This window comes from Desmodus rotundus, chromosome 4 (genome assembly GCF_022682495.2).
Source record: "Desmodus rotundus isolate HL8 chromosome 4, HLdesRot8A.1, whole genome shotgun sequence".
NCBI classification, from domain to species: domain Eukaryota; kingdom Metazoa; phylum Chordata; class Mammalia; order Chiroptera; family Phyllostomidae; genus Desmodus; species Desmodus rotundus.
In genome coordinates this window covers 80391965-80910586 of record NC_071390.1, presented here as the reverse complement: position 1 = coordinate 80910586, position 518622 = coordinate 80391965, and the positions used below count along the sequence as shown (strand labels likewise).

Below are 518622 nucleotides of genomic sequence, written 5' to 3'. Positions count from 1 at the left end.
GTGGGACCAAATCATACCCCCACTCCTCCCTCTTCACTGGCCTGGTCGCTGTGCATGTGAGGACCCTGTGAGCATGAGGTCTCTGTGCGTGTGGTCCTTGCACAGCGGCTGAGATCCTCTTTTGAGAAAAGTCCCCTTGGGTATGGCCTGCTGTTCCTAACAAGCATTTGGCTTTCCACACAGACTAAGTCTCTGACAAGCCCAGAGTCTATCTGGGTCATGGCCAGTCATGGCCCATCTCTTCTCCCAGCTCCAAGTGTCACCCGGCTCCCCAATTTTTCTGGTACTGTCCCAGCTGGTGACCACCACCCCAGCTGGTGACTGCCGTCCCAGCCCAGGTATGCTGCCAGCTGTGTGTCTCTTACTGCCTCTTTATCCCTCCAATGACTTTAAGCATCCAGGCCTCTCCTGGCATGGGTCTATGACTTCCCTGTTCTGGGAGGGGTGGGAGCCACTAAGTAGCAATCACTGACCTGGCTGTCCTCCAATGTACCTATGGCAGCTGTGGTCCCTGGCACAAGGCCCAGGGACCTTCCTGCCAGGTCAGCCTACAAAATCTCCTTACTGTCCATTTTTAAGCATCCTCTGCAACCTTTCGCTTCCAAACCTCATATCAGCTGGGATACTGTTGGCTGTTCACTCTGTTCTTTGGAAGGTCAGCTGACTATCCCAGTTAGGTACATGAGCAAGTGGGTTCAGCTCCCACCTACCTTGCCACCATCTTCTAATTTTAACCTTTGGCATTTTAATTGATTGTCTTGGGTGGACCTCTTTGGGTTCATTTAGTTGGAACTCTCTGCACATTGTGGATTTGTATGTCTATTTCCTTCAGTAAGTTAGGGAAGTTTCTGTCATTGTTTTCAAATAGGTTTCCAATTTCTTGCTCTCTCTTCTCCTTCTGGCACTCACATGATATGAATGTTGGTATGCTTGAAGTTGTCCCAGAAGCTCCTTACACTATCTTTTTTTTGGATTCTTTTCTTTTTTTTCTGTTCTGATTGGTTTTTTTTTCCTTCCTTATACTGAAAATCACTGACTTGATTTTCAGCTTCATCTACTCTACTGTTGATATCCTGTAAGTGGTTGTTTTGATGCTGTTGAAATTCTTACTAAGTTAACTGACCATCTTTATAACTAGTGTTTTGAACTCTGCATCTAGTAGCTTGCTTGTCTCCATTTTGTTTAGTTCTTTTTCTGCAGTTTTGCTTTGTTCTTTCATTTGGGCCATATTTCTTTGTCTCCTCACTTTGGCAGCCTCCCTGTGTTTGTTTCTATCTTTTAGGTAGAGCTGCTACATCTCTGAGACTTGGTAGAGTGTCCTAATATAGTAGGTGTCCTGTAGGGTCCAGTGGCACAGCCTCCACTATCAACCAAATGGGTACTCCAGGAATACCCACTGTGTGGGCTGTGTACACCCTGTTTTTGTAGTTGAGACTGTGTTTGTTTAGTTGATCACTGTTGGCACATCCAAGGTCAGCTACCATCTGTGCTCTGTCTGTGGGGTTACACAGCATAACCTACAAAGTGATCTACAGATGGCTGTTACTTGTACTGGGCTTAGAAGTGCCCAGGTGAAGCCAAGCTATGAACCAAGGCTAGCTGCTGGTAGTGCTGGGCATGGGGCAACTTAACGAGAGGTATGGGGCTCCCTGAAGCTAGATGCAGCTTGTTTGAGATAATTTAGGAAAATCTGAAGCATGGGCCAAGACAAGTCATTCATATGGAAAAGCCACTGGATACAGCTTGGGTGGGCCTAACAGTTGGATGGGGCAGGGTCTCAGAGAATCACCAGGGTGGGGCAAACAATGTGAGCCAGGTTGATGGAGTCTCAGATATGGTACCTTCCTGCCAGCTCTGTGGCTCTTTGGGAGAGGGCTCAGAAAAGGAACAGTGGCCCCTGGTAGCACTCTGTCTGGGAGAAAGCTCCCCTACCTCTTGCCATGATTCAATTCAGTTTTTCCTCAATGTCTCTGATGCCTTTCAATATGCTGTACTCACATTGTATAGCAAAGGGAGTGAGTCTGAGTAAGTCTGTACACAGGCCCTTTAAGAGGATTTGCTGGGGAGTCCAGCAGTTTCTGTTTTCACAGTCTCAATTTCTGCTGGTTTATACAGCCAATAGTTGTGGAGACTTACCTTCCTGTCACTGGAACCCTGGGCTGGGATACTTGGTGTGGGGCTCGGCCCCTTTGCTCCTGAGGTATCCCTCCTAACTTTTACCCACCACATGTGGGTGTGGAACCAGCCCATTCTACATCTCCACCGTTCCTACCAGTCTTGATGTAGTTTCTTCTTTAATTTGGTAGTTGTAGGACTTCCATTCAGCTCAATTTTTGATGGTTCTGAATGATGGTTGTTTTATAGTTTAGTTGTCATTTTGATGTCTTTGTGCGAGAAGGCAAGCCATGTTTACCTATGCCTCTATCTTGATCAGAATGCATTTAAAAATTTTAAATAGATCCATTGCAATCTTAACCAGCTTAACCACACATAAAATTTCTTTCCCAAGATTCCTTTTCTACAAACCTTCTACAATTTTTTGTATCCATTCAGATTTTGATCTATTTTCTTTTTCCTTATTCAGGTACAGTCAGTCATTTTACTCTCCCTATTTACTTTTCAAATACAGTTGTTTCCTTTGATTCGTTATTTCTAAGTAGGTTTAATTACATATATTGATTACAATTCTTAACCTTAGAATCCTTTATTTCTAGTGAAAACTAAGTAGTAAGCAATCATGGATTTTCTGTTAAACTACCACTCTGTCAATTGGCAAATTTATAAATACATTTTATGATTTCTAGAAGTATATTCTTCACAGTAAATTTTTCAATGTGGCAAAATGCATGTTTATTGATAGACACAAATATCTTTAGTTACTTTGTAATAAGAAACTAAAAGTAGAAAAACTTGTGTTTAATAATTAATGTTTCAGTATTTTGTCTTGTGTGAAAATGATCTCGATATTCAATGAGTATACATCATTTAAGTCATCTAGGTGTAAGTTTAAGGTTTCAAGGTACAAAAGTGATTTGGGAAACTATTTTTAAGTACACATACCATAAATCACAATTATTATCAAAAAGTACATAGATAAACTTATATCTTACACCTATTTAATTCATTTATTCTTAATAATTATATTTAGATTAGTCATGAAAATTTCATGAGACATTAAACAGCTAATCATCATCTTATCTTTCATGGTGACAAATTCTGTAATAAAAATAATGTGAGTTAATTTGACATTTATTAAGTGTAGGAATAATAAAATTATTATATTTAATTCTGAAAACTTTAAAGGCATGCTGGTTTAAATTAAATTAGCAAATTTAAACTAGCTTTTATTTACCAAAGGTTATCCTAGATCATGTAAACTTGAAAAATATTTGGATTAGTTTCTATATTTTTTAAAGTATACTTGATTTATATAAATACTTGTTTGTCTTTAAGGCAATTAAAAATAACTCTTCACACATTAATTTTGCTGATACCATGTAGAAGTAGGAGAAACTACATATTCATAGCACCTATAAACAGATACCCATAAACATACAGACAGACAGATGCAAATAGCGATCTTACAGCTTTTGTTTTAAAAGTTTAGCAATGAAACTGGTGCAATAAGGCAAAACTCACTAGTTTATAAAAGAATAGTTGGATCTAAATTGTATTTTTTTTTCTTTTTCTGTTCTGCTTATTTGTTTATTTATTTATTTAGATTTCTCATATAGTGAAATCATAAGGCATTTGTCTTCCTTTGTCTGACTTATTTCACTCAGCACAGTACACTCTAGGTCCATCCAAGTTGCTGCAGATGGCAAGATTTCATTATTTTTATGCACTACTTCTTCTATATCCATTTACTGATAGACACTTAGGTTCTGCCATATCTATGCTATTGTAAATAATGCTGCAATAAATATACGGATGTATATTCTTTTTGATTTAGTGTTATGGGTTCCTTCAGATAAATACCCAAAGTGGAATAGCCGTGTCCTTCTTTGTCTCTTGTTATAGCCTTTGTTTTAAAGTCTATTTGTCTAGGATAAGTATTGCTACCCCAGCTTTTTTTGTTCAAATGCTCCCATTTTTGTGAAATATACTTTTCCATCCCTTTACTTTTAGTCTGTGTGTATCTTTTAATCTGAAGTGAGTCTCCTGTAGACAGCGTATGTAAGGGTCTTGTTTTGTTATCTATTCAGTCACTGTACATCTTTTGATTGGAGTATTTAATCTATTTCCATTTAAAGTAATTATTGTGAGATATGTATTTATTGCTATTTTGGTTTTCAATTACTTGCTGTCTCTCTCTTCTCTTGGTACCACCATGATGTGAATGTTGGCACACATGAAGTAGCCCAAAAGACTCCTTATTCTATGCTCATTTTGGGGGATTCTTTTTCCTTTTTGCTGTTATGATTGGGTGTTTTCTGCTTCCTTATCTTCCAGATTCATGATTTGACATTCTGCTTCATCTAGTCTACATTGATTCCCTATAATGTGTTCTTCATTTAAGTTAGTGTATTCTTAATTTGACTGGTTCTTTTTTATGTTTTCCATCTCCATTTTCATTTGTCCTATCTCTTTGTTGAAGTTCTCACTAGGTTCATCTACTCTTACCTTAAGTTCACTGATCATTCTATAGCCAGTATTTTGAACTCTGCATCTAGTAGATTTCTTGTCTCCATTTTGTTTAGTTCTTTTTTTTTTAGTTTTGTCATGTTTTTTCATTTGGGACATATCTCTTTTCTCTTCATTTTGGCAGCCTCCTTGTGTTTGTTTCTATGTATTAAGTAGAGCTTCTACATCTCCTGGTCTTAGTGGAGAGGCCTTATCTAGTAGATGTCTTATATGGTTCAGAGGACAGCCTCCTCATTCATTTGAGCTGGGCCATTTAGGTGTACCTTCTGTATAGGCTGTGTATACCATCTTGTTGTAGTTGAGCCTTGATTGCTGTTGGTACCTCAATGGGTGGGATTTTTTTTTCAGGCTGATTGGTTGTGAGAACTGGCTATGACCACCATGGAGAGTCAGCTGTGCCAGGGCCAACCCCACTGAGCAAGACTTACTTCAGTGAGTCTTTGGTGCCTGCTGAGTCTGCCCCATGAGTGTCTCTTGTGACTGTTGTAGTGGTTCTTGTATGCTGTCTGAAGCTGTCCACCTGGTGTGTTGACTCTGTGGCCTCCTAGGAGGTACAGGCCAAAGTCAGCCACAACTTGTGCTCTACCCCAGGCTCCTCAGCATGAGCTACAAAGTGATCTGCAGATGGATGCTACTTGTTACTTATGCTGGGCTTGGAGGTGTCCAGGAGAGGCCAAGCTGTGATCCAAGGCTGGCTGCCACTAGTGCTGAGCCACTTAATTGGAGGTATGCAACATGCCGAGGCCAAATGGTGCTTGTCTGAGGGGTTTTAGGAAAATTCAATGAGCCACGGTGGGTCATTTGTACAGAAAAGCCACTGGAAACAGCTTGAGTGGGCCTGCAAGTTGGGTGAGGTGGGGTCTTGGGGAATCACAGAGCATGATGAACGGTATTAGCTATGTTTATGGAGACTCAGATATGGTGCTCACCTGCCAGTTCTGTGTGGGGAGGGCCCAGAAAAAGAATAATGGCCTTTGCCAGCACTTCTATCTGGAAAAAAACTGCCCCTTGAGCTCTCACCTTGATGCCAGAGAATTCAGTTCCTTCCCATATGTCCCTGGTGTCCCACCACTGGAAGTCAGAGAGAGTGAGTTAAGGTGAGTCCACGTGTGGGCCCTTTAAGAGGAATGCCTGGGATGGTTACCTGCCCTCCATCTCACTCAGCCACATTCCAAGCTGGCTTTTTTATAGCCAAAAGTTATGGTGACTTCTCTTCCTGGTACTGGAACCCTGGGCTGGGAGGCCTGGTGTGGGGCCTGGCCCTCCCTTGTGCCTCAGGGTATACCTCCACAGCTGAAATATTCATCCAGGTTTTTATCTATCACACTTGGATATGGAATTCTCTATGTTTTTATCTATCAAACTTGGATGTGGGACCGATCTATTCCTTGTCTTCACCACTCCTACCAGCCTCAATGTGGCTTCTTCTTTTTATCCTTAGTTGTAGGACTTCTGTTCAGCTAGATTTCAGGAGTTTCTGAATGATATTTGTTCTGTAGTTTAGTTGTAATTTTAATGTGGTTGTGGGTGGATGCAAGTACCACATTTACCTACACTGCCATTTTGACCAGAACTCCCCCAAACTATATTTTGTACAAATGAAATTAGGTAAGGTAACCTGCTCAGAGGGCTAAAGTTTTTTTATTAATATTTGTAAAAAATACTTTTAAGAATTTTATAGGCATAGTTTTCAGAATCACCTTTCCTTTTTTTTTCTACTTTTGATAAGTGCTGGAAGCAGCCTAGGGGTCCATCAGTAAATGAGTGGATCAAAAATTTGGTATATTTGCACAGTGAAATACTACAAAGCAGAAAGAAAGAAGGAGATCCTACCCTTTTCAACAGCATGGATGGATCTGGAGAGCATTCTGCTAAGTGAAATAAGCCAGGTGGTGAAAGACAAATGCCATATGATCTCACCGATAAGTGGAACCTAATCAACAAAACAAGCAAGGAAAATATAACCACAGACATTGAAATAAAGAACAAAACTGGCAGTAACCAGAGGGGAAGGAGGAGGTGGATAGTGGGAGTAAGAAGGACAAGGGTCATCAAGGAACATGTATAATGGACAAATGGACAAAGCCAAAGAGGGGTAAGGTAGAAAGTCAGAGGTGGAGATGAGTGGGGTGGAGGGAGAGGTGGGAGGAAAATGGAGACAACTGTACTTGAACAAAAATAGTTTTAAAAAAGGGTAACTCCAGGCCAAGATGGAGGCATAGGTAGATACACTTTGCTTCTTCGCACAACCAAAAGAAGAACAACAACAAATTTAAAAACAAAAAACCAGAACTGCTAGAAAATCAAACTGAATGGAGTTAAAGAAGAAACATTCATCCAGATAGGTAGGAGTTGTGGAGGCAGGCAGCTGGTATGGAGAGGACTAGCAGCAAGGAGGCAGCTGGAGGACCTAGGTGGGCAAGGCAGTGGCTGGTGGAGCAGGTGGTCCTACATTTGCATGCAGATAAACCAGGAGGAACAACTGGGAGTGAGACAGACCATACTACTCAGAGTTCCAGCAGGGGGGGATATAAAGCCACAAAACCTTTGAATGAAAAAACCTGTGGGGGTTGAGAGAGGAGGAGAAACTCCCAGCCTCACAAGAGAGTTCATTGGAGAGACCCACAGGGTTCTAGGACAGGGTCCTAGAATGTACACAAGAAAACCCACCTGGGATTCAGTACCAGAAGGGCCCAATTTGCTTGTGGGTAGCAGAGCAAGTGAATGAAAGCCGCCCAAGAGCTGAGCAAGTGGCATTGTTCTTCTGGGACCCGTCCCCCACAAACAGCACCAAAACGCAGTGACCTGGGTTGGGCTGCCCTAGCAAATACCTAAGGCTCTGCCCCTTACAACGTAACAGGTGCACCGAGACAAAAAATACAGCCCAAATAAGAGAACAGATCAAAACTCCAGAAAAAATACAACTAATTGATGAAGAGTTAGCCAACCTATCAGATGCACAGGTAAATATACCAGTAATTAAGATGCTCACAGAAATGGCAGAGTATGGTCACAAAATAGAGGAAAAACTGAAGGGTATGAAAATTGAATTAAAGGTAAATCGATCAACAGTGAAGGGAAGAAAACTGGTACTCATATCAACAGTTTGGACCAGAAGGAAGAAGTAAACATTCAACCAGAACAGAATGAAGAAACAAGAATTCAGAAAAATAAGGAGAGGCTTAGGAACCTCTGGGCCAATTTTAAACACTCCTACATCCAAAAAATTGGGGTGCTAGAAGGAGAAGAGGAACAACAAGAAATTGAAACTTATTTGAAAACATAATGGAGAACTTCCCTAATCTAGCAAAGGAAACAGAATTTCAGGAAGTCCAGGAAGCTCAGAGAGTTCCAAAGAATTTGGACCCAAAGAAGCACACACCAAAGCACATAATAATTATATCACCCAAGACTAAAGAGAAGGAGAGAATCTTAAAAAGCAGCAAGAGAAAAGGAGACAGTTACCTACAAAGGAGTTCCCATAAGACTGTCAGCTGATTTCTCAAAAGAAACCTTGCAGGCAAGAAGGGACTGGAAAGAAGTATCTGAAGTCATGAAAGGCAAGGACCTACATCCAAGATTACTCTATCCAGCAAAGCTATCATTTAGAATGAAAGGGCAGGTAAAGTGCTTCCTAGATAAGGTCAAGTTCAAGGACTTCATCATCACCAAGCCCTTATCATATGAAATGTTAAAGGGACTCATCTAAGAAAAAATATGAAAAATATGAACAGTAAAACGACAACAAACTCACAACTATCAACATCTGAACCTAAAGAAAAACAAAAACAAAAATTAACTAAGCAAACACCTAGAACAGGAACAGATTCACAGAAATAAAGAGCACATGAAGGAAGGGTTATCAGCAGGGTGGGGGTAGAGGAAGAATGGGGGAAAAGGTACAGGGAATAAGAACTATAAATGGTAGGTACAAAATAGACAGAGGGAGGTTAAGAACAGTATGGGAAATGGAGAAGCCAAAGAACTTATATGTATGACCCATGGATATGAACTAAGGTTGGGGAATGATGGTGGGAGGGTGGGTACAGGGCAGAGGGGAATAAAGGGGAGAAAAAAGTAGGACATCTGTAGTAGCATAATCAAAAAATATGTATTTAAAAAAGAAGGAAGAAAAAAATAACAGCAATAAATAAATACATAAACAAACACATGCATACATACATACATAAAATCCCAAAGGTTAAAGACAAAGAAAAAACCTTAAAAGCTGCAAGGGAAATGCAATTAGTAACCTACAAGGGAACCCCCCTAAGACTTCATCTGATTTCTCAAAAGAAACTTTGCAGGCTAGAAGGGATTAGCAATAAGTATTCAATGTGATGGAAAGCAAGGACCTACAACCAAGATGACTCTCCTCACCAAAACCATCATTTAAAATTAAAGGGCATTTAAATAGCTTCCCAGATAAGAAAAATCTAAAGGAGTTCATCACCATCAAACCAGTATTATATGAAATATTAAAGGGTCTTTTTTAAGAAGATAAAAATATGAAAAATTAAATAGTAATAAATACATATCTTTCAACAGTTGAATATAATAAACAAAATAAACAAGCAGAACAGAAACAGAATCATAGATACAGAGAACATTTTGATGGTGGCCAGATGTGAGAGGTGTTGAGGGGATGGGCAAAAAAGGTGAAGGGATTAAGAAGTACAAATAGGTAGTTACAGAATAATCATGGAGATGTAAAATACAGTATAGGAAATGGAGTAGCCAAAGAACTTATATGCATGACCAATGGACATGAACAGTGGTGTGGGGCTTGCCTGAGGGACTGGAGTAAGGGCTGGGTATAGAGAGACAAAGGGGGAAATTGGGACAACTGTAATAGCATAATCAATAAAATATAATTTTTAAAAATTTAAATGAGTTTTATCAAAAGCATACATCAAAATTAGAATTTGGTTTTCTCGCTCTTAATAGGAGAAAGATTTTGTTTTGTTTTGGTTTGGTTTTTGGACTATTAGTCTTCTCTTGGTAAGAGATTGCAAAAGGGGCTTTTTTCAGTTTTGGGTAATCTACCTGTAAAGCAAAGATTTTGTGTTTTACCAAAATAAATTACCATGCTTCATGTTGTCTCTGTCAGGTCTTTTACTACTTAACAACACTCAATCTTCACTTCATTAAAAGAAGTAAGTTTTGTTCACAACTATGTAACCTTCTGTATTTGCCTTTAAAACTTTTATTGCATTTTGCTTAAATATATAAGTTAGTATTATTTTAAAATAACCTATGATTCTATTTAGTCAAATGTTCAAACCTTTTGACATTTTGACAACTTCCCAAAACCTTACTTAGAGTCTTTTTGACCTCAAAGTAACTTAGTGATTCCCTAGAGCATCCCTGGAAAATTTCAAAGGACTTGTCTCCCACCTCACAGAAGAGAGATGTTACACTAATTAGGTTTTTTTGGTATGTTAAATTACATGGAAAGCACTATCAAGTAAGTGATTATAAACCTTCACAGGTTATATTGTAACATTTCTAAAAATTTGATATGCCCTGGTATAATGTTATCAGTTATAATTTCAGTTATTATCCAAAAATGTTTAAGTCACAGATGTAACCAAATTTCCTTACTGATTACATGATAAAGTCCCATCAGATCTTTAAACATGGGCATTTTAAGTCTTTTTTTCATTCATAACAGTTATTGTTTTACTCAGATGCTTTTGCAAAAGAAAGATTCATGGAAAGGACCTTACCGAGTACTCTTGACAACTGACACCACTGACAAATTACAAGGTGTCAAAACTTGGATACATATTTTACAACTAAAAAGGATTCCACCTGTTGCCTGGTCCTGTGCAAACACTGGGGAGCTCAAAATCAAATTGACTATGAAGACAGTTAGCCAAGTGTGAGGTAGACTACTTCCTCCCAAAGGAAGGAAGGCTAGAGCAAGCCTTCCTTCCTTTATATATTTTTTATTCTTTTTTTAAAAGATTTTATGTATTTATTTAGAGAGGAAGGGAAGGAGAAAGAGAGGGATAGAAACATCAATGTGTGGTTGTCTCTCACATGCTCCCTATTGGGGACCTGGCCAGCAACCCAGGCATGTGTCCTGACTGGGGATCTAAGGGGTGACCCTCTGGTTCACAGGCCCGTGTGCAATCCACTGAGCTACACTAGCCAGAGCAAATCCTACTTTTAGTGGAAAATTGAAACAAAAACATTCAGTTGCATAAATTCATAAACGGATTATTTCTTCTAAGAATCTGTGACTGTGCTTGAGCACTGGGGATGAGAGGTGACTGCCCCAGGCAAGGGAGAGCTACCAATGATGGAGGAGGACATCACTCACTCACAGATGCTGGGTGGGGGGTGACCTCGGCAAGCCAGGCCCGGTGGGGGTCAGAGCTCCCTGGAGGAAGGCCCTGCGGGCTGGTAGTCCAGCGCTGCCACCCCCCCAACTCACCCCGCCCTGCCTCATACCCTCCTGTCTGTCCTGTATTTGCTCAGACTGTACACGCTGTACTACCTGGGCCAGCTGGTTCCGGCCCTGCAGAAGCTGTCCCTTCATGAGCTCACGGTCCTGCTCCTGCAGCTGGGGGCTCTGATTTCGACCTGTGGTGGACAGCGAGAGCCTCAAAGACCTCTACCACCTCCATTTGGTGCACCTTCCTTATTTTCAGGGAAAATAAATTCCTCAGAGGGCTTGTGTGGCTTTTCTGCCAGCTTCAAATCCTTCCAAATTGCACAGCAGCCCTGCATGGTGACAGGCGGTTGGTTTTGTCACCATCAGATTATAAAACATTTCTTTCCATTTCTCTTTCCCTCCCTGACCATCCTTTTCCTAATTCTTACACCATGACGGTCTTTAATTTTTCTTTTGTTCACCTTGTTCCTTGCTCTAGCCTAGACAGATAATGCCACTGTTCACGTACCTCAGGAAATTGCAAGGGAGTGTAATCCAGCTTCCAGAGGACTGTTCGGTTTACCATGCTGCTGCTGATCCTGTAGTTCTGCCTGTCACAAACTTCTCCATGATTTCCAAAGCCTCAGTTCTTCTGGAGCACATTCATTCCCCTCTCTATCATTTACCTCTCACTGATCCACAACTCCAAACCCAGCTTATGTCCAGACTCTGTACAAAGGAAATGACACAAGGCAAGGGTAATCAGAATAAAACCAGCTGTGAAGTCTACGGACCCTGACATTTTACTGGCCTCCCTGGCTGTCACCTTTCCAAGTGCTGAGCCACAGATTCAAATGGGAATTACCAGGAGTCATTCATAATTTAAAATTCACCTCCTTTGGTAGATCCCTGTTCCTCTGACTTGGAGTAAGTACAAATGAAGCTATGATCAGGAACCTCTTTTTAACTCTTGAAGATACTGCGGAATCTGCTGCTAAAGCAGTAGCTGCCCAACAAAAATCCCCAGACTCTAGCAGAAGTTGTTCTTGATAATAGGACAGCCTTTGATTATCTTTTAGCTAAATAAAGAGGTATTCGTGTTGCGGCCAACACCACCTGTTGCATGCACTTGGATGAACACTTCCGGCAAAGTTGGGACTCAGCTGTATAAGATCACTGAACAAGCCAGATGACTTAAGAAAGTGACTCCTTCACCAGCCTTTCTCTGACGTCTTTGACTGTGATTAGTTTGGGTCTTCAGGACCATGACTGCAAGGTGCAGTCCACACATTGGGAATGATCCTGATTGTAGTAATCAGCAATCCCTGGTGCGCTATGTTTTTCTCAAAATCTTTAAATACCTGTTTGTAACCACTAAGCACCAAGCAAATGATCTAGCTAAAACTAGAATGTCAGAAAAGCACAGAAGAAAATGATCAACTTAAAGAAAGTGAACTAATGTCACGACCTGTGACTACCGTGCAGAGTTTGGCAAAAACTGCTAGAACTCCAGAGCAGGAGCTGGGAATAGAGCTAATGCTTTAAATTTTGATCAAGTCTCTCAGGCTGAGAGTCTGATCAATGAAAAGAATTGTTTAAAACAAAAAAAGACAACAGAAGGCCCAAAACAGCCCATGTCACAAAACTGCAACTTAATTACAGTTTCAGCTCTCCCAGGAACGGAATCCTAAACCAGTCACTCAAGAATCTCCAGATTAGCACTAGGCAATCTGCCTAATAAAGTCCTATCATTTCCTAAAGGAAAATAACCTTTCAGGAACCAACCCACTTTTTTGCCCCATACAGCTTTTTTGTTCTGCTCCCTTTTGCCTATAAGTCATTCTGCACAGCTCCTCTGAGCTTCTATCAGCTAGGTTGGATGCTGCCCAATTGGAATGGATTTTTGCTCAAATAAACTCTTAAAATTTGTAATATGCCTTGTTATTCTTTTAACGACCTACATACACATGTCTCCCCACCACCAGCAGCCTGGAGCTTAAGTTTGTAATGATTGCATTCTTCTTTTCATGTCCACAACTCCTTGTCATAGGCAAAGGTGGTAATAATTTCCCTCTGTGCACAGTCCCAGGAGGGTTCCCTAAATTGATCCTCCACTTAGCCTACTGCATATACCTTCTCTTTCTTGCTCAGTTATTAACCCACAGAACTTCTATGACAATGCACTGTATCTATGAGAGGAGAATGAAACTGAGCTGAGCTAGTTCTCCTACTAAACCCTAATCCCCATCCACTCGTGGGCATGGCTTTGTTTCTTGACTAGCCAGTAATAAGGAAAGAACTCAAATTTCTGACTCCAAGAGGCATGGAATAGGAATGTTTTGATGAATGTACAAAATCAGTTTGCTGAGTGCCCACAGTGGTGAACACGGAGCAACTGGGGACAGCAGGAAGAGCAGCAGCTGGGAGGAGGGACTTTCCGATAGAGAATGGGGAAAGTATCAATCCCTCTCACACAAGAGACCAGAGAAAGGAACTGACCCCCCACTTTTCACAATTGCCTGGGGCTTACTCTGCTTACCCCTTAATATCCTCTAATTTTTTACCTCAAAATCCAGTGAATTCAATTAATAAAAACTATTGCTCTTTTTTGAATCTATTCTTTCTCTAATTTTTCTGAAACGTAGAGCTTAGTGTTTGTTTTCTGTTTTTGTAATATGTATTTCATAAGATCCAAACAAAATTCATATTCTGTCTAGTGAGAGATCCCAAGATTAATATGCTCACATACAAAAATAAGCTAGGATATAGGTGTGAATCAGCTATTATATTTCTTATCTGGTATCACAATTTCCTTTCAACTTGCAACTCATGCCACCTAGTGATGTTATCTGGTCTTACAAATTGACAATTCCAAAAAGTATACTGACTTCACCTCTGAAAATAACAACTTGTAATTCTTGGTTTCCTACTTAAATTAAAGATTCTAAAAAATTTCTCATATTATGCCATCATGTGCTAAAAGCATTCCACAGAATGATACTGAATAAAGGCCTACATTTTAGAATTAAAGCTAATTAAAATAAATATTAAAACAAAAACATTTCGCCTTATGATTCTCTTTACCTCCTTTCTTCCCTTAATGTTAAGGCCAAGAGTCATTTAAGTAAATTTAAAGCAAACATGTTTGAAAATCAGCATTATAACTGTCTTTGACCTATCTCTATCACAGTTTTAAAAATTGTTAAGAAATAGCCAGGGTTCCAGCCAAACTGTTATCATCCCACTTTATGTTATTTACTGCAAAACAATTTGTAATATATTTTAATTCAGAGACAGAGAGTTAAAGCAATAGCCATGCCACTTTTTACTTTTTCTTATACAACATTCTTTCAAATTCAACATTTATTTTGTGTAAGGTGCTGTTCTAGATTAATAGATTAATGCAGGGCAAGCAGACAAAATCTCAGCTTTCACTTAAGTTATAAATTATATTCTTGAATACTCTTAAGAATTATAGAATTATATAGTTGGGAAGATATCTTAGAGATTAGTTAACTCAACCTAATTGTCTGATTTGTAATACAAAGAGGAAAATACAAATGCACAAAGCAGACATGCACAAGTGTATCTTTGAGCATTCACAATACTTTGGGTTTATAACAAAGTTGTTTTCCAACAGACCTGGTACTTATATGAGAATAAGCCTTGGATGTAGACTCCACGCCTTTGCTTTTCCAAGTCCCATCCCACCCTGTACTGGCCCCATCCATATTGGATTCCTCCTGCTTGTGACTATCCTGTGCTCTTCCCGGTGAGCACATATACTTTTCTTGTCTGTCCCCAGCACTAGGGGCTTATCCTGAAAACCAACCTGCTTGAGTAAAGCCCTGATGCCTCATCTGGTTCCTGCCACTCCTCCCTCAACTACAGGGTAAGATCCTTCCTGCTTCTTTTTGCCTTAGATGGGCTTCCTGATGAAACTAGAAAGAAGTCCTGCAAGTCCACCTGAATTTGAGAAATACCTATATACTTAGCTATTGAATTCATTTTCCAGATCCTGGAAGTGACACTTTATAAACCATACATGAGTGTGGCATTCTCTTTGGACATTATGTCTTGAGTTTTCTTCATCAGGACCAGCGATTGCATTTCAACTGCTCTATGACATCCCAACTGTAAGAGTATTATTTTATGAAGGTTACACTCATTTGTTGATTCTAATTTGTTTTATATATTATATTTTTACTGTTTCCTAAAATTTGATCATGACACCAAAGACAAACTCTGGCAGAGCTTCCCAGTGGTTTCAAGTATTGAAATGTCCTGTGTTCCCAGCAAACTGATAGCATCACAAAAATTAAAGCACTAATTCTGTTACATTTGACCCTTACTGACCCTAGTCCATCAATGTCAATCTTCATCATAATGCTTTACAGAGGCCAGAACATTCAAAGAAAACAATAAACTCTTCCCTGCCCAGGTGCCCCATGGAAAATAAGTGACAGTGTTATGACTGTCAGCTGCTTTCTCAACAGAACTTTTCAGGCCAGAAGGGATTGGCAAGAAATATTCAAAGTGATGAAAAGAAAGAACCTACAACCAAGATTACTCTGCCTGGCAAAACTATGATTTAGAATCAAAAGACAAATAAGTAGCTTCCCAGGCAAAAAAAAAAAAAAACCAAAAAGCTAAAAGAGTTCATTACCACCAAATAAGTATTACAAGAAATGTTAAAAGATCTTCTTTAAGAAGAATGAAAAGATTAAAAATACGAATAATAAAATGGCAATACATACATACATGTCTATTAACAATTACCTTAAGTGCAAATAAATTAAATGCTTTCATCAAAAGACATGTTGTGGCTGAATGGAGAACAAAACAAGACCCTCGTATATGCTGCCTATAAGAAACTCACTTCAGATCAAATGACACACACAGACTTAAAGGAATAGGAAAAGATATTTCATAAAAATAGAAACAAAACAAAAGCTGTGGTAGCAATACTTATATCAGACAAAATAGACTTTAAAACAAAGGCTGTAAACAAGAGTCAAGAAGAGCCCAGCAATTTCACTTCTGGGTATTTATTTGAAGAAATCCAAAACACTAAATCAAAAAGATGTATGCATCCATATATTCACTGCAGCATTATTTAGAATAGCCAAAATGTGATAGCAACCGAAGTGTCCATCAACACATAAATGGATACAGAAGAAGTGGTACATTCATACAATGGAATATGACTCAGTTAAAAAAATGAAATCTTGCCATCTGCAGCAACATGGATGGACCTAGAGGGTATCATTCTGAGTGAAATAAGTCAGACAGAGAAAGACCAGATGATTTCACTTATATGTGGATACAAAAAAAATTTTTTAATTTCCCTGGCTGGTGTGGCTCAGTGGATTGAGCACCAGCCTGCAAACCAAAGGGCCGCTGGTTCAATTCCCCATCAGGGCACATGCCTGGGTTGCAGGCCAGGTCCCCTGGGGTGCACGAGAGGCAACCACACATTGATGTTCCTCTCCCTCTCTATCTCCATCCCTTCCCCTCTCTAAAAATAAATAAATAAAATGTTTTAAAATAAATTTTAAAAAATAAAAATAAAAAGCATAAATTTGTATTGGGGTGGTGAACATACAATATACAGATGATGTATTATAGAATCGTGCCCCTGAAATGTATATAATTTTATTAACCAATATCACCCCAATATATTACATTTAAAAATAAAACTAAATATTAAAAATGCACAAATTGGTAGTTACAGAATGTCATGGGGATGTAAAGTACAGCACAGGGAATATAGTCAATAATATTGCGATGACAACTATGTACAGTGTCAGATGAGAACTAGATCTACCAAGGTGACCAATCAGAAAGTTCTATAACTGTCTAATCACTGGGTTGCACATATGAAATTAATATAATATTGTATATCAACTGTAGTTGAAAATTTAGAAAAGGATCTTATGCATACTGCCACTATTTGGTGCAACTGCCTTGATTCACTGAGAGATGCCACACACCACTAGTTCACTCATCACTGCTTGTAACATCAGTGTAAATGCCAATGAAATGAAAAAGACATGTGTTATTTTAGAGTTATTATAAAAATAGTTTGGATCTTACAGATTTCAAAAAAGATTTTGGGAATGCCCAGGAGTGTGTGGATCACACTTTCAGAACTACTGCTCTAGTCTTCCTATATGTTACAATTAGATTTTCCTAAATGATTGCTTTCCTCCTGGTTGACTGTTCTCCCTCATCTATATAGCATAGAACTCAAACTTCTGAACTAGGTTTCAGAAAGATGTATCATACTCTAGCATCAATCTGTATTTTCAGTGTTGCCTCTCAGAATCCCTCTACAGTCACCAATAATACAGTCACCTACCTTATAAGTGAGTCTGTTCTATTCCTTAGATTTATACTTTTTCCTCATTTTAATATCGCTTACACTATTTGCTTGCATAGGACACCTCACCCCTACCTCCCTGGCCATGAAATCACAACCAGCTGAAGTCCACCTTCCCCCATAATGCTCCCCTTGATTGCTCCTACCCAAAATAATTTGTGCATCCAAACATTCAGCATTTATTGTCTAAATTGTTCTTTCAGCCCTTCTTACACTGTCTTTGTTGAAGATATCCTTTGTGGTTCTTTGCCACAAATTAGTCACACTTTTATGTGCTGATGCCTTCTCTCCTCAGTTTTCTAAGGGCTGAGAGCATGTGGTACAAATCTTTGTATACAGTCCAATGGGGGATAAATAGACTACAAAATAGTTCTTGAATGAAAAGTTGTGGTTGCCTCAGATCATCTGCTAAAAGCCTACTCTCCTCAATCTTTAAGAAACAATTTGCTGTGTAATCATTTATGAACATCTTTTCTGCGATATTAAATAGAAAGAAAAAAAGAGCCATAAATTTTTGCCACAATTATTTATATTACTCTAATATGTTAGGACTACACTATTTGAGATACATATTTCTTAAGAACTATAAGCTTGACAAAGAATACATACATGTCAATAAACTATCTAATGGTCATTTCTCTTCATGACAATTCTGTTATCCCACTGCAAGGAAAAGAGAAAACTAATTAGTTTTGTGCTCTTTTCTAGATACATTTTTACTAACTAGATGTTTAAAGAGTATGCTGCTTCTGGGGATATTTGACAGCTTCTACTCTCTCTCTGAAGGTTTGTCATAGAAGAAACAAACAAAAGGATGCTTCAGCCATTGTAAGTGATGAGAATATTTTGTTTCTACTTCTCTAAGCAATAACATTGCACTGTGTATTCAGCAAACTCTGGCAAGAGGCCTTGAATTTCATAATACTTTAAGGCATTGTGTTCTCTTCAAGGCTATCACTGCATGCTGGAAGTTTATTTTTAAGTCATCAAAAATGTTTTTATAAGCCTAGTTTTTAAATGAGCAATTTTGGGAAAAATAAACATGCTCCAACAAGATTTTAGTTTCTCGGAAATTAGCATTGGGGGATCCAAGATGGTAGAGGAGTAAGTAGAAGCTACACTAACTTCCTCCCAGGATGAATTCAGAATTACAACTATATTACAGAGAAATCATCCAGAATAAACAACTGAACACTAGTGGGAGAGAACCCTTATAACCATGAACAGACAGAGCAAGCAGCTTCACCACAGCATGACTGGTAGGGAGTTCAGAGGAGTCATGAGAGGGCTGGCTGGGCTCCCATGGGTGGCTGCTGAAGTGCCACAGGAATATTTCAGAGCTGAGGTGTTCCCCCTGATAAGTGTGGGATCTAAACCCCAAGCGGGGCTCCCCAGTCTGCAGCACCAGAACCCAAAAAGAACCCAGATAACATCCAGCTGTGAAAAGCGGCATGGTTTCTTTCTACCAGGGTCAGACAGCTGGAGACACAGAGAGCTTTTTAAAGGGCCAACACATAAAATTTCATTTGTAGCCACTTACCTTGGTCTCTGGAAAAGGGGGCGGGGGAGGCGGTGTGCGTGGACTAGAGACACTTGAGGAAAGACTGGGAATGGTGGCTTTGGGGAGAGAACTGAAAGAGGAGCACCAGGATTCTGGTGCTGAGTCATCCCTCATATTGCATGAGCCATCTCTCTCAGACAGACCACCCCCCTCCTAGTGGCATCAGCCTGAAGAGAAGCAATAGCTCCGCCCACAGGAATTACTCTGCCTCACACTGTGTTGCTTAAGCCTGACTTCTATTACAGATTGACTAGACACTATACATGAAGGAGTCAGCCATAGACTGTAGATCCCTGGTAGTCTTGAACGGGTGGCTTATGGACAGACAGGGACACCATCTGACATAATCAGACGTGGATTGAGAAAGAAAAAGCAGTGGTAAATACTAGATGCTACTGAGAGGAATTCCACCATGGTCTTCTTCATGATTTGTGATATTATCTGTCCTGCAAAACTTTTAAATATTCATTTCTTATTGAAATCAAAGGCATTTTTGTACACCAACAATCAAATATCAGAAAAAAAAATTCTGAATAAAATCCCATTTACTATAGCAACAAGAAAAGTAAAGTACCCAGGAATAAACTTAACCAAAGAGTTAAAAGACCCCTACTCAGAAAATTATACAACATTGAAGAAAGAAATTAAAGAAGATGCCAATGGAAGCATGTACCATGTTCATGGATAGGAAGAATCAACATCATTAAAATGTCCATACTACCCAAAGCAATCTATAGATACAACACAATCCCTATTAAAATGCCCATGGCACATTTCACAGATTTAGAACAAATATTTCAAAAATTTATGTGGAACCAAAAACGACCCTGAATAGCCTCAACCATCTTGAGAAAGTAGGACAAAGAAGGAGGGATGACAATACCTGATATCAAACTGTATTACAAGGCCACTATAATCAAAACAGTCTAGTACTGGCAAAAGAACAGACACATAGATCAATGGAACAGAATAGAGAGCCCAGAAATAAACCCATGTCTCTATGATCAATTAATATTTGGCAAAGAGGACAGAAGCATAAAATAGAGTAAAAATAACCTCTTCAATAAATGGTGTTGGGAGATCTGGACAGCTATATGCAAAAAAAAAAAAAAAGAAAGAAACTTGACCAGCAACTTACACCATATACAAAAATAAACTCAAGATGGATAAAAGACTTAAATATAAACCACAACACCATAAAAGTCCTAGAGGTAAACATAGGCAGTAAAACTTCAGATATCCCACGCAGCAATACTTTTGCCAATACATCCTCTAGGGCAAGGGAAATAAAGGAAAGAATAAACAAATGGGACTACATCAAAATAAAAAGCTTCTACACAGCTAAAGAAAACATCATCAAAATGAAAAGAGAACCAACAACCATATGGGAAAACATATTTGCCAATGATACCTCAGCCATGGGTTTGATCTCCAAAATATATAAAGAACTCACATGACTCAGTGCCAGGAGACAAACAATCCAATTAAAAAATGGGCAAAGGACCTAAACAGACACTTCCCCAGAGAGGACATACAGAGGACCCAGATGCATATGAAAGGATGCTCAACTTCATAGCCATCAGAGAGATGCAAATTAAAACCACAAAATACCACCTCATGCTGATCAGAATGGCCATCATTAACTAATCAACAAACAATAAGTGCTGAGGGGAATGTGGAGTAAAGGGAACACTAGTACACTGTTGGTGGGAGTGCAGACTGGTGCATTCACTGTGGAAAACTATGGAATTTCCTCAAAAACTAAAAATGGAACTGCCTTTGCACCCAGTGATTCCACTGCTGTGATTATACCCTGAGAATTCTGAAACACCAATTCAAAAGAACCTAGGTACCCCTATGTTCATAGCAGTATTAATTATAATAGCCAAGTGCTTCAAATAGCATAAGTGTCCATCAGTAAATGTGTGGGTCAAAAAACTGTAGTACATTTACACAATGGAATACTATGCAGCAGAAAGAAAGAAGGAACTTCTACCTTTTGCAACAGCATGGATAGAACCAGAGAGCATTATGCTAAGTGAAATAAGTTAGGCTGTGAAAGACAAATACCATATGATCTCACCTATAAGTAGAACCTAATGAACAAAACAAACAAATGAGCAAAATGGAAACAGAGGCATGGAAACAAGGAACAAATTGACAGTGACCAAAGGGGAGGGCAGCAGGTGGTAAGGGAAGAAAGAAGGACAAGGGTCTAGTTAAAGAACAAGTACAAATGACCCATGGACATGGACAACAGGGTAGGGATTGACTGTGGGAGCAGGGCGATGGGCAGGTTAGGGGAGAGCAATGAGGAAAATTGGGACGAATGTAATAGAACAACAATAACAATAAAAATATAAATATATATATAAAATAAAATAATTTAAATAAAGTCTTAATGAAAATTTGTTTAAAGATAGAAGGAAAATAAATTAGTGTTAGAAGTTTACCATTACAATAATTTGTAATCTCTATCTCAGGTTGCTCCTGAAAAATCAAGTCTGTGAGCAGGAGCCTGGAAGGAATATGGAGGAAGTGGTGGGGAAGGTATTGAGATGAAATTGGAGGTGAAATTTTACATTTGCCTGAATACAATTTAACTTTTTTGATAAAGTATATTACACACCCAGATCCTCTTCTGCATAGCTACTATGAAAAAGATAGGGGTTGGAGGTGTTAGCAACACTTTATCTGCAATTTCAGTCCCCTGTGTCAGAAGTATCTTACGTAGAATTAGATCTGGCCCAATTCTTACTGTCAGAATCATTTATTAATGATAGATTTTTCAATTAAATAAAATATGCCATTTAGATATATGATTTACCTGTTTTTAACAACAGAAGGACATAAAAAGAATAATTGCCTAAAGAAATTACATTAATCTGCAAATAAGCCTTAAAAAGCCCTGCAGATTATTTACTCCAAGCCCTGTGATTTCAAGGAGGAAAAAACTTAAGTTCAAAGAGGTTGCAATTTTTTAGAGTCATAGAGGTGATTTAAGTAGAGCTAGGACTACATCTCAGGCTCCTGATTTGGTCTGGTACTCTTCCCTTCAGTATACTGCCTCTTTTATATCACATTTGCATAATCAAGTATGCCCAGGAGTGATGGTTATTATAAATGCCAATATTGATTAACCACATTCTCAGGATTTCCTAAGTGAATACAAATTTCACCAATACGATTACTACAAAGTGAGGAAACTAGCTTTCCTCTTTAGCATAGTGATACCTAGGCTAAATTGTAAGAAATAATTGTCTGTATTAATAAAACTCTAAATTACAAAGTATTTTGTTTGGACATATCTCAACTCATCCCACAGAGTACCTGCAGCTATTTATAGAAGTGCAATTGTTAAATATCAATAAAAAATTATAATTGGAACCACAGAAAAATGTAAGTTGGAAGAGAAAATTACGGATTTGGGTGGCATGAGGGAAGGGTTGTATGGAAGAATTCAAATATCTATGATGATAAAATTTATAATTGTTGCCCAGTTATCAGATTCATGCAAAGCTGCCTGAATGCCAAAATGAAAAAGGAAGCATGGTCAGTTACACATTGGACATCATCCACCAAGATAAAATATTCTAGTTCTCCAGGGAAAGTAAACATTCCCCACATCTCAGGCTAAAATTAACTTCTCACGAGGTTCATATATGTCATCTACTCCAATGAACACCTAAGGTTTTCTATACATTTGCAATTTTAGTGGTAATTAGATTAAGTTTATAATGTTAGTAAATGCCAAATATATAAAATCCAAAGACAAGTACTTCTCAAAATATGGAGGAGGTACTACCATTATCAAAACCACTTGTTGTTTGTTTAAAATTCAGATTCCTATGCACCTCCCTAAATCTAAAGAATCTGAATTTTTCAAAGTGGGGTCAGGAATCTGTACTTGGTAAATCCCATAGGCATTCTAAAGTTTAAGAACCACTGACCTAACCTGTCTAGAGTTTCGATCAGCATGGAGATCTATGTAGTCTCCCCAGCATGACCACGTGGCTGTGATCTAATTCTGAATGCAACTTTTATGTCATTAAAACTACAGGAAACTGAAATCAACCAATGGTCAGAGTTTTCCCATGGGAAAACTGGTGATCATCACTGTAGTTCAAGTAATCCTGTCAAATAGGGTTTTGGAAAGTGTTGGACAGTACACTGCTATCGGCTATAGAACATAAGCTCATAAAAACAGCAACTTTGTTTGCTTTACTGCTACATCCTCCGGGTCTGGAACTGGGTTGATCCCAGAGAAGACACTCAGTAAACATTCATTCATTCATTCATTCATTCTTTGTCAAGGACCCAGGAAATAAATATTCAATGTTGTTGAATGTATATTTTAGCAATCAATTTTTTTAGAACATTTTCACTTTTCTTTTAGGAATTTCTACCACCATCATTTGGAAATACAATAAAATCCTTTAACCTGACCTTTTTTTTTCCGTTTAGAGAAAAATGTAGAGTAAAGCTATGGTTTAATGAGCATTGAATAATGATTAATAATGATTTGTAATTACCATTTTAAAGTCATCAGCTTAACAAGGAGATTGTTCTCATTTTGTCATTATAATGTCTTCATTAAAGTTGATTCTAAAATAATGTATTGCCTTAGGTAAATATCTCATTATGATCTTGTTTTACTCTAACATTTTATGGCTACTACAAAAGTCAAATTACAAGAGATCTTAGGGGCAAATAGTAAAACAGATATATTGCATATGAATTATTGAGTTTTATTCTCATAGTTTCTCTTTTATGTCACAACAAATCCTAAATTAGATGCCTATGTGCAGTTTGTCACTACACTCCTTTTACAAAACTAATGATGAGTGTTGATACTAATGTTACTATCATTTTGTTGGAAAACATTTTGTTTTCCTGTGGAGATAATATTAAAACCTCTCGGTTAAAGCAGTGAAATTAAAGCAATACATAAGCCATAATACTATTTTACTGCATTATAGAGTTTCAAGCAAATTCTAAAAGGGATTGTTACCAGGTAATAATGACATCATGTCTTTTGCAACATCTAAACATCACAACTAAAATTCTCTGTATATCACATAAGGCATATTTTTTTTAAAAAAAGAATTATTCTTATAGTGTTAAGTGTAAACCTAGGTAATTACAAACTCTATATATTGGTCAGTGGACATAGTACAGTTTACATCCTAGAATGCACTAGCAATGGCCTCATTTTCAGTAACACAGCAGTTTCATGAGACTAACAGATTGGTATACAGCAGCAATCAAGGACAAAGAACTAAAATCACCACTAGAAAGAAAACATCAGCTGTTCACAAAACCTAGTGAGAACCCATGTAATGTAGAAAGCTCTATTATAGTAACTATGGAATTAATTATTATTATGGTAAGATTACCAATCAGAAATTAGTCTAGATGTATAAAGATAAACTACATAATTCTCTAAGAAATTAGGACTATTTTGAAAATAGCTGTTAGAAGATGTACTGCTATAAGAACTGACAGATGAATCTTGGCTAATACACTAAGAGTTCTAGGATTTAATAGAATAAATATTAAAAGCATTGTTCTAGTTCCACTGCATAGCATAACTCTAACAAACAAAAAAGAATAATCTCTAAACTAGGTGTGGAATTGAGGATTTATTATCTTAAAGGAAATAGTCAAAGGTCTTAGACATTTGCATTTTTCATCCAGAGATTTTTATCCCAATGAAATTATTGAAATGTGTCAAGGTATTAAGAATTAAAATAACCTACACTTACCTTATTAAGGATTTTTATAAGGTATTGTTATTACTACTCTTCTATAGAACTCTTCAAATCACTTTTGCATACACTATTCAATTTATCCTTCAAAGATCCCCATAGGGACTAGATTGGAAATATGTTATTTCTACTTCTTACAAAAGAAGGCTAAAAAGAAGGAATTTTGCATAAGTTTAAATTCAGTTTGCTTCAGAATGATAAATACAATTCAACCTAAAGATCCAAATCTTCTAATTTCCAGTTTTTCTACTTATGTTTATATAATTTAAGAAATTTGGAAGATTACTGTAAATTATGAATAATTCAAGCCATAACTAATCATTATAAAATAAGCAAAACAAGATTCAGTTAGAAGGTTTGTTCACTTGCAAAAACAATTCCTGGATGGTTCCTGTAAATAGCATTTTAAGAGGGAAAGAAAAGTACCTAAGTCAACTATGTATCAGGTAGGTTGTCAGGAACTTTCATGTTTTTCTTAAATTTATTTCTTATTAGTCCAGAGAGGTATGTATTATTATACCATTTTATATAAACTAGTTCAGTAAGCTTCAAAAATTAAGAAGTCCAGGGCTTTCTCCGTTGACCTGCTGCTTCTCAAACTTAATCCCCCAAATTACCTGTCATGGCAGAAGAAGAAGAACACAGACCCAGAGGTCCAGAGTCTCAACCTAACATTCCAGCCTTATCTCTTATAAAGATATTAGTAGTGACATCACTAACATCCTTGTCACACCCACACACAGCCTCAGTCACATCCTACAAGGACACACCAGGTCAACACATATTCAGGTCATTTCACAACTCAGAGTTTCTGACTTCCTTCTTCTTCCTAGTGTATTATTTGCTTACCTTAGTACTTCAACATCTCTTACTCCTCCCCTCAAAACCCTACCGAAATGTCACCTCCTGGAAGAATCCTTAAGCATTTTTGACTCATTGACCCAGTTTGTTCTACATGTTATAATGTTTATATAAGAACTTAACTACTTCTATTGTGCTTTATTTACTTCCTATCTACCATGCCACTAGAATTTGAGTTGTCTGGAGGCACAGATATCTCTGATTCATTCTGATATCTTTAGTGCCAACCACAGTTCCTGAAATAAGATAGATTTTCCACACATATTTGTTGAATGAAGTGTCACTCCTTAGTAGGTAAAGCAGAAAGCCTTGTAGCCACCGGTTGTTTGAATGTAGATATGCTCCCAAATTATTTTTAGGTAGAGGATGAGGAATAGTTAAAAAAACAGTCTATTCTCGTTACTCTTTGAAACATTCTTTCTACAATCTTGTTTTCTCAACCTACTTACTCTACTATTGATTTTAGATCTACTAAAAAAAATTTATCCAGCCTTAACTATGAAAAATTGCTAATTAATATCATCCAAATTTATGAAGTTTAGGTGTTTTTTAAAGGAAAAAGAGTTACCAAAACTACATAAGTAGTTGTTTTCTTTTAATAATCAGAATAATCAGGTTTAACTAACCTATTCATTATTTTTTATCCTGTTGCTATGGAACTATATTTGAACAGTCGTTCTCAAACAAAAACATTTTGCATTTTGGTGCTGTATGTAGGAGAGGGGTCCGAGAGGGAAAAATACTGATTACTCAGATTTCTTCCAGCTTTCAGCCACTTCCTCCACTACCCACAAGCAAATTGGGCCCTTCTGGCACTGATTCTCAGGTGGGTTTTCTTGTGTACGTTCTAGGACCCTGTCCTAGAGCCCTGTGGATCTCTCCAATGAACTCCTGTGAGGCTGGGAGTTTCTCCTGCTGCCGCCTCAACCCCCACAGGTTTTTTCATTCAAATGTTTTGAGGCTTTATATCCCCCCCTGCTGGAACTCTGGGTAGCATGGTCTGTCTCACTCCCAGTTGTTCCTCCTGGTTTATCTACATGCAAATGTAGGACCACCTGCTCTGCCACCGCCGCCCACCCTAGTCCACCAGCCATGCCCTTGTTGTGATTCTTGTCAGCCAGCTGCCCATCTCTGCCCCTCCTACCAGTGTGGATGAATGTTTCTTCTTTAACTACTTGGTTGTTGGGCTTCCATACAGTCTGATTTTCTGTCAGTTCTGGTTGTTTTTTGTTTTTAAATTTGTTGTTGCCCTTCTTTTGGGTGTGCGAGGAGGCACAGTGTATCTACCTATTATAGGGAACCATCCCATGTGGCAGTGAAAAATGTAGCCCAGCCCCTGACTCAGAAAACCGGTGGGGAGCAAGTCATTACACAGAAACCGAGCCGATGGATTGGTTTTCCTGTGGGGATTCGGGCCTGCATTGTACCTAGGCTGCTATGAGGCTTGCTTTTGCTAAAATTCCCTCACCCTAAATTGAGGCAGCAAATGTTTACTGCATATCTTTAAAGTAACTTCCTAAAATCTGTGCTAAACCTCCCAAGTATGGAGTGTAACCAGTTCAACCACTTTTCCCCTTGTATTTGCAAATATTCTTTTTCTTTGATGCAATTAGCAACATCCTCTCCTTTGTTTTCTATAAAAGATAACCATCTAAAGGAAAACTGTGCATAGTAAATGAGGACTATCCTCGATGTAAGGTACCCAGAAAAACAATAAAAGCCTGTCCAGGCAGGGGTCAGGGCCCTCTCTCTCACTTAGAGAGCAGCCATGCCATCCCTTTTCTCCACAGGACTTCTCTAGTCTGTGTGAATTTGTTTATCGCAGCCACAACACATGGACCCTGAGGGCTGGAGCCAATGTCAACCTATGCCTCCATCTCGGCCAGAAGTCTATATCACTGTCCTCTTGTTACTCATTCATCTCTGCCAGCCTTAGAGAAATATACATTTTCATGGAAATTACACACATTTTTAAAAACTACAAAGCAATGACAAGACAACAAGATTGAAAAGCTTCTCAAATAAAATCAAAAGGAAATTGTTTTCCTAGACTTCCATAATTTCATCTAAGATTATTGTTCCAATATTTCAATAATCACAATATTAATAATATGCTAAAAAGAGGTACTATCTTTATGGAGATTTGTTTTATTATAGGGTTCCTCTACCCCAAACCAGTAAACGATCCCCTGACCACCCCTAAAACCATCACAGAATATGAACCAAGCACCGTAATGGGGTGCACAGTGAAGAAGTCCCCCCAAAATAGCAAAGATATTCCCCACAGCCCATGGTTAATGGATGGCAGTTAAGATACTTTTCATAACAAAGGCAAGTTAACAGCAGTGCTACAGCCCCGGGCAAAAGGCATACATGACTTTCAGAATGTATAGTGACTTGTGACATAGCCAGGGGAAATTACACTGTGCCTATATAAGAGGCAGGGAGGTGGAGGTTTCCATGTCATGGGGTATTCTTTCCCTGAATAAAGATGACAGCTGAAGGAAGGAAAAAAGATATGGGGCAACTGGCAAAAGTAGTACATTGTAGGAGGGACTGGATATGAGCTCATACAGGAAGCACCGGGTCAGCATTTAAAATAAGCGTAGGTGCCCTGGCTGGTATGGCTCAGTGGATTGAGTGCCCACCTTCAAATCAAAGGGTTGCTGGTTAGATTCCCAGTCAAGGCACATGCCTGGGTTGTGGGCCAGGTCCCCAGTAGGGGGCATGCAAGAGACAACCACACATTGATGTTTCTCTCACTCTCTTTCTCCCTCCCTTTCCCTCTCTCTAAAAATAAATAAAATCTTAAATTTTTTTTTAAATATCCACATGCATATTGGGGGTCAGACACTGAGCCGAAAGGATGAGCCACCATTTGGGGTAGGTCATGTGAATGCTCCATCATGGAGGATGAGTCATGTGAGCATACCGCCATCTTGGATCTGGGCAAGGTGGTGGGCTGGGCATGCTCTTCAGGTTATGTGCTGAATGGGCATTGCACCAATTGGGTTCTATGTGCAACTGGTTTCTGATAGGGATGGCTCTGGTCCTGAAGGCCATGAACTGGTGTCCAATGGGGAGAGTTCTGGTTCTGTAGAAAGTTGTAAAGGCTCTAAGAGGTTGTGAAAGCCTTAAACCTGGAGGAAAGAAAACCACAGCTCTTGGGTGTGTTTTTTCTTTAATTGCTTGTTTTCTGATCTTATGGGGATGTGGTTTGAACTTTGCTGTTTTGGATATATCAGGAATCCACTCTCTGCTCTTTAGCCAGTGAGACCTAGGAGAGGTCACCTGTAAACTGGTTGGGGAGAATGCCTTTGCCATTTGGAACCTAAAAAGTGTCATTTGGTGCTGGTGGAACCTGCACTGGGGCAAGAAAGCATGTCTCTGCCAAGAGACCTGGGTGACAGGGCACATCTCTGCCAGAAGACCAATGAACGTACTGGTGGGTGAGAGAGTGCCTCTATCAACCAATCTTCAAGCCAGGTAGGACCTAGGAAATCTTGCCTGTGTAACTGGTTAGTGGGACTAGTGGGAAACGAGACAAGATTCTATAGATAGTTCTAGCCCTCCTTCTTCTTTTGGAACTCTGACTTTGCTTTGAATTTTGCTCTGAATTTTGCTCTGTATCTTTTCTGGAAGGAAATTCAGGTTTCCCAGGAAAAGTTAAAATTTCTCACTATGTGGGAAAATAAATAAGAGAAAGTATAGGGCATGGAAATGCAACTTTAGTGGACAAAAACTGAAAGTGAATTAGGCTTCTTAATAGGTAAGAAGGTTTGTAAAAGATGTATAGGAGGTTATAGAAGTCAGTGAAAGTATTGGGGAAAGATTGTATAGTTTTAGTAATAGAAGGTATAATGCACAGAGATGCAATTTTGAAGGGCAAAGATTTTCCTTCATACTTTACACATTTCTCCTTACTCGATCCCTCCAGAATTTAGCATTCTGAAGGAGTAAGTAACAACATAAGGTTTTTTTGCATAAAACCAATAAGACCAGTTGCCAATGGTGGTTTTGTCGACCAAGACTTTAACTGGAATATCATACCTGACGAAGACAGGCCTGGACCTGGGTTGTTACCAGAAAGCCTTGATGAACTAGGATTGCCTTTCAAAGGTAGTAGAAGCCCACTGGAAAAAGCTCAGTATCTTGTTCAGTTGTGTGGTTTGTGGCAGTCATCCAGGGAAGAAACAAGTTTACTCTCCTGAAAGATGGAAAGGAGGAACCTTAAGGCACAATGGAGACATCAAGACTTGAGAGAATCAGGTGCCATGGGAGAGGCTAGATGGCAGGTGTGTGGCTCAGCTTCTGTGCTCTGAAGGGCCAACTAAAGAGTCAATCTAAAGGTTCTTTGTGTAAGAAACCTTTGCTGGATCTTTAAGTTCCGGCAAAGCAGACTTAAAGATCATATGTGATCAATTGCTGCTCTTGTATTTATGCAAATGAATGGGCTAAACTAAAGCTGGACTTAAAGCAGTCCCTTTAATAACAGTGAAGGTAATCTTAAGGAGAAAAATTGTGATTCAAGGAAAATCACAATGCTCAGTGGTGGACATTAGACTAGTGCAGCTGTCTTTAAAGTTTGTTTTCATTTGGAAGTTGAAACTGGGTTTGTGATATCATCAGAAATGCTTGATGTACAGGCAAGAAGGATCTGTCAAATTGACAGTGTTAAATGTCAGGCCAGCAAAGGCCTTGCAGCTGCAGGTCTTCCCAAGAGACAGCCTTGCAGACTCAGAGACTGGTGTGTGGGTTGTGTAAGGAGATGCCACACAGTTTTGGATTAAGAGCTAGAGTAAGAAAGAGGAGGCCCACTGGGAAACCTGCCTGGAGAACACAGCAGCAGAGCTGATGGAGCTGGGAATTGCAGGGACCTGCCTAGTGCTGAACTGTGACTGGGAATGCTGAGCCATGGCCTTCTGCTTTTCTGAAAGGTAATATCCCCGACTGGCATATTACGAAACTGGCTCCTAGATTGGCAAAAGGGAGCAGGACTATGTATTCTGGGGTGTTTTAGAGGAAGTGGGACTTAATGGCAGAAATCCGCCATTATTCTGAATCTGTATAACCTGTAAATAAACAACCCTTTTCATTTTTCACCAAACTCTTGCATGGGGTGTCACACTTCTTGGCGGTGAGCAACCAAACCTCACAGCTGTTCCAGAACAGCATAGGCAAGGTTCTGTAACAGTACCCCAGAGGACTTGAGTAGACTTGGCACCCTCATTTAGTCCTCAGAGCCACTTTTATGAGAGTAGATGTCCAATTATGAAGAACCACCAGAACAACGACCAGAAGCACCAAGCCACAGGAAAAGGTGCAAACTAGTTGGAGAATACTTACTGATTTCTAAGTGTGTGTGGCTGAAAGCTGCAACCACCAGCCCTGGCAGAAGGGCTTCTTTGAGGGCAGAGTGAATGGTGAACATTTTTGGCATTCACTAGCAAAATACAAAGGAGGAGAGAAAAGTAAAAAGCAACCTCCTGGGGTTGATTATAATAAAAATATCATCCAGTCTCCAGCTCATGAAAATGTTCTTGGGAACCCACCTGCTGCTTCCTCTTCCTTCTCTTTTCAGAGGATGTAAAAGCAGCCAATCAGAAGCAGGTACAGGTGCCACCCACCTTGCCACTCTTCCCTCATAGGCTGGCTAGAGAAAGTGAAAAAGGAGATAAACTCCACCCCCTCCTACATTTGCAGACAGGGTTAATACTGATAATTATTTGGTCACTAGTGAGTCTGCCACAGTAATTGCTACCTCCTCCTTCCTTCTCATATTTGCATTTCAATAGCCTTCATCCTAATACTGAAATGGCTCAAAGCTTTATTTTACCTACTTTGTGTAGATAGCATGTACTTCCTCATAATCAGTCACTAGCTACCATCTGAGTCTTTCTTGAAGAATGGCTGGATAATGCCCTCTTCTCCCAGCAGATGTTCTAAAAATAAGCAGGCTATTTTTTATAAGCATGAGTGCTTATAATATATGCATGTAAAATATATACATAGGTACATATGTACTTATATGTATGCAATCTGATTATATGTGCATTTTCTTGCAAGCTGTTTGGTGATCACTCAGCTTTAAATGTTTTTATAAACAGCATATTTTCATTTTGATTGAAGATGAGAATTTAATTCTATCTCTAAAGTAACTCTTAAATTATAGTATATTTATATGGTAAAGCTTGATAACTGGGAAAGTCAAAGTGTGAGCTTCACTAACAAATATGGTTTGCCAAGTACTTTCACAATATTTGAGACTAAATTAGACACTTGCTGCAGCCAGAAAAAAATAGCAGTCTTTCCCCTTGTTGGGTTTATATTCTAACAGATATAGCCATCTGCTACTTATCTCCTTATTTTGAACAGGATATCACAGAGACAAAATAAGTTTAAGTGAATTTGCAAACTTCCATAGTTAACTTATTCCATCCAGGGAACAAGGAAGTTAGGTTTTTTTCTTTTTAATTTGCTTTTATTGGAAGACATTCTTTCACTTACACTGGGATAAGAGCACATCCTCTAAAAGCAGACCATCTGAGAGTAAATTTCACCTAGTGCTACCATTTGATGATTGTGGTAGCATCCTACTTCGCTCTCAGTTTCCTCATCCACCAAGTGAAAATAATAGTTTAACTACTTTCCTGAGTTGTGGTTAATGGTTAAATGGGTGGATATGTGTACAGACTCAGGTTCACAGTAAATACCATGTCATAATTAATCATTACCCATCAGCTGGGAAGCCACATAAAACCTATGTCTTGAAATTCCAATGTCCAAGTCTACATATTCACCATTTCTTTATATTTATATCATCTTCAATTATAAACACAAACCTAATTTAAATGTGATTACAGCAACATTTCCTGAGAGCCCACTGTATGTGTCTTTACCTGCTCCAACACTATTAGTTGTATCCAATAACCAATCCCACTTTTTCCATACCAACATAATCCTTTTTATTCAGGAAATAGCAATATACAAAAACATTTTTCAGACTCCTATTCAGATGGAAGATTCTTGTGACACAGTCAGGCCAATGAGATAATAAGTGGAATATTTTGATTGAGATTTCTGAGAAATCTCCTTAAAAGGAGAAAAATCACTGTCATGTAGTTTTTTACTCATCTTCTTTTATTCTGCCTGGAAAGCAGATTAAATAGCTGGAGCTACAGCAGCCACCAAGTGATCATAATAAAGAGCATAGTCCAAGGCTGGCTCAAAGAAAGGGTGGAAAGAGTCTGGGCCATGATTGCATATTAGACCTGCCAAACAGCCTCTTCCAACTGATTTCTTTATATTAAATAGTAAAACGTAATCCCTTATCCTATTTGATAAGGGATTTGAACTACTCTATTTGGGTTTTCTACATGCAGCAAAACTTGCATCCCTAATATATCCATTGATATAAGTGAGGACCATAGTCCCCATTCACAGAGAAGATTAAGATACATCCTATGATGACACAGCTTGGAGATGACAGCCTGGATTTGGAACTGAAGAAGTTTGGGTCTTAATTATACACTGTATGTCTCTAAAAAGTACCAATGGATTAGATTTGGAAAACTGAAATTAACTTTTTCTCTTATCTGTAACATTTCTTACCTTGACCCACCATTCATTCCTTTGGACAACCAACAACCATCTAATGTATTAAGTGCCAAACATGATGTCCTGGTCACTGAAGATATTACACTGAACAAGCAGACAATATCCCTGCCCTCATACAGCCTACATCTGTGGGTGGATATAGATAAAAACATAGACAATTGCAATATTGTAAGCACAGGTATGTGAGAAATACAAGGTACCATGTTTTCTCTCCCTCCCCCAAATTACTTAGTAATTGTCCTGATATGCAGCAAAACTTCAGCAATAGTGAACTATTTTACTTGAATAGTTTTTTAGATGATTTTCTCCCCAAGGGGAGGAGAACTGGCCTGGGCAACTTTCCCTTGTACCATCTTGATTAGACATGGGATTCCCAAGGCTTTTTCCACATTTACTATGTATTTACCCTTTCTCCTATTTATAATTGTTCTTACTCTTGACATTCAAAGGTGAGGAAAGTTTTCCTATTCTCCCACACATGGTATTGAAAGGGCTGTTACTCTCTTAGGTTAGTCCTGCTTGTGTCTGTGCACAAGCTGGGTTGCTATCAGTGCCTAGAGGCCATCCCTTCAGTATGTTTTGTTTAGAGCTCTCACCTTGCCTTGCCTCTGTTCACTCCTATCACTTCTGGATGGAGTTGCAATTGCAATAACAATGAGGACTTTCCTTGTAAATCTTCAGTATTGAACCTGAGTAAAATAATTCCCTTCTCTGGATCAGAAAGCCTGAGCTTCTCTTCTGACCCCACCTCAGGCTTCCTCTGTGATTCACATACCTAATATGTAAAGCCTTCCTTTAGTTAATCCCCTCATCGGGAAATCAAGTAGAAATGACTGGACTCTTTTGTTCTCACCCTCAATACCCTTCTCTCAATAGAAGAAGATAGCTCATAAGATTCTAAGAAGTAAAGACAGAATGAGATTGTGAAATTCTGCTGTATTTTGATCTTATTTTATCTGGTTAATTATCCATTCACCTTTTACCCACTGAATGTGAAACATGGAAACATGACACATCCTGAGAATATTATGCTCTACTTTGAAGGTTTCTACCAATGAGAAGAGTCACCACAGAGCCACTTGACAAACCTAAAGGAAGAATAGTATTCGAGCAATAGAGACTGCACAAATAACAACAGCAATAAAAAGGAAGGATATATCTTTGTTTTACTTGTCCTTAGTAGCTTAAAAGCATGGCACAGACTACATTTGTTACATGAATAATGGCTCCTTTTATCTTCCAGCTTTGTGCATCAATGGACTTCCGTGCATGTCCACTTCTTAACACATTATCTCTGGTCATGCCATTTGTCACTATAATTATGTGACTCAAAGGGCAATAATCTGGTGAAACAAGGACTGTTGAGTTCTCATCCTGACTAAGCCAATAGCTTCTCTTATGACCTTGTAGAGTTATCCAAGCTCCACATTATCATCTTTAGAATGGAAGTGACAGTAATCTACCTCATAGGTTTCCATAAAAACAAGATTTTTAAAATTATGATAAAACACTTCATAAACAAAGGGCTTTGAAGTTGCATTATCATTCTCAGACTTGTGCTCCATTTCCAATTATAGAATGAGTCAGTTCCTGATTAATTATTACTGGAGCAGTAGTCTCTTCCCATGACTACAGCCACAGGGCAGAAGAGTGCCAAGATGATACATGCACTGAAATATTGCACTCACAACTTTGGATACCAAAAGCTGTGGTCATATCTTCTCATTGTCATGGGAAGAACATGGGCTCTTTGCATCCAAACTGAATGTGGGGAAGCTTTTTAGGTGGGAGTCAAGGATGAGAACATTGATTTATCTTTCCCATGTTGAGGGAGAATCAGCAATGAGCATGAAACGGAGGCTGCTATCTCCCAGTCTTCTCACCTGTGCTCAGTGTCTGACTGTAGGCAAGGTTTAGCACGTGGACTGAAAATTCAGATACAGGTGGCAATGGCAAAATTATGCTTGTCACAAGACCCTGGTTTGCTAACCCTTTTCATTTTTCCCTCTTTCTTGGTTCATTTGTGTGTTTCTGGGTAAATTTTTGTACACTCTAGTTCTTGCTCTGCTCCAAGATGCTGGGCTCTCTCCTTATTCCCAAAATTTCAAGGGTAAATTTTTATTTACAAAGGCTTTATATATGGTGAATATTTACAGTTATTAGAGGCAAAGGTGGTAGCAGCCATTAAACTTAACCCACTGGAATCATCTCCAAATTTTTCTATGGTTTCTGCCTCGATATTTCCCACTTCTCCTGGGCCTGAACATTTCTGATTGCTCCATTTCCTTCTCTCTTGATCTATAACCCCTTCAGATTCTCAAGTGAAAGCTTGGAGTAGGATGGAAAAATTAGGAGCATAGAAAATAATTGCCAAGCTTGCATGTTCTTGCTTGGATGCTTGCCCACCTGGCCCTTTTATGCTTTTCTCCACAAAGCCACTAGGGGGAGATATATTAGAGTCTATCCACAGGATTACTGGGAGGCTTAAATCACATATAATATGTAAAGCACTTAGAAAAATGCCTGACATTTACTAAGGACTCAGTAAATATTAGCTATTCACAGTAGCTGAAATCCTGAAAGTTTCCTATAAACAATAGTCACTGCTATTACTGGGACAATAGTCATCTCTATTCCTTTTTGGGGGGGTCTCAATTCTTTTTTATTTAATGTCTTGGGATGACATTGATTATTAACATTATATAGTTTTCAAGTGTACATGCCTATGATACATGATCTGTATATTGCATTGTGTGCCCACCACCCAAAGTCAAATCATCTTCCATCACCATATATTTGACCCCCTTTACCCTTTACTGCTCCCCATCTCCCTTCACTCTGGTAACCACCTTACTGTTTGTGTCTGAAGGGGATCCTGTGTCGCAGTGTCCCCCAGCATCCTGGATGAAATAAGACTACCAAGACATGATCTGCTTGGGGAGAAAAAGTTGACTTATCTCTCAGAAGAGAAGAGCCTCAAGCACCTCTTTCCCTGGGTTTTTATTTGGTTTAGTTTGCATAGGAATACAGGGTATATATGTAAAGCTCATCAGTCATTGTCAGGCAGTAATGATCAAGGAGAAAACATTCAAAGAACTAGAAGGGTTTATTCTGAGTCAGGGTCTGATAGAGTGATGCCAAAGGGCCATAAAACTTTGGGAAACAAACTCATTTTATGCTTGAACTTTAAACAGCTAACACAGATTAACCTAAGGGTATTCTTAGCAAAGCAGGACTCGCAGGATTTCATGCATTCTTTTTCAGGCCTGATTGCCCACAGGAACTGCTTGTAATAGTATAAGGGCTGAGCCCCCCTTATCTGGCATTTTTTTCAGGCTTGAATCAGGCCAGGGAAACAAAGTAGCCAAGACAGTAGGAGACTTCCTATAGTGGAATGAGGACTCAGGCTATAATAAAGCTTAGGGGTGAAGGTCCATCACTCCTTTTCTATAGTCCCCTAAGTCCTTCCCTGATGGTCCCCTTCGCAACTGTGCCTCCCTTAGGTTGTTCCTCCCTTGAGGAATCTTACCCATTATTGGCTAACCAGTCATCCGCCCAGGCCAACCAGGGGGATATGAAAGAGGGGATAAGTTTTTGTCTCTTTTGTGGCTTATGTCCCTAAGGCCTTTTTACTAAGCCTTAGCCATGGGGGACTTACAATCTCTGAAACCACGCAGGGTAGTTCCCAGCATGTGTCTGAGTTTTTGTTTGTTTGGGGGGGGTTTGTTTGTTTATTTGTTGCTTTCAGTTTTATATTCCACATATGAGTGAAGTCACAAGGTTCTTAACCTTTTCTGTCTGACTTATTTTACTAGCATCATATTCTTTCTCAAGGTCCATCCATGTTGTCAAAAATGGCTTCAAAAAATTAAGAATAGAGTTACCGACTTCTCTTCTGAGTATCTACCTGAAAAACTTGAAAACATTTATTTGCAAAAGTACATGCACCCCTACATTCATTGCAGCATTATTCTCAGTGGCCAAGACATAGAAACAAAGTGTGCTCGATAGATGATTGGATGAAGAAGATGTGGTACATATATACAATGAAATAATACTTCATCTCTATTCTTAATCTCTCTCTATCATAGTGCCCAAGTTTTGTGTCACTGATATTTTTATTGCATTGCCAGAAAGCTTCTTCAGGATTGTATACAATATATCTCATTTCAGCTAAGTGAACTCATAAAAGTATAAAATACATATATACACATTATTTTAGAGTAAAATAATTTCCTTGATACATTTTGCAAATCTTTTATCTGGGAAGTAGAAGTTATAAAGGAGGAGGCTTATTAAGGGGAAAGCTCTCATATCTGAGCTATATATGCAGGCTGGGGAAGATAGGGAGCATGGGGATCAGGATGTTGGATGTAGGTCTTCTTGAGAGGAGATGTTTTAGCAAAAAGTTAAAGAATCCAGCTGGAAGAAAACTACTCTAGAGCAAGAGAACAGTTGAAAAAAGCCCCTTACATGGAAAGATTCCTGGTGTGTCAGAAGGACATCAGGAAGGCCCACAGGGGCTTTCCTTGTGGCTTTCAGTGTAGAGTGAAAGGGGAAAGCAGTAGAAAAGGGGTCAGAGGGATAATAGAGGGTCAACGTGTCTAAGGCCTCAGAGACTATTATAAGTACATTGGATTCTGGATATATTTGAGAGCAGAGCCAAAAGATTTCTTAATGGACTGTATACGAGCTACTAGAGGCAAAATGAAGTCAAAGATAATTTCAAGAATTTTGACCTGAGTAAGTAAGCTTGTTGATAGAGTTGTCATCAACCGAAATGGGAAAGGCAGTGGGTAGAGGACAGGATGCAAGTAGTTTAGTCTTTAACATGCTGATATTTATGCCTAGTAGGAAGCTGTATATGTGAATCTAGAGTTCAGGAGGAAAGTCTGGACTTAGAAACCAGGGGCCTGATACAAAATGACAGAATTAATATAGGTAGAAAAAAAGAAGAAAATCAAGGAATGCAAAGTGCTCAGTCCTAGAGCACCCTCACATGGCAAGTTTAGAAAGGAAAGGAGTAGGGGACAGACAGAGGAGTTAACAATGAGGTCTGAGGAAAACCAAAAGAGGGTGGTGTAATGGAAACCAAGTAAAGAAATTGAATCAAGGAAATGATATAATAACCATGCCAAGTGTGCTGATAGATAAAACAAGAAGAGTACTAAGAATTGGCTGCCAGATTTAATAATTAGTAAGATGGAAATCATTGGTTACCATGACAAGAAATTCTTTGGAGTTTCTGGGGAAGACATCCTGATTGGAATGAGTTGAAGAAGAAATAAGAGAAGAGAAACTGAAGATAGTCAATGTAGACAACTCTTCTCAGAAGTTTTACAGCAATGAGGATGAAAGAAAAGGGGGTAACTATTAAAAGAATGAGAACAAGAGAAGATATTATTTTAGATGAAGATGGTCTGGGAGATGGGATGCTCTGGTAGAGGGAAAAGAAAATAGGTAGAAGACAAAATTGTTAACTGTCTGTGGAGCAAGTGGGAGAGGGATCAAGTGCACAAGAGGATGGAATGACTTTAGATAGAGCATGGCTAAGCAAAAGAGCAAGAGGCAGAGTATAAAGATTTAGATACTGGCAAATATGATGGTGGACATTCCATGGGAGCTCTCTTTTTATGGCTTTTATTGCCTCAGTGAGGAAGTTGTGAGTGACAACAGAGAAGAAGAGGTTATAGGCTTGAGGGTGGAAGAGAAATGTGAAGAAGTTGTATAGGAGAATGGATGAGCTGCTACAATTGTCTAGCAGCATGAAGGGCCCACTAGATTTTCTCCAGCAATCCTCAGCTGCATGGTTGTAGGTTCAGAGTAAGAAAGATTTACCCCAACTGTAGTTTCATGAAGTAGTACAATGAAGAGAGAGCAGGGGCAAGGGAGTCAAGAGTAAATGTGAGGGAGGTTATTATGATCACCCATGAGTTACATTGGGTAAGAAGGGTAATGAAGATGTCCCAAGGAACAGTTTAAAGATGGTGGAACAATGAACAGTACGTCCCAGTGGAAATCAAAGGATGGCTAATGTGAACTGAGAGGAGGAGGTACAGATTAAAGTGAGGTATAAAAAACTGAGATTATGGAGGGTTTGCATTTATTTCTAATCACAAGGTCTAGAACATAACCATGACAGTGAGAGGCTGTGCTAGGCTGGAGACAAGCTGTAGAGCATGCAATGAGGTGTAAATTCGAATGTGAGAGACAATAAGTTGAAAACTGCCACATGGTAATCACGATTTTTTTTATACACCAGTATGGACAATTTTAAGCTTTTAAACATGTGTATGTTTTGTTTTGATTAAAATTTTAAGTCGAATATTATTTTCTAAAATCCTGTATCCGTACTGCAATTCCCTGATTTTCAGGCCTACCTATTAAGTATTTTCTCTTAGATATCCCATATGTACCTTAAATTCATAACTGAGTCATTCTTTTCCACTACTGCCCTACAGGAATCCTGTTCCTGCTTCTGCTCCTATCTTTTTGTTATTGTTGTTGTTCAGTTACAGTTGTCCCCATTTTCCCGCCATTGCTCTCCCCTGCCCCATCCAACCCCCATTTCCCAAAGACAATCCCTACCCCATTGTCCTTGTCTGTGGGTCCTTTGTAAGTGTTCCTTGACTTGATCCTTCCCCAACTGGAATTTCCTCAAAAAACTAAAAATGATCCTTTTGATCCAACAATTCCACTGCTGGGGTTATACCGTAAGAATCCTGAAACACCAATTCAAAAGAACCTATGCACCCCTATGTTCATAGCAGCATTATTTACAATAGCTAAATGCTGGAAATAAGTGCCCATCTGCAAAAGACTGGATCAAAAAACTGTGGTGCATTTATATAATGGAATACTATGCAGCCGAAAGAAAGAATGAACTCATACCCTTCACAACAGCATGGATGGGACTGGAGAATATTACGCTAAGTGAAATGAGCCAGGCAGTGACAGACAGATACTATATGTATTGTCTCACCTATAAGTGGAAACTAATCAACAAAACTAACAAATGAGCAAAAAAGAACCAGAGACATGGAAATAAAGAACAAACTGACAGTGCAGCCCTAAATCAGAAGGATAAGAGATCATTTAGACACCCCCTACACAATCAGACACATTGATACAAACACTGCCACACACACTAATAGCACACACACATACCTACATCTAGTTTACACTAAGTAAAATTATTCAATGTTCTAATCCCTTTAAATTATTTCCTCCTTTGCGTTCCTTCTGCCTTACTTTAGACTCACATTATCCTAACGGCCTCTTAATGGTCTTGTCACCACCCTCTAACATATCAGTCTGTACTTCATACTGCTGCCAGGGATACTTTTTGAAATTCAAAGCATATGCTACAAAACTACAATCTTCTCCAAAACTCATCAGCCAATCACCCTCTATTGCTTTCAGAATAAAATCCAAGTCCTTAGCATGGTACACAGAGGCCTCCAGGGTTCTGGCTATTTGTCTGGCCTTACTCTCATAAATGACCCAGGTGTATCTTATGCTAGAGTCACACCAAACTTTAGGCATTTCTCCAACAGAAAAAAAAATAAGCTTTTATAATGGGAAGCAGATATATATAATGCAATCAATTAATTATGAAACCTACTTTGCTTTTGTAAACTACTATTGATTATAAGTCAATCTCTTTTGGGAATTAACAGCTCACGTGTTCAGAGGCGGAGGGCTCTTATGGACAAAGCAGGGAAACACGTGCCTGCTTTGAGTGCATAGCCAGATGCTCTACCAACATCTTTCTTTGGACTTCTGTTCTCAGGCTTTTTTCTTTCTTTCTTTCCTTTTTTTTTTAATCTCTGGCAGCTGTGATAAATGCGGTAAGCATAATTGTGAAGTCAGGGCTCAGCAAGAGAAGGAACTTAGGCTCTGTGGACCAAAGAGGAAATAAGAAAATGTTTAGTCTTGATGTTGCCCATTTTAATTTTGATTTTGTATTGTTGCTTATTATAAACATACCCTTATAACAATAGAGATAGCTTCATTATTAAAAATTTCTGCAGGAGGGAAAAACTTTCTATTACAATCTTGAAGATCTCTAGCTATCTTTTTCTACCTATATTTTTTCACTGAAGCAGTTACAATGTGACTTTTAATAATGGGAGATTTCTTAAGCATGTAGCCAGACTCTACTTTCTCTGTCTGACTCATTTCTGCTGGTCCTCCTTGACTTAACAAAAATACCTTTGGAAAGCCTTTTGTGATTCCTTCAGCCTAAATCCAGTGTTCTTTATTCCTGCTGCCAAATCTTGATACGCTTCTCTCATTGAACTTCACACTCTATGTTACAATTCTTTACTTAACACCCTCTCTCTCCTGCCTGTTTAAAATGGGAACTCTAGAGCAGAAGCCTTCCTCCATCTGCATATCACTATGGCCGTAAGTGGTGCTTCGTATATAGTACATTCACAGTACATGTTTGCTAAAATGAAATGATAGATTGTAAAATAGCTATTGGTTGATTGTACAATTGTTATTATTTATTTTGAAAATTTAAATTGGATCAGGAGCCCCTTCCTGAAAATTTTCTTGAAGGTTCCCAATGTCTACACTACAATAATTTGCTCTCAGTATTTATTACAGTAATTCACATGCGAATTAGGATACCACACTATGGAAAGCCATTCTATTCACTTCACATTCAGGGAGCTGTGCCACACTTAAACCATTATCCATCCTACCTGATAAAAAGGATGAGCTGGCATTGTCCTCTAAGATCTGATTCTCTTGCCAAACTGGGAAGACATTTAGAAATCAATAACTCATAAAACATGCTAATAGCTTCAAATGAGCTTTTTCAGAATTGTACCATTAATGAAATTCCCTGGATAATAGGTACTCTATGTACCTTCTCCCACACACATCAAACTAAATTACCAACTGTGTGCACTTATTTATTCATTTATTTACTTAAGATTTATACTCTATCTTCCTAAAATAATTTTCTAGGAGTGACTAGCTAGGATTATCATTGGAATCTATATTTCGTGAACTTATAACTCATGGGTATGTGGCAGTAGCTAATAGTAGCTTGTTCCTAATCGGTAGCTTAGTTTAGTATCTGCTTTCTCTGGCTTTTGTATCTGCAATTTTTTAAGAATAGTTTACGGATCAAGAATATTGTGGTATCACATAGCTTGTGCTCAGAAAGTGACCCTGTGAGTCAGTGTGTGTAGAAAACAAAGAAAACTTATTTAATGCTTTCTTATATAACAAAATGCTTGGTAAGGTTTTTTTTTTTTAAGTTCAATAACTACAGTTGAGAATTCAAGAGAAAAAATTACAGAGTAATTTACTTTTTGAAAATTAATGGCTATGACAAACTGCACACTTGAAATGGTTGCGTTACCTTGTATGTAAATTATGCCTCATTAATTTGAAAAAATCAATTTACAGTGACAGAGAGTAGATTAGTGGATTCATAGTGCTGAAAAGGTAGGGATAATATAAAGGGGCATGAAGGGACTTTGGGGGTTATTGAAATGTTCTATAGCTTGATTGTGTCTAGTGATTATTTGGGTGAATATATTTGTCAAAATTTATCAAACATAATAAGGGTTTACTTACTTTTATGTAAGCTATACCTCAATAGAGTTGAACAAAAAAATAATGGCTAAGCAAAGAAAAATTATTATTTTATTCAAGTGTCATTAAATTACTATTTTAAAGATTTATAATAAGTTAATGCTGAGTACTGTACTTTTATGGTGGTGACTTTTCTTAGCCAGATATCTCACAGACAAAAATAATGCATGTAGATCTCATTAAATGACTAACATCATAAAATTTCTTTATGAAAAAATTGTTAATGTTCCATAATGCAAAGTTACTGAGTTGATCATGTATATTAAAATGAGTATAACATTCCATACATACACCAACTCACCATTCAGTTCTGAGGCCTATTTAAAAGAAATGCAAATAGCTGGCAAATTTGTGAATTCACAAATATAGTTCATACTGTGTTATATTTAGATGGAGAATTGTCACTTCAAAATGGAGAAACTATAATGGTAACATTTATCAACTAGATGATATCTGAATAAGAGCAAAGTGCTGTAAGTATGGATGGCACATTACAGTGGAGACCTCTCGGGTGAGGCCTCCCATCATCTTTTCAGTATTTTTACATTTCATGAGTTTCTCCATTGTGAGTTTTGCCTTCCCATTATACAATCCAGAAAAACCAAATCCTTTTTCCCACCATCCTGTTCATCTAAGATCTTCAAGCAAAAGACCTCAGTACCAACAATCAGATGCACCCACATGGGGTTTCAATTTATGAGAGGAAACAGAAAACGTGTTAGGCATCTATTTTCCTGGTGAAAGTGACAGCTGAGTAGCTTGCTGTAAGGGGTAGCAGTAGAAGGTAATTTGAACTTGAGCACCTGGCATGGAGCAATCTTAGAGAAGTTGCATTCCTTGCGTCACATCTTGGTTGTGGCAGCAATGATGGTGGCGGTTTCCACATGAGGCAAGTTTTGGAGTTAGAAGCAGCCATGGTTTGTTCACCCAGCCAATGTGTGATTGGTTCTGGACATGGTTCCTGCCAATTTAGTCTGATGTCTACTTCAGACATGTCAAGGATTCTGTGAGCTACTTGATTTTCTCTACTAAATTTTTTGTTAGCTTAAACAGGGTGGATTGAATTATGTTTGCCCCTTTGATCAGCATGCACATTTTATATAAGGCTTTGAGCATCAAGGAGTAATCTCAGGGTTAGACACTTTCTAGGAAGTTAAGACCATGTGGAAAACACTCTATTCTAGCTTATTTCTGAGAAATTCTATTTTATTCTAGTGCCACAGTGAGGAAACCATCTCACAAGCTCTTCCAGGGAGTTAACTGCCGTACTGCTAAATGGGCTGTCTTAGTGTTTACTTAACTACTTAGGTTCTTTTTATTGGTAGTTTACCCCAGTAATCTGGGGCACACACTAAACCCCAGTGCTATGTGTGATGATTATAAATGTTATCTTTAAGGACTTGTCTACTTCTACCATCTCTTTCTCTCTGAGTGATCCCATCAAGTCCCAAGGTTTTAGATACTACCTGCACACAATTACATCCACATTTCTATCCAATTTGATCTCTCCTCCAAAATCCAGACTCATGTGCAACTCCCTACTTGCTACACCCATTTGTCTAGTAGGTAACTAAAATTTAACCTGCACATTTCTTAGATATGCCACAAAGGCAAAAATGACAAAAGAAAAAAAGTAGATAAATTAGAATATGTTAAAATTTAAAACACTGGGCTGCAAGTAATACCATCATGGAAGTAAAAATAAAACCTAAAGAATAGGAGAAATTATTTTGCAAATTATATATCTCACAAGGGGCTTATATCTAAAATATGTAAAGAAGTCATACCACTCAACAATAAAAAATAGAAGAAACACTTATAAAGTGGGCTAAGGATTTGAATAGACATTTCTCCAAAGAAGACACACAAATGAAAGAATCCAGCCATAAAAGGCAACACTTTATATCATCCCTTAATAGAAAATGCCAAATTGGAGAAATCTATACAGAGAGAAAGTAGGTTAGTGGTTGCCTAGAGGCAAGGTAATAGGTATAGGCTTCTTTTAGAAGTGATAAAATGTTCTAAACTTAGATTGTGGTGATGACTGCACAGCTCTGTGGATATACTAAAAACTCCTTGAATTGTGTGCTCTAAATGTTGTATGAATTTTATGGTATGTGAATTATATCTCAATACAGATATTAAAAAACAAAAACACCTTAATGATGCTAAAAGTGAATACTTAACTTCTTGTTCCCTAAAACCCAAATCTGTTTCTCTTATAATTTCCCCTTAGTTGTCCAGGACAATAGCATAAAAGTCATTCTTGACTCTTCTTTATATATCCCCCACATCTATTCCATCTATAAATCCAGTTGTTGTTACCTCAAACTATACCCCAGTTCTGACAACCTTACTCCTTCCAAGCTCTAGCCTAAGTCACCATCATCTGTATTCCTGTATAAATGCCTTCTAACTGGTATTTCAGCTTCTATATTTATCTTTATGAATGTTTCCTCATGATAGCTAGCTGACATTTTGAAAACTGTAGATCAGACCATATCATCCCTGTTTCAAATTCTCTAATAAATTTCTGTTGCATTTAAATAAAATCCAATCTCTTTTCTGTAGCCCACCAGTCCCTAGTGTCTACCTTCCTCAGAATTCACTATGTGCCTAAGTGTACAGTACAGGTTAATTACAAGCACATTGTTGTATAACAGTTCTCTAGAACATTTTGATCTTGCAAAACTGAAATCCTATACTCATTGAATAACAACTTCCTTTTTCCTCCTCTCCCCAGTCCCCGGAAACCACCATTCTACTTTCTGTTTCTATGAATTTGACTACTATAGGACCTCATAAATGGGAAATCATGTAGCATTGGTCTTTGTGAGTGACTTATTTCACTTACTATAATGTACTCCAGGTTCATCCATGTTGTCCCTTGTTAAGGCTGAACAATATTTCATTTATGTATATATTGCATTTTATTTCTTTGTTGATCTGATTATTATCTGTTCCCCCACTGGACTATAAGCACCATGAGAGCAGAGACATTGTCTGCCTTGTTCATTGTCATATCTTCTCCACATAGAACAGTTAAAGAAAGTTCCATAGGACTTCCAGTCAAGAAGGAGGCATGCTTTGCCTCCTTGAGCAACCACAAAAAGAATTACAACTAAATCTCAAAACAATACCCAGAACTGTCAGAAAATTGAACTGTATGTAAGTCTGACAACAAAATATTTTAAAAAGTCACATTCATCCAGACAGGTAGGAAGGGCAGAGATGGAGAGATGGACAGAGAGGTGAGGTGTGGTGTACAGAGGCAGCGGAACTGGCAGAAAGGGCATGGGTGGTCCCACATTCACGTGTGATGGATAAAAATCAAGAGGGATACCTTGGGAGTGAGCCATACCAGCCCCAGGCCAGACCACACAGCCCAGGGTTCCAATGCTGGGAAGATAAGTCCCCATAACTTCTGTCTATAAAAACCAGTGGGGGTTGGAGCAACAGAAAAAACTGCCGGATTTTCAGGAAACTCCACTTAAAGGGCCCACACTGTCTTCAACCATAAGCAAACCTACCTACTCTGGAATTCAACACCAGGGCAAAAGCTGGAAGGGTGCCAGTCACATGTGGGGAGTGGGTGAGGTGACTGGAAAAGGGGCAAGTCCTGGGCAAACCTTCAAAAGCCAGGCAGCAGCATTTTCCCCTCTCCAAGACCTCTCTACACACAGAGTCACAGAGTGGTAAAGCCGGTTGCCCTACCTTGGCAATTTCCTAAGGCTCTGCCCCACACAATTTACATGTGCCTTTTCTACATAGGCCACACTCCTAGACAGGGGGTCAAAACAGCTCTACCTAATGCACAGAAACAATACACAGGGAGGCTGCCAAAATGAAGAGATGGAGAAATATAGCCCAAATTAAAGAACAGAACAAAAGCCCAGCAAAAGAATTCAACAAAATGGAGACAGCCAACCTATCAGATGCAGAGTTCAAAAAACTGGTGATGTGGATGCTCAGAGAACTCACTGAGTACAGCAACAACATAAATGAAGAAATGAAGGTTACACTAAGTAAAATTAAGAAAAATCCATAGGGAGCCAACAGTGAGGGGAAGGAAGCCAGGATTCAAATCAATGATTTGGAACATAAGGAAGATATAAACATTCAACCAGAACAGAATGAAGAAACAAGAATTCAAAAATATGAGGATAGTACAAGAAACTCTGGGACATCTCCAAATGTGCCAACATCTGAATCATAGGGGTGCCAGAAGGAGAAGAGGAGGAACAAGAAATTAAAAACTTATTTGAAAACTTAATGAAGGAGAACTTCCCCAATTTGGCAAAGGAAATAGACATACTAGTCCAGGAAGCACAAAGAGTCCCAAACAATTTGGACCCAAAGAGGACCACACCTAGACATATCATAATTAAAATGCCAAAGGTTAAGAAGGTTAAAGATAAAGAGAATCTTAAAAGCAGCAAGAGAAAAGCAGAATTACCTACAAAGGAGTACCTGTAAGGCTATCAGCTGATTTCTCAAAAGAAACTTTGCAGGCAAGAAGGGACTGGCAAAGAGTGTTCATAGTGATGAAAAACAAAGACCTACAACCTAGATTACTCTACCAAGCAGAGCTATCATTTAGAATGGAATGACAGATAAAATGCTTCCCAGACAAGGTAAAGCTAAAGTAGTTCATCATCATCAAGCCATTATTACATGAAATGTTAAAGGGACTTATTTAAGAAAAAGAAGACCAAAACTATGAACATTAAAAAGGCAACAAATACACAACTACCAGTGACTGAATCTAAAAAAGTAATTAAGCAAACAACTAGAGCAGGAATAGAATCATAGATATGGAGATCATTTGGAGGGTTATCAGATGGAAGAGGGAAGGGAGAGAATGGGGGGAAAAGGTACAGGGATTAAAAAGCATGATGGGTAGGTACAAAATAGGGAGGTATAAAGAATAGTATAGGAAATGGAGAGGCCAAAGAACTTCTATGCACGACCCATGGACATGAACTAAGGGGCAGGATTGCTGGAGGGAAAGGAGGTACTAGGAAGAGGGGAGCAAAGGGGGAAAAACTGGGACAACTGCAATAACATAATCAATAAAATAAATCAAAACAAGAAAGTTCCATAGAGGTGGCAAGATTGGACTTGAAGATTAGGACATATGATCAAATACAGGAAGTGGTATTCCCCAAGAACAAAGAGCAGGAATGTTGGCAGTGATATTGGAATGAATGTGGTTTATTTGTGGCATAAAGAGATTTGTGTAATTAAATAATAATTGGAAATTAGTGGAAATAATTTGATATAGATATTTAGAACAAAACTCTCATGATATTGAATATTAGTCTGAATTTCCAGACTTTATCCTGGAAGCAATTAAACAATGAAAAGTTTTTAACATGAAAACATATTAGTAAAGATCATTTACTGACTTCAAGAGTTCCAGCCAACATGGATACTTAGGTAGAAACCATTTGCTTCCTTGCACAACCAAAAGGAGGATACCAACCAACCTAAAATCCATATACAACCAGAAATGCCAGAAAATCAAACTGTGTGGAACTCTAACAACCAAGGAATTAAAGAAACAGTCAACCAGAACAACCAGACCGGTAAGGTGGCAGATGGAGAGAACTAGCAGCAAGGCGGTGGACCATACAGGCAGGGCTGCCTGAACAGGAAAGTGAGACTCAGAGCTGACTGTGGACTACAGGGGTTGCCACGGTGGAAGAAACTCTCAGTCTCACATGAGAGTTCATTGGAAAGTGGGCTAGGGACAAGCATGCGAGCTGCATTGTTCCCTCTCTGGCCACTCCCCCACAGGCAGTGCCACAGCACAGCAAGGAGGGTTGCCCTGCCCTAGTGAATACCTAAGGCCTCGCCCGCTTACAACTTAACAGGGGCCCCAAACAAAGAAATAGGGCCCAATTAAGGAACAGAGCAAAACTTCAGAAAGAGAACTAAGCAATGAGGAGATAGCCAATCTATCTGATGGAGAATTTAAAGCCCTGGTAATCAAAATGCTCACAGAACTGATTAAGCTTGGTTGAAAAGTGAAAGAACAAATGAAAGATACCCAAAATGAAATAAAGCAAAATATTCAGGGAACCAACAGTGCCAGGAAGGAAACCAGGACTCAAAGCAGTGGTTTGGAACAAAAGGGAAAAATAAACATCCAGCCAGAACGGAATGAAGAAACAAGAATACAAAAAAGTAAAGCAAGACTTAGGAATCTCCGGGACAACCTGAAAGGTTCCAATATCCAAATCATAGGGGTGCCAGAAGGAGAAAAACAACAGCAAGAAATTGTAAACATATTTGAACAAATAATGAAGGATAACTTCCCCAATCTGGCAAAGGAAATAGACTTCCAAGAAGTCCAGGAAGCCCAGAGAGTGCCAAAGAAGTTGGACCCAAGGAGGAACACACCAAGGCACATCGTCATTAAGCTACCCAAGATTAAAGTTAAAGAGGGAATCTTAAAAGTAGCAAGAGAAAAGGAGACAGTTACCTACAAAGGAGTTCCCATAAGACTGTCAGCTAATTTCTCAAAAGATATCTTGCAGGCAAGAAGGGGCTGGAAAGAAATATTCAAAGTCATGAAAGGCAGAGACCTACATCCAAGATTACTCTACCCAGCAAAGCTATCATTTAGAATGGAAGAGCAGATAAAGTGCTTCCCAGATAGCACTTCAAGCTAAAGGAGTTCATCATTACCAAGCAATTATTTTATGAAATGTTAAAGGGACTTATCTAAGGAAAAGAAATATGAAAAATTATCAAAAATTTTTCAAAAATATGAATTGTAAAATGACAACAAATTCACAACTAGCAACAAATGAACCTTAAAAAATGAAAAACAAAGAAAACAAAAACTAAGCAAACAACTAGAACAGGAACAGAATCAGAGAAATGGACATCACATGGAGGGATTTCAGTGAGGAGGGGGAGGGGAGAAATAGGGGGGAAGGTATAGGGAAGTAGAAGTATAATTGGTAGACATAAAATAGACAGGGAGAAGTCAAAAACGGCATAGGAAACAGAGAACTCAAAGAACTTATATGTACAACACATGGACATGCACTAAGGGGTGTGATGCCGGAGAGTCAAGGGGTGCAGGGCGGAATGGAGATATAGAGGGAAAAATTGGGAAAACTGTAATAGCATAATCAATAAAATATACCTTAAGAAAAGATCATTTACTAAGCATCTTGTATATGCTACATATTCTGGCACATGTTATCTCATTTAAAACTTATAACAACCTTATTATTATCTTAATTTTCCTAGAAAATATTTTGAATAAACAATTAATTAGTAAAGGCAGTTCAGATTACAGAATGAGTGAGTATTTATTTATTTATTTATCCTCACCCAAGGATATGTTTATTGATTTTAGAGGGAGAGGAAGGGAGGCAGGAGAGAGAGAGAGAGAGAAACATGGACCAGTGGCCTCCAATGTGAACTGCAACCAGGGATCCAACCCACAAACCTAGACATGTGTGCCCTGACTGGGAACTAACCCCTCAAACTTTTGCTGTATGGGATGATGCACCAACCAACTAGCGAACTGGCTAGGGTAAAAATATTTAAGTATTTTATTTTAATATTTAAGTATTTAATTGTTCAAAAGAAAAATAATAATATAAGGTAACAGATTGTGAACAGAGGGGAAAAAAAAAGGAAAAACTACTCCAAAATTTGTAACCAGGGTGTCAGTTGATTGGGAGAGTACAAACTTTGGTTTGTAATAGAGGGCAAAGTTCCAGTGGAACACCTAAATAGAGAAGTCCTGTAAATATACCCCAAAAATTAGGCACTGAAGTATTCACAAAAGGTCTAAGATGGAGATGAGCATTTGAGTATTTTTTCTCCACAGAATGATTAGTTTTTTAAATGAATTCATAGCTTAGAAAAATTTAAAGGTTGCCTCCTTTTCCTTTGATTATTGTAACAAAAGCAAACTCTAGCTTACTCCCAATGACTCTATGAAGTTCTACCCATGTAAGCTTTAACTTTAGGCTCAGCCTCTAGTGTCAATTGGCTGGAGACACACACAGGGGGAGGAAGTAACACAGAGTGAGATCAGGTAAACAAGGAAGAGAGCAGAAGAATGGTGTGGTTTAAAGTAATAGTTTTACAAGGCCACACTCACTCTTTTGCCCCAAGTTTACTTTTAAATTTTCCAAAAGCAAACAAATAAAGCAGATGTGTGCAGGTGACCGCAAACCAGTCTGTCATGGAAACCTTCCATACTATTTCAAATAGTAGAACCTGAAGTCTGAAAAGTGTAATCTTTTTGTTTTTCTGATCATCATTATTTCTCTTCATGCTTTTCCATATCTGCTACCCCTGGGACTTTGTTTCATACTTGTGTTCACGTCCAGTTAAATGCTAATTATTCTTCAATACCATCTTTTGGGTCTTCATCCCTAAATTATTATAGTATTGCATTGGGGAACTTGAGGTTTCAAGGAAATTGTCAAAAGGCTTAACAGTGGAGATAAAAATAAAGAATAAGCTTTGTCAGATCCAGCTTCCCATTTGGTTTTACCAAAATTAAATTTTGAGTTTTATGTGAATATATCTGAATACATAAAACTTTTTTTTACCTACTTATCACTTCCCAGTGTGATGAAAGTTTGAATGCACACATGCACACAACACAATGCACACTTCATTCAGCCGATACCTTTTCAGCCACTCACTCCCTGTGCTCTAGGCACTACACCAAGTGTTATTCCCAAAACAGTCTTGTTCTTCCTTATATTAATAGGTACTTAATCATTCTTAAATAGTACTTATACTTTCTTCCCAAAACCAGTTTCGCTACTAAAAATAAGACTAACATCATTAATCCAGCTATGATTCTTAATAATGTTCTATTAATAAAACTTTGTTGTCTTGCCCGAGTTGGTTTCCCTTCAAAGTTTAATACTCACCTACCATGTGCTAGGTACTGGCCTCGTACAGGCTAATTTCAAAGTCTGAGGTATTCAGCATTTTTCCAACAAGACTTGCACATGGGCCACATTACAAACTAGTTCTAATCTACCTTTTCAACCACCTTTTACTTCCCTACATACTCATGGGCTGTCTATTCCAGCCATAAATAACTATTTCCCAAATTTTTGTGCAATTAAGTCAGAAAAGCCAAGAAGCTATACCAATACTTTATATTGATCAGAGAGATTAAATTTTACTGACTTAATTATTTAAGTTATCAGAGCAACACCTCTTGGAGAATCTGTCACTTGAGGATCTCAAGGCACTTTATAAACCTTTAGTGAGAAATATCTCCTCTCCACTTTAAATAGTGAGAAACAGAGGCATACTTCATTTTAATAAAAATTTTCCAATAGAAAAATATAGACATTTGCTCTGACTTTAACACATTAGAATGCAATTAAATTGCCCACAGTATTTCAAATTAGTATTAAATAAAACCTTGCAAATAACAAAAAAGCTTCCTTTGTAAGTTATGAACAAAATATCATTCCCCCTTAATAGTAAACCTCAGAGGAGAGCAGAAAGAAAACTTGCCCCCAAAATTTTGTGAAGCTTTGAGGCGGTTCGTGCAAGGGCTATGAGCCAGGCAGATCTGGATTTAATTCACAGGACCAGCTCTTACTAACTGTGCAATTTAGGCAAGTTATTAACTTTTATAAGTCTCATTTGCCTCCTCTATACAATGAAGGCAATAGCAGTAGTTCCCTCACAGGGCCATTGTGGAAATTAGAGTGTAAACTGAGTTGTACCATGTCTGGCACATGGTAAGCCCTCAATTTAGTGTACTTATCATCATCGTCATCATCTCCAAGCACCTGTGAAGGTTAATTTTATGTGTCCAATTGAAGGGCCATTTTGAATGAGATTAACTTTTAAATTAGTGAACTTTGAGTAAACAGATTTGCCCTCCAATTAGGCCTCATTCAATCAGTTAAAGGCCTAAATAAAACAAAAAGACCTGTCTCCCTAAACAAGAGGAATTTTCCAGCAGTTTGCCTTCAGACTTCATCTGTACTCTTAGCTCTCCAGAGTCTCTAGCCTACTGGCCTTTGGACTACAACCAGAACATCAGCTCTCCTGGGTCTCTGTCTGCTGGCACCCCCCTGCAGATTTGGGCTTGCCAGCCTCCACATAATCATGTAAGCCAGTTCCTTATAACAAATCTCTTTCTTTATGTATACATCCTATTGGTTCTGCTTCACTGGAGAACCTTGACCAATATAGTACCATATACAAGCTTGAGAACCTATAATAATAGAATAATATTCTATCTAATATTCTATTCTATCTATAAATAATAGAATAGATTTAATGTCATAAAATGGCACTATTATCACTTAGAATACAAGGTCCCTGAGGGCAAAGATCATCCTTTAAGTATTGACTATGCAATGAAAATTCAGTAAATACTTAAAGAGGAATTTAATCAATCCGTATTTTTATCATAATCATGCAAATATTGTACTCTTTTTAAAAAGTGTATGTAAACTAATATTGTGCATTAGACATAGCCTTAGGATTATAATATTAAAAAGTTATAGACGACGAAGTGCTCAAGTCACTAGCTCTGCCACATGGCTGAGAGAGTATATGAGCTGCCCCAAATGTCATCCTAGGAAACGGAATGTCCCAAAGGAAATAGAAAGCTAGGGAATGGATGAATCACATTTGCTGTTGTCATGGATACTGTTCATCTTATCTGAGTGAACTTGAAACCTGAAAGCACTGTCGGATAGAGTGGCTAGCTCTCTAATTGAGGCCTCATCTGTTGCTAAAGGACCTGGTTCCACAGAGGCATCCTTAATGTCTAATGTGCACTCAAAGTGTAGCTGGCCTTGTGCAGAATGTGCAGTTTGTACAAACAGAGTTTTTATTCTCCTGCCCAATTGTTCTCTACCCTGGGTGCTCATTAGACTCATCTGGAGAACTTTAAAAAATAATTTTGACAGAATCCCATCCTCAGGTAGTCTGATGTGGTACAACGGGTTAAGACCTCATGAGTATTTTATTTATTTTAATATCTTATTCATTGATTTTTAGAGAGCTGGGAAGAGAGGGAGAAAGAAAGGAAAGAAACATTGACGTAAGATAGAAACATTGATCAGTTGCCTCTCACATACCACAACCGAGGATAGAACCCACAACCTAGGATGTGCCCTGATCAGTAATCAAACCTGCAATCTTTCACTTTGTGGGACAATGCTCAACCAACTGAACAACACCGGTCAGGATGGTCAGTGAAACCTGATGGATATTTTAAAAGATCCTCAGGAGATGCTAATGTTATGCAACCAGGATTAAGAACTGTTACTCTGGGCTCCTACAGTCTAAGTAATACCCAGGAACACATATACCATGCACACACATTAAACCCTTTCACATATTAACACTTTCATAATCTGTCTCATATTCAACTCAAATCTTCATAGAATAATTACTTATGACAATTTTCTGTCTTATAACTTGAGATCTTCTCTATCTTCTACTTATGTCAATGTCCCTCATTTCCCCTTTCAGAGAGTCTATCAAAGTTGGGATATAGTAAATGGAATTTACTATTGATGAGAGACTGGATAGAATAGGGCACAGGTGGCAAATGCAAGGCCTGCAGGCCAAATCCGGCCCTCCACTTTGTTTTATTCAGCCTGGCAACTTACCCAGTGGCAGCGCTGAGCTCCTTGCCCCTAGTTACGGAGCAGTTACATTTATACAGTCCTAAAATTACATTCAGCCCTTTGAAGGCAACCATGAGGCTGATGTGGCCCCAGTGAAAATGAGTTTTTGACACCCTTGGAATAGGAGCTTAAAGCAAGTATTTAAAAATCAATGGATCTATTAACCTGTGAAACTTAAGAAAAGTCACATAATCACATAAAAATCAAAAGACTCAGAAGTCAGAGACAAAATAAAGTGTGTTTTTAAAAAGTGATCATGACCTGAAAATAAACTAATTTGTGAACATGTATTTACAATAATATTACAAAGCTCTGGAACATCTGCACTTGTAGGAATTCACTGAATTTTCAATGATTTTTTTAAAAATTGTCTTATTTTGACCACACATGCTGCCGAGGAACTTTAATTTGTGGAACATGTGATCATAATATCCAGTAAAAATATTTGTCAAATATTTTATTTAGAAAATTTATACTTGTGTATTTAGTTATTTGTTTGATATGTGTCCTATGCTAAAGGAATTGCTTCTTTTGACAATATTTATACTTTGGCAGTATAGTATAGTTTGGTACACCCATAACAAATAGACTAGTACTCCTTAGTTTAATTGATTTTCACTTTTCAGTAACAAATGGCAGTGAGAAATTCCACTGTTGAGTATCCAAAATAATTGAAAGCAGGAGCTCAAGCAGATGTTTGTACATCCACATTCAGAGCAGCATTATTCACAATAACCAAAGGTGGAAGCAATCGAAGTGTCTATCAACCAATAAATGAATAAACAAAATATGGTGTATACGTGCAATGAAATATTATTCGGCCATAAAAAGGAAGGAAATTTTGACACATACTACAACATGGGTAAACTCTGAGGGCATTGTACTAAGTAAAATAAGCCAATCACAAAAACATGAATACTATATGATTCCACTCATATGAGGTACCTAGAATAGTCAAATTCATAGAAACATAAAGTAGCGTGGTGGTTGCCAGGGGGAGGTGGGAGGGAGGCATGGGGAGTCATTATTCAGCACATAGGGAATTTCAGTTTTGCAAGATGAAAAGAGTTCTGAAGATGAATGGTGATTATGGTTATACAACACTTAAAAATGGTTAAGATAAATGTTATGTTATGTGTTTTACCACAATTAAAAATAAATAAAATATCAACAACAGTCATTTCCTTTGCTCATAAACCCACAGTTTGGGCAGTACTACATGGGGGTGGCTCTGCCCTGTTGCGTGGGGTGTCAGTTGTAGCAGCAACTACACCTGGAAGATCCACCTCTATGACAGCTTACTCACATGCTTGGCAAATGGGTGCTGCCACTGGCTGAGAGCTCATCCCAGACTCTCAAGGGGTCTGGGGCCTAAGGTCAGGGGCCTTAGCTGTCCACATGGGCCTTTCCATGAGCCTTCCTGGTGCCATAGTATGTTGTTTGTTTCCTAGAGCAAGTATTTGAAGAGACTAGAATTGGATGCTAACAATCTCTTGAGGCTCCAAAATGGCATTGGGTCACTTCCATTGTATTTTATTGGTCAAGTGGTCAAAAACAAAAAGTCCACCAGATGAAGAAGGAGAAGATATAGGCTTTACCTATAGATAAGACAGTGTCCAAGAATTTGCAGTCATCTTTAATCTTCTACACCAAATAACCTAGTTTTCTCTGTCTGTATTCTAGAACTTTCCTTCACCTGATAGCTCCTACTTATAATTCAGATCGTCCTGCCCCTTCTTAAATCTAAACCTAATCCCTCATCCATGGCTCCAAATATATCTCAAGGGCTTCTGTCTATGCATCTTTGGCTTCAAGCCCACTATTAACTGCCTGATTTTCTCTTTTCTCAATTCATGTAAATTGTACCAAGTGTGTAATTGTCCCAAATCAACATTTTTCAACCAGTGTGCTACAAGAATTTTTAAAACATGCAATACCTGACTATTTAGTCAGGGACTCTGACCTATTTATCCTTAGATTGTCAAATAAAAAAATGGTGACAGTCAACACAATAGCCGTCCAGTGTGAATGAATCAAAATTATACCTGTTTTTTGTCAGGTGGGCAAAACACTGTATTTTTGGTGTGCTGCAGAATTTTAGTCATTAGTTTATGTGTGCCATGAGATGAAAAAGGTTGGAAATCACCGGCTCAGATCATCGTTTCATGATGTTATGCATGTCATAGGTCACAGACAGGACTATGCATTGGCTGCCATTAGATCAAGTGTTCCTAATCCCATACCTGTGGCCAAAGGGGTAGGGTCATATAATATAAAATATGGCTGTTCTGTCTCATTGTTTCCATATATGCTGAGGCATGAAGATGAGGGACATGGAGAGTTGTGCAAGGGTCATGAATGCAGCAGGCACCATAATTCATTCTTCTAGAATAAAGTGAAGCCCTTAGTGGTTCTGTTAATACTTATCTATTCCTTCCCAGGTCATTAAGGTATTGAAGGTTTAGCTGGTGTATTGCTTCTTATGCCTCCTTCAAAAAATGCATGTGGCTTTTCTATAACATTCTCTTTTTCCCTTAGGACTGCCCTTAACATCCTCTTAATAGTATTGCCTCTGAATAAAAATCATAGTGTGATTTTTTTCCTGGACCCTGCAGTCTACACAAGAGTAATCCTTCTTATTCATGTTAGTAGTACAAAGGTAGCAATATATGTGTGATTATTTCTTCCTAGCTGACAAAGACTCTATTTGAACACCCTGGCCTGCTCTCAGAAATACTCTTGTCAAGTTGGTTTAGCCAGAATCCTCCTTTATGCCTGATATTTCCTCTTAGTAATTTACCATACTGACCCCCACTCTGCTCCTTGGCTCTAAATCCCAACTTGTCCTTATTGTACTCAGAACTGCCCAGTGTTAGACTGACATCTTTTTTCCTTATTGTAAAAGTGCCTGAATAAATGTTTGCCAGTTTAATAAAATCTATTTTTACAATGAAGCTCTAGTTTTTCTTTAATATGGTTCATGGTTATTTATACATTACTTTTTTTCATTTCCACCTTTATCTGTTCTCATTTAGAGGATTTAATCTACACAACAGACTTTGACAGGAGGTTTAAAGAAAGAGAAATCCTTCACAAGGGAGATGTTTTCTGATTTAGATGAGATACAGGGAAATAAGAAACCTCTAAAGGATTCGGCAGACAAGAGACTAGAAAAATGAGTGAAGGCATCAAAAAGAGTCACATTAATATGAGTTCTAGACATTCATCAAATCCAATTTGTGTGGGTTTATGAATGTGTATTTAGCAAAAGCCAATATGGTCCAAAGTAGCAACAACTACTGGCAGCATCAGCATTTCCAGATTTTCCAGTATGTAAAGAGGTGTGGTGACCCTCCTTTTTGCCTATGCTACTGTCTGTTTTCCCCTGCTGATGCAGAAAAATGAATCCTCTCACTATTCCCCTTTCCATGTTCTGTACTGAAGCCAGAGTGATCTTTCAGAATTCATCAGATTCTCTTTCTCCTCTACTTAAAACCCCCCAGTGGCTTTCAATTACAATTAGAAGAAAAGACACAACAGCATGCATGATCTGGCTCTTGCTTACCTCTCCAAAGTGATTTTGCATGACACATGCTTTTAATCTAGCCATATCGCTATTATTTGGGATTTTGCACCCCTTGTTTTCTTTATTTTTTAATCTCAGCTCTAATGCCATTTTCTCAAGAAGCTTTCCCTGGCAGTCCATCGAAGTTGTCCCAGTCACTCTATGTACCATTTCCTAGTGTTTTTACAGGACCTATTTCTGTCAGAATGACCTTATATTTGTATGTTCCTTCATTGACTTCACCTATTAGCTCCATGATAACCAAGACTCCTTGTATTATCAGTTCCTAGATCATTACCTAGCATATCATATGAGGCAGGATACTAAGAAGCTAGGAAAGTTCCTTGGCAAGTGGAATGGGGACACTAAGACAGATGATAGAATGTCGCCAGGGCAGAAAGCCCGGATACCTAGCAGGCAAGGTGTGGACCCTCCCCTGACCTTTCCTCCCTAGAGATAACATCTAGGCCTCAGTTGTATTTTTAACTCCAGGCCAAGAAAAGCAGCAAAACCAGGCCTTCAAGGCCAAGGCCAGCTGTAATGATGAATGCCCCACTCCCCTGGTGCCAACCAATCAGTGAAGAGCACAACCCCGAAAGAGCACACCTGGGAAAGCTGATGAATATTCTGTTGAGTTCTCCTCTGAGACCTCCCCTAAAATCCTTACCTTTGGAAAGCAGACAAAACCCCTCTAGAGAAAGAAGCCAGTGCATGCCCTTGTTGGAGCATGCCCATTCAAATCTCCTTTTCAAGTCAATTTTTTTTTCTCCTAAATTCTAAAGGTCCACACAAGACTTGCAACCAGGGAACAATGGGCAGTGGCAGCTTGTCCCTGAGCTAACTCCCAGAACCTGTCTCCAAGGTCCCCTTTTCTCTCACTTCCCAGTGAGCTGACAGTAGCCCCACCTGAGCTCACTTCTTTCCCAAGGCTGTTTTTCCCAAGATGTTTCTGTAGAGACAAAGCAGCCCCACCTAGTCTCTCTCTTATTGCTTCTTCTATCCTAAGCCCTTCTGGTTTCTCTGTCCCCAGCTTTAATAAACATACTCTAAAAATCACCTTGACTCATGTTGTAAAATCTTTCCTGCATGAAGTGAAGAACACATACACTACAGGCTGGCCCAAGGCAGACTCACTCTGGGCCTGGTCCCCTTCCAGTAACAGTAAGATTTTAATAAATATTTGTTGAACACATGAGTGATAAATGCCATCTTTTACAAATACCAAGCTTCTGACTGTAAAGCCCCTTCCCTCAGATATATAAACTTCTAATGACACAGTATTGTAATGCTAATAAGGATTTCCTGTCCCCCACTGTGTTTTTAAATTACAATGCAAAGACAGACACAAAAACTCAGCTTTAGAACGACTAAGCCTTGTTAATACTGATGTTTAGGTTCAATTTGAACATCGCTATAAATCAAACCATAACTCAATTGAATTCAGAGATGCCCCTTTTCTTATCTGTTATTGTGCCCAGATTTGTTAACATTCATTGTAAGGGCTAAAATGCAAATTTGCCTTTTTTAATTGGCCCACCCAGATGGAAAATAATGAAAATTCAAACAAGTGTATTGCCAAGTAATCTAATTCAAAAAGGTAGTCATTTTGAGAGAAGCAATAGGGAATGCACTAAGCATCATACTGATATATTATTATAAAAGAGCTGGAACACCAAAATGATGTGTTTCATATTAATCAAGTTCTCAGAGAACTTAGAAACTTAGATTAACAGTTTTCATTTAGAAAGATCCAGGGACCTACAGCATAAGAACAAAAATCATTAGGAAGATGACAAGTAAAGGGGAAATTATGAGAATAACATATAGTTCCTAAGCAACATCTTTAAAATTCCTAATTTACAAGATAGACCAACTAAGTCATAAGCCAAGGAAATAGACAATACATGATCTACATATCTTTACAATATTTAAAATATGGTTGACACAAATGGTAGAATTTTAATATACTCTAAAACTTCATAAGTACAACATCAAATTATGCAAGCCTGTACCTTGCACTTGCGTTTGTCATGTTTATGATAGAGCAACTTATTGTATTTCAGGCCCAGAAAGAAGACTTGCATGTTCTTCATAACAACCTAATCTTATCTACAGGAGATAAAAGAAATAAAAATCAGCATGCAGCATCTGTTCTCAACATTTGGTTTGTAGCAGTGCTCAGCTGATTACAGCTGAGATACTATATAGTGTGTGAACATTCCTCTTTCCACTGTGGTAAACTCCAAATCCAAAATTCCATGGTTGGTAGGAAAGTGGTAAAAACAACATGGGCAGGTACAAGCCTAAATGATAAATGTAACTTCAATATTAGTAATAATCCTACTTTGTGAGAGAAAGTAGCAATTATAACTGAGATTCTACAGTGTGTGAATTTCTGGCTTTACTCTGATGAATTTCAAAACCAGAATTTGATAATTAGGGGAAAATGGTAAAATCAACATGTGCAAGTATAAATAAAATTCCAATGCCAGTATTCTTGAGAGAAATTAATAGCTGGTACAATTTCACTTCTATAGTCATGAGGCCAAGAAAAATTCTTCTTCAATTTTTAATATATTTTATGATCTCTTAGCAAATCACAACAAGCTAGCTCCTGAGATGCAGCACACCAAAGTAAGGAGACATCTAGATTACCTAAATTACCCAGGCTATTTACAGTTATTAGATGTGAACAAGAGTTTTTCTAGGCTACAGGAAGTAATCACATTAACATGAATTTAAGGAGACTATCTAAAATGACTTTATCCTATAGGTCTCAAGTTGCACAAATACTAGCCCCACTTGCATCCACCTTTCTAGTTCATTTTGATCCTGTTTCACTCTTTCTCTTTTATCTTCACTATCTTCATGGAGCTTACATTCCAGTATGGAGAAACAAACAATAAACAAATAAATACAAGATTTATTACATATACGTGCAAATGAGAAGAAATAATCTGATCAGAGAGATGGAAGAACAGTAATAGGAGATAAAACAGAAATGTAAAATACAGTGGTTGTAAACAGCATCACAGGGAAAGTGACATTTGAGAATACAAACATGATAAGGAATCAGTTGAGTGGATGGGAGAAGCTTGTTCCAGCAGGAGGTAGAAGCATGCCTAGACTGTTCTAGAAATAGCAAGAAGACCAGTGTGGTCAGATTGAAGAGAAAGATGGTATCATGAGATGAGGTCAGAGAAACTATAAAGACCAGATCGTGTAGGCCCCTGTAGATGAACGCTAAACTGTATTGGGCAATTGAAGGACTTGGGCAGAAGGCTGAGACCAAAAGTGTTTACAATTGCAACTCACACCATCTCATATACCCCAGACATCTTTACCCTGCACAATTTTATTGAACCATATATATCATCTTCTTACATATTGTACTTTAATGTATATATTATGTTTATTACTTAATTGCCTGTCTCCCCCAGCTACAACTTAAGTTCCACAAAGGCAGGACATTTTTCCTCTTTTTTCTTTCTTGTTTATTAACGTGTTCCAGGCACCTAGCACATAGTAGGCTTTCAGTAAGTAAGTATTTGTAGAATGAATGACCTGATTTTTATGCTGCTACTCTGAGGCAAAGTTGAAGTAGGGCGGAACCAGACCACATAAACATAAGTGAGACTCTCCAGGGGCCAAGCTATAAAATGCCTAAGAATAGGATGAGATAGCAGATTCTATATACCACAGAGTAGACAAAGGTCATAGTTTTTGTATCTAGGCAAGATAAGTTGTCCACAAAAACAAAACTAACAGTCCTTTGAACAAAACAGAATACAGAAACCAGAAAGCTCCTAGAATAAAACAGACCTTAAAAACTCAAACATTTCTCTTAGCAATATTTTTTCTGATATATCTCTTCAGGCAAAGGAAACAAAAATAAACAAGCAAATTAAACTACATAAACCCAAAAAGGTTTTGTACAACATGGGAAACCATCAACAAAATCAACAAAATGAAGATAATCTATTGAATGGAAGATGTTCAACAATGATACTTCCAAAAAGGGGTTAATATCCAAAATTTATAAAGCACTCAGATAATTAAACACCAAAAAAACCAAACAGCCCAATTAAAAAGTGGACAGAGGTCCTGAACAGATACTTCTCCAAAGAGGACATACAGCTGGTACAATTTCAGATGGCCAATAGACATATGAAAAGATGCTCAACATCACTATTCTTCAGAGAAATTTCTATTAAAACAAATTCCTATTAAAACAACTTCCTATGAAACAAATTAAAAGAAATCCCTATTAAAATTAAGACAGAATATTTTGCTTATCTACTTGAGAGAAGTTTTTTGTTTGTTTGTTTTGCATAATTCACAGTGAGGGCAAGATTATGGGGACTTATAAACCTATACACACTGCTATTAAAAAAAAATAATACAGCTTTTATGGAAACTATCTAGTGTGACTGGGTTTTCATTTTTTAAAGTTACTCTAATGTCAGTGCAGTTGTAAAATATCCGAAAATACAACTTTGGAGGCATTTCAGTTGTTGAAGTAAGGTGATGTTTACTTGATCTCACTAGGGTGGTAGCAGTGGAAATGAGAGACCTGGATGGGCTGGGGAGTGACTTGGATCATGGGGATAATAAAATTAATGATCGATAAAGAAGTGAAGGGTAACAAAAAGGAGGAATCAGGAAGAGCTTCCAGGTTTCTGGCTTGAGTTTCTGAGTGGATAGTGATACACTTTACTGAATATAGGACCCTAGAAAAGGAGAGGGTTCATAAGGGAAAATGATGCCTTTGCTTTTAAGAAAAATGGAATTTTAAATGCTTAAGAGAAAAGGTGACAAGTGTGTTGAAGGGGGAGGTTAGTTTAGTTTTGCTGTTTTTGCCTACCTGACACCAATTTTGCCTTTTTTTTTTTTTATAACACCCAGGCTTTTCCCTTCAAGGACACGTCCTCATCATTAAACAAAATCCACTAAGACTATCATCAGAATCCTGCCCCCCTGGTTAGGGAAGAGACATGTGACCCTAGTGAGGACATTTGGATGCTTTCTTACCAGAACGTGAATTTAGAACACAGAGACTTAAATATAAGTAGAGTTCTTGCTATAAGTTAATTTTAGTGGTTTCTCTTCTGAATCCTTGCCTGGTTCCTACCATTTTACTTTGACCAAATTCCATGACACCTAATATTCTGCCAACAATGTTTCCTTTGATTAAGTTAGCCATATTTAGTATCTGTTGCTTACAATCAAGCAACTTAAATAACACAATATTCATAGTTGGATATGAACATTCCTAGTTCAGGAAGGTATTTGCCCAAAGTAATGAATTTAGCAAATGAGATGATAATTGAAGTCATGGACGAGACCATATACTGAGAGTATAAAAAATGAGCAGAAAAGCACACCCAGGTATGAGAGTTTACGAATGTGAACAGTGTCAGGTAGGTGAAGAGAGGCCAGCATAATAAAGGTAAAAGGAGCAATCAGAGAGGGAACAGGAAAATCAAGAGAATATGGTAGCAAGAAAGCCCAAGAAACCTATAGCAATACTAATAAACATAAGTAAACACTTTGTAAAAGATGTTCACTTTATTATTGTCTCTAATATGAAAACATTAGAAACAATCTAAATGTCCAACTTAAATAATTTATAGAATAACCTAATTATGGAATTCAGTGCCATTACTAAAAATGACATGAACATATTTAAGAGCATGCTGACTCAGTAAACACGATATTAAGTGTTACTGTTATTTTGAAAAATTGAAAATTCTCTATTGGTCTCAAGCATACAAGAAAAGTTTACTTGCTTTTCACTTGGGAAATAGTTTTCCAATAAAATAAATACAGGTAATGATTTTACTAAAAACTAAGATACATATTTATTTCTGCAAGTGCTACCTTTAACAGACTCAATAGACAAGAGTTTGTAAAGTACTATGTTTTACCATTGTGCCAGGATCTCTGAGAAATACCAAAAAATACAGAATAAAGTATTTTCAATTACAAGGAAATGGCAAAAGTACTTGTAGTTTCTGAACTGAAGTTGTATCTTGAAAAGATGAAGAATTTGCCAAATTTTGAGCATCCTCTTCAGACTTTGGCTATGATAAGCCTGCAGGAAATGTGACCTTTTTATGTGAACACAAGAGTGGATCCATACGGGCAGCATCTGGGGCCATCAGTCAATTGTGCTTCCTGCAGTAGGAATCCTGAGTGCTGCATTTTTACAACCACAAATAAGGACTCGCTACAAAGGACACCACAAAGTAGGTAAGCAAGGGTTAAATGTAAAATGCCTTATATTCAAGTGCTACAGTTTAGAATTTATACTTTAGGTCTTATAGTATAAGAAAGGGGTTGAAAAATAAACTGGACAGAATGGCAAATTAGACTTGATGAGAAGAAAGAGGCTTGGCTCCTTAAATTCCTATCTTGGGAATATACTGTAGATGTTGTATGAGGTTAACTTTTTGGGGGTGAGATGACCTGGAATTTATCATTTACTATCAGGAGGAAAATTGCACACAGGCTTAAAGCAGTGGTATTGTATTTAACTCAATCAAGCATTATTAAATAACTTCATAAATAATATATCATCTCTGCCTTCCAGGGGCTTGTTCCCCTAGCACAGTAATTATAGCACGGTATTAATAACAGTAACACACTACTGTTTAAAGATAAACTGAGGTACATTAAGATTTTTCAGAGTTCATTTGAGCATACATCAATTTAAATCAGGCAGCATCAAAATGAAAGTGGCTAGGGGTGCTCCACCAATAGGAGGTAGACAAAAGGCTTCTACACAGCTGAAGCAGAAACAAACTAGGGAAATTATTTGATTGGCTATAGCTTAAGCAGGTGCCGTATTTGGGAAAGCTTAGTTGGTTGGTTGTTATTGGTTGTCCTTGAGTTGCAATTTCTAAACCTTGAAGGGTTCATAGGAATTGACTCTGGCTTAGGGTTTGGTGTGTTCACATAGGCTGCCAAGGCATTAGAGCCACCTTGGCCTCATGGCCGCCTAAAGCTTCACTTTAGGAAATAATTGGAGTAATTGTAAGAAGAAGAATCTAAATTTTTCATGTTGGGAATAGACTTGTTTTTATGTTTTTGTTGTTATTGTTTTTATTATTTATGCTATTAGTTGTCCCAGTTTTCCCCTTTACCCTCTTCCACCCAGCCCTCCCACTCCTCAGGCAATCCCCACGCCATTGTCCCCGTCCATGTGTCATGCATGTATGATCTTTGGCTAATCACTTCACTTTCATTCAACCAGGAATAAATGGGTTTTTAGAAGAAAACTAAGAATAGATAAGGTGTGTTTGCATAGGTAAATTCAAGAAGAAATCAACCTCACTGTTGGTAGAGAGCCCAAAGCAAAGTCCAAGCATCCACCAACCCAACTGCTGCTCCAGAAAACAGAACCCCTCCTGTGCCTGCAGGCCAAGAGACTGCAACAGGGAGTGAAGCGCTTGCCCACTGAAACCTGTGACAGGAGAGCTGATTGGAGGCATGAATGGCTCTGGGGCCAGGACTCCCTTAAGATTCTTCTGTCACACAGAGAGGGTTGTATTCTCCCCAGGCAGGCATGAGGACAAGAGAAAAGGGAGTAGTCAATAGAGGGACGGCAGGAAGAAGACAGTGAGAGGAGATAAAATTGGGAATGAAGATGAGAATGGGTCTTAAAATAAGGCTTCATCACTTTTCTGTGGAACATAGGAACAGATTCAATTAATTAATGTAAAAACTCCCACCTCCCAATTTTATATTTCTTTAGGATATCTATCTGAATACTTCAATTAAGAAAATGAAACAACAAACAAACAAAAAAATAACCATCTTACCAAATGTTGGTTCACAACCTTGAAAATTCCCCCAGTGAAATTTGAAATTGGACCCAGTAAAGGCAAGGAGAGACTGAAAAAAGAGGCCAATTCTCCTTGCTGGCTTGCCAGTTATTGGTTCGTACTCTCAGGAGCTTCCCAGGTGAAATAGGAAATTGGTCCAGATACACAGACGGCAATCAAAGAGGAAACAGGCAGGACACTTGGTAGGTGGCATGTTTAATAAGCAAAAGAACTTACCATAAGAGGCTTGTCTTGTGCATTCACAAAGCAAAGAGATCTATTTCCAGAGCCAACCACTGGAATCTTGAGTTTATATAGAGACCTTATCCGGGTACAGGACAGATTTTGTCAATAACACATTACGCTCTCAAGTCTGTGCTTAAACTGGACCACACTAGAATAGGAAGAGTTGGCAAAACTTACATTCTACCAACATAGAAGGCGGTAAGGAGCCTCCAATTGCCTGTGTTCAGCTCGTAGGTCAACCAGTGGTCACATCCTCTGGATGACTTTCTCCAACACAATACAATGGTGAGGGGTAAAGTAACATACAAGAAGAGGGCAGCATAACTTCCCACTTACCTGCTGTCCCATCTTCATCAGCCTTGCTCTTTGACATTAGTAGGTTTATAAAGTTTGCCTTCTGCAGAAGGTATTGAGAAATAATCTCTATATTTCTCCTGCTATGTGATATGAGAGAATATCTGTCAATTTTGAGTATTAAACTGCAATGATTGTTGTAGATGCTCATTCAAAATAACTAAAGAGACAAAAGTTAGTGTTTCCCAAAGCTTTTTTGAAATATAGCTTTGATTTAATTCAAAAAGTTAATAAACTTTTAACTTTTTAGTCAACTGTCATACCTTTTGTCTTAAAATATAATAAATAATTTGTGATGTTTTTTCTGGAGAGTAACGAAGAAGAACATGCCTTTTTATTATGACAAGAATAAGTTCTCAACATTTATGCTAAAATTACAAATATAATAAACTAGAAAATTTTTGATGGATAATTTCTAAGTGTAATAATCAGCTTATTCCTAAAAGCATTAGTTACTTACATTTTAGCAGTTGTTCTGTATCCACATTACAAACCCCTTGAGGGAAGAAATTCAATTTTATTTTTGTATCCCTTCCATTTCCTAGCCAGTGCCTTGCAAATTGTAAAGACTTAATGCTGGAACAAATCAGAGATGATGCTATGTTAAACCTAAAAGGTAGAAACAAGGAAAATGAACTTGATGAAAGGAAATATTAAGGTAAGATGATTTTAGACAAGTTGGGCCATTCATAATTGAAAATCTGGAAACAAAGTATTATTCCCTAAAACAATATGTTATACCTTCATAAAGTCTTCTATTAAACAATACTGTTGATTTGTTCTGGTGATTCTCTAAGGCTGCTCTTACAGAACAACACAGTCGTGAGAGCTGAACCAAAGTAATACGTCTCTAATGCAAAATAATAGTGTGGCTATTTTTATATATTCTAAACTTGTGATGATCATAATGGATTTATTGTGGAGGCTGAAAGTCTAATTCATGATTTATATTGCACAGGAGGCAGAATGGCTATTGAAATTGCAGTGTTACGGTTATGTTAAAAAAATTTTTCCTATAAATTATTCTTATTCTAATTTTATTTTTTCTTGCTCTATTTTTGCCAAAAACATAACATGTCCTTTCAACGGAGAGGCTCAAATTATTACCTTTGCTGGAGGGTTCATGCAGATTATGCAAAACAATGGCTGAGTGTTGTGGATATGGTATTCAGGTTTGACACATTCTCATTACGAGTCTCACTCTTTGAGAAATTTTCCCTCTGTGTATTGGACAAATCCAAGTGCAAATGCTGCATTGATATCTGATTTCCATACCAATCACACCTCCATGAAAATCTCCTTATCCCTCAAATGCCACCTTGAGGTTTACAAAAAATTACATTAAAATTTATAGATATTCCTATATTATTTTCAATAAATTCATAAAATACAGAGTCTATAATTTCCCTATGGTAATTTTTAAACTGCTCTGTTCTAAGTTCTGCCTGAACTTCTCTCATGGGAGTGACACCCCAAAACAGGGGCAGAGTAATGTGCCCATGGACAGTGAAGTTACCAAATATCAATATTTAGAATATTCTGTCAAATTAATATAAAATTATAATAATTATCTTATATAAATATTTAAATAATAGATGAAATCCGTTTAAATAATCCACTATTTGGGGCATTGTTTTATGTTTTGTTTTTTTTTATTTCATTAGATTTTAGTGTTGATTCCAATTTTTGCAATTATACACAGAGCTGGGATACTTGCAAGTAAATCTTTGAGAATACTTATAATTTAAAAAATTTAAATTCTTACAAGGAAAATTGCTGAGCCAAAAGTAGGGCAGAGATTAGTAGGTATCCATAAAAATCTGTTTTCTCCTCCTTCTTGCACTTGGCTGCCCAGCAAATCTCCTTGCCCAGCCTTCCCTGCAGATTGCTGTGGCCATGTAACTATGTTTTTTGCCAATGGAATAAGTGGAAGAGATATGTGTCACTTCCAAGTCAGGTCCTGACAACATCGGTCATGCCTCTTCAGTGCTCCTTTTCCCCTTGCTGCCAGCCAGCAGCTGGATGTAGTGGTGACAGCTTTGACCACGCACACGACAGCAGTGCCTTGTATTGCAGCAGAGGCTCCCTGCTAATCTGTCTTATTTAAGTCATTGCATTGCAGAGTATCTCTTTTACTGCAGAAAAAATATTTTTAAGGTTTCTATTGTGATTTGTTAAATTACTATCAGAAAGCTTATATCGATTTGTATTCCCTTTGGCATTATATGGAAGTACCATTTTCCTATAACCTATTCCACAATGGGGCCATCAGTTTTTTTGACCTTTACTTATAATTTGAAAATGAATTATTGTGAAATTTGAACACCTTTCCAAGTTTACTAATCCCTTGTGTTTCCACATTTATGGAGTTCTATTTCCTGTCCTTGCCCATTTTTGTTTCATATATTTTCAAGAGCTTTTAATAGAAAGTGTAGAAACTAGATAAAACAAGATAAACAAACATTGATATCTGTTAAAACTGGATGTTGGCACATGAGGGATTTATTATGCTATTCTCCATCTTTTCTGTATATTTGAAATTTTCTATAATAAGAGGTTATCTCTGTCTACTGAAAATGTCTAAAAACAATGGCCACAGCTAGTGTCAGAATGTGAGTTCTAAATAACATTCACCAATAAAAGAAACTAGGGCTCCTTAGAGAAATGGCCAGATTCTGGTGCAGGTAGGGAAATTTATAAGACGAGCTTTAGACATTGTGCAGAGACCAAAGACAAAGACACACCATCAAACTGTAATTGGGTTATACCAAAAAGATGTAAGAGCCAGCTTAGCCAAAGATGGAATACTTTGAGTACACAAACAATAACTCCTCACAATGGAATACTACTCAGTCATAAAAAAGGAAGGGAATCATACCTTTTGCGGCAGCATGGTGGGCCTGGTGAGTATTATGCTCAGTAAAATAAGCCACTCAGAGAAAGACAAATACCATATGGTTTCAGTTATATGTGGAATCTAATGAACAAATTAAACAAATAAACAAAATACAAACAGACACAGAAATACTGAGAATAGATTGACAGCTGTCAGAGGGGAGGGGAGTGGGGCTAGGTGAAGAAGGTGAAAGGATTAAGAAAAAAAAAACCATAGACACAGACAATAGTCTGGTGATTACCAGAGGAAAAGGTGATGAGGGAGGTAGAAGAGGGTAAAGGGTATATAAATGGTAACAGAAGAAGAGTTGACGTTGGGTAGTGAACACACAATACAATATATAGATGATGTATTATAGACTTATACACTTGGAACATATATAACTGTATTAACCATCACCCCAATAATTTAATTAAATTTTTTTAAAGAACAATAACTTCAGTTCATTGAAAATATTTTTATAAAAATTGTGAGTCATAATATATTCCAAAAGAGAGAAAGAGAGAGCCAAAAACAAAATATTAAGAAGAATCCATCAAAAATCACTGGAGGTTAGAACACTGACATTACTTTGAAAATGACAATTAAATAGAAAGAAGTAAGATTTTATCCTATTGGTCCTGTGTAGAATAGTCCTAGCTAATAAATGAAAGTTATTTAGAGAAAAATTCCAGAAAGTAAATGTAAAAGAAATGAGAGGCCCTGACTAGTGTGACTCAGTTGGTTGGGCATTGTTCTGCAAAGCATAAGGCCACTAGTTTGATTCCCAGTCAAGGCACATGCCTGGGTTGCAGATTCAGTCCCTGGATAGGGCATGTCTGAGAGGCAACCATTTGATGCTTTGCTCTCACAATGATGTTTCTCTCCCTCTTTTTTTCCCTCCCTTCCCCTCTCTAAAAATAAATAAATAAAATATTTTTTAAGAAAAAGAAACGGAATGAGAAAAATTCATTTGGAGAAAAATTAATAGGAAAACAATGGAAGGCAGTCTAGAGGTACATGGTAGGTAGTTATAATAACAGTTGTCATTGATTATATTTGTGCATATCATTTATAAATAACACATAGAGGTACCTTAAATATAAATTTCTTTCATGTACATGAAAAACGCCGGTCACACCACTTTTAGAATAGTGATGCCTGTATCCCGTAGAAACATTAATACATGAATTCTTTTCACTCCTTCCCCTGCCTTTGATTTCAGTCTGCCAAATACAAGCTGTAGGTGGGGCCACAGCTGATCTTTGTTTAACTCCACACAGCTTATTTTTTTGTTGTGTTCAGGGAAAGTAAACAAAATGAAACAAAATTTAGCAGGAAACCTTCACCATAGAAGGTTCAATTTGCCATCACCAAAAACCAGTCATCCAACATGAGCAACACTCAAAGTTGGACAACAACATGTACTGTGTGTTTAGGTATGATGCAATATGGAGTACGCAGCACAAGCAGTCCCGCAAAAAATAATAATAATGGTCTGGATCTAATTAAAGCTTTAAAACCAACTTCTAGTTTAAGAAAATGTAAAGGATAGAAGACAAATTAAACAATGGCACAAGGAAATAATCAGACAAATGCAGAAAGTTAATAGTCAGAGGGGAGGTAGGAGGGGACAGTGGGGAGAAGGGTTTTCAGGAACTACTATAAAGGACACATGGACAAAACCAAGGGGGAGGGTGGAAGCAAGGGAGGGAGGTGGGTTTGGCTGGGGTGGGGAGGAGTGGTGGGGAGTAAATGCAGACAACTGTAATTGAACCACAGTAAAGTAATTTATTTTAAGAAAAAGACCTGGAGAGCATTATGCTAAGTAAAATAAGCCAGGCAGTAAGGGACAAATACCATATGATCTCACCTTTAACTGAAACATAATCAACAAAAGAAAAAAGCAAACAAAATATAACCAGAGACATTGAAGTTAAGAACAATGTAACAATAGCCAGAGGGGAGTGGGGAGGGGATAGAGGGGAGAGGTATCTACAGGAGCTACTATAAAGGACACAAGGATAAAATCAAGGGGGAGGATAGAGGGGAGGGAGGGAGGTGGGACTGGCTGGGGTGGGGTGGAGGGATGAGGAGAAAATGCAGACAATTGTAACTGAAAAAAAATAAAAATTAAAAATTAAAAATAAATAAATAAATAAAATAAAACTTTTTTTTTAAAGACCTAGGACAAATGACCCAGTTTCTCCAATAAATCAATGGATTGATGACTATCAGGTGATATCTCAAAAGAAACCTTGCAGGCAAGAAGGGGCTGGCAAGAAGTATTCAAAGTTATGAAAGGCAAGGACCTACATCCAAGATTACTGTATCCAGCAAAGCTAACATTTAGAATGGAAGGGCAGATAAAGTGCTTCTCAGATAAGGTCAAGTTAAAGGATTTCATCATCACCAAGCCCTTATTATATGAAATCTTAAAGGGATTTATCTAAGAAAAAGAAGATCAAAAACTGTTAATATTAAAATGACAAAAAACTCACAATTATGAACAACTGAACCTAAAAAAAAGAAACAAAGACAAAACCAAACTAAGCAAACAACTAGAACAGGAACAGAATCACAGAAATGGAGATCACATGGAGGGTTATCAGTGGGGAGGGGGTGAAGGGAGAATGGGGGAAAAAGGTATAGGGAATAAGAAGCTTAAATGGTAGGTACAAAATAGATGGGGCAGGTCATGAATAGTATAGGAAATGGAGAAACCAAAGAACTTATAAGTACGACCCGTGGATATGAACTAAAGTGGGGGAATGCTGGAGACTGGGGAGGTATAGGGCAGAGGGAGATAAAGGGGGAAAATGGGACAACTGTAATACCACAATCAATAAAATTTACTTAAAAAATGAAAAAAGTGAGACTGTTCTAGATTAAAATAAAGCAAATAATATGTATGTCAAATCAACCATAAAAAGAGATATTTGATGCAATTAGAGAAATTTAAATGTGGACTGTATATTAAATAATATTTAAAAACATGATAATTAAAATTAATATGATGACCCTGACTGATGTGGCTCAGTTGGTGGGGCAAAGTGAAACGTTACCTGTCCGATTCCCCGTCAGGACATGTGCCTGGGTTGCAGGTTTGGCCCCAGTTGGGGCGTATTGCACAGGCAACTGGTCAACATTTCTCTCTCACATTGGTATTTCTCTCTCTTTCTCCCCGCCTTTCTCTTCTCTCTAAAAATAAATAAAATCTTTTAAAAAGTAATCTCTGTATGTCATTGGCATATTTTGTGAGGATGAGTTTACTTAAAAATGGGTCTTCCAATCCTCTCAACTAGGTACATGCAAGCTGCTCTGTGCCGTGATCCACTAAGAGGAGAAACCAGAGAGGGCCCCTGTGAAGTTGTCTACATGTGCAGCTCCCACACCTCCCTTCAGAAACCTCCTGTATGCGGGCAGGGAGCATGGCCACCTGACCTACAGACTGTTCGGCATGCAAGGGTCAGTCTATGTATTAAGTGTCAGTAAAATTTAATTTCATCTTACCTTTAGGTTTAAAATATAGAAGGGATTGTTGTTTCTCACATTTAGTGGATTTTTTGTGCACCCCTTGATTCCATTGGGAAGAGACCAGTGGAGAGCTTATGAATCTTTGGAGTGAAAATAAAGAAACAACAACAACAAAAACCTTAGAAATGTTACTTAACCTCTTAGCTCTATTTTAGTCATCTTTAAGATGGTAATAATAATACTAATAATAATCCCATGCAGACTTACTGACATCAAACTAAACATTATGTAAAAGTATATTATAAAACATTATAAATTTTAGTTAATACTAATAAACATTTCAGTGAGAGTTAAAAGCCTTTCAGGTTATTAAAGCAGAAGGTGAGTAAGAGTATTGTATGAGATGATCTGTACAATGTTATTTGTGTAAAAGTTAAACTGTTTCTAAGACTTTTTAAAAATGACATTAAGATATCCTATTATTGTTAATAGAACTCAGGATGGGATTGGGGAAAGATGTTTTGATATATCATGGAATGCCAAAACATGGCAAATGATGAATTGCCTCAAAGAAGGTGATGTTATATTCATATAACACATGTATAGGAGTAGAATCAAATAATAAATAAAAACACTATCCATGTCTAAGATTCAAAACCTATCCCACCTTGAAAACCATGATGGAAGAATGGAGTGCCTTTACTCATCCTTAGTTCCATAAATATACCTCGCATCTATTTAATACATTTATTTAAAGAGGTTACAACAAAATTGACTTGATTGGTAATGTGGGAAATAATTGTAAACATTAATTTGATAATCTTACTTCCCCCTCTACATTGTCCACAAATGATGAAATTTAACATAGATAATCCCAAAGTATAATTTTTATTGCTACTGTTCTTCTCCCAGTATCTCTGTTAGAGATTTCTTCCATTCTCTAAAAACCATCCATTTTATACAGATTACTAGCAAATGTTCATTTTTGATTAGGTTTAGTTCCTCATCTTAAACTGTGTGCATGATATTTACGTTTATATAATTCACAATCTCCTTAAAATTAAATTTTCTAAAATTTATTTCTAATGCCTTCCCCTCCAAACCTGATACAGGTTCCTCTGTCACTGCCAATGGAATGAACAGTGTTTTTGTAATCCTGACTCTGAATGGGAAAGTCATCTTTCAAACATTTCTCCTGTGCTCTCCAAGCCCAGATATAACAAAAGTCCTGATCATTTTTCCTTCAAAACATTTCTCCCATCATCCCTACCTTGCTATTCTGGTACTATCACTCAGGTCCAGAACTTATTTTCCTTTATATCTCACATTTCAACCTCCATTCCCTCTCTAACACAGACCTTGCATTCTACTGATAGATTAATCTTCCTAAAGCATTGCTTTCCCATGTCATTCTTTTGTTACAAATAGTTCTAACTTCCTACTACCTGTATAATAAAGACCCAAACTCCTAAATCTAGCATTCAATATGGGATTCAAATTTGACCACATTCAACCTTTCCTATTATACGTATTACAACTGACAACCAAGCTGGAAAAATGCTTTATGGTAAGTATGCTTTTCTTTTTCTTTTTTTTCCCCCCTTTTGCTTTTTGCCTCTCTGTTTTGTCACATCACAAACATCACAAACCAATGGAAATGCCTTTCTCAGCCTCTGTCCTGGCTGTTCCAGCCTTAGCCACTGATTTGTTCATTAATCAAATATACTCTGAGCATCACCAGTGTTCCAGACTCTACATAGAGGTGAGCAAACCATGGACCCTGACTTTTTAATCTGGTGCATTAAAAATACAGGAAAGCAGCTAATATAATAACCCTATAAGGAGGCATTAATAAATGGAATAATGCTCACATAAAATTAGCTATTCAGTTCATTTTATTCTATTTCTATATTTGAAAAGAATGCCTCACACTTTTGATTTGGGAGTCCACATTGTCAACCATGAGGCCAAAGTAAGGATAGGGAACATAATTTAGGGAGGGAATGAGTGAAGCCAGTAAACCATAGTTAAGAAAAACCAAATTGTTCAAAATGAATAAAAAATTCAGGAGGACTTCCAGGCAAGTTAGAGGTGTAGGTAACATGCCTCACCTCCTCACACAATCACATAAAAATTACAAGTCAGAAATTGAGTTGAATGGAAGTCCAACTTCAACCATGGAATTAAAAAAAAAAAAAAAAAAGACATCCATCCAGATGGGTAGGAGGGACATGGTTGCGGAGATGCAGAGTGGGCTGGTCCCACATCCACATGCAGTAGATAAAAATTCAGGAGGGATATCTTGGGAGCCAGGAGTCCCAACCCCATACCAGACCCTCCAGCCCAGGGTTCCAGTGCCAGGAAGATAGGTCCCCAAAACTTCTGGCTGCAAAAACTGGTGGGGATTCAGTTAGTGGAAGAAACTTCTCGAATTCCGAGTAGTTCCTCTTAAAGAATCCACACACAGACTTTTTCAGACTCAATCCCTCTGAGCTCTAGCATTGGGATAGCTGCTTAAAAGGCACCAGAGGCATATGGGGAGGAACTGAAGTGTCTGGCATCAAGCCAAGAACTAGGGGACAGCTCTCTCCCAGACACAAAGGTGGATAGACGCTACTCTCCCTTTTCTAAGCTCTCCCTTCACGGAGCCACAGAGCCAGCAGGCTGCTGCCATATCTGAGATGCCATCAACCTAGCTAACACTGTTTTCCCTACCTGGGGATCCACTGAGAATCTGCATCCCTTCCAATTTATGGGACTACCGAAACTGTTAACAGTGACTTTTCCATATGAATGACTGGTCTTGGCTCATGCTTCACAACTTCCTCAATCCTATCAAACAAACATTTGGTCTTAGTGAGCCCTCATCCCCGTACCTCTTGATAAGTGGCCCCACATCCAGCAACAGCAGCAGCCAGCCTAGATTCACAGCTTGGCTTCCCCTGGGAACCTGCAAGCCCAGAACAAGTAGCAGCCATCTCATATTGCTTTACAGCTCAGGCAGGGTTGCCCTGGGCAGAACAGAGGAGGAAGCTGATCTTGGCCTGCACCACCCAGGAAACTCTAGAGCCTGTACACTCAGTGGACGGCTACAGACCACATTGGAGCACAACCACCCTGGCCCGGCACAGCTGATCCTCCACAGAGAGAGGAGGTTGGGGGTCAGCAGTCACAGCCAGTCCTTGCAGTTGAACTGGCCTGGCTAAATCCCTCCCATTGACTGGCCAACAGGAATCAAGCCTCAACTACACCAGGAGGGTATACCCAGCCTACATAAAAAGTGCACCTCGAGTGCCCAGCTTGGTTGATAGGGGAGGCTGTGCCACTGAACCCTGCAGGGCACCCTATTACATTAGACCACACTACCAAGACAGGGAGTCATAGTGATAGGGAACTCAAAAGTTGGAAAATTTTAGTTTAAGTAATAGCTAATAAGCTTAGTAGTCAGTGCATGTAAAATCTATTGTTCCAGGTGACTTCTGGCCAAGATGGAGGCATAGATAGACACACTGTGCCTCCTTGCACAACCAAAAGAAGGACAACAACAATTTAAAAATGAAAAACAACCAGAACTGACAGAAAATCAAACTGTATGGAAGTCTGACAACCAAGGAGTTCAAGAAGACACATTCATCCAGACCTGTAGCAGGGGCAGAGATGCACAGCTGGGCAGAGAGGACTCGAGGCAAGGCAGTGGCTGACAGACCCAGCAAGGGGGCAGATTGTGGAGCAGGACGGACAAGGCTACAGCTGGCCAGCAAGGAGCAGCTGACAGATCCCTCAAAGTGGTGGTTGGAGGACCCAGCAGTCCCACATTCTCGCACAGATGAACTGGGAGGAACAAAGGGGGAGCTAAACAGACCTGGCAACACCAGGACTCCCACACGGGGAAATAAAACCTCAAACCACTGATTGAAAACCCCTTGGGGGTTGAGGCGGCAGTACGGGAAACTCCCAGCCTCACAGGAGAGTTCATTGGAGAGACCCACAGGGTCCCAGAATGTACACAAACCCACCCACATCAGAATCAGCACCAGAAGGGCCCACTTTGCTTGTGGGTCATGGGGGAAGTGACTGAAAGACAGCAGAGAGTGGAACAAGTGCTATTGTTCCCTCACGGACCCCTCCCCCACATACAGCATCACAGCGCAGCAACATAGGTTGCCCCGCCCAGCTGAATACTTAAGGCTCCACCCCTTTACAGAACAGGTTGGCCAAGACAAAAAGAAATGGCCCAAATGAAGAACAGATCAAAGCTCCAGAAAAAATACAACTAAGCAACAAAGGGCCAACCTATCAGATGCAAAGTTTAAAACACTGGTAATCAGGATGCTCACAGAATTGGTTGAATTTCATCACAAATTAGATGAAAAAATGAAGGCTATGCTAAGAGAAACAAAGGAAAATGTACAGGGAACCAATAGTGATGGGAAGGAAACTTGGACTCAAATCAACAGTGTGGACCAGAAGGAAGAAATAAACATTCAACCAGAAAAGAATGAAGAAACAAGAATTCAAAAAAATGAGGAGAGGCTTACGAACTTCCAGGATATCTTTAAAGGTTCAAACATCCAAATTATAGGGGTACCAGACGGAGAAAAGGAAGAGCAAGAAATTGAAATTTTATTTGAAAAAATAATGAAGGAGAACTTCCCTAATCTGGCAAAGGAAATAGACTTCCAGGAAGTTCAGGAAGCTCAGAGAGTCCCAAAGAAGTTGGACCTAAGGAAGCACACACCAAAATACATCAAAATTACACTACCCAAGATTAAAGATAAGGAGAGAATCTTATAAGCTGCAAGAGAAAAAGAGACTACCTACAAAGGAGTTCCCATAAGACTGTCAGCTGATTTCTCAAAAGAGACCTGACAGGCAAGAAGAGACTGGAAAGAAGTATTCAAAGCCATGAAAGGCAAGGACCTACATCCAAGATTGCTCTATCCAGCAAAGCTTTCATTTAGAATGGAAGGGCAGATAAAGTGCTTCTCAGATAAGGTCAAGTTAAAGGAGTTCATCATCACCAAGCCCTTATTATATGAAATCTTAAAGGGATTTATCTAAGAAAAAGAAGATAAAAAATAGGAACAGTAAAAATGATAGCAAACTCACAGTTATTAACAACCACACCTAAAACAAAAACAAAACCAAACTAAGCAAACAAGTAGAACAGGAACAGAACCACAGAAATGAAGATCACATGGAGGGTTATCAACAGAGGAGTGGGAGGGAGGAATGGGGGAAAAGGTACAGAGAATAAGTAGCATAAATAGTAGGTAGAAAATAGACAGGGAGAGGGTAAGAATAGTATAGGAAATGTACTTATATGTCTGAACTTATATGTATGACCCATGGACATGAACTAAAGGGGGGGAATGTGAGCAGGAGGGGGTGTGCAGGGCAGAGGGGAGTGAAGGAGGGGAAATGGGGCAACTGTAATAGCATAACCAATAAAATATATTTTAAAAAATAAACAAAAATAAATAAAATCTTTAAAAAAATAGCTATTGTTCCAGGAGCTGAAGGTATGACCCACCCTGACTCCAAAAGACCATAAGCAGTTCCACCTTTGTGCCTCAGGAGGACTGCAGGCAGCTCAAGATGGTATCTGAGACATTGTCCTCCAGAGTGAGATGACCACCGCCCAGGACACAGCTAAAGACCACCGCCCAGGGTAAGAATGCTGCCATTTTTTAGTCCAATTAACTTTTCCCTGAATTTCAAACCCCTTATATACACTTTGTTCTCCTTATTAAAAAAGGGCCATTTAAAAATGGAATTTAAGACAGTCTGTTAGGATACAAACAGACTCTCCTCAGATTGCTGGCCATGTGAATAAAGCACCCATAAAGATTCAATCCCTGTCTCTGCTTATTGGATCTGGCAGTGACAGGTAGCACGAACATAGGCTTTTCCACTTACAACAGCAGCTCTACCTACTAAATAGAAACAAACACACGGAGGCTGCCAAATTGAGGAGACAAAGAAATATGGCCCAAGTGAAGGAACAGATCAAAAATCCAGAAGAAGAACTAAACAAAATGGAGATAAGCAACCTATCAGATACAGAGTTTAAAACACTGGTTATAAGGATGCTCAAGGAACTTAGTGAGGACATCAACAACATTAAAAAGATCCAGTCAGAAATGAAGGCTACACTAACTGAAATAAAGAACAATTTACAGGGAAACAACAGTAGAGTAGATGAAGCTGGGAATCACATCAGTGATTTGGAACATAAAGAAACAAAAAATCAATCAGAACAAAAAGAATTAAAAAGAATCCAAGAAATCAAGGATAGTATAAGGAGCCTCTGGGACAACTTCAAACATTCCAAAATTTGCATCATACGGGTGCCAGAAGGAGAAGTGAAAGAGCAAGAAATTGGAAACTTATTTGAAAAAATAATGAAAGAAAACTTCCCTAGTTTAGTGAAGGAAATAGGCATGCAAGTCCAGGAAGCACAGAGAGATCCAAACAAGATGGATGCAAACACGCCCACTCCAGGACACATCATAATTAAAATGTGAAAGGTTAAAGATAAAGAAAGAATCTTAAAAGCAGCAAGAGAAATGCAGTTAATTATCTACAGGGTAGTTCCCGTAAGACTGTCAGGTGATTTCTCAAGAGAATCCTTGAAGGCTGGAAGGGATTGGCAAGAAATATTCAAAGTCATGAAAAGCAGGGACTTCCAGCCAAGGTTACTCTGCCCAGCAAAGCTATCATTTAGAATCAAAGGGTAGATAAAGAGCTTCCCAGGCAAGAAAAAACTAAAGATGTTCATCATCACCAAACCATTATCATATGAAATGTTAAAGGGTCTTATTTAAGACAAAGATCAAAACTATGAACAATAAAATAGCAATAAATACATATCAACAATTGAATCTAAAAAGCAAACAAGAAGAACAGAGACAGAATCATGCATACAGAGAGCATGAGCATTTTGATGGTTGCCAGATGGGAGCAGTGTTTGGAAGACTGGGTAAAGAGGTGAAAGGGTTAACAAAATATGGAGATTATTTGGAGAGTTATCAGCTGGAAGGGGGCAGGGGGAGAATAGGAGAAAAGGTACAGGGATTAAGAAGCATAATTGGGGGGGGAGATGGTGGCGAGATAGGTGGGAGCGCGGTCCACTTTCCCTTGGCACCAGTGAAATGCCTAGCTGATCTGAGGAACGGAGAGAACAGCCAACGGTATTCCAGCATATATGAAGATCAGAGACCAAAGATAGAGGACATTGAAAGATCTGACGGTAAGAAGAGTGCTTAAGATCAATAAGGTCCCTGGGACCAGCGCGGGGACCAGGGCGGCTGAAGACCCCAGCTGGCCAGGGCACAGGGTCTGCTGCAGGATTGTTGGGAGAGAGCCAGGCTGGGCTGTGTGAGAGGCCAGGTGCTTGTTTGGACCAGGGGGGCTTGAATAGGAAGAATTTTGCAAAAAGAAAAAGAGAAAATAGAGGCACTCAGCGTCTAGTTAGAGAACTCTCTGCAGCAGCAGTAGCCTCTTACGCCCCTCCCCACTCAGCCCCTGGATTGTGAACACGGGATAAGCAGCCCAGCACACACCTGAAGCCCAGCTGGCGCGCACCCAGATCAGCGGACTGAGCGCCCACACCTGAAACCCTGGGTGGGCGACCACACCTGAAACCTCAAGTGGGTGTGCACCCAGATCAGCTGCTGGCTGTCCCGGAGCATAGGCCTAAAGCCGGGGATTGGCCACGCAACCCTACTCACTCTCCAGGAGGAAGGCAGAATGACCAGCAAAGGGGAGCTGCAGGGCTAGGGGAGACTGCAGTCCCCAGAAAGACTTGACCCAGTAGGGGGCTAAACTATACCAAAGGAGCACCAAGAGCCCCTAGCATCTCAGACAGCAAAGAGCATGAAGGTGGAGTGTGAGTTGTCCCTAACTGGTGCACCTCAAGGACAGTAAAACTGGTGCTGGGGCCTAGGGGGAGCAGAAGGACCCTGAGGAACTGGACTGGAGGCTGAACAACAGCAAAGAGTGTGGCTCAGGAAGGGAGAAAAGTGAAACCAATCCCTCCAACCACCCCCTCCCATTTAACAGACAGAAAGACCAGCAGAATTAACCAGACCAGTTTAAAGCCAGCAGAAGACTTTTTTTTCTTTTCTCTTTTTTTTCTCCTTTCCCCCTAAATTCTTTCTTCCTTTCTGTCCTTCTTTCTTTTTTTATCCCTTCTTCCTTCCATCCTTTACTTTTTTATTCCTTCTTCCTGCCTTCTTTTATTTATTTATTTTAATTTTTGTTAAAATTCCTTCTTCTTATCTTTCCTCTGATCTTTTTTATTCTTCCCTTCTTCTTTCCTTCCTTCCATTCCTTTTCTATTCCCTTTTTCCTTCCTTCCCTTCTCCTTTTTTTTTTTCTTCTTTCTCCTTTTCCCACAGGTGAGACAATAAAACCTGGAGTGCTGAAAAGACCAGAGTTAGACCGTGCTAGACCTATAAACATCAGCTCAAGACCAGTGAGCACAGGAGATTAAGGAGATGGCACCACGGAATCCCACTGGCATTCTACCATAGAAGTTCATACCATAAACCCAGGGAGTCAGAACAGATCAATTTAAGAAGCAGAGGCTAACAAGAAGAGTCTCACAAACAATGGGAAGACAAAGAAACAATCCCCAAATGAAAGGAAAGGAGGAAGCCTCAGAAAAAATGCTAAATGAAATAGAGGCAAGTAAATTATCAGATTTTGAGCTCAAAGCAATGGTTATCAGGAAGCTTACAGAGCTCACAGAGAACTACCAGAAACTACAGGGAAACTACAATGAACTCACTGGTAACTATATCAGCATGAAAAAGGAAATAGAAACTATCAACAGGGGACAAGAAGAAATGAAGAATACAATTTCTGAATTGAAGAACACAGTAGAAGGAAGGAATCAAAAGCAGACTTGATGAAGCAGAGGATCGGATCAGCGAGCTGGAGGACAAAGTAGAAAAAACACCCAGAAAGAGCAAGAAAAGGAAAAGAGGCTCAGAAAGAATGAAGAGGGATTAAGGAAAATGCAGGACAACATGAAACGTAATAATATCCGTATAATAGGGATACCAGAAGGAGAAGAGGAAGAGCAAGGGATAGAAAACCTGTTTGAAAAAGTAATGATGGAAAATTTCCCTAATCTGATGAGAGAAAAAGTCACACAAATCCAGGAAACACAGAAAGTCCCAAGCAAAAGGAACCCAAAGAGGCCTACTTCAAGACACATCATAAGTAAAATGCCAAAATTCCAAGACAAAGAGAGGATCTTACAGGCAGCAAGGGAGAAACAGGAAGTAACATACAAGGGAGCCCCAATAAGGTTAGCAACTGACTTCTCAATGGAAACGCTCCAAGCCAGAAGAGAATGGCAAAAAATATTCCAAGTAATGAGAACCAGAGGCCTGCAACCAAGACTACTTTACCCAGCAAGGCTCTCAATCAAGATAGAAGGCCAAATAAAGAGTTTCCCAGACAAAAGAAGTATAAAAGAATACAGCTCCACCAAACCACCTCTGCAAGAGATGCTAATGGGACTGCTTTAAGGAAAGGAAGGAAAAGAGAAAGAAAGAGGAACACAGATATGAAAAAATGGCAATGAATAAGTACCTATTGATAATAATCTTAAACGTAAAATGATTAAAAGCTCCAATCAAAAGACATAGAATAGCTGAATGGATAAGAAAACATGACCCACACATATGCTGCCTACACGAGACCCATCTCAGGACAAAAGACCAACACAGACTGAAAGTGAAGGGCTGAAAACAAATTTTCCAAGCAAATGGACAGGAAAAAAAGCAGGGGTAGCAAGATTCATATCAGACAAAATAGACTTCCAAAGAAGGGCCATAAAGAGAGACCCAGAAGGTCACTTCATAATACTCAAAGGAAGAATCCACCAAGAAGACATAAACATTGTAAATATATATGCTTCCAACATAGGAGCACCCAAATATTTTTGGAGCATCTCCAAGAAAATCTTGGAGGACTTCAAGAAAGATATTGACAAAAAGAGTATGGAGAGAACCAAGATGGCGGCGTAGGTAGACACACTGCGCCTCCTCGCACAACCAGAACTGACAGAAAATCCACTGGCAAGGAGGTCTGACACCAAGGAAGTGAAAAATAAACATTCATCCAGACCGGTAGGAGGGGTGGAGAGGGGCAGCCAGGGCGGAGAGGACCAAGACTGGTGGAGTGTGGGGCGAACGGGGCAGGCAGTCCGAGCACTAGCAGACCCTGCGGCCCCACATTCGCGCACAGATAAACTGAGAGGGCCGGACTCAGAGTGGTGGAGAACGGGGCAGGCAGAGCGGCGGGTAGCACCCCGAGGCCCCACATTCGCACACAGATAAACAAGACAAATGGCAGGGAGTGAAGCAGACTGCCCAACACAGGGCTCCAGCGCGGGGAAATAAAGCCTCAGACCTCTGATTGAAAGCGCCCGTGGGGGTTGGGGCGGCAGCAGGAGAGACTCCCAGCCTCACAGGAGAGGTTGTTGGAGAGACCCACAGGGGCCTAGAGTGTGCACAAGCCCACCTAGTCGGGAACCAGCACCAGAGGGGCCCAGTTTGATTGTGGGTAGCAGAGTGAAGGATTGAAATCCGGAGGAGAGTGAAGCTGGCGCCATTGCTCCCTCTCGGCCCCTCCCCCATGTACAGTGTCACAGCACAGCAACCAGCATTACCCCGCCCCGGTGAACACCTACGGCTATGTCCCTTTAGGTAACAGATATGCCAAGACAAAAAAAAAGGCTCAAATGACAGAACACTTCAAAGCTCCAGAAATAATTCAACTAAGCAGTGAACAGATAGCCAACCTATCAGATGCGCAGTTCAAAACACTGGTAATTAGGATGCTCACAGAATTGGTTGAATTTGGTCAAAAACTAGATGAAAAAATGAAGGCTATGCTAAGAGAGACAAAGGAAAATGTACAGGGAACCAATAGTGCGGCGAAGGAAACTGGGACTCAAATCAACAGTGTGGACCAGAAGGAAGAAATAAACATCCAACCAGAAAAGAATGAAAAAACAAGAATTCAGAAAAATGAGGAGAGGCTTAGGAACCTCCAGGACATCTTGAAATGTTCCAACATCCAAATTATAGGGGTGCCAGAAGGAGAAGAGGAAGAACAAAAAATTGAAAACTTATTTGAACAAATAATGGAGAACTTCCCTAATCTGGCAAAGGAAATAGACTTCCAGGAAGTCCAGGAAGCTCAGAGAGTCCCAAAGAAGCTGGACCCAAGGAGGAACACACCAAGGCACATCATAATTACATTACCCAAGATTAAACGCAAGGACCTACATCCAAGATTACTCTATCCAGCAAAGCGATCATTTAGAATGGAAGGGAAGATAAAGTGCTTCTCAGATAAGGTCAAGTTAAAGAAGTTCATCATCACCAAGCCCTTATTATATGAAATGTTAAAGGGACTTACCTAAGAAAAAGAAGATAAAAAATAGGAACAGTAAAAATGACAGCAAACTCACAGTTATTAACAGCCACACCTAAAACAAAAACAAGAACAAACTAAGCAAACAACTAGAACAGGAACAGAACCATAGAGATGGAGATCACATGGAGGGTTGTCAATAGGGGAGTGGGAGGGGGAGAGGGGGGGAAAGGTACAGAGAATAAGTAGCATAGATGATAGGTGGAAAATAGACAGGGGGAGGGTAAGAATAGTGTAGGAAATGTAGAAGCCAAAGAACTTACAAGTATGACCCATGGACATGAACTATAGGAGGGGAATTTGGGAGGGAGGGGGTATGCAGGGCAGAGGGTAGTGAAGGGGGGAAATGGGACAACTGTAATAGCATAATCAATAAATATATTTTTTTAAAAAAAGAAAAGAGTATCATAGTCATAGATATCCAAAACTAGGTCTTGTTAAATTTTATGAATTTACAATCACCAATGAGAGTCACCCATTCTATCCGGGTTTAATGTTAAGCATTCCCTAGTGTTATTGAAATTATTTATAACATTAAAATTTATGAATGCTAAACAAAAAAAAAGAAAGATATTGACAGCAACACAATTATAGTAGGAGACTTTAACACCCCACTGTCAAAAATGGACAGATCTTCCAGCCAAAATATCAAGAAGGACACTGTGTCACTTAACAATACCCTAGATGAAATGGACTTAACTGATATATAGAGAGCTTTCATCCCAAAGAAGCAAAATACACATTCTTTTCAAGTGTACATGGAACATTTTCAAAGACCATATGATAGGACACAAGCAAGCCTCAATAAATTTAAGAAAATTGAAATCATATCAAGCAGTTTCTCTGACCACAAGGGACTGGAACTAGAAACCAACCCCAAAGGAAAAAACACTCAAAATCATGGAGACTAAATACCATGCTATTAAACAATGAATGGGTCAAGAATGAGATAAGGGAATAAAGCAAAAACTTTCTGGAAACAAATGGAAACAAACTCACAACAACCCAAACCCTATGGGATACAGCAAAGGCAGTCCAGAGAGGGAAGTTCATAGCAATACAGGCCTACTTTAAAAAGGTAGAAACATTTCAAACAAACAACCTAACCCTACACCTACAAGAACTCGAGGAACAACAACAAAGACAGCCCAGAGCAAGTAGAAGGAAGGAAATAACCAAGATCAGAGCAGAGTTAAATGACACAGAGAATAAAAGCACAATTGTAAGGACCAATGAATCCAGGAGCTGGTTCTTTGAAAAGATAAACAAATTCAATAAGACTTTAAGTAGGCTCATCAAGAAAAAAAGAGAGAGGATCCAAATAAACAGAATTAGAAATGAAAGAGGAGAGATTACAACTGATACCACAGAAATACAAAGGATTGTAAGAAATTACTATGAAGAACTGTATGCCAAGAAATTTGAAAACCTAGGTGAAATGGACACATTTCTAGAAAAATATAATCTTCCAAAACTGAATGAAGAACAAGCAGAAAACCTGAACAGACCAATAACAGCAGACGACATTGAAGCAATAATCAAAAAACTCCCAACACACAAAAGCCCTGGACCAGATGGTTTCACAGTAGAATTCTACAGAGCATTTAAGGAAGAGCTAACCCCTATCCTTCACAGACTATTCAAAAAAATCCAAAATAATGGAACACTCCCAAACTCTTTTTATGAAGCCAGCATCATCCTAATCCCAAAACCAGATAAAGACACAATGAAGAAAGAAAACTTCAGGCCAATATCACTGATGAACATAGACGCTAAAATTCTCAACAAAATATTGGCAAACCGCATCCAGCAATACATCAAAAAGATCATATACCATGACCAAGTGGGATTCATCCCAGGGATGCAAGGATGGTACAATATTCGCAAATCAATAAACATAATACATCACATAAATAACAGCAAAGACAAAAATCACATGATCATATCAATAGATGCAGAAAAAGCACTTGATAATGTGCAGCACCCATTTCTGATAAAAAAAAACACTCAGCAAAGTGGGAATAAAGGGAGCATTCCTCAACACAATAAAGGCCATATATGAGAGACCTACAGCCAACATCACACTCAATGGACAAAAACTTAGAGCTTTCCCACTAAGAGCAGGAACAAGACAAGGATGCCCTCTCTCACCACTCCTATTCAACATAGTATTGGAAGTCCTAGCCACAGCAATCAGACAAGAAAAGGAAATTAAAGGCATCCAAACTGGAAAGGAGGAAATGAAACTGTCACTGTTTGTAGATGACATGATAATGTACATGGAAAATCCTATAGACTCCACCAAAAAACTACTTGACCTAATCAATGAATTTGGCAAAACAGCTGGATACAAAGTCAATACTCAGAAATCAAAGGCATTCCTGTACACCAACAATGAAACTGCAGAAACAGAAATCAGGAAAAAAAATCCCATTTGATATAGCAACAAGAAAAATAAAGTACCTAGGAATAAACCTAACCAAGGAGGTAAAAGACATGTACTCGGAAAACTACACAACACTGAAGAAAGAAATTAAGGAAGACACAAACAAATGGAAGCATGTACCATGCTCATGGATTGGAAGAATTAACATCGTCAAAATGGCCATACTACCCAAAGCGATTAATAGATTCAATGCGATCCCTATTAGAGTACCCATGACATATTTCACAGATATAGAACGAACATTTCAGAAATTTATATGGAACCATAAATGACCCTGAATAGCTGCAGCAATTTTGAGAAAGAAGAACAAAGCAGGAGGGATCACAATACCTGATATCAAACTGTATTACAAGGCCACTGTAATGAAAACAGCCTGGTACTGGCATAAAAACAGGCACATAGACCAATGGAACAGAACAGAGAGCCCAGGAATAAATTCAAGTCTTTACGGTCAATTAATATTTGACAAAGGAGGCAGGAGCATAAAATGGACCAAAAACAGCCTCTTCAACAGATGGTGTTGGGAGATCTGGACAGCTACATGCAAAAAAATGAAACTCGATCACCAACTTACGCCATACACAAAAATAAACTCAAGATGGATAAAAGACTTAAATATAAGTTGTAACACCATAGAAGTCCTGGAGGAAAACATTGGCAGGAAAATCTCAGACATTCCACGCAGCAACATCCTCACAGACACATCCCCTAAAGCAAGGGACATAAAGGAAAGAATAAACAAATGGGACCTCATCAAAATAAAAAGCTTCTGCAAGGCTGAAGAAAATAGCACCAAATTACAAAGAGAACCAACAGTATGGGAAAACATATTTGCCAATGATACCTCAGACAAGGGCCTGATCTCCAAAATATATAAAGAACTCACACGACTGCACTCCAGGAAGACAAACAACCCAATTAAAAAATGGGCAAAGGACTTGAACAGACACTTCTCCAAGTTAGACATACAGAGGGCCCATAGACATATGAAAAGATGCTCAGTATGGCTAGCCATCAGAGAGATGCAAATTAAAACCACAATGAGGTACCATCTCACACCAGTCAGAGTGGCCAACATAAACAAATCCACAAACAAATGTTGGAGAGGATTCGGAGAAAAGGGAACCCTAGTGCACTGTTGGTGGGAATGCAGACTGGTAAGGCCACCGTGGAAAACAGTATGGAATTTCCTCAGAAAACTAAAAATGGAACTGCCCTTTGACCCAGCAATTCCACTGCTGGTATTATACCCTAAGAATCCTGAAACACCAATCCAAAAGAACCTATGCACCCCAAAGTTCATAGCAGCACAATTTACAATAGCCAAGTACTGGAAGCAACCTAATTGCCCATCAGCAAATGAGTGGATCCCAAAACTATGGTGTATTTACACAATGGAATTCTACGCAGCAGAGAGAAAGAAAGAGCTTACACCCTTTTCAATGGCATGGATGGAACTGGAGAGCATTATGCTAAGTGAAATAAGCCAGGCGGTGAGGGACAAATACCATATGATCTCACCTTTAACTGGAACATAATCAACAAAAGAAAAAAGAAAAAAGAAATCAAACAAAATATAACCAGAGACATTGAAGTTAAGAACAATCTAACAATAGCCAGTGGGGAGTGGGAAGGAGACAGTGAGGAGAGGGGTTTACAGGAGCTACTATAAAGGACACATAGACAAAATCAAGGGGTAGGGTGGAGGTGTGTGAGGGAGGAGGTTCAGCTGGGGTGGGGTGGAGGGATGGGGTGAAAAGGCATACAACAGTAACTGAATAACAATAAAAAAATTTTTAAAGAAGCATAATTTGTAGGTAAAAAATAGACAGGGGGATGTTAGGAACAGTATAGGAAATGGAAAATCCAAGGATATTTCTATGGACATGAACTAAGGGGGGGCATGGGATTGATGGAGCAAAGAGGGATACTGGGTGGAGGAAGTCAAATGGGGAAAAACTGGGACAACTATAATAGCATAATTAATAAAATATACTTAAAAAAAGAAAAAAAGAGGTGAGGGGATTAAGAAGTACAAATAGATAGTTATAGAATAACTATGGGGATGTAAAGTACAGCATAGGAAATGGAGTAGCCAAACAACTCATATGCAGGACCCATGGACTTGAACAATGGTGTGGGGATTGCCTGAGGAAATAGAAGGTACTGGGTGGAGGAAGACAAAGTGGGGAAAATTATGATAACTGTAACAGCATAATCAATAAATATAATTTTAAAAATTATACGGTATTTCAAATATTTTGAGCCCATGGTCTATCTGCTAATGGAATGGTGAGTGGGACACAAGGCAGAGTGGCTGCATCATGACTGCTGTTCTTTTCGCTGGGCTTCAGCCTTTAAGCCCTCCCTGATGCAGCCCCACACTAACCAACCTGTTTTGGGGGTGGGGGAAGAATAAGACAAGAGTTTTACCTTTTTATTGAATTTTTTAGGGTGACACTGATTAATAAATTATCAAATTATATAGGTTTCAGGTGTACAATTCTATAACACATCATCTGTACATTTACCACCCCAGGTCAAGCCTTCTTCCATCATCATTTATCCCTCCAAACCCTCCTTTACCTCCCCCATTAACCAACATTTAATGTATTTGCAACCACTGTTAGGAGTTGGGATCAAGTTAAAAGAACAAATTATTGATCCAGTGGACAATTTTTCATGCTCCCTTTTTATCAAGACAATCATTTAAAAGACAACAACAAAATAAAATGGTTGCAGATATAATAATGTTTGTTATGAACTTAAGCAGTGTTTGTAATTTAGTTGATGGTGGTGCTCTATCACTTGCTTCACTTGCATCTCTGTAGAAAGAATCTAATGACACAAAGTGTTTATTTTCTCAATGTGTCATGTTGGAGTTGACTGTCTCTTCTCATCCTTGCAGAAAGTTACAATTCTCTTTACTTTTTAAGTAGAGTCAGTAACCCTTTTGGATTTTGCAGAACCAACCAATCAATCAACAAATATTCAGAGAGTAAATGCAATATGTTGGGAATAATAATGAAGAAGGAAATTTGGAGATTGTGAAGAGATAAGAGAGGTGAAGCAAATGCAGTGTAAAAACAGATGTTTTTGCAGTGCCCTCTGGAGTGGGGTACAAGAAGCTGAGGCAAAGTGGAGAGACCTTGAAAAAGTAAGCTCTGTTTGGATTCAAGAGCTAGACACTGAGATCTGAGTAAATGAGAGGTTAATGCAGTTGGATCAGAGACTTGGTAGGCATCAGAAGAAGGAAGAATACAGGGCCTCCTGAAATGGGGCTGGGAGAAGTGGAAGATGAGGACAGTGGCCAACAAATTCTGAAAATCGGTAAGGAGTATTTTTCTGTCAGTACCCATGAACGGAGAAGTAAAGTTACTTTATATTCCAATCTAAACCAGCTAAGCAATTCTGCCTCTAGAACTGTTGGTGGAGCTCCCAGTAACCACAGAGGATTCAGAAAGAACTATAAATATTTAGTCTTTGAGCTCCAAGGAATCCACACCCAAATAGAAAATCTGTTCATGTTTACCTAAGAAAACAACAAAAAATCATTCAATACGGCACAGTTATTCCTCCCGAGTGTTAAGTCTATTTTGTGAACATTTCATGATTTTTCTTCTGTATAATTTTTAGCAACAATTTTATCTCCATTTTAGATTGATTGAGTATACCTTGACAAGGAAAATTAAAAGAATCCAGGGACTGGGTAGAGAAAATAGAGTAAAGTAGATGACAGAAGAGTTTATAATTTTTGCAGCCAAATCTTGAAAGAGACAAAGTCAAAGGAAAGTATATTGGGGGCTAAACTCTGTGAAGGAAGCATTCACTGAACTTAAATCAATAAATCTCACTGTTCACACAGAACAAGAGCTTTCTTTATGTAGACTGAGGTACTCCAAATTGTTTTATCAGCTGAATACGTTAAAGAATATACAGTTCTATTTAAATCAACATTACCTCAGGAGTACAGTTTTTTAACTCATATTGTTTCTAAACCTATAACATCTCACTGTTTTATTACACAAACTTTGTTCATTGCCTACCAAACATGTATATATTACGTTTTCTCTCCTTTATAACTTTACCTGTTGTATTGCCTGCATGAAATGTCCTCACTCCACATATGCTGAATTTATCTTTTAAATCATATTACCACTTTTTATAAATCCCTCCCATATTACTCTACAGTAGTGATCTGACATACTCTACAGTAAAGTGATCTGGAGCATAGTTATATAATGTACTTGAAAATAAGGTAGTACCTTCAAATAGTGCTTACACATATCATGAATTAGATATAGCTGACTCTCCAACCAGATTTTAAGATCCTTGAGGTTTGTGACACTACTTTACCACACCCCTCACATAGTAGCTTGCCCATTACTTACTTACTGAATATAAACATTTACGCAGAAATATAAGCAAGTCACAAATATGTAACTTGCATTCCAGGAATACAACTTTGTTATGGTCTATTTTTTAAAAAATAAGCTGTTAAGATAGATACACTAGCCCTGACTGGTGTGGTTCAGTTGGTTTGGCATTTTTCTGCAAAGCAAAGGTCTCTGGTTCGATTCCTGGTCAGGGCAGATTCCTGGGTTAAGGGTTCAGTCCCTATGAGAGGCAACCAATTGATGTTTCTCTCTCACGTTGATGTTTCTCTCCCTCTCTTTCTCCCTCCCTTCCCCTCTCTCTAAGAATAAACAAATAAATAAAAATATTTTTTAAAAAAGATAGTACACTTAAACTAATATTTTATTTTTATTTTTTGCCTGTTATCTGTATTCATGATTATAGTAAATTGATAAACATGAAACTTGCCATTTTTCATCTTTATTTTCTAGAACAGTATCAGGGCTGTCCAACCTTTTGGAATCTCTGGACCAAACTGGAAGAAGAAGAGTTGTCTTGGGCCACGTATGAAATACACAAACACTAACGAAAACTGATGGGCAGAAAAAAAAGGTTTTAAGTAAATTTATGATTTTGTGTTGGGCCACATTCATAGCCATCCTGGGCTGCATGCAGCCTGTGGGCCATGGATTGGACACCCCTGGAACTTTAAACAGTGTTGATGTTTGCTATTAGTCCACAAGTTCAGTGAATATTTTTCATCCTTCAATTTCATATTGTAGTAGAAGCAGAGAAACAAAGGCATCTTAAAAGTTCTTAGTTTTGAAGGTAAGAGTATAAGCCTAGGTTTCAGAAAGAAGTATTTTGACAGGGCATGTAAATAAGCACAATAATCTCCCACTACTACATTCCTGACTCTAAGTTTCTAAGGTCTCCTGTCAGGACAGGGCCTTGCCCTGTCCTCTATCAAGATGGAGAGGAAGCAAGGTGGGGACCCTGGTACAATTTCCAAGACAAAGCCAAGTACACCCCTGCGCTTTCATGGGGGTCCCCATTCTGATCCTTCAGCTTTTAAATGAGAGAGAGGGTGGTGATGATCTCCCAGGAAATATTGGGGATCTAAGCCTAGAAGAGATCTGTGCTCGACTTTAGGTCTGGTTGCACCTGTTAGACACAGAGCTCAAGAGAGTTCCTCAACCCTGAACAGTATGAGATAGCTGTATGAGTAAGATCTCTGCCCAATGTCTAGGAGGTCTGGATTGAGACAGTCTCACAAACAGCCACTTTGTATCCTAAGAAGGAATGAGAGATCAGCCAAATGTTTTTCTTTCTGGTATTTGAACATTATGAAGACTGGAGCGGTCTCACAGGTAAGAGAGGGAACGGGGCAGAAGACAATAATGGAATCACATGACAGGAAACCAGATAAGCCAACCAGGACTCAGTAGATGATACCAAGGAAAGGTGGCTGTAAACTGGGACACACCACCATGCTGTGACTATACTTAAGCCCTTGGGAGGTAAATGCTGTCCCAAGGAGAAAACAATGAAGGGAATTATGTCTACTTGAAAATGATTTTTTTTTGTTATAATGAAGGCCCTCAAATAATGTAGAGATTTCCAGTGTGGTTAATAAAACTATAGAAAAATATTTTGATATCTTCACTGTACCTGATAATGTAGTTCAGAAATTTTATAAATAGCACAATGGTATAGAAATTATCTGTTGCCTCAGGATTTTATAGTAGTGGCAGAGAAGACCAGCTGGGTCTTATATTTTAGGGAAGATGGCTATTTTCCACTATGGTTATTGACACACTCAGGTTTCCAAATTCATTTTGTGTTAGTTTTGGACTATCATATTTTCCTAGAAATATCCGTATCATTAATAATTATGAACTTACCACAAGGTACCACTGGCACCATCACATAACATCCGTCATCTCCTATGACTTAGGGTAGAACCCCTAATTCCTAAAGGCTTTGTTCAGGGGGTTTTTCATCATTGATTTTACAGAAGTTTAAAATTGTTATTGGTCTTTTAAAAAACGAAGGTAAAATGTTGAGTGTGGCAGTTAGGAGTGCAAGACCTAAAGTTCAGAAATTAGCTGTATTTGAACCCAACTCAGTCCTTCACCGTGAGACTTAGGGTAAGTTACTTGATCTTTATATGCATTTTCCTTGCCTGTAAACTAGAGGTTAATAATTGTACCAAACTTGTAGGTATATTATGTAGATTTACTCAGTTAAACATGTGAAATGCTTAAAACAGAGCCTCGCATTACTGCTCAGGAAGAATTAGCTATTGTGGTAGATTCGGGTAACTAGAGCTCAGCATCCATTCCAGCCGACTTCTGAAGTCATTTTCTGTACTCTAGCATCTGACAACCTAAAAACCACATTTTCCAGGTCTGTTTGATACAGGGTACTGGATAGGAAATAGGTCCCATCTAATTCAGCTGGGGCTGCTGTCTGTCCCTGTCTTAGAGACTGAGTTTTTTTGCAAGATGAAAGCCCAGTCATGAGTAGCAAAGAGGATATTGCAACCATAGCAGTGGTAGTTTTTGATCTAAGATTCCTATTCCTGTATAATATTTCTGATAATGTGTTCTTGAATTCAACCACTTCAGTTGTAGCCCCCTAAATCTCCATCTTCTTGCTGTGGCAAGGTTGAAACTAGCAGTGCGTCCAGCAGTCTGCTTCAGCAATCCCTGAAGGCCCAGCCGAAGCCTGACTCTCCAGCCCTTCAACTGTGTTGTAAGTACCAAATGTACTGTACTAAAATCTATTTCTACTGAAAATAGTAGATTAGTTTCTGTTTCCTAAGCTAATTATTGCTAGTAGTCCTACTATTTTATTAGTCCTACTAATTTATTTAGAAAATTCCTGATTTATCTTTATTCATTCTATATCCCCATATAGTTACCTATTGTTATTTTTCTTGTTTCTTAGATATAATAAGTATTTCATTCTCTTCCTTCCTGCTTCTTTCTTTCTTTCTTTCTTTCTTTCTTTCTTTCTTTCTTTCTTTCTTTCTTTCTTTTCTTCCTTACTTTCTTTTCTTGTTTAAAAGTAAATACTACTTTTTTTCTCAAGTGTAGTTATTTCTTATATTTCTTTTTGCTTGTATTTGCCTAAAATGAAGCAAAAGGAACTGGTGGACTTGAAGTAAATATTTCTTTAATACAAATAATAAATTTTTAAAATTTTTCTCTAAAGTCAAGAATACTACTAGGTAAAGACATGACTTTCTAAACTACATGTTGCAACTTTCCATGGCATCCATGGCCTTTTTGTTTGGAAGACAGGGAGGTTTCTGCACTTATAGTTTCTTCCATAAGATGAGTATTTACTCTCTTACTTATTTTATAATGTCAAATTTGATAACATTTACATTTTACTCTGCAATCAAAATTCTTAACACTTTTAGTGGTGGCTTTATACTTAAAGGAAGTCAGTGTTCATTATCAGTTCTTTTACTTCAGCTTCTTTTTTCTTGAGTCCTGTGTTTCTATACGCCTCTTAGTTGGCTAAATTAGATTAACATACATTTTTTTTTTAAGAAGGCCTACGGCCAACACATTCCCCTGAGTTTCTGTACCCTTGAGAAAATGTGTCTCTTCTTTATTGTTGAAGGATAACTTGGCTAGGGAAAAATTCTAGAGTCATACTTTTTTCCCTGAGAAATTTATGTAGACATTCTTCCTCTGTTTCTAGTATTCAAGTATTACTACAGGGCAATAAAAACAAGGTCTGACTTTTTTAAACTTTGAATGCTACTTGCCTTTCTTTAGATAATTTCCATAAAATTTTGTCTTTATTCTTAAAATTCAACAATTTAGGTATTTTTGGTGCCAGGATGCTTTTTGGTATATGTCGTTCTGCATCAGTTATTCTCTTGGACAGAGTTTGCTTGCTCTTTCCATATTTAAATTCTGGTCTTCACTTCCAGAAAGTACCATCTAAGTTTTTCTTATTACTTATTTAACTCCATTTGGTCTATTTTCTTCCTCAATTTCTAGTTCTTCCTCAAATTTCATCTCCAAATCTATTTTCTTCCTTATGCCTATATAGTAGTATATTTTTAAAATATCAAATCTATTTATTACTCTATTGATGCTTTTTTCATTGCATTGTGTGATTTCTTTTTTATTTTTTTTAAAGATTTTATTTATTTTTAGAGAGAAGGAGAAAGAAAGGGAGAGAAACATCAATGATTGCATCTCACATGCCCCCCCACCAGGGACCTGGCGCACAACCCAAGCATGTGCCCTGACTGGGAATCGAACCAGTGACTCTTTGGTTCACAGGTTGGCTCTCAATCCACTGAGCCACACCAGCCAGGGCACATTGTGGGATTCCTTTAAACTGCATATTCAGTCAATATTTTTTTCTTTACTGTATTTTTCCAATGCAGGTTTTAATCTGTTTCATTTATTTTCTGAGGTTTTCCATCTCAACATTCCCATCCTTTAATGCCTTAAATTATTATTATAAACTCTTGACTCTCTTCTTTAAGCTTTTCTGTAGGGAACATTGTATTAGTTATCTATTTTGATGTTACCACAAATCTAGTGGCTTAAAACAACACATACTTGTTATCTCCCAATTTCAGTGGGTCAGGTGTCTGAGCACAGCTTCCTCAGTTCCCCTGCTTCCAGGTCTCCCTGGCTGCAGTCAAGCTGTCAGTCAGGGCTATTATTTTATCCGATGTTTGACTGGGGGAGGATCTGCTTTCCAACTCAACAAAGTTGCTTGCAAAACTTCATTTCTTGCAGGGCGCTTGACTGAGGATCTCATTTTCTTGTTGACCATTGCACCCTCACCTCCTTGCTTTGTGTCTCTCTCCATATGACATGGAGCTCACAAAATGGTAAGTTGTTTCTTCAAAGCCAGCAAGAGGGAGTCTCTGAAAGAGATGGGTTATAATCTTATGTAACGTAATGCATATACATAATCATATACATCCTATCCCATTTACTGAATTCAATTGGTTAGAAGTAATTCACAGGTCCTGCCTACACTCAAGGAGAGAAGATAACGCAAGGACATAAACATCAAGAGGCAGAATCATCCTGGCCACTAGGATGTGGTAGGGTGTGCCCACCAACCACATTCATGTTACCTATAATTCCTTGGAGATGGCATTAGTTTCCCAGGACTGCCATGACAAAGTACCACAAACTGAGTGGCTTGAAATAACAGAAATTTACTGACTCATAGTTCTGGATGCTAGAAGTCTGAGAGCAAATTGTTAGCAGAACTATGCTCCCTCTGAAGGATCTAGAGAAGAATCTTTTCTTGCCCCTTCCCAGCTTCTGATGGCTTCCTGAAATTCTTGGCATTCCTTGGCTTCTACATAGATACTGCAGTCTCTGCCTCCACTGTCATATGGCCTTCTTTCCCATGTGTTTTTCTATGTGTCCTCTTCTCTTCTTATTAGGATATTAGTCATTGGATTTGATCTTGTCTTAACTAACTGCACCTGCAAAGACTTCTTTCATAATAGAGTCATATTCTGAGGTTTTGAGTAGACATAAATTTGGGGACACTATTGAAACCACTATAGAGACTATGAGGAAATATATTCTTTCACTCTTGGTCTATTAGGTAATTTATCGTGCACTCTGTGTTCTCCTTATGAAGTTCACTTACCTCCTTTTCCTTTTCTTTTTAATTGTTTTATTGCTAAACTCCATCCTGATTTTTTTTTTTTTTGTAGTGGCAGAAATTGCAGATTCACTCACCTTTATCCCTTGCCTGTCTCTACCACAAAAGCTGGAATGGCTATTTGTTTTCTCTGCCTTCTTTTCAGCTAGTTGTTACCATGACACACAGTACTTGTCAATGAGTTACTGGCAAAAAGTTGTTTCGGGATGGGGTATGATGTGAGCTCCCTGGCTCCTCTCTTCATTGCCTCACTCTGCTTTAGCTCTAGCAATCTCCTTGGCTCAGAGAATGGCTGTAGGCTGTAAAGATGGCATGCCTGCCTGGTGTCCTCTTCAGTCTACCACCCCTTCAAACTAGATATTCCACTTTTTCTGAGGCTCCTCCAAGCCCAAATCTTACCATTCAAATCACAATCTTTCAGGATGGTGCCTCTTCCTTTGAGAGAAATCTGTTACTGCTCAAGGTTAGAGAAGGTCAGGCTTTGGTTCTCAGCACTCAGCCTCTTCCCTCATTTCACTTCATTGTTTGGTAAACCTGCTTCCTATTTTGCAAATTAGGGTTGTATCATTTCCTTGTTTCATTGAAGATGGGATTTTTCTCTCTCTACATTGTTTTTTTAATTTACTATTAGTAAGTTTCAAGGAGGGAAATAAAATTAAATATCATTATATTGCCATCTTGAACTAACAGGCTTTACTAAACTCTTTTTAAAATTTTTAATATAATTATCTAATTGCTACTTCTATAGTAATCAAAGTTGAGAGTAAAATGATATAATTGTTAGTTCTCTATTTGATACAATTAAATTAGTAAAACTTTTCCCTTTTCCAACTTATTAGTCTTTGCTAAAATACTATGGAATTTAGATCTAAGGTGTTACTATATTAATAGTGTATATCTCTTTTCTTGCAGAAATTATTTATGAAGATTGCATTCAGTTATAAGCAGATTCTCAATCATTTTTTCAGATATCACCCTTTTACAAAGTTTCAGTATTTGCAGACAGCCCTTTCAAACCCTCTTTTTCCCATTAGCCCTAAATTTTGCTTCCTAGTTCACTTTTTAGAGAAATATTTAAGGGATTTATTTTTATAAATTGTATAAAAATTGTCTGATAGGACTGAGAACACCTTTCTGTTGCCTTACACATTATTAATTACATAGATGGATATCAAATTCTTCAGTTAAGACTTCTCCAGTCCCAGATTAGTCAGTATAGACTAGGATATGTTGTGTTTAACAAATGACTCTCATACTTCAATGGTGATAATCTTAAAGCTTTATTTTTAGTCATGCTACTATTTTTTGGCAGGTTGCCTTTATCTTCATGCCAGCACCAAGTTGATGGAGCATCTAGAATATCGCTGGTTATCCTGGCATAGGGCAAAAAGAACATGAAGCTATGTTCTGGTTCTCAAGCATCTGATGGGAAGTAACAAAGTCATGCTTGCATTTCATTGGCCAGAACAAGTCACATGGTTGAACGTGGTGTCAATACAGCAAGGAAGTTCCTACTGTTCCCCAGGGATGGACAACAAATATTTGTAAACAATAATGCAATTTACTACACTCTCCATATGTCACAGGCATTGCTTCATTATGCTAGTGTTTTCTTTCATGAAGAAGGTTGAATGAAGACTACTGCAACTGAGACATAAAAAATAAGAGTAGGAATAGGTTTAGGGGAAGATGATACTTTTAAACAGTTGAGTTTAAAACTATCTAGTGGGAAATTGGATATGAGGCTGAGTTCATGGGGCAAGGTCTAGTTTGGGAATATAAAATTATTTAATCAATGTATACAATTGAATTCGTAAGAATTACTGAAAGGAATGATGGAATGACAGTCTCACCTTGGAGAGCAATGACTATAAGAATCAGCCAGAAGAAACAGATTTGGTAAAGGAAAATGAAAGAATGGGTAGAGAATTTGAGAGGGACAGAAATAAGCAATATCATACATAGTAAGGAAGTAGAGAGTATCAGGGAGAGAAAGTGTCAGCATTTCCAAAATAAGGATAGAGAACCTCTAGTAAAAAATGGAAATTATTTGATGTTAGGAGATAATCGGTGCCTTTAATAAGAGCAATTTCAACAGAGTGGAAAAGTAACAATCACTTGAATGACTATTAGGGATTTGAGTGGAGAAATTGAATATAAATGGAGTACAAATAGACCACATCTTTAAAAAGTTTGGAGGGAAAAAAAGAAAAGGTTCGAAGATTCCCCCTGGCCCCACTTAAATAGTGTAGATATTTGAAATTTTTTAAAGGACCAAGGACTGTGTGTGTGTGTGTTCATTCTTATTTTATGAATGGATGAATACACAAGATAAAGTTGGGTGGAATTTAAAACTAAAGCAATCAACATAACAATGTTTAAATAGTATACAATTCATGTACCTATAGTCAGTCTTGTCATTTTATGTGTATTAGTCTGGGTTCTCCAGAGAAACAGAACCAATAAGGTATATAGAGCATCACTACATAGATATCCTACAGAGCTTCATTATAAAGAATTGATTCTCACAGTTATGGAGGCTGGAAGGTCTCAAAATCTGCAGTAAGCAAGCTGGAGACCCAGGAGAGTGAATGGTGTAAGTTCCAGTCCAAGTCCAAGTGCAGAGGTGGGAGACCAATGTCCTAGTGTGAAGATAGTTCCACAGAGAGCAAATTCTCCTTTACTCTGCCTTTTTGTTCTGTTCAGGCCATCAACATGCTGGGTGAGGCTCACCCACATTGGGAAAAGCAATCTGCTTAACTTGGTCTACTAATTCAAATGCTAATCTCACCCAGAAACACTCACAACTGACACGCCTGTAATAATGTTTAACCAACTGTCTGGGTACCCTGTGGTCTAGATAGGGCTGACACATCGAATTAACACATCGAATTAACCATCAGAGTATGTCATTAAATTAAATCTGAATTTATGTTTTTAATGAATTTTTGGTATTGTATGTATAATGTAATTAATTGTATATAACCTCTGTTTGAATCCAGAATGATTTAACTTCTTGACAAGACAAGGAAATAGTCACTATTTTTAGTCCTATCTGGAAACCCTATTGAAGCTATTGAAAAAAATTTTTAAATAAACAAAGAAAGTGTCGGCTGTGTTTTTGGTTGTTTTGTTTGTTATTGTGTCCCTCTACTCCCATTCCAACGACTGAAAGTGTCTAAACTACATTAAAACATGAAATTGATTTTTAAAGGCACATAATGATGGCAGAAATGTCTGGAGATATGGAAGAACAAAAAAGAAAGCACAAAGATTTCAGTGATGGAGAAGATCTAGAAAAAATTACCTCCACATTTAGCTTTATTTGTAGTTTCTCTACAATATAATACTGTTCTGAGGATAATGCGCCCCCAGACTAGCAAGCGTTCTGATTGAGATAACTAGATGCAGTAGGTAGTCTTAGAGAAAACAAATATGTGCTGTGATCTTATTGTGACATATAGGAAAGGAGCAAATAAAAATGATAAATTAAATTAGTGTTCCAATAAGAGAAAATAGTGTGCATTTGGAATCATCAATAATTCAGCTAATTTATTCATCCCTATTATCAGTATACTTCATTAAGTTATGATAGTTCTTAATTGCTTGATTCAAAACTTTTCTGTATGAATTGGAAAATTTCTGTAAAGCAAACAGCATTGCCAAAATTGAAACAATAAGTAGTCAGTCACTATCCTCATTAAAATTATACAAATAAGTTGTATAATACCATAAAATCATAAAATTGCATCTGTGATGAGTGCTATGAATAAAGGTTGACTGGTTCTATGAAGCTTTTCATGGTGGAATTTTATGACTTACGTGTAGTTCAGTGAAGACTTGCCCAAGATAAGTGAACAATGAAGGGACAGGGCAAAGACCCCGTGGCAGAGGGAGCTGAAGGTACGGCAGGTTGACAGCAGCAGAGAAAGTGCAAGAAATCATGGTGTGAGCTAACCTAGAGAGGTGTGTGGTAGACCAACTGTGCCCGGTCCCGAGAGCCACTGAAAATTTGTAAGTTGGAACAATGGATTGGAAGGGGTCCAAGTGAATGTGGGTAAACCAGATAACAGATTTTTGCAGTTGTGAAAGTGAGACTAGGGTAGTGCCAGAGAAAATGGATCTGTTAATATTTGAGACCTATTCAGGGATTAAAATGAACAGTACTAGGTAATAGATTTTATGCTGGGGCTGAGAGAAATGGAAGCATTATAGATTTTACCTTTTGAGGTTTCTAAGTAAAGCAATAGAACAAAAACCCCCATAAGGAAGGAAGTTGTAAAACGTAGTTCTTATGTAAGTCCAAGGATTTCTTACAGCAATTGCGAGTAGGAGCAAATGCTTCTTAGGCTTTAATTTATATGAAGTGTTGATAATGATGTGTGTGCCCCACTAGAGCAGAATGAAGTACTCTAGCACCATTCTGTATTTGCTATTACAGTTCTTAAGACATTTTAGTTTATGGTTTACATCTGTCTCCTTCACTGGGAACCACACAAAGATAGACATTAGGTTTTATTTAAATCTCCTGCAGACAATCAAGTTTCTGGCATAGCAGCCACTCAAATATTTGCAAAGGGAAATAATGATGCCAAGAATCAAGCTTTAAAATTCTCTATTTTCCAAGTTATTTTTAGTATGGTTGTATACTAATGAAAAATCTTTATATAAAATTCACCAAATCCAAAATACCAAGTTAATAACTTCATTTACTCATTTAAATTCTAGCCATAAAATGAAATATGGTTTTAGCCAAATATGACTACATTACTGATAAATGAGATTTAACTGTTGGCCAGCTTTCAAATAATGGTAACAGCAACTACATGCTAGTATAGACTATAACACCAAGTTTTAGTACAAGAGATTGATTAATTTTACATTACGCAGCACAGTACATTTGTAGCATGATTAAAAGACATGGAATGGATTAGTAGCAGTTGAACTTTTTTACACAGGTGTATCAGACCAACTACTTTTTACATTCTAGTCAGCAGATGGCACTGTTTTACTTTACTTAGTTAATAGAGGCTTCTCTTGGGCCCTTGGACTTTTGAGAATTCAGTCTCAGTCTATTAAATAATACACTATTTTTGAGAGTTAACTTTATACTTTTTGACTTAAAAATATTATAGAATAGGGACTTGTCTAGATTTTAAAATATGAACTTTCTTAATTAATTTTTTTTTCATATTGCTTCTCACTTGGTTTATTGCAAACAATTGTTCTCATTTTTGTAAACAACAGGAAAGCTCAGTTTATTTTACTTTGTTTTATAGCTTTATTTCTAAGCAAGGTCAATGCTGAACAATAGTGGAAATAATATTAAAAGTATATTTAAACTAATGTAGCACAAAGTTTTATTGGGCTCCAGTTTCCAAACTATAAGAGTAACCCTTTCAACTCTGAAGTTTTTGAACTTGCAAGTGAGTTAGGAGATCTGGGTTTTACCCTGAGTGCCACAAAATGTTCACTAAGTGACCATAAGCCATTTGAATTGATTTTTTGCCCAAATTCTTTAATGGGTGAAATAAATCTAGTCTATATTTACTACTATATTTAACTTGTAAAAACATTGTCAAGATACTGGTTTTAAAGGTCTGGACTCTTCAAAAAGAAATATAAAGAAATTGAAAATCAAGAAGTCCTTCAGGCATTAACTAGAAATACAATTTATTAAGAATGAAGTGTTCAAAAACACTAAAAATCAGTATTATGATGAGCAAAAGCAGAAATTGTTGCTATTGAGTTTCCTCATGTCTTCATGTTACTCTTCAAAATTTAAAGAACCTTTAAAATCCTGTACTATTTACTTAAGTAAAAGCACAAAAACAATAACCAAGCTACAACCTCCTTCCTACCCCCCCCCAAAAAAAACCCCAAACCAAACCAAACAAAAAAGCATTCCTTCCTACCTCCCTTGAATGTATTTATAAGAAGAACAAAAAAACATCTGTAATTGGAACTTTCTAAAAGCATTTCTTCCCAATTAGAGTGCAGTAATGACTCTAAATGGCACTGTCTCGAGGACAGCTCATCAGTTAATTATATGGAGTTCTCTAAATTGAGGAGTGAAAAATGATACTAAATTTCAACCAGTGCAGATAAATATGGCTTGTCATTATTCACTTGATATTTTGGACAGTCCATCTAAAAAGAAACATGTGGAGCAGAAATATTAACCATCTTTAAAAAAACCAACAGAGAAAATGAGATTAAAACTGAACGTTTATCCAAGACTATATTCTTGTCTGGAACAGGGTTTTTATAGTCATTTGATTCCTGTGATCCCCAGAGACTTTCATTTGCTTGTCCAGTTTATTTTCCATCTGGCTCTTTCAAACAAGGAAAAACAATATGGCATTTCTATTGTTGTACCTAATAGCCGGGGAAAATTGATATACAGTATACTTTGAATAAAGTAATTTAAAATGTTAACTGAAACTTTAATTTCTTTTCATTTTTGTGTTCCAGCATAATTTAGCAATCTCTATTCTGATAATAAACATCTTAAAATTCTATAATTTACTTACACTTATCTCTGGGATTATTTTATCTGCCCAAGTTTAAATTACTTCTTACTTAAAGAAAATATTTGTTTAAATAACAAATTTTCAATATATATTATTAATCCTAACAATTTTCCAATACTGCTCTTTTCTATTATTTTTAAATTTTCTTCCTTTTGTTTTTTGATATTTTTCACAATCCTTTTATCTCCATCTTCCTTCAAACTGATACTTTGCTTATGCATGTTCATATAATTTTCAATCATGTGAAAAACCAGTATGGATTTTGTTTATTATCACAGACATCCTCTTGTTCTCCACAATCATCTTTTTCATGAAGTGTAAGTTAGGGGCCAGGCTCTGCCTAGCAATAGCCATTCACGTTTGCTCCTCTGTTCCTAGGGGAGTTTCCTGCACATGCCTCCATCCCTTTCCATCTGGCCTCTGCACAAAGGCTTTATCCCATGTTAACACAACCCTTTGTTTTATGGAAGACCTTGAGATTATCTGAGAGTGAATACATGTGAAACAATAATCTTGTTGTGGGAGAACCTGGTCTGACCTTTTTTTGTACCTGGACCCTAACATGACAAAGAAACTACACTTAGGCAGCAGCAAAGACTAGAAAAAGGTAAAGGCTGACAGATTTGAAATAGAGCTACCAAAAATAAATGTAAAGGGTCTGATTTCTCTGGAAACTATCCCATATTACATGCTTATGTTTATATAGCTTCAGTAAAAAAGCTTGCTACATTTTTGTGTATATCACTGAAAAACCTTTGTAAAATTTTCAGTTTGTACTGCTGCATTTGTATATTAATCTATCCGTGAACTTTATTGCAATAGATTTTTCAAGACAAATATTTACAAAGTGTTAATTAATTTTAAAATATAGAACTTGTATTTCTTCGGTGTGAATAAAATCACAATGATAAAATTACTGAAACCTTATATTTAACTGAAAACCCCCCTTTCAAAATGCATGCTGGTCTCAAGTGTTTCAAAGATGTCAACTGATTTTTCTCACTAACTCTCTATTCATGTTATCCAGTATTTTATATTTTTCTGCACATGTAGTTTTATAAGGCAATGCTTACAAGTTAAGAATTTTGTGTTAATTTTGACTGCAGAAGCACAAAGTCTAATTAAGAATCGATACTAAAAGACCGAAAACACACATTCTGAAACACACACGCCACACACTATATAGGTGCTTTGTTTTTTTATAATTTATTCCAAAACGTTTTATACAAAGCTGTCTCAAAGGCTTTATTTGGATTTAAAAGGTTTAGATATTAATGCAGGTTGTCGATTTCAAATAGAATATTTACTAGTATTGCAAGATAGCAACTGAGATCTGGAACCTAACTGAGTACAGGGTACTTTGCATCAAAGAAAAAGATTAGAACCCCACATCCCTGCCCCCCAACGTATATTAATATATTTCATTAAAATACATTTTAGGTTTGTTTTGAGGTGTTTTAGGTACTTTGAAACACATTTTTATGACTGAATTTTAGATTTAAACCTAAAAAATGACTGTTTGAAGTAGCATCTAAAACTACATTTTAAAACATTTCTTCTCATATTTGGCTTGTTGAAAATGACCTGTGAACACACCTACCGGTAGTCAGTCATCTTACCCTGAAAGGGCAAGGTGTTTTTTGATAGCCACTGACCCGAAGAAGCCGAAACTGTGACCCCGCCTCCCCCCACACCCAGTTACTTCACGAAGTGCTCACATATATCCCCTGTATTTGTCAGCAGTGCTGAACCTTGCAGTAATTGGTGACTGAATTCTTTCAAATGGGTCCAATTTGCCAGCGTCTAAAGAGAAAGAAGTCCAGCTTGCTTCATCCTTATTAGAGGAAATTCACGAGCTTCTGTAGATTGCAGTGTTAGGAAAAACAAGTTTGTCATTTGAACGGTATGACCACTTCCCCACTCTAAGCCTGTTTAAGGGAGTCCACTCAGTAATTGCTGACTCAGTTTGCCTGCATTGCCAGAATTGAAGCCTGTCCGTAATTGCCCACTGGATTGAGTAGGAACAAACAATAGAGGGACAAACTGATGATGACTTATTGGTCCCAGGTTTACCAAAGCATGCTAATTTGCTCTAAAAACTGTGTGTGTTGGGCTTGCAAAGGTTTACAGGGAGGACAGAAAAACCTGCAAATCTGAAGGCGACCGGCTCAAGGTCACCGAGGGAACGCTACCTCTGCAACTGTGCTCTTCAGCTCCTGGGTCCGATAATGAAAGGACCGAAGCCGAACGCCACAGCAGCCCGGACGGAGTTTCAAAACTGCGTAGTAAAATAGCTAGCCGGGGTAGTGCTTTTGTACTCGAGCTGGAGTGCAATGAACGCAGTCTGCCGTTCTTCCATCGCTGTCTGACAGCATCCAGCAAAGGCGTGCAGGGTTAAGGACAGCAGAACCCAGTTGTCCTTTCTCAGCTGTTAGGAGAAACTGGAATCGAGGGGGGCGAGGACCGCGGAGGCGGCACGCGGTTGGGAGACAGAACCCGCGGCAGCCGAGCCCAGGGCGAGGGGCAGGAAGCGGGTGTGTGCTAAGGCAGGGAAGGGGTGGGAGCGACGAGGGGAAAACCCGGGGCCAAACTCCAGCTCGGAGCATCTAGCGCCCGCCGCCTGCAAAAGGGGGCGAAACCGGCCTGAGAGAGGGGGAAGCGGGAAGCAGGGGGAAGGGAAGGAAGTGAAGAAAGAGGAAGGAAAGACAGGAAAAGAGGAAGAGGGCAGCAATTTCTGCGGCTGTCTCAGGAGGAGGAGCAAAAGGGGAAAGAGGAGGATCCAGAGTTAGTCAGTCAAGCAGCCAGCGGGAGGTAGGGAAACAGGAGCAGGAGGAGGAGGATTAAAGATGGCCACCAACAGCTGCGGGGAACGGCAACAACCCCTCACTTTCCGGGATGGTTTCTGCGGGTCGGCCCGGCCTTGATGGAGAAGAGAAGCCGGAGGAGCGCCGAGGCTGAGGCGGCGGCGGGGACCCAGAGAGGAGGAGGACGCAGCGGACCAGGGTCCCGGAGAGGAGAAGGGAAAGGCGGTAGCGTCGCTGCCCCGACCGCCTAGCGCCGCTGCCGGCCCCGGCTGACCGCTGCCGGCCCCGGCTGACCGGTTCCCGCACTTGCGCCTGCAGAATCAAGCCCGGCCCGCAGCCCCGTCGCCTGCAGCGGAGGTCCGGCGCCCAGCCGCGGGCGCGACGCGGCGTTCGCCGCCCCCTCCCCGTCGCCAGCGCGCCCTCGGTGAGAAGCTCCCGCCCGCTTCGGTCCCCGCTGCCAGCCGGGCCTGCCGGCCCTCGGTGAGTGCCCCCCGCCTGCCTCCCTGCCGTCCCCCCACCCCCACCCCGCGCCCGGCGCGCCGCGGCCGCTTTGTTCGTGCGGGTCTGAGGCGCTGCCCACTCCCGGCCCTACGCCCGCTGCCCCTGGGGACAGGCCGCGGCCCAGCTGCTGTCCTCCCTCGGGACCGCGCAGTCCCCAGTCGCCACCACCGCTGCCATCTGAGCTGGTGGCCTGGCCTGTGGCCTCCACTGCGGCCTGGAGAGGGCGCCATCACGGTGGGGTCAGGGTCTGGGTCACGCGACGCTGGTGGTGGGGAGCGCTGCTGGGGTGTTTTGAGGGTGGGGGAGGAGAGGACTGGACATTGCCGCCCGTAAGCAGTGGGGGCGTAACCTGGCGGCCTAGGACTGGTGGTGGGGGTGCGGTTCTGTCCTGCGCCCCTCCGTCAGACCCCGCAGGGTCCCGGCTCTTGGAGCCCCCAGCGTCCGGGCGCAGCTCTGCGAGGCCTCCATCCCTCGGGCGCTGTCTCTAGGGCCGCGGGCCTCTCTTGACTTATTCTCCAGCCCTGTTCTCCCCCCACACCCTGTGCTGGAAACCTTTGGTTTATGAAAGGAACCAAAGATACTCCTGTGTTCTGCCCTTTTATTCTCTTGTACAGGGGATGCAGTGGCATCGCAAATATTCCCGGTTACCATGGGGTTTTAAAAGCAGAAGTGACCTTTCAAACCAAAAAGCATTTGGCCCACCCAGCTAATGTTTGATTGTCGGGTGCAGCGTTGCACAGATTTTTACCCTTGAATTCTGAGATCTCCAGTATTAGGGCTCCCTTTCACTGAAATAATATGATAAAACCTGATTGAAAGGATGTTTACTGTATATGTGAACCCTTGCCTCGACTTCCAGTTCTTTAAAAATTGTTTCCTGCGGGGAAATGGTGCTAATGCATAGGGAAAACTATTTCTTGTTCAGTAATGGCATGAGTTGGTTAGTGCCAACTGGGTATTGTAGTCTGAACACCAAACTATTAAAGAAAAACAAAACCTTTTGTTTTGAGATAGCAGCATATCTATAGCAGCATTATCTAAATAATTCCAGGTTGGAATTATTTGATAGGAGGTTGAGACCAATTAGCTTCCACTATCAGGCATTATAAGAAATAAACACAACATAAAACAGAACCAAAATATATTGGTTAATAAAAAAACTAGATGTAATACTAGTGCATAGGTCTAGGAAAAAATAAATCCAGCTGAAAAAAAATGAAACTTTTTCATGGGACCCTATTCTTACAGGAATTAGCTTGGTATGTTTTTTATATTTAAAAAATATATAATGCATTAGACTGAGTTGAAAACTCTACCTATAATCTTTGAGCATCAGTACTGCATGTTACACTTTGAACCATTCATTCTCAAGCAGCTAGAAATACGCGTTTCTTCTTAGTTTTTCTGAGTTGAAATTGATTCATGTACAAAATTTATATTTCTAATTTAAAATTGCTGCAAAAAATGAGATGAATTAGAAAACATGTTTCTTTCTGCTCTTGTAATATCTGTTTAAAAGAGTAAATGACATATTTCAATATTAGTTGGATTCTCTATTTTGAAGATTCTTAAATTACACTGCTCAACTTTGCAAGTTTAAGAGTTTACATCAGGCGTTTTTAATTTTATACAAGTATTTCAGAAGGTCATTGAATCCTCAGTTTATGTGCAGAATGTAGCATATACAGGCATACCTTGGAGATATGGTGGGTTTGGTTCCACACCACCATAAGAAAGCTTATCACAATCTTTTTCCTGGTGGAAAATCTTGCTTTTAATTTGTTTAACAGCAACAACAAAAAACCAACATCTATGAAGCACAATAAAGTGACGTGCAAAAAAATGAGCAATACCTGTGTATGCTTTTTTGGGGGGTAAAGAATCCTTGGAGCCATCATATTGTCAAAAAGATCTGTCTCTACAAAAGATTATGAACTACTGGATGTATAATTAAAGAATAGATCTCTTATATTTGTAATGCTAAGATTCTTAGGATTATATCTGAGAATTTGTATCTTTTAAGTTATTTTCTAAGAAATGTTTGTTATTGACAGTTTGGTACAGAGAAATCGTTTTTCATGCATTCTTATGGAAACTTTAGGAAAGTGTTACTCCCATTTTACAGATGAGGAATCTTTAGAGATGCTTGTTCAAAGTCATACAGAGACTGGTAGGGCCAACATTTAAACCCAGACTTTGTAAAGTCAAAGCCAGCAGTCCTAGCAACAAGGAAGGCTGCACAATATCATGGAATTTTAGAACCACTGACTCCAAGTAAGAAGAAACCTTAGTGATTAAGCATCTCTTGATGATGCTAGTCTGAAATTGTACCCAAAGTACGGCCATTTCTACAGCATTCTTGGGAGGATCATCCAGGCCCCGATATTCGTACTGCCTGTGATTACAAGGTCACTTTTTTCAACATTTTTCATCTTTTTCTATTTATGTGAGTTAAAATCTGACTTCCTGATATTTCTACTGATAAGTTCCAGTCCTCCCAGTGTATGTATGATGTGTTCATCTTCCAGAAAATAAATAAGAGATAAATGACTCCTCTAATTTTTTTGTAGTCAGGTTTATTGAAGTGTAATTTACATGCAGTAAAATTTCTGACAAATGTATATAGTTGGATAATCATCACCACATCCATATGTAAAACTTTTCCATCATACCAAAAAGTTCTCATGGTGCTTTGTAGTCAGTCCTCTCCCTGAATCCCCATCCCCCAGCAACCATTAACCAATTAATGTCTCTGTAGTGGTGTTTTCTAGAGCATCATGTAAATGAAATTATACAATATGTTGTCTTTTGTGTCTTCTTTCACTTAACATAATGCTTTTGATGCACATTAAGGTGTTCCATCTATCAGTATCTTGTTTAGTGGTATGCTGATAAATATTGTTAACAACTTGGTCTCCAAAGGGAAAGAAAAAATCCCTGATTTGTAGCATTTGGTAATCATTGCACTGTAAATACTCTAATCATGGCCTATATTAAGCTACCTAAACCAGCTGGCAAAATTCCTATAAATTTTATCAGTGGGCTCTCACCAGCTGGTACCAGCCCACTCGAGCACGCCACTGAGTTTGTTCCTTTCTATTGTTGAGTAGCATTCTATTCTGTTGCAGTGCCACGGTTTGTTCATCTGTTCATGAATTGGACATTTGAGTCCCGGTTTTGGTCAACAATGACTAAAGCTACTGTGAACAGTTATGTACTAGTTGGTGTGTGTGGGGGCAGATTTTTTTTTTTTTTTTTTTGAGATGTACCTAGGAGTGGGATTACTGGGTCCTATAAGTGTATATTTATCGATATGAGTGACTTTATGTTGTTCTGCCAAACTGTTCTCCAACATGACTATATCATTTTGCATTCCTACCAGTAGCAATACAAGAATTTCAGTTGTTCTGCATGCTTGTCAGCACTTAGTATTTTCAGTGATTAAAATTATAGCCCAGTGATTTTCAACCATTTTCATCTCATGGCACACATAAACTAATTACTAAAATTCTGCAGCACACAAAAAAATGTATTTTTTTGCCAATTTGACAAAAAACAGGTATAATTTTGATTCATTCACAATGGACAGCTATTGTTGTGTTGGCCGTTGTCTTTTTTTTTTTTTTTTTAATGTGACAATCTAAGGGAAAAAGAGGTCAGTGCCCCTGAGTAAAATAGTCAGGTATTGCGTGTTTTAAAAGTGCTTATGGCACACTTGTTGAAAATTGCTGTTATAGCCACATAACACATATGTTATATGTGCAATGGTCTCCTTTAATGTTTTTTACTTAATTTTTACTTTCAGTATTTGAACCAACATAGGAAGTTTATGATGGATATAACTAAATAATTCTTTTTTGGCTTGGTCATCAATCATGATCTCACTCACTACGGCACTTAAAGAATGTTTTTTGAGTTTCTTATTGTGCAGTTGTCTTTCATATTATTAGAATTGCTTTTTAAAAAGGAATCACTATAAAGGAATTCTAATACTTACCTGTTAACATTTTTTAAAATGTGGCTTTTATTTTATTTTCTTAAAGATTTTATTTATTTATTTTTTTAAAAGAGGGGAAGGGAGGGAGAGAGGGAGAGAGGCATCACTAGTGCAGCCCGTACTGGGGACCTGGCCTGCAACCCAGGCATGTGACCTGACTGGGAATTGAGCCGGTGACACTTTGGTTTGCAGGCCCACACTCAATCCACTGAGCTACACCAGCCAGGGCCTAAATGTGGCTTTGTAAAAGCTATGTAAATCTTGTTTTGTTTTGTTTTTAAGAAAAGTTCAGAATTAAAATTCTCAAATTATAAAGCAGTCTTTCAACTTTTACTACTTAGCTCTAAATTCACATATCCAACTGCTGATTTAGACATAGACCCTGAGATGTTCCCATAGTCCTGTCAACCTCAGCATGACCAAAGCTTAACTCATAGTCTTTCTCCCCAAATGTCGTCTCTCCTCCTCTCTTCTCAATTTGAGTAACTATCATCTACTCTGTCACAAGACAGAAGCCAGGCAATCATCTTCTACTCCTTAGTCTTCCTCGGTTTCCACATACAGTTAAGCATCGGATCAGGTCCATTTGCTTTTATCTGGTAAATATTTCTCTTATTCCATCGCTTCCTCCTCAAAAGCCTTTTATTAAGTCCTGTATTCCGCTGATGAATTATTATAGTGGTCTTCTAAATGCTTCTTTAAATTTATCCTCACCCCTTCTCATCAATTCCCCTTGCACCCTTTCCAAAATGAACTATTTTTTTCTTTTTTAATTTTGAAAAATATAAAATTGTGATATTTCCAATATGCATTTTTTCTCTTGCTTAAAATCTTTTAATAGATCCTAAGTTGTTATCAAAGAGCCATTAAAGCACTGGGTCTTGGTCTGTGCAGACCTCTATATGGCCTGGCTTCAACTTCTCCAGTCTCATCCCTGATGACAGCCATTCTTTTGTCCATTCTTTAAAAAAGGATTTGTGTGAGTCTGCTATCTGTTCTACACAGTGCTAGATGATGGCGTTGTATCCAGGAGCTTAAATTCTCCTTGGGGGACGGATAACAGATATCTGTATTTTCAGTTGCTAGTAAGTGCCTTGGAGGAGAACCAAGGCTGGGTGAGGGAGTTACGGGAGTACTAGGGTCCTGAGGTGTGAGTGGGGTTGCCATTTAGAAGGGTCTGTGAGAAGACCTCTTTGTTAAGGTAACATTTGAGCAGAGACTTGAAGCATTTGAGGGGGTGGGTGAGAGTTTTACCTCTGAGAGAAGAGGAGGTGCTGAGGCCCTGAAGCAGGAGGGAGAACAGCCAAGGGTTGGCTGTAGAGAGGTGAGAACTGAGGTCAGGGTGGTGGAGGCACTGACAGATGGTGGAGTCCAGTGTAAGGACTTTGACTTCTTAACTTAGTGAATTTGAGCTTAGAGTGTGTCTGCCCTGGGCATGGACAGAGACGCATTCCCGTCTCCTACCTGAAGTTTCTGAATATGCTACCCTATTGTGTCCCTGAGCCTTTCCTGCTACCCAGCATAGTGCTGTGTTCTCTTAGCACCCTTTGTTGTACCACTGCTTATTAGCTGCTTTATTTTTTGTCTCCCCTCCCTAGACTAAACTTCACAAGATTTGAGTTTTAACCTCTGAATTCCACTTGCATTGAATTAATATCTGTTGAATTATGGGGTTGCTGAAAATGAGATTAATCATTGAATACTGGGTAGGAGATCCCGGCAGTATTGTGTGATGACTGCTAGCTCATATGGATGTGGATTCTGTCTGTTTGCTGACTAGTGTACATTTAATGCTGGGGCAATGAACCATGCATAATAGGTGCTCAGTAAGTGCCCAGTCAAAGATTGAGTGCACATCTGTGTGCCCACCTCTGCTTTTTCTTCTCCTTCCCTTAAACACATGGGCAGGCTTCCCCCAAATCCCTTAACACAGGTGGCAAACACAGGGCCTGTGGGCCGAATCCGGCCCTCCACCTTGTTTTATCTGGCCGGGCACCTTGTTTCTACCTGGTGGCAGCGCTGAGCTCCTTGCCCCTAGTTAAGGAGTAGTTACATTTATACAGTCCTAAAATTACATTCGGCCCTTTGAAGGCAACCGCAAGGCTGATGTGGCCCCCAGTGAAAATGAGTTTGACACCCCTGCCTTAACATGTTTCCCTAATGGCCTTATCCTTCCTCTGATTTCATGCTCAAGAAATGCCAAATACTTAGGAAATAAATTCATTCATTCATTCTTTATAAACAAATGTAATAATAAATGCAGATAACTTCTCTCCAAGCTAAATAGATAGGGTTTATTTACATTTATGTTTTCCTTTCATTGGTGGGTATTTTTTGAGGTTACTTTATTAGCCTCATAATCACTAATAAACAAGACACTGGATAGGTCTAGACTGTCATTTCTGTATACAACTCAATAGGAGCCTTGTGTAGCATGAAAAGTCTGGTTCTGGAGATAAAGTTGGCAATATTTCTTAGTGTGTTTCATTTGGTTGAGCAAACAGTTGTAGTTGGTTTACTTACCTGACTGCTGGTGCAAACCTTTAGGGGTGTTTTGGTCCTCACCACCAAGACTGCAGAAGGGTCAGACTTCAGCACACACCCTTGAACGTCAGAACTCTAGGTATCCACTTAAGCATAGAACTGTTACCTGTAACTCCGAGTCCCTCGGTCCATACATCTCAGGCTTCCATGACCTGTCTGACCCCTACAGGGGAAGGACATTGGGAGATCCTTAAGTACTGTATTTGCAGAAGCTGTAAGACTTGAGGCAAGACATTTAAGGTAATGTCTGTTAGTGATATGAGCCATTTTCCTCCATTTTTGGTTAACCAGAAATCATTATGAGCATTAGATTGTCTTATGTATAATATGTCATACATATTAGATTATTGATCTTCATAGTGTTGTAATCCATTGTGACAAGCCTAGTGATGATATTTTTACTATATGAAATACTTTGTATATCCTAGCCCACTTAATGTCTGTGCTATTTGATTTTGACCAATTACAGTGTAATTTCACTAAGTGCTGAGTTTTTGCTTTGTTTTTGGTTTAGGTTTTTTTGTTTTTTAATAGTTACATGTGAGTAGGTCCTTGGTTTTATTTCCTTAATAGAGTGGTCTTACTGTTAAGTTTGCACATAGCTTTTTTTAAGTCAAGGGAAATTATTAATGACTTGGGTTGAGTTTGCTCCCATAAAGTTTTAAAACTTTCTGTCACTTTCTATTTGTATATAGTATATTAATTATTATATGACTTGGCACAATGCTAGTACATCTAGTTATTTTAAGCTTAATATGATTGTTTTGTGATATTCCACAAAAGAGCATGATGGTGATCAAGCTTGAGACTTGAGAATGTACTGTGTGAACTCTATCAGTATACTGACCCATCAGCAGATACTTCTAAGCCTTGAGAGGACTGAATCCCTATGTCGAGAGGTACTGTAATCATGCATTTTGGTGAGGTTGTAAGCTTAGATCACTAATTTTAAATCAACGAGATATATGTGAAGCCTCAGTGAATTTAAAGTACTGTGATTGTATTTTGGGGTTTAGAAGACTACTGAATGAGAAATAATAAACTACAGTTGTTTGATTCTTCTGTGCATGGCCTAATTTCTTTAAGGTATTCATTCACACTACTTATAAAAGATAAGTGGCTGTTTACAATGACACTTTCAGAGACCCAATTTGAATTCTGCTATGTCTGCTGCTAGAGAGCTGTGTTACTTCAAGCAGGTCACCCATCCTGTCTGGCCTCTGGCTCTTCATCTGTTGGCAGTCCTTTCCATACCAGGTTCCTTAGAAAATAGTGATTACTGTATTTTGACACTAATTCTTTTAGCTTTTCTCTGTTTCTTAAGCCCTTGGTACTTAGGTTGTGAGTGGGATCATGTTACAGGGTGGTTTTTGACATGTGTAATGGTTATGTCTTCAACACTTGATGAATCTGCTACATTTTAAAATATCAGGCCTAGCTTCCTCTTTCTATATAATGTTTCTTCTTGTTTCCCTCTGTTCTCCAGCCAGTATGGATTTAAAAGAGGTCAATTAATTTGCTATTAGCCTAGGAAGAATAGGAATTTGTTACATAGCCATTATCTAATATTAAAAGTCATGCCAAAGTTATTTTGTATAATCTGCTATTTTCTTTAGTGAAGGGCAACTAATTTGTTTTATCTGCAGAGAACCCTGCGGGTTTATTGCCTTGCTCTAAGTATAGCATCCACATGCGTAACTTTTGTTTTATAAATTGTATAACTTAGGAGGTGATTAATTATTGTATATAGGATCAAAACTGTAAAAAGAATCCCACAAGTATTTTCTCAAGATATCCAAATCTCATAGTACATTTTTGAGTGTTTGTGTTTAGAAAAGCAGCATGTTTTAATTTATTTAACATTTATTTAAACTGCATTACTTTACTGATACATTTTTAAATTTTGAAATAATTAAAAACTCAGGAAGTTGCAGAAATTACCAGTAGAGTACTATGTAACCCTGAATGATCACCCTTTACCCAGTAGTAACATCTTACATAACTGTAGTATAGTACTGACTTGTATTTCATTGCTAAAGCCATAATGATCTTGCTCCTTTTAAAAAATGTTGACAAATACAAGAATGTTGTTATTTTTATTTTCAGAGGGTGAAGACGTTAGCATGTACAAATTCAGATTCCATGCCTTGTTTCCGTGGGCAGCTCACCAATCTATGTTTCTTCCCTGTATTTTCTATGAAAAAGGTGACAGGTAACCAGGCAAAATGGCTGATTATTTTCCAGCATTTAGTTCATTTACAGCCTTAGGTATAATCATGTGAAATTTCAGTTACATGGCATTTTCTTAATTCCTCTTTGTTGGACTTCTTTATTTAATTATTGCTTGCTGGGAACTTTTATTCTTGCATGTAACAGAATATAAAGAAAAAATACTGGGCAGTTAGTCAAGAAATAATTATTAAGTACCTGCTATTACTGTGTTGACTATAGAGGACACACTGGAAAAGTAGGAGTGTTTATAGTGTAGTTGAATAAACAACTGTAGAACATCACCACATATTATATAATATATTTCAACAATTTTTATTCTCTAACACATAGAAATAGGCATTTAATTGGCCTGCAATAAACGTTGAGTGAATGAATGTAAGTAATAAGCATGTTGTCAGAAAATTCTGTAAGTCAAGAAAATAAATGTTTACTGTCCCTCCTAGGAATTCTAAAACTATTTATCGAGTCAAAGAATGATAATACATGTTTTATTATGTTTCTTTATTCTCTTCACCCTAGAAAACCCTCAGTTAATTAATAATCAGATTTCCTTGTTTAAAGCCTGGGTCTTTCTGATTCTGAAGCCCAAGAGCTTTCTCTATGGCACACTGCTCGTGAAAACACAATGTTTTCACGGTGACTTAGATGATAGTGCCGTAGGTAAGTAAGCAAGTATGAAATTAAACTCTTGTCAGTGGTTTTTGGAAAAATTGTGTATTGATTGTCTAGTAATTTTATTTCACTTCATTTATTTATGTAATAACTAGTGACTAAATTAGATCAAGTATAAGGGATTAAACTCGCTCTTGGAACCTATTTCTTTTCACCCAAACAGTGATACACTGTAAATAGACACTAAAATGATGCTATAATGTGTATTAATCATTCTAAAAAAATTTTCCTAAATATTTATGAAATATTTTATTGTGTACTGTACTGGGTACTATGGGAGCTACATGGATAGTTCTGCTCTCAATAACTTTATGATATAGTAGAGATAAGATAGATGTATAAATAATTGAACATTATGTGATTAGTCTATCTGAAACATACCGAAGTTCTGTGGACACTTAGTGAATAGAAAAATAGTTTTAGTTGAAGTGATTACAGAACGGCTAAGGTGTTTGATCTGCATATCAGGGTGATTGATAGAATTTTTTTGGTGAAAACTGAAATTTATCGGAGTTATAGAAAATTATGAAATCAATAGATTTCACCATCAGTGAATCAGATGGAAAAAAATGTTTGTCTGAATTTATTGTTTAAGTAATAAAGGTAAGGATTAGGGCCCTGGCCGGGTAGCTGGTTAGGATGTCCTCCCAATAGGTCAAGGTTGCAGGTTCTGTTCCCTGTTGGGGCACATACAAGTGTCAACCAATGAATGCATCAATAAGTGGACCGACAAATTAATTTCTCTTTCTCCCCCCTCACTCTCCTTCTCCCTCTTTCTTACTTCCTCTCTCACTTTGAAATCAGTAATTAGAAATTAAAAAAAGATAAGGGTCAGAAATAAAGTAAAACTCTTAGAGAAGACCATACTTTTTTAAATTTTTATTCAGTTACAATTGTCTGCATTTTCTCCCCATCCCTCCACCCCACCCCAGCCAGTCCCACCTCCCTCCCCCACCTCTACCCTCCCCCTTGCTTTTGCCCTTGTGTCCTTTATAGTAGCTCCTATGGACCCCTCTCCCCGCTATCCCCTCCCCACTCCCCTCTAGCTATTGTTACATTGTTCTTAATTTCAATGTCTCTGGTTATTTTTTGTTTGCTTTTTTCTTTTGTTGATTATGTTTCAGTTAAAGGTGAGATCATATGGTATTTGTCCCTCACCGCCTGGCTTATTTCACTTAGCATAATGCTCTCCAGTTCCATCCATGCCATTGCAAAGGGTATAAGCTCCTTCTTTCTCTCTGCTGCCTTGAATTCCATTGTGTAAATACACCATAGTTTTTGGATCCACTCATTTGCTGATGGGCACTTAGGTTGCTTCCAGTCCTTGGCTATTGTAAATTGTGCTGCTGTGAACATTAGGGTGCATAGGTTCTTTTGGATTGGTGTTTCAGGGTTCTTAGGGTATAATCCCAGCAGTGGAATTGCTGGGTCAAAGGGCAGTTCCATTTTTAGTTTTCTGAGGAAATTCCATACTGTTTTCCACAGTGGCCTCACCAGTCTGCATTCCCACCAACAGTGCATTAGGGTTCCCTTTTCTCCACATCCTCTCCAACATTTGTTTGTTGATTTGTTTATGTTGGCCATTCTGACTGGTGTAAGATGGCACCTCATTGTGGTTTTAATTTGCATCTCTCCGATGGCTAGTGATGCTGAGCATCTTTTCATATGTCTATGGGCCCTCTGTATGTCTTCCTTGGAGAAGTGTCTGTTCAAGTCCTTTGCCCATTTTTTAATTGGGTTTTTTGTCTTCCTGGAGTGGAGTCGTGTGAGTTCTTTATATATTTTGGAGATCAGGCCTTTGTTGGAGGTATCCTTGGCAAATATGTTTTCCCATACTGTTGGTTCTGTTTTCATTTTAATGCTCTTCTCTTTGGCCATGCAGAAATTTTTAATTTGATGAGGTCCCATTTGTTTATTCTTTCCTTTATGTCCCTTGCTTTAGGGGATGTGAGAAGACCATACTTTTAACACGAGAAACTTACTTTTGCATCTGAGGCATTTTACACTAGGTCACCATGAAAATTGAACTAAATATGACTTCTCTAGCATGTATTCTTTTTAAAGATAATTCGATCTGTTGGATCAATGACAGATGTGATTTATAGATTGCATTTTATTTGCTAAGTAAATTTGATGAGTTATCTCTGTGGTCAAGATGAAAATTGATTTATTTCTGTTTCATTATTTCAGAAGTTCTGATATTTAAAGTATTTCTATTACCGCTAAGGGAAATATCCTTGAAAAAGTTATCTTGGCTTTGTGAAGTTCAGCATTGTTAAGAGGTGGCTGTTGGAGGCAGCTTAAGAAGAGACTGGAGAAGAAGGGAAAGGACACTATGGTGGAACATGATGGGGCAGGGGAGAAAGGGAAAAGAAATGTGAGTTCTCTGTAGAAGGGGTTGCTCTGCTGTGGGTCCTTCAGTCTCAGCAGAGGCTGACCTGTGCCTGGTAAAACCTGAGGCACTTTCGAAAGCTAGTTTCTTCATCAGACCTATGTAAAGAGCAGACAGTCTCGATGTTACTTAGTTATACAATGAATATTAATGAAAAATGGTGTCATGACATGTGTTTGTGCTCTCCACCTCCTTTCCACGGAGACCTAGAGTTAAATCTGAGTCACTAGAGTAAACAGGTTCAGTGATTCCCAGCCTGTGGTAGGTTGCGTAACCACCACAAGGGTTGGCCTAGGTGTTGATACATTCAGGAGGGGATAGGGAAGCTGGAAAAGACATGGCAGCTGCTGAAAAGTCATTAAGGCCCCCATTAATGCTGACGATGCACTTGTGCGGCTGGGGCAGGGCAGGGGAAATATGCAGAATAGCCTTGCTAGGATGACAGTACTAGTGATCTCTATTCATAACCTGGAGAAGAGCATTGTATTTTTTTAGAAAGTATATTATCTTTTCCTCTTTATGGATTTTTATGCATTTTGAATTTCCTCAGCCTAATACTTTCATAAAAAAAAATGATTCACTTTTGACTGCTGAGTGCCAATGTTGAAAGCTCTTCAAAAAGATCCTCATATTCTAGCTTTTTTTCTTTCTACACTGCTTGTTGACATCTACTGTAATGCAGAGTTGAAGAGCTATTTTGCATATCATAATGTCATCTGACAGAGCATCATTCCAGTCCAGTGCAGTTGTGTTCAGCAAGCACTATTTAATGGAAGATTGGTTGCATTCCTCTACCTACTTGTGACTTGGGTGTTGTTAAGCTTATAGATACCAGCCACACCTATGTGTGCTTTCTTCAGTTTCGTTAATGTTTAAAAATGCTCTTACATACATGTTGGTTGCATTGATTTCAGTATTTTTAAAATTTTTGTCTTATCTAAATAGCAGTGGTAAGTATTATACATAGGTTTTGAGTTAGACTTTGTATTTGATCATGTTATCATTAAGAGATCAATAAAAAAAAGTGCTGTTTTTATTTTTTTTTAAAAAACAACCAACTTTAAAGATGGTGAAGTGACTAGTTTAGTAAAGAGTTGCTGTGGCTTATTGGAGTTTTCCCATCCAGTCTGTTTTCTTCATGAGCATTCAAGTCACTATAACATCTCCACGAACAGCAATTTAGAAGCTAAATGCATTGGCTAGTGACTCATTCCTAGATGCCTGAAATAGAAAAGTCATACCAAAGTAAACAAGTAGTGAAGTGGATTTTTTAAAATTAAATATTGGACATAGTGTTAGATTAAGGAAAGACCTATAGTAATGTGAAATTAGAATAGAGGAGAAGAGAATAATTGCCTTGTGGAAGGGTAAGAGCAAATGAAATTAATCCATGATATGAGATGCATTTTGCATTGTGCTTAGTATTCAGTAGGGAGTTATCTTTGGGAAAAGGGACTTAGAACTCACATTACACTTGGTTTTCTTTGAGTGAGGTCCTCCCTTGCAGTTGTCATTCCGTGGTGGCTGTATTGCAGTGTGAGCTGAATACAGTTGCTACTCCTTTACTAACCATCTGAATCCCTGGTTTTTTTCTTTTTCTCATTCAACAAGATTTTTATTAACTGTCTGTTTTGTGTGTTGAAATATTAAGATGATAAGATACTAATCCTCTTTTCAAAGAGCTAGTTTAACTTATGAACAGATAGTTAAGTAATGTGGTAATGGCGTTGTTTGAGGGTTTTTTTGCTTCCCTCCCTAGCCACAGTATTTGGAATTCCTTATCCATTGTACTTGTTCTTAGTGTAGATCTTTGATTTATAAGGTAAATACACATACCTTTTCCCTATAATCTCGGACTACTTTTCAGTTTTTCCTTAAACTCATGAAGATCCCATTCGTGGCTTGATCTTTAGGAATCAAGGTAGACAAGTCCAGGAAAGGGACAACATTTATAAGGGGGTAGTATTAATAATTAAGCTAGATTTTGGAGAAGGTGGTAGGAATCCCATTTTTGTCACTAAGTAGAATTAGAAATTTAAGTTTTATAAAGAATTCAGCCTTGATGAAAAGGGATACTAATTTATATGACTAGATATAGGTGCTGTTTTATTGCTCTAAGGTACCTTATTTGTCTTGTGTCAAGAAATTACAGCTAGAACTCTTGGGAATTACATGGTTATTTCTATATGCTATAATAGAATATATTTACATAATAAAATGTAGGCATTTTCTTTTTTCCTACTTTTAACAATATAACCTGGTGATTTAAAAAATAGGCACATGTATATCTAGGAATATTATGTTATTTTAATATTACTGTTTTACAAAGTTTTTGACTCATACCATTCAGAAATATTTTTCTTTTGTTTATCTGTTTAACTCCTTTGTTTTTAAATTCTGTGAGTTTGCTTACTTTTTACCACATCTCAGTAATTGATAAGGTTTTGTTGGCATTTGTGATATGACAGAGTATGGTCCAGTTTAAGAGTAGGGCAGAGGTTACTGTTGTACAGGATAGACTAGAATGAGTTCACACTTTGAAATAGTGCTGCATGTTAGAGCCAATCTGACCTACTCTGCAGGTGTTAAGGAAAGGTTCTCTTTGGTAGGCCATGTCAAGAGTAGAATAGCCATTGAGCCATTCACACAACCTATTGTAAATGGGGATTCAAGGTAGAGAAGTACATGGAATCTTGAGAGAAGGGGAGAGAATCAGAATGAATGAGTACATACATGTATACATATATTTATTTGAATGGCCTCCAGAAGATTTTGTCTGTGTGAAGTTGGTTACTGGGGTCTAAATAATGGCCGGATACCAGTCCTTGGGGTTGGAACTGGTAATCAAAAAGAGGCATCCCAGTCCTAGGACAAGACAAAGCAGGAACCAGACTAGGAACCTCTGAAAGTGTCAAAAACAGAAGCCTAGTTATAATTACTTAGGTATAAACAGGGCTAGAACAGCAGAAAGGGTAGGAGTAGAATAGAGTAGGTATGAGAATAAGCTGGGAATCCTAGTCATCTAACCTGGCCATAAAGCCTGGGTGAATATATGTTAATGATAACTTGATCTGGAATCAAAGACTGGGGCTGAAACTGCTTTAGTATCTCGTCACAAATCTATATTGGTGATGCAGGATTTAAGTGATAGAAGAAGCAAGGCACATGGAGAGCAGAAACAGGCTGGGCTTGACATTCTTTATATACTTATTAAGTATCTTTTAAGGAAGAAATTCATTTCCATGGTTAATCAGTAATCATTTAGTTTGCTTTACTGACACTGGTGTGGCATCACGAGATATAGAGAATTGCTGATGCTTCATAGTAATGTCTTAACAGGAAGCTGCTGCTGAACTGCTGCTAAAATGAACAAACTGAAGCTTCGGAGTAAATATGCTTTCTTGCAGAATAGGAGGATGTAAAAAAGCGTGTTAGGCATGAGGGTTCTAATGTCACAATTCTGAAGGCAAAAGCACACTATGTTAAGAGTTTAGTTTTTGAGTGGGGTGAGAGGAAGCACCAAAAATGTATGAACATGATAATTTGACGTTAAAATGAGAACCTTCTCACACCTTTTTTTACTTCCTAGAAGAAATTGCATTAGCATTTTTGGGGTTATAGTTAGCTGATGCTCACTAGCATAAGGGGTGACAAAAGGCATTTATGGAACCATATACTGGAAGTTGAATGATAAATTGAACAAGTGGGGCTTGCACAGAAGAAACCAGAGCTCTAGGAATCTCAGCAGGAGTTTTTATACCTTCTTTCTAGACCCCTGCCATAAATGTGACTGTGCTCTAAAGATTTAGTCTCTGCTTTGCCTTTTCAATTTTTATATTCCAACAAGAAAGGATGAGATTAGTCCTGTTCAGATCAGGTATCTGTCTCCCGGATCCAGGGGACCCAGGGTCTTGATGTGTAGTTATAGCACTAGGCATCTACCCAGTGTGCTGGGGGCCATCCCCAAAGAAGAGGAAATCAGACTTGATCCCTCCTAGGAGGTGTCTAGATGATCCCATCCTTTGTAATTTAACCATCTATTTTGCCTCCTCTTTTTCCTCCAGTTTTCTCCCTTCTTATATAAAGGTAGAGATAACCCTGCTACTCCATATGTGCACTTTTTCCAGTGGGAGAAAAATCTAAATACAAGCTAAGGTACCAGTCAAGAGGCATTGCCATAGGGCTACTGATTCTGGGTGATATGCTACCCTTCATTCCACTGTGATTCTTTCTTGATATTTTACAACCTAAATTTAATTCCTGCTGACTTGCCATCCACACGATTAGGGAAAAGGAAAGGGAAATAAAATATTTAAAGAGAAAGATGAGGGTATTTATTACACACCAGTGACTAGTAAGGAAATAAATGGTGACTACAATCTATAGTTTTGCATGAATGTACAGAATCTAATCTATTTCACTTCAAATTTTGTATTTCTGTTACCTTCTGCTCATCAAGTATCTTGGCTTACCAGGTTCTCTTCTGAACAAGCTGAGCCAGTGCTTCCTTCATGAAAGGGTCTGCTCTGGTAGTTTCAACTGTGTTGTGATGGTCACATTATGATGGTCTGCCACTAACCTTAACACTGTGTACTTGTACTGTACCACCAGAAAGTACTCTGTGGGAATCCCCTGCATTCTTCTCATAGTCTTTCCACCTCCTCCCCCAAAGGTATAGTACCAACCTCTCTTTTCCTTGATAATCAGGGACAGTTACCCCCACCCAATTCTCTAGTCCTTATTTTTGTTTATTTTTCTACTGTCATGAGGAAATCAAGCTGAACACTGTAAGCTCAGCTTTCAATGTAATGAAACACTTATTTTGTCTCCTGGTATAAGTATTTTTTTCCTTGGGAATTAAAACTGCTAGATCAGATTCCAGAATTCTCGAGGCAAGAATTCTTGAGACAAGAAGCAAAATGCTATCATTGTTTGGTTCCCATATCCAGTGTATCCTGGAGATGGGAGACATTGATTATTGGTTAGTGGTTCAGAACCTATTTATATCCTACAGGACAGCACACCAACTTAGTTTTGTATAGTGATGCTGGCAGAGGCAAATTCAGAATTGGTGTATCTTAAGTGAGCACCAGTCATCACCATTTCTATAACGCAAAAGAGCTTGTAATTCACCAAGAGGTAGTGTTTGGGGCGGGGGGGACTCAGGCAATTGGGTTCTCACAATAGTATCATTGAGGTCAGTCCTAGTAAGTCCATGCAATTGATACCTTGCGTAACTGCTTCTCCTGCCACCTGGTTGTTTTCATGAACCTACTGAGCAAGGACCAGGTTGGATGGAGAAGTCTGACTTGATTTGTCACGTGGGTCATCTTATCCACCTGATCATTAGGAAGCTTTATATTTTTGTTCCTTTGCTTTGGCAGTGACAGGATTCTGGTGAACACGTAAGAGAGGAATTTTTTAGGTCATCGCCAGTTTGTGAGAGATTCATTCAAATAGTCATCCCATAAATCTCCCCATCATTTATCCTCTCATCTTTCACAGTAACAAAAACAGGGAGGACTGTAGGCTCTATACCACTCCAAGAAGTGTCTCCTGCAAATTACTATTACATTCTATAAATTCCCCAAACTTAAGCATGTTTTCAAGCCGCATTTAACAACTATATTTTAATTTTTAACATTTTTTCTTATTTAACTCAGCTCTTTTCCTTTTTTTGATTTCATGTTCTATAGTTCCTCAACGTTAAAGGCCCATTTAAATATTTTCAACATTTTGGTTTAAAGAGTTCTAAAATGCTATATATGCTCTGCTTGTGAAAGTGTGTGTATATTTACGTGCACATACGTATATACTTAGCATAGAAAATATCTGAAAGGGTATATACCACACTGTAAACAATGATTATCTTTGGAGCGTGAGTTAAGGGAAAATAAGAATTGGTATTGTGACGGAGACCAACTTTTATTGTTTGACGTCCAAAAATGTGTTCTGCTTGATATTTTATATGCTACCAAGTATATACTTTTCATTAATATGAAAAAGACTAGCATTTGGACCAGGATGGGCAAGGCGGCCACTGGTAGACTGGGCAGTCCCACATTTGTGAACAGAAACACCAGAAGGAACAACTGGGGAGCAAGGCAGACCATGCAACCCAGGGTTCCAGTATGGGGAAAAAAGCCTCAAAACCTTTGGCTGTAACAACCTGTAGGAGTTGCAGTGGTGGGAGAAGCTCCCAGCCTCATGGGACAGTTTGTTGGAGAGACCCACGGGGTCCTAGAACATACACAAACCTACCCACCTTGGAATCAGCACCAGAAGGGCCCAATTTGCTTGTGGGTAGCAGGAAAGTGACTGAAAGCTGGTGTGGTATTGTTCCCTCTCTGACCCCTCCCCCGCACACAGTGCCACAACACCACTACGTGGTTACCACGCCCTGGATCCTAAGGCTCCTCTCCTTACAACCTAACAGGCGCCCAGACAAAATACATGGCCCAAATGAAAGAACACATCAAAATTCCAACAATATAACTATGTGATGATGAGATAGCCAACCTATCAGAAGCAGAGTTCAAAACACTGCTAATCAGGATGCTTACAGAAATAACTGAGTATGCTTAAATGATTGCTCAAGTGATTGAGCAAAAGAGAGGAAAAAGTGAAGGCTATACAAAGTGAAATAAACAAAAATATTCAGGGAACCAACAGTGAAAGGAAGGGAAACCGGGACTCAAGTCACTGGTTTGGAGCAGAAGGAACAAATAACATTCAGCCAGAACAGAATGAAGAAACAGGAATTCAAAAAAAAGAGGAGAGGCATAGGAACCTCCAGGACTACTTTAAACATTCCAGCATCTGAAACATAGAGTTGCCAGAAGGAGAAGAGGAAGAGCAAGAAATTGAAAACTTATTTGAACAAATAATGAAGGAGAACTTCCCTCATCTGCCAAAGGAAATAGATTTCCAGAAAGTCCAGGAAGCTCAGAGAGTCCCAAAGAAGTTGGACCCAAGGAAGGACACACCCCAAGACACATCATAATTATATTACCCAAGACTCAAGATAGAGAATCTTAAAAGCAGCAAAAGGAAAGGAGACAAGTTACCTACGAAGGAGTTCCCATTAGACTATGAACTGATTTATCAAAAGAAACCTTGCAGGCAAGAAGGGACTGGAAAGAAATATTCAGTCATGAAAGGCAAGGACCTACATCCAAGATTGCTCTATCCAGCAAAACTATCATTTAGAATGGAAGGGCAGATCAAGTGCTTCCCAAATAAGGTCAGAAGTTAAAGGAGTTCATCACCACCAAGCCCTTATTATATGAAATGTTAAAGAGACATATATAAGAAAAAGATGATCAAAACTATGAATGATAAAAATGACAACAAACTCACAACTGTCAACAACTGCTGAACCTAAGAAAAAGAAAAAAAGAAAAAAACTAAGCAAACAACTAGAACAGGCATTGAATCACAGAAATGGAGATCACATGGAGGGTTATCAGTGGGGAGATGGAAGGGAGAAAATGAGAGGAAAAGGTACAGGGAATAAGAAGCATAAATGGTAGGTACAAAGTAGACGGGGGGGGGGGTTAAGAATAGTATAGGAAATGGAGAAGCCAAAGAATTTATATGTACGACCCATGGTCATGAACTAAGAGGGGGGAATGCTGGTGGGAAAGGGGTACAGGGCAGAGGGGAGTAAAGGGGAGAAAAAAATGCAACAAATGTAATAACATAACCAATAAAATATACTTAAAAAAAGCCAGCATATGATTTTTGCTTCTTATAAAGTTAAATCATAAGGACTAATTAGCAATACTTATATGTTGGGTTGGCCAAAAAGTTTGTTTAGTTTTATCTGTACAATAACTCTAGGGTTGCTTAGTTGTCTTTAACTTAATTCAAAACAATTTTGTTAGATTGTATGTTGACAGGTAACATATCAGCATGTTTTTAAAAAATAAAATAGGTGAATTTTTGTACAGCCCTTTTAGATTGAATATGTAAGAAGATATGTAACATTTTTTATGCTTTATTATTTCAAGAAAGCTAAAAACCTCAACTGAAACATAAAAAAAGATTTGTGCAGCATATGGAGAAAATGCTGTGACTGATGGAACGTGTCAAGAGTGGTTTGCGAAGTTTCTTGGTACTATTGACATTGTGTCCAAATAATTCTTTGCTGTGGAGCTGTCTAATGCATTGGAAGATGTTTAGCAGTAACCCTGGCCTCTACCCCCTCGAAGCCAATAGTGAGAGATAGTTGACATATTCAAAATATCCAAATCAATAAAGTTATTGGTGAAAATGAAAAAGGTATCTTTTATTTTACTGAAAAAAACTAAATGGTCTTTTTTGGCCAATCTAATATATAATGGTATTCTGTGCTGTCAACAAAAGCAAACATGCAGTGGTTTTTATTTTTATGTTTTAGCATATGCATTTGATAGATGCTTATTGAAAGTATTGCAGGTGTTGGTTTTTCATGTAATTACATTTAGGTTGAATATCTTTTTTTATCAACCTAAAAATTTTCATTTAAAACTTGCTCTGTAATTACCAAAAAGTATAATATATCTTAATCTGAAATGTCTGTAATTTAGAGGTCACACTGCAATACAGAATTGCAGGAGGGAGGCCTTTAACATATTATTCTCTCCCTTGCTAATTTTAGGTTTCATGTCTAGGCATCAGATAGGGACCCAATGCTATGACAAGCTTATAACTAGGAGTATAAAGACATATTTTCCAGTTTTTAGTGTGTGCAGACCTGATCTCATCTTCAGGCTGTTTACTAGTTCATAAAGATTTTGTCACCTTCCAAAGAGCAGTCTATTATCTTTTTAAAATAATCCTATTCTTTCAAATACATATACATAAAGAAAAGTGAACAAATTGTAAGTGTACAGCTTAGTGAATTTTCTCAGAATGAACATGCTGCACCATTTTTTAAAAAATGAAAAAACTAGCCATAGATTAGGAAAAATCCTTGCAAAACATATATCTGGCAAAGGATTGAAGCCAGAACATCTGAAGAACTCTCAAAATTCAGTAAGGAGACAACTGACGCTGTCAGAAAATGAACAAAAAATTTGCACAGACATTTCACCAAGGTCAGTAGAATGGTCAGGAGACTAACACAGAAAGATACAAATACATAGAAAGATGTTCAACATCACTAGACATCAGGGAAAATGAAAATTAAAAGCATAGAATGATACCACTACACACCCACTAGAATGTCTTAAAATAAAGCCTAACAATGTTAAATTTGGTGAGGATATGGAACAACTAGAAGTTTGCTCTCATATATTGCTTGTGAAAAGGTACAGCCTCATTAGCAAACTATCATTGGTTTTTTATAAAGTTAAAATTATCCCTCATGAACTATGAATTTCATTCCTGGGGATATGTACCCAAGAGAAGTGAAAGTGCTTACCCATGAAAAGGCTAATGTTCATAGCAGCATTATTCAACATAGTTTTAATTTGCTTTTCATGAATAATTAACTGTACTGAACATCTTTTTATGTGCTTCATTTGTTACCTATATCTTTTTTTAAATGTTGACATCTGTTGCTCTTTTTAAAATTAGATTGCTAGTTTTATTACTATTGAGTTATAAGAGTTCATCATATATGTTGGATATACCAGTCTTATTTCTGGTATGTGTTTTATGTATACTTTGCCCCAGTATGTGGCTTTTTTCCATTTTCAAAACAGTGTCTCGAAGAGCATAAGTTAATTTTGATGAAATAGTTTGTCAGTTTTTTCTTTTATGGTTTGTACTATATATCCTATCAGAGAATTCTTTGGCTAACCCAAAGTCACAATGATTTCACACGTTTCCTTCTAGAATTTTCATAGTTTTAGGTTTTACATTTAAATCTGTGATCCATGTTGAGTTAAATTTTGTATGTGATGGTGATGTATGGGTTGTTCGAGGTCCTTTTGTTTGCATGTGGATATCTAATTGTTCTAGCACCATTTGGTGAAAACGTTTTCCTTTCTCCATTGAGTTGCTTGATATTTTGTCAAAAATCAATTCACCATGTACGTGTGCATCCGTTTCTGGAATCTCTGATCTTTTCCATTGGTACAGGCGTCTATCTTTTCACCAGCACTACACTGTCTTGGTTACTATAGTTTTATTTTTTATTTTAATTTTTTTAAAGGATTTTAAAATTATTTTGTTGTTTTAAAGATTTTATTTATTTATTTTTACAGAGAGGGGAGGGGAAGGAGAAAGAAAGGGAGAGAAATATCAATGTGTGGTTGCCTCTTGCATGCCCCATGCTGGGGACCTGGCCCACAACCCAGGCACATGCCCTGACTGGGAATTGAACCAGTGACCCTTTGGTTCACAGTCTGGCGCTCAATCCACTGAGCAACACCAGCCAGGGTTTACTGTGATTTTATAAAAAGTCTGAAAATCAGATAAAATGAGCCTTCCGGCTTTGTTCTGTTTCAAAATTGTTTTGGCTTTTCCATGTAACTTTTAGAATCATCTTTAAGTTTCCAAAATAAAAAGTCTACTAGAGTTTTGACTGACATTACATTGAATTTGCAGATAAATTTGGAGACACGTGACATACATCTTTGTTATACCGAGTCTTCCAGTTTGTGAATATGGTATATCTCTCCATTTACTAAAGTCATCTTTGATTTTATCTCATTGATGTTTTTGGAGTTTTCAAAATACAAATCGTGCACATAGTTTGTTAATTTTATCCCAAAGCATTTCATGTTTCTCGAAGTTCTGTTATGAATGGCATTTGTATCCATAAAATTTCCAGTTTCATTGTTGACCTGTAGAAACATGATTGATTTTTATGTATTCAACTTTGTATACTACAGCCTTGCTAAATTACCTTATAAAATCGAGTAGGTGTTTTTGTAGATGCTGTGGGGTTTTCTGTATAGATCATCATGTTTCTGCAATAAAGACTTTTTTTATTGTAATGTATGGTTTTTGGCTTTTTTTCATACCTTTGCACTGGCTAGGACTTCCAGTAATGTTAAAGACAGAGAGCGTTTGTTTTTTTGCCATTAAATACAATGTTAACTGTATTTATTTGAAAGATGCCATTTATCTGTTTAGGTTTCATTATATTCCTAGTTTACTAAGTGTTTTTAAAATCATGATTAGCTGTTGAATTTGTCAAGTGTTTTTTTTAATATCTGTTGAGATTATCATATGGTTTTTCTTTTTTAGTCTATTAAATGGTGAATTATATTAATCAGTTTTTTAAAATATTGAGCCAGTCTTGTATTTTCAGGATAAACTCCACTTAGTTATAATGTAATCTCTCTTTTAAACATTGCAAATTTGGCTAGCTAATTTTTCATTAAAATTTTTGTATGTGTGTTCACAAAGGATATTGGATGTTTTGTCTTTTCTCTTAATGTCGTTGTCTGGTTCAGGTATAAGGTAATGCTGATCTCATAAAATGCTTTGGAAAGAGCTTCCTCCAGTCTGGATTGAGCTGGTTTATGTAAATATGCATATACTGTGTGCTATCTTTTGTGTAAAAAAGGAGGGGAGGAATAAAACATACATGTATCTGCTTAACTTTACCAAATGAAGAGATGGTGGGAGGTAATGGAACCAAAGGTTTATGGGAGGGAATAATACTTCTCAAAGTATACCTTTTCATATAGTTTTGACTTTTCAAAGCATGTTATGTTTCATATTCAAAATCAGGATGGGGATGGGAAAGATCCTAATCAACCGAAACAAACGAACCAGATTGTATGTAAATTGTACCTATGTTGAAGGGCAAGAGTGAATCCAAATAACTTATTGACACAATTTGTTTACCCTCATCTTGTGTAGAGAGAGGTAAGAGGGAGGGATTGCAAACAAATCTGAACCCTTTCTTCTTTCTTTTTTTTTTTTTTGAACTCTTTCTACTAGAGATTATTTTTTTGTTGTGATGTGGACAAAGCAACTCTAGGTCATTTAAGTATTGAGTAAATATTTTGAGGTTGTTAGAGCCAGGACTTGAGGACGTACAAATATGGAATGGAGGAAAGCAGAAATGAATCCTATGGGAATGGATTGAAATTGAAGGTATTAGTGTAAATATGTTATTTTTGAAATCGCTTTTTATATATGTGTGTATATGTATATACACATGTATGAACATATATGTATACATAAGTTTATGAATATATATGTGCATTCATTTCCTAATAGCTCTGTTCAACAGGAAGGCTAAGAAGCAAAGAGCAGTGGATACATCTAATTCCAAAGTCTTGGCTTCTAATACTGTTCCCAACACAAAGGAACCAGAGTTCTACAGAGAAATAAATGGCTGATTCCAGGCCCAGTCAGGGTACAGATGACATGAACTTCTTATTTTACACTAGAAAATAAGAATTTTTAAAAAAAATGGAGGCATGTCACAATCCAACAACATATGGGCAGATGGATATGATGTTAACTCCAGATATGATACCCTTAGGTGACACATTATCATCTATGTAGTATTCTTGCCAAGATGTAGAACCTGAATCTAAACAGGAAGAAACTTCAGAATGTTCTAAAATGAGGAACATTCTACTTAAAGGATTTGGGGGGGGGGCTGTGTTTTTCAAAAATCAGTATAATAAGTGGCAAAAGAATGCTATGGGAGTTTAATTAAAGGAAGTTTAAGAGAGAACCACTGGCTGTAGTATCTGATCTTAGGCTGGATCACATACCAAGTGGGGGGAAATACTACAATCAATTCAGGAAAAAAATTGAATATAGATCATAAGTTAATACATTTATTCAGTGTTCACATTCCTGAAGATACCTGTACTGTGGTTACAGAAGAGGCTATCTCTGTCCTTAGGAAATGTACAGTAAAGCAAAGGAGCAAAGGGCCATGCTATAGATAATTTATCCTCAGCTAGTTTAGGGGGAAAAAAACATATGTCTGTGTGAATGGAAGGAAAGTGCAAGAGCACATGAACACAAATAGTAAAATAAAATGGTAACTTTGGGTGTAAGGGTGATTTTTGTATTCTTATATTTGTAACTTTCTGTAAGTTTGAAATGATTTCCAAACAAAGTATTTAAAGCTTTAAAAAAATACCTGCCCTTTACTTTTAGATTTCATTTATTTATGAAGAGCTTGGTTCTTTCTCGGGAACCAGTCTGGAAAGAACACTTAGAATATTTTCGTTTGTGTTGGTGTTGTGGCTCTGTAAACCTATCATTGTTGAATGTGACAGTAGTTAGTGGAAAATAACTGAGTCAACGCTGTGGATGGCCAAAGTTGAAACATATTTTGGGGAGTGCGGGAGCTATTTATTATAGTGATTTATTTAAGTGTGTAGAAGTATTAGCTACAATGTCTACTGAAATCTTCAGAGTTACTGTTTCCACTTATCTGTCCAAGAAATAGTAGAATGATTATTTTACCTGAAGAATCTAGCTGTTGTCCCATGATTACTTAGTTATTTTGTTTTGTTAACTCAGATTGTATTTTTTTTTAGAGATTTTTATTTATTTATTTTTAGAGAGAGGTGAAGGGAGGAAGAAAGAGACGGACAAAGAGAGGGAGAGAAACAGCGATGTGAAACGTGTGTGTGCGGTTGCCTCTCGCATGCCCCTACTGGGGGGGGACCTGGCCCACAACCCAGACATGTGCCTGACCTGGGTATTGAACCAGTGACCTTCCAGCTCACAGGCTGGCACTCAGTCCACTGAGCCACACCAGCCAGGACCTATATTTGTCATTTTTAACCCCAAGAGAGTAATTATTCATTTGTTTATTCAAAAAATGTTTATTGCAGGATTACTATGTGCCAGACCCCTTTCTAGATGTTGAAGATGTAGCACCAAATCAAGCAAAGCTCTTGCTCTCATGGTTTTATGTTCTTGTTGGAAGAAATGGATGAACAGGAATAGAAGTCAAATAGCTGAATGTTAGTAACACTGGAGAAAAATTAATCAGAGGAGTGGGTTAGGGATTCTGGGAGGGGAATTGTTACAGCTTTAAAGAGATTGGATAGGGAAGACTTAGCTTGTCTCCTTAGCCTAGGAGACATTTGAACAAAGATTTAAAGACAGCAAGGGAGTGAGACACGCAGAGATAGAATTGACTCTTGGAAAACAAGGCAGAGAGAATAAGTATAAAGGCTGTGAGGCAGGAGTATGCCTGTCTCGGATAAGGAATAGAGCAAAGGAGGTCAGTGGGGAATGAGGTGAGATATAATGAGGAGCAAATTATGTAGGTTCTTCCATTCTGTTTTAAAGATTTTAGCATTTACTCTGAGATGAGCCACTCGGAGATTTGGGGCACAGATGTTACCTTATATGACTTATGTAAGATTTTCAGGACCACTGGTTACTTTGATGAGAAAGGACTGAAATTGGGCAGGGTAGAAGTTGGGATGCCAGTTACTAAATTATGGAAGAAATCCAGTTGAGAGATGACCAAATTACTACTCTGATCAAAGTCTTGATGTAGGTGATGAGAAGGGGTCGGATTCTGGATATATTTTGTAGATAGAGCCAATATATTTGCTGATGGCTGAAAGGGTAAATGCTTGAACTTCAGTGACCAGTGAGAAGAGGAGAAATAGCAAAGGAAGCTGAGAAGGAGTGGCCGGTGAAATGGGATGAAACCAGGAAAGTCTTTGTTTTTTGGAAGTCAGGTAAACAAAGTGTATCAGGGCTTGGTGTCAAATGTTGCAGATAGGTCAAGAAAGATAAGAACTGACTGGTCTTTTGATTTAACATTATGCAGGTAATTGGTGACCTTAGTAGAAGGTAAGTGGGTGAGTGTGGATCTGGAAGTTCTTTTCTGATTGCTTATATAGGAATCAAAGCCAGAATATAAGGTGATTCAGATTTTGTGTGGGTTTTTACTTTTTTATTTTAAAAATTTTTTATTTTTTATTTTAGAAAGTGGGGAAGGGAGGGAGAGAAACATGGATATGAGAGGGAAACATCAGTTGGGTGCCTTCTTTACAATCCCCAAGTGGGGACTGAGCCTTCAACCCAGGCATGTGTCTTAACTGTGAATTGAACTGGCGACCTTTCAGTTTGTGAAAGGTCAACCAACTGAGCCACACCGGCTGGGGCTTATGTGGCTTTTGATATTTCTCCTGTATGATGCTCTTCATCAGGTGATCTGCTAGGAGTCCTGAGAAGCCATAGGAGGGCTATAGCCTTGCTTGTTAATTTTTTCCCAGACATTTAGCTTTCTGTTACTGTTTCATCTGTCTAGCTTGTGTAATGCTCAGAAAGAGATTCCTAAAATTCTTTTGGGGCTATCTGGAAGAAACGTTTTTCCTCATTGATTGTCAAGCCAAAAATTGTGACTCATAGGTCCTTAGAATTTACCTGGCACAATTTCCATGTAAGGTGTAAGAAAACCAACTTAAAGACATGGTTAGTCCAAGGAGATAGAACAGATTGTCTAGGCAAGTCTGGAATCCATGTGTCCGTGGTGTTCTGGTTTTACCTAATTTACTTTTGAAATTTATTTTTCATGCCTATGTTCATATACATTCATACTCACCCTTTGACAGTAAAACTGACATTCTAAATTGGATGCAACTAATTTAGAAATAAAAAAATATAAAATGTCAGGGTCAAAATGAGAACTGTCTGAATTGTGATTTGTTTAAAACCGATACCTAGAATTATACTATATTGCAGTTACAGTGCACTGATATCAAAGCATTTACCCTTGGCTGAAATTATATTAAAGTATTCTAGCAGGATCGATTCCATGGTATTTTAGATTTCTGATACTTTCAGACATCTGTGGTGCATTAATTTACAAAAATGGGCTGAGAGAAACCTTGGTACTGTAGCTTGCTCTTTCCAGTTCTGTCTGGCCTGCTATTTCTGCATCTGCTTCTCTCTCTCATCGCTTGCCTGGACCTGGTAATGCATAGCTTGTAAAACCAAATAATCAGCATCCAGAACACAAAATTTCTATGAAAAAAATAAGTAAAGGGTGAACAACTGAGGAGGATTGGGGCAAAAGAGATGAATAGGCATTTCATAAAAGAGGAATACAAGTCAGCCAATAAACTTGAAGAAATGCTCAGTATCATTAGTTAACAGGAAAACACAAATTGATACCACAATTAGATGCCATTTTACACCCCAAAATAAAAAATACTGACATGACTAGATGTTGGAGAGGATGTGGATCAGTATGAACTACCTGTTGGGTGGGATGATGAATTGCTAAAAATACTTTTGAGAAAATAAAAATTACCATCTTCATGAAAAGTCAAACAGGCATATTTCTCAGCTTCTAGGCACATACTTAAGAGAAACTTTGGTATCTGTAGAACAAGAGATGTGTATGGAGTTTTCATAACATTGTTCCTGATAGCAAAGAAAAAAAGAACAAACCCAGGGGAAAACAAGATGCCGTTGTAAAGGGAATGAAATATTCAACTACAGTATGATCACACAATACAGAGTTTTTCTGTAGTGAAAATGAATGAACTAGCAGTGCGTGCAACAACATGGATGGTATCTTGAAAACATGATACTGAATGGAAAAGACATATCCTAGAGGAGAGAAGCTACTTAATACCATTTTTACAGAAACAAAACCAAACAAAATGAAAGCACTGTGTTGTTGTGGGACAGGGACATACATGATATACTTTTTAAAAAGCAAAGGAATGGTAAACACAAAATACAGGATAGCAGTTACAGGGGACAGGGGACAGAAGAAGTGGGGCATGGGGTAGGAACAAATCAGTAGAACATTACCAATAGCCTATATTTAGGTTCCTAAATTGGGTAACAGGTACCTGGATGTTCATTCTGTTATTTTGCTTTGAGTTTAAAACATGTTATAAATAACTGTTGTATGTAGAAATTAGTATATTCAAAATAGAGAAGGCATATTCTGAGGTTACAATTTAGGAGACATTTCATGGTTTCTGTCTACTCCGTCACTGCCACTTGAATTCCTAGTGTCACTCAGTGGTTTACTAGGGGAATCTTGTTTTAAAGTCTATTGTCTGATTAAGGCTGTGTCTGCCTTGTGAAAAGTCCCTCAGTGACAACTTGTTGGATGGGTGACCAATTTGGGAAAATGATTCAGGATGTTTCTCCGAAACTACCTAAGAGGTAGATTTTTAAAAACACTTTTCCTTCCACTTCCAGCTGGGTTCTTATTTTTTAAAAAAGTGAGATAGGCAGCAAAACTAGGTTATTGTTGCATAGGCTTTTGAGTGATAATTAACTATATTTGAAGGCAGTATTACTGATTATATTTAAACTATTGCAGTAACATTGTCAAAGGGATTAACATGTATAACAAAAATCGATCAGAAAAGCATAATGTTACTAAAAGATGAAAATATCATATGATTTCACTCATATGTGGAATCTAATGAACAAACTGAACTAACAAGCAACGTAGAGACAGACTCATGGTGAGCAGGCTGACAGCTCCTGGGGCACAGTTTGCGGGGTGGAGAAGTAGAACAAAAAAAGAAAAAAGGACTCATGGACATCGACAACAGGGTGGTGACTGTGGAAGGGCATATAAGGGGAATAAATGGTAATGGAAAAAATAAAATAAAAAATAAAATCTTACATTTTTACCTTAAAAAAAAAAAAAGAAGAAACTATTCTTAGGCAAAACATCGCAGACTTAGAAGGCCCATGGGAATTAGTCCAAGCTCCTCATTTTAGAATAAAGGAACTTGGGACCAAAAAAATAATTAAAATCATAGAACTTTTTAAAAAATAGTATTTATTTTTAGAGAGAGGGGAAAGGAAGGAGAAAGAGAGGGCAAGAAATATCAATGTGTGGTTGCCTCTTGCACATCCCCTACTGGGGACCTGGCCCTCAACCCAGGCATGTGCCCTGACTGGGAATTGAACTGGCAACCCTTTGTTTTGCAGCCTGTGCTCAATCCACTGAGCTACACCAGCCAGGGCAAGATCATAGAACTTGATGAGAGCAGAGATAAGGACCAGAACCTAGATTTCATGATTCAAATACTAGTGTTTTCGTATTAAAATATTGAATGGTAAATAAACATTTAAATATCCTACATAAGGCATGGTAAATAACTCAAGGTTGGTTTATAACCATTGAGTAAGGGATCAGTGTTTTCTGATTTTAATTTACAGCAAATTAGTTCAACTCTATACCACATCTACAAATACATCTAGAGAAATAACATAATTTTTTTTTTCTTTTTTGCTCGAATTTGCATTTCCAAAAAGAGACAGAGTGATCTGTGATGTAAAAGTGAATTCTGAACTGGAAGTGGGAAGATTTCTGTTCTGAACCTGGCTCTGCCACTAAATAACTGTTTTCATTGATTCTTTGCATAACTATTTCAGGTCTCAGTTTCCTCACCCTTAAAAATAAAGAAGTTGAACTAGATGGTCTATAGACTCCATTGTTAAAAGACTCTATAATCTTTATGGATTTTGAGTAGCAAATTTTATCTACCTTAAATAAATTGTCATGTGTTCCATTATGAAACCATTGGTGACACATAAAGAGATAGAGACTCAGTAGAAAATGAATGACTCATGATGATAAAAAATATTCTGAAAATAAAATGTTGCTTTTTTCTTTCATCTTAGATACAATACTTTTCCACATCTGCTTCTGGAGGAAGGTGCCTGCTGCTCCTGTTGTTTCTGCGCAGGTTCATGCCAGCCCAGAACACAGAATCAGGTTAGTTTTAGGATTGTTTTGTCAGTTGAACCACGAGCAGGAACAGAATCGTGATGGTCTTTGCTGCACCGCTGCACTGTAGCACTCTCTCACCTGCGACTCAGAAGTGTGGGGTTTCAGTCATTCTTCAGCACCGATGGCTGGGTAAACTCGGGTAACCTCCTTTCCAGGATGGCTTTTAGTTTTCTGCACCAGAAGAGGATATGTTAGAATAAATCACCTCTGTTTCAATTCTGGCTTTAAAGCATTATTACTTTTATTGTCTTACTTATGTAGAATAAATCCATGTTTTTAATGCATTATTTCATTTATTATCTTCCTGGAAAAATCTTGTAAGCACAGGCTTTGGAACGCTATTGTATTTTACTTTGAGTGGCTAGTTTGAATGATAAACTATGTCATGAGGCACTTTAAAGTACTATTGATACCTAGTGGCCTTAGTTTCAGTGTTTTACTTTGTTTGATTTTTACTGAAAAACTTACTTTTTACATGAGGTTATTAGTACTTCAGTAATGTTCAGTAATGCTTTGGAGTGGGTACTTTTTGACCATGTTAGTTCTCTATTGATTGCATGTGAGTCAATTCAAATTAACTTAGGCAAAAGGGCACATTATCAGTCTTTTCGGTATGTCAGAAGGTGTGCCAAAGGTTCCAGGGACAGAAGTGCAGAAGCTGTCTGAAGAGAACCCAGGGACCAAATGCAGTCAGGTTTCCCTCCAATTCCCAGGGGAGAGCTGCTCTTTGGAAACTGGCTTCCTTCACGTTTCTCCTCTTTGTCAGGGAAAGCATGGTTGCTGCCACCACCCACCTCCCAAGCTTTATACTTGTAGTTCAGACTCCAAAAAAAAGGCTATCCCCTGAGCTCCCAATCCTTGTGGACAAGTTGTGATTTAGGGCAGGGCCATTTTAAAACTTTGCCGTGGTTGTCTTGTCATCTGTGTTTCAAAGCCTGTTCTCTGACTTATTTCTATCAAAATGCAGATGACTAATAATGTAGTATTACTCTGTCCAGGTGCATTTGTATTTTAATTGAGAGGAAATGTTAAGCTTAAACTATATTTTGCAGACTGTGTAGAAGTGAAATCTTATGTTCCAGTCTAAAAAAGTGATTAACATAGATGCAAGAAAAGTTCCAGGAATTGAAAACAGCGCTTTAGGGTTCAGGGAGTGGAAGATAATGGGTAATATCCATATGTATGTGAGGAGGGGAGGAGGGCAGATAATCAAATACATGTATATATTTTTAAGGTAGAAATACAAAGATCGAATATAACAACTAAAAGAAAAGCTTTTGTATTTAACTTTTTAAGAAAAAGATTTGAAAGTAGAAGAAAGTACTGTTAGGTTTAGTCTCAGCTCAACTACTAAATATGATTTTGGATAGTTATAAATTACTAATTCTCTGTGTACCTCAGTTTACTAAATCCTGGCCACTTATTAGCTGTTTGACCTTAACTTCTGGACATCAGTTCTTCATCTTAAAAATAGAATTGATGATGGTGGTACTTCATACAGTTCTTATGAGGAATTAATAATTAATGTATGGTCAGTGTTTAAAGCAGCTCTTGGCAGCAATTTCTTTTATCCTCACCCAAGGAAATTTTTTCATTGCTTTTAGACAGAGAGGAAGGGAGGGAGAGAAAAGTTAAGGCAAGAGAGAAGAATGATCAGTTGCTTCCTGCACGTGCCAATACCAGAGATTGAACCCGCAACCTAGGTGTGTGCCCTGACCAGAATTGAGCCCTCAACCTTTTGATTATGGGATGATGCTCCAACCAACTGAGCCACACTGGCCAGGGCAGCAGCAATTTTTGAAATGAGTAGATTAGATTATATGATTGCAGGAGTCCTACCTAACTAAGGGGAAAAAAATATGTGCTCTAGGATTTTCTGATCTGGACTAATGTCTTTTTTCCAGAATAAAGACTTGGAAGCTTTTGTTATCTACTTGAGTCCTGCATTGAGGCTAATTTTGGTACTTCCAGTAAAAGTTATTTTGAATGAAGTATATGTATTAGTTCTCTATTGCTACATGTATTAATTTGTTAGAGTTGCCATAACGGTTACCACAAACTATGTGGCTTAAACAATAGAAATTTATTGCCCCACAGCCTGGAGGCTAGAAGTCTGAATGCAAGTGGTAAGCAGGAATCATTCACTTCTGAGGTCTCTGAGAGGTAGATCTGTTTCAGGCCTTTTTCCTTGACCTGTAGCTGGCCATCTTTCCTCAGTGTACCTTCACATAGTCTTTCCTCCATGTGTGTCTGTCTCTTCGTCCCACTTGCCCCTTTTTATAGAGATACCAGTCATGTTGGGTTAGGGCCCAGACCAATGACCTCAGGTTTTGTATGCTTCTGTAAAATTCTCGATTAATTTTTAAAAACCTCTATCTCCAAGTAAGGCTACATTCTAAGGTGGAGTACCATTTAACCCACGGCACTACGTAAGAAATAACCCCCAAACTTAGTAAGTTAAAACAACAAATGTTATCTGTTGCTGATCAAGAATCTGGGTGCAGCTTTGCTGGGTCCTCTGGCTTCACTGAGCATGTCTGCCAGGGCTTCATTCTCATCTAAAGATCCTGGAGGAGGATCTGCCTCCACTTCACTCATGTGGCATTTAGTTCCTCTTTGGTTGTTGGGCCAGAGGTCCCAGTTCTCTGTCTCTCTCTCTTTTTTTTTTTTTTTTTTTTTTTTTTAAATTTTATTATGTACTGTTTTCAGGTGTACAACTTAGTGGTTAGACAATCATATACTTTATATAGTATTCCTCTTGATGTTTCCAGTACACCAACTGGCACCATACATAGTTTTTACAATATTATTAACTATATTTCCTATGCTTTACTTACTTCCCATGACTACTTTGTAACTACCAATTTGTGCTTCTTGGTCCCTTCACCACTATTTCCCAGTGCCCCAACCACCCCTCCCCTCTGGCAACAACTAGTTCACTCTCTGTGTCTAGGAGTCTATTTCAGTTTTGTTTGTTTGTTTATTTTGTTCTGTGGGTTCCACATATAAGTAAAATGATATGGTATTTGTCTTTCTTTGACTGACTGATTTCACTGAGCACAATACCCGCTAGGTCCATCCATGCTGTCACAAATGGTAAGTCATGTTCCATTTTATGGCCAAGTCATGTTCCATTGTGTGTATAGCTTTTTTACTCACTCATCGCCTGACAGGCACTTGGATTGCTTCCATAGCTTGGCTGTTGTAAATAACACTGCAGTGAGCATACGGCTGCATATTTGAGATCTGTACAGAAGGTATCCCGTCATGTACTATGAAAAATAGAGACACTTACTGAAGAAGGTAAAAGATACAGGAAATATTGAACATAGGGCAGTTACACTTCTGTCCCCTTCAAAGTAGGCACCTTGGGACCTCACACAGTTCTCCCAGTCACCATCAGCTGCCCTGACATATTTTCCTGAATCTCATCAATGGTCTGAAATCTCTTTCCCTTCAAAGGTGATTTTAGTTTTGGGAAGAGCCAGAAGTCTCAGGGTGCCAAACCTAGGCTAAAGGGGGCCTGGGTTACCTGGGTGACTTGCTGTTTTGCCAAAAAACTTTTCAGGTGATGCATTAGCAGGTGCATTGTTGTGATAAAGCTGCCAATCAATAGTTGCCCATAGCTCTGGCCTTCTGAACATCCAAATAGTTTCCGCAGAGGAATGTTCAAGCTTATCACAAAATTTGATGCAGATTTGTTGCTCTGCTCGCTTAGTCATTTTGAATGTGATGGCCACACAGTACACAAGCTCACTCAACAGCATGTACCGCCCCAACTGACTAGTACAGTGAGGTCACCATTGTTCACACATGTGCATTCCAGTCCACTCTCCTTGGCTGCCAGGTTACATCAATGTAGCACAAACAAGTTCTCATTACATTAACAATGGCTGGACTTTTTCTGGACAGACTTTGTATTCTTCATATTAGTGTTTTGGGGTTCTTTGAATAAATCCTCAGAAGTAGAATCACTGGGTCATAAGGCAGATCCATTTTTAATTTTTTGAGGAAACTCCATACTGCTTTCCACAGTAGCTACACCGATCCTCATTCTCACCAACAGTACATGAGGATTCCCTTTTCTCTACATCCTTGCCAACTCTTGTCATTTCTTGATTTATTGATGATAACCATTCTGACAGGTTTAAGATGATAATCTCACTTTGGTTTTAATTTGCATTTCTCTGACAATTAGTGACATTGAACATCTTTTCATATGTCTATTGGACCTCTGTATGTCCTCTTTATTTTTTAAAGATTTTATTTATTTATTTTCAAAGAGGGGGAAGGGAGAGAGACAAAGAGGGAGAGAATCATCAGTGTGTGGTTGCCTCCATGTGCCTCCTACTGGGGACCTGACCCACAACCTAGGCATGTGCCCTGATTGAGAATCGAACCAGCCACCCTTTGGTTTGCAGGCCAGCACTCAGTCTACTGAGCAACACCAGCCAGGGCAGGTATGTCTTCTTTAAAGAAGTATGTATTCAGATCCTCTGCTCACTTTTTATTTTGCTTGTTTGTTTCTTTACAAGTTAATCTAAGGTAGATGGAGGTGTGTGTGTGTATGGCATATAGAGTAACATTTCTTTAGTAAGTTTAGTCTAAAAAAATTTCAAATTTATTGAGAAAAGATTGTTTTAAACAATTTGGGGCTACTTATATACTTTTATATTTTTCAATAAATACACAATCAGCCCTCTGCATCCTCTGTTTTGCAGGTTTCACATTTGTGGATTAAACTAACCGCCTATCAAAAAAACAATATTTGGGGTCAGTTGTATCGACTGCTGTATATATTGTTCTGTGCCATTGTACATGGAGAACTTGAGCATTCTTGGGTTTTGTTACCTGCAGGGTGTCTTGGAACAGATCCCCTTCAAATACCAAGGAATGACTGAAGTTCTGGGGAAGACAAAAGTTGTATGTGGACTTTGACCTGCATTGGGGGATCAGTGCCCCAGTGCCAGCATTACTAAAGGGCTGACTATAATTATTTGTGAATTACTATAGACATATCATACATTTTGAGACTTATTAACTCTCACTAGGTTTGGAAGTTTAAGTCATTTCATACTGTATAGACATTCAATGAGTATTAATTCAATAGAATTTTTGTGTGACATTCCTTGTTAGCAAGATGTAGTTTAACAGAAACCACACAGAATTTTAAATTTAAGACTTTCTTTTGGTACAGACAGAATAGGTTGGGAAATCCATTCTTATATTTGAATAAATGGCATTTTTTTTTCCCCTTTAGAGAAAAGACTGTTGCATTGATTATGGCAAAGAGGAAGTTTAAACTTAGGCTCTTCGGATTCTGCATTGCTAGAATATTGACCTGAGAGGTTTTTGGGTTTTTTTGTTTTTTAATAATTTGCCTTCTTTTTTTAATGAAAACTTCTAGGAATAGATAGAATTATGACCAAATTTTGGGCTTTACACTCTGTGAGGAAAATAGTGTTATATGTTTTGATGGTTTAGAAAAATGTTACCAGAAATGAAAATGTACTTAGTAGAATGTATTATTTCTAGAACCATATATTGAGAAAGTTTAAAAAGTTCAAGGGAAGGAACTCAATACAATATAAAAAGTGCAAATGTACTTAATGTGAAGCTTAAGAAGTTTCTATAATCAGCAAAAAGTATGTTGAAAAGTAAAATACCATTACTAATTAGAGTATTCAGATTTTCAAATTTAACTAAATTGTTCTTTATTTCAATGAATGAAACTTAAAGTTCGGGACTTTCATTTTAATCACACTATCCCTCGTTGTGAAACTCTTTTCCTTAGATTTTTGGTTTACTGACTAGAGCCTGTGGTTCCTATGCCTACATGATTCAGTTGATTTTTGGGTTTGATATCCCTTATTTGGCTGTTGTTTTGAGGACAAATTATGCATCACTTTTTATTGACAGTATGTTTAAAACATTGTATAAAGTATTAAAAGCAGATATAAAAGTAAGAAACCACAGTATATATGTATTTAGTTATATTTTAGTCATATTTCCTGATTCAAATTGTGGCATCATTGCTTATAACTCTTTGTCCTAGGACATATTTCTTAACTTCTCTGTAATTTCCTCATCTATAAAATGAGCTTACTAATGATATTTAATAGAAGTATCATGAGAGGTAAATGAGATAGTGCATGTAAAGTTCTTAACACTGTACCTGGCACATAGTAATTAAAAGCCACATTTATGTTAGCTGCCATTTGTTGTTGCTTGCATTGGCCATAAGTTGTTTTCACTTGTGAATTTGTTAATATTAGAATATAACTAAACTGATGTCCTGCTAATGATAACATATAATTCTTGGTGCTTAGTTGATTGATTACACAATTGATTAACATACAGATTTTATTTTTGAAAAGTAGAATTGAGTTTGCATAAAAGAATATGAGTTTGGAGCCATTGCTTAAATTGTTGACTAAGAAAGGATAGGAAAAAAGGGAACAGAGGAACTAAATGTGCTATTTCTGCTGAAGGTCTGAAAAGATATTTTTGTAGTCACTAAATAATTTTTTTTGAAATTGGTAACACTAGGATGTCAACTTTCCATTTTTGTTTTCTTTTTAAACTTTAGCCACTAGCCACTCTTTGTGTTTTGTTTTGATCTCAGGGAAAGGAGTGGGAGAAGGGAATCCTGTTCCTTTCTTTGTCTTGTAAAGGACAAGTCACTTTGGTTATTCCTTGTAGGATTGCTCCTTATGCCTCGGTTTTATAAAGACCTCTACTAAAAGGCATCTTTAAGTGTGTTAATCTAATTGTGAAGTGACTATGGCCACATAGCTCCCTCAGAAAGCTAACCTCCTTTTAGAAAAAGGATCTATGTGTAAGTTGAGGGAAATACGGAATGTAGGAGGAAGTCTCCTGCTCATGTACCTTTTACTCCTAATTTGGTCAGGCATCTGCTTTTCCTTTCTTTGCCTGAGCAAATTTGTGTGTGTGTGTGCTTTTAAGTAAATGAAAATGAAGAAGGCTGCTGCTCTCCTAAGAGTTTATAATTTTGAAAGTGTTAATACAACATAAAGGGTACAGAAGGAGAGGAAGTGGGGGGCATCAGAAATACAAGCTCTCAAGCTGTTTTATTGTCTTCCATGTGTACAGTAAGTGAGGAACCTCAAAAAGCCTAGAGAATCACACTTTAAAAGTAAAGAGTATTTTTTTGATTGAATGAAGGATTGTTGTGAATGTCTATATGCTGAAGTAGAATGTGAGTTACGGAGTTGATTTCAAAATGTATAGGGAAGGAAGTACAGGCCCTTTAAAATTTTTGTTTGCTTTTTATTGTTAATCATTTTGGGACTTCTTATAAAAATTAGGACATTTTGGTTCTTCTCCCCTCCAAATAGCTGACATTATTTATAATAGTGTGACCTTCTTCCCTTAACTTCCTTCCTTTCTTGTTTCTTACCACATAATTTTTGACTTTTAGTTTGGTTCTTTTATATTTGGTCTTACTTCATATTTTGTAAGTTATGTATCATGTGTTCATGATACAAGAGTTGTTTTTCTCCTTACAATAGCTTGAATTCTTCCTTAACTACATAATTGCCTATTCCAGAATGTGTTTAAAAAAGTCCCATGGCAATGAATTTTTGTAGTTACCTCTGAACCAGTCGTGGTTCAAAATTTAAACTTTCTGAGATCAGAGTTAAGATTTGCCCTATTTTTTGCCAAATCTTTTAAAGATGTTTTACTTCCCTCTAACATCAATAGATTATCTTGAGGCTTTTCTGTATCTGTATAGTTATTCAGGAATAAGGATTTTGGGGGTGGGGGGGGTTGTTTGTTTGTTTGTTTTAGTCAGAGATTGTTGAAGAAACACTTTTACAAAATGTTACCAGAAAGCAAGCTATCCGTCATGAAAGAAGACCTCTTACTTTATTGTTGTGAGGCCCCATGATAGATATTATCGTTTCTCTTTTTTCTTTTTAAAATTTAATTTTATTTTCAGAGGGAGAAAGAGAGGGAGAGAAACATCAGTGTGTGAGAAATACATCAACTGGTTGCCTCTCCTGCTCCCCAACTGGGGACCTGGCCCACAACCCAGGCGTGTGTCCTGACTGGGAATTGAACGGTGGCATTTTGGTACAAAAGCCAGTGCTGAATCCACTGAGCCACACCAGCTGGGGCAGATATTATGGTTTTTCTTAATGTGAGTTTACCTTTACCTCCTGGGTTTGTTTGTTTTTTTATCATTAATACATCTTTATGTTTTTCATTTTCTGCACATGCTGAAGAATGACCCTGTTCAAGGAATTTAGTTTTATGATGTCACAGATTATGAAATCTACCCTCTTCCCCCGAGTGATAGCTAACAATAATAAAAATAATATTAATAATGAACATTGACTGTTTCCTAGGTTTTTGCATATATTACATCATTTATTTTCCACAACAACCCTATAAGATTGATTCTGTTACCATACTAATTTTGTGCTTCCAGTAACAGGCAGGGGAGCTTACTTGCCCAAGGTCACAGGATGAGGAAATGGCAGAACTAGGATTCAAACCTAGGAGTCTGTCTCCAGGACTCAGGAATTTAACTGTCCTTCTATCCTGCCTCTCCTACACATGAAGAAGGACATTACTTTTTTTTTCTCTAAAAGAATTAGGATGCATTTAAATATATTTGAACATATATTTGATTATATTCATTATATTAAACATGGACTTCAAATGTTTTATCCTATTTCTGAGAAAAGCAAGCAAATACTTACTAATAAAGCAAGTTTGGAGCAGAATGACTTGTTCTGTCTTCTCAGGTAACCCTGTGTAAGGTTGACATCCTATTTTGGGGAAGAATCTATTGATTCATAATTGAATCCTTGGCTTTGCTATGTCCTTATCATTTTTTGGTATTTATGATGCTAATTTAACTCATTTGTTTCCATTGAAAGTTCTTCACCTAAGTAGATGTCCCTATTTCCTTTTTCTTAAGGAAATTCTTTGAGAGTAATTATCCTGGTACCAAAAACTGTAGAACTCAAGTGTAGGAAGTACAGCCAGGCTTCTGTGGAACTGAATGTTTTTAGGTACTTACTCTCCATTTTTTTTTCTGGTGTTGCTTGTACTCTTGTGTTTTTTTAAAAAATATTTTGTTGTTTGTACTGTTACAGTTGTCTCAGTTTTCCTCCTTTTACTCTTGTTTTTGTTTCTCTGCCAAATAGTTTTCTCAGCATTCTTAGCAGTGTACAGTGGTCACTTGGGGGTGTTAAGATTAGCCTTCTCCCCCATAACTAGTTAGATTGACCATCATTACCCTAAATTATAACTTGCTGGAAGAGAGAATTCATTTGTCTCATGTTAGGAAGGATGTCCAGCACTGTTCAGTCGCTGTCATTGGAAGGTCCCTTCACAAAAGTTGCCTATTCAGCAAGTGGGAAGAGGGTCACTTCTGTGTGTAGGAAGAAAATATCTTTAGTATAGTAACTAAAGCAAACAACTATCTATGAAAAAAGGTTTTGGACTAAGTTTTGATACATTTTCAAGTGAATTTCACTTAACTTTGTTTTTTCTTACCTTTGTGGGTATTTTGTGGCAAATATTTTTCAATAGTTCATAAGAGTCTGGAATGGTAATACATTTTAAGTCTAATTTAATAGTGGAAAATGGTCTGAGAACTATGTGAGTGAGGTTTCAATCATATATTATAATTGTGTCTTGAAGAAGTATGGGTTCCTAAAACATTTAAACAGTGTTCTCCCTGTCATGTATTCCAGCAAAAACTGTGTGGTGACCTTAGCTATCATTTTTACTTTTTTATAAAGTTCATCATACTCCTCCTTTCTGCATGATTTGCCTGAGAGCTGGGTCTGTGGGAGTGGTTTGGCCTTTTAAGAGTTAAAAAAAAAAAATACAAAAGTATTTGACACAGAATTAACAGAGAAGAGAAAAAAATCTATGAAAGTGTATAGGCATATGCAAAAACTTAAAAAAATTTATGAAAGTGTAATTTGCTCCTCCTTTACCTTTTTTCTACCTTTGTGTAAGACATTCTAATGGAGACTAAACCCTATAGTTTAAGGAAATATTTGTGTAGTACAGCCACAGGTTTTCATCTTTGGCAACATGGGAAAATTGTATGGTTTTATGTTTAAAATATTGTTATGTAAAATACATCGTATGTACAGAGGGACGAGCAGTGTTGCAATTCCGTATACCTGTCTGCATCCTAACTAGGGTGGTAACCCATTCTAAGTGTTAGCAAGCAGTCAGCACTTTGTAGACCAACGGGGGAAATTTCTTATTTCTTCTGTATCAAAAATACTAGAAATCCACAAACAAGTGGAAACTGTCAAATGGTTGTTTTAATCTTTCTCTTTTTTAACCCAACTTTGCATTTTGAAAATTTAAAACATACAGAAAAATTTGATGAATTTACATTGTACATCTAAATACTTTCAACCTTGACTCAACAATTATCAGTGTTTTGCCACAGACATTCTCGTGTTTATATACATTTCAAAGAAGAAGTTTAGTGTTGCTGAACCATTTGAAAGTAATTTCAGCCATAATGACACTTGATTCATAAATATGTCAGTAAAATAACAGCTATGTATTGTCATATTAAATGTAGTCCATATCCAAATTTTCCAATTGTCTCAAGATTTCATTTATAGCTTTTTTTTCAAACAACAATCTAGTTAAGGTCCATACATTATATTTGCTTCTCTTTATCCTTTTAAAATCTAGGTTAATATCCCTTATATTTTTCCTTATTATCTCTTTTTCTGTTCTTAATACTAACTTTTCGAAGACAGTCTAGGACAATTTCTTTGTAGAAATTCACGTTCTACATTTGTTTGTTCCTGGTGTCTGCTTAGTGAAGCTGGGAAATATTTTTTTCACATGAGCTATACAAGAAAAATTTACAGGGGAATTCAGTAGTTGCTGAAAGTAGTCATTACTAGGTCGAAGTTAACAAATGAGGTAAGAAAGGTCTCTTTCTGGTTAATGGAGCAGAAGTTGGGGAAAGAATAGGAAAAGAAAGAAATAAAAGGGAACACACATGGCACTGAGAGATGGTATCAGGGGAGTCCCTTGATAACCAGAAGAGAGGGTTGGGGAATCACAGTTCCCAGCACCTAGGGGGTTAGATGTTCATTCTATGTTGACCAAGAGGTTGAGCAAATTTAGAAGTGTTTTGAGTTTTTTGTGTTGACTGTAGGGAGGCACAGTGAGTCCAGATCAGCTCAGCTGCTATTGGAAAAACAAAGGAGGCTGTGTGCATTAGAACTTTGGTATGTTACAGTCTTCTATGGAAGTACAAATACCACATTAACATATTGTACTGCTTCTTGCAAATTTTCAGGGGAAAATTTGGAGCCATTTTTACTGAATAGCATATTGGGTTCTACTGCTTGCTGCCCAGTAGGCAGACTCTGGAGGCAGAGGTTTGTTGGAAAAAAAATAAAAAGAGGATCATTTATTCAAAGGTTACACATTCTTGGAAGAATGATGGGCTTCTGTCTCAGAGCCCACTCCCTGTGAAACAACCAAAGACAAATTACCCCACCACCTTTTGCCAGATTAGTTCAAAGCTGCACCTGGAATTCCTTTATCCATTTAAAATGCTGTCCTTTGGGAAGCGCGTGTGCTGCAGCATGGTGGTCCTGGCGGCTTTCAGTGGCAGTCAGGGTTCAGGCACCTTTCTCAAGTCTGCGCACTTGCCAGCGCCCTACTTGTTGCACTCTGCCCGTTCCTCCGCTCCTGCCCACCACAGGCACCAGTCCCTTTGGCCATCTGCTGGCCAGTACGTCCGTGCAGGCCTGGACTGGGCAGCACCATTTGCCTGTACTGCAGGGCCTACCTGCCGGGAAGCCGGAGACCCCTGGCCGAGCGAGTGAGGGGTCACAGAAGGGCAAGACTTTGCCCACCTTACGTTTAAAAACCCAGGCCCATAATCCTACGTGCTTCGGAAACTTCCCGTTTTTCTAGCCAAACCTGGCTAGACGGCAGGTCTATCCCCCTTGCTGCCATGTTCCTGAGCAGCGTAGGAGGGTTTTTAGCCACGCGCAGTGTCTCTGCCCAGGGACAAGGTCTCCTTCCCCACTCAAACGGTTTACCTTTTACCTGGGGTGTGGGAATCTATCACACTTCAGCTGCTTTGGCCGCTGTGGTTTCAGTCCCCCCCTGTCACGTTACTGATCCCTCCCTTCTCTGGGACAAGCGGGCAGGCTTTCCTGCCCCAGTTGGGGGTTCCCTCCCTGCTCCCGAGCTATCTCACCGGAACCCTCCCCCCTCGTAACGCCATGCTTTTATACATTGGCTATGTTTTTATGTTTTACAACGGTTTTGTAAGTACGGATGTGTACTGAAATGTCTAGGTACTATACAGGAACACAGGCAGAATCAGAAGATCTTACGTTGAAATCTTAGTTTACAACATCCTAGCTCCGCAGTGTTGTTCAAGTACCTTAGACACCGGCTGTTTTCTCCTTTGTGATGATAAGCAGTACAGTGTAAGGGAAAGAGCACAGGCTTTGGAGTTAGGCGGACCTGGTTCTAAAGCAGCTGGGTTTTTTTTGGTTACTAGCATGTGACCTTGGGCTACCTCTCTTACTCTCAACGTTCTCTACTCTAAAGAGGGATTGTTAATAATCAAAATTACATTTGATTATTGTTAGGGTTAAAGAGATAATTCACGCAAAATGCTGAATGTGGAGCCTGTCATATAGAAGTACTTGGCATACATTGCCTTTTTTTTCACAGAATTTTCCTGAGGATTCAGTTAGGTAGTGAAATCCCTTTGTAAAGAATGAAGAGTCCTATGCAGGAAACTTAGCCAATGCCTAGGAAATAAAATATGGATAAAGAGTCATGTGGTGATTTCCATTTATTATATGGTAAGATCTCTGCAATGATGGTTTCATAAGAAATACTCTGTAGATGCTATAACATTAAAGGAATCTGCATTTTAAGAAAGTAGAATAAGTTAGTGTAAAACTTGTGATTATGCTTTTGCGTGTAGAAAAAATTATTGATCTTTCGGGGCTGTGAGCTAAAGTCAATGGATCTATGTGAGTATTTTGCAGCTTGAATGCTTTCGATGTAGTGAATAGGAATTTGTTTTATTTTTAAAACTTTTTATAAAAGAACAAAAGCCAATTAAAGATTTTGCAATTTGATGGTAGGAAAAACAATAACTCATAGAGTTAAGGAGTATTAATGTTACCCAATCAGAATTTTTATTTTTGATGCCTTGGGAGATTGTACATGGAAATAACAGATAAGAATATGTATTATTACCATTACTGATTGGTCAAGACTTCGTTAAGGATCTGATTATCTTTTCACCAAAAGACTCTGGTGACTTGCCCTTCTCCCAGTTTTTAAAAAACCTAAAGAGGCAGCCAAATTGTCTTTGTAAGCTCAAAGATCTCTGAATACATTTACCAGTGGACTAGAAGATAGGGCAAACACTTTCATTTTTAGCTATCATTTAATTTTTTAAGCAATATGTTTAGAGAGTAAATAAAACAACTTTGTTGCATATAAAAATTCTTGCTCTGCTATTGGCCATATATTTACATGCTTAAACCTATAGAAATCCAAGCAAAAGAGCCCATCTGTAAATTGATCTTGGATTCTCTTTCCTTCTCTTCCTCCCCCTCCCTCTACCTTCCTCCCTTCCCCCCTACACATACACACAGAGTTCAGATCTTTTCTTTTAATCAATCCTCACCTGAGGTTATATCCATTGATTTGAGAGAGAGAGAGAGAAAGAATGTATATTGAAAGATTTTCTTTCAGTGTTCTTGTCTTTTGATTTTGCTTATGGTGTTTTTTGCTATTCAATTTTTTTCTTAATTGTATGTTCTCGAAGTAATTAATGATTTCCATTATTACCCAGGCATTTTAGTTAGAAAACATAATGAATTTGAAATGAATTTGTTATATTTAAGAGTAAAAGAGTGAGGTAGTTATATATACTAGAAAAGTAGAAATAATTGTCTGTCCTCTATCACTGGCACCCAATCTTACATCTAAAGCCCGAACCATAGCAGTCTGCTGTTGCATATATAGAATATGCCAATTTATTTATTGAACTTTCAACTTTTTACTACAGAAAATTTCTAACATCCTTGAAATTAACATGTTTATAGCTATCATCTAGCTTCTGTAATTATCAATTCTTTTTATTTTTATTTATTTTAAAATTTAATCTTTATTGTAATTTTTTGCATTACCTTATACCCCACCTCCCCCCAGCAATCACCACACTGTTGTCCATGTGTGCATCCTTATTCCTTTTTGCTCAGTCCCTCCGTCCCCTAATCCCCCCACCAACACTGTGCCAGATGACCTAGATTTATAGATTTTCAGTTATTGCAAATTATCTTTACAAAGAGGAAGGTTTGAGCTAACCTTGTAGGCTTTGCCAACTGGTCTCCCAGGCTCTCTGGCCTCTTTTCAATAATCTTGGCACCAGACCTGACCTCTTCAGGCTTCTGTAACCACCATGTCCATAAATCAGAAGTATTTGGAAAAATGAGTGAGAAAGTTAATAGGTAAGAGACTAATAATGTTGCCATGGATCTATGTAATACTCAAAAGAGGTCTGGCTAATTGATGCATTAAAAATTATATCTCTTATTTCAGGTCGGAGTAAATACTATTTACTTGTATGTATACATGTTTGTATGTATTTGTAGCTGTTTGTTTTCCATGGTTTAATGTTAATAGAGTAGAACCAGCCAACATCTGTTATCAGTGAGTCTAAGAATACAACTTACAGATGTTTGCTAGCCAGAATCTAAGTACAACAGAGAAAACACTAAAAAATTCTCATATGCTTAATGCAATTTTCTTTGCAATAAACTTATTTTAAACTGAAATAATATTGCTTTCATTCAGTAGCCTCCACGAAAATTGTTTTGTTAACTTAGTATATTAATTTTCACTTTATTAAGAGGCCATGATTAGTTTGAAAGAATGACTAGAGATTACAAGTGCTTTGAAATTTCTTTCCTTTAAAGGGCCTGTGTTCTGTTTAGAACAACATTCTTGATAGCATTGAAACCCAGTTCACGCACATTAAGAGTTTTAGAATAGCTTTCCCTCCTCAGGTGGAAGTGGACCAGTCGGTCACTTGCCAATGACTGAGAATATCAGCATTATTCTGAAAAAACTTTATTAGGCAGGAAGGAAAAATCAGTCAGTGAATTCATCTAATGATTATAATTGTTTTCATAAATTAAAACCTGTTGTTTTTGTGTCTTTCTGTTTTGTTTTAGTTATGGTGCTGGTCATCCCTCTTCTAAAATTACAGCTTGTCCACTAATAAATGGATTTTTTATTAGCTGTCTCACATGATGATAAAACATGACCATTTTTTTACTAATATCTAACCTCTAAATATGTCAGTAACCAGAGGGGACGGGAGAGGGGGATAATGGGAATGAGAAGGGGAACGGTTGTCAAGGAACTTGTATAAAGGACCCATGGACGAAGCCAAAGGGGGCTACTTTTGTGGATGTCAGGATTAAGTTTATTATGAAACAGGTTCTTTATTGATTTTTGGAAAATAGTAGCATTCCTGATTAGAAAACATCATGGTAAAGGATCAGTTTTGTGCTACTTGCCAAAAGCATGAGACACATTATAGTGTTTGTGTGTAATCAACACCTTTTCTTTCAGTGTCTATTAGTAATTGAGGTTTGTGCACCTAAAGTTTCCGCTACCTAGAAGTTCTACAGTTTGTTAAAAATTTACACATATTTTTCTCTTGAACGTTCAATTTCTAGACTAGTTTAAAGAGAAAATTTAGATGTAGAAATAGAAACAAAGTAAAAATAGACAGCTAAAAACTTCAGGCCCACATGAACTTGGCTTTTATTTCCATGTGTCTTGAGTGCCAAATTCTTGCTATAAAAACAAAATCCCTTCAATTGGGTTAATTTATAGGCTTCTCTTTTAGTTTGGGTAGTGGAATTAGATGCTTGAGTTTAACATTGAATATACATTTTGAAGGTGGCACTGTATCAGTTTATGTTGTTCTGAAAACTTTGTTGTGATAGACTTTAGATTTATTTAAACTCTGTGTTCCAGGAACAATATTGAATCTTAAATGCTTTGTGTTTTTAAAAGTTGTGGTTAAAATATAGATAACCTAAAGGTTACCATTTAACCATTTTCACTGGTATTATGTGCATTCTGAATGTCGTGTAACTATCACCACTGTCTTCCCTGAACTTTTTTTCATCTCAAGTAAAACTCTGTACACATTAGGCAATAATTCCCCCTTCTTTCTCGTGGTCCCTGGTAATCTCTAGTCTGCTTTCTGTCTCTTTTGAATGTTCATTTTCTGGATATTTCATGTAAAGTGTGATCATATACTTGTGCTTGCTTTTGTATTTGACTTATTTCACTTGGTATAATGTTTTTAAAGTTCAATAGATGTTAAGGGCTGTATCAGAACTTAATTCCTTTCTCTGGCTGAATAATATTTCATTGTATATGTATATCATGTATTGTTTGTCTTTTAACTTATTGAGGGACACTGGTTATTTCTACCTTTTGCTATTGTGAAAACTGTTGCTATGAATTTTGGTGTACAGGTATCTGCGTCCCTGTTTCCCGTTCTTTTCGTCATATGCCTAGAGCGGAATTGCTGGAGAATATGGTAACCCTTGTTTAACTTTTTGAGGAACTGACATACTGTTTTCCACAGTGGCTGCACCGTTTTATATTCCCACCAGCACTGCACAAGGTTTCCCAGTCTCTGCATCCTTGTCAACACTTGTTATTTTACATTTTTAATAATAATTTTAAGTGGATGTAAATAGTATGTCATTGTGTCTTTCCTTGATGACTAATGATACTGTGCATTTTTCATGTGCTTATCGGCCATTTGTTTATCTTCTTTGGTGAAATGTCTTTTCACATCCTTTGCCCACTGTTTATTGAGTTGTCTTTGATGTTGTAGGAGTCTTTATGTATTCTAGATATTGAACCTACTCAGAGGTATGATTTGCAAATATTTTCTCTTTCCTGTGAGTTGACTTTTCACTCTATTACTAGTTCCCTAATGCAGAAAAGTTTTTAGTTTCAATTAAATCCAATTTATCTGTTTTCCTTTCTTCTGTTGCCTGTAGTTTTGGTGTCGTATTTAAAAAACCATTGCCAAATCCAAGGTCAAAGAGAATTGCTCTTTGTTTTCTTGTAAGAGTTTTAGTTTTAGCTCTTAAGTTTAGGTCTGTGATCTTGGAAAACAGTGTAATTATTGCCGGGAGGCAGGGATAGGAGGGAGCAGTGAGATAAGGCCAGTGGAGGGAGGTGGAGGAGGGCACGAGGCGGCGGGGGGGGGGGGGGGGGGGGGGGGGGGCCGGAATAAATGGTGATGCATGGAGACTTAACTTGGGGTGGTGAACACACAATACAGTGTACAGATGATGTGTTGTAGAATTGTGCACCTGAAACCTTATATAATTTTGTTAACCAATGTTACCCCAATATATTCAATAAAAAGGAAAAATTAATTAATTTAGGTCTGTGATAAATTTTACATTGATTTTTGTGTGTGGTGTGAGGTAAGAGTTCAACTTCATTTTTTTGCCTGTGGATGTCCGGTTTTCCTAGTACCACTTTTTAAAAAAATTAAACTTTTTCCCCAGTTATTAGTCGTGGCCCCTTTTTAAAAATCAACTGGGTATGTATGTGAGGGTTTATTTCTGGGCTCTTTATTCCATTGGTTTATATCAGTGATTTTCAACTTGGGTGCCACAAGAATTTTTAAAACATGCAATACCTATTTAGTCAGGGACACTGACCTCTTTTCCCTTAGATTGTCAAAAAAAAAAAAAAAACCCAAAACGACAGCAGCCAACACAATAGCCATCCAGTGTGAATGAATCAAAATTATACTTAAGTTTTTGTCAGATCAGCAAGAAATACATTTTTTGGTGTGCCGCAGAATTTTAGTAATTAGTTTATGTGTGCCATGAGATGAAAACAGTTGAAAATCGCTGTTCTATATGTCCATCCTATGCCAGAACATTGTTTTGATTAGTATGTGAAATGTTTTATTTTTAATTGACTATTTTATCATTTTTAATCAATACCTTTTAAAATGTTTTTATTGTATATCTTTAATTTTTGCTTTTAATAGTTACACTTAGTTGACAGTACTCCAAAAAGAACTGCAAATATCAGATGAATACTGTTGGCTTAATATACCAGGAAAACTAATATTAAAGCAAGCAAATGTGGAGTTATTTAATTGAAATTGCACTTCCTTTGGACGATAGAGGGAAAAGCATGAAGACAAAAAAAATGAAACACCATTTGTACTTGCTCACAGAAAGAATAAAAAGAATGGGAAAGGCCATTTATATAATCTAGTAAGTGGTTCATTAATTTCCTATTAAATGTCACTATTTTAATAAGCAATCTACTTAACAAAACTCTTCAGAAATTTTATAAAAGAAAATATTGGTGTTTTGTGAGGAACATTTTCAATAAGGAGCTAGCTAGTAATGGCAGACTCTTTAATTATTCAGTCAGGTCTGAGTGACTGCTAGGCTCCGTTATGTTGCAGATATCTGACTTAATTTTGTGTCCTTTCAGACTGCCATAATGATTAGAAAATTAGAACATCAGATATTATTTTCTTTCTCTGTTGATACACAAATATTTTTTTTCACCACTTTATTCAAAGTAGGTTTGTACCCCCTTCCCTTAATTATAAAAGAATATGTCCTCCAATATTTTAACTTAGTCTAAATTTTGTAACAAGAACACTGAATTATAAATTAAAAGCAAAAGCTTCTAAGATAGTATAATTTAAGCTTTTTAAAATTTGTTGTAAATTAAACTGATAAGAACAGATACTACACTTGATCTTAGCCAAAAGACCGAGGAGCTTATAGCCTTTGCAATGGCATGGATGGAACTGGAGAGCATTATGCTAAGTGAAATAAGCCAGGCGGTGAGGGACAAATACCATATGATCTCACCTTTAACTGGAACATAACCAACAAAAGAAAAAAGCAAAGGAAATATAACCAGAGACATTGAAGTTAAGAACATTGTAACAATAGCCACAGGGGAGTGGGGAGGGGATAGTGGGGAGAGGGGTCCATAGGAGCTACTATAAAGGACACAAAGACAAAGTCAAGGGGGAGGGTAGAGGTGGGGGAGGGAGGTGGGACTGGCTGGGGTGGGGTGGAGGGATGGGGAGAAAATGCAGACAATTGTAACTGAATAAAAATAAATAAATAAATAAATAAATAAAAATTAAAAAAAGAATTTTAAAAATAAAAAACCAAAAAAAGAAACAAAAAAAAATTGTTGTAAATTAGTTAATTCTACCCCGAATAAGAACAGTAAGTTGCATTCTGACACCTGACTCACACACTTAATGAGAGGTAATAAAAATCTTCTTTTTTATCTTAAAAGGGAAAAAAATAGAACTGCACTTGATATCATCAATAAAAAATGTTAGTAATATGCAAAGAGTTGGGCTTATCAGTTATAAACATCTATTAAGGTTTTAGATTAGGTGAATCAGTGATGCAAAACCACTTACACCTTTATCATACTGACTTTTTTTGGAGAGTTGTGATTTTAAAATTCATTTCCATTTTCAAAATGTATTGGTGATTCTTTTTTAAATTTAGATGGAATGCCATATATACTAATTAAGATTTTATTTTATTCTAAATATTTTTATATTACTTTGATTTTCCTTTTAGAGTTTTGGAATTATTGATGATATTTAATTTCTAATATAGTCACAAAGTCCTATCTTTATACCTTCTTAATATCTGTGGATTTCACCTACTACTTTTATATTTCCTTGTTGCTAACATACTTCAGGCCATCGTCCTGCCTAAACTGAATGGCTATAATTTCCTCTTCGCTGTCTGTATTGGAGGAAGAGCCTTTGGAGCTCTTCTCCATATTGCAGCAAGAGTCCTTTTTAGAATACAAATCTGACTTTCTTACACTCATCTTCTAGAAATTCCTCGGCATCTCCCTATCGCCTTTAGATAAAGCACAGATTTATATGGCATTTAACACCTTTCTTTACCCAACTGGCGCTTATATCCCTTGTCCCTTCATGTGTTTTCGTAAATACCTGACTCTCTCTTCACACTCTTTCCTCCTGCACCAACTCTCATCCTCCCCACCCTTTGTCTTTTGAAACATGATTTTGTGTGCTAGGTATTCAGGTAACATCTTATATTTACTCTTTTAGAGCTTTTAGAGCACTTTTACCAAACTGCCAGACTACCTAATTTCTGTCCCCTCTATTATACTTAGTGTTTTATTTTTCCTCAGTGTCTATGAATTCTGGTGACTGTGACATAGTGGACACAGAGTGATATTTATTGATTGAATGAATGAATAGGTATTAGTTACCTATTGATGTAATATAAAATATCCTAAACCACTAGAGCTTAGAGAAAACCAAGCATTCATTAACTCAGTTTCTGTGGGGCACATACTCAGGAGTAGTTTGGTTGGATGGTTCTGGGTTAGGATCTCTCATTAGGTTTTAATTGAAATGTTGGCTTGGCTATTTTAGGCTTGAGTGGCCTGGAGGACCCTTCACTCATGGTTATTGACGAATAGCCTCAGTTTTTGCTGGCTGTTGGCAGGAAGCATCAGTTTTTATTGACACGGAGCCCTCCAGAGGGCTGCTTGAGTGTCCTTACAAAGTGCAGGTTGGCTTTCTTCAGAGTGAGTGGTCCAAGAAAGAGAATGAGAAGGAAGCCACAATGGCTCTGTGATCCGGTCACACACACAGCCCCTGCCACCATAGTCTGTTCCGTAGAAACATGTCACTAAATATAGCTCACAATTAAGAGGGAGTAATTAGATTCTATCAAAGAACTTGTGGATATATGTTATAAACACCAGAGAATGTAACAGTAATTTATGATTCTCTGTTGGACATGGCCCTCCTTATAAAAATACATTTGTCCAAATAGAAATAAGTTTTAAAAGTATACTTTTATTAAAATACTATACTTGTTTTTGATGGTACAAAGTATCCAGTTGTACATAAATGTAATTATCTAAATTAGCTAATTATTTAGATATTCATAATTCCATTGCAGTTCTTTCACTTATATCATGGAAATAAATTATCGTTTAGGTTCTGTATTGCCTATGTAGAAAATTGACACAGAGTTCACTGCTTTAAACATTATCACAGGTTTTTAAAAAATCAAACATCTGTGAGGTGTATTTATATAATTTTAAGATAGAGAAAATCATAGTATTTTAAACTTGTAGGGTAAAGCACAGTTTAAATTAATTGTACAAAAATTAAAGTCTCTTTAGCTTAATATACTAGTTTGCTCATTCAAGAAAAATTGGAGTACTAAATATGTGCCAGGAATTTTTACTAGTTGCCGAGTATATACATTGGTGAACAGAACAGACACATTCATGCCCACCTGGAGTTTGTGGTCTGTTTACCAACAGTTGACAAGTGCTATCCACAGAATAAATGAAGAGGTGAAGTGATACAAGATTATGGGGAGGCAGAGGTAGTGCTGCAGTTTCATAAAAGGCTTGTCTGGGGAGGTGGCCTTGAAGCTGAGATCGGAAGGAGCTATCCCTGCCAGCAGCTTACAGGAAGAGGGAATGCCCTGCAGCGTGAACAGTTGGTGTATGAGGAGTTGAAAAGATGCCTGGAGATGTCCCGGGCGAGAGTGGAATGAAGCTTGAGAGGTAGAAAGGGATCATATTATCTAGAGTTTAAGAGACCAAGGTAAAGGGTGTTGATTTTATTCAACACATTAAAAACCATTGCAGGATTTTGAAGTTACATATTATGGTTTGAGCTAAACAGCCACAAACACAATAAAGGGCCCTTTGGTTGTAAGGGAGAAAGTGAGAAAGTAGTAAAACGGTGCTGTAATAGTCCATGTGAAAGATCATGGCAGTTTTGTCGAGAGTGATGGGAGAGGAGAGGATGGATTTGAGGTCTAGTTTGTAGGTAGAACCGATGGGACTAACATGAACTGTGAGGGAGGAGAAAGTAAGGACAATATCCAGGGTTTTGGTACATCCTTACCAAAGGATGGATGGGTGAATGGTAATATCCTTAAATGAGATTGGAGGTCGGTGACAAGGGAAATCAACAGTGTATTTTTGACATTGTGGATTTTGTGGTGTCTGCAAGTCATCTAGTGGACATGTCAGATGACATAGAGTTATGAATCATGAAGCCTAGAGATTTGAGAGGATATATACAGATGGTTTTTAAAGTTGTGGAATGGATGAGATTCTTTCTCAGTAGGGAGTGCCCTAGGAACTCTAGCTTTTAGAACTTGCAACATTGTGTGGGCAACATTCTTGCTTAATTTGTAAAGATTAAAAGAACTCCCACGCAGAAAGTTTGGTATACTTCTATCTAATATATTTTAAAGACATACATACTTTTTTAAATTTGGCAACAGTATGGTATATGAGAAAGATGTTTAAATTTTTACCTGGCCACCTGTAAAATGAATGCAGACACTTAACTAGCTGTGTGACTTTGGAATTTTACCTCTCTGAGCCTCAATTTCCTTATCTGCTAAAGGGAATAAAAGAAAAGTTGTTTTGAAGATCAGATAAATTAGTTTATCTGAAGTGACTAGGACAGTGTCTGTTACATAGTAAACATTCAGTATTTTTTTTACTTTCCCTTTCCTTGCTATTAATTTTTTTTTATGTGTTTCTGAGCAGGAGAGCTCCCTTGAAACAGGCTTTTTTAAATGCACATATTCCCCCTATTCTTACATGGTGATAGAAAGATCGATTGACCAGTATACACACATAACACATAAATATGTAGCTGTGTGTAGCATAGATTTTCAAATATCTGAAAACTGTTTTATGCCACTCATATTGTTTTGTCCTGCTTTTCTTAGACTGTCCTAACTCCGCTGTTTTTGAAGAAGGTTATTTCTTAAATAATGAAACACTAAGACAAAGGTTTATTTTGAAATATTTTTGAAGTTGAATGAGCAGTAAATTAAAACAGTATTATAAAAATTATTTCTACTCATGTATCAAAGCTTCATAGTCATTAATACAGAATTCTCAGTCGCATATTAAATTGTTCAATGTCAGATATAAAATTGACTAATGTAATACTTTGAAGGCAAAGATAAAATGTTAAATTTAAAGCCATGAGGTCTGTTTCTAATTCTTCCTTCCCCTCCCCTGCTTCTTCCAAATAAAAGCAGTGACTCAAACAAAATCTCTCTATTTATGTATGCTCTGTTGTGGAAAATATTTTAGAAGTGTTCCCTTACTTTGAAAGATGTGATCGCGTGTCTAATACCAAAGGGAAAAACACTTATTCCACAGGTATTATTTCAGGTTTTTTGACAACTAAATGTACCCAGTACATTTACTGCTACCAGTAAAACACAGCTACCAGTGTTTTGGAAAGACTGACATATATTGCAGAATGGGGCTTGCGGTGGACCTCCTTATCTAGTGCCTTACATGTGGAAGAGCCACCGAACTTTAGTCCTTTGTTCTCTATTAATATCTCTTAGTTCTTACAGGTCCTGGCAAACTGTTACAGAGAAACCCCTGTTCCAGTACCTGGGACAAAGTGGAAAACCCTGTTGGGTATATGTATCACAGCCCTAGGTTACCTTTTATTAATTTATATCATTGTAGAACGATATTACTGTGTCTCATCAATTCTAGGTACACATTTTTTTCTCATTTGCAGAATTTTGAAACTAGAATCATCTTACAGTAGATAGGATAGGGAATTACCAAGTTATTTTTTAATTTGTCGCAGTAGAACGTAAAATCATAATTGTCTTACAATGAATGGTATCTTAGATTTGATGAATTATAGTAGCCCTTCAACGGCAGGGCTCTAGCCATGGGATTGACTTGATATTAATTTATGTTATGTAAAGTAAGAATCACTTTTCTAAGATCTGACCATGTTCTTTACATTTGTATTTGCTTTCTGCTTGGTATTAAGTTTAACACAGAGGTCAGCAAACTTTTTCTGTAAAAGGCCGCATAGTAAATATGTTCGGCTTTGGGAGCCATGTGATCTCTGTTGCAGCTGTCCAACTCTGTTAGAGCACAGAAGCAGCCTTAGACAATGCAAGTGAGCATGGCTGTGTTCCAGTAAAGCTTTATTTACAAAAACAAAGTGCAGACCAAATTTGCCCATAGGCTGTAGTTTACCAAGCCCTCATGGAACATTATAATGATCAAATCACTTATGGAACCTTTATTTCCAAAAATACTTCTCCAGGATCATATTTGAGTCTTTACCCCCATGTGTTCTATATTTAAAGTTTTCTTTTCGTTCCCATCTGTTGCTTGATTCATTCCATCTGCCTGTGCCTAGCTCAAGGTTATTGTTCTTAAGTTCATGAACCAGTAGATGTTTTGTCTTTCTTCTCCAGGTTAGTGATCTTTGGTTCAAGTCTGCCACCTACTCTAAAAAATGATTTGTCAGTTGTGGTTTATTTGTTAATCCTAAAGATACCAGATACCTAAAATCAGTGAAAACTATTAACAGAGTAATGGGTCAAAGATATTTTAATACTGTGTCTGAGAATAATAGTTTGTTTACTTTAATTCAGTCGCCTGACTTGATTGTCAGGGTTGGTACTAGAAAGTTGACCACTTTTGGATCCATGCTAATAAAGGTGAATCTTAGAGGTAACCTAATGAAGTTGAATATGAAGTCAGTCACTAAGAGCAGTAACTCTCGGTAAGACAGCCTGATTAAATCTAGGTTCTACCACTTACTGGTCTTTTGACCTTGACCTCCCTACCTCATTTTCCTCTTTCCTCAAATGTGGATAATAATAGCACTTATCTCTTAGGATTGTTTTGAGGATTAAATGAATACCTAGAACTTAAATGTCATAAATAAAAATAAGATTTCAAACACAACATGTGGCATTTAGAAATATTTCCATTACTACTGAATTTAATCAAGTCAGAATAATTTGCCATTTGAAATGACAAAGGATGAACTTACAATGAATAGTATTTTCTCCTTCTTACCAGGGACATATATTTGAAGCACTAGTCTTTCCTCTGCGTTTACCACATGGCAACTATCTAGTATCTGGGCTCTCAGTGTCTATTAATTAAACGAGTAGGAATTTGTATTTTTGTCTCAAGGTGCTAATTTTCCAGTCACTCTCCTAATTTTTATAGGATCCATTTTTTTTCCTGATTCAGAGAAAGTAGTGGTCTATTGCTCATTGAAAATCATGTTGTTTTGTATTCCACTGTAAACTAAAATAATCCATGAATTGTTTTCAAGGACTTCTTCTACATAATTTCCCTCACTTTCAGTGCCTGCTTCTGATGGAGAATGCTATAACTATGCACAGATACATTTAACTTTTGTATGGTCTCAGAATAGGTTGGGTTAGTAACTGACACATTAAAGTGGCTATTAAAAAACTGACTATATCAGTATATAGCAATCTTGGCTTCAGTTTTTCTTATACCATAACTTGTAAGATATAAAAAGTTCAGTTTTTTTCCTTGATTTGAGAGAGAGACATCAATTCATCTCTTTGTTGTGACACTTATTTTTGTATTCATTGTTTGATCTTTGTATGTGCTGTGATTGGGTATCAAACCCACAACCTTGACATATCGGCATGGTGCACTAACAACTACTTGGCTGGGGCCTTATTTCAGTTTTTAATAATAGAAGAAAATGCCTCTTCAGTAACATTTCCATGCTCACCTATATTTTCTTTTTATAACAATTATGTTTAACCGTGTAAAATTGCTGGTTATCTACCCATATGACCTAAACAAAAATAGCAATTTCATTTGACTCAACCTAATACAAAGTAAGAATTTTTCTAAAACTTTGTGTTCTTTGTTGTTTGGTTTGCTTTCAGCAGTTTATGACTTTTATTCATTCACAATATAATAAACTTTTTTCATCTTTAAATGTTGATAATAGTCATGTAGGAGACTTTGAGGACTATGTGATTAGTTAAAGTCTATTTGTTAGGCTTCTAAAGCTCTGGCACCAAGTAAAAGGCTGCACATATATTAAATCTCTAATCCTGACAATAGACCTGAGAGAGGAATTACTGTAAATGGCAGATCTAGGAGTTGACTTTTAATGACCTAGTCTTAGAGGTTACATGGCATCATGCTTTATTTGTAAGGACTGAGTCCCATTTAGGGGGGAATGAGACAGGCTCTTCCTTTGGAAGGTAGGAGTGGCAAAGAATTTGTTGACGTTTTAAAATCACAGAAAGCTAGAGACTTTGGATGTGCTTTCTGTCATGATGAAAATTTTATTTTGTCCATTAAAATTTTTTTCTATTTGTTGATGTAAATAATTTACAGATTAGTGCTCACTCCTGAGTTCTTTGTCTTTCGGATTTTAACTTGAGGCATGACCTGTTTGTTTATTCAGACGTTAACATTAATTCATGGTCTGTACACAAGGAAGCAGTTCTTATGAATGTTCTTGCTGGTATAAGGATCTTAATCTTCCAGTTTTTTTATGTTGGATCTTTTATAAATCTACATTATTGGATTTACAAAATATATAATGAATTTGTAGGTTGCTTTTCTTGTTGATTCTCTTAAAAGACTAAACCATACCTCTTGTTTTCCCTGAAAATTATTTTACATGTACCAGATTTATCTTTTTATTAATGTCCAGATTTATCTTTTTATTAATTCTGGGTGACAGTTTATTTACATATGCGTGCATGGGCAAAGGCAATCTCTGGCCTGGTTGCCGGAAAGATTGCAGACCACATACATAAGTAAGATATACGTGTTAGAGTCTTTCGGTGTGTGTATGAAATAAGATGCCAGATTTTCTGGACAGCTTGGACTTGTAAAAAAGCTTTGGGAACAGAGTGAGAAAACATGAGTGTAAAAAGGGCTGAGAACTATGATGTGAGCCACACCTTCGTACTTACGGCTAGTCTGGAGAACGGAATGCTGAGATAACTTCAACTGCAGTATTTCTTCAGGAAAGTCTGTCATATTTGACGGGAAATATGCTCTGAGGATTTTATATTTATATTTACCCTTAGATATCACCTGTTAAACTGTGTACACAAAAATGACAGAGAAATACTGAGTTGGGTTATTGATTTAATGCCTTATAGAGAATCAATGGTAAAACCTGGAATGAAACCCCCAGACCACATTTTCTGATCTGATCTCCTCTACAAACTCTGATTCTTTGTCCTCAATTTTTAGAGATGGTTTCCTTGTTAGTTTGTTTTTCTTTAAACTATCAAACTGTGTGATAAAATTTTTATTTTAAAAAATTATTATGCAGTAAAATTTATCTTCCTTTGGGATACAACTCTATAAACTTGGATACAAACAGTGTTTTATGTCAAATTACTACCACAGAACAGAGTTAGAACAGTTTTATGGCCATCCCCAGACTTCTTTACCATCTTTCTGTAGTTGAACTCTCCCTCCACCTCTAGCCCTGATAGCTAGCTACTCATCTGTCTTCATCATTTTGATTTTCTCTTTTCAAGAATGTCATGTGCCTGGAATCACACAGTATGTAACCTTTTGAGACTAGTTTCTTTCAGTCAGCGTAATGCCTTTGAGAATTGTCCAAGTTACTGCATGTGTCCATAGTTGATTCCCTTTTATTACCGACTTGCGTGTGCCACGGTCTGTGCGCCCGGTGGAGGGCATTTTGGTTGTTTCCATCTGTTGAGTAGAGTTGATATGAACCGTTGCGTATAGGTTTTGTGTGATCATAGGTATTTCTCTAGAGCAAGGATCAGCAAACTTTCCCTGTCAAGGACTAGGTAGGCTATATTTTAGGCCGTATGGTCTCTGGGGTGGTGCTTTGCTGTTGTAGTGTGAAAGCAGCCATATACAAAACATAAATGAATGGGTGTGGCTGGTCCAATAGGCTTTATGTACAAAACACAGCACACGGGCCAGACACAGCACACGGCCGTAAATTGCCAACCCTTGTTTTCTGATACAGTAGATACCTGGGAATGGGATTGTGGATAAGTGGTAAATATAGGTTTAACTTGATAAGAAATTGCCAGTTTATTTTTAAATAGTTCAGTAACATTTGAATTATGGAATGTTAATGAACTCATACCTTCTGGTTCAAACATCAGGCTCAACATAATTTATGATAAGACAAGCTTTGGTCTTGTCTTAAATTGAGGATCTATTTTACCTTCTTTAATTCTATTCAGGTGAGGTCTTTAGGCTTGGATGGATCTTTTCTTCCCAGATGAAGTGCATATCCTTCTTTCAGTCATTTTTATTTGACTTACTTAAGATATAATGGGGCATTTTAGAGAGGTTATTGGGAGCAAAGAATCACAGCGAGAGCTGCTAGGTTTTTAAATCAATGAAACAGTTGATTTTATCCTAGATACCAAATGTAACTGGATAGGTGGCCATTACACCATGACACACAGTCTGATTGGAAGTGTTTATTCATTTTTTCAATACCAAACCCAGACTGTTTATCCATAATAGCTGCTGTTCTTTTTGTTTTGTCTGTGGGATGCAGGATTGGCTTTCCATAAATAGTATTTTGCTATGATTCCCATTGCCACAAAAGCAAGGATTTGTGAAAGGGAGGCAAAGCTTCTTGGATATACCACTAGCTTATGAAGTTGCAAATTGTGAATAAAGCAAAGGAGGTATGTCTTTCTGGTTGTGGTTGACGATTAGTTTTGTTCTGGAAAAGCAGTGAGGCCCCGGGACCATGACAGCAGCACAGAGTTGGAAGAACGTTTTGTGCCCACCTTAGTCCCACTTGTGTTGATGTGATGGCAGAAAGGTTATGTCTGTGGGTGGAAAGTGCTGCTGTTAATAATACGTGCTTGTTATAAGATGCGACTGTTTGGAAAAGCTCTTTTTCTACCTTCTGTGGACTTGGGCACTGTGCAATTGTATCAAAGATGGTCTCCTTTAAGAATCAAATAAGTCATTGGCCATCTTCCCAGAGTGTAACACACACACACACACACACACACATTCTACATATATAATATCTCCACCAATTTAGTATGTAGCTTCAAGGATTCGCTTACTTCAAGCCAGCACTGTTTAATATGTCTTTCTGTGATAATTGAAATGCTCTGTATTGGTTCTGTCTAATACAGTAGCCACTAGCCACATTTGGCTACTGAGCATTTCAAATGTGGCTAGTACAACTGAGGAACTATATTTTTTATTTAATGTAATTTAAATTAATTTGACCTTAAATAGCCACATGTGGCTAGTGCCTGCCATTTTGGATAACACAGGCTTAAGCTCTTCTATGCCCCCTAGGTTGGAATCCCTATAAAAGAGGCCTTGGGTATTCTACTTCTTGGGAGTTTACGTTGTTCACTTTGCTTCTGATTTGTTTTGTAGCCAAGTTTGGTTGTCTCTACTTCTTTATTACTCAAGGAGATTGAAAGGCATTTCCAGCCTTTGATCCTGTTTCTCACATAATGCTCTATGTGTCTAGAGTAGGTTTGTCCTGGACTGTCGGGCTTGTCCAAAGAAGGTGAGGTGAAGAACTATGTAGTGCCGCACTGTGGGATGGATCCCCTGTGTCACTTGGTCCTGCTTAGGACCACTCTGATGATTTAGAGACACCTTCACCCACGAGTTTTTTAAAGTACATTTTTCATACTTGAATAGTATTTAGTAACAACTTAAAAAGGTTAAGGCTGACCTACATAAAACATGGTTTTTAGGTTTCAGTGGCAGTGGTTCTTAACCACTGGAGGAACATAGGAAAACAATGCCTGGGCTGCAGCTCCAGAGATTCTGATTTGAATTGGGGTTGGTCCTGGGCCTCAAAATCTTTTTGAAAGGTCCCCAGTTGATTCCGATGTCCATCCAGGGTTGAAAATCCCTCCTGTATAGGAGGATGATTATTAATGGACCTGGGCTAGCTGTGTCAGGTAAAACATTTGGAGTTTGAGACTAATTCATGGCCCCCTTCCTTCCAGTTGGATCCCAGATTACAAGTCTTGAGTATTGAGTACAGTACTATTGGGACAGTGGGCCCGTTCGTGCTCACACATGCAGAACCTGTTGTCTAAGGAAGTCCTTTAAAGGTCAGTGTGTGGGCAAAGAAACTAGCGGAACTTTGTTTTTAATCTTCACTACCATTAAATTAATTGGAAAGTTAAGATTGTAAATTAATTGCTAGTGAGTAGAAATGCCATTTTAATTGACTAAGTGTTTAGTGCTACCATTATAAATTTGATTAATGTTATTTGAGAAATACAAAATATATCATCTCAAGAATTACTTTTAATAGTCTGAAACATGCCTATTATATGTACATGTATATGCTTACAAACATACAACATCTTTGCAAAGATATTCAAGAAGTTAACAGTGATTGATTCCGGGTAGGCCAACCTGGAACTCCGTGGTTGGATATTTATTGTTACTGTATTTTATTTTCAGTGTATTTTCTTTCAACCCCATGCAGAAATTTTTTCAACAGCTAAAAATGGTTTAAAAAAAAAGTTTTGCAAATATGCCTTTAGTTTTTTCCTACTTGGAAAATATAAAACAACCTCACAGGCATTGAAATTGAAGAGCTCTGCTATTATATGGTACATTACTACTTTTTTTTTAAGATTTTATTTATTTATTTTTTTTTAGAGAGAGGGGAAGGGAAGGAGAAAGAGAGGGAGAGAAACATCAATGTGTGGTTGCCTCTTGCGTGACGCCTACTGGGGACCTGGCCCACAACCCAGGCATATGCTCTGACTGGGAATTGAACCAGTGACTTTTTGGTTCACAGGCCCGCACTCAATCCAGTGAGCCACACCAGCCAGTGCAGTACATTACTTCTTGTTTTGGATATGCTGTTTATGAGTATATATCTGCTTCTTTCATTTCTGAACGCACGTTCTAGGTTTTTATTTTGCTTAACATTTTCTCATGGCCCTTTTATTTCATCAGGGCCAAATTTGTCTCTTTTTTATGTTTCCTACTAATTTTTATTCTTTACTCTAGTTCTTAACTTAGTTAGTGGCACTAACTAATGGCCATTCTTCCATTCACACAGGGTGGAAATCATAGTTGTCTTTTTCTGTTCCTTTTGACCCTAAGAAACATCCCATTCCCAGATTCTTAATTCTGTATTGTTGACATTTCTCATATTCTCTCATACTATTGCTCCTCACCCCTACCTCACTGACACTGCCTTTATCACTGAAGAATCATTAAAATATTCATTCTACACTTAACACTGTATTTAGAAAGATTTTCTTAACATATCATACTGCTTAATAGGAGTTTATTGTTAACCTAGTTTGTAAAGCCTTTTATTACCTGCCCATGGCTGCCTTTTCTATGCCAGCCTCATCGCCAGGTTTTCCCCACATTCACCCTGCTCTCCAGCTATGCCAAACTACTAGCAAGACACAAAGGCATGTCTTGTGCCTTCTCTTCTGTATACATACAGTGTGTTTGCTAAAAATAAGATCTTGCCTATGGTCAGCTGAATGAACTATTCATTTTCCAAGATGAAGTTCAAATATCACCTTCTCAATTGATAAGTAAATTCTTGCTCTGTTCTTATAATATCTTGTTTACTTATTTATTATTGTTTATTATAGCACTTATCACATTACTTCTGTAATATCTTTTAGCTTAACCATAAGCCCTGACAGCGGTGTCCAACCTGCGGCCCATGACCACATGCAGCCCAGGATGGCTATGAATGCGGCCCGACACAAAATCGTAAATTTACTTAAAACATTATGAGACTTTTTTGTGTGATTATGTATCACAATGTATTTAATGTTTGGCCCAAGACAGCTCTTCTTCTAGTGTGACCCAGAGACGCCAAAAGGTTGGACACCCCACAGAGGGTAGAATGTGGCCTGCTTATCTATCACTAATGCCTAGCAGAGTACCTTGATTTAAAAAGTGTTGGTAAATTAACAGGAAATAAAAGTCAACACATACAAAATTTTCGTGTCCTTTATAATCATTTGAACTCACTAATTCAGTATTTTTGATAATTTCATATGAGCTAAGCTAAATTTTATGTTTATGAAGGGTTTACTAGATTGGGGAAGATGTTTACATATTCAAAAGAGCTGATATTTTTAAGTACTTTTAAATGACTCAATCCTTTTTTGTTCGTTGGTTTCAAACCCTTTATTTTTAAAATTGTTTTATTTAATTATTTATTGTAATTATTTTATTAAGTAATAAAATAATTATTATTCAATTATAGTTGTCTGCATTTTCCCCCCACCACTCCCCCCTACTGCAGCCAAACCCACCTCCCTCCCTTGCTTCCACCCTCCCCCTTGGTTTTGTCCATGTGTCCTTTACAGTGTAGTTACTGAAAAACCCTTCTACCCACTCTCCCTTCCCCCTCCCCTCTGGCTATTGTTAGATTGTTCTTAATTTCAGTGTCTCTGGTTATATTTTGTTTCCTTTTTTTGTTGTTGATTATGTTCCAGTTAAAGGTGAGATCATATGGTATTTGTCCCTCACCTTCTGGCTTATTTCACTTAGCATAATGCTTTCCAGTTCCATCCATGCTGTTGCAAAGGGTAGGAGCTCCTTCTTTCTCTCTGCTGCATAGTATTCCATTGTGTAAATGTACCATAGTTTTTTTATCCACTCATTTGCTGATGGGCACTTACATTGCTTCCAGCACTTGGCTATTGTAAATTGTTCTGCTATGAACATTGAGGTGCATAGGTTCTTTTGGATTGGTGTCTTTTGACCCAGCAATTCCACTGCTGGGATTATATCCTAAGAACCCTGAAACACCAATCCAGAATACTTTTAATGTAAATCATTTACATGGTAAGTACAAGATGTTTACCAAAGAAAGCCTTTATTAACATAACCAGAGCATATGTTCTTGAAAGTAATAATGTTATATGTAACATGTATTCTGTTGTTTCAATGCTTTACTTACTTTCTTGCGTATTATTTTCTTTCTTACTTACCACTGCATATTCATTTGGATATTGATACTTCTTTGCCTTTTATTCTTGGTTTAAAAGTATCATGGTAGAAATTTACTCTAGCTTCCAATTTTATATTCCTTTTAAATAATTTAATATATCTTTTAAATTGATTATATGCTAATTTTTAAAGTAAGTTACCAGTTTACAGATTTCAGAGGCCTGTAATATCTCAGGTTTTCAAGTAGGAAAATATGTTGATTGAAATAAAAAGTGTAGGGATTGAGTAATTTAAATTCTACCCCTCTGTATAGATGAGGGTACTCTTAATGAGTGTCTAAAGTTATCTGCAGTAGATACGATAAAGGATTTCCATTTCAAGATGGTTGTGTAAAAGCCTTTGTATTCCATTCTCCTCCCTAAGGCTAACTGAACATAACTAAAAGAATTAAGAATAGGGAAGACCTCTTTTAACTTGAGTGAAATGAGGAGTCTTAGACCACTGGAATAGCAACCAGACAGTGAAATTTAGAACAAACTAAGGAAGAGTGCAAACATCTTGATAGTGGCACAGAGCTCTCCAAAATTAGGTGGCATGGCGACTACAGAGTAGAAGGCAAGGTGAGGCTACAGGGAAAGAAGCAGATAAACCTTTTTATCCAGAAAACGGTGAGAAGCAGCAACAGTGGAAGAGGTAGTTTACAGAGCTGTCCCCTTGGCATCAGTTGATGCAAAGCAGCTAAAAGAAGTAAACACTGAATCACAGTATGGACACTGGACAGCTTAACACTTTCCTCTTCTTTCTCTCTACTTCAGCCATACTGGCTTGTTACAACTCTTCAGTCATGCCAAGGACACTCTTACGTCAATCCTCTGATTGTGCTTGTCACACTCAGCCTGGAACATTCTTCCCCTACAAATTCTTATTGCGGATTGTTCCCACATTCATTCAGGTTTCTGTTTTGGTGTTAAATCCTTAGAAAGGCATTCCTTGATGGTGAAGACTCAAACAGAAACCCTGGGAACATTTTGTTTTTAAAACTTACCTAAATTTCCTTCATAACCATTTCACCACCAGAACTGTATATTGGTCATTTATATTTTTGTCTGTTGCCTACTGGCATCTAAGCTCCAAAGGACATGTACTTAGGCTCCTATTCCCCACCTGGAATACTGTCTGGCACATAGTGGTTGCTTAATAAATATTTATTGAATAAGATATTAAACAAACACACAGCCCTCTAGTAGACAACATAGAATTAATTCCCAACTCTGAATAAACTGGGAGAGCTGTGTTGAGACTTGAGACATTATCAGCAAATAGCAATAATTGTTCTTAAATTTGATCCTGATTCCTATAAAATAACTGTAACAGTAATGACATTGGTAAAATAATTGACATTTAAACACTGGATATTTGATATTAAAGAATGTATAATAGCACTATGAATCAGTCAGGATCTAGTTGGAAAAAAAAAAAGAATTCTTTCTAGCCAGTTTAAGCAGAAGATGTTTATTACAGGGTGTTTGTAGCTTGCAGAGGGAAGGGAGGGGCAAAAGAAAGAGGCTTTGGGCTCATGGTTGATGTTTCACAGACATCTCCCGGTGCTGTGCCACAGAACTAGGCCAACAGGGGGGCCGCTGCTTTCCCTGTGGATCCCGAGAGGGTTGTGGAGGGCAGCAAACTATGGCCTGCAGGCAAAATCTGGTCTAAACTGTTTATGTATGCCCTTCAGTTAAGAATGGCTTTTGCATTTTTAAATGGTTGAAAAAAAATTAAAAGAAAAATGTTTTGTGGCAGCGAAAAATTATATGAAATTCAAATTTCCGTATTCATGAATAAAGTTTTATTAGAACACAGCCACACTAATTCATTTCCCTATTGTATATGGTTGCTTTCACAGTACAGCAGAAACCACATGGCCCTTAAAGAAAAAGTTTACCAGCCCTTATTCTAGAATACACACGCTCAGTGCCATTTCAAGAAGCTACCTCCATAGCTGCTTGGTCTGCAGCCACACTGCCAGCACTTTGGCCCACCCAGTGCATGTGTGGCCTGCCTCCCCACAACCGGGAGGGTAATTACTGGACACTCAGATCCCTGCTAGCACTCCAGCTAAAATAATGTAAATGTCAGTAAGACTGGGGTCTCTGCTGCACTTCTGCCTTTTCAAATTTAGGCAAGTAAGTTTGATTGGCTGAACCTAAATTGCAACAAGCCCCTGTTTGCATAGGAATTTGTGAAAACCCTGCTATTTGCTTTATAGGCTTTGTAATGTTGCAGGTTAAGAAGCAGGGTAGAATGGATGTTTAATTCCAGTCTCCCCCCCCCCATATTTATCATATACCGGCTATACGAATTTGAAACAGATAGTCTCTAACTTTTTAAATTAAAATAATTTTTTCCTAATTCAAAGTCATGAATTGGTTTAGCTGTAACTACTAATCATGTAATAATTAGACTGATTATGTACTTAGGAGACAGTTACATTGCATGAATTCCGACACTCCTTTTTTACACTATAAAGGACTGTAGTTATTATGCCCATTCTACAATGAAAGAAAATGTGACTTAGGGTGGTTTGATTTATTTTCCAAATGTCACATAGAAAGAGAGTGCAGGAACAGAGTTTAAACCCTGGCTTCCTGACTCCAGACGCTTTCACTACTAACCTCTACTCTTGCTAGTCTATTGCCTGTCTCTTAAGTGCAGCATTTTAATAAATCTAACCGGAAAATTTTCATCATATGTTGAGAACATTCAAACACCTGTCATTCAGTTCTCATTGCCTTGGCAGAACTTACAGTCTCTTAGCTTCATCTTTTCTTCAGTAAAAGCAGTCTAATAGATTTTATCTTTTTTTCCATGATATTGATTTCTACTTAATGCAAAAAGGTCTCTGTGAATCTGCAGTACTGTGTATAATTTATTACTTAGGCAAAAGACTGTAGACATTTATTTTTTTAAGATAATATACCTTTATTTTTATTTTTTTGAGGAACACATATATAATCTTCAACCAAAATCTTCATGTTAGATAATAAAAATTTGCTCTTAGCAACTACTCAAAGAACAGGATTTTGACTTTTAAAGTTCCAGACTATGCTAAATCAGGCCAATCAGATTGGAACTCAGGAAACATTTCCTGTGAGAATATTTTGGTGAAAGGTTATTTTTAATTTAGATCCTTAGTCATAGTATCCTAACTCTTTGAGGTTAAGTCTAAATATTTTCTGTGCTTGGGATGGGAAAAAATAAATAAAATCACAAAATCAGAGTTTAAAGAGAAAAATAAAAGACATAATGAAGTAAATAAAATACCTGAGTTTTCCTTTTAAATCAAAAATGATCATTTTATAAAACTATAAAAATATTTTATTCACAAAAGAATAAGATAGCTTCTATTGATGTTGGAATAAATTTTTCTAAGATTAATTACCTCACTTTCTCTAATGAAAAAAAATTGCTCAGAACATGTTAAGTTACATAATACATTGTCGTATTTAATTGCTAATAATATTCTTTATTTCTATCTTTCTTTGATGAATTCTGCCAGGAAATTATTTTCTTAATATTTTGAATATTATTCCATATTTGGGATTATGTGGTTGAGTGCATGGTGTGAGGATTGGGGAAGACTTGAACTAAAGAAAACAGGAACCTCAAAGGAAAAGAAAATGTAGCTAGGTGTATGTAACATTTTCCTTCTGTGTCAGATCTGTCTAGAGATACTAAGAATTCTCTGCCAAGATACTGCTCATGAATCATATTACTTGTTGCCATTCTGGTTACACCCTTGGTGGAAGATACACAAAGCAAATATGGGTTTTGTGTCTGTGTGTGTTTCTAATTTCTTGAGGACAAAAATACTTGTTCTTAGAGAAGAACAATTAGTACTGTCATTGCCAGGGATGGCTAGAAAATAAAATCACACTTGCCTTCATAAATAAGATTATTTCATAAAGACAGAGGCAGTTTTTTAAAATTATATACAGCATGTTTAATCATTTTTTATTTTCAATTACACTTGACATACAATATTATATTAGTTTCAGGTGTGCACCCCAGTAATTAGACATCGTATAACTAAGTGATCATCCCAGTAAATCCTGTACCCATCTAACAACACACATAGCCCACACTAAGACACATCATAATTAAAATGCCAAAGGTTAAAGACAAAGAGAATCTTAAAAGCAGTAAGAGAAAATCAGTTAGTTACCCACAAGGGAGCTCTCATAAGATTGTTTGATTTTTCAACAGAAACTTTGCAGAAGGGATTGGCCCAAAATACTCAAAGTGATGAAAAGCAAGGAACTACAACCAAGATTACCCAGCAAAGCCATCATTTAGAATAGATGGATATATGAAGAGCTTTTCAGACAAGAAAAATCTAAAGGAGTTTATCACCACCAAACTAGTATTTTGTGAACTGTTAAAGATGTTGAAGAAGGAGAAAGGAGAAGAAGAAGAGAATAAAAAGATAATATAAACAATAAAATGGCAATAAATCCATATTTATCAATAATTGAATCTAAAAAACAAAGTAAATGAACAAACAGAACAGAAACAGACTCTTAGATAACAGAGAGCATTTTGACAGTTGCCTGATGGGAAAGGGGTTGGAGGGCTGGGTAAAAAAAAAGTGAAGGGATTAAGAAGTACTGATTGTTAACACCCGAATAGTCACGGGCATGTAAAGTACATCTTAGGGAATACAGTCAGTAATATTCTAATAACCATGTGCGGTGGCGGTTTCGATTTAATAGGAAGAGCACTGGACTTGGAATTGTGTGTGTTGAATTCAGATTTCAGGTAATTGTACTTATTGGACGTTTTTGGCAAATTGCTTTCAATTTTCTGAACTCCAGTTTCTTCATTTACAATGTAAGCATTTTATACCATTTTGTGGTAGGAAATAAATGAATGGATTTATGTGTAAATACCTAGCATTGTACTTAGTTATGCATCTCAAATCTGTATTTTCTCCAAAAACTGACTCAGAGGCAGGAAACAAAAGTTCCTGAGGGATTAACTCCAGCCCTAGCTACTAATTGCTGGTGCTGTCCCTTTAGACTCTTAAAATGATTCAAGGGCAGAACGGCTGGTGTTTTCCACTTGGAAAAAACTGATTATAAACCAATGTGTAGAAGAGTTTGCATGTAAAGAATTTACATAAGCAGAGAACAAAGCTGCTAAAACCTGATTGGCTAAAATAAAATAGTCTGTAGATGAGGCGAAGTTCTAGCAAAGTGAAGTTTTTTGTTTTCTTCTGTTGTTGACATTCTTTTTTAAAATGTACTTATTTTCCCTGATACCCTTCCTCCCCACAGCCATGCATCTAGGTCAGGTTTCCCCACTATACTTTTTCCTAGCATCATGTGCTTCTTGGTATAACACACATTGCCTCTATTCTACCCAGACTCTAAGCTCCAGGAGGTCAGATATTGTGTCTGTCTTAAAAGAGTTGTCATTTCATAACAAATGGTAAATGCCACATGTGCTAGTTGTTGATATTCACCACTGTATCCCAAGTACCTACCTAGCACAATGGCTGACATTTTATAATATACTCTTGGTTAAGAACATTATAGTGCCAAAATCACCATTCTGAGCCATTAATTCTTATTAAATAGCCATAGAAGGAACGAGAGATTATGCCCAAATTGTAATGACTCCAAAGTGCCAATTGGAAGTCGCTTGCTTTTATTCAAGTCAAATCTAGGTTATCAAACACTGCAAAACCATTTTGGCATTCCCAGTGTTAATGTTTTATTGTTGGAGACCATGTATAGGCTTCTCTGGGGGTGGAAAGAAGCTCAGATTTATTTTCTCATTAAAAGCTACACTTCATTTTAATGCAATAAAGAACCCAGTTTTATTTTTCCCTTTCTGATACTAGAAATCTTTCTGAATCTGAGGAATGTTGACTTGCCTGGCTCTTCTCTCTCTGAAAGAGGTCCTAATTTCCCTCAAGATTTATTATAGATGCCAAGTTTTCATCATTGGCCAAAGGAGTCATTTCCTGCTCCTGAAGAGGATGGAGAAGTCTATCCAGATTCTATTTTGTTTGTGTCATCCTAACAGTCACAAATGGTTTTTAAAAAAACTTGCACCTGAATATTCCTATGAGCCCTGCCCAGGTAGCCCATTGTTTGGAACATCATCCCATACACCAAAAGGTTGCAGGTTTGATCCTTAGCCTGTGTGTGTATGGGAGGGAGCTGATCGGTGTTTCTCCCTCACATCAGTGTTTTTCTGTCTCTCTTTTCCTCTCTCAAAAATCAACGAATATGTCTTTGGGTGGGGATTTTTTTTTTAAATAAAAAAATTATCTACTTCTAATTCAAATGTGGTTCTATCGAGACTATTTTAAAAAACGAAATGGTTATTATTTAAGTAATTTCAGTTGACTAATTTACAAAGTATTGTGTCCTTGAAAGGGCTATAAATTTCATGAATGACGAGCACAGCCTTTCTAAACCATTTAGTATTATCTTTTGTTAGTATGTTTTCTAGCAAAATATTCTTCTTGAGTATATGTATTTCTGATATCCAAAAATGTCATTGCAATGTATATTTCATTATATTTCTTAGTTCCTTTCACTCATCACTGTTTTTTAAGACACATCCATGTGAAGTATATACTTGTAAATAAATATGGATGATATCTGTCAACCCTGTTTTACTCATTTTCATAGTGATGTGCAGTGATTGGCTTCTAAATAGCTTCCAAGTCCCCAGTTACCACAAATAACAGTAAAATCACAGTACAGTAAACACCCATTTACAAGTCCTTACCCACAAGAAGTTCTTTTGGATGTCTGCTGAGAAGCAGCATGCATGATTGCCTTAAGGTCCTCTCTGCCAGTCTGTTTTCCCACCAGTATGTGGGTCCTGTCCATAGGTCTAAGAATACAGGGCATTTTCCAGCTTTCTGTTTATGCTACTGTAATAAGTATAAAGTGGCACTTCCTTATTATAATCGGTATTTCTTTGGTTACTAATTAAATTAAAACATCCCTTGATATGTTTTGTGGCCTTGCGGTTTCTACTTCATTTCTTTTTCCTCATTTTCTCATTGGATTGCTGTATTTTTCTTACTGATGTGGGAATTTCTTGTAAATTCTAAATTGTAATCCCTGCAGTTTTAGATAGTTCAAATCCCTTTTTCCATTGTGCTATCTCACTTTTTTGCTTGGTTCACACTTCTTTCCTGAGCCAAAAGATTTAATTTTGATGTAATCACATTCATTTTATTTTTGCATAGGGTACATGATTTGGAATTTATGCTTAAGAAATTCTTACCTACTTCATAAAGATATTTTCATTTATTTTCTTCTATTAACTTTAGTTTTACTCCTTATTTTGGGTCTTTAATTAATCTGGAACCCATCTTTGTATATGGCTTTAGGTAGGAACCTACTTTATTTTTCTGTAAAGGTTAGTTAGTTTCTCAGTACCACCTGCATAACAAGCACACCCTTTCCTGTGACCTTAATCGTACATTAGGTCCCCAGTACATAAATGGGTCTGTTTCTGAGCTGTCATCTGTGTCTTGGTTTGTTCTTATGTCAGTCAGCCACTGGTTTTGTTACCATGGTTTGGTAGAGGATCATTTTCAAAATCTAAAGATTATATAACTTAATAGTTCAGTTTCATGATATTTGTTAGTCTTATCTTCCTTAAGGACATTTATATTATCTTTTACACTTTAGTAACCATTATGATCCTTGAAACATATGTTTTGGATATTCTTCATCAGTTTCTTTAAATACAATATAATTATGTTAGAATTCTAAATTTCTTGAAATATAATTAAATATAATTGCTTCACAGATCTCTCTTCCATTTTTTTAAAATATTAAATTTTGCTGGATTTGAATTTCAAATTTGTATTTTAATTAAATGCATTGTTTTCTTGTTTGTGGTTTGAGAATATACTAAATGGTATAAAATTTTTAGATCATTAAAAAATTAAGGGCAACTGAAGTTTTTTAAAAACTTCAAAACTTGTTGGAATAGGTTACTTTGAAAAACCAGCCCAAGTATTTTAAGTAATCAAAGTTGGTGTAGCTCCCTTATTTTTTAATGAATTAGCATATGCTCTACTAGGAATATAAATGCATGCATAAACCAAAATCAACTGAAATGTCTTGGAATGACTGTTTTGACCATAGGATGTCTTTCTTTTGTCATTTCAAAAAGAAAAATAAGCTGAAAAGTAATTTATATATTTTTGAATCCTAAGTCTTTGCATATTACAATTTCCTACCTAGAAAATTTTGCTCAATCCAAATTGTAATGTTTAGAATGTTGTATGTACTTTCTAGAGGGCAGTTAGGCAGCAAAATAAAACTTAACTTTATACCCTTAATCTATGGAAAAATTTATTTTGTAATACAGCTTATATTTTTTACTTAAGCAATTAGATTAAAAACCCTAGACATTTGAAATAAAATACGTAGGTTATTTATTTAATTTCAACCTTCAAATTCTAATCCCATAAGCACATATTTGAACTAGATGTCAGCCTCTACTGTTGCCCCCCTAGCTCTAGTTGAGTTGTTAATTGTGAAGTATAAAAAGAGACAGAGTGAGAATAATTGCTAAGTCTGCTTGATCCTCCTGTCCTGGAATAAAGTCAATACTCACTTAGATTGTTCCTGCCCTACCCACCAAACTAAGAGTGAGGCTTTATTATGGCATGTTAAAAAAAATAAGTAAACCTAGGAAACAGTCATCTTTCTACCACTAGGGGGCTCTGTGCCGTTTTATCCAGGGTAGCTTCTCACATATTACAGGGCATTCCTTCTGAGATAAATGGAAAAAATAGGGTAAACTCAGTTGTTTTTTGAAAACTTATTTCCCCAGAATAAAAGGCAATATATTTAAAATATTATTGTTAATATTTCAGATGGATTTATAAAATGGATCAAATAGCTAACTGATCAGAATAGCATTTTTCCTCTCATTCTTCCCAGAGGCATTTTTAAAAATAGGCTATATGTGATCAACAGTGAAATGATGTAATTAGGACATGCCTCTTTGTGATAATCATCCTCATGTTTTGGTACAGTGGGAAGGTAGAGACATGTAGTTTTCTTATTCTTTCTCCTCTCCCTCCACCCCTTCACTCTTCAACACCCATCCCTCAACCCCTTTAGTGAAAATGTACCCCAAGCCATGAGAATACAAATATATTTTTGTTTCATTTGTAAAATATCTGATGCAGAAATGATAAGGAAGCAATGATATTCTGATTAGCAAAAGATTACGTCCAATAACAAGTAATTTTTTTTATTTTTGAGATTCATATCAGTACCACCTTTATTTTAAGATATGTTTCTTTAAGGAATTCATAAGCGTTCTAATGGGTTTCATTCATATAATTCTATTAAGTAAATAAAAGAGTATAAAATAAATTGGATAGAGGGATTTATGGAAAAGCTAATAAGAAAGGTGTCAGCAGGAAGATTTCCTGCCTTTATCCATCTAGCCATCTATATTACATTTATTAATCATCTTCAGTGTGTCACGTACTGTGGCAAACACTGAAAACTTGAATATGAAACACTTAGGTCACTGACCTCATACTAAATTCAATTTCAGGGATTGATGGTGGAACTGCCTGTTTACTGGAGATGCCCTCCAGAAGCTCTAAGGTGCTTTTACCATGCCTGTGGTAGATTGAGAAATAGCCTCAGATGGAATCAGACTAGGTTATTGGCTGTTGACTGTTAGCACAGCCCTGGTTGAGGGGCTTGATGTGGATACTTAGTGCTTGTCTTTCTGGGTGATGTAATGAGCATATGTGGATTTGGGGCCTGTAGGTGATAGGCAATGACACGGACATAACACAGGGTAAATAAACGCACATTCTTACAACAGAGAAAGTGCTATCAGAAAATTATATATTAATTTTCATTTCCTTTATTACTGATGAGTTTGTGCAGCCTTTTATACATTTGTGGTCAGTACTTTTCCTTCTCTATGAAATGGTTTTTTTTGTTTTTTGTTTTTTGTTTTTTTGGTCCATTTTCCTATTTGGTGGTTCGCCTTTCTCATTGATTTGTACTCATTCTTTACATATTTTGGATCTAATATTTTTTTTGTTCATTATAGATGTCACGGACATTTTCTTCCCAATTTTTATCTTGTGTTTAATTTCTGTTGATTTCATGGACAGAAGTTTTTTATTTTGGTAAGGTCAGTGTTGTGTGTGTGTATGTGTGTTTAGTTTTTTTGAAGAAATTCTTCCTTAACCTGAGGTCATAAAAATATTTCCCAACATGTTCTTCTAAATAATTTAGATGTCTTAATTTTCAAATTAATGTCTTAGTTGCTTTGATGGCAACAATGTAATGAATATAAACTACTGAAAGCAGAGCTAGGTAGAACAAAGAAATTTGGGGGGTAGGGGTGCCTTGATAAATATTTCTTTGAATCAGCAATCGATTATTACTGTGGGGATATGTTTAGGTTGTTTTAGGATCAAGTGAGGCCATGAATTATCCACGGTTGGCTGCTGGACAGTGAAAAGTCAGAGGAGGCTATTTCAGGGAGAGGAAAGACCGCGCGGGACAAGCATCAAGGGTGTGAAATTACGCGGTGTGTTTCAGAACAGCAGCTTAGGTGGTGGAGTGTGAGCATAGAATGGGGGGAGTGGAATTGCAGAAGACAGCTTCAAAATTAGATGCACAGCAGATTTTGAGGAGCCTTTTATGCCTTGAAAAGTGTTTTGCTCTGTCCCTTTCAGGCACTCGTGTCACTTTTAAGGGCAGTTATGTACTGATCTGTTTGGGATTTTAGAAAAATGAATATAGCCACACCATGGAGGGGGTAAAAACTGGAGTTGGTTCTCTCCCACCAGATACTTAAGGAATTAAGTTTCAACTGTGCTGTTGCTCAGAATCTATTTAGAACATTTTCCCTGTGATCAGCTGCAGTCTGCAATGCATTATTTTGATTATTAGTGGTGAATTTTCAATCTTTTGAAAGAATTTGAAGTCTAGTAATAGGCAAAAGTTTTGGAGGAAGTTTAGAAACTAGACAAATGAGCAAGCTGAGTAATTCCATTTTTGGTAAAACCTGATATATGATGACACTGAATTTTAGATGTACCTTATAAAATGCCCTGAAAGTAATCTTTAAAGAGGAATTTTAAAGAGGGTTTTGAGCCATGTCAGCACATTATGTGTACATAGCCTCCTAAGATCACTAATTGTTAGAGCACACTTTATATGAACGTATACATTTTGGTATTTTGAGAAACATAAAAAGTATAAGAATTCATAATTAAAGCCTTCATTATTATATAATCAATCTGTGCAGAAGCCAACATTTACTTTACGAGACTTGTTTTTTTGCTATTATGATTTTATTACCTTTTCCATTTGTGTGGTTTCACTAATACAGTTCTACACAATCTTTTTCACTTGTCATTTTCCTTTCATCACTTTTAGATCATAGCACATATTCCAGATTTTTCAGCGATGATGGGTTGTTAGATGGGGAACTGACTTCCTCTCGTATGTTCTTGTCCTCAGCATGCTGTTGATGCACCAGTTCCCTCTGGAGGGTTCTGGCTTGTTACCTTTGTTTTGTCATCATCTGCCTATCAGCCAAAACTAACTGTTAAGCAATTTTTTTTTATTTTCTTCCCCTCACTTCACATTCATAGTCCTTATTTTCTGAATTTATACTTAATTTTTTGCTGAATACATTAAAAAATACACTATGGGATATCCAATACCTCCCAACAAAAATGATCATACAGTATTGGTTGTTTACTTTTTCAGTAAAAAAAAATGGAATTTAAACAAACCATAAGTAACAAAGTTTCTTTCAAGCCTTCTTGTTTTAAAATAAAGAACTTAAAGAAAATTCTCCCCCTCTTTGACTTGTTTTCAATTACCTTATCTTTGGATTGAGCTGCCTCTAATTCATTCATCTTCTAAACATTTATTGATCATTTTGTTAATCACTTATTGTCTGTATCTTATTTCCCAAGTACTGTACTGTGCTAGATATTGGGGGGAAAGTTGACTAGGGCATGATCATTGCCTTTCACAATCTCGTATTATTTGTCCAGTGTTGGAAAAACACACACAGAATAGTTACGTACCAATGTGAGGAATGCTATGATAAAGATATGCACAGGATTTTATGGGAACAGAGGGAGAGATCTGGGAATGTTTTCTAGAAGAGGGACAGTTGAGCTGAGATTTTTGGTTTTTAATTTTTCTTTTAGATTTTACTGAATTTTTTTGGGGGGGGGGAGGGGAAGGGAGGGAGAATGAGAGGAAGAGAAACATCCTTGTGTTGGAGAAACATTGATCCATGCCTCTCTTGCCCCCAGCCAGGGACCTGGCCAGTACCGCAGGCATGTTCCCTGACCAGGAATCAACCTGTGACCTTTCAGTTTGCAAGATGAACCTCCACCCCCTGAGCCACACCAGTCAGGGCTGAGCCGAGATTTAAAGGGCGATTAGTAATAATCTGCTAAATGTAGAATTGCTGGAGGGGAAGGGGTCCCCAAGAGAGGGTTGAGGGTGTGTGAAGGAACAGAAATGTGAAGACAATGCAAAGGAACCTGCATGAGACAAGGTGTGGGTGGAGTAAACTAGAAAGGTGGGAGATGAACAGAGTTAGATCCAGGCTTGGGCCTGGTAATCAAGAACCTGGAAATTGTGCTTTTCCCTTAAAGCTATGGAAATCACTCCTGCATTCATTTGTTTCTACTGTATACTGAATCCTTAGCTAGGTGTTAAGAATTTGGAGAGCACAGTCTACTTTCAGAGAATTTGCAAGTTCAATGAGAGATACAGAAAGAAATGATGGTTACTTAAGCAAGTTGTTAACTTTTTAATTTAGAATACGTGGTTGTGAATATAATTTTTTGGACATGTTTAAGAACTTCAGTGTTTACAAACTATGTAGACTTTCTATAGGATAAGAACTAGGATATAGAAATTGTAATTTTTTAAAAAATGTTATGTATAATATGTAATTTTTGTGAGGAATAGTAAAACTAGCACATCCAGAATTCAGAATATCTGGGTATAAAATGTGATGCCACTGTATGACCATAGGTTAAGTCTTTTAATATTCAGTCACCCATCACGTTCTATGAACTAGGGATACAAAGTTAAATAAGATTTGGTTCCCAAAAGAGTTCTGGCCAAGATGGAGGCATAGTAGAAACCCTTTGCTTCCTCTCAAAACCAAAAAGGAGGATAACAACCAATCTAAAAACAACCAGAAGTGCCAGAGAATCAAACTGCATGGAGCTCTGACAACCAAGGAATTAAAGAAGAAGTCAACCAGAACAAGCAGACCGGTAAGAACCCACAGCGAGGCAGTGGACCACGCAGGCAGGGCTGGCTGAAGGTGAAGCTAAGACTCAGAGCTGACTGTGGACTATGGGGGTTGCCACGGTGGAAGAAACTCCCAGTCTCACAGGAGAGTCCATTGAAAAGTGGGCTGCCACAGCAGGGGAGCTGCACTGTTCCCTCTCTGGCCCCTCCCCCTCAGACAATGCTGCACCACAGCAAGGAGGGTTGCCCTGCCCAGGTGAATACCTAAGGCCCTGCCCCCTTACAACTGAACAGGTACACAGAGACAAAAGAAATATGACCCAAATGAAAGAACAGAGCAAAACTTCAGAAAGAGAGCTAAGCGATGAGGAGATAGCCAACCTATCTGATGGAGAATTTAAAGCCCTGGTAACCAAAATGCTCACAGAAGTGATTGAGCTTGCTCGAAAAATGAAAAAACAAGTGAAATACACCTGTCAGGATGGGCGGGGATATCCGCTTGGAACCTAAGCCCGCCCCTTATCCTATCAAAGAGGTAGGAATGTCAGGATGGGCGGGGCAGGACAAAATGGCAGCCGAAGTACAACCCGGAAGAGACGGCTGACGTCAAACCAGGGAACCACCAATGATGGATTGCCGCTTTGTTCCAGGAGACCAATCCCTAGCCCCCACGAAGAGAGCCAACCAGAATTTGGTGCATAAAACCCTGCCATATTTCCTGCTTCTGCGCGACTTCCTCGGCCCTCTCTGTGGACTGGGGAACCTCTCCGGGTGCGCAAACCTCAATAAAGCTCTGTACTGCCTAATTTTGTGATTGTCATTTCTTCCTCGGTGGAGCCTAAGAAAACCTTTCAACACCCAAAATGAAATAAAGCAAAATATTCAGGGAACCAGCAGTGATGGGAAGGAAACCAGGACTCAAAGCAGTGGTTTGGAACAAAAGGGAAAAATAAACATCCAACCAGAACAGAATGAAGAAACAAGAATTCAAAAAAGTGAAGAGAGACTTAAGCACCTCTGGGACAGCATGAAACATTCCAATATCTGAATTATAGAGGCGCCAGAAGGAGAAGAACCACAAAAAATTGAAAACTTACTTGAACAAATAATGAAGGAAAACTTCCCCAGTTAGACAAAGGAAATAGACTTCCAGGAAGTCCAGGAAGCCCAGAGAGCCCCAAAGAAGTTGGACCCAAAGAGGAACACACCAAGGCACATCATCATTAAGTTACTCAAGATTAAAAATAAAGAGAAAATCCTAAAAGCAGCAAGAGAAAAGGAGACAGTTACCTACAAAGGAGTTCCCATTAGACTATCAGCTGATTTCTGAAAACAAACCTTGCAGTAAGGAAAGGACTGGAAAGAAGTATTCAAAGTCATGCAAGGCAAGGACCTACATCCAAGATTATTTTATCCAGCAAGGTTATCATTTAGAATGGAAGAGCAGATAAAGTGCTTCTCAGATAAGGTCAAGTTAAAGGAGTTCATCATCACTAAGCTCTTATTATATGAAATGTTAAAGGGATTTATCTACGAAAAAGAAGATAAAAAATAGGAACAGTAAAATGAGAACAAACTCACAACTATCAACAAATGAACCTAAAAGAAGAGAAAAACAATGAAAACAAAACCGAAGCAAACAACTAGAACAGGAACAGAATCAGAGAAATGGACATCACATGGAGGGATATCATTGGGGAGGGGGAAGGGAGGGATGGGTGGGAAAGGTACAGGGAAGAAGAAGCATAATTAGTAGGCATAAAATAGATGGGGAAAGATAAAAAATGATATAGGAAACAGAGAACTCAAAGAACTTGTATGTACAACCTATGTACATGAACTAAAGGAGGGGATGCTGGAGGGTTGGGGGGTGCAGGGTGGGGGGGTAAAGGGAGAGAAACTGGGAAAACTGTAATGGCATAATCAATAAAAAATACTTTAAAAGATTTGGTTCCCACCATTGAGGAAATTATAAGTTAAAGAGAAGTAAATAACCACTTACTGGTATAGATTGATTGGTTGCAGTAGAATAATAGCAATAATAGCTGTCACTTATTGAGCACCTATGCCAGTTCCATGCAGTAACTCATTTGGTGAGTAACACTACAACACTGTAGGATAGATTCTGGTGGTTACTGGCTTTTTACACGTGAGGAACCTGATATACAAAGATGGTAACTGACCTACTCAAGTTCTACAGCTGGTAAGTAGTGCGGTTAGTATTTGAATTCAGGTAGTTGGGTGCAAAGCCTGTGTAACCACTAGCTGTACTGTCTCTCTGAATGATGAACATTTTATGACACACTGTGACTAAAGTCCTGTGGTGGGATAAAAGATAGGAAAAGAAACTCTACCTGGAGGTTTGGGAAAGATATTTCTGAGGCAACCTTAGAGCTTAGCCAGTAGGAAAAGCCAAGGAGGGGGCATCCTTGACAGAAGGAACAGCATACAGAAGTACACAGAAAGCTAAAGGAACCCAACAAGGCGGGAGATGCTTTCTGTGTACAGTGGCATAATTTAGTGAAACTGGTGGTTTAGTGACAGGAGGCTGGAGATATAAATGGGACCAGAGTGTCTGAGAACTTAAGTATTAGCTTAAGGTGCTTCAATTTGTTCTTGGGCAACAGAGGTTTTAAATTGGAGAAGTGGTATGATACCTGTTTTGTTTTTCAGGAGAAAACTGAAGAACTGTAGGGAAAATGCATTCAAGACAAGGATGCCAGTCATACTGTAGTGAGATTGAAACTAATATTATCAGCTGTTTGAAAGAACCAGGTTTAGGTTTCCTTGATTTTTTGGTTTTTGTGCTTTCATCATTGATTTGTTGCCCTCATTTGTTACTATTTTTCTTCTGCTTCCTTTACCCTTAAATAGCTACACATTTCCCTCTAAGAAGACCTTTCACTTCTTCTTATACACTTTGTTAAGTTATAGTTTCATTTACTTCGAAATGTTTTTAAATTTCTCTTGACACATCTTTGACTTATTTGTTATTTAGATGTGTGTTGTTTAGTTTCTAAATATTTGGGGCTTTTCCAGCCATCTTTTGTTACCAATTTCCTGTTTAATTCTGTCGTGATGCAAAAGCATATTTTGTGTGGTTTCTATTCTTTTGAATTTGTAAGGTGTGTTTATGGCCCTGTGTGTGATCTGTCATGGTGCATGTTCCGTGTAAGTTTGAAAAGAATATGTATTTTGTTGTTCATTGGAATGTTCCATAGTATCAATTATTTTTACTAGTCTTTGTCTGCTTTCAAATAACACTTTATCACTGAGGTGTAGTGTGTGTGTGTGTCTTAGGTTCCCGGTTCCTCCACTTCATCCCTTTGACATTGCTGTGATTCATCTTACTGATTTGTAAACTGTAATCGCCCAATACGTTGTTACTATTATTACTTTAAAAACAGTTTTTAGATCAGTTAAGGATAATGAAAGATTTTATTTTACCTTCATTTATTCCTTTGATTATCTGAGAAATTCTTTATTTTTCTTTACTTTTGAAGGATAGTTTCATTGGATATAGAATTCTAGGCTTGTAGGTTTTTCTTCCAACATTTAAAATATTTTCCTCTGTTCTCTTCTTGCGTGCACGTTTGGATCAGAAATCCACTGTAATATTTATCCTTGTTCTTTTCTAGATATGGTGCTTTCCCTCCCCTACTGCTCCCCCCATGCTTTTTCATGATTTCTGGTTTTGATTTTCTGTTACATGTTGTATACCTAAAAGTAGTCTTGTAGGTATTTATTTTACTCAATATTCTCTTAGCTTCCTGTATCAGTGGTTTGGTGTCTGTCATTAATTTTACAAAGTTCTAAGCCATTATTACTGCAAATATGCCACTTCTCCCTTCTCTCCTTTTGGAAGTTTCTATTGATTTATCTTAAAGCTCACCGATTCTTTCCTTGGCCATGACCAGTCTGCTGTTGAGCGCATCAGAACATTCTTTATCTTTGCTAACATTGCGTTCAATTTGTAGTATTTCCTTTCTCTTGTTTCTTAGAGCCCTGTTGGTGTGGTTGCAAAGTGTGGGGAAGGGAAACTTTTTATAATCATTTGGTTAAATTTCAGTGTTTTAGTTGGCTTGTGACCCTGGGCTGTTGCCATCCCCTCACCCCCTTAGGTGAGACTGGAAGGCTGGTGGGGCGGGGTTGGGACAAATGCCCTTCCCTCAGGGGAGACAAGGTAAAGTATTTTACCTGGGAGAGTAAGAAGGTCCTTGTGGGGCATTTCACAACGATAACTCTTCCCCTCTACCTGCCAGAGCCAGCCCTGAAGAGTTTCTCTCTCACATGCTAGCCCCCTGTCAATCTCCGGCAATTCATCAGTTACCACGGAAGTGTTCCTACCAGTTTATCTCTGGATTCCATGTCTTCACAGATTTCAGGGGTTGGTTTGCCCTCCAATGTTTGTTCTCTGATGGGTTCAGGAGGAATCTTTGCTTTCCAGTTTATTCAGCTATTTCTTGCTTCAGGACAAGAGTAATGACCTAAGCTCTTTACATTTTGTGCTGGAACCCTGAATTTTAAAACTTAACTTTTTTCCTCCTAAATTTTAAGAACTGTACTATTCCATAATACAGATGTACCATGAGTTACCTATTTACCTATTAAAGGATTAGCCTATTTCCAACTTCCCATTATTATAAACAAGTAAAGTGCAATACAGTAAACCACCTTATACTCTGCTACTGTGAATAGCTCTCTGGAAGAGGTCTTAATTAGATCAAGAGTAAGTGTGTTGGCTGATACTATTAGATTTCCCTAAAAACTGGCTTTCCATTCTAATCAAGAGTGTATACATTTCCATTTTTCCTATTCTTACTATGTATTTTACAAATCCTATTAGTTTTTGCCAAACTGATTAGCAAACAGTTGTGCTTTGTTTTTATTTGCATTTCTCTGGTTATTAGTGACTTTAAGTACTTTTTCACATATGTGTTGTGTTGCATTTCATATGTGTAGCATTTTTACTGGGAATAGCCTATTTCTATTCCATTCTTACTTTGCTATCAGGTTGTTGATTTTAAGAATTCCATGTATAGTATAGTCGTTAATACTTTGTTACAAGTATTGCTAATATTTTTGCTTATTTGTTGCCTGTCTTTTTACTTAGTGGTATTTTTAGCTTTGTATCTATCTACATTTTATCTTTTAAGAAAAATGTACCCTAAATCATAAGTAATTTATATTTGCTTTGAACATTTTATCATTTGTTTATATTTACATCTTTAAACCACTTGGAATTAATTTTTCTTCCAAATGATGAAATATTAGCTTTTGTTTATGGAAATAATAACTTTAGAAAATCATAAATTGATGTTGTAACCAGTCTTCAGAGTTGTAGAATTTTCTCCTGTAGAATTTTCTCCACAGTATCCAGCAACCCAAAATTAGAAATGGAGAAATTGTGTGGTAGGCTTCATCCAGGCATAAATAGTGGTTGGGAATGTGTATAGCCCAGGAGTGCAAGGGAATTGAAGGTCCAGTTGAGATTGTTATTGAAGAGATTAAACAGGGTTAAACAAGAGATTAAACAGGAGAATTGGGAGAAGTCAAGAAGAGTAGGTGATTCCAGCACAGATCACAAATTTAGGGAGTATGAAAGCTGGAGTGATTGAAAATAACTCAGAGTGAGATTTCAGAACTTGATGGTTTGAAAATAGAGAAATTCCTAGTGGTGACAGGTCTGGGATACAGCCCTGAAAGTTTTAGTCCTGCTACTACGCATCTCACTCCTGAGGTGGGTCTCCCTCACTGTGGCCATCCACTGAGGACACTGATAAGTGATCACAGAGCTGACTGACACCAAGTAAAGGGTAGCAGACATATATAGAATGCAAAATGTGTCAATGTTAGGCAGTCACCAATTATAGGAACATTGCGCTACAAAATCTCTTTTGAAGGTCTGATACAGAATTTTGAACACAATTTGTATAAACATACATTTTCAGAGGATAGTAGAGCTTTCGTGTCAACTTACAATAAGTTTATTCCATAATATAATTTAATTACACTATGTTAATCATATCAAATAACCTAACTGCCATTTAACTGTTAGGGTGAATGTACTTTGGGTCTCCCAGACCAGTAGTGGGGCCCTAGAAGGAGGGGTTCTAGGAAGGTGTCAGAGAGATGGCAAAAGTTGCTCATAATTGGAAATCATAACTAAGTGAAGTGTTTTTAAATGAAGGCATATTGCTTTTGAACTTGGAATATACTTTTGTCTATAAAGATGGAAAAATAAGCACATGGAAAAGATACTTTGAGAAATTGTTCAGTTTGGTATATGAGTTCTGTCTGGAAAAAAGTCCAACCACTGTTAATGTAACAAGATTGGTTTGCACAACATCGATGTAACCTGGCAGCCAAGGAGAGTGGACTGGCATGCACATGTGTGAACACTGACAACTTCACTGTACTAGTCAGTGGGGGCAGTAGATGCCATTGAAGTGAGCTTGTGTACTGTGGCTGTCATATTCAAAATGACTGAGCGAGTACAGCAATGAATCTGGGTCAGGTTTTGCATTAAGCTTGAGCATTAGTTTCCTGAATCCTCCATGGAAACTATTCAGATGATTCAGAAGGCCATGGCTTCTGGCAACTGGTGATTAGAAGCTTCATCATGACAACATGCCCGCTCATGCATCAAGTCTCCTGCAGAGGTTTTTTGGCAAAACATCAAATCACTGAGGTGACTCAGCCCCTCTGTGGCCCAGATTAGGTGCCCTGATACTTGTGGCTTTTCCCCAAACTAAAATCACCTTTGAAAGGGAAGAGATTTCAGATGTTGATCAGATTCAGAAAAATACAGTGGGGCAGCTAATGGCTATTGGGAGAACTGTGTGAGGTCCCAAGGTGACTACTTTGAAGGGGACTGAGGTGTCATTGTCTTATGTACAATGTTTCTTGTCTTTTCTTTCTTCAGTAAATGTCTCTATTTTTCGTAGTACATTGCTGGATACCTTCTGGACAGGACCCTTATATAGGATGGTGAGGTCACTCATGGGGTGGGAAGGGTAATGGATGTTGGGAATGTAAATGAGATGGCTGATCTGGTGATATCTCATAGGTGAGGCTAAAATCTGATAATGACTCTTCTTAAAAGGCAAAAAGCAGTATTTAGCAGGTAGAAATTTTAAATTCTAATTCAGGACTATCTATCGTTCTTTTTCAGTGTATATGTTAGATTGCTGCTTTATAAACCCAGTTTGTTGGGAGCCTCTCAAGGTTTTGCCTTTATGCTTAAAAAAATATAAGTTTTGCCTTTATTCTTCATCGTATAAGAAAAAATAGGATTTTCCCCTGGAAAGTTGAAGAAAAAATTTAAAATCTGAGCAATTACTTACAATTCTTTAATGAAAGTATAAGATTTCCCGTAGCCATGTAATCTTACTTCTTTTCTCATGGAATTAAGGAGATACTTAGAAAATTAAGTTTTTAGCTAAGCTACTCAAAGGCAGCTAGTACATTTTTAAAATTTAGACTATTTACTTGTTTTATATCCTTCTATAATTTAAATAATGACAAACTGTTTAAAGGATTTCGGGAGGACATGGTTAAAGTATCTGGGATTTTCAGCCATTAACACAAGATATTAGAGTAAGAAATACTGCCTAGTTCATTGTGGTAATTATCTCATTGCTATTTAAATAACCCCCTGTTAGTAGTACAAACACTTTTCTCTTGTGAAACAAAATGCAGTTCTTATACACAATAATCTTTATAAATATTTTGAAAATCCCTAATAACATCCTCAAAATAATCATTCTGTTTTCTCCTCATTATTATATTTTGCATATCTCTTCTGTATTGCTTTAGAAACCTCTTGTTGAGCATCCAACTAAGAAATAAATTTTCCTTTAATTTTTAAAAAATTATTTTGTATGTCTCTAAAATATAGTACTGTACTATAAGGGCTTACGCTGTTTTCTTTCTCTTACTTGCTTAGATACTAACTAAAAATGTAAATTAAAAAATTAAAAAGAAATTTAATAATCATTGAATGCAACTGATGTGTTTGACACTTTATAAAATTGATGTTATTTTATGTGTATATTACAAAGAGGTTGTGAAAAAAGATTTTACAGATGAGAGAAACCAAAGATTCAGGGGGGTTAAGAGCCTTTCATCTGAATTTACTTATATGGACATGTTTGTACAGCTTTGACTGAAGAATGCCTTTTTTTTTCTAGTCTTTCACTCATCAGGTAGTTCTTGTTCTGAATATACTTTAAATATAAAACTTGAAGTGCAAACAAAGCAATGATTCAGCAAGCTGATATGCTTATGTGTTTCTTAGGAGAAAGGGGGAAATCTTATTCTATCACCAAGATCATCTGAGTAATTGAGAAGTAACTAAATCCATTTTGCTGGTTGATATCTATGTTTTTGTATCTGATAAATATTAAATAACAATGGTGCAATAGCTTGATTACATCTAGTTAATGTTTGTCAATATGTACTCATGTTTTTTTAATTGGGATGGAAATTGATTAGTGTATATTTTGAAAAATCAAAAAAATTCCTGTCACATTGTAATTGCTACTTGGTGCTAAATAATAAATATACTAGCATCACAGTTTCCAAGACTTATGTAATTTAAAATAAGCATATAAATATGAGTAAAATGAGAAGGGCCTTTGACCAGGAGTCAAAGGTTTGGATTCTCATACAATTCCTCCTTATTGTTCTTGCCTTGGGCCTCACTTAAGGGTAGAATTAACCCTATCTTCAGCTGGCCCACTTACGTATGTTGCAATGAAGAGCAAAGGAGGTGGTCTGAAAGTGCTTTGAAGTTCTCTGGATATAGAGTGATGCTCGAATTTTCTTTTCTTTTTTTTAATGACCGACGCCTTTGAAAGCTGGGGAATCTCTTAGGAAAAACATTTTTGAAATATTAGAGGGTCATGAATCCCTTAATCCCAAACCACAGACTCTAGATGATGAACTCTAGCTACAGGCCAAAGAAAAAGAGCAGACCTATACATAGTCTAAAATGTTAATTTACAAACATTTTGTAATTCACTTCAAATTTTGTTCTTGTTCTGGGGATTTTTAGGACTGCACATACAAGCACATAGGCTATTTGAACATAATTTTGAAATCTTTTATTTTTTAAAAATATTTGGAAGACTTGCCTATTTTCCAAAAACAGCCTGAACTAGACCAACTTTTGTTTGTCATTTTGTAGTTCAGGGGTTCCCCCTGGCCGTTGCCTGTGTATCTAAGCATTCTTCCCTGCAATTGGGCCCCTCAGAGCATATCAGGTGCTCTTTGAACAGCAGTCACCTGGCACAGACAGGCCCTTGGCAGAGCTCTAAGCAGAATCAGCCTTTCTGCTCCTTGTCTGTGATGAGTCACATCATGGCCTCCTGTTGCAGTCAAGCTACAGTGCATAAGCACATGCCTATAGCCAAATACGTAATTCTCTCAAAATTCCAAAGGATGCATGTTTAAGATGCTAGTTCTTCTTATAAAAAAAACAAACAAACAATGGACAGATATTTAGTAAATAAAGCTAGAGCCTGTAGTACTCTTTCTTTTTTTTTTTTAAAGAAATGGAATACTAGCTTATGTGGTATGTATTACATTGGCCAAAAAGTCTGTATATATGGGGTTTTTGGAAAATAAAAGACACGTTTTTCATTTTCACCAACAACTTTATTGATTTGGGTATTTTGAGCATGTCGGCTATCTCCCATTTGGTATAATGTTAATCGTTATTAATTAATGTCTTGATTTGATTGCTATCAACTTCAACTTGTCTACCTGACCGTGGAGCATCATCGTCCAGTGAGGAATCTCCAGCACAATACTTCGTACACCCCCATTGACATGTTCAGTCAGTCACAGCACCTTCTCCACATGCTGCACAAATCTTTCTTTTTTTTCATTTCAGTTGCATTTTTACCTTTCTTGATATAACAAAGCATCATATGCTGAAAATGCTGCATATTTTCTTCCATCTTCAATATTAAAATGGCTACACAAAAATTCACTAATTTTGATGGTTTTTTTTAATGCATGCTGCTATGGCAACTGTCACAATACAATCTAACAAAATTGTTTTGAATGAAATTACAGACAACTAAGTGCATCTTACAGAAAAAGCTTAACGAACTATCATCAGGTTATTCCTGCTTTTCTACAGATTAAAAAGCAAATTGCCTTTCTTCCAGATTCTGTAAGTCCTCCCAACCTTCCTTATTCCTTTTGTAAGATATCCTGTTTTTGCATCTGAGATTAGCTAACTGCTGGCACAGTTAGTGGTAGTTTCAAAGGGCTGATGATGCTTTTTGAAAGCATAGTGGTATTGATTCTGTTATATATTCTAACCCAGTGGTTGGTTTATTTATTTCTTAACTGCAGCTCCAGCCAGGGACACATTTTGATGTAGTATACACAAAAACCACCTTACCTAAAATGTTCATGAAATAATAATTACATATGTTGCAATATCTTTAATTTCATTTTAAAAATACCATGACCTACTAAATGAATTAGCATGACCTACCAAAGTGTTTCAAACTGTTGTTTGAAAATTGCTTCTTTAGTTATATAATTTTCAGTGTCATCTTATGATTTGTAGAATATTGAGATATTGATTTATTTAATTTCTATTTTTTAAACCATAACATAAACTCTAGCAGGTACCAAAGGTAATCCTTCATCGAGAAATAAAATAAAAATAGAAAAACTTTGTGGGGTTTTTTTTTGGGGGGGAGTCCTTGGTTTGTATGTTTTGAGGTAAAGGTGAAATTTCTGTTCTTTTATTATTTCAGAGGTGCTTGGCTATAAAGCAACATAGTAACAGTAAGATTTGTGATCCCTTTATTCGTTGAACTTGATATGACTAACTTAATTGGAAACATTTGTTACTTGTCCAGTTAATGTTTTACATTTAATGGTTTATAATTTTTAATTATATTTTATTGATTATGCTGTTATAGTTCTGATTTTTCTCCCCACAACACTGTTCATGTCCATTGGTCATGAGTATAGGTTCTTTGGCTACTCCCTTTCCTATCCTGTACTTTACAGCCCCATGGATATTCCATAACTATCTATTTGTACTTCTTAATCCCCTCACTTCTTCACCCACTCTCCCAAGCCCGCTCCCATTGGCAACCATCAAAATGTTCTCCATATCCAGGATTCTCTCTGTGTACTTCTTGTTTGCTTAGTTTGTTTTTTCGAGTTAGTTGTTGATAGATATGTATTTATTACCATTTTATGGTTCATAGTTTGGATCTTTTTCTTAAATGTCTCTTTGAACATTTCATATAATAATGGTTTGGTGATGATGAACTCCTTTAGTTTTTTCTTATCTGGAAAACTCTTTATCTGGCCTTTGATTCTAAATGATAGCTTTGCTGCTAGAGCAATTTGGCTGTATGTCCCTGCTTTTCACGACTTTGAATATATCTTGCCAATCCCTGCTAGCCTGCAAGTGTCTTTTGAGAAATCAGCTGATGGTCTTATGGGAACTCCCCTGTAGCTAACTAACTTCTTTTCTCTTTCTGGTTTTAGGTAACCTTTGGCATTTTAATTATGATGTGTCTTGGAGGAGGCCTCTACGCATCTGTATTGTTTGGGACTCTGTGCTTCCTGGCCTTGCATGTCTGTTAACTTCACCAAATTATGGAAGTTTTCTTTCATTATTTTTTCAAATAGATTTCCAATTTGTTGCTCTTTTCTCCTTCTGGCACCCCTATTATGCAAATGTTGTCCATCTTGAAGTTGTCCCACAGGCTGCTTATACTTCACTCACTTTTTTGGATTCTTTTTTCTTGTTCTGATTGATTGTTTTTTGCTTCCTTATTTTCTAAATCATTTATTTGATTCTCAGTTTCATCCACTCTACTGTTATTTCCCTGTAAATTGTTCTTTATTTTAATTAGTGTATCCTTCATTTCTAACTGGATCTTTTTTTATGCTGTTGAGGTCCTCACTTAGTTTCTTGAGCATCCTTATAACCAGTGTTTTGAACTCTGCATCTGATAGATAGCTTATCTCCATTTAGTTTAGCTCTTTTTCTGTTGTTTTAATCTATTCTTTCATTTTGGACATGTTTGTCTCCTTGTTTTGGCAGCCTCCCTGTATTCTATATATTAGGTGGAGCTGCTTTGACTCCATATCTTGGTAGTATGGCCTAATATAGTAGGTTTCCTGTAGGATACAGTGGCACAGCCTCCCCTATCACCTAAGCTGGATACTACTCAAGGTACGCCCTTTGTGTGGGCGTACCCTCTTATACACTCTGTCTTATAGTTGAGCCTTGGTTGCTGCTGGCAGGTCAATAGGCCAGTCAGCTGTAAGGATTGGCTATGACCACGTACCACCAATCTCTGCCTTCTATGGAGGATCAGCTGTGCAGAAAGGATGGTGGTGGTCCAATGTGGTCTGTAGCTGTCCACTGGGTGTGTAGGCCAAGGTCATCCCTGACCTGTATTTTGTCCAGGGCCTCCCTGCCTGAGCTACAAAGCAATCTGAGATGCTGCTACTTGTGCTGGGCTTAGAGATTCCCAGGGGAAGCAAAGCTGTAAATCTAGGCTGGCTACTGCTTGGGCCAGGCCTGGGGCTCACTGAATCCACCTGTTGCGTGTTTGATAGGATTTAGGACACAGGTGGCAAACACGAGGCCCAGGGGCCAAATCCAGCCCTCCACCTTGTTTCTACCCAGCCGCAGTGCTGAGCTTTATCTTAACTATTAACGAGTAGTTACATTTATACAGTCCTAAAATTACATTCGGCCCTTTGAAGGTAACTGTGAGGCTGATGTGGCCCCTGGTGAAAGTGAATTTGATACCCCTGATTTAGGAAGTTGTGAAACATGAAACAAGACCAGCCATTCATATGAAAAAGTGGCTTGGGTGGGGCAGGGTCTCTGGGGATCTCCAAAGCAGGTCAAATTGTGTTAGCAGGGTTGATGGAGTCTCAGATATGGCACCATTTTTCTGGCTCTGTGGGCAAAGGGTTTAGAAAAGGGACTGTGGCCTCTGCTCTCCTTGATGCCAGATACTTCAGTTCCTCCCTTTATGCCACTGGTGCCTTTCAAGCTGCTACCCTGGTGTTAGGGCTCAGAGGAAGTGAGTCTGTGTGTGAGGAACTGCTTGGGGCTCTAGAAGTTTCTTCCACCAACTCAGTCCCTGCTGGTTTTTACAGCCAGAAGTTGTGGGTGCTTATCATGCTGGCACTAGAACCCTGGGCTGGGGAACTGGTGTGTGGCTGGGACTCCTCGCTCCCGAGATATCCCTCTCAAATTTTTATCCACCACACGTGGGTGAGAAACCAGCCTATTCTGCATCCGCACCCCTCCTGCCAGTCTGGATGGATGTGGTTTCTTTCATTCTATAGTTGACAGAGTTCCATTCAGCTCCATTTCTGACAGTTCTGAGTAATGATTGTTCTATATTTTAGTTGTAATTTTGATGTGGTTCTGTGAAGAAGCTAGCCACGTTTGCCTGTGCTACCATCTTGCCCAGAAGTCCTGATGGTTTACATTTATGTAAATTGTGTCAAAGCTAGTAGGATAGTTGAATGCCATATTATAATTTATCGTTTAGGGAGATTTATCAAAATTAGCTTCACCTTTCTACCTTTTTTTTTTAAAGAAGTAGAAAAAATATTTTAGTCAACATTTCCTGGTTTTTAGACTTTTTATAAGTTCTTTATGCATGCTTAACCTGATCAAGATAATGACATTGTAACTCTTTCTTGGTGAACATCTTCCAACAGGATTGGAAGTGCTTATCACCAACTTGCCAAGATGAACATGGTGAAGAGGATCATGGGTCGGCCAAGGCAGGAGGAGTGCAGCCCTCAAGACAACGCCTTAGGACTAATGCACCTCCGCCGTCTCTTCACTGAACTGTGCCACCCTCCTCGGCACATGACTCAGAAGGAACAAGAAGAGAAGCTGTACATGATGCTGCCAGTGTTTAACAGGGTAAGTCTAGGTTGCAAGCACACTTTCCAAGACTGGGTGGCACTGTCAGACTCTTAAGGTTATAATAAGTGACAGGTAGAGAAAATGATACAATGAATTACTTTTTAAGAAGCTTGATATTTTCATTCCTTCCTTTCAGTTTACTATAAAGTAGTGTGACTTGATGTGAGACCTGGTCTAAATGAACTCTTATTTAGTTTTAACAGATAAAAGGAAGTCTGAGCACATTGTAAAAGTTTCCTCTAGTGATTGATTTTGGGAGAATGGATAGATTATAAATTATCATTCGTTATTTCCGTTTTTTTTATTTTTAGAGAGAGGGGAAAGGGGGAAGAAAGAGAAGGAGAGAAACATCAATGTGTGGTTGCCTCTTGCACTCCCCCTACTGGGGACCTGGCCTACAACTCAGGCTTGTGCCCTGACTGGGAATTGAACCAGCCAGCCTTTGGTTTGCAGGCCGGCACTCAATCTACTGAGCCACACCAACCAGGGCTCCATTCTTTTTTTGAAGTGATGGTTTATCGCACCAAATGGTGCAGTTGCTCAAGTGTTTTGTACACGTTTAAAGAATCGTCTCAATTTTCTTTGTTGTTAGGCAGGTTTTCTATGAGAAATTAAAAAAGGATAGTTATAGGCCCTGGAGAGTCTAAATAGAGTTAATGTTTTATTGCATTTTATCAAGTTGATTACAAGTAGCAATCTTTGTAAGGATTTTTAAAATAATTTTTAAGTTTTAACAAAGGTATACAAGTACATAGTTTAAAAAGTCAAGTAGTTCCACAGGCTAATGAATGCCCTACCGCTCTCCCCTGCTAATTGCTGCTGTCACTTTGAGCTCTCTCAGCTTTTAAATAACATATTTTACTGCCTTTTTTTTTCTTGATTATTCAGTCTTAATTGACTTCCTACTGAGGAATATAAAAACTGGCACGTATTACCCTCCTTATCCTTTCCATATAGTATACCATTTGTTTAAACAGTATTTAGTGTTTATACTTCACTGATCATGGTGTAAATAGTATTCACAGATGGACCATAGGTAATATACCACCATTATTTTTCCACTCTTGTAGAATTTGTTTCCTCCAGACTTCGTGTTATACCTGCCTTCATTTCTGTCTTTTCCGCATGTCTCTGTTTCTCTTTCTCTTCCATCTCCGCCTTTCTCTCCCTCCTCTGTCTTTCTGTCCCTCACGTTCCTCTTTCTCTTTCTCTGTCTCTCTCTTCCCCTGTCTATCTCCCTATTTCTCTTGCTCTTGCTGTCTCTGTCCTTCTTGTATCTCTGCTTCTCTTTCCCTTCCATGTTCAGTCTCTATCCCCAACTCTGCCTCTCCATCTCTTTCCATGCCTTCTCTCTTTACCCCATTTCTATCTTTTGCTCCCCCCACCATCTGTGTTTCTCCCTGTCTCTCTCGTTCCCTTTCTTTTGTTGTCTCTTCTAATTCCCGTTTCTCTCTCCCCATCTCCATCTTTTCCCTTCACTCCCTTCCTCCCTTGAATCTCTCTCCCTGTGATGATGCCTTTCTCTCTACCCTATCTCAGACTCATCATCTCCCTTCCAGTCTCACTTGGTCTTTATGTTGTTTATTCTCTATCAGTTAGTGCTCCTGCCTGAAATTTTCTAGGCTCTTTTTTTCTCATTATTTTAAAATTTTACTGAGGCCTCATGATGACTCTTCTTAATCTGAAAAGTTGTACTCTTCAACCCTGGGAAAATATTTTGAAATACTTCTTTGTTAACCTCCCCTTTATTTTATATGTTTCCTTTTCTGAAACTATCAATCATATTAACTCTTCTAGGTTAACCTTATGTTATTATTTTTATTTTCCTTGAATCCTCCTTTTATTCTTCTAAAACTGTGTGGTATCTCCTCTTATCCCTCTGAAAATATTAAAGTTTTTAAAAAAATTCTTAAACTTCTTGCATTGTTATTTTTCCAAATTCCTTTTTTCTTTCTTTCTTTTCTTTTTTTTGGGGGGGGGGGGTGTATGTTATTTTCTTTCATGCCAGAGTAACCTTCAGCTGTGTGGTGATAATTGTCCATACACAGTCTAATTTTTTAAATATATTTATTGATTATGCTATTACAGTTGTCCCATTTCCCCCCCCTTCACTCCACTCCATCCCACCCACCCCCTCCCTCCCACATTCCCCCCCTATAGTTCATGTCCATGGGTCATACTTACAAGTTCTTTGGCTTCTACATTTCCTACACTATTCTTACCCTCCCCCTGTCTATTTTCCACCTATCATCTATGCTACTTATTCTCTGTACCTTCCCCCCCTCTCCCCCTCCCACTCCCCTGTTGATAACCCTCCATGTGATCTCCATTTCTGTGGTTCTGTTCCTGTTCTAGTTGTTTGCTTAGTTTGCTTTTGTTTTTGTTTCAGGTGTGGTTGTTAATAACTGTGAGTTTGCTGTCATTTTGACTGTTCATATTTTTGATCTTCTTTTTCTTAGATAAATCCCTTTAACATTTCATATAATAAGGGCTTGGTGATGATGAACTCCTTTAACTTGTCCTTATCTGAGAAGCACTTTATCTGCCCTTCCATTCTAAATGTTAGCTTTGCTGGATACAGTAATCTTGGATGTAGGTCCTTGCCTTTCATGACTTGGAATACTTCTTTCCAGCCCCTTCTTGCTTGAAAGGTCTCTCTTGAGAAGTCAGCTGACAGTCTTATGGGAAGTCCTTTGTAGGTAACTGTCTCCTTTTCTGTTGCTGCTTCTAAGATTCTCTCCTTCTGTTTCATCTTAGGTAATGTAATTATGATGTGCCTTGGTGTGTTCCTGCTTGGGTCCAGCTTCTTTGGGACTCTCTGAGCTTCCTGGACTTCCTGGAAGTCTATTTCCTTTGCCGGATGAGGGAAGTTCTCCTTCATTATTTGTTCAAATAAGTTTTCAATTTTTTCTTCTTCCTCTTCTCCTTCTGGCACCCCTATAATTCAGATGTTGGAACGTTTCAAGATGTCCTGGAGGTTCCTAAGCCTCTCCTCATTTTCCTGAATTCTTGTTTCTTCATTCTTTTCTGGTTGGATGTTTCTTTCTTCCTTTTGGTCCACACCATTGATTTGAGTCCCAGTTTCCTTTGCATCACTATTGGTTCCCTGTACATTTTCCTTTGTTTTGCTTAGCATAGCCTTCATTTTTTCATGTAATTTGCGACCAAATTCACCCAATTCTGTGAGCATCCGGATTACCAGTGTTTTGAACTGTGCATCTGATAGGTTGGCTATCTCTTTGTTGCTTAGCTGTATTATTTCTGGAGCTTTGATCTGTTCTTTCATTTGGGCCATTTTTTTTGTCTTGGTATGCCTGTTACTTAAAGGGGCAGGAGCTTAGGTGTTCACCAGGGCAGGGTAACGCTGGGCTGCGCTGTGATGCTGTTTGTGGGAGAGGGGCCGGGAGGGAGCAATGGCACTTGCTCTACTCTGCGGGATTTTCAGTCACTCCCTCCACTACCCACAATCAAACTGGGCCCCTCTGGTGCTGATTTCCGAGTGGGTGGGCTTGTGCACGCTTTAGGCCCCTGTGAGTCTCTCCAACAAACCCTCCCGTGAGGCTGGGAGTTTCTCCTGCTGCCGCCTCAACCCCCACGGGTGTTTTCAATCAGAGTTTTGAGGCTTTATTTCCCCGCGCTGGAGCCCTGGGTTATGCAGTCTGCTTAGTTCCCCCACCATTCCTCCCAGTTTATCTATGTGCGAATGTGGGGCCGCGGAGTCTGATAGCAGTCGCACTGCCTGCCCCGTTCGTCCCACAGTCCGCCGCTTCTCTGGGTCCACCCACGTTGCCACAAGTCCTGTCTGCCCCTGCTGCCCATCTCCGCCCCTCCTACTGGTCTGGACAAATGTTTCTTCTTTATCTCCTTGGTTGTCGGACTTCTGTGCGGTTCGATTTTCTGTCAGTTCTGGTTGTTTTTTGTTTTTAAATTGTTGTCCTTTTGGTTGTGCGAGGAGGCGCAGTGTGTCTACCTACACCTCCATGTTGGCCGGAACTGTTACATAGTCAAATCTTATGAAGCTAAATATAATGAGGAAGATAAACCTATAATTGTGCTGGAGAAGAAGTAAGCACAACAGATAATGTAATGACAAGAAAGAAATGTAGCATCAGAGACATAGGAGGATATGGCAGCCCTGCAAAGAGAGTTGTATAAAAGTGTGTGGATCAGGGAAGGGAAGCTTCCCTCGAGAATGATATAATTCTTCAGCTTTACAAGATAAGCATTAGCCAGTTTGGAATTAACTGGACTAAATTAACCAAGAAGGTATTATGGAAGAAGTAAAAGCATGAGTCAAGGTAAAAGGCAACAAACATTTTCATATATGCTGGTGTCTATAAGCATGCCTTGATTTTATGTCAAGGAGGGACACAAAATAAGACTGTCAAGATGGATAGGAGGCATACTTTTACTAATACATTTCCTGGAGGCATGCAGAGCCAATGAAGTATTGTAAGCAGTAGAATAAGAGAGAGTAGAAGGGGCCCAGACAAGGCTTTCTCTGTGGTTTCTAATTTGGGAAACTGGGTAGCTGTTTCCCAATTGCTGAGAAAGAAAGTTTTAGGGGATAGATTCAGTATGGGGCATGGGGTCTGGATGATTTGTGAGCTTCCCTGGCAGAGGTAATCAATAGACAATTAGAAAGGAGTTGGCTGGGCACATATTTTGGGGACTCATTGGCAAAGATGTGGTCATTGAAACCCGGGAGGGGGACAAAGGATTACTCATGGTTCATACTGCTAAGTGAGAAGGGCAGCAGGCTACGGGTGAACCATGGAGAATATGAATGTTAAATGAAAGAAGGGGAACCCATAAAGAATACAGAACAGGAGCTGGTCATGGCAGTACAAAAAGGTTCAGGAGAGGGTGGTTACAGAGCTTGAGATAAAAGTTGCAAGTTAACACTGTCATGTACAATGAGGACTAAAGAATGTTCTTGAAATTTGCCAGTTTGGAAGTTACTAGAATGGTGGAGCCAGAAGGTAGTGAGTTGAGTGAATTGGAGATGAAAAGAGACAGTAAGTATATACTTGGCTCATAGAAATTTGAAAGAAAGGAGAACAAGAGAGATTGGTGGAGGTGAATTTGGCAATAAAAGGGTGTTTGCTTGTATGTTTCTAGTGTTTTGCTTTGTTTTTAAAGGTGGGAAAGATGTAGTCATGCTCATAAAGAGAAGGGAAGAAACCAGCAGAGGGCAAAATTTGGAAATTTTCAAGAGAGATTAAAATTGATTGAGGGAGGAGAGCATGGAGTCAAATTTCAGATGGGTGGTTGAGCTTCCAGTGAGAAAAAGGGCTACCTCATCCTGGAGAAAGGCTACAGGGTGGGGGGAAAGTAGGTTTACAGTTGTTTGTATGGAAAAAGACATGCAGGTTATGATTATTACAATGGTTTTATTGACTCTGAGTACTCACAAGTGTAAACCTACGTTTGCTGCACCCTGTATTTTATTGGGTGTGTACAATGGTGGGAAGTTGAATGAGATCTTGCTTAATAACCTCAGTTTCCTGTAGTTGTCAACAGCAGCTGTGGTCTGTTAAGAGTCTTGAGGAAGTAGGTTGACTAAGGGACTTAAAGAAATTGTGATGGTTTGGAATATTAATGAAAGGGAATGAGAAAGGTAGTTGAAAAGGAACAATAAAAGAGTATTGAGAGTCCAGTGGAAGTTGGAGATAATAAATTTATACCCGATCTTATCATTCTTGTGTGTGATTTTTCTCTTGCCAGGGACTCAGCAGCCTGTGTGTAGAACTTAGAGAGGACAAATAGATACATTAAGGAGTGAAGAAGGCAGACATTATTTATTCGGATTGAGGTTTTGCTGGGCTGGTAAGGCAGAAGGGCAGGAGTAGAAGGAAGGAGCATGGTAAAAGAGAGACTAGTTCACATGTCACCTATGGGGTTAGGTAGGATAGAGTAAGAAGAGAAGATGGAAACAATCCATTTAGAGGGTGTTCATTTTTTTTTTAATCTATAAAGTAAGAGACTAAGAATGATAGAGGGAGGAGATAGAGAATAGGAACATGAGGAAAGGTGGGGGGAAGATTTAAAATAGCACTTTTGGAAACAGGAGAGAACTGATTGTGGACAAAAACATATTTTCAAGCCCTGTTGAGGTAACCAGTCATCAATTTTTGTTGGAATTAGTTCTAGGAAGTTGTTTTGTTCTTCATTTTGTTTATGTACTGTTGGCTGAATATTTTGAGGTAATCTCCTCTCAGACTTACAAACATTTACGAAGGTGATAATGTTTAGAATGGTTAGGACAATTGTTTTTTTTTTTCTATTACCATAAATTAATAGGTAATATCCTAGGTACATGTCCCATCTACTTCATCAGTTAGGTTTCTACAGTCAATTCAAGTGAGTATTAGGATAGAATAATTGTACAGATATATGTTTTTTTAAAGAGTAGATTTGAGATGCTTTAGTGATTATCCTCTCTTGCTTAGACTGTTTGACTTAGTTTTCTTGTGTTCTAAGTTGTCATAAGTCTCATTAACTATTAAATTTTTTTAAGTCTAATTGGCTAATGAAGAGCACCTATATGTGCATTGCCTTTCATCTCTAATATAATGAGTGAACCTTTATACCATAAAGGTTCAGTCATCTCTTAACTAATGAAAAGATAGGAAGTTATTTTTGTGCCATTGTGACCAATTAAAAAGATATATATTATATTCACTGGGTTATCATTAACCTAAAAGTATCCTTATATAAACCATCACATCCACTGAATTTTTGAACTATATAGCCATATGTATTCAATATTTAACCATTTATACATGAACATTCTCTACTAGCAAGAAATAGCTTTGATAAATGAGTAGGTCATTATGGCTCTAGAGCTCTTAACCATGATGCTAAAAAGGAATTGCACTGCTCACTTTTGAGACTTTGCTTGTTTCATGCTAAATAATAAATAAACCATATTACTGTTACCGTTAGACATAGGCATCTGTCTCCAGAATTATTTTTAAAGTGTGTTCAGTGGTGTTATTTCAGTGTGCGGTATTTGTTTTTAAGAGGCACGGGTTGAGAAATGACATGTGTTGAGTCCTTTTTCTGGGCCAAGTCTCATGCTGGGTTCTTCCACTGCCTCCTGTGATCTTCCTCACAGTCCTGCAAGGAGACTGCTGCTATCCTGCCTCTCAAACTGAAGACTTATTGTGGAGACCGAGAATAGCTCAGTAGTACTTACCCAGCATTCTTAAAAATAATTAACCTTTAGTCCCAAGAACAAAAAGCTTACAAAGAAAATACTTGATTTAAATTTATTTAAAAAAATGACATTTTAGTCATCTGAATATTAACTGCTATTGTTAATTACCTTGATAGATGTTATCATACTTTACTGTGTATTTTAAAATGTAATCTTTGCTAATTAGATCTTCTTTTAGAAACCCCCCTAGCTTTTTTAATTCTAATTTATATTTGAGAAGTATCTAAGTTGAAAACAGTGTCTTTTTGTCCCTTACAAATGACCTTTACTTTTTTAAGTTGTTGGCTTTAGAGGAAGGAGCTTCAAGTTTAGAACCAAATGAGAGACAAGATAGGAGTCAGAAGGTGAACTATTTACATATATACAGTTTTAATACTTATTACATGATACCAGTACAGTTGATACTGGAGAATAGGTCTGTGCAACAAAGGACTAAATTTGTTCTTGAAATAGAAACGGACAGCTGCAGGCTGCACCCAGAGCAGATGCCAGTGTGTGCTCTCCTGAGGCAGGCATATCCCAAAAAGAGGGGAAGGAGAGAAGCAGCTGAGGGAAGGAGTCTTCGTTTCTTTTTCCCTAAGTCAGTGGTCCTTCTGAGAAATAGGAAGAGTATAAGATAAATGTTTCTCTAATTATTTATATTAATTGATAAGAAATCCTAGCTCATTTACAAGATAAAAATAACACAATTACATTTTGATTGTTAATTTTTAAAGTCTGTTTTATATTGCAATTATTTAAGAACTAATGGTGGTCATACTGTGTAACTTATTTTAGATATGACATATACTGTATTTAGGGAACAAGGAACACCATTTTAGAAAACTTTGAAAATTCCAGCCTTTTTTGTTAATCATATTTAATCAGTTTTTATTGAATGGCTTCATTCTGCAACAAATACATACTGAGCCTCTACTTTATACATGTCACATTAGATATCACCATTAATACAGATTACTCTGGCGTACTCCCTGAGTACACAGGAAATGTTTACTGGAGCCACCAAGAAATTTTCTGAAATTTATTTAGATGCATATTAAAAATGACCCTTCTAAAAACAAATCAAACCATGTTGTTCTCTTACGGTGAGCACTGCAGAGTTACAGTGATAGGGTTCAGGTGAAGTTTAATCGAGGTGATACAGTACTTGGTGATTAAGAGCAGGACTTTGGATCAGACAGGCCTAGTTTTAAATTCTGGCTCCAGCACCTCTGAGCTTATGTTGTTTAACTCCTGTTAACACTTAATTTTTTAAATGTGTGAAAAGAGGATGCTGTATAAGATTTTATGAGGTTTAAATGACATAATATGTCAAGTATTTGAACACTGCTAGGCACATGGCAAATGATCATTATATGGTAATTATTTTTATTGAATTTGCTAGAAGGCATGTTTGTTCCTCAGTACTGGTTTTAATTTTCATCTGAGTCATGAATGTCACATATCTCTTGTGGAATTATCCCTTCTGAGTTGAATATATTACCTGCCAGTCTCTTGTTCAGTTCTCTCCCTTGACAGATAAAGAAACTGAAAAGAACAAAAATTTGACCCATAGTCCGTGAGGGGGAGGAGAATCCAAGCCTCCTGACTCCCAGCTCCATGCTCCATCCTCTGTGGCGCACATTTAACTACGTGGTGGAAGCATTGTGTGTTTTTAAGAAATACCACTATTTGTGAAAGGTGGTAAATACATACCTAATATTCTTAGATTTAAATGCTGATTTCAATCACAAAAAATCACTTTCCTTTGCTATCTTATATATTTAGTATTATCTAAAACGTCAGATTTGTGTTTTAGTCCCTGTACCTCTCCAACCTTATCTTGTACCATTTTCCTTCTCATTTAAAACCTCCAGCCTCACCAGCCTTTTTCCTCAACTGCCCTAAAAATTTCATGTCCACTTTGAGGTCTTAAGCATGATTCTTCTCACTGCCCAGAGCCCAAACATTGTGATTCCAAACATTGTCTGACATATTTAGGAGATAGATAAATATTTATGACTGAATAAATGATAGAATGAATCAATCACCAGTAGTGTTAGATCACTAGACTAAAAATTATTTATGTCATTTCAGATTAGCAAATAGGGCATCATCTTTCTTCGATAATACTGATTTTGGGTTGGTCAATTCTAGTAAGACTTACCTTTTGAAAAACTTTTCATACGAAAATAAAGCAGTAAATGTTAGGATTTGTGTGAAAAGCTACTTGCATTTTTAATAGCATTATTATTCACCCATCATGAAGAGTGCTGGAGTAACCATATCCTTATATCTTCTAAGACATGATCTATTAATTTATGAAGTTGTCTTAATAATGCTTAGGAATAAAATAGCTCTCAATTCTTAGGAGCAAAATATACATCAGTATATTCTTGGTAACAGAAATGTTTACCTACTATATGTCTGAATCAGTTTGATGAAAGGCCTAGTAATTTCCTGAGCAAAATACACATTTGTTTTATAAATGCCTTCATTAAACAGTCGCACACTCATCTGTGTGGAGGTAAAATGGCAGTTCATGCGTGTGTCATTGTCTGGTCTCTCAGTTTCTAATGTATCTACAGTTTGTTAAAGAATGTGGATCTTCCTTAACAGGTAGCACACAGGTTAACTGTAAACATACAACATTTATCAAAATATTAGAAGAAAAACAATTTATTGAGATCTTGAAAAGTACTGCTTATTGCTCTGGCTGCTATGGCTCACTTAGTTGGAGTGTTGTCTCATGCACTGAAAGGTGGAGGGTTCAGTTCCTGGTCAGGGTGCACACCTAGGTTGTAGGTTTGGTCCCTGTTTGGGGCACATGTGGCAGGCAGCTGATCAGTGTCTCTCTCTTCCTCCCTCCCTCCCTCTTCTTCTTCCTCCCTCCATCTTCTTCTCTCTCTAAAATTAATAGATGTGTCCTAGGACAAGGATTATAAGAAAAGAACTGTTTGTTTTTTCTTCAAAATCATTTATAATTACCCCTGTGTTGTAGTGAACAGACTTACATACCTGGACAAAAAGTATACCCTGTAGAATTGAATTGTTGTGGGGTTTTTATATGTTTTTGGTACTTTCAGTTCAATTTGAGGGAGGTTATAAGAAACACGGTATCTATTGTGAGAATGTAAGAAACATTTCTATTATAAGATATTACATTATAATTTATATCCTTTTATTAGGCTCCTTGGAAGAAAAGTTGTGTAGTATGGAGAATAGAGGTACTTCCTTAAATACATATTTTTCTAAGGACATTGTGAGCCATGTAATTGACTAGGTTTTCTCTTTTGTATTTGTAAGCCAAATTCATGACTAAAACATGGCAAATATAGAAGTTTTTTAGTTTTAGATTCTTATTTAATGTTTTTTTCTACTCCATTCCCTAGTCTTGGTCTTTTATTTGCTTGGGGTTTTTTTTTTTTCCTTTCTTAGTTTTAGTTTATAATCTCATGTTATAGTTTGTGTCCTTCAATGCTACCTGAACACATAAATAGACAACCATATTTAGGGAACATCACATGAAAGGCAGGGTGCTAGCTTGGTAGGGAATACAAAGATGAGTGAGAGAGGTTTCTTCCCTTTGTAGTCACATATGAACACACAAAACATGGTGCAATTTGTATTGTAATAGAGAGCTATCATAATACTTTTAGAAGACACAGAATTTCCTTTTAATTAAAAAGAACATTACTGAAACTATTTTAGAATACATCCACTTACATAGCCATTATAATATCATTTCTTTTCCTATGATAATCCATCTAGTTTTCTTTTCTTATTATTTATTTATTGATTTGAGAGAGAGAGAGGAAAGAAGGGAGACAGAGACAGACATGATTTGTTTTTCCATTTATTTATGCATTCATTAGTTGATTCTTGTATTTGCCCTGACCAGGGATCAAACCTGCAACCTTGGAGTATCAGGATGATGCTCTAACCAAGTGAGCTACCCAGCCAGGGCCAAGGTTTTATTTTCTTATTCTCTTGTTGAATCTATATTGGTTTATCTTTAAGAATTATTTATTCTAAAGTTCTTTTGTCTTAGATTTCTGGGGAAGAAAAGTTTATTTCATGACCCAGATACCACTCATGGAGTTGAGAAACAAAAAGTAGTTCAGAACAGAAAGGTTTTTTTCCTTTGAATAAGGAAAACAAGAAACAGCCCATCAAAAAGGTGTGACTTAATGCAAGCTGGGAAGATTTGGACATATTCAGATGAGGAAAATTCTGACCCTCTCATTCATTCTCTTCATTCTAGTCTTTTCCTTGCCAGTCTTGTTCTGAGAATTAATGGCTGTTAGATTTATAAATTCTGAGATAAAAGATGAGGTTAGTGAATTCTGTAATCAGCCTAGAACTTAGTAATAGTAGGTAAGTCTCTGCTTTTCACTATGTAATGTTATCTGTGTACCATCAAATATTCTTAATTTCGTAACTTAGATTTTTTCATAGAAACATATTTTCTAAAGCTCCTAAAATAGATTGACTCAAATTCTATAGATAACTAGTCTTTGGCTTTTAGATTATATTTATTTAATCATTCATTCAACAAATTAATAGGTATTAGGAAATGTGGCTAAATGTGATTTATTGAGAGTTGTATTTTTAAACATATATTCAGATCCAAAGAAACTATTTAAGCATATATTTTGTAACTTGATTTTCAAGTCATACCACACTTCAAGATGCACAGAATAAAAGAAAAAAGTTGACAATGATCTATTAAAAATTTTTTCTCACAGGTTTTTGGAAATGCTCCGCCAAATACAATGACAGAAAAATTTTCTGATCTTCTGCAGTTCACAACACAAGTTTCACGACTGATGGTAACAGAAATTCGAAGGAGAGCATCAAACAAATCTACAGGTATTATTACAGAAACCAGCAAAAACTGATTTATTTGAATGGAGAGTTTGGTAAAGTGTTATTTAAATTAAATAGAAAGTTGACCTGATTCTAGAATTACTTGTCTCATTCACATTCTTAAAGTCACATTTTTCTCTTTGTTTCAACATCTTATAATTTCAACATCTTTTAAGTAGATTAGCTGTATCAAGACTACTTTCCTTGGACTGCCACTATCCTCTCCCCAACCTTTTCAGCAATACTCTGTTTTCTTCTGAACAAAATCCAAATTCATAGCATAACATTTAAGGCAAATCCAGAAGCTGGCCATATCTGTTTTTTTTTTTAGTCTACACTTTTTAATTTGATTCCTTTTCTGTATTGCAACCAAACCAAGTTGTTTGGAGTCCCAAACTCATCTACACTCTTATTTCTACTCTTTTGATGCTTTAAAACCCAGTAAGGAGAATCTTTCCCATCTCAGCATGTCTCAATCTTCCCAGCTTGCATTAAGTCACACCTTTTTTGATGGACTGCTTCTTGTTTTCCTTATTCAAAGAAAAAAACGTTCTCTTCTGAAATACTTTTTGTTTCTCAACTCTATGAGTGGTATTTGGGTATGTGTCTTTAATTTCCTATTTGACCGTAAACTGTTCAGGGGTCTTTATATGACCTACAGTCTTTACCACAATGCTTCACATATACTAGGCCTTTTATGAATGCTGCCTGAATACTATTTTTTGTTATAAGTTCATTTTAAACTTATAAAGTATCTTTCCTTTCACTCAAGATTTCCTTTTACTCAAGCTTTCTTGATTTTGATTACCATTAGTCATTTTCTAAATTAGCAATATGTTTGAGGGATTTTACCTTAATTTTATTTTATTTTGTTATTTTGGGGGGTTTTGCTGGTTGTTTGAGTGATAGCTTTCTTGTTGAAGCATTAGGCCTAGAAATTGATTATTTAAGTTCTGTTTTTAATGTCTCGGGAAAATCACTTATCTTTTCAACCCATCGAATTATTACTTTTTCAATAGTAATGGTAATGCCTTTGTTATAAAATCTTTTCATTTGTTTTCATTTTTATTGAAATTAATATAGGCATATAGTTTCGAGGGCCAAATGGTTAAAGGGTTTATTAAAAACAGTATGTCCCTTCTATTCATCCTGGTTCATCTCCATTTTTCACTCCTGACAGGCAGTAACTTTTGAACACTTAACTTTTTTTTGATATTTATTTCTGCGTTTCTAGATAACATTTATAGTGTGTGTTCTTGATTCACATTTTGATCCTGTCTTCTGACTTTTCACAAGAGAATGAGACTTACTCTCTTCAGCTTATTCCTGTGGCCCCACAGACACTTCCTATGCCCCTGCCGTGCTGCTGTGCCACAATTCTGGTTAGGTCAGGATCCCTGGCTGTGAATATGAAAACACCATTCTAAGATGAGCCATATGGTATGCTATGATTACTTTTCTTTCCTTGAAACCTTCTCCCTTGCCTCCATCAGACTTAATAATTGGTTATTTTTTACTATTTTTCTACATTTTTATTACACATTCATCTCTTATTCCCCTGTTTTTCTGAATCTCTCCTCAGTAGGATTGAAGACATCAGACATTCTGTCGGTTCATCTGTTTGCACACAGCTCTTCCAGAACCTTCTGGCTGCTTTAGTCTACAGTAGGTACTGTCTAGGCCAGCTGCACAGCTGTCATTTTACGTCCCCATTCACGTCATCCTGGGATGCCTTACCATGTCTTTGAGATAGAGCCTGTCTTTCCTGAATCTCATGTCATCTTTTTCTCAAATTAAGTGGTAAAGCATCTTTTCCAGAAGCCTCCTGAGAAAGGATGCAGGGGAATTATCATTTTTGATTTGGGGGTTTTTGTCATTTGTTTACAGAAATCCCATGAATGAAAATTTGACTATTGCTGAATAAGCTGAGTTCCTTCATCATCACTAAGGAAGGTGATGCCCTTTGACTAACAGCCTTTCAGATGCCAGGGCTCGGCACAAATCCCATCATGTTGCATAGTGTGGCTTTCCTGCAGAAAGTGGAATCTAGAAGGCACAAGTTCACCACCCTCACTATCTCACAGAAAAGTGTGCTTGGGAGATCTCCCCAAACACAGAGTACAAACATGAATGCAGTTTTATCAGTGAGAAAACACACAGACCGCTTGTGATCTAGACTCCTTGAGTACTTGCTGGATGTTTATAGGAGTCGTTTGAGAGTGCTAGCTGTTTAGCCCCAGAAGACTTCGGGGCTAGGGGAAGCTTCAGACCCTCCTACCAGGGAGTGGAAGCTACCAGCGTCATGGGAAGTTGAGCTTGGGTGCAGCACCTCTGGGGACTGGTCAGTGAAGGGGGTAGAGGGGGCCTTATCTAGGTCTTTCTCCAGGCAGCCCAGGGTGAATGTTCAGGGTCATATTGGAAAATCTTGCAGCTTGCATATTTATCCTCCTTTCAGTAGGTATCAGACTCTCAGCTGGAAATCATTTTTTCTCAGAACTTAAAAATCATTTCTCAGCATATCGTAGATGCCTATACCTCTGTTGCGCAATGAAGCTTCCTAGGTGCTTGATTCTTTTTCTGTGCACTATTTTTTTTTTTCTATAAAAGCACTTAGGATCCATTTTTTGGCCATTTGGTTCTAAAACTTTATGATAGCCTGCCTTGGGGTAGAGCTGTATTTGTCCATTGTCTGAGTACTTCCTAATCTAGGAAGTCATATCCTTTAATTTGGGGGAAGTTTCATGATTTTTTTAAATAATAATGTTCTCCCATCTATTTTCTCTCTCTAGTCAGAGGTACCTCTAAAACACTCTCATTTTCTTATCTTCATTGCTTATTTTCTACTTTTTTTTTTTACTCTACTTGCTAAGAGAGCTCTTCAGTTTTTACCACCCATTCCTTCTATGGATTTTTTTTTTTATTTGTGACATTATCATTTTCATTGCTAAGACTTTTTTCTTTTTTATTGTTTTTTTTTTTTTATGGATTCTCTTCTCTTAGCTGGGTTTTGGGGTTGTTGTTTTTTTTCCTTCATATTTTCATGTCCCTACGTAGTCTGTTTAAGGTTGCCCTTTTTTGTTAATTTGTTTCTATCTCTTGTCTCTTACGTTGGAGAATGTCCTCACATATCTCATCCTTGGCCATCTGTTCCCGTATAAGAATGGATGGAAAAGCTGCTGGGTAGCTTTGTAATTGTGGGTGGAACTTGCAACTCTGGGCATTAGCCCAGGGTGATCCTGCTGGGCTGTTTTGCTGACCATCTTTCCCTGGCTAGACAGTCCCCAGAGAAGAATATCTAGTCTTTACCTGGACCATATATGTATGATTCTGAACATTTTGGAAGCCAAGTAGAAGAAAGGTCTGAGGACCCTGAGCATTCAGTACATGAGTTCCTGCTTTATCTGCATGAGCCCATAGCTGTGCCTGATATGCTGTTATCATCCCTCCTCCACCCCACTCCAAACACTGTCTTACTCTTTGCAGTGAGTAAACCTCCAGTCTAGTACCCTTTTTGTAATGAGGATTTGGTGTCTAGCTGCTTTTTAAAAAGAAAAAAAAAAACAAAACCTTGCTTACTCATTTTATAGAATGACATTTGTTTGTTTATTACATTCGTTTATTTATTTATTACATTTATTGGGGTGACATTGGTCGACAGGGTCATATAATTTTCAAGTGTAAGTTTCTATGGTACATGATCTATATGTTGCACTGTGTGCCTGGCCACTCGTAAAAATACTTTCACCAATCCTCTGTGTACCATTTCCCAACACCTCTGCTTCCAAAGAAAGGTAGCTAGTGCCACCAATTCCTGAGCTGCTTGGTAGTTCTGTTATAGTTTAGTTGCTTTTCTTGCACTTACTTTAAGATTCTAGAATTTACGAAGTTAATTACAATTAGCTTCTGTACTATTTTAGTATTCAAAATTGTTTTTACCTTTACTATTCTCTTTGTCCTTACAGGTTTATGCTTTTAAGAAATTCCCTCTACAACTATTTTAGTGGGTGTGTTAGCATGCTCCAGCTGACATAAAAATACCATAGACCAGTGGCTTAAACAACAGAATTTTTTTTTACAGTTCTGGAGGCTGAACGTCTGGATCCCGGTGTCAGTGTGATTGGTTTCTGCTGTGATCTCTCTTCCTGGATTGCAAATGGCATCTTCTGAATGTGGCCTCACCTGTAGGAGAGAGAAAGAGAGCTCTGGCCTCTCCTCTTACAAGGTCACTGATGCCATCATGACCTCATTTAAACTTAATTAATTTACATAGGCTCCATCACCAAATACATTAAGAGTTAGAGCTTCAGCCTATGAATTCTGGGAGGGACACATTTGAGGCCATAGCTGTGGGGTTTCAGGAGAAAGAGGTAAATGCTTGTCTCAACATTTTATCTTTCGCTGGAGCCCATTATGAAGTCTTTGGATCAACAGCCATTAAATGTTTTTAGATTGAGGGCAGAATCCCTTGTTCAGAAGCACTGCATTATATGAAGTGATGTATGGATTTTCAAGTGTGACAGTTTTAATTATATTTGCAGTTCTTGAAGCAAGTCTAATGAAAGTTGTCAAGATACTTTCCTGCCCTGTCTTCTCCTACCTCCTCCCCAAATTGCGTTGCATACTTTTTTCTTTCCTGATTTCAGTTCCTTCTGTGGAAATGAGAAAGTGGTCTTAAATAGAAGATATGTGTTTTATACCGATTCAGCTATTTTAAATACGGTAGATTTCTCTGTGACAAGTTGACTCCTGTCATTGCATTTTCTTTCTTGAATGATATTCCTAGATTAGAAAAAAATTCCCAGAACTTTATTTACTTCTCTGTTGCTGTCTTCGTAAGTATCCAACCTGCATGTTTGCAGGAAAACCTTTTTCTGTGTCGGAGATTTGTTTTCCTGAATCCCTTTATAATTTTATATCCATAGGGCAGTGTTCTAGAAATAATGAAAAGTATCCTAAGTGAAGTAGATGTCTCACTGTAATTTATAGTAATAACGATACACGTTTTTTAAAACTTCTCATTTTAAAGTAATTACAGGCTCCCGGGAAGTTATAAACCTAACTCATAGAGCCCCCTGTGCCCTTTACCCACCCATCCCATTGATAACATCTTATTTCCCAGCTATTTTTAGATGTATTTTTCATATTATGTGCCTCCATGTAATTTTTAGCTTTAAACTTTTGAAATTTGTTAACTTTAGAACCCAGTGAAATTGAATTGAATTTGTATGAATTTTATCTCTGTAAGAGGAACCTTTCTTAACCCCCCTGTCCCAAATAGATCTTTTCTACTCTATCCCTATACCAGTTAGTATGCTTTTATTTAGTCACCTAAAAGACTTCCTTTACAGCTTTGTCATCATCTGATGTATCTTGTTCATTTACTTAATTTTATTGTCATGATTACTTCTGTATCATCTGGAACAGAGATTTTCAACCTTTTCATATGAAGGCACACATAAGCTAATTACTAAAGTTCTACGGCATACCAAAAAATATATTTTTTGCCGATCTGACAAAAAAATGGATATAATTTTGATTTCATTCATACCTGATGGCTATTGCTGTGTTGGCTGTTGTCAGTTTATTTATTTGACAGTCTACAGGAAAAGAAGTCAGTGGTTCGGATTAAATAGTCAGGTATTGCATGTTTTGAAAATTTTTGTGGCACGCCTGTTGGAAACCATGGACCTAAAAGAATGCTTGTCACAGATTAGGCACTCAGTAAATTTTTACTGACTTTGACATAGGATTTCTCTGCTCCCTGCTCATTTTAATGCTTTGAGAATTGGAGCAGTGTTAGAAAAGCCAGCCTTACTGATGTTTAAGAGAGAAAAGCATAATTCTGGAATATCTCCTAAACTTGCCTTAAATTACCCTGGCTTTGGGAATCCTTGTTCTCTTACTTTTAGTCTTGAACACTGGAAATTTCTTTTGGTCAGTGTTGTTATCACAAGTACCTTCATGGAGATTCTTTTTCTTTTTTATTTATTAATTTGAGAGGCAGAAAGGCAGATAACATTGATTTGTTGTTCCACTTAATGCATTTATTGGGTGCTTCTTTTATGTACCCTGACCAGGAATTGAACCTGCAACCTTAATGTATCGGGACAGTGGTCTTACCAACTGAGCTACCTGAGCAGGATGTATCATGGAGATTTCTTTTCATTTGTGGTAAAAAAAAAAAATAAGAAGAATAAAATAAAAAAAATTAGGTATTCAAGATCTAGGTACATCCTGAATCATCTTACTCTTTCATATCCCCTTGTCTTCTAGTTGATTGACTGATTTTTATTGTAGTAAAAAATCACATAACTTATATCTGCCCTCTTAACAAATTTTTAAACGTACAGTTAACTATAAGCACAGTGTTGTACAGCAGATCTCTAGAACTTTTTCATCTTGTATAACTGTAACTTCGTACCCACTGATCAGCAACTTCCCATTTGCTCTTCCTCCCAGGCCTTGGGAATCACCATTCTACCTACCCTCTGTTGCCATGAACTTAGCTACTTTTAATTCTTCACGTAACCTTTTATTTTATAGGAAGTTATTGATGGTAATTGTTATAATTACTATTCAAATTTTTCTCCAAGAAAGCAGGTGACATGAGCCCTTTAATATTCCTTTGAAAAATAGCTGTATGTGTTGGGCATCAGGGCAAGATTATTTTTCCAGGACTCCTGAATTTGGTGTGGAATACTTGTTACTTTATTTGTTACCTAGTCACTACTCACATTTCAAGTCTTTTTTATCAAATCACCTCTAATATGAATTATAGATATCTCAGTAGGAACCATGCTTATCTGCAATTCTCTTATTTAAATCTGTGTCAGAAGTTACTAAAAATGGAAACTTTTAGGAAATATCAATATACAAAATGGGTACATATAGACTGATTTGTAATACACAAGGCAACTTCACAGTTCTAGTTCTCTGTCTTTCTTAATTCTCTCTTCACTGTTGCCTCTGTGTGGCTTTTGTTAAATATATAGTAACTCTAAACTAATTTGAGAAAAACACATAATTTTGTGGCTATTTTGTTTAAGGGGGGTAGCTTAAGATTTTTTTCCTTCTTACGTAGTTTTAAGTTCAAACATGCAGTCTGCTTAATTTTAAGGGGACATAATCAGTTTATATCATTGAAGCAGAAAGTTCCCACCTGTGAAAAATTATCTTTAGTTTGTGATTAATTACTTTGGTGCATGTGAGGTGCCACTGTTAAACCCAGTGGTGCAAGAAAAAATGGACAGCAGCACAGTGATGGAGAAGCCAGGTGATGCTGGGTATGGCTGGTGTCTCATGCAGCATCTTGTTGTGGGATTAGTATAATGTGGTGAACCCCCAATTGGACACCCAGCCTTTTTTTTTAAAACAGAAGAACGTTGTGCCCTGCTGTCCTCCAGGGATTTCAAAGCCACAACACCTTCAGGTAATTTTATTCCCAAGGTGTGGTTATGTATCATCAAATGAAAAGAAGCATGGAACTTGTGAATTCTAATACCGTGTTTCTGACTAATTTACGGAAGGTTTTTTGGGGGAGTGGAGGCGGATGGGAAGGGTTGTTTAGGGCTTGGTATCTTTCTTAATGAGCTAAGTGTAATAATACTATTAACACGTATTACCTTGTCATCCTGAAACATAAGTTTGAAAATGATTATGCTTTAAATGGACTTTGCAAAGGAAAAAATGTTGCATTGCCTTTATTATTAACAAATTTTGTTTTCCAAATTGTTCTCAATGCTAATGGAATTCATTTAAGTTCTCTCAATGTAGACTCGGAACTTAAAGTTCTTTTAAAATTGTTTACATTCTATTCTTATTTAATCTAATATGAGTTCTAACTCCATTTCTGCATTTTTGAGTCTAACTATATGTACTAAAATGCAGTTGTGAAAGCAAAAGCTTGAATCAAATGGTTGGCAGCTCGCAATATACGATAATATGTTTTTACATTAACTCTTATAACCTTAAGTTAAACCATCATTTAAATTTGTACTTGTTAAATATAAGTGAAATTAAAAGATCCTAATGCAATATTTTTTTGACTAGGAATATTTTTCTTTCTAAGTTTTAAGTAACTGATTTATGGAAATTTAACTTAAAATTACTTTTTAGTATACATATATTTTTAAGGTACCACTAAATGTTATATACTTTTACAATCAGCTTCTTAACTTATTTAAAATAAAAAGTGGGAGATGCCATTAAAGTGTTTCGAATGGCAATATTCTGAAATTAGTAGTTGAAAATAAAATAGTTCTTCTGAATACTTTTGTTATATAGAGAGGATTTGTCAGTTACAGTTTTAGATCTGTTCATATCATTCAATCACAACTGGTTATCCAGATTTCTTTGTCTGTATAAGCATGTAATTGAAAGCCAAATAATAAAATTTTACATTATTCCTGAAGTAACTTAGGTCTTCTCCACCTTCTCAGAAAGAGTACTTATTTAGTTGGTAAAGTTGTTAAAGGGATACTGTCAATAATTATACTGTCTTGATCTTGTTCAAAGTTTTTTCACACATATTATTTATTCAGATCAATTGTTTGAACTGTTGTGATACTTAATAACAAATTTCTTTGGGGTTTTTGGGGTTGTTGTGTTTTTTTTGATGGTACCTTTATTAAAGCTCGGGACAGTGAAAACAAGGAAGGGCTTAGGGTAAAGAAACAAGAGGAGAGCCTACTAGGGGCTGCTGTCAGCTGACTGGAAAGTAGAGAAAAGGGGACCTTGGAGACAGGATCAGGGGGTTAGCCCGGAATGAGCTGCCACTGCCCATTGCTCCCTTGGTAACAAGTCTTGGTTACAAGTCTCCTAAACTCTTGGTTACCCTCAGAGTTTAGGAGAAAGAAAATTCACTGGAAATGGAAATTCGAGTCGACGTGCCCCAAGGAAGGCAAGCTTTAATTTAATCCATTATTTGTCTTGAGGAATACCTTAATGTTCACTGTCAACCAAAACAGAAGAAAGCACACACTACTATAAATGCTGTTAATCAAATAAGTAGAACTTTTTCAAGCCAAGAGTACATTTTTGGTGTTTTGGTTCTCAAAATAGACATTAGCATTTATTTTACAATTGGCAACTTATTCAGTAACAGTGAAGATACGTATTTGTCTTGTTTTAATAATAATAATATGGGTGGAATTCAAATTCATTCAAAATAATCTTATCTATAGGTTTTTAGCTTCTGTCCCAGGAAAATAACTTTAATTATCTCTTAAAGTAATTTTGGTCCTTCAAAATCTCTTTTTCCCCATCTGTGAGAAGCATAGGTGGTAATGACCAGTTCATTTACTAATAATTTTTTTTTGTGATACAGAATTTCATTGTATTGATTTAACTATGAAATAATCACTTGAAGATTCCAGGTAGATTTTTAGAGATGTCGAGTTACAAAATTAGAAATACACAATTTAAAACCAAGTTATGAAGAAGCCTAGGAAATGAAAGCGTCACATGCCAGCCCTTAATTGATCGTTGTGGCTAACTGGGAAGGAGTTGTCTCCTTACATGAGCACTTGATTCCTACCAAGGAAAGAGGGCTCATGTAATGTATCCAATGGCAGAGTCCCTTGTAAGCTTGCAAGAAAAATTTGCAGGTCACCTTTTACCAGTGGTCTCAAACCATGATGGCTAACAAAGCTTTTCATAGTGTTATTCTTTTATTTGCTTTCCCTCTCTCTCATGAACCTTCACAATTTAATCAGTCTTAAACATTGCTTTCTTTTTATTACTCCTCTTTTCAAAACTGCCAGGAATCTCTATTATTCATAATAAATCCAAACTTCTTAATGTTCATTAGAAGTTGAGCTCAGTGCGTCCTTCTTTAACCAACCTAGGTTGGTTTATTCCCTCATTTAACAGGTACTTACTAAGTGCCTGCGAAGTGCAGTGACATGCTTCCTACTGAGGATCATCAGTGAACAGCCAAGGAGACTGCTCCCCTGCCGTTTATTTTCTAGAGAGGGGGTAGGGACTGTTAATCAGTGAATAATAATTTCAACACTTGAGATACAAAATATTAAAAATAATCCAGGCTTCTATTGGCATCTCTCATTTCCAGTAAATTCTTTTTATCACTATATTTTCTCTCTTAGAGGTTAGACAGTCTCGACTTGAATGTAAGTTCTGTCACTGACTAGCTCTGTTACTCTAGGCAAATTATTTCCCTTCTCCATTTCTTAATTTTATGTTATAATGGGTATAATAATAGAAAGTAACTCATATGGTTCTTGTAACAAATAAGTAAGTTGCACTTACCAGTACTTAATGGTGCTTGTTATATAGTTAAGATTCAGTAAAAATAAGCAATCAAAAATTTCTTCTTAATTAAAATATTCCTTCAAATGAAAGTATATAAAGGTAAAATGTGCCCAGCACAGTACCACATGTAAGTCTTGTATTCATTCAATTCTTTAATATAAAACACTTTTATCTTGTTTGTCTTAAATGAAAGAAGAAAATTCCTCTAACGCAATCCAATTCTGTTCTACATTATATGTCTCTATGAAGTGTGTTAAGTGTACATCAGTGACTTACCAGTTGATTTAGAGTAAACAGATAGGACTTTCTGACAACTTTAGTTCATCTTGGTTAACAATATAAAAATTGATGAACTCTGCTGATGAAATTAAGTATATGGTTGGGGATTTATCCATTTTCCCTTATCTCTAAAAACATAACCAACTGAATTTACTTTCAGAGATTCTTGCACCATTACAGTTCTGTGAATGATTCTCTCCCTGTTTCTCTGTTCCTACGGTCAGCTGCTCACGTCACCGCTTGTGTGTATCACAAACGCACCCTTCCAGTTTTTGCCCCCACCACCATCACTGGTCTCAACCTTCCCAGTTTGTCATATGTATATTACTAAGTTAATAGTCTTGACTATTTACTATAAATAAAGTCTTACTATTTATTTACCTATTTCATCATCTTTGCTCAAGAAACTGCATTTCTCCCTCTTGCCCAGAGTCAAATATAGCCCTTAGTTACCTTCCTTCATAAATAGGTGTCAATTTTCTATCACTGCTGTTGATATTTGAATCTAATTCTCAACATATGATGATCTAGAATGTTAACCCAATGTTATTACCATTCTTTATCTTGATGTGAACATGTTATGTTCTTTTCCTCTAGCTACACTTCTGTGTTAATACTGCGTTCTTAGTCTGTCCGTTCCCTTCCCACCCCTCCCCCACTTCCTAGACAAGCTTATACAGGTTTCCCTGTTTCCAAAAGTAGAGCTTGCCTGTGAAGCCTTTCATAAGCTGAAATGGCATAACATGAAGAAACAGTCACCTTTAATTTGTATGGAAAAAAATTGATTTTTCCCAGACCAAAAAATAACCTTTCAAATCATACCGAATCACACCTAAAACCTAAAATAACACTAACACAAAGTAAAAGCAGGAATGATATGATAAATATACCCCATGCTTTGTACCCATCAATCCACTCAATTCAAGCAACAGAATTTCCATTTTATTCATTACTGGATACCACATAAAAAAGACCACTCTACTCCTAGCAGAACCAATAGTAACTTTGGTACCTTTCAAGATTCTTTGTCTCCACATGCAAATAGTATGAATGTTGGATGCAGGCAAGTTCAGCGCACACGCACACATGCACACACACACACACAATATATGTTGTTCCCCATGATGAGAATGCTTAATTATATCCAGTTTCACACTAAGCGTAACATCCTTCAGAGCTCTCTTAGTCTTTTCCAGTATCTTAAGACACATCTCTCTAACAAGTGCACAGAGTAAATGGAGATAAAGCACAGGTGCTTCCAGACAAAGTTCAAAGCTATGGGGCTTGATGCTGAGATGCAGAGTGTAGTTCTCAGGGAAGGAGCTTGTCCGGGCCACTCTCACTGCTCCTGGCGTACTGCCTTTGTAATGGCTCCCTGCAAAACAAATGCTGAGCACTGTTTTTACTTTTGGCCCTTTTTTGTAAAAGCAAGAATCTTTTTCTGATTTCTTCTGGTTAGCAAAAATAGATATTAATGCAGGTCTTTCATAAAAGCCAAGTGGCCTAATATCAACTTTAAAAGTAGAGGATACCTGTACTTTTTTTTCCAGGTAGGGTTAGTTCAAATTTAACCTTTTCCATGACTCTCTCTAACTAGTTTGTGACATACCTTTTCCTAAAATACATAGGTTGACTTTTACAGTTCCGTATTGATAGGATGATATACAAGTACTATAAAGACCTATATGTGCCATGGGAACATCGCTCTTTTTAACATGTTTGACATAGAGCATGCAGCGGTGCTGATTTAAAGTACGTGCTTAGTGAATGATCATTTCTTTGCAGATTTTAACGAAGACCCTCTTTATATGTGATTCCCCACCCCCCACCTAAAGTTTTCCTTTGGTTTTATAGAGGCTGCAAGTCGGGCCATAGTCCAATTCCTAGAAATCAATCAGAGTGAAGAAGCCAGTAGAGGCTGGATGCTTCTGACAACAATTAATTTGTTAGCATCCTCTGGTCAGGTGAGTTCTTTGGTTTCAAGTTTACTAACTCAAAATTCTTTTTTTTAATCCTCTCAGGATTTTGTAAAATTAAACTTACTGTAATTTCCACATAAGGTTTTATGTTAATCATTATACTATTCTAATTTTTCTTAAATATTATTTCATGCTTCTGACAATATCCTTGTGAGGAGGTTGATGTCTTAACGCATTTTACACGTGAGGAAATGCCCACTCTAGAATGCTGTTTTTTACCTTTGTCATATCATAGCACACATGGAGCATGATACCATTTCTACAGCACATGAGGCAAAGGATGGACCAACTGTGGCTGGAGATAAATAGCCCAGGACTCTGACTTCATCAGGCCCAGCCCAAGAATCCTGTTACTCATGTTAGGGAAGCTCTGGCTTAGAAGAATCATCTAAGGTTCAGCTTAGGGTACTTAGCTAATAAATAAATGAAAAATGCTTTTAAATATTTCTAATTTTTAAGGAAAATAAGAAAATACTGCCATTTTCATTATAATATGTTTATATTATACTGATTTATTCTGGAGATTTTTTTTCCCCTCTAAATCTGCTCTCAACATCTGTCAGGGTATATGTTGCTTTTACTCATTTATGAGCTGTTTGGATACCTGATTTTTGACCTGTGATATTTTTGGGATAAAGGAAATTTAATCAACCTTCTACAATTCAGAGTTTAATTACATATCAAAGTCAATACATTTGAGAATGGCTATTGTCTAAATTACAGTTGCTTTTAAACCCCTCACGTTATCTCCTAATGGACTCTCTGAAGGTGACTGTGACCCTGTCATAACAGAAATAGTGCATAGTTCTTAGTAACCATATTCTGAAACTAGTCACTAGCTCAGAGTAAGTAGCAACTGGGCTTTTTCCCCTTAGGAATGCATTGTTTCCCATTTTTGTTTGCTGGTTTGTTTGTTTGGTTTTTTTAATCAGAAAAAGAATCTGAACAACTTGTCCTGATTTACCTGGTATTTTCTGAGTTTTAGCATAGAAACCTCTCATCCCAAGAAACCCCCTCAGTCCTGGGCAAATGGAGATGTTCATTCATCCTAAGTAACTTTCAGATAGCCTTAAAGTGGCCCATTATTTTTCCATGTAGCTGTGACCATATCAGATGACTATCAATATATCAATTTTATTTGCTATTGATGCTAGTTATAAATACCTCTATATTGCTGTACCAAAATTTGGTTTGGTTTAGAATAAAATACAAAATTATAATTTTAATTGGCATATTTGTTTTATTCATATTTTCTATAGATACTATGTTTTTCTTTCTCCATCGTGAGCCAAGGCTATGTCCTAACATAATACCTAACACATAGTAGAAAATAGTTAAATGTGGTTTAATTAAAACATGCACAAATGGATAGATTGCCTTAAAAGGATAAAAGAATCAGGAGAGAAATCTAATCACTTTTTTAAAATTACAAATGTTGCCAATTACCAGTTTGAATTCCAAGTTGTACTTTCAATCTATCAGTTATAAGATGGAAAATTACACCTTTTTGCTTAACAGGAAGGGAAAGCTACCAATAATCTAACTGCAAAAAGAGACCTTTAAAAAAAATTTTGTGTTGTGACTTGAGCAGATGTTTCTGTTTGTGTGCTATTTTCTGTTGGCAGCTGTGAAATACAGAGACGAATAAAACATGGTTCTGAGCCCACATGTAGATGACAGATGATGCGGATGAACATAATACTGTGAAATGCAGTGTTGGGGTGTGTGTAGTGCTGTGAAAATAGAAATGTGAGAGTAATAAATGTAGGTGAAGAGGGGAGGAAAGATGAGGAATAAATGAAAATTTCAGACATGAGCAGACATTTAAACTGAACATTAGATGTGTGGAGACATGGATGTCTAAAAAGAACAAAGTATAGGAAGAGCAGAGGATTTTGAATATTAGAGATAGGAAATGATACTGGCTCTGTGGAAAGGGGCCAGAGCTTGCAACAGTTTGTTCTTTGGGCTCTCTCTCTTCTCCATCTTGCCACTGCATTAGTGCAGTCCCTGCCTCATAGGGTTTTCCGTATTTGTTTCTTAATCATTAGCCTAGCCTTCCTGCTCTGTATAGTTAACTTGTGATCTACATTACCACCGCTAATTCTCTGAAATCTGGTTCTGTTACTTCTTTATTGGTATCACTTCATTGAGTCTCCAATGCCAACAAAATAAAAATTAAGTCAGAATGGGGGACAGTATGCCTAAGTCACTGTGGACCATTTAACCAATGCCAACATAAGGCAGGATGTGTAAGTGATGAGCCTCCATCCCTTTATTTGTAAAATAAGAATCATGCTATAATAGAATCTGCCTCATAGGGATGATTTGAGGAGAAGATAAGATAGTATAAAATGCTTAGCCTTATGACTGTTACAGTATATAACAAACACTTATTAAAGTTTACACATTACTGTTACGGCTTTTCGGGAGTCAGCAATTTTGGATTCAGATTTCTGAAACATTTTGTATCACCTGACCTAACCTTCTTTGTGCCTTCCCCTCTTATTTTAATTTTTACACTTTTTCATTCCACTCCTGGCATTGTTAACGCTTCCCTTTTATATTAGCCTATGTGTACTACCACTGTTACACTTAAGAGATTAAATTGGTTATTGATGAGCCTGCCTCTGCTGGTAGACTACAGCCTTCTGAAGGACAGGGATGCATTCCCAGCTCGCAACACACTGCCTGGCGTACACTAGGCATCAGTAAATGTTGAAGAAGCGAGTAAATTAATTAACACAGTGCCAGCCTGTTGACCTCCAGCATGGTTAAATTTCTTATTCCAAATTGCACCATGGAAAAAATTAGATAATTATTATAGCCTACTTCTTAAAAATACTGAAAGGTTCACCATGAGAAGGTCAGGAATTTCTTCCTCTAGAAATCCTTGAAAATAATGTAGAGATTTGTGTGTGTGTCAGTGATGGCTGTATTCCTCAAAGGCCCTTCTGGGCCCACAAATCTACAATAAAAATAACATTAAAGTGATAGTAAAGTGACTACTAATATATAATTTAGCTTTTAATATGTCTGCATTTGTTATCCTATATAATCCTCATTTAACCCTAAGAAATATGTACCATTATATCTATTGTATAGGAGAAAAAAGATCCAACAAAATTAGTTTGCCAGATTCATGGTTAAGTTCCTTTTTTCTAAATCCTAAAGCTTATGTTCTTTGAAACATGTTACCTCTTAATAAATAAATAGCAGAGTTACTAAATACTTTAATAATAACAAAGAGATACATCTTAATTTTTGATTAAAGCAAATTTGTCCAAATGAGGAATGAGTATTTGTCAGCATGCATTCATTTTTAATTTTTTCAGGCACTTAAAATGTTATTTTGATACATAATTTTCTGGGTTAAATTACAGTTTGTGGTTTCGCTTCTGGCTTAAAATTTGTGAGCTTACTCAGCTGTATCAATTACAGTTATGTCTGTCTTTCTGTTTATCTACCTATTCAGTTATTTATTGGTTTGTTTTCCAGAAAACTGTGGACTGCATGACAACGATGTCAGTGCCTTCCACCCTGGTTAAATGTTTGTATCTGTTTTTTGACCTTCCACATGTGCCTGAGGCAGTGGGAGGTGCACAGAATGAGCTACCTCTAGCAGAACGACGTGGACTACTCCAGAAAGTTTTTGTACAGGTATGGATGGTGCTATTTACCTGGCCATCTGTACCACTCTGTTTAAAGTGAGACAGGTGCATTCCTTGAATAGATGTCTTCCCTATTCCATTTTCTGTAGTATTTCATGTTGCTTAATATAAATTGTCCTTATCTCATGTAATTGTCACATTTGTTGAATTTGCACACTCCTTTTGAGGAACATTTGGGTGAGGCATTAACAAGTTTGTTTCTCTGACAGATTTAACTATTAAGGTTACCTTGGATATAGCAATAATATTTGTGAAATGATCTAAGCAAGGAAAACTATTGATAATCATTGAGTTAGGGATAATATTTCTCATAATGTCAAGAAATTCTCTTCTGTTGCTATCTATATACAGGAAGTCCCTAGTCTATAAATAATTCACTTAGAAAAGATGGTTTATTTTAGTGGCTGCTGCTACCTCCTGTGTTCCTTGCCTGTAAATCCCTCTTGCCCACCCTTGCCACCATTCCTTTAATAGAGTTAGCAGTTAACAAAGGTTTAAATAGACCTTTGTTACCCAGCTTGGAATTATTTTGATAATCCTTTTTAGGGGAGAAAAATTTTAAAGCAAGCACACTACCAACATTTAAAGTAAATGTATCTATTGGATCTGATAAAGTATTAGAAAACACATTCGACATAGAAAGACAAATACTGTGTGATTTCACTTATGTGTATCTAAAGTGGTCAAACAGAATAAAATGACGGTTGACAGGCTGTGGGGTGGGGAAAAAGAGAAATTGTGTTCAGTTAGTATAGAGTCTCAGTTTTGCAAGATGAAAGTGTTCTAGAGGTGTGTTGTATAACAGTGCTTACAGTTAACACTAATATACTCTATACTTAAAAATGATTAAGATGGTAAATTGTCATGTGTTTTCACCTCAATAAAAAAAAAAGAAACTCCTTGAATACAGTTCTCTGAAATAATGTAATCTAAGATGCAGATTTCTCACTTCTAAAGTGAAGATAATCATAATTACCTAGAGGGTTTTTGTGAGGATTAAGTGAAATAATATACAAAGCTACATTTTTCTGCCTAGGACAAGAGTAGACAGGAAGTGAAGTGCCTGTGACTACTGCCATTGTCATCGCCAGGTGGGAGGACAGTGGATCTGCAGTAGATGAGGGGGGGCCGGTACAGGTGACGGTTGCACCTCCTGTAATCAGGACATTTACTGCAGGAAGGACTCAACTCTGTAGAGGTGCTGGCAATGAAAGGATGGTAGGAGGAGGCTAAGGCAGTTTTAAAAAGGAAAAGACAGGTTAATCAATAAAATACTAGTTTGGCAAATACTTATTGAACACTTGATTTATTAGATTCCTTTGTGCTAGTGGTTAACTTAAATCTCTTACCTCATAATTTGCAAGACAACCCATGACTTTAAAACGCTTGCTTTTCCCCCAAATGGTGATGTGAGCAAATGGCAGAGATAGGATTAGAAGTCAGGTTTATCCGACTCCTGAATTCGACTGGATGAGAAAAAGCAGTGGGAATAAAAGGAGTAAATCTCATAGGGACTAAAGCTGCTTGTGGACATTGCTGATTAGACTAGTAGCCCTATTTCAGTGAAGCCCTTCTAAAGAAGTAATTAATGTTTTAGGCAATAAATGGAAGCTGAATTGTATATATTTAATACTAAATAAGTATAGCAAAGAATTCTTCTAAAACTTAGGTTTTTTTCTGTATTTAAAAACAACGAGTACTAACTTTCAAGCAAATGTGAGATTCATTTTAGCACATTGGAATTATTGAATGTGACAGAAAAGGAATTCAAAGAGAATTAAATGCAACTCCCCGTTTACAGAAAGCTGGTACCCTGGTTGTGATGCACAGCAGACGCGGGGCAGTGATGAAAAATCAGGCTTTCCCTGACTGACGTGGCTCAGTTGTTTGGGCCTTGTCCGAGTCGTTCACAAAGGGAAAGGTCATTGGTTCAATTCCTGGTCAGGCACATGCCTGGATTGCAGGTTTGGTCCCCGGTCTGGGTGCCTGCTAGAGGCAGCTAATAGATGTTTCCCTCTCTTACAAATGTTTCTCTCCCTCTCTTTTTCCCTCCCTTCCCCTCTCCACAAAAAAATAAATAAATACTCCAAAAGAAAAAAACAAAACAAAAAACAAGCTCTCCCACTGCCTCTCCCTGTTCTTCAGTGCCTCACATCATCTCCCTTTCCTACTTTCTCAGCACAGGCTGGACTTTGTTCTCATCACTTTGTCTAGAAAATCAAACTTACTAAGTGTTTTCTGAACACACAGTGTTTTTGATAGGTGAAATCCCAGTGTTTATATTATGTGACAGATGGTTTCCTGGGACCTTAGCAGTTGGTATTGTGTCATATAGGCATTCAGTTCTTGGTTTTTATTTATTTATTTATTTTTCATTTGTGTTGATGTGGCCAATTATTACCCTGCCACACTTGGCTGGACTTGGTAACAGAGCCCCTACATGTAGAAGTGGTAGTGGAGGGGCAGAAGAGGAATGAAATGCAGATGCTTCAGTTTCCTAGTTTATAAAATGAAAGATTTATACTAGGTTATTTTTAAGAATCCTTTTGCCTCTAAAGATTAAGAACAGTAGTCCTAAATGTCAGTAAATTCAAGGAATTAGACCCAATTTATTTTTGAGAACACAGATTTGATTTGGAAAAAAGTGTGAGAACCAAGGAAAAGTAAAGTCAATACACTCTCCTAAGCATATGTCTTCCTTTGTTGCAACGAACTCTTTTTTTTCTTATAGCTGTTATGTTGCATTTGAAACATAGGAGAAAAATACACATATTACACATGTTAATGAATATTAAGTATCCAACAGGATCTGCAGGCATTGTTTTGAGGGGGAATGCCTGTATTACTGAATTTATAAATGTTGTTGTTTGTCTGAATTCTTAATCCTTTTTTATCTTCCTGATATTTGGCATCTATGATTTAGAAAGCTCTTGTATTTAATTAAATTTTTTCATTGAAGGAGATAATAAAGCAAGACTTAGCTTTCTCAGACAAAACATGATATTTCAACTACTTTTTATCTTTCAATTACAGTTTACTTTCAGTATTGCTTTATATTCATTCCAACTCTACAGCAGAGTGATTAGACAACCATGTGCCTTACAGAGTGTTCCCTCCAATATTTTCAGTACCCACCTGGCACCATGCGTACTTATCACAGTATTATTGATTATATCCCCTATGCTGTACCAAGTACTTTTTTTCTCTGTAGCAGTATCCCCACAGATAATGAAATAATTAAATTTCCTGAAGCATTTTCTTTCAAGAGAATATAATTACTTCATAAATTATAGTTATTTTATTTACAGTATATATTTTAAAATATTTGGATGAGATAATTTAGCACAGAGAAGAAAAGTTAACCTCTCCTTCCACTGATTTGAGGTTTGAAGAGAAAACCCTTTGAGGTTAGGGACCATAGCCGAACTCCCCAAGTAGCAGGCGCTTAGTGCTGTGAGCACTGTGCACTGTATATCTTGCAATTCACAGTTAAGAAAAGAGTTCTCACTCCAGAGTTTAGAAAGTGTTGAAAGCTAGGCTTTAGAAGAATATTGGCCAGTAGACGTAATTAAAAATTACTTCTGAATTAAGATAATTTTGTTATTCTAATATCCCCTTCTACTTATATAGAAATGGACCGATTTGAAAATACTTCTATGTTTTTAACTTTTACTGTTTTACTTTCTCTTTTCTCTAAAACTGCCCTTTTAGAGCAGTTACATTTCACCTATGACAAACTAAGAATTAGAGAACTAAATTAGAAAAACAAAATGTTGACCTTGATTGTTATTGTTGATTTATGCCACTTAGGGTAAGGTATGCAAAAATACCAGGATGAAGAGAGGATGGTAAACATAGAACATTTCTTTTAATAAATTGATCAAAGTAGGGCTGGTTTACTGTCTTAGCATAACCCACTTCTAAATTATAGTTGTTACGTGTTAATGCTGTTAAGGTAGACACTCATCGTTGTGGCTTTAATGGTATCGCTCAGTACTAACCCCAAACTTTCAGAATTTTTAATGGTCAGATGTAGTCCTGTTCTGGCTCCTCTCTTTCCCCAACCTTTCATTTATATACACATTTGTTTTGTTTTGTTTTTTAGATCTTAGTGAAACTCTGCAGTTTTGTTTCCCCAGCAGAGGAACTGGCTCAAAAAGATGATCTCCAGCTTTTATTCAGTGCAATAACCTCTTGGTGCCCACCCTACAACCTGCCTTGGAGGAAAAGCGCTGGGGAAGTCCTTATGACCATATCCCGCCATGGTCTTAGTGTCAATGTAGTGAAGTATATTCATGGTGAATATCTCTTTATTAATTTAGGTGCTCTAAGTTTCTTTCACTGTTCTCTTCCTCATATAATGATGACACATTTATTTTTATCTCTTAATTTTCCAAAAATTCTATTTTAAATTAACCACTGTATTTACCAAGAGAAAAAAAATTTTTTATTTGTGAGGTATTTCAAATATGAGAAATTTTTGTCCAAGCAAGGATATAAAAGTAAAGATAATTTTATTTTTGTATAAATATTCATTGATAATATAATGTAAGTTCTGTTTCATATCCTATTCTTCCCTTCTCTTTACTGAAGAATAAAAAAAGGTTTTTTTGAGATGCTATAGTTAGAAGTCTTTTTGAAGATACTTCGTAAATAGACAGATAATAATCTGTTTAATGCAGCATAATTGAAATAAGGTGGATTCTTTAGCATCACTAAAAAGAAATTGTCCATTGTGTTTCTTGCCTCTACTCCTGTGTTCAGTTTTTGTTGCATTTGTTATGTGAAACTGGGTTAGTTTAGACAAGTAAATTTCATTAAAGTTAAGGAGAGGAAAAGTCTTTGAAATGACTTAAGGTCACCAAAGTCAGTGGTGATGTCTAACTGTGTTTTAAACTAGTAATATATAGCACGAACATAATTTTTAAAACTTTGTTTCCTGAAGTATTTCTGTATCTCACTGGTCTATATTCGCTATAATTGGAACTGTAAACTAATTATTGGATTTGTCTTCTTAAACTTAAAAGAGAGGTTACATCCTTTTACTATATTAATATAGAAGATCAAAAATATCATTTGGCAGCAGACAGGCATTTTGTTTAATGATAAAACGTCCAAATAATGATGTAAAAACTATAATAAAATGCAGCTGTCTTGCAAACTTCCTTCATTACGCTTTGTTTACTACTTAGAGGCAGAGGTTTCCCAAGGAATTTGAATCTTAGATTTACTTTAAGAATGTGTAACATTTATCTTACAACATTTTATAGATATATTAAATTTGATGTTTCATTAAACACTGGTTCAGAAACAAGAAAGTTTTCTTAAGCAATTGACATAAATAATGTGTATTTATTTATTCTTACAGAAAAAGAATGTTTATCTACATGTGTTCAGAATATGCAGCAATCAGATGACCTGTCTCCCCTAGAAATTGTTGAAATGTTTGCTGGGCTTTCTTGTTTTCTCAAAGATTCCAGTGATGTTTCCCAAACTCTTTTGGATGATTTTCGGATATGGCAAGGATATAATTTCCTTTGTGATCTCTTGCTTAGGTAAAATTCCCCCAATTCAAGAATATATTGTAAATGTCTACTCTACTCAGTCTTTTTCATCGAAGGAAACTGTGTAGTTTGTGGTTAGGAAAAAAAGGAATTAATTACTTATTTAATGTATACTTTATCTACTTTTGGATTTAATCACTTCTTTTTATTCCTGTTCTGCCAATAGAGTACAAAAAGTGAATTTAGAATTAAGTTGTCAAATGCAGGCTGCAGACATGGTGGAATCAGAGGTTAGATGTGAAGCAGTTAGTAGATGAGGATGTAGAGTTTATCTACTAATAAATATCTTCCTAAAGTATAAGCTCTTCTTGTTTAATTATATTTTTGGTTTTACTTATTAGTAATTCAGTATTGTTACTAATGTAGTTAATAACAAGGATAATTATGTAGATTTAGTGAGACCTTACAAAAATGTACAGGTAAAACAAATTAATCTACAATGTTTCACTAGCCCCACTTTCCATCCCAAATGTTTTGTGCACGTACGGAAGGTGGCTGGTTACAAATTTATTAGGAAAGAGATACTCATGCCTCACTAGTTGTTCCCTGAGCAATCAGTTATTTTTAAGTCATTTAATGTATTGTAAACCAGCACTGTTTTTTTAAACCTTTTATTTCTAACACCAGTTTAGCCTTGTTGCTACTACTTAGTGCTAGGCAACCCCCGAGAATACAGTTTCACATATTATTTCATTATTTACAAATGACAATGATAGTTGATGAAAAAACTATTTCACATTCCTAGGCGGATATTAATTGGTACAAACCTTTGAGAACACAGGTTGACCAGATGTTACCAAGAGCTTCAGGAATGTTAATACTTTGACACAACAGCTTTACTTGTGGTTATATCGTAAAGCTATAATCTTAAATTTAGGTGAAATTTTATGTATGGTAGTGCTCCTGTGTTATAATTTCCACTAGCTGTCCCACTTCCCTCTCCCCAAATATGTGGTTGGCTCTCCCTGGCCATTAAAAGCATATCTATGGAGAGTCACACTAACATGGAGAAATGTGTGTAATACTAGCAAATGAAAAAAAAAAAAAACCAGTTTACAAAATTCTGCATATGGTATGAAAAAATTTATTAAAACAAAACTTTCACTTTAAAAAAGACAAGTTTAAACAATATAACAAGATATTAACCATGTCTTTGAGTTGTGAAGCTAAGCATATTTTTTTATTTTACTTTGTGCATTTTCAAAGTTTATTTTAATGGGAGTAATTAGTTCTATTGAGGAAAATATCAATATATTGTATTATTTAAAAAATATATTTTTGGACCCCATTTTGTGTTATCAGTAAAGCCACAGTCTAAAGATGATTCCATAATAACTACAGTGTTCCTTTAAAGGAATTAAGATTGTTTCCAAAAATTGTTAGACTCTCAGAGCTTTATTTAAATGTACTCTAATGAGTATCTGAATAAATTAATGAAATACAGATAAAACTGTTAGAACCCTCTCAAGGAATTCATTTTTAAAAATTGTTAACAGAAAATGTTTTATGAAAGAAATGGTTAATAAGGATTTTTGTTGAAACAATGAAACTTTATAACCTTAGAGCTTTAAGAAATTTAAGAGACATTTAATCTATTTCTTTTATTTTATAGAGACTTTCTACCAAAGATTATTTGTTTACCTAAAATAACACTGCTGGTGGCAAAATCAGCACTTATATCAATCAGGTCTTCTAACTATTGGTGTATTATTTTTTTCAAGTATACTATAATGTCGTAAAATTTGTAGGTTTGAAAAAATGTTTTTATATGGGAAAAATTGTAAGAAGAAACTTCTTGGTGCACTTTATACTTATTTACTGCATATAAATACTGAAAATTTCTTTGTTAAATTTGAGACTATAACTAGAAAAAAATATTTGCTAAATTATACTTTTCCTAGATTGGAACAAGCAAAAGAGGCAGAATCCAAAGATGCCTTGAAAGATCTGGTTAATCTGATAACTTCGCTAACAACATACGGTGTCAGTGAACTAAAACCAGCTGGGATTACCACAGGGGCACCCTTTCTGTTGCCTGGATTTGCAGTACCTCAGCCTTCAGGCAAAGGTGAGTCCTTTTTTTTTTTCCCATTTTCACTCAGATGTAGAGAGAATGAATTAGTCACACTTTGCTCTTTATTTGTTACTTGGATATAGGTAATCTGTTTTTCACTAAAGGTCGTGCTTTTTATGGTATAAATTTCTTGAGTGACAGTCTTTACAGATCAAGTACTAAAAATGATATTAAAATATATCAAAACAGTGAAATTTATATTTTAATATTTCATTTTAACATATAAACAATTTAATGATCCAAACATTCCTCTTTTGATCTTGGTACTCCACACATTTTCACTTTATATGGGTGGACCTTGAGTCACACTCTCTATGCTTTTCTCTGGTGTGTGTGTGTGTGTGTGTGTGTGTACATCTCACAAAGTGTAAATGTTTATTTTATTTAAAACTAAGCAAACCTAAGTACAAAGAAATTACATTATTTCTTTCATGTCAGAAAATAAATTTTATAGTTTGGATTGCCTAACTTCGACTTCTCATCTAGTGATCACTTACTAGGAACACTTATTATATAGTTAATAACATTTAGTTATGTAAGAGTGCAAGCTGTTTGCGATGCCATATGATTTTCATTTAGGTGGAATCTAAAAAGACAAAATAAACAAACAAAACAGAAACGGACTCTTAGAAGCAGAGAATAGACTGATAGTTGCCAGATGATGGGGGGTTGAGGGACTGGGTGAAAAAGGTGAAGGGATTAGAAGTACAAATGAGTAGTCACAAAACAGTCACAAGATGTAAAGTACAGCATAGGGAATATAGTCAATAATATTGTAATAACTAGACTTATTGGGGGGAGTCACTTCAAAAATTATATAAATGTCTAACCACTATGCTGTACACATGAAGCTAATATAAAATAATATTGAATATCAACTGCAATTGAATATCAACTTTAAAAAAGGGTACAAGCTGGTTTTGCTGTTTTTTTCTTTATTTTCTTTAATGCATAATAACCATTCTGAAGTAATCTGAGCCTGGGGGCTTCTAATAGTTTATTTTAAATGATCGTCACTAAGTAAATATTCAGTACAGTATATGTGCTTGTAGAATTTAATTAGTAAAAGAAACAGCATGTCTGTTTAAATTTCACAGTATGTTATCTATGTATTTTGTGACATAGGAGTTAGTAGTTACAAGTTTTTTTTTGTCATTTTAAAGATTTTATTTTTTTATTTTTAGAGAGAGGGGAAGGGAAGGAGAAAGAGAGTGAGATAAACATCAATATGTGGTTTCCTCTTACGCACCCCCTACTGGGGACCTGGCCCACAGCCCAGGCATGTGCCTTGACTGGGAATCGAACTGGTGACCCTTTGGTTCACAGGCCCACACTCAATCCACTGAGCTACACCAGCCAGGGCCACAAGTTTTTAAGTCCTTGAGAATCAGTGAACTTACTACAAAATCCTAAATGTGATTTACTGGAGAAAATTATACAGAGAAGTCATGACTTAGATTGCTGTCATCAGACTTACTGAGGTAAGATGCACCCTCAGTGTGCAGGTTGTAATCTGTGCAAGAAGTAGAAATCCAGGAATATCTTCTGAGCAGTTTGAGCTTCATTTTATTTAATATTAAAACACTGGGGTCTCAAAAAACTTCTAATTTATAGACTCTAGTTTGAGTACCCACAATTAACTATTTCTGTGAGTTAATTTAAAAATAGTTAAGCAGTGTACTTCCTATTTTAGAGTTTTGTTCTTTCATTTGGTTGATCAGTTTGATCAGGATGCTGGCATGATAACGAGTTACAAAGGTATAATTTTGAAAGGAGAGAATTAATGCAGCAAAATTAACCTTCCTCATTTGTCAACCTGATGTTGTCTCATCCATAACAGGGATAATAAACGTATGACCTAACATCTCCTGGGCTTATTCTGAGAATTCAGTGACATATGTAAATGAAAGCAAGGTTAACTAAAAAGGATGTTGCCCTAAGAGTCTGAATTCAAGTGATCACGAGTAACCTAACCCTTCTACATACCAGTTTCTTCTTCAGAAAAATTGATGTTAGTTCTGTAAAATAAATATTTAGGTCAAGTTAGATCATTTCGAGTTTCATTTATAACTCAAAATTATCTGTTTCTCATAGCCTACTTTGTAGTGTTATTGTATGGCCTAAAGGATACAGTTCTATTCTACAGAGGGAATATAGAATGTCTTTTTTTAAAATAAGTTAATTTTTATATATAGTCGGAAGTAAGGCTTTTTCTAATGTGGATATCTAAGTGTGCCAGGTCCCTCTGTTGAAAAGACTATATATGGCCGTTAATCTGACAAGACTATATATGGCCATAAATCCCTCCTCTGTTGGTTAATGTGTCTTAAGCCAATACCACACAATCTTAATTACTCTAAAGTAAGTCTTGAAATAAAGTCAAGTTGTCCAATTTTGTTCTTTTTTTTTTCCTCAAATTATTTTTGGCTATTTTAGGTCTTTTGGACTTCAATATAAATTTAATTATGGAATGATTGAAAACATAAAGAGCCTGATGAGATGTTGATTGGGGGGAGTACATTGACTCTATAGATCAGAGTGTTTGGGGGGAGAATTGACTTCTTAACAGTGAGTCCTCCAATCCATGAAGTTACAGCTTCTGATTTTTTTGTGTTGTCTTTTTTCCCTCAGCAATGTTTTATAGTGTACATTGCACAGGCATTTCAGTTATTTTGTTAAATGTATTCTTAAATATTTTTTTAAGTCAGGGCAGGGGAATGCAATGGGAAAATGGAAACAACTGTAATTGAACAACAATAAAATTTTTAAAAGTATTTTCTTGATACTGTTGTGAATGAAATTGTTTTCTTAATTTTATTTTGGATTGCTTGATGCTAATTTATATAAATGCAGTTGTTTTAAAAATATCTCTTTTTACCTATGACTGTTAAAATTCATTATTAGTTTTAAGTAGGCTTTGGGGGGGTACATTTCTTATCAGTCTAGTTTTAGATAAGACATGATGGACTGTTTGTACAGGAATGAAAATTAGGAAGGCAATTGTGATGATGTCATGTGGAGATTGATACAGTGACGCAGTGATAGTCTTTTACAAATTTTAAGTGTTTGGTTTGGAATATTTGCAAGTTGGGACTGTGTACATTGTGACATATTTGATGCTGTTTATGTTTCTTTCTGTCAGTTATTTCTTTAGGGTACTTTGGGAAATATTTTGTTTGATTTTATCATCTATGAAAGAAATTTCCTATTACCAAGAAATTTTTACCCATTTATTGATAATTACATTTAAAAAAGGAAACATTGAATATATTTGCCTTAGCTGCTTGCTACAGAGATATAATTTACCAACCTTATTTTTAGTGCTGTTTTTAGATCAAGTGAAACAGTATAGAAATCTAAAATTTAAAAGAAAAAAAATTATTAATTAGGCTGGTAAACTTACTGTTTCTATATGATAAATCTTGAAAATGACTTCTGTTTCTATATTTCATAGCAAAAGCTTTTATAAAACTTTGTATCCTTACCAGCAGAGAGATTTTTCTAAGAAGGAAATTAAAGGAAAATGTAGTAGTCCTTTCCTTTAAGTAAGAAATATTCCTGCTGTTTAATAACAACTCCATGGTGATTTTTTATCTTAATCCAGAAACACCATTGTGAGGTTGTGCTTCATAATTCATAGCTGTCCTCCGTAAGTTCTAAATTTGTTCACTGAATAGAGCAAGTGTTTTTAATAAAGGATATTTCTCTTCTTAAGAATATTTTTTTTCTTTTGTGTATGTGTTTTTGTTAAAGCTTGTACCTGAAATGCCTTGCAGTTCCTATCATGAGCTTACTTTGAAGAGCCATTGCTCCGCTTTATCTGTACTGGATGCACATGTGGCCAGGGCTGATGTCAGCTTGCTGGAATGTAACCTTGCAGATGCTTTAGCCAGCCTCCGTTCTCGCTGGTCATTCACAAGTTTAATTCATTCACAACTTCTAAATGTTTTATACTGTTTAAATGTTGATTGATTTCTTTCCTTCTTTGCCAGCCCTACTGCCACAGCTTTAGTTGAGGTTCTATAGATCGTTCACCTGGATTATGATAAGTGTCTTTTTAACTGTTCATCTCACCTCTTCAGATCCATCCTCAGCAGAGTTGTATGATTATGGTGACTTCCAATCTAAAAAAAAAAATAGTGATATTTAGTGTCTCAGTGGGGAAGGAACTCTTCCATTCCCTTATTTAGACCTTCACTCTGATTTCGTTCTACTTATGCCTGTATCATTTAGGCTCTTTTTTCAAACACTCAACTTTTAAAACGTATTCTGAAAACAAGAAAGATCTTTTTCGTTCTATATACTGATATCCTTTCAAACCTTACTCGTTTTGGTTTGTTTCTGCTTATATAGACTTAAAAGTAGTAAGATGGTAATTGTCATCTTTTAGAATGGCTTTTTCACTTAACCTTTATTTCTTTTAGCTATTTGTATACCAAACAGATTGAAGTCAGTGCAAAATTTGAAATTTATACATGATACATCTGTTTAGGTAAAATACTAGAACATTTATGTGTCAATGTTTAAGGAATGTTTTTGATTCATATAGGTAAAGCAGTGTTTTAATTATCTTTTAGATTTAACTATTATTCTCCTTCACCAATTAAATATTGTAGGAATTTAGTGGTTAAGACAGTCCTGAAATAACTACTCCTGATAAGAACAGCATTCAAAATATACTTCAAATTTATATACTATTTATTTTGGTGTTATTATTCAGTTACTTTTTTAGATGCATTTTACGATAGAAACCCAAATTATCAGATTTTATTTGCTTCTGTTGTACATAAGATCTACTAAATTTAAGAATACTATGAATAGAAAATTTCTTTTTCTGGATTAGTTACAGAAAATGAGTTTTACATGTACTATAAGACTTACTGGGTTTTTTTTTTTTTTTCTCTCTCTCTCTCTTTTTTGCTATGGCTCAAGTACAGTTGTCTCCATTTCCCCCCTACCATTCCGCCCTACCCCAGCCATCCGCACCTCCCACCCTCAATCCTACCCACCATTGGCTTTGTCCATGGGTCCTTTATACATGTTCCTTGATGACCCTTCTCCCTTTTCGCCCCCCTATTATCCCCTCCCACTTCCCTTATGGTTACTGTCAGTTTGTTCTTTATTTCAATCTGTCTGGTTATATTTTGCTTGCTTGTTTGTTCTGTTGATTAGGTTCCACTTATAGGTGAGATCATACAGTATTTGTCTTTTACCACCTGGCTTATTTCACTTAGCATAATGTTCTCCAGATCCATCCATGCTGTCGCAAAGGGTAGGAGTTCCTTCTTTCTTTCTGCTGTGTAGTATTCCATTGTGTAAATGTACCATAATTTTTTGATCCACTCATTTACTGATGGGCACTGAGGTTGTGTCCAACACTTGGCTATTGTAAATTATGTTCTTACGAACATTGGGATGCATAAGTTCTTTTGAATTGGTGTTTTACGATTCTTAGGGTGTAATTCCAGCAGGGGAATTGCCAGATCAAAAGGCAGTTCCTCTTCAGTTTTCTGAAGAAATTCCACACTGTTTTCCATAGTGGCTGTACCAGTCTGCATTCCCATCAACAGTATTAGGGTTCCCTTTACTCCACAAGCTTGCCAGCACTTGTTGATTTGTTATGATGGCCATTCTCACCAGTGTGAAGTGGTATCTCATTGTAGTTTCAATTTGCAGCACTCTGATGGCTAGTGAGCTGAACATCCTTACATATGTCTCTGGGCCCTCTCCATGTCCTCCTTGGAGAAGTGTCTGTTCAGGTCCTTTGCCAATTTTTTAATTGACTTGTTTGTTTTCCTGCTGTGGAGTCGTGTGAGATCTTTATATATTTTGGAGATCAAACCCTTGCCTGAGATACCATTTGCAAATGCATGTTCCCATATGGTTGGTTCCCTTTTCATTTTGCTGATGTTTTCTTTAGTCATGCAGAAGCTTTTTGTTTTGATGAAGTCACATTTGTTTATTCTATGCTTTGTCCCTTGCTCTAGGGGACATGTCAGTGAAAATATTGCTGCAAGGAATATTTGAGATTTTCCTGCCTATGTTCTCCTCGGACTTTTACTGTGCCGCGATTTATGTTTTAAGTCTTTTATCCATCTCGTTTATTTTTGTATATGGTGGAAGTTGGTGGTCGAGTTTCATTTTTTTGCATGTATCTGTCCAGATCTCCCAACACCATTTATTGAAGAGGCAATTTTTACTCCATATTATGCTCCTGCCCCCTTTGTCAAATATTAATTGACCATAGAGACCTGGGTTTATTTCTGGACTCTCTGTTCTGTTCTAGTGATCTATGTGTCTGTTCTTATGCCAGTACCAAACTGTTTTGATTACTGTGGCCTTGTAATACCATTTGATGGTCAGGTATTATGATCCCTCCTACTTTATTCTCCTATCTCAAAATTGCTGCGGCTATTCAGGATCGTTTATGGTTCCATATAAATTTTTGAAATGTTTGTTCTATATCTGTGCATTATGTCACTGGTACTTTAATAGGGATTGCATTGAATCTATAAATCACTTTGGGTAGTATGACCATTTTGATGATGTTATTTCTTCCAATCCAAGAACATGGTATATGCTTCCATTTGTTTGTGTCTTCCTTAATTCTATCTTCAGTGTTGTGTAGTTTTCTGAGTACAGATCTTTTATCTCCTTGGTTAGGTTTATTCCCAGGTACTTTATTTTTCTTTTGCAATATCAGATGGGATTTTTTTCCTGATTTCTGTTTCTTGTATTTCATTGCTCGTGTACAAAAAATTCCTTCAATTTCTGAATATTGACTTAGTATCCAGCTGTTTTGCCAAATTCACTTATTAGTTAGAGTAGTTTTTTGGTGGAGTCTATAGGATTTTCTATATACACTATCATATCATCTGCAAACAATGACAGTTTTGTTTCCTCCTTTCCAATTTGGATGCCTTTTATTTCTTTTACTGGTCTGATTGCTGTGGCGAGGAATTCCAATACTATGTTGAATAGAAGTGAGGAAGTAGAGATCCTTCTCTTGTTCCTTATCTTAGTGGAAAGCTTTTAGTTTTTGTCCATTGAGTATGATGTTGGCTGTAGGTCTCTCATATATGGCCTTTACTATGTTGAGGAATGCTCCCTCTACTCCCACTTTGGTGGGTGTTTTTATCATAAATGGGTGATGTCCCTTATCAAATGCTTTTCTGCATCTGTTGATATGATCATGTGATTTTTTTCTTTCCTTTTGTTTATGTGACATATTACGTTTATTGATTTGCAAATATGGCTCCATCCTTACATCCCTGGGATGAATCCCACTTGATCGTGGTGTATGATCTTTTTAATGTATTGCTGGATGTGGTTTGCCAAAATTTTGTTGAGGATTTTAGCGTCTATGTTCATCAGTGATATTGGCCTGAAGTTTGCTTTCTTTGTTGTATCTTTATCTGGTTTTGGGTTTAGGATGATGCTGGCTTCATAAAAAGAGTTTGGAGTCTTCCGTCTTCTTGGATTTTTTTGAATAGTCTATGAAGTATAGGAGTTAGCTCATCCTTAATTGTTTTGTAAAATTCTCCTGTGAAACCCAGCAGTCCAGAGCTTTTGTGAGCTGGGAGATTTCTGACTACTGTTTTGATTTCGTCCACTGTTATCAGTCTGTTCAGGCTTTCTGCTTCTTCATTCAGTTTTGGAAGATTATATTTTTCTACAAATTTGTCCATTTCATGTTGGTTTTCAAATTTCTTGGCATATAGTTGTCTATAGTATTTTCTTACAATCCTTTGTATTTCTGTGGTATCAGTTGTAATCTCTTCTCTTTCATTTCTTATTTTGTTTATTTCGGCCCCCTCTCTTTTTTATTGATGAGTCTGCTTTTAAAGGCTTGTCAATTTTGTTTATCTCTTCAAAGAACCAGCTCCTGGATTTATTGATCCTTAGAATTGTGTTCTTAGTCTCTATGTCATTTGATTTTGCTCTGATCTTGGTTTTTTCCTTCGTTCTACTCGCTTTGGGCTTTGTTTGTTGTTGTTCCTCCAGTTCTTATAGATATAGGGTTAGGTTGTTTATTTGAAATGTTTCTATCTTTTTTAGGTAGGCCTGTATCGCTATGAACTTCCCTGTCAGGACTGCCTTCACCATGTACCATAAGTTTTGGACTGTTGTGAGTTCATTTTCATTTGTTTCCAGAAACTTTTTTTTCCCCTTCATCTTATCCTTAACCCATTCATTGTTTAATAGAATGCTTTTCAATCTCCATGAGTTTGAGTGTTGATGAGTTTTTTCCTCGACGTTGGTTTTTAGTTTCAGGCTGTTGTGGTCCGAGAAAATACTTTATATGATTTCAGTTTTATTGTATTTGTTAAAGCTTGTTTTGTGTCCTATCATGTGGTCTATCTTTGAAAATGTTCCATGTGCATTTGAAAAGAAAGTGTACTTTTCGTCTTTGGGATAAAAAAGGTTCTCTCTCTATATATATATATCAGTTGAGCCCATTTGATCTAGGGCGTTGTTCAATGCCGCAATATCCTTGTTGATATTTTGTTTGGAAGATCTGTCCATTTTGACAGTGTGGTGTTAAAATCCCCTAGTATAAGTATGTTGCTGTCTATGTCTTTCTTGAAGTCCTCCAACATTTTCCTTGTATATTTGGGTGCTATATGTTTATAATATTTATGTCTTCTTGATGGGTTCTTCCTTTAAGTGTTATGAAGTATCCTTCTGTGTCTCTTTTTATGGCCTTTGTTTTGAAGTGAATTTTGTTTGTTATAAGTATTGCTACCCCAGCTTTTTTTTCCCTGTCATTTTCTTAGAATATTTTTTCCAGCCCTTCACTTTCGGTCTCTGCAGGTCTTTTGTTCTGAGGTGGGTCTCTTGTAGGCAGCATGTGTATGGGTCCTGTTTTCTTATCCATTCAGCTACCCTATGTCTTTTCATTGGAGTATTTAAACATTGAAGGTTCTCATTTTCATAGTCTGAAGCCTGGACCTATATGATATGCTTTATTCTCTAAAACTGACTAATGCTTCAACATATGCTATTCTTGAACCAGAATATTTTCAATGATGCATTAAAAGTTTATTCAGCATCGTTACTTATTTTTAATAAATGACTGAACCTGATGAAGAAAAATAGAACCTTTTGAAAAACAGGATGTGTTCTTAGTCAATAGTGGATAAATGTTATGATCTGTCTAAATAGACTAGGTTGCCATGATTAAAATATCACATAGCACCCACTTTGTGTTCTTTTTTCTATTTTAGGTCACAGTGTGAGAAATGTCCAGGCCTTTGCAGTTCTTCAGAATGCATTTTTAAAAGCAAAAACCAGCTTCCTTGCCCAAATCATCCTGGATGCCATCACAAATATTTACATGGCTGACAATGCTAATTATTTCATCCTAGAGTCACAGCACACATTGTCACAGTTTGCAGAGAAGATTTCTAAACTCCCAGAAGTACAAAACAAATACTTTGAGATGTTGGAGTTTGTTGTGTTTAGCTTAAATTATATCCCCTGTAAAGAACTTATTAGTGTTAGCATTCTCTTAAAATCTAGCTCTTCTTACCAGTGTAGCATTATTGCAATGAAAACACTTCTTAAGTTTACACGACATGACTACATATTTAAGGATGTGTTCAGGGAGGTGGGCCTTCTGGAGGTCATGGTAAACCTTTTGCACAAATACGCTGCCCTCCTGAAAGATCCAGCTCAGGCACTAAATGAACAAGGTAAAGCATTTTCCGTAATTTTATTTTCATTTGACAGTGGACTTTGGGCAGGGTGTTTTCTTCATGTTTTGCCTTTCATTTGATTATTGACTTGAATGACATACTGATGTGCATTTTCATGACATCGTTGTGAATATTTCCCAGAGTTAACTTGTTCATTCAACGTCTGCTGGGGAAGTGGGGAAAGAGTGGGTAGGATCTAGAAATGTATTACCGTGGTAAAAGATAATTTAAGATAACAGCTGAGGAAGACATTTATAATCCACATGACTACTGTCTACTACTTTTTTTAGAGGGAATTTAAAAAGCCTCTAGAAACAGTTGGAATGTGTAGGTGCCTCAAAATGTTTTTATTAATTACAGAGAGCAAATAGATATATCTCTCGTGATGTATGCACAAAGTATTATCAAATTTTATGGGTTTTGTCCTTTCTGATAAAGCTGATAAAAGCATGGTAGTATCTGGCACTTAGTTAAATATTAAGTATGTTGAGTGAATTAATACAAGTTAAACAAAGGGCACTATTCCTAAACTTTTCTTTCCCTTTGGTGCATTATGATCTAGCATTCTCCTAGACCTTCTTTGCGAGGAAAATCGTAGTGAAAATAATACATTTAAGTTTGATTGACATTTTCCTTTTTAATATTGTTAGATAACTGTAACTTTCTAGCCTCATCAAAATAAAATATGTAAGCATAGATTTTGACCTTAGTTTTGATAGCTGGTAGACAATCATTTTTAAAGGTTGTTTTATGTCAGTTGTATTAGTGGTAAAAGTGAACATTAAACAAATATTTTTTTAATTATTGAAACTGAATCAAACAAAATATAAGCTTATAACTTTTCTGATTTGGACCTTTCATCCTTTTTCCTAGGGGACACAAGAAATAATAGTTCCACTGAAGACCAAAAACACCTGGCTTTGTTGGTTATGGAGACCTTGACAGTGCTCCTTCAAGGGTCCAACACAAATGCAGGTGACTGGAAAAGCTATTAGCAAGTACTTTGGGAGGATCGTACCTCTGGTTATATCTTCTCTAATTATTCTTGCCTCTGAAATACTTTTATCATGTAAGAGAAAACAATATTGATTCAGTGATGGTACTATCATATCTCTGGAAATGCAGTACTTTTGACCTTTATCGGTATATTAATGACAAAATATATACAAGTGCTATTATTTCAGAGTGTGTTCTTATATTTTATTCCTTTTTATAGTGTGCCTTGTGTTTGAACTATTTTCTGTATTTTTTTAATTTAATGCAGACTCCTAGTCAAATAACTTTGCTTCTTTAAGTATTTTTCCAACTTCTGGACAAGATGGAGGCATAAGTAGATACACTTTACCTCCTCGAACAATGAAAAAAAGGGCAACAACAAATTTAAAAACAAAAAATAACCAGAACTGCCAGAAAATCAAACTGTATGGAAGTCCAACAACCAACGAGTTAAAGAGCAAACATCCAGACCAGTAGGAGGGGCAGAGCCAGGCAGCCGGGGCAGAGACAACTCGTAGCAAGGCGGCGGCTAGAGGACTTGGGCAGCAGAGGCAGTAGCTGACACACTGGGCAGTCCCACATTTGCCTGCATATTAACTGAGAGGAACAACTGGGGAGCGAGACAGACTGAGCAATTTAGGGTTCCAGCACAGGGTAAGAAAGACTCAAAACCTATGGCTCTACAAACCTTTGGGGGTTGCAGCAGCAGGAGAAACTCCTAACCTCACAAGAAAGTTTGTTGGAGATACTCATTGGTTCTTAGAATGTACATAAACCCACCCACCTGGGAATCAGAACCTGAAGGGTCCAATTTGCTTGTGGGATGGAGGGGAAGTGACTGAAAGCCAGCCAGCCAAGAGCTGAGCAAGGGGCATTGTTCCCTCTCTGACCCATACCCCATATACAGCTCCACAACCCAGCAAACAGGGTTGTTCTGCCCTAGCGAATACCTAAGGCTCTGCCCTCTACAAACAATAGGTGCACCAAGACAAAGACATATGGCCCAAATGAAAGAACAGATCATAGAACTTATGTGATGAAGAGATAGCCTATCAGATGCAGAATTCGAAACACTGGTCATCAGGGTGCTCACAGAAATGGTTGAGTGTGGCCGTAAAATGAAGGAAAAAGTGAAGGCTATGAAAAGTGAAATAAAGAAAAACAGACAGGGAACCAACAGTGAAGGGAAGAAAACCAGGACTCAAATCAACCATTTAGAGCAGAAGGAAGAAATAAATATTCAACCAGAACTGAATGGAGAAATAAGAATTCAAAAAAATGAGGAGAGGCTTAGGCACCTCTGGAACAACTTTAAACTTTTCAACATCCAAATCATAGGGGTGCCAGAAGGAAAAGAGGAAGAGCAAGAAATTGAGAACTTATTTGAACAAATCATGAAGGAGAACTTCCCCAATCTGGCAAAGGAAATAGACTTCCAGGAAGCTCGAGAGAGTTCCAAAGAAGTTGGACCAAAGAGGAACACACCATGGTACATTATAATTACATTAGCCAAGATTAAATATAGGGAGAGAATCTTAAAAGCAGCAAGAGAAAAGGAGACAGTTACTTACAAAGGAGTTCCCATAAGGCTATCAGCTGATTTCTCAAACGAAACCTTCCAGGCAAGAAGGGGCTGGAAAGAAGTATTCAAAATCATGCAAGGCAAGGACCTACATCCAAGATTACTCTGTCCAACAAAGCTAACATTTAGAATGAAAGGGCATATAAAGTGCTTCCCAGGTAAGATCATGTTAAAGGAGTTCATCATCACCAAGCCCTTGTTATAGGAAATGTTAAAGGGAGTTATCAAAGAAAAAGAAGATCAAAAATAGGAACAGTAAAATGACAAGAAACTCACAACTATCAGCAACTGAACCTAAAAATAAAAACAAACTAAGCAAACAACTAGAACAGGAACAGAATCAGAGAAATGGAGATCACATGGTGGGTTATCTTTGGGGAGGGGGAGGAAATAGAATGGGGGAATGGTACAGGGAATAAGAAGCATAAATGGTAGGTAGAAAATAGACAGGGGGAGGTTAAGAATAGTATAAGAAATGGAGAAGCCAAAGAACTTATATATATGACCCATGGACATGAACTAAGGGAGGGGAATGCTGGTAGGAGAGGTGGTGCGGGGCAGAGAATAAAGGGAAGGGGGGAAGAATGGGACAACTGTAATAGCAAAATCAATAAAATACACTTTAAAAAATAAAAATAAACATTTTCCAACATATCTGTTTCATATGGAGGTTTTGTTAATTTTTTAATAGTTCAGGTTAGAGCATTATAATTTACAACCTTGGGAAATATTGAAAAATGATTCTCTAATAAACTGGCCTCTTTTAGGTAAATTGGATTTATTAAATCTTTTAGTTTATCATTGGTCTCAACTTGTCTTCATTCCTTTTCTACCTATGATTAATAGTCCAACTGTATTATATAAAATGTCACTCTTGCTTTGAAAAAAGATACTTGAGATTTTTGCCAACATCAGAAACCTGTCAGACAACAATGTCAATACAACTTGAGAGAGTAGTAAGTGACAGGGAGGTGAGTCCAGATGAGTAGGTTGTGCACAGACTGTGTAGGGCTTTTCAGGCCATGCTGAGGAATTTGAATTGTATTTTGGAAGTTATGGATAGCCAAGAGTAAACAAACGAACAGAAATGATCGATCGAACAAGCAAATACACAAGTGCATGCCTATTTGCCTGAATGCAGAACTCAGTATTCAGCATAATTAAAATATATTTTAAGAATAATAATAATAAAATATATTGTGTTCCGTACACAATACCAGGTGTTAAAGCTGCAAAGATACGATAATTCTTGCCCCAAAGGAATTACAAACTGATGGGAAAAAGATGGAAACATGTAACTGTATAAGTAATTATGTAAATGCAGTTGGGCAAATGCCAAGCAAGATACAGTTGAATGAATTTAATAGTAAGTCAAACAGTATGTATGGTGAGGTTTAATGGTGTGATTTTAACAAGTTGTTCGTGATATAATGCATAATCTCCTTATTTCCACTAACTAGGTTTAGTTGGCTGAAATAATCAGAAACGTAATAAGGGTATACTAACAAGAATTTATTGACAAGTTAGCTTTTGGTGGCATGGCCCACAGGGAGGGCCTGAACAGTTCTAATGTAGAAGAGTGGGTAGCTTACTCTATGTGACTAAAAGTCACTTACTTTATCTCCCAGACCACCAGACGTTTTCACAAAATTCTTTTCTCATCAACTGTCTTCTTTTTGTTAAGAAAGATGTTACTGCCAGGATTGCAGGTTTGATTTCCAGTCAGGGTGCATACGAGAATCACCTGATGAATACATCAATAAGTGGACCAAGAAATTGATGTTTCTCTGTTTCCATTACCCTTTCCCTCTCTCTCTATCTCTCTCTCTCCCCCTCTCGCCCCCCTCCCCACACCCCCTTTTTCATCCCCCTTTCTCTCTAAAATCAGTTTTAAAATAAAAAATGTTATGAGCCCTCTGATTTCAGGCACTTAAAACAATGCTTTGCTCGTAGAACTGTTAAAAAACATTAGTCATTATGATTATCTCATGGACACTTAACTGGCAACCAGGAAGTAAACATGGCCTTCCATGTACAAAATCTCAAGCACACAATAACTTATATGTACTTCAAGGTCATATAATTCTTAAAAAGTTAGGAAATAGAAAGTCACTAAATAAAGAGGTCAGTGGCTGCTACAGCAAAATATGCTGAAATTTATTTTCTCAGGAAATATTTATGAAACACAAATCCAAGTTTAAAAGGAGACCAAACATATAAACAAATAATACTAAGACTGTTTGATATATAAAGTATTATAATAGTGGCATATACAAGGTATCCTAAAAGCATAAAAGATAGAATGATTAGTCTGGAGAAAATATTAATTAGTGATTTAGGTTAGTTGGTCACTTTTTTAATACTCAATAATGATATCTGATGTGAGAACAGTATCACTTACGGACTGGAACACAGGGTATAGAGCTGGGCTATCTAGGTATAAATCCTACTCTGTCCTTTGTTAGCTGTGTGATCTTGGCCACATTACTCAACTTCTTTATGTCTCACTCTCATCTGTACTGGAGTGAGGATTAAATAAATCAACTGCATTAAGCCTTTGGAGCCTTATGGTGGCATTTTGTGTGCTTTGCCCAACTAAAAAGTTTGGTTCCCTGTAATTTTTCTCATCATAGAATAATTGTATTTCATTTATTTCTTAGTAATATTTTGGAAGCTTTGTTCAATTTAAATCTCATTTATTTAAGGGTATTACTCATCTTAAAGCTTTTTACAAAAATTGATTTCAAGTATTATTCAGCTTAAAGACTTAACATAAAAATATTGGGTCTCTTCATTGTTACCTTTGAAATGTTTTAATGTTCTAGATTTGGAGAATATGGACATGGTGAACATTAATCGTGCATTTAAGGAAATCTAGAGAAAATTTGCTTCTTTTTTTTTTGCTGACACTCTCCCCAGTACAATTGTGTATTATAATTCAACAGGTGAAATAGCCGTGTAGGTTTTATATGCATTCTTTTGAGTTACTCTTCATACAAAAATACCAAATTTAAATTTTTTCTCCCTTCAGGAATTTTCCGAGAATTTGGAGGTGCAAGGTGTGCGCATAATATAGTGAAGTACCCTCAGTGCCGGCAGCATGCCCTGATGATTATCCAGCAGCTGGTGCTCTCTCCAAACGGGGATGATGACATGGGCACTCTCCTGGGGTTGATGCATTCAGCCCCACCGACAGAGCTACAGTTGAAGACTGACATTTTAAGGGTAAGTTTGATGAGTGTGTTGTTACCACTTTTACTACTAAAATCTGTGGTTATTTTTAAGTGACTTAAAACTATTATGAACTATTCTTGCCATTTTTGTTCTAAAATTATGTCAGAATAATAACAACAGAAGAAAAAGCAGTGTGTTTAACTTTGCCTCCAAGAACCTTGGGACACCGTCTTCCTCCCCTCTGACATCCTTTCCTTGTATCTTCACACCATCCTTGCCACAGACATCACAGAAATACTGTATTTTGCTGTGTTTCATGCACACTTTTTGCCCAAATTTTTGAGGGAAAAATAAGGATATACATTATACATGGGTATAATGATTACATAAGGGTATAATGACTACATTCCATGGGTATAATAATGCGCACAAAAACGTGGGTGTGCACTATACAAAGGAATGCACCATACACGGCAAAATGTGGAAATAGCTACTTTTAAGATTCATGTATTTCTTTTTACTTTTGCTTTAGTCAGTTACTTTCTCATCAATAATGAGAAGTTTGCATTTTTTTCTTTATGCTATTATATATTTTATCCTGTTTTGATTGAGTATGACACTTTGAGTATGCATTTTATTTTAAAAGCAAAATTAATCTGACCACAATTTTTCTTTTAGACAAGAAGGAAATCTACATAGCTGTTAATATCGGGGAACATATGTATATTTGAAGGGATTATTGAGGGGGAAAAAACAAATGTCTTCAAAAGATTTTAAGGTTGCCAGTGTTTTTAACATACATTTTCCTCTTTTCTTGGATTGGATTTTCCTTTTTGGTTGGATTTGCAAAAATAGGTAGATAAAGCTACTAAGAGGTAATTAGCTGGCTGCCCTGTACTTTTAAGGCAGTATTGTTCTGATAAATGGTAATAACTGACTCGGGTTGGGGGTGGGGGACAGTCTTGATGTGGCACACGTACTAATTTCCATGGTGTAAATATTTACACTATGAAATGTTTCAGGCAACTAATGTGTTACTGAGTGTGGATTGAAAAAAGATATACAGATATACAATAGCACCCCACTATATAGTATTGGTTTGGCCAAAAAGTCCATTGTTTTTTTCTGTATGGTGACTCTAGTAGTGCATAGTTGTCTTTAACTTCATTCAGAACAGTTTCGTTAGATTTTATTGTGACAGCTGCCATATCAGTGTGCATTTAAAAAAAACTTACAAAAATTGGTAAATTTTTGTGCAGCCATTTTAATAATGAAGATGGATGAAGATAGGCAGCATTTTTGGCATGTTATGCTTTATTATTTCAAGAAAGGTAAAAATGCAACTGAAATGCAAAAAAGATTTGTGCATTATATGAAGAAGGTGCTGTGACTGATCAAACTTGTCAAAAGTGATTTGCGAAGTTTCTTGGTACTATTGACATTTTGGCCAAACAATTATTTGCTATAGGTCTGTCTTATGCATTGGAAGATGTTTAGCGCACCCCTGGCCTCTACCCACTAGAAGCCAATAGCACGACATAGCCAACATACTCTAAATACACAAATCAGTAAAGTAATTGGTGAAAATGAAAAAGGTGTCTTACTTTATGGAAAAAGTGTAATGGACTTCTTCGCCAGTCAACATCTCAAGAGCACAGTTAATAGCACAATGTGAAAAATAACTAGGAAGCAATGAGTTTTGGGTGTTTACTACTTCTGTTTTTAAAGTATTTAAAGTTGTAAAATTATAGAACTTAATTTTTATTTATGGTTGTGTTTTAACAACTGGCATGCAAAATTCCAAAAATAAAACAGTTGGTTCTCAAGAGCCAGTATGAGCTAGTTCCAGCATTCCACTGCTGTGAGGGCATGAACTAGAGTTGGGAGACAGTGAGAGGCATTCGGGGGATTTAGAACTGCTTCTCCGTACCCCCGTTCCATGGACACAAACACAGACCTTTGTAATCTAATTCGTAGCTATTTGTGCATAAACCCAACATTCCGTGAGATGTAGTATTTTATAATTCCGCTGATGCACCAATTTGAATTGTATGCGTTATATTTGTGCAAATGTAGGTAATATATAGCCAATGATTTTGTCTAACCACCTAGCATCCGCAGTTCATTTTAACTTTGGTGTTTGCTACATCTCATTAATTACAGATTTCAGCAGGATGTTAAATTATTCATGGCATTTGAAATTTTTCAGATACTGCAATTATGCTTTGATGATGTAAGTGTGTCAGTTCTGAGGTGGTTAGGAGATGGACTTATCTAGAATTACATAATATAGAGTGTTGGACTAAAGATTAATAAGCACTGTTTTTCTAACTCCTATCATAATTCTAACCTGTGATATGACTTTGTACATCTTAGTTTAGCTCTGAACTCACCCTTCTTCATGTATAAAATAATACTTGGTTTCCACCAATGTGTTTTTGAAGATTATCATGGTGAGGGGCTTTATATGCCAAGGCACTTTGCTAAGGGTTTTACATGAATTTCCTGTGAAGTAAGTTGTTGCTCTTGTCTTGTTTATTGTCTTGATTTTACCTGAGAGGAAACTCGGGCACAGAAAGGTTAACTGACCATGGCAAAATGCTTTTTAATGTTGAGTCAGAATTTCTACCCAAGCATAACTTACTCTGGCCTTTGCATTTAATTTTCAGGCATGGTTATATGTTTTTTTTTAAGTTATAAAATCTTGTGTCAATATGAATTGATATTACAAGTATGAGTACAGTTCATTAAATTTGACAAGATATGGAAACTTCATTATTACCATATTATGTTAAAATGGAAGTTTATTAGTTACAGAATAAAGAAAGAAATAACATTGTGTTTTTAAATTTTATTTACCTATATAGGTCATGTATTTCCTATCTTTTAAATAATAAAGTATAGGTATGTATAATGCAGTCTTAATAATTTCTGAAGCAGTATATTTCAAAATAAGGTAATTATACATATTAATGTATAGCCTTTCCCTTCAAATGTCATTAGAAATGTGTGAGATACATTAATGAAATGGACTTTTCACATGTAATGATTATAAACTGAAGTGATATTAAATACCCGTCATGTTCCAGTGGCTCAAACAGAGGGAAAAGGAGCCCCTGTATCTGCAAACAGATTTCAAATTGCTGTTTGGAGCAGTAAGGTCAAGGTTAAGTGCCTAAGTAGGGCCGTCAGACTGCTTGGGTTTAAATCCTCCCTTTGCCATTGTGTAAGCTATACTGTCTTTTACCATGTTTGGCCTCAATTCCTCTTATATAAAGCAGGGATAATAATATTGCCTAACACATTTAATGCATAAAGGCATTTAAATAAGTGCCCAGTGTACGTAATAAGGGCCCAGTACATAGTAAGTGCTGCATAAATTGTTAGGTAATTTTATAAAATGTTGTTTTTGATATTAAACTAAGAAGAAAGTATGAGAGTTCAGAAAATAGGTGATAAAATAGGTTTTATTTATTTGAACTCCAGGTTTTATTTCTTAGTTATTACACCTGTTGAGGAAAAAAAGAGTTCTTTAGGCCCTTGGGCTCATTGCACTTTGCAAGAAAGAATGTCTGCTAAGAACTGTGAGCTGACTCCTCTTTCCAGAGCATGAGTACATGGCAACTTCAGATGAATTGAAATACTTGAAGTCTTGCCTGCCCTGACCATCTATCTGAAACAAATAAATCAGTTTATGTACACACACATTTGTAAGTTTTCATGATTGTGAAAAATTTAACTGATTTACCAATGCAACTTTGTAAAAATTACTGAATTCATTGATGCCATCAGAGACATGGGAAAATCTTTTCAGCCATGATTTGGATGTAGATTTATCAGAAGGAATGTGTCAAGTGTTTCCTAAAATTATCTTCTGATTTTATGGCAGTTTTTAATTAGGAAAATATTTAATATGCTTCACAGGACTGTGTATTGGTTAAATGACGAACACATTAATGTCAGATGTTCACAGAATGGTGTTGTATCCCTTAGACTTTCTAGTATGATTTTTTTTTAATTTCAATTATAAGATTTTTTATTTGGGGATTTCGTTTTGTTTCATTTTGTTTTTTTGTCCCCCATAGGCCCTCCTGTCAGTCCTTCGAGAAAGCCATCGGTCAAGAACGGTTTTTAGGAAAGTTGGGGGATTTGTGTACATAACATCCTTGCTTGTTGCTATGGAAAGATCTTTGAGCTCGCCACCGAAGAATGGCTGGGAGAAAGTGAACCAGAATCAAGTGTTTGAACTTCTGCACACTGTGTTCTGCACACTGACTGCAGCAATGCGCTATGAGCCAGCCAACTCTCATTTCTTCAGAACAGAGATTCAGTATGAGAAGCTGGCAGATGCCGTTCGATTTCTTGGCTGCTTTTCAGACCTAAGAAAAATAAGTCCAATGAATGTCTTCCCCTCCAATACACAGCTATTTCAAAGACTTTTAGAGGAAGAAATAATCTTGATGGACTCAGTTTCACCCACTTTACAGCACTGCAGTAAACTCTTTATTTATCTCTACAAAGTAGCCACAGATTCTTTTGACAGGTATGGCTCTGCTCTGTGCTTGAATTAAAGGGTTTACTATAAATGACTTCATCATTAAGGCTTGAATTATAAGATAACCTGAAGGAAAATGAAAACAAATGAACCTCTCTTAGTTGTCTATCACTTTATTTGTGAATATTACTATTGCTTTGTTAAGTTTTTCAACATGGACATCTGTGTATTGTTTGTAAATCCAGGGTCAGTTAACTCTTGAAGCACTTAATGAAACAATTTCTGTGAAGTTTTCTTTAACGGTAATGTTTATTATTATTCTCTTTTTCATCTATTCTCAACAATGTTAGGTACATCTGGACTTAGCTATATTAGTCATCAACAGGAGAACATGATTATGATCATATTTATTTCCAGGCACATGATATATTCTCAACATAATCCTCGAAAAAATGAGGAAAACTCCCTAAGAATCATTGATAGGTTAAGAGATAATTCAGACTCAGTTACTCGTTCTTCATTAAACAAGTGCCAAGTCATTGTGTTAGGCATTGTGGATTCGGCTCAGCACAAGACTACTATGGTCATGGCCATTCTGTAGCTTAGATTCAAACACATAAATAAACAATTACAATAGAGCGAGATGCAATCTGTGATGAGGGAAACCCAGAGTCTAAGGGAGATCATCGGTGTGCCACTTACCTAAATCACTCACTTCAGTTTTTAAACTGGGTTTTCAATTAAGTTCTCACTTTGAAAGTAATGTAAGAGTGATCATGCTGCTAATTTGTCCCAAGCATTATCACTTTTGACAATTACCATAGTTTTATTTCATGAAATAAATGAATTGTTTTTATATTGCCCCCATAAATAAAGCAAATAACTGTTGGATAGAGTTTCTGTTGCGTTTTACTATCCTTATTATGAAATATCTACTAGCTGTTTCTTGTTTCTTAGTAATATTTTAGACCCTAATATTTAACTGAGAAAAGTGGTGATAGGAAAAATTGTTTTCTAATGTTTTTCCTATCTTGAAAATAAAAATTCATATAATATTGATGCAGACACCGGCCCGCAGTGTCGGCGGCATTATGGATGAGACGAGACAAATTCACACGGACTACCAAGTCCTGTGGAGAAAAAGGGAGGCAGGGCCACTCTCTCAAGGGGAGAGCGCCCCACCCTTGCCTTAACAGGCTTTTATTGGCTTTATAATAGCATACATCAAAGAAGGTTTTCATTCATTATACTTAGGTTTGTTTTAGGTAATTACTTTTTACAGATAGCAATGGAAAGGATGTTACTGATTACTTCTTACAGATTAACAAGGAAAAAATGTTGCAAATGCAAGGGAATGATAAGAGTAATTGGTCTGGTTACACTTCAGTCCTTGGGAGAATGAGCATAGACTTCAGCAACTCTGGGTGATAGAGTTTTAGCAAGAGCAAGTCACAAAGCAGCCTAGGTGTATAATGGAGGCCAGATTTCCCATGGGAGAACCTGTCCTTGGGTTTGGCACCTTGCGTGCCACAGCGTGCCTATGAGCTTTCTCATGGGGCTGAGCTACATTGGCCATTGCCAGGCAGATCGGTTCCCTATATAATATTATACATTCATAGGAAACATGGGATAGTTGTGTTCACGGAATAAACTATTTAAAATTGAATTTTATAAATTTCAGATTCAACCTCTTTTTCCTTGTTTTCTACTTTTCTTAATTGGTATGCCTCATGTTTAGTTTGCTTTGTCAAAAACAAGGCTTACAGCACTCTGTTTAACAAATGCGTTAAATGTTAACATTAATAGATAAGCATCGGCCTTAAGCATGCTTTTCCGTTTCTCTCAGTGCGTGTGTTGTAGTCTTGTTCCTTGTTCCTGCTAAGTATGGAGGATGTTCCTTATTAAATTTTTACAGGTATTTCTTGTGAAACTAACCAGCTGCCACCTGGTGTTCTGTTCTAACCTCTCTAAACCACCCTGTCTGTTTTGTTGTCTGTAGTCGTGCAGAACAGATCCCTCCTTGCCTGACAAGTGAGTCTTCTCTCCCCTCTCCCTGGGGTACACCAGCCTTGTCCAGGAAAAGGTACTGATCTTATAACAGAAGTTGATCTTTATTTACATGGGTTTTTTTTTCTTTTGTGCTTAATTATATGTTAATGTGTGGTTGTGCCTTGTAACTTCAATTTTTTTTGGCTTTCTATTTGATTTTTTTTAGGTTTCAAAATGGTCAACTTCTGAGGATATTTATGAGAGTAAAATGTGTTGATGTTGTGAAGATAGGGAGGACATGTGTCATCTAACTCTTTAGACTAAAATATGCATTTTGCTTTAGAGTAGCATATTTTTTAATTAAAATCAGTGTAGAAATGAGGACTTAATACCTCTTTAATAGAGTACTTTCCTGCTTTTCCTTTTTCCTTTAAATGTGCCGTGGGATCAATTTTTTTGGTTTTTTACTATTGCTCTCCAATGAACGTCACAGCACTGGCAAGGAAATGTGTATTTTCTCAACCAGCTGAAATGTGATGCTATTATGGAGATTTGTCACAGCTAACCAGTGAAAAAGTGAATAAAAAACCTGCCCCAGCTCTTGCTTTCATCAATTCTGTGTAAATCTCTTTCTAAACTGAACTAGTCTGCGTCTTATATAAAGCTTATGGGATATAAAGAACCAGCAATTGATTGGCGAGAGTCCAGTTAAGATCCATTTTCCATAATCACTATCCATGACCATGTTCTGTGCACTTGGAAGCAAGTACTCTATCTTCCCCTCTTTTCCTTATGACCAAGTATATTTAAGTCCTTAAGGCTTGCATTAATATGGCTTCCGAAAAATGGATCCTGAAGTTTTGGTGTGTTGTTTTATTGCTATTGTTCTGACTTTGAAACTTAAATATAATTGGAGTTTTTATGTTAAAAGTATTTGTTACAGATTCTGTATTTTAATGTATTTCAGTAGTAATGTTCATTAGGTATATGAACTTTGTTTCCCTTTTTCTGTTAAATTTACACTGGGACTTACAGCTCATTTTTTTCCAGTAACTCATGGCACAGTTCAGAATAGTTTTAGGTGAATTTAGCCTTGTTCAACATATTTGTATTTTAAACCTATTACTACTTTTCATTTTTTAAGAGTACTTCTTAATTCAAGAGACCATAACATCAGTATGAGTTGATCTAGTGTTTTTCTTCTGTTGCTAAAATGAATGAGACAAAAGTTATTCTTCAGGTTTGAAGATTCATGTGTTCTCACTATTACACAGAACTACTGGATGTTATAAAATTGTTTCAGTTACTAGTTATAATTATTTTTAAAAATCACATTTATAATTCTGTCGTAAATGTAAAGGCTTACAAAGTATTGTTTAAAAACATTTAATACAAAATACTTTTAATAGAAATATATAGGTTAAAGGAAAATATTAAAAAATCTGTCAGAATTTACCATTTATGTAAATGGTAATTTGATAAAGGGAGAACAACATTTTATTTCATATCATAAAGAGTTGTTTAAAGCCTTAGATCAAAAACATTTTGTCATCATTTGCAGCATAGCCACCTGTAAGGATGGTTTGTCTCTGGTGTAACAGGAAATTGTCCCTGATTCAGGATCAGTGGTTGAGTGGATCTTGTCTATTAAAATTCTAATTGGGCTTACAGGCTGATGTCACTTCAGAGAAGCTCCTGAAAATGTTCATGCTAATAAGAAGACCAGTGTTGACATTTTATGTTTGCCATTCTGGCTAGGTTACATAAATTTTGTTCGGTGAAAAGAATCATAAGCTAATAAGAAAAACTTTTTATTTTACAAATACAATATAGTAACTTTCCAAATTAGAACATCTCAAGAACATAACAGATTACATCGAGAACATAACAAATTACATCAGCTAATGGGCATCTTGTAGCAAAACATGTTTTTGTTGGCAAAAGGGGAAACCAACATGTATTAGTTTTTATGGCTTGTGGAGTATTCAGGTACTATGGAAGTTTTGAACTTGTGAGATTTGTCTGGTATATGAAATCTGAGAGAATATTCTCTAATTAGTTTAAGAATTGTGGGGAAAGGAACTAGAAAACTATATATTTTGAAAACTAAAACTCATAATCTTATTATTCATTATTCAGAAGGAATAATGGAATAGGATTATAGCTGAACAGTGTTTAATCAGAGTTAGAGGAAATAAAAATAAAATGCAGAATAATAACCAAGACACTCCAGAATATATCTGGAATGGAGAAAAAGGTGGCAAGTACTATTTATCATTAAACATGGTACCCATTACTTAGTGCTTCTATACACTAAATGATAATTTATATATATGTAAATTAATATATATAAGCTTAGATTGAAATGTGAAACAGCAATCAGCTATTGTAGGTTTTAAAAGAAACTGCAACATAAAAGTTAACTAACTTTTGAAATATCATTTTATTCTGTCTTTAAAAATTATTACGTCTTACTTGGAAATTATCCACTTAATAAGCTTACTATAATCTCTAAGTTTTAAAAGTGGCAATACCTGTGTTGATAGCTAAATGAATTACTAAGAATTAATGTTATGTAACATTTATAAAAATAGACCTAATTTAGCCCTGGCTGGTGTAGCTCATGGATTGAGCACGGGGCTGCAAACCAAAGGGTCACCAGCTCGATTCCCAGGCAGAGCACATGCCTGGGTTGCGGACCAGGTCCCCAGTAGGGGGTGCACGAGAGACAACCACATATTGATGCTTCTCTCCCTCCCTTTCTCCTTCCCTTCCCCTCTCTCTAAAAATAAATAAATAACATCTTTTTAAAAAATAGACCTAATTTTAGTTACAAATACCATGTTTTAGATTTGTACAATACTTGAAATATTTTTCTAGTTTGACAAAAATGGATGGGATTTCTGTATGAGAATATTATTTCCTCGTGTAAGATTTTTTTTAAAGCTTACTACTGTAGTAGTTATATATTAGTAAAGAGTTTGACTATATTCATAGTTAAAGCTCAAATCTATATTAAATCTGGAAATTAAGAAATAATTTTGGAAGGCCTATAACTAAAATATTCAATTAGAATCTGTGTTTTTCCTCAAGTATGGGTTATTGTTTTATGTGTAATGAAAACAGTCTTTATGAAATTTCTTAATGGTTAGGAATTCTTGTTATACTATAGAGGAATTAGGAATCTTTTTCTAGATGGGTCAAAATATTTTAAAGACTAAAAGGAGTAACATAGGAGGATAACTATTGGTAATAAGCATTTAGTAATGTATCGTAGCTTAGAAATTAAATCTTTCTGAACAAAATCAGAAAAACAGGGAGTTGAAAAAATGAGTGGGTGGAAGATATCTTGACTTTAAATAAACTACGAGAGTCCCTTTTTTTACACATGAAGCTGAATACTTTTGTAGTCTCTGTTAAAAAGAAAATGGCACTTAAAAAAAAGAAAGAAAGAAAGAAACCTGGCAGTGCCAATTCTTTGCTTCTAAATCACTGACTTAAAGCATCTGTTTCCCAAGCTGCTCTTGTGCCAGAGAGCTGACACTGCGCTGCTCTCGGTGACATAGCTCAGCACTAGACAAATTAGGCTGAAACCAATTCATTGGAACAAAGAGCTTCCATAGGCTAAAGCCCCAAGCATCTATTTTCTAGAGCCAAGATACAAAATGTACAAAACTTATGAATTGTAGGAGAGTACTATGAAATAGAAAGTGGAGATCATGAGAAGAAATGTATATTTAGGACATGGCTAGGCTTTCTAATTCACAGGAGCTTGTTATGCAAAGTATGAAAAATTGTGACAAATATTTTCAGTGGTAGGAGAAACAATGTAAAAGACGGTGAGTATAGTTCCAAATAAGCTAAAGGAAAACTCCCTGATGCTAATGGTGGCTAAGAGTCTGAGCCAACCCTGACTCCACTGACCCAATTATGGAGTAGGCCACTTTGGCCTTGTTCTCAATTCTGTTACCTATGGTTTAAAGCCAGGTTAAAAACACATAGGTATTCAAAAGGTAACACTTTTATTGAGGGATTTAATTTAACTTGCACTCTCCTCACCTATTGTCAGACCTGTCACCTTTCCTAGAGCTATGACTTCACCTATTCACTGTGGATTCACCTGTTTACATCTTCTGGTACAGGTGCCATTCTTTTTTTTTTTTTCTTTTAGCTTCATTGAGATGTAACTGACATATAGCACTGTATACATTTAAGGTATACAACATAACTTCACTTACATATATCATGAAATGATTATCATAGTAAATTTGGTTAACATCTGTCATCTCATAGATACAATAAAAAAAGAAAAAATGTTTTCTTTTCCTTGTGATGAGAACTTTTAGGGCCTACCACTGTCTTAGCACCTTTCAAATATCATATATCATAGAAGAGTGTTAACTCTAGTCATCATGTGCCAATTTTTAATGAAACAATCCAAATAGTAAGTGGTAAAGACATATAAGAGCCTGAAAAAAGTGGCCATTGAATTGTCTATATGTGACTCACTAGGAATTGACAATATATTGCCTTTTTATATCTCAAACTTAAGGCATTTCATAGCCCAGCCTTGAATTACAAGGCTTTTTGCTTATCAGTGGATAAAGGAAACAGATGAAGAAAATGAACAGAGAATGTGATTGGAATTAAATAGCAAGTTACCCTTCTTTCTCTTGTCATAGGCATGCATATCATTGTGTTTCAACTCCTCCCATACACCCTCCTAAAAGTGACCCGAAACTACACGTGGTGACTTCGTCTCTCCAGAGTTCTGATGCTGTCATCATCCATCCTGGAGCCATGCTTGCTATGTTGGACCTTCTGGCCTCTGTGGGGTCAGTGGCGCAGCCAGAAGTAAGTTTGCACATGTTAGCTCCTTTACATTTCAGTTGAGTGACAGGCTGTGAGTGTGACTGCATGAGCAAGGGATTGGGGCCCAGAAAGATGGAAAGTGACATGAGGCCATCTGTATCACATACCAAAGTGGGTTAAGTAAAAAATATAGAGTTTTTCCATTAATTCTCATTAATTTATGTTAATTTTATTACTTTTCTTAATGATAGCTATGAATGTTCTAGAATATAATTCCTTTCTGGTGTGAAAATTACCATGTTTCTCCTTGTAAATCCAGCTCCGCAGTAGAAGTTGTTAGTAAGTATTACAGAAAGAAAGATGACTGAAGATACCACTTTGAAGCTATTCGTGTGTTTTGAGTTATGGCACTCAAGAGTTTGGGTGAACTGGAGTTTGGTTGACAAATTTTGTTAAAATATATGGCCTCTAAGGCCTAAAGTGTCACAAATGTAAATAATAGGACTTCCTTTAAACTGATTATTTACCCACCATGGAAAGACTTTATAGCCACTATTTCTATAAAAATAAAAATACTATTATTAGGTATATAGTTATGTAATATAAAAGACTTGGAATAGAATGGAGTCCAGCTGGCTGTGCTTGCAAAATGAGGATAGGAATTGTGCTTCGTCCTCTTCTGGAGCTGCTGTATGTCTAAGCCAGCTACTTAAAGCATCCGAATGTGATTTGCATCATGTTGAGACCTCATAGTAAAAGATGTGCTTCATGTGGAGAAAACTATCACCTCTCTTATTAAGAATGCCCTGGTGGTGTGGATTTCTTTGTTAACTTTAGCATGCTTTGGACCTTCAACTTGCGGTGGCAAATATTTTACAATCCCTGGTGCACACAGAAAGAAACCAGCAAGTCATGTGTGAAGCTGGTCTTCATGCACGACTGCTGCAGCGGTGTAGTGCTGCACTGGCTGACGAGGACCACGCACTGCACCCGCCTCTCCAGCGGATGTTTGAAAGACTAGCCTCTCAGGCTCTGGAGCCCATGGTGCTGAGGTCAGTAGTTCCTTTTTTCACATTTCAATATCCACAATTAGTAACAGCAATTCCTAGGGCCTTTATATGCAAGAGTCCCTGCTTTAATAGACATATATTCATTCAGGTATCTGTGGGCAAAACCAATGGACAACAAAAATGGGCAAAGTGCTCAAAGAATAGCACACATCAGTAGGTACGTCTAGTTGTTAATGAACAGAGGATGTTTGTGTTTGTTGGTTATTTCTTCCACTTGAATTCAGCAAACTCACTTTGCCTTAAAAATAAAGTCATACTATCTCTGTGGCTTGCATCTACTTTAAGAACTTTTTATATGTAAGAACTCTTTTAAGAAATACTTGTTTAACTTTATTATTTTTAAATAATGATAGATTCAGAGGAAGTTGTAAAGTCAGATCAGAGAGGTTCTGTGTCCCTTTCACCCAGTTTCCTCCAGTGCTTACAGCTTATATAAAACTACAGCACCGCATCAAAACCAAGAAATTGGCATTGGTACAATGTAGCCATGTATGCTCTGGTTCCTTGATATTTATCACCTGTGTAGGTTTCTGTAACCGCCACACAAGATACCACAGAGATCTCCCTGGTGCTGCCTCTTTACTGTCACATGCATGCCCCCGCCCCCACAAACCCCTGGTCTGTTCTCCATCTCCGTAATTGTGTCACTTTGAGAATGTTGTACAAATAAAATCATATAGTATGTGACTTTTGAGATTGGCTTTTTTACTTTTCTGCCTTTGAAATTCATCTAACTTGTTACGTATCAATAGTTTGTTTCTTTCTGTTGCCAAGTAGTATTCCATGGTGTGGGTATACCTTGCATAGTTTAAGCTTTCAAGAAATATTTATTTTTAAATAAACTTTAAATGGAAGACAAACAGTGTTCTGTGTTTAAGGGATGAAACAACATTTTTAAAAGTATTTTTCTTAAGATTACCTAGCCAAACAGATTTGATATATGTCATCTTGTCCCTCCTTATAAAAATATACTTACCACTTACATATCTTGTCACTTAAAATATTAGCAGCTCTCTTTGTAAGATAAATTTTTTCTGCTACCAAAGTACATCTTTTTAACTTTTTAAGGAACTTTCTTAAAAATGTTTGTACTTTATATGTAATTTATGGTTTTTAACTAACTCCAAACTAATGATGGATTTTTCAAAAACCCATGCAGTAAACAATTAAACTATGTTGTATCAGCCAGTAGGCTAGGCCTTAATAACACCAAAGCAAATGAGATAGTCCCTACTCACTTCTTCCATCATGTTGTGGATATGATCAGAATCCTAAAATATTGAAAATAGCATGGTGATTTTCCTCTGATACTTTTTGATAAACTGCGATTTTAAAAGTAGAGTGAGTGGGAGAGAGACTGTCTCATACCTAATGCTAGTATTTTGCTAAGTAACTTCAATTGCCTAGTTAGATAAACAGCAAGCAATGGAAATCAGCCATTTGGACATCCTCAGTTTTCACAGCTTGTGAACTCTCAGAAGAAAAGGTCACATGATGGTACTGGTACCCAGGTGCTGATAAGCCATAGGTCATAAACTAATGGCATGTCACTGCATTCTACGTGAAGAGCTAGCAGAGGACACATCATATTCCAGAAAAACATGCTCCTTAGATTTCATTTTCTAGCCCTTCATAATATTCTGTTTTTTCAGTGCTTGGTATTTAACACATAAAATTAACATTGTATTTTATTTTAAAATAATTTTTGGGATTGCTTTTGTATTTTGAGTAATGTGTTGTGGTTTATTAAATCAAATGTTTTGTGTATTTGGTTTATGATTTATGTAACATTCTCAATTAAGGAATAACTTTGCTTTGTTTTTTTCCTTAGGGAGTTTTTGCGTTTGGCAAGTCCATTAAATTGTGGTGCCTGGGACAAAAAACTGCTAAAACAATATAGGGTCCACAAACCAAGTTCCCTGAGTTATGAGCCAGAGATGAGAAGTAAGTTGACATTTGAACTTCCCTCTTGGTTTATTTTAAAAATGAAAATCCTGTAGGGGATGAATATTATTTCCAGAAGTTTGATTGTGATCAAAGAAAGTAGAAGAGTTCATTGTTATTTGCTGTTACTTAAATGGAGGAACACAGGATCTGGCTGATTAACTGATACTGGTGGGAAAGGATTCATTGATATGACAAGTGAGATAGATCTAGAGGGGATGAGAATTGCCTGCAGAATAACTCCGGGCTTGTAACGGGCAGTACTCTTTCCCAGAGGATCCATGATTAATTTGCCTTTCTCTAGTGGTCCTTCTTGCCTGGACTAAAGAGTGGTTGATTAGAATATTAGCAGGCTGTGGGTTTGCAAGACAGCTGCTGCAGGAAATTTTAAAATGCTGATAAAAGTAGTTGAGATACACCAAGGAGTATAGGCTAGATAGGGAAAGAAGTGAAGCCAAGCAGCTAGTGGTAGGCTGGGAGGAAAAGGATAGATCACTGGACTGGAGAATAATGGCTCAGTCAGAAAGCACATGTGGTCAGAGAAAAGGAATGAGAAAACTAGAGGAATGGGGTGGGACGATGGCACACAGAATTGCAGCAGTGAAACAAGCAGAGGACTGTGCCCAAATTGTGACTGGAGTGAAGTAGAGGTGAAGCTCATTGGAGGAAAGGTAATCTCACACAGCTGAAAGTGAAGTGTTCGGTGGTTTGTTCATGTGGACCTTGATATCCCCAGTGCGCTGCAAGAGTTCATACAGAGAAAGACTGAGGAGGAAGTGCCAGCAATAGGAACTGGCAGTTTCATAGAGAGGGAACAACTGATGAGGGAGCCTCCAGGGAGAAGTTTTGCATCAGGCTGATAGAATGATGATAGGGGCCTGGGATATAGCAGAATGCAGGCACTGCTGACTCATCTGGTGTGACCCTGGAGAAGCAACAGATTTCATCCACTCGAGGGTATGGGCGGTGTTCTCAGTAGAGACCTCAGTTGCACTAGATTTCCTCCCATTGCTAATTTTGTAGTTTTGTTGGTCTCTCACTTTCTAATTTATTTGGTATTCCTGTTAGCCATAGTGATGAGGCATTTGTTTTGGTGGATTGAAGTATTATGAGTGAAGCAGGAAAGAATAAAACTTAGAAAAGTAGAATGGCTGCTGTGCAAGAACTTAATGATCATTTAGAGGTGGGAATCAGATTAAACAATCGTTATTTCAATCTGGATTTTTTCCTCCTGGAAAACTTTAAGATCTTCTGAGTTTCAGCACAGTTTTGTTGGAGAACAAATAATATTGCAGTTTTTATATCAATTAATATACTAGATGTGTATATATGTTTTTGTTATTGTTGGTTTTGTACTTTATCCAATTGCTTAGAATTGAGTTGTGATATCCTTTGTAAAGAATAAAAACAAAAATAGTTTCTTTCTCTCAGAGAATATTGAACTATTTTTATGGTTTCCTAAGCTTAACACATTTAAGAGGGTAACAGTTACATTCATGTAGTTCATCTTAAGAGAGAATATCTTCTTCATTACGTTTGTAATGCATTTCTGAAAAATAGAACAGTTTGTTTAAAATTTGTATTTTCCTTCTTGAAATTATTATTTACATTCATATAGGAATTTTTAAATTCAAGTACTTTTGTGATCACATATTTAATTTTTTAAAAGGGAAATATATTTTTTAAGGACTTTATTTATTTATTTTTAGAGAGAGGGGAACAGAGGGAGAAAGAGAGGGAGAGAAACATTGATTGGTTGCCTCTCACATGTGCCCCAAGCAGAGACCAAACTGCAACCCAGGCGTGTGCCCTGTCTGGGAATTAAACAGGCGACCTTTTGTTTTACGGGACAACGCCCAACCAACTGAGCCACGCGGGTCAGGGTGACGTATTTAATTTTAATAGTTGTAAGAGAAGAATTAAAAAATGGAGAGAAAATGGGAGAAGTTTCTGCTATTTATCTCTGACTTTTTTCATAAGAAAGATGACCTGTTTCCATTATAAATGCTTCTAGCATATTTTACTTTCTTTTCTTAAAGAGAAATAATATATAATTTTGTGGCATAAAAGTATAATCTGTTTTTTTAAATTATTAATTATAGTTTATAATTAAGTTACATGTAACAGTGGCTTGGATAGTGGTTATTGGTGATTTTTGTTCTTATTTATACTCTAGTATCCAACATTTCTATAAATGTGTTTATTACTTTAATAATAAGTAAAAAAGGAAATACATGCTATTTAAGTTTTAAAATATAAAGTACATTAAAGCTGGATAAAAGCTTTGATGTTTACAATAAAATTATTAATCATAAAAACTGAAGTGTGGTATTTAAAAATAAGTCAGCCTTGTAAAGTCATTATTATAGAAACATACATGCTGTTTTTCTTTGACTTACAGGTAGTATGATCATATCTGTGGATGGTCTGGGTTCTGATAATGTTTTCAGCTTACATGAAGATAATCATTACCGGATATGCAAGAGCCTGGTAAAATCTGCAGAAGGAAGTACTGTACCTCTGACCCGGGTAAAGTGTCTGGTCTCCATGACAACTCCACATGACATCAGACTTCACGGGTCATCAGTTACTCCCGCTTTTGTTGAATTTGACACATCCCTTGAGGGATTTGGGTAAGGAATTTGCAAGGTAGCCAAGCCTTATTATATTATTTTATGACTCGCACTCGCCTTTGAAAAATAGATCTTTGGTTTTAAATCTACTTGATTAAAATATACTATATGTTATATATTTTCAAATTATTGAGTTATTTGAGCATGTTATTTTAAGATTTTTAGATTTACTTATTATACTAAATAAATGTATATGGTATTAAAGTCATTAACCTAAAGCCCAAAGTTCAAATCTATTTTGTAAATAAAGTTTTATTGTAGTACAGCCCACTCATTTATGTATGTATTTTCAATTGTTTTCATGCTAGAATGGCAGAGTAGAGTAGTTGCGAAAGAGACTATCTGGTCTGCAGAGTATAAAATATTTATGGTCTGGCCCTCTCGAGAAAATGTTTACCAAACTCTGATTTAGTATAATAAATTTATAGATAATATGCAAATTAAAATGTGATTAAAAGCTCTTTGACTGGGTGTTATCATCATCCTTTCATCAAAATACCTAGGTTAGTCTCTTATGGATTAATAATATCCAGTGATTCTGACATCCAATGGGTGAATGAATACTTTCAAGTGGCAGAAAAGGCAATAGTAGCAGAAGCAACAAAAAATAATGTATAGAGAATATAGAAGAGTTTATAAAGTCTGTCTTCTTGAAATGACACACATGCTAATAGAATAGATCTGTGTCCAGTTATTTATGGGATTCTTGTACATTGATCTAAAACTATAAATGATATTTTAAGAAGATTGTCGTCGTTATTCAACAGTGTATTAAAATATATTTGGGAATAGGCAAAATGAACCACAACAGTGGCAACAGAGTACAGTGACTCACGGGACAGAGACACAAGAGAATTTTTCTGCTGTGATGAAGTTGTTCCAGTGTCTTGAACAGGGGTATACGTTGGCACATTTACCATATGCAAATTATACTTTGGTTTTTTATAAAGTTTAAATGAAAAATGATGCTATTAAAGATTTTTAAAGTATATTTTTCCATGCTCTCACATAATTAAAAGAAGGGAAGGACTTTGTTATACATGCAGATTTATTCCATAATCTGTTATCTCTAGGTACCCCTTAAATAATGGCGGTTTATTTCTTTGTGGTAAGTGCATAGTGATGACACAGGAAATACTCTAATATGTGCATCATCTTTCTGTAATAGTTGCCTGTTCCTGCCCAGTTTGGCCCCTCATAACGCCCCTACAAACAGTGCTGTTACAACAGGTCTTACGGATGGGGCTGTGGTCAGTGGCATTGGTTCCGGTAAATATTACTTTCTTTGTTTATAAGAGTGGCTTTTTGTTTTGTTTTGTTTTTTTCAGTAGATTACATTGTAGTTCAAATTGATTGCTTTTATTGTTTGTTTGTTTTTTACTGTAAACATGAGTCAACACAAGCTCTTTCACTGTTATTTTCCTATTTATATTTTAGGTGAAAGATTCTTTCCCCCTCCATCTGGCTTAAGCTACTCTAGCTGGTTTTGTATTGAACACTTTAGTTCTCCTCCAAATAACCATCCTGTCAGACTTCTGACTGTTGTGCGCCGAGCAAATTCTTCTGAGCAGCATTACGTATGCCTCGCCATAGTTCTATCAGCAAAAGACCGATCTCTGATTGTGTCCACCAAAGAGGAACTACTCCAAAGCTATGGTCAGTGTCCGTCTTTTTCTCTTTGCTTCTTGTGATCATTAAAAGTATTGAAGTTCATTATAATATTAATTTTTAAGGCTCATCTGGTAATTCTTTTCCTATTTAAGTTACAGAACAAGTTATATGAAATCTTGAATGTATTGTTTACCAGTGAATTTTAAAGCACTTATAAAAGAGACTTAGAAAAACAATGTAGAGAATCTCCCCTCTTTGGTGTAGCCCAATGGATTGAGCGCTGGCCTGTGAATCAAAGGGTCTCTGGTTTGATTCCCAGTAAGGGTACATGCCTAGGTTGTCGGCCAGGACCCCAGTAGGGGACACACTACAGGCAACCACACATTGGTGTTTCTCTCCCTCTCTTTTTCCTTCCTTTCTCTCTGAAAATAAATAAATAAAATCTTAAAAAGAAGACAATGGAGAGAATCCTTAAAATAAGGATTCATCTCTACTTGCCAAGAAATCACAGCTTCTGCTAGGAAAGCAGGTTACTTGTTTGGTATTTTTTTTAAAGACCAGATAACAATTATGTGGTCTTCATAGATTTTTAATTCTTTATTTTTGTCTGTCTACCTTACAAGAACTATTAAGTTCCTGCATACAACGCTATTACCTTGGGAATCTAGGCCACACTGCCTCCTAAAGCAGTGCCTAGCACAAGTTAGGCCATAAGTGTTATTTAAATATATATGTGAATGGACAAGAAGAAAGAAAAAGAAAAGAAACATGGATGGCTATATAGACTTCTGGCCAAGATGGAGGCGTAGGTAGACACAATGTGCCTCCCCACACAACCAAAAGAAGGACAACAAATTAAAAAACAAAAAATAATCAGAACTGACAGGAAATTGAACTGTATGGAAGTCCGACAACCAAGGAGTTAAAGAAGGAACATTCACCAAGACTGGTAGGAGAGGTGGAGACAGGCAGCCAGGGCAGAGAGGACTCAGCAAGGCTGTAGACAAGCTCGGACAAGGTTGCGGCTGGTGGAGCGGGCAGTCCCACACTTAGGTGCAGATAAACCGGGAGGAACAACTGGGAAGCAAGACAGACCACAGAACCCAGGGTTCGAGTGCAGGGAAATAAACCTCAAAACCTCTGACAGAAAAAACCTGTGGAGGTTGAGGCAGCAGGAGAAACTCCCAGCCTCGCAGAGAGTACATTGGAGAACCCCACAGGGCCCTAGAATGTACACAAACCCGCCCACCCAGGAAACAGCATCAGAAGGGCCCAATTTGATTGTGGGTAGCAGGGGAAGTGACTGAAAGCTGGAAGAGAGCAGAGCAAGCCAGGCTTTTCCCTCTTGGACCCTTCTCCCACTTACAGTGTCATAACACAGCAACTGGGGGTGCCCCAGCCTGGTAAACACCTAAAGCTCTGCCCCTTACTATGTAACAGGTGTGCTGAGGAAAAAAAAAAAAGGCCCAAATGAAAGAATAGATCAAAGCTCCGGAAAAAATACAACTAAGCAACGAAGAGATAGCCAAACTATCAGGTGCACAGTTCAAAACACTGGTAATCAGGATGCTCACAGAATTGGTTGAGTATGGTCACAAAACAGAGGAAAAAGTGAAGGCTATGAAAAGTGGAATAAAATGAAATTTACAGGGAACCAATAGTGACAGGAAGGAAACTGGGACTGAAATCAATGGTTTGAAGCAGAAGGAAGAAAGAAACATTCAATCAGAACATAATGAAGAAACAAGAATTCAAAAAAGTGAGGAGAGGCTTAGGAACCTCCAGGACAGCTTTAAACTTTCCAACATCTGAACCATAGGGGTGCCAGAAGGAGAAGAGAAAGAGCAAGAAATTGAAAACTTATTTGAAAACATAATGAGGGGGAACTCCCCCAATCTGGCAAAGGAAATAGACTTCTAGGAAGTCCAGGAAGCTCAGAGAGTCCCAAAGAAGTTGGGCTCAAGGAAGCACACACCAAGGCACATTGTAATTACATTAGCCAAGATTAAAGATAAGGAGAGAATCTTAAAAGCAGCAAGAAGAAAGGAGACAGTTGCCTACAAAGTAATTCCCATAAGACTCTCAGCTGATTTCTCCAAAGAGACCTTACAGGAAAGAAGGGGCTGGCAAGAAGTATTCCAAATCATGAAAGGCAAGGGCCTACATCCAAGATTACTCTATCCAGCAAAGCTGTTATTTAGAATGGAAGGGCATATAAAGTGCTTCCCAGATAAGGTCAAGTTAAAGGAATTCATCATCACCAAGCCTTTATTATATGAATTGTTAAAGGGACTTACCTAAGAAAAAGAAGATCAAAACTATGAACAGTAAAATGACAACAAACTCACAACTATTAACAATCAAACCTAAAATAAAAACCAAAAACAAACTAAGCAAACAACTAGAACAGGAGCAGAATCAGAGAAATGGAGATCACATGGAGGGTTAATGGCAGGGGCGTAGGAGGGGGAGAGAGGGAGAAAAGGTATAGAGAATAAGTAGCATAAATGGTAGGTAGAAAATAGACAGGGGGAGGTTAAGAATCATATAGGAAATATAGAAGCCAAAACTTACATATATGACCCAGGGACATGAACTAAAAGGGGGGGATTGCAGTTGGGAGGGGTTGTACAGGGCAGAGGGGAAGAATGGGGGGAAAATTGGACAACTAATAGTATAATCAATAAAATATATTTTAAAAAATATGGATAGCTAGAAAGGGAAAAATTTGAAAAGTACATGAATAATTTGGGAAAACTGTAAAATTTAATGGAAAAATTAAAGAGTAGACCTAGGGATATTTCAATAAACCAGGAAAATGTTTTCTCACTCTATTATAGTTTCACTAAATGTAAATTGCAAGACTTCTGTAGCCCATATATTGCTACAAATTATAATAGCATATACATTAGTTACACATATCATATCATCTTACTACTATCAGGATCCATCCTGTGAACAGCTGTAGGTCTTTGAGATCCCTAGGTATTTAAGAGTTGTCAGAAACCAGTTGGCTCACCAAGATATTCTGACACCCCTGAATGCTGGATATGTCTTAATTTAAGCCTGGGTCAGAATATGAAACTCTCAGAAAATTTTTATAAATAATATTTTCTACAGTCCCCAAGAAAATGCAGTCTATTAAATAGGGGTGTGAGAGGGAAGGATTCCTGATTTTGCGTATACTTTTGGTCTTTTTTTCCACATCCTTTGGCATATAAAACTAGACCTTTCAAAGCTGTTTGACCCTGCTTTTCACCTACTTTATTTAAATCTGTTCCTCTATTAGGTCACCTATGGAGAAGATTGTCTTTTTACTAGTCTTAACTCATCAACAGATATATACTGTGAATTATTTTAAAAATATAACCTTGGTATTTTAACATATGCAGATATTTTAAGATTAAAAAATAGAAATTACTATTTTTCTGCATATAATTCAAACTTTTAATTCTCAGTATATTTACTTGTATGTGCCACTTATACTGAAAAATGGTGGGTCTTCTCTAAGTTACATGGTTATAAATTAGCCTTTTTAGAAAAAAAATTTTTTGAGGACAATGAGTTTTTAACATCTGGATTTTCGGTGTTACCCTGCCCCTTCTTGAATAGTTAGGAAAGGTAAATTAAGTTTAATTAGCTTAACATTACAATTAAATTAATAATAGCCCATTACTTCCTAGGATGATCTGGCAACATACTGGGTAGGTCAGGGAAGCCAGATTGGAGTCAGGAAGTGATTGCAGAATGTTAGCAAATCTCCAGAATTATCTGGAGAAGCAGGAAACTTGGATCAACAAATACTTTTCCTTCCATAAATCATCTCCTTACTACCAGCTTTGTCAGGGGAGGGTCAGGACTGTACGGCCATAAACAAAGAACAGACAGTTACCCGCTGCTATCATTGAGCAGAGCATATAGCAAGAATCAAATATTTAATTTTCTTGGTTCTTTTTCTAACCAGTGCTATTATCAAATGTATGTCAAAGTACAATTTAGAAAGACCTTTTTTAACAGACCATGACAAGTAATAATGGGCTAATCTCTTTTTGTTTTCTGTCATAACTTTATTTTATTGTCTAATTTTATTTATTTTTTATTTTACTATTATTTGGTTATAACTACATGTATTTTGAGCAGAAAAAAGCAAAAGTATATCCCAGGTTTTACTCTTTACTACAGATAAAATTACTGAAGAAATAGGGTATTTTCATTTGCATCATCATCATATTATCTTAACATAGTCGGGATCTACAGATGAAGAATTATTAAAATAAGGATGATGGGTTGTTTTTCTTAATTTCTTCCTTTGTTTTAGTTGACGATTTTAGTGAAGAATCCTCTTTTTATGAGATTCTCCCATGCTGTGCTCGCTTTCGATGTGGAGAACTTATAGTCGAGGGGCAGTGGCATCATCTTGTCCTGGTGATGAGCAAAGGCATGCTGAAGAACAGCACTGCAGCCCTCTACCTTGATGGACAGCTCGTTAGCACTGTGAAGGTAAGCATGCCTGTGCTTAGAAATCTCAGCCTGATTTACAAGGTAGTTGAGGGTATGTTTGTGGGTATGCACATATGTGTGTTTGCAGGGGTATTTTTAAAATTGTCTTAATTTTAAATTGGCCTTCAAGTACCAATTCAAACAATATGTTAGAGGCATGTGGCTGACTAGTTCATATCACTATTAGAGAAGAATGGAAAGGAGGGGTTATAAAATCGCCGAAAATTAGTGAATATGTCAGTGGTTGAGCCAGGCTGCAAAGTGCTTTTTTACAATAGAGAAACCAGTTGAAGCGTACCTAAATAAACTATGAATACACTATTTTTTGTCACTTCATTGTTATTACTTTATGCAGTCCAGTAGATAAGAGCTGGAATTGTTTTTATTCATCTTTGCTTCCAGATCACCCAGCTTAGTCCCTAATAATAATAATAGGTATTATTGTATGTTGAATGAATGAGTATATAAATACTGCTCTAGATAGCTATACTGTTGTAGTCAGGAGAGAGGCAAGAGAGTTGAAGTAACCAGTAACAGTATCCCTATATTTGAATATTGCCCTTTCTATCATTATTTAGTGTATCTGTCTTAGAGAGTTGAATAACACATTTCCAACTTCCACGTCAGGTTCCAGAATATTGGTCTGCCCTTGTGATTCTTGATCCAACTGCTTTTGTACATTTATAAGGTTGTATGACCTTGAGATAATGAAAATATACACCAAAAAAGCTTATTTTCCTGGGGGAAAATTTTTTTTGTCATAGTTTACACATTGGCTTTTGTTTCTTTCTAGCTTCATTATGTTCACAGTACTCCTGGGGGTTCAGGTTCTGCAAATCCACCTGTGGTCAGCACAGTCTACGCGTACATTGGTACTCCACCTGCCCAGCGCCAAATTGCTGCGCTGGTTTGGCGCCTAGGACCCACTCACTTCTTGGAAGAAGTTTTACCTTCTTCAAGTGTTACCACCATTTATGAGCTAGGACCAAATTATGTTGGAAGCTTTCAGGCTGTATGTATACCATGTGAGTAACTTATGTTTTCTTCTTAAAGTTGTATAAAACTGAACTCCTACAGTGTAGATGCATGAATTAAGTGCATGCGTGTATATAAGGTTATACATTGTTTCTCTAAAAAGAAAAAAGGGACTTCTTTTCCACTTTTCTTAACATGATGCTGTTGACCACTCACTCCTCTTCATAGTGTTCTCCTCCACCAATCATAGTGTACTTCCCTGATTTTTGTCTTTCCTACCTGATCACTAATTTTCCAGCTTCTCTTATTGGTTCTAAGATGTTGGTGTACATTCTCAGTAAGAGTCCAACCTCAGCCTTCTCTTTCTATAATTTCTCCTATTACATGAAGCAGTTTAAAGTGTACCCAGAAAACACACACGTATTCTTCATGTTTGAGCAGTTAACATCAGTTTTTCTCATCCCTTTATTCCTGCTGTTCACTTCCTGTTATCCTTTCTCCCTAAAAGAATTTATAATTAAAGGAACTGATGTGAAGCTGGAGTTCCTTTGTAGTATTCTTTTCAAATAATATCTTCCATTTCCTTTTTCTCATTCTACCAAAGTTCATAGAAGTTAGGACAAGTATATTGTAAATGGTAATAATCCTATGGCTAAGTAATTTGTCTTTCACTCATGCTCTTGATTTAGATAGCACTATAATAGCTAACACTTACTAAGCACTTAACATGTGCCAGATAAGTTAATACGCATGAAGGACATAGCTATTCTGAGCCTTTCACATTCATCTCCTCAAAATACTGGGAGTTAGGTACTGTTCCTATCATTCCTGTTTTACAGATGAGGAAACTGAGGCATAGGGATATATATATAGTTCACAGAGCTTTTTTGTTTAATCCTCACCTGAGAATATATTTATTGATTTTAGAGCAAGAGGAAGGAAGAGAAAGAAAAGGGAAGGAGAGAGTGAGAAATATTGATGTGAGAGAGAGACATCGATTGGTTGCATCCCATACACACCCCTGCTGGGATTGAGCCTGCCACAACCTTTTGGTGTATGGGATGACACTCCAACCAACAGAGGCACCCAACCACGGCTGTCACACAGCTTTTAAGTGATGTAGCAGAGATTTGGACTTAAGCCATACAGCACCAAAACTTGTATTCTTAATACTCTGCTATGCTGTATAAGAATACAGAGAGGCATAAATAAGGGTTCTCATTGGGGAAGAGGCCTAGCACTACAGAGCTCTTGGGCATTCCACTCATTTTAATTCTCATTTCCTTTGAACCTACGGGAAGTGTTTTATGATTTGTTTGGTAACAATTAACACTCTTCCTTTACATTATGCTATATGTTAAGCATATTTTCAGAGTAAAACTTGAAGTATAAAGCTCTGTGGCTACATGATTTTCCTGATTTTCTTGTTAAAGAAATAAATGAAGAGCTGAAAATTAAGGTTTTTCAGTTTAGCTCCGTTCCACTTTAAAAATTTTTCAAGTCTGCCAAATTAAAAATTAAAAAAATACTTATTAGAATAATGATTTTGAAATGGGTTATTTTTCTTTTAAAGGTAAAGATGCAAAATCAGAAGGCATAGTCCCATCTCCTGTGGTGTTAGTACCAGAGGAAAAGGTATCATTTGGCCTCTGTGCACTCTCTGTGTCTTCCCTAACAGTGGCAAGAATCCGGAAGGTATACAACAAGTTGGACAGCAAAGCCATCGCTAAGCAGGTAAGCAGAATGATTTCCCAGTAAGCTGTGGCTGATTCTGTAAAGATGTGTCAGAACCTCATTACAAGTCCAACCCAAGGATGTAGGGTTGCTGAAAACAGTGCCTTTCATGTATTGTTTATATTTGGTTTCTTTGGCTTTGAATTTAAGCCAAAACATGTTTAGATATTAGCTTAATTTGGGAAAGTAAGAATTGTCTTCTAACTGCATGGTTTATATTCTTATTGGTAATTTGAGAAATTGAACCTAGAAAACTAAAGAACACAATTGCTGTTTCTAAGACTACAACTTAAGGTTTTTCTGGATCACCTACTGTGTGCATTATTTTGTTCAGTACACAGCAGTGGATAAAAAGAAAAGTCATGCCTTTATGGTTTTTACATTCTCATGGAAGAGAGAGACAATAGTAACTTGTCTCTCTAATAAACTAATGATAGACTATGTTAGAAGGGAAAGAGTGCTGTGCAGAAAAACAAAGAAGGGAAGGAGTAAGAGATAAGATTAAGTTTTAAATAGGATGGTCAGGGCAGGCCTGACCGAGATGGTGAAATTTGAACAGATTCGGAAAAAGATGCGGCAGCAACCAGTGAGAATATGGGGAATGGATGGGATGTAAGTGTAGGGTGGGGATGTAGTATGTTCCGGAAATACAAACGCTAAAGCCATGAGGAAAGTGCATGCCTACCACAGAGGCACATGTGACTAGAGCATAGTGAGAGTAGGCTTGGGCTGCAGGAAAGGAACTCCAGGAGGTAATGGGGATTCTATTGTTTAGGCACTTGTGAAGGTGTTGGCTTTAACTGAGTGAAGTAGAAAGCATTGTACGGTTCCAGACACAGGAATGAAATATTACAACTTTTTAACCAGGATTACTATGACTTCTATTGAGAATAAATTGAAGGGAGACAAAGGTAGAAGTAGGGAGACCAGTTTTGAGGCCAGTGCGATAATAATTTATGTGAGAGATGACGGTGGTCAGAACTGGGGTGATAGCAGTAGCCATCAGCAGATCTGAAGTACATTTTGAAGATCGAGCTTAGACTTCTTTATGATAGGTTGGCTGTTAATTGTGAGAGAAAGAGAGGAGTCAAGGATAACTCCCAGGTTTTTTTGCTCTAACAATGAGGGAAATGGGGTCATTTTTTCTGATTTGGAGAAAACTACAGGAAGAGTAATTTGGGGGTGTGAGGGGATATTGAGAATTGTATTTTGGAAAAGTTTGAGAAGCATATCAAACATCGTAGAGGAGCTATCAGAGACATTGGACATAGGAATCTGGCATTGAGGGGAGGGGTTTGAGTGTCCTGGATGTTCATAGATGCTGTTCAAAGCCATGAGAATAGGTACATTCGCCAAACTGCAGATGTAGACAGAAAAGAGGAAAGGTTTTCAGAGTGAGACCTGGATATTCCTGTGTTATGGAGTTGGAGAGATGAAGAAGAACCAGCCAAGAAAACTGAAGAATAGCAGCCAGCAAGAAAGGAGGAAAGCTAAGAGGACTGACCATTGGGTTTCATAAGCTGGGTTTTCTCAGTGTGCTTCACCAGCTGTTCTGGTTGACAAGGGGAGATAAAGCCCAAGGGGAAAGGAATTGAGACTTGGAAGGCAGGGATTTGGGAACAGTAATTATTGACAACTCTTGTGCAGAGGTTTGTCTGTGAATATATTTACTGTCTTCTAAGGAACACAAACTGTACACAAGTTTGGTTCTATAGGCATCAATAAAATTAAAGTCTTAGGATTATATGTGCTTGAAAGCATGTTGTGTATGTGTGTGTGCACACACAATTGACCACTCCTTTAACTGTGTTTATAAGGTCGTGGATAATTTATGTGACGTTTACTTGGGTATGGAGTAAAGCTAATTATGGTCACTTGTTAGAAATACTGTGCAGCAGTATCAGAACCTTTAAACCACAATTGAGTTTCATTCAAAAAGACCCCTGAAGCTGTGTTTCCCAAGACCCCTTCACCATCTTCTTCTCAGTAGCTAACTTTCTGTGAATTCACACAGTTGTGAAAGTATTTGCACATTAAAAATGAGAAATAAAGAAGGCTTATGTTTTTAAGAGTAGAGAGAAAAATATGTATCATCAATCATTTCTTTTTTTTTTTCTCTTCCAATCAAAATGTTAGTACTGAAATCCTGCCATTTGCACCATCGTGGATGGACCTAGAGGGTATCATGCTAAGTGAACTAAGTCAGAGAGAGAGAGACAAGTACCACATTATTTTACTTATATGTTGAATTTTTTTAAAAAATCAAAACAAATGAATAAACAGAACAAAAACAGACTCATAGAGACAGCAAACACGCAGATGTTCGCTGCATGGGTGAGGGGGGATGAGTGAAAAAAGTGAAAGGGAATATAGTCAATAACAGTGTGATGACTTTGCACAGTGACAGATGGCTATTGGATTTAGTGTAGTGAGCAACCGTAAGTTAGGTAAATGTCAAGTCGTTGTACACCTGAAACTAATATAGTATTGTGTGTCAGCTGTACTTCAATTTAAATTTAAAAAATATTCAGACTGTTCTTCTAGAGTTACGTTTCCTTTTCCTTTCCCATTCTTCAGTTAGGCATTTCCTCCCATGAAAACGCCACTCCTGTCAAGTTGATACACAATTCCGCAGGGCATCTTAATGGACCTGCACGGACAGTTGGGGCTACTCTGATTGGATACTTGGGTGAGTAATTATCTCTGTTGTTCCAAACTGCTTTATTTACCTTCAGATCTGCATTCACTTTCCTCACTTAAGGGGTGATTCATCTCTACAGTGCTGACCTGTACTGTTTTTGCAGTATTTAGAGACTAATGTAATTATCTCAAGCTCCAGTCCGCTTAAAAAAATTATAACCTCTATAAAATCCCATTAACTTTTCCTCTCTCGTCAGCACTGATGAGCACTGACTACATACTTCTGTATAATTTCAAGGTAAATGTTACAGTACATTTAGGGACAGATGTCAGTAAAGGCTTAAAAATATTGATGGTTGTGCCAAGATTTGATGCAGCCATGGTGGCACTCATGAGTGCTTCCATTATTTGGAAATGAGCTAGAAATAAGAGCTTCAGAGTGAAAACACTGGGAATCCAATTCTTATAAAAGTCAGAACTGATAGGAATTCTGTAGAGCTGTGTACCTGATGTCTGCTTAAAGAGAGTTGATTATTCTTTGGTTAGATAGTGTTTTGAGACATAATCCAACCAAGCCTTCCAAAATTTAGAGCCAGTGATTATATATTTTAATGTGTACATCAGCTCATAATGTTGGTTTTCTTTTAGGTTAACAAGAACAGTTAATGAGCTAGCATTGTGCCAGCCAGAACCCTACCTGTTTAGCAGTCCTTTTGAATGTTTATTATGCCAATGATGTGCACATAACATTGTTCTTCTTTTCTGATCAAGTTGCATTGATAAACCAGTTTCCTTTATGCTGCAGCACATGGTGGTTTCTTTGTCAAATCAGCAAATCCTTACTGAGCTCTGCTCTATGTCCTCAGCAAAATGACAGCAGCACTGGGGTATAGCAGAGAGAGCAGTGACAGAGTTCAGAGATCTGGCATTATGCCAGGCATTTGTGTTCTGTGGACCTCAGTTTCCTTACCTACAAACTCATGATACAGGCCCTATTTTACCTTAGAAGGTAGTTTTCAAAACCCAGTGCTATAGGTATGAAAGTATTGTGAATACTGCAAAGCACATAGAAATATAAAATGCTTATTAGTTTTATTATTAAAAACCTCAATCTTGATCAGATGGCAAACAACAATCAGTGACTTTTTAAAAAAACATTAGGAATGTAGATGTCAATTTTTTTTTTTTTTATGACAAAAAGTTAGTTCCAGTACTGTGTTTCCACACAATTATGCTCTTCTGGGATCACTGTTGGACTCTGCTCGGATTACATAACTGGGAGAAGCCCTGAGCAATGGTCAGTAATGTGATTTGCATGGCTTATCTGTAGAGAATATGTCATCCTTGCAAGGATGGCCTCTCCATCCCGTTGCCCAGTTAACAGAGGTACAGTGCTTTTGCTCTCCTCAAGTTTATTCCCCAACAGTTCCTTGTGAGGCATTCTTATTTCTCTCAGAAATGCATTCCCAGCACCTCTTTTGAGTCTTAGGTTTCCCAAAGCCATGTAGAAACATTTGTGCTTTCTCTCAAACCCAGCTCCTCTCTCCTTGCTCCTTTACTCCCACACTTCTCTGAGAGTGTAAGTGTTCGTGTTTACTGCCTTCTCCCAAATTCTACCGTGAAGATTTTTTAGAAATTTTATTTTAGGATCCAATAGGGGCTTTTTTAAGTATCGTTTATAATTAATTAAATCTTCTTAAAATGACTTAATTCAGTTCTTGTTTGATTGGGGACTTTGTCTTAATTATTTTTCACTGTCTTTTAATCAGGAGTAAGAACATTTGTCCCTAAGCCTGTTGCCACTACTTTGCAGTACATTGGTGGAGCTGCAGCCATCCTGGGCCTGGTGGCCATGGCTTCTGATGTGGAAGGACTCTATGCAGCAGTCAAGGCCCTGGTTTGTGTGGTCAAGAGTAACCCACTAGCCAGCAAGGAAATGGAAAGAATCAAGGGCTACCAGGTTTGTAACCATAAAGATTTTCTGTCACTTTACTTTTCATAAAAAGAAAATCTGATTTTTTTATTATTCTTATTTTTTCAAACTCTTAAAGAATTATATTACCAAGTAACCTTTAAAAATTAGTAGTTTTTATTAAGTGAGTGTATGAGTTGTTTTCTTTATTGTGGTTTATCCTTGTTCTCCTATCTCATCAAATCCCACTCAGCCTTTAAAGTAGGCCATATTATTTCAGTATAACTTTGATATATTTGAATGTATTTTCAGAACAATGGTTTGATAGTTTGGAATTATTTTTCTTTATGGAAATAAGAATAAAATTAAATAGGGTCATACTACCACCTGCCCTAGAGACTGCCAGATCAGTAATAGATCCAGAGCTCTCCCCATTTTCCTTATCTCCCCCCCATACCCAGTCATCTTTTACCCCCAGTCCCTCACTTGCCTAGAGAAGGTGAGAGCCACCATTAAATAGGTATGCCATTGCTAGTCTTGGACTAAAAATATGCAATGTTCATATATCCACAATCTCTAATAAGTTTAAGCAGAAAGTTACTTGTAAGAAGAGAAACAGGTTTTTGGAGAAGATTAAATCTCTGTGGTGTAAATGAAGTACAAATGCCTTCTCTAGCTTTAACCAGTAGTTGATTGGGAGTGGGTAAACTATTTACTGCATGGGTTTTCTGTAGATTTAATCACACCATTTTGGTAAGTGTTTTGTTTTGCAGAACTCTTATAATGATTCATTGCAGCATTATTTATCATAAAAAAAATAGGAACAACCTAAATGTTGCAGTAGGATGAGAATGACTAAGAATACTGTAACCATTCCATACAACAACATTCAACCTTTTAAAACTGTAATTATGAAAACTATGTTACAAAAGAAAAAATTCTTTTGATACAATGTTATGTACAAAAAATAGAAAATTGTATACCTATGATGACCACAACAGTTTAAAAATTTATATGTGAATGGAAAGGGTTTATGTAAAAGATCATATATATATATCGATATGTATATATTTATGTATACATATATACTATAATTGATTGATAACAAACACTTGGTATTGCTTGCTTTCAGTTGCTGGCAATGCTGCTTAAGAAGAAGCGTTCCCTTCTTAACAGCCATATTCTTCATCTAACTTTTTCCTTGGTGGGAACTGTTGACAGTGGACATGAAACCTCCATCATTCCCAATTCAGCTGCTTTTCAGGACCTACTTTGTGATTTTGAAGTATGTACCTAAATACTAACTGGTAATATGTAATCAATAAACCCATTTCTTATTCTATGTATTGATAGAGTTAACTATTGAACAGTTTTGTCCCTTAGATGTGTTCTATAATTTTATGATGCTCATGTGAATATCATTAGTAAAATATGAAAAATGGGACAGTGATGGGATGCTTTCTCCCCAAGGATGTTAAGTTTCACAGTCAGTATAGAAGCGAAATGGCACAACACACGGACCTCACTCGAGCTGACGTGCTGCTGCCTCTGATGTTACAAAAGGCAGACATATTTTCATCAAATAATTCTCATAGAAACTTTTCCTTAATAAAGAGGACCTAGTTGTAGAATTTGGGTTAATAGTAGCTTCATAGTAAAATAGCATTCATTTTGCCAAAGTGACAGGTTTTTATTTCTGCTGTCTTACTATCATAAACCACTTCTACTCTGTCTTTTCAAGGCAACACTTAATCTTGCATATCCTTTGTCAGTTAAGTTCTTAGTCTTAGCATTGTTTATTCCCATCACTATATATTTTATAAGTACAGGGTGGAGCAGAACTAGGTTTACAGTTGTATGTGAAACACAGAGTTTATTCTTGTATTATTTGTTAATTATTATATAATTTTCTATACGAACAACTGTAAACCTATTTTTGCCCCATCTGTGTATGTATCTGTATCTCCCCCCATGAGACTATAGGCCTTATGAGTGCAGAGATCATACCTAGTTTCTTCTTCCTATTCCTACCATCCGGAATGGTACCTCGTACTTAATATTGCTAACTATAATGTCTAAGCCCTAACTCTTCTTTCTCATAGTAACTGTATGCTCTGTCTTGACAGTTATTTTGAATCTTTCACAAGTAGGCTATGAGCCCTAATTGCTTTGCTGAAACTTTACTTTGAAAGCTTATAGCAGCCTGGCCTTTGTACTCTGTACAATGGACTCAGTTCTCAGTGCCCACAGTTCTCGGTGCATGTAAAGCAGTCTGTTTCCTTCCTGAATCTCCTAGTTCTGTTGCTCCTTTTCAGGCATCACTATCCTGGTTCTAATTTTTCTTACTACTTTCCCCACAATTAATTGTATGGCATGAAATTTTCATTATTTTAGATAAAAGTGTCCAATTTCACACCCTTATTTTTTCTATTTGTTGTTTTTCTTTCCTTTAGATTCTCACCCAGTTCTGCGGCCTCATCTCCAGTTATTTCTCAAATCTAAATCTGTAGCTTGACATCTGAATGCCAGACTTATTTCTGACATCTTGCTCAACATTTTCATTTTTATGTCCCAGCAACACCTTAACTTAACATCTTTCCCCAAATTAGTTCTTTCTTCTAACTTCTGTTTCTATTATTAACAGCACCATTCCCCCAGTCACTGAGGCTTGAAATTGAAAAATCAGCTTCTTGCTTCCTCAGTGTTTATAAACAGTTCAATATCAAGTTGTATAAATTCTGCTTCTATATTTTATACAGTCCACCATTTTTGTTTCTACTGCTATTAACTAATCTAGGTCCTAATCAGTTCTCCTTATCTTGCACCTATTGCTTTCCCTTTCCTCAATCTATCCTATATTTTTTTTATCTCATTCTTTCTCAGACATAATTATATCAGTTATTTAAATAAAAACTTTCAGTGATTTCTCCTTCCTGTACAATTAAGTACACATTTCTCAGCCTGACCCTCAAAGTTCTAAAAACAAACCTCTCATTCTTTCAGCAAATGTCTATTGAGCATCTTTGAACTAGGCATTGTATTAGGTGGTAAGGATGTAAAAATAGAGTTCATGCCTCAAGGCATTTAGTCCATTCATAGCAGCACAATTTACAATAGCCAAGTACTGGAAGCAACCTAAGTGCCCATCAGCAAACGAGTGGATCCAAAAACTATGGTATATTTACACAATGGAATTCTACGCAGCAGAGAGAAAGAAGGAGCTTATACCCTTTGCAACAGCATGGATGAAACTGGAGAGCATTATGCTAAGTGAAATAAGCCAGGCGGTGAGGGACAAATACCATATGATCTCACCTTTAACTGGAACATAAGCAATAGAAGGAAAAAGCAAACAAAATATAACCAGAGACATTGAAGTTAAGAACAATGTAACAATAGCAAGGGCGGGGGTGGGGGGTGGGGGCGGGGACAGTGGGTAGAGGGGATTACAGGAACTACTATAAAGGACACATGAACAAATCCAAGGGAGAGGGGGGAGGGAAGTGGGTTCACCTGGGGTGGGGTGAAGGGATGGGGAGAAAAGGCATACAACTGTAATTAAATAACAATTAAAAAAAATTTTTTTTTTTTAAAAAAAAAAAAGAAGAGAAAAGCAAATCAATAAATAATTTAAAACTTGTGAAAGCACAGAGACAAAGCTATGCAGAAAGAATTATGGGACAGCTAAGGAGACCTGCTTAACCAAGCTTAGCTCCGTTTTTATCTAGTAACTGACATTTAAATCATAGACTGTCTTTAGTTTCAGATTTTTTATTAAAATCTAATACGTAAACCTCAGAACTTTAGGTACTTGACAAATGTTGGCTTTATTTATATTACCTTGCTTACTTTTGGACTTTATATAGCATTCCTAATTACCTCAAACCACAGTTATATATAAGTATATAATTCACCCAATTTTATTAGAACAGCCATTTGACAAATATAAATAAAATAATTGTAATAGCATCAAGCAGTTTCTCTTTTAGTGGTTGTTCTAGAATTTATAATATACATACATGTGTAACAATTTCATCTACACCGTATATTTTACCACTTCACCTACAGTGTAAAAACCATGTGACATATATTTCCATTTTTCCCTCCTATTCCTGGTGTCATTGTTATCAGACATTTTACTCTATTGTTCATAATCCCTACAATACTTTGTATTATTTTAGCTTTAAACAATTATCTTTTAAAGACATTTTAAAAATTATTTTGTATTTTCCCACATATGTAGCCTTCACTGCATCCTTTACTCCTTTGTGTAGCTCCAGACGTCCATCTGGTACAGTTCCTCTGCTTAAAGAACTCACTCTAACGTTTCCTGCAGTGCTGTCTGCTGATAATAAATTCTCTGTCTGAGGAACTCTTCATCTGTTCTTTTTGAAGGCTATTTTTGCATATATACAATAAGTCTCATTGACTTTATTTTCATAAGTTAAAGATATCAGTCACTCCATTGTCATTTTTAGTATCTTCCTCTTGGAATTTGTCGGCTTTTTTAGATTGCGAATTTGTTTTTTCATCAAATTGGAAATTTTTTTAGTCATCATTTCTTTTAACTATTTTTCCTGGTGTCTTCCTCCACCTTCTGGACTCCAATTACACATAACTTGGGTTGCTTGATATTGTCCCAGAGTTGCTAATGCTCTATCTCCTAATTCCTTTTCAGCATTTTTTTACTCATGCTTCATTTTGATTAGTTTGTATTCTTAAGTCTTCAAGTTCACTGAATTTTTTTCTGTAATGTCTAGTTTGCTGTTAGTTTCATCTAGTATATTTTTGTTTTTCATCAGTAGAAGTTTATTTTGGATTTGGTTATCTTCTATTTCCTCAGCATGTTCATATTTTTTATTATGTACTTTAGCATATGGATCACATTTTTAATGGCTTTTTTAAGGTCCTGATAATTTCTTCATCTCTGCCATTTCTGGGCTATTTATAACAATTGATTTTTTTTCCCACTTATGAGTCATGTTTTCCTTTCTGTTTGAGTACTTGGTAAATTTTGATTGCATGATAAATTTTACATTGTTGAGTGCTAGATTTATTTGTATTCCTTTTAAAGAATATTGAACTTTGCTCTGTCATTGCAGTTATCTTGATCCTTTTGAGACATGCTTTTAAGCTTTGTTAGGGTGAACCTAGAAAAACCTTTAGTCTAAAGCTGATTTAGCCCCACACTAAAATATTGCATTTCTGAGACTCTGTCCAATTCCCTATGTATTAGGAAGTCTCTACCATCTGGTTGGTGGGGAGCTCTGTGTGGGTTCCAGGAATTCTTTGGTACACTGTGTTTGCATTGGTTAATTTCAGTTTTGGACCCCACACAAGATTCCAGTCATTCAGTCTTTGTGTTCAGTATTGAGAAAATAATATCCAGTCATTGATTCCAGAGAAACTTTCTATAGACCTTGCCTTTTCAGATGATTACTCTAGTAGGCTGATTTCCATAGGAATTCTTTATTTATAAACAGAAGCAGAAGTCATATATACAAGCAGGTTCTTTAAACGATTTTATTTATTCTAAAAGAAAGGGAAGAGAGGGAGAGAAGGAGAGAAACATTGATGGGAGAAGCATCAATCAATTCCTTCTCATATGCACCCCAACCAGGGACCAGACCCACAACCCAGACATGTGCCCTGACCAGGAATCAAACCAGCGACAGTTTGTTTTGGGGAACGACGCCCAACCAACTGAGCCACCCTGGTCAGGGCTACACAGCAGTTTTAAAGGACTTCACCAAATAAAAAAGTATAATAAAAGTGGTTAATTCAGTTAATGAATGAAATAATTTTTATGTGCTGCATTTGTATTGCAGTGTTTGTTGACTTGGCATTTGGTGTGCTTTTTTAACCTGAAGTATACTACTGTTTATTTTTATTTATAGGTCTGGCTCCATGCACCATATGAACTTCATCTTTCTTTATTTGAACACTTCATTGAACTACTCACGGAATCCAGGTATTAGTTAATACCTGTGTAGTCAGTTGTTTACCTATAGGAGAGAGGAAAGTATAGTGTATGAAGTCTTCTTTCTCTTCCAGTGAGGCTTCAAAGAATGCCAAATTAATGAGGGAATTCCAGCTAATCCCAAAGCTGCTACTGACTCTTCGAGATATGTCTTTATCCCAGCCTACCATTGCTGCTATTAGTAATGTTCTAAGCTTCTTACTGCAAGGTTTTCCCAGCAGCAATGATCTGCTCAGGTAGGGAAAACTTCTGTATTTGTCTGTTTATTAACTGAAAATATCAGTGAGCTTAAAATGAATGAGGTGATTGTAATGGGTTCTTATGTGTACATATATAATACCTGTAATATTAATATTATTCAAGATCTTTGTAAGGTATAGAACACATGCATCTCTCAGTATCTTGCCTTTGTATCGCAAAGCCAATTGTTGCCACTAGTTAATAATATAATCTTGCTGAGAAAAGATGTAGGAAAGAGTCTAATGGGTTGATTTTCCTGGACATAACAGTGTTCGGTGTAGGGATTCTCTGTCCCTCTTCCCCAAGCCCTGTTAACTCCTCTGTGGACAAACACACACACTCCCATAATGAGCATGTGCCTTCTCATTTACATTTATTCACTATTATCCAAAACAGATGATAGGGTTTTTTTTTCGTATGTTCACGAAATGATGTAAGTATTATATGATATAAATATTATTTTGCTGCTAATGTGAATATAGCTTACGGCCTATTTAAGGCTGTAGAAAATGTTCTAACATTTATATGAGAATTCCCATCTTAAATGAAAATGGGAGGAAAAAACTACCTAGCCAAAGTACTTTCCAAGTAGAGAATTGCTTAAACTGGTCTTGGCCGGCACACTTCATGTAATCTTGCAGGCACCGGTGAAATCAGGCCTACTTACTAGAGTATTCCCAGTAAATTAATCTCTAATTTGTGTAACATATAACTCACTCGTGTTTATATTCACTTACCTTGAAAGCATTTTTAAAACTTAATGACAGATTTAAAACTGAAGTTTAAAAATTATTTTTGAGATTGTTGCTATTATTAACAATATTTATTTCAATCTTACCTTGGTACTATAATGACCTCTTTGCTAAAATTATCACTGAAACCTATTAAGCTTTATTTTTCTTTACTTTACAAATTAAGAAACTGAGGCCCAGAAAGGTTAAGGTTGCCAAAGTAACACGATTAAGAACTGGTAAGAGCCAGGATTTTAACCTTAACTAATGTTTCCAAAACCTGAATTTTTAACTACTACAGTGGATGCATATAGATATTAGGACATTTTAATTTGGATCATGCTGTGTTGAGTCATGAAATCATTTGGCTTAGTGCAGTAAAGGACTCAATTCTGTACGTTTTAAAGCATTTTAACTTATAAAGGGTGGGGCAGGAACAGCTTTGCGGTCATTTGTATGGAAAATAATACAATAATAAGCAATAATATAAGAATAAACTTTGTGTTTCACGTACTCACAACTGTAAACCTACTTCCTCCTCACCCTATGTAATGTTCGCTATGAAGGTCCTAGGGGAAGTAAACCAAACGTAATCACCTGCAGGTCTGTAGATTACTTAAATAAAGAAGTACTATTTTGTTTCTCATTTCTTTGTTTCAGGGCTTTGTGTGTGTGTGTGCGTGTGTGTGTGTTTTGTTGTTTCTTTAGGGGAGAGAAAAAATAAAATTTATAACCTTTTTCCTTGTACTTAAAGGTTTGGCCAGTTTATTTCTTCTACTTTACCAACCTTTGCAGTTTGTGAGAAATTTGTAGTTATGGAAATAAACAATGAAGAGAAGCTTGACACTGGTGAGTGGATTCTGGAACTTGACAACTAATTGCTGTGCCCTCTTCTGGCACAGGTTAGGCCTGCATAAGGTGTGATGCTATTGTACCACTTGTCTCCTACCTAACATTACTGTATTTAGTCTTTTACAGATGTATTTGCCTTAAATCAAGCCCATACAACATGCAGAAGTTCAGAATTACCCACAGAATTTAATAGGATGTGACTTTTACTTTAAAAATAAAATCTTTCCCATTTTTAGAGGACTTATAGCATTGTTCCTTTAAACAGCAAACTCTTCCAGGGTGATATTTTAACATTATTTGATTTTTTAAAAAAGATTTTATTTATTTATTTTTAGAGAGAAAGAAAGGGAGGGGGGAGAGAGGGAGAGAAACATCAATCAGTTGCCTCTCTTATATGCCCCATCCAGTGACCAAACCCACAACCCAAGCATGTCTTCTGACTGGAAATCGAACCAGTGCCATTTGGTAGGACAGTGTCCACCCAACTGAGCCACACTGGTCAGGGCAACATTGTTTGATTTTTAAAAAATTTATGTATATCTCTTAAGAAACACAGATACTTGCTAATGTGAATTATATCTGTATTATTATTATTTTCATTTTCCTGTTAAATATTTAGTAATCACTTAAGAAAAGAACTGTTCACCAGAAACATTTTGTGTAAATATAAAATAAAAATAATTTCATAAGTTGTGAGATTCTGGGCCCATGACAGCCACTTTTTTTTAACTTTTCTCATTTGGTGTGTATTTTTCACCTCTGTTTCAATATTTTTTCCTCTTATATATTCTAGGACAGGAGATTTGCTTGGAAAGTATTGGAGGAAGCTTTTAGATGGACCTGTAATCAAATTTATAATATCTTATATTGGTCCAGCATTATTACATTATTATCCTGTTAAATTATTCTAAAATCATATCACATAAATTATTTCCTTCAAATCCTTACAACATCCACCTAGAGTGTGGAGGAGAAAATGCTCTCAGCATCTGCAGTATCACTGTCTCAACAGAGAAAATTAGGGGAAGCATAACTGACAGTGAGAAAACTAGATATAAAAATTAAGGAGAATTTTTAATTTCTGTGTGGCTTGTCATTTTAGTGAAAGGAAATAACTCTTATATCAATTTCAGTTGTATGGTATGCTTTCAGTGAGATGCACTGGTAATTTGTGAGTTACCAGACCTGTGCCTCTAAGAAAGGGAGCAAAAATCTTGAGTTCCCCTTGGTAAGCCTGAAGTACCCTTCCCAGTGATTAAGCACTAAGTTAATGTTTAAAGGAACAATGTTTCAGGGGACAAATAGTCCCTTACCTAAACTAGTAAAAGCATATACCCATAGTACTTAAAGTTTAGCCTGAGCTGCAACACTGGACTGAAGCAAATCATGTGACTTGTGACTTAATTAACTCATAGCTCACTGGTGGCAGAAGCTGCACCCAGAACATTGGACCACTGATGCCCAGTCTTACGTGTGCCCCGCGTTATCTATTGAGAATCATAAGCTTTCTATTTTCTGACGTTTCTTTTCCAGTTTCTCTTGTGCAGATGGGGGCCTTTGCCTCTTTTCTATGCTATTTAATTCTAACTTTCCTTTACATACTATGTTTATTAAATAGTGTACGCTTCCTCTTTTGTTTTTAAATTGGGTTAATTTAACTAGTTAGGTCCATCAAAAAGAAACTGGAAATTAAGGATTTTGATTGTTATTTTTATTCATGGGATCCTTATTTGATTACTTCCCCCTGTTGGTAAGGGAGGGAAATATTAATGTAAAAAAGAGCTCACAGCCTTTATTATCACATGTTTAGATTACATCAAATGTAAATAAATAATTTTCAGGATTTGAAAATGAACTGATTTAACAGACCCTTTTCTTTTTTTGTCCACTTTAGTGGAAAGTACTTCTAGAGAAACTGTTTTCTAAAAGATACACATTTCAGTGAGATTTTCTATCCAACAGTGTTGGATATTTTATCCTGATTTATCTGCTAGGACAATTTAATGTATTCATTTTTATTGTAGGAACTGAAGAAGAGTTTGGAGGTCTTGTATCTGCTAATCTTATACTTTTGAGGAACAGACTTCTCGATATCTTGCTAAAACTAGTTTACACATCTAAAGAAAAGACGAGCATTAATTTGCAGTAAGTAAAATCTTTTTAGAAATTGATGGTACCGATTGCTATTACTAGTTACAAAAGAAAGAATTTCCACTGACTTTTATATTTTTTAAAACCTGAAATTTATAGTATCTCAAGAATAAAACCTGGTCTTATTTTTCTTTATAACTTGAAATCCTAATCATTAGAATTAATGTGTTTTTCTCTCTAATCCATCTGTCTTTGAACAGAGCTTGTGAAGAACTGGTCAAGACACTGGGTTTTGACTGGATTATGATGTTTATGGAAGAACACTTGCATTCCAGTACAGTCACAGCAGCCATGAGAATTCTTGTTGTCCTACTGAGTAATCAGTCTATTCTCATCAAGTTTAAAGAAGGACTCAGTGGTGGAGGGTGGCTGGAACAGACGGATTCTGTCTTGACTAATAAGATCGGAACTGTATTAGGTATGAGACTTTTGAAGTTAACTGCTTTAAAATAAACTATTGTGTTTTGTTTTGTTTTGTTTTTAAATCTTATGTAAGCTTATACTCTTCAGTTTAAGAGTCTGAATTTTAATTAATGACAATTAAAAGCTTAAAAGGTTTCAAACTTAGCTTTTTTTAATTGCAAATTAAACTGAAGTCAGAGACAGTATTGAGATGTGAAAACTCAAGGGATTTCCTTATGATCAGCTTGTTGCATAGTTCCCTTTATGATCTGTAAGTAAATAACTAGCAAATTATCAGGACTGAATCAATAATAATAATAATATTTTGAGTGCTTATTCTGTTCCAGTTACTAAAACCTTCATTTTCACTAACCCTATGAGGTATAAATGCTGTCATATCCATTTTATGGATGAGAAAGCCAAGGCATAGGGGTGAAGATATGTGTCAACTAGGAAGAGTCATAATTTGAATCCAGGTCATTCAGAGCCAAAGCCCCTGTTTTTAACAGTTATGTTATATTGCCACTCAAGGATTTAAGCTCAGAGTTTCAGCCAAAGCTTCTCATTCTTTGTTCACCAGTTGTATGCTGTTTTCAACATTTAAGTAATATTAGAAAGTTATGGTTTGCTATGCTAGGTTAATGTGAACTGTTTTATTTCTGTTGGTATTAATGATCTTACTTTGGAAAATATAGTTTTAAGGTAGTGTTTTTATTGAAAATTATCGTTCAATTTTTAAAGTTTTAAAAAATATACATCTTGATAACATTCTATTCTAAAACAATGTAATTGTATTCTGCAACAAGCATCAAGAATATCTATTTATCTTGTCAAGTGGGGAAATCGGGGACCAGAATTAATTAATTTGTTTGTTGATTGATTGATTGATTGTCACCCAATAGGATTTATTTAAGAAAAAGAAAGGGTTACAACTCAGTGTGTACAAACATGGCAAGCCACGTGCACACTCTGGAGATCAGAGTTTAGTATGTAATTTATCTGTTAAAAAATGTAAAGTATCAATAGGTAGGCCCTGCCTGTACTAATTTCTCAAATATTAAAGCAAATGACAGGAAGGCAGCTTTATATAGGGTTGTTTTTATGTTATTTTACATGTGGAAAATGTCTGAAGAAATTTTGTGTGTGCTGAAGAAAGAAATTCACTGTAAAATTTCTTGAGAAAGCTTTTGCTTTACAATATGAATTTTACATTATTATCATTAGATACTTTTTTGATCTAAAAAAATAACTATTTTGAACTGACTCCAGGGAAATGATATAGCCGACAAATGTATTATTAGAAACGGTTTGATAGCAAAAAATGTAGTTTATTTGCCTTACTAATAGCTACTAAGGGAATAAATAATGAAAGGCACAATTGAATGGGAGTTTTAAATGCTAGTCTTCAGCCCTGCTTCTCATTGAAGGCCAAAAACTCCAGTAGTAATGACACCTAAGATCTGTGTAGCACATTGTGGTTTGCAAAATCCTTTACTACCATCTCATTTGCCCTTCCTCATTCTGGAGACAGACACATATTTTAAGGTAAATAAGGTACATTTTATAGGAAATAAACCTAATAAGTATAAATTAAGGATTAATTTCTCTAAGAAAATGAAACTGTTAATTGCACAAGGTTCCTGAGTGAAACGGTAATAGTGTCCTTCTCTTGACTGTTCGTCCTGTCCTTTTTTCTGTCCTGTATGACTTTGGTAATGTGAGAAACAGGTGGTTATAGCATATCTGACCTACCTGACTGTATGCTTTAGAATTTACATGTCCTTCACTGATAACTACTTACACATGGCATAGGCTGCTTTGGTTCTAAAAGAGAAATCTAGGTAATATTTAAATTTGATTCAACTTAATTTTTAATTTTTCCTGAATATCTTATCTGTTACATACATATGTGTGTGCATACAGATACATATATAAAATCTCATTTGATTCTCTTTCCCTTTGATGAGCAATTTAATGGTTTTGAATATTTTACTCACATTTATATCAAGTTTTTCATTATGAAAATACCTATGTAGCTATAATTTGAGTCTAAATTAATGCTTAATTGTTAATAACATGTTAAGTTTTCCTTAAGGTTGATTATAAGGAAAAGGAGGGTGTGAGAATGTAGAAAGGAAAATGATCCCTAGTATTGCTTTTCATTTAGGAGCTGTAGTTTAATCAAAATTTTTTTCCTATTAAATATATAAAATTTCACTTTATGTCTTTTTCTTAAAGCTAAAGATTTTATACTCATAATTTCATTTAAAATTCACTATAAACAAAATTCACCCAGGTTCCTAATGCAACCAGTCTTTCAGAAATGTGGCAAGGTTATTACGAAAGCCGAGAAAGACAACATAACTATACAGGCTCTAAAATGGAGACATGGGGCTCCCACTCCTAGTGCCACCACGCGGTAACTTTGTGACTTTGAGCATGTCTCATACTTTCTGTTATGAAAAGGTTAATAGCCATTTCTGACTCACATGTTCATTGTGTTTGAGCAATGAGATGAGATGTATTAAAGAGGTTGGTAAATTGCTGTACAATTTTTTGTTAATTAGAAAAGCATACTTCAGAAGATTAATTCATATCATACGGAGCAGTCAATTAGGATGAAATATTTAAAAAACCACCTAGACACAGATTTCTTTTTTACTATAAATAGTAGCAGGTATGTGCTTGCTTAATCCCAGAAAAACAAGGTTGGAAATTCATTTAAATGAAATTGGTTCAGAGTAAAATCAGTCCTTCATCTCTTGGTTGCTGTTCACAAAAGTTTTCCATTGAAACTCTGACCAGCATTCATTCTGTGCTGAGCACTGTTCTGGGTTTGGTGAAGCAAAAGAAGTAAGTGTTTGAGTTGTATCCTGAAGGCTGATGCAGTGAGCTACATTAACAAGCAATGACTGTCTCCTGGCAGAACTGTATTTCTAGAAGGGACTCTGGATGTTCAAATAGCCACAGTCATAAGCAGGCTCAGATTTGCTGCCCTGCTGCTGGGCAACTTTCCTGCAGAATTACAGATCATGTTGTAAGGAAAGATTATTTTGCTTAGTCTTGTCTCTAAAGTTGTAGATAATTTAAGGTTAAGTAGTGTATCATGATTTTCATGACAAACAAAATATTAACTAAATTAGAGCAATTGTATATATAGAGAGAGGGGGGAAGGGAGGGAGAAAAAGAGTGAGAGAAACATTTATGTGTGAGGGAAAGAAACATCAATCAGTTGCCTCTCACACGCCCTCAACTAGGGACCTGGTCCGCGACCCAGGCATGTTTCCTAATGGGGAATGAACCCGCGACCTTTGGGTTTGCAGGCTGGCACTCAGTCCACTGAGCCACACCAGGCAGTGCAGCAATTATATTTTTAAGTTAAATTTTTGTAGCATCCTAAATTTTTGGCTATATTTTAAATTTTACTTTCTTCTTATGAAAATGTTAGAGGTCTCTTGAAGTCATTCTTTTAATGAGCAGAGTTTGTATTACTTCTTGTATCTGATTATCTCGGCAATGTTTCAAGACCTGGATCCTAAAAGGCAGGCTTGCTGAAGTCAAAGAGAGTGAAGTAAAACTTGACTGAAAAATTAATTCAACAATTAAACAGCTAATTGCTTATATTAATATGAATGTTCTGGTGGAAGTGTCACGCATACTGAATTACTCCTGTCTTTGTTAATGCAGCATAGTAATCAATTATTAATTTTGTACTTATTGTTATATTTCCTCTTCTCTTAGGATTCAATGTGGGCAGGAGTGCTGGTGGGAGATCGACGGTTAGGGAGATTAACCGGGATGCTTGTCATTTTCCTGGTTTTCCAGTTCTGCAGTCATTTCTTCCTAAACACACTAATGTCCCTGCCCTCTATTTTCTGCTCATGGCATTGTTTCTGCAGCAGCCAGTTAGTGAGCTGCCTGAGAACCTGCAGGTCAGTGTGCCTGTCATCAGCAGCCGATGTAAGCAGGGTTGCCAGGTAGGAATTACCTAGTAAGGTATAAGCATAATTATGTATGCCTCCAAATCACCACAGGGCAATGGGTTAGTCACAGTAACACCACTGATTCCATATTATTTTCACATTTAGGGCTTGGGGGCCAAAAAATATGCAAGTACCAATGAAAATTGTTCAAAAAAGAAATCCTTCATCTCTCTTTGGTCTTTTTTTTTTTTTCATTATGGTTATGTGATTATATATGCCTGAAGACTTTAGATGATATTTTAACAATGATCTACAGAATTCTTTTGAGTTATATGATTTTATTTAGAAATATAATTTCATCTCTGTAGAATTAAAGAAGAGAGTGATATGCATACCATAAAATCAGTTGGGTAGGCATGACAGGGTTCTTAGTGCAAGTCTGACTAGAAAACTATTTTTGATTTCTTAATGGTAAAAACATCCACAGTAGGCAAACAGTAAGGCTTTGCTTGACTTCTAATCAAAGACGTGTGGATATCTATCTACATACGGACTCTGTGTGTAGCTCTGCCAAGACTTCGGAGTTTAGTTTCAACCTCAGCTGTCCCTGCGTCGTAGTGCCACACGCAGTTCAGATCAGCTGCAGTAATTGACAGAACCTTTTAAGTGAAACCACCGAGTCTGTACCCTTACATTAAATCAAGATAAAGATTTATGCTTAGCAGAGTTTGGTTGATTACATAATTCTTCAAAATAAGCATGACACCATAGTCATAAAGTGTTACATAAAACTGCTATGAATAAATCTCCTCAAACTGATTTTTATTTTGTCAAATCTTATCTGTATAGAATCCAAAAGTGAATTAAATCTCCTGGCTAATTAGCACGTGTTCTTTTTGTTTGTTTGTTTCCTTCGGAGAAAAAAGTAGAAAACAATGTTTTTAACATAGGGACCTAAGATAGGAAGATATATAAATTCACTTTTCTTTTATAAGTGTAAAAATGAGTTTTAAATAGGAAGGAGGAGGGCAAGGTCTCTATTTCTTCATCATTGCTCACTTTGAAAAAAGTAACTAGTTTCAAAGAAATTACAGAATGCTAGAATTTCTGAGGGTATGTACTGAAAAAATTGTTAGTGGCTAATCTTCACTTCCACTTCTGCAGTTTGATTTAGATTCCATTTGGACATTTATCTTCGGAGTTCCTGCCTCCAGTGGAACTGTGGTCTCCTCTATTCACAATGTGTGCACTGAAGCTGCTTTTTTATTGCTGGGAATGCTCCGCAGCATGTTGAATTCAGTAAGTTTACTGAGATACTAACACCCGTTGATAGTTCCCTTGTTTGTGATATTTTTAAAAAATGGAGGGATCTTTTGGAAATATAACTATGTATTTACAGTATGGTCTCTGGAATCTCAGCCTTTCTGTTTTGTTATCTCTAATGTAAGGATAAGCTATGTAATTGTTAAGACCATTGAGGCTGGAACTCTGCCTGAGTTCACATCCTGTCTTTGACACTTAAGACACACTGATCTCTATGTACCTACTTTCCTCATGTATAAATTGCTGATGATAATAGAATATATCTATTAGGGTTGTTATGAGGATATAATGATTTACCTGTATTTTGCTGTGTATAATGTGCACCCACGTTTTTAGCCCAAACTTTCAGGGAAAAAATATTTTATTTCAATTTTTTAATTCAATTATTTATTTATATTTAGAAACAAAACTGATTATTGTATTTCAGGATATTATTTTGCGTACAGATATTGTTACTGCTTTCTAGAGTTATACTTTTAATGCACAAGCATAAATAAAGGAATTAAAATCATTCACATAGATACAGAATTAGTACTACCCATGTATAATGTGCATCCTTATTTTTACCTCAAAAACTTGAGCAAAAAGTGCACATTATATACAGCAAACAGACAGTATATACACAAAGCACTTATAAGAGTGGCTGGTATATAGTAAGTATTTCATAGGTGTTCATTGATATTGTTAGTGTTAAAATATATATTACAAAGTATATATGTATTGAATATAGTAAATATATATTATAATATGTCATTATGATAATGTTATTTGAAATTTTAAAATTACTTTTATTGAGAGGTTAAAAATAAGTACAAGTTTGTATTTGTTTTTCCTATTCTAATTTTTATCTTAGATATGAAGAATTTAAAGAGTAAATGACAAAATGTATATTTCTGTCTGTCTTAACAGGAATACTGTGAATAGTAATTTAATTTGTGTACACAATTTACGATCACATTGTAAGAAGAATTATTAACTAGAATCTTTGGATTACAAGTACATGACAGGTCTAATTTTAGTCAAAACTATTCTTATGTCACTTTAGAAAAGAACATTACTATCACATGTATTAATATAGAATGCTTTGGGATTTTTGTTTTGGTTCCTCTTCATAAACAAATATAAACTTCTAAGTTTAATAAAAGCCAGTCTTTGGGGAAGTATCAAAGGATAGGCATTGTTCAGGTATATTATGTTTTTGTTACTTATTTTTTTCATGATTGCTATTGTTATTATATTGCTCTTAAGAAAAAACACACGTCTATATGTCTCCTGTACTCTAACTCTAGTCACCAAGTATGTGGGAGCTTTTGTCACACTAGGTGGCTGTCCCACAATTTAATTCAATTCTGACGTTGTCTTAGCATTAGGCTCCCCAGGTTAAGGAGTCGTTCCCACAAGACGGCCCCTACAACTTCAGACACCAATCACCAGTCCACGTTGTTACCTGTGCTTCTGACCTACAGCTATAAGTGGGAGGTTTTCGTGATTTGGAAAAATGTTGTACTTAACTAGATTACCAGTTTATTATAAGAGGATGTGACTCAGGAACATCCAGGTGGGAGAAATGCATAGAGCAAGATATGTGGGAAGGGACATAGACCTTTTATTCTACATCTGCCCTGCCACTCCCCCAGGACTTCTGTGTGTTCACCAGCCCAGCAGCTATTGGAACCCCATCCTTTGAGTTTTCAGGGAGGCTTCATTACATAGCACGATTGATTAAGTCATTGGCACTGGTGATTGAGCTCAGTCTGCAGCCTCCCTGGTAGTTGAGAGGTAGGGGGCTTCAGGACTGAAAATTCCACCTTTTCATCGTGTGGTTGGTTCCCTTTGCAGCCCCCATCCTTAAAGCCTTTCCAAAAGGCACCTCATTAACATAAGCTCAGCTGTGGTTGAAAGGGCCTTATTATGATTAACGGAAGACACTTTTACACCTCTTATCATTTTGGACATTCCAAGAGTTTTAGAAGCTCTGTGCCAGGAATGGATGAAGACCTAATATATATTTCTTACTATAAATTACAGTATCACAATTGTATAGTTGTTAAAGGCATTGTAATTGTCATTTTACTTACGACAGCGAGAGACTCAGAAAGGTGAAGCAACTTAACTTCCCCATCTTGTATCTTACTCCCAACTCTGACATGATGGAGAGTGGAGCAGCTCTGTTGAAAATTCAGCCACTATTGTCACCAGCTATGCTCATGTTGATAAGTGGTGAATAATCTAAACCACTGATTCATTACTGAGCTGTGAGCACTCCAATGAAGAGACAAACATCCTGTCGTTTTTAGGGGTATTGTTTGGTTTTTTTAGCTTATTTCAAGTTTTGTTCTTGTGTGTGTTTTATGAAAGAGTTACGAACTATGAGTATATGTAGTTTTAGAAGAGTAGTGAGTAGTGCATTTTTTAAAAGTAATTTCTAGCAGTGTCCGTTTTTCTAACATACTATTTTTTTTCTTGTCCCTGTGACAGCCTTGGCAATCAGAAGAAGAGGGATCTTGGCTCCGAGAATATCCTGTGACCCTGATGCAGTTCTTTAGATACTTATATCACAACGTTCCAGACCTGGCCTCCATGTGGATGAGCCCAGACTTCCTGTGTGCATTGGCAGCCACAGTCTTCCCCTTCAACATTCGCCCTTACTCCGAGATGGTAGGAAAGGGGGAGGAAAATGTCAAACTGGAATTGGTCTGCTTCAGTGGTTAGCACATTTTTTTTTTCTGCCAATCTTTTAAGCTTCTGACCGAGTTACAGTTTCATAACTTTCTACTTCACCTGTTACATCATTATGTGGTGTCTAGCTCCCCACACTCTCCTGCTTTCCCCAAAATAACAATGAACTCTTACTTCCTGTTCTCATTTACCGTATATGTAAGTTCCTTGTTAGTAACTTCCCTCTCCCAGTAGCAGTGAACCCATTTCTTATTTTATGTGACGATAAAGCTATGTAGTTGTGAAACATTCCGTGTTTGAACTCTGGTCAAACCAAATTTATCTCTACTTGATTTATCTCAGGAATAAGGCATTTTCAGATTTAGGCTATATAAGTTAGTTACAGTGTTGATTATCTTCATAAAAAGAAGTATGTTTGTCCTTTTTGTTCAACTTTGCTTATTTCTTTCAACTTTTATTTTTCATATTTTGTACTGAGTTTAATAGAAAATTATTAGGCTATAATCACATAAAATATAGATACTTCTTTTGTCCTTTTAAACAAGCCCAAAAGACAGCTAGTTATTCCTTCATAGTAGTTCCAAAGTTCTTGATGTTTCCTCTTATTTCCATCTCTTAACTCTCGGCCTGGAATAAACTTAAAGTTCTTCATACTAATTTTTCTTCATGTATAATGGTGAAATATTTATTCTATAACTGTAGGGATTTTTAGGATAAAAACAAGTATAGCACATGACTTAACCACCATGGCTTGTTTATAATTTTAAAATCCTCATTTTTGGTAAAGATAGACCTTCAGATACCTCAATGTCTTGCCTTGTCAGCATCTTATACTGTGTATTCTAGCCCCTTTTTCTTTTTCTTTTGGCTCAAAATTGGCACTAGTTTCATTGTTTTGTATTTTTTCATTTATTTGGGTTTTTTTAGGTACCACTATTATGCCAGGTCTTTATCTGAAACTTTATGACATTTGACTTCTCAGGTATATTTTAAATATGCAAATATAGTTATTCTCATTTTATTTCATTTACTTTAAGTGCAATTATCCACAGTAGAGATAAAATTCACCGTAAAACGGATACACAGTTAGTGGGCAGTAAGTAGTTGCATATTAGAAAGATGTGCTGCGTGGCCATGGCACAGTGACTGACTGACACACAGCACTCGGTCACTGCCTTGAACGGGGCCGCGTAAAGCAAAGTGAAGTGCTGCGTTGAAGGAAAATACCGTCGCTGCTACAATTTAGTTTTCTGGAAACATGGAAGTGAAAACATGAAATAAAATTGAATGAGACTAGCATAAATTTCCAATTAATTTTACTAGGTGACAGATCTAGATGATGAAGTTGGATCTCCAGCGGAAGAGTTTAAAGCCTTTGCAGCAGACACAGGGATGAACAGAAGCCAGTCTGAGTACTGCAATGTGGGTGCCAAGACGTATCTGACCAACCACCCAGCGAAAAAGTTTGTGTTTGACTTCATGCGGGTCTTAATAATAGACAACCTCTGTCTTACCCCTGCCAGCAAGCAGACTCCACTAATTGATCTTTTATTGGAGGTAAAGACAAAGAAATACATTCACATCTGTTTTGCATTGCTTTTATAATTAGAACATTAATAACCAAGCAAGCTTATGCCAAATACCTTTCAGATTTGTAATCTTCTGGGTTGTATAGGCAGAACATGTCATGGGCTATGAAAATTTTTAATTTCAATGGGCTATATATATACCCTATCAGTTTGTTTCTCTCCTTTTCATTTCTGCAGGTGTGTCCCTTTATCACTTTTCATCATTCTACCCCTACACCAGGATTTGGCAGACTTTTCCTGTTAGAGCCACATAAGAACGATTATAAGTTTTGCAGATTATGCAGTCTCTGTCATAGCTAGTTAACTATGCCATTGGCACTAGAAAGCCGCCACAGACATAAACGAATGAGCTTGGCTGTACTGCAGTAAAACTTTATCTACAAAAACAGGCATAGGCTGGATTTGGCCCAGCAGCTTTAGTGTACCAGGGCTCTGAGAAGAACACATTTTATGAAAGATTCAATCAGTGCAGATGACTAATTGCTTTTCTCTTTGAGGAACTTCCTACTGGCTTTTAGCAGAATGGCAACTAAAACTGCCTTTTGTGTGCTCCCTCTAGTGGCTGATACAGTTAACGTTTTATTTGAAACCCTAAAACCACAGCAGATGTTTTATCCGATTCATGGGAAAATATCTCAGTTTGGTCAATTAAAAGAAATCATTAATGCAACTTAGGTTCCACTCACATTAATAAGTATTTTAATGAGGACCACGGTGTTTAATATTGTCAGAAAAAGTCAATTTCATCAGTAATCCTTGTGGTAGAATTAAAAGCATGTCTTGTAGGACATGCCCTTGGAAACTTTAAAAATAAGAAAAGAAATGGCCAGCATCTTAGTGCATCAGGTAAGTATTTGAAGCATTCTATGCAAAATTAAAATAACAATAAAGTTCAGAGGTGGTGTGTGTAACGGAAAGAGCATGGGTTTTGGAGTGAGAAATGCCTGGTTTGAATTCTGGCCCTGTTTATTATGTGAGTGTTTTAATCTCACTGAGCTAAACTCATTCTCTGGGAAATGATATTATATTCCATCTTCTTTGCATGATTGTTATGAAAGTTAAATATGTATCAATCATCCAGCAAAAACTATTTTGAGAAATTAAATGTGTGATTATAGCTGTGTGACCTTGGCCAACATCAGTTCCCTTCACCCCTTACTGTTTGCCCATCTTTAAAAAGGCATAAAAATAGAACCTGTCTCTGAGGACTGTTGGGAGAATGAAATAAGGTGATACACGTAAGAGCTCTAATACAGGCACCTGGCATATAAGACTTACACAATCAAGTGGCCTGTGTTAACTTACACAAGGGTGTCAGGGAGTCTTCTCCCGGCTTCCATCCATCATTGTCCTCTGCTGTCACCACCAGCCATCTTATGGAGGGTCAAATGGATTTGCTGCATGTGAACACCACCATGGCAGCAGAAGGAAAGTGCGTGAGAACAGATCACAAAGTATTTGTATATTCACTGAAGGAAAGATAAACTAAGGGGGCCGAGTTGGAGTGTCTTCCTATCTGATACCATAAGCAAGTTTCTGTAGTTTGAGGAGTTTGCAATATTGCAATCAGGATGAAAAAGCTTAACACCCTATTTTTTCAAGGCTTCAGCCCATTACGGAAACAATATCAAAGACCCTTCCTCCAAGAGTCGAAGTGCTCTCCCATGGGCATAAGACCCCATGGACTGTTGGACTGTGCACAGGAAGGTTCTGCATAGTATCCCAGGCCTCAGAAAGGAGGCTATGATTCTTTGCAGACTCATGTTGGCTTCACTGTTTTCACAAGGAAGACTGATCTGACAGCCAGAGGCCAGAGCAGATCATAGTGCTTACCATATCTTCATTCTGCTCTGAACTCATCCTGGTTGTCAGGCAGGCCAGGCAGATTTATCTGAAACTGGTAAGCAAATTGTAGCACAGTTGCCCTTGTGCCTTGGTTAACTTTAAAATGGAGATTTTTTAGTAGAGTTAAGAGTATGGTACAGCGGGGGAGACTGTGCATTTTGACATCAAAGAAACAGGTTTGAAATCCTATTTGTGGCTTGACCAAGTGACTTAACTTTTTGAAGCTTCAATTACCTTATTTCTAAAATGGAGCCGTGGTTGGTGTAGCTCAGTAGTTTGAGTGCCAGCCTGCAAACCAAAGGGTCACCAGTTCGATTCCCAGTCAGGGCACATGCCCTGGGTTGTTGAGGGCCAGTTCCCCAGTGCGGGGTGTATGAGAGGCATCCACACTTTGATGTTTCTCTCCTTCTTTCTCCTTCCCTTCCCCTCTCTCTGAAAATACTGTATTTTTTGGACCATAAGACGCACCTAAGTTTTAGAGGAAAATAAGGGGAAAAATTTCAAAGCAAAAAATGTGGTAAAATATTTAATAACATTAACAACATAATATTTCACCAATGTAAATGTAAGCTACATTTGGACTATAAGATGCACCCCCCCCCCCAATTTTCCTCCCAAATTTTTTTGGGGGGGTGCGTCTTATAGTCCAAAAAATATGCTAAATAAATAAAATCTTTAAGAAAAAACTCTTTAGTGATAGCTTATTCTTTAAAAAATAGATTACCAGATATTCTATATTTGTAATATTTAGAATACTTCTTTTGGAAGAACTGATTCAAAAGAAGATGATGTTTCATCTTTGCTTCATGTTTTTTTAATTCTATGGTCAAATATAAAAGAAAAGGAATAAGAATATTTATCATCTTGTGTTTTTTATCAGTAAGATTTTTAATCCTTTGTTATATTTAGTAATTAATTATGGTTGAGCCCTCATCTTTATTTAGTTGGTTCTGTTTCTAATTCTACACTTAATTGATTAGGCTTCCCCTGAAAGATCTACAAGAACTCAGCAAAAAGAATTTCAGACTTACATTTTGGATAGTGTGATGGACCATTTGCTTGCAGCTGATGTGTTATTGGGTATGTTTTATTTTCACTTTAAAAGTATTTATAATCACTCTCTTTCTCTCTCTAAACCCCAAGTGTACCTCCTTTTTAGGTTCATCTATTTTCTGTGCATTTTCAACTCTTACTGATATTTTTCTATAATGAAGAAAAGGCCCATCCAGCTCTTTCCTTTGAATCTGGGATAAAGATCAACAACAGGAAGTACTTAAGGTGGTTGTCCACACCTGTGCACCCCCAGGTGCCAGGAAGAGGACAAGGGAAAAAAATGTTTTAAAAACAGCATTACATGAACTGCTAAATTTTTATGAGTATCTAGTACTTTTTACATTAACTTTTTCATTGTAATACTTATAAATGTAGAGCTCCGTGAACTATCACCCAGACGACATGCCTGTATAAAACCTCTCAGAAATGCATTACCAGTACCCCCAGAAACTCCCTTCCTCCCTGACCCAGTTACAACTCACTATATTGTCCCAACTTCTAAAACAGATTCATTTTGCCTGCTTTGAACTTTGTTAAATGGAATCACAAAGTCCGTATCCTTTTTAGTTTAGCTTCTTACACTCAGTATTGTATCTGTTAGATTTATTCATGTTGCATGTAGCAGGAGTTCATTGCTATGTAGTATTCCATCATATAAATAGTAAATATATCCATTTTACTATTGATGGGTATTGGATAGTTTCCAGCTTGAGACAATTAAAAATAAAGCTGCTATAAATATTCATGTTTGTATGGGTCACATCTGCAGGGCATGGCAAAAAGAGCTTTACAGTTGTGAGTGTGTGGAGCAGTTTAAGTTCATATTATTACTTATTGATCATTGTGTTATCTTCCATATGAACAACTGTAAACCTACATTTCCCCACTCTTTATGTACAATATTTATAGATATCTGTTGAGTATATACCTATGAATGGAATTGTTCAGTCATAAGTATGTATATGTTATTCTTTAGGATGGCTTCCAGTACATAGATTGAAAACACATTAATTTTTTTTTCAGAATGTCTCTATCTAGTTACAATAAAAGTATAAAATCTGTACATTTACAGTGGAGCTAATATTTACATGTGAAATAAGGATCAAATTTACAGAAAGAAAAGTAACAATTAGTATACTTGTTACTTGAATTCCTGGTAGTAATATTAATCATAGAGCCTCCATGTTATTAAATTACCAGTTTTTTGCAAAGTAATTTGCCAAGAAATCTTTAGTATTGACTTATCATGCAACTTTCAAATCATTGTGTGAAGTCAACCTTTGTTTTTATCACTTGCAGTACTATTTATGTAGTTTTATTTCACTATGTCAAGATACAAAATGAAGAGTTTTGCATAATGTGGTAATTTAGAGTGTGGTGGGAATAATCACCTATCAGAGGCTCTAGAGTTTCTAGAAAGGATGGGCTTAGAGGGGGCATTCTGGTGAAGGAGAAGAGCTCAGAGAATTAGTCCTGAAGCAGTAGAAGCACTGTGTACCTAGCAAGAACCTGAAGACACGGGGATAGCTTTACAAAAGAGACATTGCTTGTAGCAGACATGGAGGGGGCGAGCGGCAGCCCTTGGACCACCACACTAAGTGCACTTTATTATTCACAAGTCTGAGCCTCTGTTCTGCCTACATTGCTTCATCACTATTAAAGACTTACTGCGAAGTTGAGGGTTTTGTTTAATGGTTTGTTTTACCCTTTATTAGTTTACAAAATCAATTTACAGCTAATAAACTGACTTAACTTTTCTCTGAAATGAAGATCATCTGTCACTCATAGTTTAAGTTGAAGAGCTGTTTGCTTATCACAGACTGTCTTAAGGCAATAGACTTCACAGTCTCAATCTGTGATGTTTTTATCCTGCGGAAGTTATTCTTCCAACACTTATCATGATTTCTAGCCATGAACATCATTTTCTGATAGTAGCACATAATAGCTATTGGTCTTATTTCTCAGTGTAGTAGATGTACTCATTTTGCCTTTGCCTGGTTTGTTTGAGGATCTGGTCTTACGCTGGTAGATAGCAATTTTCTTAGACATCTTTTTTCTATTGGAATTTAGGGGAAGATGCATCTCTACCTATTACCAGTGGAGGAAGCTACCAGGTGTTGGTGAACAATGTGTTTTACTTCACACAACGTGTGGTGGACAAGCTTTGGCAAGGCATGTTCAACAAAGAATCAAAACTTCTCATAGATTTTATAATTCAACTAATTGCACAGGTAATCGATTGTCACTATTACTTGTAGATTACATGTTTTCTGATTGAAAAACTAATAAGATAATGAATGTTAACATTTAACATGAAACTCAGCTTATTAAAAGTGAATAAAAAAGATAGACCTGTAACCCTTTTCCCCCCTTAACCATACCTGGCACCAATGTGTCCCTAGTGATGGTGTCAGGTTTTCTCAAGCTGGAGGCACTCATTATCTCCCCACAGGTATTGCTGTTTGCTGCCTGGATAGCTTCTTTTTAATTTAAATAATTTAAGTTAATAAAATTTGGTAAGTTTTTTACAGAATGATACATCAGTGTATAAAGGCTAATAGAGCATGAAGACTTGATGTCAAAGGAATCTTCTCTCTTGTAATGGATTCTTTACAAAGTCCATTGTGGTCCTTGTTCCTTTGAAGATGTTACTTTAATGTGTGTTGGTGGTAGTTTGACTAACGAATATTGGCCTGGTTTGGCAAGAGTGATTAATATTATTCAATACTTAATGTAGAAAGTAGACAATACTACAATACTATTATCATGTTTTATTAGCATATGGTGCATAAGGTTTTTTTTGTCTCCTAAGAATTCTTTTAAGAATTAAATTTGTATTTAAGCTAAAGAGAAAAGCTCTCAAGTGAGGGGATGAAACTGGAATATCCAAAGTTTTTTACTAAAAATTTTAGGTAATTTTTTTCAGTAATTTTGAGTAGAGATCATTCACCCTAACAGAACTTGTGCGATAGAAGACTCTGCCCTGGCGGCACTTCTCATGTTCTTGGGGAGGCTGCTCTGCCCCACGGGAGTGTCGGCAGCTCTCCTCAGTGGCAGATGTGGTTTCACATGGCACTCGTCGAAATAAATTGTATTTAAGTATCTCCTGGACTCTGAATAATAGCAAGAGCTTTATATATTTTTTAACTTAGCACCCCAGTACTTAGCATGTCATCTGGTACATAACAAACTGAGTGAGTATTCACGTGTGAATGATAAGCAGATCTTTTATGTTTGGCCATTGTACTGAATAAAGAATCTTTCATACCTTTAGTCAAAGAGAAGATCACAGGGATTGTCGCTGGATGCTGTTTATCACTGCCTCAATAGGACCATCTTGTACCAGTTTTCACGGGCACACAAAACTGTCCCACAGCAAGTAGCTCTCCTTGATTCACTCAGGGTCCTGACTGTAAACAGGAACTTGATCCTGGGACCTGGAAACCATGATCAAGAATTCATCAGCTGTCTGGCTCACTGCCTTATTAATCTTCATGTGGGAAGGTAACTCCTTTAGGTTCAGTTTGCCACCTTGAATTTGTCTTTGATGTTACTTCACCAGAACTTTTTGTTTTATTTTTATCACTGTTAACATTTCTTTTTCCTTTAATCTGTTTTATTTAAAACTTCATGCAAAAGGTAAAAGACAAGTGTTGCATTTTTGCAATGAAATGAGTATTTTCCTTTAATTCTCTGTATCTTTAAATATTTCATTAATCACCATATGTCACATATATAATTTTAAAAAGTTTACTTTTAAAGTAAATAACACACATTGTTGGAAGTTAAGAGGAGTAAAAAGAAAAGAATGCAATGAATAAATACAATGGTATATACTAAATGAATGAAATTAGTATTTTCCCATTGATTGCTTTCACAGATACTACTTTAGTGCCTGCTGGTGTCCAGGCATTGAATTAGTGATGTGAGCAAGGATGTGAGCAAGAGGGACCCTGTGTCAGGGTCTTGGAGCATTCAGTCTTCAAGGGTTGGGCAGTTAACTAAGCAAGCCCAGTCAGGTGTGCCGAGTGCTCTGCTAGAAACTAGAAGCAAGGTGCTTTGGGAGCTTGTAACAGGTGTCCCTAACCTGGAAGAAGCACCTGCTGAATTGCATCTTGAAAATGGTCGAGGAAGTGGTTAACCCTCTTAAGAGGTCAAGGAAGAGTGATGTAGAAAGAAAGAGCCACCTATGTGTTTACCCAGAGGGAAGGAAGCATGTGGCACATTGGGGAAACTGCAAGTACTTTGCCACTGCTAGAGGAAAGAGTGTTGCAATACGAGACTGGAGAGGGGGCAGGATGAACAGGCCTAGGAGGAGAATGTTCTTAAATGAACTTTTTGTAATTTTTAGGTAAAAATGTTCATCAAAAAGCATCTTGAATATTAGGATGTCCATCTTGATGCTATAGTTTAGTTACTTTTAGTCAAGTGGATTTGTGAGCACACCCCTTAAAAATGGCATTTTTATTACAAACTGGATTTTTTGTGCATCTGCTGAGCATATGTCTGTCAATTATGGAGCTTCGTAATGGAGCCAGCCTTGTGTCTGCAAATAATAGTTGTTAGAGTTTTTTGGCTACCGTCATTTTCTTCAAACAGTTTAAACTGACTAATTTTTCAGCAACGTGGATGGATTTGGACTGGAAGCAGAAGCCCGCATGACTACATGGCACATTATGATCCCTTCTGATATTGAACCAGATGGTGGGTACAGCCAAGATATTAGTGAAGGTTAGTTAGTACCTCACCTTTTTCCCCTTTCCTTCTCACTCATTAATTAACAACATTGACAACCAGTCTCCCAGTAGGACATACCTGTACATACACTCATATGCCCACCAACATATTCCATCATGTGGCTGTGCGTGTCCTATGCCAAGGTGGGGAAACCATAACCACTGATATTGCTAGACCTCAACATTTTGTAGTAACATTGGGAGACTTAATGATATTTACATTTGCACAATTAATAGTGCAGGTATTAACTTGGCACTTACCTTAAAGAGAGCTGCCTATTGGTAGAGTTAGGCGTATTACATTAGAGGTAAATATTGCCTGAGACAAGTTGTCAGTACTATCATTTTTCTTTTTATTCTATTTTTAATATAGTTTTCCTGCTGATTTTCTATTATGGATGAAAGTCTTTGGGTGGATTGATTTCTTATTACCACATTGTTTAGTAAAATAGATGAGATAATTACAGTTATATTTGTCTCCCCAGCAATACAGTGTGGTAGTTTTGCATATGATTTTATGCTTTGGAAGTCCAGCACTCATTCTTTCAAACATTTAAGCATTAACTTATTCTGCCTTCTTTCACCAAAAGTTCTTGAACCCCAGACACTGAGGACACAGTGATTATTTTCACCCCCTCCCCTGTACCCCTCAAGGAACTGACAGTTAAGAACATTGGTTCTCAAAGCAACGTTCTCAGACTACCAACATCAGCATCACTTGGGAACTTGTTAGAAAAGCACACTTTCTGACCCCACTCAGAACTACTGAGTCAGACCTCCCGCTGACCCTGATGCTTGCTGCAGATTGGCTGGTCTAGAGCAGGGGTCAGAGAAATTAGCAAGGACTCCAAAGCAAGAGAGAATTTAATACTAAAAACTTTTTAAAAAGATATTTATATTTTCCTTTTGCAAAATATTCAAGAACAACTTTAAAAAAACCCAAAAAACTCCTCCCATTGAATAGCTTCCTAAGCAGTGTTCACTTGCGATAGCCGCTCTGTGCTGCACCCTCACCAAGATCTCGGAACTTCCCATACATGTAATGAGAAGGGTGAAAATGAAATCTTTCTCTGGTTTCATTAGGTATCTTATTTTAATCAGAATGCTAATAACACTGTTATGAATTAGTGTATTATGAACCTTCAGCTCAAAAAAAGCCTTTTACCCTTTTAATTTATTCCTTCATGGACCAGAAAAAAAATAAATTTAAAAAAGAAAGAACAACTTAGTTTTGAGCTTACCTTAAATATTGAGGTCTAAAAATTTTAAATGAGGGATATGTTCTTTCCTTATATAAAAGAAGCTAGATAATGAAATATGTATATAATTTCCAGTTTTATAAATAAAAATACAGTCTTTTGCATGAACATAACATTGTTTTTAGTTATCCAAGTAGCCAACCACATTTTTGGTTCCTGAATAATCCCTTTTACTGATCTGGATAGGATATGAAGTATTTTCTTTTCTTTTTTCTTTTTTTGACAAGTATTATACTTTAAATTCTTAGATGAAATTCATGAAGAAAAATACTTTATATTGTGTTTTTGATCAATTGCTTTTTTTCCACTTTTTAGGCCGTCAGCTTCTCATAAAAGCTGTCAATAGAGTTTGGACTGAATTGATACATAGTAAGAAACAAGCGTTGGAGGAGCTTTTCAAAGTCACTCTGCCTATGAATGAAAGGGGCCACGTGGACATAGCTATAGCAAGGCCGCTCATTGAAGAAGCTGGTTTGAAGTGCTGGCAGAATCATTTGGGTGAGAAAGTCTACAGAGATCATGTGACCAAGAGATTTACACATGGCTGTTGAACATGGGTGCACTTTAGATTTGTAATGAAAACTTTCCAAAAGGCTATTTTGACAGCAGTAGAAGTAAAAGTCAATACAATATAATCCATTGTAGAATGATTATGCCAAGATAGGGTTTTTCTTCCCAGATTTTTTTTTAAATCTAAGGTGTGTTATATATCAGGCATCTATGAGTTTGGAAAATAATACACTGCTCGCAGATTTAGTATCCTCACCGTCTTGGCTATAAGGTCTACAGTTCCCCATCTTTAATTCTCAAGTTCAAAAAACCCCCCAAACCCAGTTTTTTCATTATTCACTTAGTCCCAAAATTCACTTAGTAGCAAAAACTAACCTATATTTATTTATTCTACTTGGTGTGAATATTCATGTGTTTTGTGTAGAAATGTTAATGTGTTAAATTATGGCTCACCACCATAGACCCTGTTGGTAGTATTATATAATATTTAGGATATGTACCATATTGTCTTATTAAAATTCAAACCACCCTAAATTCCAAAGCATACCTAGCACCAAAGATTTAGTCAGGGGATTGTGAATTGATATGAACACAGAAACCAATTTCATTAAATTTGCATATTACTGGAGAGCTATGAAGTTGCAACCAAATGTAAATTCAACTGGTATAATTGTCAAGCAGCTATCCCTATCCAAGATCACCAATAAGTAAATGTGTAATAGCTAAGAAACTATCTGTGTCTGTGCTGTAAGCTGCTTTTGATTGCTACAGAATTGTGGTTTGTCACCATGATACAAAAGAATTAAAAATAAGACTAATAAATACATGGAGAAATTATAAAATAATCTAATTTTAATTTCATAGCCCATGAAAAGAAATGCATAAGTCGAGGAGAAGCTTTAATCCCCACCACCCAATCCAAGCTGTCCCGAGTCAGCAGTGGCTTTGGTCTTTCCAAGTTGACAGGATCAAGAAGGAACCGGAAAGAAAGTGGTCTCAATAAACACAGTCTTTCCACCCAGGTACATTGTTTAGTTTCATTGATGATAGTATTGGAAATTTATATTTCAGTGTTGAGTTGTAATATTTTTATAACACACTTAACATGTACAAGCAAATGATTTGAAGTGAACTTTTCTACATTTTTGCTTTAGAAGAGAAAAATAATGCAGACTATGGGAACTTCTCCCATTTTATTATGAAAAATTTCATGATGTGTGTTGTAGATTTACATCCATTTTATAAATGGACATAAGATGAGATTCAGATATTGATAATTTTTATAAACTTTCAGTAATTTTGTTACTGATAATTATAATTTAAAGCAGTGGCAAAACAAAATGGCTTTTTAAAAAGAAATCTTACTGTGTGTACCTCTGACTGATTTTTTTAACTCATCTACTTCAGTGTTAATTTCTTCCTCATCATACTTCCTTTCCCATCCCAGAGTCTTAGTGGGAAAGGGTCTGAGAGAAACAGTGTATCTGTCACTCCGCGTGTCAGCCCGAGTTCTCCCAGAAGCACACAGAGCATGGTGTGCAGGAGTTTATTAGGGGTGCCCTTGTGGTCATTATGTGTAGAAGACGGGAGCAGGATTGGTCAGGGGAAAGTGTCAGGCTACACTGCAGGTCCAGGGCAGCTTCAGCCACCCTAAATAGAGCTTTAGGGGTCAAAATGTCCAGACAGAGTTGACCTGGACTGAGCTGAAATGGCTGATCCTATTCACCCCCAAATCAAGCAGTCATCAGATGTAGGGTGCCCTGCAGCTCTCTGCAGCTAAGATGATCCCTGAAGGTACTGACAGCATTCCTGCAAGCGGGGCAGCAAGCACGTCCCTGAACGGGGCATTGGGGTGGGGGCAGGGTGTGAGTTTTTGTATTCACACATCCTCCATTAGTTTCTTCATGTAAGTAATCTTCCAGAGTTTTTTGTGTTTATTTGTAGTGGTGCCTTTCACAGAATTTTTAACTAATTGTTCAGCATTAATTTCAAGGCCAGTTAACTTTTTTTTTCCCAGGAAATACCTGTCTTATTAAACTTCTCTTTCCATCCATTATTAGGAGATTTCTCAGTGGATGTTCACACATATCGCTGTTGTTCGTGACTTAGTGGACACACAGTATAAGGAATATCAGGAGGTAAGAATTCCGAATCACAATGATGGTTCTTTTCACGTTGCTGGAGTGGGCCAGGACTCTGTTTCTCCTGATACTTTCCTACCCATTTTAAGGATAAGCTGTGGGAACTGCATTCATTGTTAGATGATTTTAATTACCCCTCCCAATAGCTACTTTGGCTATTGGTTTTAAGAAAGAAATTCTGAATTTCCTAAATGCAAACTGCATTAAAAAAATCAGCAAATTTGAAATCAGCACGGCTAGATCCTGTTTACATTCAAGAGTGATATACAGCATTGTTCCTAATAAAAATTAAAATAAAATACAGATCCCTGTCTTTCAGACTTATCAAGGAGATTGTGAAAATATGCATCAAAGTTACTGAGAAGTCTCTTAAAATTCTAAAACATAAAGGACTAAAAATAAAGTTGTTTTCTTGCAGGCACTTGGTGATAATGTCAGTAAAAAATAAACTCAATGAAAGCTTGTTGGTGAATCGATTATTACTTTGCAACTTAATCCTAGATATTTTATTTCCAAAACAACTGTTTACAGGGTCTATTAAAGATTTCTGGATGATAAAGTGCTAACATTTTATGGTCGTAACACTAAATTAGTTATTGTAGGGAACTCCGCTACCCACCCAGAACGCATAAGTACTATGATATCATATAATTTTATGATTATTCATTCAGTAAGCTTTTCTCTTGGTTATAGAAAGAGATCTTTATCCTTAGACTTAGATTGTATATGTATATTCAACAAATCATTAAATAAGTTATAACCATCTACTGTTAAAAAGTTTTAGGTGAAGTTCCCTATCAGAGCTGCATGTTTATATTCTTTACCTAAAATCTTTGGAAATGATGCAAAGCTTGTCAGTAATCTAGTGTATTGGCAATATTTTTTTTATCTGATTTCCTAGATTTTCTCCTATTTGCTCTCGTAGCTGCTTTGCAGTTTTGGGGTGGGAGTGGACTCATCCTTAAATTGCCATGTTTTTTCAGTAACTTACACTGACCATTTCAACATATGTTCATAAGTAATGTTAGCATCTTCCTGGTCACTAGTCACACAGTTCCTTCAACTCACTGTTCAGCTGCACTCACGCCCTACCCTATACAGGCCTGGTCATTTACTTGGGGCTAAAATAATCACCTTGCACTACCACAAAACCCTACCTTTTCACAAAATTGGTAGCTTACTTTAACCATAAACAAGTGTAGATTTATATATTGACTGAAATGATAAGGATTGGTTTTACAGATATTAACTAAGGTGTTAGTAGACTTTTGTTACTCCTGCTTTTACTCAAAAACCAACCTGGACCCTTTCCTTCCAAGCGTCAGCAAAACGCCTTGAAGTACGTGACAGAAGAGTGGTGCCAAATTGAGTATGAACTGTTGCGGGAGCGAGGGTTGTGGGGCCCCCCCATCGGTTCCCATCTAGACAAATGGATGTTGGAGATGACAGAAGGGCCCTGCAGGATGAGGAAGAAAATGGTGCGAAATGATATGTTTTATAACCATTACCCTTACATGCCAGAAACGGAACAAGAGACAAATGTGGCGGTGAGTATCAGAATTAAACATTTGTAATAGTGCTTTCAAGTTATTTTTTTCTCTTTTGCAAGCATCTTTCCTTACTAAGTCAATTACCTAAAGTATCAAATTTTGAAAATTCGGTATACTATATTAAATTGATAACATCCAGGTGGTGGCAGTGGAATAAAAGATGCAGCAGTGAAACAGGGAGACATCATAGTGGAGTGGTTTAGATCACAGAGTCTGCAGCCAGGCTGCCTGGATTTAAAACCTGCCTCTGCCCGTCCACCTGCCGGGTGACCAAGTACAGGTCATTCAGCCTCTTACAGTTTCTGTTTCCTTAAGCCTAACAGGGATAAAATAAGGGTGTCATCTCAAAAGCTGTTAGGAGGGAGGATTAAGTTAGTTAAAATTAGAAAAGTACTTAAAATAGTGCCTGGCACAAAATAAGCACTACATGATTGAGTGTTAAGTGAATAAAATGAATATTGGTACTAAGCAGTATTCTTTGAGAAAATGTCAAGAGCAGCTAAAGAACAATAGCCTGAACATACAGATCTTTACAGCTATGTTAAGAAGCTTCATCTCCAACTCCGTGGGTTTAAAAGACAGCATTTGCCCTAGTTCCTTGTTATACAGACAAATTATACTTCCCAAACCTTCCTTTACGATTTTTCACAAAAAAACATTTGTGTAAGCTGATAATGACTTAGGAATCATGTATTTACATATGGGAAAACACTGTCTTCTCCAATAAAATCACTACAAATTTAAGAAGAGAAAACACAGGACTATAACATCTACTGAATTTAATTGTGAGAATCCTCATAACAGTTCTAATTAGCAATTCAGCTCGTCAGTGTCCAAAAATAATCCTTTGCCTACAAAATGAACAGTGGCCTCCTCCTTAGAATTCACTTTTGTCATGGAGTCACAGCTGTGGGAATTGGAAGGAGATTTAAGAGGTAGTTTCATCCAGTCTCCTAATTTTTTTTATTGTGTCAGTGTGTAATCGATTATAAACACATTATTTATGGGGTAGTTTACTTTTTTGTACCTTGTCTTTGAAATGCAGTGTATATTTCTTTCTTAACAGCACCCTCTGTTCAGAGTGGCTACTATCCTGGACAGGGCTGCTCTAGAGAGCCCCTGACTTTAGTGTTTCGTGATTTCTTTTTAAACATCCGTATTTCTTATTGATAAACATATTCTCATGTTTTCCTTTCATGTCATTTAAAATTTCAAAAAAATTCTGACTTTTTAAAAAGATTGTCTGGAAAAACATATTTTAAGATTCCCCAAGAACGTGACCACACCCTGTGCTTAACTATCCCTGGACAGAAAGGTTACTAGGGGATATTTTTCATATTTTGTTTCACCCTAGTTTTTAGCTGCCTCTAAAACAAAGTATTCTAAATAAATCTAGTGTAACTCCTATTCCCACTTAGAAACTCATATCACTACAAAGAATCACCCACTGAAGAACATATTGGGATGATTATTCTTGGGTATTTGGTTAATAGAAATCTGAGAGATCATAAAGTCCAACTGCTTGCCCAGTGTAACGTTTTGTTATGTTTTATTAAAAACTTCATTTCAAAACTAAGATTTATAAAGAGACTTGAAACATGGGTCTCTTAATAAGTAGTTCAGATAATCTAATGTGAAGCAATTTGCATTGTTCCAATTTTTTTTCTTCTGCCAAAGCCCTGACTTCATTTACTTGTATTCACTGATTCCACCTCTGTCCTGATGCTACTTTGAATGTAGGTTGTAGACCTGCTAACATATAGCCACTTATGATTTTTCAAGATAGCTCCCTAAAGTCTACTGTTCTCAAAGCTATTCAGTGCTGTCAAGAATGTCATACGTGGTACAGCTATAACTTAAAATGCTACAGAATTTCATCATCGCCAAGCCCTTATTATATGAAACGTTAAAGGGAGTTACCTAAGAAAAAGAAGATGAAAAATATGAACAGTAAAAATGACAGCAAACTCACAGTTATTAACAACCACACCTGAAACAAAAACAAAAGCAAACTAAGCAAACAACTAGAACAGGAACAGAACCACAGAAATGGAGCTCACATGGAGGGTTATCAACAGGGGAGTGGGAGGGGGAGAGAGGGGGGAAAGGTACAGAGAATAAGTAGCATAAATGGTAGGTAGAATATAGACAGGAGAAGAGTAAGAATAGTATAGGAAATGCAGAAGCCAAAGAATTTATACGTATGACTTATGGGCATGAACAATAGCGGGGGGGAATGTGGGAGGGAGTGGGTGGGCAGGATGGAGTGGAGTGAAGGGGGGGAAATGGGACAACTGTAATAGCATAATCAATAAATATATTTTTTAAAAATGCTACAGAATTTCTAATACCAAGGAATTATAATTGTGAGAAAATTAAACCCATATTTTTGCAGCTTTTCACTAGCACCTATTTTTGTCAGAGCAAACCAGCAATATTTTCTCTAATTTTTAATCTTTTCCCCCCAAATAAATCATTAAGAATTTAAGCCTGATTTGATAACATATTTCTTATTGAATTGATACTTGTTTAAGTTAAATCCATTCAAGAATACTAAAGTACAGAGTGGAGCAGAAGTAGGTTTACAGTTGGTGAGTATGTGAAACCGTTTATTCTTGTATTATTATTTATTAATTATTGTATTATTTTCCATATGAACAACTGTAAACATGTTTTTGCCAAGCCCTGTGTAAGTATACTCTCTTAAATATGCAAATAAGTCACTGTCTATAGTTAGTTCACTGAGGTACATACTTTCTAAGTTATATAACCATGTTTTTTTTTACCATACCCAATCCTTTATAGTGTCATTTATTTTACAGACTTATATTTGATTTTCTATATCAGATAAAAACAAAATAACCTATTCAGAGTTTACACTTACTACCTTAATAAATCATTAGCATTTTATCTATGCAAAGGAGTTCACCAGCCTGTGAAATCTAAACAGACACTCTCAGAAGTAGGTATGTACCCTATGGAACTTAGTGTTTAACCAGATGGGTTACATACTGAGAGAACCAAGGTAGGAGATACATTTTTAATAGGAAGGAGCGGCTGGACAGAGGAGATGATTACAGAATGCAGAATTCATGCCCAAGTCTAGGTTTGTCTCCGAGGATGAAGTTTTCTAAAAGAATAGTTTGCTTTTGTTAGTTTAAAAACTTCTGCTAGTTTAATAACATGACATTAAATATCCACTTTTGTTTTATGGAATGTGCAATCTGGCATGTTGACAGCAAAGAAATTCCAAAAACTAGAAGCAAGTGCTATCCCACTGATTTCTGTTGTGAAATCAGAAAAGAAGAGTGAATACTTACAGATGCAGTTTTATTTACATCTCTAGCAGCCCTTGAAGTATAGTCAGTATTCTCGTCCCAATTTTACAGATGAAGAGTAGAAACCTAAAAAAGTTAAGAAACTCTTTCGAGATCCCAGCTACCAAGTAGTGGAGTAATATATACAATGAGTGTAGGTTGGAAGTTCTTCAGAAGTTGAATCATTTTTGAAAAAGAAAAAGTTCTGTCTGATGTTCTCTGGTTTCGTGACATTATCTGTAAATAGTGAATTTCTTTCCGACAGAAACCACATATTAGGCTTTGACTTTTTAATGCTAGCAGAGTACCCAGAACTTTATAAATTTTTATTGAGTTGACTACCAGCATTCACTTCCTAAGTTTCAAATTTTATCTATTGCTTCCTGTTCATTCTGTAGAATTTTCCTAATTCTGAAATGTTTCCACTAAAAAGGACTAAAGCCATATTTTGTGGGGCCTGATGTTTGTACAACTTGGGGGAGGACTCTATAAGAAAAGGAGTACAAAGGTATGAGTGTGAAGTTACTGGGGCCAGCCCTGCTTCCAGGGTTTTGAAGGGAGCCCATGGGAAGTGAGGGCTGTTAAGTTTAAGCTTTATTTGCTTCATAGTAAATCCAGCTCCACCCTGAACTGTATTAAAATGCTGCCTCCCAGAGGCAGAGCTTAATCTATCTTCCCTTTCGGCTCCTATAAATGTGGTGCCCTCCTGCATGAATCTTTATAAAATATAGCCCGTACTTTTTGCAATGTAATAGATATGTGCCAACCTAAAAATTTCTTTCGAGGCCTCTTGATAGGTAAGTAGGCTCTATGTGGAGCGAGGGCAAGTGGTTTGATTATTTGCCTTGCTGATTAACAATAATTACTGTTTCTAAGTAACATTTACTTTCATAGTTTGTTGCTTAAGCTAAAATAATACAGTGATGATTAAAAAGTTATTTTCTTGTTTTAAAATCTTTGATGTGTTAGAAATGAAACAAGGGATTTTTCTTAGTCATTAAAGTTTTTTCTTAAACCTTAATACTATTACAAACGGTATAAAAAATAACGTACCCATTCTAAGTTTTGAACTTTTATTTCTTATTTTTGAATTGGATGTTTGTTTATAGAATATAGAACATATTTTAGTATTTTATTTGCCACAGATTCAAAAGCTTTGGAAATTTCTCAACTAAAACTATGTTTTTTAAAAAAAAGCAGCAGTGGTAATGATTATGTCCTGAGAAAAATTGGCATATGTGGAAAATTCTGTATTCTTACATGAAAATAATTTATTGTCTCTGCACTGTGACTTTCCTTGGGGGATATTTTCATAACTGAAACAACTAAACTAAATTATAGCATGTTTCCATACGTAAATGGTAACATCAGTGGTTGTAGACATTGAGTGGTTATAGACATTAAGATGTGAGCCTTGGATGTGATAAAAATATAAAATCTGGTTATTTTAAACCAATTGTCTTATTACCTTGAATCCTATGGAAGGAAGGAAGATTACATGTCTTGTGATTAAAAACATATTTAATCATTAAAACCAGGTTTTAATTCTGTAATCCCCTTATTTTCACAGCATAATAATCTCATACAAAATTTACTATTCTTGCAAATATCTTTGGAATAAAATCTTCAGCGCCTACCTATTAATGTTGGGCTTCTCAGGGCAGAAGGGTAAAAAACTTGCTGGAAGGTTCCTTTTCTGATTAAGGGAGTCTCTTATGGCCGCCTCCACGTATATTGTTATATGATATATAGATGTCATAGGACTCATAGAAACTAAACTACTTGTTCAGGAAATTCTATTGCCAGCATTATAGAAAAATTCAAAGTAAAGGAACTAAAAAGTTATTCTAGAAATTTTGACATTGAGAAATTGAGATTTGTATGTAAACATAATTGTAACAATATATAAAAAAAGAGCTGTGGTAATACTAAAATTATTGGTATAACACATATCTAAGCTATTGAATGCTTTACTACCTTTTAGTAAAATAAGAACTTTACTTAGTCATTGGGTCAGTGAGCACATATGTATTAAACCAGCAGCGCTGTGTCATATGCTGCAGAGAAAATACAAGAGCATACAGGTCAGACCTTGCCCACAATCTGGTTGGGGGATATATAGTGGATATCAGAGTTGAGTTTGACAATAGCCATTGGTCCATTTTGTTATATTGGCTTATCACATATCTATCCAGCATTCTGTCTTGTTTTTTGAGAAATTTCAAGTGAGTTGCAGAATCTTCCACATATATATCAGTAGAGTTCAATATTTGTTTATAATTTTTTATTGATGTAAATTTTACATACATTGAAACACACAAATCTTACATGTACCATTCAGTGAGTTTTAACTGATGTGTAGTATACACTTGTATAACCCAAACTCTTATCAAGATAGAGAACATGCGTGTATATTTTAAAGATTATTCTTCAATATAAGGTATGTTTTTAAAACTTTGCTTTGAAAGAAAACAAAAGGTTTGCCAAAACCATGTGAGGTATTTCAAAGTATGCCCAGTAGTCCAGTGTTTGTTTTGCCCAGGGAAGTGAACATCTGTGAAAGTATTTTGCCTGCTCATGTTTACTGTAGGGAAAGATGGTAGAAGTCATCTTCAGGTAGAAACCATGAAAAGCAAGGAAAATTGGCAGTAGTTCTTCGGTGCATTATTGTCTGTCTGTCTGTAGCTCTCTGTGTGTTTACGTGCATATGCCACATACTACAGCTCAACAGAAATTTCCTTCTCGTTAAATCAGGATTTTAGTCTGAGAGTAAAGTATAAAGCAGCCTCCTAGTTCTTTAAAAATACTCTTTATAAAAAAAACTTTTGGTTTGGAGGCTGATGAACCAGTCTGCCTTCTACTTTCAGCCTTTCTGGGCTTATAGCTGTGAAGGTAGTGAAGGAAGTAGTAGGACCTTAGGCTTTTACGGGAGGACTTTTTTTTTTTTTTTTAACAACAAGCACTTAGTGATTTCTGTGGTGTGGGGGTACCATAAATAATTATTTCAACCAGTTGCTTCTCTTACAAAACAGAGCTGGGGGATAGGCACAGTTAGAGGTAGGTGGAAGATAATAGCTAGTATTAGATTCTGTTATCCAGTGTTTTCCTTTTGAAGCCATATAAAGAGTTGCCTGTAAATCATTCGTGACCATGGCACATTCACTGAAGTCATGTCTGTGTGATTTTTACATATGTCTTGTTCAGTAGCTTTGAGAATTTTAGTGTATTTTAGTTTCACTCTAAAACTACTCGTGATAATTGAAACAATAATACAGGATGCTCAGTGATTATTTCAAGCATCTTAAGATATCCTGTTAATTTTCTTTGAGCAAGTACATGTTCCATGTTCCATACAGTCCTCAAGAAAAATTTATTTTTTGTGTTGTTCTTTATGTTTTTTTTCTGATGTGTTTATACTTAATACCCTGTTTTCAGTCTGAGATCCCAAGTAAACAGCCTGAGACACCCGATGATATCATTCCTCAAAAGGTAAAATACAAATTACCATAAAAGAATGCAAAACACTTGCAGTTTTGGTTTTGGGGTTGTTTCGTTTTGTTTTGGTGCATGGTAGATTAGACTAATTTGAAAGATTGACTTCAAATTTGCTCTTCCTGTAAATTCTGTAGAGTTGAAAAGTTGGTTTCATTCATGCTGAGAACTGTTGTAGTCTTTCTTGGCTTTGCTCTAATTGGCTTCCTAGGGTCTGTGTGCTGCTCACTAACAGGCGGAATATTCACTGCTCTCACCGTAAAATGTGAATGGCTTCATACGTAAACTAACAAGTTCTGACGCATGTTAGTAATGGGCAGCCTGACACCTTCAAATTTTTTTTTCAATTACTCATTTCTCTAGGTAACAAACTATGTATTTTGAGAATGCAAGGGTATCATCTTTTAAAATTATATACTAAAAACATATGATCACTTTTGAAAATACAATTTAAATTTATTTTAATTTGTTAAAAAAATTATAATTTTTTTTGTCCCTGGAAGATTCTATATATAATTCAGGGGGGAAAAAGTGTAGTTCTTTAAAACACAGAAGTATACCACAAAATATTTAGGGTAAATGCTTATGGTTCCAAGTTTAAATCTGTAGATGTCCCACGTGTTAATTCATTGTCTTGCCCATCACTAACTCTGCTTTCATCTTTTTAAAAATGAATAATTTTGAGTTGAAGATAACTGTTATACCTTACGTAGGAGATTTGTGACAGTACAAAGTTTACTGCCTTTCTTTCACTTCAAAAACATTACAATATTCTTACTAGTTTGCTCATCAGATTTATCTTTCCATAATTGTAATATTATTTTACATCATTTTAATACTCTCCTATGTTATGTAATAGATTTCAGTTTCCATGTGGGCATATCATTCTTTAGTTAGCTTGTGGCTCTCTTTATTCCCTGTCTCTGCCTGAAGTTAAGGGCAGTGTGGCTTTAGATAGGTATCTTTTTATCTCAAAATTGATTTATTATTTTATATTCCAGCCAGCTGGACACTTGTGTACTATTTCATTTTGAAATCATTTTTTTAAAAAGGTCTTGCTTGAAGTAGCATTGTCATAGACAATGCATACTGACTACCTGAGCTTGAAGAGTAGGCCAACAGAATATTTTTAATTACATGCTCTTATTCATAGGAAAGAAGAAGTAAAATAATGTTTACAAAGGCAACATTTTAAAGCATGTATCTTTTTCTTAATTGTTAATCCTAAATCTTAGTCTAATTCTGGTTGAGGAACGTTTGTACATATAAACTTTTTCCTCTGGCTTTACATTTCTGTAGAAAATTTTAGATGTTTTTTTATTGTATTATATTTTTTAAAAAACAGGCTTAGGTCAATTGGAGAACCTGTTTTTAAGGTAAATATTAATTATCCTGAAAAAGAAATGCTGTATCATGCCAAAAAGCTAAATTTTTTCTAATGTTCCTAGGTTATAAATTTCTTTTTGAAAATGGACTTACATATGTTCTTGATATACTTAGTAAGATTATGGGTCACATTCTTCTGCACAATAAACAATGATGATGTTTTAACAAATGGGAGATACCACCTCGGAATGGCAGGCCAACCAGAGCGCGCCATCTGGCCTGAAGCTGGTTGATTCCATGTTAGGTCAGGACTCGGAAGGTTTGGGCCGTTTCCAGAGTGCCAGAGAGACCTGGGAACATGTGAAAGAACAGGGCAGTTCTGAGTCTCTACCTCCAAATATCTGAAATAAACACTCACACAGATGACTCCAGCTGAATGGCTGGCCCTCGAGGCCTGACCTACATACCTTACTGGGGAGGAAGCACAGTTCCAGGGCCCTCACAGGCTAAACATCTCCTTGGAACCTGACACTCTCTCACAGTGGGCATTCTCTTCACTCTCCTGGATACTGAGGTTTTCTGATACATTAGTTAGGTGGTAGTATACCAATGTGAAGTTATTTGGCTAGAGATGATTTATTTCTATTTCAGAAAGAACAAAACTGCCAATATTGTTTTATATATGTCTTTTCAAAATCAAGGGAATTTAAAAATAAAAAAAAAACCCAAAAATCTGTGGATTTACTGTGTACTTAAAAACCTGTTAAAAATCCCATAACAAAAAAAAGGTGACACACGAAGAAGTCTTGACACCATGCCTTCCCTTGAGAAGCTTGTTTTAATTCTTGAAGATAATTATTTGAGTTCTTTTCTCTTGTTACTTCTTAGAAACCTGCTAGGTACAGAAGAGCCGTAAGTTATGACAGTAAAGAATACTACATGCGGCTAGCCTCTGGCAATCCAGCGATTGTACAAGATGCCATTGTAGAGACTTCAGAAGGTGAAGCCACTCAGCAAGAACCAGAGCATGGTGAAGACACTATTGCCAAAGTCAAAGGTCAGCCTTCTTGATTTTAGTTTAAAATCATTTGGAGCAGTCCTTGTGTTTGAACTTACAGGAAAATGTGAGCAGCTGTAAATGGTGGGGCCAACCTTAAAGGTACCCATAAATATTATACCATCTCACCCTACTTAAAAATTAATGTCTGTACTAAAACTAAAGCTACTGGCTGTTCTTTATTACCTTCAGATGAATGTATTGTACCCGTTGGCTTGATAATTTTTTAGTGTATTGTGCAGAATTCTCAGTGGCACCTGATATTTTCAGTGCCCTAATAAGGCCCTAATAAGTAAATAAATATTTGTAAAATTAAAACAACCACTAAATGTGTACCATTAGTGCATGTTAGCCAACAGTAAGCAATAAGGGTCTTTCTTCCTGTGATTATTCCAAATCTGTTCTTTATGGAGCTTAGTAAAGCAAACATATAGTGATGATTAGTGCTAAAATGGCCATGGGCTTTTTTAGTTGTTACTTTATTTTTTTAATGTATTTTTTCCCATTACTATTTAGTCCCTTTCTACTCCCATCACCACCACTCCTCTCCTGCACTCACCACACTGTTGTCCCTGCCCATGAGTCCTTTTTCCCTTTTGCTCAATCTCTCTACCCCCTGTACTCCCCCCAGCCATAGCCATCATCCTGCTCTCTATCTATGAGTCTGTCTCTATTTTATTCTGAGTTCAGTTTGTTCATTAGATGCCACATATGTGTGAAATCATACGGTATTTGTGTTTCTCTGACTGACTTACTTCACTTCGCATAATGTTGTCCTGGTCCGTGCATACCATCACAAAGGGTAAATTTTTCTTTTTTTACGGCCAAGTAGTATTTCATTGTGTAAATGTCCCATAGTTGTTTTATCCACTCATCTACTGATGGACACTTGGGCTGCTTCCATATCTTGGCAATTGTAAATAATGCTGCAATGAACATAGAGGTGCTTATGTTCTTTCGAATTAGTCTTTTGGGCTCCTTTGAGTATATTCCTAGAAGTGGTATTGCTGGGTCAAAAGGCAGATCCATTTTTAGTTTTTTTAAACATCTCCTTACTGTATTCAACAGTGGCTGTACCAGTCTGAATTCCCACCAGCAGTGCAAAAGGGCTCCCCTACTCTGTATCCTCGCCAGCACTAGTTGTTTTTGATTTATTGATGATAGCCATTCTGACCAGTGTAAGGTGATACCTCATTTTGGTTTTAATTTTCAGTTCTCTGATGATAGATGACGAGCATCTTTTCCTATGTCTGTTGGCCTTCTGTATGTCTTCTTTGGAGAAGTGTCTATTCAGGTCCTTTGCCCATTTTTTAATTGTTATTTTTTTGTTTGTGTTGAGTTTTGTAAATTGTTTATAAATTTTGGATATTAACCTCTTATCAGATGTATTGGAAAATTTATTCTCCCATTCTGTGGGTTATCTTTTTATTTTGTTGATGTTTTCCTTTGCTGTGAAAAACCTTCTTAGTTTTATATAGTCCTATTTGTTGATTTTTTTCTTTTGTTTCCCTTGCCTGGGGACATTATTCTAATAAAATATTGCTACAAGCTATGTCTGAGATTTTGCTGCCTATGTTTTCTTCTACAGTTTTTATGGTTTCAGGTCTAACATTTAAGTCTTTATTATTTGTGTGTGTGTGTGTGTGTGTGTGTAAGAAGGTGGTCTGGTTTCTTTTTTTTTTTTTTTAATTTTTTCTTTTCTTTTTTTGGGGGGGCGTGTATCTGTCCAATTATCCCAACACCATTTATTGAATAAACTATCTTTAGCCCATTGTATGTGTTTGCTTCCTCTGTCAAATATTAATTGACTCTAAAGGTGTAGATTTGTTTCTGGGCTTTCCATTCTGTTCCATTGATCAATATGTCTGTTTTTATGCCAGTACCATGCTGTTTTGAGTACTATGGCCTTGTATTATAGTTTGACATTAGGCAGCTTGATTCCTCCAACTTTGTTCATCTTTCTCAGGATCCTTGTTGCTATGTGGGTCCTTTTGTGATTCCATATAAATTTTTGAAGTATTTGTTCTAGTTCTGTGAAATATGTCATTGAAATCTTGATAGGAATTGTGTTGAATCTATAGATTGCTTTGGATAGCATGGACATTTTAATAATGTTAATTCTTCCTATCCATGAACGTGTTATATACTTCCACTTAATTTGTATCTTCTTCAATTTATTTCTTCAGTGTCATAATTTTCAGAGTACAGGTCTTTTATATCCTTGATCAGGTTTATCCCTAGGTTTTTCATTCTTTTTACAGCAATTGTGAATGGGATTATTTTCTTAATTTCCCCTTATGTTACTTCACTATTGACATATAAAAATGCAACTGATTATTGGATATTAACTTTGTATCCTACTACTGAATTCATTGATCAGTTCTAGCAGATTCTTAGTGGAATCTTTGAGGTTCTCTTTGTACAGAATCATGTCATTTGCAAATAACAACAGTTTTACTTCTTCCTTTCTAATTTGGATGCCTTTCTTCTTCTCTGATTGTTGTGGCTATGATTTCCAGTACTATGTTGAATGCAAGAGGTGAATGCAGGCATCCCTGTATTGTTGCTGATCTTATGCGGAATGCTTGTAGTTTTTGCCCATTGAGTATAATGCTGACAATGGGATTGTCATATGTGGAGTCTGTTTGGTATGATCCTTTATTCCCACTTTGTTGAGAGTTTTGATCATAAATGGGTGTTGGATTTTATCAAATGCTTTTTCTGCATCTATTGACAGATCATGTGGTTTTAATCCTTCATTTTGTTTATGTGGTAAATCACATTTATCGATTTGCAAATGTGTGGCAACCTTGCATTCCTGGAATAAATCCCACTTGATTGCGGTGTATGATCTTTTTGATGTATTTCTATATTCAGTTTGCCAATATTTTGTTGAAGATTTTAGCATCTATGTTCATCAGTGATATTAGCCTATAATTTTCTCTTTTTCATATTGTCTTTATCTGGTTTTGGAATTAGGATAATGCTGGCTTCATAAAATCAGCTTGGCAGCCTTCCCTCCTCTTGAATTTTTTGAAATAGTTTGAGAAGGAAAGGTGTTGTTTTTCTCAGAATGTTTAGTAAAATTCACCTGTGAAGCCATCTGGCCTAGGGCTTTTGTTTGCTGGGAGGTTTTTTTTATTACAGCTTCAATTCCACTAGGTGTAATCTGGCTATTCAGATTCTCTGATTCTTCCTGACTTAGTTTTGGAAGATTTTATGTTTCTAGGAATTCATCCATTTTGTCCAGATTGTCCAGTTTGTTGGCATATAGTCGTTCATAATATTTTCTTATAATCCTCTGTATTTCTTTGGTGTTAGTTGTTATCTCTCCCCTTTTATACCTGATTTTATTTATTTGGGTCCTTTTTGTGTGTGTATGCATCTGGTTAAAGGTTTCTCAATCATGATTATCTTTTCAAAGAACCAGCTTTTGGTTTCATTGATCTTTTGTACAAGTCATTTTTTTTCAGACTCTATTTTGTTTTTGTCTGCTCTGATCTTTATTATTTTCTTCCTTTACTCACTTTGGGCTTGATTTGTTGTTCTATTTCAAGTTCCTTTAAGTGTAATGTTAGATTGTTTATTTGAGTTTTTTCCTGTTTCTTTAGATAGGCCTGTAATGCTAGCATTTCCCACTTAGGATTGCTTTTCCTGTGACCCACAGATTTTTTTGGTTGGTTGCGTTCTCATTTTCATTTGTTTCAAGGTATCTTTTGATTGTACCATGATCTCGTTGTTGACCTACTCATTGTTTTATAACATATTATTTAGTATCCATGTGCATTTCTTATTGTTCTTGTGGTTGATTTCTAGTTTCATAGCATTTTGGTCACAGAAGATGCTTGATATGATTTCACACTTGTTAAATTTATTATGACTTGTTTTGTGTCCTAAAACTGTGGTCTATCCTAGAAAACATTCCATGTGCATTTGAAAAGTATGTGTATTCTGCTGCTTTAGGGTGAAATGGTCAGAATATATCAGTTAATCATATAAGGCCTCTGTCTGCTTGTTGATTTTCTGTCTAGAAGATCCATCGATGTTAAAGCGGTATTAAAATCCCTGACTACAACTGTATTTCTGCTGATCTCCCCCTTTATGCCCGTCAAGATTTGCTTTACATATTTAGGTGTTCCTGTGTTGGGTACGAAAATATTTAGTAGGGTCATATCATCTTGTTAGTTTGTTCCCTTTATCATTATAAAGAAGTAGTGTCCTTCTTTGTCTCTTACTATAGTGTTGGTTTTAAAGTCTATTCTGTCTTAAAAAATATTGCTACCCCAGCTTTTTTCCATTTCCATTTGCATGAAATATCTTTTTCTATTCCTTTACTTTAAGTCTGTATGTATCTTTTGATCTTAGGTGGGTTGCTAGGAGGCAGCATATAGATGGGTCTCATTTTGTTATTCAGATACCTTATGTCTTTTGGTTGGAGCATTTAAGCCATTTACATTTACTAGCCATTACATTTATTGATAGATATGTATTTAATGCCATTTTATTTGTTAGACTATTTTCCTCTGTTTCTTTTTTTCTTCATTTCTCTTTTTCTTCTCCTAAAGCAAGCCCCTTAATATTTGCTGCAGTACTGGTTTGGTATTAATAAACACCCTTAGCTTTTTCTTGCCTGGGAAGCTCCTTATTTCTCATTCAGTTTTAAATGATAGCCTTGCTGGGTTGTTAGTCTTGATTTTGTAAGTCATTGTTTTTCATCACCTTGAATATTTCATGCCACTCCCTTCTGGCCTGAAATGTTTCTGTTGAGAAATCAGATGACAGTAATTGGTGCTCCCTTATACATAACTACCTGTTTATCTCTTCTGGCTTTTAGGATCTTCCCCTTGTCTTTAGGCCTTGCCATTTTAATTATGCAGTGTCTTGAAGTGGGCTTCTTTGGTTCCAACTTGTTTGGGACTCTCTGAGCTTCCTGGACTTGTATGTCTTTTTCCTTCACCGGATTAGGAAAGTTTCTGATCCTTATTTCTTCAGATAGATTCTTGGTCCTTTGCTCACTCTCTTCTGGTATACCTGTGTTGCAGATGTTGTTATGCTTCATGTTGTCCCAAAAGTTTCTTAAGCACTCCTCGTTTCTTAAAATTCTTTTTTCTTTTTACTGTTCTGCTTGAGTGTTGTTTTTTTTTCCTACCTGACTTTCCAAATCACTGACTCTATCCTGTACTTCATCTAACCTGCTGTTTTTTCCTTCCAGTGTATTATTTATTTTGGATACTGCATTCTTTATTTCTGACTGGTCATTTTTTATGGTTTCTATGGGGTTTCTTTTTTCATGCTGTTGAATATCCTTATAATCATTACCCTAAACACACTGATAAATCTGATAAATTGTCTGCCTCCATTTCATCTAGTTCTTCTTCTGGAGAATTCCCTTGTTCTTTCATTTGAGCCCTGTTACTTTGTTTTCCCATTTTGAGTGCCTCTTTGTATTTGTTTCTATGTATTAGATATGTCTGCAAGACTCTGGTACAGGCCTAAGTCAAACCCTGCCTATAACTAGCCCTGGGCAACCTTTTTGGAGCTATCAGTGATCCACAGTGTGTGGCTCCCTCTGATGGGCTTGTGTGTGCAGAAAGAACCAGGCTGCCCACCAAGGCTGGCTTTTTATCAGCACCAGTCCTGGGAGAGGGTCCCCTGAAGTCTCAGAGCTCCCAGTGATCCACCTCTGCCTGCAGACTTTCTGTAGGGTTAATCAGTGAATGTCTTCCAGCTATACTCCTCAGCAGCAGGACGTAAGTCCCACAGAGAGGGGCAGAATAATTCCTGTGGGCAGGTTTACTGCTTCCCCTCAGGCTGATACCATTCAGAGAGGAGTGCTCTGCCTGAGAAAGATGGCTCCTGCACTATGAGGAATGGCTTGGCATAGGGATCCTGGTAGCTGACCCTTCAGTTCTCTCCCCAGAGTCACCAGCCCCAGACTCTTCTCACATGTCAGGCTCTCTTCCCTCTGCCAGAGTCCAGGGTTAGTGGCTGGAAATGAAATTTTGTGCATTGGCCCTTCCTTTTAAAGGCTCTCTGCATCTCCAGCTGTCTCTCCCTGGTGGACAGAAACCCTGCTGCTTTTCATAGCTGTATGTTACTTGGGTTCCTTTCCTTGTTCTGGTGCTATAGGCTGGGGAGCCCAGTTTGGGGTTTAGAGCCCATGCTTCTCAGGGGGAAACCCCCAGCCACTGAAATATCCCACCAGAACTTCAGCTGCTGTCCCTGGGAGCCCAGCCATCCCTCTCTTGTCTTCTCCGCACTCCCTACCAGTCATGTTGTGGTGAAGTGGTTTCCTCTGCCTGTCCTTGGTTATAAGGCTTCTTTGCAGCTAGTGTTCAGTTGTTTATTCAGGATGACTTTTCTATAATTTAGTCGTAATTCCAGTTTGGTCCTAGGAGGAAGTTAGTGTAGCTTCCACTTGCTTCTCCGCCTCTTGGGTCCTCCACCATGGGCTTTTTGATTCTTTTACATATGTGTGCTCTCTGCTGCCTTTGTACAGCTTCTCCGTGACGTGGACCTTAACAACCCCTCCCCAGTCTTAAAGACACTGGTAATAATCAAATCATCCTTCCTTGAAGCCTTTTCCAACTCCCCTGTCCACCAAAAATAGCATTTTGCTCACATCTCTTACAGCAATTTCAGTGATTTTTCATGGCTTTATGTTTTTCTGAATTATAAGTTTGTCAGAGGCAGAGATTATTTTTCATTTCATCTTATAGCTTTTGACACATGGCTGCCTCAAAATGGGATTCAGTCATTACTGAATAAATCAATCCATTGTTTTAACTTTTTTAATTCTCTGATTCACCATAAATTCAAAAATCTTGGCATATTTTATAAATAAAGCCCCGGATTATAAATTAACAACTGTAAAGATCAGTTCCACATTCTGTAGATTAAAATTGATACTATATTTTGACCATCTCAACAAAATACACCTTGGAAGTTGTGATTCATTTCTCCTGTTATTCTAGTTTGCCTGTCCTCTCATGATGACTCTGACTTACCAAACCTTTCATAATTGATACAACAGAGTTTATGACCTTTTGAATTTTCTTGACATTGCACCAGCAAAATTATTGCGATGGGTCCAAAGCTGTATTGACTGGGTGAAGCCCCCAAAGTATAATTCACAGAGTTAGACGACTTGTGTTTGGGTCATTTCATGTACCAGGGTTTGGGTCATTGGTGCTTCACTCTGCTGGGCCTCATTTTCCCAGTCTCTAATTGAGCTCACACCGCAAATACTGGTGTCACCACTATGATATGCACGGTATCTTGATAGACGTGGAATTGGAGGTTTTGATTCACCTGACAAAAAGTAATGTAGCTGTAAGCTTTCCCCCATTATGGATGTCCTCAGCAGGACTTGATCTCTCTTGTTTATTGACTCTACTCTTTTATATGTGAAAATAAGGTTCTTCCCATGGTAAAGCAGAGCCTCTGATAACACATATTCAAAGCTTACGATTCTAACAGGCTGACTTACACTTTTTCAAAATTCTTAGGGCAACTATCATTCATAGGTGTAACATGACTTTTTTTTGGTACCACTAAGATGATTCCTTTAATGAAATGTGGGATTTAGAGTATATTTTGAGTGTTGCTAATATTTTAGGATCTCATCAACTGATTTTAATGTCATCTCTTGTGACTATTAATAAAGTTATCAAAATGTAGGCAGTGAAATGTTTCCTTAATCTGCAAATTAAATGATTTGTCCCTGTAACATAAAGAATTCTGTTCTTGTTCTACCCTGGCTGGTGTGGCTCTGTGGATTGAGTACTTGCTGGCCTGTGAACTGAAAGGTCCTTGTTCAATTCCCAATCAAGGCACATGCCTGGGTTTAGGGCCAGGTCCCCAGTTAGAAGCATATGAGAGGCAACCAATCGATGTATCTCTCACACATCAATATTTCTCTCCCTCTCTTTCTCCCTTCCTTCCCCTCTCGCTAAGAATAAATAAATCTTTTTTATAAAACAGAATTCTGTTCTTGTTCTTTATGAACTGATGATATGATCAGATTCATTCATGTATGAACGACCACACTACTGCTTGTGGCATAAGTCTTAAAATAGCCCTTGTGGGCCCTCCAAGTAGGAGGGTTCTCTTGGAATCGTGTTTGTAAATTGTAATTTTTACCTCTATGTCTGATTGTAATTGATCATTTATTCATGGTACCCCCTCAATGACATTTTTCCATAACACCATCCTTACCATTAATTATGCTAAACTCTCTTTATCATCATCATCTGATACTTATTTAGAATTTACTATTAATTGACCCTAATGCTAAGTGGTTTTTACATAATTACCTCATACATCCAACAATTCTCTAAGATAGAGAGTATTTTTATCCCTGTTTTATAGATAAGAAAACTGAGGTTCAGAGAGGGCAAATTTCTCCAAAGTCACACAATCATTTAACTCCAGAGTCTGTGTTGTTAGACCGCTGAGTTGTGCTGCCTCCGCCTGTCTGCGTTGCGGAGTTATCAGATGGGAACTGTATACGAGGGACTGCATGAGACTGAAATGCTTCCCAAGTGGCCCCTGCAAGCTCACGTGGCCCTCTTGGTCATTGTCCTATAGGTCTGGTGAAGCCTCCTCTAAAACGGTCTCGATCTGCACCTGATGGAGGAGATGAGGACAACCAGGAGCAGTTACAAGACCAGATTGCTGAGAGCAGCTCAATAGAAGAGGAGGAGAAGACAGACAACGCCACCCTCCTGCGCCTGCTGGAGGAAGGAGAAAAGGTATTGTGCTTTTAAAAAGTAAGAATTGTATTTAAGTAACTTGTGTCCATTTGACAGGACTAGTTGATAGGGTGGCAGAAGATAAATATTTCAGCCTCTATGATGAAATACAATATTAAACAACATTTTGGGTTTGGTACTCTGCTCGTGCCATCTTCAGGATTGTCTGACCTAGCGGAGCTCACTAAACAACATGAAGTTTCATCAGATACAATATTAACAATTGACAGATAGTTCACTATCTTCCTCTACAACCTTTATTAGACTGTAGTTCTTGCTATAATTCTCTATTCCTGTCTCATGTACACAACCCATTCTGGCATTGTATTAGTACTTTTTTCTACGCCCCTGTAATTCCAGAAACCACATTCAAGAAGCTCCAGCCAGTCTGTACCATCTCCTGCAGCCCTGTACTTGACCCCTATTCTCCTTCACTCATAGAATATTACCTTGCCTTCCCTTTTCTCTCAACCTCCTGAACCTTGCCCATCTCTCCAAGTTCATTTTATTGACTCTTTTTTTGTAGCCTGTGCCCCCTGCAGTATTGTGTGTCTTGCAGTTTCCAGCATCTATGATGTTATTTCCTCATTCTGCACTTAACTCATTGTCACCTCTGCTAAAATGCCCGTCTCTCCATAGTTTGCATAACCTCTCCTTGCAACCCCCACTGATACAGCCTCATTGATAGATGTCTTTAATACTTAGATATAAGAAGTGATTCTTGACTGCTTTTCCATCTCAGGCTTGATTAGCTAACCCTCCTCAATGCTTTTGTAATGCCTTGTATATTACTGTGTTTTATCATGTCGTGATTATTTGTTCCCATGTCTGTCTCTGCCTGTAGACAGGGAGCTTCTGATAGGCAGGTGCTGTTTCTTATTTCTATCCCATTGTTTCACACAGCTCCAGTCTCTCAACATACATCCAATAAACCTTTGAATGAAGGAGTGATTGGTTGAATAAATAAAAGGATAAATGAATAAAGGAATGAATAAATGTATAGTGGTTATCTTTTTATAAAGGATGGTCTTTTTGCCAGTTATATTAGATCTTGGAATAACCCTTAAAATTTTACCCACTAAGAAGTAGTAACCAGAAATCAAAATATAATTTTAAAAATTCTCTCTGAATGCATGGCCTTGTGAATCCAGAATGAGAATATTTTTTAAAATCTAAGTATATTAGGTGTGAAGGAAGCACAAGAGAGGCTCTGGGGTCTTAGGAAATTTTCTGTTTCTTGATTTAGATGCTGGTTGCATTATATTTAGCATTTGAAAATTCAAGATGTGTATTTATGAAAAACATTTTTCTGTATGTATGTTACTCTATGATAAAGTTATTTAAAAAGTACACCAGTATTTTTTCTGTAACATTCTACATTTTCATTATTGAAGTAGTTCAAATGTGGCTATGAAAATTGACTCATATTTGTATATTTTAGAGAAAACTATTTTCTAATGCTGTTATTTGTTAAACTTTTAATCTCATGAGTACACTTTTTCCTCTAATTGCTTTAAGTTTCAATAGTACAGGAAGTGTATTCAAACTGACATTTATTTGACATTTGTTTGCCTCTGGATTAGTTGTTGATTTTTTTTTCCTTGACTCATATTGAACTGAGTTTAAACAAGAAAGAATTTTTACTAAGGACATGTCCTGCTCATTGGAAAGAAAACAATACTTACATTGAGAAATTTAGGAACTCCTTCCTCCTATGAGGAAAAGACTACTTCTGCCAATTTGGGCTTGTTACAGTGGCAGAGCAAACGGTCTGCCAGGCAGGCGGGATCCAGGTTGGAGCGGATAGGGACAAATACCCCAACTGTAGTTCCAAAAGTTGTTATGGAAAAGGGAAGTGAGCTGTGTGGAAGACAAGACAGCTGCTAACATGATTATGTACATTATCTTGCTCTCATGACAAGCCAATGTACATTTGAAATTTACAAAAACACAGAGAAGCCCAGAGAAGTTAGGAAACTTGGCTAAATCATTAAGTAACAGAATTGCTAATTCACTCAGGATTGTTAGGCTCTGCAGACCTTTTTCTTTTTTCATTTTTCTTTTTAATTTTATTTATTCGTTTAAGAGAGAGAGAAAACCACTGATTTGATGTTCCATTTATTTATGCATTCATTGGTTGATTGTTGTATGTGCCCTGACTGTAGATCAAACCCTCAACCTTGACATCTGAGGATGACACTCTAACCAACTGAGCTACCTGGGCAGGTTTGCAGACCTCTTTCACTCTGTATCCTCCTCCTCACAAAAGGCACAGTTCTGATCTGTTTACATGTGTGCCTCAATACCCTTTCCTGCCAAGTTTGTTGTGACTCTCTCCCTCATTCTCTAACTTGTTTATCACTTGTAGAACCTTGTACTTTTGTTTCTGGCTTATAGTGAGTTCTCAGTGAATATTGAGGGGAAAAGGATGGATGAGCATGGATGTATAGGAGTGAATGGTTGTTTCCTTTTACTGAGATCAACTGCAAATCAGACTGCTGTCTTAGCAGATTCTTCTCAATATGCTTAAACTCAGATTTACTATGCTTAACTCAGGGAATGCCCTCACAGAGCAACAACTCAGTAAAGCCCAGTTTGCCCATGAAATTCATGTTTTAAAACCTTTTGCTTCAGGTATATCAAAAAAGAAATTATCTGAGATTTTTTTAAAATCTGTGTTAATGAATGTATACGGTTTTCTTTCTAGATCCAACACATGTACCGCTGTGCTCGAGTACAAGGCCTAGATACTAGTGAGGGGCTACTTCTTTTTGGTAAAGAACATTTTTATGTGATTGATGGATTTACAATGACAGCAACAAGGGAAATAAGAGACATTGAGACTTTGCCTCCAAAGTAAGTAAATGAATGAAGAGACACAAAGTACAGCTATCCACAGAAAACAATATATTCAAAGTTTTGTTCATCCAAAAATTTTGTTTTAAATTATATTACCTCTCAGTTTGTGTGCATCGGTTATTAAAAATTCACAAAGGGTAATTGTTATTTACAGATAATAAAGATAAAATTTTCCTTTTATATTACAATGAAAACTAAATAAAATTTATGACTGAATAACATTAGACACTAAATTCCTTATATTTGCAAATTGTTGTTTTTTTATTCCTTTGGACCTGTTTTTTGTTGTTGCATTTTTTCCACTGTAATTCATCCCCCTTATGCCCTCTTCTACCTCCACCCACCCCACCCCCACAGCCACCACACTGTGGTCCATGTCCATGAGTCCTTTTTCTTTTTTGCTCATTCTCTCCACCCTCTAACCTTACCCCCAAGAACTGCCAGTCTGCTCTCTGTGAGTCTCGCCATTTTGCTTCTTAGTTCAATTCATTCATTAGATTTCACACATGTGTGAAATCATATGGTATTTGGCTTTCTCTGACTGGCTTATTTCACTTAGCGTAATGTTCTCCAGGTCCATCCATGCTGTCACAAGGGTAAAACTTTCTTCTTTTTTTATGGCTGAGTAAGTAGTTCCTTGTGTAAATGTCCCATCGTTGTTTTATCTATTCATCAGCTGGTGCACACTTGGGCTGCTTCCAAATCTTGACTGTTGTAAAAAACGCTGCAATGAACATAGGGGTGCTTATGTTCTTTCAAATTAGTGTTTTGAGTCTCTTTGGATAACTTTCCAGAAGTGGAATTGCTGGGTCATAAGGCAGATCTATTTTTAATTTTTTGAGGTAACTCCATAATGCTTCCCACAGTGGCTGCACCAATCTGCTTTCCCACCAGCAGTGCAAAGGGTTCCCCTTTCTCCGCATTCTTGCCAATACAAAAATGTCTGTACAAACACAGTTGTAGAGAAAATGCAGGTAGCTGCACAACACTAACAGAGGAAAGAGCATCCATGACTTCTGAGTGCCCTACAAGCAGTGTGACTGTAGCACAGGCAGGAATTAAGTAAGTTTTATCCATCTTCCTTTTCTTCCAGACAAAGTTAGAAGGAAGATAAAAAGCTAAAGGCTTAGAAAGTCAACATGTTCTTCTCTTCCTTTGACATTTTGAACACCTTACACTGTTGAAGTGCACATGGTCGCTACAGTTGATTCCCAGATCTTTCAAATAATTACCTTCAACAACAATCACAGCCACATTATGACTCTCATGGGCCTCTTCCTCCATATAAAAATATTAAAAACTATATTTTATGACGGTTGGTTTAAAGATGAATATATTTGTATCATATATTAAAATATTTTCTTTCACCTAAAAGTTTAATATTTTTCTGATTTTAAAAGAAATTAAAACATTTTCTTGGGCTCCTAGAAGTACTTAGACCTAGGCACTCTGCCTGATAGATAAGTGGACCCTGATAGCAATAATGGGATTTTTTTTTTAAATTAACTTCAGCAAAGGAGGCAGTTTATATGCCAAGTAGCTGACAAATTATTCTCTTAAACATATTTTTTGAACTGAAATTTCTGATATACTGTTCCCCACTCCTATTCATATGTTGAAAACAACAGCTTTTGTTGGACTGTGAATTTATCTCCTGCTGTGTTTTTGTTTATGTCCTTTCTCTTGGCTGCCTGTAGTATGCATGAGCCCATTATCCCTAGAGGAGCCAGGCAAGGCCCCAGTCAGCTCAAGAGAACATGCAGCATTTTTGCGTATGAAGATATCAAAGAGGTACATAAGAGGAGGTATCTCCTGCAGGTGGGTTGATTTAGTAGTACTAAATGTTTTGTCATGTTCCTGCATTCAGAGGATGTATTATTTTAAAATTGACACATGCCATGAAAACCCTCTATTGGACCTGCATTATCCCTTAGAGTATTTCTTAGATTATTCCTTAAATTTAGTTATGTGATAAGTAGACTCATATTTCATGGGCACATAACTCTGTATAATGCATCTTTTTTAAAAAATACAACTTAAAACATTATAATTGCCTTTTAATTTAAAATTTACACCCTCATTATAATTTTACAAAATTATAACTTTGTAATTATTTTATTTTACCATTATTCTTTTAAATATTTTAGAAGCAAATTGAGAACACATTCACAACAAATAGGCTGTTTATTTTGTAATTGAATCTGCTAGGAATTTGACTCAGTTCTTCAGTGAGTTAATTTTTTCAACATTGTAGAAATTGATAGTGGAAAAGTTAATATATAACCTTATTTTTGTTTTTCTTAATGTTTTTTTCTCTGATCATTTCAGCCTATTGCTGTGGAAGTTTTCTCTGGAGATGGACGAAATTACCTCCTTGCTTTTCAGAAAGGAATTAGAAATAAAGTCTATCAAAGGTATTGTTTATTACAGATACTTTATAATGCTATCCTGGGAAGAGATGCAAGGGAAACTAGTGTCAATTTAGGTAGTTTTTAAAAATCTAGAATTTAGATCAGTGAATTAACTTCTTTGAAAAAAATGTTCATTTCATTTTTGCCAACCTCTTAAAACAATGTTTTTCTAACTAGCTTTTATAATGATGCTCTTTTATTTTGAAATGCCTTTTTTTCTTCTGGTAACTATAGTTATCAGCAAAAGCTACTTTCATCACTAATTCCTATGTCTACAAATGTAAAACAGGATGCTGAAACTGTAGCTTCAAAAATTATACTTTAGGTTCAAAATAGGCTTTTTCACATTGAATAAAGAGACTGAGTTTCCTTAGAAATTACATTCATATGAGACTTTCTCTGGACTTGGAAGTTGGATGCCTTCATCACTGAAAAAGTAGCACGGCAAAGTAAAGCAGTTAACCTAATCTAAACATATTTTACTTTTGGTAAAATATATTTACAATGTACGTTGTAAAAAACAGTACATATCCATGGCACTCGAGGATATTTCTGTTGGATGTATGAATAATAAGGCTTTTGTGAACTGATCATAGATACGAGAGACCTTCTCTTACTATTTGAAGGGTGGCATAGATGCTGCAGCCAGCCCTCTAGTAAGGCAAGTTTTGTATTTTAAGTGATTGCCATGAGGAATGACTAATATCAAGCAACATCCCTTATCATTACACTACAGTAATATTACCAGTGAGCACCTGGGGGTGGGGTTGTTCTTAGAATCAAGTGGTTGTGCATGTAGCTTGGTAATTCACATATGGGAAGAACTAAGTAAAGTGACTGAAATTTTAATTATCTGATATTAATCTCTAAAGGTGATACTGTTTTCAACACTAAGAAATTATTTACCCTTCATTACTAAACACCATTACTAGGAGATAAGTTTCTCTTTCTCTGAGAAATTTTTGTGTCCACATTCATTCCAAGAATTTCCACATAATTCTCTTTGCCTTTAAAAAATTGATGTTGACATTGTAAGCAACTCTGAAAAAAATTTGTGTCACAAAAGTTTCTTTTCTTGTGTGTACCTTCATTTGTTCAATGATATGTCTGTTCTGCTGTTCACTTAGCTATCATTTCTTGATGTCTTGTTCATATTTAGCTGTTAATCACTCTGGGACTTCATTAAGTTGGCTTAATTCCTGTGAATTAGTGTTGCAAGGCCTCTTCCTCCGGTAACATGGCAGCATATGTAAAAATCCCAAATGACTGATTTTACTATGGACCTTTGTTATTTGGCTTTGGAAGGCAACATCTTATCCCTTTTTTGTAACAGTGTTCTAACTATTGTGTATTCCCGTTGCCTGCCATTTATTGGGAAATGGAGAGGTAAATGCAACAATTAAGATGTAAATGAACCATCCATCCTTTTTTTTTTTTAATTTAATTTTATTTTTGTTTATTCTATTACAGTTGTCCCAATTTTCCCCCTTTGCCCTCCTCCGTTCCTCCCCACCCCTGCTCCCACAGTCCATCCCCATCCTGTTGTCCATGTCCATGGGTCCTTCATACATGTTCTTTGACTAGTTCTTTCCCCTTCTTTCCACCATTTGCACCACCCCCTTTCTTCTGGCAGCTGTCAGTCTATTCTCTGTTTCCATGTCTCTGGTTCTGATTTGCTCGTTAGTTTATTTTTTTTTTTCATTAGATTACTCTTATTAGTGATATCATACAGTATTTGTCTTTCACCTACTGGCTTATTTCACTTAGCATAATACTCTCCAGTTCCATCCATTCTGTCACAAAGGGTAGACATTCCTTCTTTCTGCTGCATACTATTCCATTGTGTAGATTCCATTGTGTTTTTTCATCCATTTATCTACCGATGGGCCCTAGGCTGTTTCCAGCACTTAGCTACCGTAAACAGAGCTGCTATGAACACTGGGGTGCATAAGTTTTTTTGAGTTATTGTTTTGGGATTCTTAGGGTGTATTCCCAGCAGTGGAATCAGTGGGTCATAAAGCAGTTCCATTTTTAGTTTTTTGAGGAAACTCCATACTGTTTTCCACAGTGGCTGCACCAGTCTGCATTCCTACCAACAATGTACTAGGGTTCCCTTTTCTCTACCTCACCAGCACACGAAGCAATATTTTTGACAACATATCTCCAATGCAAGGGAAATAAAGGAAAAAATAAACAAATGGGGCCACATCAAATTAAAAAGCTTCTGCACGGCTAAAGAAACCATCATCAGAATGAAAAGGGAACCAACTGTATGGGAGAACATACTTGCCGATGATACATCAAACAAGGGTTTAATCTTCAAAATGATAAAGAACTGACATGGCTCAACAGTCCGATCAATCCAGTCAGAAAATGGGCAAAGGACTTGAACAGACACTTCTACAAGGAGGACATACAGAGGGCCCAGGGACATATGAAAAGATGCTCAGCATCACTAGCCATCAAAGAGATGCAAATTAAAACCACAATGAAATATCACCTCACACCTGTCAGAATGGCCATCATTAATAATCATCCATCCTTTCTGAAGCTCCCATTAAATTCTAACTGAGATTTCATTTCCAATTGTATGCTGTTTTTAAATTTTCCAGGTTTTTGGCTGTAGTGCCATCTCTAACAGACAGTTCAGAGTCTGTATCTGGGCAACGACCGAACACAAGTGTGGAGCAGGGGTACGTTAATTTAATAGTAAAATTGGGATGTTTTAATCAATTTCCTTGGAGTCTTTTAAGCATGCATATATGCCTATATGCATAACTGAGTACATACTATACAGATTTCTGTTCTGCTTCTTCCATTCAGTGTTTTATGTAAATATTTCTCCTGCTTTAAAAAATTCTTCAGAAATATTACTGTATTTGCTGCCTATTCAAAAGGATTAATAAAACATCCTTTTATTTGTAAATATTTCATTTTTACCATGTTCCCTTTTTATAATAATGGAAGTGTAATTCCTGATTATTTTTTAGACTAAAGTCCCCTTAGTAAAATAAAGGGGTGTGAATTTGAAGGGTTTTGGTCCATAAAAATTTCCATAAAAATTATACATGTTTATATTCCACTATATGTGAATAAGTTTAATTATTTCCATAACATGCTTGTCAACTTTTTATATTTTTTTAAAATTTTTACTGATTTTATAAAATGCTTTTTTTTTTAAGTTTTAAATGTGCATTCTTTTATTAGTAGTACTAGAGCTCTGTAAATGTTTGTTAGCCACTTAAAATCATCATTTGTGAATTATCTATAACGTTTGACTTTTTTTTTCTGAGTTTTGTGGTAGTGATGGTGGTTTGATTACTTTTTCTTTTAATTGAGATATAATTGACATACAACATTTGATTAGTTTCAGGTATACAATAGGATGATTTGATATTTTTACATATATTTTGAAATAACCACCACAGTAATTAGATAGTTAACCTCTCCTGTTGAGTTTTTACTATTAATTTGTATGGAATTTTTCTAAAATAATGTATTACTCTCATGCTTGTCATATTTGTTTCAAATTGCTTAGGTTTCCTCTTAATTTTTTTTAACATTTAAATTTAAACTTACACTTTTATGTGTTCAAACCTATCAATGGTTCCTTTTGCTCTTTTCAGCTGCTGCTACTCATAGAAAGTCCTAAGTGATGTAGTCATTTTAAGAATCCATATACCCACCTCAATTTACGGTCACTCAGGACTTCACTGCTTTTGGCTACCAATGAATTATTACAACACGCAAGAAAATGACTTAAAACTTTAGTAGAGATTGTGTAATTTGTACATAAAATTTGAGTCCTGGTCTGTGTATATCTAAATATATTAAATTCATATATTTCTCTTTAGGTTATTACTTTTATTTTTCTTTAACTGAGATTTAGCAAATACAGATGCTAAATATATGCTTTTGTTAACCTCAGAAACATGTTCTGTTCCTAGTCATCTGTATTATTAATATAAACACAGGAAGTGAAAGGCTCCCTTAGAGTACATTGAGCCCTTTTTCTACTTGTGATCAAATTGCTAGTACTTTTACCTACCCAGATAATCTTCAACTTGCTATATTGTTTCTCCTACTTTTTGTGCTGAGTTGGCAGTTCTTAAAGAACTTCTAAAAGCTCAGAGGCAAGAAGCAGATATTCATTTCCAGCTTTAATCTTCTAAATTGTTCCCTTTCTTATAAACTTGAGGAGTGATCATAGCTCTCTTTTTGAGAGGGAGTACCCTCTGCTCCCCTTTTCCGAATGCGAAGAATTTGTCTAGGAGTGCAAAGTGGTGTCTACCGTTGAGCTGAGTCTATTGATTTCCTTTCAGACAATAAAATATATAATTAAGTGTTTGCCTACTGGTTCAGTAACCACTTTATAATCTTCAAAATATTAATTAGCAATGTTAGAGAGTTGTTAAGCCTAAAGAAGGGATTTATAGCATTCTAGAAAAGGCTGCCATCAAAAAAAAAGTCCATAATACTGAATGCCATGAGCAGGAAGAACTTTTCTGTCAGTATATTCATATGCTCATTCACTTATCAACATCTCTTTTAGGAAATATGCCATGCACCTACTATGTGCAAAATATTGTATATTATTTCAGTTATTACAACTTAATGTATTTAAATCCTTTTATGTAGTGATTACTGGAAAAGGTAGAAGGTTGTACTAGATTGGTGTTTTTCAAACTCTTTTGCCATAACCCACAGTAAAAAAATAACGAGGCCTGTCCAGAAAGTATCCAGCCATGTAATATGAAAAATAGAGACACTTATTACAGAAGACACAAGATACAAGAAGCATCATACATAGGACAATTGTATCTCAGTCCCCTTCAAAGTAGGCACCTTTGGGACCTCACACACTTCTCCCAGTCACCATCAGCTGCCCCATCATATTTTCCTGAATCTCATTGACAGTCTGAAATCTCATCCCTTTCAAAGGTGATTTTAGTTTTGGGAAAAGCCAGGAGTCACAGGGCACCAAATCTGGGCTGTAGGGGAGCTGGGCCATCTGGGTGATTTGATGTTTCACCAAAAAACTGCAGGGGGCATAATGTGTGAGCACTGCCATGATGAAGCATCAGTTGCCCATGGCTGCACCTTCTGAATCTTCCAAATAGTTCCCACAGAGGAGTGTTCAAGCTTAATATAGAGTTTGATACACATTCATTTCTCTACTCACTCAGTCATTTTGAATGTGACAGCCACACAGTACCCATGCTCACTCTGCCTTATCTACTGCCCCCAATGAAAGTCCAGTGAAGTCGTCAGTGCTCACACATGCACATTCCAGTCCACTCTCCTTGGCTGCCAGGTTACATCGATGTTGCATAACCCATTCTCACTTTATAAACAATGGCTGGAGTCTTTCTGGACAGACCTCATATATTCTACATTGCATCCTAGGACACAAACTGAGTTAGAGAAACTAAGATAAAATGTGCTGAAAATACTTTCCATTACTATCTGTGTTGCCTTCCAATATTCTATTTCCTTTTGTTCGATTCCATGTCATTTCATATTTCAAATTGCTAACCGTAACCCACTAAACCAATTTTATGACCTAATAATAGGTCCTCCATAGTTTGAAAAATTCCAGGACAGGGTGACTTAAAATTTTCAACTCTATGGTTAGTCAGATTTAAAATGCTATTGCTGCCCTGGCTGGTATAGCTCAGTAGATTGAGTGCTGGCCTGAGAACCAAAGGGTCGCCAGTTCAATTCCCAATCAGGACATGCCTGGGTTGCAGGCCAGGTTCCCAGCGAGAGTATGTGAATGGCAACCACACCTTGATGTTTCTCTCCCTCTTCATCTCCCTCCCTTCCCCTCTCTCTAAAAATAAATAAAATAATTTTAAATTTAAAAAAATAAAATAAAATGCTACTGCCTACAATTTAATTATTTCTTGTTTTCAGATCTGGGTTGCTTAGCACTTTGGTTGGAGAGAAGTCTGTCACTCAGAGATGGGAGGTAAGCCTCCTTCGTAATTTATAGTTGGATGGTGTTAAATAATACTTTATTTAATACCAATACAATATTGAAGTTAAAAGCACTTCAATAACCCATAAAATATGTACCATAGGAAGAAAAGTATTGTTTTTGTTCTTTGGGGGAAAATTTTGATGTTCTGAAATCTATAAGAAGAGAAATTGTCCTTTACCTCACTTTGCATATAACATTTTTAAAGGGAACATAGTGGAGATAATTGATTGCTCTAAAATAAACCTCTATTTATCTTTCTCAAGAGAGGTGAAATAAGTAACTTCCAGTATTTGATGCACTTGAACACTTTGGCTGGCAGATCGTATAATGACCTCATGCAATATCCTGTTTTTCCTTGGATCCTGGCAGATTACGACTCAGAGGTAAACCTCAAATCATTTTGTCCAAGTGGAACACATTTCAAAGTAATTAAGAGATAATGCAATGGCTCCAGTGTTTTATTTGCTTTATAGTTTAAAGTTCTCAGCAGCACTTATTCCAAGAAGATGAGAAGAGCTTTAGCTTGGACTTACATGGAATGTGGATAATTGACAAACTTCTTGGATATTAATTCATAACTTCTATTTGGTTTCTTAAGTGTTAATCAATTTGTTTCCACTGGTGGATGTCTGTCTCTCTCTTATCTACACTGAATCCAGTTTCAGAAACACAAATCTAATTGTCATCCCTCTGTTTAAAATGATTGAGTGAATCATCATCACAATTTGAAGAGAACTTAAAAACCTCTGTAACGTTCCCTTTACAAAGTAGCTCTTACGAATCTATCCTTTATTTAGTCCCAGGATTTCTATTCTGGGCTACCCTGTCAGTCTCCTGATGTACGCCCCCAGTAGCTCTGCAACCACTATGCTCCTGGCATGGAATTTCCCCCAGTGCTCATGCACAGCTCTCCCACTTACCACCTGGCTAGCTCCATTTCACCGTGCAAGACACACATAAGTATCACCTCTGGGGAGCCCTCTGTCCTCTCTCTCCTCTTCTTGGATTCACACACTGCCCTGAAGATGTATTGTGATACTTTGTTTTACAGCGTGTCATAATCATGACTGGTATCTGGCTCTACTCGACTGAGGTCCTTGAGTGCAAAGACTATCTTATGTGTCTTAATTCCCAACATCTAGAATAATGCCTGGTACTTAGTATATGCTTTAATGTTTGTCAGATTAACAAAAACAATTAATGAAGTATTTTGCATGTACAATTTGAGGGGACAAATGTACTAACTTGACTTATATTCATAAATGTGGATCAGTTTCTCCTACCCAAGGCTTTTAAAATACAAGCTTGGCAAAGTTGGTCAGTCTTATGCTCTGTAAAAAGAATACATATTAATTATCCCACTGGTGCATATTTCAAATTTCTACTTTTAATCCTTCAGGAGGTAAATTTGGGTTTCCTTTCAAATACGTGAATTATGTCAGCTAAAGATGAGTGTTTAAAGTAATCTGTGGTAAGTAGTCTGAAAGATTCCATCTCAGTTGGAAAGTTACTTGATCTTGTTTGACGCTGGGTTTTAGATGTGAACGAATTACGGAGTGCTCTGCTTTCACTTTCCAATCACCTCTAAGAAGGAAATGCTCAGAAGTGAAGTTAGAGTGAAACAGAGGAAGAGGGGAATAGAACAGCGAGGAGATTTGATCCTCTGGTTATGTGGGTGATGGAGGATAAAGATGAATTGGAGCTTTTGTGTCCAGAGTCTCCTCCTGTGTCCTTGCCAAGAATGGGAAGGATTTTCCCTCCTACTCCTCCTCTCCAAACGTGGATCCTGAGTGCCTTCCTCTGTGAACACTTAATTTCCAAAGCAGTTGTCTCCAAATTGAATCACTTCACAAACTGCCAGGTGCCTCTCTGTAAGTGTGACTAACCAATAGGTACATAGCCTTGTTTTGGAGTCCAGTTCTGCCAAGGTGACTCCACAGATACTAGCACATTTACAAGTCGTCATTGTCTGCTATTGCCGCCATATGTATCTACAGTGATGAGGATAAAGGATGTATAGTGATGTGTTTTGTTCTGTATTTTAGGAGGTAGATCTTACTAACCCCAAGACATTTAGAAACCTGGCTAAGCCAATGGGAGCACAAACAGATGAACGATTAGCTCAATATAAGAAGCGATATAAAGACTGGGAAGATCCTAATGGTAAATAACTTTTCTTGTCATTAGACTTTGTACCTAATTTCAAAAGTCAGCCATTATTTAGTGGTCTGACATCCGTGCATCTTTCCACAAATTGCTTATATATCGTTACATCTATATATGTTATATATCCACATATCTGTATAACTAACTATCAGAGTAGAAAATCAGGTTTTGTATGACAACTGATGGCCATGCCTAGCAGGGATTTTTTTAGATAGCCTGTCAGATACTGATAGAAATGTAAATATGTGTGCTTCGTATAGGGCAGAAATTTTCCATCCTAACATGTCTTCAATTTGAATCGTATTTAGGCCAGGAACTACACTTTTTCATTTATTAACTCTTCATTTATTTTTCAAACCCTGTTGCATTAAAAAAAAATTGACTACTTTCTGAAATACTATTCAGTGTACTTAAATTTACTATATTTAATGTTTGTCATGCATGCCTCTCAAACAAGTAAAACAATGAAAGGAAAAAGAAAAAAAAAAAAGAAAACCCCAAGCCTAACAGTATTCCCTATGTGGACTCTGTTCCCCCCGTTAAGAAGAGCGGTAAAACATGGCACAATATTTATAGACAATTTAAAGAAATACAAATTTTCACAGCCAGAACCTAGTGAATAATATCTGTAAGTCAATAAATATCCCGCTTCAGTGGAGATGGTTTGCTTTTAAGAGTTATCTGCTACATTGAAGCCTCAAAACACGAATTGTTAGATGGGCTTAGTTTGAAGGAAAAGGCATCGAATCATACTTACTTTTGATTACTACCAAACATGTGAGGGGTAGCAGTGTCAGCATACAGTTTTCATGCTACAAGTGCCAGCACTAACTGTATTTAGTGTCACAGTTGCCACACTATTAATACCAATTTTTTATATTTACTCTTTTGTTTTCAATTATGCTTTAATCTTCTTTTGAGCAGGAGAAACTCCAGCCTACCATTATGGGACCCACTATTCATCTGCAATGATCGTGGCTTCATACCTAGTGAGGATGGAGCCTTTCACACAAATCTTCTTACGGCTACAGGTAGAGCTCTGAATTTAGAATTTTTCATTTTATACAAGCCTTCTTTCTATTTAAAATTGTTGCTTAGTTAAAAATATTGTTATCCTGCTTCACAAGAAGGCTTGTGAAATTTCAGTCTCAAAAGTAATCAAATATAATTAAAGTGAAACATTACTGGACTAAAACTAATGAGTGAACTAGAATTTATTTATAATAAAGTGCCAAGGTCCTTTAGCCAAAAAAGGAAGTAACACATGAGGTCTGTTTGGAAAAAGTCCAGCCATTGTTTATATAACAAGAACAGTTTGTGTGACATCGATGTAGCCTGGCAGCCTGGGAGAGTGGACTGGAATGCACATGTGTGAACAATGAGGACTTCACTGTACTAGTCAGTGGGGGTGGTAGACGCCATTGAGTGAGCATGTGTACTGTGTGGCCATCACATTCAAAATGACTGTGCAAGTATAGTAACGAATCTGTGCTAAATTTTGCATTAGGCTTCAACATTCCTCCATGGAAACTATTAAGATAATTGAGAAGGATGCAGCTATGGGCATCTGGCGATTGGCAGTTTCATCACGACAATGTACCCACTCATGTATCACCAAAAGTTCTGCCAAGAAACATAAAATCACCCAGGTGACTCAGCCCCTCTACAGCCCAGATTTGGCACCCTGTGACTTCTGGCTTTTCCCAAAACTAAATTCACCTTTGAAAGGGAAGAGATTTCAGACCGTTGATGAGATTCAGGAAAATACAATGGGGCAGCTGATGGAGATTGGGAGAGCTGTGTGAGGTCCCAAGGTGCCTGCTCTGAAAGGGACTGAGGCATCATTGTCCTATGTACAATGTTTCTTGTTTCTTCTTCACTAAATGTCTCTATTTTTCATAGTACATAGCTGGATATCTTCTGGACAGACCTCATATGCTTTCTCGCCATGTATATGGAATTCAGCCTGAACTGGTTGAATTCAATAAACAGTTCTTAAAAAGACATTTGCTGTCTTTTTTATTATAATTGCTTTTCTCCACATTCTCTTTCATTTATTCAGAAAGTATTCTAGGTGCTTAGAGGACTTCTGTGAATAAAGACAAAAGTCCTGCCATGTGGAGCTTACATACTATTTTGATTGAAGGAGATAGACAAAATAAATAAGTATATTGTCAGATGTTTTAGAATATGATAAATGCTATCAGAAAAATATAGATCTGGGAAAGGGAATGGGAAGTACAGGAATTGGAGGTGAGGGAGGTTATGATGCAGTTTTAAAGAGTGCTCAGAGTAGGTCTCCTTGAAAAGGTGATATCTGAACAAAAACTGGAAGGTGGTGAGGGAGTTACTCATGCCAATATCTAGAGAAAGTGTTCTAGACAAAGGGACCAGCCCATGTGAGTGCCTCGAGTGTGGTGTGTGCCTGAGATGTATGAGAAGCAGCAAAAAAGCCAGAGTGTCTGGAGCAGAGTAAGTGTGGGGAAAAGTCAAGACTGTGGCAAGCCTTGATGGACATTGTGTGGAGTTTGGCATTTTCCCCCAGTGCACTGCATCCTAGAGACAAATACTCTGCCTTCTCCGGGAGTGTGATTGAGGAAGTGGGTGGTGTATCTGTGAAGCTGCGTAAGCAAAAGAAATCCCATTTCTGTTTGAGTTTGTTTTATCAGTCTCTATCTTTTTTATCACCTTTCTAGTTCTCCATTTAATTCTTACTGGTATGAGAACTTCAATGTCATATTATTGATGGAATCAGTCAAGCAGATATATAACTTGAGCATCTCCAACTGTAAATGACTACATTACAATCTTTAAGAGATCATCATCAAAATGTGGAAGAATTCGTATTCCTTATTGTGTTGCCTCTTTCTAAAAACTAATATTTTTTAAATGACTTTACATTTGCATTTTAATTGATTACAAAGCAAATGCATTGAGCACCCTTTGTAAGGAATATCCCAAAGAGAATTTTCTTTTTTTTTGGTCATTTAAAATATTGTTTATTTGACATAGGATGGTGGGAAATGGAAATATCACCAAATATTTCTTCAGGGTGTTCAAGCCCTTGCTTGAGCTTGACGGAAGCTGCGAGGTGGGAGTGGTTCTCTAACAGAGAGGTGCCTTCTCATTCTGTCCACAGGGGGGCCACTTTGACCTGGCTGACCGGATGTTCCACAGTGTCCGGGAGGCCTGGTACTCTGCGTCAAAGCACAACATGGCAGACGTAAAAGAACTGATCCCAGAATTTTTTTACTTACCAGAGTTTTTGCTGAATTCCAACAACTTTGATCTGGGTATGTAGAGCTGTGGCATTATCTTAGAAATGTTGTCCAAGAAGAGACAGGTAGAAATAAGTGACTTTTCTAAAGATTGTCTGCAGTATACACTGACAAGATGTCCTTGTGGTTTCAGCTGCTGCTAGTTACTGTAATTGGGTGTCTGCAATTAAATATTTTTTTAAAATAGCTGTTTCACACCCCAGTAAATTCAATAAAATTTAAAAAGTAAATTTAAAGGAAAAAAGGCTTTACTGGGTTGAAATCCAACTTTAAAAAAATGGAAAAATAGCTGTTTCAAACCTAGATCTAGGAAACATTTATAAACTGACACAGATTACATCTACTGGTTAGAATATTGTTATTTCAATTAAAACAAATGTGAGGTAAAATTTATGTGAAAATTATTACAATTGAAACCCATTAATAGTCGAATGGCGTACCCAGATTTTTGTTTTGTTTTAATCTTATGTATTGCTTGTGGAATTCTCAGCTTATATGCTAGTATGTTTTAAAATTAGAACTTCAGCCCTGGCCAGTGTGGCCCAGTTGGATGGAGCGTCACGCCGTAACCGAAAGGTTCGAGTTCGATGCCCAGTCAGGGCACATACCTGAGTTGTGGGTTCAATCTCCAGTTCGTGCACATGCAGAAGGCATCCAGTCAATGTTTCTCTCTCACGTCAATGTTTCTCTCTCCCTCTTGTCTTTCCTAAATCAATGAAAAAATATCCTCAGGTGAGGATTCTAAAAGTTTTTTAATTAAAATTAATATTTCAAAATAACTTTAAGTAAATTCCTTTTTTAAAAAAATCCTGTTAGGGTACTATTTTCTAGAAAAACAGGACCAAATCTCCATTCGTAAAAAGGAGAGAAATTTGATCAGTACTCTGTTCCCAGTATGTTATCCAGCAGTTACAGGAAGTTGACTTTGATTACAGTTTTTTGGAACACAGTTTGCTGATCTGTTTCTGGTTATTTCTTTTAAAACATGTCAGAATTCCATTGTTTCCACTGTAGGATATTCCCACCAGATAATGTTCTGTTTTGTATATTTTTAAAGATTTTATTTATTTATTTATTTTTAGAGAGAGGAGAAGGGAGGGAAAAAGAGAGGGAGAGAAACATCAATGTGTTTGCCTCTTGCACACCCCCAACTGGGGACCTGGCCCACAACTCAGGCATGTGCCCTGACTGGGAATTGAACTGGCGACTCTTTGATTCTCAGGCCAGCACTGAATCCACTGAGCCACACCAGCCATTGCTGTTTTATACTGTTTTTATACCTCATACTTTATACTGTAGTTAGCGTTCAACATATAAATCATTACAGTACTATCTCAAGGTGTTTCATCAATAGAAACTTATAGGAACTATTCATGTCTAATCATTTGAGTGATTTCTCTTTTTAAAATTTTTTAAAAATATTTTTTCCTTAGTTATCCATCAGCCTTCCTAACTTTGTGAAGTAATAGCCGCAGGTCTAATGGGGAAAGATAGTAAGATTCTCTCAGTAGCTCCAGCATAAGTCCTGAAATTGAGTCTTATTACCTCTGGTTGTGCCTGGAGCTCACCCTCAAGTAGCTAGACACCAAGGTCTAAGATTTAGAGTTGGAGGGAATGATGGTTCCTGGAAAGAACAGAATAGGTGATAAACAAGGAAAAACAATGAACACATACATGGCATTTGAATATGGCTACACATTAGTGTTGCATTACAATCACTTACAGTTTTCCTTTGGAGAATACATTCTTTTCCCTAGAAACACCACTCTTTTTAAAAAAAAAATTATTGTTATTCAATTACAGTTGTATGCCTTTTCTCCCCATCCCTCCACCCCACCCCAGCCAAACCCACCTCCCTCCCCCACCTCCACCCTCCCCGTTGATTTTGTCTGTGTGTCCTTTATAGTAGTTCCTGTAATCCCCTCTCCTCACTGTCCCCTCCCCACTCCCCCCTGGCTATTGTTAGATTGTTCTTAACTTCAATGTCTCTGGTTATATTTTGTTTGCTTTTTTCTTCTGTTGATTATGTTCCAGTTAAAGGTGAGATCATATGGTATTTGTCCCTCACCGTCTGGCTTACTTCACTTAGCATAATGCTCTCCAGTTCCATCCATGCCATTGCGAAGGGTATAAGCTCCTTCTTTCTCTCTGCTGCGTAGAATTCCATTGTGTAAATGTACCATAGTTTTTTGACCCACTCATTTGCTAATGGGCACTTAGGTTGCTTCCAGTACTTGGCTATTGTAAATTGTGCTGCTATGAACATTGGGGTGCATAGGTTCTTTTGGATTGATGTTTCAGGGTTCTTAGGGTATAATCCCAGCAGTGGAATTGCTGGGTCAAAGGGCAGTTCCATTTTTAGTTTTCTGAGGAAATTCCATACTGTTTTCCACAGTGGCCGCACCAGTCTGCATTCCCACCAACAGTGCACTAGGGTTCCCTTTTCTCCACATCCTCTCCAACATTTGTTTGTGGATTTGTTTATGTTGGCCACTCTGACTGGTGGGAGATGGTACCTCATTGTGGTTTTAATTTGCATCTCTCCGATGGCTAGTGATGCTGAGCATCTTTACATATGTCTCTGGGCCCTCTGTATGTCTTCCTTGGAGAAGGAGACACCACTTTCAAAGAGACAAATATGGAAACGTACAAAAAGGAAAAGATACCCTCAATCTTTCAGAAACACTGGATTCATTATAATAATCTGTGTAGCAAAAATATTTCAGCGAGACTACTGACAAACCTAACCAAATGCTCCACTTTTAAATAAGTAATGAAAGAAGGGTCATGTGTCTGTCATGCTCACCTTCATAACAAATCATCCTTCTCCCATGAAATCACATAAAAGCTAAAGCCATAAAACTCTTAAGAGAAAAACATAGGGTTAAATCTTCATGATCTTGTATTTGGCAGTAGATTTTTAGATAGGATATCAAAAGCACAAGCTACAACCACAAAAACAAAGAAAGATAAATTAAAACCGATCAAAATGTAAACCTTCTGCATTCAAGGACATTATGCAGAAACTGAAAAGAAAACCTTTAAATATTTGCAAATGATAACATTTTATGAAGGCCTAGTATCCAGAATTTAAAGAACTCTTACCACTCAACAACAAAAAGATAAACAACCCATTTTAAAAAAAGGGCAAAGGACCTGAAAAGACATTTCTCCAAAGAAATTAGTCAAATGTTCAATAAGCACATGAAAGAGGTTCAATATCAATAGTTATTAGGGAAATGCAAATCAAAACCACAATGAAGTGCCACTTACATATAAGTATGGCTTAGAATGAAAAAACTGCACACTCACAGAAAATACCAAGGACTGGCAAAGACGTGGAAAAGTTAGAACCCTTGTGCATTGCCGATGGGAATAGAAAATAGTTCAGCCTCTGTGGGCAGCAGTTTGGTGGTTTTTCTATAAGTTAAAAACAAAGTTACCATATGACTCAGCAGTTCCACTCCTAGGTATACGTCCCAAAGAGCTGAAATAGGGAATCAAGTCCATGTACTCATATGTTCAAAGGTGCACTGTCTGCAATAACCAAATGGTAGAAACAGCCCAGGTACCTGTCACTGAATAAACAAATTGTGGAATATACATACAATAAAGGACTTCAGCAATAAAGTATGAAGTACTGATAAATGCTGCTACATGGGTGAACCTCAAAACATTATGCTAAGTGAGAAAAGCCAGACACAGAGGTTATGTAATCTATGATTCCATGTATATGGACTATCCAGAATAGATAGTTTCCAGGGATGGGGGAGAGGGGGTGAGAAGAATGGGCAACAACTGCTTAATGTTAAAAGGTTTCTTTCTGGGGTAATGAAATGTTTTGGGGCCAGTGAGGTTTTGGTTGCACAACATTGTGACGCGCTAAATGCCACGGAGTTGTGCACTTTGAAATAGTTAATTTTATGGTATGTGAATTTCACCCCAATAAAAACAAAGCAATGAAACAGTGTTTGCCTCTTCACACAGAAAAGATAGTAAATGTTTTAAAAGAAAAAACACTTGGGTTTTTCCCCACTTCTGGAATGAGTAGCATTCATCCCTGGTCCTCTTGTCCTCAGACCTTGGACATACACGGAGGGGAGCTGCTGGGCGGCAGAATCAGATAGGCCACAAGTTTTCTGTAGACCTTGTTCCCTTGAAGTGACATTTTAAAACTTCAGATAGTGCTGATTAAATACAATTATGTCACAAAATTATTTAGGGATTATGAGCAAAATTTTGAAAAGTACATTATATCTGAAATAGCCTAGAAATTATTACTCGCTTCTCATTATCAAAAAATTAGTCCTGGAGGGCACATCAGTGGGACTGGAGTAAAGGTATGAATGGGGGAGTGGTTATAATAACTTGATTGTTTTATTTTTTTTCTTAAATCATATGGTAATTCTTCTAACCAAGTCAGGACATTCCTTTAAACAATAAACTCATTTTTGTATCTCTCACTTAATATCACATTGTAAATAAGCCATCAAATAACAATGATGAAAACAAGATTATTTCTAAGGGAAATATTTTTATTGGCCCTTACTTGGAATGCCTTTGTGTTCCAAAATCTGAACAATTGCACTTCTCTATGAAAATTTCTAATGCAACTATTTATCTAACCAACTGCTGTTAAGCTAGTGAGACAACATTTTTGTTTATAGAGTCTTTCTTTACAGTGATCATCTGATTTGTACCTAAGAAAACTGTAAGCTAAAGTTAACTTTTTGGTGGTGTTTTTAAAAAGAAGAAAAAGAACATGTTTCCTTAGATGCCAGTCCCATTTAATGTGTTTTATTGTGGATAGATTTCCTAGCAAATGGTTTCTTTAATATTTTAAAGATTATCTGGCTGTGACTTAAAATAACAGAATACATTATTTTAACAATACATTAAAACAACAAAACTACGTGGAATTAATATCACTTGATGTACGTTATCACAACTTGATGTTTTTGTTTCTGCCAGGTAGCCCCATAGTCTTTACAAACATTTTTTCTGTTAAACGATACACTAACAGCAAAAATGTTACAGTTTAGATTTTATTTCTTTTTTTTTTTACTATGAAACGAAGGATTTCTTTTTTTTCAATCTCAACTGCACTTTTTTTTTTCACATTTTTTATTGTCATTCAAGTATAGTTGTCTCCATTTTTCCCCTTATTACTCCCCCCAACCCCAGGCATCCCCACTTCTCACCCTTGATCCTTCCCCCCTTTGGTTTTGTCCATGGGTACTTTATACATGTTCCTGACAACCCTTCCCTCCTTTCCCTCCATTACCCCTTCCCACCTTCCCTCTGGTTACTGACAGTTTGTTCTTAATTTCAATGTCTCTGATTATATTTTGCTTGCTTGTTTGTTTTGTTGATTAGGTTCCACTTATAGGTGATATCATGTGGTATTTGTCCCTCACTGCCTGCCTTATTTCACTTAGCATAATGCTCTCCAGTTCCATCCATGCTGTCACAAAGGGTATGAGCTTCTTCTTTCTGTTGCATAGTATTCCATTGTGTAACGGTACCAAAGTTTTTTGATCCATTCATTTACTGATGGGCATTTAGGTTTCTTCCAGCACTTGACTATTATAAATTGTGCTACTCTGAATATTGGGGTGCATAGGTTCTTTTAAATTGGTGTTTCAAGGTTCTTAAGGTGTAATGCCAGCAGTGGAATTGCTGGGTCAAAAGGCAGTTCCATTTTTAGTTTTCTGAGGAAGTACCATACTGTTTTCCACAGTGGCTGCACCAGTCTATATTCCCACCAACAGTGCACTAGGGTTCCCTTTTCTCCACATCCTCTCCAACACTTGTTGTTTGTTACTTTGTTTATGTTGGCCATTCTGACCAGTGTGAGGTGGTATCTCATTGTGGTTTTAATTTGCATCTCTCTGATGGCTAGTGATGCTGAGCATCTTTTCATATGTCTCTGGGCCCTCTCTATGTCCTCCTTGGAGAAGTGTCTGTTCAAGTCCTTTGCCCATTTTTTAATTAGGTTGTTTGTCTTCCTGGAGTGGATGTCCTGTGAGTTATTTGTATATTTTGGAGGTCAAACCCTTGTCCAAAGTATCATTGGCAAATACTTGTTCCCATATGGTTGGTTCCCTTTTCATTTTACTGATGTTTTCTTTAGCCGTGCAGAAGCTTTTTATTTTGATGAAGTCACATTTGTTTATTCTATGCTTTGTCCCTTGCTTTAGGGGCCATATCAGTGAAAATATTGCTGCATGGAATGTCTGAGATTTTCCTGACTATGTTCTCCTCTAGGACTTTTATGGTGTCATAACTTATATTTAAGTCTTTCATACACCTTGAATTTATTTTTGTGTAGGGTGTAAGTTGGTGATTAAGTTTCATTTTTTTGCATGTAGCTGTCCAGATCTCCCAACACCATCTGTTGAAGAGGCTATTTTTACTCCACTTTATGCTTCTGCCCCCTTTATCGAATATTAATTGACCATAGGTGCTTGGTTTTATTTCTGGGCTCTCTATTCTGTTCCATTGGTCCATGTGTCCGTTCTTATACCAGTACCAGGCTGTTTTGGTTACAGTGGCCTTGTAATACAGTTTGATATCAAGTATTATGATCCCTCCTACTTGGTTCTTCTTTCTCAAAATTGCTGCAGCTATTCGGGGTCATTTATGGTTCCATATACATTTTTGAAATGTTTGTTCTATGTCTGTGAAATATGTCAGTAGTACTTTAATATGGATTGCATTGAATCTGTAAATGCTGTGGCCATTTTGATGACATTAATTCTTCCAGTCCATGAACATGTTTGTGTCTTCCTTAACTACTTTCTTTAGGTTTTAGATTTTATTTCTTTAATGAGAATCTTTACAGCAAAATATGTATCAGTTCTACAGTGCTCTCTGAAGAATTTAAGATAATCAGAAATATGAGAAACTGCATGTATTCCAAATATCTCAAGGGATATTTGTACTTCATTTCTTCTCATGCAAAGAGAGCAAACCGAAAGTTACTGAGGAGTTAGGTACTCTTCCAATAACCTCCTCCATGCGAATGGCAAATTTTTTCAAAACATTAAGACAGAAATTTAGTACTAGTTAACTGTTGATGACTCCCCAAACTGTAAGCTTTCTGGAAAAGCCTACAAAAGGAAGAGTTTAGAGAAATGCTAATGGTCTGCCAAATGAGCTACCCATCCCACGGGGATTGAATTTGAGGAGTTTTTTGAAACTCAAAACAGTAGCCCCATAAAATGTTTCATTAAAGACTCCTGTGGTCAGTTAATTTCAGGCAGTGTATCTAATGCACCTCCTAGCAGTACCTCTGATGAGTCTTGCAGGAAAGAAACATGTTCGACTTCCGGTAAGTCATCATTTTCTGAAGTCATTTGACCATGAGCACCCCTCGGTTTTACTAACAGTGAATCTCTCTGAGGAAGTGAACTAAGGAGAAATCTTAGGGAAATATCAGGATAGATGATCTCTGAGGGTCCTTTCTGGTGGTAGGATTTCATAGTTCTGACAATGCACTTAAACCCACTATTTCCCTGTTACTTAATATGAAATTCTTATTTACCACGTTCTTTCATTTTTTTTTAATGTATCCAACTGCACAGGCTGTAAACAAAATGGCACCAAGCTTGGAGATGTTATCCTTCCACCCTGGGCAAAAGGGGACCCACGAGAATTCATCAGAGTCCACCGAGAGGTAATGAGAGTACACTGTGCAGTTGATCTGGATTTCACTGGGTCGTTGACTCTACAATACAAAGAGAGGACCTTGAACAAAGCGTCACCCATTTGGTCAAGTTACTAATACTAGCTTTATGATTTTTAGTTATTTTAATTTCTGTCGACCATTGGCCAGTTCTTTACTTTCTGAGGAATTAATAAATGTTGGGCAGTGACAGAACCATTGTTTTGAAATTGCAGGCTTTGGAATGTGACTATGTGAGTGCCCACCTGCATGAATGGATTGACTTGATCTTTGGCTATAAACAGCAAGGCCCTGCTGCAGTAGAAGCTGTAAATGTCTTCCATCACCTGTTTTACGAGGGTCAAGTGGATATCTACAACATAAATGACCCACTAAAGGAGACCGCCACCATAGGGTTCATTAATAACTTTGGTCAGATCCCTAAACAGGTATGGGTATTCTTATGATCACTGTTCTCTGTTTAATTTTTTTTAACGCTGTAATATTTCTTTAGCTGATCAATGACCATATAATACTTAAATTTAGACTGAGTTTTCTATAAAGGACTGTAAATATCACCCAGTAGGTTCCAAGAGTATTGCTTTCCTCCTCCCTTTTACATACAAATAAATAGAAATGTTGTTGTTCAAAGAGAATTTCCCCTCGCAGACAAGTGCAGGGCGTGCTTTCCTGCACCCGCACAAGACCTGGCAGGAGGTCAAGAGCACACTCAGGAAAGCCGATGGGACCTGCGGGGCCACAGCATGCACAGAGACGGGCTTCCGCCCTAAGGCCAGTAATTCCTTGCTGAGTTTAAGCAAAGAAACGACATGGTCGTATCCAGACTTTAAGGATCATTCTGGCTGAGTCGTGTACACACACACTCTCTCTCTGTAGAGGAGCCAAATTAGGAGCAGAGAACCACCTAGTGAGCTCTTACAGTAAGTAGTTCGGCAAACAGGTAGTGATGGTTTGAATTAAAGAGGGATGACATGCTGTTGATAAATTGATGGCAGTTGAAGGATCTTAGTTAAACTTTTCCTTTCTTCCCCGAGGGTTACCAGTGCAGAAACTGTTTTGTTCCCTCAGGGGGAAAAATATTCTGAACAAAAAAAAGTCAAGATGCATACACAGTTGCAGGGTTTTTGTTCTACTTTTGAGTATAAGAGGCAAGCAGTCTGGAAGATAAGAGTCTGGATAATAATATATTTCTAGAACATTCCAGTGACTAATACAGAGTACTGCCAAGTATAGCAACCCTAGAAAATGTAAGCCTCAGGGCCACCATATCCTCACCTCTGTACCCTAGCCTGGCTCCCATCGGGCTCTCATGTAAAAGTTCTTACGTAAGTGTTCATTCATGAACGTGCTTTTAAGTGTGGGGGTCTTTTTATAGAACTTCAGAGGCTTGTGTCATTCTTAACTTTTGTAGAAAATAACAGAACTCTGATACCATACTCCTGTATGTAGATAAAATAAGAACAATATGTAATATGTGTAGAAGCTTGGGGGCCTAAAATGTATATCTTACTTTATACATAGCATTTTTTTCCTCCTGAAAATCCAGAATGCCAAGTTCATAAATTATGATTGTATTATATTCATCTTAAACCTCATTTCATCTAAGATTTCCCAAATATCTTCCTCAGATTTCAATTTTCTAACAAAAATAACACGTATTTTGAAGATGAGCAATATTTGAAAAATAATAATCATAAATGTACATTAATACTTTTTAGCCTTGTAGAAATACTGAACAGAGATGCCAAAGACTTTCTTCTTGTTTTATTTTTCTTTACAGCATGGCAAAGTAAAAGGCAACAAAGTTCAGACTTGCAACAAATTTGTAACACCTAAAAGAGACCAAAATAATGTTGCAGAGAGAAAGGCCATGTTGAAGCCAGAAATAGCCCAATTAAACAGGATGTCTGCTTGCCCTCAGTGGCACAGCCTGGTTAATTTTTAAGTATCATTGGAAAATAATTGTCAGTTGACTATAGTTTGAGTTCATTGTCAAAGCTATTATGAAATCAGTGTAACACGATAACTCAACGGGTGGTAGCATAGCCCTGTCCCTACTTAACGAAGGTCTGAGATACTGGGCAACCTCTGAGCTGCTTTGCATTTCTTCCCTCAGAACGCAGTTCTACTGTACCTACTGGTTGCTATGATAAATGTTAGCTTTCGTTATAAAATGTTCTCTCATATCAGTTATTTAAGAAACCTCACCCACCAAAGCGAGTAAGGAGTAGACTCAACGGAGACAATGCAGGAATCTCTGTCCCACCAGGATCTACAAGTGACAAGATCTTTTTCCATCACCTAGACAACTTGAGGCCTTCTCTAACACCTGTAAAAGGTAAGATGATGGGATATAAAGTGGGATCATTTATTAATCCTAATTGAGCAGTAGTAACTTTGATATTCGTGTAATTTGTAATAGGTGCTATATTTTTTTGTGTTAAATCACTAAATACTCATTAGATTTTCTCCTTTTACTTTTCTGTTCCGTTTTATTTTTTTTTGATTGTTGAGTTTTGTATCAAAAAGAATCAAAATATTTTCTCCCCTGCTAAGATAGCAAAAACTCTAAAATACCAAATCTTGTAGCTCAACTTTTATATTATATATGTAAAAAACTTGTCACCTTCATTTATACATATTCTGCCAATTTAGAAATAGCAATAAGACTGTATTTTTAATATGCCAATTAAAAGCATTTATGAGATATCTAAAAGTACTTTTTCAAGTGGATTTTCCCCATTAGAATTTTTTTTAAAATGTATTTTTGCAAAGTGTTGAAGTTGCCATCTAAAGAAATCCAAATATTGAAGCTGCAGAGTCTGGTAAATTGGATTGGCTGCCAGTTCTAGGCCATTTGCCTCGTTACAAAGATTTGGCCTGTGCCGGCTGCTGTCACTGCCGAGCCATGGCGCTGGAGCACTGGTTTGGTCGGCAGAGATTTGGAGCAGAGCAGGGAATCTGGGCCTCACAGAGGATCTCGTGGCCTTTATTCCAGAAGTCTAAGGATTGGCTGTAACTTGAGAGGTGCTGAAGGACTAGATTGGTGGAAGGTCTCTGTGTGACATGCCTGGGAGTATCCAGGTTATTACTCTGTGCAGCCCCAGAGATCAGGAAAGCAGGCCCGGTTGCTAGGAGCCAAACCCAAATACTCAGAGACAGTGAGGCTAGAGGGAAGCCTAGAGAACACAGGTCAAGGTCAGCATCACCCTAGCAGGGCTGTGGGAGACTGAAAAGCCAAGCTCCACCACTAAGGTCATATTGTCTTAACGTGGGTGTCAGTGTGCTTGATTTGTATGAATATCTGAGATTACTTTACCATTACCTATGGAATAATGAAGTTCCTTTTCCCTGTTGTAATGTGATGATTTGTTTTGCATAGAACTCAAAGAACCTGTGGGACAAATAGTGTGCACAGATAAAGGCATTCTTGCAGTAGAACAGAATAAGGTGCTTATCCCACCAACCTGGAACAAAACTTTCGCTTGGGGCTACGCAGACCTCAGCTGCAGGCTGGGCACCTATGAGTCAGACAAGGTTTGCATCATTTCTTTCTCACTCATTTCATCTCACTCTTGCGTGGCTGGATATCCTGCTTAAAAAGAGAGTAGGGCAAGCCTAGGCCAAGGGCTTGTCAGCTGTTTCTCGAAGGCCCAGAGGAAGGAAGAGCTCTCTGCCTTAGATCAGGATAAAGGAGCTAATGGACAAGTCACGTTTCTTACAGAAGAAAGAAGCCTTTTGGGAAGTTGTATTCTAGGGCAAGCAGTTTCCCCCCTACTCAGAGAATTCCTCCGAGAGATCCTAGCCAGCCAGTAGTCAGCATTTCTTCCAACCAGAAGAGCTCCCTTTTGGTGAGTCATCGCCTGGCCCATTTATTATTTTAGGACTCTTACATGGCTGACAGAAGACCTGTCACCCCATCCCCCAATAATCAGCAGCCCCATAAGTATCTCTTGGGAGAGGCCATGTGTAGTGATCCTTCAGTGCCCTGTGTCTGCCTTCTGACACTCCCCTCCTGCAAGCAAGATGGATATAGTTTGTGCAGGTCTCTGTGTTGCACTGTAACAAATTTAGTTAACATTCTCAGCAGCAGCAGTCATGCTTTCCTTTTATATTTTAACTGGCTGAGGCAAACACATCCTTTTACCGGATTATCCCACTGCACCTTACAGAGCATCTTACAATCTGAACCTCATTTTCCCGGACTAGAGAAACTGGAGACCTCCATTAAGGTTTTTAGCAGCAACCATAGTTAGGAGTCTGTAGCAGGTAGTTCAAAGTAGAGCTTCAGTGGGAAAGTTGCTAAATTGGAACCAGCCCAGAATGTATTCAGTTGTTTGTACCTGTGTAGAGATCTCTGTTCTTCACTCAGTATGCTCATTGTGTTTCAGACATTTTACTGCTTGATGGCATGTGTGTCTCACATCTGTTTTATTTTACAGGCAGTGACTGTTTATGAATGTTTGTCTGAGTGGGGCCAGATTCTCTGTGCCATCTGTCCCAACCCCAAGCTGGTCATCACAGGCGGAACGAGCACAGTTGTGTGTGTGTGGGAGATGGGCACCTCGAAGGAAAAGGCCAAGACCCTCGCTCTGAAACAGGTAACATAACAGGTGGAAGGTACTCCATCTCTGCTGCCCACACTCTAGAGAAACTAAAAAATTTCCTTAATCTTAAGGTGCCTGAGACATAATGGACAAAACAAAAAAATGTGTTCTTTTGCTAGAAAGGGTCTCAAATGTAAAGAAAATGGAATCAGGATATATTGTTTCTAAAAATGACCTAAACTGGTCTTTTTAAAAAATCTGAAGCAAACTGTCTTTAGGAAATATAGTTTAAAATATATTTAAGTACTATAAATGTTTCCATGAAGTTATGTGTAAATTGAATTTTTACAGTCAGATTATATGAATGCTGTTGATTCATATTAATTTCCTTTCTGGATGATCTTCATTCAGCTAAACCATTGAATCTTTTACTCTTTTGTCTTTCTCTTTCTTCTTTTATCATATCCCTGAAGATATAACAAATTCATGTATATATTCAGTAGAACCATTGATGATGTTATTAACAAGTATTTTTCATCACTTACGTACTGACTCTATTATAAACTTTTACTTAAAGCAAGAATCCTTTTATGATTAAGTGATCACTTAGAATTTATTTTGTGAGTGAATTTATCATACAGTTTTTTTAGTGGAGTATACATATATTTTTTTATTATACAAATTTGAAAATTGGTGCAACAATATTTTCCATTTATTGAGCACCTACTATGTTTAGGGAACTGCTGAATGTTCAGAAAATGTAAAACTTCAGTCCTCACAATTCTACAAGATAGCTCTAATTAGACTTGAAAAAAACCACAGCTTAAACAGGTTGATACGTGGCCAAGTCACACTTAGTTGTAAAGTCAGGATGTAAATTGAGTTCTGTGTGATTATAAAGTTTATTTTAAAGCCAAACTCAAACAAAATATCTATGAAAAGAATTGAACTCCTTGTACTTACATACCAACAACCATCTATGTAGGCCAGGAACTTCACTTGTTGCCAGGTCCAAGGTAAACCACGTAAAGAGATACAGTCTTGACGTGAGCGGATACATATAAGGTTGATGGTGCAGTTTGCTGATCCAAACTCCTGCTTACAATTTTTTCCATTTAGAAAATGGGCTTTGAAGCTAGTGTGCCAGTAACTTTCAGTAGAAAGCACTTCTTATTAAGAACAGCTTTCTAGAGTTAACTAAGCAACAATAAGGATGTCTGTATGACCAAAATTTTAAGTCAGTTCACTATTTAAATAGTAAATTCAGATTATTCTTAGGAACTCCTAACAGTATTTTCTTCAAAATACTTATTTTTCTGCATTGCCATTACCAAGGGTCCTGTCTCTCTTCATACTCTAGCAAGAAAGGTCTTATTCTAGTTTGAAGAAAGAATCCCTCTTGGGCACAAATGTCCTGATGTTCAGTGACAGGAGGTCACAGACACATAAGGACCACATTTTCCCTTTAGCTTCCCAGGACCATGTACCACAGCCATGCAGTTCTCACAGTATGTGCACTTTTTTAAAAATCCATTCAGTTGTAGCTCCTTACAATGAGCTTAACAGGAATTGGTGGCATAAAAGAATAGATACAGAGTATAACGTCTATATTTTGGGGGCCATAATCGACACATCTCCACATAGAAATGGTAGGAAGAAACCCAAGCTGGGTAGCAGTTGCTGTTCTCTCCTTCTTCTAAGACACTTGCCCAAGTCCAGGACAGAAGTAATAAAAAATGGAGACTAGCACCTCCAGAGTCCTCTAGACTGCTCCTTTGGCCAGGGGGTGAGACAGGGACACTCGGCCAGAGCAGAGTGAAGACTTCCCACACACTACTGCCTGATGCATGCACCCCCAGCGCACACGCCCCTTGTTTCCTGGTGCATCCAGGGTCTTCTGCTGTCCCTTAAGGAGCTCTGTCACTGTGGTCAGCCCGGGTTTTTTTTCTGTTCTCCTTTGTAGGCCTTACTTGGCCACACTGATACAGTCACCTGTGCCACAGCTTCATTAGCCTATCACATCATCGTCAGCGGGTCCCGTGACCGAACCTGCATCATTTGGGATCTGAACAAGCTATCATTTCTAACCCAGCTCCGAGGCCATCGAGCTCCAGTTTCTGCTCTTTGTATCAATGAATTAACAGTAAGTAGTAAATTGCCCTTTTGGTTTATGTTTAGGAAAACAAAGTCTAGCCAACATAAGTAAAAAATGACTAGTTGATAAGGACTCATTTCTTTGAATTTTGTGGTTGGCAGAAGCAGTTGGATATTAAAGTTTGTAACTCAGCATTTTGTCTTAAAATTCACTCACTACTTGCATTCTTCAAAGGGCAAAATTTGGTTCAAAACAAAACATTCTAGGATAGGCATTTTTAAAAACAGAATTTGTATTACTTGTTCAGAATGTTAAAATTGCGTTGAATAAAAACACTTAGCACAGTGGGAATAGAGGGAGCATTCCTCAACATAATAAAGACCATATATGAGAGAACTACAGCCAACATCATACTCAATGGGCAAAAACTTGGAGCTTTCCCACTAAGATCAGGAACAAGACAAGGATGCCCTCTCTCACCACTCCTATTCAACATAGTATTGGAAGTCCTAGCCACAGCAATCAGACAAGAAAAAGCAATAAAAGGCATCCAAATTGGAAAGGAGGAAGCAAAACTGTCATTGTTTGCAGATGACATGATAGTGTACCTAGAAAATCCTATAGACTCCACAAAAAAAACTACTCAACCTAATAAGTGAGTTTGGCAAAACAGCGGGATACAAAGTCAATATTCAGAAATCAAAGGCATTTTTGTACACCAACAATGAAATATCAGAAACAGAAATCAGGAAAAAATTGTGTTGAAATCTGATGTGGACACCGGCCTACAGTGTCCGCAGCGCTGTGGATGAGACAAGACAAATTCACACGGACTACAGCAATCCTGTAGAGGAAAAGGGATGACACGGCTGCTCTCTGAGTGAAAGAGAGGGCCTGCCCCATCTCTGGCTTGGACAGGCTTTTATTGCTTTTCTGGGCACATTACATTGAGGATAGTCCTCATTTACTATGCACAGGTTACCTTTTACAGAAAACAAAGGAGAGGATGTTGCTAATTACATCAAAAAAGGATATTTGCTAATGTAAAGGGAAAAGTGGTTGAACTGATTACACTCATCCTTGGGAGGTTTAGCATAGATTTTAGGAAGTTACTTTAAAGATATGCAGTAAACGTTCATTCAGGGTGAGGGAGTTTTAGCAAAAGCAAGTCTCAAAGAGGTCTAGGTACAATGCAGGCCTGATACCCCACAGGACAACCTATCCGTGGGCGTGGGTCCTGTGTGCCAGACCTCATTCCCCACTGGCCTTTCCAAGTGGGAGCTGGGCTACATTTCCTACACCATGCAGAACGGTCTCCTTTAGAAATTTTTATGATATATATTTTTATTTGTTTGCTTATTATGTAAAGTGGAAAAAGTAACATTTGGATACCCAAACAAGAGAAAAATTGTGTCGGAACTATTTTTAAAACATCTCAAGGTTATCAAAGGATATTATCACTTGTCTAAAATTAATATTTTATATACAGACAGATGAGTCAGGATAAAATAAATGTGCTGGCCTAGGAGCCCCCCGTGCAGACCAGGCCCACCTGAGGAGGGGCCAGGCTTGGATACTCATTGTTACTAAGGTGTGTTGATAAGTAGGGAAGATAGGTGTAGATTTACAAAACTTGAGGTCTCTGTGTCCAAGGGACAAGTTATCACTTCCATATGTGGAAGATGCCCACATATGCACACCAGTCTTACAAACCAACAAGAGGTCCCCAAACCTCATCACTTCTTAGCTGTACCTACCCTTTCTCACCCCTGCCTACCTTCAGCCCCTCCCAAGATCATCCTGCATGGTAGAGTAGCTCTAGCCCCATCATACCATCACCCACACAGACAGCTTTCCTTCTGAGGGACGCTACATCTTTTATTTCTACCAGAAGAAACTAAGTATGATGCTTTTAGGCAAATACCTTGTAGTCATTCAAAGAAAAAGGAAAAAGATACAAATTCAGTTCTAGTGAATGGAGCTTAGATTGTCTAATTACAGTACATGTAATCAGAGTTGGCAGTGAATGGGGTTTATGTAGGGTAAAGAGTCAAATTTGCGTTTTGGTTATTTGAAGGGTTTAAGATATTTTTAGAACAGCATGTAGGGCTGGTCATGCAAATGTCTGTGTGGAGAGCCTTGCCAACATGTCAGCGCAACAGAACAGTCTGACGCACAGTGTCGTTCTGAGTCAGGCACTTGGTCACTCTTTCAAGCACTTTGTTTGGGGTTGTTCTTCACTTAACCACTGAGAATTTTGTTTATAGTTAGTTGTTATTTGAGCCAGTATACACCCATTGGATTGCAATAGTCACTGCAAACACTGGAAAAGTGATTTTTTTTCCTTGTAAGATGCTTTTGTAATCTCTTAACATGTGGGGGAAAACCTCATGAAAAGATTTCTATTCATGTTATATTTTTGCAGCCAATATTAAGTCTGCTTACTTCAGTCCACATTTTGGGCCTAAGGTGCCTCGCTGCTGCCCTTCAGTTCTTCCTCTTCCTGCCCGGCCCTCACGTCCACAGGATTTTCTCTAATGCACTCTCATGGAGGCTCCCTGGAGCCATAGAAGAAAGTCCTGCTCAGTGTAGGATGGACAGGCTGTCCCTCGTCTCTTGCAGAGACTGTGGCCATTAACTAAAGCTCCGCTGCTGGTACTCCACTGTCAGACATGACTCAGTGACCAGTATAGAGGTAGACACACCAATGCTTTGCTAAGTATTGTTTTCGTTTGGGTTTTGGTTTGGTTCTTGCCATCTTGGTGGAGGAAGGGCAGGAGGGATTCTAAATTCAGTAGCTAGCATCATGACAGACAGGCTGTCTTAGGGATAAGAGAGGCACCGCGGTATGGTGTATAAGCTTGGGGGCCAGAAAGAGCTAGGTTCAAATCTTCACTCTGTGATATTAGGCAAGTTACTTAAGCTTTTTATACTTCATTTTCATCCTCTCTAAAGCAGGGCCTTTACTAGCTAACCTCAAAAGGTTGAAATGAAAAGTCTAAAGGTCCACCACAGTAGCTAGTAACTGACACAATACATGCTTCAGGAAGCATCTTAATTCCCTTAACAGTAGTGAGTTGTAGTCTAACCAGGTTGGGTAGAGCCTAGCCTGGTAGAATTTAAGGGAAAAGCCCGTTCTTTTCTGTTTTTGGAACTCACGAAAACCTGAATTATAACTTCTGAGAGTCTTAGGGTTTATTCTCTTTGCCAAGTGACTTATATACCAGGTTTCACTTTTTTTACCTTCTCACTCCCCCACCCTTCTGTGAATACAAATTTTAGAAAAGGATATTACAATGTTACCAAGATTTCACCTTTTCCTTTATTGAAGAGAGAGGCAACTGAACTGAAGAATTTCTCTTTGAACCTACAGTTTTTGTGATTGGACTCATTTTGTAAAATTAAGTGGAGGTGGATTCTCACCTCTAAATGAAAGGTATAAATAGATTTTGTAAATAATGGGGGGAAGAAGAGTAGTTCACCTTCTCAGCCAGCTTTGACATGGAAGAAAACATTACTCAGCACAATGCATAAGCATAAACATCATGAAAGCCCTGTCTTTGGCTCCATTTGAAGTCACCTTGGCCACAGCATCCTCTCAACCTTGAGTTCTTAAAGAGGCCTCTGTTCAGGCTTTTTTTTTTTTTTTTTTAAGTTAGCAAGCACTGAATTCCAGGCTTCCTTAGAAATTACCTAGTCTCTCTCCTTGAGAGCCAGGCCAAGGATTCAGTTTGCTTCTGAAACTAGAATGTAATACAAAGTGAGTGAAGAGTTTTTCTCTACCTTCCCAGGGGGACATTGTGTCCTGCGCTGGCACGTATATCCACGTATGGAGCATCAACGGGAACCCTATCGTGAGTGTGAACACGTTCACAGGCAGGAGCCAGCAGATTGTCTGCTGCTGCGTGTCAGAGATGAACGAGTGGGACACACAGAACGTCATAGTAACAGGACACTCGGACGGTGTGGTTCGCGTAAGTCAGCTGCATGAAAAACACGTTAAGATATCCACTGCCCTGGTTAACCTGAAACTCGTGCAGCTATCCACCATTGAAGGACACCTGAACAGGTTGTCACATTGTTCGTCAACCTCTCCCGTATGCAGACAGACCTTGGCCACTGTGTTCTCAGACGTGGAGCACATCAGTAACTAGGCCTCTTTGCTCCCCATCAGGTAGCTCTGTTAGTGCTACTAAGCACCTGGCAGTTTGACACAAGCAAGTCACTGAAACATGATTTCCATGTCACCTTGGGATTGCTAAAAATACAAATGTGCGGGTATTGGCTCACAGCTTGTCAAATGACTTCTTAGGGAAAACTGGGACTGTCTCTTTTCTAACTGGAATCAAAGAGCTAGAAAACATTTGAGGCCTGAGGTCATTCATTCCCTGTCCACAGTTCTAGGTGATCCCCTGAATCCTAGATAGTTTGCCCTTGTCTTAGCTTTCTCTGCGAGGCCACTGCAGAAGATGGAATCCACGGAGTGTTTACCTTTGTAGTCTGTTCTGATATTTGGAGATTTTCCTCTGGGGTTTTACTTGGTGCTTCTTTTCTGTAGTTGACCCAGTGAAAGCACAGTGCAGCCGATGCTGCCGACTAGTCACAGTCACATGCTGAGCGACCGTGCAGCTGTTACCAGCCCTCCTGCACCACACACTGCACCTTAGACCACAGGCGCACCCCAGAGCCCGCTCTCTCCAGAGGGAGACTGCTTCATCTCTAAGGCCTCATGACCAAAATTTTAAGTCAGTTCACTATTTAAATAGTAAATTCAGATTATTCTTAGGAACTCCTACTAGTATTTTCCATGGCCAAAAGCTCCATTGCCAAAAACGTTTGGGGATCCTGCTTCCTGAATGCCTTTTTGGCAGTCCAGAGTATGTATTGGTATATGCGAGGCTGTCAGATGTTTTTGTAGGAAGCACAACAGTGTACTTAGTTGGACCATGTTTTTCAAACTTTCTTAACCACAGTCCTTTTCCCTCCACCAAGAAACACTCGTTGGCATCTCCTCGAACACGGTGTGGGAAGCCCTGTTTATGTGTAGTCAGTCCCCGGCCACATTTTTCAGGATACAGGGAAATTTAATTACACGCAATGACAGAAACTAAGCCACCTGTTTAACACTAAGAACTCATCTTCATCCAGTAACATGTAAATTGTTTAAATTCAGTTTTGGAGAATGGAATTTTTGCAAGTTCCTGAAACACCAGCTCCTGAGCCCGTTGAAGCCCTAGAAATGCAGGAAGACTGTCCAGAAGCACAAATAGGTATTTAATACTTTCTAAAATGTTATTTGACAGTTCTCATATTTTTAAGTCATTGTGTATAAAATTACATCAAACAATAAACCAGAGCCTGAGGCTGGTTGGGCGTTGCTGCCGGAAGCTTGCTAGGCACCTGGTGTGTAAAGTAGGTGGGTGGGTGTGCAGAGCTTTCTCTGATTCTCTAGGCAGCACTCAGCGGGATGAGTGTCTTGGAGAGGCTTCCACATCCCATTGTAAACACAGTTACTAGCTCTTTGAATACCAAAGGCTTGGACTTCCAGTTGTAAAAATACAAAGCAGAATCTGGAGGGCACAGTGTTGGACAAGTCAGATGGCCTGCACCTCAGGCCCCCGGCTTGTCCGCCCATTGCTTGGCAGGCTCAGTATGGATGACAGGCTGGCCTCGTGTTTGTAAACTCTTCACAGTGACGGGCCAGTGTCCCCACCGTGGGCTTGCTCAAGAAGGGCATTCATTCAAACTGAAGCCTGGTATCTGTTATCTGTGAAGCACTTTAAAATGAAGTATAGAGATACCTGATTTCTATACAGAATGATTGGCCAAAAAACCAGGCTGATGTACAGAGAACTTAGCCCCATTTGATTCAAAACAGTTTTTGCAGGAGTCTTCCTGGAAGGGATTTTAAGTTTGGCCTTTTGACTGTTTCTCTGTGGTTAATTTTTGTACATTGGGAATTCCATCTGAGTTTGACAATAGGAGAGGATTACTAAGGGAAAAGACTTATTATCAGAAAGGCACAAATAGCTTCTCTTCGTAAGCCGAAAGTGGTTTTTACTGTGCCCTGAACCAGCGGTGATCCAGCGGACAGGGCGTCTCACTGCGTCTGTTACTGTCATGTGTGTGAATGTGTGCATGGGCCGCTGCAGCTCCACTGGAGAGGTCGTCTGGGTGTTTCGGGTTATAACAGTTCAGTCGTGTGTCAGACATTGGATTAATTCCAGTAAGAAGTGGGTCACTCTCCCTTCCTTTAACAAAGATTTTAAGTAAATAACAGTGGAAGATGAGCTGAATAAGTGAGGTCAAAGAAGGGGTCAGATTGAGGGAGGAGAGACATTTGTTGGTCTTCTTCCTCCTTGTGCACTCATGTTGTAGCCAGGGTGTGGCAGATGGGAGGGCAGCCCACAGGAGGGTTGACCTTGGGCAGTGAGGAAGTTGGGGTTGAGGGCAGTTGCAAAACAAGCTAGCGGTTCCCCAGAAATCAGAACTGTTTCCAAGACTTCTTGTGTGACGACCTTAAAGCTCATACTCATAAGCCAATAGGGTGAAAAAGTCCACTCAAATTAGCCACCTACTGCTAGTGTTACTGTGTGTAGAGGGAGGCAAATGAAGTGTGTGTCTTGCTAAAAAATATGTATGTTTGGTGGGCTGGTGCTTGCACCCTTGTTCTTACTCTCTCATTTTTTCCCATTGTATGTGTTTGTTTTTCATAATTTTCCTTTCAGTACACTCTGTTGTAGGGGAGTAGGGATTCATGTGAGGAAATGCAAAGTAACAATGGAAAGAAGGAAAAAAAACCCAAATCCTAGATTAAAACTTACATCAGTAATTTATTCATCTGTGTCGTCATTTATATAGACTGCTATACTGGAGGCACTGTGTTTGGGGCCCCTTCCCTCAAGCTGGCCTCTGTCTTTAGAAAGACTGTCCAAAAGTAATAGTTTGGGGTGAGAATCACAAGTACACGAAAGGCATAAAACTGTTGAAGGAGGCCATGAGAGAGGATTACTTTCTGCTGCAGGAGCTAGGTAAGAGTTTAGGGGAAGAAGTAATTAAGCTGTGCCTTGAAAGATACATAACATGGGAATGCACAGAGATTAGGAAGTTGGCTCTAAGTAGAACTAACAGCATGTGCAGTTTTCCATAAGAAGGGGCCAGGCTGCATGGAGGAGAGTTGGCACCATCTAGCTAAACGGTGGTAGTGAGGCAGGTAGTGAGAAACTTGCAAAGGTTGTGACCAGACTCTGAAAAAATGAATGTTTGGGCCAAAGCATTTTAGGGACTGACAAATTCTGCTGGTTTTTTTCCTATATGTAATCTAGCTGAAAATTCTGGCAATTTTTTCATTGTTATACTTATCTTAAGATACTATATGTCTATTCTGTCTTAATTGACAGAGGAAAAATACCAGTGGGACAAAGCCAGATCTAACTGTGTTGTAGATGTGTTTTCTAATCCTCCCAATGCATTACCCAGGACAGGAAGCCCAGGATGAGGACAGCAGTGATTCAGAAGCAGATGAGCAGAGCAGCAACCAGGATCCCAAGGACATGTTCAGCCAGCCCAGCAGCACCGGCCACAGGCCCCGGGCCTCTTCCTGCCGAGCCACAGCCCCCTGGTGTGTTGACAGCGGCTCGGACGACTCCAGGCGCTGGTCTGACCAGCTCAGTCTGGATGAGAAAGATGGCTTCGTATTCGTGAACTATTCAGAGGGGCAGACCAGAGCCCATTTGCAGGGTCCCCTTAACCACTCTCACCCCAACCCCACTGAAGTACGGAATTACAGCAGATTGAAGCCAGGTAACTTGGAGTCTGGTGTCCTTTGGGTCCTTTGTGGGTGGTGTGAGGGTTAGCGGAGGAGGCGATGAGCTCTAGCTCTCCCTGAGCCCCCCATCCCTGTGACTTGGACCACCCACAGAGAAAGCCTCAGAAATGTTCTATGTAAAGTGGACTTAGAGATTGTACCCCACAATAGTGTTTGCAATATGTTTGGCATTTTTTTAGAGATGCCTCAAATCCATAACTTCATTCACAAATCATGAAAGCTTTTGAAAATAAGCAAATTATTGTTTACAGATAAAAATAAAAGTGTATTCACAGGTAACTTTGACTAAAATACAAGCAAGGTTCTCAACTGGAGAAATTGTATGTTCTTGCATCCATGATTTCCCCTTCTCTGTATTTGTCTTTGCAAGTGAGACGTTCTCCCACCTGGTCCGTGGTAAATGTTAAGCTAGATTGCTTTACCTTCCACTGAGGCAGCAGCTGCTGAGAACTGGAAAAGCTGCAATAACTCTATCTTATGGTACCCCAACTTTGGAGAGCACTGTATTAGGGTGTACCTACCAAATACTGGCTTCCCTCACTTCCATTTGCCATGTCTTGCACTTTTGCATTCCAGGGTACCGATGGGAACGGCAGCTGGTGTTCAGGAGTAAGCTAACTATGCACACGGCCTTCGATCGGAAGGACAACGCACACCCGGCAGAGATCACCGCCCTGGGCGTCTCCAAGTGAGTGTCAGACCTTCTTCAGCTGCTCTTATAACTGAGTCAACCGTAGGCTGTGCCCGGGGCCACATACTCTAAGCCCGTCTTTGAGGAAAACAGGTTTCATTTTCATATGTGGCTCAAACAGACAAATCAGAAGAAAAACCCTGGCAGTGTGTAGATTTTAATTCCAAATTAAACAAAAAAAAAAAAAACAACTTTGCCTTGCTCCTACTTCAGAGATACGGCAAGGTTTGATCCAAAGAGAGTTGAGATGGAAGTGTAAATTCGGGCTCAGTTCTTTTTGTGTCTTCATGCACACGACCCCCACTCCCACACACATTCCCACTGAAAACTGGAGAGCCTCAAGAGTAATGGGAAGAGCGCTTCAGCCAGAAGGCTGTGCTGAGGCCACCCCTGAGGTGACTCTGTTGTGTCTCCTGCAGGGATCACAGTAGGATCCTCATTGGTGACAGTCGAGGCCGAGTTTTCAGCTGGTCTGTAAGTGACCAGCCAGGCCGTTCTGCTGCAGACCACTGGGTGAAGGACGAAGGCGGTGACAGCTGCTCGGGTTGCTCCGTGCGGTTTTCTCTCACAGAAAGGCGCCACCATTGCAGGAACTGCGGTCAGCTCTTCTGCCAAAAGTAAGATGAGATGCAAGGTTTTGCGTTTCTGCGGGTTAAGCTCTAAGGGTATTAAATATGACCCACACAAAGGTTCTGATTTGCTCTGGGCCCCCACTCCAGAATGCTGTGTCAGTCTGAATCAGTCTTCACTTTCTCTCTGTTCTTTTTTGTTACATTTGTGATATATTTCCTTCATACTGGACAGTGCAGAAATAATCACCAAAAACACCTGGTCAGCACTCCTGAGGGTCTCCTCAAAGTCCAGTAACAGTCCTTTAAATCTCTTACGCTTGGTAGCGTAAGAGATTTATTATTTCGCTGAACACTTATTTATTCACTGACACTTTTACTGGTAGATTAATCGAGGAGATAAAATTCTCTATTTCAGTCTTGTGAGAAGCCAAGCTTAACGTGATTAAGCACCATGTCCAAGGTTGCACCCTGCTTTATTCCAGTAATAGGAATACTTTTTAAAGAATTTGAACATCTCTTAAGTATTGTCTACTTCAAGGAATTTATCAAAATAAACAGAAAATGAAAACATTTGGACCAGACTACTTGTTTAAGAAACAAGTGGTTTAAGAAACAACTGAGGTGTAGATCAAACCAGGTGTTTATAAAAGCCCAAAGGAACTTGGTAGTGACCAACGTGTTGTTTGAAATGTGTGAGCCTTATGGTGAGTCTTCTGCCAAGAGAAAAAAGCCAAGCTGCAGTAAAGATGGTGGCATACCTGTGAGTTCGTAGGGCCTGAGGAGCGGGCCTGCTCAGGGAGGGTGGCCACGGCTGTGGACCCCATGGCTTCTACCCTGTAGGAGAATCTCAACATTTTTTTAAATTTTCTACAATCAAATAAATAGCCTGCCTTGATTTAATATTCCTTTTCCTCATATACTGAAACAGGAAATATGGCATTCCTTTCAGTCCTTGGTCAAGCACATGACCTCAGTGTGGCCTTTGGCATTATGCTGCAAGCTTCCCTTTTGATTTTCGAATGAGTATTTCTCAGCCAGTGGTCAAACATAGAGAGGACCTATAACTGCTTGATTTTTGCCTTTCCTTTAGGTGCAGTCGGTTTCAGTCAGAAATCAAACGTTTGAAAATCTCATCCCCAGTGCGTGTTTGTCAGAACTGTTACTACAACTTACAGCACGAGAGGGCTTCAGAAGATGGGCCTCGAAATTGTTGAAGATTCAACACGCTGATGGAGACCATGGTCTCCAGACCCTCTTCCCGGTTCCCTGTTAGAGCTCGGAAGGCATCAGTCTCCGTTTACACATCTCTTCATGCCGCGTGTTTGCAGTGTTGCATTCAAAGGGATCACTGAATAAATGGGTGTAGAGTACAGTAATGGAGCAGACGCTATTCGGGCGAACAGCACAAGAAGAACATGAGGTGGTTCCTCAGCAACAGTGTCAATATCCAATTCTCCCTGCTAACAATAGCTGTCTCCAAGAGAAAATCGTCACTTATTAACCGTCTTTTTTGTGTATGTGTCTCATTTTTGTAGAGCTACTTATCCTTATTTGGAAAAACCAACAACAACAAAAAAAGGCTTTGAGAAAATGGTTGTAAATCAGACTTCTTCGCAAGTAACTGTGTATATTGTAAATAGGTTTAAAGGCCTTTTTTCTAAATAAGGACTTTACTGCCTGTAACATGAGACTTCAAACTTAACCACTAACTCAATGAACTTCTTATGGTTTGTCTGACATCTCTCACCAATTAATTATAAATATGTTTTTTTAATCCTCAAAGACATTATATGTGGTCTTTCCCCCACCTCTTTCCAAACCCAGCCTGTGTGCCCGATGTTCTTTTATTTACGTTGCCCACAGTATCTCCACTCAAACTAGGCTAGTAACCAAAATAATGCAGACCTTCTTCAGAAACAGCATGGGAGAATAAGAGTCCAGCCGTAAGATACCCTGGAAATGTCAGGGCATCTTCCACCTGGCTATACACCACCTCAATGTTGTTCTGGTGTCACAGGGCCCCTTGTAAACTGCCATCGGGACTGCCATTTGGTCATAGCACACCTTCTCAGCATTGCACGGAGGTGGTCCGGAGACCAGCACGATGCAGAAACAGCTCTGCCTCAACGAAAGGAGATAGAATTGCATGTAACCCAAATTAGCTTCTCTTGCTAGAACATAGTAAGTATGTGTCTTTGCTGACACTAAAAGTTCTACTATAGCTCATTTTCAAAAAAGGGTAAAAAAAAAAAAAAACAATGTACAGAATTAACATATAAACCTTGTTATAAAACTGGAACATGTCAGAACTGCTTATAATTAACCTTTACCATTTAATGCCATCTACCTGAAAACAGTGAGATTTATACTGTATCAATGTCTATTTTTTTGTTTTTGCTATGAATATAATTACAGTATTTTAATATTTAGTTATTTAATTTGTTCTACTAGTTGGTAACAGAACACACAAATCCAGGGAGACTAAAGCTGGTAGAGGCTAAGAGATAAGTTTAGTTTATAGAAAAATGGCTTTGGTGAAGGGGTTTTTTTAAATATGTGTAATGTACATATATATGTGTGTGTGTATATATATATATATATAAACAAATGAAACAATTAATCTAGATTTTAACATTTTCAGATATTTAGTGATAATATTATGAACAATTCTAAAAGCCCGGTGACTGAAAAATGTAGACTCATTGATGGCCCAGGAAGGAAGGACAGGCCTCCGCACCCCATGGAGGCCCACACACAGGACAGTGGCTTCGGCTTTCCCGACCGTGCGTCTTCAGGCCCTGGCGACAGGCACCCTTATGCACTAAAATGCACATATATGCACATGCATTCAAAAATAGGCATTGGTACAATAGCAATCTTGTACCTAATGGGCTGAAACCAGCTTAAGAACAACTATGTTCTTCCTGATAACTAGGTCTCCAAGAGAAAATATAAAGGCTGCTTTAGTGCCTTATGCTTACTAAATTTAAACCTTTATTTACCTAGGTTTGAGCCTACAGTCTATTTATGATTACATATCAAAATTGATTAAGACACTTCCATTTCTAAAAGTTCAAATATACTTGTTAATAAAAGGATTATTGGCATTAATACTTTAACTTGAAGAAAAGTTGTGTTCTGTTTTCCTTTCTGTGTCTTATTCCCCTCCACGCTCTCCCTGCCCCTCCCCGTCTTTCTTCAGTTCTGCTAAATAGTACTGGATGTTCGGCACTTGCAGGAGCTGCGCTATCACACAGCCGTGGGCTTTGCCCCTGTCCAGCCCTGTAGACGAGTTGTAGCAGTGTTATTCTACACTTTTGAAAAGAAGCGTCCTCCTTGTGTCCATGAACCATGTTTACCCCAAACCCAATGGCAGAGGTGTTTTTAAAGACTTGAATATATGAATGTGTGTTATGTAGTTACTTAAAGGTAATTCCTCAATTCCTCTTTGTAATAAGAAGTTACATGGGATGAACACTTTTAAACTTTCCGACACAACTTCCATGACCAGAAGGTGGAAACCAAAACCCTCATGATAGTATTTCCTCTGGCAGCTGGTGCTGTGGGCAACTGTTTTGTTTAGTGGGGTTTTTTGGTTTTTTTTAATGCAGAAATCATAACCACTCACACATACAAATACACTCATATACATAATGTTCCTTTGAATGTCTTTCTTTGGCCCATTGCATTTGTTTACCAACCTATATTCTCAGCATGTACATCCACATTTGTGTGGTCTGACTCTTTCTCTGAGAGTACCTCACAGGGCTCCCGCCCGGTCTGTGTGGTTCCCTTGTGCGTCCACCCACCTGTTCACCTCTCCATCCCCGTGTTCTAACGTGTGTAGTGCGCCACTGTACCGCCGCGCTTCAGAAGAAGAGAACAGCTGCCCATAGCAGCCACCCATCTGGATAATAGCAAAACACTCTAGATAAGTTATTTTGCACTTTCTTATGTATAAAATTGTTAGAAACTTATTTTTTCTTTGTATCATTTAAATACATTTTGTTTTTGGTAAATGAACTATGTATAAAATATTTATGCCGTTAAAACTGTTTTTAGAAAGTATTTTTAATTTCAGCAAGTTTGGTTACTTGTTGCATGACTATTAACACGGCTGACTTTTTGTGTCAGTGCAATGTATATTTTTTTTGTCCTGTTATTAACTTGTAAGCCCTAGAAATTGGCCAATTATTTGTACAGCAACAGAAGTAAATTGAAGATACTGGCTAAGACTGGATTCATTGTGGACTTTTGTACTATATTACAGAATCCAATATCTGTTCTTTGGTGGTTATGTAAAGGCCTGAAAAATTACTACCTAGTGTACAATCTGTGATAACTGAATGTTCATTGTATATCTGTCTCTGATGCAAAAAGGTAGAGTAACACAATTACAATACATGATTAAATGCAATAGTCCAGATACTTTTCTTTTTCATTTCAAATAAATACCTACTATTTGTCACTCCCCAAAAAAGTTGTTTTTAAGCCAGTTCTTCAGGGAAGGAAAAAGAAAGCAAAACTGAGGTCTAATAATTCCCTAAACTTTCTTAGCTTTTTAATAGTGGTGAATATGTCTTTCAGAAGCACCTGCTTAAGATCTCTGCTTGCAGAGATAGTGGCTGTTAATTTTGGTTCAGGTTCCGGTTTGGTCCATCCGCAAACACCAGCCTTTCTGCGTTCTGACCGCCCCTGCTGTGCAGGATTGCCCGGCCGGGGAGCATGTGTGTGGACAGCCGCAGGGAGAGGCAAGTGACTTCTGGGAGACACGATGGCTTTGACTTTTTTCCTGAGCCTTGTTCTGTGTCCATCATACTGTGAGAAGTGAGCAAGTACTTTATTTACCCCGCCATGCCCACCCCAGGGATACCTGGGTGTCCTGCCCCTTTTCTGCGAGCGCTGCACCCGCCGGCATCAATCAGTTAGTCTTTCATCACAGACTTCAATCTGAGATGTAGGAATTCACAAGCGCCTGTTCACAGTAACTAGCTTCTCTGGTTGTAAACTGCCTTCCCAGCACTTCAGTGACTTGACTTTACCACTTTTTAAAGGTATTGTATTAATTTTTTTTTAAAGTTCATTTTCATCTTGAACAGCAAAGTCCCAAATTTGAGAATATGGTGCTTATTACAAATTCCACCAAAATACAACTTCACTTTAGAGTCGGGAGATACAAGAATGCCAAGAACTTTTAAGACAATAGCTGTTCTTCAAAAATAAAAAGCCAGTGGTAAGAGAGAAAACAGGTAGTTCCCACTACTTGGATGTAATAGTGCTCACCATCCCGAAGGCCTCAGGGAGAGTTGTAGTCAAGGAACGGCCTTGCCAAAGTTCCCTCAGGGTGTGAAGGACAAACAGTGATCTTCAGTAAGTCCCCTTTCTGCCATTTGCTCTCCATCTTCACTAAAATTTCCTCTTCGCCCCTCACTTGGGTCCATTTGGGGCATCAGACAGGGAGCAGTCCGGTGGAGTTAGTCCAGCATTAGAGTAGTCCTGTTCACTCCTCCGTCAGCACGGTCATCTTCGCCCACCCATTGTAGAAAGGAGCATTATTTATTGTTCCTTTTGCCTTTTGCTAGAAATGGCACCGAGCCAACCTGTCACGCCCAGGGACCGCATGGTGTTCCGCAGAGCTCTGCAATGGAAACTGAGACCGAGGCTGCAGCTGTCACCAGCTGGACTTCCGCCCTCGGTGCAGCAGGTTTGCCTTTGTCGGGAGCCGCCTGTGAGGATGTGAGGGGGACTAACACAGGGTTTCTTCCACTTCTTGGTTTCAGGAACTTTGGATCCTTAAAAACTATCAAGGACTCCAACTGCTCTTGTTGTGTGGTTTGCATCCACCAGTATGTTTTGGTTTCATTGTATCAGAAACCAAAACATTTTAAAATAGATATATTCACTTTTATATAATGATGTCATTGATGATATATTAACATCAATTACATATGTCCATGAACAAGAAACTTGTCTAAAGCCCCCCAAAATATTAGTGAAGATAGTGAATTGTTTAATAGTTTTGCAAATCTCTTTAATGTCTGGCTTAATTAAACACAGATGAATTCTCATAACTGCTTCTATACTCAATCTGGTGACAGTTTGCTTTGGTTGAAGCATATGAGGAAAATCCAGCCTTGCACAGGTATGTGGTTGGAAAAGGGGGGCATATTTATTTTTAATTTATTTTTATTCAGTTACAATTGTCTGCATTTTCTCCCCTTCCCTCCACCGCACCCCAGCCAGTCCCACCCCCCTCCCCCACCTCTACCCTCCCCCTTTATTTTGTCCTTGTGTCCTTTATAGTAGCTCCTATAGACCCCTCTCCCCAGTATCCCCCATAGCAGCACAATTTACAATAGCCAAGTACTGGAAGCAACCTAAGTGCCCATCAGCAAATGAGTGGATCAAAAAATTAGGGGGGCATATTTTAAGAGCCTATTCAGATCATTGTTTCTTCAAGATAATAAATAGTTTAAGTTTTTTAAAGATTGCCTGCGGTGTGGCATCTGAAACTACATCGGTGACTTTTTCATACTCTTAAAACCTTAAAATCCATTGGTCTGTCTTGCATTTTGTATGTATCTTTTACCCTTGCATAATTTTATAGCATGCATTGGTCCTGTAGAAAATAATGCTTCCCTAACTTAGTCATAAGCTACATCACTACTGTAGTGTATGTAGATCTCCCAAGTGTTGACATATGTCCTTATATGTCATATGAGAAAATCACATCATTTGTATCAAAATATCACAAGAAGTCTCAGGAATTTCTAAGTCAAACTCACAGTGGTACATACAAGTTTTTCAAAATTGGAAATTTTACTTCCAATCTAAGATGTTATCACTGGCAATAAATACTGTCTAATGTTTTCTTTGAAGCTCACTTTGTTCATTTCAAGAACATCGCTGCCAAAAAACATAGTTTGTCCGTCATGCTTTCAGGCAATGACGGTGCGTCCCACGAGGTGGCTGCTCGGCCCACAGCTCAGTGGCACCAGGTGCTTTTCTCTGAGACAGGTATTGCACAGAACTACAGGCTGGGGGAGCCTCGTGGCACTGAGCATTTTGTCACACAACTGAAGGTTGAATATTTAATAAAAGTAGTCATTTTTACTGCTTCTCAGGGGACATTCTGAAGTGAAACGGGTGCTTTTCTTTGTGCTGCAAGTACTTGGCAATGGAGAACACCGTGACTGCCACTAAGAGTTTGGTGCCACTGGCCTGACTCATGCATAGATGCCAGCAGTTTTACTCACATTGCTTTTGTACCTCAGTTCAGTACGAATATCAAGCAGTGGCAAAAGGCAGACAACCTTTTAGTATTATTATGAAAATAGTCTTCATAGTCATAGACCACAAAGGGGTCTCAGGCCTCCCAGGAGTCTGAGAACCAGACCTTGAGAAGCAATGTTCCAAGGAGAAGGTGTGTGACGTTCCTTCTAAGGTATAAAGTGGCCCGTACACAACCTCATTTAGGAACAAGATTCCTAACCGTGGGCCCTTAGCTTTCAGCTGGGCTCCCATTGCCACCTGCCACCTGCAGGAGCAGGCCCTGCCACGCTGCCTCACAGGTGGCAGCCACACCAGCTGTTGAAATACCAACTCCACAACTCAAAGGCACGCAAAGACCAAGAGTGCATCTCTGAAGTCAAGGTCTTTTTTAAATCACGTTCTTCTACTCAAGACTAAAATTTTGCTAATGTAAAAAAAAACTATTAATGGTAAACTTTTTATATAAGGTACAGTTCTTCCTACTACTGTACACTGGTCAGGAGCTTGGCCGCAGAGAGCTGCTCTGGGGTTTGAGTTCCTCTTCTGCCACTTAATGTGTGATTCTGGGCAACTTGTCCTTATCTGAGGTTCCTCAAATGTAAGCGTGTTCTCAATATACTAGAGTGTTAATTTAGAATGAACATAATAGGAATGATGCACTAAAACATTTAATAAAGCCACTCACATCTACAGTCAAAGACAAAACAGGCAGAATGTTAGTCTGGAAAGAGCCCTGAAAAATCATCCCACCCAAACCCTCATTTAACACAGAGGAGATGGGATCTGGTGCTCCCAACGCCACGCTGCTCATTACCTTTAATTCCCAGCTCGACCCCTGAATTTCCTGACTCCCAGGCCAATGCTCCTTACAAACAGCTCCCAGTTTGCATCTGTCTCCTCTCTCTCTCTCTCTCTCTCTCTCTCTCTCTCTCTCTCTCTCTCTGCAACTACAGTGAAAATGTCCTTAGGTTGTTATTTCTGTACCGTCCATGCATAACTATGCTCTGCTTTATCAAGCAGGTAAAGGTTAGAACTTCAACCTTGGCCTTCAGCTATCATACTTCCTGCTCAACAGAGACAAGGGAAAGTTGCCTTTCAGAGCAGAGGACAGAGGTATTTAAAGAAAAACAACTCCTTTCGGATCTTGCCCTCAAGCTCCGCCACAAATTAGAGAGAAATAAACCAGGGAGCAAAGGTCAACCTAAGGAGTCTTTGGTTGTAAACTTAAGGATCGGCACAGTCAGGCTCTGCAGGCTGATGTAATTGAGTAGGCTTGTGGTTCAAGTTTGGACCCACCTATGTCAATTTCCTTCGTTTAAAAAAAAAAATACTTTTAGAGGGGAAGGGAGGGAGAGAAACATCAATGTGTGGTTGCTTCTCGCGAGCCACCCCCTCACCTTTTGCCCCCCAACCCCGGGAACCTGGCCCACAACCCAGGCATGTGCCCTGGGAATTGAACCAGTGATTTTTTGGTTTCCAGGCCGGTGCTCAATCCACTGAGCCACACCAGCCAGGACTTCCTTCTCCTTTTGAGGTAATAACTAATGTGTCCATGCTGATACATAGTCTGCTTGGCCTTAAGAGGGTAATACAAAAATGGCACAACTGCCCTCTTCAAGAACTTCCTAGCCTGTAAATGGGAGGCTTGCATTCCTGTAAGTATCTGTAATTAAATTTTCAGCGTATCTGTTTCATTCTTTACTGTTTCTAATTCACAATTTTGTTTTCTTAGCTCTGGAATATGTATATTATCATCTCACTGTTGCTTTATTCTTACTGATTTATATAATACAAAGTCTTCCCAGAAATTCTCTTCTGTGTAGGTGGTTTCCCCCAGATTGGCCTCTTGGTCCTTTTGCAAATATTTGCCTCCTTCTTGCCTGCCTTTTTGTATAGGTAACATGCCATTTTCATCTTTCTTCTAAAGGTGGATACTCCTGCCTAGACTCTATATCCCCTCAGGTAGAGTGGAGTGAATTCTCCTTAACACTGTTCACCCTTAGTTTGAAGACTGCTGTTGGGATTTTTGTGCTTCTGCTGTTGCCAGTGATAGTTCTCGGCAGCAACGGTGAGCTTGCAGGTGCCAGATCTTACCAGTCTCTGCTTACGACCCCGCAGGGCTCCTCGCCTCTTCCCACTCCTACAGTCTGCTCTGCATGCATGCTGACATGCCCTCGCCCTGACTGTAACCTCTGCCCAGGAAGGGCCTAACCCAAGAGCACTCCCTTCCTCCTTCCCTTGCTTCTGGTCACCTAGAAGAGAAGCCTCCCCTGACCACTCTGCACCATTGACAATTGCAATTAGCCTGCCTCTCAGTTCCCCATAATATGAGATACTATATAATGTTTGCTTGTGGTGTCTCCCCAGTAAAGTGCAAGCTAATTGGAGGCTGATATTTGTACCTGTCTTGGTCACAACTGTGCCTGACAGAGTAGCTGCTCAATGAACATGCTGAGGGAAGGAATTAGAGGTGACCCCTGACATACTAAGCTTCAACTTTCATGTTATCATTATCATCGTTGTAAGAACATTTAACATGAGATTTTTGTAAGTATATAATATTGTTGACTCTAGGTACAGCAGATCTCTAAACTTGCTCTTCTTGCACAACTGAAACTTTATGCCCATTCAGTAGCACCTCCCCCGGCCCCCCACCCCCAGCCCCTGGCAACCACCGTTCTGCTCTCTCCTGAGAGTTTGACTCACTGAGATACCTCATAAGTGGAATCATACAGTGTCTGTGTTTCTGTGCTGACCCGTTTCACTTAACATAATGTAAGGGATCTTCAACATTAATGAGCTATGTTTTTGTAGAAATCTTACATCATCTTTCTTGTGCTGAATTTGGGCTTTTACATACCACATACCAGAATACCTGTGTTTCAAACTTTAACGGGGATTTCATCTTAAACATCCCATTGCTTAGCCCTTGAGGACACTCTCAAGAAAGGCATCCTCTCTCTACGGGGGCACCACCTGCCTGCCAGGCCTGAGCAGAAGCTGTAGGGTCTTTGCAGCAATGCCAGAGAAGGAAGCCTGCCCTCCTCCTAGTCCATCCCACCCAGGATGCTTAAATATTCCAGCGCAGCCCCACCCCTCAACTGTGCCCATCAGACCATTTAAATAAGCACAGCTGGACAAGCTGTGGGGTCCCCGGCTGTGAAGTCAGCTGGCAGCCCTTCCCTAACCCTCCACAAGCCTGGAATATCCTCCCCTGCTGATCCCACCATTACAGATGCTCTAGTCAGATTGTTTAACAACTTTACTGAGATATGATTAACATGCTACAAAATTCACCCATTTAAAGTGTACAACTAACTCACTAGGGTTTTGTGTATTTACATAGGTGTGCAATATCACCACAATCTAATTCTAGAACATTTTCATCACCCCAACGGAAAACTCATAAGCAGTCACTTACCGTCCTCCCCATCTCCAGCCCCTGGCAGTCACTCGTCTACTTTCTGCCTATGGATTTGCCTATTTGGGACATTTTTTTATAACGGTGGTCTTACTTAACATTTTTGAGATTTATCTGTATTGAAATATGTTTCAGAACTTTGTTCCTTTTATTACCAAGTACAATAGTTTAGTCAATTGTTAGACAATCCACGGTTTTTATCCATTCCCCACTTGATGGACATAGAGCTTGTTTCCACCTTTTTTACTATTGTGAATAGTTCTGCTATAAACATTCATGTACAAGTTTTTGTGTGGGTGAGCATTTTCATTTCTCTTGGATATATACTAAGACTAGAATTGCTGGATCCTATAGTAACTCTATGTTTAACATTTTGAGGAACTGCCAAACTGTTTTCCAAAACAGTTGCACCACTTTATGTTCCCTCCAGCAATGTATCCAGTCAGTTTTTATTCTCAGGGAACAGCACCAACCAACCCACACTCCCTCTCTGTGTCACCTACAGGCCCTTATTAAAATGCTTTTTTGATTTAGAGACAGGCTGCTTCCCAATATACGTACTTTCAAAAAGGTGTCTGGTAAGGGAGCCCTGACGGGAACAGCCTGCACTAGCAGCCTTGGGATGTTCCAGTCCCTGGTGCTGCCGGGGGCTTTCCCGCCCCTGTTTTCCCTCCTCTCCAGCCCGGCTCCAACCTAGCCTGAGGGCCCTCTGCACAGACCACAGTCACAGCAGCTTCTACAGTGTGACCCCAGGGAGCCTGGGAATTCTGAGGACCGGAAGGTGCATTTGGAGGCTCTCACCTAGAACCTCTGTGAAGTTCTTTTGGCCATGCTTTTATTTTTATATTTCTGATAGTGTGTGCACTTGGTCACTACTCTTCAGCTGAGGGTGACATATTTGGATTAAAGGTGGTTATCCCTTCTCTTCCTCCTATAAAATAGAATTGCCCAGGTGGGATTTCCAGCTATGGCCAAAGGAAGAGGTTAACATAGCTTCTCTCCCAAGAGGGTCTCTACACCAGGACAACGCTGATCATTCCAGCACTCTGGAACCCAGGAAAGGTGTGCAGCAACATCAGAAGCGTTTATGCTCGAAAAGCTGCTGCACAGTGGGCATCTGTGGGGAGTTTTCCCCTGGGCTGCTTCCATTCCCCTGCCAGCTCGTTTGCTCCGGGCAGGACAGGACTGTGAGGACCTCAGCAGTCAAAGAGAGCTCACTCAATTGGAAACGGTGGGTGACACTTGTACCCAGAGAAGTTGTCAGCAGAAGTGACAATCTCAGCAGAGAGTAAGTTGTGGGGTGAGTGTCCATAGGCCTGGCGACGTGTGGTTAGACGAGCATCATCCTGGGGCAGGCGATGCGCATACAGAGTGGGACTGGGAGGCAGTCAGAGAGATCCACATGCTCCCCACTGACCCTGAGGTTGCCCACAGGGTCCTCAGCAGACAAAATCGGTAAGTCGAATATCATCAGGATTAAAAGTTGTCACACTTCAAAAGACACCATTAAAACAGTCAAGCCATGCACCTAACAGCAGAGTATCAAACTACATGAGACAAAAAATGGAGAGAACTGTGAGGAGAATCAGATGAATGCACTATCATATCTGGAAGCTTCAACACACCACCATCAAAAATGGAAGGATCCAGCAGGGAGGAGAGCAGTGAGGAGCTGAACTCAACAACTGGATATCACTGACATCTACAGGCTGCTTCACCCAGCAGCAGAATGCACATTCTTCTCAAGCTCACATGGAATATGCACCATGATAGACCAGATTGTGGGCCATAAAACACATCTTAATAAATTTAAAAGAATAGAAATCATACAGTGTCTGCTACCGGGCCAGAAAGGACCTAAAATAGAAACTGATAACAGGAAAATCTTAAAAATTATCTTGAAATTTCTGTTTTGGTTCATGTGTTATTTAGAAATATGGTATAAAATCTCCATGTACTTTAAGTATTTTGAGCTAAATGAAAATAAAAACACAACTTCTCAAAATTTGTGGAATGTGGGGAAATCAGTGCATATCTTTAAAAAAGAAGAAAGATCACCCTGACCAGTGTGGCTCAGTTGGTTGGGCACCGTACGGCAAACCCAAAGGTTGCCATTTTGATTCCTGTTCAGGGTACTTGCCTGGGTTGTGGCTTTGGTCTCCGGTTGGGGCATGTATGAGAGGCAGCAGATCGATGTTTCTCACATTGATGTTTCACTCCCTCTCTTTTTCTCCTTTCCTTCCTCTTTCTAAAAATAAATAAATAAAATCTTTACAAAAAAGAAAAAGAAGATCAAAAATCAATAATCTACCACCTTAGGAAACCAGAAAAAGAAAAACAAATACTAAGTAAACAGAGGAAAAGAAATAATTAGATCAGAAATCAATAAAATTAAAAACAGGAAATCAATGCAGAAAAATCAATGAAACCAAAAGTTCTTTGAAAAGGTCAATGGAATCAATAAGTCTCTAGCCAAGCTACATTTTAAAAAACAGGAAAACAGAGAGGATGCGTGTTACTAATATCAGAAAAGGAAAAGGAGACATCACTACCGATCGTATGGGAGTTAAAAGATAATAAAGAAACTCTATGTCCATAAGTTTGATAGCCTAGATGAAATAAACCAAGTTCCTTGACAGACAATTTGCCTTAACACAAGAAGAAGTAAAATATTTGAATAGGTTTCTAAATATTAAAGAAATTGAATCACTAATAAATAACCTTCCAAAACAAAGCACCAGGCCGAGATGGGTCCACTAGTGAATTCTACCAAATGTTTAAGGATGAAATTATACCACTTCTCTAGAATCTCTCTCAGAGGATAGAGGTAGAGGGAATACTCCTAACTCATTCTATGAAAACAGCATTACCCTAATACCAATACTAGGCTAAGACATTACAAAAAAAAAAAAGAAAAGAAAATCAAGTCCAACAATGTATAAAAATAATTCTGTACCACAATCAAATGAGATTTATCCCAAATATGCAAGGCTGGTTGAATATTTGAAAATCAAAGTACTCCACCGCATCAATAAGCTAAGAAGGAAAAGTCACATGATCATATCAATAGATGACAAAACAAAACATTTGACAAAATCCAAAACCCCTTCACATAAACTGAGAATAGAGAAGAACTTCTTCAATGTCGGGGGGCTTTAACGCAGCCCCGCAGGTTCCGCCACGGACGAAGAAAAAGACTACCAAGACATGATCTGCTTGGGGAGGAAAGGTGGCCGTTTCTCTCAGGGGGAGAAGGGCCCCAAGCCTCTCTCTCCAGGGGCTTTTATTAGGTTCACTCGCATAGGAATACGGATAAAGCTCATCAGTCATTGTCAGCCAGTAAGGCTTAAACAATACAAGATTTACAGAGAACTCTGAGGGCTTATTCTGAGTTACAGCCAATTAGTTAGAGGGCCATAAAACTTTAGGTGCCAGAGTCATCTCAGGTCTGGACCCTTATCTCTTAAACTGAGGGTACAAATTAAGTAGGTTTCACAGGATTGTATGCATTCTTTCTTAGGCCTGATTCCCCAGGGAATCCGCCCCTCACAGCACAGGACTGCACTGCCCTCTGTTATTGCTTCAGGCTTAAGTCAGGCAAGGGAAGTAAGGCAGCCAAGAGATTAGGACACTTCTTGCAGACAGAATGAGGACTCAGGCTATTTCAAAGCCGAGGGGCGAGGGTCCATCACCCCCTTTTTCCACAGCCCCCCGAGTCCTTCCCTGCGGGCCTCTTCCGTGACCAGAGCCTGTCTTAGGTTGTTCCTCCCTTGAGGATTCTTACCCGTCATTGGCTAACTGGCCAAGCTCAGGGCCAAGCAGGGTGAAGTGGGCAGGGGTGGCACACCTGCCAGGGAAACAAGCTTTGTGTCCTTAGTGGCTTATTGTCCCAACTCTGACTCAGCCTTAACCATGAGGGGTTACAGCCTCTGAAACCAGGCAGGGCGGTTCCCAACACCTCAACTCTCTAGAGACTATCTACACAAAATCACAGTTAACATTGTACTCAATGGTGAGGAACTCGAAGCTCTACCACTGTGATTAGCTGTAAGGCAAGGATGTCCTCACCACTTCCTTCAATATCATACTGACAGTTCTAATGCACTAAGACAAATAAAACAAATAGAAGAAATAAGAAGTATACAGTTTATATTCAGCTTGGGAAGAAAGACAAAACTTGACAGCTGACATGATCTTGGGCAGAAAATTTAAAAAATTTTTGACAAAAAACCTTCAAACTAATTACAGAAAAGTTTCAGGATAGAAAGGATGATACACAAAAATCAATCACTTGCATATGTAACAGCAAAGAATAAGTGAAATTGGAAGTTAAAAACAATGCCATTTACATTAGCACCCCCGAAATGAAATATTTACCTATAAATTAACCAAATATGTACAGATATCTCTGAGGAAAACTATAAAATTGTGATACATGAAATTAAAAAACTAAATAAATAGATATTCCCCATTCCTGGATATTTCTATCCATGACTCAGTATTGTCAAACAAGATGTCAGCTCTTCCCAACATGACCCACAGACTCGATGCAATCCCAGTCAAGCCGCAGCATGTTGCTTCACGGGTGTTGACAAACTGATGTCAAAGTTCACACAGAAGCAAAAACCCAGAACAGCCGACCCAATGTGGTGGGAGGACAAAGTTGGAAGACTGACACCACCTGACATCAAGAGTTACCATAAAGCTACAATAATCAAGACAGTGTGGTATTGGCAAAATAATAGATCAATGGAACAAAATACAGAGCCCAGAAACAGAAGCATATAAATACAGTCCACTGATTTTCGACAAAGGAACAGAGGCCATACAATGGAGCTAAAATTAGTCTTTTAACAAATTTTAGTAGAACAACTGTATATCAATAGTCAAAAAAAAAGTGAATCTAGACACAGAACTTATATCTTTCACAAATAATACTCAAAATGTCTCATAAACTAAATGTAAAATGTGAAACTATAAAACTAGACCATAAAAAAAACCTAGATGACTTTTGGATAGGCAATGACTGACAACAGCAAAGTTGTTACATCACAGTTACAACATCAAAGGCACGATTCATGAAAGAGAGAATTGATAGACTGGAATTCATTAAAATTAAAACTTCTTGTCCTATGAAACATAGTGTCAGGAGAAGGAGAAGACAAGCTACAGACCTGTAGAAAATATTTGCAAAAGAAAGGGTTGTTACCTTAAACATACCAAGGACTCTTAAAACTCAAAAGTAAAGAAACAAACAGTTTGGTTTTAAAAATGAGCCAAGGATCTTAACAGAAGATATACAGATAGCAACTAAGCATATGAAATATGCTGCATATCATATGGCATCAGGAAAATGCAAATTCAAGTACTAGGTACGTATAAGAATGGTCAAAATCCAGAACATTGACAAAATCAAATACTGGCAAGGATGTGGAACTATAGGATCTCTCATTTATTGCTGGTCAGAATGTAAATTGGTATATCCACTTTGGAAGACAATTTGATAAGGTTCTTACAAAGCTTAACACAAGCCTCGGCTGGTGTGGCTCAGTGGATTGAGTGCTGGCCTGACAACCAAAAAATCGCTGGTTTGATTCCCAGTCAGGGCACATGCCTGGGTTGCAGGCCAGGTGCCCAGTTGGGGGCACTCGAGAGGCAATGGATCGATATATCTCTCATGCATTGATGTTTCTCTCCCTCTTCCTCCCTTCCCCTCTCTCTAAAAATAAATAAAAGATCTTTTAAAAATAGCTAATTAAAATCAAAACGGAACATGAAATTGCCATCTTATCCAGTAGCCGTAATTGCTGAATTTTACCCAAATGAGTTGAAAGGTTATATCCACCCAAAACCTGCTCACTGATATTTACAACAGCTTTACTCATAACTGCCACTCTTGGAAGCAAGCAAGATGTCCTTCAGTAGGTGAGTGAATAAATAAACTGTGATATATTCAGACAATAGAATATAATTCAGCACTAAGAAGAACTAAGCTACCAAGTCATGGAAAGACATGGAAGAACCATAAATGCATGTTACTAAGTGAAAGAAACCAATCTGAAAAAGCTACATACTATATAATTCCAACTATATTATATTCTGGAAAAGACAAAACTATGGAGGTAATAAAAAAAGATCAGGTATTGGGATAGGGGGAGGAATGAATAGGGGAAGCACAGAGGAATTTTAGGGCAGTGAAAATACTCTGTATGATACCATAATGATGGATACTTGTTACACATATGTCCAAACCCAAAGAAAGTACACCACCAAGAATGAACCATAATGGAAACTACGTTCCTGGGGTGATTACGATGTGTCAGTGGAAGTTCATCAAGTGTAACAAATGAACAACTCTGGTTGGGGAGGTGGATGATGGGGGAGGCTATGAATGTGGCAGTGGGGTAGGGGGTCCCAGAGCAGAGGGTATATGTGAATCTGCTGTATGTTACCCTCAGAGTTGCTGTGAACCTGAAACTGCTCTTTAAAAAAATATATCTTAAAAATGGGACAAAAACAAAAGCCTCAACCTGGAAGGAAATATTTCCAAGTCTACACAGCAGGTCCTCGAATAAAGTTGTTTTGTTCAGTGTCATTTTGTTATAATGTTGATGAAATACCACAGGAACTTAAGTCTCATTTGTATCAGTTAGCCAGTGGATAAACTTGGTTCTGTTATACATTGTTTCACTTCAGTTCCAAGAACCAATGACATTAAGTGAGGGCTTACTGTATCTAATAAGGGATTTGTATCTAGCTTATATAATGATCTCTTATAACTCAACAAGAAGGAGAAAAAACCCATGTACAAATGAACAAAGATATGAACAGACATTTCATCAAGGAAGATGTACAAATAACAAATAAGCACACAAAAAGATTCTCAACGTCATTAGCCATGAGGGAAATGCAAACTAAAATCACTTTGAGGTACCTCTATACATGAGCTGGAATGGCTATCTAGACCACCAACTTACACCACACACCAGAATAAACTCAAGATGGATAAAAGACTTAAAACATAAGCCACAAAACCATGGAAATACTAGAGGAAAACCTAGGCAGGAAAATTTCAGATATCCCAAGCAGCATTATTTTCGCCAATACATTCTCTAGAGCAAGGGAAATAAAGGAAAGAATAAACACATGGGACTACATCAAAAGCAAAAGCTTCTGCATGGCTAAAAAAAATCAGCAAAATGAAAAGGGAACATAATTTCCAATGACAACTCAAACAAGGGTTTGATCTCCAAACAAAATGAAGAACTCATATGACTCAACGTCAGGAAGACAAACAATCCAATTAAAAATGGGCAAAGGACCTGAACGGACACTTCTCCAAGGAGGACATACAGAGGGCCCAGAGACATGTGAAAGGATGGCATCACTTGCCATCAGAGAGATGCAAATTAAAACCACAATGGGGTACCACTTCACACTGGTCAGAATGGCCATCAGCAAATCAACAAACAACAAGTGCTGGAGAGGTTGTAGAGAAAGGGACCCCTAGTGCACTGTTGGTGGGAATGCAGACTGGTGCAACTACTGTGGAAAACAGTATGGAATTGCCTGAAAAAACTAAGAATGGAACTGCCTTTTGATCCAGTGATTCCACTGCTGGGATTATTCCCTAAGAGCCCTGAATCACTAACTCAAAAGAATTCACACACCCCTATGTTCATAGCAGTGCTATTTACAATAGCCAAGTGCTGGAAACAACCTAAGTGTCCATCAGTAGATGAGTGGATCAAAAACTGTAGTGCATTTACACAATGGAATACTATGCAGCAGAAAGAAAGAAGGAGCTCCTACCCTTGGTGACAGCATCAATGAAACTGGAAAGTTTTTTTTGTTTTTTTGTTTTTTTTTTTATTTTATTATTTTTTTTTTATTGTTATGCAATTACAGTTGTATGCCTTTTCTCCCCATCCCTCTACCCCACCCCAGGTGAACCTACCTCCCTCCCCCCTCTCCACCCTCCCCCTTGGTTTTGTCCATGTGTCCTTTATAGTAGCTCCTGTAAACCCCTCTCCTCACTGTCTCCTTCCCACTCCCCACTGGCTATTGTTAGATTGTTCTTAACTTCAATGTCTCTGGTTATATTTTGTTTGCTTTTTTCTTCTATTGCTTATGTTCCACTTAAAGGTGAGATCATATGGTACTTGTCCCTCACTTCCTGGCTTATTTCACTTAGCATAATGCTCTCCAGTTTCATCCATGCTGTTGCAAAGGGTATAAGCTCCTTCTTTCTCTCTGCTGCGTAGAATTCCATTGTGTAAATATACCATAGTTTTTGGATCCACTCATTTGCTGATGGGCACTTCGGTTGCTTCCAGTACTTGGCTATTGTAAATTGTGCTGCTATGAACATTGGGGTGCACAGATTCTTTTGGATTGGTGTTTCAGTGTTCTTAGGGTATAATCCCAGCAGCGGAATTACTGGGTCAAAGGGCAGTTCCATTTTTAGTTTTCTGAGGAAATTCCATATTGTTTTCCACAGTGGCCTCACCAGTCTGCATTCCCACCAACAGTGCACAAGGGTTCCTTTTTCTCCACATCCTCTCCAACATTTGTTTGTGGATTTGTTTATGTTGGCCATTCTGACTGGTGTGAGATGATACCTCATTGTGGTTTTAATTTGCATCTCTCTGATGGCTAGTGATGCTGAGCATCTTTTCATATGTCTCTGGGCCCTCTGTATGTCTTCCTTGGAGAAGTGTCTGGTCAAGTCCTTTGCCCATTTTTTAATTGGGTTGTTTGTCTTCCTGGAGTGGAGTCGAGTGAGTTCTTTATATATTTTGGAGATCAGGCCCTTGTCTGAGGTATCGTTGGCAAATATGTTTTCCCATATTGTTGGTTCTCTTTGGAATTTGGTGCTGTTTTCTTTAGCCATGCAGAAGCTTTTTATTTTGATGAGGTCCCATTTGTTTATTCTTTCCTTTATTTCCCTTGCTTTAGGGGATGTGTCTGTGAGGATGTTGCTGCGTGGAATGTCTGAGATTTTCCTGCCAATGTTTTCCTCAAGGACTTTTATGGTGTTACGGCTTATATTTAAGTCTTTTATCCATCTTGAGTTTATTTTCGTGTATGGTGTAAGTTGGTGATCGAGTTTCATTTTTTTGCACGTAGCTGTCCAGATCTCCCAACACCATTTGTTGAAGAGGCTGTTTTTGCTCCATTTTATGCTCCTGCCTCCTTTGTCAAATATTAATTGATCGTATAGACTTGAGTTTATTTCTGGGCTCTCTATTCTGTTCCATTGGTCTATGTGCCTGTTTTTATGCCAGTACCAGGCTGTTTTGATTACAGTGGCCTTGTAATACAGTTTGATATCAGGTATTGTGATCCCTCCTGCTTTGTTTTTCTTTCTCAAAATTGCTGCAGCTATTCGAGGTCATTTATGGTTCCATATGAATTTCTGCAATGTTTGTTCTATATCTGTGAAATATGTCATGGGTACTCTAATAGGGATTGCATTGAATCTATAAATTGCTTTGGGTAGTATGGCCATTTTGATAATGTTGATTCTTCCAATCCATGAACATGGTACATGCTTCCATTTGTTTGTATCTTCCTTAATTTCTTTCTTCAGTGTTGTGTAGTTTTCTGAGTACAGGTCTTTTACCTCCTTGGTTAGGTTTATTCCTAGGTACTTTATTTTTCTTGTTGCTATATCGAATGGGATTTTTTTCCTGATTTCTGTTTCTGCAGTTTCGTTGCTGGTGTAGAGGAATGCCTTTGATTTCTGGGTATTGACTCTGTATCCCGCTGTTTTGCCAAATTCATTTATTAGGTCGAGTAGTTTTTGAGTGGAGTCTATAGGGTTTTCCATGTACACTATCATGTCGTCTGCAAACAGTGACAGTTTCATTTCCTCCTTTCCAATTTGGATGCCTTTTATTGCTTTTTCTTGTCTGATTGCTGTGGCTAGGACTTTCAATACTATGTTGAATAGGAGTGGTGAGAGAGGGCATCCTTGTCTAGTTCCTGATCTTAGTGGGAAAGCTCTAAGTTTTTGTCCATTGAGTGTGATGTTGGCTGTAGGTCTCTCATATATGGCCTTAATTATGTTGAGGACTGCTCCCTTTATTCCCACTTTGCTGAGTGTTTTTATCAGAAATGGGTGCTGTATCTTATCAAATGCTTTTTCCGCATCTATTGATATGATCATGTGATTTTTGTCTTTGCTGTTGTTGATGTGATGTATTATGTTTATTGATTTGCGAATATTGTACCATCCTTGCATCCCTGGGATGAATCCCACTTGGTCATGGTGGATGATCTTTTTAATATATTGCTGGATGCGGTTTGCTAATATTTTGTTGAGAATTTTAGCGTCTATGTTCATCAGCGATATTGGCCTGAAGTTTTCTTTCTTCGTTGTGTCTTTATCTGGTTTTGGGATTAGGATGATGTTGGCTTCATAAAAAGAGTTTGGGAGTCTTCCATCAGTTTGGATTTCTTCGAATAGTCTGTGAAGGATAGGGGTTAGTTCTTCCTTAAATGCTTTGTAGAAATCTCCTGTGAAACCATCTGGTCCAGGGCTTTTGTGTGATGGGAGTTTTTTGATGACTGCTTCAATTTCCTTTGCTGATATTGGTCTGTTCAGGTTTTCTGCTTCTTCTTCAGTCAGTTTTGGAAGATTATATTTTTCTAGAAATGTGTCCATTTCATCTAGGTTTTCAAATTTCTTAGCATACAGGTCTTCATAGTAATTTCTTACGATCCTTTGTATTTCTGTGGTATCAGTTGTAATCTCTCCACTTTCATTTCTAATTCTGTTTATTTGGATCCTCTCTCTTTTCTTTTTGATGAGCCTACTTAAAGGCTTGTCGATTTTGTTTATCTTTTCAAAGAACCAGCTCCTGGATTCATTGATCCTTACAATTGTGCTTTTAGTCTCTATGTCATTTAATTCTGCTCTGATCTTGGTTATTTCCTTCCTTCTGCTTGCTCTGGGCTGTCTTTGTTGTTGTTCCTCCAGTTCTTGTAGGCATAGGGTTAGGTTGTTTGTTTGAACTGTTTCTAACTTCTTAAGGTAGGCCTGTATGGCTATGAACTTCCCTCTCAGGACTGCCTTTGCTGTGTCCCATAGGTTTTGGGTTGTTGTGAGTTCGTTTTCATTTGTTTCCAGGAAGTTTTTGATTTCTTCCCTAATCTCGTTCTTGACCCATTCATTGTTTAATAGCATGCTATTCAGTCTCCATGCTTTTGAGTGTTTTGGGTTTTTACCCTTGGCGTTGGTTTCTAGTTTCAGACCCTTGTGGTCAGAGAAGATGCTTGATATGATTTCAATTTTCTTGAATTTGTTGAGGCTTGCTTTGTGTCCTATCATGTGGTCTATCTTTGAAAAAGTTCCATGGACACTTGAAAAGAACGTGTATTTTGCTTCTTTGGGATGAAAAGCTCTGTATATATCAGTTAAGTCCATTTCCTCTAAGGTATTGTTAAGTGACACAATATCTTTGTTGATCTTTTGTTTGGAAGACCTGTCCATTTTTGATAGTGGGGTGTTAAAATCCCCTACTATAATTGTGTTGCTGTCAATATCTTTCTTGAAATCCTCCAATATTTTCTTTATGTATTTGGGTGCTCCTATGTTGGGTGCATATATATTTACAATGTTTATGTCTTCTTGGTGGATTCTTCCTTTGAGTATTATGAAGTGACCTTCTGGGTCTCTCTTTATGGCCCTTCTTTGGAAGTCTATTTTGTCTGATATGAGTATTGCTACCCCTGCTTTTTTTTCCTGTCCCTTTGCTTGGAAAATTTGTTTCCAGCCCTTCACTTTCAGTCTGTGTAAGTCTTTTGTCCTGAGATGGGTCTCTTCTAGGCAGCATATGTGTGGGTCATGTTTTCTTATCCATTCAGCTGTTCTATGTCTTTTGATTGGAGCATTTAATCCATTTACGTTTAAGGTTATTATCGATAGGTAGTTATTCATTGCCATTATTTCCTACCTGTGTTCCTCTGTCTTTCTCTTTTCCTTCCTTTCCTTAAAGCAGTCCCTTTAGCATCTCTTGCAGAGCTGGTTTGATGGAGCTGTATTCTTTTAGACTTTTTTTGTCTGGAAAACTCTTTATTTGGTCTTCTATCTTGATTGAGAGCCTTGCTGGGTAAAGTAGTCTTGGTTGCAGGCCTCTGGTTCTCAGTACTTGGAATATTTTTTGCCATTCTCTTCTGGCTTGGAGCGTTTCCATTGAGAAGTCAGTTGCTAACCTTATTGGGGCTCCCTTGTATGTTACTTCCTTTTTCTCCCTTGCTGCCTTTAAGATCCTCTCTTTGTCTTGGAAATTTGCCATTTTAATTATGATGTGTCTTGCAGTGGGTCTCTTTGGGTTCCTCTTGCTTGGGACTCTCTGTGTTTCCTGGATTTGGGTGACTTTTTCTCTCCTCAGATTAGGGAAATTTTCCATCATTACTTTTTCAAACAGGTTTTCTATCCCTTGCTCTTCTTCTTCTCCTTCTGGTATTCCTATTATACGGATATTGTTACGTTTCATGTTGTCCTGCATTTCCCTTATTGCCTCTTCATTCTTTCTGAGCCTCTTTTCCTTTTCTTGCTCCTTCTGGGTGTTTTTTTCTACTTTATCCTCCAGCTCGCTGATCCGATCCTCTGCTTCATCAAGTCTGCTTTTAATTCCTTCTACTGTGTTCTTAAATTCAGAAATTGTATTCTTCATTTCCGCTTGGCTCTTGTTGATATTTTCTATTTCCTTTTTCATGTTGATATAGTTTGCAGTGAGTTCATTGTAGTTTCCTTGTAGTTTCTGGTAGTTCTCTTTGAGCTCAGAGAGCTCAGTGAGTTTCCTGATGACCATTGCTTTGAACTCAGTATCTGATAGTTGACTTGCCTCTTTTTCGGTTAGTATTCTTTCTGAGACTTCCTCCTTTCCTTTCATTTGGGAATTGTTTCTTTGTCTTCCCATTGTTTGTGAGGCTCTTCTTGTTGGCCTCTGCATCTTAAATTGCTTTGTTCTGACTCCCTGGATTTATGATATGAACTTCTATGGTAGAATGCCAATGGGATTCGGTGGTGCTGTCTCCTTACTCTCCTGTGCTCACTGGTCTTGAGTTGACGTTTATGTGTTTAACACGGTCTAACTCTAGTCTTTTCAGCACTCCAGGTTTTGTTGTCTCACCTGTGGGAAAAAGAGAAAGGGGGGGCGAAAGAAAAGAAAACACACACACACACACACACACACACACAAAACAAACCAAAACAAAGATGGGAAGGAGGGAAAAAGGAAATAGGAAAGGAGGAAAGGAAGGAAGGAGGGAAGAAGGAATAAAGAAAGATCGGAGGCAAGATAAGAAGGAATTTTAGAAAAAATTAAAACATAGAAATAGATAAAAGAAGGCAGGAAGAAGACATAAAAATGGTAAAGGATGGGAGGAAGAAGGAATGAAAAAAAAAGAAAAAAAGAGAGAGGAAGAAGGAATTCAGAGGGAAAGGAAAAAAAAGAAAAAGGATAAAAAAAAGATCTTCTGTTGGCTTTAAACCGGTCAGGTTATTTCTGCTGGTGTCCTGTCTGTGCAACGGGAGGGGGTGGTTGGAAGGATTGGTTTCACTTTTCTCTCTTCCTGGGTCACACTCTTCGCTGTTTTGTAGGTGTGGTCCCTGGCAGTCAATCAGTCCGTTGATCAGCCAATCCAGCGGCTTTGGCTTGTGACGCGTGCGCGCGCAGCAGGGGAATCCAGCCGCTTTGGGTTGTGACGCTATTTTGTGCCCTGAGCGCGCAGCCGGGGAACCAATCGAGCCGCCAGGGCTTGGAACGCTGGCGCGCAGGTGGCGGATTCAGCCGCCTTGGGGTTGGGACACTCGCCAGCAGCTTTGTATTTGGAAAACAGGCACCCAGCCGGCCCTGTGCTTGGTGAGCGCACGCAGCCCGCTGAGCCACAGGCTCTGTGCTTGGGGGCCCGATCCAGCCGCCCTGGGCTTGAGTCTCTCGGGCGGGCGGGGCCGCCCTGGGACTGAATCACGCGGAACTCGGTTCCGAGGTTTTGGGCCTGTGGGTGGAGCAGCTAGTCTCTGCTCCAAATTATCTCGGAGGTTTCAGGTGTGGGCGCCCCTCCGGGGTTTCAAGTGTGGGTCCCGTTGGCTAATCTGCTCGTGCGCACGACCGGACCTCAGGTGAGCGTAGCAGTCCAGGGGTGGAGGGGGAGGGGCGCCAGGGGCCTCGGCTACTACCTAGAGTTCTCTAATTAGCCCCTGAGTGTCTCTATTTTCTTTTTCTTTTTGAGAAATTCCTCCTTTTCAAGCCCCCCTGGTCTAATCAAGCACCTGGCTGCTCACAGCGCAGCCTGGCCCTCTCCCAATACTCCTGCCGCAGCCCCTGCGCCAGGGCTGGCGCTTCTGCCGCCCTTGTACCGCGCGGTCCTGGGTCCCGTGGACCTTATTGTCCTTCAGCACTCTTCTTACCGTCAGATCTTTCAGTGTCCTCTATCTTTGGTCTCTGATCTTCGTATATGCTGGAATACTGTTGGCTGTTCCCTCTGCTCCTCAGATCAGCTAGGTATTTCCCTGGCATTGAGGGGAAGTGGACTCCGCTCCCACCTATGTTGCCGCCATCTTCGAAACTGGAAAGTTTTAAGCTAAGTGAAATAAGCCAGATGGTGAAAGACAAATACCATATGATCTCACCTATAAATGGAACCTAATCAACAAAACAAACAAATGAGCAAATTAGACGCAGAGACATGGAAACAAAGAACAGACTGACAGGGACTAGAGGGGCTGGGAGAGGGGTATAAGGGAGGAAAGAAGGGCAAGGGCCTAAAGAACAAATATAAATGACCCATGGACATGGACAACAGGGTGAGTATTGACTGTGGGAATAGGGGTGGGGTGGGGCAGGGGAGAGTAATGGGGGGAAATTGGGACAACTGTAATAGAAAAACAATTTTAAAAAAGACAGACAATGCCAGGTTTTGTTCAGGATGTAGCAAAACTGGAATCTTGGTACATTACAGACAGGAATGCAAGATTGTACAGCTGCTTTGAACAGTCTGGTCATTTCTGAAAAAGTTCAGCATAGCCCTGGCTGGTGTGCTGAGTGGATTGAGTACCAGCCTGTGAACCAAAGGGTCACTGGTTCAATTCCCAGTCAGGGCACATGCCTGGATTGCGGGCCACGTCCTCAGCTGGGGGTGTGCAAGGGGCAACCACACACTGATGTTTCTCTCCCTTTCTTTCTCCCTTATTTCCCTTCTCTCTAAAAATAAATAAAATAAAATATTTTCAAAAATAAATAATAAATAAAAGTTAAACATAAATTTATCACATAACCCAACAGTTCCACCCCTAGAACTCTATCTGAGAGAAAATGAAGACATGCCCACACAAAGACATGACTACAAATAGTCATAGCAACATTTCTCATAAGACCCAAAAATTGGAAATAAATATCTATCATCTGGTAAATGGGTCAGCAAAATATGGTATTAATAAAAGGGAAAGAAGTACTGATACATTTAAAAATATTAGGCCTGATGCAAAACACTACATATTGTATGGATCTATTTATATGAGCTGTCCAGAAAAGACAAATTTATAGAGACAGAAAGCAGGTCAGTAGTTGTCTCAAGGCTGGGGGTTGGAATGGGGATTAACTGCAAATGGGCCCCAGGGAATTTGGGGAGTGATGGAAATGCTCTTGGACCGGATGTGGTGGTGACTGTACAAAGTAATGGTATGTGAACTCTTTCTCAGCATAACTTAAAAACATAGAGCTGCTGACAGTTCAAATATATGCCTTTTTAATTTTATAAAATTAAGTACAGTGGCTATGCAATATTATACAGTTATATTAGTTTCAGGTGCATGATATAGTGATTTGACATTTTTATGCCTGGCAGTGTGACCCCCACACTAGTTTTAGTAGCCATCTGTCACCATGCAAACTAGAAATGGAATTCCTGGGTCATATGGTAGATCTATTCAGTTTTTAGAGGATCTCCATATTGTTTTCCATAGTAGCTACAACAATTTTCAGCCCCACCAACAGTGCACAAAGGTTCCCTTTTTTCTCATTCTTGTTAGCATGTGTTATTTGTTTGTTGTCTTTATGATAATAGTAATTCTGACAGGTGTGAAGTGATATCTCATTGGAGTTTTCATTTGCATTTTCCTGATGATTAGTGGTACTGAGCATCTTTTCATATTTCTGTTGCCCATCTGTATGTCTTCTTTGGAGAAATGTCTTTTCATAGACTCTGCCCAATTTTTAACCAGACTTTTTCTTTTTAATTGAGTTGTATGTATTTCTTATGTACTGGGTGGGCAAAGGTAGGCTTACAGTTGTGAGTACATGAAACAAAGTTTATTCTTGTATTATTAATTAATTATTGTATGAGTATTTTTCCATTCAAACAACTGTAAACCTACTTTTGCTCACCCCTGTATTTTGGATAACAACCCCTTACTGATAAATGATTTGCAAATATATTCTCCCTTTCAGTAGGTTGTTTTTTCATTTTGTTGATGGTTTCCTTCTCTGTGCAGAAGCTTTTTAGTTTGATGAAGTCCCATTTGTTTATTTTTGCTTTGTTTCCCTTACTTGATGGAACATATCCAAAAAAATATTACTCAGACTGATATCAAGTTGTTCACAAGGAATTTTATGCTTTGAGTCCTTACATTTAAGTCTTTAATCAATTTTGAGTTTATTTTCATATATGGTGTAAGAGAGTGGTCCAGTTTCATTTGTTTGCATGTATCTGTCCAGTTTTTCCAACTCCACTCATTGAAGAGACTTATTTCATTGTATGTTCTTACGTCATCTGTCACAGATTAGTTAACTATATAAGTGAGTGTTTACTTCTTAGCTTTCCATTCTGTTCCAATGATCAATGTGTCTTTTGTTTTGGTTTGGTTTTTTGCCAGTACCATATTGTTTTGATTATTATAGTTTTTTAGTATAGCTTGAAATCAGGACACATGATACCTCCCATTTTATTCTTCATTCTCAAGATTGCTTTGGCTTACTCATGGTCTTTGCAGTCCCATATAAACTTTTAGATTACTTGTTCTAGTTCTGATAAGAATGTCATTGTTATTTTAACAACAACTGCATTGATCTGTAGATATTTTTGAATAGTATGTTCATTTTAGAGATATTCATTTATTTGTGTCCTTCTCAATTTATTTCTTCAATATCCTATGCATGGGTGTCCAACCTGCTGCTTACAGTCTGCATGTGGCTCAGGATGACTATGGATGTTACCCAACACAAAATCGTAAATTTATTTAAGACATTATGAGATTTTTTTTGTGATTATGTATAGCAATGTATTTAATGTGTGGCCAAAGACAACTCTTCTGCTTCCAGTGTGGCCCAGAGATGCCAAAAGTTTGGACACCCTGTTAGTTTTCAGACTATCTCCTTGGTTAAACTTATTCCTGGGTATTTTATTCTTGAGGCAATTATAAATGGGATTGTTTTCTTAATTTCTCCTTTTTTTTTACAATTAAAAAAAAGATTTTATTTATTTATTTTTAGGGAGAGGTGAAGTGCAAGAGAAACATCAGTCAGTTGCCTTTCACACACCCCTAACCAGGGAGCTGGCCTGCAACCCAGGCATGTGCCCTGACTGGGGATCAAACTGGCGACGGTTTGATTTACATTATGATGCCCAATCCACTAAGCCATACCAATCAGGGCCTTAATTTCTCCTGATTGTTATTAGTATGTAGGAACATAGTGGATTTCTGTTTATTAGCTTTGTATCCTGCTACTTTATAGAATTGTTTAATTAATTCTATTAATATTTGGTATATTTTTAGGGTTTTCTATATAGATTATGTCATCTGCAAATACTGAGTTTTACTTCTTCCTTTCCAATTTGAATGTCTTTTATTTCTTTTTCTTGCCTGCTTGCTGTGGCTAGGACTTCTAATACTATACTGAGTACTAGTGGTGAGAGTGGGCATCCTTGTCTTGTTCATGATCTTAGAGAAAAAGCTTTCAGCTTTTTACCATTAAATATTGTGTCAGCCATGGGCTTTGTTATACATAGCCTTTGTCAAGTTGCGGTAATTTTTTTCTTTACCTACTTTGTTGAGAGTTTATATCATAAATAGATGTTGAATTTTGTCAAATGTTTTTCTGCATCTATTGAGACAATCATATGATTTTTATCCTAACTTTCATTGAGGTGGTTCATCACATTAATTGTTTTGTGGATGCTGAACCACTCTTGCATTCCTGGTATAAATCTCAGTGGCTCATGGTATATAATCTATTTAACGTTTCATTGAATTTTGTTTGCTACTATTTTCTTGAGAATTTTAGTACCTATATTCATCAAAGTTATTGGCTGTAATTCTCTCTCTCTTACTCTTGTCTCTCTTGTACAGTCCTTGGTTTAGTTATCAGAGTAATGATGGCCATAGAATTAGTTTGGAAGTGTTTCTCCTGCTTCTATTTTTTCTTTTTTTTTAATAGTTTAAGGAGGATAGGTACTACTGTATTTTGCTGTGTATAATGCACATGCACGTTTTGGGCCCAAACTTTCAAGAGAAAAATTGTTTTAATTATTTAATTCAATTATTTATTTATATTTAGAAACAAAACTGATTATCATATTACAGGGTATTATTTTGCATATGGATATTGTTATTACCTTCCAGAGTTACACTTTTAACACATAAACATAAATAAAAGAATTAAAAACATTTATATAGATATGGAATTAGTACTATTAGCATGTATAATGCACATCCTTACTTTTCCCTCAAAAATTTGAGGAAAAAAGGTGTACATTATACGTGGCAAAATATGGTAAATCTTCTTTAAATGTTTGGTGGAATTCACCTGTGAAGTCACCCAGTTCTCGGCTTTTGTTGTTGAGAATTTTTTGACTTCTGCTTCAATTTAATTGATTCTCTGTTTCTTGCTGGTTTAGTCTTGGAAGGTTGCATGTTTCCCAAATTTTATTTATGTTTTCTACATTGTTTCATTTGTTGGCATATAATTAATTGTTCATAGAATTGTTTAACAATCCTTTGTATTTCTTTGGGTTGGTTGTAATCTCTCATTTCTGGTTTTCTGTTCTCTTTTTTGCTTGATGAAACTTGTGAAAGACATGTCAATTTTATTTATCCTTTCAAAATTTCATTAATCTCCTCTATTGTTTTCTTTTGTTATTTTGTTTATTTCTGCTCTGATTTTTGTTATTTACTTCTACTTACTTTGGGGTTTGTTTGTTCCTTTTATTCTTGTTTCTTCAGGTATAAATTTAAATTATTTGAGATTAATCCTGTCTCTTGATGTAGGCCTGTATAACTATAAACTTTTCTCTTATAACACCTTTTTTTGCACTCCAAAAGTTTTTCAAAGTTATGTTTTCATTTTTATTTGTCTCAGGGTAGTGTTTCATTTTCTGTTTGATTTTCTCTTTGATCATCCTCCTCATCCACTTCCTCTTCCTTTTGGAATTCCTGTAATGAAAATGCTAGGGCGCTTGATGTTATTCCAGAGATCACTTTTACTATCTTTGTTTTTTAAAAATTCTTTTTTCATTTGCTGTTCTGATTGGATGATTTTCACTATTCTATCTTTCAGTTAACTAATCCATTCTTCTGTATTAACTAGTCTGTTGTGGATCCCTTGTAATGCTTTCTTCATTTCAGTTATTATATTCTTCTTCTCTGATTGATTCTTTATTACATTTTTTATCTCTTTGTTGAAGTGTTCTCTGAGTTCCTTTATTGTATGCTCAAATTTGTTGAGCATCCTTTGATAATTTCTTTGAATTCTTTTTTTTTAGTAACTAAACTCTAACCTTTATTTAGATTTCTTTGTTAAATATATTTATTGATTATGCTATTACTGTTCCATTTTTTTCTCCTCTTTATTCCCCTCCACCCTGCACCCCTCTTCCCACCAGCATTCCCCCACCTTAGTTCATGTCCATGGGTCATACATATAAGTTCTTCAGCTTCTCCTTTTCCCATACTATTCTTAACCTCCCCTGTCTATCTTCTACCTACCATTTATGCTTCTTATTCCCTATACCTTTTCCCCCATTTTATCCCCTCTCCCTCCCCACTGATAACCCACCATGTGATCTTCATTTCTGTGATTCTGTTCCTGTTCTAGCTGTTTTCTTAGTTTGTTTTGGGTTTTGTTTTTCTTTTAGGTTCAGTTGTTGATATTTGTGAGTTTCTTGTCATATTTTTTTGAACAGACCAAAAATACTGTTCATATTTTTGATCTTCTTTTTCTTAGATAAGTCCCTTTAACATTTCATGTAATAAGGACTGGGTGATGACATTGAACTTGACCTTATCTGAGAAGAACTTCATCTGCCCTCCCATTCTAAATGGTAGCTTTGCTGGGTAGAGTAATCTTGGATGTAGGTCCTTGCCTTTCATGACTATGAATACTTCTTTCCAGTCCCTTCTTTCCTGCAAGAATTCTTTTGAGAAATCAGCTGATAGCCTTATGGGAACTCCTTTGTAGGTAACTCCCTCCTTTTCTCTTGCTGCTTTTAAGATTCTCTCCCTATGTTTAATCTTGGCTAATGTAATTATGATGTGCCTTGGTGTGTTCCTCCTTGGGTCCAGCTTCTTTGGGACCGTCTGAGCTTCATGGACTTCCTGGAAGTCTATTTCCTTTGCCACATTGGGGAAGTTCTCCTTCATTATGTTTTCAAATGAGTTTTCAGTTTCTTGCTCTTCCTCTTCTCCTTCTGGCATCCCTATGATTCAGATGTTGGAACATTTAAAGTTGTCCCAAAGGTTCCTCAGCCTCTCCTCATTTTTTTGAATTCTTGTTTCTTCATTCTGTTCTGGTTGAATGTTTGTTTCTTCCTTCTGCTCCAAACCATTGATTTGAGTCCTGGTTTCCTTCCCTTCACTGTTGGTTCCTGTGCATTTTCCTTTAATTCACTTTGCATGGCTTTCACTCTTTCCTCTATTTTGTGATCATACTCAACCATTTCTCTGAGCATCCTGATTACCAGTGTTTTGAACTGTGCATCTAGTAGGTTGGCTATCTCTTTGTAACTTAGTTGTATTTTTTATGGAACTTTGATCTGTTCTTTCATTTGGGCCATATTTTTTTTGTTTTGGCTTGCCTGTTACATAGTAAGGGGCAGAGCTTTAGGTCTTTGTCAGTGTGGGACAATCACTGCGTTGTGGCATTGTATGTGGGGGAGGGGTCAGAGAGGGAACTATGCTGCTTGCTCAGCTCTCAAACAACTTTCAGTCATTTTGCCTACTACCCACAAGCAAATTGGGCCCTTCTGGTGCTGATTCCCAGGTGGGTGGATTTGTGTGTGTTCTAGGACATTGTGGGTGTCTCCAACGAACTCTGCTGTGAGGCTGGGAGTTTCTCCCACCACTGCAACCTCCACTGGTTTTTTTCAGTCAGAGGTTTTGAGGCTTTATGTTCCTGCACTGGAACCCTGGGTTGCGTGGTTTTTCTTGCTCCCCAGTTGTTCTCCTGCATGTGAATGTGGACCAGTCTGCCAGCTGTTGCCTCGCCTGGTCCTCCAGCCACCATCTTGCCATGAGTCCTCTCCGCCTCAGCTGCCCATCTCTGCCCCTCCTACCAGTCTGGATGAATGTTTCTTCTTTAACTCCTTGGTTGTCAGACTTCCATACAGTTTGATTTTCTGGTGGTTCTGCTTATTTTTTGTTTTTAAATTTGTTGTCCTTCTTTTGGTTGTGCAAGGAGGCAAAGTGTATCTACCTCCACCTCCATCTTGGACAGAAGTCCCATTTCTTTGAGTTCCTTATTGGGTAAATTACTTATCTCCATTTCATTAAGGTTTTTCTTTGGAGTGTTTTCTTGTTCATGTGCAGCATATTCTTCTGTCTACCCCCCCCCATTTTTTTTCTTACGTTCTATGTTTGTTACTGTGAATTGGACACAATAGCTCTCTCTCCCATTCTTGAAAGTGTGGTCTCTGTATAGAGTGTGTGAATAGTATGGCAGGTCAGTTGTAGTCAAGGCAACTGTGTGTGGTGCCTGTTCTGTGACCTGGCTTTCAGGAGTGTGTTTTCAGTTGGGCAGCCTGGTGTGTGTGCATGCTTCCTTGCCCTCTAATCTGGGTCAGACTATCTAATGTAGATGGAGCTGTTTGGTTCACCCTTGGCATGCCATGTTGCTTTAACTGTCTGTGATCAGAACAAGGTCTGGGCAGGGCTGCTTTGCATACTTGCCTCTCAACGTGCCACCAGCTCTGCTCCCCATCTGGACATTGCAGCTCCTCATGCATTCAGCTGTGCCCCTGTCCACAGTAGGAGCCCTGTGTGAGTGTTCGATTGCTTTAAATGTCCACAGTCAGAACAGGGTATGGTCAGGGCCACTCTGACTGCCTTCTTTTCAATGCCCTACCAGCTCCACCCTTTCACTGGGTGGGGCAGTCTTGAATGCAGGCTGAGCTGTATTGTGATAGTTTTTCATGCTTTCCAGACAGGGCAACCCTGCATATACACAGCAATACCCTAGTCGCTCTGCATGGGGTAGCCCTTCATGTGGGTACTGCAAAGTTTTGCTAGTTCTACACTCTCTCCAGGAGGGTCAGCACCACATAAGCACATAGGGCCCCACTATCTCTGTACTCTCTGGGCAGGGTATCCCCTGAAAGCAAGTATCACAGCATTTTTGCTAGTTCCACATTCTCTTCAGCTGGGGAGTTCCTTGTGCACACGGCAGCACCTTGCTGTGCCTGCTGAATCAGTTTTCAGGTAGAGGGGCACCTTGTGTGCACTATGGCTCCCTCATGTTTCTAGCTACAGAGGGGTGGCTGGGGACACGCTACAGTGCCCTGCAGGTTAGCAAGAGAAACTGGATGCAGCTCCTGCCCGTTATCCATGTGCCGGAGAAATGTAAACAATGGTGCTCACTGGTGCCTCTGGCCCTGGGCTGTTCCTTCAGCTCCTGGACAGCTCTTGTGTTTTCCTGACCTTCTCTATGCATCCCTTTTTCTTGCTTCTTGTGCAGCTGTTCAATTGGCTCACAGTTGTCTCTGAGGAGGAATCGCTCTAACTATAGGTGTGCATTTGATGTGTTCCTGGGAGGGGGCAAGCTCAGTGGCTACCTATGTCACCATCTAGGACTCATCCCTCAAATGTGTCTTACCTATACTAGGGGAAGCCTCTGGTTTATTTTCATAAGATTTTGAGATTTATGAAAACTGATAAAAAACCATAATTTATTCAAATATGTTCTTCAAACTTCTTACTCTTCTAGGTTCTGTCAGAAGTTTGGTATTGCACATTCTTGAATAGAAAACCACCTGGATTCCTTAACCTCCAGCCGAGTGCACAGTGGAGAGGAAGGTCTGAGGACTTAAATTCCAAATCCCACACCCTGTTGTGCTGTAAGTTTGAGATTTCATTCACTTGCTGAGACACCTTCAGCTGGACTGCCCCTCAATGATTTCCCTCTGGGCAACATGGCTTTTGCTTTACCCATCTACATCCTTTGTACATATTAAAGAACCAGGATGTATTCTCTCTGCTCCTTTTGAAAACTACCTTCATCACCATCAGATAACTATCCATTCGTCAACCCTCACTCAGTGACTCTTGATGTTACCTGGTGATTCAAGGTTCTCCCTGTTACAGACAGAATAGACCTGTGGATGGGGGCCAAGATACTGTTACCAAATGAACCCCCCTCTATCCCGGGGTCCCCCTGTACTAGGTTCACCTTGCCTGCTGCCCTTAGGAATTATGGCTTTTAATGCAGAGTTCAGTGAAAAGGAAAGGAACTATTTATTCAAAAGTTACACAGACTTAGAATAATGACTTAATGTCTTTGTTAAAATTCCAAAGTCCCTTAAAACACCCACGAACACACAGTCCTTCCCCTTTTTGCCCAGGCAAGGGTACTGTATCTCAGGGAAAAAATATAAGTCTCTGGCTCAGCTAGCCCCTGGTTCTTCCCAGTAATCTGTGCTTGGCTGGCAGGCCTCCTGAGGTTCCCAGCACCATTAGCTGTGTTGCCAGAATCTCCAGTTCTTAATCCAAAACCATATTGCACCTCCTCATGGCTCACCAGAAAGAGTCCTTTCACCCCTTACCTTCCTGCAACTCTCTCCTAGATTTTTCCTGCTAAGAGAGAGAGCTCTGCATGGCTGCTACATTTTGCTTTCCTGCTTCCTAAGCTGCATGTTTAAGGGAGCCCCAAAACCACGTGGTTCCCCCAAACCAGCGTGGTCCACCCATATGGCTGCCATGCCCGGGTTTAAATCCCAGCACAAATCTTCTTCTGCAGCCCCATTTCTGACTCCTCCCACAATCTCCTACACCTGCCAGCATTCCCATACTATTCCAGCTTTTCTGGGCTGCCATAGTAAGTCCGAGCAAGTCTGGCCCCATGGCATGGAGCCATCGCCAAGCTTTCACACAGGCTCTGTAACCAGGGGGAGCTGCCTCCCAGTTACATCATCGGTCAAAGTCACTCCCATCTCCCTGGCTCAAAGCATGGCCACATCTACTTAACATATCTATGAAGCTAGCCAGCTGTTATAGATATGTACAATAACCACTTTTGCATATCAGGTATGAAGATGGCCAACCTGTTGCTATGCAAAATAACTCTCAATGGCCCTGCTCCATGTGTCCCATCCCCCAGTTCAGATTTGTGGGGGTGAGGATATCCTATATTTTTAATATTTCCAGGATACCCCAAGTTCTACACCTGGTTACAAATCCCTCTTTGGCGGGGTGTGGGGGAGGGCTGGCTGCACCCTGTTACATCCCCTCTGTTGGCAACCTTTCTGTTCACTTCTACCAAACTGCCATTTCCCACAGTAGATGGGCAAAAAGAGAGGAGCAGAGAACAAGAAAGGAATCTCAGGATTACTAATCAGTTCCTCTAGGCTGGACTCAAATCAAGGCCCACTCATAAGTTTTTACTTAACCCTTAAAGTGACCCCAGCAATAGGAATAATGAAGCCCATCTCAAAGCTTTGTTAAAAAGAACAATGGGTTAGGCAGGGAAGGGCTGTCCAGGTGACACATGTGGGAATGTGCACAGTTAAGTCTTTAGACTCCAAACCCTTTCATTTGTTCCAAAGCTTGAGGGCCTAGGGATGCTGGCATTGAGCCAGACCCTGGGAACACAATGGCCAATCAAAACAGGTGCCATTCAGTATTCACACAACTTAATGCTCTAGTGGGACTGGATCAGTCACAAAAGTAAACGTGTATAAACTGTGGCAAATGACATAGAAATTCAGTACTTACTCTTTACAGAATAGCCATGGAATGTAAAGTACAGCCTAGGAAATGGAGTAGCCAAAGAACTTATACACATGGCCCATGAACAATCGTATGGGGATGGCCTGAGGGAGGGGGAATGCTGGGTGGAGGGGAGCCAAGGGGCAAAAATTGGACAACTGTAATAGCATAAGCAATAAAATATAATTAAAAAATAAAATTCTTATCTTCAAAAAAAATCAGTACTTACTCCATTAAAAGGACATCACCTCTCAACAAACACACATGATCAATCCTCACCAGAACTTAGTTATCACCATCCCTGAAGATGTCACTGTAGGTGCTGGTGATGGAAAATGCACAATATACAATACTTCTATTTATCCAACATCATTTAGTAAACCCTTGAACGTTTCTTCTCCACTGAGAAAATGGCACAACAAAGTCAAAATGTGATTTACTTGTTTTATTTTCCTATGTTTCAGTAAAAGATTCAAGAACTGATTGACACATATCATAAGCTATCTCCTGCCCATATACAATATATGTACATTGTTTTGACTTTTTCTTTTTCACTGAACAAGGTGATACTATGTTCAAACCAAAGTAAATGGGGAAAAAAAAAGGTGGGTGGGTGCGGTCTTTTTATTTTCAGACAGTAAACATATACGCACCACCACGAAAGGAAAAACACCAAGGACACATTTGCATCCACAGATTAAAAAGTTAAGCAATTAGTACCATTAGAGCCCCTTCGAAAATAGCAAATCTGGAACAACTAGTCATTACTCTGAAGGAAGTTCCTAGTCTTTCATTTTTCTGTCACCATGTTGCTATACTAGAATTCAAGCCCTCTTCACAGTGCAAATATAAAAAGGATCTAAGTCAGGGTTTTATGGCTATCTTCTGATAAAATATCTTCTATTTTAATATACATGTTATAAAAGTGCACTAAAAAGTTACTTTAGAGCTCTGTTAAAAGAATTTACTTTTTTACATATAGAATAATGTACACCCAACTCTAAAAGTATATCTGAGGAAAGCTATTACTGTGACCCCAAATATTTCTAGCTTAATTATTTTATTATAATATCTATTTTATAATACATGTATTCAGTGATGCTCTCTGATAATCCTGCATTGCAGTGTCTCACCAATTACTCTATAAAGAAAATGCAAGGGAACTGTGTATCTCCAAGGAGTTCTTACTGTGCAAATCACCAAGTTTTCAACATGAGCTACTATTCCAAAATTTTCATTTTACTTTTAAACTTTGGTATGCTAAATTCTTTTATGATCAACATGTGGAGCTTTTATGAGGCAAATAATGAGAGATGCTGAAAATTAACTTGTAGGTAGCCTGATTTTAAAAGTGATCATTTCCTCGTGTAATAACATTTCTGATGCCAATTCTACGTTTTTATGGAATAGTGTGAAATAAGGCTGACTGAATACACCCAGTCATGATGAACCGACTGAACGCACGCCAAACCAAGAAAACGGACTCTTGGTACTGAGTTTGACTGTATCTACTATAACCGTGGGGTGCACATGATGAAGCTGCTAGTTACAGTTACAACCCAGGAATGCTGTGGAGCCCAGGCATAGCTACAATCTTGGATTGCAGGTATAGTAGTAGAACAGAAATATAAAATAATTGAAATTTGTTTCTGATTTAAACGAAAATATTTACTCTTTTCATTAGTAAAACATTCTTTAAAATATATCTATTTCTCCTCTGAACATTTAGCTAAGGAACAATAGACAATTTTCAAAGGTTTATTGCTGACTCTTCAATACAATAAGTATGGTTATAAAGAGCACATAGCAACATTAGCTTATTTACATTCACTGATAAGAAACTTTTCCTCATCCGGTTATAGGGTCCAGTCCATCAGAGAAAGGTTTGGCATTCGTGTGCTTTTGTTCTTGGTGGGCATCACTTCCTGCTTGTTTTCATTCTTGGAAGAAAAATGTCATGAGCAGATGTCCTCAGGTTTTACAACATGATGTGAAAGAGGAAAGGGCCAGAGATTAGCTGCTATCATGGAGTGATTCTGAGGCTGGGTCTCCAGTCAGGTCTCCCTTCTTGCCAGGTGAGTGTCCTGTGGGCTGCATAGGAAACTGGGAGGGAGGCACCCGGGACACCAACATGCAGGGCCTTATCCAGAGATGATGGGTCACTCGATCAGCTGAGCACCCTCCTCTCTGCCTCAGCCACAGCCCTACTCACTCCCCTAGACATTGATCTTTTGTGCTCGTGGCTACAAAACTACAAAAACCAGTGCACAAGGAAAAGCGGAGAACTTGACCAAGAGGTAGGCTGTGCCACATATCATAGTCTTATGCTGTCTCCTGAGCTACTGTCATCTGTTGACAATCTGTGGAGGACACATACGTTATGCTCTTCATAGCAGAGTTCTCCTTTGTTCCTCTTGAAAATTTTTGCGATATTACATTTGCAAACAACTTTATCAGAAGTAGAGTTTGATGTCAGCCAATAAAGTTAGAAATTTCAGCCTACCTCTCTTGAATTTCAAACCTACCTGAAAGTGGAAAGTTTTCCTCTAGAAAATGATTACTTACTTACCTTGAAAAGTGGACGTTTTTTTTTTTTTTTTTTTTTTTGGATACAACTCAGCCCTTCAGAAAATACTTCAAACTAAAAGAGGAGCACTAGCTTCCTTTTGTGCCTGACATAAAACATTCTGCTAAAGTTGAGAGCAGCTCCAAGTGCAAAAGTAAATATTTGTGCAAAGGGCACATTGCCAGGAGCACTCTTAAGACCTCTTCAATTTACTCATTTTATACTATTTGACTCTTTTAAAACAAGTCTTTTGAATTATGAAAATGGCAAGTAAGGGAAAGGAAGTTCACATCAGAAAACACACTTTAGAAAAAGTACAGGATATTTTGGTAATGATTTGCTACATATTTCATAACTTAGATCAAGTGTTTGTTCAGTATTCACAGTAATTTAAGAGAAGAAACATTCATGTCTGTAAATCTGCAAGCTATTGTATTTTCAACCTTTTTCTGTACATTTACAAAATTTCATCGGTCAGAGCTTTTCAGTAGAATTCTTTATTGTCAATTCAGCCTTTCCCTCTCTGGATCCAGTTATGCCTTCAAGGTGGGCTGCAGGATTCCTTTCTCAATGAGGTGAGTCTTCAGGGTTTTATATATATTTAACTGTTGTTCTGGTTGAAGCACCAACAACTGCTGTAGCACTTTGCTGGGATTTGGACCCCTGATAACAAAGCGAAAAAGAAAGTTCATGCTATTTTAAAGAGTCAAAGAAAGCATATACCCACAATTTAAAGTAAACCCTGCATTTAAGTTGTAGAGGATCAATCTTTACAGAATTGAAACAGCTCTTGATCAGAGCTCACTTTAATGTCCAATGATAGTGTCAATAGTGGGAAAGTAAATCCAAATGTTTCTCCATTCAGAGGCACACAGTCTAGATATGGTAAGAATGCACAAACACAAAACCCAGGAACAACACTAGGCGATACGGGGGGTGCAGATCTGGGCTCTACAAAAAGCCTCAAAAGGGCAACCTGCGAATTAGAGGTGGGGATGGATAACGAATCCTGAAATTGACCAAGACACAAAAACTATCCTGTAAGGAAAGGAGTGAAATTTCAGACAATGGAAGGTATTTTTTGAAGAAACACTCCAGGGAACTATGAAGGTTCAAGAGGCAAGACACATGGATTCTGAGCCTAGCCCTGAATTCCTACCTGACATGGCCAGCAGGTGACACAGCCTTTGTTCAAAGAGAGTCTTATGTAAACTCCATTATAAGAAACAAAAGAACAGCAGCTCTGCCCTAATTGAAAGGAGGAGGAGGAGGAGAGCCCTGCTTTCCTCACCCACTGCCCCCAGTGGTCACAGTGGGGAAGAGATGAGCCCAGGTTGAATCCTAGTGCCCAAGGCCAGTGATGTGATGCACTCTGCAGCCAGCACAGGACCCTGCCCTTGAGGGCTCCCTCTGAGTGAGCTTCTCCAATATTCCTCGTCTTCCCACCCTCACTGGTGCACTCTGGGTTGGGAAAGGCCAGAACAGGACTCCTACCCTCTCACCTTTCCCTGCTGTGACACCCCTGGGCTCTCCATTTATAAATTGGAGATCACTTGTGTGATCTTCTGAAGCGCTATTTTGTCAAATTCAGAATGAACCTAATTCAGATTTCAATGTATGTGTATTATCCTTTGACATTTCTACAGTCCACTTGAATAGAAGAGTATGGTTTAGTTTTTTGTGAAGGGCAGCTTGGAAAATCCAATGGGAAAAACACAAAAGCAGTATTTGCAGAATGGTACAGAGAAAGACATTTATAGGGTTAATTAAATTTATGACTTACAATAAGAACTGTTCAGCTCAAATGGAGTTATGGGAAGTAGATGACCTAGTAACAAAGAAAGGCCTGCTACGTAGTGACCTCCCAAGGAGAATCTTGGATTTCAAAGATCGCGCAGTCCTGGGATGCAGCCGTCCCAGGGCCACCTTCCCACAGAGGCCGGGAAACTGCAGCCACGCATCTTTCATGGACCCAGTCTACTCAGGTCAGGACTCGGCTTGTCTAACATTTCTTCAAAAGACTCAGCAGCTTTATAACATAAACCCTGAGTAAGGGCCCACAGAGGAAAGGAAGGCTTTTCTAGCAAGTTCAGCTTAATGCAAAGTTGTCAGCAGGTGCTCCCAGCTGGCTGCATCCTGGCTCTAGCACTGTATTTCTAATAGTCTAAATATTTGCTTTCAAATGGCACACAACGTGGCTTTCAGCATGACTTCTCTCTCCTGGGAGAAATGCAGGTTCAAGAAAAGGAGAGAGGAGAGGAGAGAGGAGAGGAGAGGAAGGGAGGGGTGGGGGAGGGAGGGGTATAAGTTAATGCCCTCAAAGCTGACATCTGAAAACAGAGTCCTGAGGGCTTAACCACTGACTAATCCTCAAATACAGCAGTTAACACATCGCAGAAATAGACTGAACACTCCAAATAAAAAGACAAAGATTGTCAACTGGGTTATAAACAAATAACCAAAATCCAGTTATATGCTTGTTAGGAAAGAAAAACATACTTTCAATATAAGGATAAAAGGATGCTAAAAAATAAAATGATGGACAAAAAAATATATGCAAACACTAACCAGAAGAGGCTGATGTAGCTACTCTAATAGCCAACAAAATAGCTTTAAGCAAGTAGTTTATAAAGGTGGACATTTTATGATGACATTCGGAGTGACTCGACAGGGAGATATGACAGGCCTAAATGTGCATATACTTAGTACAAACTCAAGATATATAAAGCAAAAACAACCGAAAGTAAAAATAGGTAAATCTACAAGTATAGTGGGAGATTTTTTTGACAAAGCTCTTCTCTTTGAAACTGAGACAATGATGGGACAGAAAAAAACAAAACAAGGTCAGTATGGATCTCGCTGAACTTCACCCAGCTGACACACACACGTGAGGCTCGGACCAGGAACAGCTGAATGCACACTCGCTTCCCGTGTGCAGACAAGTTCCTGCGCAGACGGCACACTGATGTACACAGCAAGCCTCGACTAATGTTAAATACTGAAATAATAGAGTATGCTTTCTGACCACAGTGGAATTAAGGCAAAAACCAACAAGGGAAGGAGAATGAGAAAAATATCCATTTGTTTGGAAATGAATCAATATACTTCTAAATAATCTGCATGTCAAGGAAGATATAATGCTGGAAATCAGAAAACATTTGTAATGGAATAATTAAATACAACTACAACATCTAGGATGAGAATAAAGCAGTACTTTAGAAGAAATTTATGATCATAGGTGAGTATATTAGACAAGAAGACTGAAAATCAATAATGTAAACTTTATCTCTAGAAGCTTGAGAAGGAATAGCAAATTGAACCTAAAGAAAGATGAAGGAATGAAAGATGAGAATGGCCATCAGTGAAATGAAAAACAAATATACAATAAAGTTCACAATGCCAGAATTTGAGTCTTTGAAAAGATTAATGAAATAGATAAACTAACAACTACTCAAGAAAAATATAAATTCCTAAAAACACTACTCAGGGAAAATAATAAGTTTAATACAAAAATTCTCATGCTGTTATGGGTATATATTTAAAATGTGTATTTGGGGATATATAAATACAGTTTCATTCTACATGAGTCTGTGAAGGAAATCCATGGTCTCTTAGGCACTAGTAGAAAACACAGAAAACAAAATTAACATGTGGTTAGCTTTCACACCCCAAAGGGGCATTTCAGGGCAGACCTAAAATATTAAGTTTTAAAAACCAAGAAGAAACCACCCTATAGGAAATAGTAATACCCCTCCATGCACCCCATTCCACCCACACAACCACAATCCCCTGGCTGGTTTTATGTTTCTCTGTGGCACTTGTAACCACACAACAAGCTATATTTATTCTGCCCCTTTTCTCTCCAACTCCCCAATAAGAAGGTAGGCCTGAGGGCAGGGACTTGGTTTGTTTTCTTCTTAGCTATATTCACGCCTCGGACATTACTCACTACATACAGGCCCTCAAGCAATAAATGGTGAACTGGGTGAAGTACTGTGTCCGCCTTTTTAATTCTTTATATTCACCATCATTCCCATACCCACAACTGAGAAATTATATCTTCTGATGTTCTAATCTAGTACCATCCATAGCAAATGGATTTTAACTTGGCCCTATAAAGACCATTAAGACATACTATTTTTTTTTCAGTTCAAATGTACATAAAGTAGTTATAATTTAGCCAGACTGCTCAGGCTCCGGTGTGACTGGCACAGCTCCAGGGGCCACCGTTCCCTTTCAATATTATCAGTCAGCACTGACAGAAAAAATAACTCATTCAAACTCATGCCTATGGAATGAGAGATTCAAGAAACCAAGTATGAAAACATTTTAAAATCTAAAAGTACCTTATAAAGCTTGTGATGTAGACATGCACAAACGTTGCCATCAAATACTGACAATCAAATCTGTCCATTATCCCGCCATGCCCAGGGATGGTGTTTGCAAAATCCTTCAAAAACAAACCAACAAATTAGCACATTTTCAAACTATTAATTGCTATAAAATTCTTAGCTGAAAATGTCTCTTTGGCATCATGGACAGTAAGGAAAATACTTTACTATTGGAATTTCCCACTAAGTACAAACTTCTTAGAACATGTCTAACAAATTAAAACCATATCTTATGAATACATGCCCACATTAGAAAAATTACTGAATTAACCAGAAACATTCAAATAACACTAATTAAATATTAATTAAACCTGGTACTTTTTTAATTAATAAAACTTTTTCTAAATCAAAAGAGCTATCAGCTACTACTAATCTAATATTTTTACAGTATTTTTCTGTCTAAGCAGAAACTCTTTAAGGGAGCTATTTCAGTGCTGCTGACAGATGCACATCTGGCTCTCACATTGATCCTCAGAGTTCTGACTCTGAAATAAATATTTTACTACTATGATAAATGTTTCTTCTTTTTTTAAGCATTGAGGTAAAAAGAAAATAAAAATAGATAATTCATTTGGGACACATTAGTCCATTAAATTGAGGGATTGGTTAGTAAACCTCTGCAAATTGATTGTACAGACATAGGCACATTTCTCAGTGCCCAGGAAATGGCTGTGACTAATTCCCTCTTCCAGTTTACTCAGACAACCTGAAAATATCTAAAATGCTATAGCAATTACATCTTCATTGCAGACATGCAAAAAGGTCTCACTGTTCAACAGGAATCCTTAGACTGGAGACCATTAAAGAAAATACCATTCTAAATATAACACTTCTCTGTTTAAAACAATTATTGAGAAAATCTTTGGTTAATTTTTTCCGACACATTTTCTTCCTCCTCTTCTCTACTAACCAAAGCACAGACAGCCAGGGTAACTCAGTTCCCCTTTGCTGTGTGCATCCCTTACGGGACACCAGCCATGCATGGCTGTTACTGTGGCTCTTTGTAGACGAGTCTTAACTGCCCTGGTGGGCGGTGAGCATCTTGAGAACAGAGACATCATCTTATATGCCTTTGCACTTCACTTTACATACTATCTGCCCCATTTCAAGTCCTCACTGAGCTCACTTATTTCCCTGGCTTCTGGGGCCCTACGTGATCTAGCCCCACCAACCCCTGCAGTCTGATCAGCCCAACTGTTCTTACTCTTTTCAACATGCAACTTAGTTCCTCTGTGCCTTTGCACTCCCTGGGATGCTCTTCCTTAAATTTCTCTGCAGGACTCATTCTCCTCCTTTTCTCAGATCCCTGCTCAAATGCCACCTCAGAGAGACCTGCCCTCTCTAACTTCTAATGGCACAACATTCAATCTTAACTTAAAGAAATCACATGAGGAAAGCTGAGATAATAGGGTAAATATGTTTTCACTTTATGAGAATCTAGCTTAAAACATAGGGGTAATTTTAATTTTTAAAAGACTTTATTCATTTCTAGAGAGAGAGGAAGGGAGGGAGGAAGGAAGGGAGAGAAACATTGAGGATGTATGAGAACCATGGACCAGCTGCCTCTTGGCACACCCCCAACTGGGGATCTGGCCCACAACACAGGCATGTGCCCTGACCAGGAATCAAACCAGTGACCTTTCAGTTCACAGGCCAGCGTTCAACCCACAGAGCCACATCAGCCAGGGCGAACACAAGGGTAATTTTAAGTATCTGGGATAGGGATCAGAAAACTATGTCCCACAGATCGAATTCAGTCTGCTGCCTGTTTTTGTAAATAAAGTTTTATTAACTATTTACAAAGTAAATAATATGCTTACTCATTAACATATTGTCTGCCAGGCTTTCATACAACAATGGCAGAGCTCAGAGTTGAGTGGTTAAGATATGATTAATAAACATGATTATTAATATAAACTGTTTTACCCCAAAACAGTTTGCTGGCCCCTGATCTAGTAGGATGGAAGGCTACATATTCAAAAGTGCCCCTGTCAGTCCCTTGAAGTGAGGCTGGCAGGACACTAATCTTCAGACAATTCCTGGCTGGATTCTTGGATGAGCACTGAAGGACCAAGATTCTGCGCCTGTCTCAACATTCAGTAACACATAACATCTTGCCATTTCTATACAAGAGGCTGACATGACATGGTTTGACCAAAACCTAGCAAGAGAGAATATACTCAAATCAACCAGGAAGCATTTCTGTGAGGCTGAAACCAATGGTTTTTGCCCAAAGGCTTAATGTGTGAGACCAATAGAGAACCAAATTCTAACTATATTACATTATCTAATGTTAATTATATTCTTTAATGATATAACAAAGAATATACCTTGATTTTGAAAGCTCTTTTGAATCCGCTGGCAAAGAAGCCTCCAAATGGACCAATCAAAGATGCAAAAGTTGAAAAAGCGACGCTATGTATCTGGAAGGGGTACAAGCTCACTGTTTCCTAAAGGGGAACAAAAGAGGGGAGAGCTTGGGGCTAACTGCATTAAGATTGTGCTTGAGCATGCCACCTACACTAGGAACCATGATGTGAACAATAAGTCAAAGCGTTAACCACATTTTTGTTACTTTCACAACCTTTCACGATCATGGGAGAAAAATACATTAGGAACTCTCACGGTCACCCTCCCCTCAGCCAGCACTCTGCGTTCCCCCGCGCACTCACAGTGCCTGGCACAAGGAAGGCCTGCAGCCGACCGGCTACTTTATATAGTTCACCCAGAAATCTCTACAGCACCTGAGTTGGAGACTTACCAAGAATCAGTTGAGTCAATTTCTGAATTTGTTTTTTATCAACAGCACTTTGTTTTTGTAATTATATAATACATTAAATTTTGCATTTTTTTCACTTTAATTTTATACCACAAAGTGAGGGGAAAGTTGGTCTTTCTCTTAATACTAAGTGCTGTGGAAACACATGAAAATAAGTTGGAAAATTAGTTGCTTTTAAAAGTGTACCAAAATGTGTATCCACAAGACAATTATAAAAGACTTGCAGAGATCATAAAAATTGAGAATTCTGCAAATTGTTTTCTAAATTCTTGGTTCTTGCTCCACTTTAAATAAACTGAAACTACAAAGTGTAGACAGTGCACAGCGGGTGTGGTTTTATAACCATTATTGAGAACACCAATCTTTGGACCTGTTTCCAAACCTAATCAAAGACTGGCACTATCGAGTTTTACAGCAGATAGCAGATGGCTTGGACATTGAAAGAAAATTCTTGGAATCCATGTATTGAGTACTCAAGGAGAGAAAAAATTTTTGGTTAACCTCTTCTCAAAAGTTACGGACTTTAGTTAAGATGTTTCAGATACACACAGGCACACATGTGTAGACACAATTATCTGCTTCCTCATTCTCAGTAAGCGCCCTCCAGTCCTGACGGCGCCCCTCAGCAGGGCTCTGCAGGCCAGCATGTTGCCATCCCTAGTGAGAGACCTCAAGGTTGCCATTAAATGGCAGCAGTGTGCTTTTGGAAGGGAAACTGACTTTTATTGAATTTATTGGGGTGACACTGGTTAAAAATGTTATATAGGTTTCAGGTACACAGTTCTGTAACACTTCATCTGTACACTGTACTGTGTGTTCACCACCCCGTCACGTCTCCGTCCATCACCATTTGTCCACCCTTTACCCTCTTCTACCTCTCCATCCACTTTCCCTCCTGTAATCACCTCACTGTTGTGTGCTTCTGTGAGTGCTGGGTTTTTTTGTTCTGTTTGTTTTGTTCTGTTTAATCCTGTTACCTGGGAAATTGATTTTTAGAAGCAATAGCTTTCTGTACTAGTAAAGGTCCCCTAAAAAAAAAATCAAGGAATTTTTGAGCTGGTGAATTTTAATTAATTCTTTTAAAAATATTTTTTATTGATTATTCTATTACAGTTTTCCCATTTCTACCTTTTTTCCCCTCTGCCCTGCACACCCCCTCCCACCCACATCCTCCCCTTTAGTTCATGTCCATGGGTCATACATGTAAGTTCTTTGGCTTCTACATTTCCTATGCTATTCTTACCCTCCCCCTGTCTATCTTCTACCTACCATTTATGCTACTTATTCTCTGTACCTTTTCCCCCTCTCTTCCCCTCCTACTCCACCACTGATAACCCTCCATGTGATCTCCATTTCTGTGATTCTCTTCCTGTCCTAGTTGTTTGCTTACTTTGTTTTTGGTTTTGTTTTTTTTTAGGTTCAGTTGTTAACTGTGAGTTTGTGGTCATTTTACTGTTCATATTTTTTATCTTCTTTTTCTTAGATAAGTCCCTTTAACATTTCATATAATAAGGGCTGGGTGATGATGAACACCTTCAACTTGACCTTATCTGGGAAGTACTTTATCTGCCCTCCCATTCTAAATGATAGCTTTGCTGGATACAGTAATCTTGGATGTAGGTCCTTGCCTTTCATGACTATGAATACTTCTTTCCAGCCCCTTCTTGTCTGCAAGGATTCTTTTGAGAAATCAGCTCACAGTCCTATGGGAACTCCTTTGTAGGTAACTGTCTGCTTTTCTCTTGCTGCTTCTAAGATTCTCTCCTTCTGTTTAATCTTAGGTAATGTAATTATGATGTGCCTTGGTGTGTTCCTCCTTGGGTCCAGCTTCTTTGGGACTCTCTGAGCTTCCTGGACTTCCTGGAAGTCTGTTTCCTTTGCCACATTGGGGAAGTTCTCCTTCATGATATGTTCAAATAAGTTTTCAGTTTCTTGCTCTTCCTCTTCTCCTTCTGGCATCCCTATGATTCAGATGTTGGAACATTTAAAGTTGTCCCAAAGGTTCCTCAGCCTCTCCTCATTTTTTTGAATTCTTGTTTCTTCATTTTGTTCTGGTTGAATGTTTCTTTCTCCCTTCTGCTCCAAACCATTGATTTGAGTCCTGGTTTCCTTCCCTTCACTGTCGGTTCCCTATTATATATTTTTTCCTTTATTTCACTTAGCATAGCCTTCATTTTTTTCATCTAATTTGTGACCAAATTCAACCAATTCTGTGAGCGTCCTGATTACCAATGTTTTGAACTGTGCATCTAGTAGGTTGGCTGTCTCTTTGTAACTTAGTTGCATTTTTTCTGGAACTTTGATCTGTTCTTTCATTTGGGCCATATTTTTTTTTTTGTCTTGATGCACCTGTTGCGTTGTAAGGGGTAGAGCCTTAGGTGTTCACCAGGGTAGAGCAACCCTGGTCACTGCATTGTGATGCTGTATGTGGGGGAGGGGTTCGAGAGGGAACAATGCCCTTGCTCTGCTCTCTGCCGAATTTCAGTCACTGCCCCTGCTAACCACAACCAAATTGGGCTCTTCTGGTGCTGATTCCCAGGTGGGTGGTTTTGTGTATCTTCTAGGACCCTCTGGGTCTCTCCATTGAACTTTACTGTGAGCCTGGGATTTTCTCCCACTGGTGCCTCAACCCCCACAGGTGTTTTCAATCAGAGGTTTGGGGCTTTATTTCCCTCAGCTGGAACCCTAGGTTGTTTGGTCTGGCTCCCCAGTTGTTCCTCCCGGTTTATCTGCACGCGAATGTGGGACTGCCCTGTTCGCAATCTGCCACCTGGCCGGGTCTTCCATCTGCTGTCTTGCTGAGAGTCCTCTCCTCCTGGCTGCCCATCTCCGCCCCTCCTACTGGTCTGAATGAATGTTTCTTTTTTAACTCCTTGGTTGTCGGACTTCGATACAGTTTGATTTTCTGGCAGTTCTGGTTGTTTTTTGTTTTTATTTTTTTTTCTTTCTAAGTGTGTTTTATTTATTTTTTAAATTTTTTATTGTTTTTAAATTTGTTGTTGTCCTTCGTTTGGTTGTACAAGGAGGGACAGTCTACCTATGCCTCCATGTTGGCTGGAACTTTAATTTTTAAATTGAGACAAATCATGCCAGTTACATGTGAAACTTACTGTAATTCATTCAAGTTGTAGAGATCTAAGAAATATTTTTAAATATTTTCAAACAAATACAAGATAAATTATCATCAGTATTCAAACCATTAGGCAAGTAAATTCTTAATAAACAATAGGTTTATGACAGTAATATTCATTTTATGTTCAGGAAAGGGAAATTACAAAGTGCTAGAATATATTATTGATGCTAAGCAGATAGTGAAACCACTTATGTATCATATAATTAAAAATTCTACAGAAATCAATTTCTTTTTTTAAAATTTTTATTGTTATTCAATTACAGTTGTATGCCTTTTCTCCCCATCCCTCCACCCCACCCCACCCCAGATGAACCCCCCTCCCTCCCATACCTCCACCCTCCCCCTTGATTTTGTCCATGTGTCCTTTATAGTAGTTCTTGTAATCCCCTCTTCCCACTGTCCCCGCCCCCCCACCCCCCCCCCCCCGGCTATTGTTAGATTGTTCTTAACTTCAATGTCTCTGGTTATATTTTGTTTGCTTTTTTCTTCTATAGAAAGAAGGAGCTTATACCCTTTGCAACAGCATGGATGGAACTGGAGAGCTAAGTGAAATAAGCCAGGCGGTGAGGGACAAATACCATATGATCTCACCTTTAACTAGAAATCAATTTCTTATAAAAATCTTAATTTGGGGGATAAAGGATCCATACCCGTATTTATCTTACCTGTCTCAACACTGACTTCAGAAAGGGAGGAAGTGAATAACTATGAAGCTGAAAAAGTTCTGAAGGTTCACAATCTGTAACGAAGGAGTTTACATCACTTCGGTACTCCACTGGACAGACAAAGTACTGGTATTTGGATAACACATAGGCGGCCTGAATAACAAAGCAAGAGCTCATGAAACATTGAATGAAGAATTACATGTGTGTGCATGTGTGTGTGTGAGTTTTGCATCAACACAAAGGCCAGAAAAAGAATGCCAAAGTTTCTCTGCATTCACATTCTGCTTTGTATTCTCAAAAAAGGTTAACAGTGAAACCTGATCCAATAAAAGACTTTGAAAAGTCATTGGAAAACCAAAGGCATTTTGGAAATCAATGAGATTATCTCTATATGACCATAACAAAAAGAGGGAAAGGGAAAGAGAAAAAGAAGCTGATTTAAACATCCAAACAAGGATTACAGAAAGATTTGACTTTTCTAAAGTACACATCATCAATGTTAGTAGAAGCTACCAATTATTAAGGTATGGGAGAGTACAGGACTGGAGTTCTTATGCCATTGTTCTTGCCTGACCCACTAAACTTTATTCTTTTCCTGACCACATCACTGCAATTTTTAATGTAACTGTTCTTAGCCATGGAAGAAAATATATAAATCAAAATATGTTATTTTAAATTTAAATTGTTAGACAACAGTCTATCCTCTCTTCTTTTGTAGCCATTCACCCCATTATATTGTTCAAGAATGGTTAACAGAAGTGCAAACTGACACAAGGAATGGTAATAAACCGATTCTTGCTTCTAACCAGTTTCCTCAAAATTATTTATTAAAAAATATATCATGTTCTTCCTCATTATTTTTGTCATGTATTACATTCTTACAGGGTAGCTATTTATCTTTTTCCAATGATATGGCTATTCTTGTGGTATTTCTAACTTAGTCTTTAATAATACCGGGTTCTTGTAGTATTATTTAACTTAATAATGTTCTAATTATCCCTGCTTTGTAATGTATAAACATATTATCTCATCAATATTCTACAACATAAACACTGATTAATTTTATTAACTCCTATTGGAATTTTCATTGATAATGAATGAAACTAACAAATTAAAAAGAGGAATTATGACAGTTTCCCATCCAGGAACCTGATATATTTTCATTTACTTGTATAACTGCTCTCTCTCAAAGCTTCATGTTGTTTTGAGTTACTCTATATTTGGCTATGGAATATATTCTAGAACTGTCAGGGACTACACTCTTAAAAATTTAAACTTCCTAACAGTAATTTTTTAAATATATATTTATCTTATATCCAGTCATTTTACTTTATTGATTCTTATGATATGCCTTTTAACAAAAACCTACATACCATAACTATAAACTAATTTTTAAAACATTAACAAGATCCATTATTCATGGCTAAAAGTGAGTATCAATTATTTTTAACCAATTTTCCTGCACGTTGGAGTCACAGCAAGAAGCTCTTGCTAAGTCAGTAGCACCAGGTGTAAAGGAGGCAGAGCTCTTCATCATCATTTGTATTCTCTGCTTTTACTCAAGGCCACCACCTGGCCCAGCACCTGTGTCCCCCACAAGGAGGAACAGTTGCTCAAAGCTGCCAAAACCCAACAGCACAGCAGAGGGTCTCAGGCCTAGTGGGGGAGTTGAATCAACTGGGGGAGTTGACTGACCCTGGCCAGGGCTGGGACAGAGATGTTGACTAAGCTCTCCAAGTGGTTCTGATTCAGAGGGTTAGTGGGGTACAGAATAGAGACTGTTTAGTGGGTTTCAATAAATACATCATTAGCATTTTGTGATTTAATTCTTTCAGGTTTAGGATAGACTGATAAACTTGCTAACATTTTTCAAAATATAAATAAAATAAAAATCTTAGTCAAACTCACAATGAATCCAAACACGACTGTGGAAAAGAAACCGCCAATAAATCCTTCCCAAGTCTTTTTAGGAGACAACTAGAAAGAGCAAATAAAATTAAAAAGAGTTACTACACTCAGGAAACACACAATCCTTATGGCAAGCTCTGTTCAGTGACTTCCCACAGTACCTCGTACATCTCTCCTTTTTTTTCCCTTGGAATGGATTTGCAACCCTTTTTCCTCATTCCATGATGCCAACTCATTTGCAAGTTTCTCTAGAAGTACATAACACATAGTAGGCCCTCAAACATGAGACATACAGCAAAAATAGAATGAGGATAACTAAACACAGATATTGCAGCACACAGATTTCCATGTATTCCTAAGGCCATGAGCGCAATAGAGCTCCTTCTGAAATGGCAAAATGGTCCACAGGCCCAGATACAGAATTTGCTCCCCAAGTATTTGCATATCCTTCTCCCTTTGGTCACAATCTATGTCTCCATGAAGAAATAAAATGTTGTATTTCTAAGAGTAGAGACTGTTAGTTTCAGATTAGAGCAATTGTTTCTCAGTCAATGAGGCTTTCAGGCAGAGAAATCTGGAGGGAAGCCTGGAACCTGGTGATGCAGGGGCAGGAGGAAAACATGGAGGAGTGGGCGGCGTAACTGCCTTGGGTGCCCTGAAAAGCCCAAGCACTGATGCACAGGCAGCTGGTCATCAGATCACTGATGGCTCCTGTGACAAACCTTTCAGTGGAACGACAGCGGCAGAAGCCAAATGTATATCCCAGGGAAGTCTCTGTACACAGAAATGGGTAATAGCTGAGCTACATGAGCTCTTTATAGACCTCTTGTGTTCATAAAGCTCAAAGTCAAGAGCGTTGGCAGAAATGGTTTCCTGACATCCTGACACAGCAAAGGGATGGCATCATCTTCTCCTAAGACAATTCAGTATTACTGTCATGAACTGAGTGTTCACTGAAATTCAAAAGTGCCTGCTGATTATTTTAAAGATAGTTTATGAAATTAAATTGTTCCATAGCATATTGATTTAGGGGTGAACTTACTTAATTACATCGGAATATATTATGCAACTAATCCAGCCTTATAAATTCACTAGAAATCTATATTCAAAATCAGACAATGAGAGTTTTCTACAGCCATTAACAGCCTCTCTGAAGGCTTCCTAAGCCAAACTCTGCTCAGCTGGTGTAGAAGTCTTGAATCACTTGCTCTTGTGCTGAAGCAGTGTTAGAAACTTGAGAAAATAGTTTCCTTGTACCCCTAGTGTTCAGCCTGAGGCCGTGTGCTGGGCTGTTCTGTGGTAAAGAATTTATGGAAGGGTTTTAAAGAACTGGTTTGTTTCTTTCTCCCCCAAAATGAGAACTGATAACTTCATTCATTTCCTTCTTTGCCTCCTGCCAAAAGAACCAAATAAATCTAAAGCAAAACAACATGGTACTGCTCACATGTACTTTTCCTGATTACTTATGTTATCAATATTTTATTGTAGGGCCTCAATTTTTTTTTGAAGTAAGTTTGGGTGTAAAAGTCTTACAAATGGACATGAGTAGGTATAGATGGTGTAATGTACACTTTCAAAACGTTTGGTAAAGGAGGGGATGGATGAGACAGCTGAGGGGGAGAAGAGTCAAAGAAAGGCTTTTCTGGAAAATCGCACAATAGCTGAAGGAAGAAACCAATGGAAAGAGGCACTGGGCCTCATGGGAGACAGTAACTGATGGTGTTGGGCCCACATTGAGGAGCCAACAGAAAGCTTACTGGCGAACCCAGATGACAGCACAGGAAACGTGGCCCTGCTCTCTGACTGCTGAGCACAGCTCAGGGAAATCCCAGCCCCTTGGAAATGGAAAATGAGCAATAGCTCCAAGGCGGAAATTCTCTCCCGTGGCTAATCTTTATGGTTAAGGCAGTGGCTTGCTTCAGATATTTTTTAATTACCTTAATTAATGGAGTTCTCCCGAAAAAAAATCCAAAAAGATAAGCAGTTATATCATTGCAGATAACACTTGATATTGGGACAAGGAACCTAAAAAAAAAGTCAGAAAAGTTCATATGATTAAGTGGCAAATAAACAGATACACAGTTTATGACTCACAATGAACCACTACAATAACCCTTTGAATTACACTGTACACTAGTTCAGAATATAACACCTGCCAAAGCATTACTAAAAACATGAAATATCAACTAAATTTGCCCATTTAGCACTGAAGCAGAGCAAAATCTATAAATAAACATAGTAGAAGAATAGTACTATGAAAGATATTAGTCAACCTAATTTTAATATTAAATAATCAATTTCTATAGCAATGGAATTTTAAATTTCAGTTTTATGAGGACCAAGTTATAATAATATAAAGAATTTTTTAAAAGCAGCCTTTCAAAATGGAAATTAGTCATTTGATTTAGATAGAGTATAATCTGAAAAATTAATACCAAGTTCTTAACACAAATTTTCTTTCGGGAAAAATTTCAATTCTATCTTAGCCTTTCATTGCATTAAACCTTACTAATTATACAGAATCCACAAGTCTTGTCATTTCCACCCATCGATTAGAAGCATGTACACACACACACACACACACACACACACACACACACACCCTTGGCTAAAAATCATGAAGCTGTTAAAGAAACAATTTATTTTTACAAAACCACTTGTAAAGAGTTTTAACTAATGTCTTCTTTTTTAATGTGGGGAAAATATGGCCAGATTTCTTAAAATCATTTTTCTCCACTCTAATTTTTAACTAATAATAATTTTTATAATTTTTAACTTACAAAAATGCTTTCTGAATCTGTAAGCCACTGCCATATAGCAAGTGACCACACATTTGAAATCTGAACACCTACCCCTACAGGCAGAGGAGAACCCACCCAGCTCTCACCTAGAGAAAACGCATTGCCAGCACACTATTGGCAAGCAAACTTTCATGTTCTTTCTGCATTCCACATAAATAATATGCTCTTTTATAAGCTATGCTTTGTAAAAAAAAAAAAAAAAGTCATATTAAAATGTAGTAAAACCTGAAAATGTAATTAATTGTTTGGAACATGTATAAGGACATTCTTCATTTTATTTGGAACCTGAATAAGGAATATTCCCAGTTAATTACACATTTGTCTTTGGATGTCAAACACTAAAATGAACAAAACTTAGTAAGGAATTTTAATGGACTAGAGCGACAACAAATAGCACATTTTAGTAGAAACCTTTACGACACTGTTCAATGTGAAAGAGCCTTAAAAATGCTATGACATAAGTATAAAGCAGCACAATTCTGTCCCCTTACCATATCATGCCTTCAAACAGATTTTGGATGACAAGATGTGACTGAGTGACTGTTATCAGTAAAGTGACATGAGTCCATGCGAACTGTTAATAGCCCAACAACACAACAGTTAGTGAACACTGAGCAGTGCGGCTCCAGAAGCAAAAACGATTTTTAAACGTGAATTTCTAGCATGATTTTTGGTTAAATTTTGTAAGATAAGGTCATACAAAATAAATGCTGTTAGCAAATTATATTCATTTTGGTGCCTACCGGAACCTTAAAACCATGAAAACACTTTAAAAAGTAATCTTAATTTATATACAAATGGAATACTTATAATACTGAGATAAATTTAAAAACATATAAAAATAAACTATAATCTTGAACCATCTGATTAAAATGATAATGAGAAATCTCTGGTGCTGTTACGGCATTTAGAGAGGAACATTTTACTCTGGCTGTATTCTGCAGTTAATAAAAATGCGACACTCTCTTTTTCTTTCCGAATTCATTATAGTATGGTAACTTCTTCCCACAAAGAGTTATTTCTAAATTCAAATGATTCACATGAGCAGAGATCAACTGCCCTAAAAACTCCATCTTTTGATACTTGAAAGCTGATCTTCACAGCTCTGTTCAATGGTGCAATTTCAAACTTTCAAAGCCCTCTGCTATGTGTTTCAATTTCATCTAGCCTGAGAGATGGCCACTTCAGTGACTTTTAGCATTACAGGTATGAGGAGAATGTGAATTTAAAAAAGCTAACATTTCCATGTACTAGTGTCATAAGTTTGGAATTTATAAAATGACTTTTCAAAATATACCTATTTTTCTATTTCAGCAAATAACATGTTATATTGGTGTTTTATTTTATTTATCTGCTTAAAGGATCCAATTCCCTTTTACCCTGGTTGCTTAAAAATGCAAAAATGATATTTTTTTCCAATAGGCACCATTCCCATTTTCATAGGAGATCCTATTATTTTTAATTTGTCTTGATGTTTTCTAGATTTTTCATTAAGAATTTAACTTTTTTCCCCTCAAGATCTCCAGAAATTAGAAAGGTAAGATACATTACAATTTCTCAACACTAATGCTCAACGGGAAGTCTTAGTGGAGAAAAGCAAAGCATAACAAATAGGAAATATATACCAAAACCAAAACAAGCCTTACTAATACATGAATTCACATTTAATGCTATATTTTTCATTTTAGTCTTTCAAGTAGCTATCTTTTAAGAAAGAAATGTTCATCATACACACGCTAAATTTCGTAAAACACTGAACACTGTTCCATGATAAACTGGATAAAATACCTTAGGTCAAAAATTATTATTCAGTTTTATGACTAACCATAGCTACCAAGAATATACATGCTTGCTTCCTTGTAGTCAACTAAAAGAAAGTCAAGCATAGTTACCTCCCATAGCAAGAAATAGATGCTTCCCGGACCAACTATTTAGGAATCTATGGATTCCTAAATTTCTACAAACTTAGGGAATCCAAATACTTGGCTTTAGTTTTATAGCCTTTAAACATATTTAAAAGAAAAAGTTTTAAGGAAACTTTGAAAACAGTTAAACTTTTAAAATTCTCAAAAATGTTTCATCTTCAACATTTTGTATTTAATAGTCATCCAAAATTTGAAATATTCCTCACAGTTAGGCATCAGCAAGCAGGTTACATTTTATCTTCTTACTACAGAAAAAAAGTAAAGGTAAATACTTCTATGATACCTACAGAATAATGATTAATACATACCATATAAAACTGTAGTCGATAATGTTTCTTCACCAAGCTTAGCACAAACATGCAGAAACCTGCTCAAGAAAAAAAAAAACAATTGTATGCTTGTCATACAATTTGTTACCAAGTGTAAGATTCACTGAGTTCAAATAAGCCAGTCTTCCATACCACATCTGATATACTGTAGCCACTCACTCATACGGCATTTCTCCTACTCTTATGTTAAGTGTTTTGAGGAAAAGTTTCTTGAGGGAAATGATCTTGTATTCTCCAAAATGACTAATATATTCCATTGCATGAATTTAGTAAATATCCCCTTAAGTAAAAGGTGAAAGCTTTATATGATCTGAAGAGAAACCAGAGTATACATCCCCTTAATTAGTTAATTAGTTTCTTGCTAATATGTGGACATGGAAAAATAAATCTTGAATTTCAGTTGAAAAAATTTATTTGCTAAACCAATCTATCAACTATATGTACAGAATGTCTCAATCTCAACATAATATAAAAATTAATAATAATCATTATGGCAGCTAACATCTATTGACTGCTTCTTAAGTTCTAGGCTCTTGTCTAAATATTTTATAAGTATTAACTCATTTAATTCTTCCAAGATCCCTATGATGTAGGTACCTATTACTACGTCAATTTTACAGATGTACAGATGAAGAAAAATGCACAGAGGACTTATAATACAATTAATCTACACAGGGCTAAAAAGTAGTTAAACCTTCAGATCCCAATGACCCTTAAAAGTCAGCAGTTCCACAAACCATAATCAGCAAGAGTCAGGTTAAGAATGGATTTGAAATTTTTCAGAACCATATTATAATAATTACAGTAAAACATAATACTCAATAATTTCAAGGTTTACAAAGAGCAAATTTATTACCATGAAGTTTTACTAAATAAAAATTCTACCTAATCAAATGAAATCTAATATGTACCAAATAATGGGAAGCAATATGAAACACCTTTTGCCCAATATGTCAGTAAGCTTCTAAAGATAACTATTTTGTTTTACAGAGGTAGATACTGGAAATGCATACACCAAGTTTAATTTCAGGTAAATAGTCACTAAGGCATTCTATTCTGCAATGTATTTAGAAAGTAAATTCTGAAATAGAAAATTGTCAACTGATCCATCCTGATTGAAAGAAATATTATACTTAGCACATCTGAGTTATACCTACCAAGGCAAGTCTACCCACTAAAGTAAGCAAGGTGGATACTACTCGGACCAGAGCCATGGATCAAACTGCAGCTGCCTTTAGGTCAGTGTAAAGGATGGTGATAAAGGAAGAGAATTCGTACTGGCTCCCAGATCTGACCTCACCTCCTACTCAACACCTACGGAGTAGTCTGACTGGTTGAACTACAAAAGAAATATGGGAACATTTTGTGTGTAGAGGCACAACTGAAAGCCATTACATCACTTTCCTGAGAGAAGGAGAGAAAGTGGGAGGGGAGGGATTAAAACATGGAATTCATGGCATTGAAATCGGCAGTTTAAAAGACCTTTTCAAAATGATTGCTTTTAAGCTTTTCTTTTATAGCAGGTAGACTTATTTTGTGGCTTAAGTGATAATGGAATTTCTATGTTGTTTTAAGCCACTGGTCCATGGTTAGATTGGACTTAGTTCAGAGAGAGCCTTATGGGGTAACAGCAGAGGCAAGACAGATGTTCTGTCATAATGGACCCCTCTGACTCTCCCAGCAAAACCTTGGGACCTCTCAGCGTCATTAGCTATGATTTATCTCCTTGCGAATACTACTGCAACATGTATGGTATTTTTCTTTCTTTAAATTATATAATACCATTCACTCTTACGTGTTTCTTCAAACGATATTACCAGTAGGATCATTTGATATTGTCCTAGTAGTGATTTATCTGGGACACTGTTGGCAATTCACTTTTACCTGATCCAGTCTCACCATTAAGTCAATCAGTAACATTCCGCTTTTCGGGTGCTTTAATAGAACACATAGTTATATAAGTCCTAGATACATTAAGGTAAAACAGTTCTCTCCATTTGCAGGGACAGAGAGGGATGACAGAAAATGTTTTCCTAGCATATCTAAGGTTAATATTCACTTTAAAGAAAACCAATCCGGGGACATGGCAGTCTTCCCACTCTAGCCCTGCTGTGGGTGGTGCAGACTGCACTGTATGCTCCAGGCTCACCTACGGCTCAAAACCCTCCCTTCAAGGACAAAAAAAAGAAGAAAAAGGAAAACAATCTGAAAAAGAAATACATGAATTTACTTTTTTGTTCACAATAATAAAATTATGTGTACATTTTATGTTTAAATGGGTAAAAATACATATATACTATATTTCAATAAGTCTATGGAAGGATAACTTTGTACATTTGGATCCATAGTTTTACTTTTCCCCTAATTACAAAGGGTATTTGTATGATTATACTTCCAATTAAAATCATAGGATTTATTACAGTATTGTAAATAAAAGTATTCATTAAAAAACACTTCCTAACATACAGCTCTTCATACATAATTATGTTTAACTTATCGATCACCACTTATGTACACAGCACTGTGCCTGGTGCTGACCACACAAACATGCACACATCCTGATACCTAGTATCAGGGAGTTTCCAGGGTCAGGAAGACCCACCTACCCTATGGACTAAAGGGAGGGATATTCAAAAAGAACAAAAGAGGATGAGATTCCTAAAGAGAAGTAAAGGGAAAAAAAGACATCAAAAAGTCCAAAAGATGGGATAGAGGAAATTTCAGGAAAATGGACAATCAAAAAATACTTATTGAGGTCCTGGCCGGATAGCTCAGTTGGTTAGAGCGTCATCCCAACACACCAAGGATGCGGATTTTATCCCTGGTCAGGGCATGTACAAGAATCAACCAATGAATGCATAAATAAGTGGAACAACAAGTCAATCAATCTCAATCTCGATCTCAATCTCTCTCTCAATCAATATTTATTGAGCACTTAAAAATGTACCAGACATAAGATACAAAAATTGAATTAAGAGGTATTCGCATTCAAGGAGCTCATCATCTACTTGAAGTGAAAGAAAATACAAAAGAAATAATAAAGTTGTTTCTAAATTTACTGTTGGTGATTAACCAATTCAGTAAACACATACAGTCCTTAATTCAAAAAACAGACAGTAAGACAGACATGGGTTAAATGGTGGAGCTCACTGACTCATCCCTCATTCTTTCATGCAGCTATATTTTTCATTAAACTTGCATAACTAACCATATGCCCAAAACATGTCAAACATTATGTTAAATAAACTCATAAGCACACATTATATGTACCCACATTCAGACATTAGACTACATCTAAGTTATTTAAAAATGGTTTTAAGTGATTTTGCATTGTAAAAATTGTCACACAAACCAAACTTCTTAGCTAAGATATATCAGCTAAGATAAAAGTTTTCTATTAATCTTCATGGTGAATAGTAGTTTCATGGAATATAGTTTCTAATAGCCTTTAATTCAAAAATCACAAGTGATTTTGGAGATACAGTCCCTTTTGAACAGTTATTTGTGACATCTTTTAAGAATTCATCAACATCCTTTGAGATAACAGATATTCAGGATGTTTGGGGAAAAATTCTTAATCACATCAAATTTTTCTATAATTTAATTTTATATGTCCATTGTTTTTCTTGAATTCAAAATATCACACTCAAGCCTCAAGGGCATTAAAAAGGAAATCAAGAGTTAGCCAGTGATAAACTTCCAGTCGAGGCAGCAGCACAGCTAAACACAGCTCGCCTCCTCGCATAACCACATCGAAATTATAGACCATCACTCAGAACAGAAGACTAAAAACTACGGAATTAAAGAACCGCATCCATCCAGACTGGTAAGAGGGGCAGAGATGTAGAATGGGCTGGTCCTACATCCACATGGGGTGGATAAAAACTTGGGAGGGCTATCTCGCAAGTGAGGAGTCCCAGCTCCAGACCAGGAACCCCGGCCCTGGGTTCCAGTGCCAGGAAGACAAATTCCCATAACTTCTGGCTGCAACAACTAGCAGGGATTGAGTCGGTGGTAGAAACTTCTGGAGTCTCAAGCAGTTCCCTTTAAGAACCCACACACAGACTTACTCAGATTCACTCCCTCTAAGCACCAGCACCAGGGTAACAGCTTGAAAGGCACCATTGATTGCACACAGGGAGGAACTGAAGTGCCTGGCATTAAGGTGAGAGCTGGGGGACAGCTTTCTATCAGACAGAAATGCAGGTAGAGGCTATTGTCCCCTTTGGAAACCCTTCTACACAGAGTCACAGAGCCAGCAGGTGGGTACCATATCTGAGATGACATCAACCTGGCTAACACTGTTTGCCCCACTCAGGAAATTCCCAGAGACCCAATCCTACCCAACTTCCCTTGGTGGGGTGGGTCTGCCAAGCTGTTTTTCCATATGAATGGCAGGTGTTAGCTCATCCTTCGCAACTTCCTAAATCGTCTCAAACAAGCAAGATCCCCTCAGGGAGCCCCTAGACCCAGTACCTCTTGCTAAGTGTCACCACATCTGGCACTAGCAGCAACCAGCCTAGATTCACAGCTTGGCTTCTTCTGGGAATCGCCAAGCCCAGCACAAGTAGCAGACATCTCAGATTGCTTTATAACTCAGGTAGGGTGGCCCCAGGCAAAACACAGGTAGTGGCTGACCTTGACCTGCACCACCTAGGTAATCTCAGAGCCAGCACACCCAGTGGACAGCTACAGGTCACATTAGAGCCCCACCACCCTGCTCCCACACAGGTGACATTCCATGCAGGGTGTAAGTTGGGGGTCAGTGGTCACAGCCAGTCCTTGCAGCTGACTGGCCTGGGTAAGTCCCTCCCATTGATCTCCCAACAGCAACCAAGGCTCAACTACAAGAAGAGTGTATACTCAGCCCACATGAAGGGCATACCTTGAGTACACAGCTTGGGTGATAGGGGAGACTGTGCCACTGAACCCTACAGGACACCTACTACATTAGGCCACACTACCAAGACACGGAGTCAAAGTAGCTCTACCTAATATATAGAAACAAACACAGGGAGGCTGCCAAAATGAGGAGACAAAGAAACATTTCCCAAAGAACAGATCAAAACTCCAGATAAAGACTGAAAAAAATGTAGATAAGCTATCTATCAGATGCAGAGTTCAAAACACTGGTTATAAGGATGCTCAAGGAACTTAATGAGGACTTCAACAGCATAAAAAAGATCCAGTCATCAATGAAAGATACACTAATTAAAATAACGAACATTTTACAGGGAACCAAGAGTAGAGGGGATGAAACCAAAAATCAAATCAATGATTTCAAACATAAGGAAGAAAAAAACAACCAATAAGAGCAACAAGAAAAAAAACAGGTTCATAAAAACGAGGATAGTGTAAGCAGCCTCTGGGACAAGTTCAAGTGTTCCAACATTTGCATGATAGGGTGCCAGAAGAAGAAGAGAAGGAGCCAGAAATTGGACATCTATTTGATAAATAATGAAAGAAAACTTGCCTAATTTGGTGAAGGAAATAGACTTGTCAGTCCAGGAAGCACAGAGAGTTCCAAACAAGATGGATACAAAGAGGCCCACTCCAAGACACATCATAATTAAAATACCAAAGGTTAAAGATCAAGAGACAATCTTAAAAGAAGCAAGAGAAAAGCAGTTAGTTATGTACAAGGGCATCCCCATAAGACTGTCAGATGATTTTGCAAATAAACTATGCAGGCTAGAAGGGATTGGCAAGAAATAGTCAAAGTCATGAAAAGCAGGGACCTACAGCCAGGACTGCTTTACCCAGCAAAGATATTTAGAATTGAAGGGCAGATAAAGAGCTTCCCAGACAAGAAAAAACTAAAGGAGTTCATCATCACCAAACCATTATTATATGAAATGTTAAAGCGACTAATTAAGAAAAAGAAGATCAAAACTATGAATGATAAAATGGCAATAAATATATATCTATCAACAGTTGAATCTAAAAAAACAAACTAAGCAAACAAGAAGAACAGAGAGAGAATCATGGATACGGAGAACATTTTGATGGTTGCCAGATGGGAGGAGGTTGTGAGGGAATGGGTGAAGAAGTGAGGGGATTAAGAAGTACAAACAGGTAGTTATGGAATAGCCATGGGAGTGTAAAGTACAGGATAGGAAAGGGAGTAGGCAAAGAACTTATACACATGACTCATGGACATGAACAATGGTGTGGGGATGGGCTGAGGGAGTGGAGTGGGCTGTGCGGAGGGTGGGTAAAGGGAGAAAAATCAGGACAACTGTAATAGCAAAATCAGTAAAATATAATTTAAAAAAAGATTTAGCCACACATCAATACAAACACACTTACACACAAAATCACTAGTTGGCTAAAGAGATGGTAAGGTAATTATAGTAGGGGTCAAACAGCTTAAGCTTTTTTTTTTTTTTTAATTTTTATTGTTATTCAATTACAGTTGTATGCCTTTTCTCCCCATCCCTCCACCCCACCCCAGGTGAACCCACCTCCCTTCCCCACCTCCACCCTCCCCCTTGGTTTTGTCCATGTGTCCTTTATAGTAGTTCCTGTAATCCCCTCTTCCCACTGTCCCCGCCACCCCCCCCCCCGCCCTGGCTATTGTTAGATTGTTCTTAACTTCAATGTCTCTGGTTATATTTTGTTTGCTTTTTTCTTCTGTTGATTATGTTCCAGTTAAAGGTGAGATCATATGGTATTTGTCCCTCACCTCCTGGCTTATTTCACTTAGCATAATGCTCTCCAGTTTCATCCATGCTGTTGCAAAGGGTATAAGCTCCTTCTTTCTCTCTGCTGCATAGAATTCCATCCTGTAAATATACCATAGTTTTTGGGTCCACTCGTTTGCTGATGGGTACTTAGGTTGCTTCCAGTACTTGGCTATTGTAAATTGTGCTGCTATGAACATTGGGGTGCACAGGTTCTTTTGGATTGGTGTTTCAGGGTTCTTAGGGTATAATCCCAGCAGCGGAATTGCTGGGTCAAAGGGCAGTTCCATTTTTAGTTTTCTGAGGAAATTCCATACTGTTTTCCACAGTGGCCTCACCAGTCTGCATTCCCACCAACAGGGTATTAGGGTTCCCTTTTCTCCGCATCCTCTCCAACATTTGTTTGTGGATTTGTTTATGTTGGCCACTCTGACTGGTATGAGATGGTACCTCATTGTGGTTTTAATTTGCATCTCTCTGATGGCTAGTGATGCTGAACATCTTTTCATATGTCTCTGGGCCCTCTGTATGTCTTCCTTGGAGAAGTGTCTGTTCAAGTCCTTTGCCCATTTTTTAATTGGGTTGTTTGTCTTCCTGGAGTGGAGTCATGTGAGTTCTTTATATATTTTGGAGATCAGGCCCTTGTCTGAGGTATCATTGGCAAATATGTTTTCCCATACTGTTGGTTCTCTTTGTAATTTGGTGCTGTTTTCTTTAGCCATGCAGAAGCTTTTTATTTTGATGAGGTCCCATTTGTTTATTCTTTCCTTTATGTCCCTTGCTTTAGGGGATGTGTCTGTGAGGATGTTGCTGCGTGGAATGTCTGAGATTTTCCTGCCAATGTTTTCCTCAAGGACTTTTATGGTGTTACAACTTATATTTAAGTCTTTTATCCATCTTGAGTTTATTTTCGTGTATGGCGTAAGTTGGTGATCGAGTTTCATTTTTTTGCATGTAGCTGTCCAGATCTCCCAACACCATCTGTTGAAGAGGCTGTTTTTGCTCCATTTTATGCTCCTGCCTCCTTTGTCAAATATTAATTGACCGTAAAGACTTGAATTTATTTGTGGGCTCTCTGTTCTGTTCCATTGGTCTATGTGCCTGTTTTTATGCCAGTACCAGGCTGTTTTGATTACAGTGGCCTTGTAATACAGTTTGATATCAGGTATTGTGATCCCTCCTGCTTTGTTCTTCTTTCTCAAAATTGCTGCAGCTATTCGGGGTCATTTATGGTTCCATATGAATTTCTGAAATGTTTGTTCTACATCTGCGAAATATGTCATGGGTACTCTAATAGGGATTGCATTGAATCTATAAATTGCTTTGGGTAGTATGGCCATTTTGATGATGTTAATTCTTCCAATCCATGAGCATGGTACATGCTTCCATTTGTTTGTGTCTTCCTTAATTTCTTTCTTCAGTGTTGTGTAGTTTTCTGAGTACAGGTCTTTTACCTCCTTGGTTAGGTTTATTCCTAGGTACTTTATTTTTCTTGTTGCTATATCAAATGGGATTTTTTTCCTGATTTCTGTTTCTGCACTTTCGTTGTTGGTATACAGGAATGCCTTTGATTTCTGAGTATTGACTTTGGCAAAAGTCAATGAGTATATGAATTTGGCAAAACAGCATTCAGCTGTTTTGCCAAATTCATTTATTAGGTTGAGTAGTTTTTTGGTGGAGTCTATAGGGTTTTCCATGTACACTATCATGTCGTCTGCAAACAGTGACAGTTTCATTTCCTCCTTTCCAATTTGGATGCCTTTTATTGCTTTTTCTTGTCTGATTGCTGTGGCTAGGACTTCCAATACAATGTTGAATAGGAGTGGTGAGAGAGGGCATCCTTGTCTTGTTCCTGATCTTAGTGGGAAAGCTCTAAGTTTTTGTTCATTGAGTGTGATGTTGGCTGTAGGTCTCTCATATATGGCCTTTATTATTTTGAGGAATGCTCCCTTTATTCCCACTTTGCTGAGTGTTTTTAACAGAAATGGGTGCTGTACCTTCTCAAATGCTTTTTCTGCATCTATTGATATGATCATGTGATTTTTGTCTTTGCAGTTATTGATGTGATGTATTATGTTTATTGATTTGCGAGTATTGTACCATCCTTGCATCCCTGGGATGAATCCCACTTGGTCATGGTGGATGATCTTTTTAATGTATTGCTGGATGCGGTTTGCTAATATTTTGTTGAGAATTTTAGCGTCCTAAGTTCATCAGTGATATTGGCCTGAAGTTTTCTTTCTTCGTTGTGTCTTTATCTGGTTTTGGGATTAGGATGATGCTGGCTTCATAAAAAGAGTTTGGGAGTCTTCCATCAGTTTGGATTTTTTCAAATAGTCTGTGAAGGAGAGGGGTTAGCTCTTCCTTAAATGCTTTGTAGAAATCTCCTGTGAAACCATCTGGTCCAGGGCTTTTGTGTGATGGGAGTTTTTTGATGACTGCTTCAATTTCCTCTGCTGTTATTGGTCTGTTCAGGTTTTCTGCTTCTTCTTCGTTCAGTTTTGGAAGATTATATTTTTCTAGAAATGTGTCCATTTCATCTAGGTTTTCAAATTTCTTAGCATACAGTTCTTCATAGTAATTTCTTACAATCCTTTGTATTTCTGTGGTATCGGTTGTAATCTTTCCTCTTTCATTTCTAATTCTGTTTATTTGGATCCTCTCTCTTTTCTTCTTGATGAGCCTACTTAAAGGCTTGTCAATTTTGTTTATCTTTTCAAAGAACCAGCTCCTGGATTCATTGATCCTTAGAATTGTGCTTTTAGTCTCTATGTTATTTTACTCTGCTCTGATCTTGGTTATTTCCTTCCTTCTGCTTGCTCTGGGCTGTCTTTGTTGTTGTTCCTCCAGTAGCTTAAGCTTATTCACTCATCATTACTAGACATGTAATCACATAGCTGCTCTGGTTTCTAAAGAGCCCTGTATCCAAATCACCAAGATCTTAAAAACATATATCAAGACTCTAGAAAAATGTCTGTCCTATTACTTTCAGTCTCACTGATTTTCTCTTTGTTATCAGTTAAATTCATTTTACAACAAAATTATGTAAATGTCAGAATGTCTTCCTGGATTTTAAAAGCATCATTTAATCTCCTGAGCTATGGTGAGGGTGTCAGACCTGAGACACCTATATTTTATTTTAATAAAATTTAATGTCAGTGAAACAGATTGGGCTGTCTCTACTTTTTAAATCTGCTAAGACCTATATTTTCCAAAGTCGGAACTAAAATTTTCACATGGTTCTTGCAATATTACGAAACAAAAAAGTTTTCACAGCAAAATTTGAGAGAAAGGTACACAATTCTCAACATAGTGGTAGCACACTTTCTATTTTCTCACTCCTGTTTTAAAGTCTAACGCCATTTGCTAGAGTAAGCTCACAAATATCGTTAACCACTTCATCACCAGTAAGGCCTCGAAACTCAGCCAACAAAACACTGATGCTGAGAAAACACCTCTAGGAAGCACCGTGTGTGGATATGTATGTTCTCAGCCTCTGGATCATTCATCCAGTAAACCTGTATTAGGAACCTAAGCTCCAAACCCTGTGTTAGGCACTGGGAGTTACAAAAACAAGAGAGACACAAGTTGGTGCTTATCGTCTAATAGGACCATATTGAGGCCACACGTAAAATAGTAGGTAAGAATACTAGTGGTGATTGATATTGGATGTTTTGTTAGTCAACACAGTAGCTCCTAGCTTACTACAGGGTTGCATCTTAAAAGCACATTTGTAGGGCTGTAATAACATCAATATCCAGGTATGATATTATACTGTAGTTTTGCAAATTATTACATTGGTGGAAACTGGGCAAAGTGTGTAAGGGATGTCTCTATTATTTCTTACATCTGCAGGTAAAGACACCATTATGTCAACAAAGAATACATGTTGAGCCTATAACTTAAGACACAAAAGCAACTTTTCATGGACTGCCACAAACAGCAGTTGGTTTCTAAGATCAGCCCACGGTATTTTTTATTTAACTTATAACCGTCTTAGTATTAAATACAAACCTAAATGGCACAGGTCTTCGTTCTATTTAGTAGGATGACAGCAGCAGTTTCCTATCTAGCCACCCTATTAATGTCTCCCAACTCATAATTTAATTGAAAATTTGGTTATATCATCTCTTAGATTAAAATCTCAGTGGTTTCCAAACCCTATATACAAAGCTTCTCAAGATGTGGCTCGTGCCTACCTTTCTAACCTTTAATGCCTGCCACCAGCCCAGAATATGATTTCTCTCTCGTTTCCAAACCTTGCACAGCTGTTTCCTCTACCTGGAATGTCTTCCCCACCACCCACCTGGCAAATGCCTGCTTGTTCTTTACTTTTTATGATTCCTGTCTTCTCTTCTCAAAGGCCCTCCCTCCCCATGTGCCTGCTCTTAGAGGCCCTTGTCCATGCTTTAGCAATGCACTAGTGGACTCATGTCTCACCCATTTGAAAACTCTGGAAGGCACATTAGCAGCCATATTTCCTTTTGTCTCCTCAACACCATCCACAGTACCTAGCATTTGGAAAGTACTCCAGTGTTTGTTGGAAGAATGGCACTGACGACCTTCAATGAGATTCTGTGAGTCCATGAGCCTAAATTGCAAGTGGTAGGCTATTTCTCTGACAGAAGTTAGTCAGAAAAAAAAAAAAAGAAGAAGAAGAAATATTGGTTTTATTTTATAAAAGAAGAGTTGGAAAGTAGTGTGTGGAACAATTACAAAAAAGGTTGCTTGGAAGGCTGTCATGCATATAATGTATAAAAAGGACAGTAAAGAAAACAAAGAACATCTTCTATACTACTCAGCTGAGAAATTATTCTCAAGTATAAGTTATAGCAAACCACAAAGGGAAGGTAAACCAAGGCAACGGTAGTCACATTGTTTCCTGACCTTCTAGCCAGCAGAGGTTGCTGCATATATATTAGTATAGATGTAACTGCAGGTATGGAAGAAATGAGATAGATTTAGATGTGTCAAGATAAAACCACCTATAAGCTACATCAAGTGGGAAAAAGCAGGCACTGAACAGTCAGTTCTCATTTGTATAAAAAAAGAGGAGGAATGGAAGATAAAAACGTATAAGCTTGAACAATCAAAAAATTTCTGCAATAATTGTAGTGAACCCCTAGAGGTAGTACAGAAGGCTCTGAGGTAAGAGGGAAATTTCACTGAATATTTCCTTTTAGCAATAATTTTTACTATGAGCATGTATCATGCTTTCATTTTTGAAAACCAGTAATAAAAAAAATAACCCTAGATGAGGACGCTTGAAACACTTGGCTTTTGTCACACTCAGAACCCGTCCGTGAGCTCAGAGACATCCAAGCCCCATGAAGAGGCCAAACGTACATGCTCAAGTCAGCAGCCTGCACTGACTGTGGCCTGAGAGCCATGTACCCAAGACCGAAATGACTGGCACTACCTCCGTCTGACTGCCACCACAGGGAAGGCCTTCGGTTGGAACTGCCCACTGAAGCCCAGTCAACACCCAGGACCATCCAAGGAAATAGTAGGTTGTTGTGTAAAGCCACAGGAAAAAAATATAAAACTAGATAGGATTTCTGTCTTAAAATGGCAGCTTGACCTCATGCATTGATTTCTATTCTGTCCTGGTAGCCCACTAAAATAACATTTAAAAAAAATTAAGGCAAAAACCCACAGAGCAAGAAAACAATAAGGAAAAAACCCACATAGCAAAGAGAACTGAAGAAATGTCATGGAAAACAGAGGAGAAATAGCTGCAGAATTTGGAAGCTGGAAAAGAGATTGCATAACTTTTAGCCGACCTAAGAAATCAGGGACAGCTAGTAGTATTTTCTAGAGAAAACTGAGCAGAAAAGGCTCTGTGGAAGGCAAGGGTGAGGCCTGGGCTTCTAAGCTAGTGTATTAAGTAAAAATCTGCTAATATCCCTGGCTGGGGTGGCTCAGTGTGTTGAGCACTAGCCTGTGAACCCAAAGGCTGCCAGTTCAATTCCTGGTCAGGGCACATGCCTGGGTCGCAGACTGGGGCCCCAGTTGAGGGCATGCGAGGGGCAACTGATTGGTGAATCTCTGGCACATTGATGTTTCTCTCCCCCTCTTTTTCCCTCCCTTCCCTTCTTTCTAAAACTAAAAATAAATTTGGAAAAAAAAATCTACTAATAATAAGAGGAGCTCTAGCTATAGCAGTCAATTGTGAGTAGAATAAATGTATTTTTACATTTACCTTCTAATCACATTTCATAGTAAACTATTGGAGGCCATGCTTACAACAAAATGAGGGTGTAAACCCAGAAATTGGAAGGCACAGGACAGAAGAAATGAGGAGGCCAAATCATGACGGCATGTGAGCAGTAGGCTACAAGCACCCAGTTCAAATAGGAACAGGACCACAGAGGTCTCGAGAGCAGAGGTGTCTAGGAAATAGAGGGAACTGATACCCTATCTGGTTTGTGTGCACATTTGAAAAAGCTACCAACAGACATGAGACAGACCCAGTAGAAAAATTAAGGACTGCTACACAAAAATTTACAAATGTGGAGAAAAGGTGAATCAGTTATTAAGTTCTAGAAAAACAAAATGTTGTAAAAGAACGAAAATTTAATCACACATGCTATATAGAAAGTGATATTTTAGGCACTTGTTCAATGATGCAAATCCAACTTTTAAAAAGTACACATCTAAATCAATTTCTAAAACATTTTTATATGATGGGGAAACTTTAAATCTATAATTCCAACTTTATCCTAAGTATCTTATTCTTAATCTAAAAATCATTTAAAAAAACATGTGGCATAGCATACTATAAACAATTATATATAAATATACATATTGTGAATATATAATAAATCATGTCAGGAAAACCAAGTACCCTAACTAATTCTATATGAAAACCCTATTACCTAGGAACAAATAAAGCAATATAAACATGAAAGTTTCTTTGTAAATTATACCTGGTTGTATCAATCTACATATTTGTAAAAGTTTCTTTACTACAATTTGCTAAGAAAATTTTCAGATATATGGGATGACTATTAAACACATATTTTTCAAAACCATCATTGCAGATAATTGCTATTTAAGACTTTAATAGAAAGGAATAGCTTTTTACATGGGAAAATAAAAAAAAACTGGATTAAAATATAACAAATATAGGATGTTATGAATTTAAATAACAAATAAAAATAAACATGTAAAATATATTAGCTACATTATCAATACAGAATATTTTCCTTAACTTACCTGCCAGATAGAGGGCAAATGATATGAATCTATGGTAGCGAATGAGGAACTGAAGTTGCTCTTCTCTTTGAACAAATGTAGCAAAATAATCAGCTACAGTCTCTCCATAGAAAAAGTAGTTTACACAAAGTAGAAAGTACCTATAATTTAAAAACAGTGAACTTTTTTATATTTGATGCTTTTTTCCCCTCAAATACCATAAAACTATACACTTTGATGATAATACAAAGATCAAAACCAAATTCAGAAGACAGGTTCAAGGTATATTCCACCAAATGCTTTTCACTTAATTTAAAAATTATCTGTCAACAACAGTTTACTGAATATGGTTCACACCTTTATTTAGCTCAAAATCTAATGCCAGAGACAGATAATTAAGAAACAATATAGAAAATATTTTCTCTCACTCTCTTTTTACTCACTCCTCTAATGCCTTTTTATAGTAGAGATCCTAAGCCAAATTCCCACCTGCCCTGCACATTTTGACATCTTTCTCCTCTCCTTAGTGCTCCAGATGGACTCCCTCCTCCAAGTTCTGGCTTATCTTTTCCCCCAGGGAAAGGTTGAACCCACAAGATTTTGCTAATGGGAGCACGTGTGAGCCATCAAAAAAGGCTGAGAAATACGGGCTTGGCGTTAGAGTTCCTCGGTGTGTATCCTTTGAAGGGCAGAGTCCTAGGTAGCCAGGAGAGCAGAAGAGGAAAGGGATGGCTTCCCTCTGATGTCATGGCTGGAATCAGATCCCACTGTTCTCAAAGGAAAGAGTAAGTATTTTTATTTGTATCAGCTGTGCTACCGTTTTTCTATTCTCCCACATTGGAAACTATCTCCGACTCCTCGGTAAGGGTATCCGGGCCTGCTCTAGCCCACCAAATACAACTTCTTGCCATCTATTCCCTAATAAATACCTTCTGCTCAGAAGGACCAGGAATGTCTCACCAAGTGGGGCACATGCCTCCTCAGTCCCACGCCTCGAGTGTGATGAATGCTGCTCCCCCAACCAGAACATTCCTCTATCAAAAACTTGCTTTTACTTCAAGTGACAGTGTCTCCCTCATCTTCTCCATGAAGCCTTCTACAGTCACTGGAGCCTATCCTGACCTACCCATTTTTTCCTACATTTACAATCAGTCCTGAATGGTTTCACACTTAATTATTCTCCAACTACTTAATCTACCTAACATTTCCCATATACTTTGCCACTCATAAATATCAGCTATTACCAAAAGTCAAGAAATGATTTTTGACTATTCTGAACCCTAAAGGTGATACATTTGCTTTAAAAAACACTGGCCCTCTGGCTGATACTAATCAAGGAACTATATTCAAAGGTAGGGCTAATTAGGTTAATCACGAACTGTCATATTATCATGTTTCCTTGTAAAGGTCTTGATAACTAAGGATTTTCGCTGAAAGTTTTGTAAAAGATATAAAACTTTAAATATTAAAGCCATTAGGTATTTTATTCTACTAATTTTTTACATGCATTTGTGCACACACAATATTTCATGGGTGGGTAATCAGCCAGCACTGCTTACAAGGGCGCCTCTGCACTGCCCCCATCAGAGCCCTCCTCTCCTCCACCTACCTTCATGTCGAATGTCATGGGGCCAAGGGCCTGGAGAGGAGAGCGAACCAGAGCAACAGAGGTGGGGTCATCACTCCTTCTACCGCTCCCCTCTCCCACCCTGGGCCTTCTAGGGCTGTGGAGAGGGTGGGCCAGATTGCAGGAGGAGGAAGTCCAAACATTCAGCCTGGATTTCCTCCACTTGAATAAACCACTGATCGTTCAAAAAATAAACAAAAACACTGCCTTGGCCAGTGGCACAGTAGCTTGGGTGCCATCCCGCAAACCTAAGAGTTGCTGGTTCGATTCCTAGTCAGGGCACGTGCCTAGGGTGTTGTTGGGGTTGTGTGAGAGGCAACCAATAGATGTTTCTCTCTCACATCGATGTTTCTCTCCCTCTCTCTATCCCTCCCTTGACCCCTCTCTAAAACCAGTAAGCATGTCCTAGGATGAGGATAAAAATAAAAACAATTATTTTTATATCTCATCTTTCATTCTTTGTAGAGATATCTAATTTTGTGTGTGGGTTTCATGTCAACAGAGGGAGGGAAGCAAAATATCACACAATTGTAACATTTTACAAAATTAATTTTTTGCTAAAATTTTAATTACAAAGGATATAAAATGTGTCCAATATAAGGGGATTTTTTTTTTTTACCAGACAGAAACGGTGTATATATTCAATATAAATTAGCTATCTCTATAAAAAGTGAAACACAACACAAAAATAGTTGTGTTGGAATGGAGAGTTGGTGATTTTCTGCTTTTCAAAATTCAGTTGCATTTTTAAATTTATCTTTCTCCAACATCAATCTATAAGGTCAACTACATGAACACTGTCTGGTCAGAATGCCACTCATAAACTTTAGGAAAGAGTCAGATTTCTTATCTGAAAGTTTTAAACTACTTACCAGCTTAGTGTTCTAAACCACGGTAGGTCATAAGAATGATAGACTCTGTAACCGATAGTGATAATTTCATGGAAGCACTTCACTTGAATGCCTAGAACCTGAAGACAAGAGAAAGCACTGACATGCATTCCGCAAAGCTTACATTTGTGCTTAATTGTTTAGTAGGTAGCTTGTTGTATGTATTTTAGCTTATCCACTTTTGATTATTCTAAATGTCCGTAGCAGAAATTCAATATTCAACGTCCTTAAACTCAAGTGATGCCCCACAGGGGTCAGCAATACAAGTTTTATTGAGAGATCCTTCCTGGGGCCAGACCTGTGGGGTGGTTTCAAGGTTGAGGGGTATCATCTGGTTGGTCACAGGTAACTAGGCTTTATCACTCATTACAACTTTGTTTCTTAAGGTTGTCCATCTCAAGATGGACAATCTTTTTGTCCATTTTGTTTCTTGAGTTACCCGAGGAAAATAATCATATGTGAAAGTTTGCTTGATTATATTCATGTTGAACCATACACCCTGGAATACTTGCCAAGGATAGAGGTACTCTCGGGAAAAATGGCTGACACACTTACCCAGTCATCCAGGGGCCTGGCATGGTCGTTTCACTCTCCCAGCTGTGCTGACTCTCCCATAGCCAGCCACACACATCTCTGATCACCAAGCATTGCTACCTTGGCAAATTATGAGCAGCTTTGTACATTTGCAGCCACTTTGGCCAATCAATCACGTTTATGCCATTCTGTTTGCACAGTTTTATATATACACACCTAATAAATCAGTTTATATATATGAGTCCCTTTTTTTGATGGTAGTAATCCTTCAAACTGCTGCATCCACCAATCCAGGTGAAGGCAGTCCTGAGGATGTAGCAGCATACACAACGCTTGGCTTAAATCAATTCCAAGACTCAGAATAAATGGTAAGTGGAAGACTTATTCTTGTGAACTAAGATTAAATCTTTGTGAATATAGTAGACTTACTCTTTTAAACTTCTAAGAGTGGGCCAAAGAGCTTTTTGAATAGTCCTGGAGCTAAGAATGGGTTTTATATTTTTTAAGAGTTAAAAACAAACAAACAAGCCCTGGATGGTGTGGCTCAGTGCATTGAGTGCTGGCCTGTGAACAAAAGGGTTGCCAGTTCGATTCCCAGTCAGGGCACATGCCTGGGTTGTGGGCCAGGTCCCCAGTAGGGGGTGCAGGAGAGGCAACCACACACCAATATTTCTCTCCCTTTCTTTCTCCCTCCCTTTCCCTCTCTCTAAAAATAAATAAATAAAGTCTTTTTAAAAATTAAAAAAAAATTTTAAACTAACCAAAAAATCAAAGATTATGTGACAAAGATGTATGTAGCTTTTTTTTTGTCTTTCTCATATATAGTTTCTTAAAGCCTAAAATATTACTCTCTGGTCCTTTACAAAGCAAGCTTACCAAACTCTGCCCAAGGACATACTTTGGGATTTCTTATATGATCTCCACAACTTAGTGTCCCCAAACCTACCGCTCAGAATATTTTCCCCCACTATACCTACTACATGTTCAATCACACACATAAAAAAGTAATTGTGTCCCAACAGCTACATGATAAGAAATTATTACACCAAACTAGTATAAATAGTTCTTTTAGGAAAAAGCCATAAATGTGTTATAAAGACAAGAGGAAATTTAGACGAGATCGGGTGCATTCAGGGTGGTACGGCCGTAGACAAGAGGAAATTTAAATACTGTCCTTCAAATAAACTTTGTACATACATTTTTAAATGTAAATCATTTAAATGTAAATCACATTTAAAATCATTTTTAAACAAAAATAATCACAGACAACTTGAGATGTTAAGATAAAATAGCAAAGCCAGGCTATTTATAGAACCAAGGACTATTAAAACATCAAACGCACTGATGGAATTTCTATGAATACATTTGCTCAAAAACCATTAGCTCTATTTATGGTATTTTACTGAGAGGAGAAAAAAGTATTTTTAATAGCACATACATATATTTATGATTGTCAATTATAGATTACAAGTAGAATTGATACAGAACTGCTAGAAAAACAGAAAACAGGACTCAAACACTAGAGTTACAATCCTTAAATATACGTATGTCTTCCAGGGCTGGGTGAATACACAGAAACTGATACTCCATGCCATCAATACTGGTAGCAGTGCATGTTGGTAGAACTCTGTTGGCCCAGTTAATGTGTTAAGAGGCTTAAAAACAACAATTATTATGTAGGTGCCTATTCTGCTAGTTACTGATGGTTCAGAGAACTAATATAGGATATCTATTCTCAGAGAGGCATTGTCTGTCAGGGAGGACACGTGCCTGTACAACTATACAGGCACATGGGTATAAATAAGCACAGGCAAACAAAAAACTGTGGAAGAGGGTAGGGATGGGCCCCAGTTGGGGCAAAGGGGGAGGATCAGAGTTCTGTTTGTAGGAGAGGATGAGGCGTGTGGTTTAGAGTTGCTGGCACACTAAGGTTGGGTAAGAAGCAGAGAGAGACAAACCTGGTCACAGATTCATAGGAAGTAGCACAAAAGAGTTTGGGCTGATTGTGAAAGGACATGATTAGACATGAGTGTATGGGAACCACGGAAGTGAAAGAACTGACTGGAGAGGCAAGACCCCAGCATCCAGAGGAATATGGACAAACATCTTACTGGAACAGTGGCAGTAGGGTGGAGTACAGGAATAAGAGACATTGAGGAGGTAGAACTAACAGGCTTTGGTGGTTGAGGAAATTGGGGACCTAAAGGAGAGAAAGGAACACAGAACAACACTAGGAAAGGCTTGGTAAGTAGATTTATGCAGAATGGCTGGGGTTGGAATAGAAGTTCAGGTCTGCATATGTTGAGTCTGAACAATGGTACCTGAAAGTTATCCAAATAAAAGTGCCTATTTTCAGCCCTGGCTGGTGTAGCTCAGTGGATTGAGCACTGGCCTCCGAACCAAAGGGTCACTGGTTCGAGTCCCAGTCAGGGCACATGCCTGGGTTGCAGGAAAGGCAACCACACATTGAAGTTTCTTTCCTTCTCTTTCTCCCTCCCTTCCCTTCTGTCTAAAAATAAAATAAATAAAATCTTTTTAAAAAGTGCCTATTGTCACTTTGGGAGGAATCTATTCAAAGAAAATTATACTGTATATGAAAAAGCTTTACATTCTAATATGTTTAGGACAGTGTTAGTCACAATAAAGAAACACCAGAACATAACCTGAATGTCTAAAAATAACACAATGGTTTAAATAACTTATATGAGGTCTCCCTTCCATTGAGTAGATTAATGTACTAAAGCTGATGGCTGTAAACACTGTAGAGTAACACAAAATATTTGATAAGACACATAGTTTACAAAGCAGGATACAAAATTTTAGTCATATTATGATTACAACCATGGTTTCTAAAACACAAAAGAAAGAAGGATTAAAAGAGGCATATTAAGTGGCAGTATTAATTGGGTTTTGGTGGTTAATGATTGGGCTGTGGTGATTTTTAAAAATGATCTACTTTCCAAAGTAAGTTTAATATAATTTTCTACTAGTACAATGGGGGAAATTTAAATATACTATTAAAAAATAATTTATATAATTTATATTAAAATAATTACTATAGGAATTTCCAAGAAGGTGTGGGGGAGGGACTCCTACAATATCTTCTCTATCTGCACATCTGCTTTAAATCAAAATATGCTTTAACAACTCCATCATTTAGAAAGTGTGATTCCAAGCTGTGAATGCAGCAATCAAAGTTCTGTAAATAGACGGCTGAAGGCAAAAAGCTCACTTGAAGGAACATGAGTATGAGTTCTATCTTAAAACAGTAGCTATCATTTCCTAGAGGTAAGTTTTTAATAAGATTGTCTTGAATTATTCATTTTTAAGTGCTGATACTACTAAGCAAATGCAAGCTAGATATAATGTATATGACTCAAAATATAAATGACCTAGTTAGGGATATGAATGTAAATAAGACTTTAAAACACAGAAAAGTTGTATTAACTGCGTACCCACAGCATATGTGTCTGTGTGTATATGCAACCACACTGCCTTAACATCACAAATACAGCACACGTATGTGCACAGGCATAGGTGTGTGCACACATGTGTGCATGCGTATGCAATAAACCTCAATCACAGCAATAACAGTTCAAATCCTTAATCTGCTTATATATTCCTTAATACTCACATTCTTCTCTGATTAAGTTAATATTCTTATATTCTTCTCTGATTAAGTTCAAAGAAATAGCTTGTAATAAAGTAGTATTTTCCTTTCATAGTAGAAAAAAATGAACAAAAAAAGCCCAAGTGCTTTAGGTATGCTTATGATTCTCTTTTGAAAAATCAGAATCCAAACATTCAGGGATGTCTTTAAAGGTGTTTTGAATTTTGTCATAAAAGAGTAGTTAAAAATTAGCCTCTATCTACAAATTCTGGCCCTAGTTACCACACCAGATAGTTTAGTTGGAAGACAATGTCACTCATTCACAGGGAGCCCACCAAATCAGTCTGAGTCAGGGTATCAAGGGTGTGGGTGTTTTGTGATGTCTTGATCGAAATTATCTTTTAAAGGAGAATCAAAATTCAAATAAGCCACAATATTTTCAATGGCTCCTCAATACTTTACAATTAAATCCTAAGTTTCTTCACATAGCATTGCAAGGTCCTCCAGAATCTGATGCCTAATTATTCTTCCAGGTTCAAAGGCCCTATGCTCTAGGAAAAGGGCATCATCTGCCTTTTCCTGACACACCTCGCTGTTAAGACCTTTGCTCACAGCAGGCACTCACTCCACCCTGACAGAGCCTCAAGGTCCATTCAAAGGTCCCTTCATACACAAAGCCTTATGAGCTGCCTGCCATCATCCAACCCCTTCTTCCCTGGGCTCCACCACTCAGTCACACAGCACTGAGGTATGCTTTGCACACACTCACTCTTTAAATGCCCACGTCTGGGCCAGTGGTAGTCATCTGGCACAGCCCTCAGTGGGTTCAGACTGAGAAGACTGGGAGCTGGGGCCCTTCTCTTCCGTCATGCCTGCACAGTGCTCACGCCACCTACCTGACTTTCAGTCTCAGCATCTTCTGCCCTCACATTAACTCAGCCCTATCCATTATTCACTTTTCTTTGTTTAAAAAAAAAAAAAACCACAACTCTTCAAGATGTCATCAAATTAAAAGAACACAAAGAAATTTCTCATTCATTTTTGTGAACTTGATATCCCCAAGGAAGTACAAAGTTAATGAGAGGACAAAAAGAAAAGTGAAAGGGCTCTAGGGTGCTTAGAAGAGCTACTTTAAGTGGTTTCAGGGTTTGATAGAATTTTTTTTCTAATCATGTCTATTTTCAGTTCAAAACATATTCTTTCATAGACAAAAAGGAAAACCATATCATACTGCCCACAGCTTAGTGCTCTGAATAGGACTGAGCATGGTGGGGGAGCGGGGAAGCCAGGTGAAATAGGTAAATAGACTTCCATGCGTGCAAGAGCAGCCAGCGAACAGGAAGGCGAGTACATAAGAGGAGGCTAAACTAATGGAGATGGGATGAGGAAAAAGAAATAATAAAGAAGGGATACACTCTGCTTATTCCTGAGAGCAGGCTCTCACTGCTCACCACTAAACACACTGAGCACCCAGTAATGAATCTATTGAACAGATGCATTTCTCCTTCCACTCGTAACACTTTGGGTTTCAGATGCTTCATGCTGCTTCAGATATCAAGGCTTTTACACACAGGAGTCCTCCGCTGTGACACTCCTTCCCCCAAGCTCCCTCTGTCACCATGCTGTCTGTCTTCAGACCACAGCGCACATGCTCAGCACATGTCTCTGAGAAGTCTCCCAGCTCACCCTTTGCTCTCACAGAATCCTATTTTTTAAAATTAAATACTCAAAGAAGTTTGTAATTATATGTCTGATCAATTGTTTATAATGCAGATAATGAGCTCCAGAACGGCACAGACAGCTGCGTTTTTCTCAGCACCACTGTACCACACCCCGGAACAAGCACAATGCCTGGCACATAGCAGGCATCCTAGAAGCAACTGCAAAATGAATGAATTAAAAGCTTGAAATACTTGTTTGGCTTTATGACTAGTTGGGCTTCCCATATACGACAAAATCCCCAACTGCCACAATAGCCTCTGTTTGCCTCTGTGGTTCATCCCTAGATGCCCTCCACCTGTACAACTGGCAGGTCCCCAAACAGACCATGTGCTCTCATTCCCCTGCTGCCTTGCCCAGGATGCCCCACCTTGGATGGCCTTCCCCTGTCCAGTCCCTCCTTGAGCACTTAGCTTTGGCATCATCTCTTCTGAAAGTCTTCCTTCATCTCTGTCTCAGGCTGTTTTAAGGCACTTTTTCTTGTGCTCTCCCAACAAGTTCTATCATGAGACTTACCTCATTTATTTACTATCCTATTGATTTGTATGGTTGGTTGTATGCCTCTGCCATTTGATTGAGTTCCTTGAAGTTAGGGACCTAGCTAATAGTCACATATGTTGAAGCCATGTAAGTGTTAATCTCATGCTTGGTACAATGTCTGGCAAAGAGACATCAACTCGATCTCTGCTGAATGAACACATTCAATGGACATTTTGCAAACAGTCAGAATTAGCCCAGTTCATTTCATGAACTAGAAGATGCTTAAAGGAACTAAATTTGCTGTTACCAAGTCTTAAACTACCTTCTTTTTCATGACATGCTCAAATTACTTCAACATCAATGCTGGAAAACAAAGCAAGAGATACTTAGGGAAATGTAAAACACTTACAAGAAGCATCAGCATAAAAGATCCCATATAGATGATCAGGAAAAACAATGAAATCATAGTTAGAGTAAGAATGCCACGAATCCACCAGTTTTTCCACCTGCAAAGAAATGTTTATAAAGTCAGCACTTAATGTGTTCTTACAGTATTTTTTTGTCTGTGGTTTCAGTATCAAGTTGCTAGACCTAAGGATTTTCCCAATTATACTTTAAGACCCTTACTTCACTTTATAAAACAAAACAAAACAAAACAACAAAACCCAACCAACAAAAAAGCATTTGTTCACTCACTGAGAGCTAAATTACATGTAAAAATTATGTTAGTCAAAGAAAACAAACCCTGATATTTGTTTGTTGTGAATGAGGATGACTCACGAGGCTAGGCAGAGAGGTGGTCAGTGTGGACACGTATCCTGCCACGCTCATTCGGAAGGGAAGAAAAAGCAGGGTACAAAAGCCCTCTACAAAGATGGCCAATCACTTGGGGTACCAGATGATTTTAAGGAGGTACAGACAGAGAGCATGACCTTCCGATGAGAAAAAGTGAAGAAAGGCTGATACAGAACTGAAACTGGAGAACAGAGCAATTTCTGTGAAATGAAGAAGGCACAAAGAGGTCAGCCCCAGAGGACAAGACCAGATTGAAAGTCACTTCCTTCTATTGCTCAGTGTGCTGCCTGCTTTCCTTGACTAGAGACAGCAGTAGAAAAGTTTTTTCTTCTTTTTTTATTGTTGTTCAAGTACAGTTGTCTCCATTTTCCCCTCACCACTCCCCCCTACCACAGCCATTCCCACCTCCTACCCTCAATTCTATCCCCCTTTGGCTTCGTCCATGCGTCCTGTATACATGTTCCTGACAACCCTTCCCCCTTTTCCCCCCATTGTCCCCTCCCACCTCCCCTGTGATCACTGTCAGTTCTTAATTTCAATGTCCCTGGTTATATTTTGCTTGCTTGTTTCTTTTGTTGATTAGGTTTATCCTTGGGTCCTTTATTGTTCCTTAGAGCAGAGCAACCCTGTTGGTACACCCAACTAGTTCCTGGCCAGCTGAGAACAGATCTTCCGCAATCCCTGGGCAGGGCCTGCGGTGCCCAGCTGCTTCCCCACTGGCCTCAAGAGCCTCTCATGTCAATCCCCAGTGTACCTTACAAATACTGTCACTCTTTACAAGGCCATGTCATGAAAAATGTCACCAGCAGCTGCTGCATGAAACATTTTAAATGATTCTAATAACACCTCTATATGGATGATGATTTCTCAATGTAAAATTGCTGCCCCTCTGCTTCTATTCATTCTGAATTCATTTTATATTACACTCACAATAAAGTTTTTTTCTTTAAGACTTTTCTGATTTCTATTAATTCTAATGATAGCATTTAAATTAGTTACAAGAGATCTGGATTCAACTTTTTTAATATAACATAAATGCACAATATTTAAGCAAGGCTTTTATTCTCCTTCCCATGAAATAAATATTTGCCAATTTCATCTGTTTATCAAATATCAACATAATCCAGATACTTTTTAGATATCCCTTTTATCATGTCATTTCTGCACTCAAGATCTAAAATGCCAACATTAAGTCTAAACTCTTTTATCTGGCTTCCAAGATTTTTCAAGAGGTGGTCAAATTACACTTACCCAACTTTATTTACCTCTATTGTTTAACGAACTATGTAGACTCATAAATTTGTCACAGACTGTAAGCTTTGGGGCTGAACTGAAATGAATGTAGAGTCAAAAATTCTCCAGCTGAAAGGTTCTATTTAGTTTTATAGATATAACCCTCTATGGATTAATGAATTGATTAGGAAACTGGGCTAGGTCACAGAGCTGATCAGAGGTAAATATAAATAAAGGACCATAAGCCAGTCCCCCTGATACTAATCCTGACCTGCCTGCACAAAATCCAGACATGTCTTAGCCCTTCTTTATTAACTGATCCTCAGACTCAGGATTATCGAGAACCTCTTCTAGTCAAAAGGACCTGCATGTTAGAAATCAGCCCCTAGGTAGGTGTTGCCAATGTCCATGTCTCCCTCTCTTAGATGCCTGGCTTTGACCTTCAGAGGATGGTAGCCACTGAGAACCAGAGATTTTAAACAGGGCACCTACTCTCTTCATATCACCCAAAAATTCCATAATAACTTAAAACGGGGATCCTAGAGGAACATATTGTGTCTGGTTGTCTTTTATGTGGATATTTCCCCTCTGAGAAAAATTCCCTTCCCCCAATAAGATCAAAGACTTCCTCCCCATATTTCTTTTAATATAACTGACTCCCCAAATTCCCCAAGAATACCTACTACAAAATTAAACACATACTTAAACATAACATATGTATCCACTGATATAGTAACCAAAAGTCATCTTTCAAGAGAGAAGCACTGAATTTAACAGAGCATAATATAAAAAAATAAAATAAAATCATTGTTACTAAAAACCAGAGTCTGATTCTGAATTCAAAATTCTCAATTTCCTTTACCACACTCCCATGATCACATGAGAGAAAGTCTCAATTCTGAGTCCAAGTCATCACCTCACAGACTGCCTCTAGAAAAAGGAACTTAGAATTAGTAGAGGAGAATTTCACATCTCCAGGACCTACCTGAGCCAGAAATGACACTTCCGGAAAGTATATAATTAAGCAATATCCTTAAAAATGATTATCAAAGTGGTAACACATATTGTTCAAATCAATCTGGATATGTACAATGACTTACTGTTACTACCACTATTAAGTTGTTTCTATTTCAAAAGTAATGACAAGTTAAAAACAAAACAAAACAAAACAAAAAACTAGTGCCAAAAGCATCATGAGGCATCAAGAACCTGGGCTGGCAAGCAGTTTACCTGAGCCAAGAACTGACACAGAGGCAAGCCTCAAAAATAAACAAGAACTCAGTGGGCCATCTGGCAAATAGAGGGAGATTTGAGAATGTCAATCCACCAGCCCTGGAGAAGGTGGACAGGAAGTCTGCAGGTTCCCAGAAAACAAGGAAGATGGCTTATGCAGTAGAAGAGCACCAGTAAGGCTATACCTGGATATTTCCTTGGTGTCTCAGCCTCAGAACTAGTATCATTTTGTAGCAGGTAATTCTTTGTTGTGAGGAGCTGTTCTGTGTATGCAGGGTGTTTAGCATCTTCCCTGGCCTCTACCCACTAGATGCTAGTAGTAACATCTCTCATCGTGACAACCAAAAATGGTCTCCAGACATTGCCAAGTGTCTACGGGGAGGTGGGGACAAAATCCAGGGCACTGCCCCTGGATGAAAACTTCTAAACTAGACTGTGCCTAAAGAGTTGCACTAAAGGAAGATGGAGGCATAGGTAGACACACTGTGCCTCCTCACACAACCAAAAGAAGGACAATAGCAAATTTAAAAACAAAAAACAACCAGAACTGATGGAAAATCTAACTGTATGGAAGTTCGAAAACCAAAGAGTTAAAGAAGAAACATTCATTCAGACAGGAAGGAGGGGCGGAGATGGGCACCTAGGTGGAGAGTACTCCCTAGTGGCAAGGTGGTGGCCCGAGGACTGGCAGTCCCACATTTGCGTGCAGATAAACCGAGAGGAACAACTAGGGAGTGAAACAGACCATATAACCCAGGGCTCTAGTGCAGGGTAATAAAGCCTCAAGGCCTCTGACTGAAAACACCTGTGGGGGTTGTGGTGGTAGTGGGAGAAACTCCCAGTCTCTCAGGAGAGTTCGTTGGAGAGACCCACAGGGTCGTAGAAGGTACACAAACCTACCCACCAGGAATCAGCACCAGAAGGGCCCAATTTGCTTGTGGGTAGAGGGGGAAGTGACTGAAAACCGGCAGAGAGCTGAGCAAGAGGCATTGTCCACTGTACATGGACCCCTCCTCCACATACAGTGCCACAACACAGCAATGTGGGTTACCCTGCCCTGGTGAACACCTAAGACTCTGCCCCTTAGTATGTAACAGGCATGCCAAGGGAAAAAAATGGCCCAAATGAAAGAACAGATCAAAGCTCCAGGAAAAATACAACTAACCAATGAAGAGACAGCCAACCTATCAGATGCACAGTTCAAAACACTGGTTATCAGGATGCTCCAGGAATTTACTGGGTACTTCAACAGCATAAAAAAGACCCAGGCAGCAAAGAAGTTTGCATTATGTGAAATAAAGAAAAATCTATAGAGAACCAACAGTGACGGGAAGGAAACCAGGACTCAAAGCAGTGGTTTGGAACAAAAGGGAAAAATAAACATCCAACCAGAACAGAATGAAGAAACAAAAATACAAAAAAGTGAAGAGAGACTTAGGAACCTCCAGGACATCTTTGAAGGTTCCAGCATCTGAATCATATGGCTGTCAGAAGGAGAAGAGGAAAAGCAAGAAATTGAAAACTTATTTGAACAAATAATGAAGGAGAACTTCCCCAATCTGGCAAAGGAAATAGACTTCCTGGAAATCCAGGAAGCCCAGAGAGTCCCAAAGAAGTTGGACCCAAGGAGGAACACACCAAGGCACATCATAATTACATTAGCCAAGATTAAACATAGGGAGAGAATCTTAAAAGCAGCAAGAGAAAAGGAGACAGTTACCTACAAAGGAGTTCCCATAAGACTATCAGCTGATTTCTCTAAAGAAACCTTACAGATAAGAAGGGGCTGGAAGGAAGTACTCAAAGTCATGAAAGGCAAGGACCTACATCCAGGATTATTCTATCCAGCAAAGCTTTCATTTATAATAGAAGGGCAGATAAAGTGCTTCCCAGATAAGGTCAAGTTAAAGGAGTACATCATCGCCAAGCCCTTATTATATGAAATATTAAAGGGACTTATCTAAGAAAAAGAAGATAAAAAATATGAACACTAAAATGACAACAAACTCACAGTTATTAACAACCAAACCTAAAACCAAAACCAAAAACAAAAACAAACTAAGCAAACCACTAGAACAGGAACAGAATCACAGAAATGGAGATCACATGGAGGGTTATCAGTGGGGGAGTGGGAGGGGTAGAGGCGGGAAAAGGTACAGAGAACAAGTAGCATAAATGGTAGGTAGAAAATAGACAGGGGGAGGTTAAGAATAGTATAGGAAATGTAGAAGCCAAAGAACTTATATGTATAACCCATGGACATGAACTAAAGGGGGGGAATGCAAATGGGAGGGGGTGTACAGGGCAGAGGGAATAAAGGGGGGGGAAATGGGACAACTGTAATAGTGTAATCAATACAATATATATTTTTTAAAAAAGAGTTGCACTAAAGGATAAAGCCAGACTTAAATGGCTAATGAATATCCATACACACAGGTCAAGAGACAGATTGGGAAAACTTGATAAGTGACTGAAGACCTTTCAGGCAGGCCCCTTCCAATTTCCACAACTTAAGATTTTTTGACATTATATATTAAAACCTCAAAAGTGAGCTTAAATCTTCAACAAGAATTTCACTTTTAAGATTTTACCCTAAGGAAATAATTATAGATGCTAAATAAAAGCCATCTATAAAGAAAAATGTTTCATGCAGAGTTGTTTTTGATCATGAGAATTTAGAAATCAGCTAAATACCCAGCAATAGCTGGTTAGTTGAGTAAATTGAACTACAGTTATACAAAGGAAGATATCATGCAGACATTCAAAGTATTAAAATATATTTAAAGATATTTATTCCTAATATGACAGAATGATAATGAAAATAGAAAGGCAGGGAACAGTACAATGATGTTTTACACCATACACACACACACACACACACACACACAATACATACAAGAAAAAAAGTTTCAGAGTGAACACAATATTTTAAATATAAATGTCTTGGTGAGAGGATTATAGGGTTTTTTTCCTACAATTTATGAACATTTCTTATGTAATTAGTACTTTTAATCTTATGCATCTACAACTCCTACATCACTGCAAGGCAGATATTTTGAGGTAATAAAGAGCTTAAAATGAATAAGATATACATTTTGAACCATTCATGTAGTCTTTATAGTGAATTTTCTTGAGAAGATTGAAAGTGGTCATATATCATCTATTGTTAATTTTTTAAAACAAATTCTTTTATAAACAGAGTACAATGCCTAGGTTCAGAATGTGGTTCTATTGCTTAATAGCTACATGCCCTTGATATATAATTTTTCTGTGCCTCACTTTTTTCATTTTAAAAATATGAATATAACTGTATCTTTGTTACACTGTCGCTCTGAGAATAAGTTAGTCTGTACATGCACAGGGCCTGAAGCAGTGCACAGCACAGAGCATATGCTCCATAAATATCAGTTGCTATTATTTGCTATTGCTACTTTACATGGGGAAAGGAGGGCTTCAGAAACAGCCTAATTGCCCATAAGTGGATGAGTGGATTTAAAAACGGTAATACATTTACCCAGTGGAATACTATGCAACAGAAAAAAGGAATTCCTACCATTTGTGACAGCATGGATGGAACTGGAGACTATTATGCTAAGTGAAATAGGCCAGTTGGTAAAAGACAAATACCACATGATCTCACTTATAAGAGAAATCTAATGAGCAAATATAGCCAAAGGCATAGAATCATGTAATAAATAGACTGACAGTGATAAGAGGGGAGGAAGGAGATAGGGACTGTTTGAATGTAGGAGAAGGGATTAATCAAAAAACTTATATGAAGAAACCATGGAGATGGACAACAGTGTAGGGGTGGCCTACAGAAGTTGGGGGTGGGCTGTGCAGGGTGGGTGAAGGGAGAAAAATTGGAACAATTGTAACAGCATAAATAATAAAACATTATCAAAAACATAATTGTATAAAAAAAGGAATTATTATTAAGGAAACATAGGAATCCAGCATCATTCTAATATAAATAAATATAAGAAATTTTCACATCTGAGATAGACCTGATAAGATTTTAATGCAAAGATACAGTTGTCAATTAGGTCATGAAAACAACTGGGATCAAGACTATTAAAATAATCATGCTTTTAATAATGGACACAAAATATGTTCTGTTGATTAAAAAACTCAAAATTTTGCATTAAAGCAATGAATTCTAATATGGTTATCTCCTAGATATTAAAAATAGAAAAACTCATATTACATTCAGTAGATATGACTAAACCATTCTTTTTATTTGACTCAAGGGTAGTAAACCAATTTAGTAAGTTACATCCAACATATTTTGTTCAAAAATAGAATAATATCAATAGAAAAGAAATTAATGGATATCCCATAAGAATGGCAAGAATTGCTTCATAACATTTTTGCGGCAATTACCGTATTTTTCAGACTATAAGACACACCGGACCATAAGACGCACTTAGGTTTTAGAGGAGGAAAACAGGGGAAAAAATCTCACTCCACCGCTTCCCCCGTGAGCCAGGTAAGCTACATTTGGACTATAAGACGCACCCCCATTTTCCTCCCAAATTGGGGGGTGCGTCTTATAGTCCGAAAAATATGGTAATACATACATTTGTGGACTTCCAGTCAAGATGGTGGCATAGATAAACTCAGCTGGCCTCCTCACACAAACACATCAAAATTACAAGTAAAGTAAGAACAACCATCACTCAGAACCATCAGAAATTGAGGCGAATGGAAGTCCAACTATGGAACTAAAGAAACCATATCCATCTAGACTGGTAGGAGGGGTGAAGAGGCAGAACAAGCTGGTCCCACACTCATGTGTGGTGGATAAAAATCTGGGAGGGATATCTCGGGAACCAGGAGTACCAGCCACACACAAGGTCTCCTAGCCCTGGGTTCCACTGCCAGGAAGATAAAACCCTGTAACTTCTGGCCGCAAAACACCAGTAGTGATTGAATCAGTGGAAGAAACTTCTGGGATCCCAAGAAGCTCCTCTTAAAGAATGCACACACAGACTTACTCAGATTCACTCCCTCTGACCTCCAGCACCAGGGAAGCAGCTTAAAAGGTACCAGAAGCATACAAGGAGGAACTAAAGTGTCTGGCTTAAAGGAGAGACCTGGGGGACAGCTTTCTCCCTAACAGAATGGTGGGCAGATGCCAATGCTCCTTTTCTGAGCCCTCCCCCAACAGAGCCACAGAGCCAGCAGGCAGGTGCCATATCTGAGACTCCATCAACCTGGCTAACACTGTTTTGCCCTGCCCTGGAGATGCCCTGATATTCTATCCCATCCAAGTTATGTGCCCACCAAAGCTGTTAATAGTGGCTATTCCATATGCATGGCTGGTTTTGGCTTATGCTTCACAACTTCCTAAAACCCCTCAAACAAGCAACAGCCGGTCTCAGTGAGCACTCAGTGCCCATATCCCTTGCTAAGTGACCCTAGGCCTGACACTAGCAGCAGCCAACCTACGCTCACATCTTGGATTCAGCTGGGAACCTCCAAGCCCAGCACAAGTAGCAGCTAGCTGCAGATTGTTTTACAGCTCACGCAGGGTAGCCCTGAGCAGAGAGAGGTGGCGGCCGACCTTGGCCTGCACCATCCAAAAAACCCCAGATCCTCTGAATCAGTGGACAGCTACAGACCACATCAGACCACCACCACCCTGCCCCCACACAGCTGATTGGCCACAGAGGTTGGGAGTCAATGGTCACAGACAGTCACTGCAGTTGACTGGCCTGGGTAAGTCCCTCCCACTGACCTGCCAACAGTAATCAAGCCTCAACTACAAAAGAAGGGTATACTCAGCCCACTTGGGTGAGAGGGGAGCTGTGCCACTGGACCCTACAGGGCACCTACTACATTAAGCCACCAAGACAGGGAGTCATAGAAGCTCTACCTAATACATAGAAACAAACACAGGGAGGCTGCCAAAATGAGGAGACAAAGAAACATGGTCCAAAGGAAATAACAGATCAAAACTCCAGAAAAAGAGCTAAATAAAATGGAGATAAGTGATCTATCTATCAAATCACTGGTTATTGGGATGCTAAAGGAACTTAGTGAGGACCTCAACGGCATAAAATAGATTAAGTCAGAAATGAAAGATACACTAATAAATAAAGAACAATTTACAGGGAATCAACAGGAGAGTGGATGAAGCCGTGAGTCAAATCAATGATTTGGAACATAACAAAGCAAAAAACAGCCAATTAGAACAAAAGAAGAAAAAAGAATCCAAAAAAATGAGGATAGTATAAGTAGTCTCTAGGACAACTTCAAGTGTTCCAACATTTGCATCGTAGGGGTGCCAGAAGGAAAAGGGAATGAGCAAGAAATTGGACATCTATTTGAAAAAATAATGAAAGAAAACTTCCCTAATTGGTGAAGGAAATAGACTTGTCAGTCCAGGAAGCACAGAGTCCCAAACAAGATGGATGCAAACAGGCCCACTCCAAGACACACCATAATTAAAATGCCAGAGGTTAAAGATAAAGAGACAATCCTAAAAGAAGCGAGAGAAAAGCAGTTAGTTACCCACAAGGGCATCCCCATAAGACTGTCAGATGATTTCTCAAAATAAACTTTGCAGGCTAGGATGGATTGGCAAGAAATATTCAAAGTCATGGAGAGCAGGCACCTACAGCCAAGATTGCTCTACCCAGTAAAGCTATCATGTAGAATCAAAGGGTAGATAAAGTGCTTACAAGACAAGAAAAAACTAAAGGAGTTCATCATCACCAAACTATTATTATGTGAAATGTTAAAGTGACTAGTTAAGAAAAAGAAGATCAAAACTATGAATGATAAAATGGCAATAAATATATATCTATCAACAATTGAATCTAAAAAAACACACTAAGCAAACAAGAAGAACAGAGAGAGAATCATGGATATGGAGAACATTTTGATGGTTGCCAGATGGGAGGAGGGAAGGGGAGAATGGATGAAGAAGTGAGGGGATTAAGAAGTACAAATAGATAGTTACAGAAAAGCCATGGGATATAAAGTACAGTATAGGAAATGGAGTAGCCAAAAAACCTATGCATGACCCATGGACATGAACAATGGTGTGGGGATTGCCTGAGGGTGTGGGGAGTGCTGGGTGGAGGGGGGTAAAGGAGGAAAAATTGGGACAACTGTAATAGCATAATCAATAAAATATAATTAAAAACAATAAAATATACATTCATGCACCTCTTGGGAAATGGTGTAAAATATATCTTTTACTGCACGGCACCATCAAAAAAGATGGAAAAACTGTTCCATACCAATATTTAAGATTTCATATTAATTTAAATAGAAGCTTACATTTATATTGCTTTTATAAATGTTATAGTTTACATTATTAAAGCATACAATGAAGGGCAATATAAAAAACTAGGTACAATTTTTTGGTGATTTCACATTTTAAAATATAGGACAAATATAAAATGGTAAAGGGTTGTGGAGTTTTGGACAATAATTTTAAACTCAGTTAAAAGAAAAAAAAAGACCTATTTCTGTCTGGCATTTTAAAAAACAGGGAACAGAGGATACAGAATGTTCCAACACTAGGAAAGGAAATCTGTTTTGGTAAACAGATCACTGGCTTCGGAAATCAGACATACTGGAACAAGAATCCCAGGCCCCCTTCTTACTAGCTCTGTAACCTTCACCCAGTTAACCTCTCTGATTTGGTTTTCTCATACTTCACAAAATTTTAAGGATTAAATAAAAGGATTCACATTAAGCATCTAATACCATGTGTGTCTAACATACAATGAAAAAGTATAAGCCTTCTCTCTCAGAGCTCCAAAACTTGGAACTAGTGAAACTTATTACATGGACCCAGATAACATCACACCTTCTCTTGTGCCCCCATGCATCTTCATGCAATCATACCTTGAAGATAAACCAGACAGAGCTTTCTTGAGGATCTCAGGGGTTCTATCTGAGGATGGTGGAATTTCTGGAATATCAGAATCTGTTCTGGAATCCAAATCTCCATATCTGTCATCAATATCTGTTTCCTAAAATTAAAGAGAAAGGAAGATCACTTTGTAAAATAGAAAAAAGCACATACTTCCCAATGCATTTATTTATTGCTGTGTGTGAAATCTCAGTTACATAACTTGAAACAAAGAAACAACTCTTAGCTTACCTTGACTGTCCAAGCTCTGTTGTACTTCCTTATTAGGAAAGTTTGATTATCTTTGCTAAAATCTATCAATATAACGAATTCATTTTAGAAGAGATACAAAAAGAAATTCCTATATTGTCTAAATCATAAATTTACCACAAGAATCAAATATTTATTTTTTTGCTACTTAACTGGGAGAACATGGTGTTAATTCCATGTAGATTCTGATTAGCTATGCACAGTCCCTCTTTTTATTTGATTACCATTAAACATCAACAAGAGTAATATATTACACTGGCACAGCATTTTATATAAATAAAGTACATATAAGTCAGTTCTGAAGTTGTTCACTATGCTGTCATGTAACAGTCTCCACTCCTATGTCCTCCCCTCCCTAACCCACCACCCAAGCAACCTTCAGTAAAAAGTGCTACACATACATGTATTGGATTGGCCAAAACGTTCGTTTAGTTTTTTTCCATAAGATGGCTCTAGTAGTGCTTAGTTGTCTTAAACGTCATTGGAAACAATTTTGTTAGATTGTAATGTGACAGCTGTCATATCAGCATGCATTAACAAAAACCTATCAAAATTGGTGAATTTTTGTGTAGCTATTTTAATATTAAAGATGGAAGAAAATATGCAACATTTTTGGCATAGTATGCTTTATTATTTCAAGAAAGGTAAAAATGCAACTGAAATGCAAAAAAAGAAGATTTGTGTATGGAGAAGGTGCTGTGACTGATTAAAGGTGTTAAAAGTGGTTTATGAAGTTTCCTGGTACTATTGACATTTTGGCCAAATAATTCTGTGCTATGGGACTGTATTATGCATTGGAAGATGTTTAGCAGCACCCCTGGCCTCTACCCACTAGAAGTCAATAGCAGGAGATGGCTGACCTACTCAAAATATACAAATCAATAAAGTAATTGGTGAAAATGAAAAAGATATCTTTCATTTTACAGAAAAGACTAAACAGACTGGCCAACTCGATATTTTGGGAAAGTGGTTTACAGAGGGGAAATTTGGGGCAAGAGCACTCAACTGGAGGAGAGGAATGAGAATGTTCAGAGGAGGTGAGTACAGGCAGAGCATTGAGCAGAACATTGGGCTGGGAGTGACCCTAGAAATGAAAGTGCTTAGGAACTCAGAATGTTCAGGAATCTCAAACCAAACAGTCCATTTGAGCACCAAAGTATCGGCAGATTTCACCACCCCCTTTGACTGTTTCTTTATTCATAAAATGGGAGTTTCAATATCAATATGTAATATCCATATAATGCCAAGGACTTAGTGAAGTCAAAGGAGAGAGCTATTACGGCACTGAAGCAAGTCTTCTAATTCCTCATTAAGTGGCTTACCAAATAAAACTTGAGCCTTGAGGGAATATTTTCAGTTTTCATAAAGCAATAATAAACTTTTGTTTACTAACTGTAACTTTCTAACTCTACAATTATGAATTTAAATGACATTATACCAAAAAATGACAAATGAAACAGACATGTCTAATGACACTATGACATTGAGAGTCAGTTGGCCCCAAAACAGCTTAAACAGAAAGAGATGTTGGCTTTATAAAGCACCAAACAAAACATACCCTGAGAATGCTGGGGCACCCACTGTCAGTGTGACAGGCCGCCAGGTCTTTGACATCTAGAACAATGAGCATATCGCTTTTTTTTCCTTTTCCCTACTACTCTTTTTTGCCTTCTCAATAACCAAGAGTGCCACCTCTACTCTGCCCAGCAGAGTAACAACGGGCTTAACCCTAAAAAAGCTCAGCCTTTGGTTTTCTCATAAAATAAAAGCATTGGACCAGAATTCAAATTGTGCTCCTCAAAATGCTCAAGCTTTCGGCAAGCCTCTTCAAAGTCCACTTGGCAATAATGGTGATGTATAAAGACCCTTCTCTCCACACCCTCAAGAAGGCTGTCCTGCTTTTATTGTTATTACTCAGGCCTCTGGCTTCTATTTTATACTCCTGGAAAAACAAAATGAAAAACTTCAGATTTAACTAGCCTTCTTCATTGTATGCTAATAACTACAGAATAAAGGGTAATTCTTAAAAAGTGGCATTTTAGAGCAATTTTACACAACTGCTGGAATTAGAAGCAGAAACTTGTGTTCCTGCATTTCTCATATGGGTCCTGTTACATACGAAGATGCCAGATCTGACAAGTAGATGGGAGTTTGCCTGGAGATAACGGAAAGGAAGCAGTACTTTAATGAGCAAGTAGAGCCATGCAGCATTGGGCATGCTCAATGAAGGTACTTAAAATGTTTAAGAAAACCAAATGAGGAGCTTCTTCTCCAGCCCATAATTTAAATATAATAATCCCCTACTTTCCATTGTAAGCCCACGTTCTCCCACCACCCGCCGGGTGTTAAGTACCCTCATAGCTTACTTCCCATCTCTCTATACACGCATGACTCCCCATAAACCTGGGTCTCTAGCTCCCAACACACCAGATCTCCAGGTGGATTTTCCACGAGCATTACCTGAAACTCACATATGAAAACTGACCTCTCTTTTTCTACACCAAACTTGCTGACCCTTCTGTATTTCCTACTCAGGTGAAGACAGTACCACCAAAACAGTTAACCAATTAACTCAGGTCAAAAAACTAGCTATCAACTTAACACTTCATCTGCTTCCACCAAAACACATCCACTTAGCACCAGCTGTCATTCATCTTTCCCTCATGTCCATCCTCACCCACAGCTTCTACCTTTCCTAAGCACCATCCTCTCTCTGGTACTTCAGTACCTCATCCTCCTGCCCTTTCCTTTATTTTCAACATAAAAGGAATCTTTCTAAATTGCAAATCTAACATTAACACTCCCCAGCCTAAAGCCAGAGGACAGAGTCAAACTACTCAACACTGCTTTTACCATTGTTCATGATGAGACCTTGCTCTTCCGGCCCCTGTTTTCACACCACACCATTCTTGCTCTTGCGTCCAGATGTTTGCTCTCTATAAAACACACACTGTACATTTTCTCTGTTGCTCACAGTCTAGTTCCAATCCTCCTCTCCTCAAACCTTGCTAAAACCTGGCTACTGCCCACTCATCCTCAGACCCTGGTTTCAAGGTCACTTCCTTTACAAATGTCTTTCCTGAACCCCATCTCCAGGTTAGCTGCTCTTCCAATGTGTTTCAACAATTTCCCTAATTTTTACCTATTAGTATATATTAAAGGTATCTGTTTGCTTTATTGCTATCTGTACTTTCCAGTAGTCCACAAGTGGACTTTCCAGATAGCTCATACAGTGGACTACTACTCGGCAAAAAAGATGAGTGAACTTAATGCAGACAACAATATGAATAAAGGTCAAAATAGTTATGCTGAGCAAAAAGACAGAAAAAGTGTACATATAGTATAGATATATCCATGTGCATGTGCATATGCATACATGTATGCATCGTATTCCATTTACATAAAATTCTAGAAAATACAAACTCATCTATAGTGCCAGAAAGCAGATCTGGGAGTGAGGAGGGAATTATAAATGGGCAAACTTTGGGGGGTGATGGATATGTTCACTATCTTGATTTCAGTGATGAACTCATACACGTATACACATGTCACAATTTATCGAACTGCACAGTGTATAGCCGTACAAGTCACTTATAGCTCATAGTGACTCCTGAAGAGTGACTGGAGCCAGTGGTCAGGGTAGGAAGACAGAGGCGCTTCCCAATATTGGGTACTGGTAGTGAAAAGACAGGAATGTGGGCATGGGGCTCTAGTCCACTCAAGATGATGGCTCCAAAGAAAAGTTTCTAAACTGATGAAGGTAAGCAGTGATTTAGAATTCGACAAACCTGAGTGAGACAAGTAGGGTCATGTTCCTCACTGTGAGTCCCTTTCGGTTCACACTGATCCCTGTACCTCATTCAACATTAAAACTGCAATGAAGCAAAAGAAAACCCTCAACGGGCACATAGCTCTGTACCTAAAAAAGGAGGCCTGTAAAAAATCTCGAGTTAAACAGTTCTTACTTGCACACTAGGCTATATTCCTGATTCCATTTTCTCTCCATTCCTTCTTTGTTTTCATATAGACACAGATTCCTTCTCTTTCTCCCAGGACAGGAAGTGAACAGGGCAGAACTCTGTCTGAGCTGGGGCGGGAGACTAAGCTGGTTTACCGACTACGGAGTTAACCATGTTGTGGACCAAGAGGGGGAGCAGGAGTCTTCAAGACCTTTGTGATGATGGAATTCATAATTAACTTCTATAGATAGAATAATCCTTTAGGATAAATCCAAAGGATAATACAAAGAACTTAGAAATTTGAAGTTATATTCATTTGTGAAGCATTACTGTCACCACAAATTTGTTACATCTGAGATTTTATGAGAGCTGGGTTCTCCACGGGTACATCACTTTTCCAGGGCAAAGAGAAATAATGCTTACTGCTCTTCTGCTGTGTCCCTGTTTGGAGGGAAAAACAAGTTTATGAACTAAGAATGATTAAACCTGCAATGTGTGAACTTTGACTAGATCTTAGTTTGAGGGAAACAAAGAGATCTCCAACAGACATTTTGGCAGGAACAGGAAAAATTAAAATATAGATTGTTTGTAGATAAGAAAGTTAAAGTTAATTTTCGTTTAGATATGAAAATGTCAGTGTGGCTCCCCAGGAGAATGTCTTTAAGATGCATACTTTATTATCAGGAGTGAAGGGCCTACAACTTACTGCTGAGGTCTGCAACTTATTTTTAAATGGTTCTCCAACAAAATATTTGCATACACATGTATGGCAAGATAAAGCAAATTTGGCAAATTCTTCACAGTTGTCAAATCTAAGTGCAGGATGTACTGATAATCATTGTACTAATCTTTTAATATTTCTGCTATTAAAAACTTTTATAGTAAAATGCTCAGGAAAAATTCAAAGCTTACAAATACATTGTTTGGGAATACAAATATGTTATAAACCTATCAAGAGAGGGAAGGAAATACTGAGAATAAAATTCAAGCTGTGATTACCGAGGTGCCTGAAGGGTTCATTGTATCATGACCCTTTTGGACTGATTCCATATTTGTTAATAGCAATATAAATTATGGTAAGTAGTACTACCACATGCAGAATTCCAGGGGCACCAGCTACACTGAACTCTACGTGAGTGGTGTCCCAGAGTCGTTTAAAGCCTCAACCCAGAAACAGTTTATGTACAAATGCAGTGGCAGCGGGGCTTGGGGTGAAAATAAAATAAAAACCAAAACCTCCAAAGAGACATGAGTCTAATTTTGTTTTCCAGATCTTGATTTTTGAATTTCAAGATAAAATGCTAAGCCTCAAGTAGGCTTATTAAACATTTGCTGCCCTACCCACACCACCACATTGTTTTCAAATAACCTGCTTGGAATAGACTGCAAGCCCAATCTTAACCACCAAAGTGTTCGGCCCCACCTGAGCCAGCCAGGTGATGAAGTCTGGCTTCACCAGCCTTACTTAAAGCTCTTAAATAGCTGGACATGGGTCCTGGCAGATGAAAAGGAATCACAAGCATAGCCAGGAAGCAGAAGAGCAGCACTGCTTTCCTAGCCCCCGAGTTTGCAAACAGCAGCTTTTAACTTCCATAGCGGTGACCTCCTCTCCCTGCAGGCCTCTCGCTTCTCCTTTCCTGTGCACTGCAATTTTCTGTTTAAGAGAAAGCTTAAAAATCTTGATAGTTCTCACAAAGTCTTAAGCAAACATTCAAAGACATGACATGAAAAATAACTTTGACCTCTCCTTGTAGATAAGCAAGTAAACTTTTAGAAAGGTAACTAAACTTGGCATACCTCAGGAACAATCAACAATCCAGTGGGTCATTAAGGAAATTAGTTCCTCTGCTTTTCTGGAGTCACTTCTACATGTGACATCATTCTCCTTAAATAGGTTCTGAAACACCTCCCAACTAAATTAATCAAAATGTGAATACCTCTAAAATAAAAACTAATGATATCTCATCCTAATCAATCATAAAATAATCAAGGGAATACTAGAAACAATTTTTTTTGATTTAAATCCAAGTGCCTGAAATCACAGAATTTTAAGTTTCCAGCTAAAAGTTTTTAGCCAAAGTCAGAAAAGCCAAAATAGTTCAAAAATCACACAAAGTAATGAGGTTTTTTTAAGTTCCTCAGGAAATATGTTCATTAATTTTATAAATTTTGGACCACATACCTAACTTCTCCTTTATATTATTTTAGTCAGAAAATTGGGAAAGGAATTTAGGTTTTGTGGAGGAAAAAGGGGCTACATACTAACCCTGACAAGCTCAGGAGAGGCCTGCACGGTGGCCCCACAAACTCAGAGACTGAAAGGAGCCACGTCTGACCGTCTGAAATGAACACTTTCTCATCAAAAGCAGGTCATGGCAGGTAATCATGTTCTAGGCTGGTACCTTCCCTTGACAAAGTTCAATCTTTATCTTAACTGAAACTGTCTATATTGTCTCTTTGCATCTAGAATAACATATCTTTGGAATGTCAGGGTAATTTCCTTTTTCCAGACCCCTTAGGGCACCCCAGAGCACAGGACCACAGAAATCCCTCATTGTTAACGTGTTAATGTTGATTGTTAACTATCCTATACGTACAAGGAGTATGTGTCTGTTCCTTTTGTTTTTATCCAGTCTGGGAGATTCTCATGTCCTCCTCCAACCTTGTTTCTCCTGCCTCCCTAATCTATCGCTAATGGATTTCATGTAACCCCCGCTTTTGTCTTCCCCTTTTACTCTAATGTATAAAATAAGGTGCAAAACTGCCATTCTCTGGCTCAAATAAACTCATAAAAATTCTTACAGGTGTGGATATTTCTTATGTAGACAGTTTTTAAACCTTTTTCTCAAGTGTAAACTGGCTTTTTTCCCTTGTCCACACAATTATTAAAGAGATTCAAATTGGTATTATGTACATGTATTTTGCAAACTATAAGCTAGTTTATTATCTTTATTCCATTGACAAGGAGAAAATTCTTAGACATTCAAAATCAAAATTACAGCGACTAGAAGGAGAGGGAGGGGGACAGAGAGAGAAGCAACAGCCTGTTAATAGCTGTAGACCATCTCTAACAAAAGACTGCTCACATTCCTGTATCTCTATCAGAACTTCAGATTAATCCCAGGTGGCTATTTCCAAAGATTGTTTTTAGCCAGGCTCCATCAAACTAGGGTCCTCCACTTGTTCACACATGAGCCTGGCAGACGGCTCCGCAGCCAACCAAAGAGTGGCCATTTCTTTGTGCACACCCTGTGCCTATTCCAGAGCTGGCCCAGCCTGCTTCATGTTCTCCCACCCTTTTGCCTACAGCTGATGTTAATTCTTTCAAATCGTTTACTTCTTTCTTCCTCCTTCCCCCTACTTAATCAATAAAAACCACTTGCAGACTCCCAGATGATGGACGTGGATGCACATATTGTCTTTCCTACCTAGCCATGCTGCTGGTGGTGTAGACTCCATGCCAGAAGACCAGTCTTCCTTCTTTTTGCTAGCAGTAGCCTGCCTGATAAACCTTTCTTTTAAAAAGAGTTGCAGCCATGAAAGTTAAAAAATTTTATTGAACACCATGCTGTTAAGGTCCACAATCCACAATGATTAGTACATTCTTCTATTAGTTGTTGAGCAATAAACATATCCTGGCCTCAACCCTTTTCTCTAGTGTATTGTAGAAAGAGCCACAAAAAAGGTGACATTCAATCAGAACTTCAAATAAAATAGGCACCAAACAAGCATTTACTGAATGCACAGAACCATGTCAAGCCTCACAAAAAAAGTCTGTAAAATCTTAAATGACCTATTTTCCTTATACTGAATTAAAATTTGCATAAAAAAGACATACTCAAACACAATAGTTAAAGGAAAACAAATACACAAAACCTCGGTGTTTAGCTGTACTAAGCTGAAAAAACATGTGAAAGTCTGTTTTACAAATTGTCAGGGTGTTTTCCCTCACTGCATGAAGCCATAAACTGAATTTTGTCCTATCATTTGGACGGTTGGTGGTATTTGGAGAGAGAGCATTCAAAACATGTTGTTAAATAACAAAATGAATATGCTGCGAGTGACAAAAGAATCATGGACAATCGTTTAGGTGTTAATACTGACTGGAAATCAATTAACAATTCAGAAGTATCAGGCAAAATGATGTTCTAGAAGTCTAGATCTAAATATTAGTGTTTTAGTAATGGCTTACATTTATATAAAAATTATAGAAAATGTTTATTACACATGTAGGTGGCACCAAGACAAACATTTTGAAATGCAGAATAGGGAAGATCAAAGTGTTTGACTGATGCTTTCAATTTTCTCAGTAAAGTGGGGCCTCAGAACCATAGAGCTGCAAGGGATCTTAGAAACAGTGTGTTAATCGCTCAACCCTACATGTATTTAAAAAGGATAAACTTGCTGTAGAGTGTGGTTGTTATTGCCCAAGATGATCCAGAGCAAGTGGCAGGACTGAAACTAGATCACATCCCTGCCGGGACACTTTTGGAATGTTACCTAGGAGTGTGATATGAAATGACCAAGAGGCAACTAGTCCTTAACTCAGGAGTGGTAATAGTCATAATAGCTGATGTTTGTAATGACTTAGAGTTCAGAGAGGACTTTTACATCTTACTTTATTTGCTCCTCTCATAACAAGTATGTGAACACAGTGAACTGTTCCAAAATGAAGAAACACAAGTTCAAAAATTAAGTTTATTTAAAAAATATTAGACTATTTATGAAAGAAACTAGACACATCTCAAATGGGGAAGGACAGAAATTAACTGACTTCTGAATTCTTTCACCCTCAACTTCACAAACCAAACTCTGTATCAAAGCAGCGTCACCGCACACAAGCACAGCAGGGACACTGTGCCGAGGTGTGCTTCCCTTTGCTGGCCACAGCTTCCATGTGGACCCTCTGTTCTCCCACTCCCATCCAGTGAGTCAGGTTTTAGCTTCACCTGCAATTGCTCAGGCCCTCTCAGTCCATCTAGAGCTTCAACAACCCACTCTGGGCTTCAGTACTTCCCTGCCCACCCTAACTCGTGGTCAGCCACCTCAGACCCAGCCTCACTGACTCCCTCGTTCCTTTGGCATCCTTGCCCTGGAATTCCCAGACTGAAATCACCCCTGTTGCCTTTCTTATTTTCATCTATTAAATGGGGGATATTCCTAACACACATACTTGTTATGAGGAGCAGATAAAATAAGATGTAAAAGTCCTCTCTGAACTCTAAGTCATTACAAACATCAGCTATTATGACTATTACCGCTACAGAGTTAAGGACTAGTTGCCTCTTGGTCATTTCATATCACACTGCTAGGTAACATTCCAAAAGTGTCCCGGCAGGGATGTGATCTAGTTTCAGTCCTGCCACTTGCTCTGGATCATCTTGGGCAATAACAACCACACTCTACAGCAAGTTTATCCTTTTTAAATACATGTAGGGTTGAGCGATTAACACACTGTTTCTAAGATCCCTTGCAGCTCTATGGTTCTGAGGCCCCACTTTACTGAGAAAATTGAAAGCATCAGTCAAACACAGTGATCTTCCCTATTCTGCTTTTCAAGGTGTTTCAGTATCCACCCTCCATTCCTCATTCCTTTCCTTACATACCCCAATCTTCTGAATTCTTCACACCATGTCTGCTCTCTTTTTTCTAGGTCCTGCCCATCCTCATCAGCATCTTCACTCCCTCTTGACTTCTTTCACACAAATGCTCATCTTCCCTCCCATGATAAAAGAAATGTTCACATTCCTACAGTCCTGTCTAGCTTCTCTCCTGCATTTCCTTTTGCTGGAACTTCTTCACAATAACTACCACTATTTCACCTCTCACATTCCTCACCCTAAAACCTGGCTTTTACTAAGATCTTTGCCCAACTCAGTGTTCTATGCCTCACCCTCTTTTCTAAATACTCCTGATGACATCTTCTAAGCACTCCCTCTCCCCCAGCTCCCAGGACCTCACAATGTCGGTTCCTTCCCTAAATCTCCAAACCTTCTCTAAACATGGGCACCTTCCAAGGCTCTGTCTTTAGTTCTTCCCCCAGCCCCACCATCGTAGTCAAAAGTTGACATCTCCACACCTAGCCTTTCACTTCGGTTTCCACCACCTCCTTGAACCACCTCTCTATTTTAGAGAATGACACACCCTGTCCAACCCAGCTCACCCATGCTCCCTTCTTCCCTGCAAAACTCCCCAATAATTTTTGCTTCTTTCCTAAAAGACTCTTAAGTTGTGGATTAAAATGTGTCTCCTGGCAGGCTCTTCTTTTATTAGTCTTACTTTGATCATCCTAGTCTAGGTCCTATCAGCATGATCAGAAACATACATCCTCTCTCCCAGCCCCTCTTCCCCTGCCCCTACTAGACTCATTCCAAGCCCTCATCATTTCATATCTATAATACTTGCACTACTCCACTAACTGGTTTCATTGTGGCAGGTCTCTCCACCTTCCAACACTTTCTCCAGACTGCTGAGTGATAAACTACTACCTTTGCAAACACTTTTTAGTGGCTTCCCAAAGTCCATGGAATAAAGCCTAACCTCCTTTACCAGACTCTCAAGCTCTCAACCCCCAAACCCCACTACCCAAAATGCAAAGCATATAATCCAGGATTACCAAACCAATTTCAGGTCCCTGTGCCTACAATGCTGGCTCAAAATAAAAAGCTCCCCATGCCCTTTGCCTAGAACATCCTTCCCCAACACTTCTCCACCTGGTGAGTCCCCAGGTATCTTTCAATTCAAAGCTCAATTCTCACCTACTCTTTGAAGCTTTTCCTGCTGTCTCCATGTAGAGTCCAACTATGCCCTTGATGTGAACAATGCATCTTGTTCAGACTTCTAATAAATCTAACTCATACATGTCTCCAGGGGGAAGAAGAGTCCTTGAAGGGGTGGTCTTGTCATCTCTCAAGTATTTCTCCAGCATTTAACATAGGGAACATCCCCTTGCAGGTAAGAAGCACTTTTCACTTGCTAATTCTCCTGAGCACAGAGCCTTCTCTCAGCATAGTCACCAGGTCCTGAACAATGAGAATGTCACATTAATAATACCATTATTAAAAGACTATGAAAGGCATGGGAGTGTACTATAATAGAATACAAGGCAGCCTCTCCACTTCTTTCATTAATTCCCTAAGTGTTTTTGCCTTTACCGCAACTTGAACAGAGAAGAGATTAAAGGAACCAAATGTTAACCAGCTTCTGATGTGCAAACTGATTTTAAAATAGCCCTTGGCCTGGAAATACAGGTGCATTCGGGTATACACCCTGATAAGAGATGAGAGACAGAAGACAGAGTTCAATGTCTCAAACAAAGCTTTCTGAGACAAGAGTTCCTTATGATAAACCCTAAAAGTACAGCAATATTTTAGATACAATTTGAAAATGCTCATCCTTGTCTAAGAAATCTTACGAGGTTACATATGGCAACGTCTACGCTCAGAAAACAAAATACAGCTGGTTTTGTGTTCATGAAAACCAACAGTGCACCATTAATAAATAAATAAATAAATAAATAAATAAATAAATAAATAAATAAATAAATAAATATGCAGTGAGGTGACCTAGTCGCTGAGACAATAGTGCTAATGAGTCAAATCAAACCTTAGGAATAGTTTCCATTTTAAATATATTGGAGTGTTAAGAAACTAAGTTTACTCAAAAGTTGTTTTATCTATGGCTTCCTGAACATGTTTTCTCTAATTAAAAGCTTGTTAGCTTCTTCTTGTTAAGGAAGTACACAGGGGGAGCTGGTATTTCCTTGATTCTAAACTATACCAGTGCTAAAACAAACAAATCCCAACCTAATTAATTCTATTTCTGGTCTAGTTTCCAAGACAGTTTTCACTAAGACTATTCTTAGCTTACTGTTTCTAGCTTTGTAACATCAACCTTCAGAAGCTGGAAACTGTTATATTTTGCGTAATTCCTTGACATGTAGGTTTGTTCTATCACAGAGTCTAATTTTATTCCACCAGCTATAAAAGGTAGAAAAAAATAAAGGGGAATCCATTGATTCTAAAGTTTCATTCCTGAAATCACTGTTAATTATTTCATGATATCATGTGATATGTTCTTACCAGGGCTTTGTAATTTGGATTACATCAACATCAACATCAAGTTCCAGGCAGAGCCCTCCCCAAAGCAGAACTGCCAGTGAGTCTCAGCAACAGTACCAACCAGAAGGAAGGGAATCAAGAAACAGGTTCTAGTTCCAAAAGGCCACTGACTTGACCTTGGGGAACACACTTCACTTCTGTAATTCAAACTGCAATACCTGCTTCCAAAAAGAATGCTTCTAGGAACAGTTAAGTGCTTTGAGCTTCTGAAATAAAATGAAATTTTATTAACAGAAGATTTTATAAAACAATTTATTCTCTGGCCCAATTAGTTAAATCGTCCAGTCTAAAAGGTCATAACACTGCATTTGTTTTGTTTTTGTTTTTTTTTTTTTCAAAAATCCCTACCTGCAACACCGTATTAACGAATAAGCTAAACGTGGACTTTTTCTACCATTAAATAGAATAGGGGCATTACATCTCCTTATTCTTAAATGTGAAGGAAGAGTAATCCATAGGAACGGGAGTTAAAAGTCCTCAAGGAGTCGCCTGTCAGGTCAAACAAAATCTGCCGGTACACAGAAGACCTGCACTGTCTTCCGTGGACTCAAAAGAAGCAGGAGGATTCAACTGTGTCACGTGTATGACACTCTTAAACCTTCAAAATCTATCACACTGAAAAAGGACGAGGAAACGAAAGTGCTGATGGGGGAGCGCGAGAAGCCAAGCCTCCCGCGTCAGGATCCAATGACATGTTAGAACCGAAGGTGTTTGTCTTAAGTTTAGTCCTTAGTAACTTGGTTTCTCTACCGAGAAAAGGTGTGAGGCGGCGGCTACTAGAAACTGCAGCTGCGGGTGCTTGCAGGCTCCTTCCACATTCCAGCGTCGGCCCCAGACCCCAGGGAGGGCGAGGGGCTGCAATGGGAAGAATCATTTTAGACAAGTTGAATCACTCAGCTGTCCCGGGCAACGGCCGCGGTCATCCAGGGAAACGCACCATCCCTGGGGGCCGGTTTCTCGACCCGACTCTGGCCCGGAGGAAACAACGCCAGGCCCCGACGAAGGCGCAGCGGGCAGCCCACAGCTTCACCTGCATTCCGAGGGCCCCACCCTTGCGCCCAGGTGTCCCGCCCGAACCAGGAGCCAGACGCGGCGTGGGTGTGCGACTCTCGCGTGTCTACTTACTTTGTCACTGGTGCTCTCGTATTCGTGGTCGCCGCCGGCCGCCACTCCCTCGCGGGGTGGCGGCGCCACTGCTCCCCCGGGGCCGGGGCAGCCTCCCCGGTGCCTCAGCTCCAACATCTCCCGCTCAGGCGCGGCCGTGGCGGCCTCCAGCGCCCCGAAACCCGAACTGCGCGCGAGGTCTTACTGGCCGGCCCCCCTTCACCCCGCAGCAGCGCACTCAACGTCCAGCAGAGCCGCGACCACTAACACGGCCCCACCTGGGAGGCGCAGCCGCCGCGGCGGGTCACCCCCAAAACGGCATCAACGAGCGAGCACGCGAGGCCGCCTCCGGCGAGCCCGGCGCCGGCACAGGGGCGAGGGGCCAGGGGCGGGCTCCGAGGGCCAAGGACCGGCTCCGGTGCTCGTGGGGCAGACTCTGGGCGCCCGGCCCGAGCGGAGAAGGCGGAGACCCGGCGGAGTAGGGCCACTGGTTGCCAGGTGCGCGTCTCCACGCAGAGGCCCAGGTGGGAAGAGAAGAAGGGGCGGGGAGAAAAGAAGGAAGCTTGACCCGATTTAGAGCTCTGCCGGGCGCCCGCCGCCAGGCCCGGCCACGCCCAGCCCCGCCTCCGGACGCTGCTGGTCCCGGCCCCCCTACACCTTTCTCGCAGCCCCTGCCTACCGCAGGCGGGTCACGCGCCGCAGGCCCCGCCCCGCCCCGCCCCTCTGCGCTGCACTGCGGTTCCCACAGCCCCGCCTCCCCAGCCGAGGAGTGACGTCACGAGCCTTCCCACGGCTCCGCCCCATCTCTGCTCGCACACAGGTAGGGACCTAGAGCTAAGGTGAGACCTGGGCGGGCTGGAGACCAGGAGATTGGTGGAGGAGGGACGAGCTTCGAGATTGGAAGTGCAGGGTAGGAACTAGACTTGTCACCGAACAACTGGTAAGACTGGAAGACGCCTGGTAGGTAGTGACAGCAGTTAGCAGTACCCCTTCAAATGACTCCACCGCCGCCCCAGCTGGACTCACTGTGGCGTGTCAGAGGTTCAGAGGCGTCCAGAAGCAGGAACTTGTCTAGCAGGATGCACTCGCTGACTTCGAGGCATCACCTTGAAAATAAGAGATTGCCTCACTAGACGTCCCGGGATGGGTTGGCCATTGTCAGTTACAAGCCCAAGCTCTGTCTCTGATAAACTCGAGTACTAAATCTCACAAAATTCACTTCCTAGGGTTCAAAAACAGAACCCAGGCCCTGAGATACCGTGGAGTTCAGTTTCCCAGCCAGCTAATCTTTCTGAAGAGTCAAGGACCTTGGGCTGCTAAAGCTGGAACAGGAAGGGCCCAAGATCCACATTAATTCTATTCCAAATCCTGTTAGAAGGTGATTAGTTTTCTTGACACGCATCTGCTACCTGGTCACTAGTGAGAAGCTGACAAATGGTAGAAGAAAAAGGAGAAAAAGAAGGAAAGGAAAAACTAACTAATATAAATTTCTTCAAGTGATTACTAACACATGGGAAATCAATAATTTTTTTGAAAATTTAATAACAAGCAAAAACAAAAAATCAAAGTAGGATGCATTAAAAAACAGCACAAGGACATCATTTTACTCCACCCAACAAATCTTTAGAGCTCTAGGTTCAGACTGAATTGCCATATGTTGAAAATGTATAGAGAGACAGGTCAGTCTTAGGGGAAGAGTAACAAAGATGTTAAAAAGATATGAATATAGATACTTTGAATGATGGTCATGGTGTGGTTTTCCATAAGAACAGAAGGCTATGGGACAACTGGGTTAATCAATTGTTCTCCATTTCTTTGGAGGACCAGAAATTAAGGACTGCCTCATCGTTGAAAACATGTCTGAAGAGACTGCTGAAGGTAGTGGAATTTCCATCTCTGGCTGCCTCACCTACTCAGCATAGAAGGGGCACTAGAAGTGTTCCACTAATCCATTCAAACCTTTGTAGATATTAAGTCTGAGTTCTAGTCCTACCAATGCCACTAACTGGCTGTGTGGCCTTAGGTTAGTCATTAAACCTCAATGTCCCCAGCTGTAAAATGGAAAGTAAGGAAGGTGACCTCTCTGATCCCTTACAGCTCACACACAACTGCAACAAAAACTTCACATTATCAGAAGCCAGCCCTTCCTTTCCCCCATGCCTCAAGAAAAGGGGACGTAGCATAGCAAGGTGCTGGAATGATTTCCTCTGTCTCCTTCCCCTAGTCAACGCAATAGTTCCTTTCACTTTCTTTTCCTTTGCTGTAGGAGAAAAAAAAGATAGCGAGAGACATGGAAGAAGGGAACAAGAGAGGACACAAATGCGTGGCAGAAGAAATATTCCCTGACCCTGGAAAAGTGGGACCAGAGCAGAGACTACCAAAACAGAATGGCTTACTACTTTCCTCACCCTACCTTAAGTTCTTCCTACTTCCTATGTTTCAGCTGAGATAGTAATTTCTTTCTGTCTTCATTATATTACAGTTATTGCTGCTTGATGAGTGATTACACTGAGCCCAGACAGCAGGTACCACAGTTTATTCATCTTCATAGGCCAAGCCCTTGTCACAGTGCTGGACCCCACCCCCACAGTCAACTCATGAGGAAATGAATGAAGGAATGGGTGAATGGCAGAGGTACAGCATAACCAGGGAAAGATATATAATATTTGTGATTTTTTTAATTAAAAGGTCTGTATTAGACTTCGATATCCACTGTCTTCATTTTTACTTTTATGTGAAGATTGATTTTAGTATGTATTAAAAGGAGGTTCTAGTAATGACTTGCACATTACTTTGGATATATTATGATATAGTCAACCATACTGGCCTTACTGAACTCTGTGTTCTCAGGCTTTCTCAATGTCTTTTTTTTATTCTTTCTTTTTCATTTTCATCTTTGTTTATTCTTTATTCAGGGAACTTGCATTCTTGAAGTTTGTTACATTTATGTTTGGTGACACAAAATCTGGCACATAGTGGTTTCTACAACTGCATCTGTTAGATCTGCATTGTAGATTCTACAAGCACTTAATCTGCTAACCCCAGGCTCATGCAAAAGCTAATCACATAGCACACATCTGGCCACTACTTCTTGGTTGATTAATATAGATTGTCTACTTTAGTGATAATGCAATGATTTATAACTCGGAGTGAGGGATTTGCTAGAGGACAAAGAGGGACAGTGCTAACATTATTGTTTATAATAGTTTTCTTTTAGTTTGATTCTTCTTTTACCCTCTCTTGCCCCAAGATGGAGAAACGTTGCTTGAAGTAGTAAATATGAGATGGGGAGACCCGTTATCATTCTCTTCCCTGAGTACTCTCAGAATGTTTCCAAACTGATGAACATTCCCCTCTTGTGTGGGAATTTGAGCTGCTTTCCAGATCAGAGTCTCAAAGGCGCCTGTCTGGAATGTACCCACCTTGCAGGGTAAGAAGAAATCTTCCTCCAACAAGCATTTCCGGTTGCTTGGACACCTACTTTATAGCTTTAATCACTTGACCTATCTTTCTCGGCTGCTCTCTGTTAATTCAGTTTGTAAGTCAGAGGTAGGAATTTCTGATTTATTCCTACCAGAAAAAACACTTTGTGGGAAATTCTTGAAGGACAAATTATGTTTACATTATTTTTAATGAAACTGCGCAGGATGGTGCACTATCAGATATCATAGTAACCAACTCTCGGAGCAGTGGGTGCATTGGTGTACTTAGAAGCACAGGTTTTATATACAGGCAACCCTGGGTTCAAGTCCAAGCTTTGCCGTTTTCTAGCTATGACCCAGTTCACTTTATGGAGCACTTCATCACACACAGCTGAAGCTACAGCCCCGCTGACACACCTGTTCAAAGTTTATGTAGTAACTCTTTACATAACTCTTTACACAACACTTTCAAATACATTGTTTTATTCATTCTACTCAACAACCTATGAGGTAGGCAGGACAAATATTATTTCTATTTTACAAGGAAAAAAAATCTAAACATCAGTATGTAAACTGACCAAGTTAGCAGAGGAAATTTAGGATTGAAACCTACATTTTTCTGCCTCAAATTCTGCCAGTCTATTATGTTCTGCAAATAGGTACTAGCAAAACACATAACTTCTAAGAGGGGGCAACTTGTGATAACAACTAAGCACAGGAATTCTGGGGCCAACTTGTCCGTGTGCAACACTCAGCTCTGCCACCTACTGGCTGTGCCATCCGTCAAGTGACTTAACCCCTCAGTGTCTCAGTGTCCTTGTATAAAACATGAGGAAAAAGGGTAATGATATTTTCCTCCTACAATTCTTATGAATATTAAGGTTAATATACATAAAATACTTAGACCAGTGCCTGGTCATGGTTATGCACCATGCAAATATTGTGATTATTACCATTATATATTTTTAATTATATTGTATTGATTATGCTATTACATTTGTCCCAATTTTTCCCACTTTACCCCATTCCATCCAGCACACCCCACTCCCTCAGGCAATCTCTATATCATTGTTCATGTCCATGGGTCATGGCTATAAGTTCTTTGGCTACTCCTTTTCCTATTTGTACTTTACATCCTCATGTCTACTCTGTAACTACCTATTTGTATTTCTTTTTCTTAAATATATTTTATTGATTATGCTATTAGAGTTGTCCCATTTTTTTCTCCCCTTTACTGCCTTCCACCCAGCACACCCCTTCCCACCATCATTGCCCCAACTTAGTTCATGTCCATGGGTTATCCATATAAGTTCTTTGGATTCTCCATTTCCCATACTATTCTTAACCTCCCCCTGTCTATTTTGAACCTACCATTTATGCTTCTTATTCCTTGTACCTTTTCCCCATTCTTCTCCCTCCCCATCCCTGCTAATAACCCTCCATGTGATCTCCATTTCTGTGAATCTGTTCCTGTTCTGGTTGCTTAGTTCATTTTTGTTTTTGTTTTTTTTAGGTTCAGTTGTTGATATTTGTGAGTTTGTTGTCATTTTACTGTTCACAGTTCTAATGTTCTTCTTCTTCTTACATAAGTCCCTTCAACATTTCATATAGTAATGGCTTGGTGATGTTGTACTCCTTTAACCTGACCTTACCTGGGAAGCACTTTTTCTTCCCTTCCATTCTGAATGATACCTTTGCTGGATAGAGTAATCTTTGTGGTAGGTCCTTGCTTTTCGTCACTTCGAATATTTCTTGCCAGTCTTCTCTTGCCTTGTCTTTCTTTTGAGAAATCAGCTGACAGTCTTATGAGAACTCCTTTGTAGGTAACTACTTTTCTCTCACTTCTTTTAAGATTCTCCCTTTATCTTTGGCATTTTAATTATGCTGTGTCTTAAAATGGGTCTCTTCCCAGAAGGTCACTTCATAATACTCAAAGGAAGAATCCACCAAGAAGACATAAACATTGTAAATATATATGCACCCAACATAGGAGCACCCAAATACATAAAGAAAATCTTGGAGGATTTCAAGAAAGATATTGACAGCAACACAATTATAGTAGGGGACTTTAACACCCCACTGTCAAAAATGGACAGGTCTTCCAAACAAAATATCAACAATGATATTGTGTCACTTAACAATACCCTAGAGGAAATGGACTTAACTAATATATACAGAGCTTTTCATCCCAAAGAAGCAAAATACACATTCTTTTCAAGTGTCCATGGAACTTTTTCAAAGATAGACCACATGATAGGACACAAAGCAAGCCTCAACAAATTCAAGAAAATTGAAATCATATCAAGCACTTTCTCTGACCACAAGGGTCTGAAACTAGAATCCAACCCCAAGGGAAAAAACCCAAAACACCCAAAACCATGGAGACTGAACAGCATGCTATTAAACAATGAATGGGTCAAGAACGAGATTAGGGAAGAAATCAAAAACTTCCTGGAAACAAATGAAAACGAACTCACAACAACCCAAAACCTATGGGACACAGCAAAGGCAGTCCTGAGAGGGAAGTTCATAGCAATACAGGCCTACCTTAAGAAGTTAGAAACATTTCACACAAACAACCTAACCCTATGCCTACAAGAACTGGAGGAAAAACAACAAAGACAGCCCAGAGCAAGCAGAAGGAAGGAAATAACCAAGATCAGAGCAGAGTTAAATGACATAGAGACTAAAAGCACAATTGTAAGGATCAGTGAATCCAGGAGCTGGTTCTTTGAAAAGATAAACAAAATCGACAAGCCTTTAAGTAGGCTCATCAAGAAGAAAAGAGAGAGGATCCAAATAAACAGAATTAGAAATGAAAGAGGAGAGATTACAACTGATACCACAGAAATACAAAGGATTGTAAGAAATTACTACGAAGAACTGTATGCTAAGAAATTTGAAAACCTAGATGAAATGGACACATTTCTAGAAAAAATATAATCTTCCAAAACTGAATGAAGAAGAAGCAGAAAACCTGAACAGACCAATATCAGCAAAGGAAATTGAAGCAGTCATCAGAAAACTCCCATCACACAAAAGCTCTGGACCAGATGGTTTCACAGGAGATTTCTACAAAGCATTTAAGGAAGAGCTAACCCCTCTCCTTCACAGACTATTCGAAAAAATCCAAACTGATGGAAGACTCCCAAACTCTTTTTATGAAGCCAACATCATCCTAATCCCAAAACCAGATAAAGACACAATGAAGAAAGAAAACTTCAGGCCAATATCGCTTATGAACATAGACGCTAAAATTCTCAACAAAATATTAGAAAACCGCATCCAGCAATATATTAAAAAGATCATCCACCATGACCAAGTGGGATTCATCCCAGGGATGCAAGGATGGTACAATATTCGCAAATCAATAAACATAATACATCACATAAATAACAGCAAAGACAAAAATCACATGATCATATCAATAGATGCGGAAAGAGCATTTGATAAGATACAGCACCCATTTCTGATAAAAACACTCAGCAAAGTGGGAATAAAGGGAGCAGTCCTCAACATAATAAAGGCCATATATGAGAGACCTACAGCCAACATCACACTCAATGGACAAAAACTTAGAGCTTTCCCACTAAGATCAGGAACAAGACAAGGATGCCCTCTCTCACCACTCCTATTCAACATAGTATTGGAAGTCCTAGCCACAGCAATCAGACAAGAAAAAGCAATAAAAGGTATCCAAATTGGAAAGGAGGAAATGAAACTGTCACTGTTTGCAGACAACATGATAGTGTACATGGAAAATCCTATAGACTCCACCAAAAAACTACTCGACCTAATAAATGAATTTGGCAAAACAGCTGGATACAGAGTCAATACCCAGAAATCAAAGGCATTCCTGTACACCAGCAACGAAACTGCAGAAACAGAAATCAGGAAAAAAATCCCATTCGATATAGCAACAAGAAAAATAAAGTACCTAGGAATAAACCTAACCAAGGAGGTAAAAGACCTGTACTCAGAAAACTACACAACACTGAAGAAAGAAATTAAGTAAGATACAAACAAATGGAAGCATGTACCATGCTCATGGATTGGAAGAATTGACATCATCAAAATGGCCATACTACCCAAAGAGATTAATAGATTCAATGCAATCCCTATTAGAGTACCCATGACATATTTCACAGATATAGAACAAACATTTCAGAAATTTATATGGAACCATAAATGACCCCGAATAGCTGCAGCAATTTTGAGGAAGAAGAACAAAGCAGGAGGGATCACAAAACCTGATATCAAACTGTATTACAAGGCCACTGTAATCAAAACAGCCTGGTACTGGCATAAAAACAGGCACATAGACCAATGGAACAGAATAGAGAGCCCAGAAATAAACTCAAACCTATACGATCAATTAATATTTGACAAAGGAGGCAGGAGCATAAAATGGAGCAAAAACAGTCTCTTCAACAGATGGTGTTGGGAGATCTGGACAGCTACGTGCAAAAAAATGAAACTCGATCACCAACTTACGCCATACACAAAAATAAACTCAAGATGGATAAAAGACTTAAATATAAGTCGTAACACCATAAAAGTCCTTGAGGAAAACATTGGCAGGAAAATCTCAGACATTCCACGCAGCAACATCCTCACAGACACATCCCCTAAAGCAAGGGACATAAAGGAAAGAATAAACAAATGGGACCTCATCAAAATAAAAAGCTTCTGCATGGCTAAAGAAAACAGCACCAAATTACAAAGAGAACCAACAGTATGGGAAAACATATTGGCCAATGATACCTCAGACAAGGGCCTGATCTCCAAAATATATAAAGAACTCACATGACTCCACTCCAGAAAGACAAACAACCCAATTAAAAAATGGGCAAAGGACTTGAACAGACACTTCTCCAAGGAAGACATACAGAGGGCCCAGAGACATATGAAAAGATGCTCAGCATCACTAGCCATCAGAGAGATGCAAATCAAAACCACAATGAGGTATCATCTCACACCAGTCAGAATGGCCAACATAAACAAATCCACAAACAAATGTTGGAGAGGATGTGGAGAAAAGGGAACCCTCGTGCACTGTTGGTGGGAATGCAGACTGGTGAGGCCACTGTGGAAAACAGTATGGAATTTCCTCAGAAAACTAAAAATGGAACTGCCCTTTGACCCAGCAATTCCGCTGCTGGGATTATACCCTAAGAACCCTGAAACACCAATCCAAAAGAGCCTGTGCACCCCAATGTTCATAGCAGCACAATTTACAATAGCCAAGTACTGGAAGCAACCGAAGTGCCCATCAGCAAATGAGTGGGTCAAAAAACTATGGTACATTTACACAATGGAATTCTACGCAGCAGAGAGAAAGAAGGAGCTTATACCCTTTGCAACAGCATGGATGAAACTGGAGAGCATTATGCTAAGTGAAATAAGCCAGGAGGTGAGGGACAAATACCATATGATCTCACCTTTAACTGGAACATAATCAACAGAAGAAAAAAGCAAACAAAATATAACCAGAGACATTGAAGTTAAGAACAATCTAACAATAGCCAGGGCGGGGGTGGGGGATGGGGTCGGGGACAGTGGGTAGAGGGGATTACAGGAAGTACTATAAAGGACACATGGACAAAACCAAGGGGGAGGGTGGAGGTGGGGGAGGGAGGTGGGTTCACCTGGGGTGGGGTGGAGGGATGGGGAGAAAAGGCATACAACTGTAATTGAATAACAATAAATAAATAAATAAATAAATAAATAAATAAAATGGGTCTCTTTGTGTCTATCTTGTTTGAGGCTTTCTGTGCTTCCTGGACTTGCATGTCTATTTCCTTCACCAATTAAGGAAGATATTTTTCATCATTTTTTCAAGCAGATTTCCAAATTCTTGCTGTTTCTCTTCTCTTTCTGGTACCCCAATGATGCGAATTTTTGAAACGCTTGAAGATATCCCAGAGACTCCTTACGCTATCCTTATTTTTTTGGATTCTTTTTTCTTCTTGTTGTTCTGATTGGTTGTTTTTTGCTTCCTTATGTTCCAAATCATTGATTTGATTCTCGGCTTCATCCACTCTACTGTTGATTCCCTGTCAATTGTTCTTTATTTCAATTAGAGTATCCTTCATTTCTGACTGAATCTTTTTTATGCTGTTGAGGTGCTCACTAATTCTTTCAGCACTTTGATAACCAGTATTTTGAACTCTGCATCTGATAGATTGCTTATCTCCATTTCATTTACCTCTTTTTCTGGAGTTTTGATCTGTTTTTTCATTGGGGCCATATTTTTTTGTCTCCTCATTTTGGCAGCCTCCCTGTGTTTGTTTCTACGTATTAGGTAGAGCTGCTATGACTCCCTGTCTTGGTAGTGTGGCCTAATGTAGTAGGTGCCCTGTAGGGTCCAGTGGCACAGCCTTCCCTATTACTCAAGGTGCATCCTTTGTGTGGGCTGGGTACAGTCCTCTCGTAGTTAAGCCTTGGTTGCTGTTGTGGGAGGGATTTACTCAGGCTAGTCAGCTGCAAGGATTGGCTGTGACCACTTACCACCAACCGCCTTGCTCTGTGGTGGATCCACTGTGCAGGGGCATGGTGGTAGTGGTCCAATGTGGTCTGTAGCTGTCCACTGGGTGTGCAGGCTCTGGGCTTCCCTTGGTGGTGGAGGCCAAGGTCAGCCACCACCTTTGTTCTGCCGAGAGCCACCCTGCATGAGCTACAAAGCAATCTGAAATAGCTGCTACTTTTGCTAGGCTTAGAGGTTTCCAGGAAAAGCCAAGCTGTAAATCTAGGCTTGCTGCTGCTAGTGTCAGGCCTGGGGTCACTTAGCTAGAAGTCCAGGGTCTAGGCGATCCCTGTGCCTGGCTCTTGCTTGTTTGAGAGGATTTAAGAAGCTGTGAAGTAAGATCCAAGACTAGGCATTCATATAGAAAAGCCACTGTTAACAGCCTGGGTGGTTCCATAAGTTGGGTGGGACAGAGCCTCAGGGAAACACCAGGGTGGGGCCAACAGTGTGAGCCAGGTTGATGGAGTCTCAGATATGGGACCCTTGTACTGGTTCTGTGGCTCTGTGAGGGGTGGGTTCAGAAAAGGGACAGTGGCCTCTGCCCACCTTTTTGTCTGGGAGAACGGTGTTCTCACCCTGATGCCAGAAATTTCAGTTCCTTCTAAATACTACTGGTGCCTTTCAAACTGCTACTCCAGTGCTGGAGCTCAGAGGGAAGGAGTCTGAGTAAGTCTGTGTGTAGGTCCTTTAAGAGGAGCTGCTTGGGAATCCCACAGTTTCTTCCATTGACTTAATCCCCATTGGGAATTTGTCTTCCTGGCACTGGAACCCTGGGTGGGGAGCCTGATGTGAGACTGGGACTCTTCTTTCCCAAGATATCTCTCCTGAAATTTTATCCACCACATGTGGGTGTGGAACCATCCCTTTCTACACCTCAGCATCTTCTTCCCCACTGCCAGTTCAGCTCTATGTAGTTTCTTTAATTCCTTGGTTGTTGAACTTGCATTCAACTCAATTTCTGATGGTTCTGAATGATGGTGGTTCTATATTTTAGTTGTAATTTTGATGTGGTTTGCGAAGAGACAAGCTGTGCTTACCTATGCCACCATTTATTTATATTATTGAAAGCTGCATTTCTTTAGAGAACAATATTCAACTTCTAAACTCACTGAAGCTGCAACACCCCACCAAACTTTGAAGAAAAAAGAATATGGTGACATTGCTCTGAAACTATGAAATAGGATAGGGCAACTTTGCAAATCGGTACAATGAAATCATCAGCCAATCAAATTAATTTTTGCTAGCACTAGTAAGATGAAAGAAATTGGCATTCCCTATTATTAACTAGAATCAATTACTACTATATCTTGTATATGATATGATGACTACAGAATTCCTCCACTAAATCATAGTAACTCTTGGAGTTCTGACAAAGATAGAGGTGTAGATAAAAACCCTCCACTTCCTTGCACAACCAAAAGGAGGATAACAACCAATCTAAAATCAATAAACAACCAGAAGTGCCAGAAAATCAAACAGCATGAAGCTCTGACAACCAAAGAATTAAAGAAACAGTCAACCAGAACAACTAGACTAGTAAGAGACCAAGGTGAGGCAGCAGACCGGGTGGGTGGGGATGGCTGAGAAGGAAACAGATTCAGAACTGACTGTGGACTATGGCAGGGGTTGCCACAGTTGGAGAAACTCCCAGTCTAGTTGGAGAAACTCCCAGTCTCATTGAGAGTTCGTTGGAAAGTGGGCTAGAGGTGAGTACATTGTTCCCTCTCTGGCCCCTCCCTGACAGGCCACCCAGCAGTGAAGTAAGGAGGGTTGTCCTGCCCTGGTGAATACCTAAGGCCCCGCCCCCTTACAACTTAACAGGTGCCCCAAGACAAAGAAATATGGCCCAAATGAGAGAACAGAGCAAAGCTTCAAAAAGAGCTAAGCGATGAGAAGATAGCCAACCTATCTGATGGAGAATTTAAAGCCCTGGTAGTCAAAATGCTCACAACTGATTGAGCTGGTTGAAAAAATGAAAAAGCAAATGAAGGACACCCAAAATGAAATAAAGCAAAATATTCAGGGAACCAACAGTCACAGGAAGGAGACCAAGACTCAAAGCAATGATTTGGAACAAAAGGAAGAAATAAACATCCAACCAGAACAGAAGAAACAAGAATTCAAAAAAATGAAGAGTCTGAGGAATCTCTGGGGCAACCTGAAATGTTCCAATATCCAAATTATAGGGGTTCCAGAAGAAGAACAACAGCAAGAAATTCAAAACTTACTTGAACAAATAATGAAGGAAATCTTCCCCAATCTAGTGAAGGAAATAGACTTCCAGGAAGTACACAAAGCCCAGAGAGTCCCAAAGAAGTTGGACCCAAAGAGGTACACACCAAGGCACATCATCATTAAGCTACCCAAGATGAAAGATAAGGAGACAATCTTAAATGCAGCAAGAGGAAAGGAGAGAGTTACCTACAAAGGAGTGCCCATAAGACTATCAGCTGATTTCTCAAAAGAAACCTTGCAGGAGACAAGGCGCTGGAAAGAAGTATTCAAAGTCATGAAAGGCAAGAACCTACATCCAAGGTTACTCTGTCCAGCAAAGCTTTCATTTATAATAGAAGGGCAGATAAAGTGCTTTCCAGGTAAGGTCAAGTTAAAGGAGTTCATCATCACCAAGCCCTTATTGTATGAAATGTTAAAGGGACTTCTCTAACAAAAAGAAGAAGATCAAAAGTATGAACAGTAAAATGACAACAAACTCACAACTATCAACCAATGAACCTAAAAAAAAGAAGACACACAATGAAAACAAAAGCTAAGCAAACAACTAGAACATGAACAGAATCAGAGAAATGGAGATCACATAGACAGACTTCAGTGGGGAGGGGAAGGGAGGAATAGAGGGGAAAAGTTTCAAGGAAGAAGAAGCATAATTGGTACAAATAAAATAGACGGGGAGAGATAAAAAAAATGGTACAGGAAACAGAGAACTCAAAGAATTTATATGTACAACCCATGGACATGAACTAAGGCGGGGGAATGCTGGAGGATTGGGGGGTGCAGGGCAGAGAGGGGATAAAAGGGGAGAAATTGGGAAAATAGCATAATCAATAAAATATACTTTAAAAATCATAGCAACTCTTAGCAAATTATATTTTGGTGATTTAGTTCCTTTGTAAAATAGGCAGTTTAGTCCTTCTATAACTTTATTAATTATGTTCTAAAAAATGGGTCTGTGTGTGCTTTTGGTACTGAATGATTCAACTATTTTGTTAATGTTAAATATGGCTGGACTTATATCTATTTGGAGGTGGTCATTTAGAGAAGTGGAAGAGATTGGTGACCATCCTTAGAAGCACTGAACCACTATTTGCTTCAAATTATATCAATTATCTCTGATCTACAAATAGCTGAAATCCAGAGATATCAGTCAAAGTTCTTAGATACAGGTATATCTGACTTAGGCAGATAAGGAATTTATTTAAAGGCTTATAAGAAGCTCACAGAACTCTCCAGAAAGCTGTAGTACCCAGCAGGGAAAACTGATAGAAACCCATAACCACGGTCAAAGTCATCACCCAAACCAGCCAACTGAGGCCACCATTGCCAGGCCCACTGGGACAGGCCACCCAGCTTGCACCATCACTGTGGGGATACCAGCCACTGCATGCCACATTTGCCATTGCAGACCCTTTTCCACTGAGGTTTTTCTTCACAAACTCTTGTTTGCTGATACTCTAACAATGGGAATGGGTTCCTTATAAGATGCAATACAGCCATAAAAACCTCCTTTGAAAAAATTCTTACTGATTAGAAAAATAAAAGCTATAGCTCATGTCTGTTGGAAGATATAACAAATACCAGATTTCTTCTCTCATAGACCCTGTTTTTATTCACTGTTTAGCCTCTCTGAAATCATAGTGTATCTTACTATGTGATAAGAAACATTGTCAGCCCTGACCGATGTGGCTCAGTTGGTGGAGTGTCAGCCTGTGAACTGAAAGTTTGACGGTTTGATTACTGGTCAGGGCACAAGTCTGGGTTATGGGTTCAGTCTCCCATTGGGGCATGTGTAAGAGGCAACCAATTGATGTTTATCTCTCAGATCGATATTTCTCGCCCTCTCTTTCTCCCTGCTTTCCCCTCTCCAAAAATAAATAAATAAATGTTAAAAAGAAACCTTGTCATATTTTAACTGGCCATTTTATTTTTTTAGCAGTACATATAATTATGGTGCATTTTTAAAATGATGATTAAATTGAGTCAGTGTAATATAGCACTTTAAGGATTGGCTATTGTTGGTTAGCTTCCTAAGATCACATGTCTTGGATTTTTTCAGGTGGTCCCAATTATATGTATTTTTCTTCCTTTTAGTAAAGTGATTAGTGACCTTTCTATTAAATATACAACTATATATTACCTGACTGTACCAGACTGAGTTCAGACCATCTTTTTTTCTGACTTGACAATTCAAGTGAGTTCAATGACACAAAATGAGAAATGGTACCAAATGTTTCTGCTGAGAATCTGTACTATTTGGATATATACCCAGAAGAGGGATCAATGGTTCATATGGTAACTCTACTCTTAATATTTTGAGGACCCGCCATACTGTTTCCATAGTGGCTGTACCAGTTTACATCCCTACCAGCAGTTGATGAGGGTTCCTTGAATCTGTCCCATTTGAACTCACTTAAAGATGTTTATAAACCAGACTTCCTGAGTACTTTGATACTATGGCCAACAGGAGACAGGATGTCCACACTCCTCAGGAAATGGAGCATGTGGGTGAAGCTATAACTAACACTGAAGGAAATGTTGTTTATACTGTAATTTGAGTCCAGATGTTTCATAGTTATCTGGTATCACAGTGAATTTGAGCATTCATTGGCTAAACCTCTATCCAGTTGAAAATTAGTGTCAATTCTGTGGTTTTCAAGTGTATTTAAATCAAATAAATAACTATGAAAAGTAACCCCCCCATCCTCTCTTGTTTAGTATTAAATGTCTGGTTTATGTCTTGAGGTAACCTAGTTGTCTACTGGGTTACCCACTGTCTCACTTTCTATAGTACTGTACTAACTTCAGGCTATTTTTCTTATGTATAAAATTATTAAAGATATCTAATCAGAAACAAATGTGATTGCAATTGAGTTAGATAGAATATTATGTGCTCATGTGTGATTTTTCTAATTTAGGCATCTTTTACTCTGGTAGATATAATATCTTTATACATTTTGACAGGAAAGAGTACCTACTGTATGTCAGCACCTTGGAATTGCCATAGAGTTTATACCCCTTACAACAACACCAAAAGAGAAATAATTCTTGGTCATTCATTTATTCAGCCCACAAATATTTACTTTGAGTCCGACTAGAGATACCACTGTGAAGAATGGTAGCTAATCTTCATTTGCGTCATCCACTGTTCCAAGTGCTTTACATGTCAGTCATTGACCCTCACAGCATTCTTATGAATCGATACCTTCAGTAATCATCACCCATTTTACAAATGGGTGATCTGAAAATCACACACTGGGATAGGCAAGGAAAGGTTGAATAACTCACCTACAGTCACATTCCTAAAAAGTGCCAGTGGTGGGATGAAACTCAGGCAGTTGGTGTTAAAGCCCACCTGTCTTATCGTGAACAAAACAGGCATTGTCCCTGCTCTTGTGGAGTTTACAGTATTCTCAGGTGCTATTTCCTTTAACATATATGCTATGTGCCAAACCCAACATTGATTAACAAAAGGCAAATATACCCACTAACTTTCAAGCACATGAATATATATTTGCAAGCATTTATTTTTCATCTCATTATGGAGAAGTAATATTTTAAAAAACAGATATTCATAAAAATACTCAGCAAATATAGTCTAGTCTAACATGTTTACATTTGATTATGCCTATTTGTAAAATATGAACAAAAATCTAAAAGGATATTGGAACACAAATCAACTTGAGCTTTTTATGAAACTGTCCTTACAGTTGCAGAACCTTTGCACAAAAATATTTTACAAATATCTGTGAGTTAAAAGCTTAGGGTAATTTACTAAATCATAACTTATCACCTATACACTTGTTTTCCATGCTAAGAGTTCTTAGAATTCAGATCTCTACTTTTCAGAAACCTACTTATCCCAAAGCAACTGAACTGGCGCACTGGATGTCTGTCTGGATGTGCCATTCAGCATAACTACTTGGTTATTTGTCTACACAGAAGAGTCCACTTCATCCCTTTCAGAATAACCATCTTAGTCAGATTCCCCTGTACATTTTGTATAAAGACCTATCAAAGTAGCTTTCCTGTTTTTTATTTATAGGTAATATTTAGGCTTTCTCCCATTCCATTTACTCTTTTTAAGTAAAATAATCTCTATGTCATAATAAATCCAACAGGGTTCTTTAATTTTGTTTTTATTCTATATTTTCTGACTGTGTCATTCTAAAATGTACTTTGTATGTATTCTATGTACCAATCCAAACTGAGTATCAGGAAATCAAAATTTGTCCAAATAGACATGCATATGAGTACACCCACATGCACACACTCACAATTATTGCCTTATAAGTGAATTGTTTATGGCATTATTTTATTAATATTTTACTCCTATTTATTTCTTTGATATTCAATATTATATTAGTTTCAGGTTTACAGTGTAGTGGTTAGACAATTATATAGTTAACAAGGTGAACCCCTGATAATTCTAGAACCCACCTGACACCATATACAGTTATTACAATATTATTGGCTATATTCCCTATGCTGTACTTTACATCCCTGTGACTATTTTGTAACTGCCAATTTGTGCTTTTTAATCCTTTCACCTTTTTCACCCAGTTGTCCACCCCTCCTCCCATCTGGAAACCATCAGTTTGTTCTCTGTGTCTATGAGTCTGTTTCAACCTTGTTTGTTCATTTCTTTTGTTGTTTAGATGGCATATATAAGTGAAATCATATGGTATTTGTCTTTCTCTGTCTCACTTATTCACTTAGCATGATACTCTTTAGGTCCATCCATGTTGTCACAAATGATAAGATTTTATTCTTTTTTATGGCTGAGTAATATTCTATTATGTGTATGTACCACATGTTCTTTATCTACTTATCTATTAATGGACACTTGACTTGCTTCCATATCTTGGCTATTGCAAATAACACTGCCATGAACATAGGGGTGCATATATCTTTTCAAATTAATGTTTTGGGTTTCTCTGGGTTTATGCCCAGAAGTGGAATCACTGGGTCATTAGGCAGTTCCAGTTTCAGTGTGTTGAGGAACATCCATACTGTTTTCCACAGTGGCCCCTCCAATCTTTGTTCCTGTCAACAGTGCACGAGAATTCCTGTTCCTCCACATCCTCGCAACATTTGTTGCTTGTTCATTTATTGACGATAGTCACTCTGACAGGTGTGAGATGATATCTCATTGTTGTTTTAATTTGCATTTCCCTGATGATTAATGATGTTGAGCATCTTTTCATGTCCATTGGCCATCTGTGTGTCCTCTCTGGAGAAATATCTATGTGGGTCCTCTGCCCATTTTTAAGTAATAATATTACTTTAAAGACTATGTTCTTTCTGGCTTACTTGAAATATTGTTCTAAATATGAATTCTTTAAAGTAAATATCTATTTTCTTACCTCAGTCTGTCTGACCTCAGCAGAGTCAAACTTTTCAGTAGTTTTAGATTTGTCCTGTCTGGCCATCATGGTCAGTGTGTGGCAGACAATCATGGAGCTGGTGGAGGGCAGTGGTCGGGAGACTGTGAGGTGGGAAGAAGAGGTGACCTGACAATTTCAGCCATTTGGGGTGTTTGGGGTCTTACAGCTGGCTGTGAAGAGGCCACATTGTCCAGTGGTTAGGACCCTGGGCTTCCCTGTCTGGCTGCCTTGGTTTGTGTGGCTTTGGGCAAGCTATTTAATCTCCATAATCCCATTTCTTCCTCTGTAAAATTGAATGAATAATGCTATAAATCGCATAGAGTTGGTGTGAAATTTATAAAATAATACTTTCTATTAATATTTCTTCTAGTATTTAAGACTTGTTACTATTCTCACTAGCAATTTTATTCAGGCATTCCAGTTATGAATATCATTGGCTCCTCTGGGCAGAAAAAGAAAGTGTCATTTTAATTATAGTTAGTAGGGTACTACCACTTAAAAGTGTAATTCCTGTTTTCACGGGCTGCCTACAATGCTGCAATTAACTTGCTGCTCTGAAAAATCCTTAAGCACAAACAGCATCTCTTTCCAGGAGCAAGCTAAAAGCAGATAATGATAGCCTAACTTCTCCCAGCTCATTTCCATATGTTCACTGGCAAAACTTTTCTTTGTTTTCTTCTTCTTGAGCATTGCAATTCAAAGGGAAAGACTGAACCTGGAGTATCAGCTTTCTGTGTAAAGGAGAAACAAAAATAAGAGTTGTAGGGTTCTGGAGTTCAAACTTTCACTACCCTGCTGTCTTTTTTCAGACACACCCAGAAACAATCTTAAAGATCCTTATCTAAACCAAGTATCAAACTCTACCAATAAGCAGACTAAGGGTCATTTAGTTCAGTGTTGTTGGGATGGTTACTTTGATTTTTTTTTCTGGCCAAAACTGAAGTGAATTTTGTGGGATTTTGGTTAGTTTATTTATTACCTTTACCCTTCATAATGGTTATATTTTCCCCCCAGGATTTGGATTTCTCTGAGATCTTGCTTTCAACTTCAAATTATTGCTGAGTTTTGGCATATTCCCTTTGAGTCTATGGAGATTATATATGATACACACATATATCTCTATTCACTGCATTTTAATCTTTTCTTCCCCTTCATTTCATAGTATTTCATAAGCGTGTTCCCAAGCACAATCTTAAGAATTGGAGTACACAGAATTTTTTTCTCCTAAGTCCACCTGGCTGTGAAGCAGACTCACAAGCAGCTGGATTAATGTGGCAGTGTCACATCTGTGGCTGGGCTGTAGGGAGTCTGTTAGTATCTGTGGGACCAACTCACTCATGGCTGGTTTCCCAGCTTATCCAGCACATTGACATTCTAAATGGGCACTAGACTCACACAGCCTCAGTCCTGGTTGGCTTGGCTATTCCATCCTCAATGGACCAGTCATCTATGCCTACCCACTTTATTGGGTGGGGGTGTCCATTTTTATGTTGTGTTTGCCAGACCTTCTTATGGCTCAAGAAAATGGAGGAAAAGTATGCTAGCCAAGTTTCTTTTATCCTCCATAATATTAAGGTCCCACAGTGCAGAACATAACTGCCAATCATCCACACATTGCTTTGATGAAGGATGGACAGCCATTCCCATTGCCTATTCCTCTACTTCCCTCACACACACTTCAATTCAAACCAAAAGAGGGTTTAGGGTGTTCCATCCACATAAGAGAGGAGGGAATATCAGTAGCTAAGTGGAGTACCACTTACTGAAAGCCTACTTCGGGCCAGGCACTACACTCAGAGCTTTACCTACATTCTCTTTTAGTGCTTAGGGTGACAGGACCAGATATTGTCAGTATGTAAATATACCTAAACTGAGCTTCAGAGAAGGTAAGGACACGAGATTTGCCAAAGACCTAATAGATAGTCATCATCAAAACTAGGGTTTGAACACAGGTCTGTTTCATGTTAAGGTTTTGTTTTTTGTACTATGATGATATGACTCCCAATATGTGGCGATATGTTGGAAGCCTATTAAGTTAGCTTATTTCTTTGAAATCAAGAGGCCTTCTTATATACATTATTTAGTTTTGAATACCACACACTGTTCTGCATCTTTCTCTTTGGTTTAACAATATGCCTTGGAGCTCTTTTTATGTGAAGACACATCAATGAACTTCATAATTTTAATGTCTGGGTAGCATTTTATTTTTCATTGTACAGTATTGGTCTAGAGTCTTAGTTGTGAACAACAAAACTTCCTCTGGTTGATTTAAACAGAAGAGAATCTGTGGAAGTTTATTGAGCTGCTTAATACATCACAAGGGCAGGACTTCTGGCCAAGATGGAGGTTTAGGTAGACATACTTCACCTCTTTGCACAACCATAAAAACGATCACAACCACTTCAAAACTAAAATAACCAGAACTGCCAGAAAATTGAACTGTATGGAAGTCTAAAAACCAAGGACTTAAAGAAGAAACATTCATCCAGACAGGTAAGAGGGACAGAGTGGGGGAGGCCAGGTCGAGAGGACAAAGTATGGTGGTGGCAAGGTGGCAGTAGTGAGGGAGTGGCTGTCAGTGGAACGGGTGGTCCCACATTCACATGTGGCTCACTGGGAGGGACACCTGGAGAGGGAGTGATCCCAGCCCCAGGACAAACCACACAACCTAGGGTTCCCATACTGGAAAAATAAAGCCTTATAACTTTTGGCTGTAAAAACCACTGGGGGTTGGGACACAGGAAGAAACTTCCAGTTTTTCAGGAGAGCATGTTTAAAGGACCCATGCAGTCCTAGAATGCGTGGGTATGCATACCCACCCACTGAGATTCAGCACCAGGGCAGCACCTAGAAGGGTGCCAGTCTCATGCAGGAAGTAGGGAAGTGAATGGAAATGGGGTGAGAGCTGAGCAAGTGGCATTGACCCCTCTCTCACCCTTTACCCCCATCCAGCACCACAACATGGCTAAGTGGGTTGCCCCACCCTGGCAAATACCTAAGGCTCCGTCCCTTACAATGCAACAGGTGTTCCAAGAGAGGGAGTTAAAGCAGATCTACCTAATACACAGAAACAAACACAGGGAGGCTGACAAATTGAAGAGACAAAGAAGTATAATACAAATGAAATAACAGAAGAGAACCCCAGAAAAAGAACTAAGTGGAATGGAGATAGCCAACCTATCAGATGCAGAGTTCAAAACACTGGTGATAGGGATGCTCAGAGAACTTGTTGAGTACAACAAATGTATAAGGGAAGAAATGAAGGCTACACTAAGTGAAATAAAGAAAAACCCAGAGAGAACCAACAGTGAAGGGGAGGAAGCTAGGGTTCAAATCAATGATTTGGAATATAAGGAAGAAATAAACAGTAGACCAGTAGAGAATGAAGAAAGAAGAATCAAAAAAAAAAAAAGGAGAGAATGAGAAGACTCTGGGATATTTCCAAATGCACCAATATCTGAATTGTACGGATGCCAGAAGGAGAAGAGGAAGAGCAAGAAATCAAAAACTTATTTGAAAAGATAATGAAAGAAAACTTCCTTAGTTTGGTGAAGGAAATAGACATACAAGTCCAGGAAGCACAGAGTCCTAAACAAGTTGGACTCAAAGAGGAACACACCAAGACACATCATACTTACATTACCCAAGATGAAACAGAAGGAGAGAATCTTACAAGCAGCAAGAGAAAAGGACACAGCTACCTACAGAGGAGTGCCCATAAGACTGTCAGCTGACTTCTCAAAAGAGACCTTACAGGCAAGAAGGGGCTGGCAAGAAGTATTCCAAGTCATGAAAGGCAAGGACCTACATCCAAGACTGCTCTATTCAGCAAAGCTTTCACTTAGAATGGAAGGGCAGATAAAGTGTTTCTCAGATAAGGTCAAGTTAGAGGAGTTCATCATCACAAGCCCTTATTATTTTAAATGTTAAAGGGACTCCTCTAAGAAAAAGAAGATCAAAAATATGAACAGTAAAATGACAAGAAAGTCACAACTATCAACTGAATTTAGAAAAACAAAAAGAGAGACTTCCAGCCAAGATGGAGGCATAGGTAGACACACTGTGCCTCCTCACACAATCAAAAGAAGGACAACAACAATTTAAAAACAAAAAAACAACCAGAACTGCCAGAAAATTGAACTGTATGGAAGTCTGGCAACCAAGGAGTTAAAGAAGACACATTCATCCAGACGAGGAGGAGGGGCGGAGACGGGAAGCCGAGTGGAGAGTGCTTGTGGCAAGGCAGTCACTGGAGGACCTGGTGAGGTGGTGGCTGGTGGAGCGGGCAGTCCCAAATTCGTGTGCAGATAAACCGGGAGGAACAACTGGGGACTGAAACAGACCATGCAACCTGGGCTCTAGCATGGGGAAATAAAGCCTCAAACCTCTGACTGAAAACACCTGTGGGGGTTGAGATGGCAGTGGGAGAAACTCCCAGTCTCACAGGAGAGTTCATTGGAGGGACCCACAGGGTCCTAGAATGTACACAAACCCACCCACCTGGGAATCAGCACCAGAAGGGCCTACTTTGCTTGTGGGTACAGGGTGAAGTGACTGAAATCTGGCAGAGAGCTGAGCAAGAGGCATTGTTCCCTCTCAGACCCCATCCCCACATACAGCATCACCACACAGCAACCTGGGTTATACTGCCCTGGTGAATACCCAAGGCTCTGCCCCTTACTACATAACAGGAATGTTGAGACAAAAAAAAAATGGCCCAAATGAAAAAACAGATCAAAGCTCCAGGAAAAATACAACTAAGCAATGAAGAGATAGCCAACCTATCAGATGCACAGTTCAAAACACTGGTAATCAGGATGCTCACAGAATTGGTTGAATTTGGTTACAAATTAGATGAAAAAATGAAGGCTATGCTAAGTGAAATAAAGAAAAATGTACAGGCAACCAATTGTGATGGGAAGGAAACTGGGACTCAAATCAATGGTATGGAGCAGAAGTAAGAAAGAAATATCCAACCAGAAAAGAATGAAGAAACAAGAATTCAGAAACATGAGGAAAGGCTTAGGAACCTCCAGGATATCTTTAAATCTTCCAAATTTCTAATTAGAGGGGTACCAGAAGGAGAAGAGAAAGAGGAAGAAGTTGAAAACTTATTTGAAAACATGATGGAGAACTTCCCCAATCTGGCAAAGGAAATAGACTTCCAGGAAGTCCAGGAAGCTCAGAGAGTTCCAAAGAAGTTGGACCCAAGGAGGAACACACCAAGGCACATCATCATTAAGCTACCTAAGATTAAATGGAAGGAGAGAATCTTAGAAGCAGCAAGAGAAAAGGACATAGTTACCTACAAAGGAGTTCCCATAAGACTGTCAGCTGATTTCTCAAAAGAAACCTCACAGGCAAGAAGGGGATGGAGAGAAGTATTCAAAGTCATGAAAGGCAAGGACCTACATCCAAGATTACTATATCCAGCAAAGCTTTCATTTAGAATGGAAGGGCAGATAAAGTGCTTCTCAGATAAGGTCAAGTTAAAGGAGTTCATCCTCACCAAGCCCTTATTATATGAAACGTTAAAGGGATATCTAAGAAAAAAAAGATAAAAAATGTGAACACTAAAATGACAGCAAACTCACAGTTACTAACAATCACACCTAAAACAAAAACAAAGGCAAACTAAGCAAACAACTAGAACAGGGACAGAAACACAGAAATGGAGATCACACAGAGGGTTATCAACAGGGGAGTGGGAGGGGGAGAGAGGGGGGAAGGTACAGAGAATAAGTAGCATAAATGGTAGGTAGAAGATAGACAGGGGGAGGGTAAGAATAGTATAGGAAATGTAGAAGTCAAAGAACTTATATGTATGACCCATGGACATGAACTGAAGAGGGGATGGCTGGAGGGAAAAGGAGGTACTGGGTGGAGGGGGCCAAAGGGGAAAAATTGGGACAACTGTTATAGCATAATCAATAAAATATAGTTTAGAAAAATAAAAAAATGAAATCACCAAGACAGCCCAAGAGCCAGTCTCTGAAGCTCTGCAGCCAGCAACACCACCCCTAAAGAGCTGTTTAGAATGCCTGTGCACACTAGGCTTTGCAGGCCAGTGGACTTCATATCTGCATGATCAAGGGGAGGCTCCAGAATATCAATATCCTTTTTTCCCCCCTCAATTTGATCAGTTTCTCCAGACAGAAATTCTGCAATCTTCTGCTTATCGATTTAAGTCTGCCTCTCCTGTTCTGGAAGCCATGTGGATGTTGGTGGTGGAGGGGAGCAGATTTGAAAGTCTCTCTTGAGGATGAAGATTTCCATACTTGTTATCAATTCAGTCCCTTGCTACAGCTGTGCCTAATGTCTCCAAGTCCATGGACTCTATGGTCCAAAGAGACACAACCTGCCTTCTCTCAGAGTGGGGAATGGTACTAGCCTGGCTCCACAGGGCATGGGTGTCTTGATGTTTATAATTATATTTGCTTTTCATATGGAATCTCAATTAATCCTCCAGTTTTTAGCCCCACTTCTAACATCTTCCCCTGCAGATGTTCCTGATGTTTCCATGCCTTTTCAGTGGCAAGGGTAAGAGGTGGAGGGTGCCTAGGTGCCTTGTAGTGATAAATACCTTATTTTTATTGGCTTTTCTCTCTGGCAAGAATTCAAGTTTAGCTTTCTCTGGTCTGCTATAACAGGTATTCATCTGTCTTCTTTCTAGCTTCCAAAATTTTGTTGGCATTTCATCTACTGTCTTTTCATCTCAATTTTCTTTCTTTCTTTCTTTTTGTTATTTAATCTCCTGTTTTCTTTATTCCTGTGGCTATATGTCTTTTTGATTCCCTTACTGTAGTTTTAGTGGAGTCTTGGTAGGTTGGTGATAAACATGTATTAAGATACCATGTTTACAGGGAGATCCCTATTGTAATATGACCTACAATAATATTTATCAAAAAGAAGATTTCCAGCTCTGCCCACCCTTAGCAAGTGATATTGTTGTTAGTGTTCCTAAGCATATCATATGAAGTTACTTAGCTCGTCCCTGAGGAAGTTAAGGTCATTGACTTCATTCCAGGACTGTTGGCCAATTCATGCCTTATAATAGCTTGCTTGAGTGGTAAACAAGAATCCTGTCTGTAAAGAGATGTTCTGGTGTCAGAGAAAGCATGGTGATAAAAGCGTGGGCTTTACTTCTTAAAATTTATTCGGGAGTCATAAGAAAACTTAGACACTATTTTGTAGTGTTCTATTTTTTCTCTCTTAGAGCTTTTATAAATTGTTCACTTTGTTAGTACAGTGGTCATGATATTTCCCAATTTTTATCAACAGATTTTATTTAGAGGGCATAGAAAAAAATTAAATTTAAAGGTTGGGAAAGGGGGAGACATTGTGGATTTAGGGGAAAACTATCCAGAAATGTTTAGACATAAAAGAAAGAAATCTAAAGGCAAAAACAATACAATAACTCAGGTCCAACTGATTCATACAATTAGTTTCAGTGACTGAATATTAACTGAATATATGGAATTTCCGTTTTTAGCTATTACATAATTAAGAAAATGATGAAGGCTTTTGAGACCCTTTGTTACACTGCATCCATGCTCTGCTTTGCTCAGTCTTTCTCAGCTCCTTGAAATTAACCTGGATTGATAAAATGGTTTAATATCTGGTATTTGTTTCAAAATAGCCCAGTGGGGCTCTGGCCTGGTAGCTCACCTGGTTAGAGCATCATCCTAATGTACCAAGGGTTGCAGATTTGATCTCCAGTTAGGGCACATACAAGAAGCTACCAATGAATGCATAAATAAGTGAACAACAAATCAATGCTTCTCTCTCTCATCAATAAATTAAAAAAAAATTAAAGTAGTGATTGGTTTAAAAAAAAGCCCAGTGGAGGGGGTGGATGGAAGTGAGTAACAAGATTGGGTATGTGTTGCCCTGGGTTGTGTGGCTCAATGGATTGAGCACTAGCCTGCAAACTAAAATGTCACAGGTTCGATTCCTAGTCAGGGCACATGCTTGGGCTGCAGGTCAAGTCCCCATTTGGGGGTGTGTGAGAGGCAGCCAATTGATGTATCTCTCACACATTGACGTTTCTCTCACTCTCTTTCTCTCCATTCTCATCTCTCTAAAATAAATAAAATCTTTAAAAAAAGATTGGGTATGTGTTGATAATTACTGAAACTGGCTTGATGAATTCATTCTATTTTTTCTACTTTTGTAGTGTTGAAAAAATTAATGATAAAATCTAAAAAGAGAAAAAACACTTTAAAAAGCACAGTTTATTCTTTTAGAGCAGTTGTGGAGCATAATAAAGTTGAGTGGAAAATACAGAGAGTTCCCATATACCCTTTGTCTCCCCTGTTCCATCCTCAGACAATCTCACCCACTACCAACATCCCACAACAGAGTGGTGCATTTTTTACATCGACAGATTACTACCACCCAAAGTTTATAGTTTACACTAGGGTTCACTCTTGGTGTACATTGTATGGGTTTGGACAAATATATGATGACATGATCCACCATTATAATATCATACAGAATAATTTCACTGCCCTAAAAGTCCTCTGTGCTCTGCCAACTCATGTGTCTCTCTAACCCACTAACTCCTGACAATCACTAATCCTTTTACCATCTCCCAACTTTTGCCTTTTCCAGAACATCATGTAGGTGAAATCAGAAATCACTTTTAATATGACTACTCAAAATTAAAAACCAATATCTTCCCACATACCATTTATTTATGTAAAAATAAAAGGAGTGTAAATATAATAAAATTTTTTAAATTAGAAAAAAACCCATCATTCCCACAAAAGCATGAATGGGAAATATGCAACATCTGTTGCAGAAAGTTATATCCCATCTCAGCAATGATTACAAATCTACCTCCTGTTTGCCTGCTTGAGTCCGCTTCTCTTCATCTTCCTGTGTGCCTTCTGATATTCTTAGACTCCTTTGATTTGGAGTCCTGCATTGGACATGCTTTTCTAGCTTGACCTTAACTTTCTCCTTTAAGCCTCCACAACACCTGACTGACCCAGCTGAGGTCCTCGCTCAGCTGTCCCTACAAAGGATCAGACACCAGGCTTGGAAATAAGCCAGGCCATATACTTCCTTGCTAAGGAAGAATGCTGTTTGCTTTTTTCACATGTGCAATGGTGGATAATATAATAATAATGAGGAGAAGTGTTTTTGGATATAAATTTATTTGCCTTGACTAATTTCTTTCTCACAACAACCTTAAGAAAGTAAGCTTTAATATTATCTCCATTTTGTAGATGAAGACACTAGGGCAGCAGAAATGAAGGAAATGTGCCAAGTTTACCTTCTGGTAACAGGTGCATAAACTCTGCACTGGAAATTAGGAGGCTGTGTTCTCCTCTTGCTCCTGCTGTGAACCAGTTATATAATTTGAATAAGCCTCATAAACTCTCTGAATCTGATGATCCTGAGGTTGGACTAGCACTAGATTATCTTCTGGATCCTGGTCATCTCTCTGATTTTCTGTGTGATGGTCACTCAAAAGGAGACAGGCCCAGCCTTCTGTGAGGCTCTTTTGAGGTATTATTTTGAGTTAGCTTTTTAGCCAAATGAAATGTGTCCAAGTACTATATATTGCTTTACTTATTTTCTTTCCTTCTTGCATCCCCAAATGATTCCTCAAAGTATGATTTATAACTGAATGGCAGTGGCAGTTTGTTCTCATGAAATGACTTCTTTGTCTAAGACACAGAACACAATGTATAATTCATCAGGACCCTTTCCTCTTAATGCAGACATCTATCTGGAATCCACTCATCAATCATTTGGTAATTCTCCACTCTGCTTTTTTTATACTTTTGAGGCCAAAAAAAGGCCGGACAAAACAAATTTGCACTTGATAGCCAGCTGCCAAGATAGTACCCAATCCTTGCCTCTTGGTATTTGCACCCTTCTGTAGTTCCCTCCTTCTGGCACCCTTCTGTGCCAGCTGGTTTGTGTAGCCAACAGTACATGGTAGAAGTGATATTACATCACTTCCAAGATTGGGTTAAAAAGGCACTCCGGCTTCCATCTTGGCTGATCTATTTTTTTCTTGGATCATTTGCTCTGGGGGAGTCAGCTGTCATGCCAGAGCAACACTGTGGAGAGGCCCTCCATGGAGTGAGGGACTAAAGCCTCCTGCTTAGAGGCAGATCCTTCAGCCCAGCCACGCTTGAGATGACTGTAGCCCCAGCTGACACCTTGAGTGCCACCTCCTGAGTGACCCTGAGTTAAATCTACACAGCTACACTGCACCTAAGGTTTGGGGTAGTTTGTTGAGTGGCAATAGGAAATTAGTTTTACAGATGAGGAATCTGAGGCACTGACAAGTCAAGTGAGTCATCCACGAACACTCAGCAAACAAGTGGTATTATTAAGTAAAAAACATAGTATATTTTCTTCTTATTTTTACATCGTTTATCAGTGGCACATATTCTTGGTCACTTTATGATGGCATTTTTTGTTTGGGTTAATGACATAAAAAAGACTCTTGTTATACCTTTAATTTTTAAAGTTATTCATTATTCCTTAAATGATGAAGGACAGATGTGTTTTTAGTTTTCTTACAGTTTTAATTATTCTAAGAGAATAATTACATAAGATGTATTTTAAGAAGAAGGTAAATTTATTTATTTTTTGAAGATTTTATTTATTTATTTTTAGAGAAGGGAAAGGAGAGAGAAAGAGAGGGAGAGAACCATCAATGTGTGCCTCTTGAGTGCCCCCCACCCTGCTGGGGACCTGGCCCACAACCTAGGCATGCACCCTGACTGGGAATCAAACCAGTGACCCTTTGGTTCGCAGGCCAGCACTCAATCCACTGAGCCACACCAGCTAGGGCTAAAAAAGAAGGTAAATTTAAAATAACTTTTGGGTATCTATATTATACATGGCACCTGGACAGCAGGATGACCAGGTGTGCTCAGTGCTGTCCTGCTTTTTGCCTGCTGTCTCACATAATTATTAATAGTGCTCTTTTTCATTCTCAAAAGTAGACTATGAATTATATGTCCACTGTGGGTAGACCAAGACAACAGATTAGTAACTGCCTATGTCCTACATCAGTTTCCAGTTCAACCACAGCTACCTACTTGGCTCCTTAAGTAAGGCTTAAATCCATCTGCATTCGCAGGTCAGTTATAGTCTGATTAGGCCTGAGTCCTTGTCTAAGACACTGTTAGCACAGAATCAGGCAGTACTATTGGTGCCCATTCTCCTGTTGGCTTTGCAGTCAAACAGATCTGCTCTCCAACCACAGCTCCATGAGTTACCAGTTATAGGATCAGATGGAGTTACTTAGAGCAGGCTGTCCAATAGCACTTCTGCAATACTGGAAATGTTCTATAATTTGTCACTGTCCAAAAAAATAGCTGCTAACTTCATATGGCTATTGAGTACTTATAGTGGGACTAGGCTGAATGAAGAACTTGATTTTTAGTCGTAATCTAAAAATAAATAACTATATGTGGCTAGTAGCTTCTATACTGAACAGCACAAAAAATCTTTGAGCCTCAGTTTCCTCTCTTAAAAACAGAAATAATTAAAACCACAATGAGATATTACCTCACATTTGTCAGAATGACTGTCATCAATAAATCAACAAATAAATGCTGATGAGAGTGTGGAGCAAAGGGAACCCTTGGACAGTGTTGGTAGGATTGTAAATTAATGCAGCCACTATGGAAAACAGTATGGAGATTCTTCCAAAAAATTAAGAGTAGAGCTGCTATATGATTCAGCAATTACACTTTTGGGTATTTGTCCTATGAAAACAAAAACACAGATTCAAAAAGGTATGTGCACCACTACGATCATTGCAGCATCATTTACAGTAGTCAAGAAATGGAAGCAATCTAGATGTCCATCAATAGGTGAATGAATAAAGAAGCTGTGGGGCTCTGGCTGGGTAGTTCAGTTGGTTAGAGCATCGTCCTGATACTCCAAGGTTGTGGGCTCCATCCCCGGTCAGGTCACATACAAGAATCAACCAATGAATGTATAAATAAGTGGAACAACAAATTGATGTTTCTCTCTCTCCTTCTCTTTTATCTCTAAGAATCAATAAATACTCATTAAAAAAAAAGGAGAAGATGTGGTGTTTATTTAGAATGGACTGTTATTCAGCAATAATAAAAAATAAATCACAAATAAATCTTGCCATTTGTGACAACATGGATGGATGTAGAGGTTATTATGCTAAGTGAAATAAGTCAGACAGAGAAAGACAAATACCATATAATTTGACCTATATGTGGGATCTAATAAAAAATAAAACAAAAGAATAAACAAAACAAAATAAAAAGAGACACATAGATGTAGAGAACAAGCTGATGGTTGCCCGAGGGAAGGGGAGAAGGGGTTTGGGAATAAAAAAGGGGAAAGGTATTTCATTGGAGGACATGAAGCAAATTTAGAGAGCTCAGAAATCATGCCCTCTGTTTCCTCAAAGATGGAGGTCATTAGGTCATCTGCAGAGAGTGAGCAATTCAGAGGACAATCTGATTAAAAGAAGAAGAAAGAAATAATGATACCTACTTTCCAAAGTGTGAGAGATTTGAGAAAATGCTTCACACATAATTGACACTCAAATTATTGTTATATTTACACACTAGACTCTGTTAAACCCTGTTCCCCAGTTGACCACTCTTTGACTCTGTGCCCTGACATCTCCTCCTTCTTCATTGGCCCCCTGTGCAATCACTTACTGTCCAGTGTTACTGTATCTCCTGACAATGCATTGTGTCCCACATCTTCCTTCTAGTGCTGCCATCCTAGCCCAAGTTGCCTTCATGTCTGGTCAGTATAGGCCTAAAGGGTCCCTCTGATTCAATATTTCTCCAAATCATTCATGACACTGAAGCCTGAACCATATATTAAATACACAGTTATTATCATTTCCCTACTTAAACTTCTTCTGTGGTTTCTCAACTGTTAATGAAAGATAAAGACCAGGAGACCTAAAAGCTGTGGAAGACTCCACCCCTGCCTCTCAGCTCTCCCTCCATTTCCTCCAGCCATACCATCCTCCTTTCTGATTATCAAGTGCAACATGCTCCTTCATGCCTTAGAGCTTCACATCCAGTTCCTTTTGGCCAGGCTGCTCTCAGTCCTTCCTTTCTTTGCATAGTTAGCTCCTGCCTAGTATTAAGACCTCCCCTTAAAATTTTCTCCTTCTCAGGACAGCACAGTCTTCTGACACCCTAAATTAGCTGGAATCAGCTCTCATTGAACCCTGCCTTGTCCATTTAAGGCTCCTATCACAGTTTGAAATTCTATATTTATTCATGGGATCATTACTTAAACAACGGATTCCTTCCTCTTATTACAAGTTCCAGGTACAGGCACTGGGTATTTGTTTGTTTGTTTGTTTTGTTTTGTTGTTTGGGATTGTTTTTGCTTACCATTGTATTCTTAGTGCCTAACCACTGCCCGTCTTGTAGCAGATGCTCAATATATACTTGTTAAGTGAAGGAGTGCAGCCACACCCAAAGTTAGGGTAGCAGCAAAACGGGACACAAAAACAAGAGAGAGTGGAGGGAGAAAGAGGGAAGGAGAGAGAAATTCAACTTCAAAATAGTGCTTCAGAAAAATGTAGAAATAACCTATTCAATATCAACAGATATATAAGTTTTGTTTTTGTGGTTAAGATAGAATTAAACGGGAGGGAATAAGTAATATTTTCAGTGTTTGGAGCTTCTAATGTTCATAATCTGGCCCCAATTATGGCTGATCTTTTTTACCTTGTATATATTTTTATAATTTTAAAAAAGAAATTGAATACTTTCATTTAAAAAAATTTTTAACCTAGGTTAAAAGATGTTATTACTTATATTGGTAAGTATTTTCAAATTCAGCATCATTTTATGATTTAGATAGTATGAACAATAGAACACAGGAAAGTTGCACTGGATACATCCATGATACCTTCTTACTCTTACTTTCAGAATATTAGGCTGAAGTGACCATGAATGAACATTGAGCATGTGAAAATTTATGAAATAAATCCATTTTTGTGAGTAAAGATATGCACAATCAGAAAGAAAGACAGTTAAAAAAAGGGTAAGAACACTAATAACATTTGAGATAGTGGATTTGAGCATCATAGATTTGATAAATACATGAAAAATTTGAAAATAAAGTGGAAGTACCATTGGATGGATACAAGTCTGAAATTTTCAAAATAGAACAAAAAACTATAAATATTGAGAATGAAGTTAACATCATAGGTGTATAAAATGCATTAATATGATATAGTTATAACAGAAGAATGATATTCATTAGAAGTGACCAAAGACAAATGTGTTTTTAAAAAATCCTTAATACTAAATAGTAGGTGAAATAGAAAAAACAGACAGAAAGTATGCAAAAATTCTTAAAAGGAGCTGACACTTTCCTACTATATATAGAATGGTTTAAAAATTGATTTTAGGTGACTATGCCAATAATTCAAGCATCAGTTGAATTAGATTAAGAAAAATTGTTTTTAAGGCTAATTAGTCTATTTCTAAGGACAGAACAATGAGATTGGTGAGGAAGGGAAAAGAAGGCAAAAGATACAGGACTTGGGAACCGATCAGTTAAATAAAAGATGCAGAAGGAGTCATTGACTCAGATTCGTTACTTGAACACCTGTGTAAATGGTGACACTGTATCTCGTCCTGAGAGGATGAGAACTTACCTACAACTTCATTTGAGATCTGAGCCAGAACCATCCAGCTCCCAGGTTTCCTGACCCCTCAGAAAATATGGGAAATAATACATCCTCTGTTAAGCTGCTAAATTTTGGAGTAATTTGTATGCAGCTGTAGATAACTAATAGAATCATCAAGAAGAAAGGAAATGTCTTATTATCAAATTTTGCTGAGAGTCTGAGTGAAAGAAGACATAGAAAATGGCCATTAATGCTGTGCGGTGCTTTTTAAAAAGTGTTCTTATATTGCAGAGGTAGATACTGAAGTATTTAAGGATGAGATGACACAATGTCTGAGATTTGCTTCAAAATACTATAAGGGGGAAAGAAATGTGGTATAGATGAGACATGCTTGACCATGAATTGTTGACTGTTGAAACTGGGGGGTGGGCCAAATAGTAAATTATATTAGTTGGTCTATTTTGTTCATGTTAGAAATATCTCATGTTAAAAAGTTTCAAAAGGGCCATAATAAAATTGCTTTAGGAGATTATGGGTGACTTGTCAGAGTGAATTTTTTAGAGGTTTAGAGCAGAAACCAGACTGCAGTGGGTTGAGGAGAAAAGGTAAGAAATGAGCACAAGGAGTGGAGATTATTCCTTTCAGAAGTTTGACTTTGAAGGAAAGGAGAGAGAACAAAAGCTTCAAGGGGAGAAAATGTTAACGTGGAGTTGCTATGACAGAGATATCCAAAGGCTGTCAATAAAGACATGATAAAAAGTAAAGATAAGAATCCAGTTATTATAACCCATAACAGCCATCAACATCAACCCCAAGGCTGTGAGGCTTCTAGCTGCTGTTCTTTAGTTTTGTTTGAAGACATTGTAAAATTTCTTTGAATTGCTTTAAGAGTCTCCAAACTTGTGATAGTAATTCAATTACCGTAACTGCAGTTGAAACAAGTCCTTGCATAAGCAATTAGTTATAGTGATGTGTATAATGCTCAAGTGGTAAAGGTGCTACCTGAGTAGAAAATTTAAGGGTTGTTTAATGAAATCTCAAGAAGAAATGATTGGCCCAAATCCACTAATTCCAGCCATGGGGTTGCTATGAGGATTAAGTAACATGAATAATAGTAATCATTGTTGGTTTTGTTTCCTTCATTTCATATTTTTGAAAATGTGCCTAATGGACACAAATCCTAAAAGACAATAACAAATGTTATAAAAAAGGGCATATCTTCTTCTAGCCAAGATGGAGGCATAGGTAGATATACTGTGCCTCCTCCCACAACCAAAAGAAGGACAACAACAAACTTAAAAACAAAAAACAACCAGAACTGACAGAAAGCAAACAGTATGGGAGTCCAACAACCAAGAAGTTAAAGAGGAAACATTCATCCAGACTAGTAGGAGGGGTGGAGACTGGTGGCCGGGTGGAGAGGACTTGTGGCAAGGCGGCGGCTGGAGAACTGGGAGAGGTGGCAGCTGGCAGAGCAGTCAGTGCCACATGTGAGTGCAGATATACTGGGAGGAACAACTGGGGAGTGAGATAGACCATGCAACTCAGGGTTCCAGCACGGGGAAATAAAGCCTCAAAACCTCTAACTGAAAAAATCTGTGAGGTTGAGGTGGTGGGAGAAACTCCCAGCCTCACAGCAGACATTGTTGGAGACCCAACAGGGTCCCAGAATGTACACAAACCCACCCACCTGGGAATCCACACCAGAAGGGCTCAATGTGCTTGTGGAGTGGCTGAAAGTCAGCGGAGAGCTGAACAAGCCGCACTGTTCCCTCTCAGACCCCTCCTCCACATATAGTGTCACAACGTGGTGACAGTGGGTTGCCCTGTGCTGGTGAACACTTAAGACTCCGCCCCTTACTACGTAACAGGCAAGCAGAGGTGAAAAAAAAAGGCCCAAATAGAAGAACAAATTGAAGCTCCAGAAAAAATACAACTAAGTGACAAAGAGATAGCCAACCTATTAGATGCACACTTCAAAACACTGGTAATCAGGATGCTCACAGAATTGTTTGAGCATGGTTGCAAAAGAGAGGAAAAAGTGAAGGCTATGAAAAGTGAAATAAAGGAAAATGTACAGGGAAACAACAGTGACAAGAAGGAAGCCAGGACTCAAATCAACAGTTTGGAGCAGAAGGAAGAAATAAACAGTTAGTCAGAACAGAATGAAAAAACAAGAACTCAAAAATATGAGGAGAGGCTTAGGAACCTCCAGGACACCTTTAAACGTTCCAACATCTGAATTATAGGGGTGCCGAGGGAGAAGAGGAAGAGCAAGAAATTGAAATCTTATTTGAAAAAATAATGAAGGAGATAGACTTTCAATCTGGCAAAGGAGATAGACTTCCAGGAAGTCCAGGAAGCTCAGAGAGTCCCAAAGAAGTTGGACCCAAGGAAGCCCACACCAAGGCACATTATAATTACATCACCCAAGATTAAAGATAAGGAGACAATCTTAAAAATAGCAAGAGGAAAGAAGACAGTTACCTATAAAGAAGTTCCCATAAGACCATCAGCTGATTTCGCAAAAGAATCCTTGCAGGCGAGAAGGGGATGGAGAGAAGTATTCAAAGTCATGAAAGGCAAGGACCTACACCCAAGATTATTCTATCCAGCAAAGCTCTCATTTAGAATGGAAGGGCAGATAAAGTGTTTTTCAGATAAGGTAAACTCAATGAGTTCATCATCACCAAGCCCTTATTATATGAAATGTTAAAGGGACTTCTCTAAGAAAAAGATCATCAAAAATATGAACAGTAAAATGACAAGAAACTCAAGTATTAATGCCCAAACCTAAAAAAAAAACAAAAACAAACTAAGCAAACAACTAGAACAGGAACAGAATCACAGAAATGGAGAGCACATAGAGGGTTATCAGTGGGGGAGTGGGAGGGGAGAGAAAGGGTGAAAGGTACAGGGAATAAGAAGCATAAATGGTAGGTACAAAATAGACAGGGGAGGTTCAGAATAGTATAGGAAATGAAGAAGCCATTTCCTATATTATTATATGACCAACCCATGGACATGAACTAAAGGGGGGGAATGCATGTAGGAGGTGGTGTGCTGGGCAGAGGGGAATAAAGGTGGGGGGGGGAATGGGACAACTGTAACAGCATAATCAATAAAATATGTTAAAAAGAAAAAAGTTATAAAAAATCTACAGTCAGATAAATTTAGGACTTATTGGATTAACAGTTAAATACCTGCCCTTATTGTGGAACTGCTCAAGATCATTTGCATACTGAAGTGCTTTTCTAATTTCAAAAAAAACATGAAATATTTTCCAATTGTATTTAACCCTAGAATTCTTTTGGAAAGGAGAGTCTCTCAGGATTGCTGTTTCTCAGAACTCGTACTGGGAACAAAGTGCACTAAATCATGTGATCCACCTCTTCATCACATGACTCTCAATACAATTAAACACATCGGCAGCGATAGTGCCTTATGAAAAAGTGACTGCTTTTGCTTTTCTGGTTTTATCATTTACTAACAAATGCCTTATACGTTATGAACAATGAAATGCATCTCCATGAGTCATTCAAAAGGACTTATAAAGATACCAAATTCCCTTCAACTCTCTAATATAACTGGAGTGTTTTTTGTTTGTTTTTTCAATCACATTCTTGCAAAGAGTCTGAGGAGATAGTTTTCTATAGTGGTTCAGAATATCAGCTCAGGAATCTGATATATATATATATACATCTGATACATATATACACACACACACACTTTAGTTAGCTGTCTAGTAAATTATATTTTATGAATACCCTCTTGTAGGTTTAGGTCTTTAGAAGTAGTATCTTTGTTTCTTTTATAAAGTCTCTACAGGTATTATTAAAGATGAGAACCCTGAACTGAGAGGGTCTCAGCAGCCTACTATAAAGAATGACCTGCTGCTAAGATTAAGTGAGCAGGTCTCTCCTTAATGAATGGTCAGCATCCTAGAGATGGGGCTGGAAGTTGGAATCTGTTTGGAGAAATATCAAGAGTGGAAAAAGCTAGAGAACACATATCAAATTATATTCATGGAAGATGGCCAAGGAATAAGCTGAAGAAACAGAATCTATCATCAGAATCAGTAGGATAGATAGTTATAGATGTATATCAGCTACAGCTACAGATTAGACACATACATAGATAGAGAGAGATTTATTTTAAGGAATTGACTCATGGGCTTGTGGGTGCTGGCAAGTCTGAAATCAGCAGACTGAAGATTTAGGGAGGAGTTGATGCTGCAGTTCAAGTACAAGAGTAGTCTGCTGGCAGAATTGCCTTTACTTTGGAGGAATGCAATCTTTTTTCTGATTAAGGTTTTCAACTGATTAATTGTGGCCCACCCACACTATGGAGAATAATCTGCTTTACACAAAGTCTGCTGATTTAAATGTTAATCTCATTTTTTTTTGTTTTTAATTTTTATTGTTATTCAATTACAGTTGTATGCCTTTTCTCCCCATCCCTCCACCCCACCCCAGGTGAACCCACCTCCCTTCCCCACCTCCACCCTCCCCCTTGGTTTTGTCCATGTGTCCTTTATAGTAGTTCCTGTAATCCCCTCTTCCCACTGTCCCCGCCCCCCCCCCCGCCCCGCCCTGGCTATTGTTAGATTGTTCTTAACTTCAATGTCTCTGGTTATATTTTGTTTGCTTTTTTCTTCTATTAAATGTCAATCTCATTTAAACAGTACTTTCATAGAAACATCTAAAATAATATTTGACCAAATATCTGGGTACCATGAACTAACCACATAGACATGTACAATGAACAATCACATTCTTTCTTCTTCTTTCACAAAAAGCTACCTAACTTTTTCTACCAGTTAGCATAGTAAAAAGAGAATTAGGTTGATTCTTGGAAACTTGTGGCTCATCTTAGAGATGAGTATTAATTTTTATGCTCTCATTATTGGGCTCTTACATTAGCATGGCCTAATTTCCACTACCAGGAATAGGATGTGTGCTGTGCTAATGGGAAATGATATATTTAGTGTTTTGTAAGATCGTTCTTTAGTGTCTGTGTCCCTTTTATTGGACGAGAGCCCACATGGAGTGGCTGAATGGAAGTGTCCTTTCTGCTTGCCCTAGCATTAGGAATAAAAGGGAGAGAAAATATGTGTGTGCTCAGGGGAAAAAAATCCATTATTTTACAGTTATTTATGATATTATAATCAATATAATAATTTTCAAGTACCTTCTAGTTAGTAAGCTTTGCAGAGGATAAAGTAATTCTATATTAGCAGAAGCCAGTGACTACTCCCATGTTGGGTTCAATTCCAGTGATGCTTTAAATAATATATGTTCCTCCATAAAGTTTGACAACTGAGTGCTAATTTTGTTGGGCAATGTAATTAGCACAATAATGACAAAATAAAATTAAAAACAAAGACAATCCTTTTCAAACCTTGAATAAACATGATATGCTTTGTTGATGAACATTTTTTGAACTAGAGTAATTTCAATTAGTTCAATGTCTATATACCACATCAATTTAATTTTCACAATAGGTGAAGCAGCCATATTCAGTTTACCAAACAGCATAATATGTAAAGCTAGTCTTTTGAAGCATCATGACATTTCTTTTTGTTAATGTGTGGGAACAAAAATAACATTTTCAAATCAGTCCCATCAAAGATTAATGGAATGGCAGAGAAGGTAATATAGATTCCTTAGAGATGAAGACCAAGTGTATTTCTCCAAACAAGGGGATTTAACATAACGTTTTGGCTCAGCTGATGAAGAAAGTTTGCTGTTCCTGGCCAGGAACAGCCAGGAACAGCCAGGTCCACTGCAGTTAGGAGCAGCTGTAAGGTCTCCTTGGTGCCCCACACTTGCTTTAGGCACAAGAAGGGCAGGTGATCATAGACATGGGTGCACTTTATTCTTGTTCCTGTAACTTTTTCATTGGCGTGTGAATGTAAGGTGGAGCAGCTTCCCCTCATGACAAGGAAAGTAATGCAAAGCTGGGTAGGTAACAACAACAACAACAAAAAATACAAATGTCGCTAAACACATGAAGAAGACATGTAAAATAGGACCATGCAAATTAAAACCATCCTGACATACCATATTTCACCCTGATAGACAAAAATCCAAAGGTTTGATAATTCATCCTATGAAGAGACTTTGATGAAATGGTTACCACTAGTCGTTGCTGCCGGGGCTGCACAATTGACACGTGTGGCAGGGTAACTGCACATGTCTTCAAACAGTGCAATGAACTTATCTTTTTTGCAAATCATTTTACTTTTGCCTCTTTCCCTCACCCTGACTCATTTTTTGCCCTTCTCTGTACTGCTCTGTACTGTGAGAGGCAGAGCCTTTTGGGAGGCCTCGCCCAGGTTTCCTTATGCTGCCTTACTTCACTAAAATACCTAAGTGGGTTAACAGGCTGGTTGCTTCAATGGTGCCAGAGACAAGTCCACTAGACATGCTTGATTTCTAGTCTGTCTCTCCTGTCTCCCATTAAATCTCCAAAGTTTTGTACATGTGGAGGGGGGATCTTTTATAGAGTTTTGAAATACAGGCCCTAAGTGAAAAGTGTAAAGAAATGGCACTGATGAGACTAGTGGATCCCAAGCCTGAGTGATGATCAGAATCATCTGAGGTGATTTTAAAATTGATGCCAATTCGACTATTTTCGAAGATGGCGGCAACATAGGTGGGAGCAGAATCCACTTCCCCGCAACGCCAGGGAAATACCTAGCTGATCTGAGGAGCAGAGCGAACAGCCAACAGTATTCCAGCATATACGAAGATCAGAGACCAAAGATAGAGGACATTGAAAGATCTGACGGTAAGAAGAGTGCTCAAGGACAATAAGGTCCCCGGGAACCGGGACCGTGCGGTACAAGGGCGGCAGAGGCACCAGCCCTGGCGCAGGGGCTGCTGCAGGAGTCTTGGGAGAGGGCCAGGCTGCGCTTTGAGCAGCCAGGTGCTTGATTGGACCAGGGGGGCTTGAAAAGGAGGAATTTCTCAAAAAGAAAAAGAAAATAGAGACACTCAGGGGCTAGTTAGAGAACTCTCGGTGGTGGCCGAGGCCCCTGGCGCCCCTCCCCCCTCCGCCCCTGGACTGCGAACGCGGAACGCCGGATAAACAGCACCGGCGCTCACCTGAGGTCCGGTTGCGCGCGGCGCAGATTAGCCAACGGGGCCCATACGTGAAACCCCGGAGGTGCGCCCACACCTGAAACCTCCGAGATCATTTGGAGCTGAGGCTAGCTGCTCCACCCACAGACCCAAAACCTCGGAACCGAGTACCGCGTAATTCAGGCGGCCCCGCCCACCCAAGAGTCACAAGCCCCGGGCGGCTGGATCGGCCCCCAAGCATAGAGCCTCTGGCTCGGTGGCGGGCTGCGCGCTCACCAAGCATAGGGCAGGCTGGATGCGCGTTTCCCAAGCACAAAGAGGCTGGCGAGTGTCGTAACACCAAGGCGGCTGAACCAGCAGCTTGCGGCGCGCCAGCCTCCCCAGCCTGGGCGGCTCGATCGGTCGGCTGGCTGCGCGCTCAGAGCCCAAATAACGTCACAAACCCGAAGCGGCTGGATTCCCCTGCTGCGCGCGCACGCGTCCGGAGCCAAAGCGGCTGGAGCGGCCCCTCGCGTGTCCCAAGAACAAAGCTGCTGGAGTGGCCGATCAACGGCCTGATTGCCTGCCAGGGACCACACCTACAAAACAGTGAAGAGTGTGACCCAGGAAGGAAGAAAAGTGAAACCAATCCTTCCAACCACCCCCTCCCGTTGCACAGACAGGACAACAGCAGAAATAACCTGAACGGTTTAAAGCCAACAGAAGATTTTTTTTTTCCTTTTTTTTTTTTTTCCTTTTCCTTTCCCCCTGAACTCCTTCTTCCTCTCTCTCTCTTTTTTTTCTTTCATTCCTTCTTCCTCCCATCCTTTACCATTTTTATGTCTTCTTCCTGCCTTCTTTTATCTATTTCTATGTTTTAATTTTTGTTAAAATTCCTTCTTATCTTGCCTCCGATCTTTCTTTATTCCTTCTTCCCTCCTTCCTTCCTTTCCTCCTTTCCTATTTCCTTTTTCCCTCCTTCCCATCTTTGGTTTGTTTTTTTTTTCTTTTTTCCTTTTCTTTCTCCCCCCCTTTCTATTTTTCCCACAGGTGCGACAACAAAACCTGGAGTGCTGAAAACACTAGAGTTAGACCGTGTTAAACACATAAACGTCAGCTCAAGACCAGCGAGCACAGGAGAGTAAGGAGACAGCACCACCGAATCCCATTGGCATTCTACCATAGAAGTTCATATCATAAACCCAGGGATTCAGAACAAAGCAATTTAAGAAGCAGAGGCCAACAAGAAGAGCCTCACAAACAATGGGAAGACAAAGAAACAATTCCCAAATGAAAGGAAAGGAGGAAGTCTCAGAAAGAATACTAACCGAAAAAGAGGCAAGTCAACTATCAGATACTGAGTTCAAAGCAATGGTCATCAGGAAGCTCACTGAGCTCTCTGAGCTCAAAGAGAACTACCAGAAACTACAGGGAAACTACAATGAACTCACTGCAAACTATATCAACATGAAAAAGGAAATAGAAAATATCAACAAGAGCCAAGAGGAAATGAAGAATACAATTTCTGAATTGAAGAACACAGTAGAAGGAATGAAAAGCAGACTTGATGAAGCAGAGGATCGGATCAGCGAGCTGGAGGATAAAGTAGAAAAAAACACCCAGAAGGAGCAAGAAAAGGAAAAGAGGCTCAGAAAGAATGAAGAGGCAATAAGGGAAATGCAGGACAACATGAAACGTAACAATATCTGTATAATAGGAATACCAGAAGGAGAAGAAGAAGAGCAAGGGATAGAAAACCTGTTTGAAAAAGTAATGATGGAAAATTTCCCTTATCTGAGGAGAGAAAAAGTCACCCAAATCCAGGAATCACAGAGAGTCCCAAACAAGAGGAACCCAAAGAGACCCACTGCAAGACACATCATAATTAAAATGGCAAATTTCCAAGACAAAGAGAGGATCTTAAAGGCAGCAAGGGAGAAAAAGGAAGTAACATACAAGGGAGCCCCAATAAGGTTAGCAACTGACTTCTCAATGGAAACGCTCCAAGCCAGAAGAGAATGGCAAAAAATATTCCAAGTAATGAGAACCAGAGGCCTCCAACCAAGACTACTTTACCCAGCAAGGCTCTCAATCAAGATAGAAGACCAAATAAAGAGCTTCCCAGACAAAAGAAGTCTAAAAGAATACAGCTCCACCAAACCAGCTCTGCAAGAGATGCTAAAGGGACTGCTTTAAGGAAAGGAAGGAAAAGAGAAAGACAGAGAAACACAGGTAGGAAATAATGGCAATGAATAACTACCTATCGATAATAACCTTAAATGTAAATGGATTAAATGCTCCAATCAAAAGACATAGAACAGCTAAATGGATAAGAAAACATGACCCACACATATGCTGCCTACAAGAAACCCATCTCAGGACAAAAGACTTACACAGACTGAAAGTGAAGGGCTGGAAACAAATTTTCCAAGCAAACGGACAGGAAAAAAAAGCAGGGGTAGCAATACTCATATCAGACAAAATAGGCTTCCAAAGAAGGGCCATAAAGAGAGACCCAGAAGGTCACTTCATAATATTCAAAGGAAGAATCCACCAAGAAGACATAAGCATTATAAATATATATGCACCCAACATAGGAGCACCCAAATACATAAGGAAAATCTTGGAGGATTTCAAGAAAGATATTGACAGCAACACAATTATAGTAGGGGATTTTAACACCCCACTATCAAAAATGGACAGGTCTTCCAAACAAAAGATTAACAAAGATATTGTGTCACTTAACAATACCCTAGAGGAAATGGACTTAACTGATATATACAGAGCTTTTTATCCCAAAGAAGCAAAATACACATTCTTTTCAAGTGTCCATGGAACTTTTTCAAAGATAGACCACATGATAGGACACAAAGCAACCCTCAACAAATTCAAGAAAATTGAAATCATATCAAGCATCTTCTCTGACCACAAGGGTTTGAAACTAGAAACCAACCCCAAGGGTAAAAACCCAAAACACTCAAAATCATGGAGACTGAATAGCATGCTATTAAACAATGAATGGGTCAAGAACGAGATTAGGGAAGAAATTAAAAACTTCCTGGAAACAAATGAAAACGAACTCACAACAACCCAAAACCTATGGGACACAGCAAAGGCAGTCCTGAGAGGGAAGTTCATAGCAATACAGGCCTACCTTAAGAAGTTAGAAACAGTTCAAACAAACAACCTAACCCTATGCCTACAAGAACTGGAGGAACAACAACAAAGACAGCCCAGAGCAAGCAGAAGGAAGGAAATAACCAAGATCAGAGCAGAACTAAATGACATAGAGACTAAAAGCACAATTGTAAGGATCAATGAATCCAGAAGCTGGTTCTTTGAAAAGATAAACAAAATCGACAAGCCTTTAAGTAGGCTTATCAAGAAGAAAAGAGAGAGGATCCAAATAAACAGAATTAGAAATGAAAGTGGAGAGATTACAACTGATACCACAGAAATACAAAGGATGGTAAGAAATTACTATGAAGACCTATATGCTAAGAAATTTGAAAACCTAGATGAAATGGACACATTTCTAGAAAAATATAATCTTCCAAAACTGACTGAAGAAGAAGCAGAAAACCTGAACAGACCAATATCAGCAAAGGAAATTGAAGCAGTCATCAAGAAACTCCCATCACACAAAAGCCCTGGACCAGATGGTTTCACAGGAGATTTCTACAAAGCATTTAAGGAAGAGCTAACCCCTCTCCTTCACAGACTATTCGAAAAAATCCAAACTGATGGAAGACTCCCAAACTCTTTTTATGAAGCCAACATCATCCTAATCCCAAAACCAGATAAAGACACAATGAAGAAAGAAAACTTCAGGCCAATATCGCTGATGAACATAGACGCTAAAATTCTCAACAAAATATTAGCAAACCGCATCCAGCAATATATTAAAAAGATCATCCACCATGACCAAGTGGGATTCATCCCAGGGATGCAAGGATGGTACAATATTCGCAAATCAATAAACATAATACATCACATCAACAACAGCAAAGACAAAAATCACATGATCATATCAATAGATGCGGAAAAAGCGTTCGATAAGATACAGCACACATTTCTGATAAAAACACTCAGCAAAGTGGGAATAAAGGGAGCAGTCCTCAACATAATTAAGGCCATATATGAGAGACCTACAGCCAACATCACATTCAATGGACAAAAACTTAGAGCTTTCCCACTAAGATCAGGAACAAGACAAGGATGCCCTCTCTCACCACTCCTATTCAACATAGTATTGGAAGTCCTAGCCACAGCAATCAGACAAGAGAAAGCAATAAAAGGCATCCAAATTGGAAAGGAGGAAATGAAACTGTCACTGTTTGCAGACGACATGATAGTGTACATGGAAAACCCTATAGACTCCACTCAAAAACTACTCGACCTAATAAATGAATTTGGCAAAATAGCTGGATACAGAGTCAATACCCAGAAATCAAAGGCATTCCTGTACACCAACAACAAAAGTGCAGAAACAGAAATCAGGAAAAAAATCCCATTTGATATAGCAACAAGAAAAATAAAGTACCTAGGAATAAACCTAACCAAGGAGGTAAAAGACCTGTACTCAGAAAACTACACAACACTGAAGAAAGAAATTAAGGAAGATACAAACAAATGGAAGCATGTACCATGTTCATGGATTGGAAGAATTAACATCATCAAAATGGCCATACTACCCAAAGCAATTTATAGATTCAATGCAATCCCTATTAGAGTACCCATGACATATTTCACAGATATAGAACAAACATTGCAGAAATTCATATGGAACCATAAACGACCTCGAATAGCAGCAGCAATTTTGAGAAAGAAGGACAAAGCAGGAGGTATCACAATACCTGATATCAAACTGTATTACAAGGCCACAGTAATCAAAACAGCCTGGTACTGGCATAAAAACAGGCACATAGACCAATGGAACAGAATAGAGAGCCCAGAAATAAACTCAAATCTATACGATCAATTAATATTTGACAAAGGAGGCAGGAGCATAAAATGGAGCAAAAACAGTCTCTTCAACAGATGGTGTTGGGAGATCTGGACAGCTACGTGCAAAAAAATGAAACTCGATCACCAACTTACGCCATACACGAAAATAAACTCAAGATGGATAAAAGACTTAAATATAAGCCGTAACACCATAAAAGTCCTTGAGGAAAACATTGGCAGGAAAATCTCAGACATTCCACGCAGCAACATCCTCACAGACACATCCCCTAAAGCAAGGGACATAAAGGAAAGAATAAACAAATGGGACCTCATCAAAATAAAAAGCTTCTGCATGGCTAAAGAAAACAGCACCAAATTACAAAGAGAACCAACAGTATGGGAAAACATATTGGCCAATGATACCTCAGACAAGGGCCTGATCTCCAAAATATATAAAGAACTCACACGACTCCACTCCAGGAAGACAAACAACCCAATTAAAAAATGGGCAAAGGACTTGAACAGACACTTCTCCAAGGAAGACATACAGAAGGCCCAGAGACATATGAAAAGATGCTCAGCATCACTAGCTATCAGAGAGATGCAAATTAAAACCACAATGAGGTATCATCTCACACCAGTCAGAATGGCCAACATAAACAAATCCACAAACAAATGTTGGAGAGGATGTGGAGAAAAGGGAACCCTTGTGCACTGTTGGTGGGAATGCAGACTGGTGAGGCCACTGT

At 37.9% G+C, this 518622-nt stretch overlaps 2 protein-coding genes and 1 pseudogene across 7 annotated transcripts; 1 reads left to right on the top strand and 2 right to left on the bottom strand.

Annotated features, from left to right (window-relative positions):
- The first annotated feature begins 105889 nt into the window (after nucleotides 1–105889).
- On the top strand, nucleotides 105890–374379 carry WDFY3 (WD repeat and FYVE domain containing 3). Of its 6 annotated transcripts, none has more exons than XM_053922589.2 (67): nucleotides 105890–106579; nucleotides 136984–137077; nucleotides 197041–197251; nucleotides 209204–209327; nucleotides 221727–221836; nucleotides 225350–225511; nucleotides 229628–229820; nucleotides 230891–231077; nucleotides 232988–233154; nucleotides 242388–242855; nucleotides 243732–243833; nucleotides 248468–248661; nucleotides 252696–253153; nucleotides 255105–255188; nucleotides 259777–259948; nucleotides 260744–260958; nucleotides 262808–262920; nucleotides 265322–265553; nucleotides 266722–266822; nucleotides 266991–267209; nucleotides 271483–271664; nucleotides 272458–272689; nucleotides 274213–274373; nucleotides 276951–277062; nucleotides 278783–278973; nucleotides 280058–280210; nucleotides 284823–284896; nucleotides 284980–285141; nucleotides 286631–286725; nucleotides 288753–288873; nucleotides 289080–289297; nucleotides 293023–293213; nucleotides 294369–294503; nucleotides 297006–297185; nucleotides 298530–298763; nucleotides 301621–301720; nucleotides 303764–303924; nucleotides 304968–305197; nucleotides 306315–306424; nucleotides 308004–308186; nucleotides 309063–309220; nucleotides 310259–310336; nucleotides 311659–311886; nucleotides 318642–318695; nucleotides 320913–321081; nucleotides 329671–329834; nucleotides 332542–332690; nucleotides 334391–334511; nucleotides 335022–335107; nucleotides 337717–337797; nucleotides 341021–341075; nucleotides 341351–341470; nucleotides 343133–343250; nucleotides 344178–344284; nucleotides 346393–346546; nucleotides 354118–354209; nucleotides 354434–354646; nucleotides 356409–356556; nucleotides 357601–357755; nucleotides 358661–358819; nucleotides 360729–360908; nucleotides 364652–364834; nucleotides 366034–366130; nucleotides 368340–368663; nucleotides 369265–369376; nucleotides 369799–369996; nucleotides 371042–374379. In XM_053922589.2, exons 3-67 carry the CDS (start codon nucleotides 197072–197074, stop codon nucleotides 371163–371165), a joined length of 10533 nt encoding a protein of 3510 aa, XP_053778564.1. In that variant the 5' UTR covers nucleotides 105890–106579; nucleotides 136984–137077; nucleotides 197041–197071; the 3' UTR covers nucleotides 371166–374379. The 6 variants fall into 6 exon arrangements, with proteins under 6 accessions (XP_053778564.1, XP_053778563.1, XP_053778561.1 ...); XM_053922588.2 differs by having other exon boundaries at nucleotides 293023–293258; nucleotides 306315–306397; XM_053922586.2 differs by having other exon boundaries at nucleotides 293023–293258.
- LOC112317891 (U2 spliceosomal RNA) lies at nucleotides 155865–155970 on the bottom strand (annotated as a pseudogene).
- Nucleotides 374380–406275: 31896 nt separating the features above from the next.
- CDS1 (CDP-diacylglycerol synthase 1) lies at nucleotides 406276–474210 on the bottom strand. The gene is made up of 13 exons (XM_053922946.2): nucleotides 473688–474210; nucleotides 460207–460334; nucleotides 449492–449588; nucleotides 442722–442819; nucleotides 440244–440383; nucleotides 426322–426380; nucleotides 424580–424662; nucleotides 423225–423312; nucleotides 421288–421356; nucleotides 419380–419532; nucleotides 415133–415252; nucleotides 412758–412861; nucleotides 406276–409074 (listed from the first exon to the last, which is right to left on the bottom strand). The coding sequence occupies exons 1-13, from the start codon at nucleotides 473802–473804 to the stop codon at nucleotides 408945–408947; spliced, it is 1386 nt and encodes a 461-aa protein (XP_053778921.1). The 5' UTR covers nucleotides 473805–474210; the 3' UTR covers nucleotides 406276–408944.
- Nucleotides 474211–518622: the final 44412 nt, after the last annotated feature.

Bases quoted from the DNA above. Each gene is read 5' to 3' on its own strand.
- WDFY3 (XM_053922587.2), top strand. From the start codon at position 197,072: ATGAACATGGTGAAGAGGATCATGGGTCGGCCAAGGCAGGAGGAGTGC. The intron at 267,210-271,482 runs GTCAGTGTCCGT...CCTTTGTTTTAG, and splicing joins GGAACTACTCCAAAGCTATG to TTGACGATTTTAGTGAAGAA. The intron at 344,285-346,392 runs GTAGAGCTCTGA...TTCTGTCCACAG, and splicing joins AAATCTTCTTACGGCTACAG to GGGGGCCACTTTGACCTGGC.
- CDS1 (XM_053922946.2), bottom strand. From the start codon at position 473,804: ATGTTGGAGCTGAGGCACCGGGGAGGCTGCCCCGGCCCCGGGGGAGCA. The intron at 449,589-460,206 runs GTATGATTGCAT...ATTTCTTTGCAG, and splicing joins CTGTCTGGTTTATCTTCAAG to GTGGAAAAACTGGTGGATTC. The intron at 421,357-423,224 runs GTAATTAAAAAA...TGCTCTTTCTAG, and splicing joins GGAGAACTCCATTAATTAAG to TTGTCTCCTAAAAAGACTTG.